This window comes from Trachypithecus francoisi, unplaced genomic scaffold, assembly GCF_009764315.1.
Source record: "Trachypithecus francoisi isolate TF-2019V2 unplaced genomic scaffold, Tfra_2.0 Lachesis_group10, whole genome shotgun sequence".
Lineage (NCBI taxonomy): Eukaryota > Metazoa > Chordata > Mammalia > Primates > Cercopithecidae > Trachypithecus > Trachypithecus francoisi.
In genome coordinates this window covers 108,655,966-109,230,642 of record NW_022681455.1, presented here as the reverse complement: position 1 = coordinate 109,230,642, position 574,677 = coordinate 108,655,966, and the positions used below count along the sequence as shown (strand labels likewise).

The 574,677-nt window shown below is 47.1% G+C and overlaps 10 protein-coding genes, 5 non-coding genes and 1 pseudogene across 52 annotated transcripts; 9 read left to right on the top strand and 7 right to left on the bottom strand.

Moving 5' to 3' along the window:
• The first annotated feature begins 9,851 nt into the window (after window positions 1-9,851).
• On the top strand, window positions 9,852-9,989 carry LOC117088936. Its single transcript, XR_004439438.1, has one exon. It is a non-coding gene; the product is annotated as a small nucleolar RNA U109 (small nucleolar RNA).
• A 44,935-nt stretch (window positions 9,990-54,924) lies between these two features.
• Window positions 54,925-93,441, bottom strand: ZFP90 (ZFP90 zinc finger protein). 10 transcript variants are annotated; one of them, XR_004438954.1, is made up of 5 exons: window positions 86,372-86,562; window positions 86,031-86,098; window positions 64,984-65,110; window positions 64,540-64,733; window positions 54,925-59,027 (listed from the first exon to the last, which is right to left on the bottom strand). XR_004438954.1 is itself a non-coding variant. In XM_033218793.1 (5 exons), the coding sequence occupies exons 2-5, from the start codon at window positions 86,061-86,063 to the stop codon at window positions 57,373-57,375; spliced, it is 1,911 nt and encodes a 636-aa protein (XP_033074684.1). In that variant the 5' UTR covers window positions 86,064-86,098; window positions 93,323-93,441; the 3' UTR covers window positions 54,925-57,372. The 10 variants fall into 10 exon arrangements, 9 of the variants coding, with proteins under 9 accessions (XP_033074684.1, XP_033074687.1, XP_033074681.1 ...); XM_033218793.1 differs by lacking the exon at window positions 86,372-86,562 and adding an exon at window positions 93,323-93,441 and having other exon boundaries at window positions 64,540-64,635; XM_033218796.1 differs by having other exon boundaries at window positions 54,925-59,082; window positions 64,540-64,635; window positions 86,382-86,632.
• On the bottom strand, window positions 90,921-91,065 carry LOC117088962. Its single transcript, XR_004439451.1, has one exon. It is a non-coding gene; the product is annotated as a U4 spliceosomal RNA (small nuclear RNA).
• A 57,947-nt stretch (window positions 93,442-151,388) lies between the features above and the next one.
• LOC117088779 (60S ribosomal protein L35a-like) lies at window positions 151,389-151,775 on the top strand. The gene has a single exon (XM_033219922.1). The coding sequence runs from the start codon at window positions 151,431-151,433 to the stop codon at window positions 151,773-151,775; it is 345 nt and encodes a 114-aa protein (XP_033075813.1). The 5' UTR covers window positions 151,389-151,430.
• A 29,872-nt stretch (window positions 151,776-181,647) lies between these two features.
• SMPD3 (sphingomyelin phosphodiesterase 3) lies at window positions 181,648-274,498 on the top strand. Of its 7 annotated transcripts, none has more exons than XM_033219788.1 (10): window positions 182,786-182,985; window positions 246,159-246,217; window positions 251,026-251,123; window positions 260,578-262,109; window positions 267,881-267,956; window positions 268,066-268,221; window positions 269,078-269,167; window positions 269,372-269,435; window positions 271,158-271,314; window positions 271,550-274,498. In XM_033219788.1, the coding sequence occupies exons 4-10, from the start codon at window positions 260,787-260,789 to the stop codon at window positions 271,649-271,651; spliced, it is 1,968 nt and encodes a 655-aa protein (XP_033075679.1). In that variant the 5' UTR covers window positions 182,786-182,985; window positions 246,159-246,217; window positions 251,026-251,123; window positions 260,578-260,786; the 3' UTR covers window positions 271,652-274,498. The 7 variants fall into 7 exon arrangements, with proteins under 7 accessions (XP_033075675.1, XP_033075679.1, XP_033075676.1 ...); XM_033219785.1 differs by having other exon boundaries at window positions 250,975-251,123; XM_033219789.1 differs by lacking the exon at window positions 182,786-182,985 and adding an exon at window positions 246,030-246,044 and having other exon boundaries at window positions 250,975-251,123.
• Window positions 274,499-274,846: 348 nt separating this feature from the next.
• PRMT7 (protein arginine methyltransferase 7) lies at window positions 274,847-323,458 on the bottom strand. Of its 7 annotated transcripts, none has more exons than XM_033219777.1 (18): window positions 323,313-323,458; window positions 318,341-318,518; window positions 313,041-313,077; window positions 309,286-309,435; window positions 304,709-304,817; window positions 295,647-295,759; window positions 293,378-293,619; window positions 292,973-293,153; window positions 287,142-287,269; window positions 286,664-286,799; window positions 285,665-285,748; window positions 285,283-285,330; window positions 284,544-284,633; window positions 280,325-280,486; window positions 278,863-278,937; window positions 276,232-276,392; window positions 275,315-275,411; window positions 274,847-275,060 (listed from the first exon to the last, which is right to left on the bottom strand). In XM_033219777.1, exons 2-18 carry the CDS (start codon window positions 318,433-318,435, stop codon window positions 274,872-274,874), a joined length of 2,097 nt encoding a protein of 698 aa, XP_033075668.1. In that variant the 5' UTR covers window positions 318,436-318,518; window positions 323,313-323,458; the 3' UTR covers window positions 274,847-274,871. The 7 variants fall into 7 exon arrangements, with proteins under 7 accessions (XP_033075668.1, XP_033075669.1, XP_033075671.1 ...); XM_033219778.1 differs by having other exon boundaries at window positions 323,338-323,403; XM_033219780.1 differs by lacking the exon at window positions 280,325-280,486.
• LOC117088964 lies at window positions 304,353-304,495 on the top strand. Its single transcript, XR_004439453.1, has one exon. It is a non-coding gene; the product is annotated as a U4 spliceosomal RNA (small nuclear RNA).
• On the top strand, window positions 321,048-321,149 carry LOC117088930. Its single transcript, XR_004439435.1, has one exon. It is a non-coding gene; the product is annotated as a small nucleolar RNA U13 (small nucleolar RNA).
• SLC7A6OS (solute carrier family 7 member 6 opposite strand) lies at window positions 323,457-336,578 on the top strand. Its single transcript, XM_033219798.1, has 5 exons — window positions 323,457-323,684; window positions 323,806-324,084; window positions 330,567-330,773; window positions 332,302-332,422; window positions 333,354-336,578. The coding sequence occupies exons 1-5, from the start codon at window positions 323,493-323,495 to the stop codon at window positions 333,482-333,484; spliced, it is 930 nt and encodes a 309-aa protein (XP_033075689.1). The 5' UTR covers window positions 323,457-323,492; the 3' UTR covers window positions 333,485-336,578.
• Window positions 332,962-376,181, bottom strand: SLC7A6 (solute carrier family 7 member 6). Of its 7 annotated transcripts, none has more exons than XM_033219791.1 (14): window positions 375,795-376,181; window positions 373,641-373,768; window positions 370,871-370,921; window positions 364,136-364,230; window positions 362,786-363,344; window positions 348,359-348,484; window positions 345,033-345,177; window positions 344,187-344,310; window positions 343,857-343,960; window positions 339,934-340,030; window positions 338,233-338,382; window positions 337,936-338,119; window positions 337,270-337,510; window positions 332,962-336,254 (listed from the first exon to the last, which is right to left on the bottom strand). In XM_033219791.1, exons 2-13 carry the CDS (start codon window positions 373,660-373,662, stop codon window positions 337,416-337,418), a joined length of 1,752 nt encoding a protein of 583 aa, XP_033075682.1. In that variant the 5' UTR covers window positions 373,663-373,768; window positions 375,795-376,181; the 3' UTR covers window positions 332,962-336,254; window positions 337,270-337,415. The 7 variants fall into 7 exon arrangements, with proteins under 7 accessions (XP_033075682.1, XP_033075683.1, XP_033075686.1 ...); XM_033219792.1 differs by lacking the exon at window positions 375,795-376,181 and adding an exon at window positions 375,442-375,780; XM_033219795.1 differs by lacking the exons at window positions 364,136-364,230; window positions 375,795-376,181 and adding exons at window positions 372,275-372,457; window positions 375,467-375,780.
• Window positions 376,182-379,578: 3,397 nt separating this feature from the next.
• Window positions 379,579-404,824, bottom strand: PLA2G15 (phospholipase A2 group XV). 5 transcript variants are annotated; one of them, XM_033219771.1, is made up of 8 exons: window positions 404,699-404,824; window positions 403,604-403,687; window positions 395,196-395,378; window positions 391,014-391,170; window positions 385,853-385,971; window positions 385,510-385,608; window positions 384,901-385,125; window positions 380,765-381,443 (listed from the first exon to the last, which is right to left on the bottom strand). In XM_033219771.1, exons 3-8 carry the CDS (start codon window positions 395,320-395,322, stop codon window positions 380,932-380,934), a joined length of 1,239 nt encoding a protein of 412 aa, XP_033075662.1. In that variant the 5' UTR covers window positions 395,323-395,378; window positions 403,604-403,687; window positions 404,699-404,824; the 3' UTR covers window positions 380,765-380,931. The 5 variants fall into 5 exon arrangements, with proteins under 5 accessions (XP_033075666.1, XP_033075663.1, XP_033075665.1 ...); XM_033219773.1 differs by lacking the exons at window positions 403,604-403,687; window positions 404,699-404,824 and adding an exon at window positions 395,700-396,535; XM_033219775.1 differs by lacking the exons at window positions 403,604-403,687; window positions 404,699-404,824 and having other exon boundaries at window positions 379,579-381,443; window positions 384,901-385,000; window positions 395,196-395,664.
• ESRP2 (epithelial splicing regulatory protein 2) lies at window positions 404,776-415,284 on the top strand. 3 transcript variants are annotated; one of them, XM_033219769.1, is made up of 15 exons: window positions 404,776-405,426; window positions 405,512-405,640; window positions 407,129-407,242; window positions 407,354-407,468; window positions 407,804-407,902; window positions 408,412-408,466; window positions 408,541-408,651; window positions 408,725-408,857; window positions 408,940-408,982; window positions 409,135-409,436; window positions 409,544-409,756; window positions 409,862-410,060; window positions 410,210-410,396; window positions 410,669-410,834; window positions 410,908-412,154. In XM_033219769.1, exons 1-15 carry the CDS (start codon window positions 405,235-405,237, stop codon window positions 410,995-410,997), a joined length of 2,148 nt encoding a protein of 715 aa, XP_033075660.1. In that variant the 5' UTR covers window positions 404,776-405,234; the 3' UTR covers window positions 410,998-412,154. The 3 variants fall into 3 exon arrangements, with proteins under 3 accessions (XP_033075660.1, XP_033075661.1, XP_033075659.1); XM_033219770.1 differs by having other exon boundaries at window positions 405,046-405,426; window positions 408,544-408,651; window positions 410,908-415,284; XM_033219768.1 differs by having other exon boundaries at window positions 405,046-405,426; window positions 408,511-408,651; window positions 410,908-415,284.
• Window positions 412,625-572,107, bottom strand: NFATC3 (nuclear factor of activated T cells 3). Of its 5 annotated transcripts, XM_033219765.1 has the most exons (11): window positions 571,659-572,107; window positions 527,510-528,644; window positions 524,308-524,470; window positions 487,402-487,601; window positions 478,776-478,948; window positions 471,020-471,160; window positions 463,833-463,888; window positions 461,758-461,884; window positions 453,393-454,400; window positions 430,366-430,469; window positions 412,625-414,898 (listed from the first exon to the last, which is right to left on the bottom strand). In XM_033219765.1, exons 1-10 carry the CDS (start codon window positions 571,759-571,761, stop codon window positions 430,369-430,371), a joined length of 3,207 nt encoding a protein of 1,068 aa, XP_033075656.1. In that variant the 5' UTR covers window positions 571,762-572,107; the 3' UTR covers window positions 412,625-414,898; window positions 430,366-430,368. The 5 variants fall into 5 exon arrangements, 4 of the variants coding, with proteins under 4 accessions (XP_033075656.1, XP_033075655.1, XP_033075658.1 ...); XM_033219764.1 differs by lacking the exon at window positions 430,366-430,469; XM_033219766.1 differs by lacking the exons at window positions 412,625-414,898; window positions 430,366-430,469 and adding an exon at window positions 422,136-423,007.
• LOC117088897 lies at window positions 455,745-455,879 on the bottom strand. The gene has a single exon (XR_004439412.1). It is a non-coding gene; the product is annotated as a small nucleolar RNA SNORA48 (small nucleolar RNA).
• LOC117088482 (ubiquitin-conjugating enzyme E2 N-like) lies at window positions 516,267-517,370 on the top strand. The gene has a single exon (XM_033219776.1). The coding sequence runs from the start codon at window positions 516,318-516,320 to the stop codon at window positions 516,774-516,776; it is 459 nt and encodes a 152-aa protein (XP_033075667.1). The 5' UTR covers window positions 516,267-516,317; the 3' UTR covers window positions 516,777-517,370.
• LOC117088483 lies at window positions 517,854-518,423 on the top strand (annotated as a pseudogene).
• Window positions 572,108-574,677: the final 2,570 nt, after the last annotated feature.

The following is a 574,677-nucleotide window of genomic DNA, read 5'->3' as shown; positions in this document are numbered from 1 at the left end:
GAATCCGGGAGGCAGAGCTTGCAGTGAGCCAAGATTGTGCCACTGCACTCCAGCACTCCAACCTGGGTGACAGAGCAAGACTCCGTCTCAAAAAAAAAAAAAAAAGAAAAAACTGAATTCAGAGAGATTAGGTAGCTTGCCAGGTTAGGTGTTACAAACTCTCTTCATGAAATTCTTCTCTCCCAGCTGATAGGATGAAAGTGATGAGAACGAACACAGGCAGAAGAACGCAGATATAAATGCAAAATAAACAACCATAATAAATAAAATAACTTGATAGGGATAAGAAATCCTAGTATTTATCACTAGAGGAGGAGATTGGAGGCTCAAAGATTCCAGGGGACACACAAATTCCTCTCTCTCTCAAACTCAACTTTAGTTATAATTCAAGCAGTCCTCACTTGCCAGTTGAGTGCTAACAAAGATCTCCCCCTTGGCTGGGTGCGGCGGCTTACTCCTTAATCCCAGCACTTTGGGAGGCCAAGGCAGGTGGATCACCTGAGGTCAGGAGTTCAAGACCAGCCTGGGCAACAAGGTGAAACAACATCTCTACTAAAAGTACAAAAATTAGCCAGGCGTGGTGGTGGGTGCCTGTAATCCCAGATACTTAGGAGGCTGAGGCAGGAGAATTGCTTGAATCCAGGAGGCGGAGGCTGCAGTAAGCTGAGATGGTGTCACTGAGCTCCAGCCTGGGCAACAGAGTGAGGTTCCATCTCCAAAATAAATAAATAAAATAATTAAATAAAAATAGCTCCCTCTTATTCCATGTCATTAAGTGCTAAGGGCTTTGTGCATGTTATTTCATTTAATTTTAGCATATTTCCCCTGGACTACTGCAATAGCTTTCCTTAGTGCCCTTCCAATCTGTTTTCCCCACTACCGTTCAACTGATCTTTTAAAACTCCCAAATCTGACTGGCTGCTGTGGCTCACGTCTTAATCCCAGCACTGTGGGAGGCCTAGGTGGGGGGGATCACCTGAGGTCAGGAGTTCAAGACTAGCCTGGCCAACACGGTGAAACCCCGTCTCTACAACAATACAAAAAACTTAGGCAGACATGATGGTGGGTGCCTGTAATCCCAGCTACTCGGGAGGCTGAGGCACAAGAATCGCTTGAACCCAGGAGGCGGAGGTTGCAGTGAGCTGAGATCACACCACTGCACTCCAGCCTAGGCGACAGAGCAAGAATCCATCTCCAAAAATAAATAAATAAATAACTCAAATCTGATCACTTTGCATCCCTGATTAAAATCTCTGAATGCTTCCCCACTGTGCTCTTGCCAGGGTTTGTAACATCCTGCTGGGCCTAGTCCCCACTTACCCCCTTCATTCACTGTACTCAATACATATTTACTGAGGGTCTACTGTACGTCAGACACTATTTGGGGCACCGGAGATATAACAGTGAACCAAATAGGCAAGGTCGTTACTTTCATGAAGTTTATGATAATAAACAATTAGAGAAATAAAAAAGATAATTTAGACTATGTAGTGTAAGTGCTGTGAAGGAAAAATAAAGGAATGAGATAGTTACTGGGAAAGTCCATTTTTTATAGAAAAGTCAGAGCAGATGCGCTCAGGTGACATCGAAGCTAGGACCTGAATGTGGAGAAGGAGCCAGTCATGGAAAAAGCTGGGAGAAGGGGTATTCTAAGCAGAGGAAATAGCATGTGCAAAGGTCCTGAGGTAGGCAACTCTAGACACCAGGAACAGAGAAGTCAGTGTGGCTGAAGGAAAGAGAAAGAGAGAGAAGGTGAGGTTAGAAAAACAGGTGAAAGCCAGAAAGAGGTTTGACTTTTATTCTAGAATAAAAGGAACCTACTAAGGAATTTTCTTTTTTTCTTTCTTTCTTTCCTTCCTTCCTTTCTTTCTTTCCTTCCTTTCCTCCTTTCCTTTCCTTCCTTTCTTCCCTCTTCCCTCCCCTCCCCTCCCCTCCGTTCCCTTCCCTTCCCTTCCTTTCAGACAGAGTTTTACTCTTGTTGCCCAGGCTGGAGTGCAATGGCAAGATCTCAGTTCACCACAACCTCCGCCTCCCAGGTTCAAGTGATTCTCCTTGCCTCAGCCTCCTGAGTAGCAGGGATTACAGGCATGCGCCACCGCACCTGGCTAATTTTGTGTTTTTAGTAGAGACAGGGTTTCTCCATGCTGGTCAGGCTGGTCTCGAACTCCCAAGCTCAGGTGATCCACCCACCTGGGCCTCCCAAAGTGCAGGGATTACAGGCGTAAGCCACCGTGCCCAGCCAAAGCTACTAAAGAATTTTAAGTAGAGGAAGAATATGATGTAATTTATATTTTATAACAATGCACTCCTGACTACTGTGTGAAAAATTGATTGGGAGCAGGAGGGATTAAAGGAAGGTACAAGAGAGAAGGCTGGTGCTGTGTCCAGGTGACAGGTGATGGACTTGGCTTGGACCATGGTGGTGGCAGAGGAGATATAGAAAAGTGGTCAGATTCTAGATAGAGCTTTGAGTCAAATTGACAAACTGGCTGAGATACTGGCTTTGGAGGTGAAGGAAAGGACTCAAGGTGGCCTCCTACAGAGGCTTGGATAGATGGTGGTGCCATTTATAGAGGAAGGAGTCAGCATTTCCTAGTGGACTGTGATGTTGGAGGTGCTAAGACCTAGCCAGGTGCAGAGGCCAGTTGGTTGTGGGCAGTTTGGGTTTGGTACTGAGGTTAGGCTGAGCTGGAGTTACTCATGCAACTATCTCCACACAGATGATACCTAAAGCCATTGGATTGGCCTAAGGGACTTGGATATTTGAAGACTGGATGGAGGGGGAGGGACTAGAGAGGTAAAAGGAAAACCAGAAGATTGAAGTCCACAGGAGAGAGGATTTGAGAAAAAAAAGTGGTCGGCCGGGCATGGTGGCTCACACCTGTAATCCCAGCACTTTGGGAGGCCAAGGCAGGTGGATCACTAGGTTAGGAGATCAAGACCATCCTGGCCAACATGGTGAAACCCCGTCTCCCCTAAAAAAAAAAATACAAAAAAAATTAGCTGGGCATGGCGGCACATGCCTGTAATCCCAGCTACTCAGGAGGCTGAGGCAGGAGAGTAGCTTGAACCTGGGAAGTGGAGGTTGCAGTGAGCCAAGATCATGCCACAGCACTCCAGCCTGGCGACAGAACAAAACTTCGTCTCAAAAAAAGAAAAGAAATGAAAAAGAAAATGGTCAGCTAAGTCACATGTTGCAGGGAGGCCATGAAAGATGTGTTCAGAGATAGGTCCACTGAATTTGGCTACTGGGAGTCTTTGGGAGAACAGTTTCACTGGAGAATCAACCCAGGAACTTGATTGGATGAGACAGAAGAGTGAAATGGAGGTGAGGAAACATTTACAGACAACTTTTTCCAAGTTTGGCTTAAAGGGTAGTAAGGAAATGGGGTATAGCTGCAGGGGTGTGTAGGATCAAGTGAGGGTTTGTTTTCTATTAGGTTGGTGCAAAAGTCATTGCCGTTTTTGCTGTTTAAAAAAAAAAAAAAAAAATGGCAAAAACCACAATGACTTTTGCACCAACCTAATAAATAGAATTTACTAGAACTATGTTCTCCAGACTTTAGTCATTGAATAACCGACTTTATTTTTGCCCATCCTTACACCTGGGTGCTGCATATTTAAAATTTTTCTTAAAACTCAACTTTTTTTTTTTTTTCACTCTGTCGCCCAGGCTAGAGTGTAATGGGGCGACCTCGACTCACTGCAACCTCTGCCTCCTGGGTTCAAGCCATTCTCCCGCCTCAGCCTCCCAAGTAGCTGGGACTACAGGCACGTGCCACCATTCCCGGCTAATTTTTTGTATTTTCAGTAGAGACGGGGTTTCACTGTGCCAGGATGGTCTCCATCTCCTGACCTCATGATCTGCTCGCCTCGGCCTCCCAAAGTGCTGGGATTACAGGCGTGAGCCACTGCACCTGGCCTAAAAAAAATCAACTTACTTTTAATTAAGTCAGCAGTGCACCCGCTTGTAGTCCCAGCTACTTGGGAGGTTGAGGTGGGAGGATTGCTCGAGCCCAGGAGTTCAGGGTTCCATCATTAAAATCTAGCTGGATATTGCGGCCTGCTGGAGGCTGAGCGTAGGACCAGCTCTTTAAGAAAGGAAGTTGTCGCCAGGAGCGGTGGCTCACGTCTATCATCCCAGCACTTTGGGAGGCTGAGGCAGGTGGATCACTTGGGGTCAGGAGTTCGAGACCAGCCCAGCCATATGGTGAAACCCTGTCTCCACTAAAAACACAGAATTTAGCCAGGTGTGGTGGTGGGCACCTGTAATCCCTGCTACTCAGAAGGCTGAGGCAGGAGAATCGCTTGAACCCATGGGATGGAGGTTGCAGTGAGCTGGGATCGCCCCACTGCACTTCAGCCTGGGTGACAGAGCGAAACTTCGTCTCAAAAAAATAAAATAAAATAAAATATTAAAAAATAAAAAGCCTGAATAGGAAACATTGGCCATCTATTGTCTCTAAGCTTGGCCACTTGTGAGATATAAGAATCTTGGTCTCCACAACCCCTTATCTTAACCTAAACACTCCTTTCTTTGGATTCCAAGTCTTTAGAATAATAACAACTCTTTCAACAAATTGCCAATTGGAAAATCTTTGAATTCACCTGTAAACCCCTCCCTCCAATTGTCCTGCCTTTCTGGACCAAACCAATGTATATCTCACATGTGTTGATTGGCGGCTTATGTCCCCCTAAAACATAAAACCAAGCTGTAACCCAAGCATTTTGAGCACATGTTCTCGGGACTTCTTGAGACGATGCCTCCAGCCATGGTCACTCATATTTGGCTCAGAACAAATCTCTACATATTTTACAGAGTTTGCCTTTTTGTTGACATGTCCCAGTCTAGAATATTCTCTTTCAAGGAATATTCTAAATAAGGCAAGTCTTTCAAGTGTTATGTAAATGCTGTATTCACTGATGGAGTAGGAAAGAGCCATTTAACATGCTATTGTAAAAAAATATTTATTTTTATGAAAAGATGTACACATAAAGAGAAGTTTCCAGCCGGGCGCGGTGGCTGACGCCTGTAATCCCAACACTATGGGAGGTTGAGGTGAATGGATCATGAGGTCAGGAGATTGAGACCATCCTGGCTAACACAGTGAAACCCCATCTCTACCAAAAATACAAAAAATTAGCCAGGCATGGTGGTGGGTACCTGTAATCTCAGCTACTTGGGAGACTGAGGCAGGAGAATCACTTGAACCCAGGAGGCAGAGGTTGCAGTGAGCCGAGATTGCGTCACTGCACTCCTGCCTGGGCGACAGAGCAAGACTCCGTCTCAAAAAAGAAAAAAAAAAAAGATGTACACAATGTGTTGTTGGATATAAGAAATGTATCAATGACTGGATAGAGTGATAGCTAACTGGATGGATACGTGATGAAGCAAATATATCGAAATGTCAATAGGAGAATCTAAGTGGTGGCATATGGGTGCTTGCTATACAACTCTTTCATTCTTCTGTGTTTTAGAAAATTTCTATAATAAAATGTTTGGGGCCCGGCACCATGGCTCACGCCTGTAATCCCATCACTTTGGGAGGCCAAGGTTGGCAGATCACTTGAGGTCCGGAGTTCAAGACCATCCTGGCCAACATGGCAAAATCCCGTCTCTACTAAAACTACAAATAATTTTTTTTTTTTTTTTTTTGAGACGGTGTCTCGCTCTGTCGCCCAGGCTGGAGTGCAGTGGCCGGATCTCAGCTCACTGCAAGCTCCGCCTCCCAGGTTCCCGCCATTCTCCTGCCTCAGCCTCCCGAGTAGCTGGGACTACAGGCGCCGCCACCTCGCCCGGCTAGTTTTTGCATTTTTTAGTAGAGACGGGGTTTCACCGTGTTCGCCAGGATGGTCTCGAACTCCTGACCTCGTGATCCACCCGTCTCGGCCTCCCAAAGTGCTGGGATTACAGGCTTGAGCCACTGCGCCCGGCCACAAATAATTTTTTTTAAAAAAAAGAAAAATTAGACCGGGCATGGTGGCTCACGCCTGTAATCCTAGCACTTTGGGAGGCTGAGGCGGGTGAATCACCTGAGGTCAGGAGTTGGAGACCAGCCTGGACAACGTGGTAAAACCCCATCTCTACTAAAAACACAAAAATCAGCAGGCCACAGTGGTGCACGCATGTGATCCCAGCTACTCGGGAGGCTGAGGCAGAAGAATTACATGAACCAGGGAGGCAGAGTTTCCAGCTAGCCAAGATAGTGCCATTGTACTCCAGCCTGGGTGACAAGAGCGAAACTCTGTCTCCAAAAAAATAAATAAAGGCCGGGCGCACTGGCTCATGCCTGTAATCCCAGCACTTTGGAAGGCTGAGGCGGGCAGATTGCCTGAGGTCAGGAGTTCAAGGCCAGCCTGGTCAACATAGTGAAACCCCGTGTCTACTAAAAACTACAAAAATCAGCCGAGCATGGTGGCAGGTACCTGTAATCCCAGCTAGTCAGGAGGCTGAGGCAAGAGAATCTCTTGAACCCAGGAGGCAGAGGGTGCAATGAGCCATGAGTGATTGTGCCATTGCACTCCAGCCTGGGCAATAGAGTGAGACTCCGTTTGAAAAATAAATAAATAAATAAATAAATAAAAATAATATCTAGGCCGGGCACGGTGGCTCACGCCTGTAATCTCAGCACTCTGGGAGGACGAGGTGGGCGGATCACCTGAGGTCAGGAATTTGAGACCAGCCTGGCCAACATGGTAAAACCCCGTCTCTACTAAAAATACAAAAATTAGCTGGGCATGGAGGCAGTTGCCTGTAATCCCAGCTACTTGGGAGGCTAAGGCAGGAGAATCGCTTGAACCCAGAGGCAGAGGTTGCAATGAGCCAAGATTGCACCATTGCATTCCCGTCTGGGCGACAAGAGTGAAACTCCATCTCAAAATAATAATAATAATAAGTAAAAAATAATTGCCTTTTGTGAAAAAAGTAGTACATAAATGCACAAGATATGTAATAAGTAGTCTTTTCCAAAAGAAAGCCTATTAATATCACCTCTGAATAGAAACCCGTTAATGGTTTCCCATTCTCTGAAATAAAAACTTTTTTTTTTTTTTTTTTGAGACGGAGTCTAGCTCTGTCGCCCGGGCTGGAGTGCAGTGGCCGGATCTCAGCTCACTGCAAGCTCCGCCTCCCAGGTTTATGCCATTCTCCTGCCTCAGCCTCCCGAGTAGCTGGGACTACAGGCGCCCGCCACCTCACCCGGCTAGTTTTTTGTATTTTTTAGTAGAGACGGCGTTTCACCGTGTTAGCCAGGATGGTCTCGATCTCCTGACCTCGTGATCCGCCCGTCTCGGCCTCCCAAAGTGCTGGGATTACAGGCTTTAGCCACCGCGTCCAGCCTGAAATAAAAACTCTTAAAGTCTTCAGGGGCTGTCTTGTCTGGCCCCTGATGACTCTCCCGCCCACACTGCCCTGTGCTCTAGCGGTAGGTCCTCTGTCCATCCCTTGAATGTGCCATAATCTTTTCTGCTACAGGTCTTTTGCTCCTGCTCTTTCCTCTGCCTGGAGCACTCTTCTTTTCCACTTAATTTACACTTATCCTTCAATCTAAGCTGAGTGCTGTTTCCTTAGGGAAGGCTTTCCTGACTTCTCTAACTAGGTCAGAAAACATTTTTTTTTTTTTTTTTTTGAGACGGAGTCTTGCTCCGTCGCCCAAGCTGGAGTGCAGTGGCCGGATCTCAGCTCACTGCAAGCGCTCCCGGGTTCACGCCATTCTCCTGCCTCAGCCTCCCGAGTAGCTGGGACTACAGGCGCCTGCCACCTCGCCCGGCTAGTTTTTTGTACTTTTTAGTAGAGACGGGGTTTCACCGTGTTAGCCAGGATGGTCTCGATCTCCTGACCTTGTGATCCGCCCGTCTCGGCCTCCCAAAGTGCTGGGATTACAGGCTTGAGCCACCGCGCCCGGCCTTTTTTTTTTTTTTTTGAGACAGAATCTTTCTCTGTCACCCAGGCTGGAATACAGTGGCACCATCTAGGCTCACTGCAACCTCCATTCTCCCAACCCTCCAGCCCCCCAGGATCAATCAATCCTTCCATCTCAGCCTCCCAAGTAGCTGAGACCACAGGTGCACACTGCCATGCCCCGTTAATTTTTGTACTTTTTGTAGAGATGGGGTTCTGCCATGTTTCCCTGGGAGGCTGGTCTCAAACTCCTGGGCTCAAGTGATCCTCCTGCCTTGGCCTCCCAAAGTGCTGGGATTACAGATGTTCGAACCATTGTGCCCAACCAGAGCCCAATATTTGATGCTCTTGTAGGACTGAATATATTAACCCTTGTCATTGTTTAAATTGTCCATTTATGTGTAGACAACTTGGCTAATTATCCACATTTAATTTTAATTTTTGGTTAAATTCTATCTCCTCACTAGCCTGTGAAACATACAAGGACAGAGAGTAAGTGTTTAGCTCACGGTTAGATCCCCAGGATTCAAAATAGCAAACAATAGGTGCTCAATAAATACTTATTAAATGAATGAACAGAGAACAGACACCAAAACCACATTTCCAGGTGATGAAATTATGAGTAATTTTGTTCTCTCTCTCTCTGCGGCATATCTATATCTTCTTTTCCTATTCGTTTTCTACATAGAAAAAGTGTGCTGTGAGTTAAAAACTAGTCTTTTGTGGACTATTGTGGAACTGTCTGTTCCTGATTCCTGTGGAAGCAGGAATATTCATAACATGCTCCATTAAAAAATGAGTTCTAGGCCGGGCGCGGTGGCTCAAGCCTGTAATCCCAGCGCTTTGGGAGGCCGAGACGGGTGGATCACGAGGTCAGGAGATCGAGACCATCCTGGCTAAGACGGTGAAACCCCGTCTCTACTAAAAATACAAAAAAACTAGCCGGGCGAGGTGGCGGGCGCCTGTAGTCCCAGCTACTCAGGAGCCTGAGGCAGGAGAATAGCGTAAACCCAGGAGGCAGAGCTTGCAGTAAGCTGAGATCCGGCCACTGCCCAGGCCACTGCCTGGGCAACAGAGCCAGACTCCATCTCAAAAAAAAAAAAAAAAAATGAGTTCTAGGCCAGGCAGAGTGCCTCATGCCTGGAATCCCAGCACTTTGGGAGGCCAAAGCAGGAGGATGGCTGGAGGCCAGGAGTTCAACACCAGCTTGGGCAACATAATTAGCCCCCTGTCTCTATGAAAAAATAAAAATAAATTAATAAATAAAAATTAGCCAGTCATGGTGGCACACACCTATAGTCCCAGGTACTCAGGAGGTTGAGGATTGCTTGAGCCCAGGAGGTTGAGGCTGCAGTGAGCTGTGATTGTGCCACTGCACTCCAGCCTGGGCGACCTAGCAAGACCTTGTCTCAAAAAAAAAAAAAAAAAGGCCAGGTGCAGTGGCTCATGCCTGTAATCCCAGCACTTTGGGACGCCAAGGCAGGTGGATCACCTGATGTCAGGAGTTTCAGACCAGCCTGACCAACATGGCGAAAGCCTGACTCTACTAAAAATAAAAAGTAGCCAATTGTGGTGGCGGGCGCCTGTCATCCCAGATACTCGGGAGGCTGAGGCAGGAGAATCGCTTGAACTCGGGAGCCAGAGGTTGCAGTGAGCCGAGATGGCGCCATTGCACTCCAGCCTGGACGACAGAGCTAGACTTCATCTCAAAAAAAAAAAAAAAAGGGGGCCGGGCGCGGTGGCTCAAGCCTGTAATCCCAGCACTTTGGGAGGCCGAGACGGGCGGATCACGAGGTCAGGAGATCGAGACCATCTTGGCTAAAACGGTGAAACCCCGTCTCTACTAAAAAAAATACAAAAAACTAGCCGGGCGAGGTAGCGGGCGCCTGTAGTCCCAGCTACTCGGGAGGCTGAGGCAGGAGAATGGCGGGAACCCGGGAGGCAGAGCTTGCAGTGAGCTGAGATCCGGCCACTGCACTCCAGCCCGGGCGACAGAGCTAGACTCCGTCTCAAAAAAAAAAAAAAAGGATCCTCAGGGCTGCCAACTTTATAGTAGAAGTCGAGGTGGTAGTGGATTTCTCCTACACAAAAGACCAAGTAAACAAAAAGGAAAAGAAGTTTAAAGAACCAAAACACCAATCTTATCTGAGTTCTAGTTTTCCAGGGTGTGATCCAGAACCTATGGATCAAAACCAGAATCCAGGCCGGGCGCCGTGGCTCAAGCCTGTAATCCCAGCACTTTGGGAGGCCGAGACTGGCGGATCACGAGGTCAGGAGATGGAGACCATCCTGGCTAATACGGTGAAACCCTGTCTCTACTTAAAAATACAAAAAAACTAGCCGGGCGACGAGGCGGGCGCCTGTAGTCCCAGCTACTCGGGAGGCTGAGGCAGGAGAATGGCGTAAACCCGGGAGGCGGAGCTTGCAGTGAGCTGAGATCCGGCCACTGCACTCCAGCCTGGGTGGCAGAGTCAGACTCCGTCTCAAAAAAAAAAAAAAAAAAAAAACAAAACAGAATCCAGCAGCAATTCAGCGTGAGGCACTAACAGTTCTCCTGCTTCCCAATGCCCCGTACCCCACCTCTGCTCCCGCCCACGAATCTTCGTTTTGCAGGTCCCTGTAGCAGCCTTGGCTTTCACACCCTCATACACAATAGTTAAGGACACTAAAGCCCATTCGCCTGCGCTCTTTGATAAAACAGTGACAGCAAGACAAAACATCACCAGCAAAAGTCTTTAAAAATTTAAAGACCCTGATAAAGTCCTCCATTCTGCATCTGCCAGGGAAGGAAATGGCCTCTGGCAAGCGCCTCTGTTGCTGTCCCCACCCCCACCCTCACCCCCCGCCCCACCCTCACCCCCCGCCCCACCCCCACCCCCACCCCCCAACACCTTTTCTTTTTTTTTTTTTTTTTTTTTTTGAGGCGGAGTCTCGCTCTGTCGCCGGGCTGGAGTGCAGTGGCCGGATCTCAGCTCACTGCAAGCTCCGCCTCCCGGGTTCACGCCATTCTCCTGCCTCAGCCTCCCAAGTAGCTGGGACTACAGGCGCCCGCCATCTCGCCCGGCTAGTTTTTTGTATTTTTAGTAGAGACGGGGTTTCACTGTGTTAGCCAGGATGGTCTCGATCTCCTGACCTCGTGATCCACCCGTCTCGGCCTCCCAAAGTGCTGGGATTACAGGCTTGAGCCACCGCGCCCGGCCCCAACACCTTTTCTACAAACATCTACTTGTCAACTTGTCCTTAGCTGCCTGCTGGAGGGCACCAGATCCACTTGCCTGAGGAGTTGGAGGAAGGGGAAGCCCCCACGACCCCACTGTATAGTCACGGGGGTGAAACTAATGAGCTGATGTTCTTCAAGCATTTGGAGGATCAAAGCCTGAGATCTGAGGACTTGGCGAGAACACAGCGCTTGCAGGCATGGGTTGGCACAAGCCAAGAGGTCCCTCCCCTCCCCGAGGCGCCCCCACCCCGCCTCCCCGTGATCACACAGGGCCAGGTGCTGTGCATACTCGGGTTGAGCCCACCTGCCAACAGACAGGTGTGAGGGCTGCCCCAAGAAAGTCAGGTCCCTAAACTGATAGTGCAGAAAAGGAAGAATTCCGAAACATTGTAATTAAATTAATACAGGAATTTGGGAAGGGGAGGGGAAGTAAAGGACAAGGAAGAAGAAAACAAGAAAACAACAATCACTCATTATCTCTCCAGATCAAATTAACCTGTGCTAGGAGTTTAGTTTATTTGCTCCTAGTCTTTTTTTTTCCTTTTCCTTTTTTTTTTTTTTTTTTTTTTGAGACAAGAATCTTGCTCTCTCACCCAGGCTGGAGTGCAGTGGCACAATCTTGGCTCACTGCAACCTCTGCCTTACAGGTTTAAGCGATTCTCCTGCCTCAGCCTCCCGATTAGCTGGGATTACAGGCGTGTGCCACCACGCCCGGCTAATTTTTTGTATTTTTTTTTTTTTTTTGAGATGGAGTCTCGCTGTGTCGCCCAGGCTGGAGGGCAGTGGTGTGATCTTGGCTCACTGCAAGCTCCGCCTCCTGGGTTCACGCCACTCCTGTCTCAGCCTCCCCAGCAGCTGGGACTACAGGCACCCGCCACCACGCCCGGCTAATTTTTTGTATTTTTAGTAGAGACGGGGTCTCACCATGTTAACCAGGATGGTCTCGATCTCCTGACCTCGTGATCCACCCGCCTCGGCCTCCCAAAGTGCTGGGATTACAGGCATGAGCCACTGCGCTCAGCCTAATTTTTTGTGTGTTTTTTTTTTTTTTTTTTTTGAGACGGAGTCTTGCTCTGCCGCCCAGGCTGGAGTGCAGTGGCCGGCTCTCAGCTCACTGCAAGCTCCACCTCCCGGGTTCACGCCATTCTCCTGTCTCAGCCTCCCGAGTAGCTGGGACTACAGGCGCCCGCCATCTCGCCCGGCTAGTTTTTTGTATTTTTTAGTAGAGACAGGGTTTCACCGTGTTAGCCAGGATGGTCTCGATCTCCTGACCTCGTGATCCGCCCGTCTCGGCCTCCCAAAGTGCTGGGATTACAGGCTTGAGCCACCGTGCCCGGCCAATTTTTTGTGTTTTTAATAGAGATGGGTTTTCACTGTGTTAGCCAGGATGGTCTCGATCTCCTAACTTTGTGATCCGCCCGCCTGAGCTGGATTACAGGTGTGAGCCACCGTGCCCGGCTGCTCCTATTAATTTTTATTTTTTGAAACAGAGTCTTGTTATGTCACCCAGGCAGGAGCACAGTGGTGCAATCATGACTCACTGTAGCCTCGACATCCTGGACTCAAGCCATCCTTCCACCCCAGCCTCTGGAGTAGCTGTAACTACAGGAGCACACCACCACACTCAGCTAATTTTTTATTTTTTGTAGAAATGGGATTCCACCGTGTCGGCCAGGCTGGTCTTGAGCTCCTGGGCTCAAGCCATCTGCCCACTTCGGCCTCCCAAAGTTCTGGGATTACTGGCATGAGCCACCGCACCCACCCCAAGCTACTACTTTTTCCCGCAGATATTGACATGATAGTATTTTTCTCCTTTAACCAGGTACTGTGGTGGATTACATCAATAGGGTTTCTGCAGTTGAAATGCCCTTGCCTTCCTGGGATAATTAATTGCAATTATTTTCTACTGTGAGTTCCTTTTCTAGCCCCCTGTCTCAGTTCATGTCTTGGAGAGGCCATGTTATTTCCGGTCTTGGCTCCTTGTCAAAAGCTCTAGTTTCTTAGCCAGAATGTTCTAGAAGCCTCCAGAAACTTGGTTTGCTCATTAGTGATGTGGTAGGAGTGGTCTCACTCATTGCTGAGGTGGGGACAATGAAGTGGAAACAAAAGGAAATGAGGGAGGTCTTGCTCTCAGGAGCCTGCGTAGTTCTCAGGAATGAATTAGTTCCCTCGATAATGGGTTGCTATAAAGCCAGGATGCCCATCAGGTTCTCCCCTCCCCACAGGTGTCCATTTCCCCTTTGACCTTCGCCACATTGTAACAGCACAAAACCTCCTGCCAGAGCCAGAGCCATGTCCTTGAATTTCTCAGCTGACAGAACTCTGAGGTTAATAAATCTTTCTTTGTTAAGTTACCCAGCCTCAGGGATTCTTTTATAGCAACATAAAGTGAACTAAAACAGTCAGCATTGAAAACAAATGAAGTACTGGCTAGGCACGGTGACTCATGCCCATAATCCCAGCACTTTGGGAGGCCAAGGTGAGTGGATCACCTGAGGTCGGGAGTTCGAGACCAGCCTGGCCAACATGATGAAATCCCATCTCTACTAAAAATATAAAAAATTAGCTGGGTGTGGTGGTGGGTGCCTATAATCCCAGCTACTGGGGAGGCTGAGGCAGGAGAATTGCTTGAACCCGGGAGGCGGAGGTTGCAGTGAGCTGAGATCGTGCCACTGCACTCCAGCCTGGGCGACAAAACAAAACTCCATCTCAAAAAAGAAAAAGAAAAGAAATGAAGTACTGATACAATCTACCTGTGGATGAACCTTGAAAATATTATTTAAAGTGAAAGAAGCCAGTCACAAAAAATACAACTAATTGCTATATTAGTCAACTAATACATCTAATAGTTTGCCTATTCTGGACATTTCATATAAATTAATACAATTAATTGTATTATTATTATTATTATTTGAGACTTAGTTTCGCTCTTGTTCCCCAGGCTGGAGTGCAATGGCGCTGTCAGTTCACTGCAACCTCCACCTCCCAGGTTCAAGTGATTCTCCTGCCTCAGCCTCCCGAGTAGTTGGGATTACAGGCACACACCACCATGCCTGGCTAACTTTTTGTATTTTTAGTAGAGACGGGGTTTCACCATGTTGGCCAGGCTGGTCTTGAACTCCTGACCTCAAGTGATCCGCCCACCTCGGCCTCCCAAAGTGCTGGGGTTACAGGCATGAGCCACCGCACCCAACCAGTTTTATTAATTGAAAATTGTGTTAATTTATATGAAATGTCCAGAATAGGCAAATCTATAGAGATAACTATAGATTGGTGTTTGGCTGGTGCTGGGGAGTTTGGGAAGAAATGAGACATGATTACAATGGAAATGAGGCTTCTTTTTAGGGTGATGAAAATATCCTAAAATTGATTACGGCGATGGCTGTGTAAGTCTGTGCATATACAAAAACCACTAAATTGTACAGTTTAAATGGGGGAATTGTGTGGATAGCCTCATTCATGTCTGGTGTTGGGTGTTGGTTCTTAGCTAGGCCTCTCTAACTACTTGGGCTTTTGTGTGTGTGTGTGTGTGTGTGTGTGTGTGTGTGCGTGTGTGATGGGGTTTCTTATTTTTGAGACAGAGTCTCGCTGTGTTACCCATGCTGGAGTGCAGTGGCCCAATTAGGGCTCACTGTAACCTCCATCTCCCAGGCTCAAGCCACCCTTTGGTCTTAGCCTCCTGAGTAGCTGGGACTACACGTGCATGCCACCATGCCTGGCTTTTTTTTTTTTTTTTGTAGAGACAGGGGCTTGCTATGTTGCCCAAGATGGTCTTGAACTCCTGGGCTCAAGCGATCCTCCTGACTTAGCCTCCCAAAGTGCTGGGATTATAGGTGTGAGCCCCTGTGCCCAGCCTTGGGCTTCTTTTTTATTTATTTTTTTGAGATGGAGTCTCACGCTGTCGCCCAGACTGGAGTGCAGTGGTGCAATCTCAGCTCACTGCAGGTTCCGCCTCCCGGGTTCAAGTGATTCTTCTGCTTCAGCCTCTCGAGTAGCAGTAGCTGGGACTACAGGCATGTACCACCACGCCCGGCTAATTTTTGTATTTTCAGTAGAGACGGGGGTTCCACCAAATTGGCCAGGCTGGTCTTGAACTCCTGACCTTGTGATTCACCCGCCTCAGCCTCCCAAAGTGCTGGGATTACAGGCGTGAGCCACCGCGCCCGGCTGCCTTGGGTTTCTTTATACAGCAGTGGTAGAACTTCCAAAGGCCAAGGGAAGAAGCTGCAGGGTCTTTTAAGGTCTAGGTGTGTCATGGTTAATTTTATGTGTCAATTTCACTGGGCTAAGGAATGACCAGATAGCTGGTAAAACACTCTGGGTGTGTCTGCGAGGGTGTTTCTGGGGGAGATTAGCATTTGAATCCGTAGACTGAGGACAGAATTTGACTCTCTGCAACGTGGATGGGCATCATCCCATCTATCTGGGGCCCAAATAGAACAAAAAAGTCAAGGAAGGTAAGAGCTTCTCTCCGTCTTTCTCTTCTTGAGCGGGGACACCTATCTTCCCCTGCTCCTGAGCTCAAGAGATCTTCCTGCCTCAGCCTCCCAAAGTGCTGGGATTAGAGGCATGAGCCTCTGAACTTGGCCTAAATGTCTTTTTTTTTTTTGAGATGGAGTCTCACTCTGTCGCCCAGGCTGGAGTGCAGTGGCCAGATCTCAGCTCACTGCAAGCTACGCCTCCCGGGTTTACGCCATTCTCCTGCCTCAGCCTCCCGAGTAGCGCCCGCCACCTCGCCCGGCTAGTTTTTTGTATTTTTTAGTAGAGACGGGGTTTCACCGTGTTAGTCAGGATGGTCTCGATCTCCTGACCTCGTGATCCGCCCGTCTCGGCCTCCCAAAGTGCTGGGATTACAGGCTTGAGCCACCGCGCCCGGCCCTAAATGTCTTAAAACTTCGCAAATATTCAAAAATGTATACAACCACGTGAACAGATTGCCAGGGCTCCCTTCTGGGTCTTAATGAGAGGCTTGTGCTAGTGGGCCCCTGAAGCTTAAGCTTTGTTAGTTTCTGGGAAAACATCTGGGGTCGTCAGGCTAATGGCCCCCCACATGTCTACATTCGAATCCCTGGAACCTGTGAATATGTTGCTTTGCATGGCAAAAGGGATTTTGCAGGTGTGATTAAGTTAAGGATTTTGGCCCATCTTGGTGGCTCATGCCTGTAATCCCAGCATTTCGGGAGGCCAAGGCGGGTGGTTAGGAGTTCGAGACCAGCCTGACCAACAAGGCGAAACCCCGTCTCTACTAAAAATACAAAAATGAGCTGGGTGTGGTGGTTCGTGCCTGTAGTCCCAGCTACTCCAGTGGCTGAGGCAGGAGAATCACTTGAACCCGGGGTGGCAGAGGTTACAGTGAGCCGAGATCGCACCACTGCACTCCAGCCTGGATGACAGCAAGACTCTGCCTCAAAAAAAAAGAAAGTTAAGGGTCCTGAGATGGAGAGATTATCTAGGGTTATCAGGGTTTGTTCAATGTAATCACAATGGTTCTTTCAGCTTGCCTAGTAGCTGGGACCACAGGCACATACTACCATGCCTGGCTAGTTTTTGTGTTTTTTGTAGAGACAGGGTTTCACCATGTTGCCCAGGAGCATCTCAAAGTCCTGGACTCAAGCGATCTTCCCACCTCAGCCTCCCAAAGTACTGGGATTATAGGCATGAGACACCACCCCCAGCCCACACCGTTCTTATGTGTGAAAGAGGGAGCATCAGCGTGTGAGCCACTGTGCCCAACCAGAGTGATCATTTTAAAGGTGAAGTCAAATCACATCACTCCTCCATTCAAAACACTCCAAGACTTCATATTTCACTCTGAGTACAGGTTTTTTTGTTTGTTTGTTTTTTGAAATGGAGTCTTGCTCTGTTGCCCAGGCTGGAGTACAATGGCGCCATCTCAGCTCACTGCAACCTCCGTCTCCCAGGTTCAAGCGATTCTCCTGCCTCAGCCTCCTGAGTAGCTGGGACTGCAGGTGCGTGCCACCATGCTGGACTAATTTTTTGTATTTTTAGTAGAGACGGGGTTTCACTGTGTTAGCCAGGATGGTCTCGATCTCCTGACCTCGTGATCCACCCGCCTCGGCCTCCCAAAGCGCTGGGATTACAGGGGTGAGCCACGGCGCCCTGTCGGTAAAAGTTTTTTTTTTTTTTTTAAGGAGTTTTGCTCTTGTTGCCCAGGCCAGAGTGCAATGGCGCAATCTTGGTTCACTGCAACCTCCCCTTCCCTGGTTCAATTGTTTCTCCTACCTCAGCCTCTCAAGTAGCTGGGATTAGAGGCATGTGCCACCACATCTGGCTAATTTTGTATTTTTAGTAGAGATGGGGTTTCACCATTTTGGCCAGGCTAGTCTTGAACTCCTGACCTCAGGTGATCCCCCCCCACCCAACCTCAGCCTCCGAAAGTGCTGGGATTACAGGCGTGAGCCACCATGCCCGGCAGATCTAGCTATGTTAATAGAGATTCTTTACAGATGCAGATTTTCCCCTATAAAGAATAGCTTTGTAGGGTCATTTTAAAATATGGCAAAAAAAAAAAAAACATGTTTTGGTATAAAATACTTTGATTTTCTTCCTTGTCTCCTAATGTTACAACAGAGTCAGGCTGGAAAGTTAGTCATGATATATAGGATTAAAGAAAATTCAATGATGAGAATTTATTATTTGTAGGACATGACTCCCCAGACCCCTTACATAGGAATTTGGACAAGATTTAAAAAAAAATCACAGTTTAGGCCTCAGGACAAATCCAGATCAGTTTGTGGACATGTTGTTTGAGATGCCTCTCAAACATCCATGTGGGGGTGTTGAGTAGGCAATCGGATATATAAATTTGGAATAAAGGAGAGAGATCTTGGCTAGAGATATAAATTCAGGAATAATCTTATAGTAATTAAATCCATGAGGCTGGGCACAGTGGCTCACACCTGTAATCCTAGCACTTTTGGGGGCCGAGGTGGGCGGATCACTCGTGGTCAGGAGTTTGAGACCATCTTGGCCAACATGGTGAAACCTCATCTCTACTAAAAAAAAAAAAAAAAAAAAAAAAATTAGCTGGGTGTGGTGACCGGTGCCTGTAATCCCAGCTACTCAGGAGACTGAGGCAGGAGAATCACTTGAACCCAGAAGGTAGAGGTTGCAGTGAGCTGAGATGGAGCCACTACACTCCAGCCTGGGAAACAGAGTGAGATTCTGTCTAAAAAAAAGAAAAAGAAACTCCCCAAGCCCAGGCACCCATGCTCTGGTAGTATTTTGATATCAAAACTGGCCACCCTTACCCCTCACTGTATCTTCATCCTTTATGATAAGACTTTGCAGCCTCTCCTCTCTAAATGGTGGCATCTATTTCTCCAGCCCTAGAATCTGGGCTGGCCTTGCTTTGGCCAACATAATGCAGCAGAAATGATGGTGTCCACACCTGAGCCTTGCACATGTCTGCTCTTCTCTTGGGAGACTGCCTCTGCTGTGAAAACAAGCCCAGGTTAGATTGCCGGAGCATCGTGGACCAGTCACCCCTGTTGCTCAGATAACAGGCAGCCAAAAGCCACCACTGCACCCCAGCTTGGGCAACAGGAGTGAAACCCTATCTAAAAAAAAAAAAAAAATCCATGAAATTGCATGAGATAACCGAGGGAGGGAGTGTAAATAAAGCAAATGTTTAAGGACTGAGCCCTGAGGCATATCGAACTTTAAGAGGCTGGGCAGGTAAGAAACCAACAGAGGAGACTGAGTCAGGTAGTAGAAATGGACGAGAGAGTGCCATACTGAATTAAGGAATGAAACAGTTTTTTGTAAGGGCTGGGCGCAGTGGCTCAGGCCTGTAATCCCAGCACTTTGGGAGGCCAAGGCAGGTGGATCACTTGAGGTAAGGAGTTCAAGACCAGCCTGGCCAATGTGGTGAAACCTCATCTCTACTAAAAATACAAAAATAAGCTGGGCATGGTGGCCCATACCTGTAATCCCAGCTACTCCAGGAGGCTGAGGCAGGAGATTCGCTTGAACCCAGGAGGCAGACGTTGCAGTGAGCTGAGATCACTCCATTGCACTCCAGCTTGGGCAACAGAGCAAGAATCCATCTCAAAAAAAAAAAGAGAGAGAAAGTTTTCTAAGGAGCAGGGAGTGATCAACTAAGTCAAACTCTGCAGCTGATAAGTTAAGCAAGAGTAGGACTGATCAATGGCCATTGGATCTCCTAAAGTGGAAATCATTGGTGAGCTTTGAGACATTTTGGTGGACTGCTGGGGTGAAAGCTGAATTGTAATTGTGGTGAGAAGAAACAGGAGGAGGAGAGGAATTGGAGGTATGAGCTCAGACAAGCTTTTCTGGAGATTTTCTGGAAAGGGAGGGAGCAGAGTAATTAGGTCAGAGCAGGAGGAAGATGTGAAGTCAAGCTAGGAACTTTTTCCCAACATTTTATTGTGAAAGTTTTCCAACATACCAAAAAGTTGAAAGAATTTTACAGTGAACATATACAGACCCACTCTCTAGATTCTGCAACCAACATTTTACTATACTTGCTTTACCACATGTATACCCATCTATCCCTCCCTCAGACAGCTGGAGTGCAGTGGTGTGATCATGGTTCACTGCATCTGTGACCTCCTGGGCTAAAATAGTTCTCCCACCTCAGCCTCCCAAATAGGTGAGACCACACTCTTAACAAATGTTTTGGCTGGGCACGGTGGCTCGCACCTGTAATCCCAGGACTTTGAGAGACCGAGGAGGCCAGATCACCTGAGGTCCGGAGTTTGAGATCAGCCTGGCCAACATGGTGAAACCCTGTCTCTACTAAAAATACAAAATTAGCCGGGTGTGGTGGCGCATGCCTGTAATCCCAGCTATTCGGGAGGCTGAGGCAGAGAATCTCTTGAATCCGGGAGGCGGAGGTTGCAGTGAGCTGAGATTGCATCATTGCACTCCAGGCTGGGTGACAAGAGCAAGAGACTCCGTTTCAAAAAAAAAAAAATTTTTGTAGAGATGGGGTCTCACTATGTTGCCGGGGCTGGTCTTGAACTCCTGGACTCAAGTGATCCTCCTGCCTTGGCCTCCCAAAGTGCTGGGATTACAGGCATAAACTACTTCGCCCAGCAGGTATTAGTTTTGTTTCTTTTGTGTGTGTGTGTGTTTTTTTTTTTGAGATGGAATCTCACTCTGTTGCCAGGCTGGAGTGCAGTGGCATGATCTCGGCTCACTGCAACCTCCACCTCCCAAGTTCAAGCGATTCTCCTGCCTCAGCCACCTGAGTAGCTGGGATTACAGATACCTGCCACCACACCCAGCTAATTTGTGTTATTTTTAGTAGAAATGGGATTTCACTATCTTGGCCAGGCTGGTCTTGAACTCCTGAGCTTGTGATCTGCCCGCTTCGGCCTCCCAAAGTGCTGGGATTACAGGTGTGAGCCACCGTGCCCGGCCTTTTCTTTTCTTTTTTAACATTGATAAATTACAGGCTGATTAAAGTTTGATGGGAAAAATGCAATGGGTGGAGGAGACTGAGGATACAGGAGAAAGTGGGAGGGATTATTGAGGCAATGGGCTGTGTGGAAAAAAAGGGCTAAGATCTACTGCTAAGTGATCTTAGCCACCACACCTGGCCTGGACTGATCTTTTTAAAAAGGGATGCAGGGGATCTGGTTCAGCGGCTCGCACCTGTATTCCCAGCACTTTGGAAGTCTGAGGCAGGAGGATCATTTGAGCCTGGGAGGTCGAAGTTGCAGTGAACCATGATTGTGCCGCTGCACCCTAGCCTCGGTGACAGAGTGAGACCTTGTCAAATGACAAACCACAACAACAAACAAACAAACAAACAAACAAAAATATCACATGCAGAGCTGTGGAAAGAGACTGGGCGCCGTGACTCACGCCTATAATCCCAGCACTTTGGGAGACCGAGGCTGATAGATCACCTGAGGCCAGGAGTTCGAGACCAGCCCAAGTAACATGGTGAAACCCCCATCTCTACCAAAAATACAAAAATTATCTGGGCATGGTGACGCAAGCCTGTAATCCCAGCTACCTGGGAGGCTGAGGCAGGTGAATCGCTTGAACCTGGGAGGCGGAGGTTGCAGTGAGCTGAGCTTGCACCACTGCACTCCAGCCTAGGCGACAGAGCAATATTCCACCTCAAAAAAAAAAAAAAAAAAAAAGCTGTGGAAGGAAGAAAGGTGGGGCACACATGTTCACAGATGCAGGGAGGTGGGTGTGGGAGCTTGTGGAAGTTTTCTTGTAATGAAATAATTGGCTGAGGGTGAGCACACAGGAGATAGGTTGTGCATGAGAAGAGAGAGAAGGCATGAAATAATCTCTAGGAGAGTGGGAGAGTGAATGGCCTGAGAAAAGGGGTAAGATTGCCAAGCAACGCCAGGGGTCCACTTGAAGTTAACGGTCAGGCATTTGAAACAAGTCCCTGTTGTTGTGAGTTTTCCCCAGCCTGTTCAGCTGCACGGGTACAGCTGCAGAGTAGAAGAGTTGGAATGAATGGTGTTTTCCTGGGTGAGTACAGAAAAGGGGCAACGAAGTTGAGGATGTATATAAAGGAATGACTATAATGATGGCCATGGAATGTCAGACGTGAAGACAGAAGTGAGGCAATGTCAAGTGTAAGAGATGATGGAAAGGTGGTAGAATAAATGGATTGCGGCTCCAAAAGGAGTCAAAGAATTACTGGAGTTGGAATACTTGAAAAGTGGGCTGAAGGGAGAGGTAGTGATTATCGAGCAGGATGCTTGAAATCAGGATTATGGGGTTACAGCTATTGGAACGATAGTTATAAATTCTCACTAGCATAATGTTCTCAAGGGTCCTCCTCTTCGTTGGTATTGAAGTGATTACAATTCTTAGTGTTGGAGAGAAGGTGAAATCATCAAGGAACGGGGAGGAGTGACTCAGGTTCTGTAGCTGTCCGCCTTAAGGAGGGAGGAGGGTGGTCCAGTCTGATGACCTGGGACCTAGAGCCAGCTCACATGAAGAGGGATTTACTCCAGGGCATCCAGCGATAGTAGAGGAATGATAAGGCTGGCTATCAGGAACCGGATCCAGAAAGTCAAGAACCAAGGTTGTGCTCTCTGGGCCACCAGGCTTTCTCATTTCTGCCGCTTCCCTTTCTCTCGCAGCCATCTTCCTCCTCCTCATCTGACCTGACATGGCCTCCACAGCCCCTCCACAGCCCCAGCAAATACAACCTTGCCTTTCAACTTTCTTCTAACTGCTTTCATCTCTGTCCCACATTTCCAGGACAAAGAGCCTGACTGCCTCAGCCCAGCTGAAGAATCGGTGTCCCTCTGGGTCTACTGTCCACTCTTAGGTCAGTCAGCCATGGCCCAGGGTGTGGGGGCGTGTGGCACAACATGGCAGCCCAGGCAGTAGGCTGAGACCTCTCAGAACCAGATGTGGCTGGAGAGACCAGAAGCAGCCTCACTGGCGTCTACCCCAGGAGGCACAAACACCAGCTAAGTACAGAGAAGGCAGGAAGATGTCTCCAGGTGATGCTGAGGTAGAGCTGGGCTCTCCACCCTCCCTGGCCATCCTGCCCTGGGGAACAGTTTCTGACTCTCAGCACCTCCCTGTCTGATAAACCCTCAGGGTTGCTCAGAGTCATCTGGACAGACAAGATTCTGCCTTCCGGCCTGAGAAAGCCTGACTGGTACACTATCCATCCCTATGAGAGGTATTTGGGCTTTTTGTTGGTTTGTTTTTAATTTTAAGACAGAGTCTTGTTCTGTCACCCAGGCTGTAGTGCAGTGGCGCCATCTCAGCTCACTGCAACCTCGACCTCCCGGGTTCAAGCGATTCTCTTGCCTCAGCCTCCCAAGTAGCTGGGACTACAAGTGCCTGCCACCACACCCAGCTAATTTTTTGTATTTTTAGTAGAGACAGGGTTTCACCATGTTAGCCAGGATGGCCTCGAACTCCTGACCTCAGGTGATCCACTCGCCTCAGCCTCCCAAAGTGCTGGGATTACAGACGTGAGCCACCATGCCCGGCCAGGGGTATTCGTTTTTTTTAACATTGATAAATTAAGGATGACTGAAGGCTGACGGGAAAATCCAATGGGTGGAGAAGATTAACGATGCAGGAGAAAGGGGCAGGGATTATTGAAGCAAGAGCTGAATAGAAAACAGAGGCCAGGATTGGGGGCTCTCTCACTGACCAGTGCCAGGGGATTTGCTGGGACCTCTTCCTATCATGTCACAGAGGCTTTAGGAGACAGAAATTTTGTCATAAGAGATCAGCTTGAGTCACGACCCTGCTTAAGTCCCTTAGTTGATTCTCATGGGGGAGACAATAAGAGAGAGAGGAAAAGGAAAGGAAAGGACTCTCTGAGATTCTCTAAATTGTAGGGAAATGCGGGTTATTTTATTTTATTTTTTATTATTTATTTATTTATTTATTTATTTATTTATTTATTTTTGAGATGGAGTCTCGCTCTGTCACCCAGGCTGGAGTGCAATGGCACGATCTCGGCTCACTGCAAGCTCCATCTCCTGGGTTTACGCCATTCTCCTGCCTCAGCCTCCTGAGTAGCTAGGATTACAGGTGCGTGCCACCATACCCAGGTAATTTTTTGTGTTTTTAGTAAAGATGGTGTTTCACCATGTTGGCCAGGCTGATCCGGAACTCCTGACCTCAGGTGATCCACCTGCCTTGGTCTCCCAAAGTGCTGGGATTACAGGCATGAACCACCATGCCCAGCCCTTCTTTCCATTTTTTGACACAGTGTTCTGGACCTTACTTCTTTCACTTTATATAACTTAGAGCTTGTTCTCTATGAGTATATAGCAAGCTCTTTGATTATTTTTCTTCCTTTTTTTTAAAAAACTGCTGCATAGTATTCCACTGAAATGGGTCTCCCTAATTTATTTAGCTGATCTACTGATGAACATTTGGCTTTTTTCTGATCTTTTACTACTATAAGCAATGGTGCAGTGAACATCTTTGTGCATAAATTATTCCACATATGTAAAAACATATCTGTTAGCTACAGTCCTAGAAGTACTAGCTAAGAGGCATATTTTATTTGCATTTTCTTTTCATTTGTTTGTTTGTTTTATGAGACAGAGTCTCACGCTGTCACCCAGGCTGGAGTGCAGTAGCGCGTCCACAGCTCACTGTAGCCTTGACCTCCTGGGCTCAAGCAATTCTCCTGTCTCAACCACCTGAGGAGCTGGGACTCCAGGCATGCATCACCATGCCCAGCTAATTTTTTTGATATTTTTTAGGATAGGGTCTCACTATGTTACTCAGGTTGGTCTTGAATTCCTGGGCTCCAGGGATCCTCCCTCCTCAGCCTCTCAAAGTACTGGGATTACAATGTGAGCCACCATGCCTGGCCTCACATTTGCATTTGCAACTTTTATAGATTTATTTAAATTATGCTCTATATCAACCAGGGTTTTGTGCAAGAACCGGAAACTACTTTAGGTAGTTCAAGCCAAAGGAGATTTAATAGAGGAAATTAGGTGTTCACAAAATTGCTGAAATGACTGTAGGAGGGGCTTTAGCCTGGGCTTCCAAGAGGTCCCCAGGTCAATACACAGCTAACTTGCTGGGGAAGCCACTCCTCTGAGATCACTACTGGAACTGCAGCCAGAAGTTAGGATCAAAATGTCACTACTGACACCTAGGACACCAGATAATGGACTCTGAATATGCTGCAGAAAAATCTCAGGTCTCCACAACATTACCTGACAGCAGAGACAGCCAAAAGTACAGGGAAAATGGCCTTTGTCTTTCCATCACCTACACCATGTCTCATTAATTCTTCTAACTAGTAGGTCCTAATTTCTATCCAAAACTCTAGCTGCAAGGGAGTCGGGGACGTGTAAGTTTAGCTTTCCAATGTCTCCACCTAGAAGAGGGTGGAATGAGTCAGATTGAGAGAGCCAGTCCACAGTACTCTCCACACCTTCCATAAAAGAGGTGTAGAATTACACTCCCACCAACATAGGATCCTGTCAACTCTTTGATTTGCTAATCCAAAACATGGAAAACAGTACCTTATTGTTTTAATTAACATTTCTCTTATTATGAGAGGTTATCTTATCTCACAAATCATCAAAATATATATCCCTGTGAATAGAATCCAATGTGAGTGCTGCCCCTGGAATTGTGCAGCATGGTGACCCTGTAATATGAATAAATGCCATTTAAATTTCTTCTTTATGTATGAATTCTGTATGTCTTTTGCCCACAGACCCACAGATGGCCTTTTTTTTTCCCCACGATATATTTAACATACATGGAGTCTGTATAACGGCACAGTTTTCTAAACCTAGAGTTTAGCTAGTGATCCAACAATTTTTTTCCCTTTGGGTCATTTCTCCCCAGGGTATAGTCCCAGTGAGGGGTAAGAAGGGACAGCCTGTACTTGAAATGTCACAAGCATGTCAAATTCTGGAGTTCTAGAACTTTGAAATTAAACTACACTCAAAGTGTCTCTCCAATGCCAGTTTACACAAAATTCTAGTTTGCCTCCTGCCTGAAGATTTAATTATGAATCATGCTGGATGGAGGAGTGAGGACACTGTGTGCCTAGTGAACTGGGTGGCCATTCCTGCCTGCTGGGCTTATGTTTCTGTGGTTTATAATGTCTTCTCCAGTGAATAATAACCTCGGGTTCATGCCAGGCCTTTTGGTCTTTGTTGATGACCTATAGGGACTAGAAGCCTGAGATCTTAAATTCAAGAACAGGCCTTTTAAGCCTGGTCAATCAATCAGGCTGCATAGTCAGAGCCACAGATAGTACAAGCTGCCAAGCTGCTGATGTAGAAAAAAACCCAAGTACTCAAAGGAACACACCATTCACCAGAAAGTATGGGGTTGATTTTTTTTTTTCTCTTGAATTGTTCAGTTGCTATCAGGCTTCAGGTGCTCAGTGGCAAGGCCAGTCAACAAGGAGAGCACTTATGGACGTTCCTATAAACCCCAATCTGATGCACCAAATTTTGCCATTAGGTATTCACTCCTTTGGCTTAAACATTCCCCCATCAACCCAGCAATCCCTCCTGACCTGCTGATTCTTTTCCACTTGGTCAGGCTCGAAGTGTTCTTGTCATTTTTGATCCTCTCCTCTCCTCCTCCTGTCCCAATCCAATTAATCATGATGCCCACTGAATTATTCCTTCAGGGTGCCTGGGGAAGGCACCTGGAGTTGTAAAGTACCGGCTATGATCCTCAGCAAGTGCTTCCAATCCTCTCTGAGCCTCGGTTTCTTCACTGTAAAGGAGAGCTAACAGTACCCTGCCTCATGAGGTTTTTGTGAGGATTAAAAATAATACATGGAGGCCGGGTGCAATGGCTCATGCCTGTAATCCCAGCACTTTGGGAGGCTGAGGCGGGCAGATCACAAGGTCAGGATTTCAAGACCAGCCTGACCGACATGGTGAAACCCTGTCTCTACTAAAAATACAAAAATTAGATGGGCATGGTGGTGCGCGCCTGTAATCCCAGCTACTCAGGAAGCTGAGGCAGGAGAATCACTTGAATTCGGGAGGCAGAAGTTGCAGTGAGCCGAGATCGTGACACTGCAGTCCAGCTTGGGCAATAGAGTGAGACTCTGTCTGAAAAATAAATTAAAAAACAAAAAACAAAACAAAACAAAACAAAAACATGGTTTTATAAAAACAAACATGCACATATATACCCCAACACGTTCCCACAAGCCTCTTCAGTTGATTAGTGTCAAGCCTTGTGACTTACAAGACCACATAGATTATATTTTAAAACACACACAATACTAATAATACATGGTTTTATAAAAGTGAGGTCACAGCCCATGTATAAAAAATAGATATTTGAGAGAAGAAAAAGAAAACCTAACAGCCACAATAAACTAAATATGTGGCCCCAAGTTGGTACTTTCCTTTCTAGTCCTTTCTTTCATGATCTAACCTAGGTTCTTGCTTCATTTCTGCCACAGCTTCTTCTTTTTTTTTTGAGACGGAGTCTCGCTCTGTGGCCCGGGCTGGAGTGCAGTGGCCGGATCTCAGCTTACGGCAAGCTCCGCCTCCCGGGTTCACGCCATTCTCCTGCCTCAGCCTCCCAAGTAGCTGGGACTACAGGCGCCCGCCACCTCGCCCGGCTAGTTTTTTGTATTTTTTAGTAGAGACGGGGTTTCACCATGTTAGCCAGGATGGTCTTGATCTCCTGACCTCGTGATCCGCCCGCCTCGGCCTCCCAAAGTGCTGGGATTACAGGCTTGAGCCACCGCGCCCGGCCTTTTTTTTTTTTTTTTGAGACAGGGTCCCACTTCCATCTCCCAGGCTAGAGTGCAGTGATTCGATCTCGGTTCACTGTCACCTTGACCTCCTGGGCTCAAGGGATTCTCCCATCTCAGTAGGTGTAGCTGGCACCACAGGCATGCGCCACCGTGCCCAGCTAATTTTTTGGGATTTTTTTTTTTTGAGACAGAGTTTCGCTCTTGTTGCCTAGGCTGGAGTGCAATGGCATGATCTCGGCTCACTGCAACCTCTGCCTCCCAAGTTCAAGTGAATCTCCTGCCTCAGCCTCCCAAGTAGCTGGGATTACAGGCATGAGCCACTTCTCCCAGCCCCCTTTTTTTTTTTCCATTTTTTTTTTTTGAGACAGAGTTTCGCTCTTGTTGCCTAGGCTGGAGTGCAATGGCATGATCTCGGCTCACTGCAACCTCTGCCTCCCAAGTTCAAGTGAATCTCCTGCCTCAGCCTCCCAAGTAGCTGGGATTACAGGCATGAGCCACTTCTCCCAGCCCCCTTTTTTTTTTTTCCATTTTTTTTTTTTGAGATGGAGTCTCACTCTATTGCTCTGGAGTGCAGTGGTGCAATTTTGGCTCACTGCAACCTCCACCTCCTGGGTTCAAGCGATTCTCCTGCCTCAGCCTCCTGAGTAGCTGGGATTACAGGCGGGCACCACCACACCCAGCTAATTTTTGTATTTTTTGTAAAGACGGGTTTTTACCATGTTGGCCAGGCTGGTCTCAAACTCCTGACCTCAAGTGATCTGCCTGCCTTGGCCTCCCAAAGTGCTGGGATTACAGGCATGAGCCACAGCACCTGGCCAGAATGTGGCTATTTCTGACCACGTTGGCCCAAGCTACTGTCATCTCTCATCTGGATTATTGCAACAGTTTCTGCTCCTATCCTTCTCACAGATAGAGCCTATCCTTCTCACAGATGCCAGAACAATCTCTTAAAAATTGAAAATCAGATCCTGTCACTCCCCAGCATAAAATCATTCAACTGCTTTCTGTTTCTTTCTTTTTTTTCTTTTTTTGAGACGGAGTCTCGCAGTGTCTCCCAGACTGGAGTGCAGTGGCACGATCTCGGCTCACTGCAAGCTCCACCTCCCAGGTTCATGCCATTCTCCTGCCTCAGCCTCCCGAGTAGCTGGGACTACAGGTGCCCGCCACCACGCCCGAGTAATTTTTTGTATTTTTAGTAGAGGCGGAGTTTCACCATGTTAGCCAGGATGGTCTCGATCTCCTGATCTGTGATCCACCCGCCGCGGCCTCCCAAAGTGCTGGGATTACAGGCGTGAGCCACCATGCCCAGCCTCCTTGGGAAGTTTTTCTTTTTCTTTTTTTTTTTTTTTGAGTCAACTGCTTTCTATTTCTCATAGAAATAATCCATTCCCTCTATTTTTTTTTATTTTTTATTTTTTTGAGACGGAGTCTCACTCTGTCGCCCAAGCTAGAGTGCAGTGTCACAATCTCAGCTCACTGCAAGCTCCACCTCTCCAGTTCACGCTATTCTCCCTCCTCAGCCTCCGGAGTAGCTGGGACTATAGGCGCCTGCCACCACACCCGGCTAATTTTTGTATTTTTTTTTTTATAGAGATGGGGTTTCACCGTGTTAGCAAGGATGGTCTCAATCTCCTGACCTCGTGATCCGCTGCCCACCTCGGTTTCCCAAAGTGCTGGGATTACAGACGTGAGCCACCGCGCCCGGCTCATTCCCTCTATTTTGTTCCTCAATTGGTCTCAATTCTCTCACCTTCAGGGCCTCTGCGCTTGCTGTTTTCTCTGCCTGGTCCATTCTTAATCTGCAGCTCGGGAGTACAATGGAGTACTCCATTCTCTAGCCTCAGCCTCCTGAGTAGGGACTACAGGCACATGCCACCACACCTGGCTATTTCTTTTTGTAGGTGGGGTCTTGCTATGTTGCCCCGGCAGGTCTCAATCTTCTGGCCTCATGCTATCCTCCCACTTTGGCCTCCCAGAGTCTTGGAATTACAGTTGTGAGCCACCATGCCCAACCAGTTTTTACATTTTTAAGTAATTAGAAAAAATTAAAATTAAAAAGACCAATATTTCAGATACATGAAAATCATATAAAATTCAAATTTTGGTATTGTATCCATAAAGTTTTATTGGAACACAGCCTCACTCATTCATTCATGTATCATCTATAGCTGCTTTCTAAAAGTAACAGCAAAAGTAAGCTAAAGAGGCAAAGATCGTATGGCCCACAAAGCCTAAAATATTTATTAACTGGCCCATTAGAGAAAACATTTGTCCTGCTCTGGTTGTCCTGGGCAGCTCTTCATGCCTCAGGTATCAATTAAAAAAAAATCTCCTGCCCATTCAATCTCATCCCACCCTCTATTACTCTTGATCTCAACTCTATTTTCTTCCCAGCAAATACCACAATCTGTACTTACTTCTTTATTTGTTTTCCTGTTATTTTATTTTATTTTGAGACAGGGTCTTTCTCTTTCACCCAGGCTGGAGTGCAGTGGTGTGATCACAGCTAATGGCACCCTCAACCTCCTGGGCTCAAGTGATCCTCCCACCTCAGCCTCTTGAGTAGCTGGGACCACAGGTGTGCACCACCACATGTGGCTAATTTTTGTATGTTTTTGTAGAGATGGGTTTTGCCATTTTGCCCAAGCCGATCTCAAACTCCTGGCTCAAGCCATCTATCGGCCTCAGCCTCCTGAGTAGCTGGGACTACAGGTGCGCACCACTGTGCCCAGCCTTAATTTTTTTGTAGGGACAGGCTATCACTGTGTTGCCTAGGCTGGTCTCAAACTCCCAGCTTTAAACAATCCTCTTACCATGGACTCCCAAGGCACTGGCATTAGATGCGCAAGCCACTGCACCCAGCTTCCTGTTTGTTATTTATATCCCCCACTAGACTGAACACTCTAGGAACACAGAGACTGTGTCTCTGTACATCACTGTATCTCCAGTGTCTGGAAGAATGTCTAGGCATGGTAGGCCTCTAATACATATTTAATAAATATTTATTTAATAAATATTTAACAGATATTAATTACATAAATATAAATAATATGAAATTTGCAAGAGTCATAGATTGAATTATTATTGTTATAATTCTGTCCCTTTAAAGAACCCATATTCTCAGCCAGGTGCAGTGGCTCACACCGGTAATCCCAGCACTTTGGAAGGCCAAGGCGGGAGGATTGCTTGGGCCCAGGAGTTTGAGACCAGCCTGGCAACATAGACCCGGCAACATAGCAAGACTATTTCTTAAAAAAAAAAAAAAAAAAAGAACCTGTATTCCCAAAGTGCCACCGTCTGCTTTGACGGGCTGTCCAGTTGGGAGGTGCCTCCATCACTCGGTTTCTCTCTGTTTTTTTTTTTTGAGATGGAGTCCTGCTCTGTTGCCCAGGCTGGAGTGCAGTGGCACAATCTTGGCTCACCACAACTTTCGCCTCCCAGATTCAAGCGATTTTCCACCTCAGCCTCCCAAGTAGCTGGCATTACAGGCATCCGCCACCACGCCCGGCTAATTTTTGTATTTTTAGTAGAGACAGGGTTTCATCTTGTTAGCCAGGCTGGTCTCAATCTCCTGCCCTCAGGTGATCCACCTGCCTCGGCCTCCCAAAGTACTGGGATTACAGGCATGAGCCACCACGCCCAGCCTTATCATTCAGTTCCTGAATGCCTATATTTTGCCCCCAGTAGGTTCACAAGGCATCTTTCTGGACTCTGCTTCCCGCATCTTAACTTCTTAAGCAGCTGCCATTTACTAACTAGCTGTGAGATCCTAAGCAAATTATCACTCTACCTCAGTGTCCTCATCTGTAGGATGGGGACAATAGAAGTCCCTACATCATACGGTTGTGAGGATTAAATTAAAATGTTTAGTGCATGGTAAGCATTAAATAGATATTTGCTAAGTTGGTTCTTTCCTTCCCACCAGAGATCTTCCCAACAATCTTTTACATAGTCTCTATAAGGGGCTGGATTTTTTAGCTATTGCTCTATAATAAACTGCCCCCAAAACCCAGTGGCTTAAAACAATTGCTCAAGAGTCTGTGGGTCAGCTCGGCTGTTCTACTGATTTCAGCAGGCTTGGCCCACCTCCACGGGGCTCACACATGAATCGAGTCAGCTGCCAGGTCCCAGGTCGGTTGGTGGCTGGCAGGTCTGGGGTGGCCTCACTCATATGTCTGGCTGTTGGCTGCCTGTTACCTGGGCAACAGGGGTGACTGGGCCATGATGCTCCCGCCATCTAGCCTGGGCTTGTTTTCACAGCGGAGGCAGTCTCCAAGAGAAGAGCAGACATGTACAAAGCCCAAGCGTGGACACCATCATTTTTGCTGCATTATGTTGGCCAAAGCAAGGCCAGCCCAGATTCTAGGGCTGGAGAAATAGATGCCACTATTTAGATAGGAGAGGCTGCAAAGTCTTATCATAAAGGATGAAGATACAGTGAGGGGTAAGGGTGGCCAGTTTTGATATCAAAATACTACCAGAGCATGGGTGCCTGGGCTTGGGGAGTTTAGAATAGACTTGTCGGTTGCAGAAGCAGGAGTATCAGCTCTTGAGGCCAGATCTAACTGGATTCAAATCCCAGCTCCACCAACTACCTGTGAGGCCTGTGGGTGAGTTACTCCATCTCTCGAGCTTCAGTTTCCACCCAGGGTTGTGATCAGAGGAGGTAAAGTGTGGAAGGGGCTGAGCACACTGCCTGGCTCACACAGAGCGAATATACAGCAAATAGAGATCATAGCATTCTTACATACAAGGTGCATCCTGGGCTCTGCTGATTCCTGCCTCTGCTTCCCCAGGTGGAGAAGAAGGAAAACAGGCCAGGCAGGAGCATGATTTCAGATGGAGAACCATGAATTGGCAATTACAGAGTAAGAGCTTAATTACAGTTCTTTGGGAAAAGAAGTGAGGAATGCAATCTGGTGGGCAGACGGGAGGGGTCTGGGGTGGAGCAGGAGAGGGGGAAGTAAGAGGTGGAGGAGGAAGGGGCGGAGAGAGGGAAGAGACTGGGAGCTCGGAGAGGGAAAAATTGAGCCACTGGAAAGGAGTCTTCCTTCCCCTAAAATAATGTCAATGACATTTTGTTGTTGCTCTGATTACAGAAGTACTGTGTGCTCACTCCATGGTGTTTGGAAAATGCATAGACTCTTTCACCCATGATCCCACCAAGCAGATATGATCATGGCTGATATTTACATGCCCCTAGGGTATGTCAACATTGTCACAAATCTTTTACACTTTAATGTCTCCTATGAAGACTCCCATGAGTAGACATTGCTATCCCCATTGCACAGGGGACGTGAGGAAATGGGGAACAGAAGATGTAAGTGACTTGTCCAGTGTGACACATCTAGTAAATAGCATGTCCACATTCAAATCCAAGCTACCTAGTGCCAGGTCTCGCATGTCACCAAGGGGTATATGTCCCTCCATACATTTTTCTCTTTCAGGAAAGGGTACCAGGCTGGGTGTGGTGGCTCACACCTGTAATCCCAGCACTTTGGGAGGCTGAGGCAGGTAGATCACCTGAGGTCAGGAGTTCAAGACCACCCTGGCCAACATGGTGAAACCCCACCTCTACTAAAAATACAAAAATTAGGCCGGGCGCGGTGGCTCAAGCCTGTAATCCCAGCACTTTGGGAGGCCGAGACGGGCGGATCATGAGGTCAGGAGATCGAGACCATCCTGGCTAACCCGGTGAAACCCCATCTCTACTAAAAAATACAAAAAACTAGCCGGGCGAGGTGGCGGGCGCCTATAGTCCCAGCTACTTGGGAGGCTGAGGCAGGAGAATGGCGTGAACCCGAAAGGCGGAGCTTGCAGTGATCTGAGATCCGGCCACTGCACTCCAGTTTGGGCGACAGAGTGAGACTCCGTCTCAAAAAAAAAAAAAAAAAAAAAAAAAAAATTAGCCAGGCATGGTGGCACGTGCCTATAATCCCAGCTACTCGGGAGGCTGAGGCAGGAGAATCACTTGAATCCAGGAGGGGGAGATTGCAGTGACCCAAAATCACTCCACTATACTCTAGCCTGGGCGACAGAGCATGACTCCATCCCACCCCCCCCCAAAAAAAAGAAAGGAAAGGCTTACCAACCCCTGAACTATGTTTTGGTATTGTCGGGTTTTGTTTGCCACTTGCTCGGGGCAGCTTGGGTATGCACTGCCTCCAGTTGAGTGGTAACAGGACCCAGGTCACTAGCCCTGTTCTGCAGGTGCTGGTTTGATAGTATAAAGAAAGGAGGCGGCCGGGCGCGGTGGCTCAAGCCTGTAATCCCAGCACTTTGGGAGGCCGAGACGGGCGGATCACGAGGTCAGGAGATCGAGACCATCCTGGCTAACACAGTGAAACCCGTCTCTACTAAAAATACAAAAAACTAGCCGGGCGAGATGGCGGGCGCCTGTAGTCCCAGCTACTTGGGAGGCTGAGGCAGGAGAATGGCGTGAACCCGGGAGGCGGAGCTTGCAGTGAGCTGAGATCCGGTCACTGCACTCCAGCCCGGGCGACAGAGCGAGACTCCGCCTCAAAAAAAAAAAAAAAAAAAAAAAAAAAAAAAAAAAAAAAAAAAAAAAGAAAGGAGGCTGGGCGCGGTGGCTCATGCTTGTAATCCCAACACTTTGGGAGGCCGAGGAAGGCAGATCACTTGAGGTCAGGAGTTTGAGACCAGCCTGGCCAATATGGTGAAACTCCATCTGTACTAAAAATACAAAAATTAGCCCTGCATGGTGGTGTGTGTCTGTAGTCCCAGCTACTCAGGAGGCTGAGGCAGGAGAATCACTTGAACCCGGGAGGCGGAAGTGGCAGTGAGCTGAGATTGCGCCACTGCACTTCAGCCTGGGTGACAGAGTGAGACTCCATCTCAAAAAAAAAGAATGATAGCTGGCTGGGCATGGTGACTCATGTCTGTAATCCCAGCACTTTGGGAGGCCAAAGCGGGTGGATTACTTCAGCTCAGGAGTTCAAAACCAGCCTGGGTAACATAGCAAAACCCCATCTCTACAAAAATAAAAAAATAAAAAAATTAGCCAGGCATGGTAGTGTGCACCTGTAGTCCCAGCTCACACTTCACAGTGGGGAGGCTGAGGCAGGAGGATAGATTGAGCCTGGGAGGCAGAGGGTGCAGTGAGCTAAGACTATGCCACTACACTCCAGCCTGGGCATTAGAGCAAGACCCCATCTTAAAAAAAATTCAAAAAACAAACAAAAAAAACGAAGAAATGAGAGCTCACATCTGGCCCCATTTTCTGAACCGAGAAACTGAGTCCTGTGGGGGCTGCTCAGGCTCATGCGAACTTGAGGGGAAGTGAGAGCTTAGCTTTCTTCTACTCCTAGGCAGTCTCCTCTCTCCCAGTTAAGAAGACCTGGCCATGAATAATTCACTCTCCTTCTTGTCAGAGCACTTTGATTATCATTAATTAGTCAGAACCTGGTTCCACTGTTGCCCAATAAAACAAAAACAGAAGTGGCTTTGATGCCCTGGGAGCTCCCATCACCTCTCAAAGCCTGAAAGCCTATTGTTTTGGCCCCAAAGTCAGGCCTCCCACAGGAAATGAGGCCGTCTCAGGCTTGAAGCCACAACCCTTATAGCTGGTGTTGTCTCCTCTCTGCCCTCATTGTCCTCGTCTGAAAGATTACAGCAGTGATGCCTATCTCTGGGGTTGTTAAGAAGGTTATTGTTGTGAGTTTATGTTTATAAAAGTGTCCTAAGCTAAGTGTGGTGGCTCACACCTGTAATCCTAACACTTTGGGAGGCCAAGATGGGAGTAGCCCTTGAGCCCAGGAGTTCAAGACCAGCCTGGGTAACACAGTAAGACCTCATCTTTACAAAAAAATCAAACAATTAGCTGGGTGTGGTGGCTCCTACCTGTGGTCCCAGCTACTGGGGAGGCTGAGGTGGGAGGATCACTTGAGCCCAGGAGACTGAGGCTAGAGTGAGCTATGACTGAGCCACTGCACACCAGCCTGGGTACACGGCGAGACTCTGTCTTAAACAAAACAAAACAAAAAAAGGTATTCTGAAGAGAACTGTCATACACTGCTTATGGGACTACAAAATGGTATACATGCTTTGGAAATCACTCTAGCAATTCTTCATACAGTTAAAGATACTGTATGACCCAGCAATTCCACACCTAGGTATCTACCCAAGAGAAATGAAACGTGTCCACACAGAAACTTGTACACAAATGTTCACAGCAACATTATTCATAAGAGCCAAAAAGTCAAAACAATCCATATGCCCCTCAACTAATGAATGGATAAATTTTTTTTTTTTTTTTGAGACGGAGTCTTGCTTTGTCCCCCAGGCTGGAGTGCAACAGCGCGATCTCGGCTCACTGCAACCTCCGCCTCCTGGGTTCACGCCATTCTCCTGCCTCAGCCTCCCGAGTAGCTGGGACTACAGGCGCCCGCCACCATGCCTAAGTTTTTGTATTTTTAGTAGAGACAGGGTTTCACCGTCAAGACCAGGATGGTCTTGATCTCCTGACCTTGTGATCCGCCCGCCTCGGCCTCCCAAAGTGCTGGGATTACAGGCTTAAGCCACTGCGCCTGACTGAATGGACAAATATTAATAAAACATGTAGATCTATACAATGGAATATTATTTGGCCATAAAAAGTAATGAAGCACTGATCCATGCTACGACGTGGATGAACCCTGGAAATATTAAGAAAAAGAAGCCGGTGTGTGGTGGGTCATGGCTGTAATCCCAGCACTTTAGGAGGCTGAGGTGGGAGGACTGCTTGAACCCAGGAGTTTGAGACCAACCTGGGCAACATAGCAAGACCTCATCTCAAATAAAAAAAAAAGAAGAAAGGAAAAAAAAGAGAAGCCAAACACAAAGGCCATATATTATATGATTCTTATTTATATGAAATGTCCAGAATAAGCAAATCCATAGAAACAGAATATAAATTAGTGGTTCCTTTGGGCTGAGGAGGCAATGGAAAGTGATTGTAAATGGACACAAAGCTATTTTGGGGGATAATGAAAATTTTTTAAAAATAGCTTTTATGCTTTAATTAAAAATGTAGTTAATAGATGTGGGTCTGATGCAGGAATAAATACACAAATGACTGGGGAAAAATAGAAATACTTAAACATTCCCTATTACATATGACCTTAGTAGTGTATACGGGTAACATCACAAAGCAATGGAAGACATGGACATTCAGTAAATTGACTGGAGAAAAAAAATATATATATATATATATTCTCATTTCTTCTCTCAACAATAAAATAATATAAAAGTATTAAAGAGTAAAATGTACTTGGAAACAAAAGGGGAGGAATATATGTAATATTTTATTTGTTAAATTGGTGGGTACCTTCTTTGTCCTTTACATATTTTTATTATCATAGCTTTTTATAATAAATGTGTTTTTTTACCTTATTTTGTTTTGTATTTGGTAGAGACAGGGTCTTGCTATGTTGTTCAGGCTGGTCTTTAACTCCTGGCCTCCTTCCACCTTGGCCTACCAAAGTGCTGGGATTACAGGCATGAGCCACCACACCTGGCCTGATCCTAATTTTTAAAAATATGTGAGGCCGGGCGCGGTGGCTCAAGCCTGTAATCCCAGCACTTTGGGAGGCCGAGACGGGCGGATCACGAGGTCAGGAGATCGAGACCATCCTGCCTAATACGGTGAAACCCCGTCTCTACTAAAAAATACAAAAAACTAGCCGGGCGATGAGGCGGGCGCCTGTAGTCCCAGCTACTCGGGAGGCTGAGACAGGAGAATGGCGTGAACCCGGGAGGTGGAGCTTGCAGTGAGCTGAGAGCCGGCCACTGCACTCCAGCCTGGGCGGCAGAGCAAGACTCCGTCTCAAAACAAACAAACAAACAAACAAAAAACCAAAACAAAAACAAAAATAAAAAATAAAATAAATAAAAATATGTGTATATACATTTGCATAGGAAAAAAGAATGGAAGGAACCCAGCACTTTGGGAGGCCGAGGCGGGCGGATCACAAGGTTAGGAGATTCAGACCATCCTGGCTAACACCATGAAACCCCGTCTCTACTGAAAATACAAAAAAAATTAGCCGGGCGTGGTGGCGCACGCCTATAGTCCCAGCTACTTGGGAGGCTGAGGCAGGAAAATTGCTTAAACTCAAACAGCAGGGGTTGCAGGGTTGCAATGAGCCAAGATTGCACCACTGCACTCCAGCCTGTGCGACAGAGTGAGACTCTGTCTCAAAAAAAAAAAAAAGAAAAAAAAAGAAAAGAAATGGCCAGGTGTGTTGGCTCATGCCTGTAATCCCAGCACTTTGGGAGGCCAAGTAGGCCAGATTGTCTGAGGTCAGGAGTTTAAGACCAGATATAAAGATATTTTCTTTATCTGTATTTTTCTGTTTTTTTCTGCACTTAATTTTAAGAGATCTACTCCTGCCACCTTCGCAGTAGCGGCTTTGGATATATGAAAGTTGGGTGAAGCTGTGGAGGGGGACACTGTGAGAAAAGAATCAGGAATGGGATGGGGTTTTGCTCACCTCAAGCCCTGTTCCAGCCCCAAACCCCTCTCCTTTCATTCTCAAAGATATTCAGGAAATCAAGGTCAAATTACCAGCGGTGTGGCCTTGGACTGATTCCTCCCCCTGTCTGAGCCCTTTCCCATACATGTCATGTGGACTAAATTTCTGGAAAAGGCTCCCAGTCCTTTTCTTCCTTTCCTTCCTAGCACTGTTAAGCAAGACACAAGGAGTAACAGCTTTGCTTAGCAGTGCTGGGAAGGAAGGAAGGGAGAGAAAAGGAAGGTGGGGAACATGGGGTGAGGAGGAGAAAGCTGGCATCGGAATGGCTGGTGGGTGTGGCAGAGGCAGCAGGGTGGGACAGGTAGAGGGATTGGTCCCCTCCTGTCATCTTCTCTGCCCTGGAGCTTTGAGGGCCTGATTACCCAATCTCTGGATGTAACTCTTAGAAAGTCTGTGCTGCGCTGAGCACCGGACATGGAGTCCAAAGACCTGCGTTCCGCTCACACCTCACACCTGTGACTTCGGGCAAATTAGTTTCTCCTCTGAGCCTTGTCTTGTTCAGCTATGTAAGGAGTTAATGCTTGGCTGGTTGCAATAGCTCTAGGAAAGGTGCTTTGTAAAAGGCTAAGCAACTACGGTGCTGTCAGTGATGAACAAACTGTGGCACACCTTCCCTTGTGTTTTCAAATGTCTTTATCAAGGTGTAATTCACACACCACACGATTCGCCCATTTTAAATGTGTGCTTCAGCAGGTTTTAGTCTATTCACAGAGTTGCACAACCATGATCACAATCTATTTGAGAACATTTTCATCATCCCAAGAAGAAATCTGTACTCTTGCCAGGAGCAATGGCTCCTGCCTGTAGTCTCAGCGATGAGGGAGGATTGCTTAAGTCTGGGAGTTCAAGACCAATGTAGGCAACATTAAAAACAAGAAAACCCCCCAAAAAACCTTAGCTGGGCATGGTGACACAAACCTGTAGTCCTAGCTACTCATGAGGCTGAGGCAGGAGGATCACTTGAATCCAGGAGTTTGAGGCTGCAGTGAGCCATGATCCTACCCCTGTACTCTAACTTGGGCGACAGAGCAAGATGACTCAAACAAACAAACAAACAAACAAACAAATAAACTAAAACTAAAAACAAAACCATACTCTTATTTTATTTTTTAGAGATGGAGTCTAATTTTGTTGCCTAAATTGGTCTTGAACTCCTGAATTCAAGGGATCCTCTGCCTCAGCCGCCCAAAATGCTGCAATTTCAGGTGTGAGCTGCGCCCGGCCAAAACCCTACTCAGGAGCTCTCACCCTCCAGTCTTCTCAGACCCCTGAGCCCCAGGCAAGTACTCATCTACTTTCTATCTCTATAGATGTGCTTATTCTGGCCGGGCGCGGTGGCTCAAGCCTGTAATCCCAGCACTTTGGGAGGCCGAGACGGGCGGATCACGAGGTCAGGAGATCGAGACCATCCTGGCTAACATGGTGAAACCCCGTCTCTACTAAAAAATACAAAAAACTAGCCGGGCGACATGGCGGGCGCCTGTAGTCCCAGCTGCTTGGGAGGCTGAGGCAGGAGAATGGCGTAAACCCAGGAGGCGGAGCTTGCAGTGAGCTGAGACCCGGCCACTGCACTCCAGCCTGGGCGGCAGAGCGAGACTCCGTCTCAAAAAAAAAAAAAAAAAAAAAAAGATGTGCTTATTCTGGACATTTCATAGAAATGAAATCATATAATGTGTTGTCTTTTGATTGACTTCTTTCATTTAGGATAATGCTTGCAAGTCTTGTTCATTTTGTAACATATATAAACATTTAATTCCTTTTTATAGTTGAATAATATTCCATTGTATGGGTATGCCACATTTTATGTATCCATTCATCAGTTGATAGACATTTGTGTTTTTTTTTCCTATTTTGGGGCTACTATGAATAGTGCTGCTATGAAGTTTTTGTATAGACACACGTTTTCATTTCTTTCTTTTTTTTTTTTTTGAGATAGAGTTTTGCTCTGTCGCTAGGCTGGAGTGCGATGGTACCATCTCAGCTCACTGCAACCTCCGCCTCCCGGGTTCAAGCAATTCTCCTGCCTCAGCCTCCGGAGTAGCTGACACTACAGGCATGCGCCACCATGCCCAGCTAATTTTTTGTATTTTAGTCGAGATGGGGTTTCACCATGTTGGCCAAGATGGTCTCAATCTCCTGACCTCATGATCCACCCGCCTTGGCCTCCCAAAGTGCTGGGATTACAGGCGTGAGCCATCGTGCCTGGCTTTTTGTTTTTTGTTTTTTGTTTTTTTTTGAGACAGAGTCTCACTCTGTCACCCAAGCTGGAGTGCAGTGGTGCGATCTTGGCTTACTGCAACCTCCACCTCCCAGGTTCAAGTGATTATCCTGCTTCAGCCTCCCAAGTAGCTGGGATTACAGGTGCATGCCACCACATCCAGCTAATTTTTGTATTTCTAGTAGAGACGGGGTTTCACCAAGTTGGCCCAGCTGGTCTTGAACTCAAGCGATTTGCCTGCCTCGGCCTCCCAAAGTGTTGGGATTATAGGTGTGAGCCACTGCACCTGATCTATTTTATTTATTTATTTTATTAGAGGCAGGCTTTTGTCATATTGCCCAGGCTGTTCTCAAACTCCTGGGCTCAAGTGATCTGCCTACCTTGGCTTCCCAAAGTGTTGGAATTACAGGCATGAGCCACTGTGCGTAGCCATTGAGTTTTATTTTTAACTGGCAAATAAGAATTGTGTATATCTGTGGGGCAGAACATGATGTTTCAGTCCATATATACATTATGGAATGATCAAATCAGGCTAATTCACATACTTATCACTTCATATACTTACTGTTTCTTTGCAATGAGAACATTTAAGATCTGTTCTTTTAGCTTTTTTGAAATATATGTTATTAACTATCACCACGCTGTATACTAGATCACTAGAACCTGGTTGGAGAAAAATCAAAAGGATACCTTGTGACCATGAAAATTACATGAATTCAAACTTTAGCCTGAAATATCTACTATCTAGTGCTTTACAGTCAAACTTTGATGACTTTTGAACTAAACAAACACAGAGAAACTTGGATAGATCTATAGGCTGAATGAAAAAAGCAAATGTAACAGTGATCTGTTGCTGCATAACAAACGATCCCAAAAGGTAATGGCTTAAAAATAGACATTTATTATTTCACATAGTTTCTATGGATCAAAAATGTGCAAGTGGCTTGGCTGAATGGTTTTGGCTTGGGGTCTCTGACAAGGTTGTGGTTAAGATGTTGCTGGGGGCCGGGCGTGGTGGCTCACGCCTGTAATCCCAGCACTTTGGGAGGCCGAGACGGGCGGATCACGAGGTCAGGAGATCGAGACCATCCTGACTGACACGGTGAAACCCCGTCTCTACTAAAAATACAAGGCCGGGCGCGGTGGCTCAAGCCTGTAATCCCAGCACTTTGGGAGGCCGAGACGGGTGGATCACGAGGTCAGGAGATCGAGACCATCCTGGCTAACACGGTGAAACCCCGTCTCTACTAAAAATACAAAAACTAGCTGGGCGAGGTGGCGGGCGCCTGTAGTCCCAGCTACTCGGGAGGCTGAGGCAGGAGAATGGCGTAAAACCGGGAGGCGGAGCTTGCAGTGAGCTGAGATCCGGCCACTGCACTCCAGTCCGGGAGACAGAGCGAGACTCCGCCTCAAAAAAAAAAAAAAAAAAACAAAACAAAAAAAAAAAAAAAAACAAAAAAAAAATTTGCCGGGTGTGGTGGCGGGCGCCTGTAGTCCCAGCTACTCGGGAGGCTGAGGCAGGAGAATGGCGTGAACCCGGGAGGCAGAGCTTGCAGTGAGTGGAGATCGCCCCACTGCACTCCAGCCTGGGCGACAGAGCAAGACTCCGTCTCAAAAAAAAAAAAAAAAAAAAAAAATGTTGCTGGGGCTGCAATCATCTGAAGGCTTTCCTGGGGCTGGAGAATCACTTTCAAGATGGTTCACTTACGTGGCTGGCAAGTTGGTGCTAGCTGTTTGCAGAAGGTCTCGTTCCTCTTAGACCTCTTCATAGGGCTACTTGAGTGTCCTCATAATGTGACAGCTGAAGGCCGGGTGCCTCAACTCGTTGTTTTTTTTTTTTGAGACGGAGTCTCACTCTGTCGCCCAGGCTGGATCTCAGCTCACTGCAAGCTCCGCCTCCCGGGTTTACGCCATTCTCCTGTCTCAGCCTCCCGAGTAGCTGGGACTACAGGCGCCCGCCACCTCGCCCGGCTAATTTTTTGTATTTTTTTAGTAGAGACGGGGTTTCACCGTGTTAGCCAGGATGGTCTCGATCTCCTGACCTCGTGATCCGCCCTCTCGGCCTCCCAAAGTGCTGGGATTACAGGCTTGAGCCACCGCGCCCGGCCAACTCGTTGTTTTAATTTACAGTTCCCCCTGAGCATGATGTCTCATGCCTGTAATCCCAGCACTTTGGCAGTACAATGCAGCCGGGTCACTTGAGGTCAGGAGTTCAAGACCAGCCTGGCCAACATGGCGAAACCCCGTCTCTATAAAAATACAAAAAAAAATCAGCCGGGCATAGTGGCATACGCCTGCAATCCCAGCTACTTGGATGGCTGAGGCAGGATAATTTCTTGAACCCAGGAGGTGGAGGTTGCAGTGGGCCAAGATCATGCCACTGCACTCCAGCCTGGGCGACAAAGTGAGACCTCATCTCAAAAAAAAAAAAAAAAGGGAAGAAAGAAAAGGAAAGAAAAAGAAAACGCTCAATTATTTTTTATTTCTTTTTTGAGACGGAGTCTTGCTCTTTTGCCCAGGTTGGAGTACAGTGGCGCAATCTTGGCTCACTGCAAGCTCTGCCTCCTGGGTTCATGCCATTCTCCTGCCTCAGCCTCTCAAGTAGCTGGGACTACAGGCGCCCGCCACTGCACCCAGCTAATTTTTTGTGTTTTTAGTAGAGATGGGGTTTCACTGTGTTAGCCAGGATGGTCTCGATCTCCTGACCTCGTGATCCGCCCCTCGGCCTCCCAAAGTGTTGGGATTACAGGTGTGAGTCACCACGCCCAGCAAAAAATGCTCAATTATTATTACCCAAATGGTGGTGCTGCTGGATTGCTCACTCCTCCTGCCAGCCTTCTGCCCTCTGTGGAGACAAGGGGCTCTTATATACCAGAGCCCTGTGAATGCCCTCAGATCTAGCCTGTTGGTGGGAGAATCAAAACTCTCTTTAAAAATATTAATATATCCTATGACTCTAGGCCTTGACATTTCTTTCACTTAGCTCTTTTTTTTTTTTTTTTTTTTTGAGATGGAGTCTGGCTCTGTCGCCCAGGCTGGAGTGCAGTGGCCGGATCTCAGCTCACTGCAAGCTCCGCCTCCCGGGTTTACGCCATTCTCCTGCCTCAGCCTCCCGAGTAGCTGGGACCACAGGCGCCCGCCTCGTCACCCGGCTAGTTTTTTTTGTATTTTTAAGTAGAGACAGGATTTCACCGTATTAGCCAGGATGGTCTCGATCTTCTGACCTCGTGATCCGCCCGTCTTGGCCTCCCAAAGTGCTGGGATTACAGGCTTGAGCCACCGCGCCCGGCCCACTTAGCTCTTTTAACCCTCATCAGCTCTGCCAGGTAGGAACTGAACTGTTTTATCAAGATGCCCAGAGAAGTGAGTTGAATGGCATGTTTTTTTTTTTTTTTTTTTTTTTTTTTTGAGGCAGAGTCTCGCTCTGTCGCCCGGACTGGAGTGCAGTGGCCAGATCTCAGCTCACTGCAAGCTCTGCCTCCCGGGTTTACGCCATTCTCCTGCCTCAGCCTCCCGAGTAGCTGGGACTACAGGCGCCGGCCACCTTGCCCGGCTAGTTTTTGTATTTTTAGTAGAGACGGGGTTTCACCGTGTTAGCCGGGATGGTCTCGATCTCCTGACCTCGTGATCCGCCCGTCTCGGCCTCCCAAAGTGCTGGGATTACAGGCTTGAGCCACCGCGCCCAGCCGAATGGCATGTTTTTAACCGTTATACCTCCCTGTGAAGTCATTCATTCATTTGGCAAATACTTACTGAGGACGTACTATGTGCCAGTATTGGGGATATAGCAGTGAACAAAGCAGGCAAAGCCCCTGTCTTCATGAGGGGTGGGAACAGTGAGATAAGACACTAGACAGCCCAGGCTTGGTGTGTCATGCCTGTAGACCCAGCTACTTGGGAGGCTGAGGTGGGAGGATAATTTGAGCCTGGGAAGTGGAGGCTGCAGTTAGCCATGATTACATCACTGCACTCCAGCCTGGGTGACAGAGACCCTGTCTCAAAACAAACAAACAAACAAACACATTAGACAGTAAACAAACAGTAAATAAGATAGATACACCAAAATGGGGTGAACAGATCGAAAGTTACTGTGTTATAAGGGGTAGTCAGGGAAGACTTACATTTGAACCGACACTGGGAGCCAGCCCAATGAAAAGCAATTCTGTAAGTGAATACAGCAGTGAATAGAACGGAGAAAAATCCCTATGCTGACAGAGTTTACACACCACCAGAGGGAGACAGACAGCAAATATAGTAAGTCAATTATATGACATGTCAGGAGGTGATAATTGCTGTGGGGAAAAAGTACAGCAGGGTAAGGGGGTGTATTAGTCTGTTTTCATGCTGCTGATAAAGATATACCTGAGACTGGGTAATTTATAAAGAAAAAGAGGTTTAATGGGCTCACAGTTCCATGTGGCTGGGGAGGCCTCACAGTCATGGTGGAAGGTGAAAGGCATGTCTTACATGGCGGCAGGCAAGAGAGAATGAGAACCGACAGAAGGGGAAACCCCTTATAAAACCATCAGATCTTGTAAGACTTACTGCCATGAGAACAGTATGGAGGAAACTGCACCCATGATTCAATTATCTCCTACCGGGTCCCTCCCATAACACATGGAAATTATGGGAGCTACAATTCAAAATGAGATTTGGGTGGAGACACAGTCAAACCATATTGGGGGCTAGGCTAGTTAATGAAGGTCTTGCTAAAAAGCTGATATTTGAACAGAGACTTGAGGGTGAGGGAGGAAACCATGCTCTTCATGGGGAACATTACAAGTGTCAGGAACAGCAAGTGCAAAGTTCTGTGGCAGGAACGTGCCCAGGTTTTTTGAAAGGCAGCAGGGATCCTTGTGTGACCCTGGGTTTATTGGGCTATTTGTCCCACATCTTGGATGTAGCTGTTTGCTTCTTGTGATGTCAGCTTTAGTAATTTTTTTTTTGGCGGCGGGTGGGGGGGCGGGTGTTGGAGAGAAGGAAGGACAGGAAACTGTTACAGATAGCCCAGTGATCAAACTTAGTGTCACAAAATAGCACAAACCTACACAATGGGCTTCCTGATATGATATAATGGGAAATAGATAACAAGGCCTATGCAATAGTGTTACCAAAAGCGACTTGCCTGAATATAACCATGAAGAATAAACAGGACGAATTCCAATTGTGGAACCTTTTACAAGACAACTGCCTGGACTCTTTAAAAATGTCATGAAAGAAAAAATGGTATGAACATTGATTGGATCTTGGATCACAAATACAACCACAGCTACACAGGATATGAGACCACGGGACATTTGAGTATGTATAGGTGAGATAATAGCATTATATCAAGGTTGAGCTTTTTAAGTGTGATAATGGCATTGCAGCTGCCTACGGAGATACAGGCTAAAGTATTCAGGGGTGAAGTGTCAGGATGTCTCCAAGTAACTCTCAAATGGTGCAGTCAAGAAAATAAGAATACAAATGAAATGTGTGTGCAAAATGTGTTGACAATTGATGAATCCAAATCGGAGAAATAAGGGTGTTTGTTGATTGTGCGATTTTAAAGCGTTTCTGTGGGTATGAAGTTTTTAAAAATAATTGGTTGCGAGGAAAAACTAATGTTTTGCTTGTGGAGATGCCGGCTGCTCCTGCATCCCCACCACGGGCCCCTCGGATGTGTGGATTTGCAGGTCTCGTTGTTTTATTTATTTATTTAATTTATTTATTTAGAGATGGAGTTTCACTCTTTTGGCCAGCCTGGAGTGAAGTGGCAATTCTCCTGCCTCAGCCTCCTAACTAGCTGGCATTATACCCGCCTGCCACCACGCCCAGCTAATTTTTGTATTTTTGGTAAAGACAGGGTTTCACCATGTTGGCCAGGCTGGTCTCGAACTCCAGACCTCAGGTGATCCACCCGCCTTGGCCTCCCAAAGTATTAGGATTAAAGGCGTGAGCCAGCGCGCCCAGCCAGGTCTCATTATTTCTGACGCTCAACCTCATCCCTGCTGTCGCCGGGTGCCCCAAATCTCTTCCTCTCACGTATAGGACCTGTGACCTGTGGATGGACATCGCCGAGACAGAGAAGGAGAAATTCCAGCATCGTTTAAAGGAGGGAAGGGAGAAAAGAAGGAAGAAAAGGAGAGGAAGCCAGACAAGCTCGTCTCTTGCAGGCTCCGTGCCGCGGGGCGGCTCTGTGCGGCCAAGCTCTGCAGTCCTGGGAGCTCTTTGCGGTGCGGCACCGCCCCCCGGTGGCCACCAGGCAAGCACGCGGCGCCCGGCAGGGAGGTAGAAGGGGTCCTGCAACCGTCACTCCTGGAGGCTCCGGGGAGAGCTCCTGGCAGGCCAGCGCCGCCACAATCCTAGCCTGTTCGCCTTGGATTAGCACATCGTAAAAAGCAACTACTATGAGCTGAGCTCTGTGCAGGTGCAGGTGCTCTGTAGCTATTAACTCACTTAATCCTCACATCAGCTTTAATAGGTGAGATTATGGTAACCCCCATTTTACAGAAAAACTCTGGCTCAGAAAGGGAATGCAGATTGCCCAGGCTGGTCTTGAAATCCTGGCCTCAAGGGATCCTCCTGTCTTGGCCTCCCAAAGTCCTGGGATCCCAGGTGTGAGCCACCTCACCTGGCCTGGGGCCTGGGTTTTAACCAGCAAAGACTGCACAGCTAGAGTTGCACCTTCTAAAACTCCAGGTCCAATGCATGGCCCACCACAGTACACCTGTGTGTGTGTGTGTGTGTGTGTGTGTTTACTTTCCACATGTGATGACGATAAAATAATAGCAAGACACATCTATAGTGCTGACCATGGGCTACACATAATGCAAAATATTAACCCATTTAACCTGCAACAGCCCTACAGGGTAGGTTCTATTAATATGGCCATTTTACAGTTGAGGAAACTTAAGTATAGAGAGCTTAAGAAATTTGCTGGATGTGGTGGCTCACATCTATAGTCCTAGCTACTCAGGGGCTGAGGCAGAAGGATGGCTTGAGCCCAGGGGTTTGAGACAAACCTGGGGCAATATAGTGAGACCCTCATCTCTATAAAAGATAAATTAGCTAGGAGTGGTGGCAGTACCTGTAGTCCCAGCTACTTGGGAGGCTGAGCTAGGAGAATCACTTGAGCCTGGGGAGGTCGAGGCTGCAGTGAACCGTGATTATGCCACTGCACCCCAGCCTGGGTGACAAGAGTGAGACCCTGTCTCTAAAAAAAGAAAGAAAGAAATTTGTCCCAGATCACTCAGAGAGCAAGGGGTATTGACTGGAAAAGTATTGAGCAACGTTGGGATTGTCTATTTATTCCATTTATAAATGTTTATTAAACACCTACTAAATGCAAGACCCTGAACTAAGACCTCAGTGTGCAGGGAGAGAGACGACAAACAATGCTACTGAATTGAAAAATGAAAACTGCAACGAGCAAACCTAATGTAATTACAAAGGTGTTACTGGAAATAAGATCCTTCATGTTTAAGAATGGAATGGTTTAAGATAATTCAGAAATGGCCGGGCGCGGTGGGTCAAGCCTGTAATCCCAGCACTTTGGGAGGCCGAGACGGGCGGATCACGAGGTCAGGAGATCGAGACCATCCTGGCTAACATGGTGAAACCCTGTCTCTACTAAAAATACAAAAAACTAGCCGGGCGAGGTGGCGGGCGCCTGTAGTCCCAGCTACTTGGGAGGCTGAGGCAGGACAATGGCGTGAACCCGGGAGGCGGAGCTTGCAGTGAGCTGATATCCAGCCACTGCACTCCAGCCTGGGCGACAGAGCGAGACTCTGTCTCAAAAAAAAAAAAAAAAAAGATAATTCAGAAATAAAAGTAAATGTGAATGGCTGACTACTTCTGGGGGAGAAGCGGGGTGACGGCTTAAGTGAATAAACACCCTTTCACTGCAATCCACCAGCAGAAATAACACACTGTTAAGTCCTAATTTAAGGCTTGGCTGAATATTTGTTTTGAAGACAAAAGAAGGAACTGCCATTTTCTTGAGAAATTAAGAAAAGGGGTAGCTTTAAAAAATTGTATTGAAAGTCCTACTCTTAATAAACAGAACCTAGTGATTCAATCTGACTTTCAGAGAATGACAGCTATCACTTGCCATCACCTCCTCCCACTTCAAGCCTCTGGCCTCATGCAGAGCACCTTGCGGCAGTGCCAGGTACTCAGTTCCCTGCTGGGTCAGAGGAAGTCCATCCGCTTAGCTCTTGTCAGGCCACCCCATCTCTTCTGTACCTCTCAGGCCCACTGCTGCACCATGTTTCTTTGGAAGGCCCCAGACTTGGGCCTGCTAACCGTCATCAAAGACTCACTCCTTCCTTACGTGGGTGGGCGAAACCCCAGGGAGAAGCAACGTGCCCAGGGGGCTCTGTCTACAGCCTGACTGTGACTACGCTCAGCACCAGCGGGGCACTGCCTCCGCCTCCCCGCAAACACACACTTTTATTTTTTTTTAGCTTACTTACCTTACGTATTCACACAAGATACATACAGAAAAATGTGTAGGAAAATGAAAAGCACAAGGTTTTATCATTTTCATCTTAATATCCTTGTTAATATTTTGATCTACATCCTCCATGAAATATTGTCTGGATATATTTGAGGAAAAGATATGGCTGGAAAAACTGGCTAAGAGTTTGAATAAACTGGAGGGCGTGTTAGATCCAAAACAACACAACAGCAAAACACAGCATCCCGCAAAAGTAGTTGTATGTTTTGTTTTTATTGAGACAGAGTCTCACTCTGTTGTCCAGGCTGGAGTGCAGTGGTATGATCACAGTGCACTGCAGCCTCAACCTTTAGGGTGATCCTCCTACCTCAGCCTCCTGGACAGCTGGGACTACAGGGAGGTGCCACCATGCCCAACTAATTTTTGTATTTTTTTTTTTTTTTTTTTTGAGACGGAGTCTAGCTCTGTCGCCCAGGCTGGAGTGCAGTGGCGCGATCTCCGCTCACTGCAAGCTCCGCCTCCCGGGTTTACGCCATTCTCCTGCCTCAGCCTCCCGAGTAGCTGGGACTACAGGCACCAGCCACCTCGCCCGGCTAGTTTTTTGTATTTTTTAGTAGAGACGGGGTTTCACCGTGTAGACCAGGATGGTCTCGATCTCCTGACCTCGTGATCCACCCGTCTCGGCCTCCCAAAGTGCTGGGATTACAGGCTTGAGCCACCGCGCCCGGCCAATTTTTGTATTTTTTTGTAGAGACAGGGTTTCGCCACTGCCCAGGCTGGTCTTGAACTCCTGGCCTCAGTCCCACCTCGGCCTCCCGTAGTGCTGGGATTACAGGCGTGAGTCAGTGTGCCCAGCCAGTAGTTGCATTTTTTTATTATCTATATCAGTGGTTCTCAAAATGTGGTTCCTAGGCCAGCAGTATCAACATCATGTGGGAACTTTTCAGAACTGCACATGCGCCGGGCGCGGTGGCTCAAGCCTGTAATCCCAGCACTTTGGGAGGCCGAGACGGGCGGATCACGAGGTCAGGAGATCGAGACCATCCTGGCTAATACGGCGAAACCCCGTCTCTACTAAAAAATACAAAAAACTAGCCGGGCGACGAGGCGGGCGCCTGTAGTCCCAGCTACTCGGGAGGCTGAGGCAGGAGAATGGCGTGAACCCGGGAGGCGGAGCTTGCAGTGAGCTGAGAGCCGGCCACTGCACTCCAGCCTGGGCGGCAGAGCAAGACTCCGTCTCAAAAAAAAAAAAAAAAAAAAAAGAACTGCACATGCTCAGTAGCCAGCCCAGATATGCTGGATCAGAAAAAAGTCTGGAGCCTGTGTTTTTTATTGTACTTATTTATTTTTTCGTTGAGACCGGGGTTTGCTTTGTTGCTCAGGCTGGTCTCAAACTCTTGGCTTCAAGCGATTTTCACGCGTTGGGCTCCCAAAGTGCTGGGATCTTAGGCATGAGCCATCACACCCAGCCTGGTGTCTGTGCTTTAACCAGCTGTCCAGCTGATTGTGATAAATGCTCAATTTTGAGAACCACTGTACTGCACAATGACCACACCTTTTAGGAATTCAATGATGTTTAAAAAATGAATTTATACTTCTCTAACCATAACAACATCAGCTTATAATTTCAGAAATAACAGCAAGAGGACTTATGCCCTGAGGGGTACCAAGCAGGTGGCTGTGTGGGAGGAGGGATCAGATAAGAAAAAGGAGGTCAACTTTAACTGTAAATGAGTTTACACATTCAGAGAGGCACATACAACAAATACCTATGCACCACTGTGGGGACAAGAGGTTTAAGTTTTATTATTTACTATTATTATTTTTTTGCCTTTCAAATGAGTTTAATAAAGACTAGTTTGGAAAAGAGTGATTTTAAACTTTAATCCACCACGTGACGTCTGACTAACCCTCAGTCTGGGAATGCCTCTAAAATGTCTAGTTGATGTATTACTCTTTATGTAGAAACACCTATTTCCTTTCCCTCAAAACAACCCTTGATGCTGCTGCAGAAATCATAGGCTGTGATACCCAGAGCATTCCCTCAGCACATTCCTTCAACAGCATGTATACCTTCCCCCAAGATACAAGCCCTGGTCCTGATGGGGTGTGGTGTGAAGATCTACCTTCTGGCCACCCAAGACCACATTTCTATCTCTAACTAAGTTCCCCCTAAAAATCACCTAAACCGACAAACTGGATTTGTCTGCTTCATTCTTTGGTTTCCCAGCTCCTTCAGCATTTGAGGGTTGCTTTGTATAGATGGCCCTTTCACAGAACTGAGCCCTGGGGAAATTCCTATGTCTAGAGCAAGGAAAGATAACTTGGGAGAAGTAGCTGTCAATAAAGGATAAGAAAATCTAGTAAGTGTAACCTGGAAGCCAAGTGAAAAAAAATGGGTCACTTGGCTCAAAAATGAGGAAGTGATCAACTAATGTATCAAATAATGTTGAAAAAACAAGTAAAAGTGAGGCAGGAGACCAGCAGGGCTTCTTTTCCAGTTCCAACAGGATAAAGTGAAGAAATGGTGGGAACCAGCAGACAGTGCTGAAAGCAACCTCTAGCTTCCTTCATTGCTCATTAGTGTAAGACACTCCCACCAGCACCATGACATTTACAAATACCAAGGCAATGGCCAAGAAGTTACCACCTCTTTCTGTCACAATAATCCGAAAATTACCACCCCTTTCCAGAGATTTCTGCATAACCCTCCCCTTTATTTGCATGTAATTAAAAATGGGTATAAATATAGCTAGCCAACCGTCCACAAGTGCTCATTTGGAGTGCACTGCTTAGGAGTTGGATGTGCTTCACAGGAGCAATTCCAGTTCAGTAAAGCTTGCTAACACCACTGGCTTGCCTTTGAATTCTTTCCTGGGAGAAGCCAAGCACCTGTATGGGCTCATCTGCCCTGCCTCAATAGGACTGAAAAAGACCACTGGATTTAGCCACATGGAACCCCATCAGGGATCTCTGACGAGGGCAGACACAAAGACCTGATTGGAGTGGGTGCAGTCTTCCATTCCATTGGAATGGAAGAAGAGGAATTAGAGACGAGTATTCCACACCTCTACTGAGGAATCTTGCTATTAAGTGATGCAAGAAATGGAGTGTTAGGTAGGTAGAAGGGGACACAGAACACACACACACACACACACACACATATATAACATATATATACACACATATATATATATTTGAGATGAGAAAAATACATGTTACTATGCTAATGGGAAAGATCCAGTAGACCGAAAAAAAAAAAATGCAGGAAAGAGAACAACTGTAGGAATTATGCCCTAGTTTAAGGATGGGATCTAATACACTAGAGGAGGACTTGATCTTAGATAAGAGAACAAACTATCAACCATAGCACCAGAAAGAATGCAAGAAAAAGGTGCACAGAGAAATTATCTTGATTCCTTTTTTTTTTTTAATTTATTTTTTTGAGACCAGGTTATGAGACTGGCTAACTTTTTTTTTTGCATTTTTGATAGAAACAGAGTTTTGCCATGTTGCCCAGACCGGTCTCAAACTCTTGGGCTCAAGCGATTTGCCCACCATGAACTCTCAAAGTGTTGAGATTAAAGGTGTGAGCCTCTGCACCTGGCCTCTTCTGATTCCTTTTATTGTTCTCAGTTAACTAGGAAATAAGGTCACCAGCTGAGTGAGGAATGGGTGAAGTGCTGCAGAGTTTAAAGAGAGAAGCCATAAAATAGCAACTTAAATGAGTGGGACAATGACTGGATAGGAAAACAAATGCTGGAGGTTAGTATACAAGAAATTAAAGTGAGACTAACAGGCTGGGCGCAGCGGTTCACACCTATAATCCCAGCACTTTGGGAGGCTGACATGGGCAGATCATGAGGTCAGGAGTTTGAGACCAGCCTGATCAACATGGTGAAACCCCATCTCTACTAAAAATACAAAAAATAGCTGGACATGGTGGTGCATGCATGTAGTCCCAGCTACTCAGGAGGCTGAGGCAGGAGAATTGCTTGAACCTGGCAGGCGAAGGTTGCAGTGAGTTGAGATCATGCCACTGCACTCCAGCCTGGGCAACACAGCGAGGCCCCATCTCAAAAAAAGGTGGGACTAGTTCTGTTTTTCTTCAGCCACATTTAGCTGCATGGATATAGGAGTGGAACAGACAGCTCTAGGCTTTTCTTGTTTATTGTTTTGCCAGATGCTTTGGTTCCTTCATTTAAAAACTGTATGTTAAATTATAAGAATATGCCATGATTGACTGGGCATGGTGGCTCACACCTGTAACTCAGCACTTTGGGAGGCCAAAGCAGTGGATCACCTGAGGCCAGGAGTTCGAGACCAGCCTGGCCAACATAGTGAAAACTCATCTCTACTAAAAATGCAAAAATTAGTCGGGTTTGGTGGTGCACACCTGTGGCCCCAGCTACTCAGGAGGCTGAAACATGAGAATCACTTGAACCTGGGAGGTGGAGGCTGCAGTGAGCTGAGATCGTACCATTGCACTCCAGCCTGGGTGACAAGGTGAGACCCTGTCTCAAAAAGAATATGCCATGACTTATTGTTAACCTATTCACTTCCCAATATTTCTGTTGTGTTCATATTTTTACTGTTTAAAACACTGCCTCAATAAACACCTTTGTGTGTGTCTCCTTTGCTCACATGGGAGAATTTCTAGTGTAGGGTATATACTTCCAAGTGGTATTGCTGAGACATGAGATATGCTTAGCTTTGATTTTACTGGATATTGCCAAATTACTCCCCAAAATAATTATACCAAGTTATCCTCTTGCCAGCAGTGTATAAAAGTTCTAATACCCCTCTGCCAGATTTCTCAATTTTTGCCAGCCTAATTGGTATGAAACAGTACTACAGTGTTTTATTTTGTAATATTCTGACTTTGAGATTGAGCATCTTTTCATTTACCTGCCAGTCTTCTTTGGTCTAGCAATCAATCTCCACTCAATTGCTCACTTAAAACACTATATTAAGTACCTACCATATGCCTGGCATCAATTAGCAGGGTAATAAAAAGAGCTATCGAAACAGACACGGACTCTTGCCTTCCTGGAACTCACCATCTAGTGTAGGAAAAAGAAAACCAAATAATCACAAATACAAACTGTGGTAACATGGAGGACATTAACAGTAATCTATGAAATTTTTTTTTTTTTTTTTTTTTGAGATGGAGTCTGGCTCTGTCGCCCAGGCTGGAGTGCAGTGGCCGGATCTCAGCTCACTGCAAGCTCTGTCTCCTGGGTTTACGCCATTCTCCTGCCTCAGCCTCCCGAGTAGCTGGGACTACAGGCACCCGCCACCTCGCCCGGCTAGTTTTTTGTATTTTTTAGTAGAGACGGGGTTTCACCGTGTTAGCCAGGATGGTCTCGATCTCCTGACCTCGTGATCCGCCCGTCTAGCCTCCTAAAGCGCTGGGATTACAGGCTTGCCCCACCGCGCCTGGCCAAACAGGAAGTTGAAAATTTTTAAAAGGGAGACCAATGTAATTGAAATAGGAGAGTCAGCAAAACCTTTCCTGAAGCATCATTTGCATTTTTAACAGATGAGCAGGAATTAACCACCTTAGTATTTTTAAAAAGTGCTCAATCTTGAAGTCAGAATACTGCAAAATGAAAAGCCTATTGCAGCTATAAAAAAATCAAGCATCACTACCATCAATATGCCTAAAAGTGCAGAAGTCTTTTCTCATCTTCCATGGAGGTGTGCTAGATGCTCAGGCAGATACAAGTATATCATACATATTTCAAGTTTCTTTAATGCAAGCAACAGAAACATAAAAAATTAGCTTGAGCAAAAAGGAGAAATTGTTGGGACTGATGGGGAGATCCCTGAATCCCAAGACCTTCAGAAACTGAGCCAGGTCTAAGGACATCAGGAAATAGAAACAAGAACACCATCATGTCAACCTTGTCCTCTCCTACTTCCCATCTCTGGTAAGAAATCAGGTTCCAGGAAGCTCTAGGCCTTTATCTTTTGGCCTAGCAACACAAAAGACCAAAACAGAGCTCCTTCCAGCTCTATTTTGAAAAAATTCTGGCAAAGGACTCTGATTAGCTGAACTAGGTCTCATGCCTGCCCCTAGAACTATCAGTGAGCCCCAGGGACATCCTGACTTGGGTTCTTACAGTCAATACAATAGATTGTTACAAGAGGAAAAGGGGAAAAATGCTGGGCAAAGACAAGAGCTACCACCACACCGCTAACCAGAAGTTATAAGGATTGAATGAAATGACAGATGTGAAACACTTAGCACAATGTCTTTAAAGTAGTAAGCATTCAATAAATGGTAGCTATTAATAACTCACCTGGCTGTGATGAGTTTAGCAGTTAGTTCCTCCTTCTTGGTGCATCACTCTTTAATCTTAGCCAAGTTCTCAAAATTGAAAAAGACAAACTGACTCCCATTCAACTCAGAATGTTATTTATTGAAATAATACAATGATGTTACAAAGATGCATTTCACATAGCCCTAAAAAGCCGGGTATCCATAAGTGCATGATGCATGGCTGCTGGGACTAAGAAAGTCTTCTGGTCAATGAGCTGGGCTCCCTCCCTGTCAATGAAGATGTGCTGAGGTTCAGAGAGTGGTGGTTGGATCTAGGCCAAGCTGCAAACACAAACCAGTGGTCTCCTTTGGGTCTTCCAGAACTCAGTTTTTATAAACTTCCCTAAGAGTGGGGGCAGCACTCAGTTTATTACAATTCATGTCATTCCTGAAAGTAGTCCACTATGGGGATCCCCAAACAACCAGTAGCAAAATGAGTTCCTGACAGGCATCCTAGCCAATCAGTAGGGAGGGTCTGGGTAGAATTACCCATTGTCAAACTATATATCAGACAATACAAGCATGGCCTTGGCATTGTGTGTGAGCTAATCATGGAGTACCATAAATAAGGTTTTTTGGACGGTCAACATCTCAGAAGGGCAGATCTGCCATGGAATATTCCATTTTGCATCACAGAGGATAGACTAATTGAGCTACACATACTACATTTCAGCCCCCATGCACATTTTTTTTCCTGCAAAGAATGAAGAAGACTTGGGTGCTGCCACATGCCATCCATGATGAGAGAAAGGCAATGGATCCTGCTATCTGGCATGCAAAGAATCCAGTAGGAAAGGTTCACCATCAATACCACCAATATCATCCTGCCCCACGATTCATAATTAGGGTTGGGAAAATTTATCTATCTTTGGGAGGCAGCTCTTGTGTAAAAGGAATCAATGTCCAGTTGCGCCCAAATTGGTCTGCATGGTCAATGTCAACACACCAACAAAGGTTCTGGAAATTCCTTTAGGATAGCCCATGGGAGTCATTAGGGGATGGGGCAGACTACTGAAGCTTAGCTGATGCTTTACTAATGGAAAAGCATTATAGAACTAAAATAAGTTTTGTGTGTGTGTGTGTGTGTGTGTCTTGCTCTGTTGCTCAGGCTGGAGTGCAGTAGTGTGATCTCAGCTCACTGCAGTCTCCACTCCTGGGTTCCAGTGATCCTCCCACCTCAGCCTCCTGAGTAGCTGGGACTACAGCTGCATGCCACCAAGCCCAGTTAATTTTTAGATTTTTTTTTTTTAAGAGATGGGGTTTCACCATGTTGTCCAGGCTGGTCTTGAACTCCTGGGCTCAAGCAGTCTATCTGCCTTAGCCACCCAAAGTGCTGAGATTACAGGTGTGAGCCACCATATCTAGCCAAGTTAATTTTTTTTATGGTGAAATATTTTCTTTGCACATAGAATGAGCCAGGGCATGTTGTTTCTCTAAACTGAGTAAAAGACAAAATTTATGGCAATGGGCAATTAGACTTACACATTTCTGCAATAACATTAACAGGGGAAAATTCTCCTCTTAGTTTTATGTTGTTTTCCCATTGATCTGATAGGCTTCAGGCAGTGCCTTTTCATGGGCATGCCATAAAAAGTACAATAAAAGGACTTAATAGTTCTGTAAAACTGGTATATGTTAGCTGAAAGTATAATTGTAACTGCGAAAAGGGAAAAAAGTCACTAGTAGTTCAACTATCTACAGTTTCTGTTAAATTGTGGTTTATAAGCCTCCAAGAAGTTGCTTTAGTTTGTGATAAATTTGCATACATTTTGCTGCCAATTATGCTTTTAAGAATTCCCAAAGTGTCCAACCCATAGGTGCTCATTAAATGTTTGTGTATCTGATGTATCTTAAAATTTATTTTAAAGCCCTCTGAGTCCGAAAATACCTTTTCACTGGCAAGGCCATGGGGCCCCAAATCCAGGAAACCTGCATTTTTAACCCAGCTTTACCTTTATGGGCTGTATCATACTGCGGAAACCACGTCACATCTTTGGCTTTCAGTCTCTTCATCTGTACAATGAAGTGGTTGGGCCAGTTGATCTAATTCTTTGAATGGTGCCTTCCTGGAGTTGGAACTGGTTTCCATGGTGAAGTTAATGTAAGAGCTGCAGTTGAGTGCAGTCGTCAAGCAATTTTTAAAATGAGTTTTGGTCATTACTGCAGGAATTTATTTTTTAAAAAAGTTGTTGACATTGGGGGTTACAAGCCAAGATGTTGAAACTTGACGATCTCCTGCATACATATATTCAAAAGCTTTATAAAGTCCAACAAATGGGCATTTCATCCCCAATCAGCTACATATGATATATGTAGTTGTTTTTACACTAGTCTGTAATCAGATCTGAGAATGAGTCTTTTATTTATATTTAAAAAATCTGTTTACTGGCAGTTTTCTCCACACACATCATATAAACACACACATAATTCATTACATTCCCAAGCTCTCTCTCTAAGAATCCTCTGATCCTGAATCAGAACAACATTTTAGCTAAAGCATTCTGCAAATTCCTTAATTTCACAGTTCCTAGAGTTTATTTCGAGTATGAATTCTCTGGTGTTTCGTAAGAGCTGAACTTCGGCTGAAGTTTTTCCCACATTCCTTACAAGAATAGGGTTTTTCTCCAGTATGAATTCTCTGATGATCATGCAGGTTGGTTTTCTTTCGGAAGGCTCTCCCACATTCATTACATTCATAGGGCTTCTCTCCAGTATGAGTTCTCTCATGCTGAATGAGGGATGAACTTTGACTAAAGGCTTTCCCACAGTCAATACATTCGTAGGGTTTCTCTCCAGTGTGGGTTCTCTCATGTTGAGTAAGCGATGAGCGTCGACTAAAGGCTTCTCCACACTCATTACATTCATAAGGTTTTTCTCCAGTATGAATCCTGTGATGCTCTATGAAACTTGTACTTCTTTTGAAAGCTTTACCACATACATTACATTGATAGGGTTTCTCTCCAGGATGAGAAGTAGCTTGCTGACTAAAAGCCTGCTCACAATCATAGGGGTTCTCTCCAGCATGGATCCTCTGATGCTCAGTGAAGTCTGTAATGTGACTAAAGTCTTCCCCACAGTCATTACAATGATAGGATTTCACTTCGGTAAGAGTGCTTTCATCCTGAGTGAGAGATGAACTGTGCTTGAAATCTATGCTGTAGTTATTGCTTTGGTAAGGTTTGCCTCTCTTATGAATCCTCATATGTTTATAAAGGGATGGGCTCTGACCAAAAGCCCTCCCACATATGCTACATTCAAAAGGTTTCTCTCCAGTATGAGTCCTCTCATGTTGGACAAGAGAGGAACACCGACTAAAGGCTTTCCCACATTCCTTACACTGGAAGGGCTTCTCTCCACTATGTGTGACCTCGTGTTGAGTGAGGGATGTGCCATGCCTAAAGGACCTCCCACACAGATTACATCGATAGGGTTTCTCTCCAGTGTGAATTCGCTGGTGTTGAACAAGGGAGGAGCTGCGCTGGAAGGCTTTCCCACAGAGACTACACTGATAGGGTTTCTCTCCGGTATGAGCATTCTCATGCTGACCAAGAGATGAGCTATGCCTGAAGGCCTTTCCACACACATTGCATTCAAAGGGTTTCTCCCCAGTGTGAATTCTCTGATGCTCAGTAAGCTGTGTCTTCCAGAGAAAGGTTTTCCCACAGTCAGTACATTCATGGTGTTTCTTTCCAGGATAAATTCCCTGATCTGTTCCATTAGGGAAAGCTCCCTCTCCTTTATGAGTTTTCTCATGTTTAGTAAGTGATGATCTATGAATAAAGGCTTTTCTACATTTATCACACTTATAGGGTTTCTTTTTTGCAAGAATATTATTCTGATTAAGTAAATCTGCATTATGTCCCAAATTGCTTCCAGGGGTCTCACATTCACTAGGCCTTATTCTTGCAGGAATGTTCAGTTGTGTAACCAAATTGGTGTTCAATCTAGAGTTTTCACCAAATTTACTTTGCTCAAAACTTCCTTGTGGTGTAATTATTTTCTTCTGGGTGGATGCCTCTGATCCCAGATGTCTTTTCCAGTTTTCCTGTTGCCTGTTTAACTGGCTGCTAACATCCCAGGAGTCTTCTAATGTAGCATGTGAGAGATCATGTGTGCAGTGGGATACTTCTGATACATCCTGCTGCAGATGTGATGATTTAACCTCAGGCCTGGTCTTCCAGTCTGAAAGAAATCCAGAGTACAAAAGTCCCCTATTCCTTCCTGTTGAAACAAACTGCTAGAGTAGGAATGAAGAAAGAGACATAAGTTACACATGACTCTGTTTTGAAATTAGTCCTATATCCTGGGAAGAAGACCCAAAATGGAGAAAAGGAAGAGTGAAGAAATGATAGTGAAGACTGAAGATCCAGAGTATGTGGTAAGTCCAGAGAATGAGGAAAGCCTATCTAGGAGGGCTGGTTAGAAAATAAGGAAATAAGTGAGCAGGACTGTGTTAGGCACAGATAACAAATGGAACAGGATCATAGTCCATCTTAGGATCCTATATGCTCTCCATGACTCCTATCCTTTTATAAACCACCACAAAATCTGTCTTTCTAATATATCCATTTCATAATTTCCTTACTGTCAACTCGGAGGTTCCAGGTCTCCAAATGCTGCAGAGAAAATCTGTACCCAGTGACATAACTGAAAAGATTATTTGAAATACTGTATTTTATCAGTTTGTAAAGTATAACTCTTGGAGATCAAGGAGGTCCTTGATCAGGAGGCAAATCATCTTTGTCTTTACAACCAGTACTGTGGTTTTCATCTTTTTGAGCTCTGGTTCTACACTATTATCTCCCTTGACCAAAAAGGATTTATTTCAATCTGCCTAATAAATTGATGTTTAAGTCCCTGTTTTTACTTCAGAACATTGATACGAGCAAACTGATTAATTTTTAGGGTTTAAGAATAAAAACCTGGCCGGGCGCGGTGGCTCAAGCCTGTAATCCCAGCACTTTGGGAGGCCGAGACGGGTGGATCACGAGGTCAGGAGATCGAGACCATCCTGGCTAACACGGTGAAACCCCGTCTCTACTAAAAAATACAAAAAATTAGCCAGGCGAGATGGCGGGCGCCTGTAGTCCCAGCTACTCGGGAGGCTGAGGCAGGAGAATGGCGTAAACCCGGGAGGCGGAGCTTGCAGTGAGCCGAGATCGCGCCACTGCACTCCAGCCTGGGTGACAGAGCGAGACTCCGTCTCAAAAAAAAAAAAAAAAAAAAAAAAAAAAAAAGAATAAAAACCTTTCAAAACCAAGGGCAGAGAGCTTTTTGGAGTGATGGAAATGTTCCATATCAATAGGAATTTGGGTTAGGCAAGTGAATGAATGCATTTGTCAAAATCAACTGGATGGTACATATAAGACTTGTACATTTCACTGTATATAAAATTTTCTTTTAAAACTAAAAAAAACTGAATTCTAGTTAATGACATACATATTAAAAGTATAGGGGTGAAATGCAATTATGCCTGCAACTTACTTGGCAATGCATCAAAAAGTAAGATGGACTGATAGATGGCTAAAGAAATACATGATAAAGCAAATAAAACATGTTAACAAAGCAAATAATATAATATGTTAACAACAACAAATGTGATAATCTTGGTGGTAGGTATGTGGTATTGACTGTAAAATTTTTTTCAACTTTCCTATTTGAAAATTTTCATAATAAAACGTTGAGAGAGGAAATCAGAATAAGGACCTAAACCCCCAAATTCCTTACCCTGCAATAAGAATCAACTCATAACAACTAGCAAGATCATCTGAATAAACAGCTGGTTGATGGAAAAAAAAAAAAACAAAAAAAAAGGGCCAGGCGCGGTGGCTCAAGCCTGTAATCCCAGCACTTTGGGAGGCCGAGACGGGTGGATCACAAGGTCAGGAGATCGAGACCATCCTGGCTAACAGGGTGAAACCCCGTCTCTACTAAAAAAATACAAAAAACTAGCCGGGCGAGGCGGCGGCGCCTGTAGTCCCAGCTACTCAGGAGGCTGAGGCAGGAGAATGGCGTGAACCCGGGAGGCGGAGCTTGCAGTGAGCTGAGATCCGGCCACTGCATTCCAGCCTGGGCGACAGCGAGACTCCATCTCAAAAAAAAAAAAAAACAAAAAAAAACAAACAAACAAAAAAAACAAAAAAAAACCTAGTTTAAATGTAGTTCTGAGCAAAAGCCTGAACAAGTGTTCAATTTTCTTTATAAGACACCATAAAACATTATCAATTTCATAATTAAGAGTGTATTAAAAACAACCATTTTTCTTTGATATAATAGTAATATTATTTCTCATGAAATAAGCTTATATTTAATAACATATTTTATTTTCCTCAAATTATTTCCCATGACCATTAAATTATCTATATTAAAAAAAAAAGAATTAACTCAACTCCTCAGGGCAGAGAATGCCTTGTAATTTTTTTAAGAATCGTTCTCAGTGGGACATGCCAAAAATGTTTGTTGAAATGAATAAATGAGAAAAGTTCTCTTGCTAGCCAGATTTCTTACTGATCAATCAAGTATGTTCTGATTGCTTTCTATATGCTCTGCCACACAGATAAAATATATAGAAATACCATAATAAACAGAGCTTGAATAGAAACAAGACAATCTTTTGGCAACTAAGAAAGGGTAAAACCATCAGATGGTATATTATTAAATCTGAGTTTTTATAGTGTAGATGATATAAATGATATTTGCTGTCAGGAAAGGAATAAATAAACAAAAGTAAATAAATAAATATATCTGGTCTCATGGATTAGATAGATCTTGAACTCCAAGAACAAATGGCTTTGGATAGGCAGAATATATTGCCTAATGAGGGAAAAGATATGCTACTTAGAGAGAATATTAAGAGAAGTTCAACCTAAGGGGATCTGTTTTAGCAGAGATAGAAAGATAATACTGGAAGTATGAGAGGGAACTTCTGAATCAGGGAGTTTCTATTTCCTATGGTAAAGTACAGACAGGAATAGCAAGGGTTTGTCAGAAGTTTTAAGAAGATAAAGCATTAGGCTGGGCACAGTGGCTCACGCCTGTAATCCTAGCACTTTGGGAGGCCTAGGAGGGCAGACTGCTTGAGCTCAGGAGTTCGCAACCAGCCTGGGCAACATGGTGAAACCCTGTCTCTATTAAAATACAAAAAATTAGCCGGGTGTGGTGGCGTGCGCCTGTAGTCCCAACTACTCGGGAGGCTGCGGCAGAAGCACTGCTTGAACCCGGGAGGTGGAGGTTGCGGTGGGCCGAGATCATGCCACTGCATCATGCCACTGTACTCCAGCCTGGGTGACACAGTGAGACTCTGACTCAAAAAAAAAAAAAAAAAAAAAAAAGAAGATAAAGAATTAAAATCCAGTGGCTGGGCATGGTGGCTCAGGCCTATAATCCCAGCACTTTGGGAGGCTGAGGTGGGTGGATTATATTAGGCCAGGAGTTTGAGACCAGCCTGGCCAACAGGGGTTTTAGTAGAAACCCCATCTCTACTAAAAATACAAAAATTAGCCAGGCGTGTTGGTGCGTGCAGTCCCAGCTACTTGGGAGGCTGAGAATTGCTTGAGCCCAAGAGGTGGATGTTACATTGAGCTGAGATCACACCACTGCATTCCAAGCTGGGCGACAGAGTGAGATTCTGTCTCTAAATAAATAAATACATAAAATCCAGTGTAGTTCAGCAACTGAGTGAGATTCTGTCTCCAATAAATAAACAAATCAATAAAGTCCAGTATGGTCCAGCAACTGATGAATAATTAAACAAAATGTGATATATCCATACAATGGAATATTACTCAATGGTAAAAAGAATGATGTACTGATACATGCTAGAGCATGATTGAACCTTGAAAACATGACGGTAAGTGAAAGAAGCCAGTGCCATATTATATGATTCCATTTACACAAACTATGCAGGATACACAAATCCATAGAAATAGAAATTAGATTAATAGTTACCAGGTACTGAGAGGAGTGGGGAACGGGGAGTAACTGTTAATGGGTATGAGGTTGCCTGCTGGGTGAAGAAAATGTTCTGAAATTAGATAGTGTTGCTGTTTGTACAACTATCTGAATATGTGAAAAAACCACTGACGTCTACACTTTAAAGGGGTGAATCCCATGGTATGTAAATTATACCTCAATAAAGCTATAATTTTAAAAAGATTTATAAAAAGAAAAAACAGAGTGAGCTATTCCAACTGGGAATTACAGCAATCTAAATTTGGGACCTCAGCAGTGGCTCACACCTCTAATCCCAAGACTTTGGGAAGCAAAGGGAGGAGGATCGCTTGAGCCTAGGAGGTCAGGGCTGCAGTGAGCTGTGATAGAGACACTGCACTCAACCCTGGCTGACAGAGCAAGATCCTGTCTCAAAATAAAAAATTAGGCTGGTGCGGTGGCTCACGCTTGTAATCCCAGAACTTTGGGAGGCCAAGGTGGGTGGATCACTTGATCTCAGGAGTTCGAGACCTGCCTGGACAACATGGTGAAACTTCATCTCCACCAAAAATACAAAAAATTAGCTGGGTGTGGTAGTACATGCCTATAGTCCTAGTGACTTGGGAGGCTGAGGTGGGAGGATTGCTTGAGCTCGGGAGGCAGACTGCAATGAGCCGAGATCACACCACTGCACTCCAGCCTGGGTGACAGAGTGAGACCTGTCTCAATAAAATAAATAAATAAATAAATAATTTAAAGATTTGGGCCCTGGTTTACAGTGCCACCAGTAGAAGTTAAAAGGCAAGAAAATCTAAGCTACTTCTCATAGGAAGAAAATAACCTGGGTTGAAATAAAAGACTAAACTAATTAGGGTGTCCAGCCTGAGCAATTAAAAATCCATTGGGTTCTAATAGGCAAGGGTAGAAATGGGAAACAGGCAAGGTAGCAAAATATACTGGCAGGGGATGAAAGGTGATGAATTTAGATTGTACGTATTTAATATGAACTATGTGACTTCTGAAGGATAAAAGTAACTCAGGTACAAATAAGGAAGACTTCTGAGTCTACAGCATAGAATAAAGAGCTGCAACTACCAGGAGGCAGGTACTCTGTTAAGGAGGCAATGAAGAAAGGGGGCTAGAAGGCAGGTTCCTTAAGGCAGAGTCACTTAGGGTGAAAAGCAAGAAAAGCTAAAGACCTAAAGCTAAGACGCACTAACAAGCAAGGAACTGGGAGAGGAGGATACTACAGGAACTGTAGAGGGCGGTAATGAGTCAAATCAGCATGAACGTGAGATGGAAGGAAGATGGTGGCAAGGCACGGAGTCTGAAGGCAGGTTATGAAGGGAGAGAGAATCAAGGAAGGCTGTGGGTGTTTCCTGTAAGTCTGGGGCATCTGACAGTGAAAGCAGCAAGACTAAACAAGGAAGACATGGGGGAATGCAATACAAGAAAGAGATATGGGAGTTCAATGCAGGGAAGAAATTCGGGAGTTCAATTCTGAATGAGTAAGAGAAGGGATCTCTAATGAAGGGAATCAGAGGCCACCAGAAGAAAAATAATCCAGCAAGAGCAGGGGCACCCTTTTGAAGAGAAGAGTCCTACAAGGTGTCGGCCAGGCGATGGCTTTGGCCTCCTATGCAGATCTAGGAAATCCCAAGCCAGCTGCTGGAGGGTACCTTCCCCTCCCTAAGCTGTACCTCCCCCTCCCTAAGCTGTACCATTATCTGTATTCATTCCTAATGCCTGACTCTCACTCATTTACCTGGACAGAAAGGTCTTTGGATTTCTCCCTCTGATATCCATGGCTCTTCTCCTTGCTCCAATTTGAAGATCACCTCTGGCTTGGAAACTTGATATCCTGCTCATGGGTAAATACACAAGATTTGGTTGTTTGTGCAAGTGGACAAAGAACCCTCCTAAGGACAAGTCAGTACTAGTCCTTGATCCTCAGGAACTCTGAAGGAAAAAAAAGGTGCAACTTAAGGAGTCATGCAATCAAATTGCCTATTTCCAGTTTTGCAAAATAAAGACCTTTTACCTAAAGAGCAGGCTCAAAACCCCATAAAGCTGGGTCCCAATGAGATGAACAAACTCTGACCCCTGAGCACCCTGGTCACAGTTACCTAAGCTCTGGGCACCACCACTATAGCAACCAAGGAAGGAAAGACCCATTAGCAGGAAAGACACTCAGAGAAGTGATCCTTACCAAGAGAAACCAGGTGGCTATAGTTCTCCAGCATCACATCCCTGTATAAGCTCCTCTGAGCAGGGTCGACGTGGTACCATTCTTCCTGGGTGAAGTCCACAGACACATCTTTGAATGTCACTGATTCCTGTAAGATCACATTCCTGCTCAACTGGGGATCAACCCCACAAATGTTCTGTGGCAATGCTGGGAATATAATGTAGGATCTATCAGAAGTGGTGACCACACATTTGTTAGACTGAGGAGGCAATGTTGGGTTACATAAACTTACTGTTTACATAATTTTGTAAAGGATCTAGTATGTCAGGCAGGAAAGTTATGAGGGGCAATTTGTCCTGCAAACCTATATCCCTACCTAGCTATCTTCTTGGTTTCCTTCAAAGCCAAGGCTTTTTATACAATCACCAATTCATGCTGCCTATTCACTTTCTTTGTTACAAAATCCAAATACAGTTGGTAGTAAAAAGTGACGACTTTCCTTTACCCCCATAACCAATCCCACTTTACTTTCCAGAAATAACCACTCTTAATAGTTTGGTGTATACACAATGTCCCTTGTCCATGTTTTTCAATACCCCACCCACCCGCTCAACCATACTCACATCCCAACACAGAATCTTCTTTTATGAAATACCATACATGTTGTTCTACAACTTGCTTTTTGCATTTAGCTATGTATCCTGGAGATCTTTGCATAGTGGAATAATTGCACCTTATTGAACTGCTTCATAGTACTCCACAGTACAGCTGTACCACAGGCACCTACTGATTAAAACCAACAACACCTCGCTGTATTTTTTTTTTTTTTTTTGAGGCAGAGTCTCGCTCTGTCGCCCAGGCTGGAGTGCAGTGGCCGGATCTCGGCACACTGCGAACTCCGCCTCCCGGGTTCACGCCATTCTCCTGCCTCAGCCTCCCCAGTAGCTGGGACTATAGGCACCCACCACCTCGTCCGGCTAGTTTTTTGTATTTTTTTAGTAGAGATGGGGTTTCACTGTGTTAGCCAGGATGGTCTCAATCTCCTGACCTCGTGATCCGCCCGTCTCGGCCTCCCAAAGTGCTGGGATTACAGGCTTGAGCCACCGCGCCCGGCCCACCTCGCTGTATTAAGAACAAAATGCGGCAGGGCACGGGTGGTTCACACCTGTAATCCCAACACTTTGAGATGTCAAGGCGGGCAGATCGCTTGAGCCCATTCACTTCCTTTGTTATAGGAGCCCAAGAGTTTAAGACCATCCTGGGCAACAGAGCAAAACTCCATCTCTATAAGAGATCGAAAAATTAGCCTGGCATGGTGGTGTGTGCCTACAGTCCCAGCTACTCAGGAGGCTGAGCTGGGAGGATCACTTGAGCCCAGGAGGCGGAGGTTGCAGTGAGCCACGATCATGCCATTGTACTCCAGCCTGGATGACGGAGTGAGACCCTGTCTCAAAAAAAGAGAGTAAAATGCAATTCCCTCATGGCTCACCAGGCTGTCACATGCTGATCTTGATATTCCTTGACTACATCAAACTTGTTCCCACTCCCGCCGTCCTGTTATTCCCTAGCCTCCTGCATCTCCACAATAGTTAACCAGTTATTCAGGCATCATCTCAAGCATGGCATCCTCAGAAAGGCTGCCTTAGCACCTCCACTATCCATTGCATTACGTGTTCAATTTTCCTGCTAGTCCAGCTATCTCTCACTGCCCAATTCTTTCCACCTCTCAAGAACATAACAGATTCTGAAAGAAAGGACACTTGTGCTTCTAGCAATGATAGGAGACATTAGCTTGTTACCTTATTGTCTGTCTCTCCACTGTAAGCTCCATGGGAATGGGTACTTTATCTATCTTGATCACAGTTACATGCCTGGCACCCAGACCAATGCCTGGCACATAGTGGGTGCCTAAAAAAATACTTGCTGAGGCCGGGCGCGGTGGCTCAAGCCTGTAATCCCAGCACTTTGGGAGGCCGAGACGGGCAGATCACGAGGTCAGGAGATCGAGACCATCCTGGCTAACACGGTGAAACCCCGTCTCTACTAAAAAATACAAAAAACTAGCCGGGCGAGGTGGCAGGCGCCTGTAGTCCCAGCTACTCGGGAGGCTGAGGCAGGAGAATGGCGTGAACCCGGGAGGCGGAGCTTGCAGTGAGCTGAGATCCGGCCACTGCACTCCAACTGGGCGACAGAGTGAGACTCCGTCTCAAAAAAAAAAAAAAATACTTGCTGAATGAATCAATGAACTAGTCCCTGTCAGCAGGTACTGAGATTATTTCCAGTATTCTGCTATTATAAACATTACTGTAATAAATATTCTTTGTGCAAACATGCTACGATTTCTCCCAGCTCGCTAGCTAAAATTACAATGGCTAGGTCGAGTCTTTCTCTGCTTCTTACCCTATTCCAATCACTTCTTCCTCCACCATCCCATGGACACATGGCTGGCTGAGGTGTCCCATGCCTCCCAATTGTCAGTTCTGATGCTTGTGGGCTGATTGTCTAGAATCACTTGGCCTTGTTAAACCAAGAGTCACCTGAGACCATGGCCTCCTTGAGCTATGTCCCGCCCCCCCCTTTTTTTTTTTGAGACAGGGTCTCACTCTCTCACCCAGTTTGGAGTCCAGTGGCTCAATCACAACTCACTGCAGCCTCAACTGCCTGAGCTCAAGTAATCCTCCCACCTTAGCCTCCAGAGTAGCTGGGACTACAGGCATGGGCCACCATATCTGGCTAATTCCTGGTTAGGCTTGTCTCAGAAAGCATATAACAAAGTATGGAACAAACCATCAGTGCAAAAAGACATTGAAAGCAGAACTGAGTTAGCTGGAGCAGTGAGGGAAGGCTTCACAGAGGCTTCAACTTTACTCTGTACCCTTCTCTTGTTTGCTTAGGTATAGCTGAACTGGATTCACTCAGATTCTTCAAGGGTATCATTCTCTCCTCCCATTTCCCTTAGCCAATTCCATTTCATATTTCAGGTGCTGCTTAGCAGATCTCCAGTGAAGTCTTCTGATCCCCAACTGGAGAGTCAACCTCCCTAATCGTGTGCTTTAAACCACTCTGCACACCTACCATTATTCAAACAAACCTCCTCATCTATTTAATGCTTGTTTTCCTAGTTAAACGGTACATATTATGAGGGCAGGGATAATACTTTTGGTTGTTTTTTAAATTCTGCACACCATTGTCCAGCAAGTGCCTGACTCACACTATACCTCTGTTTCCTGAACGAGTTGAGCCTTAAGGAGATGGATGAGATTTGAATATTAAAGAAGGCAGGCGTAGCCCCTTCTTCGTGTGAGGTGCATGACCACATCCACATACCATACTGGCTCCTCTGCCCCATATTCCTGTTCAACACTTGGCTGTGTCCCTGCAGGAACAGGGGAGGGTTGAAACTGGGGCCATTTTTCTGACCAAGGTTAGAGATCTGACCGACTAGATATTTACAAGGTGCCTGGCTTTACTATATACACTGTGGCACACTAAAAATGCAAAAGAAAAACACTGCAGTCCTTGAATATGGTTCAGTTTATTTTAAAAGTGTTATTTATTAGAGCACAATATGAGACAATACACAGTAAGGTGAGGTGCTGCAGGCGCTCAAAGCAGGAAAGACTGGGAGAGGGAGAGAACACTTCAAGGTAGGCTCTGTACCAGGTCCTAAGAGGTAAGTGCCATCTGCACGGAAGAAGAAAATGTGGGAATCCAATCCAGGGATTGGGAAGCTTGAGAAGGGAGGCTGGTCTTGGGAGAGGCATGGCCAGCGAGGATAAAGACGTTGGACCAGCCATTTTGAGATAAGTGGTGAGAAGTAAAACCTTCTCCCCATTGCCTACTCTACCCTCTAGACATATTGTCTCTTTGGTTTAGTAATAGTCATTGCCCAACCAGGACTCCTTTGCTTAACTGGTTCCTCATATTTAACATATGGCCTCCTGGTTTCTTTTAATTTGTTTAATAGAGATGGGGTCTCACTATGTTGCCCAGGCTGGTCTGAAACTCCTGGACTCAAGTGATTCTCCCACCTCGGCCTCCTAAAGTGCTGAGATTACAAGTGTGAGCCTCTGAGCCTGGCTGGCCTCCTGGTTTCATTCTGCTTTCCCAAAGATTCTGTACTCAAGGTGAAGAATGTGCTAACCAGCAAGCAAACATCTGCTCCAAGCCGCTCATCATTTCTTGCCTTGACAGGGCAACCACTGGCCTCTGTTCTTTAATTATTGATCCCACCCCCCCCCCTTTTTTTCCCCTGGGCACTATCAGAGTTACTTCAAAACACAAATTTGATCATGTTCACAAACCCTTCACTGTGGCCAGGCCGAGTGGCTCACACCTGTAATCCCAGCACTTTGGGAGGCTGAGGCGGGCGGATAACCTGAGGTCAGGAGTTCAAGACCAGCGTGGCCAACATGGCAAAATCCTATCTCTACTAAAAATACAAAAATTAGCCAGAAGCGGTGACGGGTGCCTGTAATCCCAGCTACTTGGGAGGATGAGGCAGGAGAATCACTTGAACCTGGGAGATGGAGGCTGCAATGAACCGAGACCATGCCACTGCACTCCAGCCTGGGTGACAGAGCAAGACTCCATCCTAAAAAAACAAAAACCACAAACCCTTCACTGCCTCCCACTTTTCCCTATTCCTATCACCCTCACCCTAGTTCAAGTCACCATCTCTTACCTGGACTACTGACTGCTACAACCTCCTAGTTCATCTCTCTTCTCACTCTTGCCCCACTACCCAAGTCCATTTTCCACATGACAACCAGAGAGATCTTGTTAAAACCTGCCAGACTGCTGGGCATGGTGGCTCACACCTGTGATCCTAGCACTTTGGGAGGCTGAGGTGGGAGGATCACTAGAGGCCAGGAGTTCCAGACCAGCCTGGGCAACATAGTGAGACCCCATCTCTAAAAAAAAAACAAATTATTTTTTTAATTAGCTGGGCATGGTGGCTTACGTCTATGGTCCCAGCTACTTGGAGGACTGAGGCAGGAGGATTGCTTGAGCCCGGGAATTCAAGGCTACAGTAAGCCACAATGATACCACTTCATTCTAGCCTAGGTGACAGTGTAAGACCCTGTCTGAAAGAAAAACAAAACAAAAAAAGAATCTGCCAGATGAAGTCACCTCTGTTTCAAGGCCTCCAATGGCACCCTGATTCATTCCAAGTAAAGTCAAAGTCTTTATGGCCGCCTATAGGCCCTTCACAATCTGGGTGCCAACTAGCTCCCCGACTTCACCTCAAGCCTCCTCCCCCACGTGAAGCTCTCCCCTGCACCCACCCCATCCTCCTTCTGATTCCTGGAAGACACTAAACCTACTTCCTCCCTGGTGCCTGTGTTCTGCCTGTTCTCTTGACTTGAGCCTCTTCCCGCATGTATGCTCGTGGCTCCCCAGTCACTGGCTTCAGCTCCTTGTTCCAATGTCACTTTATCAGAGCAACCTTTCCTCACTATCCTCCATAAAACAGCACCCCACTCTATATTCTCACCGTCTTTGTTCACAGCCTTTGCCACCTGACATATCATATGTTTGTTGACAGTCTATATCCCACAGCAGAATGTAAACCCCAAGAGAGTAGGAATACTATTTATTTTCTTTACTGTTGAATCTCCATTGCCTAGAACAGACCTGACATGTAGTAGGTGCTCCACAAATATTTAATACATTTTTCTTTTGAGACAAAGTCTTGCTCTGTTCCCGGGCTGGAGTGCGGTGGTGCAATCATAGCTCACTACAGCCTTGACCTGCTGGGCCCAGGCAATCTTCCCACTTCAACCTCCTAAGCAGCTAGGACAACAGGTGTGTGCCACCATACCTGGCTATTTTTTATTTTTATTTTTGTAGAGATAGGGTTTCTCTATGTTGCCAGGCTGGTCTTGGACTTATGGGCTCAAGCAATTCTCCTGCATCGGCCTGTCAAAGTGCTGGGATGACAGGTGTTAGCCACTGTGCCTCATTCACAAGTATTTAATAAATATTTGTCTTGAGATTAAAACTTAGGTTCCTCAGTGTGAGCTTCAGAGCCCTTCATGGCCTAGTCCCCCGGGAAGCTCCACAGCCCCCAATCTGGCTTCTCCTCCCCTCAGACACTAACATTTGGCCGTGCAGAAGAGTTACAGCTCCTTGTAACCGGAATGCTCTTTCACCTCGGCAAGCATTGCTTCAAGCACTCAGGCTTTTTCCTTGGCCTGGCTAAGGCTTACTCTTCACTCTTCACCAAGACTTGGTCAAGTTCTCTCCTCTGCGGCTCCATACATACCCTAGGTCTGGGCTGTGTCCCCCTCCCATCCCAGCAGCTCTCCTCCTTGGGCCTCTTATGAGCACAGCTCATAAGACAATACCACATTCAGGTGTTTTGTTACCCAGTGGTCACTCCCACCAAACTGTGCTTCTAGAGGGTCAAAGACCTTGGCTCAGGCACCTTCAAATTTCCAGAAGCCAGAACCAGTTTGGTACATAAGGGACGATCAAAAGTCTGCCAGAATGGCCGGGCGCGGTGGCTCAAGCCTGTAATCCCAGCACTTTGGGAGGCCGAGACGGGCGGATCACGAGATCAGATGGAGACCATCCTGGCTAACACGGTGAAACCCCGTCTCTACTAAAAATACAAAAAAAAAAACTAGCCGGGCCAGGTGGCGGCGCCTGTAGTCCCAGCTACTCGGGAGGCTGAGGCAGGAGAATGGCGTGAACCCGGGAGATGGAGCTTGCAGTGAGCTGAGATCCGGCCACTGCACTCCAGCCTGGGTGACAGGGCGAGACTCTGTCTCAAAAAAAAAAAAAAAAAAAAGTCTGCCAGAGTACATAGGTAAAATGCACTCTGAGATCCTCGGTGGAAGTTAGTCACTCTGAGTCAGATCAACTTCAGGGCATTCTCATGCTGCAGGTCACACCTTGAACCCTAATAAATGATCAAGTAACACCTTGCAGACAGCTGCTCATCCTTCTTCCAGATATAACAGGACCTCATCATCAACTCCTTTTAAAAATTAACAAAGTGGCTGTAATCCCAACACGTTGGGAGGCTGAGGTAGATGGATCATGAGGTCAGGAGATTGAGACCATCCTGGCTAACAGGGTGAAACCCTGTCTCTAATAAAAATACAAAAAAATTAGCCGGGCGTGGTGGCGGGCACCTGTAGTCCCAGCTACTCAGGAGGCTGAGGCAGGAGAATGGTGTGAACCCAGGAGGCAGAGCTTGCAGTGAGCGGAGATCACGCCACTGCACTCCAGCCTGGGTGACAGCACGAGACTCCATCTCAAAAAAAAAAAAAAAAAAAAAAAAAAACCTAACAAAGTATTAGGAAGTATCCTAGCACTTTGGGAGGCCGAAGCAGGCGGATCACCTCAGGTCAGGAATTCGAGACCAGCCAGGCCAACATGGCAAAACCCTATCTCTAGTAAAAATACAATGAGCTGGGTGTGGTGGCAGGCACCTGTAATCCCAGCTACTTGGGAGGCTGAGGCAGGGAGAATTGCTTGAACCCAGGAGGCGAAGGTTGAAGTGTGCTGAGACTGTGCCACTGCACTTCAGCCTGGGCAACAGAGTGAGACGCTGTCTCAAAAAAAAAAAAAAAAAAGCAGTATCACACGTTCCTTCCTTATGCTGACATACAAGGATCTTGGCCAACGAGTGGAGCCCAAAGCAAGGAACTAGGAACAGCACATACTAAGTTGAGAAGACTCAATTTCATGGGCTTCTAAAAAGCTCCATAAAGCTCCTGAAAAGTTCCATAATGAATAAATGCATAATATCCTTGAGTAGATCTCACACCTCCTGGAGATCCAATTACCTCATCAATAACACGAGTTCCCTGAACTACAGAAATAGAGTTTTATGAGCAGATGGGGTGAAAGGGCACTTCCAGAAAGGACATGTGCAAATACAGAGTTTGCCCAATTAGAAAACATCACATTTATGGCAATACAGTGTGGTGTCTCCACTTAACTACTCAGTGGCCTCTGATGCCAGACCGATCACGAATAAGCTGATAGCTGACAATGTAACTAACAACGGTGTACAGACAGAAGAAACCTCACTATCAACCTTTGCACACACACAGATTCCTACTGCATCACCATCTGCAGTACTGAAGACTGGAAACCTGGGCCTCATCCTTGACTCTTCGTTTTTCCTTTATGCCTTGCAGTCACCAAAAGCCTCAGAAATGTCTCCTGAATTCAGTCTCTTGCCTTCATCCTTCAAATCCAGCTGAAATCCTCCCTTGCCAATGACAGCATTAATCCAGGGAAAGGCAATCTAGAGCTACACAGTCTAATATGGCAGCCACTGGCCACATGTGGCTATTCATTGTTTTTAAATTAAGGATTTAGATGTTCACCCAATTACAAACTGGTTTTAAATACTGGGAGGAAAAGAAAAAGAACAAACAAACTTACAAGCCACACTTGCAATGTAGCTAGTCCAAATGGGCATGTGTGATTAAGTAAAATACACACGAGGCCAGGCACAGTGTCTCACACCTATAATTCCAGCACTTTGGGAGGCTGAGGTGGGTGGATCACCTGAAGTCAGGAGTTTGAGACCAGCCTGGCCAGCATGGAGAAACCAAGTCTCTACAAAAATACAAAAATTAGCTAGGTGTGGTGGAGCACACCTGTAATCCCAAATACTCAGGAGGCTGAGGCAGGAGAATGGCTTGAACCCATAAGGCAGAGGTTACAGTGAGCCAAGATCGCGCCACTGCACTCCAGCCTGGGCGACAGAGTGAGACTGTCTCAAATAAATAAATTAATTAATTAAATACACACTGGATTTCAAAGACTTAGTACCAAGGAAAGAACGTAAAATACCTCATTAGTAATTTTAAAATATTTATTACATGTAGAGATGATAATATTCTGGATATATTGTTTCAAATAATATATATTACCAAAATTAATTTCACCTGTTTCTTTTTACATTGTAGCCACTAGAAAAGTTAAAATTATACATGGAATCTATATTTCTTTGGGACACCACTGTTCTACATTGTTATACGTCTCCACCTCAGGGCATCTTCTTTCTCTCAAATGCTGCCTCCTGTCACACACCCAAGCTTCTGCCACATGGACTCTTTGTCCCAGTAACAACATTCTCTTTTGTGTCTCTTTGCCTTTATACATCCTATTCTGACCATAATGTACTTTCTTCCCTCAGTTCCACAGGAAAAATTCCTAGTCATCCTTGTAGAACCAGTTCACTGTTCCGTTCCCTCCTGAAGCTTCCCACATCCTCCGTGCTCCCTATCCCTCTTAAGCATTTGGTCCCCATCTCCATTCACAACTGTAGCTATCTAGTTACATTTTTCTCCCTCAAGAATTTCTTTTTTTTTTTTTTTTTTTGAGACGGAGTCTCGCTCTGCCGCCCAGGCTGGAGTACAGTGGCCGGATCTCAGCTCACTGCAAGCTCCGCCTCCTGGGTTCACGCCATTCTCCTGCCTCAGCCTCCTGAGTAGCTGGGACTATAGGCGCCCGCCACCGCGCCCGGCTAATTTTTTTTTTGTATTTTTAGTAGAGACGGGGTTTCACTGTGGTCTCGATCTCCTGACCTTGTGATCCGCCCGCCTCGGCCTCCCAAAGTGCTGGGATTACAGGCGTGAGCCACCGCGCCCGGCCAAGAATTTCTTAAACTCCTTTTTATTTCAGTATCTCTGACACTGCAAGCCGAGAGTGTCCAGAATCAACTGGGAAGCTTTTCTAAATTGCCCATGCATGGAGGGTCCTGCCCAGCATCTTTTAAAAGCTCTTCAGGTGGTTCATTATCAAAGAGCAACAGTTCAGATTTCTTGAACACTTGCTGCTAGGCAAGCACTGAGCTCAGTCATTTACGTGCACTCTCATCACATTTCCTCACTGAAATGAGGAACCCCAGAGGAAGCAGGCATCACTTCCTGACTGGTTCTGAAGCATGACCCTGGTTAAGAACCACTGCCTGGCACAGGGCAAGCATTCCAAACACATCTGCTGAGTGAATGGATACAGAATTTGGGTAATTCTCACTGAAAGAAAATGAGGAGTTGTTTCAAGGATTAAAAAAAAATGTGGGTTAGTGAATTAAATTCTTAGATTACAAAAAGTAGAGGCAAAAAGAAAACGATGGCATTAACAGCCAAATCTAAGGCTGGTTCCTCTCGAGCACCAGCCAAACAGAAAAACCTCTGATAAATTGAGTAAGAAGAAATTTTTAAAAGATGAACTTGAAGATAGGAGGATAAGGCCAGGCGTGGTGGCTCATGCCTGTAATCCCAGCACTTTGGGAGGCCGAGAAGGGTGAACCACCTGAGGTCGGGAGTTTGAGACCAGTCTGACTAACATGGAGAAACCCCATCTCTACTAAAAATACAAAATTAGCCAGGTGTAGAGGTGCATGCCTGTAATCCCAGCTACTCGGGAGACTGAGGCAGGAGCATTGTTTGAACCTAGAAGGCAGAGGTTGCAGTGAGCTGAGATTGTGCCATTGCACTCCAGCCTAGGCAATAAGAACGAAACTCTGTCTCAAAAAAAAAAAAAAAGAAAAAAGAAAAGATAAACAAAACAGTGAAAAACACAAATAGTGTGTTAAGAAACGCAAAATATCTTAACAAAGTGGAAAACTTTTAAATTCTAAACTACCAATGTTGACACAAAAAAGCAGAAACCTTCATAATTGAGGAGGAAATAGAAAAAATTGTTGCCAAACCATCCTGTGTATAAAAATCCTGGGTCTAAATGTTTTATAGGTAAATTCTTTCAAAAGACAGGAAAAGGTGAAAAGCAATCTGAATGTTTCTACAAATTAAGGATAAGCATGACACCAAAACCTGTCCAAGAGAGTGCTTTCTCTCTGATGGCTATTTCCCTTAGTAATACAGATATAAAAAAGTGATCAATTGGGCCAGACGCAGTGGCTCACACCTGTAATCCCAGCACTTTGGGAGGCCGAGGCAGGTGGATCAGTTGAGGTCAGGAGTTTGAGACCAGCCTGCCCAACATGGTGAAACCCCATCTCTACTAAAAATCAAAAGTAGCCGGACGTGGTGGTACATGCCTATAATCCCAGCTACTTGGAAGGCTGAGGCAGGAGAATCGCTTCAACTTAGGAGGCGGAGGTTGCAGTGAGCTGAGATTGCACTCTAGCCTGGGCAATAAGAGCAAAACTCTGTCTCAAAAAAAAAAAAAAAAAAGAGAGATCAACTGTATTTGAAAAACTTATGTATTGTAACCAAGTAGAATTTTATCCCAGCATTATGTATAAGAGTAAAAATTTCAGAAACAACCTAAATGTTCTGTGAGAAATGGCTAAATAAATTTTGGTACATTCATACAAAGCAATATAATACAGTCATTAAAACTGATTTGATTTTAAACAACAAAAAAAGAATCCTCATAAAACTTAAATGAAATTTGGCCGGGCGCGGTGGCTCAAGCCTGTAATCCCAGCACTTTGGGAGGCTGAGACGGGCGGATCACGAGGTCAGGAGATCGAGACCATCCTGGCTAACACGGTGAAACCCCGTCTCTACTAAAAATACAAAAACTAGCCGGGCGAGGTGGCGGGCGCCTGTAGTCCCAGCTACTCGGGAGGCTGAGGCAGGAGAATGGCGTAAACCCGGGAGGCGGAGCTTGCAGTGAGCTGAGATCTGGCCACTGCACTCCAGTCCGGGCGACAGAGCGAGACTCCGCCTAAAAAAAAAAAAAAAAAAAAACTTAAATGAAATTTAAAATATGCTAAAAATGTTTAAGGGGAAAAACATGCATAAGGAGAAAAAGAAATTCATCAGAATACAGAGGTCCTAGAGAAGAGGATCATAAATGACTTTTTTCTATTAAAAAGTCTAGATTATTAAGCAATTAATACCCAGAATATATACAGAACTCCTAAAAATCCAACAAAAAACAATTCAAAAATGGGCCAGGAACTTGCATAAACATTTCTCCAAAGAAGATATACAACGATGTTCAAAATCACTAATTATTAGAGAAATGCAAATCAAAACTACAATGAGATATCACCTCACACAAGCTAGGATGGCTACTATCAAGACAAAACAGAAAATAACAAGTGTTGGCAGGATGTGGAGAAATTGGAACCCTTTGTGCACTGTCGTTACGAATGTAAAAAGGTACAGCTGCTATGGAAACAGTATGGTGGTTCCCGGAAAAAATTACCATATGACCCCGCAATTTCTCTCTGGGTATACAACCAAAAGAATTGAAAGTAGGGACTCAAAGAGATATTTATACCCCAACATTCAATAGTTCAATGCCTCATGTTCATGTTCAGTGCTATAGCAGCATTATTCACAACAGCTAAATATGGAAACAATCCAAGTGTCCATCAACAGATGAATGGATAAGCAAAATAGGATTGTATTTACCCTTAGAAAGGCTTTTTTTTTTTTTTTTTTTTTTGAGACGGAGTCTTGCGCTGTCGCCCAGGCTGGAGTGCAGTGGCCGGACCTCAGCTCACTGCAAGCTCCGCCTCCCGGGTTTACACCCTTCTCCTGCCTCAGCCTCCCCAGTAGCTGGGACCACAGGCGCCTGCCACCTCGCCCGGCTAGTTTTTTGTATTTTTTAGTAGAGACGGGGTTTCACCTTGTTAGCCAGGATGGTCTCGATCTCCTGACCTCATGATACGCCTGTCTCGGCCTCCCAAAGTGCTGGGATTACAGGCTTGAGCCACCGCGCCCGGCCAGAAAGGCTTTTATTTTAAAGCACTGTATTCAACCTTTAAAAGAAAGAAAATTCTGATATATGCTACGACTTAGATGAATCTTGAAGATATTATAATAAACGAAATAAGCCAGCCACAAAGATACATACTGTATGATTCTGGCCAGATGTGGCAGCTCACGCCTGTAATCCCAGCACTTTGGGAGGCTGAGGCGGGCAGATCACTTGAGGTCAGGAGTTCAAGACCAGCCTGGCCAATATGATGAATCCCTGGCTCTACTAAAAACACAAAAATTAGCTGGGCGTGGTGGTGCATGACTGTAGTCCCAGCTCTCAGGAGGCTGAGACAGAACTGCTTGAACCTAGGAGGCTGAGGTTGCAGTGAGCCGAGATTGCGCCACCACTCTCCAGCCTGGGTGACAGAGCAAGACTCCGTCTTAATAAAAAACAAAACAAAACACACTGTTTGATTCCACCTATATGAGATAGAGTGGTCAAAATCATAGAGATAGGAAGCAAAATGGCAGTTGCAGGGACTGGAAGAAAGAATGAAGGGTTATTGTTTAATGGATTATAGTTTTCAGTTTTACAAGATGAAGAGTTTTGAAGATGGATAGTGGTGATGACTGCACTACATATGAATGTATTTAATACCACTGAACTGTACACTTAAAATTAGTTAAGATTGTCTTATGTGTATTTTATCAAAATTTTTAAAAATTGAAGATTATATCAAAGCTAAAAAGTCTCTAATATTATATATGCTCACATATATACTTCATTTATTTATACAGTAAGATATACTTTATTTATTTGTTTTGAGACAGAGTCTTGCTGCGTCTCCCAGGCTGGAGTGCAGTGGTGCAATCTTGGCTCACTGTAACCTCCACCTCCCGGGCTCAAGCGATTCTCATGTCTCAGCCTCCCAAGTAGCTGGGATTACAGGTGTGTGCCGCCCCACCCAGCTAATTTTTGTATTTTTAGTAGAGATGGGGTTTCACTATGTGGCCCAGGCTGGTCTTGAACTCCTGGGCTCATGCAATTTGCCCGCCTCAGCCTCCCAAAGTGCTGGGATTATAGGTGTGAGCCACTGTACCCGGCCATAAGATATACTTTAATAAAAGTAATACAACATGGAAAAGTAAGGAAAATAATCTTATTTTTGAAACAGGTTTTTCTTTTTTTGAGACAGAGTCTTGCTCTGTCACCCAGGCTGGAGTGCAGTGGCACGATCTTGGCTCACTGAAAGCTCTGACTCCCGGGTTCACGCCATTCTCCTGCCTCAGCCTCCCGAGTAGCTGAGACTACAGGCGCCTGCCACCACGCCCGGCTAATTTTTTCGTATTTTTAGTAGAGACGGAGTTTCACCATGTTGGCCAGGATGGTCTCGATCTCCGGACCTCGTGATCTGCCCGCCTCGGCCTCCCAAAGTGCTGGGATTACAGACGTGAGCCACCACACCCAGCCTGAAACAGTTCTAAGAGGAACAGGTTTTGACATCCTAACATCCGAAAGACAAATTTTTAAAAAACTGTTCAGTGCAAATCATATTGTTTCATATAATCATTTTATCGGAAAATAAAATGGGGTCACTGTGACTGAGAAATATAATTTGTGCTATATTAGGAGCAGAAAGTATAAAATTGCTGCTTCAACTTAAGTGGTTATGAATGATCATGTTACGTCGTGTTTAGTCTGGGCAAGGGGTTGAAGGGAGGAGTCAAACGGCCTTACTCTAAAGGAGCACAAAGCCTGGTACAGAGAACGCTGGGTAAATGCACCACTCCATTCCATGTAAGAACAGTATTATAATAGGTGTGCACGGGCCAGGCGTGGTGGTTCACACCTGTAATCCCAGCACTTTGGGAGGCCAAGGGGGACAGATCAAGAGGTCAAGAGATTGAGACCATCCTGGCTAACACGGTGAAACCCCTTCTCTACTAAAAATACAAAAAATTAGCTGGCCGTGGTGGCACGTGCCTGTAGTCCCAGCTACTCGGGAGGCTGAGGCAGGAGAATTGCTTGAACCTGGGAGGCAGAGGTTGCAGTGAGCTGAAATCACACCACTGCACTCCAGGCTGTGTGACAGAGTGAGACTCCGTCTCAAAAAAAAAAAAAGAAAAAAAAAGGTGTTCACAGGTGTTATGGGCACATATAGGAGCAGTACCTAACCTTACACAGGGGAAGGTGCAATCTGTGCTAAGGCTTAGAGACCACCTCCTGCTAGCTCAGGTCAAAGCTGAGAAGGGGAACCTCTGGACAGAGGAAGCTCAGACATCCTTGACCACAAACATCCTGACCTGATTCAGCAAGTCGTCTGGTTTCCCCTGGCGGCCCCAGGAGCATCTTATCTGAGTTTGGGTGACCTAAGCCAGGTTTTGCTGGGTCTGTTCACCCTGATCTAACCAGAGCTTTTGGGATCCAGAGTCAACAGAGACCACGCCTGTAGTCCCAGCTACTCGCCTGTAGTCCCAGCTACTCGGGAGGCTGAGGCAGGAGAATGGCGTAGACCCGGGAGGCGGAGCTTGCAGTGAGCTGAGATCCGGCCACTGCACTCCAGCCTGGGCGACAGAGTGAGACTCCGTCTCAAAAAAAAAAAAAAAAACAGAGACCAGGCCACGACCCCTCCTCCCCATTTCCTCTCTATCAAGGAAATCTCTTCTCTAACATGAAGAGATCTGGTCTCCATATGTAGCATTTTTCTTATAAAACTTCCCTCATTTCTCTTTTCTTTCTGTTTTAATTAAAAAAAATTTTTTTTTTTTTTTTTTTTTGAGGCGGAGTCTCGCTCTGTTGCCCAAGCTGGAGTGCAGTGGCCGGATCTCAGCTCACTGCAAGCTCCGCCTCCCGGGTTTACGCCATTCTCCTGCCTCAGCCTCCCAAGTAGCTGGGACTACAGGCGCCCGCCACCTCGCCCGGCTAGTTTTTGTATTTTTAGTAGAGACAGGGTTTCACCGTTTTAGCCAGGATGGTCTCGATCTCCTGACCTCGTGATCCGCCCGTCTCGGCCTCCCAAAGTGCTGGGATTACAGGCTTGAGCCACCGCACCCGGCCAAATTTTTTTTTTTGAGATGGGATCTCTCTCTGCTGCCCAGGCTGGAGTGCAGTAGTGCAATCATAGCTCACGGTAGCCTCAAACTCCTGAGCTTAAGTGATCCTCCCATCTCAGCCTCCCAAGTGGCTGGCACTATAGGTGTGTGTGCCACTACACCTGGCTTAAAACTTCTCTCATTTCTCACTGTTCTGGTGGCTTCAAATTTAAGAATGGCAAATGCCTTTTTGGTTTCCTAACCAAAAATGTAGTACACGTGTGATGAAAAAAAGGCAAGCCAATGGGGTGGCTCACACCTGTAATCCCAGCATTTTGGGAGGCTGAGGCGGGTGGATCGCTTGAGGTCAGGAGTTTGAGACCAGTCTGGCCAACATAGTAAAACCCCTCTAGTAAAAATACAAAAAATGAGTTGGGTGTGGTGGCGCACACCTGTAATCCCAGCTACTTGGGAGGCTGAGACAGGATAATTGCTTGAACCCGGGAGGTGGAGGTTGCAGTGAGACGAGACTGCACCACTGCACTCCAGCCCAGGTGACAGAGTGAGACTCCATCCCCCCTCAAAAAAAAGGGGCAGGCCAGACGCAGTGGTGCACGCCTAAAATCTTTGTACTTTGGGAGGCTGAGGTGGGCAGATCACGAGGTCAGGAGATCGAGACCATCCTGGTCAACATGGTGAAACGCCATCTCTACTAAAAACACAAAAATTAGCTGGGCATGGTGGCGCATGCCTTTAATCCCAGTTACTCGGGAGGTGGAGGCAGGAAAATCGCTTGAACCAGGGAGTTGGAGGTTGCGGTGAGTCAAGATCACGCCCCTGCACTCCAGCCTGGTGATGGAGCAAGACTCCATCTCAAAAAAAAAAAAAAAAGAAAAGAAAAAAAAGAAAAGAAAGAAAAGCAAATGAGGATGCATAATGTTTACATAGACATTGCTACTAATGATCCTACAGATACATAGCTATATCTATGTAAACATTCTAAATGGGTATCCCAGCTCCTCCATCTCTGCTCCCAGTCCCATCCTGCTTCAGATGGAGCCAGTTCAGGAATTTGTTAACTATGCTCAGGGGAAAGGTCCCACTCATCAAAACACCTCTCCAAAGGACTATTATCAAATATAATATCAAACTTTTTCTCCTAGGATTCATCACTCATGGCAATCTTTTTTTTTTTCTTTTTTTTTTTTTTTGAGGCAGAGTTTCGCTCTGTCGCCCAGGCTGGAGTGCAGTGGCGCGATCTCAGCTCACTGCAAGCTCCGCCTCCCGGGTTCCCGTCATTCTCCTGCCTCAGCCTCCCGAGTAGCTGGGACTACAGGCGCCCGCCACCTCGCCCGGCTAGTTTTTTTTTGTATTTTTAGTAGAGACGGGGTTTCACCGTGTTAGCCAGGATGGTCTCGATCTCCTGACCTCGTGATCCGCCCGTCTCGGCCTCCCAAAGTGCTGGGATTACAGGCTTGAGCCACCGCGCCCGCCTTTTTTTTTTTTTTTTTTTTTGAGGCGGAGTCTCGCTCTGTCGCCCGGACTGGAGTGCAGTGGCCGGATCTCAGCTCACTGCAAGCTCCGCCTCCCGGGTTTACGTCATTCTCCTGCCTCAGCCTCCCGAGTAGCTGGGACTACAGGCGCCCGCCATCTCGCCCGGCTAGTTTTTTTTTGTATTTTTAGTAGAGACGGGGTTTCACCGTGTTAGCCAGGATGGTCTCGATCTCCTGACCTCGCGATCCGCCCGTCTCGGCCTCCCAAAGTGCTGGGATTACAGGCTTGAGCCACCGCGCCCGGCCGGCAATCTTTAAAAAAATCTAAGAAGTCGTATTAGTTCCCTGCTCCAAATCATCAGCTCAAGCTACACTGGCCTCTTTGCTGCTCCTTGAATACACCAGACACACATCCTGCCGCTAGGCTGTTCCCTCTGCCCAGAGCATTCTTCCTCTAGACATCAACTCCCTCATCTCCTTCAAGTCTGCTCAGATGTCACCATCTCAATAAGGATAAGGCTTACCCTGACCACATCATTTTAAATTGCACCCCACTACAAAACCCCCACCTCCCCACTCAATCGCCCTTACCTTTCTCTACCTTTTTTCCCATTTGAGATACTACTGCCTTCTAGGATACCACACAATTTACTTATTTACTGAATTCTTGTCTGCCCTCTTTAGAAGGTAAGCTCCTTGAGAGCAGAGTCCTTTCTAATTTTGTTCACTGAAGTATCCCAACTGCCTAGAAAAGTGCCTGACACATCAGTGACTATCTGGTGAATGAGCAGATGAATGAATGATGAATGAATGAATGAGTTACAAAGCCAAAAAGAACAAGTCCAAACTCCTTCCATTCTCCTCTACCCACTGCCAGCAGCCCATAGCTGATGTTACACAGAACAATGCTTTAATGAACATGCACCCCCCATCTTCTTGCCTCCCAACTCGCCTGATTCACCAAGTCAATCAACTCTACCCTCTCCCTTTTGTTTTTTGGGTTTTGTTTTGTTTTTTGAGATGGAGTCTCACTCTGTCACCTAGGCTGGAAGGCAGTGGCGGGATCTCAGTTCATCGCAAACTCTACCTCCCAGGTTCAAGTGATTCTCCTGCCTCAGCCTCCCTAGTAGCTGGGACTACAGGCGCCTGTCACCATGCCTGGGTAATTTTTGTATTTTTAAAGAAGACAGAGTTTCACCATGTTGGCCAGGCTGGTCTTGAACTCCTGACCTCAAGTGATCCGCCTGCCTCGGCCTCCCAAAGTACTGGGATTACAGACCCCTTTTGTTTTCACCTGCTTAGACTCTGCTCCTATTCAAAGGTGAAAACTGCACTGACTTCTTCCCACTGGCAGAATGTCCTGGCTCCTCTCTTAACTCCAAGCAGCCTCTGGACCTCTGCAGCAACACGTGACACCAGCTCTCTTGTGCTCTACTTCTGCAGAAGACTATCTGCTTCCACTAAATCAACTTTACAGTTAAGCAGTCACAGGACTCATTACTCATCTTTGCATTCCCCTGAAGGCCATGCTCAGAGAAGGGGAACCACTGCTAAAGGGAAATTTCTGTCTGAAAAGCCCCATTTAGGACCAGTATTCTGTTCCGTCCTTCATCCCTGGTTATCATCTGCAGCCTGAGTTAGATAACCCACGTGGGCATCATCAGGCCATTCAATGAGAATGCAACTGAGCCACGGTGTTCGGGGAACATAGCTTTAAAAGTAAAGTTTACAGTGGTCCTTAAAATTCACTGCTCAGAACATGAATCCACTTTCACCACTAAAAAGGTAACCTCCCACCATGGAAAAGACTGGAGTCCCTGATGAGGTGTTAAGTCATCTAATTCTCACAAGCCTATGGAGGACACTTTGCATGTAAAAGGGATAATGATCATGATGTGCTCTGGCTCTCCTCATACCAAGTAACTGTCTTGTTTTAGTATTGTCAGGTGTCTTACTCCTTAAGGCTCAGCCCTGTAAAACAGAAACATATAATAAGAAGTAAATATAAATATATTTATTCGAAAAGGCAGGCTGGACCTGGTGGCTCAAGCCTGTAATCCCAGAACTTTGGGAGGTCAGGAGATCAAGACCATCCTGGCCAACATGGTGAAACACCATCTCTACTAAAAATACAAAAATTAGCTGGGTATGGTGGCATGTGCCCAGCTGTGGTGGCTCACACCTGTAATCCCAACACTTTGGGAGGCTGAAGTGAGCAGATCACTTGAGCTTAGGAGTTCAAGACCAGCCTGGCAAAACCCCATCTTTACAAAAAATACAAAAATTAGGCCAGGTGTGGTTGTTCACACCTGTAATCCCAGCACCTTGGGAGGCAGACGTGGGCGGATGGCGGATCAATTGAGGTCAGGAGTTTGAGACCAGCTTGGCCAACATGGTAAAACCAACTCTACTAAAATACAAAAAAGTTAGCTGGGTGTGGTGGTGCACACCTGTAATCCCAGCTACTAGGGAGGCTGAGGCAGCAGAATCACTTGAACCCAGGAGATGGAGTTTGCAGTGAGCCGAGATCAAGCCACTGCACTTCAGCCTGGGCAACAGAATGACACTCAGCTTTAGTGAGGACTCATTAGAGCCACTGCTTCTGTCTAGCCTGGGCCTGGAGGGACACATGTGGGCATACCCTGAGTTTGACTCTGTCTCAAAAAATAAAATAAAATAAATAAAAAATACAAAAATTAGCCAGGCATGGTGACGTGCACCATGGCAGAGGTTGCAGTGAGCCAAGATCATGCCACTGTTCTCCAGACTGGGTGACAGAGAGAGATCCTGCCTGTCTCACAAAAAAAAAAAAAAAAAAAAAAGATGTATTGTATGCTTAATTTACTATAAACTGCTTTTAAAGGACATTACTAAGTTGGTATTTTTATCTTTTTACTTTTCAATTTTTTGTTTTTTTGCAGAGACAGAGTCTACGTTGCCCAGGCTGGTCTCAAACTCCTGGGCTTAAACGATCCTATTGCCTCAGCTTCCCAAAGTGCTGGAATTACAGGTGTGAGCCACTGTACCTGGCAACTTGGTATTTTTATTTGGATTGATCTTGATGTCTCACACACCTAGCAACTACAGTCTATCATTTTTCCTTAATTTAAAGAGAGTGTAGATTTAAAGATACAGATATTATCTGGATCTTGGTGTATTTTCACCAATATGTAAATCAATGGATAACCTTAGAGTTGTGATGCTTCTAGAAAATATCCCCTCTGCCACAAGAATAAATGGGTTCACGAATCAGCCTCGCACTAATTAAGGTGAAGGCTGGACTTCTGGGGGCGGGGGGGCGGGGAGTGGTGTGCTCTATGACATTTTTGTTAAAGCAGAAAAGGACAAAAAAAGCTCTGGGAGAATCAGCCCTGGTTTTGTTTTTGGTTTGTTTTTTTATTTTGTTTTTGCCTCCTTGCCCAAGAAAGCCCATGTCGAGCCTCTTCCTAGACATCTTCTAACCTGGCTTCTATGGCCCCTTACGGACACTCTATGGGCAGAAGCTGGGGCTCCTCTCTCCTCACTTGCCGACAGTCACTTCCTCCTCTACAGTGTTCCATCCTGTCACCCCACTCTCTCCATTCCTTATTGACAAAGAGTTCAAAACATTCGCGTGGCATTCGGGACTCTCAAAACTGACACTTCCCAACACATCCAATCTCAACTCCTCCCATAAGATCACACCACACTGACCCCCTCTACCCCACAGAGCAGCCTCCCCTTTGGGAATCTCGCTCCCCAAAGCCTGGTGAGCAAGGCTAGGAGGCTCCGATCGAGCCAAGCAAGCAAGGGAGTCGCCAGGAGGAGAACAATGACTGCTCCAAACACCCCCGGGAGATGGGATGGATGGATAGGATGCCCAGGCGGTTAGGAACGCGTTGCTCACCTGGGGCGCGGCCGTCGGAGGCCTCGGGGCCATTCCTGCCTCGCCAGGGCCCGGCTCCGGGGCAGGAGCTGGGGAGAGAGGACAGGGCCCACTCACCCCGCTGCAACGCCGACCCCACCCCACCCCGCCCCGCCTCCGCCCCTAAACCACATCTCCAGCGGAGACAGTGGCGAGGACCGCGGAACCAGCCCCGGCCTGCCGCTCCCCATCCCCGAAATGAAAGGCTCGGCGGCCTCCCGGACACCCCCCTCCGGCCACGCCCAGTCCCCTTCGCAGGGTGGTGGGCGAGGCCCGGCTGACACCCGCTAAACCCAGGAGGGGTGCCGCCCAGACCCGCGCACTCGGAATCACCGCCTCTGGGGGGCTCCGGATTTCGCGACCTCCGGCCCACCCAGAGCCTCGGGCAGCTCCTCCCGCCCCCGCCGCAGGCTTGGTTATCTCCAATTCTGATCTGCTGAGGGGCTGCCCAAAGGGGCCCCAGCCGCACGGGGGTCGGACAATGGCCGCAGCGGCCGGGCAGAGCCGGAAGTGCGCCTGCGCACGCGGAGCCTCGCTCCCGCAACCCCAGGGCCTCGCCGGGCGCACGAACTACGCTTCCCAGAGGCCCGCGCGTGCGCGCGAGCCCCGCCTAGGCGGCCTCCGAAGGAGCGTTAGGGACCCCTGCGAGGGCCAAGGGAGGCTGCCGGTGTGGCTCGAGTGTGCATGTGTCCGTGTATTCCACAGTCACTGTGCGCCTCCTCTGTGCAAGGGGCTTGTTGCTAGCCGGGGGATCGGCCGGGAAAGACCCTGGTTTCGGGGAGCAAGCGTACGCCCCGTGGGACAAGGCTGACAATAAAAACGCAAACATAATGTCAGGTCTTGACTTCAGCTATAAGAGTGACACACGAAGGGCGTGAGACAGCGTCAGAGGGTGGGGCATTTGCATCTTCATCAAAAGGCAGTTTTCCATTTCTCATTTCAGAGAAAAGAGAAACTTCGGACTTCGGATAAATCCGTGGCCTCCTGAACAGTGTGCCAAGGCAGACCTACTGCCGTGTTATTTCATTACTTAGTAGTCCCTTGCGCAGGATTTTGTGTTTGGGACAGGCCAATAGTGATGGAAATTTTCTTTCTTTTCTCTTCCTTTCTTTTTTTTTTTTCTCTCTTTCTTTTCAGACGGAGTTTCGCTCTTGTTGCCCAGGCTGGAGTGTAATAGCGCGATTTTGGCTCACCGCAACCTCCGCCTCCCGGGTTCCAGCGATTCTCCTGCCTCAGCCTCCCGAGTAGCTGGGATTACAGGCGTGCGATGCGTCACCACGCCCGTTTAATTTTGTATTTTTAGTAGAGACGGGGTTTCTCCATGTTGGTCATGCTGGTCTCAAACTCCTAACCTAAGGTGATCTGCTTGCCTCGGCCTCCTAAAGTGCTGGGATTACAGGCGTGGGCAACCGCGCCCGGCCCGATGGAAATTTTTTTTTTTTTTTTTTGAGACGGAGTCTCGCTCTGTCGCCCAGGCTGGAGTGCAGTGGCTGGATCTCAGCTCACTGCAAGCTCCGCCTCCCGGGTTTACGCCATTCTCCTGCCTCAGCCTCCCAAGTAGCTGGGACTATAGGCGCCCGCCACCTCGCCCGGCTAGTTTTTTGTATTTTTTAGTAGAGACGGGGTTTCACCGTGTTAGCCAGGATGGTCTCGATCTCCTGACCTCGTGATCCGCCCGTCTCGGCCTCCCAAAGTGCTGGGATTACAGGCTTGAGCCACCGCACCCGGCCCCGATGGTAATTTTTAACACAAAGATAGGTCAACTTTTAGATACAGCTATTAGGTTTATGTAATTATGTGTTATATATCACAGACATTCAGTCTACATTTCCTAGATTTCAGCTTGATTTCTTAAAATTAGAGCATCGCATACCAACATGGTAGAAAATGACTGAAACAAAATGTTCCCGATATCACACTGCTTTATCAAAAATATGAACATTCAAAAATAAATGCTTTATGCCAGGTGCGGTGGCTCAAGCCTGTAATCCCAGCACTTTGGGAGGCTGAGGCGGGTGGATCACCTGAGGTCAGGAGTTCGAGACCAGCCTGACCAACATGGAGATACCTTGTCTCTACTAAAAATACAAAAGTAGCCGGGCATCGTGGCGTATGCCTGTAACCCCAGCTACTCAGGAGGCTGAGGCAGGAGAATTGCTTGAATCCAGGAGGCAGAGGTTGCGGTGAGTCGAGACTGCACCATTGGACTCTAGCCTGGGCAACAAGAGCAAAACTTCATCTCAAAAAACAAAACAGGCCGGGCGCGGTGGCTCAAGCCTGTAATCCCAGCACTTTGGAAGGCCGAGACAGGCGGATCACAAGGTCAGCAGATCGAGACCATCTCTGGCTAAGACGGTGAAACCCCGTCTCTACTAAAAATACAAAAAGCTAGCGGGGTGAGGTGGCGGCGCCTGTAGTCCCAGCTACTCGGGCCGCTGAGGCAGGAGAATGGCGTGAACCCGGGAGGCGGAGCTTGCAGTGAGCTGAGATCTGGCCACTGCACTCCACCCTGGGTGACAGAGCAAGACTCCGTCTGAAAACAACAACAACAACAACAACAACAAAACAAAACAAAAAAAAAGGAAGAAAATTTCCATTACTGTTGGCTTGTCCCAAACACAAAATCCTGCGCAAGGGGCTACCAAGTAATGAAATAACATGTCAATTGCACAGGGAGGCTGAGGAGGGAGGAGCCCAGGAATTAAAAGATCAGCTTGGGCAACATGGCAAAACCCGTCTCCACAAAAAATACAAACATTAACTGGTTGCAATAGTGTGCGTTTGTCAAGTCCCAGCTACTTGGGAGGTTGAGGTGGGAAGACTGTTTGAACCTGGGAAGCAGAGGTTGTGGTGGGTTGTGATTTCACCACAGCACTCTGGCCTGGGCGACAAAGTGAGACTCTGTCTTAAAAAATATATATATATATAAATTAATGAATGCTTTCTATCACTGCTTTGTGAATATAGTGCTCTGGAATTAGCAGAACGCATAATTCAGAAGTAGGAATTAGAGTGGACCGGGAGGCCTGAGGCAAGTGACTTAGTAGCTGCAACTAAGGCAACTGCAGGCTGGGCATGGTGGCTCACGCCTGTAATCCTAGCACTTTGGGAGGCTGAGGGGGGCGGATCACCTGAGGTCAGGAGTTTGAGACCAGCCTGGCCAACATGGTGAAACCCCATCTCTACTAAAAATACAAAAATAGCAGGGTGTGGTGGCATGCACCTGTAGTCCCAGCTACTCGGGAGGCTGTAGCAGGAGAATCACTTGAACCCCAGAGGTATAGGTTGCAGTGAGCCAAGACTGCACCACTGTACTCCAACATGGGTAAGAGATGGAGACTGTCTCAAAAACAAACAAAAAAACCACCACAACCACCACCACCAAAAAAAAAAAAAAAAAAAAAAAAAAAACCAACTGCAGGTGCACAAGAGGAAAAGAATTCCAGGCTGAAGAAACTGAAGGTGCAAGAGCTCTCAGATGGGAATAAGCTTGGTGTGCTTAGGAACAGATAGATGCCTAATGTAGCTTAGCAGAGTGAGGGATAAGAGAGTGAGCAGAGCAGAGGTAGGGCAGGTAGGCTGGGGCTTGATGGAGCAAGGCTTTGGAGGTTGTGATGAGGGGTGTGGATTTTACTTTGTGTGATGAGAGTCATTGGCTTAGTAACAGCAGTGGAATCACTATGAGAGAATAAGAGGAATTTTTCCTATTGTCCCAGAATTGGTAACCAGGACTCAGAATTGAGGATTAAGATCTGTATTCTAAGGAAAGATGAAAACATTTGGGGTGAGAACCTCTCAGGTCTCATCAAAGGAAGCTGGGTGCTGAATTCTGAATTTGCTGTTACTATTAACCATTGACTCAATGCCACCCTTCTTTCCCAGGCTATATAAGAGTATGATGGGAAAGAAAAGGAAAAGTCCCTACCCAGACACAGTGGCCTGTAATTCCCACACTTTGGGAGGCTGAGGAGGGAGGATCGCTTGAGCCTAGGAGTTCCAGACCATCCTGGGCAACATAGTGAGACCTTGTTTCTATAATAGTAATAATAATAATAATAATAATGCCAGGTGTGGTGGCACACCGGTAGTCCCCAGCTACTGGGGAGCATGAGGTGGGAGGATCACCTTGAGCTAGAGGAGGGTGAGGATGCAGTGAGCTGAGATCGTGCCACTGTACTCCAGCTTGGGTGACAGAGCAAGACCCTCTCTCAAGAGAAAGAAAAATAATTCCTCAGACGAGCAAGCCTTCTGCCTAGTGCGGAAGGCAGTGTTCACCCCCACTCCCACCTGCAAGATGAATGTGAGAAAGAGCACCCACACACTGAGCCTACCCAGGAGAGGGGAGGTTTTAAAAACTGCCCCGCTACCTCCCCGAGAAAAGGGAAAGAGAACAACGCTGTTTGTAAGGAGAGCAACCTAAATTTCTGCTGTTTGTGTAGAAAGTACAGGTACTGGAAAATCATTGGGCTTCAGCCCCCTGGGGAGAGGTGTGCAGTTCACAATGGTAAGAGGCTGTGGAATTAACTGGATGTGAGAAGAAGCTCACACCCAGTTGGAGAATGAAGGAAGCTGAAGCAGAGCTGGGTGTTCCAAGTCAGGTATCTATTGGTTTCCTCTAAGGAACTCACAGATGCACTTCTGCTTCTGAGAGTGTGGCTCAGCAACCTTAATGCTGGATAAAACATTTAAAAAATCTTTTAAAATGTGTTGATAAGCTAGAAAATTGGTAAGGAATACAGAGAAGCCCAAACCCAAACAAAATGAATAACTTAGAGTAGTAGGCAGAACACGGAATGCTAGCTTTCACCTGGGAATCATTTGCCAAATGAGGCAAACTTGAGCTTTGTTTTTTTTTCTTTTTTTTCCCTTCAGTCTCCATAGAGACTGTCAAAAATTAAATTGCCAATGTCTAGTATAGTTCAAGTCATTATGGCAGTGTGTTGGGAAAAGTTTTCAATTAGCAGTAATTGTGCCTCAGATAAACCTCATTTTTGCGATACTGCCATTGCACAAAGCTAAGAGCTTTGTTTTTCATGGTCCTGTAGGCACAAGAGCCAAGTGACAAAACCCATACCCCATCCAAAGTAGGATATCTAATAGAAGACACTCCCCACCACCCAATGAAAATTAGGACTCCATAGATGAATACTCCCATGGTAGGGACTGCAAGGTAAATTACCTGTTTCAAACTTTCACAATGAGTAGGGGGATTGGTGGAGGTGGTTGGTGGATATCTTTCCTGAGAATTTGTAACCAAAGCTACTTCCTATGTGGAATTACAACCTGTATTCACAGTCCCTGGGTGGTTCAAAAAACTGCAAGCTGAGAACGTAGTTTAAATTGGTTCTCGGCTAACAGTGCTTCCAGGCATCTGGCAGAATCAAACATAAATCCAGTCTGGGAGAACTTACCTCTAGTCCAGGCTTCAAAGGACTTCCCCAAATGTAATCCCAAAAAATATGAGCTCACAGTCATGAATCACAAACACAAAGCACATGCAGAAAACATGGAACCATGAATGACAGACAGTAGTAAAAATAGTATAATATTCATAACCTCAAATATAGGGAGTTGTCAGTGTCAGACACAAAATTTATAATACTATGTCTAATATGTTTCAAAAATTAATTTTATTTTATTTCATTTTTATTTATTTATTTTTTGAGACAGAGTCTCCCTCTGTCACCCAGGCTGGAGTGCAGTGGCGTGATCTCGGCTCACTGCAAGCTCCGCTTCCCAATGGGTTCACGCCATTCTCCTGCCTCAGCCTCCCGAGTAGCTGGGACTACAGGCACCTGCCACCAAGCCAGGCTAATTTTTTTATTTTTATTTATTTATTTATTTATTATTATTATTATTTTTTGAGGCAGTGTCTCGCTCTGTGGCCCGGACTGGAGTGCAGTGGCCAGATCTCAGCTCACTGCAAGCTCTGCCTCCCGGGTTTACGCCATTCTCCTGCCTCAGCCTCCCGAGTAGCTGGGACTACAGGCGCGCCACCTCGCCCGGCACTTTTTGTATTTTTAGTAGAGACGGGGTTTCACTGTGTTAGCCAGGATGGTCTCGATCTCCTGATCTCGTGATCCGCCCGTCTCGGCCTCCCAAAGTGCTGGGATTACAGGCTTGAGCCACCGCGCCCGGCCAATTTTTTATATTTTTAGTAGAGACGGGGTTTCACTGTGTTAGCCAGTTTGGTCTCAATCTCCTGACCTCGTGACCTGATCACCATGCCCAGTCGTCAAAAATTTATTTTAATAGACTAAAGTAGGGGTTGGACATATGAATAAAGAACAAGAGTCCAAAATCTTAAGAACCAAATAGAATTTTAAAAATGGCCAGGCACGGTGGCTCACACCTGTAATCCTAGCACTTTGAGAGGCCGAGGCGGATGGATCACGAGGTCAGGAGCTTGAGATCATCCTGGCTAATACAGTGAAACCCTGTCTCTACTAAAAATACAAAACATTGGCCAGGCGTGGTGGCATGTGCCTGTAGTCCCAGCTACTCAGGAGGCTGAGGCAAGAGAATCACTTGAACCCGGGAGGCAGAGGTTGCAGTGAGCCTAGATCACGCCATTGCACTCCAGCCTGGGCTGCACAGCAAGACACTGTCTCAAAAAGAAAAAAAGAAAGAAAATCTTTAAGTTAAAAATGTAATCCGAGATGGGCGGATCATGAGGTCAGGAGATCGAGACCATCCTGGCTAACACGGTGAAACCCCGTCTCTACTAAAAAATACAAAAAACTAGCCGGGCGAGGTGGCGGGCGCCTGTAGTCCCAGCTACTCCGGAGGCTGAGGCAGGAGAATGGTGTGAACCTGGGAGGTGGAGCTTGCAGTGAGCTGAGATCCGGCCACTGCACTCCAGCCTGGGCGACAGAGCGGGACTCCGTCTCAAAAAAAAAAAAAAAAAAAAAAGTAATGCACAGGGTTAACAATAGATTAGACACAGCCAATGAGAAAATTAGTGAATAGAAGGTCGATCTGAGGAAATTACCCACAAATGGACAAGGAGATGAAAAAAAGTTTAAAAAAGGCAGAGAGCTATAACACATCTAATCTGGGTTCCAGAAGAAGAAAAGAAGAGAATCGAGGCAATATTTGAAAAAGATAAAGGGTGAAAATTTCCAGAACTGATGAAAGATATAAATTTAAAGATTCTGGAATCCTGACATTCCAAGCCAGATAAACAAAAATAAATTTACACTGAGACACATCATAGTGAAACTGTAGAATATCAAAGAAGATCTTTAAAATCCAAGAGAGAAAAAACATATTACCTTTGAAGGAATGAAAATTAGAAGATGGCTAGCTGGGTGTGATCGCTCCCAGCTACTTGGGAGGCTGAGGCAGGAGGATGGCTTGAACCTGGGAGGTGGAGGTTGCAGTAAGCTGAGATTGCACCATTGCACTGCAGCCTGGGCAACAGAGCAAGACTCTGTCTCAAAACAACAACAAAAAAGGAGAATTAGAAGATGGCAACAATGGAAGACAGCTGGAATTATACCTTCATGAATGAGGATTAAATAGAGGGATTTTTTGAAAAACAAAAAACAGAATGTCATCAACAGAGACTCATTAAAGTTGGGTGTCTTTCAAATGGAAGGAAAATGATTCCACATGAAAAGTCATATATAGACAATGAAACAGCAAACAAAGAAAGTGGTAAATCTATGTGTAAATCTAAATTAAAATTGACTATATAAAACTATTGATTATGTCTTGTGGGTTTAAAAAAAGATGAAACTAAAATCCAGGTCAACAGAAGAAAATCAAGGTGCTCCTGATGAGAGATTAAAGGTTCTAAGGTTATTATATTGTTTTGGAGGATAAAGAGGGACTTCAGTGGGTTGACTATATGTCACAAAAGTCCCTATGGCCTCTTGTTCTCTCATTTTCTCTTAATGTCAGCATTTGTTTCTTTTCCTCCTTTATGAAGACCTCACAGCCAGTCAACTGAACTTTTTTCCTACCAGGGCTCTTGATTCTTTTATCCCCACCTTGTGCTGAAACTGACCTACAAAATCCAGTATCATGCCAGTTGAAAACTGCTGGGAAAATGAGCCTGTTGACAATTTTTTAACCCATTTTCAAGCCCACTTCTCCACTTTACCTCCAGTCTTAGAGATGTTCCTTTACTGATTTGGAGAAAAGTGCTCTCTCTCGGGGTCCTTGGTCCCCAATCCCTTCTAATCTATCATCCATATTTCTTCTACATCTCACATTTTGTTTTTTCTTTTGTCTTTTTCCATCGGACTTATAACCATGCTTAAATCTCTCCCTTCTGAGAGTCAGATACACACACACAGAGATTTCTTGTCCCCAGATGTCTCTCAGCTGCCATTCTTCTTTACCCCTACCCATTTCATCTGAAATTCTCGAAAAAGTATACCATCTTGTGAAGACCAAGTCCTCATTTCCCATTCATGCCTTGTTTGACTGTTGTTTGGCTTCTACCTTCACCTTACTCTGATACTGATTTTGCCAACATGACCAGTGATTAGCTAGTTGATGACTTGAATAGACATCAGGCAGATTTTATCTTATGCTATCTGGCACTTATCTCCCTGGAACTCTTTCCTCCACTGGCTGCTAATACTGCCTTTTCTGGAGCTCCTAGAATTTCTCTACATCCCACCTTTCTCCCTACTCACCCATTTTTTTTTTTTTTTTTTTTTTGAGATGGAGTTTCATTCTTGTTGCCCAGTCAGGAGTGCAATGGTGCAATCTCAGCTCACTGCAACCTCTGCCTCCTGGGTTCCAGCGATTCTCCTGCCTCAGCCTCCTGAGTAGCTGGGATTACAGACGCCAGCCACCACGCCCAGCTAATTTTTGTATTTTTAGTAGAGACGGGGTTTCACCATGTTAGCCAGGCTGGTCTCGAATTCCTGGCCTCAGGCAATCCACCCATCTTGGCCTCCCAAAGTGCTGGGATTACAGGTGTGAGCCACCACACCAGGGCCTTTCTTCTTCTAACAGCTTTATTGAAATATAAATCATATACTATAGAGCTCACAGTTTAAAGTGTATAATTCAGTAGTTTTTATACAACCATCACTATAGAGAGTTATACAACCATCACTACAATCTAATTCTAGAACATTTTCATCATCCCCAAAAGAAAACTTATGCCCATTAGTAGCCATTCCATAATCCTACCCTGCCACCTTGCACTCCTAGGCAACCACTGTTCTACTTTTTCTCTACATAGTTTGCCTATTCTGGACATTTCACATTGCAGTCATGCAGTATGTATTTGTTTGTATGTGTATGATTGGCTGCTTTCACTTATCGTGTCAGAGGCATGTGACCCAGAGCAACTCCATTTTAAATAGGAGCTGGGTAAAATGAGGCTGAGACCTACTGGGCTACATTCCCAGAGGGTTAAGCCATTCTAAGTCACAGAATGACATAGGAGGATGGCACAAGATACAGGTCATAAAGACCTTGCTGATAAAACAAGTTGCAGTAAAGAAGCCGGCTAAAACCCACCAAAACCAAGATGGCGACAAGAGTGACCTCTGGTCGTCCTCACTGCTATACTCCCAAAAGCGCCATGACAGTTTACAAATGCCATGACAACATCAGGAAGTTACCCTAAATGGTCTAAAAAGGGGAGGCATAAATAATCCACCCCTTGTTTAGTAGATCATCAAGAAATAACCATTAACATGGGCAACCAGCAGCCTTCTGTCTATGGAGCAGCCATTCTTTTATTCCTTTACTTTCTTAATAAACTTGCTTTTGCTTTGCACTGTGGATCTCGCCCTAAATTTTTTCTTGCAAGAGAGCCAAGAGCCCTCTCTTGGGGTCTGGATAGCGACCGCTTTCCTATAACAGTAGTGCTTCTGAGGTTCACCCATGTTGTAGCCCGTATCAGCAAAGCAATCCTTTGCATTGCTTAATAATATATGATTATATGGATATATCACATTCTGTCTAGTCATTCATCAGTTGGTGGGCATCTGGGTTGTTTACATCTTTGGCCTTATTGAACTCCAACTCGGGCTCAAGTGACCCGCCCGCCTCTCCTCCCAGGTGCTAGGATTACAGGCGTGAGCCATCGCACCGGGTCTCAAAGATTATTATTTATAAAACCTTGAGTTGCTATGGGAGAGGGGACCAACTGGATATTTTGGAGGGTGAAGCTCTCCCCATTCACAGAGCTCTAGTGGTTGGCTCGGATTTCTGCACAGACGGAGACACACACAGAAAACTCGGGGGAATTCATCGGCTCCTGCGCACAGTTCCAAAACGCCACCCCAACCAGAACCACCCCTAAGCCCTCAACCCAGCGCACCAAGGTCCCAGGTGCACCAGAAGTGTAGTCTGACTCGTGCAGGTCCGCTGACTGCTGCTGGGGAGGGGACCCCGCCCAGGCTCTACGTCCTGAACCTTGGGGAAGGGGCCGAGCCCCTGAGGAATGGGGGTTGGTCGGCAGTGAGTCCCAGAGCAACGACGCGCGCCCCTCGACTGCGGCCACGGGTTCGAGGCACTGCCACTTCCTCTCGGCTCCAGGTCCGCGCTTGGGGCTGGGGGAGGGGGCGCAGGGAGGGAAGCGGCAGGCTAGTTGCAGAGGAAGCGCAGCTTTGCTTCGTCCAGCACCGGCCGCAGGGGGTCTGGAAGCCAGACTCCGTCCCAGCCGTTGTCGTCGGGTTGCAAGGCGCAGAAGTCCCCAGGTGCTAAGAGCCCGCAGCCATTTTCTTCCGCGGGTCCTCTTCTCCTTGTACGCCGCCTAGCCACCGGCGGGAAGGGGAGGGCGGGGACGTGCCTCCCAGCCAATCAGGAACCACATAGTTCGGCGCGCTGTCTCCATGACAACGGCCTGGGGTTCCGCTAGCTCCTCTGGGTTCTGCTAGCTACTCAAGAGTTCGAAGGCAGAAAAGACCTACTCGCACGTTCACCGGAAACTGGGAACGCAGGGGCGGGACCAGAGAGACTAGCAGAGGTCTCCAGGTGCCCGAGTGGTATCCCAAAACCTTTTCAAACCCCGCGCCCGGTGGGCAAGAGGACGCTCCTGGGCTTGGAGGGCGGAGGATGAGGCATTCAGCGGGAGCTAGTCCCATTCCAGCCTGGGAGAGCATCGGGGACCCGTCGTTAACGTCAAATGCCTTCCTTTTCTGCCTTCCTTGTTGCCTGTTCTATCTTTCATATCCACGAGGACCCTATTCTCCATGATGTGCTTATTTCACGTTGCATGTCTGTATCAAAACCTCTCATAGACCCCATAAATATATACACCTGCTGTGTACTCACAAAAAATAAAAAACAAAAACATCCACGAGGGGACCGGGCTTGGTGGCTCACACCTGTAATCCCAACACTTTGAGAGGCCGAGGCGGGGGGATCGCTTGAGCCCAGGAGTTTGAGACCAGTCAGGGGAACATAGTGAGACCCCCCCGCCCCACCCCGTCTCTACAACAACAACAACGACAACAACAAAACAAAAACAGAAGCAAACAAAAATGAGCCAGGCGTGGTGGCCCAGCTACTTGTGAGGCTGGGGCAGGAGTATCGCTTGAGTCCAGGAGATCGAGGGTGCAGTGAGCTATGGTCAGAGCGAGACCCTGTCTCTAAAAAAAACAAAAACAAAAAAACAAAAAACCCAAAAAACAAAAAACAAAAGAAAACAAAACATTAACATTCACGTGGATTGGACCTCCAGTTCCTCCCTCGGCCCGGAGTGGGTCTCCCCCATAACACAAGAATATCCAACTTTCGGTAACTTAAAACGTTCATTAAAGTGCCCCACCCTCTGGTTTCCACGAAAACCGTGAGAAGTGATGGGACCCGGCGAACGTAGCCAGATCCGCTTCTGTTAAGCCGGAGAACCTGCGATTCCCAGAGCAACAGGGAACCCGGGTCCCCTGGCGGGAAAACAGGGCTGAACCGCTAAGTGGGGCCTGGGTAGCTTCTGACCTCCTCTGCAGGGTCTGAGGACGAGATGCGCGCCCACCCGCTTTCGACCTCGAGAAAGCGTGTCCCAGCACCCCGGCTACCTTTCCTCTGCTGACACCAGGCGCCTGCTTTGCCTCGACTTTCTCGGGCGTGCATCTCAAAACTGCTGGGCTCGAGCGCCACCTGCCGTCCTCTGCCACGCAATACTGCTCTAAAGCCAACCGCATGGCAGCAATACCGGCAGGAGACAGGGCGAGGCACTTCACATACGTTATCTCAACTGAATTTAACAACCTGTGAGGTAGATATTCTTATCCCCATTTGACACCTGGGTAACAGGTTCAGAGAATTTAAGAAACTTGCCAAGCCCACTCTGACACCAAGTGTCACCCAGGATCCAAGAAGCCGCTATCCCCAGAGCTGTATACCCTCCCATGTCACAGTTGAGCCTCTGTCTTCAAGGGCCCTCCAGGGTCCCTTCTGGCCTGCCTCTGACTCTGTAGGCTGAGCATCGTTCTTCTCCAGGGCTTTCTGCCGCTCTGTGCTTGACAGACTGGATGGCGCTGATCTGATGACCAACACTGTGTGTACAAGCCACCACCCGAACCTGAACTGCATTAAAAAATTGTTTTCTTATACCCAATAGATTTAGGAACTAATTTTCTATTAAACAATATGTACGTTTACCTATTTTATATGTTGTAATGGGATCTCCCCTACACCACCCACCCACCCAGCATCCCTTCCCTCATCTCTCAGTAAGAGCACCCTCTTCCTTTAGGGGCAGTTCTTCCTCCTCCTCTATGAAGTTCTGGTGATGGGGGCAATCACAGACTCCATGTGACCCAAAGCAGGCCAATCAGATGCTTCCCTTGGATGTTTTATGTAGATGCTCTACAGAAGGAAGCCTTTCCCCCTAGATTGTAGCAGAGCTGTGAGGACTGGAAGCCATTACACAGACAGGAGTCCAGGGTGCAGGCTGAGAGAGACAGAGGGGAGGAAGAGATGAGGGTGGAAGAGGAGATGGGAGAGGGAGATGGGAGGAGGGAAGGGAGAGGAGGCGGCAGAGAGAGAGAGACAGAGAGAAAGAGAGAGGAGTTCTTTTTGTGCCAGTCCCAAGTTAGCTGGCCCTGTGTGCAGCTCTAGCCCTGCTAATTTCACAGTTTAATTATATGCACCAATAATTTCTTCCTGTTTTTTTTTTTTTTGAGACGGAGTCTCGCTCTGTCGCCCAGGCTGGAGTGCAGTGGCCGGATCTCAGCTCACTGCAAGCGCCGCCTCCTGGGTTCACGCCATTCTCCTGCCTCAGCCTCTCAGGTAGCTGGGACTACAGGCGCCGCCACCTCGCCCGGCTAGTTTTTTGTATTTTTTAGTAGAGACAGGGTTTCACCGTGTTAGCCAGGATGGTCTCGATCTCCTGACCTCGCGATTCACCCTTCTCGGCCTCCCAAAGTGCTAGGATTACAGGCTTGAGCCACCGCGCCCGGCCAATTTCTTCCTGTTTTGTTTTGTCCTATGCCAGTTTAAAATGGGTTCTCTGGCCGGGCGTGGTGGCTCACATCTGTAATCCCAGCACTTTGGAAGGCCGAGGCGGGTGGATCACCTGAGGTCAGGAGTTAAGAGACCAGCTTGGCCAACATGGTGAAACCCCATTTCTACTAAAAACACAAAAAATTAGCTGGACGTGGTGGTGTGCCCCTGTAATCCCAGCTACTCAGGAGGCTGAGGCAGGGGAATTGCTTTGAGAGTCAGAGGCTGCAGTGAGCCGAGATCGTGCCACTGTACTCCAGCCTGGGTGACAGAGGGAGACTCTGTCTTAAATAAATAAATAAATAAAGTCAATAAATAAATAAATAAAGTGGGTTCTTTGCTGCAACCAGAGTCCTAGATAATATTCCATGACACTAGCCACCCCCAAACTCAAAATATTCAAAACAGAATAAAGCTAGTATAGATTTTGTTACACTTTTGATTTTGAGTTAATGATAGACTCACAAGAAGTGCAAAAGTAGAACGAAGAGGTCCCGTGTACCCATCACCCAGTTTCCCTCCATGGTGGCACCTTACATAGTACATTCTCAAAATCGGGAAATTTATATTGGCACAACATATTTATCTAAAGACCTTACTTGGATTTTTACCTGCTTTGCATATATTTTTTATGTCTTTGTTTATAATTCTATGGCACCTTATCATGTGTATATATTAATAGAACCATTGTAAATTTAAGATACAAAACTCCTATTACCTTTGGTCTACTCTCTCTTTTTTTTTTTTTTTTTGAGATGGAGTCTTGCCCTGTCAGAGTGCAATGGTGGAGTACAATGGTGAAATCTTGGCTCACTGCAACCTCTGCCTCCCCGGTTCAAGCAATTCCCCTGCCTCAGCCTCCCGAATAGGTTGGACTACAGGTGCACGCCACCACGCCTGGCTAATTTTTTGTATTTTAGTAGAGATGGAGTTTCACCATGTTGGCCAAAATGGTCTCGATCTCCTGACCTCGTGATTTGCCCACCTCAGCCTCCCAAAGTGCTGGGATTACAGGTGTGAGCCACCGTGTCCAGCCTGGGCTACTCTCTTATGGTGATACCCTTTCTAGCTCCTTCTCTAATCCATGACAACCACTGATCTATTCTCCATCTCTATACTTTAAAAATCTCTATTACTGGCGGGAGAGGGAAGGGATGGCATTGGGAGTTATAACTGATGTAAATGACGAGTTGATGGGTGCTGATGAGTTGATGGGTGCAGCACACCAACCTGGCACAAGTATACATATGTAACAAACCTGCACGTTATGCACATGTACCCTAGAACTTAAAGTATAACAATAAAAAAAAAATCTCTATTACTTTTAAATGTTATACAAAGGAAATCATGCAGTATATGAGCATTTGAGATTATATTTACTTTTTACTCAGAATAACACTCTTGAAATCCATCCAAGTCATCATGCGTATTAATAATTGATTCCATTTTATTGCTGAAGACTATGCTATTGTATGAAATACAATTGCAATGTATGGAAAACTGTACCACAGTTTGTCATTCGTTCAATCTAATTAAAGTTTCTTATTCAGATATATGTTGGGGAGGGCAGATAACAAAAAAAACCTGGGCACTCAGTCCCCCAGACCCACACAGTGAGCTGTGAGCATCTGGGGCCTTGTCACAGACACCCTGTGGTGACATCTGATAGGTCTGATCTTATTCAGGTTACTGACACCTCCACAAACCCCAGAAAATGACTTTCAGTTCAACAAAAGTTCACTGAGCACCTAGTAGCCCCAGCTGTCTGAGTTCCTCTGGTGTTCTACCACCCTGGACCAATCTGAAGGGCTCCACAAACTATTTTTTATATATTTTCATTTATATAGAAATGGGGTCTCATTATGTTGCCCAGGCTGGTCTTGAACTCCTGGGCTCAAGTGATCCTCCGGCCTCTGCCTCCCAAAGTGCTGGGATTACAGGCATGAGCCACTGTGCCCAACCTTCCACACACTCTTGATTCATCTCAACCCGGGTGACTCAGGCCAGAAACAAGTGGTGTCACCTCAAGGCGATGTAGTCCCTCCAGGTAACAAGGGTCAGCAGTCAGGAGACCTCACACTGGGCTCCAGTTCAGCCACCTGGCTATCGCAGAGAGGCCCTGCTCAAGCCAGTCACTTGTTCCTTTGTCAGTTGATGGATGGGCCCCAGGAGTACCCTAGTGAGCGGTGAAGCCAGCTGGACTTCCTGGGTCCAGTGGGGACTTGGAGAACTTTTCTGTCTTACAAGGGGATTGTAAAACACACCAATCAGTACTCTGTAGCGAACAAGGGGATTGGAAAATGCACCAATCCGTGCTCTGTAGCTAGCAAGAGGATTGTAAAATGCACTAGTCAGTGCTCTCTAAAATGCACCAATCAGCGCTCTGTAAAATGCACCAATCAGCAGAATCCCAAAAGTAGCCAATCACAGGGAGGATTGAGAAAAGGGCACTCTGATAGGACAAAAACAGAACATGGGAGAAGACAAATAAGGGACTAAAAGCTGGCCACCCCCTCCAGCCAGCAGCAGTGGTCCCCTTCAACACCATGGAAACTTTGTCCTTTTGCTCTTAACAATAAACCTTGCTACTGCTCACTCTTTGGGTCCATGCCATCCTTAAGAGCTGTAACACTCACTGCGAAGATCCGCGGCTCCGTTCTTGAAGTCAGCGAGACCATAAACCCATCAGCGGGAACCAACTCCGGACACCCTAGCATCTCATGTTTGCCCTCACCCTGTGGCCTGGTCTCTTTTACCCCAGGCTTTCCTCATGGGCTTGAAGTCATGAATGTCCACCCAGGCAAGGCTTTCCCCAGATACCTCTGCATCCCCAGGACAAGGATATTCAATGACCCTGGGATGTGGTTGGTTGTGGGAAGGGGACTGATCCCACATAGCCATTCAAGATACAGATGGCATTTGAGGGTTTTTGCAGCCAAGCGGAGGACTGTGCTTAGAGACAAGAAAGTGGACAAGGCCGGCCATGGTGGCTTATGTCTGTAATCCCAGCACTTTGAGAAGCCCAGGCGTGCAGATCGCTGAGGCCAGGAGTTCGAGACAAGCCTGGCCAACATGGTGAAAACCCATCTCTACTAAAAGTACAAAAAAATAGCCTGCGCCTGTAATCCCAGCACTTTGGGAGGCTGAGGCGGGCGGATGACGAGGTCAGGAGATCGAGACCATCCTGGCTAACATGGTGAAAACCCGTCTCTACTAAAAATACAAAAAATTAGCCGGGCGTGATGGCGGGCTCCTGTAGTCCCAGCTACTCTGGAGGCTGAGGCAGGAGAATGGTGTGAACCCGGGAGGTGGGGCTTGCAGTGAGCCAGTATCGCACCACTGCACTCCAGCCTGGGTGACAGAGCGAGACTCCGTCTCAGAAAAAAAAAAAAAAAAGCCTGGTCTGGTGGCTGTTCGAAATCATGCCACTGCACTCCAGCCTGGGCAACAGAGCAAAACTCCATCGCAAAAAAGAAAGAAAGAAAGTGGACAAAATGAGCCAAGGACAGGATAGAGAAGGAGGGCAGAGAAAGAGTGAGGGACTAGAAATTAAACAAAATTGGGCCAGGTGCAGTGGCTCATGCCTGTAATCCCAGCACTTTGGGAGGCCGAGGCGGACAGATTGCTTGAGCCCAGGAGTTTGAGACAAACCTGGCCAACATGGTGAAACCCTATCTCTACTAAAACTACAAAAATTAGCCGGGCCTCATGGTATGCACCTGTAGTCCCAGTTACTTGGGAGGCTGAGGCACAAGAATCACTTGAACCTGGGAGGCAGAGGTTGCAGTGAGCTGAGATCACACCAGTGCACTCCAGCCTGGGCCACAGAGTGAGACCTTGTCTCCAAAAAATAAAAATAAATAAAAAATTAAACAAGATTATTCTCATGCTATATTTATTGAATTATGTTTGTATCTGAATTTATTTATTTATTTCAGGCAGAGTCTTGCTCTGTCGCCAGGCTGGAGTGCAGTGGTGCGATCTGAGCTCACTGCATCCTCCGCCTCGCGGGTTCAATCGATTCCTCTGTCTCAGCCTCCCGAGTAGCTGGGGTTACAGGTGCCCACCACCACACCTGGCTAATTTTTGTATTTTTAATAAAGGGTTTCATCATGTCAGCCAGGTTGGTCTCGAACTCCTGACTTCAAGTGATCCGCCCACCTTGACCTCCCAAAGTGCTGGGATTACAGGCATGAACCACTGCACCTGTCCTTGTATCTGAATTTTTAAATAAACTTGCAAATTAATTAACTTGCAAATATTATAGCTGAGGTAGTTTTTGTTCATGGCTAATGTTCTCCAACACTACAATCAGATACACGAATCCAAGAACCTGGCTTAGATTGTCCTGAGGCTGGGCTTGCCAGGGGCCCAGTTACAGGGATATTTGACAGTCAAGCAGGTTCTGCCCGTAAGAGGAACTTACCCACTCGTGTGCCCAGGGAATGTGTGCTGAATTAACTGAACTAAGCTTATGACATAAAAGCTTTGCTTTATTTATTTATTTATTTAGAGACGGAGTTTCACTCTTTCACCCAGGTTGGAGTGAAGTGATTTGATCTCAGCTCACTGCAACCTCTGCCTTCTGGTTTCTAGCGATTTTCCTGCCTCAGCCTCCCGAGTAGCTGGAATTACAGGTGCCCACCACCACACCCAGCTAATTTTTGTATTTTTAGTAGAGATGGGGTTTCACCATGTTGGCCAGGCTGATCTCAAACTCCTGACCTCATGATCCACCCACCTCAGCCTCCCAAAGTGTAGGACCATAGAAGGCTTTGCTTTATTACAGAGAGTAATGGGTTTTGAGAAGAACTAAGACATCTCCTTCATTGTGTAGATGAAACTAAAGCCCAGAGAGAGAAGGACACTAGTTGGAGGAGGAAGAATGTGGTGTAGGAAGGAAAAGATGCCTGTCATCTGCTGGAGGGATTCTTAAGTTACACTGTAGCATTATGTCTTTTTAAATTCACCAGGTAAAAGCTTATGCTTAAAACTATTTAAATTCAAAAGTGGTAATTTAAAAAATAGAATGTCGAGTGAAGTGGCTTGAACCTTTAATCTCAGCACTTTGGGAAGCTGAGTCCGGAGAATCACATGAAGTCAGGAGTTCAAGACCAGCCTGGGCAACAAAGCGAGATCCTGTCTCTACAAAAATACAAAAATTAGCTGGGCATGGTAGCATGAGCCTGTGGTCTCAGCTACAGGAGGAAGGCTAAGGTGAAAGGACGGCTGGAGCCCAGGAGTTCCAGGTTTGAGGCTGCAGTGAGCTATGATTACACCACAGCACTCTAGCCTGGGCGACAGACAGAGTGAGACCCTGTCTCAAAATACTACTACTACTACTAATAAAGTGAACACATTGCTTGACTGGGCTTTGCTCATTTGCTTTGCTTTCTTCCATTTTGTTCCACTTTCTCTTCGCTGTTTCCAGGTCTGCTGTTGTGTGATCTCCAAGTGCCTTTCCCTCTCTGGGTTGCTATTTTTTTTTTTTTTTTGAGACGGATTCTTACTCTGTAGCTCAGGCTGGAGTGCAGTGGTCAGATCTCAGCTCACTGCAAGCTCCGCCTCCTGGATTTACGCCATTCTCCTGCCTCAGCCTCCCGAGTAGCTGGGACTACAGGCGCCCACCACCTCGCCCGGCTAGTTTTTTGTATTTTTTGGTAGAGACGGGGTTTCACCGTGTTAGTCAGGATAGTCTCGATCTCCTGACCTCGTGATCCGCCCGTCTCGGCCTCCCAAAGTGCTGGGATTACAGGCGTGAGCCACTGCGCCTGGCAATGAGTGTAAAAATCTTATGCGATGTGGAATAAAATACACTTCCCCCGGCCAACTCCCCCTGCCCACTCCACCCCCAGCAACCCTCGACTCAGACTCTAGCTTTGGGATCCACTTTTCTTTACAAGCCTCGTGCATCGGCATGATGGAATCCCATAGGCAGCACAGCCCGGCCAGAATCCAGGGAGCCACTAGTGCACGGGTGGGGCAGCATCACCAGAACTGTGCATACAGCCTCAGATGGGAGACTGGCAAGCATACAGACAAGCCAACCCAATACAGGACTGGAGGTGGGCAGTCACAAGGTTGGTGGCACAGTGTGCTGGGAGCACCACATAGAAGGAGGAGGACGGCAGCCTGAGCTGGGCAAAAAGGCTTCCTGGAGGAAGTGATACATGAGCCTTGAAGGATGAGTAGGCGCTGGGCTGGGGTGGAGATCTCAGGGATGGCTTGAGGGGTAGGGGAGGACTTCTCTTCAGAGTCTGCCTTCCTGAATGTCACTCCTCATCAGGGCCCCTCCTTGCCCTTTTCCTCTTCTTACCCTGGCCCCATTCCCTGGGCAACCTTCCCCAGCCCAGCAAATGTAACCAGCATCCCCTTGTTACATGTGATCCTTTTCCCCTTGTTACAGGCAGTCCCTGGATGTGCCTAGGACTTATTTGCCTCCCTGGTGAGTTTATTGATCCTTCAAGACCCAGCTAGAAGGCTGGGCGCAGTGGCTTATGTCTGTAATCCCAGCAATTTGGGAGGCTGAGGCGGGCAGATCACTTGAGGTCAGGAGTTTGAGACCAGCCTGGCTGACATGGTAAAACCCCATCTCTACCAAAAAAACGAAAATTAGCCAGGTGTGGTGGCGGGTGCCCGTAATCCCAGCTACTTGGGAGGCAGAGGCAGAAGAATCACTTGAACCCAGGAGCTGAGGTTGCAGTGAGCAAGATTGTGCCATAGCACTCCAGCCTGAGCAACACAGCGAGGCTCTGTCTCAAAAAGAAAAAGACCCAGCTAGATGTTCACCCTTTCTGGCACCTTCCCAAAACCACCCTTTCAATCCTGTATTTATTCCACAAACTTCTACTGAACACCAGATATTAGGCCCAGGATGTGGCCATTGCAACTTTTTTTTTTTTTTTTTTTTGAGACAGGGCCTTACTCTGTCGCTCAGGCTGTGGTGCAGTGATGAAATCATAACTCACTGCAGCCTTGAATTCCTGGGCTCAACCAATCCTCCTGCCTCAGCCTCCCATGTAGCTGGGACAACAGGTGTGTCCCACTATGCCTGGTTAATTTTTGAATTTTTTGTAGAGATGGGATCTTGCTTGTTGCCCAGGCTGGTCTTGAACTGGCCTCATGTTATCCTCTCACACTGGCCTCCCAAAGTGTTGGGATTACAGATATAAACCACCACACCTGGCCCATACATTGCAACTTTCTGTTCATTTGTCGGTCTTCCTAGCTGGCCAGTATCTCCTATGAGCCAGGGGAAGCTGAGTTGTATATTTTATTAATCCTCAGCCTTTAACATTCACGCCCTGAATGAATGGGTTAATGAATGAATGAATATAAGTACAGCTTCTCTTTGCAAAAAACAAGTAAGAAGCACCTCAGTTCACAGGGCTGGCACTCTCTGATTTCCAGTTCTGTCCCCTGCCACTGTCTCAAAGGTATTTGGTCATGTTATTAAATTAAAGTGAATTAAAATTTGCTTGAAATAACTACAGACTCCCCCGCTCTCCTGGGCCTGCAATGACCAGATTACATCTCCTCCAGGCACAGAAGTTTGACATTTCATTGCGAAGTCATTTTCTTCTCATTTCCTTATGTTGCTAAAATATTCTATTTCTCTTCACTTCCCCTTTGTGTCCCCATTACTCACATTTAAATTTATCTGCTGCCATTTAATCATCTGAGATAAGCTTGCTAGTGTGGCTGTTCCTAGGGCACTGCCTCGCCTTCCCAGACCATCTGTCTCCTCCTGGGCCACTTGGAGAATGGGATCCAGACCCCTCCCCCAGGGGACAGAGTGTCTGGGTTACCTTCAGACCCTGGGCTTCTCCCCAAGGCAACTGACTTCAGGGTTCTCCCTGCCCCGAACCCACCCACTGCCTTCCTCCCCAGCCTCCTCCTCTTCTGTTTTCTGGGGTATGGTTTTCATTCTGCCTCCTGACCTGGCACTTCTGTAGCCCCTTTGGTCATACTGAGCAAGTGGCCTCATAACTCTTCTCTCAGTGGGATCAATGAGTAAATCCTTAAAGGGACAAAATACCTAGCAGGGTAGCCAATGTGGGAATCGTTCAGTGCCCGCTTGGGATGCTGTCAGACCTGCCACATTCCCAGGGCTGACTGGGGCACCTTTCTCCTCTCTGGTCCACCCATTCTCACAATGTAGCCAGGGGAACATTATTCTCCCTGGAGGTAGTTGGTGGAGATCAGAAAGGCATATTTTGGCTGGGCGCGGTGGCTCACGCCTGTCATCCCAGCACTTTGGGAGGCTGAGGTGGGCGGATCACTTGAGGTCAGGAGTTCAAGACCAGTCTGGCCAACATGGTGAAATCCTGTCTTTACTAAAAATACAAAAATTAGCCAGGCATTGTGGCAGGCGCCTGTAACCCCAGCTACCTAGGAGGCCGAGGCAGGAAAATTGCTTGAACCCAGAGGCATAGGCTTCAGTGAGCCAACATCACACCACTACACTCCAGCCTGGGCAATAGAGCAAGACCCTGTCTCAAAAAAAAAAAAAAACCTCCTGGAAGGAGCATAAAGACATTGGCAGAAAGAAGTTGAAGGCGACTTCTGGGCCAAGGGGCGAAGAAGAGGTTGTCAGGGGACTTAGCCTAAATTTCACTGCGGGACAAAGGGAAAAGAAACTCTATAGGGTCAGTTTAAAGGACAAAGGGAGATAAATAGAAATTATTTTATAGTTACATTTTATGAGTCATGTTTGTAGGACTATACATATATTATCTCATTTAATTTCTTTCTTTAAATAAATGTGCTTTATTTAATTAATTAATTTTTTGAGACAGGACCTCACTCTGTTGCCCAGGCTGAGTGAAGTGGTACGACCACAGCTCACTGCAACCCCAACCTCCTAGGCTCAAGGGATCTTCCCACTTCAGCCTCCTGAGAAGCTGGGACTACAGGTGGGTGCCACCATGCCCAGCTAATCTATCGTTCTCTCTCTCTCTTTCTCTTTCTTTTCTTTCTTTTCTTTTCCTTTCCTTTCCTTTCCTTTCCTTTCCTTTCCTTTCTTTCTTTCTTTCTTTCTTTCTTTATTTCTTTCTTTCTCTTTTTTTTTTTTTTTTTTTTTTTTTTTGAGACGGAGTCTTGCTCTGTCACCGGGGCTGGAGTGCAGTGGCCGGATCTCAGCTCACTGCAAGCTCCGCCTCCCGGGTTCACGCCATTCTCCTGCCTCAGCCTCCCGAGTAGCTGGGACTACAGACGCCCGCCACCTCGCCCGGCTAGTTTTTTGTATTTTTTTTAGTAGAGACGGGGTTTCACAGTGTTCGCCAGGATGGTCTCGATCTCCTGACCTCGTGATCCGCCCGTCTCGGGCTCCCAAAGTGCTGGGATTACAGGCTTGAGCCACCGCGCCCGGCCATTTCTTTCTTTCTCTTTCTTTCTTTCTTTCTTTCTTTCTTTCTTTCTTTCTTTCTTTCTTTCTTTTTCTTTTGTCCATTCATTCTTTCTTTCTTTTTTTAAGGTGGAAGGGTGTCCCTCTATCACCCAGGCTGGAGTGCAATGGTGCAATCATATCTCACTGTAGCCTCAGACTCCTGGGCTCACGTGATCCTCCTGCCTCAGCCTCTTGAGTAGGTGGGACTACGAGTGTGCAACACCACACCTGGCTAATTTTTTTAAAAGGTTTTTTGTAGGCCAGGCGCGGTGGCTCAAGCCTGTAATCCCAGCACTTTGGGAGGCCGAGATGGGCAGATCACGAGGTCAGGAGATCGAGACCATCCTGGCTAACACGGTGAAACCCCGTCTCTACTAAAAAATACAAAAAACTAGCCGGGCGAGGTGGCGGGTGCCTGTAGTCCCAGCTACTCGGGAGGCTGAGGCAGGAGAATGGCGTAAACCCAGGAGGCGGAGCTTGCAGTGAGCTGAGATCCGGCCACCGCACTCCAGCCCGGGCGACAGAGCGAGACTCCATCTCAAAAAAAAAAAAAAAAAAAAGGTTTTTTGTAGAGATGGGATCTCACCATGTTGCCCAGGCTGGTCTTGAACAACTGGTCTCATGTGATCCTCCCACCTCCGCCTCTCAAAGTGTAGGAATTACAGGTGTGAACCACTGCACCTGGCCTGAAATGTACTTTATTCCTGTGTCAATTCAAAACGTATGCATCTTTCTAGAATAAGATCCTATCTCCAGTCTACATTCATCTATATTTTCTATGATCTCCAATTGCATCTAGGTCAAACAATCTATTATCTTTATCATTTCTCAGTTTATGCTCTAAAACTCTTAATTTAATTTTCACAACAACCCTGAGACAGAAGAGCTCTTGTTCTTTATGTTCTATGTCTGAGGACCAGAAATTAAGAAAGGGATCCAAAGAGTAAGTGACAGAGTCAAGGTTGATTGGAAAAGTCAGGCCTGGCATTTGGGTGAGGGTGCAGGCAGTGGTGGTGCCAATAGGTGGTGTCAAGGGGCTTTAGCAGTGGGCGTCAGCAGCTGCCATGGGCTGAATGTCTATGTCCCTCCACAGTTCACCAATGTGATTGTATTAGGAGTGGGTGTCTTTGGGAGGTGATTCGGTCGTGGGGTTGGAGTGCACTCATGATGGGGATTAGTGTCCTTATAAAAAAGCTTCCAGAGAGCTAGCTCACTGCTTCCACCACATGAGGACACAAGGAGAAGGCGCCCTCTATGAACAGGAAAGCAGACCCTCACTAGACACTGACTCTGCTGATACCATGATTGTGGACTTCCCAGCTTCAGAACTGTGAGAAATCAATTTTTGTTGCATATAAGCTGCCCAGTTTATGGTATTTTGTTAATAGCAACCAACCAAAACAGACTAAGACAGCAGCTCTTCCTCAGATCTCAGTCACACCTCTATTCTTAAGTACAGACAGTTGCTTAGATGCCCGCTGAGGAGGTTCTGGGTGGGGCCTTTGGATAGATGCCTCTAGGACAGTGGCACTGTGGCAACCGAGACTTCGACAATGGTGCATGAAGCGCTCTGTCTTCCTGTGTGTGTGTGTGTGTGTGTGTTTTGTTTGTTTTGTTTTGCTTTTGTTTGTTTGTTTTTGAGAGGGGTCCCGCTCTGTGACCCAGAGGCTGGAGTTGCAATGGTGCGATCTTGGCTCACTGCAACCTCTGCATCCCGGGTTCAAGCAATTTTCCTGCCTCAGCCTCCTGAGTAGCTGGGACTACAGTCACACACCACCATGTCAGGCTAATTTTTGTATTTTTAGTAGAGACAGGGTTTCGCCATGTTGGCCAGGCTGGTCTCAAACTCCTGGCCTCAGGTGATCTACTCACCTTGGTCTCCCAAAGTGCTGGGATTACAGGTGTGTGTGTGCCACCACGCCCAGCCTTCTCTCTCTCTTTTTGAGAAGATTTCTCACTATGTTGCCCAGGCTGGCCTTGAACTCTTGGGTTCAAGTTATTCTCCTGCCTTGGCCTCCTAGGTTAGCTGGGAGTACGGGCATGCACCACACCCAGCTACTCTGTTTCTTGAAGATCCCCATGAACACTGGGTCAAGTGTCATGACCAGAACTGATAAACCCAGAGCCTTGTTTGAGTGAGCTCAAGTTTTGCAGGGAGCAAGAACCAAGAGTCTGTCTGCAGGGAAGAGGGTGCCCAGGCCCAGGAGACAAGTGAGCACTTCCAGGCTCAGTGCCAGGGGGTTGCTACCTACAACTGGACAGTTCCCAGGAGGCCTGGCAAGGCTCTTACCTCTGATTCCCTCCCAGAGATTCCCCTGGGTCTCTACAGGGACAGCCTTCCCTTTATAAACTTGGCTGTGGATGGTTCTGGTTTCACATCAACACATCCCTGACGAAGACAGAAATTCTAAAAACCTAGATTTCTTGAAAAATTTAAAATTTCTTGTATGAACTGGATTCTTCCTTTCTTAATGCCACTACCTTATGGGTACTGTACCTTCAAGAACGCAACAGGCCCCCAAGAAGCCTGGCTTGTGTCCCCAGCCTCCTTTCTACCATTTCGTTCCCTTGGAATAGATGGATGAAAATGGGCAGGCCGCCCTACAAGCACCTGCCTAGTGCAGACACATGGCTGTCGTTTGCAGTAGGGATGGACTGAAGTCCCACGGGGTTTTCTGAGTCCAGCCACAGGTGCCTGGAGGTCAGAAGAGACATCTGCCAGGGGCTTAGATGCAGCTGACATTGGACTATTCTTTTTTTCTTTTTCTTTTTCTTTTTTTTTGGAGACAGAGTCTTGCTTTGTCACTCAAACTGGAGTGCAGTGGCGCAATCTCGGCTCACTGCAACCCTGCCTCCCGGGTTCAATGTATTCTCCTGCCTCAGCCTCCCAAGTAGCTGGGATTATGGGCATGCACCATCATGCCTGGCTAATTTTTGTATATTTAGTAGGATGGGGTTTTGCCATGTTGGCTAGGCTGGTCTCGAACTCCTGACCTCGAGTGATTCGCTTGCCTCAGCCTCCCAAAGCGCTAGGATTATAGGCATGAGCCACCATGCCCAGCTGACATTGGACTATTTCTGAAGGAAGAGTCTTGCATTTTGCCCTTTAACAAGACTTCACAGGTGATTTAATGTGACTCCAATAGAAGCCACATCTGAGGTGTCCAATGGGTGTTATTTTTTGAAGCTCCTCTTTCATTTTTTCCAGTGAACGAGTTTCAGCAGGTGTTGAGAAGTCTGAGGCGGCATTGGGTGAGCTGCCATGAGACAGTATATGTCTGGTGTCTAATTTGATTTGACTTGTTTTCATGTCCATGAGAACTTGGAGCCAGGAATAAAAAGCACAAGTGGCAGAGATGACAGCTCCTTGCCACATGTCCTGCCTCTCTCCACTCCAAGGGTTCACTCAATAGTCACAAAGAGATGGGAAAGGAGTGTGTCAAAGAATTCATGTCAGACACACATAGCATGGGTGATTGTTTTTGATTACTTGTTTTTTTTTTTTGTGAGACAGAGTCTTGCTCTGTCGCCCAGGTTGAAGTGCAGTGGTGCAATCTCAGCTCACTGCAAGCTCTGCCTCCTGGGTTAAAGCGATTTTCCAGCCTCAGCCTCCCTCGTAGCTGAGATTACAGGTGCGCACTACCACCCCCGCCTAACTTTTGTGCTTTTAGTAGAGACATGGTTCCACTTTGGGGACCAGGCTTGTCTCAAACTCCTGATCTCAGGTGATCCACCCACCTCAGCCTCCCAAAGTGCTGGGATTACAGATGCCTGGCCTATTTTTTATTACTTCTGAAAAGCCTCAGAAAAACCTCTTCCCCAAACTAGCCACCATAAGGCAAGAGGGTGATTTATTAAGCATGAGTTGGACTGGCTTAGCTCTCCTGGTTGGCTAAAATTGGCCAGAAAAATAAAGTAATTTGTGGTTGTCAGATTCTAAATTAAATGATTCAAATACTACTGTGGCTGATTAAAAGGCTTTATTCAATTTCCTCCTGACCACATGCTCTCCTGTGAGAGGAGGAGATACTGTTTCTAGAAGAAATGCACTATTTGGAGCCTGTTGATCTAATCTAATGGATGGTGGTTATTAAATATGGTCTCCCTACTTTTTTTCTAAATGAAAGGTGAGACTAAAGAAGGAGAAAGAAATGACTTCCTGTTTGTTTAACTATGAATGATTCTCTCTTGCCAGGTTTCTGGGTAGCACCTCTACAGTGAACCAGGGTGGGTACCTAAGACATTTTTAAGTACTCTTAAAAGACCTCTAGGCAACCATAACAAAGGTCAACAAATGGAACTCAAGCGTGAATAAACAGGAAGAAGAGTCTGGGATTGCAGTCAATCATCTAATGGTGCAGTGCATCACCCATGGTACCCGCTGAAGGGACAGTCTCGTGCCAGCCACCTTAGTGACCTCCCTTCTCGGCCTTGCTGATTAGACCCCGAGGGAACCAGGACCCAAGGCGGCCAATCCAGAGATGTGTCATGTGCCCTGGCAGAAAACAGATGAGCTGGCTTAGGAACATGAATGAGGAACTCTAGCAATGAGGAGGTTAGCAGTAGCTGATGCAGGCATTGAAAGGGGGAGAGAGAGGTCAGAGAGAGACCGCATGACTCTGGGAGAGCGCTGGAGTAACCAGCTGGCTAGAGTGGGCCTTACTCTGGTCCAGGCTCTGTCCCAGTTTGTTGCACTCATCTTGAAAGCAAGCTCAGCCCCTCTTCTTTTTTAAAAATTTTTTATTTACTTATATTTTTGAGACAGGGTCTTGCTCTGTCACTCAGGCTGGAGTGCAGTGGCACTAACAAAACTCGCTGCAGCCTCAACTTCCTGGATTCAAGCGATCCTCCCACCTCAGCCTCCCAAGTAGCTGGGACCACAGGCATGTACCACCATGCTCAGTTGATTTTTATTTGCTTATTTTAAAATTTATTTTATTATTTCTGAAGTAGGGTCTCACTCTGTCACCCAGGCTGGAGTGCAGTGGTGCCATCTCCACTCACTGCAACTTCTGCCTCCCAGGCTCAAGCGATTCTCCTGCCTCCCAAGTGAGTAGCTGGAACTTCAGCCACACATGACCACGCCTGGCTAATGTCTGTATTTGTAGTAGAGATGAGGTTTTGCCAAGTTGGCCAGACTGATCTCAAACTCCTGGTCTCAAGTGATCTTCCCACTTTGGCCTCCCAAAGTGCTGGGATTACAGGTGTGAGCCATCACTCCCAGCCTGCAACCCTTCTTAAGGTAGCCTAAGCAGAACTCAAAGGAGCCCAGCTGAACCCAGGAATCAACAGATTTTCAGCAGGAACCACAGAGCAGTTCACCACCACATGAAACAAAGTGGCTTTTGGAGAGTGAGTTGTGTAATCTACGAGGGATAGGATGAGACCAGACCATGGGGCAGGAAATGGCCCTTTGGCCAAAGCAAGGAGGAGGGTAGCAGGCACTGGGGGAGAATGGGGCTCACCTGTCTGCGGCCACCTCCCACTAACCTCGCCTCTAGGCTTCTGTCTCTGGAGGAAAGGATGCCACAGCCTGGCCCTCCTACCCCAGGCCGACAGACAAGGGGGCTCGCAGAAGGGAAGCTTGCTTCGAACTCCAAGTACCTCCAAGGTCTGGTAAGACAGCATGACCTTGGACCTTGGAAGGGAGCACAAGTGGAAACACACCCAGGCTCTGGCTTGGCCCATTGATAGGTGCAGAATCCCTCATCTGGGATTCCCTCGGTTTACTGAATGAATTTGTTTCCATTTACACTTTGGTTTTTAGCCAATGTATAATTTTCATTATGTTAAGAATTGGTCTCATGTAGTGAATAAGGCCATAGGCCTTGGTGGCAGGCTGTTGGGTGAGCTTCTGGCCCTGCTACTTACTGTGTGGCCTTGACTTAGTCACTTAGCTTCTCTGTGCCTCAGTTTACTCATCTGTAGAATGGGAACAATCTGCCCCTCCCTAGGAGCATTGTTTATGAGATTAAAGGAGCTCTCTGTTCTGTGCCAGAGCTTGTAACAGATCCTGCCCAGGTCAATATCAGCTTGACTTTTTTTTTTTTTTTGAGGCAAAGTCTGGCTTTGTTGCCCAGGCTGGAGTGCAGTGGCAGGATCTCGGCTTACTGCAACCTCCGCCTCCTGGGTTCACACCATTCTCCTGCCTCAGCCTCCCGAGTAACTGGGACTACAGGCGCCCGCAACCACGCCCGGCTAATTTTTTGTATTTTTAGTAGAAACGGGGTTTCACTGTGTTAGCCAGGATGGTCTCGATCTCCTGACCTTGTGATCCACCCGCCTTGGCCTCCCAAAGTGCTGGGATTACAGGCGTGAGCCACTGCACCCAGCCAGCTTGACATTTTATTGGACATTGTGTTTCTTTTCTTTCTTTCTTTCTTTTTTAAGACAGAGTTTTACTATTGTCACCCAGGCTGGAGTGCAATGGTGTGATCTTAGCTCACTGCAACCTCAACCTCCGCCTCCTGGGTTCCAGCGATTTTCCTGCCTTAGTCTCCCGAGTAGCTGGGATTATAGGCTCCCGTCACCACATCCAGCTAATTTTTGTATTTTTAGTAGAGACAGGGTTTCACCATGTTGGCCAGCCTGGTCTCAAACTCCTGACCTTGTGATTTGCCCACCTCAGCTTCTCATAGTACTGGGATTACAGGCGTGAGCCACCGCGCCTGGCCCTTGTGTTTCATTTCAAATGCTTCTGTCCTGGCCCTTTGACCGTTTTTTATGGGGGGGTGTTTTTCTAGTTGCACCGTGTTATCCAGGGTGGTCTCGATCTCCTGACCTCGTGATCCACCCGCCTTGGCTTCCCAAAGTACTGGGATTGCAGGCGTGAACCACCGCGCCCGGCCCAGCAGGAGTTAATAATGCCAGCGCCCTCCTCCGTCTGCGCTGCGCGGCTGAGGCCCATACAACCTCCAGGGGGCGCCCCGGTCTCGCACTGCCTCGACGCGGTGGCCCGTGGGTGTCCGGGCCGGAGAACTGCAGATCGGAGTGCGTCCTTCCTCTTGGTCCCCGAGCCTCCTCCCTCTCCCTTACCCAAAGACAGTGAGCTGGAGCGCGGGCGGCTGGATGCATAGCGCAGCCTTCGCAACGGGTCTTTTTTCGTCCCACTTTTTATGGGACCTTGGGCTTCCAAACCGACGTTGGATGGTTTGTCAGCGGATACTTTCACCGCCCACCGCAAACTTGCAGAGCCAAGCGGGGCTGCTCTCCGGAGGATCTCGGAGGACGCCCCCTGCCAGCTGCCAGCATCTGGGGGAGAGGGACTGCGTTTGGGGTGGGAAATGAAGTTCTGGTTTTTCGCATTTACTGGCCTACACTGGCGTCTCACTGTGACCTAGGAACTGGAGATGGAGGCTAGGGGTGGGAGTTGGGGAGCCACAGGCTGTGGGACGGGGGTTCCCACCGGGATCGGTGGTCACCAGGCAACAGCTCCTCACCAGGCAGAGGCCTTAGACGGCAGCATCATGGGCGACGGATGGAGACCATGGGATTCAGGGTCCTGAGAGGGAGGCAATGGGATGGCCACAGAATCCGGCCAGAAATGAAGGGACAAAAAAATCCTTGGGGCTGCAGACCAGAGGCCTCTGTGGTGGCCAAGGATGAGGGAGACACAGGGTGCTAGGTATGGCAGAGGTGTTACCCTAAAGGCCAAGACTGTACAGGGCTGGACCTCGCAGCTTGGGTGTGGCAGGGAATGGAGAGAGACCAAGGAAGTTTGTGACCTGGACAGTGACATAGGTCGTTGTTACCCATCACAGTTACCCAAGATGAAGGGAGGTCCTTGAGTTGAGAAAGGGGCTGGGTGCCTGCCTGTAATCCCAGTGATTTGGGGGGGCTGAGGTGGGAGGCCAGGAGTTCAAGGCTGCAGTGAGCCATGATCATGCCACTGTACTCCAGCCTGTACCACAGAGTGAGACTCTGTCTCTAAAAAAAAAAAAAAAAAAAAAAAAAAAGAAAGAAAGAAAAAGACTGGGCGTGGTGGCTCCAGCCTGTAATCCCAACCCTTTGGGAGGCTAAGGCTGGCAGATGGCTTGAGCCCAGGAGTTCAAGACCAGCCTGGGCAACATAGTGAGACTCTGTCTCTGTAAAAAATGCAAAAATGAGCCAGGCATAGTGGTGCTCACCTGTGGTCCCAGCTACTTGAGAAGGTGAGGCAGGAGGATGGTTCGAGCCTGTGAGGCAGAGGTTGCAGTGGGCCAAGATCGTGCCATTGCACTCCAGCCTGGGAAAAAGGTGGGGAGAGAAAAAGTGAGCCAAGCCCCAAAGCAAGGGCTGGGAAGGGAGAACAGCAAGCAGGAGCCTCAAAAACTGGGGCGGTGGGGACTGGCGGTGTGAAGGGGGTGGGATTGCTCAAAGGCACAGGAGCAATGGTTTCCAGGGATACTGGGGGGTCTGGAGAAGGGACAGCAACTCCCAGGAGATGTGGGGAAGCTGTGGACAGCAGGGGTCACCTGCAAAGCTGGAGATGGAAGGAGAGGCTGAGGTTGTGTCTGTAACAGATGGCCCCGGCTTTCCAGAGTGTGGAGGACAGCACATGGGGGGTGGGTGAGAGGATAGGAGACTTCAGTGGGTGGGAGGACAAGATGGGGTGACCAAGAGCATGAGGGTGGGAGTCTGGACAGGACCCTGGGCTCATCACATGGGCCTCTGGGCAGAACCAGGGCAGCAGAGCCTCCACTCACAGCCCAGACACCAGCCTCTCCTTGGAAGGACCCATCTCCTGTTAAGAACCCCGTGGCACAGTGGCTCATACCTGTAATCCCAGCACTTTGGGATGCTGAGGTGGGCGGATCACCTGAGGTCAGGAGTTCGAGACCAGCCTGGCTAACACGGCAAAACCCCATCTCTACTAAAAATACAAAACTTAGCTGGGTGTGCAGACTCACGCCTGTAATCCCAGCACTTTGGGAGGCTGAGGCGGGCAGATCACGAGGTCAGGAGATCAAGACCATCCTGGCTAACACGGTGAAACCCCGTCTCTACTAAAAATACAAAAAAATTAGCCGGGCTTGGTGGCGGGTGCCTGTAGTCCCAGCTACTCCGGAGGTTGAGGCAGGAGAATGGCGTGAACCCGGGAGGCGGAGCTTGCAGTGAGCCGGAGCTTGCAGTGAGCTGGAGCTTACAGTGAGCCGAGATTGTGCCACTGTACTCCAGCCGGGGCAACAGAGCGAGACTCTGTCTCAAAAAAAAAAAAAGAATTAGCCGGGCATTGCGGGCGCCTGTAATCCCACCTACACGGGAGGCTGAGGCGGGAGAATCACTTGAACCTGGAACCCGGGAGGTGGAGGTTGCAGTGAGCTAAGATCATTCCATTGCACTCCAGCCTGGTCGACAGGAGCAAAACTCCGTCTCAAAAAAAAAACCCCAAAAAAACCAAACAAAAAACCACGCTGCACCATGACAGGTCCTTAGTGAGTGAGTCATGGGCTCTCACTGCACACCAAGGAGCCCCACATGTGAAAACGCTTCCAGAAACATTGAGTGCTTGTAAAGACCTACTGCTGGGCATATTGGCCCTATTAGAGGGAACATTTTATCACATTGGAGACAGAAGTAGGTTGTTTGGTGGTGATTGCTTTCCTAAACCATAGAGAAAAATGCATCACAAACCCAGTACAATTAACTAAAGTGGTCACATTCCTCTTCTTTGATTTAAAGCTGTTTAGAAATATTAGCAACTGACTTTGCTTCCAGGTTGGTGGTGCTTTTTTTTTCTCAACTGTAACGTTTTCTTTTGAATCCCATAAAATATCCTGAGGACACCAGGAGGGAGGAATGAAAAGATGCTTGCAGCCAACTGCTACTCAGACAATACCCTCAATGTGTAACCTGGGAGTTTAATATTCTCAAATATTTATAATTATGCAGAAATAGCCCTAAGAAATGTTCAGCTTCTTCACAGCTGGATAGTTATCTACATTCAACGTTCACAACCTCAGAGCTGCTTCTCAGAGTTTGGGGTGCCTCTCTGCCACTTGGGCATGCAGAGTACATGGGTTCTGTGGGCAGATTCCTGAGGTGGCATGGGGAGATCCCAGCGTGCTCTCTCTCTCAAGAGCCCTGCTCTGTGGCGTAGGCTGGAGTGCAGTGGCATGATCATTGCTCACAGTACCTTCGAACTCCTGGGCTCAAGCAGTCCTCCCACCTCAGCCTCCCGAGTAGCTGGGACCACAGACGCATGCCACCAAACCTGGTTATTATTATTTTTAAAAATTTCAATAGGTTTTTGGGGAACAGGTAGTGTTTGGTTACAAGGATATGTTCTTTAGTGGTGATTTCTGAGATTTTGATGCACCTGTCACCGAAAGAGTCTACATTGTACCCAATGTGTATGTAGTCTTTTATCCCTCACCCCTCTCCTACCGATTTTTTTTTCTAATTAAAATTTTTTTTTTTTTTTTGTAGAGACGGGATCTCACTTTGTTGCCTAGGCTGGTCTTGAACTCCTGGCCTCAAGCAGTCCTCCCACCTCAACCTCCCAAAGTGCTGGCATTACAGGGTCAAGACAGGCTCAATCATTCCCAGCAAATCCTGTAGTGGACCCATGAATAAAGTCCTACATTGAAGAGTCCCTGCGGAAGTGTCTCATGGAGTCCCAGGTGCTCCCCACAAAAGGGTGCTGTGGTCAAAGCAGCGCTGCCTCTGTCTGCCTTTGGAGAGGCACCATGCATTCTGCTATTCATACATTTTCTCCTTGCCTGTCATCTCTCCTGCTGCTCCCTCTGTTCCACGCATATTTCCAGAAGAATATCAAGAAAACTATTTTTCCTGCATAATTACCCGCCTCCTCTCCACCCACCTCCACACATCTTTTCAGCTTTGACGTGGCAGCTGCTCTGATTTCTTTAAGTGGACTGCATTCTGCATTTACCAGGCAGGTGGAATTCTATGAAGGGAGCTCCAGCTGAGCCTGGGAGTGAGGGCCCTGGACGTGATCATCCCTTCCTGCACCAGACCTGCGGCTCCCCTGTCTGCATTGAGGTCCTCCTTCCCACAGCCCCTGGGGCACAAAGCTATTGGTTCCTGAATGAGTGTCACCAACCAACTCCCTGGTCCTCTTTCTCCCAAGCCCAGGCTGCCTCAGTTCTGACCCTGTGACCTGAAAGGAAATTCTTCTATAGTGAGATCAGCTAGCATCTTCTCAGTTGCAGCTTTCTGAACACTCGACCCAAACTAGCACAAGCTAAAGAGAATGGGCTGTCCCATGGAACCAAACAGTCTTGAAGCCCCAGCTGAGGTTCACTGTCGCTGCTGCTCTGGAATTCTTTCCACCTGCCTGCCTTGGGCTGTGGGCTTCATCCCCAGGCTGGCCATGCCCCACACAGCAAAGGGGTCAAAGGTGTGCCAAACCCTGGTTCACACTCTGACTGCCTGGAAGAGCCAGCAGTTCCTTCTCCAGGTGGCTTCTACAAATTATCAGGAAAGCATCCTCCTTTGCTGGGTGCGGTGGCTCACACCTGTAATCCCAGCATTTTGGGAGGCACAGGCCAGTGCATTACTTAAGGTCAGGAGTTTGAGACCAGCCTGACCAACATGGCAAAACCCCGTCTCTACTAAACATACACAAATCAGCTGGACTTGGTGGCAGGCACCTATAATCCCAGCTACTTGGGAGGCTGAGGCAGGAGAATTGCTTGAACCTGCGAGGCAGAGGTTGCAGTGAGCCGAGATCATGCCACTGCACTCCAGCCTGGGCAACAGAGTGAGACTCTGTCTCTAAATAAATAAATAAATAAATAAGAAAGCATCTTCCCAGGGGCCCATCAAAAGTCCTGTGGGTCTGATTGGTCTCAGTGGGGTCTGGTGCCCGTCCCTTAGCCAATCACTGTGGCCAGGTGGCTGGGACATGCTGATGAGTGTCAGTCTATCAAGGCCGGTCCCTGCAGCTGGGAGAGTGTGAGAAGTCCCTGAGCTGCATGGGGGAAGAACGGACACCCAAGTCAAATGTGGAATACTGGACCAACGAAAGTGGGAATGGATGGCAGAAGATCCCGGAAATGAATGTTCACTTCTTTGTGTAACTTGCAATTGAGTCTCATCACCTTCTGTCTCTGAGAAGCAAAGACCAACCTCTTTCTTTGTGCACCTCAAGAGGCAGTTTTCCAAGCAGAGTTCTTGCCCATCTCATGGACTTGCTGTGTCCCCAGCACCGAGGACACTGACTGGCCAATGAGGTGCTCCACCAGGATGAGCAGATGGAAGGAACGCAAGGGAGGAAGAAAGAGGCGTACTTGCGCGCAGGTGGCTTTGGGGCTCTGGATAGATAGAGACAGCCCTGGGATCCATGAAACCGTCTGGATGAGGGGCCCAGGGCCCAGAGTGACACATCTCTTCTTCCACAGGCCTCACTCTAAGGTGGCCAGGAAGAGAGCTGTTACCAACAGAAGTGTGGATGCCTGTCACTCAAGTGTTTCACTGCACGAGGCTGTGGGAATCATTCAGTAAGATTCCAGAAGCATTCATGGGACATCTATTCATGCCAGGCCCGGGCATAGGCACTGCAGTGCCCACGACAAGTGGACAAGGCACAGCTAGTCTTTGCCCTGCAGGGGCACACCTGGCAAAATCAGGTCCCCACAAAGCCAGGACAAAAACAAAGGGAACCCTGTCATCAGAGGTGGGAAGAGCCACCCCACTGCCCCCTCGGCACCTCTGCCAGCCTTTCTCTCAGCAGCCAGAATGAGCCCCCAGGTGCCCTCACATAGCTGTGAGGTGTGCCAGACACTTTTCTTTTATATACATATGATTTGTGACAAGTCAACCCCAACTTGCATTGTAAGACACTAAAAGGCTTAGAGGGAATTTTCCCCAAATTGAAGACTCAGAGATGCCCAGATAGTCTCTCCTTGGTTATCACTAAGTCTGATATCAGTCATGGTATTCCATTTCTTTGGTATGTCTATGATAATATGTAAATTATGAGCTTCCCATTACACCAAGGCTTAGAGGGAAGAGCCTCTCCCGAATTTTCCTTTTGAGGAAGTTGGTGCCTTGAAGACAATGTTCTTCTCCCTTGAGGACTCTTCTTAGTAAGCAGAGTAAATTTTTTCTCCACTAAAAAAATCTATTGGCCGGGCGCGGTGGCTCAAGCCTGTAATCCCAGCACTTTGGGAGGCCGAGACGGGCGGATCACGAGGTCAGGAGATCGAGACCATCCTGGCTAACACGGTGAACCCCATCTCTACTTAAAAATACAAAAAACTAGCCGGGCGACGAGGCGGGCGCCTGTAGTCCCAGCTACTCGGGAGGCTGAGGCAGGAGAATGGCGTAAACCCGGGAGGCGGAGCTTGCAGTGAGCTGAGATCCGGCCACTGCACTCCAGCCTGGGTGGCAGAGCGAGACTCCGTCTCAAAAAAAAAAAATAAAAAAATAAAAAAAATAAATAAATAAAAAAATCTATTTCTCCAAAGTTTTGAAAATTGATTTAATATCCTGCTTTAACTTCTGTGCCCAATTCCAGAGGCACCAGCCCTTACCAGGACCAGGCTGTGTTCAGCACCCCATGCAGGCGAGCCCCCCAGCAGTGTATGGGACGTTCTGGGGGTCTCACCTGAGTGTCAGACACATCTGCAATTTCTCCAGCCACATCGCAGCCTCCGCTGCCTGTGACCCTGAGGTGGTTGCTCGGGTCAGCACGGTCAGTCTCTCTAGCCACCACCCCTGAGGCCCCTTTCTGGCTTCCAGAAGGGATTCTCTCTGCTTGGGGCCGAGACATCGGTCCTGACAGGGCTTGTTGGCAGATGACAGGGATTTTCAAAGTCAGAGCCCCAGAAATGGCTTGGCTTTGGCCACTGTTGTGATCGCTCCTGAGCTGTCACCACCAACCCCTCCCAGCCAACAGCAGCTAACTCTGTTATCTAGTCCCTTGCTCCTTCTGCCTCAGCGTGGGCAGCTGGGTCCCCACACTGGAATCACCCAGGCATCCCCTCATAGGGTCGTCCAATGGTCTTACTTTGCCTGGGTCTGAGGGGTTTCCTGGGATGCGAGACTTTCAATGCTAAAACTTTCAGTGGGGTAGAATCCAGAGGTCTCTCAAGCATCTGCAGAGAAGAAAGAAGTCTCTTCCGTTACCAGTATCCTCCTTCTGTCCCCAAGAGTAATCACTTCTAAGACAGTTATCTAAGGAAATTATTTGTTTCTGGGGCAACTGCCCCTCAATCATCAAATAATCTGAGGGGAGTCCACATCCTGGCATCTGGGGAACCCCGCTCTGGGCATCACCCTCATTAGAGCTAATGTGAAACCGTCCCTGTTAACAGAGCCTACTGCTGGCAACTCAAGAGGCCGTGAAGTGCCTGGGAAAGACAGGGCGAGGCAGAGCTATTACTGAGCATCTTCTCTATGTCCAGTGCTGTTCTAGAGCCCACAGGCAAGAGGAGGCTGGTGACCTATGACTCATACCCACAGGACTTACAAACCCCAATTCTTGGAAGACAGTCCCAGTTGTTTCCTACTGGGATACCCGGCTTGACTTGAAATCTGAATGTTGGGGTGGGTCTTACGAAGGAAATTAAAACCTAAATTCCACCTGCCCCTTAAGAAGAAGCAACCTTTGTTACTTCTTCAAGGGAAAGGCTTTCCTGTGAACAACCTTCATTTCTCCATAGAACACTCATTTCCAGAGCCAACTCCTAACCTTATGAAAACACGAGGACATCAGTGAGTGTCAGTTTATCAAGGCCTGTTCCTGCAGCTGGGGAAGAGTGTCCTTGCTTTGCCCCTTAGACCTTGGTTAAAGTTGCCTACAAGCCAAATAAATTCCAGCTCTAGGTCATCAAGATGGACCCATCAAGGTACAAATGAAGTTTCCAATTCAAGCTTCTCCCTGGGCAGGCTGTGTTGCTAGCACATGAGTAGGCTCTGCTCGTCGACACATCGAGCAGGAAAATGCATGCATGGTGCCACCTACATTCTCGCCCTGTGTCCCAGGCTGGAGTGCCGTGGTGCGATCTTGGCTCATTGCAATCTCCGCCTCCAGGGTTCAAGCAATTCTCCTGCCTCAAACTCCTGAGTAGCTGGGACTACAGGCGTGCGTCATCACACCCACCAATTTTTAGTAGTTTTAGTATTTTTAGTAGAGGTGGGGTTTTGCCATGTTGGCCAGGCTGGTCTCGGACACACAGCCTCAAGTGATCCGCCTGCCTCGGCCTCCCAAAGTGCTGGGATTACAGGTGTGAGCCACCGTGCTTAGCCAGAAAACCAAGGTTTAGAGATGTTTGTGACTTGTTTATGGTCTTGTAGCCAGAAAATAGTAGAAGCAGCTTTGGGGACCCAGGAAATTCAACTCCAGAGGCCACCAGCATGACCACCAACTTATAACAGGGACTCTTCCTAAAAGATAAGGAATCTTGCAACATTTGATGTGTGAACAATGTATTTGGGAAAACTTTTTTTTCTGGGAAGAGAGTCTAAAGCACTCATTGGATTTTGAGAAGTCACCAGGACCCCATACAAGTTGAAGAGAAAGTCTGGGGGTGGTGGACCATGTTGGGCTCACCTCCCTTTCACTCTGAAGATAGAAAAGGGCTGAACTGTGACATCAGGACTTGGGTGCAACCCCAGGAACACACGTGGAGGGTGGAACTGTGTGGACTAGATGGACCCTGAGGAGTTGTGAAATCATCTTCCCTGGTAGTGTTTGTGAAGGGGAGGGTCCCCCACTCGGCTGCGAGGACTCAAGTTTGACCTACGCAAAGCTCTGGGAATGTGACACCTTGAGGACCCCAACTTAGGGAGGGAGGAAACAGCTTGAGCTTTAGCAGCCCAGTGAGGCCACCTGCTCCCATGCCTGCCTGCCTGATACAGGCCATATACCCCATGCCCACTGGGTGCCTACAGTCTGAAGCGCTATGCTTAGTGCTGCATATGGAAGGGCATCTTCATTTCTCACAATAGCCCGGGGATAAATACTATTATCATTCCCAGTTTACAGGATGAACTGAGCCTTCAAGACGCTTGCTGAGGTCACCCAGCTGGTAAGAGCTGGCCCTGGGATTTGAACTCTGGCAAGCGGCCAACAGATCCCCTCTGTCCAGCACTCGGCTGTTTGCTCCTTCAACCAGGCCAACCTCCGTGGCCTGGTTGACTACTCTTCCTCCTTCTTTCGGGCGCCAAGGGTGTTTGTCTGTGGAGTCCCTCTGGGGACGCTACAGCCATCAGCATGGTGACAGAGATGATCATTCCTACAGTAAGAATGGAAAGTGAGAGGAGAGAGAAAGAAGGAGGCCTCCTCACTCCATACCCTTGTGCCCATCTCCAGGATGAACCTGGCAAGACAAAGCTAGAGAGACCACAGCCACCCAGCCCCCTGAGTAGCTGGGATTACAGGTGCGTGCCACCACACCTGCCTAGTTTTTGTAATTTTTTAAAGTAGAGACAGGGTTTCACTATGTTGGCCAGGCTGGTATCAAACTCCAGACCTCAGGTGATCCGCCCACCTTGGCTTCCCAAAGTGCTGGGTTTACAGGCATGAGCCACCACACCTGGCTCAGAAGTTGCACATCTGCTGAGGCGAAGGCCAGGGTGTCAGATCCCAGCTCCAATGTCAAGAAAGCCCTTCTCAGGCCCTTGCTTCTCTTTCTCCCTCTCCCCAACTCTAGTTCATCCCTGAAGAGATGGACAGCACTTCAGCTGTCACATGGAGGATGAGTTACAGCAGGGAAGAAGAGACCCACCACAACCTCCTGTCCCCACTGCAGGACGTGATTCTAAATAGGATAGATTTTTGATGATGTGATGATGGCTGAAAAAACTATGGAGCCTGCTCGGGAGTTTTTCCAATATGTGGGGATGAGAGTTGGAGGAAGAGCAGGTTTGCAGATGCCAAGCCCAACTTATTCCGTACACTGGGTACAGGAAAGTTGGAGATAGAAGGGTGCAAGGCCTGTCCAAGGAACAAGCCTCTGTGCAGCTCTTAGGTGGAATATGCTGGGGGAGGTTAGAGGGTGATGATGAGTAACTGGCAAGAATGGATCACATTGGCCTTATGGGCCAGGTCAAAGAACCTGGAACTTACCCTGAGGGCAATGGAGAGCCATAGAGGGTTGTAGGCAGGGAGTGTCATGATCCAATTCATGTGCTCTAAAAGTTTGTTCCAGCTGTAACTATGGAGAGTGGGGCGGTGAGGCCAGAACAGCCTGGAGAGGCCTGAACTAGGACAGAGGTGACAGGGTTGGCAAAGAGGGGGTGAGCTGGTGCAAAATTAAGGAAATGAAACTGGCAGGCGATGTTATATACTAGCCTCAGGGCCCCTTGCTGCCCCAGCGAGTCACTGAGGCCTAGGGGAGGAGCTGAGCACCTACTGCACACCAGGCCCCGTGCTGGGTCTCCCCACTTGTTCTCCCAAATAACCCCCAAATAATCCTTGAGACAGGGATTATCGTCCCCACACAGTCAGTGAGGAGATGGCCTCAGAGAAGGCTAGTTACTTGTCAGAGGCCCCACCCCTCTGGGCAGTGATGCTGCCAGGACTGGAATCCGAGTCTGCCCTGGGGCAGGGGCACAGTCCTGAGTCTATAGACCGACACATCTGTCAATAACTGGTGCAGCATCTCTTGTGGAGGGCACCGTGTGTGGCTCCATGGTACCCCCTCACCAGGTACACCCTCACCAGGGACGTTCAGAGAAACAGCCAAAGTGCCAGAGGATCGCTGGGGGTCCCAAACAACACAGCAGGGCACCAGACATGGTGCACACCGACAAGGACCCTGAGGGCAAAGTCGTGGGGGAAGCTGAGAACTTGGCCGGAGCTCCTTCCTGTGCAGAGGAAAGTGGGCAGAGACGTCAGGAGAAGGTGAGGGGGGCTCGAATCCTACACGTGCCCAACACCCTAACCAGGCAGAGCCATAGCAGCTGGCAGCCTGCACTGCCTCACTGCCAGTCTCCGGTGCTGGGAGTCTTCCTTCCCTGCCCTTTGTGGTGGAGTTGCAGGTGACTAACTGTCCTTCATCTACTTGCTGAGGAACAGAGCGGGGCCAGCCAGGGCTGGACTACAAGGGGCTGCAAAATGCCAGGCACAGTTCTGGGCTCATACCTGTAATCCCGGGACTTTGGGAGGCTGAGACTTGTGGATTGCTTGAGCCCAGGAGTTTGAGGCCAGCCTGGGCAACAAGGCGAACATGGAGTTAAGTATTTCATACTTAACTCACTTACCCCTCTTAATGATCCTTGGTACAAGTGACTGTTACTATACCCATTTTACAGGTGAGCAAATGGAGAAACAGAGAGGTTAAGCAGCCTGCCCAGGGTTATACCACACCTGGCCACTGACCAGGCTGGGGCTTGAACCCAGGCAGTCAGGCTCCAGTATAACCACCGTACACCTGCACCCACCCATTCCTCCCACCTACCCCTCCTCGGCCTTCCCCTCTCTGTACCCCCTCCCCACCTTTCCCATCTCCAGAGATGCTTCCACACCCATGACATGAGGACCTGGGTACTGACCAGGGCTGAGTGACCTTGACCTAGCCATGGCTTCTGGACAAGACCTTGGCTACTTGCCTAACCCTAGTGTCTGCTCTGCCCTGCCCACCTGGCTTGAGGGGAGTAAAGCCAGATCTCTGGGGTGAAGAATGGGCACCCTGCAGGCACGCTGGCCCACAGGAGGTCAGATGAGGGCTGAGAGCTAGGCCCATGAGTCCCACCCACCACAGCCTCACCATGTGCACAGACCACAAAGACACGGAGCCCTTCCCTTTGTTCCAGTTTAAAATGTCAGGCCACCCTCCTGAAATGTGCAAGAAGATCTAGGCATGCAACTTGGTAACCCACTGTGACCACATTAAACCACTTCAGCTGTCCCTCCCTACCTCTCCCGCTACTGGCTTCAGGGCGGCCTCCATGGGAGGCTTCAGGGTAGCCCCCATTTCAGACACCATTGCTTTTCTCATCTTGGCCTGGTCAGTCCAGGCTCTCCTGCCTCCCAGACCAGTGGTCACTGTTGAACAGAAATGGAGGGAGGGCAGCTGTTCCCTGGACACAACGAGGCATGAGGATGGGGTCTTGGGCCCAAAGGACAGGCCAGACTGGGTCTCAGCCTCTCCCACTCCTGCTGCTCAACTGTTCTTTGTCATTGCCATGGCGACTCTGCATCCCAGCCCACCAGGAGGCTGAGGCAACCCATTCTTCTTGTTTTATTTTATTCTTTATTCATTTTGAGATGAGTCTTGCTCTGTCATTCGTGCTGGAGTACAGTGGCGTGACCATAGCTCACTGCAGCCTCCAACTTCTAGGTTCAAGCAATCCTCCCACCTCAACCTCCTGAGACATTGGGACTGCAGGTGTGCACCACTACACCTGGCTAATTTTTTGTTATGTCTTTTTTCTTTTTTTTTGAGACAGAGTCTTGCTCTGTCGCCCAGGATGGAGTGCAGTTGCGTGATATCAGCTCACTGCAACCTCCATCTCCCGGGTTCAAGCAATTCTCCTGCCTCAGCCTCCTGAGTAGCTGGGATTACAGGCACACACCACCACGCCCAGCTAATTTTTGTATTTCTAGTAAAGACAGTGTTTCACCATGTTGTTCAGGCTGGCCTCGAACTCCTGACCTCGTGATCCACCCGCCTTGGCCTCCCAAAGTGCTGGGATTACAGGCGTGAGCCACCCCATCCAGCCTCATTATTCTCACTTTAAAGACAAGGCTGGTGAAGTCTGGAGAGGTAGGACCAGCTCAAGGGCATCCAGAGAGCTAGTGGCAAAGCCAGGATTCAGGCTTCAGTCTATTCCTATAGCAGTGGGTGCCCTGCCCCATGAGACCCTCATAACATGTGCAGGAAAAGCCATTTCAGGTTCTGATGGCCTAGGACACCCTAGACATGCCATCGAGGCAGAGAACACAAAGCCCGCTATTCCCCTCGCTAGATTTTCCTAACCACAACACCCATGATTTTCCCTTTCATTGTTTTCCCACTGATCAACATGAAGAGAACATAAAGAAAACATAATGAGAGGCTTCCCGAATTAGAGATGGACCATAATGGCAGAGAAGTTGAACTATAGATAGAAGAATGCTGGCCTTCTCCAAGCTGCCCCCAGGATGGTCTGCTCGGGCAGGGCCTGCACCCTCTCATTAAGCAGCCTCACAGCCCTCCCTTGGATCCTGGGAGGCAGTTGGGTGGGGTCTGGGGTATGGGTGAGGTTGTTAGCAGGGCTGGGCGGGGGGCACTTGCCAGGCACATCACATAAAGTTTTGGGGAGAGAGTTTCAGCATCCTTCTATCGTGGACAACATTTCCTCTGTTGGGGCAGGGGGCAGGGGGCTGGGGGCAGCACTCATCAGGTTGCGGACAGGGGTCACCTGGGCTTTGGCAAAATGCCTGGCTGCCCTCTTAGGACAGATTCTTAGACATGGATGATGGATGTTCTGGGAGATCCAGAGGCAGGCAGTTCAGCATGATCGTTAGCTGACCTTCCTTGGCTACTTACTGTACACCAGCCTGATGCTAAGCATTTTCCTTCATGGTCCCATTTAATTCTCTTAATAACAATATACAGTAGTATTAGGATTATCCTTATTGTACAGATGGCGCACAGAGAGGTTAAGCAACTTGCCCAGGGTCACACAGCAGGTAAGAAGCAGAGAGAGACTGAACCTAGAACCTGTCTCTTGTGCCTGTTGGTGTAACCACAACACTACACTGCTTACCCCAGAGGGCTGGGGAAGAGACCTATGGAGGGAAGTCTCCGGCAGGGAGCCAGCAGGCTCTGGGCTCAGCCCCATCTGGTTTGACAGGCCCTGGATATGGGAAGAGATAAATAATGGCTGGCTATGTTTGAGAAAGACAGGAAGCCAGTAGGGGAAGAGGGAGGGAGGGACAGCTGACATGGAGGACGGTGTTCACAATCTTCAGAGCCTCCTGGCAGAAGTGACGAGTTACATCCATTAAGACGCAGCATACCTAGGGGAAATGGGGACAGTTGGGACTAGTCCCCAGAAACAGGATCCAACATGGGGGAGGCTGCACCGTGTCTTAGCAGTAGTGCGCACAACTGGTACCCATCAAAGGGGGTTGGTTAGAAAAGCCAACATACCAGAAGTTGGCTGAGGGGCACAGGCTCCAGGGTCAGCGGGGGTTAGGGACTATGGGTCCCCTGAGTTGAGGACATCCAGAGCCACACATCCTTTGGGCTGCAGATCCTCAAGTTCATGGGCCTCCGGGGTTCCTAAATTGAAGGATCCCCAGGGTTATCGGCCCCAGAGCCGAGGGCACCCAGGGCCACAAATGCTGGCTCCTGGCCCATGTCTCCTTCTAGCTTCTACTCCCCTGGCCAGAGAACCACCCCAGTGGTTACAAATGGGTTTGTGGCTAGTATCCGAGGGCAGCGAGGCTCTGGTTAGAGTGGGAGGGGTTCCACATGGAATCCAGACACTCTTGCCATCAACAGGGACCCCTGAAGATGGCGTGAGATGCTCCTGGGTGGGTGGCTTACAGGATGATGTGGTCTTGTCAGAGGCGTTTGAACCAGAGCAACTCCATTTTGAGTAGGGGCTGGGTAAAATAAGGCTGAGGCCTACTGGGCTGCATTCCCAGATGGTGAAGGCATTCTAAGTCACAGGATGCAGCACAAGATACAGGTCATAAAGACCTTGCTAAAACAGGTTGCAGTAAAGAAGTCGGCCAAAACCCACCAAAACCAAGATGGCGACGACAGTGACCTCTGGCTGTCTTTGCTGCTACACTCCCACCAGTGCTATGACAATTTACAAATGCCATGGCAATGTCAGGAAGTTACCCTATTTGGTCTAAAAAGGGGAGACATGAACAATCTACCCCTTGTTTAGCATATCATTAAGAAATAACCATATAAATGGGCAACCAGCCGGAGTCGTCATTCTTTTATTACTTGACTTTCTTTTCTTTTTTTTTTTTTTGGATGAAGTGCAGTGGTGCCATCTTGGCTCACTGCAACCTCTGCCTCCCGGGTTCAAGTGATTCTGGTGTCTCAGCCACTGAGGAGCTGGGATTACAGGCATGTGCCACGACGCCTGGCTAATTTTTGTATTTTTAGTAGAGACAAGGTTTCGCCATATTGGCCAAGCTGGTCTCTAAGTCCTGACCTCAGGTGATCCACCCGCCTTGGCTTCCCAAAGTGTTGGGATTACAGGCATGAGCCACCATACCTGGCCATTACTTGCTTTCTTAAAAACTTGCTTTCACTTTACGGACTCGCCCTGAATTCTTTCTTGTGCGAGATCCAAGAACTGTCTCTTGGGGTCTGGATCGGGACCCCTTTCCAGGGTCTGAGATGGGGACTTGGAGGGGTGTCAGAACAAAGGAGGGGGGCTGTGCCCTGTGGCCTGAGGAGAGCAGGATACTTCTGTAGGGGGTGTGGGAGAGGGGTGGTTCTTGACCAGAGCAGAAAGGAGGCAGCAGGCAGGAAAGACTGGAGCTAAGGCAAGATGCAATGGCTCCCTGCCCCAGGTTGCCCTAGGCTAAGGGGCAGTGTCAGTCCTCCCTGCAGGGCTCCAGAGAGCCTGGTGGTGCTTAGTCTAAGGAGCCACATCTAACACAGGAAGGACGAGCCATCTGGGAAGGTGACAGGTACCCTCACTGGGAGTCCTTATTTAGGCCTGGAGGGACAATCACCAAGATTGTTGCAGGGGGTCTGCCCTGTTGCCTCTCCAGATTCCCAAAGTGGAGGTCTTCTACTCACTGTCCACTAAGAGTCCGGCCACTCTTGCTATTCAGGGTGGCTGTCCTGGAGTTCCCGACCCTAGGAGTGGCCTGGAAAGCAAGAGAAGGGCCACAACAGCCAGTGGCAGCCTGCCCTGGACTCCCTGGGATCAGCCCCTCCAGGGAGCTAAGTGAGTGACAAGAACGCTAGCTTCTTTCTCCTGCGTAATGCACTGGTGTTAATAAGGCCAGCGTTGTACACATTTACAGAACCTTTGATTTCACAATCACCAAGGGACTTGCAAGTATTAATTAAGCCTTAAAACCCCTGGAGCCTGGAGCAGATTCTCATTAACCTCATTCGGCAGAGGCTATGACTCTGCTTCCCTGCCAGAGCCTCATGGATGGAGCATGGCTCCAGCCCTGGGAGCCTGGCTGGCAGAGTTCCCACCCCACGTTATGGGATGGCGGAGGTCAGGAAGGCTTTGGGGCTCCTAATAACTCCGTGATGCCCATGACAGAGCCCAGTTCAGACCAGACAGATCACAGTCTTCTATTAGAGTAGCCAACACAGAAAGGATTCCCGCTCCCTTTAGGCTTTATTGAGATCTAAGTCACATACCGCACACTGCACCTATTGAGCGCGTTCCATCCAGTGGCTTTTAGTGTATTCACAGAGCTGTGCATCCGTCCCCATGATCAATTTTAGAACATTTCATTAACCCAGAAAGAAACTCTACATCCCTTGGCCATTTTCCTGGCATCCTCCCCAGCCCTAGGCAGCCACGGATCTACTTTCTGTCTCTAGAGATTTGCCTATTTTGGTTTGTTTTTATTTATTTTTGTTGTGGTAAAATATCCTTAATATACAACTTTCCACTTTAACCATTTGCAAGTGTCCAATTCAGAAGCATTAAGTACATTCACCTTATGGTTCGACCGTCATGACCACTCATCTCCAAAGCTTTTTCATCTCCCCCAGCTGAAACTCTGTGGCGTTAAACATCAACTCCCCATTCCCCCTGCCCCTGGCAACCATCATGCTACTTTCTGTCTTTATGAATTTGACTACTCTAGGACCTCATATTAGTGGAATCATATAGTATTTGTTCTTTTGTGTCTGGCTTATTTCACTTGGCATAATGTGTGTGTGTGTGTGTGTGTGTGTGTGTGTGTGTGTGTATGTTTTGAGACAGAGTTTTGCTCTTGTTGTCCAGGCTGGAGTGCAACGGCATGATCTCAGCTCACTGCAACCTCTGCCTCCCGGGTTCAAGCAATTCTCCTGCCTCAGCCTCCTGAGTAGCTGGGACTACAGGCGTGCACCACCATGCTCAGCTAATTTTTTTTTTTTTTTTTTTTTTGAGACGGAGTCTTGCTCTGTCGCCCAGGCTGGAGTGCAGTGGCGCAATCTCGGCTCACTGCAAGCTCTGCCTTCCAGATTCACACCATTCTCCTGCCTCAGCTTCCCTAGTAGCTGGGACTACAGGCACCCACCACCCCCCTGGCTAATTTTTTTTGTTTGTATTTTTTAGTGGAGACAGGGTTTCACCGTGTTAGCCAGGATGGTCTTGATCTCCTGACCTCATGATCCACCCACCTTGGCCTCCCAAAGTGCTAAGATTAACAGGCATGAGCCACCGCGCCCGGCCTAATTTTTATATTTTTAGTAGAGATGGGGTTTCACCATGTTGGCCAGGCTGGTCTCGAACTCCTGGCCACAGGTGATCCACCTACCTCGGCCTCCCAAAGTGCTGGGATTACAGGCGTGAGCCACCATGCCCAGCCTTGTTTTGTTTTGTTTTCTTTTGTGAGACGGAGTTTGGCTCTTGCTGCCCAGGCTGGAGTGCAATGGCATGATCTTGGCTCACTGCAACCTCCACCTCCCGGGTTCAATCGATTCTCCTGCCTCAGCCTTCCAAGTAGCTGGGATTATACACTTGGCATAATATTCTTAAGGTTCATTTTGGCCTGTTTTTAAGATATGAAATACTTCAAGCAAAATTACAGAAAACAATATACAACACATCCCCGTAACTTAACTCAGACATCTCAGACTTAACAAGTGTTAATATTTTGCCATAATATTTGCTTTTTGTTTTTGTTTGTTTGTTTTGCTAATGCCCTCCCCAGAGCTAACCAAGTTCTAAAGTTAGCGTTTATCTTTCTGTTTTCTTGTTTTTTAAAATTTTTTCTTAGCTATCCTATTAACTGAGAAGTTAGTATGTATGTTTCTTGTTCCTGTTTTTTTGTTTTACAACCTGAGTTTATATCCATAATCCCATACAGTACTCTTTTGTGTTTTTAAAACATATACAAATGGTGTCATATATGTTCATCTTATCACTTGTTCTCTTAACATTGTATTTTGAGATGTGCCCATCTCGACACACATAGCTCTGGTCTATTTGTTTTTCCTGCAGTACGTGATCTGACTATGTGTGATCAATAATTATATGTCCTATGTAATATGGGATTACACATCCTACGTAACGTGAAATTTATCCTGGGATTTCTCACTTCTGAATTCTCACCAGAAAACCATGGTGATATGGTTTGGCTGTGTCCCCACCCAAATCTCATCTTGAATTACAGTTCTCATAATCCCCGTGTGTCACGGGAGAGACCCAGTGGGAGGTAATTGAATCATGGGGGCAGGTTTTTCCTGTGCTATTCTCATGATAGTAAATAAGTCTCATGAGATCTGGTGGTTTTATAAAGGACAGTTCCCCTGCACATGGTCTCTTGCATGCTGCCACGTAAAATGTGCCTTTGCTCCTCCTTTGTCTTTCACCACAATTGTGAGGACTCACCAGCCATGTGGAACTGTGAGTCCATTAAACCTCTTTTCCTTTATAAATTACCCAGTCTCAGGTATTTCTTCATAGCAGTATGTCTTTATTAACAGCATGAGAACGGACTAATACACAAGGCGACTCCTGTCTCACCTGGGCAGACACAGACACCTCCTGAGCAGAGGAAGAGCCACCTAGCAAAAAGTTGAACACATAAGTGGGCCCAGGACTTCGACTCCTCCACCACTACCCAGCTCTGTGATCAGAGCTGTGAGGGGCACATCTGGTGTAGGGACAGCACCTCGTGGTTTTCATTTCAATTTCCCCAATGACTAATGATGTTGAATAGCTGTGTTTTATTACCAGTTAACCCTGTGGCAAATGGCCCAGATACAGATGCCCGTCCCCTGGGATGCTGGGAGCTCCCAGGCCACCATGAGACCTCTGTGAGGGAAGGCTGCAGGCCCAGGGCTGTCCCAGGACCCCCACTGTGCTCAGCATGAGTGGTAGTCACCACCCCTCCATGCTCAGTCCCTCACCTGTGACAGGCCAGCTGCTGGGTGACACCTGCTTCAAGCAGTACCAGGTGCTGAGAACTCTTCTGATTATCCATAGTGGCCCCTCTTGGGGCACAGATCCACTTGTAGTATCGGAGTAGGCCTTCCTCTATAGTAAGCCATTGAGTGGAGCTGCCAGTGCTAAAAGCCCATGCCAAAGGTGCTGTGCTGCCTCCCACGAGCTCCACTCCAAACTTGTCAGGAGAGGGATGCTGCCCCATTGAATGGCTGGGGCCTCACAAAGAGGGGGAGTGTCTGCCTCTGCACCTAAAGTGGGCTCCCCAGTGACTCACTATCAGGTCCTGTCACCCTGTCCCACCTCCCAGCTCCTGCTGGCAAGAGCCCCAAGGGAGGCTGCAGGTAGTTGGGCCCCAGCCTTCACCCCACCATCCAGAGAGAGCCACACTCAGGTTTCTCACCCCTCCCCCATTGTCCTATGTCTGACATTGACCACAACTCCAAGTGGTACCCCAATGAGCCCCCAGCTTCACCCAGGTTTGACGCTGGAAGTGCTTGGTGGCCATTGAGAAGGCCAGGGGCAATGGCTCATTCGATCTGCTCCTTTCCCTGACACGCTGGAATCCCAGGACACCTTCCCTCCCCTGTGGGCCAGTGGAAGCCCTGGGGGCTGAGGGCCCATCTGTCTGGTCACCTTCCTCTGTAGGGGCATGCAGCCAGGGGTATTGCCACTCCTCCATGCAGGGCCCAGGTAGCACCTGGAAGACACGGAGGAAAGCCCAGAGGATCTTTGAGGGAGTGACTGAGCCTCAGGGCAAGGCCACACCACCCCCAGGCTGTGCACCTCACAACTGCAACTCCCAGGTGGTGCCAGGAGGCCTGGGGGAGTGTTTGCTGCACAAATACACACAAAGATCACAGCCTCCCTCCTCAGGGCACACCCCACCCGGTTCCCCCACATTCCTCTGCTCCTGAGGCAAGTGGCAGCCATCCCAGGGACCTCCCAGCAGGGCTGCAGGAGGCATGAGGGACACCCCGCAGGCTCCACCTGAGTTGCTGGCAGGACTTTGTGCTCCAGGTGCAGGGATCCCCAGCCTGACCATCTGGCCTGTGGCCAAACACCTCGTCACTGAGCCTCCACCCCAGATTCCTCAGGCTGCCCCCCCATTCAGTGCCTGGCTCCAGTCTTCACTGGCTAAGCCCCAGGGGAGTGCCCTGGACTGAGAATAGCAGCTACACCCACAGCTCCCCACCCTGTGCCAGGCACAGCCCAGATCCTCACAACCTAATCTCCTGGTACTCGGGCAGAGCCAAAGCCTCCGCCTCCACTCTGGCCTTGGACTCCCCGCCTTTGTTATCTGAGCCTGGACCCCTGCACCTAGACAATTCCCCCCACTCCAACCCTGTGACTGCTAGTGCTGCATTAGCCTGGCTAACATGAAGACCTGTCCACCCACCAGGCCTGACTGGGCAGGCTCTCTTCTCTCAGGGATTTGATGTGCAAGGGGAGGAGGGCCCCACTGGTGGTGCCACAGGGCAAGGAACAGGCCAAGGCGGTGGCAGTGACCAGGGCAGTGACCATTGGGTGTACCCTGCAGTGCAGCCTAGAAGGCTGAAGCGTTGAGGTCCCTGGGAGCCCTCAGAGCCCATGCGGACAAGGTTGACCACTTCTAGCCAGGGCCTCGGTGGCTGTTCCTCCCCTCGAGATCTCCATTTCATATTATATAAAATAAAGGGTTTGGTGGACGTGTCTAAATGCCCTCCCAGCTTTTGGAAACACTGAGACTGAAACCTCGGATGGTTCAAAAGACTCGTGAGTGGCTCACAGGCCAGGAGCCATGGCCAAATAATCACATTCCTCACAATCAAATGAAATTCTCCCAGCTGGCCTGATGCAGATCTCGGGTCGAGATTCATGCACTATAAACACTTGGTATCAACTGGCTGACAAGTTGCAGCCTGCACCAGAGAAGCAAGAGGGAATGGCTTCCATCTATCTTCCCAAAGCCAACTCAGAGGGTCTGTGCCATGTCTCAACCCTGGCAGGCCCAGATTGAAGGCACGAGAACATGGATTTACAGTCCCTTGTGATCAGGGTCCAGAATCAGCTCAGCAAGGTGGAGTAAGTCTCGTGGGCCTCCAGCAAGTGGCACAGGGGCTTGGGATCCAGGCCTCCAGGCTTCCCTGCACATCCCCGGTGCTGTCCCCTCCACACCACAGAGACCCACAACCCCTGCCCCACTGCTCCTTCGGCCTCTTCTCTGCCCCCTGGCCTCACATAGTGTTTTGAAGGTGAACTCTGCTTACAGTGATACAGTGAATGCCATTTGGAGGTCACCTGTGGACGGAGCCTTCTGTAGATCAGTGTAAATGACAGAAACGTGCCTGGCCAGTGCTATACTCACCATGCGTAACCAGAAAAAGGTTATAGGATGCAAAGGCTCAGTGATCACAGCTGAGACCCAACTCCTCCTTGGCAGGGATCAAGTTCAGACTTTCAACTTCCTCACCAGGCGGTTTCCTCTCCCCTGCCCTCCTGCCTCTGAGGATGGGGGTCTCCAAAAAAAACCTGAGTCCCTTCCTTCCTAGAAGTTCAAAGTTGTGGTCCCAGGGAGTCCACGGCCTGAGGAATTCAGGGCAAGAAGGGAACATGTGCCCTTGTTTCACAGGTGACTAACAGCCTCCCGGAGCCTGTCCAGGCTGAGAGCCGTCAGACATGAGTCAGTGGTTTCCTGCTGGACAGGGGAGGACACCAGCAGTCCCTACCCACACCTGGCAGTTCCACACTGGCTGTTCCACAATGGCGGTGGACGGGTGGGCGGGGAGATGCATGCCCTGGTTCCACTGCCACCTCACAGTGCTTGTTCCCAGCTGCACCCCGAGCCCAAACACCTATCCCCCATCCCTCCCACCATCCCTCCATCTATTTACGCACACAGTGTGTGGTGGGAACTGGTGAGAGCAGCATTGCTGAAGCCATGAGAGGAAAGGGTTGGGGGCACAGGATGTGCTGACCGTCCTCTGCCCTCACTCCACATCTGTCCTTCCCTGTCCTCCTGACACGCTGCGCCGGTAGACCCTCACTCACCTCCTCCTAATAAGCTTTCTGGGCTTTAAACCACTCTCCATATTGCCTGCCAGGGATCTTTCTAAAACACAAACCTTGGCGGGTGTAGGTAGTGGCTCACACCTGTAATCCCAGCCCTTTGGGAGGGCGAGGCAGGAGGATTGCTTGAGGCCAGGAGTTCGAGACCAGCCTGGGCAACATAAGACCCTGTCTCTCAAAAAAAAAAAAAAAAAGAAAAAATCCTGGACAGGATTTAACAAGTGTCCCTCTTGTTAAATACTGTCTAAATCCCTTGGCAGGAACGGGAGGCTTCACAACTAGATCCAACCTGCCTGAGTCATATCTGGCTCCTAGGAGACATTGATAATGTTGATGAATGAATGGATGGATAAATGCATAGCACACCCCAAACTCTGGAGGGGCTCACACCCTACAGATTATACCACCTCCTAACATCAGGGATCCTGAGTCACAAGCAGGGCCAGCTGGAAAGGCCAGGCCCCAGCAGTAATGGGTAGGTACATGGGCGTTGACATAGTCCTCTAGCCCTGAGCACTGGCCGATAGCTCCTTCCAGTGGGGAATGGGCCTAGATCAGTATCCTTCCACCCAGGAGGGTCCTCAGGACTCTAGGGCCCTCAGTTCTGTGGGTCCTTCCTGGGAAGTCTGCTGGGGGACACCTCCCTGGAACAGGTCTCTGAGCCAGTGACCGTGACTGCTTCTGGGGACCCTGACACCAGCTCAGATACTTAGTTATGCAAAAGCGAATTTCATGATAGTTGGGCTGTAATATGGGACGGTGGCCTCTTCAGGTGCAGAGGGATGTTTTTTCCAATGCTGCGCTAGAGGGTCCCTCGGGTCCTGCTCAATATTTCCCACCCCTGGGGCATTCCTGGGGCCAAAAAGCTTCCTTAGAGAATGCAGATTCCTGACACTGTCTTCAGGAAGTATTTCTAGGACACCCCTCCCTCTTTGTCCTGGGCCCAGGGAGTGCAGGCCTCAGGGCTTTGGTTGTAGTCACCAGCCAAGTAAACCCAATGGGAGACTCAGTTCTGAAGCTTCCGATGCAGTTTGTAGCCAGCCAAGAAATGCTATGTGGAAGCCTCATACATGCTGATGGGAATGGCAAATGGAATGACAGCTTTAGAAGATACTTGAGCAGTTTCTTTAAAAGTTAAATATTTCCCCGGACATGGTAGTGCACACCTGTAATCCCAGCTACTCAGGAGGCTGAGGCAGGAGAATCACTTGAATCTGGGAGGAGGAGGTTGCGGTGAGCTGAGATCGTGCCATTGCACTCCAACCTGGGCGACAGAGCAAGACTCCATCTCAAAAAAAAAAAAAAAGTTAAATATTTCTATTCTGCTGTATTGGCCTAAAGAACAACACCACCAAAACGTTAAAAATGTATCTATTACATGACCCAGCCTTTCCACTCCTAGGTACTAATTGATTGATTAATTGACTGATTGAGACAGGGTCTCGCTCTGCCGCCCAGGCTACAATGCAGTGGTGCAATCATAACTTACTACAGCCTCGAACTCCTGGACTCAAGCAATCCTCCTGCCTCAGCCTCCTGAGGAGCTAGGACTACAGGCTTATGCCACCATGCACAGCTAATTTTTAAATATTTTGTAGAGAAGTGGTCTCACTGTGTTGCCCAGGCTGGTCTGGAACTGCTGGCCTCAAGAGATCCTCCCACTTCTGCCTCCCAAAGTGCTGGGATTATAGGCATGAGCCACCGCTCCCAACCTTCACTTCTAGGTATTTACCCACGGGAAATAAAAGCATATATTCACACAGACCCTTGCATGCGAACATTCATAGCAACTTTATTTGTAATAACCCCAAACTGGAATCAACCCAAATATCCATCAACAAGTGAAGAGTTAACAAATTGTGGTATAATCTATACAATGGAATACTACTTAGCAATGAGAAGAAATTAACTATTAACATACACAACAAGGATGAATCTCAAAATAATTACATTGAATGAAAGAACAAACAAAAATAGTACATAGTAGATAATTCCATTTATTTTAAAATTCAGAAAATGCTAACTCATCTACAGTAACAGAGAGCAGCAGATGGGTGGTTGCCTGGAGACGGTGGAGATGGGAGGCAGAGATCACAAAGGGACAGGAGGAAACTTCTAGAGCTGATGGATGTGTTCATTATCTTGACGGTGGTAGTGGTTTCACAGGTGTATGCATACATATGTTAAAATTCATCAGATTGTACATTTTAAGTATGTGCAGTTTACATATTTCAACTATACATTAACAAAGTTGTTTTTGTTTTTGTTTTTGTTTTTAGAGACAGGATCTTGTTCTGTTGCCCGGGCTACAGTGCAGTGGTGTGATCATAGCTCACTGCAGCCTCAAACTCCTGAGCTCAAGCAATCCTCTCACCTCAGCATCCTGAGTGGCTGGGACTACAGGCGTGTGCCACCATGCCCACTTTTGTGAAGTTTTGTAGAGAAGGAGTCTCATTTTGTTGCCTACGCTGGTCTTGAACTCCTGGCCTGATCCTCCCCGCTCAGCCTCCCAAAGTGCTGATATTTCACACATAAGACATTGTTCAGGGGTTCTGAGCAGGTCTCTGGCCTGATGACTGTGCAAGGGAGACTCTTTCCCTACCCAGCCCCATGGCCTTGTCCTTCCCGTTCAGCTCCAGCCTTACATGAGCTGGTCTTTCTTGGGGGAGCTGGGTCATACAGGCAGGTGAGAACTCCTCCCCTGCCTAGATCAATCAGGGAACAGCGCAGAGTGAACAGTGCAGAGGACAAATATAGGAAGCCCTGGGGGAATCAGTCTTTGGGGATCAAATCTAGGAGAATAATGCCCCAAAATGATGCCCACCAAGCTGCTATGTTGGTAGCTAGAGACTCATGTGTACCAAGGGCCAAAAGTCTTTGCACATAGCAGCATATTTGTGGGGAGGAGCAGCCAAGAGCCAGAGGCACTGTCCCAGGGGAATAGGCCTGAGCTGGAGGTAGAAGCGCTGTCCAGTGATGATCAAATGATTTCCTGATGCCACAGGCAGGCAATCATTTATGCAACACCTCTTTCAAAACCCAAGTGACACCCACGGGGGCTGTTTGCCTTGTTCATCCTTGAGCAGAGGCAGCCGTGAGCTGGTTGTTCTCAGATCTCTTCCCAGCTGGGTTAGTAACTTATTTTCCACCAAAGTGTTCCTCAAAGTTCAGCCTCTTCTAGAAGGTACCTCTTTGCACCTTTTTGGGGGATAGACCTCCTAATGTCACATTGCCTTAAAATTTCTCAAGGTGGCACCCCAAAGTGAAGTCCTAGAAACTCACTTCGAAGCCCACAGATTTTAGCTTAGGAAAGTTGCTAAGGCTCTCGGCATCCTGCATCGCAAAGATCTAAAATAAAGTCCGTTTTCTTTTTGCATTTCACAGTGTGTTTAAGGTAGCTGCTGCAGACGGAGCCCCATACTAGATGCCTGGGGAAGGCAGATGAATACCCTACTGGAGGGAGGCTTGCGCACTTGCTCACTGACTGCCACAGCCTTCAGAGCCAAGCCCAGCAAGGGTCCCTGGGGACATGGAGAGTGGGTGGAGTGGGTGTAAGGAGTGGAAGTCTCGGGACTTCTCTCAAAGAACTCACAATCCCGTAGAGGCACGAAGAGGCAAACACAATGCAGAGTGATTTATGCACTGCTGGAAGAATGTTCCAGAACAGGTGTACAGGAAGAAGGTGAGAATAGCACCTGTTTTAGCTCATTCTCATTCATAACTGACTCTTCAGCAGAATTCAATGTGCTGGTCTTTCTGTTGGGAGTGCCAAGGGTCGGGGCAGGCTTTGTGGGGAGGTGCCATTTGAACAGTTTCTTGAATAATAAACAAAGCTTTGCCTGGCTGATAAAGGGAGGAGGGGCAGTCCGGGCCAAAGAAACAACATGAGTGAATCTCAGAAAACATCTTATAATGTAAGATAAGAAGTGCCTTAAAAGAAATACCAACTTTGCTATGGCAATTCAAAGAATTCCAGAGAAATTCCCAGATTAGAAAAGATGCAGTGATATGTGCCTCTTGATACCTGAATGTGTGCCTCTGAGTCTGGCACTGGCCTAATTCTCCCTCCGCCTCTGTAGGGAGGAGATAGCTCATGCTGAAAGCCCTTAGAAATGTTTTCCTCCGAAGACACACCGATTTCCCACTGGGTAATTAGGATGTAGTTGAAGCTTCCTAGAATGGTTGCGGTCTCTGAAGGATACAACTGCGGCAGGCCAGGGATTGGGACCTCTTAATTGATATATTTAATCCATATTTGAATCTCATTTTTCATTTGGCAAGGGCCCATGCCTTTTTTTGCCGTCTGGATGAGCTTGTTTAAAAGTTCATCTATGCGGCCAAGGAGGGCAGATCACCTGAGGTCAGGAGTTCAAGACCAGCCTGGCCAACATGGTAAAACCCCGTCTCTACTAAAAAAAAAAAAAATTAGCTGGGTGTGTGGTGGACACTTGTAATCCCAGCTTCTTGGAGACTGGGGCAGGAGAGTAACTTGAACCCGGGAGGCAGAGGTTGCAGTGAGCCGAGATCGTGCCATTGCACTCCAGCCTGGGCAACAAGAGTGAAACTCTGTCTCAAAAAAAAAAAAAAAAAAAAAATTCATCTGTGCATGTATACAGGTAAAATGGCCAAAGTGCTGCATTTGATTGGAAAATGGCTTCATTCTATAATATATTCTCTAATGATTTAGGATCAGAGGACTTTTCATTCTTCCAGACCTCGGCTCCTCTGTGGCCAATACAGTGTTTTCCAACCTGCTCCTTGTCCCAACCTGATTCTGAAATCTAGAAGGGCTTCTCTGGACTGGGACCTGTTAGGGTGCACATGACCAGCCTGCCTGGCCAGACCTCACCTCCCAGGGATCTTGTGTAAGGGCCATGGTGACAGAAATGACTGCAGTAAGCTCAGGGAAGGACAGGAGGCTCCCTAACCTATACCAAATGGGGCTGAGGGGACAGGAGGCTGCAGTGCCAGCTAACCCTGAGTGTTGGGAACCTTCGCTGAGGAGAGAATGGCATCCACATTCTCTCATTAAAACCCTCTGGTGGGCCAGGCGTGGTGGCTCATGCCTGTAATAACAACACTTTGGGAGGCTGAGGTGGGTGGATCATTTGAGGTTAGGAGTTCGAGACCAGCCTGGCCAACATGGTGAAACCCCATCTCTACTAAAATACAAAAATTAGCCGGGCATGGTGGCCTGCACCTGTAATCCCAGCTACTCAGGAGGCTGAGGCAGGAGGAGAATCACTTTAACCAGGGAGGCAGAGGTTGTAGTAAGCCGAGATCACGCCACTGTACCCCAGCCTGGGCGACAGAGTGAGACTCCATCTCAAAAACAAACAAACAAACAAAACCCTCTGGTGTCAGGGAGGGCTATGGTGACCCTGGCCAGGTGGTGGGTGGCCAGGTGGGGGACTGTAATGGAGGGGATGGAGAGGTTAGAACTGACTCTGTGAAAAGTCTGCACTGCCCCCAGGAGACACTTATTCTAGCTCCCCACAGGGCAGAGGAGCACCCTAGCTTTCTGGTCTGGGAAGCTGGTCCCTCCAGGATGGGCATGTACCACTGGCTTCCAGATCCAAGCGGGAGGGTTTTCCCTAGAGGCCTGGCTCACAAGCCAGAGGCTACCCCAAGCCACTTGCAGTTAAGCCACCCTCACAAGCCAAATGGCAGCACTCCCAGGGATGCTGTGGTGCAGAGGCCATGAGTCCAGGCTCCCCCAGGGGCCTTTCATGCTCCCCGGCACTGGTACTGGGTCATGTGCCTCCCCTGCCATTGGCATCTGGCCCAGCTTGGTTCAGCAACAGGACTCCCATCTCTAGGAGCAAACATTTAGCTGGTACCTCAGGGGTTGAAAAAGGATGAAGACCTCTGGGCATAGGCACATAAAACTCAGCTGTTGCTGTAACCTAGACCTTAGGCCAGATTGGATGACTAGGCTTCTGTTTTATCCCAAAGACCCAGCCCCACCAGGCAGTAAGAGGGAAGAGAACTCATGTTTATTGAGTACCCTACGTGCTGAGCACTGTGCTAGCCTCTTTACCTTCGTGTTCTCATTTAATCCTCCCAATCATGCCATGAGGTAGGCAAGGTTACACAGCAAGATCTGCCAACTTCTGTTTTACAGGATATAATTGTTGAAAACAAGCAAAAATGCTGGGTGAAACATGAAAAACACCTCATTAAAAGCAATGAAGAACTGGCAAGAGAAAAAGGAATAAGGTCAGAATTTAAGGAGAGGTAAGAACCTAGACAAGTAGGAAGCACTGAAGTCATTTTGGCTCTGTGGGTGTTTGCTGATATATAAGTGAGAACCTCAGGTTTTGGTTTTTTTGTTTGTTTGTTTGTTTGTTTTGTGTGTGTGTGTGTGTGTGTGTGTGTTTTGATATGGAGTCTTGCTCTGTTGCTCAGGCTGGAGTACAGTGGTGTGATCTCGGCTCACTGCAACCTCTGCCTCCCAAGTTCCAACAATTCTCACGCCTCAGTCTCCTGAGTAGCCGGGATTACAGATACATGCCACCACGCCCCGCTAAGTTTTGTGTTTTTAGTAGAGACAGGGTTTCACCATGTTGCCCAGGCTGGTCTCGAACTCCTGGCCTCAAGTGATCCGCCCCCCTCAGCCTCCCAAAGTGCTGGGATTACAGGCGTGAGCCACCACACCTAGCCAGAACCTCAGTTTTAATGATCTTGTGGGCCAGTGTGACAAATGTCAAATCTCAGGGCCTATCCCCAGTGGGGAATCTATCAGGAGGCTCTCCTAGATTAAGCTGGCACCCTAACAGGTCTCCCTGCCTTGGGAATGCAAGAGGAGAGGGGAGGAGATGTCACTGAGATGTTGTAACCACAAGCTGGCCATCACTTAAATTGGCGGCCCAAGTTCACATCATTTGGGTGATTCATAAAACCTCTACTCATGAATTTAAAGTACTCCTGGGGCCAGGTGCAGTGGTTCATGCCTGTAATCCCAGCACTTTGGGAGGCCGAGGCAGGCGGATCATTTGAGGCCAGGAGTTCAAGACCAGCCTGGCCAACATGGTAAAACTCCGTCTTTACCAAAAATGTAAAAATTAGTCAGGCGTGATGGCACGTGTCTGTAATCCCAGCTACTCAGGAGGCTGAGGTAGAAGAATTGCTTGAACCCAAGAGGCAGAGGCTGCAGTGAGCTGAGATTGTGCCACTGCACTGCAGCCTGGGTGACAGAGTGAGACTCTGTCTCAAAAAATAAAAAAATAAAATAAAATAAAATAAAATAAAATAAAATAAAAAATTACCCCTGGACTGCTAATGCCCCTGGCACCTGGCAGAGGGACCCATCATCCTTTCTGGGGAGAGGCATATTCATCCTAGGCCTCAGTTAAGTACCCACCAATAAGTTTTCAAATATACTCAGTGGTATATAAGCCCCAAATAAGCCAGCTACACAAGGAAACCTGAGAACCAGGAGAAACAACAGACAGCAGACATAGACCTACAACAACTTGAGATCATGGAATTATCTAGCATCGATTAGAAAACATACTTACCATGTGTAACAAAATAAAAGACAAGCTTGAAAATATCTGTTGGAAGTAGAAAACTATAAAGAGTGACCTAACAGATTTGAGAAGGAAGCAAATTTTCAGCAGTCTTGAGAAAGGGGTATATTTTTCAGAGGTGAAAAAGATACCATAACTGAAATTTTAAAATGCAGTGGAAAGGACAGTTTGTGAGCTGGCAGATAGTTTAGAAAAAAGCAGTGGGGGCCAGGCACAGTAGCTCATGCCTGTAATCCCAACACTTTGGAAGCCTGAGCTAGGCAGATCATTTGAGGTCAGGAGTTCAAGACCACTCTGGCCAACGTGGTGAAACTCCGTCTCTACTAAAAATACAAAAATTAGCTGGGTGTGGTGGCAGGCACCTGTAATCCCAGCTCCTCGGAAGGCTGAGGCAGGAGAATGACTTGAACCTGGAAGGCAGAGGTTGCAGTGAGCTGAGATCGCACCATTGCACTCCAGCCTGGGTGACAGAGACAGATTTTGTCTCAAAAAAAAAAAAAAAAAAAAATTAGCCAGGTGTGGTGGTGTGAGCTTGTAATTCCAGCTACTAGGGAGGCTGAGGCACGAGAATCACCTGAACCTGGGAGGCAGAGGTTGCAGTGAATCGAGATCACGCCACTGCACTCCAGCCTGGGCAACAGAGCAAGACTCTGTCTCAAAAAGAAAAAAGAAAAAAGCAATGGAAAACAGCACAGAGACACCAAAAGACAAAATATATGGAAGAAAAGTTAAGAGACGTGGAAGAGATCAGCATATGATTAGTAGGAGTTTTAGGAGGAAAGAAGAGGGAGAATGGAGACAGGCAATATGTGAAGAGATATTGGCTGAGAATTTTTCCAGAATTGATAAGACACACCATTCATAGATGTTAAGAATCCTAAGGAATTCCTAGCAGAATTTTTAAAAAAGAAGAAAAGAAATAAGTACATATTTAAACGTGTATCGTAAATTGCAGAATACACACACACATCAGTCACATATGAGAGAGAGAGAGAGAGAGAGAGAGAGAAAACCAGAGGGAAAATGTCAGTATACCTTAGACTAACAGCTGATTTGTCAATCTCCACATAGAAAGGTAGGGAGGGATGACCTGACACCCTAGAATTCTTTTTCCAGTGAAAATATCTTCCAGAATGAGCACCAAACAAACATATTGTCAGAAAAACTAAAACTGAGAATATATAAATAGGGAACTCTTATTAAATGATATTCTAAAGGATGCACATTAGGTGGAAGGAAAGTGATCCCAGATGGAAGATCTAGGACGCAAGAAGGTATGAGGAGCTACGAAAATGGTAAATACGTGGGTAGAGCTAGGCAAACATGGACTATATAATATAATAATCACTCCAAGGTTTTCTGAAGTTACAACAAAACAAGAGATAATGAAAATACACAGAGTCAAGACGGGGGGAAACAGTTAAAATGCTTTAAGGTCTTATAATACTGAAGAGGAAGGTAAAGTGATTGACTAACTTTAGACCTTGATAAGTATGCATGTGGTAATTTCCAGGGCAGCCACTAAAAAGATAAAGAAAAAGAAACACCATGTATAACTTTCAGTTTGTAGAGGAGAAAAAAGACAATAATAAAAAAATTAATGCAAAAGAAAAATAAACAAGAAAAAGGGAGAAAAATGGCACAAAATAGAACAGTGGATTCAGGATCACGTAGTATGTGTGTGACAGAGCTGGGCCTTGTTCCCTGTTCCATGGAGCTTTGGAAAGTTGTCCCCTACCCCTAGAGTACTCCAACTGTCTCCTACCCCTAGAGTACCCCAACTGTCTCCTGACACAGCCCCCAGCACTACTTGTCTACTGTACCTGTCTGAGCACCACCAGGCTTCACACCCACCACTTCCTCTGCTCCCTCCCCAATGTTGGGATCCCTGAGGCCAGAGACTCAGACTATGGCAGGGGCTTATCCTAGGCGATGAGCTAAAGACTATGTGTGGCCCTCTTAAGTGTCTGTACTTCTGTCACAGTCACATGGGTTTTGCCTAACCCTGTCTTGAAGTTTGATACCTGCTAGTACTGTTGACCCACCTCCCCTCTCCTCTTTACCCCAGTTTTACTGGTGCCTGGATTCTGAACTTGTAACCTCTCACCTGGGCCTTTGCAGCAGCCTTACAACTGGTCTTCCTGACGCCACCTGACTCTTCTGATCCACCCTTTAAGAATGCTGAGGCATTGTTGCTCTTTGGCTCAGAAATGATCCATCCTGGCCGGGCGCGGTGGCTCAAGCCTGTAATCCCAGCACTTTGGGAGGCCGAGACGGCGGATCACGAGGTCAGGAGATCGAGACCATCCTGGCTAACACGGTGAAACCCCGTCTCTACTAAAAAATACAAAAAAAACTGCCGGGCGAGGTGGCGGGCGCCTGTAGTCCCAGCTACTCGGGAGGCTGAGGCAGGAGAATGGCGTGAACCCGGGGGCGGAGCTTGTAGTGAGCTGAGATCCGGCCACTGCACTCCAGCCTGGGCGACAGAGCGAGACTCCGTCTCAAAAAAAAAAAAAAAAAAAAAAAAAAAAAAAAGAAATGATCCATCCTATGAGAAGGCCCAGAGTCTGAACAGACACATTAACAATGATCATCTGTTGGCACTTACTGTATGCAGGCACCTACTGTGCCATCACAAGCAATATCTTCACTTACTCCTTACAGCTACCTTTTGAGTTGGTTTTACTGATGAGGAAACTGAGGCTTTGAGAGAGGAACCAACTTGCCCAAGGTTGCCCATCTATGAAGCAGTAAAGCTAGATCTACGTGTCTGACTCAGAGAGGTCATGCCCATAAAGCATTAAGTTGGCTTTCAAGGATGTTGATAAATTGATCCCAAGCCAATATCTTGGCCTCATGATCCCTATATTCACCTATATTAGGCAACACAGGCCATTCATTGTCCCCTGAGCATGCCCTGGTTGATCTCCACTCCCTACCTTTGCTCACACACATTCCTCCTCCTGAAATTTCCTTCTCTCGTTTCTATCCTTCCAGAAGTCTTGTCCTCAATGTCTCCTCCCCAGGGAAGATCTCCTTCCCTTAATGATTGTCAGAGCCTTGCATCACACTCAAGCATGTTCATGTGTCACCTTCTCTAGTGGGCAGCAAGTTAATTGGGAGCCGAGACCAAGCCTGATTCATTCTCAGCTCCTCAGAAGTGCCCCGTACTGTGCATGGCATGCATGTTTTCTGAATTCTTTCAATCCAGTTCACGCAGACAGGTAGAAGCTGCACACAAGCAGATCCTTTCCCCAGCAGCACAGCTTAGAGGATGTGGCACATTTTACGGAGCTTGGCACGTGGGGCATTTGTGCATGTGCTGTGTAATCATCCCAGCCACATACCCTTTCTGTGTATGGTGCAAAGGAGACATTCTTGGGGCAGAGGTGCTCCCGGGAGGTGTAAGCTCTAAGCTCAGGACCTCTTTTCGGTGGACACTCTTATTTCTCTTACTTTCAGAAATGAACGCCAGCTTTATTAACCCCAAGCCTCCATCCCGGACAGGGGCATGCATCTCACTGTCAGTGTCCTTCCCAAAACTTATAGGAAAACTGTAAACTGCAGCTTGCAAACCTCCCACCTTCTCCTGCCAAAACTTGGACCTGGACAAATCACACGGAGACAATCCATACTGGCCGGGGGCAGTGGCTCACACCTGTAATCCCAGCACTCGGGGAGGTCAAGGTGGGTGCATTGCCTGAGCTCAGGAGTTCGAGATCAGCCTGGGAAACATGGCGAAATCCCATCTGTACTAAAAATACAAAAAAATTAGCCAGGCGTGGTGGTGCTCACCGGTAGTCCCAGCTACTTGGGAGGCTACTTGAACCCGGGAGGCGGAGGTTGCAGTGAGCCAAGATCACATCACTGTACTCCAGCCTGGGCAACAGAGCAAGACTCTGTCTCAAAAACAACAACAATAACAATCCATATAGATTTGGGCGGTGTGGAGGATGCCAGATGAAGAGGAGATATGATGGAATGAGGAAGAGTCAGACCTGTCTGTGCCCAGGAGTTTACAATTTAAGTGGGAAGATAAGACACATGGGAAAGCTATGCAGAGGGAAATGAGATGATGCTTAATTACCAGTTTCAGGTCACAGGTGAAGAGGTTTTGCAAGACTGAGCCTTGGAGACAGGCTTAGCACATGGAAGGGTGGCCAAGCCTGAGGGGTGACAGGGCAGGAAACAGGCCTGCCCACCTCACAGAAACTGGGATCCAAGCTGGGTCTTGGTCCCCTCAGAGGAAGGACATTCGCACATGCAGAGCTGAGGGCTAGGAGAAGGGTATGCACCTGGTAAAGCGTGTGGGTGTCCACCCGGGCTGGGTGGACAGAGACCCGAATGAAAAGGCTGGGAAAAAGGTTGGAAATTGGCCAGGTTGAGAAACTTAGGTCCTGAAGGGGCCAGCAAGGCATTGTGGAGGGCCTGCTGCAAGCAGAACAAGGAAGGTACACCCAGGCAGCCTTTACTTCCTCTCCTCCACAGCCTTGGTGCTGTGAACTGACACCCAAACCCTCCAGGAGCACTTCCTTTCTAGACCCAACAAAGGGCAGAAGAAAAAAAATAAAGCCTGGATCCATTTGAAAAGGGGCCAACCAGCCCCTCCCAAACCTAGTTCTTTGACTTGCACCCAAGACTTAAATACACCCTTTGAAACTCCTCATCCATTGAAGTTCCTTTCCTTTGAAACCATAAAAGAATGTAGGGCTGCATTTTGCCTTGGTGGTAGGAAAATTCCACATGCAACTTGCAGCATTTACAGGGTGGAGACTTCCGTCCTGGGAGCAGGAGGTCTGAGCCTAGGCCTTTCCACAACAGTGACAGCCAGGGGCCTGGCAGTGCAGCCCAGAGGTCGAGGCATGTTCTGGAGTCAGGTCCTGTGTGAAAAGCCAGTTGAGTGACCTTAAGCAGGCCACTGGATCTTGTGAAACCCCAGATTTCTCACTCCTAAAATGAAGACAACATCTGCCCTCACTCTGGAAGGCTGCATACCTTTCATGCACAGGGGTGTATGCACGTGCCAACAAGGGTATCAGGTCAGCTGACATCTGGTTGGTTTTTTCTCCCTGTGGGAACTTCCATATCCTTTGGCAGTCACTGCTGCAGAAGAATATATGGGATGGCAAATTGTCACCAGAAATAAACAGCCGTCAAGAGTAGAATGGCCTCAAAGGTATGCCATCTAGTCTTTGCCTCTGTGACCAATACCAAATGAGGCTCCACGACATCCAGAGCAGGGTGAGAGGAATCTCTGTCCCCACCAAGTGCTTAAGTGTACAGCAGGAGGTCAGAGGCTGAAGAATGTATTATAGGAGACATCAGAGACTGGAATAGATGTGGAATAGATGGCAGCTTCATGAAGAGGTGGAGACAGAGGTGTAGTGGGGAGAGGGCAGAATACTGACTCAGAGCACCAGGAATCTTAAAAAGAAAATGGCTGAACCGAGACCCTTACCTCATACCATAGACAACAATTAACTCAAAATGAATCATGGACCTAAATGTAAGAACTAAAACTATAAAACAACCAGAAGAGAACATAGGAGAAATTCTTTGTGGCCTTGGATTTACAAAGATTTCCTAAAAGTACACAGAAAGCACAAGCTGTAAAGATAAACATCAATACCTTGATCTAAAAATCATCATCATGATTTAAAACTTTTGTGGGCCGGGTACAGTGGCTCATGCCTGTAATCCTAGCATTTTGGGTGGCCGAGTAGGCAGATCACTTGAGGGCAGGAGTTCAAGACCAACCTGGCCAACATGGTGAAACCCTGTCTCTACTAAAAATACAACAATTAGCTGGGTGTGGTGGCACATGCCTGTAATCCCAGCTACTCGGGAAGCTGAAGCACAAGAATTACGTGAACTCTGGAGCTGAGATCATGCCACTGCACTCCAGCCTAGGCAACAGAGTAAGAGTCCATCTCAAAAAATATATATATAAAAATAGCTTCCTGCCATCTTGGATCATGTGGAAGCCTACTGGGAACAGGACTTCTAAAAGAAAATATGTCTGGAAGGCTGTGGTCCAAGGCCATTTTTGCTGGGTATAAGCGGGGTCTCCAGAACCAAAGGGAGCACACAGCTCTTCTTAAAATTAAAGATGATTATGCCCGAGATGAAACAGAATTCTATTTGGACAAGAGACGCAATTATGTATACAAAGCAAAGAACAACACAGTGACTCCTGGCGGCAAACAAAACAAAACCAGAGTAATCTGGGGAAAGGTAACTCAAGCCCACGGAAACAGTGGCATGTTTCGTACCAAGTTCCGAAGAAATCATCCTGCTAAGGCAGGAAGCCTGTCATGGGGACACAGAATCCGAGTGATGCTGTACCCCTCAAGGATTTAAACTAATGAAAAGTCAATAAATAAACATGGATTTGTGCTCTTGTAAAAAATAAATAAAATAAAATAAAAATAAAAAAGATTTAAAACTTTTGTGCTTCAAAATGCACTGCTACAAAAATGAAGAAGTATGGGCCAAGTGCAGTGGCTCACACCTGTAGTCCCAGCACTTTGGGAGGCCGAGGTGGGAGGATCACTTGCGGTCAGGAGTTTAAGGCCAGCCTGGTCAACATGGTAAAACCCCGTCTCTACTAAAAATACAAAAATTAGCCAGGTGTGGTCGTGGGCACCTGTAATCCCAGCTACTTGGGAGGCTGAGGCATGAGAATCTCTTGAACCCAGAGGCAGAGGTTTCAGTGAGCTGAGATGGTGCCATTGCATTCTAGCCTGGGAGACAGAGCGAAACTGTCTCAAAATACAAAAACAAAACCAATAAAAAGGGTAAAGAATTTGAAGAGACACTTCACCAAATAAGATGTCTGGATGGCAAGTAAGCATAAGAAAAGATGCTCAACATCATTAGTCATTAGAGAAGTACAAATTAAAATTACAATGAGATACTACTACACACCCACTAGAATGGCTAAAATTAAAAAGACTGACCATACCTTGTGTTGACAAGGATATAGAGCAGCTGCAACTCTCATAAACAGCTGGTGTGGATAGAAAATGGTTCAACCACTTTGGAAAACAGTTGGCAGTTTCTTTAAAAGTTGAACATATGGCCGGGCACAGTGGCTTATGCCTGTAATCCTAGCACTTTGGGAGGTCGAGGTGGGTGGATCACGAGGTCAGGAGATCGAGACCATCCCGGCTAACACGGTGAAACCCCGACTCTACTAAAAATACAAAAGATTAGCCAGGTGTGGTGGCAGGTGCCTATAGTCCCAGCTACTTGGAAGGATGAGGCAGAAGAATGGCATGAACCTAGGTGGTGGAGCTTCCAGTGAGCTGAGATCGTGCCACTGCACTCCAGCCTGGGCGACAGAGCAAGACTCGGTCTCAAAAAAAAAAAAAAGTTAAACATACGCCAGTCATTCGATTTCTAGGTACTTTGCCAAGAGAAATAAAAGCATATATTCACACAAATACTTGTACATGAATAGTCATAGCGACTTTATTTGTAACAGCCCCCAAACTAGAAAGAACTCAAAGTCCACTGACTAATGAATGGATAGACAAATTGTGGTATATTCATATAATGGAATACTACTCAGCAATAGAAAGGAACAAACTGTTTATACAATGATATGGATGAGCCTTAAAACAATGACATTGAATGAAAGAAGACAGACCCAAAAAAGTGCACATACTGCATGATTCTACATACATACAATTCTAGAAAATGTGAACTAATCCATAGTGACTGACAGCAGATCAGTGGTTGACTGGGGCAGGAGGGGAGCAAGCAGGGATTTCCATGGGTACAAGGAAATGAGTGATGGAGATGGTCATTGTCCACTGTGGTGCTGGTGTTACAGGGGCAGACATATGTCAAAAATCCATCAAAGTGTGCAGTTTACTGTATATCAATTATGCTTAATAAAGCTGTGCAAAAGAAGGAGGAGGGGAGGGAGGCAGCAGCTCTTGGCCCCAGGGGGACAACCAGTCACTCCTTAGGGTTTGTCTACAGAATCTATGAATTAACTCTCCTTTACCACCCAGGGGTTCTTTACCAACTCAGTTACACCTCCCCAACTTGTCCCAGGTTCTTTGAGGGCAGGGACTGTGCCTTCTGTATCAAGTCTCTCCTGTTGAGAAAGTGGATAATGGCAATGATGAGGCAGCTTCCGTGGGTGGTAGGAGAGGGGCCGGTCTATCACTAGGACCAGGGCTGATCACATCTGGATCTTGGGGGAGTCTACCCAACTGTCGGGCAATAACACCACTGTCATTTCTACCTTGTTTGTGCAATTCATGGTGACCCACTCCAGGAAGACTCCCAACCCTGCTGAGGAACAGGATAAGGCAGAGGTGAGATGGTGAGCCACACTTGACTCTGAAGGAACTGAACCCCCAGGGCTCACCCTTCAAGTTGGGGCTGTCGGACAAGACGATCCTTATGTAATCTACAGAGAACCATTTACTTCTGGAGCGAGGAAGCCAATGCTGTGTGCAAGGTGCTCCTCCAAACCTGCTGAACCTAGATTCCAATCTTTACCACACTGACCTGATTGAAGTCTCTGTGGTCTGTGGTCACCATCATTCTGGTTGAGGCACCCTGAGGCTGACAACCTCGCTAAGCCAGAGCTGGAGCTCTCCCTTCTAGAAGCCAGGCCAGAATCCTGCATGGCCACCAAGTCTTAACTTTCGGAGGCCAAACACTTGATTCAACATGATGAAGCTCATTTCTGTTGCATTCAAGCACCATGAGGGCCTTCGGTAGTGATGGTCCCCATAGATTTGTGTAAACCAACGTATGGACTAGCTTACATATGCAATCCTTCACTTTGATGCTGGTTCTGCCAACCTCTATGATCTGCCCTCACCCCTGTGGATTTTTCTTGATAGCGTTACTCTTACTAAAGAAAAGCTTGGGCCGGGCGCGGTGGCTCAAGCCTGTAATCCCAGCACTTTGGGAGGCCGAGACGGGCGGATCACGAGGTCAGGAGATCGAGACCATCCTGGCTAACACGGTGAAACCCCGTCTCTACTAAAAAATACAAAAAACTAGCCGGGCGTGGTGGTGGGCGCCTGTAGTCCCAGCTGCTCGGGAGGCTGAGGCAGGAGAATGGCGTGAACCTGGGAGGCGGAGCTTGCAGTGAGCTGAGGTCCGGCCACTGCACTCCAGCCTGGGCGACAGAGCGAGACTCCGTCTCAAAAAAAAAAAAAAAAAAATACAAAAAACTAGCCGGGCGAGGTGGCGGGCGCCTGTAGCCCCAGCTACTCGGGAGGCTGAGGCAGGAGAATGGTGGGAACCCAGGAGGCGGAGCTTGCAGTGAGCTGAGATCCGGCCACTGCACTCCAGCCCGGGCGACAGAGCGAGACTCCGTCTCAAAAAAAAAAAAAAAAAAAAAAAAAAAGAAAAGCTTGATTCAAAAATCCAACCACATGGGCTGGTTCGAAGGTAGTGTGTTATCTCAGTTGATTGCTCACTGTCAGTTACAGGTTGAACTCCTTGTTCTATTCTTTCCCCCTTCTTGCCACTGCACTTGACTAGTTTAAAAAAATATCCAACCACAAAATGGACATATGTGTTGGGTTATATGACACTTATATGACAAAGGAATAAGTCATTTGATGAATAAGTGTCCTGGGTGTTCCTTTAAATCAGACACTTGAGCCAGGCACGGTGGCTTAGGTCTGTAATCCCAGCACTTTGGGAGGCCGAGGCAGCTGTATCACCTGAGGTCAAGAGTTTGAGACCAGCCCAGCCAATATGGTGAAACCGCGTCTCTACTAAAAATACAAAAATTAGCTTGGCGTGGTAGCAGCACCTGTAATCCTAGCTATTCGGGAGGCTGAGGCAGGAGAATCGCTTGAACCTGGGAGGCAGAGGGTGCAGCGAGCCAAGATGGTGCCACTGCACTCCAGCCTGGGTGAAAGAGTGAGACTCCATCTCAAAAAATAAGTAACTAATTAATTAATCACACAGTCTCTCATGGGCATTCACAAAATAATCTGATTTGTGGAAACTCCGTGCAGGAGGATTTTCAAATGTGCCTGGGAAGTAAGGTGATACGTCTAGTGAGAGCCATCCTTTCCTCTGGGCCCTGCTAGGGCTCCATTTCCTAAGGAAGTTCCCCTGACTTTGAAAGGGGCCAAGCTGCAGAGGGGGGAGAAGGGCGTGTGTGGCGGAGATCTGCACTTCCTCTCTAGGCCATTCTCGGTGCCCCACTGACCTCCAATGACTCCACAGAACTTGCCCTGCTCTCTAGCCTGGCACAGTGGCTCCGTAGACTTTGAGCTCACCTCCCACGCTCCCAGGCACTCCTAACTGAGCTCAGCCCCTCAAATGGTGGGAAAGGTCTGTTGTTTAGATCGCTCATCCATTAGACACCAGGTGACACCACTTGGCCAAGTAACCTAGCAAATCCTGCTGATGCATTTTAATTGAAACCATGTGCCCAGAATGGACACCCCAGTGAGCAAGGCAAAATGAAGTGGCTTCTCCCCAGGATGAGCACCTACACAAGGCACAGCACAATGCCACAGCACACGTCTCCCCAGTACAAATGCACTTGTATCTTAATCGAAGAGCTCTCCTGGCCACTGCAACTGGGGACACAAGGGTGTGAAAATGAGCAGGGCGGCCGGGCGCGGTGGCTCAAGCCTGTAATCTCAGCACTTTGGGAGGCCGAGACGGGTGGATCACGAGGTCAGGAGATCGAGACCATCCTGGCTAACATGGTGAAACCCCGTCTCTACTAAAAAATACAAAAACTTAGCCGGGCGAGGTGGCGGGCTCCTGTAGTCCCAGCTACTTGGGAGGCTGAGGCAGGAGAATGGCATAAACCCGGGAGGCGGAGCTTGCAGTGAGCTGAGATCCGGCCACTGCACTCCCGCCTGGGCGACAGAGCAAGACTCTGTCTCAAAAAAAAAAAAAAAAAAAAAAAAAAAAAAATGAGCAGGGCACTAAGGCCAACTGCAGAGTCAGATGGAGGAGGACATAGGCATCTGAGATCTAAGACCGATCCTTGGAGCCCTGAGGCAAGCTGTGAATCCCACACTGGTGTGTGCATCTAAGTGGCACCAGGTGGAGGGGAATCACGGTTCTGACCCTGAGACCACCCACCTCCTTGATGGGAGCTCAGGCCCCTATCCAAATAGTTCCGGTGTGCCCACTAAGTGCTGACACTGTGGACTCAGTGTTAAACAAAGACAAGCCCTTGCCCTCAAGTTTTCACAGCTTCATCTCTGTGGCATCAGCCCTGAGATATCATGAAGCAAGAGCAGGGCTGGCCAGATTGGGTGCTAAAAGTGGCTCAGGTAGAACTGCAGAACTCCATCTCTTACTGAAGGGAGAGACAACTCAGGATAGGACAGGGCAGGGCCAGACATTCTCAACTGAAGCCACTGAGACCTTGGCCAAAACCAAACAGGGACATGTGTGTGAATTCTGGCTGGGATCAGAAAGCAGCCAAGGCTGGCCAAGCTTCAAGAGGGCCTGAACCAAGTCGCAGGTCACATCAGAGCTTCTTCTAAAAGGGCAGCTCCTATAGCAGCCTAGGGCTAGAGGTGCAGCGGCCTGGGCTGGGAGCAAAGGCTGGGCTTGCAGGGAAGAGCAAGAGTGTACAAGTGAGTGGAGAGATTCAGAAGGTGGCCTGATAGGTGGCAGAGGAGGAGCAACCCTAGTGGGCATAGAGGTGACAGCAAAGGATGGGGCCATGCTGTGCATCACAGCCCCGGGGGCAGACCCTAGTCAGAACTGTGGCTCCACGCTACCTTCCCACAAGTCCCCATCTGAGATGCTTGGAAGCCAGAGCCCCTCAGCTGCTCCAGCTGGCCTCTGGTTTCTGCTTTCCACTCACCACCTCCCTCCTAGCCACCCTTTATAGGCTTCAGCCTTCTTGGCTGTGTCACCTGTGTCCAGGCTGTGGACCCCACATCAGGGTTGGGCTTCCTTGGTTTGGCTCTGGGGTAGCCCCATGTCCAGCTGTCTCTCCCGTCTTCTGTCTATTGGGGTCCCACCTGACCCAAGTCTGGCCTCACCCCACACCTACCTGACAAAGTATGAGGTTCGCTGGTGGTTACTGACAAGGCTTTCCATGATCCCACTTTTTAAATTATTATTTTTATTTTTATTTTTTTATTTTATTTTATTTTTTTTGAGACGGAGTCTTGCTCTGTGGCCCAGGCTGGAGCACAGTGGCCAGATCTCAGCTCACTGCAAGCTCCGCCTCCTGGGTTCATGGCCATTCTCCTGCCTCAGCCTCCCGTGTAGCTGGGACTACAGGCGCCCGCCACTTCACCCGGCTATTTTTTTGTATGTTTTAGTAGAGACGGGGTTTCACCGTGTTAGCCGGGATGGTCTCGATCTCCTGACCTCGTGATCTGCCCGTCTTGGCCTCCCAAAGTGCTGAGATTACAGGCTTGAGCCACCGCGCCCGGCCAAATTATTATTTTTATTATTATTTTTGAGACAGAGTCTTGCTCTGTGCCCCAGGCTGGAGTGCAGTGGCACGATTTCAACCCCTGGTTTAAAGTGATTCTCCCACCTCAGTCTCTCAAGTAGCTGGGACTACAGGCGTGCACCATGTCCAGCTAATTTTTGTATTTTTAGCAGAGACAGGGTTTTGCTATGTTGCCCAGACTGGTCTCAAACTCCTGAGCTCAAGTGATCCATCTGCCTCAGCCTCCCAAAGTGCTGGGATTACAGGTGTGAGCCACTGCACCTGGCCCTATTATTATTATTTGAGACAGGGCCTCACTCTGTGTGATCATAGCTCACTACAGCATCCACCTCCTGGGCTCAAGCAATCCTCCCACCTCAGCTTCCCTAAGTGCTGGGATTACAGGTGAGAGCCATTGCTCTCGGGCCTCGACCCCACTTGATGTGGGATGGTCCAGACAGGAACAAGGAGTATGTGGCTCTAGAGAAGAGGGCAAAATGCAGGAAATCAGAAGGTTGACACTTCGGTAAGAAACCAGGGACCACTCAGGAGCTGGGTCTGGAGGCGCCCCAGGTCTGCTGGGCAGGCATGAGCTAGAAGCAGGTTTGGCTCCAGATTCAAGAGACAGAGTTCTGAGGGCAATCAAGGCTGGGGACTGGGGAGCCTCCTGGAGACCCCAGGAGCTGAATGAGAGGTGTCGAGAGTGTCTAAGCTGAGGTTGGGGCCAGGAATCTGAAAGACTGCAGGGAACTAGGCAAGTGGCTGGGGACAACTGTCAAATTTGGCATCTTCCTCACCTGGGCTTACTGTCTTCCTGTCCCTCGGCATCTCAGAAATGCTGCTGATCCCTGAAGGGTCGTGGCCACGCAAGCTAGAGAGGTGGAAGAGGCTGGCAGGGGGAAGAGCCACAGTGACCATGGGAGCTCGCCTTGTAGCCCTGGCTGGACAGGATCATCCCCAGGGCATGTCAGCCCTGGGGTCTTCAGAAAGTCCCTTAGCTCCTACAGGCCACAGAGACACAGCAAGTCTTGTTCTAAGGAATTTCAGGTGAACTGCTCCCACCTATTCACCCCAAATCTAGAACAAAGTTGGGGTGAGACATGAGACAAATACTCAAGATCCCAAGATCTCAAGTATCAGTGAGTGAATTTAGTTTGGGGAAACATATAATCAATTCCCACGGAAAATGTGGCTCCAAGGCTCCTAACAAATGAGAACGACGCCAAGATACCAACACCCAGCAGTCCTACAAGTGGCATCTACAACCATTTGCAGCTGCATGGCCCATGCTGACTGGAGCAAAGGCTGCCAGAAACCCAGTGCGGGAGCCACACTCTGCCACACAGTCTGCTGTGGGGTCCTGGGCAGATCACTTCTCCCTGGCCTCGGGTTCCTGATCAGCAGGACACTGGCAGCTCTTGTCAGGCTGCATGGGGGAGCCTCACCCACTGAACATGTCTCACTCCCAGAGGGCTGAGCTCTGGGGACAGGCTGTCAGGGCCATTCACCTTCTTCCATCAGATAAACTGAACTTCCCCTAAAGCTCTGCAGCTGGGGGAGCCTCAGCCATCACAGAGCACTCAGGGACTGCCTCCAAAAACTGCCAATTCTCTCCACGTGATCAAGTGGAGTGACCAAGGACAACTGAAAGGAGAACAAAGAAAGGAGAACCAGACTAGAGGCATACATGCCCTCAGAGAACACGCAGCTTCCTCCCCCAGACCACAGGGCTCAGTAGCACCCGATTCCCTGCTGTTATCGAGAGGGACAGAGTGGTGTAAAGCTGGATGGGCCCTGCAACTTCTCCACTTGTGCATTGGCCAAGTGACTACCCTGCCCCGCACCTCAGCTTCCCCACCTGCCAAGTGGCACGGTTGTGAGGATAAAATAAGAATGTGTATTAAACAAAGGTCACGTAACACACACCCTACGAGTGTAACTTCCAGGCTTCTGAAAGAGATCAAACGAAGAGACTAAGAGGCAGAAATGAAGTCCACAGGCAAATAGCCCGGGCGGCGCCCTGACAGCCCGGGCGGCGCCCTGAGCCTAGTTAAAGATCGACCCCGGACCTAACCGATTAAGGTTATCTATAGACTCCAGACATTGTAAGGACAAACACATTAAGAAAAAACACCTGGGGAAGCTCCAATAAGGTTACAACCGTTTGTAAAAGCACAGGAACCGATAAGAAGGCTGCTAAAAGCATAACATTAACATGTAAACCAATTGTAATGCTGTAGCCTAGAGAAATGCCTTGTTCCTCTGTAACCTGACAAGTCCTGTTTACCTCGAGCTATAAATAGCAAGCGCACGCATTGTTTGGGGCCCTCTTGTATGTTGTAGAACGGAGGGACCAAGTTCGAACTTGCATTAAAGATCCTTGCCGCTTGGCTTTGACTCTGGACTCTGGTGGTCTTCTTCGGGGAACAAACGGTCTGGGCATAACATTTCCCTTCTGACCACACCATCACTCCACCTCCAAGCAGGGCCAGCCACCGCTCTGTCACTCTCAGTTTATCAAAATTAGAAGTCTGTCTCCCCAGGCTGTCAGAGGAAATGGTTAAGAACTGTAAACACGTGTAGCTGCATTTTTTTTTTTTTTTTTTTTTTTTTTTTTGGGTGTCCCGTGTTGCTTCCTTTACAATCTATTATTTTTTCTGCAAACGCTACCACTAACGGCACAGAACGTAGCATTTTGGAAAGTTTTAGTGGCTAGGAATAGCAAAAAAAAAAACCCTATGTCAGCCTCAATTACTTTAAAAGATGAAGAAAAGAAAAAGAAAACAAAACAAAACAAATTTATTTTTAGAAATGCCGTTCTTTGGGCAAATATTGATTTTAAAACAGCAAGAATATTTACACACACATTCAACAGGATTTCTCTTACAAAATCTTTAGCTGCTGAATCTCAGGAAATCGTAGAGTTATTTTCAAATTTTTCATTCTGACACAAAGCCAATTTCAGTTCACGTTAAGAAGAGATTGCCTTCTACTCATATGAAACAATATGAAATTGATTTTTCTATTCTCGATAATATTTGTTGAGAAAATTGTCTTATAGTTTTAAAAACAAATCTGGAAATATTTTGAAAGTAACTTTACACTATTTCTTAATATGACATTATTATTTTGATTGGAATATAGTTTCATTAGTCAAAAATCACCTTTACTTTTACCAGTGATTATCATGCTCACTTCATGTTTCACTACATTAGACAAGGAGCCACACAATGGATCAGCGAAACAGAGCTTTAGCCAGCTTAGTCTGTAGTGGGATTTCTGTACTTTTCCATCAAATTGTTTTAAACATTATTTTGGTACCCGAAGCCTTAGTGACATGACTGTAACCATCACAAACAAAACTATTATTACACTACAGAAATAAAGAGAAGAATTAGGTTAAATGGCTGAGGCCACTGAGGAGAAGGGGACAAATACAAACTCCAAATAGACACAAACAATTATTTGGGTATCTTTTTGCAGAAACCATGACACCTGTGCCAGTGAAACTCAATACACACACACCAGGGCCTCCAGTGAATCCAGGTTATGACAGGCGAGGGGGTCTTGGGCACCGGGTCTGAGGAGTGAGTGAATCAGGCAGCTGCACAGGACACTGAGCTTGAAGTTTAATGCTCTTCAGTCACCATCTCGAAATCCTTAATAATTCTATCACTGAGTTTGTGTTTTCTAAGTGATATCTGATGGGACAACACCTAGCAAAGAAAAGGAAGTAGGTATCTGAACTGAGGCAGGTGTGACTTGCGCCTTTTCCTTTGGTTAGAAATACGTTGCATGCTGGTACGAATGTACAGCCTTTAGCAGCAACTTGGTATTAACTAGTAAAATTCACGTGCCAGGAGATGGGAGCCTCCATTCACTTGAGGTCCTACCTCCCTCCACCTCCCTACCTCCCTGGGACAAGTTCCGGGCCACCTGCCCCTCCACCCAGTGACTGCACCCATCCTGGCATGGGTCTGGGTGCAGATACGGGAAGGATCAGGGTTGGCCGTCTGTGTGAAGTGATGTTGCTCAGCCTTCCTGCCCATCGGCTTCCCTCTGTGAGCTTTTTAGTGAGAGGAGGTGTGAATGTGACCAGTGGCTGCTCAGCAGAGGGCAGAGCCTCAGGCACTGAGAGGATCTGCACTTGAGCTATAAGGATCTCTTGTGCCTGAGGAAGAGCAGCATTAAATAGCAAATAAAAAAAAAACCCACCATACAAGTAGAGAGAGAGACTGGGGGGAAAGGAAAAAGCTTTTTCCTGCTTTGTGAACAAGGGGCGTTACATTTTCATTGGCACTGGGTTCCACATATTATGTAGCTGGCCATGGAAGCAGGCACTTAGAGAGAAAGTGCCAATCCTGGAAAAGGTAGAAAGAGCCTCACTGTAGGGTGTGGGGACTTCTCCCAGCAGGGCTCAAGCAAGAAGGCTGATAAACAGCACTGAGGGCCCAAGTGAGGGTGGAACCAGGCATGGGGAGTCTGGTATCATTTTCACATAGTTGTGTGGAAGGTTCAACCATCACCTAGCAACCTGGTAGCAAAGAAAAGGAAGTAGGTATCTGAATTGAGGCAGGCAGGGCTTGTGCCTTTTCCTTTGGCTAGAATGTTGGGGACGATGTTGCATGCCAGTAGGAATGTATAGCCTTTGGGAGCAACATGGCATTAACCAGTAAAATTCAAGATGCACATAGACCCTGGAGAAATCCCTGCATGTGTGCAAGAAGAGACCAGCATGAGAGTGTTACGGCAGCAGTATGGGAAATACCTCAAAACTGGAAACAATCTTAATGTTCATCAAGAGAATGGAGATGGGAGCATATCCGTGCAGCAGGAAACCATAGAGCTATGAAGACAAATCAATCAGAGCCCCACGTGTCAGCATGGAAGACTCTGGAATGTAATATGGAGCAGACCTGTGGGCACCCAGCCTTTACAGGCCACAGTTTTATGTCCCCCAGGTTGGCTGAGTCTTGGAGCAGGGAAAGGCCTGGCCTCCTGTGGGGTAACGTGGGAGTCATCTACAAGACCTACCTACATCCAGTCCACCAAGGGCCCAATGCCTGAGTTTCCACCATTAAAATCTGTTCCTTTGGGTCAAGGCTATGTGCTCTGTAGGCAATCAGAGAGACCAGTGGTTTCATTCTGCAGAATTCTGCTGAGCAGCTGTGGGTCACACTCATACCTCCTCTCACTAAAAAGCTAACGGAAGGAAGCTGATGGGCAGGAAGGCTGAGCAGCAGGGTCAGGCCTAAATTCAAAGCACAATGGTATTTAGGATGGGTCTGATGACAAGAGGTCAGAGGAGGCAGCTAGAAAGCATCAGGAAACAGAAATGCCAGTGAAATTACAAGAATTTTAAGAAGGAGTTGCAGAAACTGGTCAAATATCAGGAGGTAGGTCAATTCAGGAGAAGATCAAAAATATGTCATTTAATAATCCAACAAGAAGTCACTGGTAACCTTAGTGGGGACAGTTTCAGTAGACTGATGGGGGTGGAATCTAGACTTGGTGGGTAGTAAAAGAAGCTGAGGAAATAGAGGCACAAAATTCAGGCTCCTTTCAAGAAGTTTGTGAAGGGCAGGGTGGGAACTCTGAGGAGAGAGAAGGTAAAGGTTTTCCAGAATGAGAAAGAATTATGCTTGTGGGGTGAAGGAAAGGAACCACACAAGGGAAGGATTAGAGAATCAGAGAAAGAGGGGTAATTTATTGAACTGGATCCTGGGGGAGGCCAGAGAGTGTGGGAGGGAGAGCTTGGAGGAAGACTGGTCTTGGAAATACCATGTGGATCCTGTTAGAAGCAAAGAAAAGAGCAGTGAACCTGATGTGCTTCACTCTCCCAGGGAAGGAGACGTTAAGATCGCTGGAGAGAGAGATAGGAGTGGGGTGAACAATTTGAGGAGAGTTGGACACACAGGAAACAGCCATCACGGGGGAATGGAATTAGAGTTTAGCCTAAGGTGTATTAGGTGTAAGTAAAAGGACCAGCAAAGAGCTGGCTGAGTTGGAAACCATGTCTCTGTACTGCTGCTAATTTTCTTCTGTCCCAGTAGAACTTCACAGCCCCGAAGCCCCGCAGAGAAGCTGGAAGACTGGATTATTCCTGACTGGGGTAGGCGGGGAAAGTACAGTTGGACATGGGGCTTATGGTCACTGAGAGCTCTGGTTAGACAACAGCAGCTTGGGGACAGCTGGGGTTGACAAACAAAAGAGACTTTGCCAGTTCTCTTTTCTAACAGAGATCACTGTCTGTTATAACTTTAAAAACGTTAAACAGAAAAGCATTTAGAATGGCTGGAGTTGGCCGGGCGCGGTGGCTCAAGCCTGTAATCCCAGCACTTTGGGAGGCCGAGACGGGCGGATCACGAGGTCAGGAGATCGAGACCATCCTGGCTAACACAGTGAAACCCCGTCTCTACTAAAAAAATACAAAAAACTAGCCGGGCGTGGTGGCAGGCGCCTGTAGTCCCAGCTACTCGTGAGGCTGAGGCAGGAGAATGGCATGAACCCGGGAGGCGGAGCTTGCAGTGAGCTGAGATCCGGCCACTGCACTCCAGCCTGGGCGACAGAGCGAGACTCCGTCTCAAAAAAAAAAAAAAAAAAAAAAAAAAAGAATGGCTGGAGTTGATGTTTTCAACATTGAAGTAGCAACCTGCACCCCACCTTGCTCTGAGTCACTGACCAGGGTCAAGTGCCTTCTATCGGCACGTGGCCTTGCCAATCTTCAGCTCTTGGCATAGCATCAGGTCTGCCCTACAAACCCAGAGGTCAGTCATAGCGGGAAGAGATTCTTATCTACTTCCACCCCAGCCCCTGCAGGCAACTGCTGCTGCAGGTGCTTAAGAAGAAAAATTTGTAAGTTCCTCAAATGTGGCATTTGGGTTAACCCATTGACCTACTGAAAAATTGGCTGGATTGAAAACTATTATGTCCAGCCGCTGCTTTTTTTTTTTTTTTTTGAGGCGGAGTCTGGCTCTGTCACCCAGACTGGAGTGCAATGGCGTGATCTCGGCTCACTGCAGCCTCCGCCTCCCGGGTTCAAGCAATTCTCCTGTCTCAGCCTCCCAAGTAGCTGGGACTACAGGCACCTGCCACCATACCCAGCTAATTTTGTATTTTTGGTAGAGATGGGGTTTCACCATACTGGCCAGACTGGTCTCGAACTCCTGACCTCAGGTGATCCACTCACCTTGGCCTCCCAAAGTGTTAGGATTACAGGCATGAGACACCGCGCCCAGCCTTGCCACTGCTTTTTGAATAGGGAACATACTGCTGGACACCAGCAGTTTTCTAACCCTGGTAAACACCTTTAAGGAATTTTCAGTTTTTCAGAATTTTATTTATGGGTCTATTTTTAGTTTGTGTGTTTTATAACTTTTAAGTCATTTTTAGCCAATTATTTCTGCTTGGCACTGTTTATACTTATAAAAAGAATTATTTAAATATCCAATGATAGGCTCTGTTCACAGTTTCCTTTATTTTTTTTCTTGCTAGAAAAGCAGAATTTTGGCCAGGTGCGGTGGCTCAAACCTACAATCCCAGCACTTTGGGAGCTGAAAGCAGGAGGATCTCTTGAAGCCAGGAGTTTGAGACCAGCCTGGGCAACATAGTGAGATCCTGTCTCAACAAAATATTTTGAAGTTAGCCAGGCATGGTGGTGCGTGCCTGTAGTCCCAGCTACACAGGAGGCTGAGGTGAGAGGATCGCTTGAGCTCAGGAGGTTGAAGCTACACTGAGCCATGCTCATGCCACTGCACTCCAGCCTGGGTGAGAGTGAGACCCTGTCTCTAAAAAAAAGAAAAGGAAAGAAATGCGTATTCATGACAAAAAAAATTAAAAAGCAGAGAAGTGGCCGGGCGCAGTGGCTCATGCCTGTAATCCCAGCACTTTGAGAGGTTGAGACAGGTGGATCACTTGAGGTCAGGAGTTCAAGATCAGCCTGGCCAACACAGTGAAACCCAGTCTCTACTAAAAATACAAAAATTAGCTGGGTGTGGTGGCAGGTGTCTGTAATCCCAGCTACTTGGGAGGCTGAGGCAGGAGAATCGCTTGAACCCGGGAGGCAAAGTTGCAGTAAGCCAAGATCATGCCACTGCATGCCAGCCTGGGTGACAGAGCAAGGCTCCATCTCAAAAGAAAAAAAAAAAAAGCAAAGAAGCAAAAGAAGAAATGAAGGATGCGTGTATTACTTCTCAGAGATGACCACTGTTAGTTAACACTGAGAAACACATCTTCTAGCTCCTTTGGTAAGCCTGTATATAATGAGTTCACACCATATTTACTTTTTGCAATCATTTACAATTGCTTTAAGGAATCCAGCTCTCCAGAGCTGAAGTTCCCCCCACCCACCCACCTTCTCTGTGCCCTAAGTAAGGGGTGTTGGAAGCAAGAGTTGAGGGTGCTGTGAGGATAGCATAAGACAGAGACAGACATCGTGGGCTCCCTTTGGAAGGCGAAGTGGCCACATCTGCTTCAGGGACTGCAATGCTATCACTGAATTACCAAGCTAACAACCACTCCTGGACATAATCTGGAACCTTATAATTTTGTGTTTTTGGAGAGTTTGACAAAGCCATGGTGGCTCCCTCAACCAGGGTCACTCAACTTATGGCTGAGTGGAGCTAATGAAACTTGAACTTGAACCATAAACAGACTAAGAGCAAAGTTTGAAAGATAAAACAAGCGAAAATATCAACAACCATACTAAATGGTTGTTCTCCTGTAGTAATATGGTAAGGCCATCCCTTTCCTCACACAGCATGCCAAGGTGCCCCCAGCAGTAACAGTATGGGTGTCCAGTTTCCCCTGAAGTTTCTGGGACAAGAATTGGCCAAAGGTCAGTGAAGAACATCTAAACCAGCAGCTGCTCAGCCCACAGGGCTGCACCATGAATGGGCAGCAGTGAGGAAGAACAGAACCAAGGTAGGCATAGTTGTGGCACTGCAGATTGGGGTCAAATCAGCAGACATGTCTCAAGACCAGTGTACCTTAGGGTCCTGCAGCCCGGAAAACACTGTTTGGGGACAAAAAGTCACGTACCCCTTATACAATGAAAAGTCAGGGTCTACTTGGGCTTGGGAGGGACAACATTACACTTTATGCCTACATGCCTAGCTGCAAGGCCTGCTGGGGGAGAAGGGTTGGAAAGTTCTCCAGAAGCAAACTGGAGTTTGGGCCAGAAAAGGGCCAAGACAGAGGCCATGGGAAAGCCAGGCCAGAGGGGGCATGCAAACTGCAGACAGGACCTCAGATTTGGCCTCACAAGGTCCTGGGAACTGGACAGCTTGAAAATTTGAGGATAGGGATCTTAAGAGGTTTCAATGAGCTGTGAGTCCTCCAGGAGAATCTGGTCCACAAATGGGCAAGAAAGATGAGATTTGAGACTTGCAGGAATGAGGATGATGCAGCCCCCACCTCTATCCACTCCTTACTCAACAGATGAAGAAACTCATTGCCCAAGAGATTCAGGGGAAAGGGGGCTTAGGGAGCTCCAGGAAGAGGCATGGGTGGCAGTAGAAGGGAGAGAGGCTTCAGCTCCACCAGACCATGATGGGGGTAGGCACTTTAATGGTAAGGTAGGGAGTAATGAAGGCACCTTCCAAAGCTCTGGTTTTCAGGATAGGAGCTGAGCTCATCACCCCTGATTTGCTGGGCCAGCTGGGTGGAGGTCTGCATGTGCCTAGGAGCTTAAGATGCACAGCTGGGGTGGAGCTAGGCTGACTCCATCATCCAGGCAGTGCTGGAGGCCAAGGCTCAAAGAGGACAGGCTGATTTCCTGACTTGCAAGGCAGAGGACAATCAGGGCAATCTCAGCCCCAATTCCAGCTTCACTTGAGGTTCCAGTCCACTGGCTTAGTCTCCAGCCTCTATGCAGAAAACTTCCTGCCTGAGATGGGGACAGGGCTCTGTCTTAGTCCCATTTTCTATTGCTATAACTGAATACCTGAAAGAATACCTGAATACCTGGGTAACTTATAAAGAAAAGAATGTATTTCTTACAGTTCTGGAGGCTGGGAAGTCTAAGAATAGGAAGCCACATCTGGTCACCTTCTGGTGAGGGCCTTGTGCTGTGTCATAACATGGCAGAAGGCATCACAGGGCAAGAGGGGTGCACTGAGAGCCAAACTGGCTTTTATAACATTAATCCATTAATCTGTTAACCCATTAATCCAGAGCCCTCATGACCCAATCATCCTTAAAGCCTCCACCTCTTAATATTGCTACATTGGAGATTAAGTTTCAACCTGAGTTTTGGAGGGACAACCTACTCTTGCTCACCAGAGTTCATTCCTCTTCCTCTACCTGCTTGACCCACTTGGGGAATGAGGAGATGCTCCAGACCCTCCAAGATACTGCCTTCCTGTGCCCACTGTCGAGTCCTGCGAACCTTGCCCTTTCAGCCTTCAATAAAGAAGACAGACATGAGGAGTTTCTTTCATGCCCCCAGGACACAGAAGAGGGTCATATTCCCCATGCAGTCTCTAAGAAAAGTGTGAATGAACTGGCCTCAGGGGGCTACATGGTATATAAGGAGAGCAGAGCCTCAGACAGATCAGGAAGGATTCCTATCTTGGTTCTATCCTATTCCAGACCTTAAGAAAGTTCCCTCATTTCTATGATTCTCTCATTTCTTGCTTATAAAATAAGCACACTTGCAGGGTATAAAGATTAAACTGAGGCTATGTAGGTAAAACCTGGCACCTTACCTGGTATATAGGTGGGGTCCACTGAATATTAATGTATTTACCTCTCAGCCTAATGGGCTCACTATGCCTTTTCAGACCTGCTAGGACCTGAGCAAGGGCATCCTGGAGATGGGGGTGAACAACATTCATTCAACCAACATTTTCATAAAGTCCCTGTGCACTGAGCACCCTGGACATCAACTTCACTTAAAGATTTTTCTTGAAAATAATTATTTTGATATTAAAATGAATATTCTGGGCCAGACGTGGTGGCTCACACGTGTAATCCCAGCACTTTGGGAGGCCAAGGTAGGTGGATTATCTGTGGTCAGGACTTTGAGACCAGCCTGGCCAACATGATGAAATCCCATTTCTACTAAAAATACAAAAATTAGCCAGGCGTGGTGGCACAGGCCTGTAATCCCAGCTACTCGGGAGGCTGAGGCAGGAGAATCACTTGAACTCGGGAGGCAGAGTTTCAGTGAGCCGAGATTACGCCACTGCACTCCAACCTGAGTGACAGAATGAGATTGTCTCAAAAAAAAAAAAAAAAAAGAAAGAAAGAAAAAAAGAAAAGAAAAGAAAAAAAAAAAAACATGTAAAGACTAACGTTCCTCTTGCCTAGCTGTTTCCTAATGATTTTACATTCTGCATTCAAATTAGAAATTCAAAGCAGAAAGTCAGAATGTCTTTCCATAGGATACAAGGCTAGAAAGCCAATATCTCATGCGTATTGCTCTTTATCAGGCTGAATCAAATTCAGATTTATACTTAGTGTTACACAATCAGATGAAATTACTTTAGAGAGGCTGGGTGCAGTGGCTCACACTTGTAATCCCAGCACTTGGGGAGGCCAAGGCAGGCGGATCACCTGAGGTTAAGAGATCTAGACCAGTCTGACCAATATGATGAAACCCCGTCTCTACTAAAAATACAAAAACTAGCCAGGTGTGGTGGTGCACGCCTGTAATCCCAGTTTGTCAGGAGGCTGAGACAAGAGAATCACTTGAACTGGGGAGGCAGAGGTTGCAGTGAGATGAGATCGCACCATTGCACTCCAGCCTGGGCAGCAAGAGGAAAACTCTGTCTCAGAAAAAAAAAAAAAAAAAAAAAAAGATTGCTTTAGAGGCAGAGTTATTTATTCACTGTACTTTACATATTGTTAAGGCTATCTTCTTATGAGTCAAAATCACACAACAATTAGAAAAACTGCTAGTAAGATAAGGGAAAACAAAATTCAAAGCATTGGACTTGGGAGATCACATTATTCCCCCCAAACAATTTAATAACACAAGAAAGTAGCACCAGATGTGGAATTGTACTGTTAACACATTCAACAAATAGTTCAATATTTACTATTCTCCAGGCACCATTCTAGGCACTGGGAACTCAGCAGTAAACAAAATTAGCAAAACCTTCTGCTCTCAGGAAGCTTTCATTCTCGTCCGAGGAGCAGACAGAATATTCCTGTTCAGTAATACAATTCTTAGTGTAGTAGTAGTGCTGTTTCTGCTGTTTTATTTTCTTGCCATTTTTCTTGGGGAAAGAGAACGTTCTACCAATCCCCTTCTAAAGTTTGTGGTCATGTTTATGATTTCTTGCCATGCCCCTGCCAGGAGTAAGACAAACTGAATACCAGAACCTTTGGAGTCAAAGTAAACAAAGAACTGGAGAGATACCTGCAGTGATTCTTCTAAGAACTTAGCTGATACAAAATGGTTCAGAGGTTCCTAGAGGAAGAACTTGAAGTGCCCCCGGGAACAAATGGGGTAGAGAACTGAGCCAGAAAAATGGGAGACCAGGAGCCACCATGATGGGCTACTAGGATAAGCAGAAACAGGAGTGGGACTGACAGGCAGAAGCAAAGTTCAGTTCCATGTGAGGAAAAGCACTTCAAAAACTAGAGCCTCCCCCCAGTGGAATGGGCTGATGGAAGGGCAGTTCTCAGTCTCTGGGGGTGGGTAAATAGACACTTCATGGCTATGTGACCTTGGGCTAGTCCTGTAACCCTCTGGGCATCCGTTTCCTTGGCTGTAAAACGGGGAATTCTTATATAATAGTACCTAGTTCATAGTGTTGTGGCTAAGATTAAATAATAGAAAGCACGTAAAATGTTGGAGCACTGCCTGACACAAAGTAACTTAGGCATTGAAAGCTGTCTAGATCAGATGATGCTTAAGAACATACACTCTATGTTGATTTTGTAATGGATTTTATTTTAATTGGTATCAAAACAATATTATAGTCATATTTGGCAAGAAAATTAAAATCTGTAGTTGTGATCTTAACATAACAAAAACCAATCAGTCACAAAAACCAAACAGAACCTACAGTTATATGAGGATCCCTCTGAATGATGCTATCATATTTCTGATACGACTGTGGTCCAATCCCAATACATGACCCCTGGCTGCTTTGGACACATGTGATCTCAGGCCTCCTTGAAGGTGTGCCAGGCTACTGGGCAAAGACAAGCATCCGGCCATACCAGTGTCCAGTGTACACTGGGATCAGGGAACACCCTAAGGGAGGAATACTCCCCAGCCCAAACACACATTCCCCAGCAGGACTGACTTGGGGACAGTCTTCATGATAGGAAGACCCCAGCATCACGACAATGCTACCAAGAGCCCATTACTCTCCTGACCAGAACAACAGTGCCAGCCTCAGCCCTAGGGCTGATGGACCCAGGTGCCAGTCTGAGGGCAGCAAAGGATGGAATCCCAACTCACTCATGACGGCTTCTGGGTTCCAAGGGCAGAGGGCAAATCCAAGCAGGTGTCCTCTTCCACCCACTATGAGAACGCCCCACAGGCAGCTACAAATCCCCAGGTGACCTGCTTATATCCTAGCCCCACTTCCCAGCACTGACGGTTGGTAATTGTCCAAGGGTCAGAGAGGCAGGCAGTCAATCTGCTCATGTGTGCCCAGCAAGCCCTCTGGTCTCTGCCATCCCTACGTCAAGCTGGTGTGGCTCTGCTCACACCTGCTTTAGGATCAATGACCAGCCTTTAACTGTCAAGCCAATGTCCAGTCCCCAAGTTCTTTCTATCCCACGCTCCCACCGACCAGCTCTCTGGGCATGCTAGACTTGTCTGAACTCTCAGCAGATACGGAGTTCAGGCCTATCTCCTCCCAATGCCCTCACCCCCACAACTTAAGAATGAAAATCTCAAACAACAATATCTTTTACACGTGTGGTGCTTAGCACTTTTCAATGCACTGTTCATATCCTGTATATATTGATGAGGATTTTTAGTTGCAAGCAAAAGTAACTACCTTTGGCTGTCATGTACAGCAAAGGAATTTATTTAAAAGATAGTGAGTAGGAAAAAAAAAAAGAGAGAGAAAAAAAAGATAGCGAGTAGCTCATAACATCTCTAGGAGGCTAGGAGAACCAGGCTTGGAAGCACACAGTCAGGAACAACGCCCCAAAACCCAACTCAGCACTAGTCTAAGAAGACATTATTGTGACCACCAAGGCTGGAATACTGTCCCTGACCCCCACCACAGACAACCCTATGCTGGATGCTGCCCATAAATCTGTTGTCAGTGGTAACTGAGATCATGCCCATCAAATCACTAAAAGAGCTGCTAAGCAAGCCCTGCCCCTTTGCTGTCTTTTGCTTCCAATTAAAAATTGATGAAGGGAGCCAATAGTGGGTATGGTTTGTCTGGCCAGAGAAGCCTGAGTCTCAGGCCAGTGCCCATGCCCTAGGTGCAAAGGAATATGGCTCTACTTCATGACACATGGAATTCCTCAAGCATAGAAAGGAGGCTCAGACGTCAGGCAACCAAAATGAGTGACACACATCTAACCCTGCATCTCACAGTCAATCATCACACCTACACGTGAAGTTGTCAGGATGATTCTTATTTCCTTTTCAGATAGGAGGAGTGGGACCAGGGCAGCTTCTCTACAAACGTGTTGAAATAAAACAGGGAGAAAACCAAACTCTTGCTTTCAGGTTTAAAAAATAATATATATATATATATATATACTGCAGGAGTGCAGGATAAGAGGAACCAGGTTTGGCTGCAGGTCATATAAAGATCTCAACATCTCAGCTTACCATAAGCTTCACATGAACCCAGCTGGAAAGGCTGCTGACTTGGCCACTCTGAAGACTTATGGCCAGGACAGGGTCCTGGCCTCTGGGCCTGCCAGACTTCACCTGGGGTTGAACATTCTGGTCTGGTCACATATTTGCTGAGATATGCAGTTATTGTGGAGGAGGTTCTATAACACTTGGTGCATGGGCCCTGCTCCTCCTGAGGGCAGAACTGGGTCACATGAAAGCCACAGGGGTAGGCTGGGTGCAGTGTCTTACACCTGTAATGCCAGCACTTTGGGAGGCTGAGGCAGGTGGGTGACCTGAGGTCAGAAGTTCGAGACCAGCCTGGCCAACATGGTAAAACCCTATCTCTACTAAAAATACAAAAATTAGCCAGGCATGGTGGTGCACGCCTGTAATCCCAGCTACTTGGGAGGCTGAGGCGGGAGAATCACTTGAACCCAAGAGGCAGAGATTGCAGTGAGCAGAGATGGCGCCACTGCACTCCAGCCTGGGCGACAGAGTGAGACTCCATCTCAAAAAAAAAAAAAAAAGAATGAAAGCCACAGGGGGAAAATGCCAGCTCAACACCTGAAGCGCAGGTCAAAAACTGGACAGGCTGTCCCATGAGGTGGCAAGGGCCTCATTACCAGGGATGTGTAAGCAGAGGACAGAAAGCCATCCGTCCGAAATTTTAGTTGAACTAGATGATGAACGCAGTCCCTTCCAACTCTGAGATGCTATGATAAGCTTCCGCTGTGTGCTAAATATTGGGCACGATCTACAAGGCAGGACATTGGCCCTCGAAGAGCCTCCTGGGGACCTACCAATCACCAAAAAAAACTAACCAATCACCAAAAAAAAAAAAAAAAAAAGAAAAAGAAAAGCAAAAAGGTGCATCCTTACTAGACATTAATTACACGTAAAAATAAAAGGAAGGATCATTTTATATTCTATATTAGGAAAACCTGAAAGTAATGCCTAATGTTGGTAAGGCTGCAATAAAGCTGAAACATTCATTCATATTGGTGTTTACGTAAAATGGGTACTACCGTTTTTAAAAGCAATGTAGGGTGTGGTGGCTCACACCTGTAATCCCAGAACTTTGGGAGGCTGAGGTGGGCAGATCACCTGAGGTCAGGAGTTTGAGACCAGCCTGGCCAACATGGTGAAACCCCATCTCTACTAAAGATACAAAAATTAGCCGGGTGTGGTGGCATGCGCCTGTAATCCCAGTTGCTCAGGAGGCTGAGGAAGGAGAATTGTTTAAACCCAGGAGGCAGAGGCTGCCGTGAGCTGAGATCATGCCACTGCACTCCAGCCTGGGCAACAGAGCGAGACTCCATCTCAAAAAAATAAATAAATAAAAGCAATGTGGCAGATGGTATAAAAAAAACCAAAACCATATTTAATCCTACAACCCAAAAACTGCTTGGGAACTCACCTTAAGAATGATTTGTAAAAGGTAATTGCTATAAACTTGAAGATATTCATTACATTATTATTAATAGACAAAAAGTTTTAACTAGGGGAGAAGTTAAGTGTGGTATGGTAGATGATAGAATACTGGGCCATCATTACAAATGGCGTTTATAAAGAACCACTGTTTCTAAATGGCAAATCCTGTATCTTGTTCACCACTATAGTCCCAGCACTGTCTAGAACATAGAAACATTTCATTAAATATTTATTGAATGAATGAGTGAATGGACAACTGAACAAATGAATCCAAGCAAAGGAAAATGCTTATTATATGTTACATATTTTCTAAAAGAACCAAAAATTATTCCTAAGCTATGATTTCCAGAATATGAGAGATTATACACACATATGTCCTAAATATGGACTATAATATGGAAAACTTGAAAAATTAAAAATAGGTCAGGCGTGGTGGCTCACACCTGTAATCCCAGCATTTTGGGAGGTCAAGGTGGGTGGATCACTTGAGATCAGGAGTTTGAGAGCAGTCTGGCCCAAATGGTGAAACCCGTTTCTACTGAAAATACAAAAGTTAGCTGGGTGCCGTGGTGGGCACCTGTAGTCCCCGCTCCTCGGGAGGCTGAAGCACAAGAACCGCTTGAACCCAGGAGGTGGAGGTTGCCGTGAGCCGAGATAGACTGCTGCACTCCAGCCTGGGCAACAGTGGGAGACTGTCTCAAAAAAAAAAAAAAAAGAAAAGTTAGGTTTATGTATTAGGGAGGATGTGCTGTTATTCTTATTCATTCAAAGCATTTTGCTGAGTACTTATTTCGTACCAGATACTGCTCTACATGCTGAGTATAGCAGTGAACAAAAGAGACAAAGTCTCTACCCTGATGGAGAGCTTATTCTACTGGGTCACTGGAGAGTTGGGAGTGGGTATACACAGACAATAAAAAAAAAAAAAAAGAGAGAGAGAATGTATATGTCAGATGGTGATAAGTGCTATTGAAAAAAAAAAATAGCAGGCAAGGGTGGTACAAAGTGTCGAGAGAGAAAAGGGTGCCATTTCATAGGATGACCATGAGCATATTTAGGGAAAGAGCTTCCAAGCGAAGAAAACAGCAAGTACAAAGGCTACAAAGGTGCTGAGGCCACAGTGTTTGGTACAATCAAAGAAGACTAAGGTACTGGAGCAGAGAGTCTAGGGGAGGGGTCAGTGAGGCTACAGGAGTCAAAGTTCATGCTCTATAGGCTACCATAAGGACTTTAGGGTTTGCTCTCAATGACACAGAAAAGCCTCTAAGAGCAGAGGTATGACATGATCTGACTTGGGTTTTAAAACAGTCACTCCTCTTGTAAAAATAATTTATGAAAGTTTAGGATAAAAAAGAAGAATTTTAAACATTGGCCAGATTATCATAACATTCATGAACTGATTCACAAAATATATTCTGAGCTGCCCCCAACCCCACTTCAAGGGGCTGGAATGCAGGCCTATTTCAAGATCACAAAGACATATCAACCATACGAAAATGTTTTAATATAACATTCTTTTTTTCAAAGATAGGGATTGCTCAAAGCAATTAACTGACTTTGTCCTTTTTTCTTTAGACATTATGGAGATTGTTTTTCTTAATTAACATTTAGATGCACGTTTCATATTCTATACCAAGTCCTGTAATTGCAAACTGAGCTCCTGCTTGGGAAATCCTAAAGTTGGCTGCTTATTTGACTTGTCTTAAATATCCCACGCACAGCACTTCGGCAACATCACTCACAATCCGGCATTATTGATAGGAGACTCTTGTGGGAAGTCTAAATGTGCTGGCAAGATTATTTGAAAAACTAATAAAATCCTTGTAATCCCTTTCAAGGATGCAGAGAGGAATATGGCTGCATTTCAAATTCGTGGCATTTCAAAGGCATGAATTAAGCTCTAAGCTCTACATTTGGAAAAAAATAAATCAACACAAGTTCTCTAATTTATGTTCTAAACTGAGAAAACAAATCGTTGCTAAGAAATAAAATTTGCAAAAAATACTCAAATTTGTTTCCGAAACACATTTTCTAGTTAATATGCACATATTTAAATCTACAAACTATACCAAAACATAAATTACAGGAATCACTACTGTTGAACTTGGTTGATACAATTTTACCATGAAATCTGGAGTCACTTCTTGGTTTGGTTAATTTTATTCTGATAGTCTGCCTTTTAGGGATGTATAAAACTGATCATGTATATTGATTTTGACACAAGACTTCTGTGAAAATGTATGAGAGGCCAGACGTGGTGGCTCACGCCTGTAATCTCAGAACTTTGGGAAGGTGAGGCGGGTGGATCACCTGAGGTCAGGAGTTCGAGACCAGCCTGACCAACATGGTGATTCTCTGTCTCTACTAAAAATACAAAAATTAGCCAGGCATGGTGGCACATGCCTGTAATCCCAGCTGCTCGGGAGGCTGAGGTGGGAGAATTGCTTGAACCCAGGAGGCAGAGGCTGCAGTGAGCTGAGATCGTACCACTGCACTCCAGCCTGGGTGACAGAGCGAGACCCCATCTCAAAAAAAAAAAAAAGAAAAGAAAAGAAAAGAAAAAGAAAAAGAAAGAAAGAAAACAAAATGTATGAGAAAGCTCATTGCCTCGCTTTCTCCTCACCCCACCTATCCCGGGCAAGAGGGCTTCTTCTTAGCACCCAATATCTTGGTTTGTGTGACTCTCACATCAGAGGGCTCTGTACTCCATCTCTCCACCTTGCCATCATCGAATATGCCACTCACTGTACATTGGCATGGAGCTACCAGGGTTCCTGTCTCCTTCAAACCGGTCATCTTTCCAGGAGACTTGCCAATAATCCATATAACAAACTTGCCTTTCTTTTTTTTTTTTTTTTTTTTTTGAGACGGAGTCTCGCTGTGTCGCCCAGGCTGGAGTGCAGTGGCGCGATCTCGGCTCACTGCAAGCTCCGCCTCCCGGGTTCCCGCCATTCTCCCACCTCAGCCTCCGAGTAGCTGGGACTACAGGCGCCCGCCACCGCGCCCGGCTAGTGTTTTGTATTTTTAGTAGAGACGGGGTTTCACCGTGTTAGCCAGGAGGGTCTCGATCTCCTGACCTCGTGATCCACCCGCCTCGGCCTCCCAAAGTGCTGGGATTACAGGCTTGAGCCACCGCGCCCGGCCAAACTTGCCTTTCAATCTCATGATCTTCTCTGTCCACCCCAGCCACCCTGCCCCCTCATTCCTGCCCAGAGCTCCTCCATCTCTGACTAGCATTGTTTGCCTTCCCTGCTCTTCCCTGCCACCCACAGCATCTGTCCTCTCACTCCACCAAGAACCTCACTACCTGCATCTGCCCTATCCATCCAGGCTTCACCTTCCTCTTAGTGGACCACCATTTCCACCTCTCTTGTCAGTATCTCCAAGACCCTTGCTTTCTTGTTTCCCTTGTCCAGCAACGCCCAGTCTGGACCAGCCTCACCACGGCTATCTCAGGGCCGACAAGATGCTGCAGCAAGCCCATAACCGCATGGATTAGTGCTTCCACACCCATGGTCTCCAAATTCAGCAGGCCCCCACCACTACCCTGCAGCCTCTGTGGATTGCCATTAGCTTTCCCTCCTGTTTTCCACAGCAGCCATCTTGAATCTTTTCTTCTTTCTCCAAGTTTCCCACCCCACTCCACCTCTTCACACTGAGCACATATCCTTGCTTCCAGCATCAGAGAAGAAGTAATGGCCATGGAATATGAACTCCCTCAATTTCCAGAGCCCACCTCTCAACTACCTACCTATATGTTTATTATTGTTAGATGTTCTAATTGCTCCCAACTCAAAACAAAATTGTTCCTCAACCTATATTCCTTCTGGTTTTCTCTCTCCTCCCCTTCCAAAGCAATCCATTCCCCCCAGTTGTCTACATGTACTCCCATTCAGAGACTTCTGTCCCTGCTACTCCCCTGCACCCACTCTCTCCCAGGTCATCAGTGACCTTTTTGTGGCTAATTTGGTATTTGTTTTTTCAGACCTTGGCTTATCTGAAGGTACCACGCCACCCCACTTCCTCCCTGTGGCTTCTGTGGCACCCCACCCTATGATTTTCTTCCAGTCTGTCTGACTGGTCTCATCTTTTCCTCTGGGCTCCTCTTTCTCTACTTGTTCCCTAAATGTTGGCATTTCCCAAAGAATTTTGTTCTTTTCTTTGACCCTCTCTACTGAAGGATTTCATTCATTCCCATGGCTTCAATTATGATCTATATGGTGATAATTTGATAATTTATGACTATCCCTTAACCAGATCCCTCTCATAAGCTCCAAACCACCTCCTAGACACCTTGTTTGGACATACTATACCCAATTCAAACTTACCTACTTCTCTTCCTGCCTAAACTTGCTCCTTTATGGTATCACATCTCAGGGGATAGCACTCCCATCCATCCCCCTAGTTACCAGGGGCAGACACCTGAACATCATCTTTGACTTTTACCAGTTTCCTTCATGCCCTCAGCTCTCATTCACAAAGTCCTCAAATATTTACCTTCTTAATATCTCTTTGATGAGCTACTTTAAAAAGATGGGAAATTTGATGAACTATTAATACTTAAAAGACAAACAAACAAACAAATAAAAAAATATCTCTCAGATCTACCCCCTCTTTTCCACTCACCATGCTGGATCACCGCAGCACCTTCCCGATCCACATCCCAGCCTCGTCTTCTCCTGGCCGTTCTCCAAACAGCCCCTAAACCTTTTCAAAATGCACATCTCCTTAAAAACCTTCATTAGCTTTATAATAAAATTATATTCTCAGCCTAGAATACCAAGCTCTTCAGGATCCAGCCCTGGTCAATCTATCTAACCTCTCAGTGTCTGAGATTCAGCATTCTAGTTAATCTCCTCTACTTACTGAGAAGACCCATGGAACTTCACTGAGATCTTTTCTTCCCCAAGAAGAAGGGAGAAGGCCAGCACAGTGTTCCCCTGGAACCTTTCACAACTCTAGCTTCAAAGCACTTAGAATTCCATTCATTCCTTTAGGTTCTGTGCCCTAAAACCACCCCTTAAAAATGACAAAACAAATATACTGAGCATTTTCTCATATGAGTCAGGCCTTTCATCTCATTTAACCCTCACAATTCTGAAGAACACATCATTTTAATTTCACAAATGAGAAAACTGAGACCCAGAACAATTAAATATTAAATAACCTAATCAAAGTCATACAATTAGTAAGAGAGAGAAGAGGGATTCAAACTCAGATTACCCAAGAAATTGTCTCCTGTTTATTCATAGTCAAACCAATTTCTGGTAATCCAAGAATAATGCGAAAACAGACTAACATTTGGTAAGTGCTTAATATTTATAAAGTACTTTACATAAGGAATCTCATTTATCCCTTATGACATTTTCAAATAAACTGACTGCAAATCCAAGAATGTAGTTTAGGCAAGGTCAAACAGCTAGTAAGTACCTTTGAATTTCCCTACCTCCACGTTTAAAAAAAAAATTCTTTTTTTTTAGAGACAGGTCTTGCTCTGTCACTCAGGCTACCAGAATGCAGTGGTGTGACTGACCATAGTTCACTGCAGCCTCAAACTCCTGGGCTCAAGCAATCCTCCTACCCCAACCTCCTGAGTAGCTGGGACTACAGGCATGCGCCACTGCACTGAGTTTTTTTTTTTTTTTTAATTTTTGGTAGAGGCAGAGTCTCACTATGTAGCCCAAGCTGGTCTCAAATCCCTGGCCTCAAGCAATCCTCCTGCCTTGGCCTGTCAAACTGCTGAGATTACAGGTGTGAGCCACTGCACCCAGTCCCACCTCCATCCTTATTAGCTGCTACCTAACACCAATAAATAGCATTTTACAACTGAAGAAACAGCTCCAGCCCAGGGTCACACATCTAATCAGAGGCAAAGTCAGGATTAGGATCCAGGTTTCCTAACTCTACTTGGCTGGGCAGATGCTGTTATAGTCTCTGAGTGCTGACAGAATTGTGGAACCCTGACTTTTTCCTGTTTATAACAATTTGCCAAAACTGAAATTGGATTCCAGTGGTAGATGGATGGTGGTGCACTACTTCTGAAGGGGTAAACTGACCTCTAAAGTGTTTCAGCTCTGGCTCCATGTGGAATTCTTTGGTATCCCTCTGCAATACTCGGGTGATACTCTGCTGATGCCCACCTGGTGGCATGGTCCTCCCCGATCCACTTTTCCAACAGCCTCTGCTTTCACTGCATCCACTGAACGAGGCACTCTGCTTTAGCACACGTCCCATTTCCCCTGCTTCCTTACCATTTTCTCTTCAGTAACAAGGCCCCATCTGTTCAACCAGCTCCAGTTGCCTTCCCTGATGGTTTAGCCAGGATAAAAGCCCCTCTGCCATGCCTCTTAAAGTCCTGTTGGTTCTTCCCTAAATGCCATCTGTTTTACTCACTCCCCCACCTTAGCCTTCCCTTCCTGGATGTTACTAACTCAAGGATGACAGAGCTGCTTTCTCTCAGGCTCTCTCTCTTTGGTTTGAATTAGGTTCAGAGTAAAAGTCTCCTTGGTTATTTCCTTGTTGGCCACGAGTTAATTATTCTCATATATTAAGGCATTCTCCCCAGAATGCATCGGCTGACATACACAAAAAAAATCTAGAGAAGGTGATAAAATGAAATGTGTAGATTAACTAGGCCATCTAGCCAACAACAGAATGTTTAGTGGAGAAATATTCAGGAAAGAGGCTACCTAGCAAGGTGGGACATCACCAATGAGGCCTAAGATGCTGAGCAGACGGTAGAAAGAAGAGCAGGAGGCCAGGCACGGTAGCTCACGCCTGTAATGTCAGCACTTTGGGAGACTGAGGTGGGCCTGGGAGGCAGAGGCTGCAGTGAGCTGAGATCACGCCATTGCACTCCAGCCTGGGCAACAAGAGCAAAACTCAGAAAAGAAAAGAAAAGAAAAGAAAAAGAAACAGCAGGAATCTTAGGACGTCTTTGCTTCATAACTGACAGGGCAGATCTTTCTCAGAAAAGGAGTGGGAGGTAGGGCATTTAGGCACAGAAAGGAGTAGGGCCAATAGCTAGAAACAGCGGAACATGAAGAACTGATGACATTTCAGGGAGAACTGACAGCAATCATAGGCATGGGTCTATCAGTCTCTAGCATCAAAGGATTAAAAGGGTACTCAGAGCATTCAGGTAAAATCCCAACCCACTGTACAAATGGAATAAACATTTCTTCAAGGGGCGGCACCCTCTAATTGAACACTTCCAGCAATAAGAAACGCCCAGCTTTAGGAAATCAGAATTTTGGAGGTGTATGTGAATGAGGTTCCTTTATTTTCTTTTTTAAAATTTTATTCTTTCTTTTTTTTTTGAGACAGGGTCTCACTCTGTTGCTCAGGCTGGAGTGCAGTGGTGCAATCTCAGCTCACTGCAACCTCCGCCTCCAGGGGTTCAAGCGATTCTCCTGCCTCAGCCTCCTGAATAGCTGGGATTACAGGAACGCACCACCATGCCTGACTAATTTTTGTATTTTTAGTAGAGTCAGGGTTTCACCATGTTGGCCAGACTGGTCTTGAACTCCTGGCCTTAGGTGATCCACCCGCCTCCGCCTTCCAAAGTGCTGGGATTACAGGTGTGAGCTACCACGCCCGGCCCAATTCATTTTCAATTCAACAAATATCTATATTTATATCTAAATAGCTAGTGACTGCCTACTATGTGCCAGATACTAGACACTGGACTGTAAGTATGAATAGTACAGACATGGCCCCTCCCCTGTGGATCTTATAATGAGGAAGACGAGTACATAAACATGCAAGTAGAACAGGGGAAGTAGAGGGTGCTGCTCAAACACAGGGTGGGGCACTCAACAGAGAGCCCAGCATCTAGATGTCTTCACAAAACAGGCGGTGTCTAGGTTGGGGCTTGCCGAGGAGTTAGCTGAGGGCAGGGTGGAGGGGCCCAAGGGAGTAGGAGGCTTCCCAGCTTCCAAAGAAGTTAAGAGTGTTGCAAAAAGGTGGAGTCCAGATCTCGAAGGGGAGAGTGGGCTTAAGTCCCGGGGCATGGGAAGTGCCCTCCGTCTGCTGCGTTGGGGGAGATGCTGCGGTATCTGGTAGTGGTGTGAAGGAGGCCAGGACCTGCTATGGGAAGACGGAGACGGGAAGGCCCTGGTAGCCCAAGGGATGACCAAAAGTGAAGCGCTCCTCTATGACAAGATTGAGACAAAAATAAAGGAATAAAGTTCTGAATGCAGTGGGAGAGTCTCCTCCGTCCTCCCTCACCTTTGCTGGGCAGGAACCAAAGCGGCTTGCCCTCGGTTTGCCCCATCACCGACGGCTGTGGTCGGGGGCACAGCTCTTCGCCCTTCTTCTCAGATAGGAAAACTGAGGCCCAGGGTCCTGAAGCAGAAATCAAGGTTTTCTCCTCGAAATGGCCTCCCAAGAGGCTGCCCGGGGTCTCACACGATCCTTCGAGGGTCCTGCGGCCTGCCCCACTTCTCCGCCAGCCATCCTCGGCTGGTCGTCTTTGCTATGGAAACGGTCCTCCCGCCCTGCTCCGCGCCTCCGTGTCTTCAGTGCACCCTGGGAAATGCAGTCCCGCTCTGTTTGCCTGCCCGCGGCGTGAGCCCACTCCGCGTCCTTAAAGAACTATAAGTCCCAGAAGGCTGTGTGAAACTCCGCCGGTCTCTGAGGGATGTGGTCTTGAAGGAGACACCCAGGAACCAGCGGGCGGGGCCGGAGGGAGAGGGGACGATGCCCCCAATGGGCAGACTCCTGGGCGGGGTCCGGGTCACCATTGGCTACGGCGGCGCGAAGGAGGCGGGGTCAGAGGAATGAAGCGCGGAGCTGTTCGCCGCTCCAGGTGCTGAGTCTGAGGGAGGCTCCGGACACGAGAGCCGCGAGAGCAGCCGCAGCTGCAGCAGCCGCCAGATCTGCGGCCGGGAGCCCGGGCTGAGGAGCCGGGAGGAGCAGGGTGCGCTGCCGGACGCTGACCGCCCTCCCGCCCGCCGTCAGAGGTCGGTGCTGCTGAATTCGCTTTTGTTTTCTTGGGGAGGGGGCGAACCGAGGCGTGAGGGGCTCGGGGAGTTGACGGGACGTGTTCTCGCTGCTCTCAGGACCGTGGGTCCTGGACAGCCATCGACTGACTAGGGGCCTCCTGTGGCCCGGCGCCGGAGGTCGGAGCAGCTTAGTTTTCGTTTTATCGTGGAGAAGGCTTTTGAGTATGAGGGTCGAGGGCTGGGGGACACCACCCCCAATCTCTCCTGGGAGAGCGAGGAGGCTTGGACCCTCTTTCCCACTGTGCCTGGCGACCGGGCTGCTCGGGTTACTGAGGACGGGAGGAGGGGGTGTTGTGGGATGAGGGGACTGGAGGCAGGGGGACCCCTCCCCGCAACACTTCGGCTGCTCGAGGTTACAAAGGAGTCTGGTGGTGATGGATGAGATCGCGGACCGCTATCCCCAGCCCAGACCCTCCCAGGGTTATTAAAGAAAGGCGTCTTGGGACCGGGAAGACCCTTCCCCAGGCCGCTTCCTCCACACTCGCCCCCTCCCTATCCCCCCTCCTCCCCAGGCCCTAGGGTTTTGTAAAGAGGAGGATCGAGGATGTGGATGAGACAGGACTCTTACCCCTTCCAGTTGGACCCTCCTAGGTTATTGGTGAGGGGTGGAATTGGGATGTGTCAGGGAAAGGCTGGGAGACCCCTCCCCATCCTGCTCGGAGTCGCGGGTGGAGGAAAGCACTGACACTCGGAATCCCCCGCGCTCGGGCCCGCGCCTAGGGTTGGGTGGCCTGGGTGTGGGAGGTGGTGTAGGGGGATGTAAGAGGAGACGAGGGACCCCTCCCCACCTCTCCCCACCGGGCCTTATCTCCCAGGCCGTCCCTACCTGGATCTAGGCCTGGGGCTCTAAGTCGAGACGACCCTCACTAGCCCACCATGCCCCGGGAACTGAGCCTCTGGCACCTCAGCTGGGGCCCAACCCCAGATGGGCATGTGCAGAGCGGGACGGGGCGGATCTCCTCTCAAGCACTCAAGAGCTCCAGGTAGACGCTACCCCCAACCTCGTGCCCGCGAATCTTTGGGGGCTGCTCCGCTCCGATGCAGGGCGCACCCCAAACCGAGGCTCGGGGACCTGCTTCTAGGACGCGCGGTGGCTGTTCCCAGGCACTGGGCTTTCGCGCTCGGCCCAGGCATCCTCGAGAGGACAAAGCGGCGGTCGCCGCACTGGCAGGCCTGCGCCGCGGGCTGGGCGGGGGGCGCGGCCTCGGAGGGGGGGCTTCGGGCGCGGCGCGGGCAGCTTCCACAGAAACGTGCTGGGAGCGGGGCGGGAGACAAAGCGCACGGGCTTCTAGCGGACCAGCGCGAGCCGGGATGGAAAATCCCTAGGGAGGAGGCGGCTGAGCCGGGGCAGGGCACTATGCCCCACATCTTTCTCTTTTCGCATACCCCCTACCCTAAGGCCAGCCAGGCACCCAGGATTCTGTGCACACGATGGTAACCAGGGCCCCTTCGGGGGCTGGTACGGGGGCCGTTCAGGACCTGTGACCACTAGGACAGGGACAGGTGAGGGCTCCACCTTGAGCAAGGGGCCTGGAGTTCACGGGGCAGGAGTGGACCAGGGTCCAGAGAGACATCCTGACTGGACCCTCCCACGCCCCATCAGCCATGTTAGGTCAAATTTGGTTCTGGGGCGGGGATGTATTTAAATGTGTGAGGGTTTGCACGGATGATGGTGTGGGTCAGAGTGTGGGTGTGAATGTGTGACCGGTTGAATGTACCCATGTGTGGTTCAGTCTTCATGTGTGTGGCACAGCCAGAGCTTGTGCTTCTGGCTGTGTGTGTGTGTGTGTGTGTGTGTGTGTAGATGAACCACTTACTCATTTACTGCTGGACTTGGATGTTGTGGGGGTGGGGAGCAGGGTAGTCACATCTTCAACTCTCAAGTCACAGCAATGACCTAGGGTCTGAGTGGATGACCTCAGGGTGAAGGCAGCTTCAGGTTGCTTTGTGCCTAGCCTGCCTGGCCTGTGCAAGGCCCAGTAAGTGGGGAGTTCACAAGTATATGGAGACTTCTTCAGCCCTTCTGAGGTCTCAGATCTGACCCTAACATACTCACCAGTGCCCTGCCCTTCTCATTTTATCAGAAGCTTTATCCTACTGTAATAGGCTGCTCCAAAGACCAGAATTCTGCCCCCTCACCACCACCATGTGCTTCCAAGTGAGGCTTAGCAGGGGACTCATCAACAGAGTCGCTTATGATATGGGTGCAAGACTACATGGCAAGACAACTTTTGTCGCTTTGGCCTCCATGTCTGGAAGGGCATGGCACTGATATTGCTGGTCAGTCACAGGTGGTGTCTCAGAAATACTAGGTACACTCAGACAGGAAACAAGGGTAACACAGACGTACACTACAAGGTGATACCCCTAGAGGATGAGCATGGCCCTCCCAAACCTGCCCTTCCCAATAAGTTACCCTGATCTCACAGTGCTTGTATAGCAAAGGCACTGTGCAGCTTTGAGATAATCTTCACAGAGATCTACTTCCCATAGGATGAGAGACCAGATGCTGGCCAGCAGAACAGCAGAAAGAGCAGGTGCCACACAATGTAGCCACCATCTATCTAACCCAGGCTGCCTGGTCCAGTTCCCACAAGTATCCACTCCCAGTGTCCACAGCGACCTCTGCTGGAAAGAGGTTAAACTAGACACAATTTGGCAACTAACTCCCCCATGATGTAGAGGCTCAGAGTGGGTGTGAGCGTTGTTAGGTAAAATCACAAACCTTTCTATTGGGGGGCTCCCTCCTACCATCAGAGTGTCAAGCTGATGTTCTTGTCTGAAGTTTTTTCAAGTCAGTTCAAGCCATGGAATTGCTGCTGTCTTCAGCAATGGAAATGTTTAAAGAGGGCTTGAAGGCCTTTGTTCAAGTTTCTGACCAGTGGAAGGTGGGCATCAAACCCATTTATAAGGACAATGCATGGAAAACACTTACCAAGGTCAAAGAGGTTTAGGCATCTCCTATCTCTCCCTCTACCTCTACTACTCTCTTCTCTTTTCCTGTTCCACATTTATCCTCTTCTTTCCCTCATTATTAAATTAGTCAATAACACTTTTCAAAGGCAAACCCTCTTTTCCTCAAAAACAATGTAGCCCAGAAAATGAAGGCATCTGGAGGCTATTATCAAATGCAAAAAGCTGCAAATATGGCTCTTCCAGGCCTAATGACAGAAGTGGGGGAGAGAGATGAGACATGCTCAATCCTAAATGCCCATCTGGTGACATGTGTCTCTTCTCCCAGAGTTACTCTGAAGGAATTTCACGCAGTCACAAAATCTTAAGAGCTCTGCAAAGGAAAGAAGGTATTTTAATACCTGGTATTGTTCTTACTTTCGCATCCATGTGATTTGCATTGAACTATGTGACTCAGTATCATAAAGTAAAAATAGGACTTAATCTCTTCCTTGCCTGTTTGGAAGGTGACTGCATATGGTGTGTTGTGTTCTGCATTGGAGAGTGAAAAGCTAAATTGCCTCATAAATTGAACCACCTGCTTATCCTGATTAGAATGGTGCTTAACATCACCTACAGGCAATAATGTTATTTTATGTTTCTTTTAATTTATACCTGAATCTTTGTCTTGTAAAACATTTCCTCATGCTCATACATTATTACTTTCACTTGAAGTTAATCAAGAATGTTTAATCCTTGTACTGAAGCCAAACAAATTAAATATCAGCAGATTCAGGAAGATGTGGGTGGTGTTTCTGTTCTTTTTGGGCTCAAAAAAATTTTTGGAGTTCATAGAAAAGAAGGAAAAGGCCCTAAGATTTGGTAAATCTTGTGAGCATTTCTGAGAGTCTCCTTAGAAATTTCCAGAAGGGCTGGTCATGTTGAAGAATCTGAACATGCATGCAAGTGGCAGCATGCATGCTGGAAATGAGACTTCAGCCCTGGCATTCCTAAATCACTGCACTAATGCAACCTTTGGAAAATTTCCCAAGACCCTCCTGTTCCCTGGGGCAACCGGCTCTATCGCTGTGGAGTAGAGCTGTCCAAGGTTCTGGAGTGCTGGCCTCACCCACCTGGTGGGAAGGGAGGACTTCAGGGTGTGGGCTAGAAGCAAGAGCTGAGGGCCATGGCCTCCGAGAGGATTTCCCCAAAGCTGATTACAGAATGGAATAGGAGGAAACAGAGCTGTGGAGGGTATTACTGAATTACTTCGAATGAACTCATCAGCAATCCCTGTTTAAAGAATTATGAGCTAATAAGAGAAGACATTTTCTGACTCAGGCTCTTCACATGTAAGAATGTATTTAATCCTCACAGTCCTATGAGGTAGGTGGTGGCATAATTCCCAATTTCAAGGTGAGGAAACAAAGTTTTGAGGGCTTTCCCAGGGTTACACAGAAAGGGAAGAGTTTAGGTTCCATCCTGGATCTCAAACTCTGGAAGTTCCTTCTTACCACTGTTTTTCCCTATTGCTATTATAGAAATAAAATTGAACTATTGGATTGTCCTATGTAAGGTTATAACCAAATGCCAGAGGAATAGGATTGGGGGCCAACTAGGATTTAGACACAAATCAGTCTTTTCAAGTTCAGCAAGGATAGTGCCACCTACTTTATATCTTATCCAGGTTTGTTAACTGAACTTGTTTACCAAAGAATGGGGAGAAGGCAGTATAATGACCCTCATGACCAATAGCCCAGGGGTTTCTTTCCAGCATGGAAAATTTTCATAGGAAGCCAAGCGTAGATGGCAACAAAGTGTTGTCACTGTTTTTCCTTTTTAAGAAAGGAAGGAAAAAAAACATGAGGAAGCTGTTATTATTTGACAAAGAGTACACATAGAGCCAAAGAAATAGAGCTTATCTTTATTTTCTAGCATCCTATTACAAAGCTGAAGACACTCTTATTGTTAAGAGATTCCTTCCACCTATTCCCACTCTCAGATTTTCATAGCAAAGCCTCTAACACCTAAATAAAATTTTCACTGTGTGGGCCTCAGCCAATCTCAGGAAAGCATCACATTCCTGTCCTTATGCCACCCAACCAAAGTTCTACCTCCATATGTGGCTGCAAGACTCCAGAAGGTGGGCAGGTTTGGGGTTTGGTGAATTTCAGACCACAAGTCTGGTCCTCCTAAAGTGGCAGTTCCAACTGCTCCAATCTTGCAACATACACAGGGACCGGTTTCTGAGAACTCCCCTTTCAGTTTGGGTGTCTAAAGAGGGTAGAAAGGAATGAACTTATGTTTTTTCTCCTCTCCCAGGGCCTCAGTCTGTACAACACTCAGATAGGGGGTTAGCCTTTTAAGAAAAATGCTTCATATCCAGCTGAGTCTCCATTCCATTTTGAGTGATTCCTTCCCCTTCCAAGTTGGGGCTTCGCAGAGCTTTGATGAAAGGAGCAAAGGCTGCTATTGCTTCTCCCGAGGGCACTTGGAAGCCAAGGACCCGGCACCCCATCTGGGTCTGCTCTGACTCATATGACTGCAGACAGATTTGATTGTTTTCTTATTTAGAGTCATTAATTAACTCTCCTCAGCATCAGAACAGCATGTAATAAGAAGGAGACCATTTGCAGGGGTCTCTAGGCAGCCATGCCTAGGGCTGAGTACCATCTCCTTTGCACACAGGATCAGGAAATGGTTTCTAATCCTGGCTATAACCCTTCAGAAATCTTAGATTGTTAAGATTTTAGGCCAATATGAGAAAGTGCAATTAATTGCTAAGGCGGCTATGATCATTCTGGCAAAAACTGGGAGGCCTAGGAGTCCCTCAAAGGAGGACTGGATTTCCATTCATTCAATAGACGTTTCTTGTACCTACAAAAATGTGTCAGGCACAGAGCTGGGCACAGGGAACACAACCACAATGTGGGATAAGTCCTTTCTTACAGAAATCTTGAATGGAACAAGGAAACAGGCACAGAAACCCTGAAAGAATGTGTGCTATAAGCAGAAAGAACTTTAGAAATGGAAAGAATCTTAATAATCATAAACCATCATGTATTTTTTAGCATGAGGAAAGAGAGTGAGGGAAGTTGAGGGTTGCTCTGGCCACAGCCCTGGTTAGTGGTTCTAAGATGGGGCTTAGAACCCAGATTTTTTAATGCCTAAAGCATACTTTCCACTGTCCTAAACTGTTGCTCTGTTCATTTAATTATCCAAAGGGCACATTTCCATTAATATAGGCTTCTTTGATCCAATACCAATGCAAAACCCAATTTTAAAGTTGAAATAGCCCAGGCACGCTTGCTCATGCCTATAATCCCAACACTTTAGGAGGCTGAGGCAGGAGGCTTGCTTGGGGCCAAGAGTTCAAGACTAGCCTGGGTAACATAGTGAGACCCTGTCTCTATAAAAAATGAAAACATTAGCTAGGCATGGTGGTGAATACTTGTAGTCCCAACTACTTGGGAGGCTGAGATGGGAGGGTTGCTTGAGCCCAAGAGTTCAAGGCTGCAATGAGCTATGATTGTACCACCACAACCTAGCCTGGGCAACAGAGCAAGATTCTAAAATTTTTTTTTAATTTAAAAATGTTAAAAATAAAGTTGAAATAGAAACAAATAATAGAAAAAATAGGAAAAGTAGAATGTCCTTCTATATATCTGTTGTCCAATATGGGGCCATAAGCACTTGAAATATGTCTAGTAGCAATTAAGATGTGTTGTAAGTATAAAACATACACCAGCTTTCAAAAAATTAGTATAAAAAATAATGTAAAATGTTGCATTAGTAATGGTAATATTGATTACAGGTTAAAATAATATTTTAGATATATTAAGTAAAATATATTTAAATTAATTTCACCTGTTTCTTTTTACTTTTGTAATGTGGCCACTAGAAAATTTATATTATATATGTGGCTTGCATTTATAACTCATATTATATTTCTACTGGGCAGTGTTGTTCTAGACTGCTTCCATTTAGGATGATATTTTCTTTATAAACTGAGGCATTTAGCAAAGTAGGTCTGTAATCAATTAGCCTGGGATTTGAATCCTGGCTCTGCTATTTGGGCTGCGTAACCTTGAGCAAGTTGTGCCTTTGTTTCCTCACCTGTAGAATGAGGTGATAATAAAGCCTGCCTCCTAGGTTTTGAGCTAAATCACTTAGAACAGTGACTGACAGGTCCAGAGTGAGTGTTCACTTAATATTAACTATTGTTATTACTATTGGAGGAAGCTTATGAAGAGTTACAAGATAAGGGCTGGGAGGCCGAGATGGGTGGATCACGAAGTCAGGAGATCGAGACCATCCTGGCTAACACGGTGAAACCCTGTCTCTACTAAAAAATACAAAAAACTAGCCAGGCGAGGTGGCGGGCCCCTGTAGTCCCAGCTACTTGGGAGGCTGAGGCAGGAGAATGGCGTGAACCCGGAAGGCGGAGCTTGCAGTGAGCTGAGATCCGGCCACTGCACTCCAGCCTGGGCGATACAGCGAGACTCCGTCTCGAAAAAAAAAAAAAGATAAGGGCAACAGGAAGGAGAGCAAGCAGACGATTTTCAGATAAATCAAGCTAAAGATTTATTACTAGTTAAAATGTGATTGAAAACACTTGCTAAGTATGTGGCCCCTATTTTCTGACAGATAATGATATTGAGGAAAGATTTCAAGCCATTTACATAAGCATACAATGAATAAACAAATTAGCTAACTGCATTATGCACAGGTCTTGACTTCAGCTAATGAGTTGAGGAAAAGGATTGATCGTACCAGATGACTCAAGAGCTCTAAGTCTCTTGGACTCCCGGATTCCTCAGGGAATGACAACCTTGTGCTCTGGGAGAAAAATTCTGAACAGGAATCAGACATACCCAAGGTCAAAGCCACTCTGCCACTTATTGGGCTTGGTCAAGACACTGAGTCTCAGTTTTCTCTTCTGTAAAATGGAGGTAGTATCAACTCTCTCGCAGGTTGTAGTGAGGATTAAATTACATAATACAAATAAAACATCAGGTACATAGTAGGCACTCAACAAATGATAGCTGTGACTAAATGGGATTTCAGGTATTCTTTAATAGAGAACTTTTTGTTCTTTAATATAGAATTTGCAGTTCAGGCCAAGCACAGTGGCTCATGCCTATAATCCCAGCACTTTGAGAGGTCAAAGCGAATGGATTTCTTTAGTCCAGGAGTTCAAGACCAGCCTGGGCAACATGGCGAAACCCTGTCTCTATTAAAAATACAAAAAATTTGCCAGGCATGGTGTGTGCACCTGTAGTCCCAGCTACTAAGGAGGAGGCTGAGGTGGGAGGATCACCTGAGCATGAGAGGTAGAGGCTGCAGTGAGCCAACATTGCACCACTGTACTCCAGCTGGGCTACTGGAATGAGACCATCTCAAAAAAACAATGAAAAACAAGAGAGAGAATTTGCTGTTCAGAATCTTCAGAGCCTTTCCTACAACTCTACCGTGTCGTTCCCTGTCCTTATTCAGTCCCTGAGGAGATTGAAAGGACAGTTTCACCCGATTAAGTGTGTCTACACCAAAACGTAGGATCTCAGGAACTTTGGGCACACTCTACACAATCTTTCATGTTCTTCTCTGTCTGATTACACATGAGGCTCTTTCCTGGGATAATGAGGCAAGTAGCAAAATGGGCATTGTTCTCTATCATGTTTACTCTGAAGTTCTGACTTCAGTGTTTAGAGCACTTTACATGTAGCTTTGCTTTAAAAAAGAGATAACATAAATATGGAAACCAGAGCCCAGAGCCATTTCTCCCGACTCCTAGGGTAGACCATGGGTCCATTCACTGCATAGCTCTGAGGGAACACATATTGTTGCTGTTCTCAACCATCGCCTCTTCTTCCAAAAGTTTGCCTTCTGGAGGAAGATGGCCGAAGAAATATGTATTAAGCTCAGTTGAAGGCTTATGTTAACAGAGCATGTTGAACTGTAAAGAAAATACTCAGATTAGTCCTATAGGAAAAGTGAGGATCCCTTCAAATGTTTTAGCAGGAGAGCAACACAGTTTCTTGACTCAAAGAGTGGTGGGTGAATTGAGGTGGAGGGAGGCTCACCTCTGGTTCTGTTGAGAGGCCCCTGACTTCCAGGTACCAAGTACCAGTGATAAGTTATCTGGGGATATTCTGGAGTTAATATGCACATTTTCCTACTCATTCTTTCTTTTGTCATTCAACAAATGCCAAATGATGGATAGCTACAGTGGGGTATTTTGAGAACCCTTCCCCAGGAGGAGACCAAGGTCTGGCTGGGGAGAGGAGAGACGCTCATATGCAGATTGAACCAAGGAACAGGGGCTGGAGTAACCATAGGAGGCCTGATTAACGCAGGTTGGCTATGGCAGTGGAAAAGCTATGGATGCCAACCAAACTTGCGTCTGAATCACACTTTTACCACCAAATGTGTGGCCTTAGGCAAGTGCTTTAACCTTTCTAAACTTCATCTTTCTCCTCTGGGGCAATAAAACTAACTTTTTCTGGGCTGCCATGGAAATTACATGGCAACATATATGAAAATGCTTAGAGGCCGGGCGCAGTGGCTCAAGCCTGTAATCCCAGCACTTTGGGAGGCCGAGACGGGTGGATCACGAGGTCAGGAGATCGAGACCATCCTGGTCTACACGGTGAAACCCCGTCTCTACTAAAAAATACAAAAAAAAACCTAGCCGGGCGAGATGGCGGGCACCTGTAGTCCCAGCTACTCGGCAGGCTGAGGCAGGAGAATGGCGTAAACCCGGGAGGCGGAGCTTGCAGTGAGCCGAGATCGCGCCACTGCACTCCAGCCTGGGCAACAGAGCTAGACTCCGTCTCAAAAAAAAAAAAAAAAAAAAAGAAAATGCTTAGAGACAATACTAACCCTCGTTCAAGTGTTTACAGTGGGTCAGGCATTGTGCTCAGCAATACATATGTGTAAAAGAATACCATTATTATCCCTACTTTATAGCTGAGGAAAGCAATGCTCAGGGACTTTAAGTTGCTCAAGGTCATGCAGACAGTAAGAGGACCAGGACCTCAACCCAGGCAATCTGACTGCAGAGCCTGTTCTTAACCCCTGAGATCACTGCTTCTCTGGTTCAAGATCAGCAAGAACCCAATAACTATTATTTTGAAGGAGAGAGAGGTGATTTGTGGGTCAGTTTGTGGAAAAGTCTTATGCTTGGTCTTCAAGCATGCGTACAATATGGAGAATCTCTGAGGGGTAAGTGGGATGGGGAAGGAAGGCAAGGGAAAGTTGTGATCAAATGAACAGGAGTAGGAATGAGAATGCTATGTTCTGGGAGCACTGAAACGGAGAAGTTTCCATATGAAATAGATGTTTGGAAGGAAGAGTTGAGAAAGCCTTGAATGTCAGACTAACAAGTGTTAGAGAATCAAAAAAGTTCATAGGCAAAGAAAGGGATATGAAATCTGAAGCCTTCAGTTTGAGGCTTCTCACTGAGTCTGGGTAATTTGTGTCAGTGTTGAGCGTGCTCACCAAGTATCTCAAAGCCAGAGCTTCTGGAGGGTATTGCCAGGTAGCACCACAGTCGAGCATTCCTGCCAGTACTGTTTGGTTTTCAAAGAATTTACATGGTCTTTTCTCTCATTTGGCCTTCACAAAAGCCCTGGGCAGGTGAAGGGTAGCAGGTCTACCACAAGGATTCCTGCCTGTGTCAAGTTGCAGGCAGTAAAGGCTGCCACGAAGCACAGATGCCAAGAACAGCTGCAGTGCCCAAACCCAAGCACAAAGCTTAGGAGAGGCTTTCTCTGTGAGGGAAGAGAGAAGATTTGCTTCCTGTGCTCTGGGAGGCAGGAAATAGTATCCTTTGGTTCATGATTCCCAGTGACACCCCTGAGCAGCTGCCTCCCAGGGTGGCTGCTGGGAGGGCCTGAGTTGGGGTCACTGCAAATTCCACAGCCCTTTTTGGTTGCAGCACCATCAGTCACCTGCTCCCATGCAAACAGCTTGTTTCACAAAAGATTTTTTTGGACCTGCCATCTTGAATTCATTCTGCTTATTTCTCTGCAGGCTGCAGGGGCTGAAAACCAAACCCCATCCTCCTTAGGCTGGTTAGAAGGAAAATCTGTCTTTTCTAATGGCTGCAGTCGCACTCTGCGCCAGATTTCTCTCCATGGCTACGCTTCTAATGACAATGGAAAACAAAGGCAGGAAGGGAGAGGGGCACAGATGCAGCACTTCTTCCAAGAGGCACCAGCAGTTCTGTGGAGGATGCAAGGCAGTGAGGAGGTAACTTTCACAGCTATGAGAGAGTCTCTTGATGAGTAAAGAGTTTTGATGTCCCCGATGATAGAGGATGAAAGAGATCACTGTGTTTTGTTTGAAAAGTCATGCTAGGATTCCAGATGCTCTCCACAGTTCTGGAAAGGTGAGTACAAGGGTGGGCAAGGCCACAACAATTTTGACAAGTTGTCCGGGGATAAGACCTTAGTGATTATAAACATATAACTAATGAGAAATGATAAACACCTGGAAATGAAATGTTAAGGCTCATCTGGCCATTGACCCCAGTAACAATGTGTGTCAGCACATGCTAAACTCGACAGGGTTGAATGGTGACTTCTGGAAAATAAAATCAAGTTGGGAAATCAGAATGATAATAATAAAGGCACAGATGTTTGGAATGGCTGTGCATCCGAAAGTAGGGCTGTTTGGTTACATCAGAGCAACTTCATCAGCCAGGACCAAGTGTTCACGCCTTGCTCACACACCTGGCTCCTACTCTGGGTTGAACCCTGTGCCAGACATTGGAGAGATGGAAGTGAATGAGATACAATCCCTGTCCTCAGAGAGGTAGTCAATTCTAAAACAGAACAAGAGACGCAGCATAGAAAATGTGCAAATGAACATGGTCACTTCATGAAATTCCCTTCTAGGTGCTTCCTCATGCCTCTGAAATTAATGTAGCCCAACAGGTGAGGCAAGTTGGGATCTTATAAATACTGCCAACCTTATCTCACATCAGGTCTATGCAGACCTGGTATGTGGAACCTGGGGTAGCAGAGTAAAGGCAAAGGAGGCAAAGGCTGGTGTATTTCAGAAGCTTGTATACAGTCAGTGAGGATGATTTGCCTTTGTATTCTTTATTTGAAAGACAAGCTCTTGAGACCCTTTGCCTGCAATTAGAGTATGCTGTCACAAGGGGCACCATGAATTAGTGTGGTCCAAGCAGCCATGTGTCCCACAGGCATGGTATGCTGAGCTAAGTACAGTTTTTCCATTGTTAACCTTCAGAAGAATATAATTTTAAATTAATTGATTATAAGGGATTGCACATTTAATAAGATCAAGCCTTAGTAACCTATATGTAGTGAGTGGAGGGTTGTGAATTCATCAACATTCATTTAACAAAATCCATTGTGTGCCTACTACTATGTACAGAGAAAAGCACAAAGTCCCTGCTTGGTACTCAAGTCCTAGAAGGAAGACAGAGATAGATAATTATAGTGCAGTGAGATAAGTGGTAATATGGAAGGAGGAGCAGAGAGCACTGGGAGCATAGAGGAGTGAATAATTCTACCGGGGAAACACACACCACACACACATATGCACACTATTGTGTGTTGGGTCCAGACAGTAGCACCTGAGTCAGAGGGTTTATATCAACACACAGAAGGGGAAAAGCCAATGTACTGGAATACTTTTAGATGCTATAAGGGATTCAGATTGTTCTATTGCATGAACTTGGACATATCATCTATGTCTCTTGACCTGTTTCCTAATCTGGTGCTCTGAGGGTTTGGCAGTGGCTATCTTGACTATGTGGGTGGAGCAGCATGGAGGTTAGAGTAATGACTTTGATCTCCAGTGACCAAGCCTGGGATTGTCCTTGCCCTGAGACCTCCTCAGCTCTTGTTTGTTGGGACCCTAGTGATGCCAACACTTGATTCCAGCTGAAATGTTCCAAGGAATCACAGGGGATTAGCTAAGATTCTGGTTCCAGAGGAACTTGGTGTTTGTGGGGTACAGACTTTGGTGTAGAGTGGAAATGGTCTAGATCTCCTGAGGTGCCATTGGTTTCACCACCCTCCCCAGTAGCCAGGCTGGCCCTGCCATAGCACTGACCACTGCACACACTGCCTGCCCCCGTCTCACCAGTGGTCTTCTGACCTGTGGCCTGTCCCTGAGGCCACTGTTGGGAAAGCCTTGTCCTAGTCAGGCAGAGGATCGCCAACAGCAGGCCAGTCCCACTCCTGCCCCTCCAGCCCCCAAGAAGATGAGGCCCTTCTTGGCCTGTGTCTCCCTCTGGAGAACTTGGGCCCTGGCAGGATGTCCCTCCCACCCCAGCCAGCCCCCACCCTGCCTTTCCCAGGCCCCAGCCCTCCCTGTCTGTGGCCCTCAGCAGAACAGGCACCTCTGTGTTAGGGGATACAGAGCAGCAACCAACTTGAATAAATGGAAAAAAAAAGCCAGAGTGTTTAATTTTAAACAAACCATTTAAAGCTGCTAATTGCCCTATAGAGAGTTTTAATATGCAATATATTAGAGCAATACCTGGTTAAGAGAGCAGACAAATGGAGGCACTGAAAAAGCCCTCACTGAAATTCCATTTACAAGTCTTTAAAAGGACTTTTAAAAACAATTTGGGCCGGGCGCGGTGGCTCAAGCCTGTAATCCCAGCACTTTGGGAGGCCGAGACGGGCGGATCACGAGGTCAGGAGATCGAGACCATCCTGGCTAACACGGTGAAACCCCGTCTCTACTAAAAAATACAAAAAACTAGCCGGGCGACGTGGCGGGCGCCTGTAGTCCCAGCTACTCGGGAGGCTGAGGCAGGAGAATGGCGTGAACCCGGAAGGCGGAGCTTGCAGTGAGCTGAGATCCGGCCACTGCACTCCAGCCCGGGCGACAGAGCGAGACTCCGTCTCAAAAAAAAAAAAAAAAAAAAAAAAAAACAATTTGTATGCCCAGGAAATTTCACAGCTGAGACCAATAGGCCTTCACCCACCTGTCTAGGCCAGGGCCAGCTCAGGTCCCCTTCCTCCAACCTACCCTCACTCTGGTCCCTCAGCCCTAGAACCCTCTCTCTGCAAAGAGTTCATCACTGCCAGCAGGGACCAGATCTGCTCAGGCTGCCTTTCTCAAACAAGGGCCAGTGGAGCCAGAAAGAAGGGCCTCCAAACACAGGTGGTAGTGATGACACTTTCTGCCACGCCTCCTACCCACCATTGCCAAACACACACACCCTGTGGCCTGGACAATCCCTTCATCTTGCAGGAAGCACTGGGGCACCTCCCAGGAGTGGCCTGCCACTCTCCTGCTCCAGGCCTGCAGGACTCCTTTCCTGGAGCTAGCAAACAAAGAAAAACCAACATAGGGCCTTTAAAACCACTCTGCAGAGGATGTCGCCTCCACCAAAGGAGATGAGAAGGGCAGGCTGAGATAAGCAGAGCTGCTTAGAAACCGAACACAGAGTCAAATTAAAACATTCATTGGAGGCAATAGAACGCAGATCATTGGAGTGAGAAACAAGATGTCTCCCTTCCAAATCACTGCAAAAGAGAAAAGAAATCATCAGCTATGGCTCAAAAGTCAGAAAAGAAAGGAAATGCAGAAAACATAAAACAGATGACAGGGAGCCACCTGGAATGGTTATGACGATAAATGTAAGCATTTAACATTCCCTTGTAAGAAGACAAAGGTTCTAGATTAAATTAATACAGGAGACTCACCTAAAATTAAATGGCTCCAGGGTAGGCAAAGCTATCCCAGGTAAATGCAAACAAAAGAAAAAGCGTGAGTGGCTATATCAGACAAAGCACAATTTAATGCAATAAGCAGTGTCACGCAGGATAAAAAGGGTAATTTTATATTCATAGGAGCAATTGTGAAAGCATAACTGTTCTGAACATTTGTACACTGAGTACTTTAGCATCGAAATACATGAGGCAAAATTTGTTACTGTTAGAAATACAAGAAGCTGGCCAAATGACAGTTGTGCGCATAAATTTACATTCTTCTCTCAGTACCTGACCTCAAATAACCAAAACATGTATGACAACAGAAAGGAGTAATATAATGAAAATTTAATTAAAAGGTGGGTACTGAACTTTGTACCAGTCTGAATGATGTTTGCCATGTTTTAAAAGCCATAAATTGATGCCTGCAACATGCGTTAAATTTAGTACACATTTATATATACAACATAATTATAATAGCAGTTTTCAAAATCCGAAACCACTGAAAAGCCACGGAAAGAAAATAGACCAAAATGTTAACATATGGTATGTTTAGAAAGGTTGAAATTTAGGCATTTTTAATTTTTCTTTTTTTCACTTTTTCTTCCCGTGTTCTTTAATGATCAAATAATATTCCATGACCTAAAAAAAAAAAAAAAAAAAGAACTAGAAAAAAAAAGAGTAAGACTCATTCTCATAGCACAGGGTTTAGAATTTCTAAGATTTGAGACCATATATTCATGGGGTTTGGGTAAAATTCAACAAGCAAGGGCAGCAGACAGGAATCCCAGCAGGCCTCACATAGCCTGGGCTTCTTTGCTCCTCCAGGTCCTCCTAGGTCATTGCCTACTTGAAATCCTTTGTTTGCCCCAGGGCACTGCATTCTCCTAACTCAGTTCCCACTCCTCCTATCAAACGTGGTTGCCCCAAGACATAGCCCGGTCTCCTTGCATACCCCATCTGCAGTGCCCTGGTGACCTCATCCACTCTTGTACAGGGATATAGCTCCCCGTTATGTGCTACGGACTCCTGAATTCATCTCTAGCCCAAAACTCAACACAGAACATCAAGGGTGTACATCAGCCTGCTGACTGGACATCACTCCATACATGTGGGGAAGGAATGGTAGATGTGCCTGCAGTCAGTCCCTGTGAGCACATGAGGGTGGGGCAAAAGGATTGAGTGTGAGGCAGGGATGCCACAGAGGCTGGTGATGAGAGCATTTAAACATCCACCGTCAGATGTAGTAGAAGGTTCTTATGAAAGAATCAGAATAAATCATCACCTTGGGTATGGCCTACTGTATGCCATCCCAACATAAAACCAATGGCTCTCTCTGACTTACATGATTATGAACTGTGCTTATTGCAGTAATCAAGAAAAGCAACAGCTGGGCACGGGGGCTCATGCCTGTAATCCCAGCACTTTAGGAGGCCAAGGCAGGAGAGTCATTTGAGCCCAAGAGTTCAAGACCAACCTGGGCAACATAGTGAGACTTCATCTCTACCAGAACCAAAAACATCAGCTGGGCATGGTGGCACACACCTGTAGTCCCAGCTGCTCTGGAGGCTGAGATGAGAGGATCACTTGAGCCTGGGAGGTTGAAACTATAGTGAGCCATGACCGCACCACTGTACTCCAGCCTGGGTGACCCTGTCTCGGAAAAAGAGAAAAAAGAAAAGAAGAACAAAGGCAAAATTTTAAAACCAGACCCAGGCTGCCCTGACACTTGGAATACTCACTTTGGACCCCTCAGGTTTTCTTCTGCCCACCTCATACATCTAGCCGCCAGACAGACTCTGTACCCCACTGAGATTTGCTGGTCAGTGGTTTCTGGTCTGGTCTCCTTACTTCTCAGGGCAGAGCAGAAAGTCTGTAAGTTTCCTGAAGTTTTTAATCTACCAGTAAAACAAGTAAGGATGAGATGAGGTTCTTAGCCCACTGATGTGGTATGTTAATTTAAAGGCTTTTATAACTACAAGGTACTGTCTCTTTTGAAAAGGACAAAAATAAACTTAAGTACTTTTTATAAACATATATTCTTATCAATTTCAGCTCTAAGTGCATACTCTCATTGGAAAGTAAATTACTTTAAGAGAGCTTTCTAAAATTATTACATATAATTTCTCTTATATAAGAATCCTAGGTCTGGATTGCTATCCAGTTACCATTTTATTTTAAAACGCAAATATGCATGAGACCACTCTGGAAAGATGGTTCCATGAAACACTGCAGCTCTCTGGCTTTGGAGAAGGAAGTGAGTCCTCTAACAAGTCACATAATTTTTATAATTTGCAATCTCCTCTTTTCAAAAGTGAAGAAAATAATACCTACCATAAAGGATTATTGTAAAGAAAATCCTGTTTCTTTTTTTTTCTTTTCTTTTCTTTTTTTTTTTTTGTGAGACAGAGTCTTGCTGTGCCACCCAGGCTGGAGTGCAGCAGCACAATCTCAGCTCAGTGCACCCCTGCCTTCTGGGTTCAAGCGATTCTCATGCCTCAGCCTCCCAAGTAGTTGGGATTACAGGCCCGCACCACCACACCCAGCAAATTTTTGGTTTGGGTTTTTTTTTTTTTTTTTTTTGAGACAGAGTCTTGCTCTGTTGCCCAGGCTGGAGTACAGTGGTACAATCTCAGCTCACTGCAACCTCCACCTGCCGGGTTCAAGTCATTCTCCTGCCCCAGCCTCCCAAGTAGCTGGGATTACAGGTGCCCACCACTATGCCTGGCTAATTTTTGTATTTTTAGTAGAGACAAGTTTTCATCTTGTTGACCAGGCTGGTCTTGAACTCCTGACCTCAAGTGATCCGCCTGCCTTGGCCTCCCAAAGTCTTGGGATTACAGGCGTGAGCCACCACACCCAGCCAAAATCCTGTTTCTTAAGTAAAGTGTCTAGTACAGTCTTGCAGTACAAGCTCAGTAAACATAGCAGTTATTATTATTCTCATGTCAAACAGTGGTTTTCAGGCTCCCCACTCCTGCCCCATGTGCATTATAAATGGGAGTCCATGTGGGAAAAACTCCTAGGTCTGATACAATTGCCAGCAGGACAGCTTTAACTCCACATCCTTTCTCCTCTCACTCAAGAAACATCAGAAGGCACTGCTTCTGACTGCAACTGAAGCTAATACAGAAAAAGTCCCTAGACTCTTTACTTTTATTTTTAAGTAAATTAGTCCTGGACCTTATTGTCTTATCATTAGTAACAAATTAAAGGGCATGCACTAATGTCTACAAGACAAGTTCCAATTATCTGAGAGCCTGTTTTCTCAGAACCAGGCATGTCATCACTTCCCTGGGAGTCGGCAGCCCCCTTTATTATGTGAGACTTGGTGGCCTGGCTCCTTGCCTCAGTTATAATCTCAAGTAACTGAAAATCTAAGGCCACATTTTCTTACTCCCTCAATCCCTGTCCTCCCACTGGTATGGTGCCTTACCTTTAGCTAACAGTTCCTAAATGTTTCATAAAGAAATATATCTGAATTCTGCCCCCACTCCCTGCACAGGGACTGGCGAATATGCATTATGGGCCAAAATCAGGTCAGATGACCTGGCTTCCAACAACAATGTGCACAGAAGGCAAATGATTCAATAGTGCATGTCTATCCACTTGACACGACATTCTGCAGCCACTGGAAATGATGCTCTCCAAGACTCAAAGGTCACGTGGAGATGGATCTAACATTAATTGAGTAAATAGACCATAAAGAGAGTGTCCCAGTTCAGCCATCACATGCATGGATCCAGGCAGAAGAGGAAGGCCAAACAGGATTTGTTGCTATGAGAGGGGCGTGATTCTGCATGATGTGTTTCCAAATTCTCTTCCATGTTTTTTTGGCTTTTATAATGAACAGTGGGGTGATGGGGCAGTGGGAGGGAGAAGGCCCCAAGACTGGAAATTAGCTCAGGGCTTCTTCATAGGCATGTAGCCAAACTCAGCGTGCTGAACTCAGAATGAAAGATAAGGAGCCAGACCACGGGAAAGGATGGGTAAGCAAGAGTCCATTTAGGAATGAAATGTGGACTTGACCCAAAATAGCCATCATGCTCAGCCTCGGAGTCTAAATTAATCCTCCTCTTAGTTTATTGACATCTATGAAATTGATTCTCACCACAGAATCACAACCCATGGCCCTAGCATTGCAGTCGATAAAGCATGACTGGGGAGGAGGTAGGAAGCATCTGCACCCAATATTCACAGAGGGGCACCATGGTGGGCTTTTCTAAGGCCTGTGTGTTATCCTATGCATTACTAGGGAGAAAGAGAAACTTTGGTGGAGGGAGGGGGCCTAGAGGGGAGATGGGAGTATGTTAGTGGCTGGGGGAGGCAGGGCAGCTTTTGCTGCTGTCAGGTCAAAGCTGACCTTGGGTACCACCTCCTCTACACTCATGCTGGAAGCCTGGACCCACTTTAATTGAATGTGCTCCTAACCCCACTCCAACCCCACCCTGCAGATTTGTGGGGTAATAGGTGCAGCAGCAGAAGGGCCTGGACGTCTTGCTCCAGAGGGGACTCCTCATCCTAAACTTTCTAAGAGGGGAGTGAGTTTATCCCTTCGTCTTCATATTGTCTTGAGTCTGGACTTCAAAGGGCAGGAGGTAAACAGCAGAACTGGTCTCAGGGAGAAAAGGGCTTTCCAGGAAGTCATGCTGGGAATTGAAACATCTAACCCCTTCCTTTCCTTGCTGCTGACCCAGACTTCACTACCCTCTCCTAAGAAAAGACACAATGCTTGGTCCCAGGAACAGGTCCCTCCCTTCGTCCTCAAGTCCTTCATTTTGAAAAGCACAGAGAAGGGCACAGCCCAAAGGGCTCATACTCATTGCGGACAAGAGTAACTAGGACAGGCCAGTATCAGCCCTGGGCTACACAGCCCCACCTCTCCCCAGCTGGGCTGCAACTGATCACGCTACCCTGCAGGAGTAAGGACCTGTGGTGCCCATTGCATGCACCCCAAGCTCCTTTTTTCTGCCCCCAAGCTCTTGCTGAGAGCAGAAACAATTATCCTCCTGGAATCAATACAGGAGCCTTGAAGCCCTGTGCCCCCAAACCTACCCAGATCCTTCTCAGGAAATCCAGCGCAGCCCCAACGTTTCCATAGTAGTCAGAGTGCCCTGATCACTGGGCACAGAGACTGAGATTTTCAGAACAACCCTTCTCAAGCACAGAGCACTAACCAGCCCTCATGCAGCACTGACTGGTGCCTGGCTCTGGCAGCCCCTATTACACCGAGCTTTGCAGGATCTGGCAGACAGCTAGACTGGAATGGAGCCCACTGTATCCAGCAAGAAAGCAGGCAGGCCTTGGCTTTGCCCACAATGGAGCCTAGACCACTAGCAATCCAGCCCTGGGGCTTCCATGCACCCCACCTCAGGGTACGCGGTAGGCTGGGGCCAACTCTGAGTCTATAACCCTGCAATGGCCTAGCCCATAGCCCATGTCTACCCTGTCTATGGCACCCAATGTATAGCCAGCAGAGGGGGTTATCTCCTATAGGGCAGGCAGATATAATTACATCACTGAGATTGACTTTCCCCTGGCTTGACTAGGCTGACCTGCTCTGACCACAGTCACCATTGTCTGCTGGGATTTTTTTATGTGACCCTATTTCCTAGACAGCAGAACCCAGCTGCGCCTGGTCTCCTCTGGGCTCTCCACACACACTGCTGTGCATGACCATCTGTGTCCAGGTCTGCCTCCCTTCTCTAGGGCAGGGACCAAGTGTGACCTCCTCCAGCCCCTAGTTCAGGTATCAATGGAGGGTTCTGTGATGTGGGGACTTTAGGGACTGTCTCTTGCAAACCTCCCAAGCTCACTTTTTCTCTTTCTTTATCAGACATGGAAAAGAAGGGGTTAGATATTCCAGTTCCCAGCATGACTTCCTGGGAAGCCCTTTTCTCTCTGTGACCAGTTCTGCTATTTACCTCCTACGTTTTGAAGTCCGGACTCAAGACAGTATGAGAACAAAGGGATAAACCCACCCTCCCCTTTGAAAATCCAGGATGAGGAGTCCCTTCTAGAGCAAGCTGCCCAGGCCCTTCTGCTGCTGCTCCTACTCCCTGCAAATCTGCAGAATGGGGTGGGAGCAGGGTGAAGGATGCATTCAATTTGTAAACCAGGGTGGAGTGGCTGTTTGAGGTAGCCTGTGTTTCTCCTCTGTTCGAAGCATTGCCTCTGACATACTAGTCAAGGATTTGTCCTACTCTTTCTGATCATACACCGTTTATTGCCCTCTGCTTCCTAATGTCTTTTTTACCATGGCCAGATCTTCTTGGGAGATGCTCACAGGGCCTTTGAGCTGGAAAATCTTGGGCCATTAGCCACTGTAAGTGAAGTCAAGTGAGTTTGTCTCCATGACGTTTATTTCCCTGATCCAAGGATGAGGCCTTGGCCTGCTCAGATACTCCAAAGCAACATAGAAATGGGGCGTGGATGAAGGTGGACATAGCTCATGGGAAGTCTAGGACTCCGACAGAGGCACAGGAAGATGCTTCCCTGTCGGTAGATCCACTAAGTGGCATGGGACCCTCCCCTCTGAAGTCTTCATCTTTCCTTTGCATTTCTGGGTCTCAAGCACAAGGAACAAGGGACTAGATCCTTAGGTGAACCTGTCTTGTACCTGCCCCCACTTGTAAAGCTCCTCCCGTCCCCTCTGTCCTGCCCACTCCCTTCTTCCTTCCTTTCTCTGATTCGATGTCTCAGCTCCCACATTTGGAGGTGACTGCTCACAATGCATCAGCACCCCCCCCAGTCATTTTTAACTCCCCATCCCACTCCTGTGACCCAAATGTTAGATGTTACACAGATCTCAACCCAGACTTCTGCCCATAGCACTAGGGTTGTGCTGTCCAGTATGGGAGCCTCTAGCAACGTGTAACTATTTAAATATAAATAAATAAGATTAAATTAAAATTCAGTTTCTCAGTCACCCAAGCCACATTTCAAGTACCTGATAACCATGTGTGGCTACAGGCTACCATATTTGACAATGTCGAAACGAAACATTTCCATCATTGCAGAAAGTTCTATTGGACAGTTGCTACCAGGGCCTCCAGATACCTTAGGGTCCCAATTCTTTCACTAAATGCATCCACTATTCCTCCTAGTTCTTCTTGCAGTCTGGCAAGTTTGACGATACAGAAAAGTGGAAAGATCATCTTTGAAATCAGATAGACCTTAGTTTAAGGCTGGGCATAGTGGCTCACGCCTTAATCCCAGCACTTTGGGAGGCTGAGGCAGGTGGATCACTTGAGGTCAGGAGTTTGAGACAAGCTTGGCCAACGTGGTGAAACCCTGTCTCTACTGAAAATACAAAAATTAGCCAGGCATGGTGGCACACTCCTGTAATCCCAACTACTTGGGAGGCTGAGGCAGGAGAATCGCCTGAACCCCAGAGATGGAGGTTGCAGTGAGCCGAGATCTCACCACTGCACTCCAGCCTGGGTAACAGAGCAAGACTCTGTCTCAAAAAAAAAAAAAAAAAAAAAAAAAAAAACCTGATTTATTTATATTTTAAATCTCTGATTTAAAATAGGCTCTGAGTGGACCGAGGAAGCCTCAGCCTCCTCATCTGTAAAATGGGAATAACCATATTGACCTTCGTGGATTGATGGGAGGATAAAATGAGTAAATTTACAGTAGCTGGCATAAAGAAGCACTCCACAAATGAGGTTATTATTGTTCTTGTTATTAATAAAAAGTTGAACAGCCCAGTGTGAGGCTGAGTCCATATGAAATATTTACATGTGTACACACAGTCAGGATTGGAAAATGAGTGCAGTGACAGAAACAGCAATGACGAATGTACATCTATCCCTTGGCCTCTTGGGGATATTTCTATTTTGGGTGCTATTTCCACACCATATTGATTTAAAATCAATTGTTAAGAGCTTTTCATTGTTTCACGGTTTTCAGAAGCATGTGTCTCCCTCAGATATTCAGTAGCTCCCCCTGGCAACTTTCATCAATGAGTCACTTGTATGGAGGCCAAGCAGTAGGGACAAGCTAGTAGGTCAGCCCAGAGTCAGCTCCAGGCTGCTGTGCAGAGACCCACAGAAGCTTCTTGACATGGTCATGAACTGATTGTCAGTGTGACCAGGGTCAGCCAGCTCACCACTCTTTGTTTCCTCTTCTTCTAGTCTCCAGTCCCCAAAATGACATAATAAATGGGGTTGTCAAAGATCGAATAAGGTTATTGAATCACCATTCGTTTCCTTGTGGGTACACCTGTGTCTGACATCCGTGGGGCTTGGTTCTTCATTAAGCCTTAGTAGATTCTCTGTTCAAATGTTAACTAGATACCTGATCACGTAAATGTTCTATTTAGAACTATGCTATGCATCTTGCAAAAGTGGAACAGGATTATTGATACTGGAGTAGATAAGATGGTCTAAAATAGAACCTCTATTTTATTTTCACCTTTGTTATGTCTTAAGTCTGAGGTTTATTTTCCTTGAGGAAAATCTAGCCCATCATCAGCACTAGGATCCCTGCTTCTTTTTAAGCAAATCCACTCTCAGTGCTCCCTTAGCATCCTCCACATGGAAGCCTCTGTGCTGGGGGTACCTTGTTACCTCAGAGACATACATATGATTGACTTCCCCAGAGCAGAGTGCAAGGGAAGAGGGCTGGCAAACCCAGGTGTCCTTCCTTCTGGGTGGCACACCTCTCCCTCTCTTTCAGCAGAGAGGGCTTGTTCTCCAGATCCCCACCACCCAGCCCCAGCCTGGGCTGGGCCAAGGCCAGATATCTTGCTGAGTATCCCACCAGCCTTCCGGCCTGTAGGTTCACGCGTCCTCATTGCCTCGCAGTGCTAACAACAATCTGAAGAGCTTAGGGTCAGCATTAATGCATCCCATGGGGCTGCCACCTTCCTGCCCCTGTCATCACAGCCTCCTTGGTTTCTGCCCATCCTTCTGCCTCTGGCTCCTTAGGGCCTCCCCCTTGTCCTCATGGCGTCCAGTAGAGTTTGCCTCCCGTGGCTGTCACTCTGCAGAAGCCAAAGACCCTCTCCAAGAGATGAGGAAGCTAGGCTCCTTCGCTCCCTCCCACTGATTATTCATGTGGAACTTTGGAACCATCCAGTTAGAGGAGACCCTCTTGGCATGCAAGGCTCTTAGCACCCCCTTCACCCACCCCAAGCAGTCTATTTCTTTTGAATAGGAAAGATTCTCCTTCACTAGTTCCAGCCTTGACTTCAGAGCACCTCCAGAGACATCCATGCAGTTCCCTTTTGATTTCCCATATGCACAAAATTGACAATAAAAGGTCTAAAGCCATAGATTCTAATTCTGGCCCTTGTAAGCCCTACTATCTGATAAGCGGGAGTGGGTACTATGACTACCAACCCACAGGCACCATCCCATCAGCTGAGGCCCAGGCCTCTCTTCCACATCTTCCTGGGAGGAGGTTTCTGCATCTTTTATTAGGGGCTGTTTTCTGAAGAACGTTCTTCTGGTTTATAATACAGCCAGGCACAGTGGCTCATACCTGCAATCCCAGCATTTTGGGAGGCCAAAGTGGGCAGATCACTTGAGACCAGGGGTTCGAGACCAGCCTGAGCAACTTGGTGAAACCTTGTCTGTACCAAAAGTACAAAAAATTAGCCAGGCATGGTGATATGCACCTGTAATCCCAGCTACTCAGGAGGCTGAGGTGGGAGGATCACTTAAGCCCAGGAGGCAGAGGTTGCAGTGAACCGAGATCATGCCACTGCACTCCAGCCTAGGTCGCAAAGTGAGACCCGATCTCAAAAAAGAGAGAGAACATTCTTCTGGTTTATAATAGAGTCATCAAGACAATAGCTTTGCAGGAGAATGCCACAGCATCGATTGAGCATGCTGATGCCTGGCATGGGGCTGAACCATTCTGTGTGGATTCTCCCATTTCATCCCCTCAGCTGTCGTATGATGCAGCTACTCTGATTACCTCCATTTTACAGATGTGAGAATTGGGGTTCAGAAGTAAAATTACTTTTCCCAGGTCACTGTGGAGTCAGGCCTAACATGACCTGAGGGCCTGATTGTTTGACCATGACCCACAGGCCCTTGCGCACAGGACCAAAGCTCTGCAGGCAGTGCCCAGGAGTCACAAGGGTCTCTGCTGATGCTCATTCCCCCTGCGGCCTCTGCAGCCCCATTGTGGAGGGACAGGTGAAGAAGGCAGAAAGGCAGACTTAATGCTGGGGCTGGGAGTTCAGGATTCAAAGCTTAAAGATGGTATCTTTAGGATAATTATATCCTGCCATGTATACACAGGAGTAAGGACACGGCAGTACTCCTGGCCAAAGAGAGGATCCAGGAGAGACTGCTGTCCCCACAGCCAATGACCAGGGCAGGCTTAGCCAGGGGGGCTTAGGACCCTCTGGCACCCTAGGACCACCTAGGCCCCCTGGCTAAGCCTGCCCTCGCCATTGGCTAACTCCTTGGACTTTGTGCAGGGAGGGCCTAGACTGGGCAGGTGACCTCCCCAGGCCAAGCCCTTGGTCACCTTGGGCCATGTCCACCCTCAGTGTGGACTGCTTACCCCCACGGAGGCCTCCAGACCTTCCATCTGCCCAGCACTGCTCTGCTGGGTGACATCACTCCCTCCTCAGCCGCTGCTGGGGTCCAGAACCACCCGCATTGGCCTCCGTAACTTGCTCCACTTATGCCAGTCTGTCCTTGCAGGCTCAGAGTGCTCCATGGGGTCTGGAATAATGCCGGGCTCAGGAAGTACCTGCTGGTGGGTAAAAAATGAGGTGGTCCTAGGCTCCCTGGCTAAGCCCGAAGCAGAGATCTGGGGTGCAGGAACAAAACCACTAGGAAGAAAAAGACTCAACCCAGTCTTAGTTCATTTTCTGTTGCTGTAACAGAACACCTGAGACTGGGTAATTTAGAAAGACAAGAAATGTATTTTTCTTACAGTTCTGGAGGCTGGGAAGTCCAAGGTCAAGGGGTTGCATCTGGTGAGGGTCTTCTTGCTGTGTCATAATATGGTGGAAGATGGAGAGAGATGGAGAGTATGCCAGCTCAGATCTCTCTTCTTCTTATAAAGCTGCCAGTCCCATCATGGAGCCCCACCCTAACTACCTTAACTAATCCTAATTACTACCCAAAGGCCTCACCTCCAAATGCCATCAAAATATGAATTTGGAGATTAGGTTTCTAACACATGAAATTTGGGGGACACGTTAAAACCATAGCAGCTAGTAACTCTCTGAGGAATCCCAGGAAGCATCTTCAGCTACTCAGAGCAAAGTCACAAGAAGGGAATGATCTCTGAGATCCCTTTTGTGCCATAAAGGACGTGACAAAGCGTCCAGAAAACCTGGATCAAAATCCTGACTCTGATGCTAACTTGAACCCATTACTTCACCTCTTTGAGCCTTAGTTTCCTCAACTACAAAATAAGGTGATACGAGTGCATGTCTCTTAGGTTGTTGTGAAGATCAATGAGCTAATAACTTTGAAAATGACTGTGAAGCCCCCACTGAGGACTGTGTGAAGGTTTACCAGTACAACTAAAATCCTCTAAATCAGTCTGGGGCTGTATATATGTACAATGGTTAAGGAAACTGGTGCTTCTCAAGGAGACTCCAACATTTTAGCTGAAAAGGACCTCAGAGATCCTCACATTAACCTCCTCACTTTAACGAAGGAACCAGTGCAGCCCAGCCCAGAATCTCCCAGCAGCCTACACACCACCTCTTTCTCTGCAGCAGGTACACCCAGGGGAGGCAGAGACTCGCCCACTGTTCCCTGGAGGTTAAAATAAGGAGACTGCATGGGAAGCAATTTGCAGTCATCTCAGATCTGTGGCTAAGGAGAAAATTCCCTCCCCTTTTCTCCAAACCTTCAGCATCATCAAACTAAACAACCCCTCAAGTGGGAGGTGGAATTCTTCACCACCAGTTCTCACCTGACTGGAAGCCTCCAAGCAGCTGGGCCTGTACTGTTTTTTATTTCAGCAACAGCAAAATGTTCTTTTCCTCCTCTGAGTGCTTTACTATACTCTGTTTCCTGCACATTCTTCCAGCTCCTTGCTCAGGGGCCTTATATGTCTATCTTGTCCAAGCACCTGCCCAGATCACAGGTCAAATGAGAACCAGGCCCAACATCCGTGACTTTCCCAGTTCTGGGCAAGGGAAGAGGTTAATCCAGATTCTGTGAGAGCCTCTGCCGAATCATAATATTTCCTCACTTAGGATAAATTCCACTTCTTTCTGAGGATTTCTGCTGTAGTTTGGTGATGCTGAGGAATATGTTTTCTCACAGTTTTGGAGGTCAGAAACCCAGAATCAATTTCACTGAGCTAAAATCAAAGCGTCAGCAGGCTGGCATTCCTTTGGGAAGCTCTAGGGGAGAATTTGTTTCCTTCCAACTTCTAGAGCCTGCCTATATTCCTTGGCTCCTGGCTCCTTCCTCCATCTTCAAAGCTTCAGCCTCTGCTTCCTTGCCAAACTCTTCTTCCACCTTCAGCGGTCTTGCTTCCCTCTCATAGGGATCCTTGTTGTTACATTGGGCCCATCTGGATAATCCAGGCTTCTCTCCCCATCTCGAGATGCTTGACTTTATCACACCTGCAAAGTTCCTTTTGCCACATAGAGTAGCATATTCACCAGTTCTGGAGATTAGGGTATGGACATCTTTCAGGGACTGCTATCAAGCCTACCATAGGCAGGTCACTGGACCCCTAAGCCTTGGTTTCATCAAACACGTAGGGAAGAAAACAATTGCCTACCCCTAGACTCTTTAATGGGTCTAACTCAATGGTGCCCTGGAATGTCAATGGCTAGGAATGGAGGCCGAGCTATGAGTATCAGGCCTCATTCCCTAGTCAAGCCAGAGAGATGTGTCTGGGAGGTGGTAGGGTGAAGGATTGGGGCTTGGACGTAATTGTTTTACCGGACATAGCTTCTTCAGGTATACTGGGGGTGTGGTTTGCACAAACACTACCAGGTTGGTCATAAGTCTGTCCCCCTAGCTCATTGCCATGCCAGCTTCGGCCCCATTGCCTCTGGCCTCTTCATCCCCCACCCCACATACCTATCTTCCTGTGCTGTCATTCCAAAGCACACATATAACCATGTGTCTCCCTTTTGTGGCTCCCCCTCATCCTTAGGTGGAGGTCCAAGCTCTTTACCTTGAATTACACAGTCTCTGCCATTCCCCACAAGCATCAGACAGAGCCACAGCAAGCAGGTGGCAGATGTGCGAAGGCAGAGCTGGGAATGGGGGTGAAGCAGATGAGGGAGGATGAGGACACTGTGCAGATGGTGTTGCAGGGATGGGCCTGACTCCAGGGGCCCCTGTGTACACAGGCATTCGGTGCCGACATGCTCATGGTCTCTGGCTGTGAACCCAGGTGGGCCAGTGAATGAGTATCAGGTAGAGCCCAGCCCATCAGAGCTGTTGGCCTGGTCCTGACTCAAATAGGAGTGGCTTCTGAGTGCTGGTTGTTGTTCTGAAGTCTGGAAGGACAAGAAGGGAAGTCTTTTCTCTGCAAATGATTTTGGCCAAACCCCAGGGATGGAGAATACCCACTAGGACCTGGCTGAGCTGAAGGCCATAGCTTGCTGAGGGAGTGATTTGGTCTCTCTCTGCATTAACTGAAGACATGTTGAAGTGGGTTCAGGGCCCCCACCTACCTGAGTCACCACCATGAAGCTTAATTAATGCTTACAAAGTGCTCTGAGGCCTTGACTGAGAGGCCTCATGTGAACACAGAATATCCTTATTAATCACTGTGACAGCACCAAGTGAGGTGGCCTATGGGGCAGCTGCCTCCACACACAACAATGGATGCAGCCGAACAGTTAAATTGTGATTTTGAAGAGTAGTCCTGATCAGCTGGTTCAAAAGCAGCTTAGCTGGAGGAGGCAGGCCTGCCTAGGAGTCACTTAACTCACCTGGCCCTTATCTCCTATGCATTCAGTTGAGGCAATAAAACGCCCCTCCCTGCTGGGCAGGGATAATAGGAGGACTGTCAGGTAATGGTGAAGCATCCTTTTGAAACTTGGGTAACCAGGCTGTTAGCCTTGCCAGAGGGAGCCAACTGGAAGATCATATAGGCTCCATACCAGGCTGACTGTCTTTGGACAAGTCCCTCAACTTCTCTGAACCTCAATTTTGTCATCTGCAAAGTGGGACAATAACAATCACATCTTTTTCCTTATAGGATTGCGAGGTTCAAATGAAATGGATATGAAAGGTGCCTATAGTAATGACATCAGTAATAAGAATAATGGCCGGGCATAGTGACTCACACCTATAATCCCAGCACTTTGAGAGGCTGAGGCAGGTGGATCACCTGAGGTCAGGAATTCGGTATCAGCCTGGCCAACATGGCAAAACCCCATCTCTACTAAAAATACAAAAATTACCCAGAAGCAGTGGCATGTGCCTGTAATCCCAGCTACTCGGGAGACTGAGGCAGGAGAATCACTTGAACCTGGAAGGTAGAGGTTGCAGCGAGCTGAGATCGAGCCACTGCACTCCAGCCTGGGCAACAGAGCTAGACTCTGTCTCAAAAATAAATAATAAATAAGTAAAACAGGAAAAGAGAAAAGTAATAATAATAATAATGGTATCAGTAATAAGAAAAATAATATTAGTAGCAATAGGCTGGGTGCAGTGGTGTGTGCCTGAGGTCTCAGCTACTCGGGAGACAGGTTAGAGGACTGCTTGAGCCCAGGAGGTTGACGCTGCATTAAGCCAAGATCACATCCCTGCACTCCCGGCTGTGTGAAAAACAAGATCCTGTCTCTTAAAAAAAAAAAAAAAAAGGAATAGCTATTCAGGATACTACATGTTCCAATAATCAGTTGCTCTGATCCCCATTTTACAGATGAGGAAGCCCAGGGACAAAGTGACCTCCAAGTTCCCACAATTAGCAAGAGGTGGAGCTGGAACTCGGGCAGTCTGGCTTCAAAGTCTGTTCTCTCCCCTACTCTCTGATGCTGCCTTTATCATTAGTGTCATTATACTCATTTTAGGAGTAAGGCTTCATTATGGTTGTCATCTTCATCATCATCATTTCATGAGGTTCATGGAAGCTGGGCCCTGGGGCATCTGTGCTATGTTGGAGGTGGGGAGGGTTCTCTCTATTCTCCATAGGAAGGGAAGAAAGTTATTGTTGTCAAGATAGAGGCTAAGTACATGGATTTTCTCACTCACCAAAACCCTGGAAATGCAAGGAAATGTGTAGGTAACAGGATTTGAGGAAAAACGGTCAACAGATCCTGGATGCTGCATCCCCATCCTGCCCTACCCCTCAGGCTAGGCATTGAGGGGGACATTGTCCCCACATGTGATAGACAATGGGCTGCCTGTGGGTGACAGGGCAGTAGATTCCTGGTCACCCAGCCATCACCTGTTTCTCTTGCACTGGCTGATCCCCCAAAGGAAGGTTCCAGAGACCTGACCCAAAATCCTCAGTCTCGTTAATGTGCTTAATCCTTGTTCCAGAACTTCAGCCAGTCCCTGCAGTGGGACCCTGGCTCAAGGACCATCAACCTTGACTTCTTTCTGTCTCATTGGTGGCCATAGCTGCTCTGGGGCAGCTTCCTCCAAGACACACCTGACCCTCCTAAACCAGCCTCAGAGGGTATGGTCCAGCATCCCTCACCCCTCCAGGACTAGACAGCCCAGCCAGATACTAGCTGGAGCTGCTAGCCACTACTTCTTCATCCCTCTCACTCCTCCTGAGGCCTATTTCTACAAATATAATACTGGGGCCTGCCCTGTACCCAGCTTTGCCCTCATGCCACACTCTCTCCATCCAGCCCTTGTTCCCCTTCCTCAGCATCCTGCATTCACACTATCCCTCTCTCCCCTTTAGGAGGATACACCTAGCAGACCCATTCTAGACCCAGCATACAGAAGGTTCCCTGCTCTGGCCTTCCCATCCCCAAAAAGGACAAGGAAGTCCAGACCCATCTTTAGACAAGCTCAAGACTATGGTTCAGGCCCACCTGACATTACAAGGAGACAGAGCCGGGGCAGGCTTACTTTAGAAATGAACAAAAGACTTTCCCAAGCTACCTCCCCTTTGAAATGGGCTTCTCTGTTCTCATATGGGATCCAAACTGGTTTGCAAGGTAACGTGTGGTATATGGGGTGCTCGTGTAGACTATAAAATGCAATGAATCCTCCTCTGCTGCCTGCAGGGGGATGTGATGTCAACATAGATGTTGTTCTTTGCCTTCCGCATTTGCCTTTTGGAGAACATGTCCCTACAGGAAAGTGAGTCTCTCACCCTAGGAAAGCTCTCTACTTTAAAAAATTTAGTGCAATTCTTTTTATATCAGATAGTTATATTTAAAGTATTCAAAGGCCTAGATTTGCATCGTCTTAAATTACTCATCACCCATCTCTCATCTACAACCTTTTTTTTTTTTTTTTTCATTTTATGAGGGCTTCATTTACATAAAGAGTCTTAGTTTTCCTCTAGCCAAGTAGGTGCTCATTTCTCTTGTGGGTATTTGAGTCATGTATCTACCTGCGTGGAGGATCTCGGTGGGCATCTACACGGGACTTTCTGCTGCTGCACACTGTCTGCTGTGAGCTGCAGGTGCCTGGGTAGGCATCTTTCTCCCATGAGAAAGTGAAACCCAACAAGTCAGAAATGCATCTTGGCTGACAGCCTGCACACAACAGGAAGGGGGTAGGGACAGATCCAGCAACATGATAGGGCACTTTCTTGAGAGCATGTAATTTTATAAAAAGTTGTTATGAATGTATACCATTTATTGAGCATTTGATATGTACCAGGCATGTGCTTGTTGTATTTTTCTTCAGAATAATTATGTGATGCAGGCATCAGGCCCACTCCTTGGCTGAATAAACTAGGGCTTAGAGAAGTTGTGACTTGGCAAATGTCCCAGAGCTGGTAACCGGCAGACAGGTCTGTCTGACACCACACCCCCATGGCTGTATGCATGTGTTTACTCATTTATACCCTACTTCATTCCACGCAGCGTTTCAGGCAGCTCAGAGGGAGCTGTGTGATATAGCAAAACAACACAAAGAACAATAGCAAGGAAGGCATGTTAAGGGAACTCTGAAAGTACCAGCACATTTGTCTAGTAGCACATAGGTCTAGGACTGGGCTCCAAGCTTCCTCCCAGCCAAAGCAAAGAAAGCCCAATCTCTTCCCCAGTTGTTGGTGTTTGTACCATAAACACAATCCAAACAGACCAAAGGCCTAAAGAAGCACAACGTTTCTTAAGTCCAAGTTCAAAAATAAACAAATGTCTCTCAAGTGACTCCTTAGGGAGGCTTGAATGCAATAAAAGAGTAACAGTAGAACAATCGAGGGGGCTTGGTCAGCAGCCCCAGCACAGCAGGGCCAGAGTGGCTCTGGAATGGGGTAAGAGGCTATCAATCAACCCAGCCCCTCTTAGCTGAACCGTGACAGCTGTCATTGCCTGGGTTCCCTGAGTGTATGAAGATTTGTTGATGAGTTCAGGAAAGTGAAGAAGGCAGCATCAGGCAGATGGAGAAACAGACCCAGACTGTGGGTGCAACTGAGGCCTCGGCAGTTCTACAGGGAACTCAGGAGCTGAAATAGCCCCTCAGAGTTGTCCCAGATGGGGGCCAAGGGGCCTGGCCTTTGTACCCCCTCCCCATCTGCCAGTCATTTGGAAACGGCTTAATTTTGAGTGAGGCAGTTTCCCCCGGCTGAGGGCAATGCCCAGGGAGGGACACAACTGTGAGATGTGCCCAGTACCCAGGGGATGAGTGCATCAGCCCTGAAGACAGGGTGTAAGTGGAAACCACAGCAGCCACCCCAAAGAGCCTTTGGGTACAGCTTTTGTGACTGAGTGCCCTGGCAATCAGGAAGCAGCTTTTCAGCCACAGAGCTTCCCTGGGGACTGAGGCATCCTCCAGCGACACAGGCCTCCTGGACTTGACAGGCCTCAGGACCAGCCAAGTTGCCCCTGGAATATAGCACGGCCTATGCTCTGACACACCTGTGCTCTGACCCACCAGACAGATAGGGCTTGAAGCCCCAGGGGCTGCATGGGTGACAATAACTTCAGCCTGGAAACTATTAAACACTCACCTAAGGCACACCTACCCATATTCACACAACTTCAGAAATAAAAGCACCACAAAGCACCTGGCTTTTGCAGTATTGTTACTTCCTGGTTAACCTGCCAAGGTAAACTGTTTGCTGAGCATACAAGGACAAGCTAGAATAAGGGGACGAGTTTGATGTTGCTGTTAAGAGGGAAATTGCCAAGGTTAGAAGACAACAACGGCCTTAGATTGTGTAAGGTTTGCCGGTAACATTCTGGACAGGAGGGTCAGGAGGGATTAGGGACAAGCCCAGCTGGGCGGTGGCAATGATTTGTGGAGGGAAGAGTGGGACGGGGAGTAGAAGCCTGGGACAACTCAGGGTCTGAGGCACCAGAGAGAGGGATATGGGAAGGGGCTGACAGGGAACAATGGGGAGACCAGGGAAGAGGGTGAGGCCTAGAGCAAGGGAAAGGGTCGGGCTCTGAGCCATGACCCATGTCAGTTTTCATTCACAGGAGTTCTCCCTGACCTGGGCCCAGCAGGAAGTGCTGGCACACACCTGACTATGGGCACAGTGGCAGCAGCAACCTGTTACTGTCCTTCATAGAGGTCTGGTCTCAGAGTCTCGCAGAAGGCAGAATCCACAGTTCCATCCAGGTTCCATTTGGTTCTGCCCGGCTCTCCTAGCAGCCCTTGCAGCACAGATGTTGTCGGTTTGAATCTGATGTGATGAACTCTTTAAATAGCTACCCTAATGGATAATCAATCATTTCAGAGCTTTAATACTAAATCAGGCCGTTGGACACATTTGGGGGCAAAGCTGTTTGTAACGGAGCCAAAACTGCCCTTTCTCTTTTACTTTGTGAGGCAGAGTATGTCACATTAAATACCTAAGGGTCTAGGGCAAGTCTCTTGTGACCTAAAAAAAAAAAGCTGAAGAGGTAGACTCTTGAAGAGTCTGCAAATTACATATTTGTAGATCTTTTTAAATTAGATTCTTCATCTAAAGAGTATAATGAATAGTAAAATAGAACTTCATGTTAACATTTAAAATAAGCATCTGCTATATATATTTTTGCTATATTTTTAAAAGTCAATATTAAAATAATACAAACACAGTAGTCATGGTTACACTTTTCAGGTTACCTAAATTAAAAAGGTACTGGAAGAAAGAAATTTTAAGCCGTAGGTTAACGTTTCCGTAGACAGATCTCGTGAAAATGCCTGGGAAGCCTGCTTTGAACCTTCTGTCCAGGAAAACAAACCATCTGCAAAGCTGCAGAGTTGGCTCAAACTGCAGCTAGACCCTCAGCATTGCTGACCGGGCAGAATTCCCCACAGCTTGACCCAGTGATGAGCCCGGCCTCTCAGACATCCCCCTACTGCCTGACCCCCGTGGACTCTTGCCTCAGGGACCCACTCCATGCTCTCTAGCCAGCCCTCTGCCGAATCCTTGGGTTTCTCCACAAACCCAAATGTCAGTGACTCCAGGAGCTTCTTCCTGGCCCTCTTTAGGTCTCACTCTGAACTCTCCCCATGGGATTTTATCCACTCTCTGGGCGTTAATTACCAGCTACCTGTGGGGTGCCCTTGCCTACTTTTCAGTCTCTGGCTTGAGTTTCTTCCTAATGGCACAGTTTATGGCCCATGTTCTCATGGATCCACCTGGATGTCTGCCAGCCACCTTAGTTGTCCCCTGCCCATCTATGACTCATCATAGATGCCCAAACCCACACCACCCATTCCATCTCAAATGAGGCCTCAGCATCCACCCAATGCATAGGCCAGAGGCCTGAAAGACCCCTTGCTAGGCCCACTCCCTCTCACTGTCACTATCACACAGGTCATTGGTCCATCAGTCTTCCAGATTCATCATCTCCTGCTTTCTGTCATCATGTCCCTGGGTGACCAAGGCCGCCTCCTACCTGGCCCTGCTGCCTCTGAGCCTTCCCCTCCCGGCAGCCCACGTGGCCTGTGTAGAACACAAATCAGAGCATGTCACTCAATCTGATGTCTGCAGGATCTGGCTGCTGCCAGCCTTCCTCATCTCATGCCATGCCCTGTTGGCCAGAGCCAAGAGCCAGCACTTTCCCTTACAAGTCTTTGTGCATGCCATTCCTTCTGTTCCTGCTTGGACACAAACCAGGACATGAAGACTGGCTCCTACCTGTGGGGCTTAGCGGCCTCTCAGGCCCAGAATCTCCCACCAGGAAATCTGACTGCCAGACCTAGCATTAGTACTGACTCCATCTCCCAAACCCCCTCCTCTATCCACCAGTGGGTGGACCAATGTGGGAGAGACCAGGCTGAGCCTACCCTACAGGTGGGACTGCACATAATTGAGCCTGGGTCAAGTCTTGCTAAAGAAGAGTCACAGACATTTCTTATATCCCAAAGTTACTTTCACAGATTTCCTCCAAGTTCTGAATTAATAAAGAGGAACGCGAGGCTTTTACTGACCAGGCTGTTTTCAGAATATTCTATTGTCCTCCCTTTTCTTGCTCACTTCACAAAAGCAGTGAAATTCCAAGTGCCCTTTTAAAATGTCGTCGAAATAGCCATCTTGAAGTTATTTATCTTCCAGCTGGAAGGACTTCACAGGTCACCCAAGCCCATACTCAGCCTAGCCCTGTTAGACTATGGGAACAGAGTTGAGTGGCTGAGATGGGGACAGAGACCAGAGCAGGGAATCTGCCTCTACCATAGCCTGGCAGCACCGTCCTCAGATTCTGTATAGCCAGCGGGCCAACCCTTATCTGTCCACACCTCAGGTGGAAAGTCACAGCTAGGATGGTGAGAAGGTTCTGAGTGTCCACCCACCCAGACCTTGACAGGAAGTGCCCCAGGCCCTTCAGGAGAGCACCAGAACAGCAGCAGAGCATGCCAGGTTTTATACTTGGTGTGTAGCAGCTGGTCAGGGATTCTGATCCAGGACTCCTGCTCTGCACAGCCCATGCTCTACCCACTAAAAATCACTGACTTTGTGTCCTTGAACCTACAAGCAGGAATTTAACACATGGAGGGGAGAGTGGAGAGGGGATTATTATGAGCTGTTTCCAGAAGAGGATTAAACCATTTTTTGGATCCATTTCAATGCACTGCCACGTTTTCATGACTAGCCTGGAGTTCTGAGTCCATGTATCTTTTTATAGTTTGACCTTTACACAGGAAAAAACTTCAATGATTTTCCACTATTTTGAATAAACTGAATGATTTTCTGTGTTTTCTGAATGATTAAGGAATGAAAAAACAGAGCCTCTCATCATCAAAGGCCTTCAGGGATAATTTTCTCTGGAGGACAGAGTTCACAAAACTCCCTTCCAGGTAAGCCAATCCCTTCCTCATGATGGAGACCTCCTGCTGGATAGAGCAGCTATTGGACTATCTTCCAGCTGCAAAGGCTTCACAGCTCATGCTTTCCCATGTGGAGAGCGGAGCTTTATCCTGGAGCAGAGGCAGAAGCAGGGCTGGTCCTTCACCTCTCAGAGTGGCCAAAGCTATGGAGGCCAGGGCAGGAACATCAGTCCCCACAGTGAACTGATGGGACAGTGACAGCCATCACCACCATCCTGGAAAGCATCACCCAAACTCAGGCCCTGTGCATCCAGCAAAGCCTCATTCACTTGGTGTCAAAGAGCAGGCATTCCACATAGGCCCCAGGCCAAGGACTTGCGCCATGCCGAGGGTGAAAAGAAAAAAGCATTAGCAGCATGAGCTGGGATACATCACGTCAGCTCTCTGTCTGTTTTCTTTTCTATAAAATGGCATAGATAATAGTTACTTGTAGGATTGTTAGGAGATTAACGTGTTAAAGAAGATGTGTATGTAGTAGGTACTCAAAAAATGTGCTTTCATCCCCTCTTCAAATGCCTAACTTTTAAAAGCACAGCATATTCCTCTAACGTCTACCATACACTACTCTGCCTTCTTAAGCAATGAAGATGGAATATTATTTTACAATGTCATGATAACTTGGGGAGCCTCATTATGAAAATATGGGAATCATAGAATCTCCAACTTGAGTGGGAATTGGGAGCCTGTCCAGGCTGATTCCTCACTGTGATGATCTCGCACGTTCAAGATTTGCAGAGCCTCATAGTTTTTCTTTTGGGCTTGATTTTCTTTGTAATTGAAACCAGGTACCAATGTCTGTCAGAACTGTGTGTTAAATGAAGCAGGTAGGCTCTGAGTGAGGGCCTCTGCCTACAAGTGAGCGTGCAGGGACTGGGGGTGCTGCGGCCACCATTTTGACTCTTCAGAGCTGCTTTCTACTTACTCCTGGATTTATCAGCTATGTTTGGGGAGATAGGTGTGGCTGGAAATCTGTTGGATTTCCTGATCTGAACCCTTTATATGTTTGATGTTAGGTGGTTTGGTCATTTGTGGGTCTTGGGGGCTATCATCCTGGCTGTGGGTTTCCTCCCTGCCCACTCCCAAGGGTTGTATCTGGCAACCAGGAATGGCAGTGCATGTTGGCACAGGGCTTGGGCCGCTGTGGGCGTACCATGGCAGGCAGTGAGATTTTCTTCTGAGTCCCCACCAACCCCTCATTCCTCGTCATCTTCATGCCCTCCCTTCCTTAGGCTTTTCCTAGGAAGTTGCCCCAGGCCTTCCCCAGCCTCCTCTGGCCTGCTGGGCACAGCTCTGCCTAGCAACTGCCTCTGCCTCCCTGGCCCGTGCACTGCACTTTCCCAGAGCACATCCCGCCTCCTTCTTCCTTCCCCCATGCCCTCATTTCTGTTCCAGGCATGCTGGCCTCCCAGACACCATGTCTCAAAAGCTCCCCAACCCCAGCCTCTCCCCTCTGGCCCAGGAGGTGGCCAGGTGCTGATCCAGACTCCTGGATTTCTCATGTCTATCATTTTCATTCCTGCCCCCAATTCTGAGCTGCCTCCCAGTCTTTGGCACTTTTTGATGCTGTCCCACTGCCCTAGGATCCCCAAGATGTCACAGTTACTTCCTCTGGCTGCTACCAGGGCAAGGCAGAGAAGGCATTAGGAGCTCCACTTTACAGAATAAAACATCAAGGTTAACGCATGGGGCTTGCTTGAGTGACCCAGCTTGTTCTACAAGGATGCTCTACATGGCTGCTGTTCCTCCACTGCTGGGTGTGGGCCTCATCTTTGATTGTTATCCATTATCACTTCTACCTGCCCAGTCTCAAGTCCTGTGGCAGACCTGCTGGCCATCAGCTCATGCTCAGTCTCTCCTCCCTCCATCACCCTCCCATCCCTCACTCCCCAGCCTCCACCCACGCCTGCAGTGGGAGGGTGGGAGAGGCCCTAAGCAGGAATCAAGATGGGTAGGTGTTCATTTGAGCCCTGCAAGACCAGGTCTCTAGCCTGAACTATCGTGGTGACCTTGTAGGTGATGGTGGTTGTCCTCAGACACCAGAGAGTTGTCCTCAGACACCAGCTCTGGGCTCCTATCTAACCAGGCAGTGTGGCCGCCACACCTGGAGCTCCCCACTCCAACACTGCAACAGCACCCAAGTGCCAAGAGCCCAAGGAGTTTGTGCCCCTCTGTGGTCACTGGACTGAGGTGGTCCTGGCAGGAGAACAGGCCTGGGCCTGAGGCTGGGGGAGGGCACTGTGCTGACACTCCCGGAAGATCTCTCCTGACCCAGGCCTGCTTTGCCTGGAGGCTGCCCTCCCTCACGCCCACAGGGACATTCTGGTGTAGAGGAGTGCAGCCACATGGCCTCTTCCTGCTGGCTCCTTAACTCTGGCCTTCTCTCTCACCAAACTGTGGCCACCCCCACACTCCAACACTGGCAGCTGATGATGCCCGCCCCTCCCTGCTTAGGCAGAACCCACTGGCATCTGCTGCGAAGTCTGAGCGATTCCTGACCTCACTGTGCAGATGCCACGGCCCATCATTAGGAGTCTTCACTCTGCCCGAATTCACAGATGCAAGGTGCCTCAATACTACAGGCATTCCTATTACTCTTTATTTTACCTAAATGACTTGTAACAGGAACGTTGGGCCCTTCAGTTGGCCTACGATTTAAGTCCTTCTCTGTGTCTGAGAAACTTTTGAATTAAAAACAAACAAACCAAAAAACTCGGGATGCTGGAGTATTTCCATCCATGATGGTTGAGAAACAGATAAAATGACTCTCAGTGCAACTCTGCAAGAAAGTGAGGATTTATAGTCAGGAAGGCTCTGCGCTTACAGCTTTTTAATGAGCCTTAGGTGTCCAAAGTAGGACTGATTTAAATCCAGTAGTATCTACTATGATTTTTAACCCCTTGGGTGGCCAGATTTAGCACATAGAAATAGAGGACACTCCTAGCCCCACTGCCCAAATAGCCTGAGGCTGGGGGTGACAGTGCTGATGCCTGGCGGAATGGGGAGGAGATTCATGTGTGTGTGTGCCTGGACATCAGAGTGGCATCCAATATGACAACACCAACGATGTTCATGTTAGTGGGGCCACCCCTGGTCTGTGGATGGCATGGTCCCTCGCCTCTGTCCTCACCTCCTCCCTCCCCTGGGAGCATATGGGGCCTGAGCCCTGTGCTTCCTGACACCTGCAGAGTAACCACAGTTTGTGACACCAGCCCCAGCACCCACGGTGTACTCATATGTGCCGGGTGCTGGCTGCAGATCCTCTGAGTACTGTCTTCAGTCCTCTTGTGGTGGAGTTGGGGACAAGGAACTGCCCCACCAGGGCCTGCACTTGATTCTTACAGCCCTCAGGGTACAGGCAGGACTTGTCTCTGCCTCATTAGGGTCAGAGAGGCCATGGAGCTTGCCCACATGGGTGACTAACCTCAGCCTCCTCTCCCATGAGGTATAAAACCTCTGTCAGGTAGGTGACGGTCTGAGGGAGGGAGCTGGTGGCTCTTCCTGCCTCCAGGACAGGATAATAACCAATCATCATGACCATGCAACAAGTGCGTCTGAGTTGGACACTGGGACAGGATTTTGTGTGCAGTTTATCCTCATGACACCTTCACCTTGTGTTACTTAGGTACTGTTAAAACTCCCACTTCAGAGATGAAAAAACGGAATCCCAGAGAGGAAACCTGACTTACCCAAATCCCCCCAACTCCAGCAGGCGTTAGAGCTGCTGCCCACAACACAGACCCAACCTGAGTCAGGCATGTAAGACTCACACTACTCTGCCGTGACCACAGGTGTGTCCTGCTTACAGATATGCCCCTCCCCTGGGGGCTCCATGTCTGAGCTATGGCCCTCTCCCCTCACTGCACCCCCCTCCCCCCGCATCCCCAACCTCTCAGGAAAGGTACTCTCTGCTGGGGCCAAAGTGAGCCCTCTGGGCAAGGTTTCGAGCAAGATGATGAAACACAAAAGAGCTTTAGAGCCGCAAAGGAATGAGCACTGAGTAACCGAGTACAAAAGGTGACCGAAAAGCAGCTGGGAAAATGCAGTGCCTGCCAGAATTCCACCCTTAAAGCCTGCTGGGAGAACAGATAGAGACAGTTCAGCATTGTCAGCGAGGGCTCTCCCCCGCCACACACACACCCCAGTCACCTGCAGTGCAGGACCCTTGTGAGACCTAGGTGACCTAGGCAGAGCCTCTTGGTGTGCACTCCATAGCGGCGGGGAGTGGGGGTGCAAAACAGATCCTTCTAAAGCAAAGCCCACTTCGGGATTGTGCCCACTCATCCAACACTTCGTAACTGCCCAGCTGCCACTGGGCAGGCCCACTGAGGTGTTCTCCATGGCGAAAAACTGGCAAGTTTGATTGTTGTCATCAAGAGATCCAAAAAGTGCCCACTATTGCAAATGACATTTGCCATTTTATGGACACTTTTCCTTTTTTTTTTGAGATGGGGTTTTGCTCTTCTCGCCCAGACTGGAGTGCAGTGGCACAATCTCGGCCCACGGCAACCTCTGCCTCCTGGGTTCAAGCAATTCTCCTGCCTCAGTCTCCTGAGTAGCTGAGATTACAGGCACCCACCACCACACCCAGATAATTTTTTGTATTTTTGGTAGAGACGGGGTTTCACCATGTTGGCCAGACTGACCTCGGGTGATCTGCCCACCTCAGCCTTCCAAAGTGCTGGGATTACAGGTGTGAGCCACTGCACCGGGCCCACCTTTCCTGTTTTTAGTTTGTGAGCTATTATCTTCCAACACTAGCAGTATTGGTGTCAGCTACCAGTACCAGGCAGAAACCTCAGGGATGCTGGGAATGTGTCTTTGCCCTCCTGGAGTTCTCAACCCAGGAGAGACAGAACCATGGTTGAGTTATTTATGTGCAAAATGTACCAGGCACTGTCTGGGCAGACCAGAGAAATAGAACACAGCCTCTACCTAAGGATAGGCGACAGACTGCCAAATGCCTAGGTCCAGGTCCATGGCCTTGACCTTGGGAAATGATTCATTCAGCAATACACTGAATGGATGGGAGCCATCCCAGAGTCACCCAGATCTTTGCGGGCATGTCTGTCAGCATTGCCCAGGCTTTGCTTCTCGCTAAAAAAATTTCTAAATCAATCTTTTCTTTTCTAAATATTCTTAAAATATTTCCCCCTTTTTCCCAGAGGTTGCCCCTGACTCTCTTACTTGTATAAATTCACGAATAATTAAATACCCATGTGGGCAGAATATTCCTCACAGCTCGAAGGTAACAGTGGGTCACATTAATTCCACAGGCAGCTTTATGTGTGGCTACAACAAATTTTACTAACTTTTTCATTGTCTTTCCATGAAATGAAGTTGAGAAAATAATTTTCCCTTTGCAGATTGAAGTTTTGTTTATGCAATTATCTTTTATTTAATATAAAAATGTTTTAAAAATCCATAAATTGGCATACTTTGTTCATTTTCATAGCTGGGGCTATGTAATGAATTACGTTTCCCTTTTTCCTTGGATTCTAGGAAGCTCAAAGATAAATTTGGAGCTTGGTCACAGAAGTAAGACAAGCCACTGGTGCTTAGAAAATTTGTATTCTTTTCTGCCTGGGTTCCAATTTCCTATTTCTATCTTAATAAACTCTCTGTTATATCTTTTGTTGTAAGTTTCACCAATTCTTTTTTGGTAAGAGGGAAATAAATGAAGTTGATTTTTAAAAGAAAGTACTTTTTAAAACACTTCTTTTTCCTCTGCCAGTAGAAACTATTATTTTCACTGTTTTTTATAAGTAGGCAAACACATATCACAATATTATCAATACCAGAACTTCACATTCAGCAAGTTAGAGTTCGCACACCAGCCCAAACAATAAGGCATAAGAAGCATTTAAGATCACAAGTTAAAAATACAACAATATGCTACACATTCTAAGAGGTGATAACAAAGATTTTAGAATAAAAATTTAAAACAATTTTAAAAAATACAACAAAAGGCTCCTGTAGTAGTCCACACCTATAAGCCCAGCACTTTGGGAGGCTGAGGCAGGAGGATCCTTTGAGGGCTGGAGTTTGAGACCAACATGGCCAACATAGCAAAGACCCCGTCTCTTAAAAAAAATTAAAAATTAAAAATACAACAATAGACTCGAAAGTCAAACATTAAAGTTGAATGTAATTTTGAATACCTACCAATCAGGAATTTTAAATTACATAAAACAAAAAAAATACTCTTAAAATAGTATTTCAAAAGAGGTTACTGATCATTTAATTTATTCTTTTCCAGGAAAGATAGCTTTAATTTATGCCTAAGAGCAGGGTTGTCTGCCCTTCCATGATGCTGTCTCAGACATGAATGTTATAAATTGACGGAGACAGTTCTCCTCGCCTACGTTTGGTTTTCCCTAAATGCCCTTAGCAACCTATGTATAAATCCACGCATCTTGCCAAGCTACACTTATGGTTAAGCAGTAATTATAGCGTGCCTGGACAGAGCCCTCAAATGTTCACCTCAAGCAAGACGAATCTCCCTTCAATATTCTCCTGATCAAGTTTCTGTCCTATTTCTGGCCCCCACGTCCCAATCTTACTGGGCAGGAATCTAAAGACCACATTAATGAGCAAACAGCTCAGAACAGCCATCCGATTTTACAAGACTCCCCCAGGCAAGCATTAAATCCTCAGTCTCTACTGCCCTACCCCCATGCCCTGATGTGCTGCTGAGAGCGGATTTTTCATTCCTGCCAGCTGATTGTGTTCAGCAAATGTTTGTAAATGTCTGTGGCTGTGTCTCCTCCACGCTACGGTGAGCTTCCGCCTCCTGAAACTGTGTTTTCTGAGTCTTTTGTGTCTCCTAATGGTGCCTGGAACATTTTGCACATGATAAAGTACTCAAATAAAATGAACAATAAGCGTCCCCAACCAGCTAGAGCTTTTACGAGCTCTCAGTGAAAACTCTGAACCACATCAGCGTCTGATAAAGGCAAACATCTGGAGATGCCAGTGGCAGATGCCCAATTATGCTGAGTCTGATGAATGGGCATGGAGCTATTTGGGGCTCAGCAGCAATCCTCAGCTGGACCTGCTGGTACTGAGGGCGACAGGCTTCCCTCTTTCCAGGCACCATCCTGGCCTTCAAAGGGCTGGGAACTTCTGCTCATCCACCACCAGCCCCAGCCATCCCAACCAACCACTGCCACAAGATCTGCTGCCCCATCCCCAAGGAAGAGGACGGCCAGGTTAAATTGATTTTTTCATTCACTTTTTTATTTCACAGAAATATCATATTTTCTATAAGAAAGTGTTAATTATACCACAGACACCATCAAATGGTACTAAGTGATAACTAAATGTTCAGAAGGTTGACATGTATATTATTTCAAGTAGCTTCATGATTTATTATCTAATTTAGATAAATGGCAAATAGTGATATCATAATAGCCCCCTTTTATTCTGGTTTATGCCTCATTGTCTCTGGGTAGAGAATAAAATGAATCATCAAACAGCCCCACGGGAAAGACTGGCAGACTGGTTAAGAGCATAGGCTCTAGCATCAGACCCTTGGGGGTTCAACTCCCCGCCCTGCTGTTGACCAAGGGCAAAAGTAGGGAGTACTAAGGGTGTCTCAGAGGGGACAAGGTTGATGATCAAGTGAGATAAACCACTTGACACTGTTCAGCATCAAGAATGTGCTCCACGTGTGTTAGCTGGTACTAAATCTGGGGTTGAAGGCAGACGACAGCTCTGGATTTCCACTCCAGGGCTCAGGCCCAGCTGAGAGGTGCATGCACCCACATCTGTCTCTGAATTGTACTCAGTGAGGATGGGGCTTCACTGTGAAGAGGCAGTAACTGTGGCATGCCATCCTGTGGCCAGGCAGGCATTTCTTCAGGGCCCAAGCTATGTTAACTTACATTTCTGAAAGAGGAAAAGGACTTTCAGGCTGAGACTTTTACACCAAGAAGTCACCATTTTCATCTGAGTATAGTTAGGCCCATGATGGGGGCAGAACACAAGGCCTCCCAGCCAAAATTATTCTCTCTTTGCCTTTTCTTTGTCTTTTTTTTTTTTTTTTTTTTGAGACAGGGTCTTGCTCTATCACCCAGGCTGGAGTGCAGGGGCACTATCATGGCTTTCTGCAGCCTCAACCCTTAGGGCTCAAGCAATCCTCCTACCTCAGCCTCCTGAGTAGCTGGGACCACAGATGTGTGCCACCACATGGGCTAATTTTTGAATATTTTGTAGAGACGGGGTTTTGCCATGTTGCCCAGGCTGGTCTCGAACTCCTGAGCTCAAGAGATCTGACTGCTTCAGCCTCCCAAACTGCTGGGATTATAGGTGTGAGCCACCACGTCCAGCCTGTGCATCTCTCTTAATGAAACCTGCCAAGGAAGCTGGCAAAGTAACGGAACTGTGTGGTCCAGGCCAGCAGGATGGAAGATACAGAGCAGCCATGAGTCCTGAGGCTGTGACCCCAAGTCCTCATCAAAACACCTGCCTTAGGGGAAGAAGCTCTGCTGGTAGAATAGGTGTCTACAAGCAGTCCCAAAAGCTATAGGTCCTAGAGGGCAGATGCCACAAATGTCAAGGCCCCAAAGTTAAAAACAAAAGCAGCAGAAGAGGAAAAGTTCATTTTCCTCGAGTTACCAAATTTCCAGATAAGAGCCAGGTCCTACATCTACTTGGCCCACAGGGCCTGGCAAGTCTGTACACATGTGCCTGGGGTTACAGAGAGAAAGTTCAGAACCGCCCCATTTCTGCTGCTGCCAAGGACAAGTCTCCCACACAGTGTTGCAAGTCACTGGAGTAGATCTGTCAAGTACCAGGGGCTTTTCATTTCCAATTTGGATGGAAAGACTTCTTTTCTATGCTGTGCTCCTGTGTTTCAGCCTGTGTTTCAGGTTGTCCTGATGCCCCCAGCATCTATACAAAGATGACAGCCTCTCGGGTCTAGCACCTCAATGGCAGGTGGGCTGGGGGCACAGGTAACCCCCATTTCCTACCTGGTGAACCCCTGACAAGTCCCTTCAGACCTGCTTCTAAAGGTTGCTTGCCAGCCCGTCCTCAAGCCCCACCCCCTGCACACCCACTCTCACAATTGCTAAGCTGAGGCCCATGGAGATTCCAGGAGAAAAGAGAGAAAACAGCTGGGTGTGGTGGCTCATGCCTGGGAGGCCAAGGCAAACGAGAATCCCTTGAGTCCAGGAGTTCAAGACCAGCCCGGGCAACGCGGTGAAACCCTGTCCCTACAAAAAATACAAAGGTTAGCCGGGCCGGGCATGGAGGCTCACGCCTATAATCCCAGCACTTTGGGAGGCTGAGGTGGGCAGATCACTTGAGATCGGGAGTTCAAGACCAGCCTGACCAACATGGAGAAACCCCATCTCTACTAAAATACAAAATTAGCTGGGCATGGTGGCACTTGCCTGTAATTTCAGCTACTCAGGAGGCTGAGACAGGAGAATCGCTTGAACCCAGGAGGTGGAGGTTGTGGTGAGCTGACATCGTGCCATTGCACTCCAGCCTGGGCAACAAGAGTGAAACTCCATCTCAAAAAAAAAAAAAAAAAAAGTTAGCTGGGCGTGATGGTGTGCACAGAGTAGTCCCAGCTACTCAGGAGGCTGAGGTGGGAGGATCGCTTGAGCCCAAGAGGCAGAGGCTGCAGTGAGCCATGATGGTACCACTGCAGAGAATGAGACCCTGTCAGAAAAAAACAAAACAAAACAAAACAAAAAAGAAAACAGAGAAACAATGGCAGGGTTGTCATCCTGCCCAGCATCCCAGCTGCACCTCAGCCTCCCTGGGACCTGGCGTTCCTGCAAAAGAAAGTGCATGGGACTTCTGACAGCTGGCCCCTCTGACTCCTGTGTGTGTGGTCACCCCCCTAGTCACAGGCACTCAGTAAGTGCTGTCACACAAGAGTGGGGAGCTGTTCCCCTTCATTACGGAATATTTGTCAGGGTATCCTTCAAGGCATGAGGCCCAGCCCTGGTTTTTAAATGAGCTGGGGTAAAATTATTGTGCAAACAATCAAACCTCAGCAAATCCATTCTAATTCATTTCATTTCAAACTTTTGTTTTCCATAAAGGATTAGGCTAGGAAAGAATTTAATCACATCAAATCCACCTCTAAAATGGTTATAGATCCCAGGATCAAGAGTAATGATTACAAAAAAAGAATAAAAATCCCTGGATATAGAGAACTCATGTTTGGTACTGAATTGGTCAAACCAGCCTTCCTGACATCAAGAAGTAGCCTTTTTCCAGGACCAGGAAAACCGTATTTGTTGTTTTCAGGCATGAATGAAGGCAGAAATAGAGGTGAGGCCAGGTCAGGCCACTTCTCTTTACGCAAAGGTCAGTTCTGACCTGTAACAAATTTGTATGGGCATCTACTCTGAGCCTGGCACTGTTCTGGGTGTCACAGACCCAACAGTGAACACAACAGACAGAATCCCTGTCCTCAGGGAGCTCGTGTTTCAGTGGAAGAAGAAAGAAAACATAGAAACGCATAACGAGTTAAGTGGTGATGTTTTGGAAAGAAAAATGAAGCAGGGAAGGGAATAGAGGGGAGGGGGACAGGAGGCATTATTTGTCCGGGATGGTCAGAGAAAGCTATCCCAAGGGGGTGATGTTCGAAACAGAGACCTGAACAAAGTGTAGGAGGGAGCCACATCACATCTAAAATCAGAGCTGTAGGAACAAAGGCCCTGGGGCCAGAGGGAGCATGACACTCTGTGCTGCACCCTGACACAGTGTCTCCAAATCCATTCTACGTACTCCAGAGGCAAGACTAGCTCATCATCATTATAGAAACAAAGCCTCCCCTCCAGCAAGTCAGCAGAGCACATCTCAGGCCCAACAAGCCCTTCTCAGCATCTTCCTGGAAGTCTCCTAACTCAGCATACACTGGTTTTCCAGGGGAGTGACATTCCAGTTGGAGGTTGCATTCCTAAGAATTCCTAACTATTGAATGCATTCCAGCATCCAATCAGAAAAGGCACTGACCTGCCGTCACCTTGAACACTCAGGCATAGCACTCCCCATGCTATATAACCAATCACTACCGAACAGATCGCTGGAAGGAGTCACCACGCCCTCCACCACCAGCATAAATGTACCCACTGACCTCACGGGGGCCCTGCTCTGTGGGACTCCTACAGCTTGTGCAAGATGAAAAGCCACACTGAGTTGAGCCATGACTCTGGCTTATTGCTTGTCCCCAGATTATGACAAATGTGCACACAGAATCAATCCCTGCCTCCTGGCCCTCAGCACTCAGATGCAGCCCCCTTCCTAGGGTGGTATGTCACATGTCACATACCATCTCCGTTTTACAGAGGAGAGAAATGGAGGCCTGCAGAGGTGAGGTGCTGTATCACTCAGGGTTCAATCAGGGAGGCAGAATACTACAAGTATAATGGAATCAGAGATTTATTCTAAGAATTAGACCTTATTAATTGTAGGCAGAGTCAGGGAAATGACGGTCTAAAAGGGAGAGAGACGTGACTCAGAGGAAGGTCACTAGCCAGCTGTGGCGTGGGTGAAGGAGAGTCAGCGCTTGCAGGGAGGTCCTGCTAAGGAAGGCTGGGTAGGATTCTGTAGCACCTTGTTGCCTCTTTGTGGCTACCACCTCTTTGAGTTTTCAGAGAATTGTCTGGTGTGGGCCTGGGGTCGCTGTTGGTCATCTAGGCTGGCAGGCGGGAAGGAGAGCTGAACACAAAGCCATGACAAGTGAGGATAAACTGGAAGCTGCTGTCCTCTTAGCCATTTGGCATGTTTGCCTTGCTGGGATTCTAAAGATCTGCGAGGAAGGCATTTATAAGGTCCTAGGTGCTTTAAGAAGGCTTCCAGGCCGGGTGCAGTGGCTCACGCCTGTAATCCCAGCACTTTGGGAGGCCGAGGCGGGTGGATCAAGAGGTTGGGAGATCGAGACCATCCTGGCTAACACGGTGAAACCCCGTCTCTACTAAAAATACAAAAAAATTAGCCAGGCGTGGTGGCGGGCGCTGTAGTCCCAGCTACTCGGGAGGCTGAGGCAGGAGAATGGCGTGAACCCAGGAGGTGGAGCTTGCAGTGAGCTGAGATCCCGCCACTGCACTCCAGCCTGGGGGACAGAGCGAGACTCTGTCTCAAAAAAAAAAAGAAGGCTTCCAGAAAACCTGGTATGACAGCCTGCCTTGTACCTATGAAAGTCTCCTGTCCTGGCCAGCACACTGCCCTGGAACTTCCCCTTACCATAAGAAGACTGAAGCTCCTGGCACCAGGCTACTGGAGTGGGGCTCTCAGACAATTACCATTTAGGTGAGGCCAGGATCAGGGAGATTCTTGGACAGATGCCCTGTCCCACCTCCACCCTGACTCTAAAGCATGCTCCAAAGACGGGGCCCTGTCTTCAAACTCACCCCCCGTAACATCCCACTTATGCCCCAGCCCCTGCTGCCTCCTATATGCCATCACCCCCAATTCCACTTCCAGCCCCAACTGCCCAAACTCAAGTATTGCATTTTCTACTCCCTCCTGGATATCACCACTGAGCCGGGCGGCAAAAACCTAAAAAATTGGCTCAAAAAACCACCACTGCCAGTGACATCAGGTCCAAATGTGTCAGCTACATGTTGAAGTGCTCCCTGCAACAGGATATGGCATGCCGCTCCCCTCAGCCCCTGTTTTCCCCTCAGGTGGACTGGGACAGAAAAAGGGTGAGACCCAGGGATGCTGTGAAAAATGCCCAGACTTTGGAGCATGACAAATTGGAGCTCAAGTCCCAGTTCTGACACTCACTGATGCTGGCCTGGGTAGTTCATTCAAGACTCTGTACTTGTTTCACTGTCTGAGTTCTGAGGCCAGCACCTCACAGAGGGTGGCACTGGCAGTACTCTGAAAGCGATGGGTGGGGGTCGGGAGAAAAAAGTTCAATCCAGTGCAAAACTAACAGATCCAATCACAAGCATCCAATAATCTGATTATTATTTGGCCTCTGTGATCCCACAAACCACCACTTAGAAGAGAAATCCTCTCTCACTCAGAGCTGGCCAGAAGTTGCCGTGTACCTGAACCCAGTTACAGTCCTCAGCCACAGACGGGGCTGGTATGGCCAGCCCTGCACACTGGGTGATTGCCCAGGTTTGGTTTTGAACAGAGCAGTGTTCCAGGTGTCTAGGCACCTTTGTCGGTGCTTGAGAGGCACAACCATGGCAGATCAAGACTGCAGGGACACATGGCCAATCTGAAAGATGCCCCCATCTGTGTGTGAGACATACAAGTCTGTGTACTTATAGCATATGGTACTGAAAAAGTTCATCTCTTCCACTTAATTTTTAGAAAACTGTCAGAAAGTGCAAGTTGAGGATTCTTGTCTGAATCTAATCCAACCACTACTGTAGTCTAACCCATGGGCCAGCTTCTGTCCCTTGATAAATGTGACTTAGAACAACCATATTGAATTAGGAGCTGATTATATCTGATTTGCCCTGTAACAGGGTTAGGTCCATTTCCTGGGATGTAGCAGAAGGGCCTGATGGTCACCAAGCTAATCCATAATTATCGTTTAAAATTACAGCCCAAATGGGTCATGCTGGCAAGGTCAGGGGGACACCCTAGCAGAGCTGGGCTGGACTTTCCAGCACCTCCACAAAGCCCTTGACCCTTACCCAGGACCACATCACCCCTGACACGTATTTGAGGGTGGTTCCTTCTAGAGGCCACTTGGCAGAGGCAAGAAGTGGGACTAGGAGGTTCTGTGGCAGGGTGGATTGAGAAGAGCACTGGTTTTAGAGTCAGACAGACCTGGGTTCAAATCCCAGCTCCTCCACTGTGATCTTGGTAGCATGCTTTACCCCTCTGGGCCTCAGTTTCCTCATCTGTAAAATGGGGACTACAATAGTAGCTACCCTGCTATGGCGTAGAGTGGAGCGGTGTGGTGACATCCACACTGGTGCCTGGGGAGGCATGAGGCTATGGAGAGAAGCTGGGCCTAGGCCAACTTGGCCTTAGCCCTGAGACAAGGCAGGGCTTTGGGTTTATCGTGGATGTCACTGATGTACTGTGTTTATAACAAGGGGCTCCTCTCTGGACATGGTCACTACAAAGCAAAGTCCATACCTGGCCACTGGTGCAGTCTTCCAAATGATGAGGACAAGGCAACCTGGCAGTCTAGGCAAGCAGCAGCTGATTGGGTTCTAAGTCATCCAGGAAGAATGGCCAGTGGGGGTCTGACCATCATTCTTCCTTCCTCCCCACCCACCCGCCCCTACATTGCATCAGCTGCCTCTAGGTAGCCTGGGCCTCAAGGTTCCTTCTTTGTGGGTGTCTACAAGATGGGATGGGTGGCACTTGGCTCCTAAAGGGGACCCCACAGGCCTAGAAGGGGTCCCTACTTCCCTCCATTCCAGGCAGCAAATGCACTGGGGACATGGGGACAGCAGAGTTTTTCTCTTTACATCCAAGGCCTGTGGGACCAGGGGCTGACATTCATAAATGAAGGATAGTGGTGAGTGGACATGCTATGGGGCACCAGACCATGGGGCAGTGGGGTAAGATAGTGGCTCCTCCTTCTCACCTCCTGACCTTCACCTTGAACCCAGAACAGGAGCCAGGTAATCGGAGAAGCCAGAAGTCCCCATGTGAGGAAAATGGGGCCTCACTGCACAGCCTAGCCAGTCCTGATTTTGAATCCTGAAGTGACCTCCCCTCAAGCCCACCCAGAGGGACATTTTCTGGCTTCAGCATTTGAATGAGAGTCTGAGAACCCAGAGGTGTAGGCGGAGGCTGGGCGGGCCTGAGGAGGCCAGGAGGATTTGCTCTCTTTGTTCAGAGCCAACAACTACAGGCTCAGTGTTTTTAAAAGTTTGAATCAACAGAGGGACTGTTTATCACTATTTTAAATAAGAAATGTAATTAGAGGTTAGTGAGCTCCCAGAGCTCCTGGCCACGATGTCAAAGGCTTCCTTGACCCAGAGTGGGGAACAGAATGAAAAGTGGCCACAGATACACTCTGCTTCGGTGTGCTCTGCCACAAATCCCACCTGATGGGTGCTCCCACCAAGGCCCATAAGAGATTCTGTGGCTAATGAAATGGCATTTCACGTAGGTCCACGTTTTTCTCATTCCTAGGTGGCTTTTCTTTCTAAACTTGGGAACATGGAGATTCTATTTTAAGAGCATGAATTACTGTCCAATTTTAATGTAACTAATGCAAACCAAAAACCAACTTTGAACTGAGGAAAGGAAACAAAAGCAATTTATGGGATAATTTTGTGTTCATATCCCTCAAGATTACTTGAGAACACTTCTCTGATGCATTTATTTCTGGTCAAGAAAAGTGAATAGCCAGCTTTTTGGTGGTTTCTGGAGAACAAGGTGATGGTTGGCCACATCAGCCTGGAAGACTCCAGCTCGGCCACCTCAGGCCAGGATCCTCCTCGGGGCTCAAAGAGGTAGTGTCAGGAAGGTAAAAATAGCGCGAGGGATTCGGCACCAGCTTTCTGACACATGGTTTTCTCATCCCAGGGACTGCCACGTAGGGCCCTCCTTTTCCAGCTATTCTAAGTGAAAAAGAAAAAGTAAGATTATTTGAGAACTAAATAAAAACAGTGCTATATTTTAACCACCTTTTCTGTGATCTTCCTCTTTTCCCAAGTGCTCTTTTTGGCTCTTCTTTCCTCACCAAGCCAAAAATGGGATGAGCCCCAAGCTTCTGTCCTTGACCCCCTTTTTCCCTCCGCCTGTTCTCCCTGAGAACATCCACAGCTGCAGCTCCAGCAGGGGCCCAGGCGGTCACAGCCCTAGCACGTTCCGGACGCCCACCCACCTCTTGGACTCTCTTCCTCCCTGATGAAGCCCCAACATCCCAGAACCAGATTCTGCATCTCCCTCTGGAAGGCTGCCTTTGGGGCATATTCCTCCCTGTGGTTGTCATCCTCTGGCCTTGCCTGTCTGCAGGAGGCCAGGACTGTTTGACATGTGACCCAGGTCCCAGACCCTCTAGAGGCCACCTCTGGGGTGGTGCCAGGAGCAGCGGGGGCTCACTGTAGGAGGCCCTAAGATGAAGCCCTGCCACCAGGGGAGGGGGGAAGGCTTCCTGAAGAGACCCCCCCGCAAAAGGCAAGAAGATGAGGAGGAGCCAACCAGACGAGGTGTGGAATTCCAGTCTGGGGAAAGGCCCTGCTGGAGAGAGACTGGGACCAAGGAGGAAAGAGGAGAGCTCTGAGGACAAGCTTGGCAAGAAGTGCGACAGGAGAGGAGGCAGGCATGGGGCATGGATTTTATCCTGGGGGCCATGAAAGAGTTCTCAGCTGGGAGGGTGCCCAGATATGTACCTAGAAAGATCACTCTGGCTTCTGTATGGAGAGCACAAGGCTGAAGGACACCAGGGAGAGACAATGGGCTTGACCGGGTGTTCCCCATCATCCCTCAGCCCCACAGCAGAACTCTACCTGGTTCCTGCTGGGTTTATACCTCCCAATCCCCACCAACTCTCTGACCATTCAGATGTCCAGGACAACAGTTGATGGATGAATTCATACTCAAGTGTTAAGAACAAATCATGGCAGCATCCACCTTGAATCCCTCTGGGACAGAGGAGGAGGCAGGTAAGAGGGGAAGGCGGTGGCTAGCAAGATTTCCCAACCCCTGGGGTGTTCCTCCCTTACCTATGGGTGCTCCAATGTATTTGAGAGCCCCATCGGTCAAAATGCTAACCAGGATGGGGCCATAGATAAGTCTTGCTCACAGAATCTGTGCCACCCTCTAGCTGTGTGACTGAGCAAGTCACGTATGCCCCTCCGAGCCTATTTTCATCTCTGAGTACGGGATCAATAATACCTACCCTCCCCAGGCTGCTTAGGGGATGAAACAAGACATTGTGCATGGAATGCTCTGAACACAGTGCCTGGCACACAGTGGGTGCCCCAAAACATTTTTGATATAATCATGTTGATGAAGATGATGATTCCAGTAAGCTATAGGCACTCACGACATACACGTGAGTTCACACAGTTTTTAGATTTCAAGTCTCCATGTTGCATTTTTGCTTTGTTTTCTTTTGTTTTATGAGAAAGTAGCCTCATTGAGGCACTAATTCAAACAATTGGGAGTAGTTCTCACAGCTCCTGCTGTGCCCCCTGGTGTGTACAAAGGGAATCGAACCTTCTGGTGATAGACGTGCCTGCCTGGCTAGAAATCACTTTATTGATTCCACCAAGGTTCCCAGAAGGCCTCTATCAGGGACTGGGCCCTGTGCTTGGAGCTGAGGGGGCTCTAGGCTGCCTGGAGTACAAAGCCCTGGGGTGTGAGACTGAGGGGAGGGGGTTGGAAGCTTTAAAGCTGAGCCTTGGAGGAGCTGGACCACCAGGGTGTTCCAGACACAGGGTACAGCATGTGCAAATGCATGGAGGCGTGAAAGAGCATGGTATGTTCCAGGAACAGTGAATGCTAGAGGTCGCGGCCGTCAGACCAAATCAGTGGGAGAAAGGGAGGGGCACAAATGAGACTGGGGAGGGCGGGGCCTGGTCACTGGGGGCCCTCAAGCCAGCCCAGGTAGAAGGATTGATCCTGGGGATAGAGGGAGATCTGGAGATGCTCGACAAGGGCAGAATGAGCTCAGAGCTGCTGGTGGTAGGGATCACGGACTTCAGCCCGATTGGGAGGGAAGGGGCTCAATGCAGGCAAGACAGGAGGAGGCCCTGGTGGAGATGACAGCCAGGGAAGGGTTGGGAGCAGGGACCAGAAATGGACTCAGGAGCTAGGAGTAATTGGCCTTGACTCTGGACAGGACACTTGGGGCTGAGGGAGGGGCCAAGGACAGAGTAGACAACTAGGGGCTGCAGCCACTGAGGCTGGAAGGGCAGGGCTGGGCTGCCCAGGCCAGGCACGTTGAGCTGAGGCACCCATGGGACAGGACTCTGCTCCCTGCCTTCCCTCAACCACTTTCAGTCTGTTTGTCTCTCTTCTTTAACTACCACAATAGGAAACCAAGGTCTTTTTCATTGTTTGATATATTCCTCATTTTTAATTTTAAAAAAAAGAGTAAGTGAAATGTTTTCTATTTCCTTCTCAACAGAAAAGCAGTATTACCTATATACATAGTCTCTCATGTATAGGAATGTCTAGATTTTACTTTTCCTTTGATGTATTTTTTTAAGACAGTTTAGGCACCGGGATGAAATTTAGAGCCGTCTGTCACCTTGGTGCTCAGCTAGCTGCCACTCAGGGTCACCCCCTAAGTGGGCCCAGACTAGGGCAGCCACAGGCCTGAGCTCACCTGCCGCATCTCGGGCTCATTGCTCAATGACTTGAGGTAAACTGGGACATGACGGCTATGGGACTCACCTATGGGACTGAGATCTTCCCTCAAAGCCAGAGGGCACACTTTAAACCCTGGAGATGATGACATTTTGATAAAGTTTTAAAAACTATTTAACTTTGCAAGACAAACAGCTAATAAAATAGAATCTTTTTTGGTAACCACCCATACACCAATCAATCTGTCACTCGAAAAACTAGTTCCCAAGAAGTGTGAAATGAGGCCACTCTTGAGTTCTGTGGGAACAGAGAGCCCCTGAAAAGCCTTCCTCTCGACCAGATTACAGTTGCCACCCAACACAGGGAAAATCTCTGATTCTGAGTGCAGGAAATACACAGCTAATGAGTAGCTCAATCAATACTGAGTTTTGGAAGGTGAACCATGAGGTTGGAGTTCACTGTTACACTGTTTATGTGCCCCCAGCCCACATATGACCTATAATCCTGCCTCTTTTTTTTTTTTCTTTTCTTTTCAATTCCGTCCCCCTTGGGAAAGATATATATACAAGCATTTCCCACCCGGGGGGCTAGCCAAGGGAGTGATGCCATGGGGGCCTCTTCTGCACTGCAGCCGTTCAAGCAAGAATTTAAAACAAAGTGTCATTCAACACCACCCACAAAAATCAACAGGACAAGCCTCAGTCATAAAACACATCTCTGTGCCTACCTGAGGCCACCATTGGACTGAGACTTCACCTCACTCACTCTTTCTGCATCTCTAGCTCTGCCTGATTGCCTCTTGTTTTTTCTATTTTCCCTTAGCTCTAATTCCCTATTTAAACAAACAAACAAACAAAGTCTCATACTGTACATAGGATACAGTTTAAGTTATCTTAAATCTTTTGGGGAACAAGAGAAAATAAATGAATGAATTAATCATGAACCTGCCCAAAGCAGATGTGACTGAAGAATTCTGAATCCTGCTGTACTAAACTTAGAAGGAAAGCAGACAGTTACAAGTACTAAATGATGAGCAGCAGTGTCTGCATGCAGTAGGCACCCAATAAATGTCAATTAATTTGTTTTTTAAATGATGGAATCTAAGGAACAAGGAAGATGAACTGGATTATAACTACTTTGAAAGAAATAAATAACAACAACAACAAAATACTAACAGAAACAGATCAGGAAAAACAATAGCCTTAATTCCATGGTGAAAATGACAAAAGAATTGGAAAACACCTGGAAGTAGTAATTGGCATTAACAGAAACAAATAGAACAAAGAAATTAGTGATGTTGAGGATAAGGTAAGACATGAAACCTAAAATGTAGACAAAGAAAACAGAGGAGCAAATAACTGATTTGGAAAATGGAAAAATTGTATCACAGCCCTAAAGTACTCCTAGAAGAGAGAGATGAATGGATGAGGAACACATAAAGGAGACATCAGGAAAGAAATAATATAAGAAAAGTTTCCAGAAATGAAAAAACAGCTCAGCCTAGAACTAAAGAAAACACACTGTGCCTTTCAAGTTCAACTCTGAGGGAAAGAAATAAGCATTTGCTAGTTTAAATTTTGAATTATAAATTATCCAATAAGCTGAAGTGAAGGGAGATATGTTCTTCTGATATTGTGTAAGAATGACAGGAGAACTGACATCACAAATATTGAAGACAAAATGAGCCTCAAAAAATTGTGCAATTCTAACCGCACAAGTAGATTCTAACCGCATCAGTTATGCTCCTAAACAAAACTTGTTCTCTACAAGTAGGGGAAAACAAAGTCATGTAAAAATTGGGGAAAGTTGTGCACAACTGTGCTTTTTTAAAGCAAAGGAGAATATCTGATTTTTACAAAAATATAAAAGACAAAAGCTATCTTACATAACAAGAAATTAGAATTAGAATGGACCAATTGAAGAAGAAAGAAAGTGTAAGTGATCTGACAAAATGTAGTCACTCCCAAGAGTCCACCTACATGCGAATAATTCTCAAACCTGCTCCAATCTGGACCTCAACTCTGAGTTCTGGGTCTGAATATCCCACTTCTGTCTGGATATGTCTATGCAAATGTCATTCAACACTACAAACCCTGCCTTCGCCCATTCACCCACCTCCACTGCCAGCAAACAACTTCACCAGCCATACAGTTACCTGAACCGGGAGACCTCCAAATAAATTCCTGGCTCATTTTCTTTTTCATTTTTTTGTTTTTGTTTTTGTTTTTTTTTTTGTTTATTTGAGACACAGTCTCACGCTCCATCGCCCAGGCTGGAGTGCAGTGGTACCATCTCAGCTCACTGCAACCTTGACCTCCTGGGTTCAAGCAATTCCCCTGGCTTTGCCTCCCGAGTAGCTGGGACTACAGGGTCATACCACCACACCCAGCTAATTTCTGTATTTTTACTAGAGATGGGTTTTTACCATGTTGGCCACGCTGGTCTTGAACTCCTGACCTCAAGTGATCTGCCTGCCTCGGCCTCCCAAAGTTCTGGGATTACAAGTATGAGCCACCATGCCCAGCCTCCTGGTCCATTTTCATGTTACCCAGGTACCCCTCGGTCCCCATCCATTTGTATAAGTCTGCTTGGGCTACCATAACAAAATACCACAGACTGGGTGGGTTAAACAACTGAAATTTAGTTTCTTACAGGTTAGAGGCTAGAAATCTGAGTTCAATGTTCTGGTTGATTCAGTTTCTAGTAAGGGCTCTCTTCTGGGCTTGTAGACAGCCGCCTTCTCACTAAGTCCACATATGGCTTTTCTTTGGTTCCTGTGAGCACTTTGGCATCTCTCTCTTTTTTTTTTTGTTTTTTTTTCCAGACAGCATCTCATTCTGTCACACTATCTGAGCTCACTGCAACCTCCGCCTCCTGTGTTCAAGCATGCATCAGCCTCCCAAGTAACTGGGACTACAGGCACATACCACCATACCCAGCTAATTTTTGTCTTTTTAGTAGAGACAGGGTTTCGTATGTTGGCCAGGCTGGTCTCTAACTCTTGGCCTCAAGTAATCCTCCTACCTTGGCCTCCCAAAGTGCTAGGATTACAGGTGTGAGCCACCGCACCTGGCCTGGCATCTCTTCTTATAAGAACACTAATCTTATCAGATCAGGGGCCCATCCTTATGACCACTTTCAAACTTAATTACAAATACTCCTCAACTTATCATGGGGTTACATCCCTATACACCCATCTTTTGTTGAAAATACAGTTCCTTGAAAATGCATTTAATATACCTAAACTAGAAAACATAGCTTAACCTAGCCTATATTAAACATGTTCAAAACACTCACATTAGCTTACGGTTGGGCAAAATCATCCAACAAAGTCTATTTTATAATAATAACTAACATTTTATAATAAAAAATTAAAATAATAAAAAGGTCAAAATTCAAAGTACAATTTCTATGGAATGTCTCTTACTTTTGCACCATTGAAAAGTTGAAATATCTTGGCCAGGCACAGTGGCTTATGTTTGTAATCCCAGCACTCTGGAAGGCCAAGGTGGGCAGATCACCTGAGGTCAGAAGTTTGAGTCCAGCCTGGACCACATGGTGAAACCCTGTCTCTACTAAAAATACAAAAACTAACTCATGTGGTGGTGGGCACCTGTAATCCCAGCTACTTGGGAGGCTAAGGCACGAGAATCGCTTGAATCCGGGAGGTGGAGGTTGCAGTGAGCCAAGATGGCACCACTGCACTCCAGTATGGGTAACAGAGTGAGACTGTCTCAAAAAAGAAAAAAAGAAAAGTTGAAAATTCTTAAGTCACACCATCATAAGTCAGAGACCATCTATACTTCCTTAAAGCCTCTATCTGCAAATGCAGCCATGCAGTGGGTTTAGGGCTTCAACATATAAATTTGTTGGGGACACAAACATTCAGTCCATAACACCATTCTATCCTCTTAGATGTCCCCCAGATGTGTGACCCTTCTCTCTTCCCACTGCCTTGGCCCTTCCATCTCCCTGCTTTGCCTACTGCACTGGCCTTCCTGCTTGTCTCCCCTCCTGCCTGCCCCATGCTCCCTGTAGAATTATCTTTCCAAATGGATAACTGATCACTGAATGCTTACAAAGAGTTGTCACTAGTATCATCTCATCTAATTCTCCCAAAAGCCTTGCAAAGTAGTAGAAACCCAAGGCTCATAGAGACTAAGTGAAGGCCCAGTGTTGCCCAGGGCCAGGTTTGAACCTAGGTGGGTCTCTGAAGTGCACAGTCTTTCCAAGTGTGTCTCTCACCTTTGTAATCCAAACTTCTGAAAGGGTGTCATGTCCACAATATACATAACAATTAATGACTGGCAGATGAATGGGCTTCATATGTAATCATAACTTCAACTTCATCTTCTTCAGTATTTATAGGCAAGCTGATCTCCCTACTGAGTCCAACTAACAGAGATCCAGGTCTTCTGTTTTGCTGCTTCTTTAGGGGAAATGAGGAGTTAACATTTTGTTAATCAAAATGAAAATGTGTACTTTTCCTGTTAAAGACAGCTCCCTCATGTGACTTCAATTATTTACTAGCAGATTTATTTGCACTAAGGGCAGAACTTTTTCAAGCATAAAATGACAAACTACTGCTTTGTCTTAATTCCCCATTAGCTTATGTCCTAATCTTTGTTCACTGAGGTGGGGGCACTGTCCCACTCACTGGAAGATCAAGTTGAACAAACCAGGTGAGACACTCACCACCCTAGAGTGTTACTCAGAGACCTAGGAGGTTTGAAGGGCAGCTCCTCTCACCAACCATCCCTAGCAGCTACTCTGGGCTACTTCTGTACCTCGTCCCCAGGGTCTCACCCAAATGCAGACAGGATGCCTGACCATGCCTGTTCAACCATGCCACCCCCCTTGCCTTGGTGTTGGCATCAGAGGTGTTTGAACCAGGACAACTCCATCTTGAATAGGTGCTGGCATCTTGAATAGGTGCTGGGTAAAATGAGGCTGAGACGTACTGGGCTGCATTCCCAGAAGGTTAGGAATTCTTATTCTTTGTTTATTTTGAGATAGGGTCTCACTTTGTCACCCAGGCTGGAGTGCACTGGCGCCATCACAGCTCACTGCAGCCTTGAACTCCTGGGCTTCAGCGATCTTCCCACTTCAGCAATGCAAGTAGCTGTGACTACGGGCACGCACCACCACACTCAGCTGGTTTTTGTATATTTTTTAGAAACAGAGTTGCACCGTGTTGCCCGGGCTGGTCTCAAACTCCTGAGCTCAAGAGATCTGCCTGCCTAAGCCTCCAAAGTGCTGTGATTACAGGCGTCAGCCACCACATCCAGCCTAGGTTAGGCATTCTTAGTCACAGGATGAGACAGGAGGTCAGCACAAGATACAGGTCACAAAGACTCTGCTGATAAAACAGGATGCAGTAAAGAAGCCAGCCAAAACCTGCCAAAGCAAGATTGTGACCAAAACCACCTCTGGTTGTCCTCACTGCTCATTATATGCTAATTATAATGCATTAGCATGGCAAAAGAGACTCCCACCAGCGCCATGACAGTTTACAAATGCCAGGGCAATGTTCCAGAAGTCATACTTGGTTTTATATGGTCTAAAAAGGAGAGGAACCCTCAGTTTCAGGAACTGCCCACCCCTTTCCTGGAAAACTCATAAATAATCCACCCCTCGTTTAACACACTATCAAGAAATAACCATAAAAATAGCCAGCCAGCACCCTCAGGGCTGCTCTATGAAGTAGCCATTCTTTTGTTTCTTCTCTAATGAATTTGCTTTCACTTTACTGTGTGGACTCACCCTGAACTCTTTCCTGTGCGAGGTCCCAGAGCCCTTTCTTGAGGTCTGGATCAGGACCCTCTTCCCGTAACACTGGGGGCTTAAAGGTAACCCCTTCACTAGGGTTCAGTCAAGATTTTTCCCCAAAGTGAGCAGCTGCTCTTCTCCCTCACTCACCCCAAACTTCAACTGTAGCATGAGGCTGGGAGGCCCCAGGTCTGCATGAGGTCTGACACTGACAGTCAGATGGAAGGCTGTGTGACTTTGGGTACATTACTAAACCTCTAGGCTCTAGCCTCATTGAAGGTACCTGGCCCTAGTATCACCATGTGGGTAAATAAATCAACCTCCTAGGTGCCAGGCCCTTTGCAAACATTATTTCTGGACCTGTGAAGTCAGTGTTATCCTCATTTTAAGAAGGCAGAAACTGAGGCTTGGAGAGAGGCCCTGGGGAACAGGTCCATCCATCTCCACAGCTGGTTCTGCTACAAAGGAGAGGTGGAAGTATCCAGGAACCTGACCAAGCTCAGTGCATCTAGGGACGTATCCCTTGGAGCTGCACATCCATCAGGGGTCACCCCAGGTGCTGGTCTGCGGTCTTGGGGCCTGTGGGCTTGAGGCCTCCTGGTGGACAGGCAGGCAGGCAGGCGCGTGCTTGGGACCACTGCTGGCTCCAGACACTGCCTTGCTGTGCTAGGTAAACGGCCCACTTTCCACACCCACCCCCTAGGCCCTCCCTGCTCTGCTCCCACTGCCTATTTAAACCAGAGGCCTGACTCGGCCCAGGCACAAGCCAGCTGTCGGAGCCAGGAGAGCAGCACTGCAGGCCCTGCTTATCCGGGATGAAAGGTTCTTCTGTTTCACCATTTCCTACCGGTGCGTTTTGAATGATGATGCTGAGCAGGTTTGGAGCAGGAGCTGATTCTGCTTGCCTGGGAGTATACTGAGATGGGTAGCTGGCTGAGGGAGGCTCTGATTGAATTTTTCCCATTTCTAATCCCTACCTTGATGTGATCTTATTTTCAAAGAGGGAAAAAGTCTGTGGTTCGTGAAAGGATAGGGGGAGAGCATATTTCAAAACAAGGCCTGGCTCAGAATATCAATGATCTGACATGTTTCTCTTTTCTTTGAGAAAAGAGAAGGGCCTATAATTTCAAGGTTGTCGAGATTCCATTTCCCCTCAGGAACCCCTCCCTAAATAGTCAGTTCTTGTTATTTAATTCTATTTTGAAAAAAAACATGCAGGGATTTTTCAGAAGAGTTGGTAGGGCATGGGAGCGGGGTGGAGAGTGGGGAGGGACTGTGCAGCTGTGCAGCTGGTGGGGGACAGTTTGGGAAATGTCGGAGGCCAAAGATCCTGCTTGACAAACTTCTCACTCAGGGATGAGAGGTGAGCTCCTCCCCACTTAGAGAGAGGGCAGTGGGGGCTGGGAGTGACAAGGGCCCAAATGGCTCAGGAGTGGCCTGCCTCCTTTATGTCTAATGCCAGATGCTTGCAAGCCTGTGACCTGGGTCAGGTCAGTCCAGCAAAAGGGTGAAGGACAGAGGTGCATGCAGGTTGTCAGCCAACTGTGGGTGACGAGGCAGGAGTCCCAGGGACAGAGGACAGACTGGGACAGCAGGTCAGCCTCCGCTTCCCGGCAGGCTGGACTCCCCAGGCTATGGGTGGGGAGGGATCCTGCCAGGAACTTGGCTCTGAAGGCAAAAGCCAGGGTGTCCACACGAACATAAGATCTCCTGGGGAAGCCAGGTCACCACATGCAGAGCGTAGACCTGGGGGGCTCTGGCTTCCTTCTTCCCACTCTGATCTGGCAACATCAAGTGCTGGTGCTCATTTGGTCCTGGCCATGGCCATCCAAGATCTTGTAGTGGCCCCTAATGTTACAGAGGAGGGAGCCTCTGGGGCTCAGAGGTTAAATGACTTGCCCAAGACCAATGGCCTAGACCAGAACCGGGTCTCATTGGAGCCGAAGGCTTTTCTGCGCAAATTCCTAGTCAGAAGGGAGCCAACTGTTTGCCATGGAGGAGACGCTCCTGCCAGCACTGCTGCAACATCTTCGGCTAGGGGACAGAGAATGGACGGGGCCTCGGCTTTCAGATTCTTCTGAAACACTCAGTTTGGGTGATTTGCAAAATAAGTGTACATAAGGGATGGGGTGTGAAGAGTAATGGGTCACCCTACTCTGGATGGAGGGGTGGTAAGAGGGCTTTGGGCCGGGCCATGGGACTGGCTTAAGAAGGTGGAGCGCACAAGGACAGCCCTGGCTGCACTAGGCGTTGGGCCGGGGGTGCTGAACTTGAAAGTAGAGACTGGGCCTGAGAAGCGGCAGGCCCTGGAGCCAAGGATTCGGCAGGTTAGTAGGAATGAGGCCTGGAACTGGGCCAGTGGGCCAGGGATCAGGGGTGGGACTAGCGGGCAAGGGCGGGGACTACGAACTGGGACTGGGGCCCAAGTGTGGAGGGCAGCGTCCCTAGAGCATAGTGCCAGGATCCCTCACCTCAGTCAGCAAGGGGTGCAGGGAGCCAGTGACATCATGTCCAAAGCCCTAGGGTCACATGAGTTCCCTCCTAGCTGTCCCCTTCAAAGACCCCTCTGGGTTCACCAAGTGTCCCCCTGAGCCTCCCTTCCACTGATCTGCTTCTCCTTATCTGCCACCAAATCCCTCTGGTTCCTCTCAGTGTTGCTCTTCCTCCCCTAATCCACCCCATCCCAGTGGCCACTGTCCCTCTTCCCTGACCTGGGTTCAGCTGTCCCCTACCCTCAGTATCTTAGGGAAGCAGAGATTACACAAAGCTCCCAAAACTCTGATTGTTCTGGTTCTCCTATCAGATTAAACCTGGGCCCTGCGGCTGGAGCTTTTGAATTCACCTCTTCCCCACCCCCCACCTTCACCCCTGCAACCCCTGGGCCTGGCCTGGGTCCCGGTGTCCACGTGGAGGGCTCATCCATCCCACCCTCAGAGTCCTCTCCTCTTGGCAACCGTCCTCCCTGAAAATCCGTCACACAAACCTCAGGCCCCACCCACTGGGGCTGCACTTCGTCCACTGGAACTGCCGGGCACACACCCGCGCCCTGGCGACGTGGAGGGTGTGGCAGTGCCTCTGGCCGCAGGTGGGGCCCCTTGGTCTTTGTACCTGGCTCACCTGTTCTGGGCTGCTTGGTGGCTGTTAGGGGAGCTCTGGAGATTGTTCCGGGCACCCCTGTGAACTGCTCATCTCCTTTCAGGTCTGCGGTGACAGCTCTTCTTCAGAGAGGACAACGAGGTCCCAGTGGCCCCTCCTCAGGTAAAACCAAGGCTTCTGGAACCAGAGGGGTGGGGTGGGGGTGGGCAAGGGAGGGCTCCAGGCCTTTCCTCATGGGCTATTTGTTAGTGTTTTTATAAAGAGATGCTGTGTGAGATTAAGAAAAGGCTCTCCTGCTTTTTAAAATGTTTGAAAACCACCACTCTGGGGTAAGCGATTTGGAGCTGACCGTCTGGGTCCCACCCGAACCTGACTCAAGTGGAGTGCACCCAATCGATGGAGAAAATACTAACTCCTTCAATATATGGGAAAAGGATTTGAAGCAGCACTTCATAAAAGGAATACAAATTAAGCATCCTGAAAAATGTAACCAGATATCACTGCCCACTAAACTATCAAAAACCTTTTTTTTTTTTTTTGAGACCTGTCTCACTGTCTCTGGGGCTGGAGTGCAGTGGTGCGGTCTCAGCTCACTGCAACCTCTACTTCCTGGACTCAAGTGTTCCTCTCACCTTAGCCTCCTGATTAGCTGGAACTACAAGTACACGCCACCACACCTGGCTAATTTTTGTGTTTTTTGCAGAGACTGGGTTTCGCCATGTTGCCTTAGCTGGTCTCCAACTCCTGGGCTCAAGCAATCTGCCCACCTTGGCCTCCCAATGTGCTAGGATTACAGGCATGAGCCACTGTGCCTGGCCAAAATCACATTTTTTAATGTTAAAACCCAGAGTTGGTAAGGATATTGTGAAACACATATTCTCAAACAATCAGCAAATTGACAGAATCTTGGTAGAAAGCAGTTTGGCAATATGTATCAGAAGCTTTAAAATTTACTGAGTAATTCTACTCTTGAATCCATCCCAAAGAAGTAATTCAGACTCCTACTGGACCATTCTCAGGAATAAAAGCAGAAACTAGTGACCCCTGACAGTCAGGAGCCTCAGACTAGGAGTCAAAACAAGACCACTGTAAGAACCCACGCTTTCCCAAATATTGACAAATTAAGTGTTTTCAGGGTTGCCAGGGTGGTCACCAGGCTGGGGGCAGGGAGATTTGGGGATCCAAGGTGGTGGTGACTGAATGGAAGAAAAAAAAGCAGAAATAGATGAGACCAGCAGCTCACAGGGAGGGAGGAAGATCATTGGAGTTTTCACCAGTGGCTCAGTGGGGGTGGGTGACAAATGTAACCTTCAGGGGACTGAAAAAAGAGGCAAAGGTCTTGTTTTGTGGGAATTGAGGGGGAAGGACAAAGACAGTGTAGGGAATGTTACTCTTCCCCCAGAACTTGTCCTGGAAGTAAGGGTGGTGCTTGATGCTGCTCATTTACATATTTCTGGGTATGTTTGCATATCTCTTATATTCAGCCTTGGCAAGAAAAGTAGGGAGAAAAAGGAAATTGGAGTCAGGTGACTTGGCTGCACCTCTCAGGGACTGCCATTTACCTCTCTGAGTCTCCATTTCCTTATCTGTAAGTGGGGCCAGCTGTACCCATTTGGGGTAGTTGTGCAGTGTAGCTGAACCCCCAGTGTGAAAAACATTCTCTGAGATGTGTGCTGGGTAACGCCTTCTCCGATGTCCCCAAGAGGCGACTCCGTTACTCCTGCCTTTCTGATGCTCATGTCTAATCTCCCTCTTGTCTTTTTGCCATGGACTGGTTCATAGCTGTGTCTCCGCTACAGCAGGGAAAGAGAAAGGAAGGGAGGGAGGGAATGAGTTTGAGGTCCCAAGCAGGCCGCAGGTGGCCTCAGATGAGCCCATACTGGCTGCAGCTCGAGGTCAGCAGGGGGCAGGGCTGCCACTTGTTCTCAGTTGGCAGGGGTTCCTATTATCTGCCTACTCTACACACAGCTAGGGTCAGGTGGTGGAATAAAATACTGAGTGCTTGCGGGGGGAGTAGGGGGCACAAGCTTTGTTCTCCTCATCTGGCCGCAGCGTTAGAAAACAGAACCCTCATTTGCTGGGACTGGAAGTTGGGATGGGTGGGCAAGCACCTTACCCTCCAACCCCAGGGCTCCACATGGGCAGGGTCCCTGGTCCTGTAGAGACAACCCACAGAGCCACACACACAAGGCCGTCCCTCCTTCTGCTTTGAAGGATGGAATTTGCTGACATAGCTTGAGCCTCCTGTCTCTCAGTTCTGTTTCTAGCTTGATAGATCTGAGGGTGTCAGATCTATCAGGGGCTGGTTACCTACCTTTCTAGTATGCAGACTGCAAGCTTGAGCAATACATTCTCAGAAACACTCAGCTATCAAGACAGAAAGGGCCTGTTTGACCTCAGCCTAAGGTCCTCTAGTCATCCCAGGGGCCATGGAATGGCTGGCTGAGTTTTGACAAAGGGATCATCTCTGTGAATCTTGAACCCTGAGCTCCTCTGCTGAGTCCACATTCCTTCACACAGATGACAGCTGTCAGGGAACAGCCCCAACAGAAGTGTGGAGGCCTGGAAGGGCAGAGTTGGGGACTGCTCGTGTCAGGGCCCCTGGAGCTCCAGGAGCAAGAGGAGACAGAGCAATCAGGCCGCCTGCCCTTCCCTGCCTAGGTACCTGGGCAACCTCCTGGCGCCAGCAGGCACTACTGAAGGGCCGTAAGGGAGCAGTGTGGTGTGATGTGTAGTTTAGAAAGACCCCGCCAGCTGCCGGGTAGGCCAGACGAGGGAGATCAGGTGGAATCTGTTGCAGTGTCTAGGTGGAAGAGGGCGAGGCCTGACCTGGGATATGGTTGTGGGAATGGATCCAGGGGACTAGAGGACAGAGTTGTAAGCTGGGAAGAGGAGATAGGGTATGGAGGAGATCCAGGGCCCAGAACTACTTGGGAGACAGAACTGTATGTGGGGAAGTGGGGGGAGGAGGAGTAATAAACTTCTAGAGGAAGATGTAGAGTTGTCAATCAAATACATGTGGTCAGAGATCAGGAGATACCTGGGCTGGCTGTCCCCTGGAAAGAGGTGACCCACAAGGGATCAGCCAAGAAGGGAGGGAAGAGGCAAGAGAAAGTCCAGCCCCTAAGGAGTGGGCAGGGGAGGGGCTCTGAGGGATCCTCCAAGGGCCCTGAGAAGGAGCAGTCCCATGGTGCGGGGACATATCCAGCCCTTCTGGAGTGCAGGATACAGACGCAGCCGGCATGCTCTGAGCAGAAGGGATGACTTGAGCCAGCTTGCTCTGCACGGTGTAGGTAGGATACTATCCGGACAGGCTAAGCATTTAAGTTAAACAAACCTGGCTGGGCACAGTGGCTCAAGCCTGTAATCCCAGCACTTTGGGAGGCTGAGACAGGTGGATCACCTGAGGTCAGGAATTCGAGACCAGCCTAACCAACATGGTGAAACCTCATCTCTACTAAAAATACAAACAAACAAACAAACAAACAAAAATTAGCTGACACATGCCTGTAATCGCAGATACTTGGGAGGCTGAGGCAGGAGAATCGCTTGAGCCCGGGAGGCAGAGGTTGCAGTGAGCAGAGATTGCACCATTGCACTCCAGCCTGGGCGACAGAGCAAGACTCCCTCTCCAAAACAAAAAACAAAACAAAAAAACCTAACTGGGGGCAAGCTAAGTGAATGCAGGGGATCCTCCCCTCGGGCCCATGTTCCCCAGCTGCCCCTCCTGGAGGACGCCTCCTTGTCTGCAGTCAGTGATCTGGTGGTGATTACAGTCCTCAAAGGCATGGCCCTGGCAAGGCAGGATTCCCTAAGTGGCTCCACCTCCACGAATCCACCCTCAGTTCCCTGGCTGTCCCACCACCACACCTGTTTCTCCTTTGCGCGTGGCTTGCTCCACCCAATACCCACCACCTTCCTATCTCCACACCTTCCCTAGGGGACATCCCACCCTCAACTATACACATCTAATAGGCAAAGTCTCTGCTGCCAGAAACCCTAGGCCCTTTCCGTGCAATACCCTGAGCAGCCACTGTGCTACACCTGACTCGCCCAGTGTCCCCAGCCTCCCTGCTTACCAGCTGCTGCCCAGCACTGCCCCTGCCAGCCCTGGGTACACTGTCAGCCAGTCAGACCTGGCAGTGTCTGGCCAAGCTGGGCCTCTGGGCTCTGACACTATCTGAGCCCACCTCAAAGGACCCCCAGAGCTGCCTCCTGCCCCTTCCCTGCAGGGCTCACTTGGCCCCTGTGACCAACCCATACCCTGACCCCTGGCAGAGGTTTCTGGTGGATTTACTTCTCCACATCTATGGATTTACTGTGCTACCTGTGTCACCAAAGCAACCGCTTCTCTGAGCAGAAACAGTTTCCACTACAAATTAAAAGATTAAGACTCAGCTCACCTGATGCTTCGTGGTGCTAGAGGAACTTGGGTAGGTAGGAATGGACTTTTTTAGGCCACATTGAGGGGGTGTGGAGTGAGTGTTCTGCCTGGCCTGGATTCAGGACCAAGGAACATCATTATTGCTTCATTATCCTTGAGAGCAGGAAGAGTTGGATTGGATTGGAGGGTAGATCTGGCTGCATTCTTGGGAAACTGCGAGCTCTCCATAATGAGGCTTGTTTTCAGCATCAAGTAAATGGACTAATTACACAGCCAATCAGAAGCTGTCCTCTGTTGGTCAGGATGGGATGGGTCATGCAGTGGTTATAATCAAAGGTTTTCTTCTTGCCCACATTACATGTGGGTTAGCTAGGGCCCTGCTCCATGTCTCTTCACCCTGGACTGAGGCTGACGGAGCAACCACCATCTCCAACACTGCAGCTCAATGTGGCAGAGGGAGAGAGCTCTGGAAGTTTCCACTTCTACTGTTTAAGTACTTAAGCGCAGCAATACCCAATATCACTTTCACTCACAGCTCATTGGTCAGAACTCATCACATGATCCCACCCAACCACCAGGTGACCAGGAAGTGCAGTCCTACCTCTTGGCTGGACATCAGGTTCCAGGTGCTCCAGGGGCCAGAGAAAGTGAGGCAAGAGTCCCGACCCCGGCTTGGAAGTACAGGTAAACTAAAGGGAAAAGAGCTGTGGTCTCCCCTTTCAGATGTACAGCAGCCCTTGGTTGGGCCTAAGCTGGGGCATCCTCTCTCAAAGGGGAGAGTGTTCTGGCTGGTTGTCTTGGAGCTAAGGGCTTTCATGGTGCCATGTGCAGAGGGAGGGTCTTTCATGGTGCCATGTGTAGAGCAGTGGCCTGGGGTCAGAGGTCTCCAAAAGGGCTCAGGATGGGGCCTCAACTCTCAGCAGTGAGGCCTCGCCTCAGTTCGGAAAGCCCAGCCGCCTGGGAGGGTGAGTGAAATGCTGACACCTGATTTTATTTACTCATTCTCACTCACTTGCTTTTTAAGCTCGGCATAAATTTTCCTCTAGGACTCAGTTTGTTAAATGTTCTTTGCATAGAAAACTTTAGGCTGAATGTGAAATGATTCCGTTCCGAAGAATGTTAGCCCGTCTGTTCTGTTTTAGGAAGGTTTGTCGTCTTAATCTGTGTTCTCTGGTGCCTTGAAATGCCTACACATCGTGCAGTTGGCCAATCCGTTCCAGAAGGAAATGCTGTACTTGAAATGCAGCCGACACAGGGTCTACCTAAATCCTAGCATTTGTGTGGACTTGTGTTTAAAATTCTACTCCCACAGAAAGTATGCTGTCATCCCCTCAAGTATATTCCAAGCCTTGTTTGGCTCATGAACCATTAACATCAGCCTTTGTGTCAGGGAAGTAGGGACTTGACTGGGACAGAAACCTCAACAGCAGAACCTGAGAGAAGCAAGGCCCTCCTGGTTTCCTTCCTGTGAAGGGCAGAGGTGGCGCTGAGGGCAGAGGGCCTCCTGAGGATGGAGGTGGTGCTGGTCAGCCAGGAACAGGTGACGTGACCTGCTTTGGTATTCCAGGATCCTTTGCTTTGGCGACTTGCAAGGCCCAGCCCAGGCACGGGCCTCAGCACTCAGGCAGGCCCAGAGCACTTGAGGTTGGAGGCCTTGCCTGGCTAGATGCTCAGCTGTGGCCTGCAGCCTCCTGACTCAGGACTGCTCTAGTTCAGCCCTGGAGCTGCCCCAGTTGAAGGAGGTTCCCCATCTTCATCCTGAAGCAAGCCTTTGCCCCTGGCCTCCTCTCTGTCTTGGGCTCAGCCTCCATGAGGGCATAGGACTGGTGGGAGCCCCGCGGGCTTCTGCCCTTGCAAACGCTGGCAGATAAGTCTGGTCGCCAGGCAGGTTCGTGAGCAGAACACAGGAATGAGAGGAGGTGCTGGCTGGTGTGGCTCAGATGTGGGTCTAGGTGTCAGCCTCCATCCAGTCATCTCCTTGCTGGCACCCTTTGTGGTCACCAATAGATGACTTTGGAGTGGCAGGTGGTAGAGAGTGGGCAGTCATGTCTTCAAACTCAGCTGTCTCCCTAGGATGGGGTCCATGCCTTCAGGGCAACTGCCCATGTCACTGTGGCACAAGGTCCTGGACCCAGGGGTCCTGCTGTTTGAATCATCACGTTGGCTGTTGTGCCTCTAGGGCATGCACCGCTCACCTGGCTTGAGATTTGCTTTCCAATCATGCCCGAGTTGGCTTCATCTGGGCTTTCTGACTTCACCAGGGAAATGCCGAGGCTGGCTGATTGAAGGAGGGCCCCAGAGCTGCTCACAGCCTGTTCCTATTCTCAGAAATCACACAGTGCAGTAATACCTCCTGTGGGAAGTTTCCTTTTGAAAATTGTATGGCCCCTTTGCCTGCACCTGGCTTCCGCAGAAGCCTGTGCCTCGGGCTTGCACAAGCAGCCCACAACAGATGGCTCTGATCACCTCCTGCGAGGAGATGGAGGCCCTGACGTCGTCCCCTGTACTGTCCTCGCCATGTACCTGGGAAAGCAGAGAACCCTCTTTGTAAGGCAAACCAGCCTCATGAGGAGGAGACTTTGAAGGCTCCGGCTGTATCTTCAGGCCTTTGCAGCAAGGGAATTAAGAGTGATAGCAAAATTATAAAAATAAGCATCCTAGAGATGAGGCAGGCACCGCACTCGGTGCTGCATGTGCACCATCTGCAACTACCCTGAGGGACGGTTATTACCAAAGCTTAACATGTGAGGAAACTAAGGCACAGTCAGTTGAGCAGCCTGTCCAATATCCAGGAGGACGACCTGGCCCCTCATGTCCAACACCAGAGTTTGTGCTCCCAGTGCCTGCTCCGCTGTGGTCTCCCAAGGGATGCTGGTAAGGCACAGGCCAGAGGCACCAGGTTCTGCAGGGCCTCCCAGGACTCAGGGGAGCCTCCACTTTGCCCAGTGGGACGTCAAGGGGGAGCCACAGGAGGTTTGCACAGGAGAGGAGCTGATAGAATCGCATTTTAGAAAGATCACAGAGCTGGCATATCTGAGACAGGATCCCTTCGGTGGGAAATGCCAGAAACCAACTCAAAGGGACTAGAGCAAAGAAAAGGGGAACTGCTAAATCATTCACTGGAAAGTCTGCGGGTTGTGCTGGCTTCGGGTGCAGGGAGATCAGAGCTCAATGATGTCTCGAGGACTTGGTCTCTTTCCTTCCAGCCCTAAGGTCTGTTTTCCTCTGAACTAGATTCCTTCTCAAAGAAGGTTCCAGAAGCTTCAGGTTCCTAGCCTTCCGTCTCAGATAAAATGCAGGCCTCTTTCCTAAAGGGCCCAATAAGAGTTTCAGGGAGAGCTTAGGGTAGTCTAGCTGGGTTTTGTGACCTTCCAGGTCAGGAGGGCTGGTGCTGAGTGACCTGGCTGGCTCACTGCCCTCGCTGTGGAGTGCAGCAGGGTGGGCTTTGGACTTGTAGTGGTGCCAAGACTTGGAGCTCCATCCAGTGACAGACGTTGGGGGTGGGGGCATGGGTGTGTGCACGTGCGTGGGGTGTGCAGGTCAGGGAGGACTGCAGGGAGAAGGAGGCAGGTGCTTTGGATCTAGATGGATGAACAGGCATTTACCTGGCACACCTGTGTCTGTAGGAGCCGCTGCCACAGCACACGTACGTGTTCTTGCCGGACCACAGATCCCAATTCTGCCTGGGATGTGGCTTTCGGGAATTAGCGTGGATGTGTCCGACCTGCATCACTCAGAAAGGCATCCGCTTCTGTCTTTCTGTCCTCCCAGCCATGAGTTGACTTAAGTTTCAGCAGCTCAGAGCTCATGTTGCCATGCCAACTCCTCTGCAGCAGGCATCCAGGCAGAAATGGCCTGGCCTGAGCTCAGTGCCGCAGGCGGATGCAGGCACCTTGGGTAATTGGATTGGAGCAATCCACGTGGCTTTTCCTGCGGAAACCAGGGGCTTGGCGCAGCTCCTGTTTAGACATGAGCTTGTGGACGCAACAGGGACTCAGAGGAGGCCTGTCTGCTCTGGGACTCCCAGCCCTGCTGCCGGGAAGAGCGGTGTCAGCAAGCATGCGAGCCAGAGGAAAGGGCAGTGGAGGGGAGACAGGCCTCACCCTAGCACGAAGGTGGGGCAACTCCCAAACCTCCTCAATTTTCCAGAAGCCCCCCAGACTCAGAGATCCCTAGAAAATGATGTAGGCTTCCTCATAGAGGCCAGGGCTTGCCTTACCAGCAGAACTGGTCTGGTTTGTTCACTTTCCCACCACCAGAGAAATTCAAATTCAAAGCCAGGATCCACCTAGGACCCTTTGCACCACTGTGCAGGCAGAGCCTGTGTGCCATTACACCTGCAAGTCTGTTTGTCAGGGAGCTGGCGAACGGGATGGCTGTCTTGGTGCTGGTGGTATTTGACGTCCAGTAGCAGAGCTCCTGGCCACCATGGCTTGTCCAGACGGGACCAGCCTGGCCAGGCCTTATTCCTGGGATCACCCTTCGCTGGTGATGGCAGATCAGCTGCCCCCTGAGCCCTCAGGCCAGCATCTAAGGAGAGGGGCTCTGGCTCAGTGCAGGCCTCTGAGCAGCCATAGTCTCCCACTGTTCATGCCGTGCTGCCTCAGCTCACATGTCAGCAACAGGGGTCTCAGGGCTGCAGACTGACTGCAGATCATCAGTCACTCACAGGAGCAGCCACAGTGTGTGGCTGCCTGCTGTCAATGCCACGCACCCACCAGGAGTGGCTGTGGCTGTGGCCTCTTGGGTCCTGCCCAGGACTTGTTCACTTCTTCCCCTCACATATGGACTTGGGGTTGTCTGGGCTCCCAAACTCCCAGGGCAAGTTCCCCTCCTACTTGGGTCAACCTGCAAACCATGGAGTTCTGTGCCCCCTGCAGCCCAGTCCCCTTGTCACAGTCAGGCCCAGTCCAGTCCCCACTGCAGGGAACAGCAACAAGCTAGTGAAGTCCAGCAGCTCCAGCCTAAGCAGTGTGACTGATGTCTCTGAGGCTCCTGAAGGCGCTCTGGGACAGTTAGGGTCCTGAGAGTTCTGTGGGTGGGCTCCAGTGACCCCCAGAACCGTGCCCAGGACCACAGACTGGGGAGAGCAAACAGGGCACACAGGGGCTGACCTCAGGGGAGGAGTGGTTGGGAGGTCCTACCAGGAGGGGCACAGCAGGCAGGGAAGGAAGCAGGGCCTGGCCAGGTCACCAGCCTGGTCCCTTTCTGTCCTCATGATTGTCCTGGGAGGTGGGAAGTCCTGACTAGTGCAGGTTGCACTCAGGTCACCCTGAGTCCCAAGCCCAAGCTAAGCAGTGGGCAGTGAGGCTGAGGGCCAGGGGCAGGTCTAAAGTATCCTTTTCTAGGTCAGGGCTGACTCCCAGGAGCCCGGCCTTGGGGTGCCGTGTGGCCTCCCACACTGACCCCAGTGCTCAGGAGTGACTATGGGGCCTGCCAGGACCCATGACGACCTGGAGGCATCGGGACTCCAACTCAGGCCTGGAGAGCATGGTGTCGGGATGTCATTCTGGACAATCTCGGAAGCCACACAACAGGATTCACAAAGGGGACAAACCCACAGATGACTGTGGACTTCAAAATAAGGAGCCCTGGGGGAACAATGCAGTCTGAGGTTGAGCTGCAAAAACTCAGCCCACAAGGCCTTTGGGGGTCCTGCCAGTCCCCTCAGAGGGGTCCACAGTGAACTCTGCTTGGCAAAGTTGCCAGTCCAGGGACATGGAAGCAGAGAGCGGGGGCACGGAGTCCCCCACCTGAAGACAGAACCTGCACTGGGCCCACTCTGTGGCCCAACTAGGCCAAAGGAGTGCAGGCAACAGGGAGGGGATAGGCACCGGTGCGGCTGAGCACCACCACACAGTGGGCTCGGGCCAGGGAGCACGTCCCGCCTTGGCCACCTCTCTGAGGACTCGGGGTTTCTCTGAAAAGTTACCAGCCTCTAACGTTTAACTCTAGTTCTCCTCTTTCATGGGAAAGTGTAGATCAGACTAATTAATGTGTTGTTGCTTATTTACCCTCCTTTCATTTCCCTGAGACAAGATAATTAACCACAGAGCCTTAGAAACCAGCTCCAGGGTGGCAATCCCTTTTGTGTCTCCTGCACCAGCAGCTTCTGTGCAGAGGCAGGGGCTGCACACAGGAGCAGGGCAGGGGGAAGCAGCTGGGAGGCTGCGAGGGGCTGTGGATGGGGGACCTGGAGTCACTAGAAGGGGCCTGGAAGGGCAGCAGGAAGGGCTGACGTGCTTGGGTCTGCCACTTCCTAGAGGAGTGCTCTTGGGCCATTCCTGCCCACCAGCTGCCAGTCACCTCAAGTCCCATCAATTCCTGAATAAGGACCAAAGACATTCCTCTGGCCAGCCCAGGAGAAGCATAAAGATCAGGACTGGCCACTCACTACCATTGCTGGTAGGGCCATGGGGAGCTTGCCCAGAGGGTTTCTGGGGTCACAGCAGGAGAAAGGGGGGCCCAGGGCAGCTGAGGAGAGAGTCTGTCTCTTCTACACACTCCATAGCCCCATCTCAGCCACTAGCAGATCCCAACCCTGATGGACCAGTGTCAGGGATGCGCCACACGGGAGAGCAGGTTTGTGGAATTCCCTTAGGAACCCTTTGATGGAGTCTGCACCCTTCTCTGACCCATAAGGGAGCTCTGGCCACACTGTGGAATACCAGCCAGTTCTGCCAGGAGGGCAGCATGGTGCAGACAGGATAGACCTTCTCCTCCCAAATCCTTCTGCAAAAGTGTCCTCGGCCGGGCGCGGTAGCTCAAGCCTGTAATCCCAGCACTTTGGGAGGCCGAGATGGGCGGATCACGAGGTCAGGAGTTCGAGACCATCCTGGCTAACACGGTGAAACCCCATCTCTACTAAAAAAAAAAAAAATACAAAAAACTAGCCGGGTGAGGTGGCGGGCGCCTGTAGTCCCAGTTACTCAGGAGGCTGAGGTAGGAGAATGGCGTGAACTCGGGAGGTGGAGCTTGCAGTGAGCCGAGATCCGGCCACTGCACTCCAGCCTGGGCAACAGAGCGAGACTCCGTCTCAAAAAAAAAAAAAAAAAAAAAAGTGTCCTCATGCCAGGGCTCAGCCTGCACAGCCCTTCCTGCTGGTGGAGCCCAGGGTGGGGGTGGATGAGGGAAGAGCTGGTGGGGGCAGAAGCATAAAGGGCCCCTAGACAGAGACTGGGAGACTGGACTTTGTCCCCCAAGACAATGAGACCACCAAGGGTAGAGAGAGGATCAGCTGTGTCTAGGAAGACCCTCTGCACACTGGTGGTGGGCTTGGGGCTGTGGCTGAGGCTGAGGGCAGCAGGACAGTGCCAGGGTGGGGCAGGAGCTCAGGTGAGGATGGTGCTGGCCAGGCTGGGCTGGTGACTTCAGGTCACAGAGATGAGGGAGACTCGGGAACGGCCCTGCTTCATGACACTGGGGCGACTTCCAGGTGGCCCCAAGAATCTGGGCTGGACCCCTACCCTGAGGCCTTAGTGCCAACTACAGGGACTACTGGTGGCTGGAGAGCCTTGGGAGACCCCATCCTACCCCCATTGTCCCCGAAGACAGGACCTGCAAGCTCTCCCTCCGGCCCCAGCTGGTCCAACAGAGACAGGTGCCTGTGGGTGGCTCCGTGTCCGCTCCTGTGGCTGTCAGTCCAGCCAGTGTGAAGGCAGCCAGCTCCACACAATGAGGGCTGCAGGTTTGCAGGGGGGACCCTCCAGCTTGGTGAGGGAGAGTGAGTGGGCTGGCGCGCCCTCTGCAGGTTTGATTCATCTGGCAGCAATTGCTGGGATTTTAAAGAAAGAATGAGGGAGTACGTCCTGGAGTCTCCCAAGCCAGATGGCAGGCGGGGGCGGACCTGGACACCCACCAGTCCCGCTGAGCACTGAGCCACAAGCACTGGCCGCAGAGTGAGATGCCCATGTCCCAGATTTCACTGAGGCCCAACGCAGAGCTGGTTTCCCAAGGCTCCGGGTTGCCCGGCTGTGGTCTGCATAGACACATGTGCTGTTCCGAACTGCACCCTTCCAGTATTGGCTTCAAAGGCATTTCCCCTGAGGAGAGTGACAGCCTTGTGAAGCTGCTTATCAGAACCAGATACAGATCCAGCTCAAGTTCACCTTTAGACGCTAAGCCCTGGAGATGGTGGCTGCAGGCTTGTCCTGGGCTGACATGCCCCACAGAAACCCCCTCCACACACCTCGGGCTGGTGGGAAAACAGCTGCTCCCCCTCTGGCTGGAGGCATCCAGGTGAACCTCCGCTCATCCCCCATCTCCTGCATACCTGCTGGGGCAAGCCTGGGACTCTAGGGCACCCCTGTGCAGCCTATTCTTTCCTGAAGCTTGCGGTCTGCTGGGCAGGTGGCCACATCCCCACAGCATTTGTGATATAGAACTGCAGAGACTGGGCCACACGTGGTGGGGATGGGAGCCACTAGTGGAGACACCTAAGCCACCGGGGCAAGGGGTCCAAAGGTCTTCTAGGCAGGGAATTTCTAAGTTGAGTCTTAAAAGAGAAAGGGTGAGCGAGGCGAGGGGCGGAGGGATGGGGAATGGCAGGCAGGGACGGGACACGAGTGAGAGGCAGGCGTCCAGGGGAGGGGGCTGCAGAGAACCGCAGGCCTGACGGAGGGGCTGGGCTCCCCACTAAGGGCCGAGGGAGCTCCAGTAGGTGTGAGGCAGCTGTGACACAGCGGACTACACGGAGAGCGTCCCTGCAGCCCTTGTGGAGGCTGATAAAGTTGGGGAACCGTGATGCAGTCCTGGGCCGGCACAGGGGGTTCAGCAGAAGTGGCAGGGACTGATGGGGACTGAAGGAGGGCAGAGTCTGGTGACACCTAGGTCCCTGGCTTGGGTGACCATGGATTCAGGAGGAGGAGACGGTGTGGGGCCAGGACAGATGGCACCGTGGGCTCAGACCCCCCAAAGTGCCAGGGCAGGAGCTGGGCTGAGTCAGCAAGAGAGTGGGTGGAGAAAGAGTGGCCCAACTGCCCCAGTTATGAAAAGTCTGGGTTACACTTCTACAGGCTCCCCGACAGGGTGATGACACGTGGGTCCCTGGAGGCTGGGCAAACACTCCAGATGCTTGTCTTTATTGATTTTACATTCAGCACAACAGATGCACCTGGCAGCCTTGCCCAGGCAGAGCTCTGAGTCTGCTCCGAGACCCACTGTGGCTCCCACAGGGGACCCAGGGTGGGCTTATTCAGGTGGCTGTGGGTCTCGACTGGGCTGCATCTTGGAGGACATGAGGGACAGCGGTTAATGCTTGGGCCAGACCCATACAGCCCCAAGGAACTTCTCCAAAAGTCACAGGGACTGTCAGGGGAACTCGGATGGTTCTAGAAGTTGGTAAGACCCAGGCTGTGCTGGGATCCTCATTGCTGGGGGGTTTCTCCCATGGTCAGTGGAGTGGCAGCACCAGGCTTGGTGTGATCCTGCAGGCTGGGGCCACAGTGAGAGCCTGGCTGTGCACGGAGGGGACCGCCCTTCCCTGGGGGCCACAGTGAGAGCCTGGCTGTGCACGGAGGGGACCGCCCTTCCCTGGGGGCCACAGTGAGAGCCTGGCTGTGCACGGGGGGGACCGCCCTTCCCTGTGGCCCTGCCAGCCACACTGCCCTCTGCTCCAGGAGTCTCTGGCCCCTTTGCTCTGCTGTTTGTTCCTGCTCTGTCCTTACCTGGCAGGCACTCCGTGACAAGTGGCCATGTTTGTTGCTCCTCTGACCCAGGGTTACTGCTCTCCCATTCTAAAAACCGCCCTGGCTCCTGAAGGGCTTCCAGCGGCCCCCGGCCAGGGTGGGCCCAGGCGTCCTCTAGGATGCCCTGCCTGCTCCCTTTGCACCCACAGATCTGTTCCTCTCTGGAAACCAGGGCTATTTTCAAGCAATTGGGTTACAAGGTCAAGAAGATTAGTTAGGGGCAGTCATGTCACCAAGCTATTCGCTCCAAGAGAACAGCACGCATGGAGGAAGTGGTGTGCAGGGGCTGTCTCCCAGCCACCTGCTGAGCCTGCCACCTCCAGCCTGGTTCTCAGAATTGTCCTGCTCACACCAGGGGAAGCAGGAGTGCGATGAGCTGGGGCGACGGCCCCATCTCTGACCCGCTCCCTTAAGATCACTAAAAGCAGTCCCCCTACTTTGTGTTTCTGCAGGGTCTGCAGTAGGCCTCGGCATGGCCCACAGAGGTGAACCATGACCCACTGGCCAGTACTCACCATTGACCAGCCAGAGTTGCATCTCGCCAGGAGGTGACCCCTCCTCCAGCTGCCCCCAACTCCTTGCCCACCCTCGCCCAGGAAAGTGCCCGCGGCTGCCACGGACACCATGTAGTAGGGCCGGCTGCGGCGCCCAGTGAGCTGCGATGGTTTTGTACACGACCCCCTTTCCTAACAGCTGTCTGTCCGCCCTGCACTGTGTGTCCTGGGCCCTCATCTTCCCATGCTACTGGCTGGTGGACCGGCTTGCTGCCTCCTTCATACCCACCACCTACGAGAAGCGCCAGCGGGCGGACGACCCGTGCTGCCTGCAGCTGCTCTGCACCGCCCTCTTCACACCCATCTACCTGGCCCTCCTGGTGGCCTCACTGCCCTTTGCGTTTCTCGGCTTCCTCTTCTGGTCCCCGCTGCAGTCGGCCCGCCGGCCCTACGTCTATTCACGGCTGGAAGACAAGGGCCTGGCCGGTGGGGCAGCCCTGCTCAGTGAATGGAAGGGCACAGGGCCTGGAAAAAGCTTCTGCTTCGCCACTGCCAACGTCTGCCTCCTGCCCGACTCACTCGCCAGGATCAACAACCTTTTTAACACCCAAGCGCGGGCCAAGGAGATCGGGCAGAGAATCCGCAATGGGGCCGCCCGGCCCCAGATCAAAATCTACATTGACTCCCCCACCAACACCTCCATCAGCGCCGCTAGCTTCAGCAGCCTGGTGTCACCACAGGGCGGCGATGGGGTGGCCCGGGCCGTCCCCGGGAGCATTAAGAGGACAGCCTCTGTGGAGTACAAGGGTGACGGCGGGCGGCACCCCGGTGACGAGGCTGCCAACGGCCCAGCCTCTGGGGACCCTGTCGACGGCAGCAGCCCGGAGGATGCCTGCATCGTGCGCATCGGTGGCGAGGAGGGCAGCCGGCCACCCGAAGCTGATGACCCTGCGCCCGGGGGCCAGGCCAGGAATGGAGCTGGCGGGGGCCCAAGGGGCCAGACGCCCAATCACAATCAGCAGGACGGGGATTCAGGGAGCCTGGGCAGCCCCTCGGCCTCCAGGGAGTCCCTGGTGAAGGGGCGAGCTGGGTCAGACACCAGTGCCAGCGGGGAACCAGGTGCCAACAGCAAGCTCCCGTACAAGGCCTCGGTGGTGAAGAAGGCGGCCGCGCGTAGGAGGCGGCACCCCGACGAGGCCTTCGACCATGAGGTCTCTGCCTTCTTCCCCGCCAACCTGGACTTCCTGTGCCTGCAGGAGGTGTTTGACAAGCGGGCAGCCACCAAATTGAAAGAGCAGCTGCACGGCTACTTCGAGTACATCCTGTACGACGTCGGAGTCTACGGCTGCCAGGGCTGCTGCAGCTTCAAGTGTCTCAACAGTGGCCTCCTCTTTGCCAGCCGCTACCCCATCATGGACGTGGCCTATCACTGTTACCCCAACAAGTGTAATGACGACGCCCTGGCCTCTAAGGGAGCTCTGTTTCTCAAGGTAGGAGGCCTCGGCCCAGCCCGAGGACCACGTGCCCGCCGGTCCTACAGCCACGTGGGCAGGGGGGCTGCAGTGGGGAGTCATCATTGTGGGGGCTGGAGTGGGAGGTTGGAGTGGGAGGCAGACGCAGTCTTTCCTGGAGCTGAACAACAGGGCCCTGGCTCGGGGACACAGTTAACAAGAATGCAGGGATGAGCACTGAGGCTCTGGGCTCAGAAAGACTCATCTGGGCGATCCTGGGCCTGTTCCTCAGATCTCTGAGCCACCATTTCCCCAACTGTTAAGTGAGGAGACGGTGGGAGTGGACCAGAGCAGTAAGACCTGGGAAGGGTTCCAAGCTGGTGCAAGAGTGGTGATGGTGGTCGTGCAGATGGTGGCAGTGATAAAGCGAGGAAGAGCAGGAGGCAGGGCCCGTCCGTTCTTACGAGGCAGAGAGACCAGCCCAGACCAAGCGCACCAGGCAGGCAGATGGGACCCTCAAGTCTCCAGGCCCTGACACCGCCTGGCTCACTGAGGTCACTAGCTTCCCTGGCCTGGACACCCCTCCCTCTTGGCTGTCGTGCAGCTGCCCTGCAAGGCTGTCTGCCCACCAGCCGTGGTTTCGCTCCCATAGTCACTAATTAAAGTGAATCATAATTATTTCTGCTAATTTGGATTCGATTGGAGGAGTTTTTAGGCCGTGGTAATTCGGTCATTATACATTATCTTCCACTGTGCCTGAGATGCTCAGAGTGTCGACTTTTGTTCTCTATCCAAAAGCCGCTCATGGTGCTTCCAGAGTTTTCTGAAGCATCACTTGGCCAGTGGATGTAGCATAGGGCTTTCTGCCCCAAGAGGCAGCAGCTGCTTCAGATGTGGGTTCTGTCCCTTTAGGGTGAGACATGAAAAAGTGGCAGCTCTGCAAGGAGGGCTGTGGCTCCGAGGCCTGCCCAGGGCGGGTTTCCTCACTTCGCAGTTCCCCTCCAGAAGCAACCACGCTCTGCCTGCCCAGGGAAACACTGGTGCACGACCTGGTGCCTGCCAGGAGTGGCGATGCTTGTCTCCAAGCCCCGCGGGAGCCAGGGCAGACAGCAAGGGCCCTGGCCCCCACTTCTGGTTCCTCGATGGCTCTTGTGTGGCTGTGCCAGGCCCAGAGTTTGGGTCCTCTGCTCTTCATTAACTGCAAGGGATGCTGAAATTGAAGCAACTCCTGACAGATCCAGCGTTCCCATTTTGGCATATGGTTCGTTGGTGTTCTGTTCTCTGGATATATTTTTGTCTCAGCAGCTAGAGTGGCTTTCTGGGGAAGAAGGGGATGTGTTGTCAGGCCCAGGGTGGGAGGGTGTGCCCCTCACTCCCACTCCTTACTCCCACCCTACTACAGGTGGCTCAGAGGCTGGGGCCTCCCCCGCCCCCTACCCCAGCCCACTTCTGCACAGATCAATCCACACATCCTCTCCCCACCTCCCACTTCCCTCCTCCATGGGGCAACCTCACAGTTCCCACCGAGGTCAACAATGTCTCCCTGGGACAGCCCCTCCTCCCAGGTTCTGTCCTGAAAGTTCTTTTCATCTTCCTGTACCTCCTGGGTCTCAAACTGTAACCTGATCTATGACATTCAAAAAATTTTTTGTACTGACCTTTTTTTTTTTTTGGAGATGGAGTTTCACTCTCATTGCCCAGGCTGGAGTGCAGTGGCACAATCTCGGGTCACCACAGCCTCCACCTCCCAGGTTCAAGCAATTCTGCCTCAGCCTCCCAAGTAGCTGGGATTACAGGCATGCACCACCATGCCAGGCTAATTTTTGTATTTTTAGTAGAGACGGGGTTTCACCATGTTGGTCAGGCTGGTCTCAAACTCTCGACCTCAGGTGATCCGCCCACCTCGGCCTTCCAAAGTGCTGGGATTACAGGCATTTTCCACCACACCCAACCTTGACCAATATTTTAAAATCAAGATATTTCACAGACTTTGCAGGTTCTCTCAGCAGCCCCAGGCCTGCCACATTCCACACCCCATGTGGCTGCAGTGAGCTGGAGCCGTGTTTGGCTGCTGTGCAGTGTGGTTTCCCAGCGACCACCATGGTACCTGCCTGGGAGTGGGACTCTGCAGCTTCCATTTCTGTCCTTTCTGAGGCCCCTCTGCTTTGAACTGGCCCAGACCTCTCCCCCAAGCCCCCAGCCCTGCATTTGGCTGCCTCCAGGACACACCCCCATTCACTCGCAAACCAGACTCAGCCTCTGCCCCAGGCTGCTCCTTTTCTGGGTTCTGCCATCCTGAAGCCAGAAGGACCACCTTGGCTGCTCTGTCCTGTGCCCGACCCATCCATCCCTGGCCCCTAGCTCACTTTCCAGATGGCCCTGGGTGCACCCCACATCTCCAGCTCCCTTAGCCCAGGCCCCCCTCTTCTGCATCAGGCCTGCTGTGGTTTCGGTCACGCTCCCACTCCAGCTGTCCCCCCTCCTCCTTGTCCAAGGCCAGGTGTGACTCCTCTTATGCCCTCTACTGCCTCGGGAAAAGTCTGACCTTCACTTTGTACCGCCTCCCCGCCGCCCACCCCCCCGCCACCCTTAGCTCCAGCCCTGCCCCAGCCACAAACCCCACGAGAGGCCCCTGCACCCCTTGCCCCTGCCTGTCTTGGTCCCATACTGGATGTGGCCACACCACCTCATAGAGCTCCCTCAGCGGCCGCCCGCACAATCCACTCTTCCCTTCATGGGCTCCTCTGCCCTCGTGCCCAGGGTCTTGTCTGTCCATCAGACAGAGCACCAGGACAGCAGAGCTGTGGTGTGCCCGGCACACACGGTCCCCAGAGCAGCGAAGTGAAGTACGTGGGGCTGCCTCAGGGAGAGGCCCAGCCGGAGAGGGGCCGGGATGCCGGAGGGACTCGCTGCAGAAGCCAGCGATCCCCTCCTCCCCGGAAGGCCCTCGTGGTTTCCCGTGTGGGACTTCAGAGCCTTCAGGGAGATGTCGCTCTGTGAAGGAAGGGACTGGAATCCCTTTTTCCTCACCTACAATAGAGCCTCATTCTGGACGGCTCTTCTGTTGACAGTCTTTGCCCGCCAGGACTCAAAGGCACAGCCTCTCGTGTGATTGTTTGTTTTTGCAAGAGAAACACAAGGCTCTGTGGCTCCCAAGGCCACGAGCCAGGAATCAATAAGGCCCAGCAAATAATCAAGTGGGCCTTGGCAAGATCACACAGCCGATGAGGAGGGAGAAGCGGGGCGGGAGGCAGCAGGGCCTCACCACTCCTCCCTCCAGTGGGTTCTTGTCGTGCAGGCCAAGTCTGAGGCCTCCCTGCGGGTGTCCGACCCTGCCCGGGACGCAGCATGGGGCAGGTGACACCAAGTGCTGGGTGAGTGAGAGGCTTACGCCTTAAGACCGACAAACGGGCTGCTGAGGAGACACCTGGCAGACACCAGTCCCTCAGAAAGCAGCGCAGAGCAGCTCCGACAAACAGACCCCACTGGAAGCTGCCTAGACCACGTGAGCCTGTGACCCCGGCCCATGACTCGACTTCTGGCCTCAGTGTGTTCAATGGTAAAAGTGGCATCACTTTACCACGTGCCTGAGCGGTTATAAGGACCCAGCAAAGTAATGTCCATGTGCCTCCCCAACCCAGCACAAGCACGCCCGGCCTGAGATGATCCTCACGGAGGAGGAGCAGTAGTTGCCTGAAGATGGCGCCCCCGTGTGGCCATTTATTTATTTAGAGTCTGGTTCTGTCGCCCAGGCCAGAGTGGTCCAATGGGGGATCTTGGCTCACTGCAACCTCCGCCCCCCAGGTCCAAGAGATTCTCCTGCCTCAGCCTCCCGGATAGCTGGGATTACAGGCATGCACGCCCAGCTAATTTTTTTTTTTTTTTTTTTGAGACAAGAGTCTCACTCTGTCGCCCAGGCTGGAGTGGAGTGGTATGATCTCGGCTCACTGTGACCTCCGCCTCCCAGGTTCAAGTGATTCTCCTGCCTCACCCTCCTGAGTAGCTGGGATTACAGGCACATACCACCATGCCTGGCTAATTTTTGTATTTTTAGTAGAAAGAGGGTTTCGCCATGTTGGTCAGGCTGGTCTCGAACTCCTGACCTTGTGATCTGTCCGCCTTGGCATCCCAAAGTGCTGGGATTACAGGTGTGAACCACTGTGCCTGGCACGCCTGCTAATTTTTGTATTCTTAGTAAAGATGGGGTTTCACCATGTTGGCCAGGCTGGTCTCGAACTCCTCAACTCAGGTGATCCGCCCACCTTGGTCTCCCAAAGTACTGGGATTACAGGCGTGAGCCACCGTGCCCAGCCTCATGTGGGCTTTTGAGCAGGGCAGCTTCATAAATATTGTTTTTGCAGCAGAACCATCAATGCTGTGTGCTCTCACAGCCATTCCGGGGGCAGGGATGCTGTTAGGCTAAGGTCTGTGTCTGTGAGCAAGAAGTGAATGGTGAACCTATGGGGCCGAACAGGCAGACGTTCCATACCCCTGGGTGCCGGGGAAGGACGGCTGTGCATGTTAGGGCTGGGAAGGCGATGAAGAGCTGTAGAAGGCCAGGAGCACCTGTTGCTGAGGACCTCCAGAGGGAGGAGATAGTATCAGCCTGACTGACCGCAGCAGCAAAGGAAGGACAGAGCCAACCGAGGCTGTCAGAGCAGATAGGCTGTGATGTTCGCGCTGCTGTGAGCTCCACAGATGCAGGGCACCCACCCTGCAGCCCTCAGCCCTCAGCCCTCAGCCAACAACTGGGACAGGCGGCGTGTCCTGCCCAGCCACCTCCCTGGAGTGCTTTTTGGGTCTGGGGTCTCCTCATCTTAGGAAATGCAGTCTGGAATGGATTTGCACAGCTTGGGGAGGGCACAGAGGCACAAGAGGGAGGGTAATCCCAGGGGCAGGGGATGAGGAGCCGGCGAGCAACCTCTCTGTGCAGGGTGTCTCCATGGCCATCCCTCACCTCTCCTGGGCCGGGCACTGACAAGGGTCCCATCTCGCCCCCCACCTGGGGTAGGGCCGTTTTGAGTTGCCTGTGGGGTACAGTGGAGATGCTCATTTGTATTAAGCCAGTCTTTGGGGGCCTGCCAGGGTCACCAGCCACCTGGCGGGTGGAAGGCTCTGTCTTGGGTAAAGGAGGTAAGCAGGAGGTTGGGGCAGAGGGGAGGCCTGAAGAGGCTGCTGCCATAGTGGGCTCAGGATGGAGCCAGGGGTGTTCAGGGGCCAGCCTAGGACACGGACCAGGGAGCTCTCAACCCTGGGGACTGGGGACGACGGGACCACGGCCTGTAAAGCAGATGACTCACCATGCAGCCAGAAGGTGACAAGGCCAGGAGGGGCAGGGTCTGGGCCTCTTACCACGTGGGGTGGGCTCTGAGGCCACACCATGGCACAGGGGCAACCCCCTGAGATTTCAGAGGGAGAGAGCACCAAGGTGTGACTGAGGGAGGGAGGAAAGAGCCACGGGCAGGAGTGGACAAGGAATTGAGAGGCGTGGCCATGCTGGTCACTGGGAGGTGGCAGGGCCTGGGCCTCCGGGGAGCCTTGGTGCGGTTCGGCACTTCCCCCACACTTTGCACAGATGGCCGCCAGCACTCCCCACGCCACAGGCCGAGAGTTTCTTTCAGCATCTGCCTCCGGCCCAGAGCCGTAAGCTCCTAGAAGCAGGATGCGTCCTGTCCTTACTCGGGCCCCAGAATCTAGCCAGGAGCCTGGCTTGTGAGGGTCTGACCTCGTGGGTGGGCACTGCCAGTGTCCTGTGCTCTCAGGGGCACGGCAACTGGCAGGTGGCAGCACTGACCCCCCTCCTCCCCCAGGTGCAGGTGGGAAGCACACCTCAGGACCAAAGAATCGTTGGGTACATCGCCTGCACACACCTGCACGCCCCGCAAGGTAGGGCTGCCACCCGCCTGTGATTTTCTAGGGATGGGATCAGCGCCTGGGGCCTAGCTGGGGTCTGGGGCGAGCTTCATCATCCAGTCTCTGTACTTCTGCCCTGCAGAGGACAGCGCCATCCGGTGTGGGCAGCTGGACCTGCTTCAGGACTGGCTGGCTGATTTCCGAAAATCTACCTCCTCGTCCAGCGCAGCCAACCCCGAGGAGCTGGTGGCATTTGATGTCGTCTGCGGAGATTTCAACTTTGACAACTGCTCCTCTGGTGAGGCCGGGCTCCTCCCCACTCGGGTCTCCAGCTCTGGGGAGGCTGTGGGCTCAGTCACAGCTAGACAGACTTCGTTACCAGCTCAGAGAATTCCTGCTCCTCGAGAGCGTGTGGGTGGGGTATTTAGCAAGACTGATTTCTCTGCCCCCTGGAAATCCTAGAACAGGAAGAGCCCACGCTCTGCCTAGAAAGCTGGAGACAGGGATGCCCTAAAAATGAACCTCTGACAAGGAAGGCTGGGGGCCTCTGAAACAGACGCAGGACGAGTCCACTAGTAACACTCATCAACGGGGTGCCGCGCTCTCACTTTGAGCCAGCTGCCATTCTAATTGCTGTTTCACTTAAGTCTCTTAACCCTGAGAGGGAAGCATTGCATGTGTCCATGTGGTGTGGTGGAGGAAGCTGAGACTCAGAGAGGGTGTAGAACCAGTCCAAGGTCACACAGCCAGGCAGTGATTGCACAGGGATCTGAACCCTGGGAATTGCGCCTTAAACCATTAGGGTAAAAGAGCAAACACTTGCCGTAAATAACTGATCCGTGGATCCAATGACCATACAGACCTTGTGGGGACCTTCTTTCCTCTGTCCAAGGACAGTGGTCACTGTAACTGTCCTCAGAGGGAAGGCTGAAGACCAGGGCGTGTGCCGGGGAGGTGTTCTCAAGGACACAGAAAAGCAGTGACAAATGAAGCATGCGGGCACCTGACTGGGACCGAGATCCCACCGAGGGGCGGTGGCCTAAAGGACGGGGACCTGGCAGCACATGGGGAGTAACTGATGGGAAGCAGGGGCGCAGGTCGTGTGGGACAGCAAAGCCCGCTGATGCCTCGGCGTTTCCTCCCTCCCCGCACAGACGACAAACTGGAGCAGCAGCACTCCCTGTTCACCCACTACAGGGATCCCTGCCGCCTGGGGCCCGGGGAGGAGAAGCCGTGGGCCATCGGTGAGCTGGGGCTGGGGGAGGAGGATGGGGACTGGGCTCCCCACAGGCTTCCCTCAAAGACCACTAGGACCTGCCCCCAAGACCCCACCGCTGGGGAAGGGCCCCACTGCTGCCCCTGGCTAGCCCGTGCCCACAGAGACCACCCCCCAGAGGCTGCCTGGGCCCCACCTGCAGCGACCGCTGTCGTCCCCTTTTCCCCCGCAGGTACTCTGCTGGACACGAATGGCCTGTATGACGAGGACGTGTGCACCCCCGACAACCTGCAGAAGTAAGCACTGCACTCCCAGGCTGGGGACAAGGCACTGAGGCCCTGACTCAGGTGGAGACAGGGACTGGGCGGGACCCACACGGGAGAGCTCAGCTTGGGCTCATGAGGGCTTTTGTTTGGCGGAAACCTGTCCCTCATCCCACCTTTGAGAGCTTTTGAGAGCTGGGAGCTGGGCCAGGCAGGTGGACATCAGGCCCTTACGCCCAGGAGGACTGGCCTTGCTAAATCTCCAGGGGTGTTTCCTAAACCTGTTTTCAGGAGCTGGCCCCTGCCTGCTGGGTAGAGGAAAGGGCCTGGCATTGCCCAGGCCACAGGTCGACGCCTGTGAAAGAGCTGCTGGGTATGGCGCCTGCTGCAGGCAGCCTGGTAGCTTGCAGTCCCCATCAGGCAAATACAGACACCAGCAGCAATAACGCAGCCGACCATTTGCAAAGTAGACACAGTTCCATCCCAGCCAACATTCATTCTTGTGCCCTGTGAGATGTCCATAAAGAACACATCTGAGAGGCCAACAGCGGAACCAATTTATAATTCACAGCCTGAGACTGCAGTCACGGCGATGGTTCCTTGCAGCTAATTTGAGCCAATTAATTAGATTATAGACTAAATTTGAAACATCATCCTATGCTGAGAAAATTCTTTTTATGAGATGATGATTAAAAAATGACTACCAGTAACTCTCAGATCATTGATGCTGGAATTAATTATCAAAGGCAAAGGACAGTGATGGATTCCATTTCTGAGCTGTAACAATGTTCTGAATGTCATTAGTGTATTTATCTTAAGGCTGAAGAAAACCCTGTGGAAGCCCTTGTTTGCAGGCCCTGCCTCACTGGCTGCCCCTTTCCATCCGTCCAGGCACTCGCTGACCCGGCGGCCTGTGCAGGGTCTCTCACCACTGCACTTCCCATCCCAGGCCCTGGCCCAAGCCTGCCCTCTGCAGTGGGGGCTCCCAGGAGGGGCTCCTAAGCCTCCGGCCCAGTGGTGCTGAGGCCCCAGGGGACAGGCTGACAGGAAGGAGACAGGCACACTGCTTGTCTCAGGGCAACAGTGCCAGAAAGGGATTCCAGATGTCACATCCCCCCACTCCAGCGTCCTGCCCTCCCTGTGGATCCCTAGCACCCTCATGGGTTTCCTCACTCAGAAGCGGGATGACAGCCTGTTCCCTGAAGTGTCTTGGGGCCCACAGCAACCACGCTCGTTTCAGAGGAGGAGACAGAGGCTTGGAGGCTCGGTGACATAAGCAGAGTCACACAGCCACGTAGGGACAGCCCCACATGAGACTCCTCGGAGGTGCTTTCCTGGTTCCCTCAGCCCCGTCAACCTGGGAACAACAGTCACAGGGGTCCCCAAGACTCACGGCAAAGACCAAGCTCCCCAAAACAGCCCCCTGTTGGCTCAGGGCAGAAGCCCATTCTGGGGAAGGGGTGGGATCAGTTCTGTCCGAGTTCAGAAAGGGAAAGGGAGTGCTGGCCAGGCTGGCGTGGACAGGACACCTCGACAGGCTCCGGAGCCCCGATTCAGCCAGGAACCCACAGGCGACTGGGCCTGCCCCCAGCTGAGGCCCTTTTTGGGCCCGCAGGAGAGACAGATCTTAAACCCAGAGCTTTGGTGCCACCACCCGCTCCCACACTGGGGGGAGACCGTGGCTCCACACACAGCTCCTGCCAGGCCCAGGAGCGGGCATGGGGGCTCACCTGCCTCCTGCATGTGTGTGGACAGGGTCCTGGAGAGCGAGGAGGGCCGCAGGGAGTACCTGGCGTTTCCCACCAGCAAGAGCTCGGGCCAGAAGGGGCGGAAGGAGCTGCTGAAGGGCAGCGGCCGGCGCATCGACTACATGCTGCACGCAGAGGAGGGGCTGTGCCCGGACTGGAAGGCCGTGAGTCGGGCGGGCCCATGCAAACAGAGACGGGAGCCTGGGCCCTGCAGCTCTCGACAGCTGACTCCCTGAGACCCCACGCCCCGTCACTCCCTCAAACCCTTAGGGCCCCAGGTCCTCCAGGTCCCAGCCCACCCCAGCCAGGGGCCTCACTTCGGGGATCCCCAGCCCACTCCCTGCAGGATGCCCTTGGAATCTGACCAAGGCTGTTTCTCCCCTCTCCCACTCGCCCCAGGAGGTGGAAGAATTCAGTTTTATCACCCAGCTGTCCGGCCTGACGGACCACCTGCCAGTAGCCATGCGACTGACCGTGTCTTCAGGGGAGGAGGAGGCATAGACCATTTGGAGCAGCGGGGCCTCTGCCAGCCCTTGGAGCCGCAGCCCATCCCTGGGCCGTGTCCCCTCCATCGAGCTCCCGGTGCTTGGGGGAGGAGGACAGGGACAGGGAGGGAGCCACAGTCAGTGCCCGGGAACCTGGAAGCTGCGCTGCTCTGCGCCTCTGGGCCTCACTGCAGACAGACAGAGGAGTCAGGCCCGCCCCGGGAGCCTCCGGCTGCCTAACCAGTGCCATTCTTTCACAACGTGATTTTCTACAAATCTACAGCACAACCGAGTTTGTAACCCGTGAGTTAGTATGAGGACCGGGTTCATGTACTCTCTGTACCCCTTCTTAAGCTTCGTCCAGGGTTCTTTATTGTTGTCTGCTGCCAATGTCGTCTCGCATGCCTGCACCCTCGCATGCACGCTGCCCGCATGCCACGTGCCACGCCGTAGCCACAGACCCCTTGCTCGGGCCTCACCCAAGGCCAAACGCCAAACACAATCAGAACCAGCCAAAGAAGCACTTCCTGGGCATGGCCGCCAGCTCTCCCGCCTCCAGTGTGGGCCGGCTCCCGCAGGGTCCGAGGGCTGCGTCTCTACCCGCCAGCCCAGGGCTCTTCCCAGGGTCTCCCATTCAAGGGCGATTACATTTTAAAAAGAAAAACAGAAAAAGGTTCATCACAAAACCAACCCTCACTTCACAAGGTCTGTAAGTCACTCACAGAACTTTGCTCTTCCCGAGACAGGGTCCCTTCGCCAGCCCAGGCACAACAGGGTCCGGCAGGCTCTGGCGCCCCGGGCTTCCTCCGGGAGCCTCCCATCTGGGCAGTGGAGCCATAAACGGGGAATCCGAGAAGACAGCATCCACTTTTTTTTTTTTAACAGGAAGAAGGGACTCACAGCATAAAGGGGGTGGGGGGATCCTGATTTTGAATATAACCTATTTGTAGCTTCTCTTCTATCAAAGCCACCACATCCTCTTCTGCCAATCCTCTCCCCTCCGGACACCTCTCTGGTTCGGGACCAATCCCTCCCTGGGGACATGCCCCACCTGCGTGCCGGCTGAGCTCAGGAACCCCTGCCTGCCCCCTGGGTCTGCGGCTCTGGTCTCCCAGGTCCATCCTCAACAGCTACCCCAGCCAACACCAAGGCCACAAGGGGACCCCGGCCTAGGAGGCAGGAAGCCAAGGTGCAGACAGCAGCCTGGCCCTCACCAGTGCACGGGCTGGGGCAGCAAGGCTGACAGTTGCCGCATGCCCAGGGCAGGGTGTGGTACTGGCACCCAGGTTCAGCACGGCAGAGCTGGCCAACAGCCCGTGGTCCCCGATCTGCCTCCAGCCCCCAGGCCCCTTCGGCAGCACTGCCTCTGCCCACCTGCCTTTAACAGACGCCAGGGCTGCTCCTGCCATGCCGCGAAGGTTTTGTCTGTTTCAAAGTTTGAGACTCAACTTGAGGGACTTTTTGACAATACCCGCTGACCTCCGCTCCTCGTGGTGCCCTGGCCCTGTACCTAGCCTGGCCCAGGGCTGGCTTTGCCTGCGAGGCTGGAGGGAGCACCAGGACCTGCTGTCTGCTATCAGCCCCTCCTGGTGCTGGTGCCCTGATGCTGTGCCTTGTCACCCATTGAGCTGCAAGAGGGACCAAGAGGAGGCCACGCAGCCAGCCAGACGCCCAGCCCTCTGCTGGGGCAGACAACGCTGCAGAGCCCGGGGAGCCTGGCGCTAGGACGTGCGTCCTTGTGACACTGGCCTGTCTGAACTCACCTGGCCTGGGAAGCACCGTCTGTGCCTGGGTCCAAGCCCTGCCCCTTAGAGTCCAGAGCCAGGAAGGGGCTGCTGAGGGCGAGCGTCCTGCTGGGCTCTCTGCTCGGCCCGCCCCTCCAAGGGTCTGGCCTGTGAGCCTTGACTGGGCTTCATGCTGTGGAGGCCCCCCCACTCCCAGAAGCAGCTGGGACTCTGCTCACACAAGCGACTGGGCTGGCCCTGGACCCGTAGACCCCGAGCCCGTGCTGGCTGCCTGCACAGAGAGAGCAGCTGAGGCCCAGGCAGGGCCCCCACACCAGACCCCAGCATAGCTTCCCCACCCAGGCACCCCCTTCCCAGGACAGCAGGCGTGGGAGTCAGGGCCGCACGCTCCTCCCCTCCCACCTCACAGGCAGCCTTAGGCAAGTCATTTTCTGTCATCACAAGGTTGCCTCTGCCTAGTCAGGTCCTGGCATCCAGAGTAAGGACGTGTGGCCCCCAGGCCCCTGCACACCTCCCTCAGCGCCAAGGCCGGGATCCCCTACCCACATGTCTCATAGTGGCTGCCTGTGGATTCCCGGGCCTTGTGTACAGGCCAGGCCCTTCCACTGCTTTTTAAAAGTGAAACATTGCTGAATCTCAGATTCTGTGGCATCTAAGGCCTAGCAGGGGTGGGCACACAGGTCACCCAAGGCCCACACCAAGGCTCTGTGCCTGCCCTAGGCCCAGTCTCAAAGGAAGCCACGAGGCGCGGGGGCCGCTGAGGAAGGAAATGTTCATTTTCATTTGTCCATAACCACCTTAAGTTTTAAGTATATTAATCTTGATGCTTTTTAACTATTGCTTTTTAACTTGCTGAGATTTAGAAATACTGTTATAAAAAAACTTTTTTAATTTCTGTATTTTTTCTGTATTGTATCTTCACGGGACATTAGGGGTTTTCTATGGTAAGCACACCTACGGTTTTGGTAACATTATCAAATATATATCCAGACGGTTCTTCCCTAGAAGAAAAATCTTGACACCTGATAAAATATTTTGAGGAGAGAGGTGTTCTTTTTCCTTATTGGTGCTGAAAGGAAGGATGGAGAACGAGGAGAAAATAAAACTGTGAGGCTCAAGGCTGGTGTTCTCCACTTATTTCAGCGACAAGCTCGCCAAGGGTGGCGTGGACAACCCCACCCGCCAGCCCCACAAGCCCCCCGTGGTCCCACTTCCTCCCCAGCTGGGGAGAGAGGTCTCCACGCTGGAGCTTTCTCAGCACCTCAAAAGCACAAGCAGGGGGGGCTCCCCCGCCCCTCCAGGGCTCCAAATTCAGTCACCCTCTCATGCTCCCTGCCACAGCTGGAGCCAGAGGCCAGCAGTGCAAAGATACAACGTGGCGCAGTCTTTCCCATCCCCGAGGTCGAGCAGCTCCCAGAGAGGAGAGGAGAGCCTTCAGCCTTCCCCACTAGAAAGCCATGAGCCACTCAGAACCCACAGCCCTCAGGCCACTTAATTGCTTAGGAGTGGTGAGTCTGGGGTGTCTGCAAGCCTGAACTCCATGGTGATGTCACCTGTGTCAGGGTGAAACTCCACCACATAGCTGACCGTCTGTGGGCCGCCCAGCGGTGCTCTGGGATCCGGGACAGGGCTGAAGAAGTAGACAGCCTGCTTGCAGTGGGGGTTCCAGCAGCAGCCTCCCTGTAGGATGAAGAGCAGGACGATGGTGAGAGCTCCCTGGCACCTGAGCCTCCTTCCTGGCCAGCCTCCAGCCCAAGCAGCTCGCAGCAGAGAGAAGCTGCGCAGGGGCCAGATGTCCCAGGACCACCGGGGGGTCATCATCTGGCCCGAAGAACTTGGGAGACACACCCAGAGCACAGGGGCAGGGAGGCCTCCCCAGGCAGCGCCTGCTCTCAGGGTCTGCACACACACTGGGCTCGGCGCGCAGGCACTACCTCGGGGTCTGCAGGCTCCAGGAGGCCAGTGCTGAGCGTGCACTCCGGTGTCAGGTGGTACTCCATCCACAGCACTGCTGCGTGGCTCCTCCCAGGCCTGCCAAGGAGAGGGGGGGCCCAGCAGAAGCAGTCACACAAGAAGCAGGGGGGCATGGCTGCAGCTCCTGCTGCTTTCCAGAAACCTGTGGTCTTCCCCATTTCCTTCCTGCCCCTCTGGAGCTCCTAGTGCCGCATCCAACTGAATGTTCCTCAGAAAAACCCCAGTCAGAACAGCCGCAGCCGAGCCCCTACCTGAGCCAACCCGAGCCCTGCAGCCGGGCCACACACGGGGCAGGGCCAGTGTGGTTGCAGGGTCCAGGGGGCTTGAGGCACAGCCTGGCACTGAAGGCTGGAAAGCCCCTCTGACAGCCCAGACAGCAACCCTGGGAGCTCAGGTGGCGGCGCCCGCCCTGCCTAGCTGCTGGTCCCGAGTTGGGAGGTGCTTCCGGGGAAGAAGTCACTCCTCGGGCAAGAGTGGGGTGAGGGCCGGAGTGGGACAGGGCTGCCCGTGCCTGGACGCCAGCAGCACTCCCTGACCCTGACCTGCTTCAGCTCCCAGGAGGGTGCAGGAAAACGGTGCATCGGTGACCACAGGAACTAAGCTCCCATCTTTCTGAGGTGTGATCCAATAAGGGAGCCTCAGCTGTGGGGAGTGAGCAGAGCCCTCCCTGGCTCCCCCTGCCGACTGGCACACATGGGACCGTGGGAACCACCACACACGTAGGACCACTCTGACAGGGAAGGGCAAGGTCGTGGGAAGGACGAATACCCCATCCACGTGTCAGCATCTCCCAGGCCAGCTGTGCTCACCATGGTGGTGAGAACTCCAAGGACAAGCAGCAGCCCCTCCCTGCCCCCCAGGCCCTCCCTACACCCACCTCCTGAGCTCCATGGTGCCCTCGGCACACAGGGGCCGTGGGGGCACCAGCTGCCGGAAGTCAAAGGCCAGGATCTGCCGGGGCTCGGAGAGGCTGCGGCACGGGTACTCCCACAGTGGGTGGGGCTCAGCCTCCCTGCTCTCCCTGAAGTCCAGGGCACGCTGCGAACAGAAAGGGGCCTGGGGGCTGCAGAGACAGGCTGGCAGCCAGAGGGACCCCTCCCCGGCTTGGCTCCCACTGACTGCAGTCACAAGGGGTGTGTGTTCTCCCATAAAGATGCCGAGCGCCCAGCAGACCAGCGGCTCCCTGTCTCTGCCACTCCTGTCTCATCAGTGGCTCCCCAGGCACCTCTGGCTCTGAGCCCTCGCTCTCCGGATTTTTTTTTTTTTTTTTTTTTTTTGAGACGGAGTCTTGGTCTGTCGCCCAGGCTGGAGTGCAGTGGCCGGATCTCAGCTCACTGCAAGCTCTGCCTCCTGGGCTTTCGCCATTCTCCTGCCTCAGCCTCCCGAGTAGCTGGGACTACAGGCGCCCGCCATCTCGCCCAGCCAGTTTTTTTTATTTTTTTAGTAGAGACGGGGTTTCACCGTGTTAGCCAGGATGGTCTCGATCTCCTGACCTCATGATCCGCCCGTCTCGGCCTCCCAAAGTGCTGGGATTACAAGCTTGAACCACTGCGCCCGGCCCGCTCTCCGGATTTTTAAGATGGGGTGGTGCCGCCTGTCTCAAGCTGTTCTGAGGACCACATGTCTACATCACTGGTGAGAACACCCAGCACTAGAAACTTGGTGACCACCACAGCTGTGTGGCCCTGACAGGTGGGCCCCAGGCCATGGGGAGGCATAAATGTGTGACAGTACAGCCTCGGTGCCTGGCGGCAGGTTGGGGGCACCTGCATGCAGGAGGGATGCAGAAAGTTGCCTGGAGGAGGGGAGCCGACAGTCAAATGGGAGCCGGCAGAAGGGCCAGAGGGGGCCTTGAGGATAGAGCTAAGCCACGAGAGCAGGCCAGGGCATCCAGGCCAGCTGGGCCACTCTGCAGGGGTGCGTGGGGAGCTATCCAGGGCATTCCTGCAGTGGGTATGTGGCCAGACTCAGATCTACAAGTTCATGTTGGGCTCCTTGTGGAGGAGGGCCAGAGCAGGAGGGGCCCAAACCAGGACGGCAGCAGTCGGGGGACAGCCTGGGTTGGAGGCTCACCGGGAGCACGAAGACCAATGGCAGGGGACGGGAGGACTCGCGAGGGAGGATGCCCAGGGCCCTGGGCCTGGCTGGTCGTGTGAAGTGGCGACAGGTCTAAGACAGGGCACTGGAAGGGCCAGGCTGAGGGTGGGGAAGAGCAGGTGGATTTGGAAAGCATAAAAAAATGCCTGGCGCCCCACTGTGGGATACGCACCACTCTCGGCCATCTGCCTGAGCACACAAGAGACAGACACTGACCCAGGACCAGAGTGGCAGAACCGTATCACCAAGAGGGGATAGGGACAGCCAGGCTGGGCAGGCCAAGAGCAGGGGCCCAAGGGAAGAATACAGCACATGGATCCAGAGCATGTAGAGCTCAGCACGAAGGAGATTTCTAGAAGCATGGAACAGTCAGTGATCTGCTGTAAGGGGCAGGCAAGATGCAAACTGAAAATATCCACTAGGTTTAATTTACTTAAAAGTGTTCACTCACAGGCAATCCATGTTCACCGTGGGAAAATGTGAATAGAAAGGTGAGCAGCAGCAGCAAAGCCCCACTCCCCCATGCACAGCTGTTGCTGCGGGGCCGCCGCCGCTTCCTGCTCCTCCGGAGTCCGTGAGATTTCTTTTTTTTTGAGACAGGGTCTTCCTCTCTCACCCAGCCTGGAGGCAGTGGCGCAAACGCAGCTCACTGCAGCCTCGACCTCCCAGGCTAAAGCCATCCTCCCACCTTAGCCTCCTGAGTAGCTCTGAATACAGGCGTGCACTACCATGCCTGGCTTTTTTGTAGACACAGGGTCTTGCTATATTGCCCAGGCTGGTCTCGAACTTCTGGGCTCAAGCAATCCACCTGCCTCAGCTTCCCAGAGTGCTGGGATGACAAGCAGGAGCCACGTGCATTTCCTTAATACACAGCACGGCCCATGCTCCTCACCCTGCCCCTCTCACATGGATGGAACAGGACTCTCAGCTTCAGTCCCCATGAATCCAAGAACCACTGGCACTGTCAGGACGGCCCATGATTCTGGGGAACGTAGGCCCAGTTACTACTGTTCAGGGCGCTGCCAACCCCTACACCACGTAAATAACCTGTGGGACACTCCTCAGGTACCCCTCCCCGGGAATGGAGCCCCCACCGTGAAAATGACTGCCTAAGAAGGTTCCCAGACTGTTTTTGGAAAGGCTGCCCCAACAGGAAACAAGCTGCTGGCACTGGCGGGGGTAGTTCCAATGACAGGACGTGCGGGCTCAGTGGAGATTCTGACTCAGGGTGACAGCACGGAGCCAAGAACAGGGCTGGTACCAAGCAATGCTCATGGTGAACCACACAAAATGGCAGCACCTGACCTCACTGCCCCCAACAGAAGAGCCCGTGCTGCCCAAGCCAGGACCCTGTCAGAGGCCTGTGCCACAGGAGCAGGTGGGTGGGACTGCGCAGTGTGGCCCTGCCTACCTTAATCATGTCGTCCATGACGTGCACATCGAAGCCTTCGCAGTCACCACAGGGGCTCCGGATCCGCCACAGGTCCTGTGAGGAAGGAGCAGCCCCGTCCACACCCGCCCGCCCGGGCACAGGGAAGTGTGGCAGCAAGAACAAGAGGCACCTCTTGCTGTTCCCTGCGCCCCTGAAAGAGACCCCCAGGCATGAAGGGGCTCAGAGAGAACAAAGATCCACAGCGGTTTCTGTAACAGACTGGGCTGGGCGGGAACCTGCAAGCTCCGACATGACACCTGAGTCCTCTCCTTTAAGGGACAGTCAGCCAAAGCTACCAGGCTGGGGACTGCACACTCCTATCCGGGCCATCCTGAACACCATGTCTTCAGGAAGAAATCTGTAAGCCAATTCTCTCCCCAGCATCATCTCCAGTTCACGAGGATGCCAGGGAAAGAAAAAGGCCCTGCCAAGAGGAATCCAGAGGACACTCAGGCCACACGGCCTTCCCTCCCTTCCTCCTGGTCACACGCATGGATCATGACATCTCCTCTTTGGCCATGAAAACCAGTATTCATGTGGAAATCTGATTAGGTAAACAAGTAACACAGGAGAAATGCCCAGAATTTGTGATGGAGCCACTAAGCTAAGAGAGAAAACCACTCTCATCAAACGAGATACGCTCTCCACCCAGGGCAAAGCTTTTCAAAATCCTTTTAATAAAACTGCCCTTCCCAAAATGACTTTGTGACTGTGGTTCTGCTTTGATGAGAAAATTAAAAGGAAGCTTTGGCCGGGCGCGGTGGCTCAAGCCTGTAATCCCAGCACTTTGGGAGGCCGAGACGTGCGGATCACGAGGTCAGGAGATCGAGACCATCCTGGCTAACACGGTGAAACCCCGTCTCTACTAAAAAAAATACAAAAAGCTAGCCGGGCGAGGTTGGCGGGCGTCTGTAGTCCCAGCTACTCGGGAGGCTGAGGCAGGAGAATGGCGTCAACCCGGGAGGCGGAGCGTGCAGTGAGCTGAGGTCTGGCCACTGCACTCCAGCCCGGGTGACAGAGCGAGACTCCGTCCCAAAAAAAAAAAAAAAAAGGAAGCTTTTCCATTTTTTCTTGCATAAAGCAGCTGACTCTCCCATCTCAAAATGCTTTTAACAACTAAAGCCTCAGCTCTTAATGAGAGCAGAGCAGGCCACACGGCATGGCTTCTGAAATGTTTAATTTATATTTTTTAATTATTCTGATAAGCCACAATTGTAAAATGACAACACTCAGCCATTTCCATTTCGTATGTCAAATTATCGCATTTTTAAAAAGGCAAGCATCTTCTATTCAACCCAACAGTGTGCTGACACAGAAAGAAAACACAAGCTCCAATCGTCAAGGCCCGAGCTGCTCTACAGGCGCCCAAGGTTCCTGCAAGAAAACAAGGTTCCCCACCTGCCTCCTCTGCTTTTTTCTGCAACACCCCCGGGTGGCCTACCCTGAACTCCACAACGACAGCGTGCAGCGAGGCCGTCTGGGGCATCACCACGGCGCCTGGCCCCAGGTGCCGGTCCACAGCGGTCCGCACGTACCAGAAGTAGAGGTTGTGCCAGGGCAGCAGGCTGGTAGTGAAGAACGGCTCGCCCAGGAGGAGAGAGACCTGGTGAGCAGGGCGAGAAGCAGGGCCCATGTGTCAGGAGGTGTCAGGAGCCTTCACAGGAACAGGGAGCAATAGGCCACTCAGTCACTCAAGTCACTCCCTCCCGCCCTCCCTCAGTCACTCACTCATTCAGTCACTCATTCCCTCCCTCCCTCCCTCCTCAGTCCCTCTCTCCCTCAGTCAAAAAGCAAGGCAGCAAGGCGCTCTGTACCTGCCCTGGAGGCTTTAAAGAATACAACCAGATATGAGTCCCCTGCTCAGGAGAGCAGAGTGGAAGAGGGAAGCAGACAAAGTGCAGCTGACCCCATGCGACAGAAAAAAGCAAGGAAGGGGGTCATGGTGGGACCCCAGAAATACATGTGCCAGAGGGGGCTTCCGGAGTGGCATCCTGTCAACCCTCACTGGACACTATCTCAGGACTTACTCCGTCTCCCTCCCCAGGCTCTGAGCACCACAAGAGCAGGGACTGGCGGCCAGCATCCCCAGCAGTGGGCCAGTGCCATGACCAGATGTTCCGTGAACATTTGTGAGTAAATGAACAAACGCAGGGCAAGGAGCCTGAACGGCCAAGGGAGGAGCAGCAGGGGCAAGAGTGAGGCCAGGAGACAGCAAGATCCCGCAAGGTGAGGGTGTGGAGCTGGACAGGAGCCAGGACAGGATAAGGGGCTGGACTCATCCCGGAGGCGGCAGCGGCGGGGGTGATGGGTGTCACTAAAAGCTTTCATGAGGGGTTCAAAATCAGAAGGAATGTGATTTAGAAGATCCTGCTGAGGACCATGAAGTGTGGAAGGGAATCTGCAGGTGCTCGGGACGGAGGCGACCTGGGAGAGTACAGAAACAGTCCAGGCAAGAAATGGAGACTGCAGGGTGGGAGGGGTGGGAGGAGAGGAAGGGGTGGCAGAGGGTGAGGCAGCTGACCCCGGGCAGACCCAAGCAAACAGGCACCAAAGTGGGGCCAGTCAGAGATGATGGAGATGCAGCGGGAAATGCGGGGAGACAGAAAGGGCTGCCCTGAGTGCTTCCTGGCCTCCCCCCACCACAGCATCAGGAACAAGGCAAGAACACCCACTCCCACCACTCCAATTCAACATGACCCGGTCTACCGGTACACCACACAATGGCTTTCAGAATCATCTCCTATGCCCTCATCTATGAGGGAGAAAAAGGGTGACTTGTGGATGAATATTTATAGCAGCATTACTCACAACAGCCTCAAAGTAGGAGCCACCCAAATGTCCATCAGCTGATGAACAAATAACAGGGTCTATCCACACAATGGAATCTTATTGAGCAAGAAAGAGAAATGAGGTATTGACTCAGGCTACGACATGGATAAGCCCTGAAAACATGAAGCCATATGAGAGGCCAGCCACGGAAGACCACACACTGTCTGATTCCATTCACACGAGATGCCCAGAATGGGCAAGCTAAAGACAGAAAGGAGGAGAGCAGGTGCCCTGGGCTGGGGGACTGCAGACAAATGGTGCGTGACTGCCAATGGGTAACGAAAGGGTTCTTAAACTGATGTGGCGATGGTTACACAACCTTATGAATACACAAAAATCACTGAGTGAATCGTAAGGTATGTGAATTATATCTCAATAAAACTGTTATTTTTAAAATGGGCAAAAGGCTTGAATAGACATTTCACCAAGCAAGACATAAGCACACGAAATGATGCTCACCATCATCAGTCATTAGGCAAATACAAATTAAAACTATGCGGAGACATCCCCACACTCCCACTAAAATGGTTATGCTAAAACAAGCCAATGCCAAGTGCTGGTGAGGATCTGCGAACCTGGACCCTCAGACGTTACCGATGGGGATGTCAAATGGACAGCTACTTCGAACAACAGTTCAGCAGCTGCTTCAAAAGTTGACCATAACTACCACACGACCCAGCAATCCACACCAAGGCATCTGCGTAAGAGAACTGAGAACCCATATCCTCACTAAGACCGGTGAACCCATGTTCACAGAAGCCTTATTCAAAGTGGCCAGAAACTGGACACAATCCAACTGTCGATAAGCAGGTGAATGGACAGCCACACCGCGGAATGCTATGCAGCCTTAAAAAGAACGAAATGGGTGAACCTCAAAGACATTATGCTCAGTGAAAGGAGGCAGACTCGCAAGACCACACACTGTATACCTTACTTTTCAGAAAAGCCAGAAGAGGCACACACTGGAGACAGAAACCAGACCAGTGGCTGCCAGGCCTGGGGCATGAGCATGCTGACTATCAACAGGCTCCCGGGAATTTGGGAGGTAACAGAAATGTTCTCTTTTCATTCCAATTTTTTTTTAGAGACAAGATATCACTCTGTCAGCCACGATGTAGTGCTCTGCCATAAGAATGGCTCACTGCAGCCTCCAACTCCTGGGCTCAGGCGATCATCCCACCTCACCCAACTCAGCCTCCTGGGACTACAGGCACATGCCACCACTCTGGGTTAATTTTTCTTTCTTTTTTTTTTTTTTTTTTTTTTACAGAGACAGGGTCTCCCTATGTTGCCCAGATTGGACTTGAACTCCTGGGTCCAAGCGATCCTCCCAAAGTTCTGGGATTACAGGCATGTGCCACCATGCCTGGCCTGGAAATGTTCTAAATGAGACTGGGTGATGGTTGTTTAACTCCATACATTTACTTAAAAAATCACTGAACTGGCCGGGCGCGGTGGCTCAAGCCTGTAATCCCAGCACTTTGGGAGGCCGAGACGGGCGGATCATGAGGTCAGGAGATCAAGACCATCCTGGCTAACATGGTGAAACCCCGTCTCTACTAAAAATACAGAAAACTAGCCGGGCAACGTGGCGGGCGCCTGTAGTCCCAGCTACTCGGGAGGCTGAGGCAGGAGAATGGCGTGAACCCGGGAGGCGGAGCTTGCAGTGAGCTGAGATCCGGCCACTGCACTCCAGCCTGGGCGGCAGAGCGAGACTCCGTCTCAAAAAAAAAAAAAAAAATCACTGAACTGTATACTTGAAATGCATTAATTTTGTGGTATGTCAACTACATCTCAATAAACCTGTTATTTAAAAAAAAGACTGGCAGGAAAGATGAAAGATGACAGCTCTGCTTTAGATGAGTCTGGTTTGTGGGATATCCAAGGAAAAGTGACAGGATAGCAGCTGGACATGAGATTTGAATCCAAAACTGCAACGAGGGAAGGCCGGCTGTGATGGTCACTGACTCACACGAGAAGGAACAGGATTACCAGAGAGGATGCAGTAGGGGGAAGCGGGGGACACGAGGAGACTGCCACAGAGCAGCGCGACGGAAGGACAGTCAGGAAGGTGAGCGGAAAGAGACTTCCCCAGCACAGGAAGAAGTCCCAGGTCACAAGGACAAGTGACTAGAGTAGATGAAGCCTGCAGGGAGACCATGGGAGTAACGACGAGGTTGCTGGTAGAAGCAGTTTCAGGGCCTGGAAGCCTGACTGCAGCAGGAAGCCATGAACGGGGAGTGAAGACAGGAGTGCGGTGGAGAGGAAAGGACATGCTCTGCTCCTAGGAAAGCTAAGAGAGAGGCTCTGTCCTGACCTGAAGGAGCAGAGATGAGGGTGAGCTAAAAGCAGTACAGCCAGGTGTGGTGGCTCACGCCTGTAATCCCAGCACTTTGGGATGCTGAGGCTGGCAGATCGCATGAGCCCAGGAGTTTAAGATCAGCCTGGGCCACATAATGAAACCCTGACTCTACAAAAAATACAAAGATTAGCCGGGCGTAATGGCATATGCCTATAGTCCCAGCTTCTCGGGAGAGGTGGGAGGATCGCTTGAGGCTGGAAGGTCGAGGCTGCAGTGAGCCAAGATCGTGCCACTGCACTCCAGCCTGGGCGATAGTGCGAGACCCCGTTTTCCAAAAAAAAAGAGCAGTGCAACCATCTGCTCACCAGGCAGCTCCATGAAAGCCTCGACAGTGGGAGCTCCTAGGAGGTAAGGTTACGTGGAGGACCCGCTGTGAGACCCCGAGGACGGGGCGGGGCCTGGGCTACCGCAGTGCCGCGCTGCCTACCCTAACACAGCCCAGCGCGGCCAAAAGGCTCTCGCTACTCACCTTTCTGTCCTTCAGGTCCTCACTTGTTAATAATTCCGGCCGTTTTTCTATGAGGTTAATTTTATCTTCCAAGTGGTTAGCCTTGAAGATCTTAGAAAGAAAACCGTAAAATTACTGTATTCATACTATTGTTTTTGTCAGGAAAAAAAATCTCTCAAAGTTGCATTCTCTGCTTTGAATTTTCTGGCAAATCGTTCTGGAGCACCACTTTCATCTGCTTTGTGGAAATTCTCTCCTTGGGGGGCATCCTATAGACCACGGATGAGATGAGGAGCAGAACGTGATGAAAGCAGAAGAAATTTCTCCCGCCGGCGCACACCAGGACTCAGTGCGGGCCTGTAGTTCTGGTGAAGGGGGTTCCCCTTTGGAGAGGAAATGAAACCAGTTACTGGCCAGGGAGAGAAATGGCATCTCCCATCAGGCTGTGAGCACTGGCTCCCTCGGCACGGATGTCCCAGAAACACACCCTACACTCAGTTCTACGGCAACAGGAGCTTTATGTGAAGTGAGGAGAAAAGCCTCAACTTCAGACACAAAAAAACAAAGCAGAGTGCAAATGCCTGCCTCTATTTCAGTGACAGCCCCCAAGGCCTTTGGCTGCTCTCCAGGCGGCAGCCAAGACAACACAGGTGCAAGTGAGCTGCCACTCCTTCGTTCCCCCGGGCCAATGCCACTTCAAAGCCATCAACCCAGATCCCACAGGTCCTCTCCTATTGCAGCAACAATAATTCTCACTTACTTTTCTCAACAGTTTGTGAGAAGCTGCTGAGCTCTCGACTGTAAATACCTAAAGGGAACACCACGCTATTAGTTGTAAGATATTCACTTAACAGAGAAGAAATTAAAGATTAAAATGCGACAAGACCATCCCAAGGCAGAGGACACACCTGAACAACCCTCCCTGCACCCATTCCCTCCCTGGGGCAGTCTGAGCACCAGCTCAGCAGCCTGACGCCTGCCTGCACGCACAGGCAATAAACCCCAGCCCCTGACCCTAGCATGCTGCACCCACGACAGTGGCCCTTGCAAAGAGCCTTGAACACAGAATTGTGCACCCGGACCACACAACGCCCTAACTCACGAGCCCACCTCAGGAGGCTGACAAGGGTGCACATCTGTACCTGCTCCACCCCCAAGTGATGGGCCAGCACGGAGAGCAGGCTGCCATCGCTGACACACAGGCACACGCTGTCTGGCTTCAGCACCTGCGGGGAACGGGCAACCTCAGCACAGGGCTTCCTCCAGTTTGCCAGAAGATTCCTGCTGGCAAGCTGTCAGAAATGTTTCCCTTCTCACCCCACTTGCCCAGACCTCAGACCATGCCCCTGCGTCCTCATGCAGTAACCACCCCCAGCCTCAAACACGCCCGCCTCGCTCACGTCTCCCCACTTGTCCCCACTGTCAGAAAAGACACTCCTCAACCCAGCCTAGAGGCCCCACTGAAGGCCTGCCCCACGTGCAGGCCACCTCCCAGTCCATGACAACAGGCTTCTTCCCTGTCTGGTGACAGCACAGACAGCTAAGAGCCTCCAAGGCTCGAGGGTTCACAACTGACTCCCCAAAGGCAGGGATGCCTTTCTGGGTGACAGATTCCTCTGAGAGAAACTCAGGATGGCTTGGATCCTCCCCCATCCTCCAGAATGCACACGTGCACACTTATTTCTGTACACACCCCCAAGGGCCTCAAGAGACCCTCCAAGCCCCATCTGTAATCCCCAGGCCGAGTCCCCTGCTACAGGTAGCAGGCAGCAAAGATTTTCAGGCAGGGGAGTCACATGATCAGATCTACACTTTAGAAAATTGGAGAAATGTAGCAACACATGAAAAGAGGAGAGGGGTGGCCGAATCCACTGCGACCACCCACAGTAACGACTGTGCCTGACAAGGCTAAGGCATCCAGCAGGAGCCCAGCCAGAGGCTCTCCCAGTACAGCAGAGAGTAGCCCCAGGCTCTCCAGCTTTCTGCTGCAGTGCCCACCCCAGAAGGCGCTCGCTGAAGCCATTCAGAGACAAGAGGACACAGGAAAGAAACTTAGCAAATCATAAGCAGAGTGCTGGGGCTCATGGACAAACTTCTTTTTCCCTTATCCCCCACAACCAGCCAAGGGGCTGGACACTTACGGTGCTCAGAGCCTGGATATATCGATCAGTTCTGTCCTGATCATTGATCTCTCCAAACCGAGGCCGGTTCCAGAGCAGGTGAGCCTGGCAGTCGCACACGGGGCGCATCTGGTGGACTCTCTCATTCTTTTCAGGACTAGGCCAGGAGATGAACAAACAGACATGGGCTGTGAGCGCCTCCATAGGTCTCTAGAGGGCATGAATCTGGACACTGGTCTCCAGTAGGCATGAGAGGTTACAGCACCCGCTAATTCCAGACTTTTCCTACGCATCTGCTCTAAACAGATTCCAGCAACCCAGGACAGCCTCTCCTGGGCACACACGAATGGGCACTGACACATTGGTCACAAATCTTTGTTCTTATATTATTCTGTCCAGACACAAATCAACCCACTGGCGCCTCCAGAGGGTCTGTAAATGGGGAATTTACATACAAGTTTCAGAGGCTCATCCTCCACCCCAACGAGGCTCGGCGCACCTGGTCCTCTGCAGGCTGTACCACACGCAGTAGTCATCGTGGTGGGCTACCAGGCAGAGCGCTGAGCCCTGCACCACAGGCTCCTCTTGTGGCAGGAAGTACACACACTGCATCCAGTGGTCCCGCCACTGAAACAGGGAACAGAGTCAGCTGTCAACATGCCGCAGCATGAGCAAATCCAGGAGCCAAATGCCAGAGAACTGCGAGTTTTCAGGCGTCCACAATGTAGACTGCAGCTGGCTACTGTGGCCAAGGAGACAAAGAAACAAACTCTAAACTCAGAGGCCAGTGGCCCAAAAGTTTGTGGGAACCCTGCTGGCTTTAGGAAGACTTAATGTGGCCAAGGGCAGCAATCTGCCAGAGTGGCTCAGGGGAAGGGACAAGTGCAGGCTCCAGTCCCCATCCCATCAGAGGAGCACCAAAGCTCTCTCTTCAACATGCAGGGCTGTGCCAAATGTTTCATTTGAAGGAAAAAACAATGGTTTAAACCTCGTGGTTTGAGTGGAACCTTTTCGGAATAGTCCCATGGCGCACACTCCAAAGGCTTTAACATACTCGGAATTTACAGAACAGTCAAATGCAATGCACTACACCTAACTGGATCGTAGACTGAGGAAACAAAAGCTATCAAGGACTTTTGGAGACAGAGAAATTTTATTTTGAACCATACGTTAGATGATACTATGGAACCACTGTTTTTCTTAGGTGTGATCATGTGGTTCGTTTATGTTGCAGACTGTTTTCATTCTTGGGAGATATGTGTTGAGGTATTTAAAAGTAAAGTGTCAGATGTCTGCAACTTATTTTCAAATGATTTTGCAAAAAACTGCACGAGCGTGTGCGTGTGCATGTGTGTGTGTCTGTGTGTGTAGAGAGAGATGCAGGGAGAGGCAGAAGACAAAGACAAAGCAGGTGTGGCAAACGTTAACTGGTAAATTTAAATTAATAAAGGGACTATCAGTGTTCATTTTCACTCATTCTGTAGATTGATAATTTTTCAAAATAAAAAGTTGGGAAAATACAAAAAGGTTTTGGCTTATTCTTTGAATTAAAGTATTTAAATAACCGAATATTCTAAATTGTGAAACATGGTTGACAATGATCCAGAGTCAATTTTTAATAGGCTGTGCTAGTCCTTACTACAAAAGCCCACATACAGGATTTTATCCTAAGAAAACCCAAACAACAACAAAAAAAAAAACAAAGAAAAGAGTTATATTCCCATAAAAATGCAAATCACAGAATTATTTATACCAGCAAAAACTGGAACCCATCCAAATGGCCAGGGCTCAGGACGGGATATAAGCCCTTGTGCAGAATACGGACAGACATCTTAAACGCTGCTGCTGAAGGCCTGGAACAGACAGGAGCACCGACGACGCCCACGCATTTGGAGAGGGACCAAAGAAAGGGAGCTATTTTGAGTGAAAGGGAGGACCATGAGTGATATTTTTATTTTATATAATGAGGTTTATTTCTCTCATAATTGTTAAGCTTCTTTTTGAAAAAGGAAGAACTGTCCTAAAAAGTAGATTGCCAGCTGGACACGGTGGCTCACGCCCGTAAATCCAACAATTTGGGAGGCCAAGACTGGCGAATCGCTTGAGGCCAGGCGTATGGGACCAGCCTGGGTAACATACCAGTGACCCCCATTTCGACAAAAAACACAAAATTAGCCAGACATGGTGGCACATGCCTGTAGTCCCAGCTACTCAGGAGGCTGAGGTGGGAGGATCGCTTGTGCCCAGGAGTTCACAGCTGCAGTGAGCTAAAAGGTGCCACTACAATCCAACCTGAGCAATAGAGCAAGACCCTGCCTCTAACGAACAAAAACAGGAGATGCCTGGCTCAACTCTGATGAGACAACTGCCCGCTCCTTCCGTCACCTTCAGGAACTAAGAAAAACTTTGCCCTGTGGGACTCCAAGAGCACAGGTAAGGAACGTGCCCACCTGCCTGGTCTTGAATTTAACAAAAAGGCAGAGAATGACCTTCCCATGCATTTAAGACGCCTACTTGAACATAAAAACTAGAAAATGAAAATCTGACCAGATATGTTCTGGAAAAATAAACAGTAACAGGAATAATACAGGTTCTTTTAAACCTTTTATTCATTCCCGCACTATGCAAATGTATGTGAAGAAGACAGGAGAACTCTTTCCCAACCCCTCCTAGGCTCCCATGGCCCTGCACTGTCCTCATATCCTTCCCATGTTCCCAGCACAGGGCTTCCTAGGTCCTAACGCCGCACAGCTGGTGACAGAACCCACTGTGCCAAGGTGGGACAGGCTAAATACACTTAGGATCAAAGCAGTTTGATGAATTCATGAGGGAGATTCATTAGCAGCTTTCAATTTCCAATCCAAAAGTCAACGCCGGTAGAGAAACAACACAAGACCCACAGTCAAGAGGCCAGGGGCAGGACCCATTCTACTGCTCCTGGACACAAGGCCCTGCTCTAATCCCTGGAGCCTGCTGGGTCCCGGGTTGGCTACGGTTGTGGTTACCCGGTTTGTCTACTAAGAGGATTCAAGGAGAAAAAATACATAGTAGTGCTCTGAAGACATGCAAATTAAAAGTACTAACTTTTTTTTTTTTTTTTTTGAGACGGAGTTTCGCTCTTGTTGCCCAGGCCGGAGTGCAATGGTGCAGTCTCGGCTTACTGCAACCTCCACCTCCCGGGTTCAAGCGATTCTCCTGCCTCAGACTCCCAAGTAGCTGGGATTACAGGTGCCTGTCACCATGCCCAACTAATTTTTTTGTATTTTTAGTACAGACGGGGTTTCACCATGTTGGCCAGGCTGGTCTTGAACTCCTGACCTCAGATGATCCACCTGCCTTGGCCTCCCAAAGTGCTGGGATTACAGGAGCAAGCCACCGGCCAAAAGTCCTAACATTTTAACACTATTCTTATGCTAATTCTGCAACAGAGTCTTAGGAAGAATGTGGTGCAATGCCAATCTCAACTCTGTGGGTGAATTCAGAGTGACACACACACACAGCCTGTAGAGGGAAGCTGGCACGGCCTGGCTGGACACACACCCACCCGGGGCCAGGCACCTGGAAGGTGGAGGGGAGGCGAAGAAGCTCACATACTTCTAAAGCTCACATACTTCTTAGTCTCACATGCTGCTGTCGGTACGGGTACGCTGATTGACAGCAATCCCCCAGCAGTCACGACCCTTCGGCCTACACGGTAATTCTGGGAATGGAGTAGGGGAAGCTGCTAAAGCCTTCCAGGAAGTCAATGTTATGGCCACCTAGAACCAGCAGGTGGGCATTTAAAACAAAGCCAGTGCTTAAGGCCAGGCAGGCTGGACCATGAACAAAGGATGGTGCCTAAGGTGCTCCTGGGTAGAGACAGGTTCTATTTCTTGGCCCTGAAACCAAAACTGCCTTTGCAAAACAGAGTGAGAGAATTACGACAGTGAAAGAGATCTCAACTTACCAACCCCATCTCGCTTTAACGTCCAAACTGCCCTTAATCATTCCTGGGTCTGGGCCAAGCTAACTTTGGGAGACATTTGGTTAATAGTTTATTTTTTATTCGTCTCACTCTGCCACCCAGGTTTGAGTGCAGTGGCATGATCTCAGCTCACTTCAACCTCCCATCTCATGGGTTCAAGCAATTCTCCTGCCTCAGCCTCCTGAGTAGCTGGGATTATAGGCACGCACCATCACACCCGGCTAATTTTTGTATTTTTAGTAGAAGTGGGGTTTCTCCATGTTGGTCAGGATGGTCTCAAACTCCTGACCTCAAATGATCCAACCATCTGGGCCTCCCAAAGTGTTGGGATTACAAGCGTCAGCCACCGAGCCCAGTCGATTAATATTTTAAATGATAACCGCCCTTCCCCAAAATTAAACTTAAACTTAATGAAAGATCATCAGGTTACGAGGATGAGAGGAGGCTGAATTCTGCTAGGGTGAAGCCATTATTAGGTCACAAGATCTGCAACCTTCCCTGACTCCTCCTGCAGATACCACCACCCTTGTAGAACCTAAGATTGACCCTTTGAAATGTCTTTTTGGCTTTTTACATTTCCGTCTGATGACTCCACCCAGAAGTGGACTCCCTGGCCTTCCCAACTATCCTTGAAAAATCCTAGCCTGGCCAGGCGCGGGGGCTCACACCTGTAATCCCAGGACCTTGGGAGGCCGAGGGAGCGGATCACCTGAGGTCAGGAGTTTGAGACCAGCCTGGCCAACATGGAGAAACCACATCTCTACTAAAAATACAAAATTAGGCAGGCGTGGTGGCGCATGCCTGTAATCCCACCTACTTGGGAGGCTGAGGCAAGAGAATTGCTTGAACCCAGGAGGTGGAGGTTGCAGTGAGCTATCGCGCCACTGCACTCCAGCCTGGGCAACGAGAACAAAACTCCGTCTCAAAACGAACAAAAAACTCTAGCCTGTGAATTTTCAGGGAGACTGATTTGAGCAATAACTCTGTCTTCCACGTGGTGTGGCTGGCTTTATGTCAGTTAAACTCTTTATTGCAAAGCCATGGTGTCAGCGAATTGGTTTTGTCTAGCAGTGGGTGGGAAGAACCCATTAGGCAATTACGACAAACCTTTCCCACTTTCTTTTCCTCTGAGTGTGACAGTGAGGGAGGGTGGATGGGGGTGTAAATAACACAAGCACATAACAGAAAATTCAAAAGATATACAAGGACACATAGTGAAAAATATGTTTCCTTTCCACCCCTAACCTCCAGTCCCCATTCCCAGATGCAGTCAGTTTTACCAATTTCTGGGAATTCTTCCAAAGATATCCTTATATGTACACCAGACAACTATCCACTCATAAACACACATATTCCTATTTTTACTAACACCAGTGCTGCCACACGACACACCATTCTGCACCTTTATTTTTGTGTCAGGTAATAATCCACCCTGAAGCTTGCCCCACATCAGTGCACAGAGAACTACCTCACCCACTAAAAGGATAATGGACTTGATCCCTGCTAGTGGCCTTTAGGTTGGCCTTTTTCTACTAAACCAGGGCTGGACACAACTATTCTGCACAGACGCAAATCCAGCCACAGCCCCACATCTGGAAGCAGCATTGCTTTCTACCTGAGACATTCTGATGACTCGCTTTCCTGCTTTTTCCCTGAGCTTCACCAACAGTGTGCTTGCAAACTGTTTAAACTTTATTCACTAATAGGTGAAAATGATATATCATTGCAGTTGAAAGTTGCATTTCTCTCTTTTTTTAGAGACAGGGTCTCATCTATTGCCCAGGCTGGAGTGCAGTAATGTAATCACGACTCACTGCAGCCTCGACTTTCTGGGTTCAAGCAATCCTCCCGTCTCAGTCTCCTGAGAGGCTGGGAGCACAGGTGCTGTGAACAGCTAATACTGCATTTCTCTTATTATGAGGGAGAGTGGGCAACTATCCCCGTCATCTGTATTTCCTTTTCTGTCTTTCATGTCCTCTGCCTACTTTCTATCGGGGTGGAGAAAGTAGATTTCGAGGCTACAGAAGGTGAGGCTGTAGTTCTCTATTCCAAGCTGATGGGAGCCCCCTGGGATGACTCGGGATGAGCGGTGGTCATGTAAGGAGAGCTGCATCATGATGAGGGGGACAGGAAAGCCACCTTCTCTGTTGCCCACTGTGTCCACGGGTGCTGACCATGAGCTCACCCTGGAAAGGCTACCTCACTATAGCTAGCCTTTGCTTGTGTTTTAAAAACTTTTGTCTTTGATTCTGACACAGTCCTCCTGTCTCTAAATTCTCATGGGTCTAAGGTTCAACTGCTACTTTCCCATGAACAGCAGTGAACAAGTTTCCTGACAGGGCACATGCTCGGCTGCTGCCTCTTACCTGCATCTCCTCTGGGTCTGAGTGTGCCCAGAAGGGGGCCGTGGTGCACCTGATCTTCCCCTCAGGGTCCATTTCAATGTCCCACCACGAGAGAACCACCTGAGCTCGGCCAGATGTCAGAGGTTCAAATTGCCTGCTATGGCAGGCTGCTGAGCTACTGACTTGCTTGCTGAAGTCTATGCTGAGGAATAATATTTAAGAATATAAGCAGAGTTTAACCTCACACACTCCCATTTTTTAAGCTTTTACAGTGACCTCACTGGCAATGACATTTGGCTGCAAAGACTCTTGCCTTCGAGGCAGGTGACAGCAGCTAGGTTTCCTTCCCATGCAAAAAGAACTTCCTAAGACCAAACTTCCATCAAATGTCTTAAAGTGCCATCACCTATGGTGGCTCCTTGGTACCTGAACATGGGCAGCACATCGCTGAGGACTGTAAAGTCGGCTGGTGACACCTGGTTCAGCTGAATGTCACAGACAGAGGGTGCGCCAGGGCAGTTCTCCAGGTCCACAGGAGGGACGACGACCTGCTCTCCGAGGCTGGTCTGCACGCGGATGGGAAACAGCTTGTTCCACGACCACATCCTCCTGGACTCCACCAGCTGTGCATAGACGGTGGCTCTGTGGGGCACGGCCTCACAATTTTCCTAAGTTTATATTAAAAAACAAAACCAAACAAAAATCAGGTGCTCAGAACCACAGTAATTCCCACTGATCAAAAGAGGTTTATTCCTTAACATGAGGTTGGTTCAGTAATGCCCAACACCTTATACTATTAGAATAGTGAACTGTTTTCAGCCCTATGCCCTTGGAAGAGGGAAAAAAAAAGGTACTAGATTTCAAAAAGAATACACACTGTGCCTAAAATGACTTATGTCAGCTAAGTTCCTGGCTACCTGGCACTCTTAAATGCTTCAAGTCCTGCTGCCAGGCCGGGCGCGGTGGCTCAAGCCTGTAATCCCAGCACTTTGGGAGGCCGAGACGGGCGGATCGCGAGGTCAGGAGATCGAGACCATCCTGGCTAACACGGCGAAACCCCGTCTCTACTAAAAAATAGAAAAAACTAGCCGGGCGAGTTGGCGGGCGCCTGTAGTCCCAGCTACTCGGGAGGCTGAGGCAGGAGAATGGCGTAAACCCGGGAGGCGGAGCTTGCAGTGAGCTGAGATCCGGCCACTGCACTCCAGCCTGGGCAACTGCGAGACTCCGTCTCAAAAAAAAAAAAAAAAAAAAAGTCCTGCTGCTGGCCAGTGATCCTGGCTCTGGGCTCAGCATCCCTTCAGTGCCGCTCTTGCCCAGCACCAAAACAAGAGCCTCCTTGTGGCAAAGCCCTATGGACCATGGTGCCCACTCAGCTGCCCAGCCTTCTGGCACCGCTGGGCATTGCTGCGCACTCAGCCCTCAGGCTGCGGCTCCGGCTCCTTGTCCAGCTTTCCTCCTAGCTCATGCAACCACTCCACATCCTCCATGCACCAGGCAACAGGGATCCCACAAGAGCACACTCACAGCTGCTACCCACGTGGCTTTCACCACCACGGCACCACTAGCCTCTTGGACCAAATGATTCTCTGTTGTGGGGGTTGCTCCAGACATGGTAAAAGGTTAGCAGCACAAATGGCCTCCCCGCGAGGTGTCTCCCAACCTTGCTCTGGTAGAGAAAGGCCACTGTAACTGGACTCGCTCCCGCCTCATTCCCCAGGCTGTGCTTTCCTTTGCCCCACCTCACAAGGGGACTCCCTGGTCCAGACCTTCTCCCTCCATACTCTCCAGAGTGACCTCAACCACACCCTCTTCACTGACTAAATTCATGCATCTCTGGGCCTCTTGGGCCTCTCTACTTGGCTGACCTTTAGAGAGCTCAAACTGTCTAAACCAGAAGACTCGCCCTCACCACTTTCCAACCTTCCCAAGGCTACCCCTCTTCCTGTGCTCTGAGGTGCCCAAACCCTGGCATCAATACCTCCTACACCTAAGGGACCACCAACTCCTGGGACCACCTATCAGGCCCTTGGCTAAGGCCCACTGCACCACAGCGTCTGGACGACTCCACAGCCTTTTAACCCACCCGCAACCTCCAGCCCTATACCCCAAATGCCCTGCACATGTCTGCCTGCATAAATCTGCTATCGATCCTCTGCTTCAAATCCTCCTACGACGCCACCCCACCTTCTAGATGACAGCTACCCTCTGGGCATGGCCCCCAAGCCCCACTCCATCTAGCCCCTGCCCAGTTCTCTAACCTCAGTTGCTAAGCCCATCTCTCCTGCCTCCCACACAGCACAAAATCCAAAGCAGGCTCCGGAGCCACCGCACCGATTCAGTCTCACGTCTAGCGCATGCTGCTCTCTCTCCTCTACCAGAAATATTCCATCTGCCAGGCCAACACCTGATCACTTCTCAGGACTGACAGCTCAAGCATCGCCTTCCTGAGAATATTTGCTGAACTGAACTGAATTTGAAAATAGTTTCTGGCTTTTCAACTCTAACCTATTAAGATTTGGCATTCAAGGGACACGAAAGTCACAAGTGAGAACCACAGCTCCCCAGGAATAGAGGGGTGTCCCAGGTGCATGAGAGGTGCTGGCGGCTTGGAATGTGTGGAGCACAGTGCATGAGTGAGTGCTGTGTGAGCTGGCTGAGACCACAGACACGTCTGAGGGAGCCCTCTGTCCACTACCTCCACAAGATGCCTGTGTGCGTGCTCATAGGAGGGCAGCGCCCCCTCCCCGATCAGCTCTGTGTCAAACAACTCTGTGACCAGGATGTTGGCACGGCACGGCATGTCACCCTCTGAAAAACATAAGAAAACAGAGTTGGACGTAAGCAACAGACTAGGAAAAATATTTACAGCAAATATGGGAAAAATAAGTGGTTAAGGGGTCATCACACTAAAAGCACATACACATGGTGAGGTATTCAGAAGCGTCAGGATGTCTGCGACTGATTTGCCAACGGTTCAGCAAAAAAAAAAAAAAAAAAAAAATCCGTATGTAAAATGTATGACAAAATGCTAACTGCTAAATCTAGGGTAAGGGATCATGGGTGTTTACTGTACCGCTCTTTCAACTATTCTGTATGTTTAATATTGGGAGGGAGACCTGAAAAAAATGATAAAAAACTATCAATACCCAATGGACTGCTTGAGCTCAGGAGTTTGCAATCAGCCTGGGCAACATGACAAAACCCCATTTCCACAAAAGACACAAAAATTGGCCAGGCGCAGTGGCTCACACCTGTAATCCTAGCACTTTGGGAGGCCAAGGCAGGAGGATCACTTGAGGCCAGGAGTTCAAGACCAGTTTGGCCATGATGGCGAAACTCCATCTCTACCAAAAATACAAAAATTAGCCAGGTGTGGTGGCGCACGCCACCCCAGCTACCCAGAAGGCTAAGGCATAAGAATCACTTGAACCTGGGAGGCAGAGGTTGCAGTGAGCCAAGATTGTGCCACTGTACTTCAGCCTGGGCGACAGAGTGAGACTCTGTCTCAAAGAAAAAAAAAAAGAAAAAAATACACACCCAAAAAGAAACCAGGTAAAAATATAAACATACAATTCAAAACAGAAATCAAACATATGGAAATTTTTTCATCCCTATTAGCAATTAGAGAGATATAAATTAACAATTAAACTGTTAACCACTAAATTAGAAAAATTATTTGAAAAGCAAAAACCAAATGCTGGTACTTCAAATACTTTTAGGTTGCAGGGAGACGGAGGGAAAGCCAAAGCAAGACAGCAAGGTTCTTTGATGATCTTCCAACTCCTGTGAGTTCAGCTCTGGCAGCCAAAATTGAGATCCATGACTTTGAATCCCCAGATCACTATGGTAAATCCCCTTAATGAACTTAGCGCCTTGTCACCAAACAATCTCTTAAATAACAGTTGTTTTAGGACAGTAGGATTTTAGAGGAGGGTAGGATTTGGGAGGGTTCTTCTATTAACTGTTTTCTAAATCTCAGTAACGTACTGCTGCTTCTACAATTATAATTTTTAATGAGCCAAGAGCCAAAACAGACTTTGGAAGGGGCTATTCATCAGGGAGAATTAACTGTAAACACTTTTTATGCCTCATGAATTATAATCTGACAAAGCCCACTCATCTCCCCTGAACAGAGCACAAGTCTTACAGATGACACAAGGAAAAGAGAAACATGAAAGCAGTTGACGGGGGCCAGGCGCGGTGGCTCCCGCCTGTAATCCCAGCACTTTGGGAGGTCGAGATGGGCAGATCACCTGAGGTCAGAAGTTTGAAACCAGCCTGGCCAACATGGTGAAACGTTGTCTCTACTAAAAATACAAAAATTAACCAGGCGTGGTGATGGGTGCCTGTAATCCTAGCTACTTGAGAGGCTGAGGCAGGAGAATCACTTCAACCCAGGAGGTAGAGGTTGCGGTAAGCCGAGATTACGCCATTGCACTCTAATCTGGGCCACAGTGAGACTCTATTTCAAAAAAAAAAAGAAAGGAGCTGATAGAAGAGCACAACAGAGACAGTGTGAACCTCGAGCTCGAGGCTGGACCCTGGCCTGGATCTCACTTCCTATCCCTGAGCCCTTAGTTCTGACCATCAGTTGCCTCATCAGTAAAATGGGTGAATGGGCTCTGTCTCATGTGGTGGTGGTTGGGATGATGAAGATTAAAAAAAAAAATGCACACTTCCTATGAAGCTCACCTGTGCTCCATGACAGTATCAGTGGAGCTTAAGAAAAAACTTCTGTCTTCTGCCAGAAACCACCCTCCCGAGAAGCCTTGCCCACCCTCTCTGATGTCATGCCAAACTCCAACTGGAATACACTGTCCAAAACTCATCCAACCCACCCCATCTAACACACCTGCTCCTCCCTCCAGGGTTTCTGCCTCAATGAATGAGTCACATAGTCCAGGAACCTGGGCATCATTTACTAGCTCCAGGACAGCAGGACCGCAGACTGCCTGTCCACTACTGTACCCCAGTGCCCACAACAAGGTCTAGTGCCCCGTAAGTCAACACACACTAGATAAATTCTTGATTTCTGTTACCCTACAACCCACTGATCACCTACTCTGCCAATTTTATCTCCTAAATGTTTAAACCAATTATATAACTTAAAATGCTTTACAGTCCAAATTGTTTCATTAAAATAAAAATCAAGAACCAGGCACAGTGACTCACACCTGTAATTCCAGCAGTTTGAGAGGCCAAGGTGGGCGGATCACTTGAGGCCAGGAGTTCGATACCAGCCTGGCCAATGTGGTGAAACTTTGTCTCTACTAAAATACAAAAATTAGCCAGGTGTGGTAGCACACGCCTGTAGTCCCAGCTACTCAGGAGGCTGAGGCATGAGAATTGTCTGAACCCAGGAGGCAGAAGCTGTACTGAGCTGAGACTGCCCCACCATACTCCATCTTGGGCAATACAGTGAGACTGTCTCAAGAGGCGGGTAGGGAGCTTCCTAAGCCCTTACCAAATGACCGAAACAGACGGATGAACACACGCTGCTCCTGGGTTGGCTCTCCGCAAGCCTCAGCACGTAATCCAGCTCTGGGGAACAGGACACTTCAGATGCCACTTTTTAAAAGGGCTGAGAGCAGAACCTTGGAAAGCACACATTTGGAGCAGAAAGCAACACAGGAGAACCAAGATGAAGAGATGTCACTAAGGTCCAGGGAGAGTTTCAAGAAGGAAGGAATGGCAGAAGTACCAAAGCCACAGTGGTTAGAGAGGAAAAGCAGAGGAAAGGCCACCCAACCTGGCAATGAGGAAGTCACTTATCACGCTACAGGATCGGAAACAAAGTCACATTTACAAGGGATTATGGATGAAGCACGACTGATGATCTATTCACTTAACAAAAATAACTGAACTCCTTTCTTTACATGACAGGCCCTGAGCAAATAACAGAATGGAATAGTTAATACAACCCACACAGTGCATGACCTCAGGATGCCTCAGCTGGGTGGGGATACAGACATTAAATACATAACTACATAATGATTTAATGATTGCAGTGGTAAGTGCTATGAAGAAAAAGTATTAAGAAATTGGCCAGGCGTGGTGGTTCACGCCTGTAATCCCAGCATTTTGGGAGGCTGAAGCAGGCGGATTGCTTGAGGTCAGGAGTTCAAGACCAGCCTGGCCAACACAGTGAAACCCTATCTCTACTAAAAATACAAAAATTAGCCGGGTGGTGGTGCATGCCTGTAATATCAGCTACTTAGGAGGCTGAGGTGGAAGGATCACTTGAATCCAGGAGGTGGCGGTTGCAGTGAGCTGAGGTCATGCCACTGTACTCCAGCCTAGGCAACAGAGCCACTCCGTCTAAAGAAAAAAAATTTTTTTTTAAAATAAGAAATCACATGTGGGGTCTGGCCTAAGCTGAGGGGCGTGTGAACAATGCTGCCCGGAGGCAGAGTCAGCACACTGCACGGCCAACCTTGCTGTCAAAATGGATGGATTTTCAAGAATAAATGACCTCAGTGGATGCAGTGGCTCCCATCTGTAATCCCAGCACTTTGGGAGGCTGAGGCAGGAGGACTGCTCGAAGCCTGGCGTTCAAGACCAGCCTGGGCAACAAAGTGAGACCTAGTTTTTCTTTTCTTTCCTTTTTTTTGAGACAGAGTTTCGCTCTTGTTGCCCAGGCTGGAGTGCCATAGCGCAATCTCGGCTTACCGCAACCTTTGCCTCCCAGGTTCAAGCAATTCTCCTGCCTCAGCCTCCCGAGTAGCTGGGATTACAGGCATGCGCCACCACGCCTGGCTAATTTTGTATTTTTAGTAGAGACAGAGTTGGTCAGGCTGGTTGCAAACTCCCAACCTCAGGAGATCTGCCTGCCTCGGCCTCTCAAAGTGCTGGGATTACAGGCATGAGCCACCACACCCAGCCACAAGACTTAGTTTCTAATAAAAATTTTTAAAAAACAAAAAAATTAGGCCGGGCGCGGTGGCTCAAGCCTGTAATCCCAGCACTTTGGGAGGCCGAGGCGGGCGGATCACGAGGTCAGGAGATCGAGACCCTCCTGGCTAACACGGTGAAACCCCGTCTCTACTAAAAAATACAAAAAACTAGCCGGGCGCAGTGGCGGGCGCCTGTAGTCCCAGCTACTCGGAGGCTGAGGCGGGAGAATGGCGGGAACCCGGAAGGCGGAGCTTGCAGTGAGCCGAGATCGCGCCACTGCACTCCAGCCTGGGCGACAGAGCGAGACTCCGTCTCAAAAAAAAAAAAAAAAAAAATTAGTTGGGTGTAGCGGCGCCTGCCTGTGGTCCCAGCTATGCAGGAGAATCACTTGAGCCCAGGAAGTCGAGGCTGCAGTGAGCTGTGTTCACAACACCGCACTCCAGGCCAGGCAACAAGTGAGACTGTCTCAAAAAAATATAAATCAGTCTCCACTCTTGCCATAGTGGAGTAAGTGGGATCAGGCTTACCCTCTTGCTGTTATCAACTAGAAAACTGGGCAAAATGTAAGAAACAAGTGTTTTCAGATGTTGAGCAAGAGGCAACACAGTGTGCTCCCTAAGAACGGAAACAAACCAAGTAACCTTTACCCTGCTCTGGCTATCAGCCAGGAGACCCTTTCCAGACCACAGTACAGGGTAAGAGGTCATGCAGAGCACGGCAGTCTTGCTGAGTTAGAGAGGAAATAAGTTCAGGGAATGGAAGCAGCTGGAACTTGCCAGGCAGAGAATCAGACAGGAAGTTACACAGAAAAAAAGCCTTCAGAATGCTGCACAGGGTTCCTCTAGGGTCTATGTTAATACATTCACATACACAGAGGGTAATACTCTGTAAAGCCGAGCGAAGGGTGCATGAGCGTTAACAATCTCCAGAACTCTCAGAGGCCTGGGAAACATTCAAGTTCTGATCAGTCAGACAACGGAATCCCTGCTGGACACCTAGGAGCTCTCAGGAGACACCCCAGAAAGGTTGCAGTAACTATCTGGCTAAATAGTCTTAGAGCAGTGGTTCTCAACAGGTGACAATTTTACACACTCAAGACCAAGGAAGACGTGGCAATCTGGAGACATCTTTAGTTGGCAAGAATGGTGGGAGGAGGGAGTGCTACTGACATCCACTGGGAAGAGGCCAGGGATGCTGCAAAGAACCTACAATAATGCAAAGGACAGGGTCCACAACAAATAATTATCAAAATGTCACTTAGTTGGAGAACGTCAAAATATCACAGCACTATTGTTGAAAAGGCCTAACTTAAAGCTACTCTAACCCTTCCCCAAAGAAAGCTTAAACAAGCCCTGAAAGGATCAATCTGAACTGCAAGTAACCCAACTGCATGCCAAAGTTTAAAAACCAAAAACAACAAAGTCTAGCACTCAACAATGGGGAAATTCCAATAGCCACAGCATCCAAACAAAAATGATTAGACATGTGAAGAAGGAAAATGTGACCCAGAACAGGGATAAAAATGAGTCAAGAGAACAAACCCAGAAAAAACAAAGATGGTGGGAACAGAAGATAAGGATGTTCAAAAAGCTAAAATAAATGTGCTTACAGGAAACTATGAATATGAGAAAAAATGGAAGTTATGAAAAATAATCAAGTGGAACTTTCAGAGATAAAAAATACAATATCAAAAATGAGCCAGGGCCGGGCGCGGTGGCTCAAGCCTGTAATCCCAGCACTTTGGGAGGCCGAGACGGGCGGATCACGAGGTCAGGAGATCGAGACCATCCTGGCTAACACGGTGAAACCCCGTCTCTACTAAAAAATACAAAAAACTAGCCGGGGGAGGTGGCGGGCGCCTGTAGTCCCAGCTACTCGGGAGGCTGAGGCAGGAGAATGGCGTGAACCCAGGAGGTGGAGCCGGCAGTGAGCTGAGATCCGGCCACTGCACTCCAGCCAGGGCGACAGAGCGAGACTCCGTCTCAAAAAAAAAAAAAAAAAAAAAAAAAAAAGAGACCAGGCACAGCAGCTCACACCTGTAATCCTAGGACTTTGGAAGGTGGGAGAATTGCTTGAGCCCAGGAGTTTGAGACCAGCTTAGACAACAAACTGAGATCCCATCTCTACCAAAAAAAATTTTTTTAGGTTAGCCAGGCATGGTGGCATGAGCCTGTGGTCCCAGCTACACAGGAGGCTGAAGCAGGAGGACTGCTTGAGCCCAGGAGGTCAAGGCTGCAATGAGCTGTGCTCACACCTCTGCACTCCAGCCTGGGGCACAGGTCAAGACCCTGTCTCCAGAAAAAAAAAAGAAAGAGAAATGAAGAGTTTACTAGATATACTTAACATTAACAGCGTATTAGACACTGCAAAAAAAAGATCAGTGAATCTAAAGACCTATCCAAGAAATCCCTGTCCATCAACAGGTGGGGGGATTAACAAGCTATGGTTCATCTATCTAATAGAGTGCTGCTCGGTAATACAAAAAAACGAACCCCCAAGACACGAACGGTGTGGAAGAGCCTTATCAGCATCATGCTATATAAAAGAGAGCACACACAGAAGAGTCCACACTTCTATGATTCCACTTCCTTGAAATCCTAGAGAAGCAAATCTAATCTATAATGAAGAAGTCTGAGTGGATGCCTAGGACCAGGATATGGGGGGACTGACTAGAAAGGGTCATGAAGAATCTCTTTGAGCACAATGGAGATATTCTATTACCTTAATCATGGTGGTGGTGGTTACAAGTGTGTTTATATTTGTCAAAACTCATCAAACTAATGAAAATGGATATTCATTTAATGTAAATCATACTTCAATAATGTTGATTGTAAATGGAATGACTTGTAAACTTGTTTGTATGTTTTAAAGATAAAAAAGGCCAGGCGTGGTGGTTCACATCTGTAATCCCAGCACTTTCAGAGGCCAAGGCAGGCGGGTCACCTGAGGTCAGGAGTTCGAGACTAGCCTGGCCAACATGGTGAAACCTTGTCTCCACTAAAAATACAAAAATTAGCCAAGCATGGTGGTATATCCCAGCTACTCAGGAGGCTGAGGCAGGAGAATCAATCGCCTGAACATGGGAGGCAGAGGTTGTAGTGAGCTGAGATCCTGCCATTGCACTCCAGCCTGGACAACAAGAGTGAGACTCTGTCTCAAATAAATACATAAGATAGGCACAGTGGTGCACACCTGTAGTCCCAGGTACTTGCATGGCTGAGATGGGAGGATCACTTTAGCATAAGAGTTCAGCCTGAGCAACATAGTAAGACCCTATCGCCACAAAAAATTAGAAAAAACCCATGGTGTTATCCATAACTTCACCACAGAAGTTTTTCCTTTGCAAATCTTTCAACTATGTTTTCTAAGTGTCAGTGGCATGTGAAATTTTCAACGACTGAAACAAAGTTCTAGACTATAAAAAATATTCTGGGCTGGGCGTGGTGGCTCAAGCCTGTAATCCCAGCACTTTGGGAGGCCGAGACGGGCGGATCATGAAGTCAGGAGATTGAGACCATCCTGGCTAACACGGTGAAACCCGGTCTCTACTAAAAATACAAAAAAAAACTAGCCGGACGAGGTGGCGGGCACCTGTAGTCCCAGCTACTTGGGAGGCTGAGGCAGGTGAATGGCGTGAACCCGGGAGGCAGAGCTTGCAGTGAGCCGAGATCGTGCCACTGCACCTCCAGCCTGGGCAGCAGAGTGAGACTCCGTCTCAAAAAAAAAAAAAAAAGGCCGGGCGCGGTGGCTCAAGCCTGTAATCCTAGCACTTTGGGAGGCCAAGACGGGCGGATCACGAGGTCAGGAGATCGAGACCATCCTGACTAACACGGTGAAACCCCGTCTCTACTAAAAACTACAAAAAACTAGCCGGGCGAGGTGGCGGCGCCTGTAGTCCCAGCTACTCAGGAGGCTGAGGCAGGAGAATGGCGTGAACCCGGGAGGCGGAGCTTGCAGTGAGCTGAGATCCGGCCACAGCACTCCAGCCTGGGTGACAGCGCGAGACTCCGTCTCAAAAAAAAAAAAAAAAAAAAAATATTCTGGGGGCCAGGCATGGTGACTCACGCCTATAATCGCAGCACTTTGGGAGGCAGAGGTAGATGGATAACTTAAGGTCAGTAGTTAGAGACCAGCCTGGCCAACATGGTGAAACCCTGTCTCTACTAAAAATACAAAAATTAACCAGGCATGGTGGCAGGCACCTGTAATCCCAACTACCTGGGAGGCTGAGGCAGGAGAATCACTTGAACCTGGGAGGTGGAAGACGCAGTGAGCCAAGATTGCACCACTGCAATGTAGCCTGGGTGACACAGTGAGATTCCGTCTCAAAAAAAAAAAAAAAAAAATATATATATATATAAAATACATATATATGTGTGTGTGTATGTGTACATATATATATTCTGGAAACCTTAAGAGACAATGTAATACAGGAAAATCGTTCATGTTGTATGCAGAGGCAGAATGTCAGAACTAAATACTCTCTACCTGATGAAACTCAGAGTTGAGCTTTGCACAGTGGCAGTATCATAGCCAATGAGGTTTATCCAAGGCATGATTAGTGGTAGTTGAAACTCTAGAGTTGAGCCCCATAAGAATTCCAACTTGCTTAAAGCAAATGCAGGCTTTGTTTGCGTCTCCACAGATGGACCTGACTAGCTCTAGTCTACTCCTTGCTGACTAGTTTTAACTAGCAGGAAAATAAACATCAAGAGAAACCAAGTCCTTATTGAAGGGAGCTCCACACAGAGAGGCCCCATTTCTATGCTATGACCTGGATTTGTTCCAGGTAACTGGAATAGCGCTTTTCTTCTCTCACACAAGGGCAAGCAAAGCTTTCAACACAGGATGTGTAGATCTCACCTGGGCCTACAGTCACCTCGGTGGAATGCTTGCTGATAACCATAATCTTATCTCTAAAGCCATTTTTCTCCACAATCTCCGCAGCAGCATCAGCCATAGGCTTGAAAACCTAGAAAACAGAGCCAAAACCCAAGGAAAAGTGAGCAATAAATTAAACAGTCGTCTGACCTTTAAGGTGAGCAAGCTATTGCTTGAGTCTGGTCCTAAGATACGTAACTTAAATACTTTACTCTCCAAATATGCATCATGAAAAAGGGCTGAGATTCAGCTGGCTTTAACTTGTGGTTAGGGCCTCCCATTCCGTGCCAGGCACAGCGGGGTTGCTGGGGATCCCGAGGAGGCTGTACTACTTAGCAAGAGCAGTAGGTGTCAGTGCCACACCAAGGGGACACCAAAAAGCCAGGAAAGGGACTTGCCTTGTAAACCTGGGAGACGTGCTGTGCCCTCCAGAGGAGAGCAAGACTGCAGGTGTGAGGAAGCAGGTCATCCTCTAGGCTCAAAATTGTCCCAAATCCCCACTGTTGGCAGAACACAGCCTACATTTTTTTATGGCGCAGCAGTGCCTCTTGTCCATGGGGGATATATTTTAAGACCCTTGGTGGATGCTTGAAACCTCAGATAGTACTGACCCCTATATATACTTTTTTTTTTTTGGCTATGCATACACATATACTGTTCCGTGGTGGGCAGCTCTATGCAAACCTACCCCAAGAGGTCATGGGAGCTGAGAGGTTGAGACTGGCAAATCCAGCTTCTCAGAAAGACACATTTTATAGGAATGTACAAACATAAGCCTTGTCTCGGGCAGTGAGACACTGGGCCCCCACACTGTTATGGCTCAGACGCAGGACTTACATACCACAGCAAATCTGACTAAGGGCAGGATCTACGGCAAGTATGTATTTATGATAACATCAAAGTTGTTCTGACCTGAGGGCAGGATTTACATCAAAGTGCATGAGAGCGGAAATTTTAGAGGCATTCCTGAAGCTGGGGTTGGTCAGAAGTCAGCGTGGAGGATTAGCATTCATGGTGGAACTGCTCCAGCCTCCAAGCTTACCTATGACCAGGTTTAATTTAAAAATTAGGCACAATAAGAGATTAATAACAATAAAAATAGAACAATTATGTAATAATACTCAGAATGGCACACAATTTACAACTTACAAATAATTTCTAGAATTTTCCATTTAATTTTCTTTTTTTGAGAAGGGTCTCGCTCTGTTGTCCAGGCTGGAGTGCAGTGGCATGATCACAGTTCACTGCAGCTTCCACCTCCCAGGCTCAAGCAATTTCCCACCTCAACCTGGGATTACAGGTATAGACCACCATGCCCAGCAACTTTTTGTACAGGCGGGGTTTCACCATATTGCCCAGGCTGGTCTCCAACTCTGGGACTCAAGGGTTCCACCTGTTTCAGCCACCCAAAATGCTGGGATTGCAGGCTGAGGCACCGCATCTGGCTCCATTTAATATTTTTGGACCTCAGTTGACCACAGATAACTGAAATCACGAAAAGTGAAACCATAGATAAGGAGGAACTACTGCTTTGGAGGCCCTCCCTTACCTTCCCAGCCTTCCTTCCCCTTTCCCCCAACAACCAACGCTCCAGCCACACTGACCTCATGATCACTAGGCAAGCCTGAGCCTTCCCGTCCCAGCCCCACCTGCCAAATCAAACCTCACTTCCTAGGGCAGCATGAATTCCCAGTACAGAAATCTTTCCTGAACTCTTCGTCTCCCTGAACATAAATAAGCACCTCCAACTCTTTGTTTTCAATTTATCCAGTTTAGATTTCACAGCCCCAAGAGCTCTAGCACGTAAAACAAACAGACTCACATGTGGCCCCTCACACGGAGTGGAAACAACAAAATGATAACGAGACTGATCCTGGTAAGATTTTCAGGTTTTCAAAATCCTTTTCTGTATTTCCCACATTTTCTACCTTGAATACCTATGTTTTTTACTACAATCAAGGGACAAATGCTGTATCCTTTCGTAAAGAGTACAAGTACATAGGTGAGCAGCTCCAGTTTCGCGACTGATTAGCATGCGGTACTTACATGGAACACACACATACGTTCTGCCAGAAAAATCTTCATCATCTATTTCAAATCATTTCTAGGATTTGCCTTGATGTTTTTAGATGTGGTTTGAGGGCCTTAAACCCTAGTTTTCACCAAACACTTTGCCTCCACCCTGACAATATCCAAAGCCAGTGTCGTCCCTCATCCCTGCTGCCTTCTGACTCATCAGTCACCTCTCCCTGAACCTGCAGGCTGGTACCTTCACACCTCCTCCTCCTCAGCCGCTCAGGATATCACCCAAAACACTACCAGGAGTGGACACTGAAGATGACTTCCCGACAGCCACTCTGTGTCCTCCCTCTCCCCTGAAATCAGGTGAGGGTGCAGCGTGGGGAACTGCCCTTTGCAGTGGTGCACTTGTCTGAGCTAAGAGTAACTGAATCCCTGTTGCCAGAGATGAGTTAAGAAATGAGATTTAACCTCATTCTAGCCGACGGTACCCAAGGAGAGGTTTGCTATAATAGAAATTCCTGGGAAAGTTATTCTTCCTTTTAAAAAAGAAACAAGGCAGGGCGCCGTGGTTTACACCTGTAATCCCAGCACTTTGGGAGGCCAAGGCGGGAGGATCATCTGAGGTCACGGGTTCAAGATCAGCCTGGCCAACATGGTGAAACCCTATCTCTACTAAAAATACAAAAATTAGCCAGGTGCAGTGGTGCACACCTGTAATCCCAGCTATTTGGGAGGCTGAGACAAAAGAACTGCTTGAACCCAGGAGGCAGAGGTTGCAGTGAGTAGAGATCACGCCACTAAAAAGAAAGCAAAAAAACTACTCTACCTTGTTTAAATCACTGTAATTTTGAGGCTTTATTTCCAACTCAATCACTACATGAATCCAGTTTTGTAGGGAAAGTATTTATATACACGCTCCCTGCCTGCCCCAAAAACTTAGAAGAATATACATCAAAATGTTAATGGTACTTAACTTTGAGTCAACATACTATTTTTATTTGGTATTTTCAACTGTCCTACAATAATATGCATTATTTGAGAAGAATAACGTTTAATTTTTAATTTTGTTTGGTTTTTAATTTTTCTCGCTCTGTGGGCTCAAGCTGTTTCACGTTTTATTAAAGAGATGACAAATTGCTAAACATGAGAGCTGGCTCTGTAGGGACATTCAAGGTAGTGGTCCTCAATCTTGCCGCACATTCCAAAGTCCCAAGGCTCAGGCCTCACCCCAGAAAAGTTAAATCAAAATCTGTTAGGGGTGGGGACTAGGCATAAGATTGTTTTGTTTTGTTTTGAGATGGAGTCTCACTCTGTCACCCAGGCTGGAGTGCAGTGGCACGATCTCGGCTCACTGTAACCTCTGCCTCCCGGGTTCAAGCGATTCTCCTGCCTCAGCCTCCTGAGTAGCTGGGATTACAGGCGCGCAGCACCACGCCCGGCTAATTTTTGTATTTTTAGTAGAGGTGGGGTTTCACCATGTTGGTGAGGCTGGTCTTGAACTCCTGATCTCATGATCCACTCGTCTCGGCCTCCCAAAGTGCTGGGATTACAGGGGTGAGACTCTGCTTAGACTTCGTTTTGTTGTGATTTTTTTTTTTTTTTTTTTTTTTTTTGAGACGGAGTCTCGCTCTGTCGCCCAGGCTGGAGTGCAGTGGCTGGATCTCAGCTCACTGTACGCTCCGCCTCCCGGGTTCACGCCATTCTCCTGCCTCAGCCTCCCAAGTAGCTGGGACTACAGGCGCCTGCCACCTCGTCCGGCTAGTTTTTTGTATATTTTAGTAGAGACGGGGTTTCACCGTGTTAGCCAGGATGGTCTCGATCTCCTGACCTCGTGATCCGCCTGTCTCGGCCTCCCAAAGTGCTGGGATTACAGGCTTGAGGCACCGCGCCCGGCCTGTTTTGATTTTTTTGAGATAAAGTCTCACTCTGTCACCCAGGCTAGAGTGTGGTGGTGTGGGGGCATGTATTTAAATACTTTCCCCTACAAAACTGAGTTCATATACTGATTAGTTGGAAACAACAAAGTCCCACAGTAACTGGCTTAAACACGGTAGAAGTAATTTTTTGCTTTCTCACATAAAGTCCAAAACATGGCTCACCACAGCCTTGACTTTCTGGGCTCAGCCTCAAGAATAGCTGGAACACAGGCACGTGCCACCATGCCCAGCTAATATTTAAAAGTTTTTCTGTGGAGATGGGATCTCACATGTTGCCCAGGCTGGTCTCAAACTCCTGGGCTCAAGCAATTCTCTTGCCTCAGCCATCCAAAGTGCTGGGATTATAGGTGTGAGCCACTATGCCCAGCCTGTAAGTATTTTCTAAAGCTCCTAGTGATTCTGATGTGCAGCCTAGGCTGACAGAGGAGAACACTAGCCACTGGAGGAAGGAACTGTGTCTGACTCATCTCTATACACTCTGTGCTTGGCACAGAGCGAGCACTCCACGAATGTTTGTGAAGGAACAGATGGGTAAAGTCCAAGAGCATAGGAGATTTCCCATGCAAGAAGCAGGACACACACCTGAAGGGGGTGGCTTACCTCGATGGCATAGCAGAAGTCGGCGCCTGCTGTGACCGCCATCATTGACAAGAGTCCCGTGCCAGTGCCAATGTCGAGAACCAAGGCCTTCTGTCCTCTGTCCTTCACCCTGCTCACGGCAGCCCGGATACCTTGGTAGTATTTTACATTCTAAGGAAGACACGGCCGTCACTTACTGCCAGTTATTGTAGGTAAGTGGAAAGGTGCTTTGCAAAGTTCTAGAGTCACAGCTGGCAGCGGCAGTGCAAGTCAGGGCCCTGTGGCCTTTCTGGCCCCTGGCGGAACAGCACTGGCTAAGTTGGGCAGGCCTTGTGAGTCACCCGACTGTCCCTGCTCCTTACTCACTCTTCTATCCTCTACTAAGTGATGCCAGAGCCCTGTAAACCATGTTCTCCTTTTTCCAACTGTTAGGTATAGCCAAGAGGACGACTAAGAGGGCGACTGAAAGGTAGAAGGACAGAGTAGGCTTGTTCCTTTCTGCATGCTGCTGCTCTCATGAGGGTCCTCTTGGTAGGGGCAGTTAATTGCAGACTCCAGCTTCTCCCAGTGATCCCATAACCAGCTCCTTGGGTCCCTCAGAGCTGCAGCCGTACTTGGACAGTGGTCCACAGGATCTCTCCTCAATGCTTGTGGCTTCTGGAAACCCTAATCTTCTTATTTAGTTTCTCAGCCCTAGGCAAGGTAACTGCTCCCTGCAGTCTCTACTGCTAGGTTACTCAGCGTTCCCATTTGCTTTCTAGCCCTCCCACAGCTGGGTAACCAGCTCCTTGTGTTAAAGTCCCTCTGTTGCATATGTAATGTGGCTTCTATTTTCCTTTACCGACTCTTAACTCAGAGAGCTTGACTAAAAAGTATTTTCCCCATCAGAAAATAACTTCTTTGTATCACGAAGATTTTTAGTTCTGGTCTTTAGTAACTCTTAACTCTCATGCATATGTAACGTGGCTTCTATTTTCCTTTACCGACTCTTAACTCAGAGAGCTTGACTAAAAAGTATTTTCCCCATCAGAAAATAACTTCTTTGCATCATGAAGATTTTCAGTTCTGGTCTTTAGTAACGTAAACAGATACATCTTTCATCTTTAACAGTCTGACTCAATAGGCACAGTGACCCTTCTGTTGAAAATAGCTAAAGATGATGGAAAAAATATGTGCAAATCTTTTAAATAGACTGATGACCTGCCAAATTAGTAAGAAATATTAAGAGGCTATTAAAATTTAAGGTAATCTGTTAAATAACAGCAGACAGCTAATACAGAACTGGCATCAAAAGGGCAATATTCTCTGACCACAGTGCCAACAAGTTAGAAATCTTAGAAATACAACTAAAGAAAAAAAAATTTTCAAACATTAAGAAACACACTTCTAAACTGATAGGCAAAAGACTAAATCAGACAGGAATTAGAAAATATCTAGAACTGAATATTCTTTAGAATTACCAGGCGTGGTGTGGTAACTCACAACTGTAATCCCCGCACTTTGGGAGGCTGAGGCAGGTGGATCACCTGAGGTCAGGAGTTGGAGACCAGCCTGGCCAACATGGTGAAACCCTGTCTCTACTAAAGATACAAAAAATTAGCTGGGAGTGGTGGCGCACGCCTGTAAGCCCAGCTACTCGGGAGGCTGAGGCAGGAGAATCACTTGAACTCGGGAGGTGGAGGTTGCAGTGAGCTGAGATCACACCACTGCACTCCAGCCTGGCAACAGAGGGAGACTCATTCTCATTAAAAAAAAAAAAAAAAGGCCGGGCGGGGTGGCTCAAGCCTGTAATCCCAGCACTTTGGGAGGCTGAGACGGGCAGATCACAAGGTCAGGAGATCGAGACCATCCTGACTAACACGGTGAAACCCCATCTCTACTAAAAAATACAAAAAACTAGCCGGGCAAGGTGGCGGGCGCCTGTAGTCCCAGCTACTCGGGAGGCTGAGGCAGGAGAATGGCATAAACCCGGGAGGCGGAGCTTGCAGTGAGCTGAGATCCGGCCACTGCACTCCAGCCTGGGTGACAGAGCAAGACTCCGTCTCAAAAAAAAAAAAAAAAAAAAAAAAAAGAAGAGGAAGAAGAAGAAGAAATAACGTTGCCTCTGAAGTAAAGCACAAATATGTTTAGTCTGGGTGAAATTTTTTTCACAGAAATATCTTATAGAACTATTGCACTGTTAAAGTACGTGCATTTATGTCTTGGATACCATCAGTATGGTACATTTATGTTACGTGTTTTTACCACAATTTTTTTTTTTTTTTTTTGAGACGGAGTCTCCCTCTGTCACCCAGGCTGGAGTGCAGTGGCAGGATCTCTGCTCCCTGCAAGCTCTGCCTCCCGGGTTCACACCGTTCCCCTGCCTCAGCCTCCCAAGTAGCTGGGACTACAGGCCCTGCTCGCCACCACACCTGGCTAATTTTTTTCTGTATTTTTAATAGAGATGGGGTTTCACCGTGTTAGCCAGGATGGTCTCGATCTCCTGACCTCATGATCCACCCACCTCGGCCTCCCAAAGTGCTGGGATTACAGGTGTGAGTCACCGTGCCAGGCCTTGTTTCATTTATTTTTTAAGTTAAAAACAAATTGATGAACAGTGTCCTCAATTGTAAACCAGGGATGGCACAGCCTTCACTTTAACGATGCCATTAAATTAGCTGTCACTTTTTAATGACCCAGTTTTGAAGATTCTACAGTGAAACTGGAACCCTTTTGGAAGGCAATGTGGCAGTGTCTATCAAGAATCACACCTATGTTCATAACCCTAGACTATGCCAAAGATATATGCATGGTAAATAAGCACATGAAAAGGTATTTGATGGCCAGGCACGGTGGCTCATGCCCATAATCCCAGCACTTTGGGAGGCCGAGGCGGGTGGATCACTTCACCTAAGGAGTTCAAGACCAGCCTAGGCAATACGGCGAAACTCCATTTCTACAAAACATATAAAAATTAGCCGGGCGTGGTGGCTTCCCTGTAGTCCCAGCTACTGGGGAGGCTGAGTTGGGGGCTCGCTTAAGCCCGGGAAGTCGAGGCTGCAGTGAAGCCAAGATCACACCACTGCACTGGGCAACAGTGGCCCTATTTCAAAAAAATAAAATTAAAATTAAAAACGGCAATTAAAACTACAGTGAAGGCCAGGTGTCGTGGCACGCACCTGTAATCCCAGCTACGAGGCAGGCTGAGGCAGGAGAATTGTTTGAACCCAGGAGACTGAGGTTGCAGTGAGCTGAGATCTCGCCACTGCACTCTAGCCTGGGTGACAGTAAGACTCTGTCTCAAAAAAAAAAAAAAAAAAGTTGAACTCATAGAAACCCAGAGAATGGTACCTGCTGAGGGAAAGGATCTGATGTTTCAGTTAGGATGAGTAAGTTCTGGATATCTGCTGTACGGCATGGTGAACTGTAGTTAATAAAGTACACTTAAAAATTACTAAGTGAGTAGATCTTAAATGTTCTCACCACACACAAAAAAGTATGAGGTGGTACATATGTTAATTAGCTTGATTTAATCACTTCACACCATACACATACATTCATCACATTGTATACCATAAACATAGACAATTTTCATCTCGTTAAAGCTGGGAGATTAAACAACAAAAAAAAAACAGAGCCAGAAGCAGGACCCAGCCTCTCAACAGATTTCCTGACCACTACACCATACTGCCTCTCAGTGTCATTTAACATCATGACCCCCAGGGATTTTTAACCTTCTTGTAATCCAAGACTTCAAAACACCCCACATCAAGACAATAGTTTCCTTTTACACTTACTCTGTCTTTGTCATGTAGCATATCTGCATAGGAGGACCTAAAAAACAAAAAAGACAGGTCAGCAACCTTTGCATGATACACATCAACACACAAGAGTATTCACATATATACAAACATTCCTAAACAGATAGAACAAACGTGCCATCTATTTTAAACTATTTTTTGGTTGTCTTTTATTTTTTTGGGGGCGGGGGGAAAGGGTCTCACCCTATCACCCAGGCTGGAGTGCAGTGGCGTGATCTCGGCTCACCGCAACCTCTGTCTCCCAAGTTCAAGCGATTCTCATGCCTCAGCCTCCCAGGTAGCTGGGATTACAGGCACTCACCACCATGCCTGGCTAATTTTTGTATTTTCATTAGAGATGGGGTTTCACCATGTTGGCCAGGCTGGTCTTGAACTCCTGACCTCGAATGATCCGCCAGCCTCGGCCTCCTAAAGTGCTGGGATTACAGGTGTGAGCCACCGCGCCTGGTCTATTTTTTTGTTTATTTTTAAAAACAGGATCTCACTATGTCACCCATGCTGGAGTGTAATGGCTATGAACAGTCTCAATCTTTGGGCACTGCAGTCTTGAACTCCTTAGCTCAAGAGATTCTCTTGCCTCAGCAGAACTACAAGCATCCGTCACTGTACCTGGCCACTTTATTTTAATAGAGTTTTAAGTTGTTATTCTCTAGTGCTGCAGAAAAGTCTCAGAGAAAGATGTTCTCAGACCTAAAAATGCTCCAGTAGTTAGCTGTTGGGAACAGGCCACAAAACTGGCCATTAACAAAATCTCTGCAGCACTGTGACATGCTCTTGATGGCTATGATACCCACACTGAAGGTTGTGGGTTTACCAGAATGAGGACAAGAAACACCTGGCCCACCCAGGGCAGTTTTCGCTTAAGGTGTTCCTCAACTACAAACAATAGCACGAGGGGTCTGTGCCTCAAGGACATGTTCCTGCCGCAGATAACTAGCCAGATCCATCCCTTTGTTTCCCCGTTTTAATCTATAATCTATAGGAACAATGTTTCTCACTGGCTTGCTGTCAATAAATAAGTAGGTAAAACTCTGTTTGTGGCTCTTCGCTCTGACGGCTGTCAGCCCCGATTCCCACTCCACACCCTATATTTGTGTGTGTATCTTTAATTCCTCTAGCATCACTGGGTTAGGGTCTCCACTACTGAGCTGGTCTCAGCAGTTAGCCCTGTCACAGTAATTCCACAGCCACTAGCGTCCTGATCTTGTTATATGCTATACATTTTCCTCCTCAGGAGAAACTCAGACTCAGTCTTCCTAATACTTGACCTAACCTTGCGTACATCTGTGCCTGGGGGTAACCATTGATGTAATATTAGGGAGAGCAGCTGGGGAAAGAGAAGCACTCACATACACCCACTGTATATGTGACAGGCACCCCACTGGGTATGTTCACTTAACATCATCAGGGAAAACTAAGAGTTCACCAATACCGTTCTAAGGGCAGGAGAGTCACTTCTCCATATTTCCTATTGCAGTAATTCACACATTGAAACTCAGGCGGGGTCGGGGTGAGCACCCAAAACTAGGCAGGCCCTCCCACACTTTCTGGGAATTCTAGGGGACAGCTAAGGAGCTCACACTAAAACAGAGGCCCTCCAGCCTTGGGTCAACACCAGAATCACCAGAAAGCTTACTTGAAATGCAGAGTCCCCCCCTCCTCCCCCGAACACACACACTCTCTCTCTCATTGAGAAGGCTGGGCTAACGGGCTCCAGGCAATTGTGTCACAGGCGGTCCACATTCCACACTTTGAGGAGCGGTGCACTGAAAGAAGGGGGATTTTTTTTTTTTTTTAATGGCATGTCAAGGTTTTATATCTGAAGCCAGCTATGGATGCTTAACTGAAATGTAGTCATTTCTACCTCTGCTCACTACTTAAAAGGCATCTCACTCACCACCTTCCTGGTCTCTTCACACGCTTGCTGCCCACCATTCCACCGACATCACTCTTGGTAACCACCACCAGCTCACTCCTGCAGCTGATGTCAGTCATCAGGATCTGGGACTTCCTAGTGCCTCTGACCCTGCTAGACACTCCCTCTTTCTTCCTTTCCACGCTGGCCATCTCCCTCGTCCTTCTCCCTTTTGCCTCCTCAGCTATTCCGGGATTCCTTCTTCAGCCCTCTACCTTTCGCATTTCACATCCCCTTGAGAAACAGCAACCTCTCCCAGTTTCAATTCTAATAACTAGAAATTCTGTCTCCAGACCCAAAATTCTACCTGCATTGGCATCTCTATGTGGATGTCCAAACTTAAACGCCCGATCTCCATCGTGTTCCTCTCCCCGACGCCACCGATTCCTCCTAGGTTCTCCCTTACACTCCCATCCACTTTGTCATTCTAACCAGAAGTCGTGGTACTTCTTGAATCTTCTCTCTCCCACCATCATATGCAGTGAGTTACCAAACTCAAGCTCCCCCGAGCTGTCTCCTCTGGGACTATGCAGCTCTGGGACTGCAATATCCCCAAATGCTCTCCTCTCCATGCTGCTCTCAGTGAGTGTTCCAAAATGCAATCCAATCCTCTTTCTCTCCTGTTTAATATATCACTTAGAAAATAATGTCCACGCCAGCTGTAGTGGCTCACACCTGTAATCCCAGCACTATGGGAGGCAGAAGCAGGTGGATCACCTGAGGTCAGGAGGTCACGACCAGGCTGGCCAACAGGTGAAACTCCCGTCTCTACTAAAAATGCAAAAATTAGACAAGTGTGGTGGCAGGTGCCTGTAATCCCAGCTACCTAGGAGGCTGAGGCAAGAGAATCACTTGAACCTGGGAGGCAGAGATTGCAAGAAGCCGAGATTGCACCACTGCACTCCAGCCCGGACAACAGAGTAAGACTCCGTCTCAACAACAAAACAAGAAAATGTCCAAAATGTTTAGAAATATTTTAAGCCCTGGCCTGGTGCAGTGGCTCACACCTGTAATCCCAGGACTTTGGGAGGCCGAAGTAGGCGGATCATGAGGTCAGGAGATGGAGACCATCCTGGCTAACACGGTGAAACCCCATCTCTATTGAAAATACAAAAAATTAGCCGGGCATGGCGACAGGCGCCTGTGGTCCCAGCTACTCGGGAGGCTGAGGCAGGAGAATGGCGTGAACCTGGGAGGCGGAGCTTGCAGTGAGCCAAGATCACGCCATTGCACTCCAGTCTGGGCGACAGAGCAAGACTCCGTCTCAAAAAAAAAAAAAAAAAAAAAAAAAAATTTAAGCCCTAATTCTGCACCAGACACTGTATTACACTTAATCATCAAACAATTCTAAGATAATTGTATTACACTGTGAGATAATGTATTATCATATTGAAGTATATATTATGTTAGATTAAGGCTCAGAGAAGTAACTTGGCCGAGAGAGTAGAGAAGTGGCAGAGCTCGGACTTAAACTTGTGTTCCTCTTCCTGCATTTTGCTACCACCCTTTACAAAATGACCCCGCCTATGCTTTCGGCAGCCTCTCTTACCATAGTACTTTTGCACCACACTCCAGACACGCTAAACTGCTAGCTGCTCCGTAAACTAGCCCATCTGTGTTTTTTGTGTGTTTTTTGTTTTTTTTTTTTGAGACAGAGTTTAGCTCTTGTTGCCCAGGCTGGAGGGCAATGGCGCGATCTCAGCTCACGGCAACCTCTGCCTCCCCGGTTCAAGTGATTCTCCTGCCTCAGCCTCCCGAGCAGCTGGGATTATAGGCGTGCGCCACCATGCCCAGCTAATTTTGTTTTTAGTAGAGACTGGGTTTCTCCATGTTGGTCAGGCTGTTCTTGAACTCCCGACCTCAGGTGATCCGCTCACCTTGGCCTCCCAAAGTGCTGGGATTACAGGCGTCAGCCACAGTGCCTGGCCTGTTTTTGGTCTTTTTTTTGTTTGTGAGACAGGGTTTTACTATGTTGCCCAGGCTGGACTTGAACTCATGGGCACAAGCAATCCTCCTGCCTTGGCCTCCCAAGTAGCTGGGACTACAGGTGTGGGCCACTGCACCCAGTCACAAACTGGCTCATCTGAAAGCTTACATGTAATCCCTACAGCTCAGACTTCAGCTTCTCTTCCTTTAGAACTGAGAAATTATTCAAACATTACCTCCCACCCCAAGTCCAGCTGGTTCTTGTTGCTTCCATGACCTTTTGTGCCTTTATCTCACTGTGCTGTAATCTTTTTTTTTTTTTTTTGAGACAGAATCTCACTCTGTTACCCAGGCTGGAGTGCAGTGGCACAACCTCGGCTCATTGCAACCTGCACCTCTCGAGTTCAAGTGATTTTCCTGCCTCAGCCTCCCAAGTACTGGGAATTACAGGCGCCCACCACCACTCCCAGCTAATTTTTTTGTGTAGAGACGGGGTTTCACCATGTTGGCCAGGCTGGTCTCGAACTGCTGACCCTCAAGTGATCCCAAAGTGCTAGGATTACAGGCATGAGCCACCGTGCCCGGCCTTTGTGCTGTAATTTTTTATGTGCCCGTCTCTTCCACAAAACTGCATGGTCCTTGAAGATGAGAACGGGATCTTCCTCATCTGGTATCCACAGCCTTAGCACAATGCTGGCACACCGAATGCACTTAACGATTGCTACATAACAACTCACATACTTTTTTTTGAGACAGAGTTTTGCTCTTGTTGTCCAGGCTGGAGTGCAATGGTGCGATCTTGGCTTAACACAACCTCTGCCTCCCAGGTTCAAGCAATTCTCCTGCCTCAGCCTCCCAAGTAAGCTGGGATCACAGGCATGAGCCACAGTGCCCGGCTAATTTTGTATTTTTAGTAGAGACTGGGTTTCTCCATGTTGGTCAGGCTGGTCTCAAACTCCTGATCTCAGGTGATCTGCCCACCTCAGCCTCCAAAGTGCTAGAATTACAGGCATGAGCCGCTGTGCCTGGCCAACAACTCACATACTTTTAAATATTTCTTCTAAAGGAAAAAAAAATTTCATTTTTTTCATTCAAAAGAATTTAACCATATGATGAACACTGTCACCATTTCAGTAAGGCAAGTAAATGATTCAACTTCCTCAACACTACTGAGGCTTGGGTTTTCTTTGCTCCACTAAACAGATGCTGAGACTCTGCTAAGGCTGCTACATAATGTCTGACACTCCACACAAGTATGACTTTGCCTAACCACCACATATACCTACCTGGCTGAGCAGACCTGCTCAGCACCAACACCAGCACTCATCGTAAGCACTGGGTGACAGTCTAGCCCACGCTCAGACTGGATCCCAAGGCATCTGCTTTGAGATCAGTGCCCCACCCAGCTGCAGCCTGCTATAAACCAAGCCAGTACCTTGCAATCTCCTGGTGGTAATCATAGTGTTCATCCTCCTCCAGCCACTCCACAGACCCCGTGGTCGGATTGGCCCGACTGCAGAAGATCTTCATGGTGCCCACCAGCTCCCCAGTTTTAGCACAGAAAAGCAGCCTTGCCAGTTGAGTTCTTGTGGACAAGTCTGACTGTCAGAAACCTATTAACATCAGAAGGAAACAGGAGGTGTATAAACAAACGAACAGAAAAAAATCTATTAACAGCATAATGCCCCAAAATGTGGAGGGGGGAGGGGAGACAAAAAGTGGGGGGAAAATCAAGAAACTGACAAAAATGTCAAAGCCACTGACAGTATTTGTTAATCAATATTGTAAATGTTTCCAGCAGGAGTTACTTGGTTTTATAACCAGCATGTAACATTTAAAAAACTACAACAGATTTATACAGATGTCTGGAAACTTCAGCAGGCTTCAGTGCTTCCAAAAGGGTCAAATGAGCCTCACAGGTTCATCTAGGTACAGCCCTTAAGGCTAGGAGAAGAGATGGGGTGCTGGTAAAAAAGTGCCACCAATACTGCCTTTGTATCCTGAACCCTTAGCTTAAGGAAAAATATGAAGATAGAGCAAGTCAAACCGGGAAAACTTTCATCTAAACAATATATCACAGCAACACATAAACCTAAAAATGGGTAACGCCAGGAATATAATGATGAGCAAAAACAGCAAATCACACAACACATGCAATACGACTCCATTTCTATGAAATTTATAGCTACGCAAAATGGAATGATACATTCTTCAGGAATCACACTAAAAAGCATAGCAGGGAACCAGGACAGTTCACTTCTAAAAGAGAAGGGAGAGATGGAATCAAGGAGGGGTACACAGACTTCAAAAGTATTGTTCTTTTTCTTAAATTGGGTGGTGGGAACATAAATGTTCATGGTATTACCATTCTTCTTATTTTTAAGATGGGGTCTCGTTATGTTGCCCAGGCTGGACTCAAACTCCTGGGCTCAAGCATTCCTCCTGCCTCAGCCTCTCCAGCAGCTGGGACTACAAGTGAGCGCCCTACTCCCAGCTAACACTAGCATTCCTTATGCTTCATTATTTTTTATAGTGATTACTACTTATCTATTCAAATTTTAATTTTAAAAGCAATTTTTTAAAACTTTCCTTCAACTAAAAAAATTCTGCTTCAAATAAATAAAATGTCACCAGATTCAAGTCTTGTATGGCCTGTCTCTCCAAAGAGATCTATGTCTGGGAGGCAGAGAACCACCACTGCTCAAAGCCTAAAGGCACTCCTCAGCAGGTGTGGGCTCTCCCAATACCCTCTCCTCTTACCATTCAGAAAGCAATAGGTGTTCTACACTGCGCCCTTCCTTTGTTAAACATTGGTGCATCTTCAGGAAACTTTAGAAAGAATGCCTACGCCACAGATCCCTAAACATTCCTATGGCATTTTACTGGCCAGAGTTTTTTTCTTTTGAAGTTATCTTGAGTAAGTAAACATGGAATTCTTACACAAATAGATGAGAAACAGGCCGGGCTCGGTGGCTCACACCTATAATCCTAGCACTTTGGGAGGCCAAGGCAGGCGGATCACCTGAGGTCAGGAGTTCAAGACCAGCCTGGCCAACATGGCAAAACCCCCGTCTCTACTAAAACTACAAAAATTAGCCAGGCATGGTGGCGCACGTCTGTAATCCCAGCTACTTGAGAGGCTGAGGCAGGAGAATCGCTTGAACCCGGGAGGCGGAGGCTGCGGTGAGCCAAGACCGCGCCACCGCACTCCAGCCTGGGCGAGAGAGTAAGACTCCGTCCCTAAAACAAACAAACAAACAAAAAACAAATAGATTAGAAACAATCTTCTCTGAACAAACTCAGTCAGGCAGTCAGGTTCAAAGTAGACAATTTGTCCAGGTAAAACTCTACTTCTAAAATCCCAGCATACCTATCCCCAGTCTAATGGCTTTCAAACTTTCTGATAACCCAAGTAAGAAATATACTTTACAATGAGCCTCAATACACACACCTGCATATACGCATATAACTAAAAGTTCCACGAAACAATACTGACCTACGAACAAGGCCCTCTGATACACTCTATTTCAATTCTGCTGTTTTTAAGAGATGGGATCTCCCTACTGTCCAGGCTGTAGTGCAGTGACTATTCATAGGCATGATCATTACACTCTACAGCCTTGAACTCCTCGACTCAAGGTCCTACTACGTCAGCCTCCCAAGTAGCTAGACTACCGGCATGCACCACAGCACCCAGCTGCACTTTTACTTGCTGGTCAGGAGCCATCAATGGGTTGCAACCAGCAGTTTAACAGCATTGCTATAATCCACTTTATCTCGTACTAACACTTATTTTACAGATAGACTATCTAGAACTATCAGAATCTGTAATGTGCGTTGGAAAACTGTGTCCAACAAATGCTAGAATAGAGAAAGAAATGGCCATATCTGGCTGAATGTTCAGGGACGGCTTAAAAGGTGGATTCAGCTGAGGCAGGAGGAGAAGAGGGGGTGGAGGGAGAAGGCATTTCATCCAATTAGAAAGGCTTGGACAATCACGCACATTAAATCAATCAGTTTGGTGAAGTAAAACTGGACCAGGTGTCAAACACTGTCAATAGGAGCCACATGGTAGAGTCCTGAACTACTAATCCTGTGGTACACGTGGAATCAATTCTGAAGTTACTTAAAGGTTAAGAGTGATCCTTTTGTAATTCACAAGCGTAATGACTGGATGTTCATGCGCCTGTGTCAGACGTGCCTTCCCTCAAACTTTACTACACTGGCACGTTACCTAGCTTAAGTGGAGAAAAAAAAAAAACTTACAGTAAAGAACTTAAATCCATAGGATTCCTTTCCTATCTGTGATGTTGCTGAGTCGAACACCAGGACCACAGTGTTTTCAAAACCTGGAAGAGCCCAGGCGCGGTGACTCACGCCTATAATCCCAGCACTTTGGGAGACCAAGGCAGGTGGATCACCTGAGGTCAGGAGTTTGAGACCAGTCTGGCCAACATGGCGAAATCCCATCTCTACTAAAAATAAAAAAAGTTAGTGGGCGTGGTGGCAGGTGCCTGTAATCCCTGCTACTTGGGAGGCTGAGGCAGAATAATTGCTTAAACCTGGGAGGCGAAGGTTGCCGCGAGCCAAGCTCACACCACTGCACTCCAGCCTGGGCAACAGAGCAAGACTGTATCTCAAAAAAATCAAACAAACCTGGAACCATGTCGTGTTAACAATTTTATGAAGGCAAGAACCTCTTCTGGTGGGCACTACACACCTTCTCTGGCTAAATGCCCTCATCCATTATTATTTGTCCTCTCCCAGAAGAAGTCTACACTACAGATTCAGGAGATATTCCCTGACCCCCTCCTCATTCTCCAAGAGTTGTAAACTCGCATGGCCATTTACAAGGAGGAAATAGAAACCACCATGCCAAGCCCTAATTGTATTACCCGTCAAACTGCAGAGCAGATGGTCCTTAACATTCATTCAAAATGTGTTTGCTAGGGTGTGGTGGCTCACACCCGTGATCCCAGCACTTTGGGAGGCCGAGGCGCAAGGATATCGAATCTGGGAGTTCCAGACCAGCCTGCGTAACATAGTGAGACCCCGTTCTCTACAAAAAAAAATTTTTTTTTTAATTAGCCGGGCGCGGTGACCTGTGCCTGTAGTCCCAGTTACTCCCAGCTACTCGAGAGGCTGAGGTAGGGGAATCACTTGAGCCCCGGAGGCACAGGTTGCAGTGAGCTGAGATGGCGCCACTGAACTCCAGCCTGGGTGACAGAGTGAGACCCTGTCTTGAAAATATATACGTATGCATTAAATATACGTATATTAAAATTAAAAATTAGCCGAGTATAGTGGCGCATGCCTGTAGTCCCAGCTACTCTGGAGGTTGAGGTGAGAGGATCGCTTGAGCCCAGGAGGTCAAGGCTGCAGTGCGCCTTGATCACACCACTGCACTCAGCCTAGGCAGCAGAGTGAGGCTCTGTCTCGAAAAAATAAAATAGCAAAATTGATTGAATACTTTCTAGCAAAACTGATTGAATACCTTCTACGTGCCAGGCACTATATTAGGGACTGGAGCCACCACCACAAGCTAGAGAAAACCCTTGCCCTCCAAGAGCTTAGACTAATGAAAGAGTAACACAAATTACAGACTACACGAATGCAAGAAATATACAGAGCGTTGTATAAAGAGAAAACCAAGGTTACAGGACTCTTTGAGGAAGGTAGCATTTGAGATCTACCAGACAAACCAGGATAAAAGTTGGGGAAGAGTTTTTACAGGTCAGGAATCCTTACCCCAACTTTCCCAAGAAAAGGCCCTAAGGTAGAAAGAACTAGGTGCACAAGCAAAATGTGCCAAAAGCCTGAGCGACCCAAGCACTTTTGCAGAAGCCCCCACTCCTCATCTCCTATTACATCTTCTGCTCAATCAAGCTGGGCCTTGTCGACTTCGGAAAGGCGTTTGGATCTTGTTCCAAAAGCAGTGGGAGCCACTCAAAAGTTTTAAGCAGAAGCATATCTACACTGGAGGTACGCTTTTACAGGACCACTCTGGCTGGCGTGTAGTGAATACATGACTCTCCAATTACTCAGAACACAGTGAGCGGGGAAGATATCACCGGGTCTGTCAATCAGAGAACTAGTGGCCCAGTTAGGGATGCGATGGTTGGAGCTACTGCTGTCTCTAAAGGGAGGCGCCAGGCACCAGTACTGCGACCCAGCCCCGCGAGCGGCAGGCACCTGGCTGAACTGCAGAGCCGGGGCCAGCCTGGAACCCCGCTCTCCTGCAGGCCAGGGTGCTCCGAGCTGCCCCACGCGGACTCTAGAAAGGTCCCCGGAGTCCAAGTACGCCCACGCCAGGCTCCTCTGCCGAAGCCCTGGTGCTGAGGACATGATGCTGGCTGCACCCCGAACCCCTAAGCAACCCCACCTTCCCCGCACACCCAGCGCCTCACCTGCCGCGGGAAACCCTCCGCTCGCCTCCTCTGCTACCACCATTTTGCCGCGTCCAGCACGCGGGGCGGGACCTCCCTGCGCCGAGGAGCGCGCGGGGGCGGGGGGCGGGTCCCAAGGCAGAAATAGAAGGCTATCCCATCACACCCCGCGCGTTCCCACAGTGCTCAGCGGCAGCCACTATGGAGGCCGGCAGGACAGCTGTGCTCCGGGTGAAGCGGAAGCGCAGTGCGGAGCCGGCCGAGGCTCTTGTGCTCGCTTGTAAACGGCTCCGGAGCGACGAGGTCGAGTCGGCGGCACAGAAGACGTCGGAGGGTTTGGAGAGAGCGGCGGAGAATAATGTCTTCCACTTGGTGGCCACTGTATGCTCCCAGGTATTGGGCGTGGTGCAGCTGGTGTGGAGGGCATCTTAGGGTGCAGCCGGTAGGAAACCCGATCCCTGACCCGCTCGCGAACTCATGCTTACGCTGGCCTCCCTCCCCTGTTGCCCCCTAGGAGGAACCAGTCCAGCCTCTCCTGCGGGCAGTTCTGCGCCCGTCACGGGACAGCCAGCAGCGTGTCCGCTGCAATCTCCGCGCCTCGGCTCGGGAGATCCGGCAGGAGGGCCGCTACCGGGTGGTTTCCAGCCGCCGATCCTTGGGGACCACCTCGAGCGGCCAGGAGTCCGAGTACACGCCGGGGAACCCAGAAGCCGCCGGGGACTCGGGCTTTCAGTTGTTAGACCTTGTCCACGAGGAGGGAGAACCTGAAGCCGCCGCTGCAGGCTCCTGCAAAGTGAGTACGCCTCGGAAGGTGGTCGCTGGGCTTCTCAGGACGGTAATTCCAGAAGACTGGGCCCAGTAGCAGCACAGTTTCATCTTAAGGGGATGCATGATCCATCCGGCGTGACGGCCTCATTTTACAGATTTGGTTATTCATCCAACATGTGTTAATTACGTGCCTACTAAATGCCAGGTTTTTTTTTTAGATTCTGTGGATACAGCAGTGTGGACCTAACGTGCAAGTAAACAGAAACAGTAAACAAGTCAATTCAGTGTCAGATGATGATAAGGGATGTAAGGAGGCGGGGAGACAAAGCAGAAAGAGTTGTGCCACTTCAGTGAGAGTGTCACTGAGAAAATGACATTTGAGCGAAGACTTGCAGAAGGTGAATGGCAGGGCATTCCACATGTGGAGAGGACTTCTAGGCAGAGAACCTGAAAGTAAAGAGTCTCTGAAGCCGAGTTTCCCTGCTCCTTGCAAGGTGCCTGGAGCCCGGTGGGCTAGAGGAGAGCAGTAAGGAATTTGAGGGGAGGAGTGCCTGCTAGATACTCTAGGTACTTGTAAGGAAATGTCTTTACGAGTCTTTTCAGCCTGACTGAGATGGGGTCACTGGAGCAAAGCAGAGAGAGAGCAGGTAGGAAAATTAATCAAAGAGAGGTTAAAGGAATACTTCTGGGTAGCATACCAAATTTGAGGTAGATTTAGGTCTAAGAATGCAAGTCTTCTAACATTTAATCCAGTGCTTTTCTTTATATTACATTTGCTAAATTCATTTGCACTCACTTCCAAAAGAAGTCTATTACATGCAGCAAAACTACAGAAATGGAAAATTTTCCTCGAGGCTGGGCACAGTAGCTGACGCCAGTAGTCCTAGCACATAGGAAGGCCCAGGCGGGAGGATCACCTGAGCCTGGTGAGGTCAAGGCTACAGTGAGCCATGATTGTGTGGCAGTGGCATTTCAGCCTAGGTGACAGAGTGAGGCCCTGTCTAAAAAAAAATAAAATAAAATTTTCCTTGTAATCCCAGCGCTTCGGGAGGCTGAGGCAGGAGGGTCGCTTGAGACCAGCCTGGGCAAAAAGCAAGACCTTGTCTCTACAAAAAGAAAAAGGAAATTAGCTGGGCATGGTGGCATGCGCTTGTAGTGCTAGCTACTGGGGAGGCTGGGGTAGGAGGATCACTTAAACTCAGGAATTAGAGATTGCAGTGAGGTATGATCAAGTCACTGCCCTCTGGTTTGGGCAACAGAGCAAGATACTGTCTCTAAAAAAAACCAGAAGATTCTCAACATAAGGTGTGCCTCTTTTTTTTTTTTTTTTGAGTTGGACTCTCACTCTATGGCCCAGGCTAGAGTGCATTGGCACGATCCTGGCTCACTGCAACCTCCAACTCCCAGGTTCAAGCAATTCTCCTGCCTCAAGCCTCCCAAATAGCTGGGATTACAAGCGTGAGCCACCACACCCGGCTAACTTTTGTATTTTTAGTAGAGACAGGGTTTCACTATATTGGCCAGGCTGGTTTCGAACTCCTGGCCTCAAGTGATCCGCCCGCCTCAACCTCCCAAAGTGCTGGGATTACAGGCATGAGCCACTGCGCCCAGCCAATGTGCCCTCTCTTGATAAACATTTTTATAGAAACTCAATCATTTTTGAAACTTAAAAAAATTATAATTGAAAATGAATCCACAAGCAACAAGCAAATGGTACTAGTGTAATTTTTTATTGTTGTTGTTTTGTTTTGTTTTGTTTTGTTTTGTTTGAGATGGAGTCTCACCCTTGTCGTCCAGGCTGTAGTGCAGTGGCACGATCTTGGCTCACTGCAGCCTCTGCCTCCTGGGGCTTCAAGTCGTTCTCATGCCTCAGCCTGCTGAGTAGCTGGGATTACAGGCGTGAGCCACCACATCCAGCTAATTTTGTATTTTTAGTAGAGACAGGGTTTCACCATGTTGGCCAGGCTGGTCTTGAACTTCTGACCTCAGGTGATCCACCCACCTCGGCCTCCCAAAATGCTGGGATTACAGGTGTGCGCCATCGTGCCTGGCTGGTGCTAGTGTAACTGGATAGCAATTTGTGTATGATGTCCATAGTGATATCTTTCACCAAAACATTCCAGACTAATGCATGACTTATAAAATGTGTAAAGTAAACTAATGCTCAGTGGAATTGAATCAAGTAAATAGTTCATTAGGCCGGGCACAGTGGCTCACACCTGTAATCCCAGCACTTTGGGAGGCCGAGGCAGGTAGATCACTTGAGGTCAGGAGTTCAAGACCAGCCTGGCCAATATGGCGAAACCCTGTTTCTACTAAAAATACAAAAATTAGCCGGGCGTGGTGGTGGGCGCCTGTAATCCCAAGTACTCGGGAGGCTGAGGCAGGAGAATCATGTGAACGCAGGAGGCGGAGGTTGCATTAGCCAAGATTGCACCACTGCACTCCAGCTTGGGCGAGAAGAACAAAACTCCATCTCAAAAAAAAGAGTAAATGGCTAATTTAATTTTAATAAAGAAAACTCGGAGATAGGGCCGGGCGCGGTGGCTCAAGCCTGTAATCCCAGCACTTTGGGAGGCCGAGACGGGCGGATCACGAGGTCAGGAGATCGAGACCATCCTGGCTAACACGGTGACACCCCATCTCTACTAAAAAAAACACAAAAAACTAGCCGGGTGAGGTGGCGGGCACCTGTAGTCCCAGCTACTCAGGAGGCTGAGGCAGGAGAATGGCGTGAACCCGGGAGGCGGAGCTTGCAGTGAGCTGAGATCCAGCCACTGCACTCCAGCCTGGGCGACAGAGTGAGACTCCGTCTCAAAAAAAAAAAAAAAAAAAAAAAAAGAAAACTAGGAGATAAACTGATGATGGATATGAACAGAGATTTTTCCAGTAAAGCAATACCGACTCTAAACATACCAAAAATGTTTGCATAGAGTAATTATAGGGGGAAAAATGAATTTAAGCTTAAAGCATGCTTGAGGTTTTATGCATACTAGACTAGCAGGAAAAAGTAGTTGATAGCACTGCTGGCAAGGCAGTGATTAAAAGTGTATACAATTGTAGGAATAAAATTGATGCAAGCCTTTTGGAAAACAGCATGGCTTTACGGGGGTGGGAGCCATATTTTTACATATGTAAACTTATTATTGTTTGGATCTAAAGTCAGGCATAATCTAGGAAAATTTTAAAATTAAAAATTTCTAAGGAAATTTTAAAGTGACAGCATTTCTGTTATGTTACAATGAATTTCTCCTTAAATTGACATAATTTACATCTTAAGCAAATAAATTCCTATTAGATAAATTTAATAGGAAATTTAAAAATTAAAGGACTTCAGTTCCTTTTAACTAGTAGTCTTACCTCCAAGATTTACCCTAGGGAAATAATTCAGCAGAAGCAAATAGCTAAGCTATGATATTAACCAAAGCTACTGTTGATTGACTAAGTGATTATGTCAAATAGTGTGTTAGGTACTTGTTATATTTTCTTTTAATTAACTCATTTAATCCTCCCAAAACCCTTATGAGTTAGATACTTTCATCTCCATTTTCAAATGCAGGAAATGGCACATTCATTGCAACACTATACACGGAGGTTAAAAATTGTTTCCAAGAGATTGACACATGTAACTGGACCCTTAGAACTGATAACCGTGAAGACTGGTTGCAGGGGAAAATATATATGTTTAACAGTACAAAATGCTGTGTGTAGTGTAACTGAAAATATGGGCTGGGCTCAGTGGTTCACACCTGTAGTCGCAATACTTTGGGAGGCCAAGAAAGGAACACTTGAGCCCAGGAATTCAAGGCTGCAGTGAGCCATGATCATACTGCTGCCTTCCAACCTGGGCGACAGAGCAAGACCCTGATTCTGAGTGAATGAATGAATGAATGAATACACATAGACATAGACTTTAAAATAATTTTTGGCAAGGGCACGGTGGGTTACTTCTATAATCCTAGCACTTTGGGAGGCTAAGGCAGGAGGATTGCTTGAGGCCTGAAGTTCGAGACCATCCTGAGCAACATAGCAAGACTCCATCTCTGCAGAAATAATAATAATTATTTTTCTTCTAGCTAAGAGCAGTGGTGCACACCTTTAGTCCCAGCTACTCAGGAGGTTGAAACAGAAAGATCACCTAAGGCTCGGAGTTCAGAGCCAGTGTGGGCAACATAGTGAAAACCGCCTCTTTAAGCAATAATAGGCCGGGCGCGGTGGCTCATGCCTGTAATACCAACACTTTGGGAGGCCAAGGCGGGCGGATCATGAGGTCAGGAGTTTGAGACCAGCCTGACCAACATGGTGAAACCCCGTCTCTACTAAAAATACAAAAATTGGCCAGTCATGGTGGTGTGCACCTGTAATCCCAGCTACTCAGGAGGCTGAGGCAGGAGAATTGCTTGAACCCGGGAGGCAGAGGTTGCAGTGAGCCGAGATTGCGCCGTTGCACTCAAGACTGGGCAACAAGAGCGAAACTCCATCTCAAAACAGAAAAAGAAAATAATTTATACTCATTATAGGAAATTTGAAAAAATACAGCAAAGGAGGAAAATCTCCCATTTTACTACCAACCCAAAAGTAAGTAGAATAGAACTGGTTTATTTCCTTGTACAAAATTCTGTATCTGTCATTTTTCTGTATTGCTACTCTTGTACTTTTTTTTGAGACAGCATCTCGCTCTGTTGCCCAGGCTGGAGTGCAGTGGCATGATCACAGCTCATTGCAGCCTCCACCTCCTGGGCTCATGTGATCCTCCTGCCTCAGCCTCTTGAGTAGCTGGAACCACAGGCCTATGCCACCACACCCAGCTAATTTTTGTATTTTTTGTAGAGACTGGGTTTTGCCATGTTGCCCAGGCTGGTCTCAAACTCCTGGGCTCCAACATTCCTCCCACCTTGGCTTCCCAAAGTGCTGTGATTACAGGCATGAGCCACTGTGCCCAGCAATCTTGTATTTTAATGGCTGCATAATTTGACTGAGTGGAGGGACTTGTGGATTGGAGCCAGAACTTTCGTAATAGGTAGCTTTAAGTTTGCTCAAGAGCCTGCAGAAAAACTGGCATCTCTAGTTTTTGACTTAGGAGCAAGGAAGAATTCCTTAGTCTGTAAATTATAGCATTGGTTTCCCCTTATGTGCCTCGGCTGTGGGATCTTCCCCATTTTCCTGCATGGTGTCTGCTTGGAGCTGTGCAGTGTCTTCTGATGAACCTATCAAGAGGAGCCATCTGCAGCATGTCCCTGTGGTTAACAAACTGACCCATGCCACCAGGCCCCTGGATAACACAGCCTGTCAGCACTGGAGCACATCTTACCTGGGCCATTTGTGTTCAAGGGCATTGCATTTCAAACTGTTCTTTCCAGTAGAAAGACTATAGGCGAGCCCATTCCCAATTTGTGATTAAAAGTGGGATGTAAATATATGGCAAGCCAAATGATGGGCAATGGTAGAGGTCACTGGGAAAACACCTGTTGGCTTTTACAGGAGGCCACACAGAGACTCATTTCAGGTTCAGCCATAGGGGCCTACTGATCCCCAAAGAGAGAACATTGTGTAATACCAAAGGATCTCGGAAGACCTATAGAAGCAGGTCTGACTCAGAGCTTGGGGTCAAAACTGGCCAGGTCTTCTGTCTTTCCCCTCTCCGTAGGCCAGTCTTCCCATATTTTTTTTTCTTTCATTGTTTTGAGACAGGTCTCACTCTGTCACCCAGGATGGAGTACAGTGGCATGATCACAGCTCTCTGCAGCCTCAACCTCCCGAGTACCTGGGGCTACAGGTGCACACCACCACACCCAGCTAATTTTTGTATTTCTTTGTAGAGGCGGGGGTTTTGCCATGTTGCCCAGGCTGTTCTTGAGCTTCTGGCCTCAAGCAATTTGTCCACCTTGGCTTCCTGAAGTGTTGGGATTATAGGTGTGAGAGCCAAGCACAAAAGAGCAGGAGGCTATCTTGTAGGTTTCTATCTTAAAATAAGAACTACACAGTAATTTTACAGAGATTCTTGAATTTTTAATGTAATAACTAGTTAAAAAACTAGGAATTCATGCAGATAAGAATCTTGACCACAACACTATGGAACTGTAGCTGGGCAAGGTGGCTCACGCCTGTAATCCCAGCACTTTGAGAGGCTGGGGTGCACAGATTTTTTGAGGTCAGGAGATCAAAACCATCCTGGCTAATACGGTGAAACCCCATCTCTACTAAAAACACAAAAAATTAGCCGGGTGTGGTGGCACATGCCTGTAGTCCCAGCTACTTGGGAAGCTGAGGCAGGAGAAACACTTGAACCCGGGAGGCAGAGGTTGCAGTGAGCCAAGATCATGCCACTGCACTCCAGCCTGGGCGACAGAGTGAGACTCCGTCTCAAACACACACACACACACACACACACAACTGTAGGGAGCCTTCCTTCACCCAACTCATAGGTTCCTCCTCATGGAACATCATGTTTTGGGTCATGTATGTGTGTGTGTGTGTGTGTGTGTGTAATCTGTGGTTTCTTTACAGACATCTGACCCAGATGTGATCCTCTGCAATTCTGTAGAGTTGATCCGTGAGCGATTGACTGTGTCTGAGGATGGACCTGGAGTCAGGCACCAGGAAGAACAAAAACACGATGACTATGTGTATGACATTTACTACTTGGAGACGGCCACTCCAGGCTGGATTGAGAACATCCTCTCCGTGCAGCCCTACAGCCAAGAGTGGGAGCTGGTAAGGGGGCCCATGAGGAGAGGGGGCTTGAGGCATCCTAAGCTCTTTCTCTAATCAGAATGCTTTGCTTCCTTGGGCTCCACTCCTGATCAACATTGTCCTTAGTTCTTTTCCTCCTTAAAAAGAAAATTTTATTCTAAGTGCCTTTTAGGAACCTGACTTTATAGTACAGGGAACTTTGGGAAAGATCATCTTAGATTGATAATTTTTACATTAACGAAAATTTTAGAAGGTTTGCAACATCATCTTTATTGTTTATAGCTATCCATTCTTGGGGGAGAAATATGTATATGGGACTTATGATAAGATAAAGACAAGATAAAACCAGAAATTCTTAATGTGAATGACAACAAAACCTATTTTTTAATTCGTACCTTAGAAGTAGAGAAAACCTTGCATGAAGGAAGCTAACAACCTGACGTTATTTTTTTTTTTTTTTTTTTTGAGACAAGGTCTCACACTGTCACCCAAGCTGGAGTGTAGTGATGCTATCTGAGCTCACTGCAGCCTCTGTCTCCCAGGCTCAAGCCATCCTCCCATCTCAGCCTCCCAAGCAGCCAGCCAGGAGTGCAGGCATGCACCATGATGCCCAATTTTTGTTGATTTTTTTGTAGAGGCAGGGTCTCACTGTGTTGGCCAGACTGGTCTTGTGGTCTTGAACTCCTGGGCTCAAGTGATCCTCCCACCTTGGCCTCCCAAAGTGCTGGGATTACAGCTGTGAGCCACCACACCTAGCTGACACCATTATCTTTTTTTTTTTTTTTTGAGATGGAGTCTTGCTCTGTCACTCAGGCCGGAGTGCAGTGGCACCATCTTGGCTCATTGCAACCTCCCCTTCCTGGGTTCAAGCGATTCTCCTGCTTCAGCCTCCCGAGTAGCTGGGATTACAGGTGCCCACCACACCCAGCTAATTCTTGTATTTTTAGTAGAGACAGAGTTTTACCACGTTGCTTAGGCTGGTCTCAAACTTCTGACCTCAAGTGATCCGCCCACCTCAGTCTCCCAAAGTCCTGGCATTACAGGCGTGAGCCACTGCGCCTGGCCTATTCTTAAATTCTAAAATGATTAACAAGAAAACTTAAGGTGGCACCTAACTGTCATGCTTAGACTGTAATCGAGAAGCACTGTATCCTGCACCTGCATTAGGACACAGAGTTGCAGTCAAGTACTCACCTTGGACCACTGCATGGCCCTTCCTCCTGCCTTTCTGCACCTCTTATGCTTGAGTTTTGGTTTTGACCTTTGGAATTTGAAGGAATCGCTCAGAGCCATCACTTCTCTTTTCCCTGTGTTCCTTCTCATGGAGTTCAGCATGTCCTATCATTCTGGAGCTGGACTCTGGGTGGAAGGAGGCTATTATCTCCCTCTCATAGCCTTTTGTGTAACGAAGTCAAACTAACTCCTAGTCTGCAGTTTTTTCACATGGCACTTTTACATGACATCCCTCCAACTGGTATGCTAACAACTTCCCCCATAGCATAACCTTAGAGGTTTTGATTTGGACTCATGTTTGTGTTGAGATGTGTAGGTGAATGATGATCAAGAACCAGAGGACATTTACGACGATGAAGATGATGAGAACAGTGAGAATAACTGGCGCAATGAGTACCCAGAAGAGGAGAGCAGTGATGGAGATGAGGATTCCAGAGGTGGGTGGCAGCCCTAGACGGGAGGGACTGGTAGGATCTGAGACTGAGGTGCAGGCATAGTTGACAGGTGCATCTTAACTGCCTTTCCTTCTCTGCCATTGAGCAGTTTGTGCTGTAGGAGACCCAAAGACCAGTGTTTCCCAGGGGCCTCCTGGGGGTGTAATAATCCATCAGGCCTGGGTTCAAATCTGTAGTTGTCATTACTTTGCTGTGGCTCTTGGGCAGTTACTTCACCTCACTGAGCCTCATTTTCTCTGCAGATGAGATGGTTCTATATGAATTTTGGTGGTTGAGATGGTGTAAAATATGTAGCTCATTGTCTCTTTCCCTGACCCAGTCAAGAAACCAAGGAAGAGAGAGGTTTGCCAATAGGAATAAGCCCAGAGTTTTCACAAATCAGTTATCTAACTTCTCAAAAAACTGCTGCATGTACAACTGTTTTGAGAAAGATGCAACACAGACATAATACCTGGGGGAAGAAGAAAGAAAGGTGACCTGACAACATAATTCCTGTGGTAACTATGTTAAAGAAGGTAGAAGAAGGCCCCCAAAAAGAATTTATTGGTGTCTGACAACAGAGAAATGAAACAAACAATTGAATATTCTATTGGGGAGGTTTGTCAATAACACGTTAAAAGGAGAAAGGTATAAAAATATTTACAATATGACTACAACTGTTACAACAACAAAAAAATACTATACGGAGGGGAGAAGTGACAAAATACTCCAGTGTGAAGGAACTTGTTTTAGATGATAGGAAAGTGATTGTTTCTTTAAAAAAAAAAAAATTCTATATGCTTTATTTTCTTTATTGAGCCAGCATTTTGCATTACAATCGGGAACAAAAACAGACCTTTCTGAGAAGAGAAGGGGTTCCTGCAGTAGCCTAGGAAAATCACATTTAGAATCCATTCCCGGGATCTCATTCTAGGCTCTGCTGACTACAACAGCCTGAGTGAGGAGGAAAGAGGCAGCAGCAGACAACGGATGTGGAGCAAGTACCCTCTGGATGTGCAGAAGGAGTTTGGCTATGACAGCCCCCACGACCTGGATTCAGACTGATCGTCTTGTGATGTCCAGCCATGAGGTTCTGCCACAAGCCCTTGAGGGCTCTGAGTCCAGAGTTAACTGCCCTGCTGACATCCTCTTAGGTTTCCTAGCTTAACACATGGAAGGAAAAGCATATCAAGCATGTCAGGCAGCACCATCCTACCACAGTGAAAACTTATGTTGAAGGAGTGAGTCTTTTCCACTTACAGTAGGGGTCCCTTTGCCTCAATCAAAAGTGACCCTACAGTTTGAAAGAAAAAAAAATGTGTAAAAAGGAAAGCTTCTTTAGCTTTAGCTTCTTGGCCCAGGAATTTTTCCTGGCATTCAGGTGCTGTGCTGAAACCACAAGGGAAGAAGAGGTTCCCGTTTCATTAGCAGTAAGTTTCTGCTCTGCCATACCACCAGGCTGCCTGTCTCTGGGAAACCCTGTTCCTTTTGATAGAATCTAAAAGGGGGACCAGTGGGTCCCCTGTAGCAACACAGACTGGATAATAGTGGCCATTAGGGCAGAAAGCAGTCTGTGAGCTGTGGGAGATTTTAGTTAACAGCTATTTCGGCTTCCAAACTCTGGTAATAGTTGTGAAATGACTGACTGACTTCCTTTAGCAGTGGGGCCAAGAAACAATGTATATGAATGTGATACATGTGTTTAGTAAAGTCTAGCTTTGAACATGGAAGAAAGGAATTCTTTTAAAGCCTTTTAAATCTGAATACCTAAAACGGAGTGGTAGTGAGACCAAAGTTTCAGCATTGATTATAAATACCAAGGACTTAAAGCAAGGGAGGAAAAACAAAGCACATTCTGAACTTAGCTTTCCACTGTGTAACATTTACTCTTCACAGCACTCACCACAAAAAAAACTACTATCAGCAGGATCAATTTTATTACCACAGCTTGTATCTCTTGTAAGCACACTCTGTTCCTATGCCTTTCCAAACCATAGCTGCCTTAACTCACTGCCTTGGTGTTTATTCTAGTGTAACATTGTCCAGTAGAACTATCTGCAGTGACGCTGTGTTCTGTGTCTGCGCTGTGTAGTAGTGCTGAGCACTTGAAATGTGATTAGCGCAACTGAAGGGAAACTGAGCTTTAGTTTTATTTCATTTTAATGTAATTAGCTACGTATGGCTAGTAGCTATTACGGACAACGCAGAACATTCAGCTAGGGCTGTGCCCTCATAGCCTGTGAGTGTCTCTGACTCACTGTCATGGGGGAACAGGATTTACACAGGGAGATGCCTTCTTGCCGCCTCTTTTAGGATTTCCTAAGTATCTTTCGTTCATCCTACCTGCCATCACTTTGACTTTATGTCCATTTTCTAAACGTTTACCTACACTAGCTCTTATCTACATGGAGTTGTTCAACCTGATGAAGTGATTAAATTCTGTGTACATAGGCCCTATGTATTGCAGCTAATTAAAACAACAAACATCCTAGGTACACACAAAGGTATAATTCAACATTATAACAGGCATCAACTTGTATGTCTAATATTAGACATCTCGCTTTCTGTCTGGAGACCTAGAAACAAAGGATTGAAAGCTATTCTTGCACTCACAGCAACCAGGTGAAAAAACAAAACACTGTGCTGTTACAGTGTGCTCCCTGCCATTTATACTCATTAAGTTTCCCCAATATTAAAGGGCTGATAACTTAATAAACTGTACTCACTGCAAAAGGGATAAGCACACCAGGAGAAGGATTTAAGGAGACAGACAACAAAGAGCTGGCAGAAATTAATTCCACCCTGAAGCTTGAGTGCTGAAGGGATTGTCTGGCTTCGCTCCCAAAAAGGGGATCCTGGGAGAAGGCTGTATCCAGCACAAAGGGGAAGAATGCTGTCACCATCCAAAAATGAAAGGAGGATGACACGGCTCACTGAGCAAGTACTAGGGCACCTGGCATGTGAGGTCCTTGCTTTCCCTAGAAGCCACTGGGGGTGGGGGCGGGCGGCAGTAAATTCCTGAGATTAGCTGGTTATCTGTTGGAGAAAGCTAAAGCTGGGGTCAGGGATCTTTCAAAGATCTTTAAAGGCAAGCACATTTTGCTTAAAGGATTAGTTCCAGAGGAGCCCTGGGATGGGTGCCAGCTTGGCTCAGACAAAAGTCTTGTTCTTAGAGTTCAGGCAAGTCAGCCTTTGCACAAGACACCCTGTCTTCAGGCAGGAATTTGCCGTACAAATCCCAAACCCATGACAGTAAGAATGTCACCCCATGCTTCACATATGCATTATGCTCTGAACCCAAGGCAACTGTGACCATGCTTTCTTCAATCTTTATTGAGCAAATATATGGCCAAGGTTATTCCTTTATCTGTGAGTGGGTGAAGAATGGTCAGAAAGGGAGACTGCCTCACTGTTTACCAATTCCAAAACCCAAGAATAAGAAACCCATGGGGTATGTCAAGCTAGCAGGTTTTTCTGGGCCCAGGATGACAGTGTCCGGGGGCATCACAAAACAGTTGTACAATCCAGTGCAGCCGTCCTGCTCATACAGTAAGATCCATTAGGCCAGAGCAGACCTAACTTGGGTGGAGAACCCAGCCTGAGCACCAGAATTAGTTGCTTCCACTTGTGCAGCCTGCTGAAGAGCCCAACTCAGGTTGAAGCAGCTTTCCTCCCAGTCTTCACTGATCTCCACAGGGAGAAAACAGAAGTCCCCACAAGTACCAAGCTCTTCCTGAGACTGCAGCCACCACACCTCGGGGAAGGGGAGGCTGGCAGGAGAGGAGTACACAGTCCTGGTGACCTACACCAAGGTGGCTCCACGTGTAAACAAAGCCTGGTGCCAGGGACAGAAGGGGATGCAGTCTGATGTGAGGTTTTCAGAAAAAGTGAAATGACCTCTTCTAGCACCAGGGTGGGTTTGCTTGGGTCTGCGCAGCAGTCCCTAACACTTCCCTTACAGGGAGGTTATTTGATGACTTGAGCCCTTGAGATGTTCTCCAAGCCACTGATAGCTGAGAGAATTCAGGTGATCCACCTGAATTTCAGAAGTTTCAGCCCTCTTAAGAGTTCACAACAGAAACCCAGAGATTTACTGTCAGCTAGAACAAAGATGCAAGGTCTCAAGTAAAATAAAGGATTATCCTTCAAAACAGCCGTATTAACAGACTTCTGACTTATGAATTTGTTCAGCTGTCCTTGCTGGATCTGAGCCAAGTGCTTGTAACATGATCTATCTATATGCTAAAGTGTAACAGGTACGTGAATAAAAAAATCTATAAGGTTCATTGTTGCGGGTAAGACTCAATAGAAGATTGTGCTAAACAGCATAAAATCTGTGGTCAGAGTCTGACCCAATACCACAGACATTTCTGAGCCCAGAGGGACTCAGTTTTGGGTACTCTGAATTTTAAATACAATCAGCCTATTGCATCCTGTAGATGAAGAGACACGCATGCTTCATTAGAACTGGTGTTCTGGACTAAATATCAATAAATAAGGAACTATAACTCTCTCCCCAGGGAAGAATTTTGAGCCAGAGGAAGAAACGGTAGCATTTCAGGCCTTTAAAGTCAGGTGTTGGACCTGGTCAGAGGAAAACTTCCCATAGAGCAGCCCCTCTATAGGGACTCCTAGTTCAAATCTCAGATACCAAATTCAGAAGCCACCAGCCCTATCAACCTAGCATTCTCTCTTCCCCACTGCACCTTACCAAGTAAATATCTGTAAGAGCTGCCTCTGCCTATCAGGAGTAAAACTAAATGACCATTGCTCTGTTCTCCAATCTTCCCCCCACCCTCTGAAGCCCCCACCTTGAGGTTGGCCCAGATCCCGAGTCTCCTAGAGCTTACCAAGAAGAGTGAGCACTGGCCCTGAGCCCCGTTATATGATGTGGGTCAAAAGGCTCCTTTAATTCAGGAGAGTTGGGCCCACAGAGTCTTATCAGGATTTCACTCTGTGGCCAGCCTTCCAGGCCTAGGAAAGCCACCTCTGACCTCTAGTCAGTTTTCATCTCATCCTTTTTCTCTTCGGTTACATCAAGCTCAGTCAGGACACAAAAGCAAAGGTGCTGGATGCCTCTGGTGATAGCAGCTGAATGAAAATAGAGCAAGCACAGGATTTAGTAAACATCTAGCTACAGCCCTAACCTGAACACAAGGCTGACTAGTAACCTCTATGGCTCCCTCCCCACCTGCCCCTTGAGTACTCTATATCAGGCTTTGCCCCTGTCTCCCAACAAGCCTCATCATCCTCTGCCCCATGCCCAGCCAGAGTCTGATGCATGACTCTTCTTCCCAGGTGATTTGTGTTGTCAGAAGGTAATGTTTTAGCCCCAAAATAGGACACGAAAATTATAACTAAAGTGATCATGTCAAAATCAAAAGGGAAGTCGTGGACAGCTGGGTCTCATGGCCTCCAGCAAATTCTGAGTATGGGGAAGCTATTGGCCACCCCTGACCTCTGCATGCGCATGCACACACAGCCGCCAGTGAGTAATGGGGCGCAGAGAAGCTCACCCAGGACATTCCGAATAAACAGTGGCCTCTGCGACTCCGGCAGGTAAACACCCATGAAGTAGAAAGGAACTCCAGAAAGGGCAATCGCGATGCCGATGAGGGAATTAATGGTATCAGTGAAGAGGGGCACTATCACCAGAAACACGGAGCATATGCAGAACACGATGGGGAAAAACACGCTCAGCTGAAATAGAGGGGGTGAGATACTAAGTAATGTGGGAAGAGGAAAAAGCTCATGGGCAAAAAGCCACCTTAGGGAGATGGCCCACCCCTCCTAGTCTGCCCAGAGCTGCTGACCTTGAGAGGCCGGGGCCTTTCGGGCTCCTTCCAGCGGAGGTAGAGCTGTCCAACAACAGACAGGCCCACGAAGAACCAGTAGCTGAAGCTGAAGTAGTTGATGAGCTGGAAAACATCCTCCACGATGAGGTAGATGAGTGTCATGGTGCACTGTGGGAACGGGGTAGGGAGACAGGTGAGCATCGTCACCACCTGCACCCCCAGGAGACTCCCCCACCCAGCAGTCAGTACTAGATCTGATGCCACTTCACCAGATTACCTCCGGCTCTTTTCATTGACCCCTTGGCATCAGATCGGTCCATTCCTTGATGTACCCCGAGGTACATTAACCCTCAGGGTAGCAGCTTTCCCTCTTCTGTTGCAGCCATTCCTCCACGCAGTCCCTCCCCCTTGTTGCAAGCACTTTAGAAAAAGACGCTGAGGCCCTCCTCACTTCAGTGCACCAACCTTAACATGGATTACACGGTGTCCTAGAGAGGGCTTAGACCTGGGTCCCAACTACCTGGCATACGAATGGGGGAAACGCCTTCAGAACCATCTCACTGTCCTGGGGCCTGAGAAATGCTAACTAGCAAAAGGGATCCCTACCTATCTGGACTAAATAATGTCAATAAATAATGGAATATAACTCTCTCCCCATGGAAGAATTTTGAGCCACAGGAAGAAATGGTAGCATTTCAGGCCTCTGAAGTCAGGTGTTGGACCTGGAAACTAGCAAAATGGATCCATCCAGATATATAACAGCATTAGCATCTGGAACAAAAGAATCCTAGAAGACAAGGATCAGGGCCTAGAGTCCTGGGACAAGGTCAAATGTGTTTAAATTTCAATAATCTTTTCATTACAAATTATCAACAAAGGATTTAAAAAAAAATAGCTCATTCTATGGAGATAAGGGAGAACCCTGTATTAAGAAGAGAAGGCTGAGCATGGTGGCTTGTGCCTATAATCCCAGCACTTTGGGAGACCGAAGTGGCAGCTCACTGGAGCCCAGGAGCTCAAGACCAGCCTGGGCAACATAGTGAGACCTCATCTCTACAAAAAATAAATTAGCCAGGCTTAGTGGTATGTGCCTGTAGTCAGATAACCTCCTAAATTTATAAATTCAATGCTGACCCTGTCAAAATATCAAGAGGATTTTTCTATTATTTTGATGAAATGATACAAAAGTTCATCAAGACAAATAAACGAATGTGAGAATTGCTAGGAAAATTTCAAGGGCGGGGGACTAAAGAAGTACACTTGGTCCCTCTTTAGTTTTCAGATAGTATGAAGCTAAACTAAGGAGGCTTGGCACTGATGGGGAGGATTAGTTGAGATGGCACATTTAAGGGGCACACAGTAATAACTGGCACATATTAAGGAGCCTAAAAAATGAGCTATTATTCTCTATGATAAAAGTTTGAAAACTGTGGAAAAATGGATTGTTCAGTAAACAATATTGGTGTAGCTGGCTGCCATTTGAGAAAAAGTTAAGTGCATCCCCACCTTTCTCAACACTGCTATAATATAAGTTCCAGATTAATCCAAAATTTAAACTTAATAAAACTATAAAAGAACTAAATGACAACAAAAAATGACCTGTTTTTCAAATCTTAGAGCAAGGCCTTTCTCAGGTCCCCTCTTATGTAACAACTTAGCACAAATCAGAAGGAGCAATGCACAGATCCGCCCGAGCCCCGTGGTCCCGGCAAAGCTTACATTGAACAGTAAAGCAGGGATAGGTGTAAAACGCTCAATGTGGATCATGGACAGAAGGTCCGGGAGATGGCCCTCCCGGGAGCCCACGAAGAACAACCTAGAAGGATGAGAAATGTGTCAGCGGGATCCTTTTACTCCTTTTACTCAGCCATACGACCACACTCCTCACTCGGACAAACTCGGCTCAGAGCCCCCCAGGAAAGCAGGATGCAGCCTCCCAGGAGCATCCCAGGTCCTTGGTGCATCACCAGTCCAACCTCCCTACTCCCCGCTTCCTTACAGACTTTGCCTCCCTCTTCATCCCCGGGCACCTCACCACTATCCAGATGCCCCAACCACCATTATCCACTGACCAACCACCCAAGGCCCTCAGCTATGAAACCCACCATCACCCAGACACCCCCTCTTCTCTCAGCCACAGATACCTCACCAACATCCAATAGATGCGTCACCCTGCTGTCACCCACTAACAGACTCACCTAGTCCATGCCACAGATTCATAGCTAACATAATGGCTTTTGAAGGGCAGCCAGATTTCTGTTCATGTCTTCCATATATTTTCCCTGAGCTGATGTAGGATATGCCAAGGCAAGACTGAGGGTCAAAGAGAAAACCCAGGCTTCCTTTCTACACCTAAAGAGCTCCACCAACTGGGAAAAAGACTGGCACAGTGGCCGGGCACGGGGGCTTACGCCTGTAATCCCAGCACTCTGAGAGGCTGAGGCAGGCAGATCACCTGAGGTCGGGAGTTTGAGACCAGCCTGACCAACATGGAGAAACCCCGTCTCTACTAAAAATACAAAATTAGCCAGGCGAGGCCAGGCGCGGTGGCTCATGCCTGTAATCCCAGCACTCTGAGAAGCCGAGGTGGGCAGATCACCTGAGGTCAGAAGTTCAAGACCAGTCTGGCCATGGTGAAACCCCGTCTCTACTAAAAATACAAAAAATTAGCCGGGCGTGGTAGTACACGCCTGTAATCCCAGCTACTCAGGAGGCTGAGACAGGAGAATTGCTTGAACTTAGGAGGTGGAGGTTGCAGTCAGCCGAGATTGCACCATTGTGCTCCAGCCTGGGCAACAAGAGCGAAACTCTGTCTCAAAAAAAAAAAAAAAAAAAAATTAGCCAGGTGTGGTAGCACCTGCCTGTAACCCCAGCTACTCAGGAGGCTGAGGCAGGAAAATCACTTTAATCCGGGAGGCGGAGGTTGCAGTGAGCCGAGATTGCACCATTGGACTCCAGCCTGGGCAACAAGAGCTAAACTCTGTCTCAAAAACAAACAAAAAAAGACTGGCACAGAAATGAACTGTCCCTCAGCATGGTCAGCATCACCTTGGAGTACACGACACTCGCTAGGCTTGAGGCTTGTGCCAAAACGCTTTGCAAGAGAAGAGATGCAAAGAAGAGTTTCCAGAAGCAAGTCGGCAGGTGGAGAAAACGAGCATGTGCAAAGGCAAAATGTGTGGAGGCATGAAAGAGCGTGGCCTCTTTGGAGGTTGATGTAGAATGCCAAGAGCCCCAGGACAAGCTGCGTGAGAAGAGGGTGCTAGGAAGAACCTGCATGTAAGGCCACACTGTGGAGTCAGAACAAACACAGAATCACCTGTGGCTTTGAGGTAAGGGCCTGACAGGATTTGACACCAGTCTGGAGGGCAAACTAGAGGAGGGGAGGCTAGGGTGTCAGGGAAAGGCTAGACAAGAAGTCCATCTATCAAAACGAGGCTGAGCAAAGGGAAGATGACACTACTTTTTTTTTTTTTTTTGAGTTGGAGTCTCGCTCTGTCGCCCAGGCTGGAGTGCAATGGCACAATCTCAGCTCACTGCAACCTCCGCCTCCTGGGTTCAAGCAATTCTCCTGCCTCAGCATCCTGAGTGGCTGGGACTACAAGCACATGCCACCATGCCCAGCTAATTTTTTGTGTGTGTTTTTTTGTTTTGTTTTTGAGACGGAGTCTTGCTGTGCCACCCAGGCTGGAGTGCAGTGGCCGGATCTCAGCTCACTGCAAGCTCCGCCTCCCGGATTTACGCCATTCTCCTGCCTCAGCCTCCCGAGTAGCTGGGACTACAGGCGCCCGCCTCGTCGCCCGGTTTGTATTTTTAAGTAGAGACAGGGTTTCACCGTATTAGCCAGGATGGTCTCGATCTCCTGACCTCGTGATCCGCCCGTCTCGGCCTCCCAAAGTGCTGGGATTACAGGCTTGAGCCAACGCGCCCGGCCTTTTTTTTTGTATTTTTAGTAGAGACAGGGTTTCACCATATTGGTCAGGCTGGTCTCGAACTCCTGACCTCAGGTGATCTTCCTGCCTCAGCCTCCCAAAGTGCTGGGATTACAGGCGTGAGCCCTGCGCCCGCTAGACACTATGTTCTTTTTACAAGGCCTTGACTTCTCTAATTCTTCGGTTGCCCCAGGGAGGCACAATACATGGACTGGTGTGTGAAAACCAGTAAAAAGAATGAACAGGACAAAACTCTTTTATTTTTCATCCTTCTGTGTGTTTATGTGGCAAATATTTATTGGACGACTATTATACACCCGGCCCTGGGGACACCACCAGTTATAGGGTGAGTGGAAGAGAAATCAGGATACTTTCTTCTCAGGTATCTTATGTCATAGAAGCCATGGAGATCGTTTCAAAATTGGCAAGTGGTCAGGATCACTTGCTTCAGAGGTCCAACAGGATGAGGACTAAAGACAGGCTAAGAAAGAGATAGCCTTAATAAGAATATTTTTCAGGTAGTAGAAGCCAAACTGTAACAGGAAAATGAATGAAAGTTGACGCACAGACTGCTGTCTCACAAGTGCATCCGGGGCCAGGCATGGTGGCGCATGCCTTTAATCCCAGCTACTCGGGAGGCTAAGGTGGGAGGATCACTTGAGACCAGGAGTTTGAGACCAGCCTGGGCAATATAGTGAGACCCCAATCTCTAAAAAAGAAATTAATTTAAAAATAGAAAGAAGTACATCCAGTAAGTGGGAAGAGGGGAGATGTGAAATGCTATTTTGTGACTCACCTAAGTGGAGAGGAGAGAAGCTCATGGAGAGCTGGTCTCCAAGTGAGCACCCACCAAAGAGAAGGGCCAACTGATGGAGCAAACTGCTGAAGAGGGGAAGTGCTGGAACCCTGAGCCCAGGTAGCAGGGTCTGCCAGGAAAGGCACACCTGCTCCTTCCTCTGCAACAACAGGAAGGACCAGTGCGCTTATTGATGTCTGCACAGAGAGGAGATCAGGAGACCTGATGGCCTCAGCATTTTCTGGGAAGTGAGGGGAAAAGTCTTCCTGTACACAGCACTAATACCTGGTACACAGCAAGTGGTATTATGATTTACTGAAGAAATGAATCCTGGGGCTACAGCATAACCCACAAGGAGCCTAGAATCTGGTCCCTGCCCGAGTCACCACTCCAAGCTGTTGCCTTTCTCCCCTATACCTTTCATCAATCTGTCCTCATCTCAGATGGAAACATGAGCTACCAGCACATAAACATGAGCTACCAGCACAGAAAATATGAGCTACCAGCACATAAACATGAGCTATCAGCACACAAAATATGAGCTACCAGCACATAAACATGAGCTATCAGCACACAAAATATGAGCTACAAGCACATAAACATGAGCTATCAACACATAACATGAGCTATCAGCACATAAATACGAGCTATCAACACATAACGAGCTATCAGCACACAATCTGTCCTCATCTCAGATGGAAACATGAGCTACCAGCACACAGATGTGCTACTTGCACAAAGGCAAGTACATGCCCACATACCAAACACACACACATACACACACACATACACACACACACACACACACACATACCCCGTATGCCCATGAGAAGAAGGGAAAAAAGAACTCTTACCCCGAAGCCCCAAAGAATGAAATATTGTGGTCTACTATCAGTGACACAGAGACACAGTACCTTGATGAAGCAAAGATGGATGCATTGAGGCCCCCAAAGCAGGACAGGGCAACAGCAATGGGGATGGTCCAGCTGAACATGCCAAACGTCTGGTCAGCAAATGTCTGGAGGCAGGGCACAGAAGAGGCACTTAAACAGGACAGGGTTTCATAATCCTCCTGCATCTATGATCTCGGAACAAATGCAATCACTGCTAAGCAGCCCACCCTCTGGCCTAGACTCATGACCTCATCCTGCAGAGCTGAGGAGAGTGCAGTAAGAGAGACTGAGCTGTGCAGGGTGGCTCAGCATCATGAGATGATGAACAAATGGGGATCCCAAGAGACTCACCACAGCCACGGCATCACTGCTAAGGACATCTGAAATGTTCAGCACTGTGTAATAGGCCACATTTGTCAGGATGTAGATGAGCGTCACAATTGGCATAGAAATCCCAATGGCCAAGGGCAAATTTCTGTCAGGACAAGTGAGAAAGGACTACCTAGAACCAACCTCTCCTTGGGAACAAAGTTTATCAAGTCTCCACTAGGATTTTCCTAACATTTAACAGTTCACTGGCCTCTGAGTCTTTGAGGCAGGCTCACCTTCCCCTTGACCCTGGGCTCTTTCTACTGAAAAAGAGAACTTTCTCTGTGAAGATAGCTCATGATCAATATTTGATCTTTGCCACAGTAGGGCCAGTGGGTCCCATTGGGTTTCATAATCCTCCTGCATCTATGATCTCAGAGGAACAGTGCCAGGAACAGTGTCCTGGGGACTAGATGCCAGGCTGGGGACCCAGCTGGCCAGAATAAGTTTTGGTTCTGTGGGCTGTAGTGTCAGCACCACAGTGCAAGGTCTAATTCCTTTGCCGCAGCTGGGCCTGCTGCTCCTCACTGAAGGTGCAGGGTCCTAAATCCTTAGCCCCAGCTCAGCCTGCTGCTCCCCACTGAAGGGCCTCTCCTCTAGGAAGGACCCTATGTATCCTCCAGTGTGAACATAAGGACAGGGAGCTGAAGGCTTTCCCACCTTCACTCACTCCAATTCTAGCCCTCAGCCCCTCCTAGCTGGAGAAGGGGGAGGAGGGAGAAGAGGGAGGAGAGTCGGAGGGAGGAGGAGAAGGATGAGGGCAGCCACGCCCACTATCAGCAGGAGTTCCAGCCAAGCTGGGGAGTGAGAGTGTGATCCCGCCTTTACCTTTCTGGGTTTTTGATTTCTTCTGTTACAAAATTAAGGGTGTCCCAACCTGAGTAAGAGAAGAGGGCAGAGTAGAGGGCAAGAGAAAGGTTTCCCATGTCCCAGGAGGAACCCTCAAAGGCGTCCTGAAAGTGCTCAGAGTGTCCTGTGGGGGCAAAGGCAGGTGAGGGGTTCAGAGAGAAGGAACAGGCCAAAGAAGAAAGGAGGAAGAGATGGGAGGTATAAGAGAAAGATACGAAAGGAGAATAGGGAAGAGGAAGGGAAGATGAAAAAAAGGAGGAATGGGGAGGAACAAGAAAGAAAAAACAAGAAGGTAGGGGAAAGAAAAAAAAAAACATAATTTAACACCAAAAGATCAGCAACCACTAGCTCCCTACACTTGACCACACCACCCACTTCCTCAGGAAAGCTCCATTCCTCTAATAAAACTAGACAATAAAAAACCAAAGACATTCCTGGCTGCCCTCTGATGTGATAATACTTCTTCCAAAACCCTAAAGAATTTCCATTTCAGGCCGGGCGCGGTGGCTCAAGCCTGTAATCCCAGCACTTTGGGAGGCCAAGACGGGCGGATCACGAGGTCAGCAGATCGAGAACATCCTGGCTAACACGGTGAAACCCCGTCTCTACTAAAAAATACAAAAAACTAGCCGGGCGAGGTGGCGGGCGCCTGTAGTCCCAGCTACTCCGGAGGCTGAGGCAGGAGAAGGGCATAAACCCGGGAGGCGGAGCTTGCAGTGAGCTGAGATCCGGCCACTGCACTCCAGCCCCGGCTAGAGCGAGACTCCGTCTCAAAAAAAAAAAAAAAAAAAAAGAATTTCCATTTCCTGCAAGTGATCTCACAGCAAGCCCCAGCTCTTCTACCTATTTATGTCAAGAACCCCGTTTCACAGGAAGGAGTCATTTTTCATTGAAAATTAGACCTTCCTGTGAACTACCTCTCCTGGGCCAGACTACTGCACAACTTGGTCAAATGGGTTCATCAGCCTCACGGGAAGGACTCTCTGCTGCTCTACTTGCGGTGGCTATGGTTGCCTGGGGGAGATCACATGCTATAGAGGAACTGAGACCTTATCTTTCACTAGGCCTGGGCCACCCCTACCCTTTGGGGAGCCAGCCCAGGCCCAGACGCCTGTCATTCTCCTCAGAGGCCTCAGAGACTGCAGACCCAAAAGCCCCGGGGACAGCACCCAGCTACCCAGGACAGAGACCCTCTGGACACACTGGGGTTTTTAACAAGACCCAGACTTCTAAGGAACCCCATTGTCATACCCTGAAGAAAGCCTAGACCCAGCTCTCATGTGGTAAAAAGAGCTAGTTATGCAGCAAGAGAAGAGAAAATAGAGACCCCTGTCCTCAGGGGTGTCCATCCTCATACACAGCAGTGGTTCCCTAAGGAACAGATCTTCAGGGGAGGATTACTCAAAATGCAATTTGACCCCAGGATGCTCCCGAGCCTCCAGGGACATCCACATGGCTAGCTCTACTAACTTGATGTAAGTACACAGGCTAGACCAGCAGCCCGAGAATCAACAAAGGCAATTCTGTTTTTCTTTTACTTTTTTTTTTTTTTTTTTTGAGACGGAGTCTCGCTCTGTCGCCCAGGCTGGAGTGGAGTGGCCGGATCTCAGCTCACTGCAAGCTCCACCTCCCGGATTTTACGCCATTCTCCTGCCTCAGCCTCCCGAGTAGCTGGGACTACAGGCGCCCGCCACCTCGCCCGGCTAGATTTTTGTATTTTTTAGTAGAGACGGGGTTTCACCGTGTTAGCCAGGAGGGTCTCGATCTCCTGACCTCGTGATCCGCCCGTCTCGGCCTCCCAAAGTGCTGGGATTACAGGCTTGAGCCACCGCGCCCGGCCTGTTTTTCTTTTTCTTTTTCTTTTTTTTTTGAGACGGAGTTTCGCTCTTGTTGCCCAGGCTGGAGTGCAATGGCAAGATCTCGACTCACTGCAACCTCCACCTCCCGGGGTTCAAATGATTCTCTTGCCTCAGCTTCCCAAGTACCTGGGATTACAGGCATCCGCCACCACGCCCAGCTAATTTTTTGTATTTTTAGTAGAGACAGGGTTTCTCCATGTTGACGAGGCTGGTCTCGAACTCCTGACCTCAGGTGATCCACCTGCCTCAGCCTCCTGGCCTCCCAGAGTGCTGAGATTACAGGCGTGAGCCACCGCACCCAGCCCAACAAGGGCAATTCTTTTTTTTTTTTTTTTTTTGAGACTGAGTCTTGCTCTGTCACCCAGGCTAGAGGACAGTGGCACAATCTTGGCTTACTGCAACTTCCACCTCCTGGTTTCAAGCCATTCTCCTCCCTCAGCCTCTTAAGTAGCTGGGATTACAGGCACACACCACCACGCCCAGCTAATGTTTTTATTTTTAGTAGAGACGGGGTTTCTCCATGTTGGCCAGGCCAGTCTCGAACTCCTGACCCGCTGATTCACCCGCCTTAGCCTCCCAAAGTGCTGGGATTACAGGCGCGAGCCACCGCACCCGGCCAAGGGCAATTCTTAAAAGCACAGCTTTTTAGACTCCAAACCAACCAGAATGTGATCCAATAGATTTGAGATTAGGGTCTCAGCTCCCCGGGTGATTGTACACAGCCAGGGAGCTGTGTACAATCACTAGGACTGATGACCTAGAGACCTAGGCTATGAGATGATTGAGATATCTGTGGCTAAAGACACCTCAAGACCTCTCCAGGGCTCATGAGAGCTTGGTAGGCCTATTACCCTCACTGCCAGTCCTCTCTGATCCAGGAACGAAAAGCTTTCTAAAGCCAACATGCAGGAAAGACACTGCCAATTGCACAACATTTTAATATTTTTCTGAGAGCTGACTTGGGGAGGGATTGTTGAATACACGTTCAGATGAAAAGTAAAGGCTGCAAAATAACCACCCATTTCCATACCCCACTTCCAGCTCCATATCCCCTGCCACCTGTCTCAAGGAGGGCCCAGTCTTCCTACTTGTCAGCTTGGCAGTCACAAACCACAAATAGGAGCCACTCTATCCCCACAGATTACTTTTATGACCCAATCATGACCCAAGCTTCAGGAGCTCCTAGGCCCTTGGCTGGCTTCCTGCAATGCTCCCAGCCTCCACCAAAGGAAACCAGCCCTGAGGGAGAGGCTGACTCATGTCCACTTGGCCAAGCCAGCCTGGCCCAGAAAGCCCAGAAAGAAATCTACTCCCATCTCTTGCACTCACTGACACATGCTAGCATGTACATAGAAACAGTTGAGCAGTGAAGCTAACAGAGTCCCCATGTCCTCCTCAGGGAATCCAGAGGAACTCCTGGTGGTACCCCCCCTTCCCACTACTTACCCTGGCACAGTTTAACAAGGCCCATGACAATGATGGCAATGAGCGCTATGACCTTGGCGTAAGTGAACGTGTCCTGCACACGTGTGCCCCACTTGACATAGGCACAGTTCACAAATGTCAGCAGGCCTAGGAGGAAAACCACAAAGTCACTGGTAGGCTTGAGTTGAGGGCACAGGGGCCCAACCCCTCTTTACAGAGAGCACCACTTTCTGCCCTTCCTGCCTAAGGCAGAGGGACCAATAGACCAGTCAGAACAAGGTGAACTGGCAAGCGAGGGGACACCCTGCACCCGCCCCAGCTGACAGCACCCAGGCACGTCCATCACTACTGGCGCTCAAGGATATGAAGGCATGCGTGAATACACACTTATGCATCCTGATGGCCAGCACCATTTCTGGGAATCCCCCCCAGGCCCAGGGATGGGTGATTTCACCCACTCTTTCCCACCCAGACTCCCAAGGTTCCAAACCACAGGAGACATAAGACCTCTTCATGGCCAAAAGAAACACATCAGTAAGTGAGGTAAATTTGAATGCAGATGGCAGGTTACCTAAGAAATTAGACAGACAGTGTTTTGCACAATGTAAGTGTAAGTTTTTACACAATGTAAGTGTAAAAATAAGGCCAGGTGCAGTGGCTCATACCTATAATCCCAGCACTTTGGGAAGCTGAGGCAGATGGATCTGTGAGCCCAGGAGTTAGAGACCAGCCTGGGCAACATGGAGAAACCCTGTCGCTACAAAAAATATAAAAATTAGCTGGGCGTAGTGGTGCACACCTGTAGTCCCAGCTACTCAGGAGGCTGAGGTGGGAGGGTCACTTGAGCCTAGGAGGTTGAGGCTGCAGTGAGCTGTGCACTCCAGCCTGGATGACAGAGTAAGACCCTGTCTCAAAAAAAGAAAAAAGAAAAGAAAGAAAGAAAAAAAGTCTGTTATATGCCTGAAAATTTCACATACACCTCTGCATCAATTCTCATGACTCCAAAATACAGATATTCCTATTCCCATTTTATGGATGAGGAAACTGAGGCTGAGAGAAGCTAACTACCATTTCTAAGTTCACATTCCCAAGCCCACTGATCACTTCTACCCTCATTCCTACCCATACCTCCCAATTCTCAATGAAGTCCATGGAGAAGCGCACCCACTAGGGTACTCCCTAGGCTCACGTGGCCTTAAGTTCTAGCTCCTCACACACCTCAGTGACATCTGGACCCTGTGCTGAGAGCCCTGGCACTTTGCTCCTGCTAAACAATGACTGCTCTGATCCATAGGGAGGACATAAGAGCAATATCCAGCAGGAAGGAACGCAGTGACATCTGTAAGTACTGCCTCTAGCATCCAAAAATAGAACTTTTATGTGCACCTCAAATCTTATTACAAAATCTTTTGGGCCCATCTCTAGGCCAACTCCACTTACTCCTACCCACTTTGCACTCTCTCCTTCAGCCAGACTCTCTCTCTTATTCGTACCAGACATACACATAAAAAGAAATGTCCTCCCCTCCTCTTCCTGCCATAGCTAACAGCAACTCCCACTTTCAAGGTCTAGTTCAGCCCCCGCTTCCTCTTCCTCTGTAAAACCTTCTCTAAATACACCAGCCAGCCCCTCTCTGAGCTCTTTGTCTCCTGAACCACATGGCATTCCTGCTTCTTAGCACAGCTTAGTGTCTATGCTATCGTCACGTAGACACCTGTCTCAAATCTCTCCCTCAGGTGATTGGGTCATGCTTCTCCAAGATCACAAATTCTCAGAAAGCAACAGCAGTATATCATTTTATTTTCTTTCTTCCTCTTTTTTTTTTTTTTTTTTTTTGAGACAGGGTCTTGCTTTGTCACCCAGGCTGGAGTGGGCACAATCACAGCTCACCGCAGCCTCGATCTCCAGGGCTCAAGTGACCCTCAGCCTCCTATTAGCTGGGACCACAGGTGCACACAACCACACCCAGCTAATTAAAAAAAAAATTAGAGACAGGGGTCTCGCTATGTTCCCCAGGCTGGTCTGGAACACCTGGGCTCAAGCAGTCTTCCTGCCTCAGCCTCCCAAAGTATTAGGATTACAGGCATGAGCCACTGAACCTGGCCATGTTGTTTTCTTAAGCTCATCGCCAAGCAAACAGGGGTACTGATAAGCTCTGGTTGGAACCAAGGTGGTAAGATTTTCACTCTAACTTCCAATTCCCTGGGGCAAGGCAAATTGTCAGAAAGTTGGATATTCTTCCATTCAAATGGAGAGAAGTGCCTACGGCCAGCCTGTGAAAATGAACACAGGTGGCAGCTGGCAGGCTCGATGGCTTCAAAGAGCTTTCACTCAGTACACTGGCAAGTAACACAGGTGCTTACTAGTCAATCATGATGTGGAAGTAGGGGGACAGTGGTCAAACGGGAGGGGAGAAGAAGCCCAAAGAAATGCATGCTGCTGGCAGGTCTTCCCAGGCACCTACCCTGATGATCAAAGCTACCGGTATGGGGTTAAGCCTCAATCAGCTAACATACGGATTACCTAGTTAATAGGCATCGGTAATCCATAGGCCCCTGGACAGTACAGTAGCCATGTTTTGAAGTACCTGCCCAGCTCCTTCTTAGGAATTGCTCCCCCTTCCCCATCATGACTGATGAAGCCAGACATTGGACCCAAGTTGACTCTGTTATACTGCCTCTCCCAGAAACACAGAATTGGAATACCAAGAAACTGAATCTAACAGTAATGGGCAGAAGGGTCAGGAGCTACAGCAAGTCAAAGTCACATACAAGCCCTTAGTAACAAAGGGACAGAAACCATAAGTAAGTAGAGGAGGGAAGCAGAACCACAAAAAGAAGCAGAAGTGGGAGGGCATGCAGCTTAGACAAAAAGACTGACAGGGGTCGGGGCAGCGTTGCACACCTGGAGTCCCAACTGTGTGGGAGGCTGAGGTGGGAGAATTGCTGAACCCAGGAGTCCGGGCCTATAGTGCACTGTAATAGCGTCTGTGAATAGTCACTGCACTCCAGCCAGGGCAACAGAGAGAGAACTTGTCTCTAAAAAAAAAAACAAACAAACAAAAAAAGAAAGACGAGAAAATACACAGAAGACAGAGACAGAGGGGTGAGAGATAAGAGACAAGGAGGCAGAGACAGAGAGAAGAGGACAAAAGGAGAAAGACACAAAAAGGTGGAAATACAGATGGAGAAAGAGACTGACAATATCCTGGCAGTGCTAACTGTGCTTCTTGTTTGCAGCTCCAAGGGGAAGAAAAGCTGATGCACTCCTCAGACCCACTAACAGACAATGGGTCTCACTTCTGATCCTTCTCCTTCCCTCTATCCTGCCATAAATGTCCTACAGGTTTGGTCTCTCTGCACACAGGTAAATATTACACACAGTGGAAATTCAACAACTATGTGCTAAACTAATGAATGAAGGCAGCTGTTTGTGGACATGCCTGCAGAGTCCATTCCAGTAGACCAGCTGGAAGGATACAAAAGCACCTGGTGAGAGTGGCTCCTCTGGGGAGAAAGACTAAAGCTGTGGAGAGGGAGGGAGACCTTTTCCACTGTGTGCCCTTATGACTGGTTTACCATGAACATACGCCTCTTTCTAGATAAAAATAAAAATAGTTTGTGCTCACTTCAGCGGCACGTATACTAAAATTGGAACGACGCAAAGATTAGCATGGTCCCTGAAAAATTTTAAAAGAATTTGTTGGCCGGGCGCGGTGGCTCAAGCCTGTAATCCCAGCACTTTGGGAGGCCGAGACGGGCGGATCACAAGGTCAGGAGATCGAGACCATCCTGGCTAATACGGTGAAACCCCGTCTCTACTAAAAAAATACAAAAAACTGGCCGGGCGCGTTGGCGGGCACCTGTAGTCCCAGCTACTTGGGAGGCTGAGGCAGGAGAATGGCGGGAACCCGGGAGGCGGAGCTTGCAGTGAGCTGAGATCCGGCCACTGCATTCCAGCCTGGGCGACAGAGCGAGACTCCGTCTCAAAAAAAAAAAAAAAAAAAAAAAAAAAGAATTTGTTTAAAAATAAAAATTGTTCATTAGCAACAATGTAGCACCAGAAGGCAGAGCCAGGGCAGTGTGAAGCTAGGATGCACCTAGGGCACAAAATTTAAGGAGGCACTCATTCTCAGGGGACCACATACAGGAACCTGAGAGTGAGTATGCCCTTCAACGCTGGCCCCAGGCATCTCGCTTGCCTCACCCTATTCTCAGCCCTGCCAGAGAACAGAGAGCTCCTAGAACAGTCTGTCAAGCAGAAGCCAAGTCCCTTGACTGTTCTCCTGATTCTAATTAAGAAACAAAATTTCACCATCTGATCCTTACTCCTTTATTGCTTCCTAGAACTCCCAGCCCCTCTAGCCTTACCATAAACTATCAGAGTTCAAACAAAGTCAACAACTGGGCCTTAAAGCCAGATGCTAAGATTCAGCTACCACAATTAAAACCTTCCCTCTTCTCCTGATCTCATTTCCTTGCTGGACAAGCCTGCACCAATGAGCGTGGGACCCACATGAGGGTCTTCAAGGCTCTCTAGGAGCTTATTGCTGAGAAAGGAGAACTCAAATGGCACATCCAGACGGAAAGCCAAAGCAGAAACAAATCTCCAAAGTCTCTGCGGCACAGATGGCTAGTTATCTTCCTCTATCTGTTCTTCCCTTCTTCCTTCGTAATAGAAATTTTAGCTGAAGTCATGTCTGTCCAAAATAAAGCTGACATTTCCTAGCCTCTCCTGCAGGTAGGTATGGCTGTGCAACCAGGTTTTCTCCCGGGATGTATGCAAACATTTCATATAAGACCTCAGAAAGCATCTTTAAATGAGGGAGGCAGTGTCTTTGTCCTTCCTGTCAGTTACAATGCAGACATGACAGCTAGAGCTTTAGTAACCATCCTGGACCACCGGCTAGAAGTCACAGGCTGAGGATGGCAGAGCAGGAAGACAGAAGGAATGAACCTGACTCCCTGAAGAACTGAAGTCATCCAACCCACACTGCCTCCTTTTAACATGTGAGAGAAACAAACATCAACATGTTTGAGCCATGCTGCTAAAGGTTTTCTGTTGTCTGAAACCCAAGTTAATAGTGAAAACATATGCACCCTCTGGCAGAACTGTGCCTTTCATACTCTCTTTCTGATGAGGAGATGGCCTGGCAATCTGAAGCTGTACTCCCAGCTACACTGACAGTAGTCACAACTCTCTTTTCCCACAGGCAACAGAGAGTGGAGGGAAACCTTCCAATTCCTCCCAGACAGGCTGAGTATTATAAAGGGGCATTCAAGGACAAAGGAGTGCAACCCTAAACAAAAATAATTTTAAAAATGTGGAAGAAAGGCCAGGTGCGGTGGCTCACGTCTGTAATCCAGCACTTTGGGAGGCCAAGGCAGGCACATCACAAGGTCAAAGTTCGAGACTAGCCTGGCCCGTATGGTGAAACCCCGTCTCTACTAAAAATACGAAATAATTAGCTGGACATAGTGGCGTGTGCTAATTAGTCCCAGCTAATCGGCAGACTAAGGCAGAAGAATCGCGTGAACCCAGGTGGCAGAGGTTGCAGTGAGCCAAGATCACGCCACTGGACTCCAGCCTGGGCAACAGAGTGAGACTCCGTCTAAAAAAAAAAAAAAAAAAAAATGTGGAAGGAAGAGAGGCAGGGTAGGGAGGGGACAACTACAAGACATTCAGGAGTGAAATGCTCTTCAACACTCCAGGGAAGGTAAACCCTTCCAAATGGGGATCCCAGAATCAGCAGCTACCTCCTGGGATGTATATAAATATGTAATATATCTATCTTTTTTAAAAGTATCCTTGCCCGGCGTGGTGGCTCATGCCTGTAATCCCAGCACTTTGGGAGGCTGAGGCGGGTGGATCACGAGGTCAGGAGATCAAGACCATCCTGGCTAACATGGTGAAACCCCATCTCTATTAAAAATACAAAAAATTAGCTGGGTGTGCTGGTTAGTCCCAGCTATTTGGGAGGCTGAGGCAGGAGAATGGCGTGAACCCGGGAGGCGGAGATGGCAGTGAGCAGAGATCATGCCACATAACGCCAGCCTGGTCAACAGTGCCAGACTCCGTCTCAAAAAAAATAAAATAATACAAATAAATAAATAAAAGTATCCTTGTTTTTTTGTGTGGCTTTTTGTTTTATTTTGTTTTTTAAGAGACGAGTTCTTGCTATGTTGCCCAGGCTGGTCATGAACTCCTGGGCTCAAGTGATCCTTCTGCCTTGGCCTCCCAAACTGCTGAGTATTACAGGCATGAGCCACTGAGCCTGGCCAGTGTCTTTGTTTTTAATTACACAAATACATTTAGTCCCATTATGAAGACATTCAAACTATATATATAGGGTTGGAGTCTTGAAACAACTATGATCAAGACCCAGTCCTCCCTAGGTCCGTATCACTCTCAGAACATGAAAGCTGTCTGTCCATAGCAACTAGCCAAAATAAGGAGTGTATCCTTTCTACTGAGAACTCTGACCAGGCCTGGGTCCAAGACAGCAAGAAACCATGGAAATAATGGATACTCAGTGATCATACAGTGTTTCTTCTTCCCTCCAGTCTCATCCTTCCCAGTCTCCCTCCTTCTCTTCCTCCTGCTCACTGTCACCCTTGCCAAACAAACCCCGCTGAGTTTTGATGCTGCTGTGTCAGCAATGAACTACTTCCATGTTGAAATCTTCAAAGCAAATACTTTCCATTGATGTGTATGAGCCTACACAAGAGGGAGGATCCTGAGGTCAAAGCCCACAAAGATAAATGGGCTGACAATACCCAAGCCAGAAACATCACCCTTCTGCAGCCAAATCAAGTACTCATAATACTGGGCACCTGGGTTACTGTGAATCCTGCTGGTCACCTTGGCAAAGAGGAGACCCTATGTACCTACCTCAAGAACGAATATTACTCCCCATTCGTCCCACAAGTGAGTATGAGCCCCTAAACTTCCTGAGTTCAGTCAGCAGCCTGCGGCCCTGCCTCACCACATTCCAAAACCCCAGAACACATATGAACAGAGTGCACCCTTAAGACAGAGTTTCTCAACCTCAGCACTATTGACATTTTAGGCCAGGTAAGTCTCTACTGTGAGAAGCTGTTCTTTTTTTTTTTTTTTTTTTTTTTTTTTTTTTTTTTTTGAGGCGGAGTCTCGCTCTGTCGCCCGGGCTGGAGTGCAGTGGCCGGATCTCAGCTCACTGCAAGCTCCGCCTCCCGGTTCACGCCATTCTCCTGCCTCAGCCTCCCGAGTAGCTGGGACTACAGGCGCCCGCCACCTCGCCCGGCTAGTTTTTGTATTTTTAGTAGAGACGGGGTTTCACCGTGTTAGGCAGGATGGTCTTGATCTCCTGACCTCGTGATCCGCCCGTCTCGGCCTCCCAAAGTGCTGGGATGAGAAGCTGTTCTATGCATGGTGGTATGTTCAGCAGCCCCCGTGACCTCTGTCATTAGAAGCAAAAAGCACCTCCTCCCAGGAGCTGTGACAACCAAGTGTCTCCAGATATTGCTAAATGCCTCCTGGAAGACAAACTCCCCTCTGGCTGAGAACCACTGTTCTAGGATAATTAGTAGGTAAAATAAAATAGCCTGAAATCCACAAAAAGTTGCTTGGATCTCCTTGCCAGTATAACCTGGGAATGGGATGGGGTACAGCCAGAAAGCCAGGATCTGAAAGTGCAGTGCCTTCAGCGGCCAGGAAACTAACATGAGTGAGCAAAGGCCAGAAACTCTGGGTACAATACAAGTGGAGGACTACAGTGGATTGGGGAGTCCATACTCCATTTAAAAGGAGCCACAGCCGGCCAAGCACAGTGGCTCAAGACTGTAATCCCAGCACTTTGGGAGGCTGAGGCAGGTGGATTACGAGGTCAGGAGATAAAGACCATCCTGGCTAACATGGTGAAACCCTGTCTCTACTAAAAATACAAAAAATTAGCCGGACGTGGTGGCGGGCACCTGTTGTCCCAGCTACTCAGGAGGCTGAGGCAGGAGAATGGCGTGAACCTGGGAGGCGGAGCTTGCAGTGAGCCAAGATGGTGCCACTGCACTCCAGCCTGGGTGGCAGAGCAAGACTCCATCTCAAAAAAAAAAAAAAGAAAAAGAACAAGGAGCCACAGCCCTCCACACTTGTAGAGGCTGAGGCGGGAGCATCACTTGAGCCAGGAGTTTGAGACCAGCCTGGGCAACATAGGGATACTCCTTTTAAATAAACAAAACAAAAAAAAAAAATTTTTTTTAAAGGAGATACGACTACTCAAATCCAGCTCATTGTATCAGGCAGGAATTTGGGTCCAACGATGCCAGAACTTTTGATTTTTCAAGAGAAAAGGCAAGTCCTGATTTTAAAATGTTGGCAAATAATTCAAAATTATTTACAACACCACAAACCAAACAGATCTATCTCTGGGGCCCAAATCTGGCTCACAGGCCACCAGCTTACAGCCTCTGCCCTAGAGTTGGTTATATACAGACTTCCTGGGACCTTCCTTCTAGGATGGAACTTTTAAGTGTCTAGAATGGCGTGGCTATAACTTGTTTAGTCAGTCTCCCAACCAACAAGCCGGACCCCTCTGATGCCTCAATTTCAAGGCTAACTTAATTCTCCTATCCTATCGAAGTCTTACCCTAGATTCAGTGCAGACCTTTGGTTTTTTCCTCCCTAAATAACCTAATTGGTTTCGTGCAATTTATGTCTCCTGAAACCATGTTGTTCCCACGGCTGCCTTTACTCAAGGAAACTCTCTCAGCATATCCTAGCTCTGTAGAAAGCCCAATACTGCAACCTAAGTTCCAAGAAGGTAAGTAAGCTGAACCCTAAAGCCTACCCTTGTCGGAAGAGGATGTGGTTTTATGACTTGCCATTACTATGGCAAGCAAGTTCTTGCCCTCAGGCCTGGATTCTGGAAAAGCCAGTGCTTCTAGGAGAGAAAGCTTGCAGGAATTCAGATCCCCAGGAATCTGGATGAAAGTACATGTGGAATGAAACAGGCTGGCCGGCCCCGACTTACAGGCTCACGCCTATGATCCCAGCACTCTGGGAGGCCAAGGTGGGTAGATCACTTGAGCTCAGGAATTCGAGACCAGTGTGGCCAATATGGTGAAACCCCCTCTCTACTAAAAATATAAAAATTAGCCAGGAGCTCGCACCTGTAATCCCAGCTACTTGGGAGGCTGAGGCAGAAGAATCACTTGAACCTGGGAGGCGGAGGTGGCAGTGAGCCAAGATTGAGCCACTGCCCTCCAGCCTGGGCAACAAAGCAAGACTCTGTCTCAAAAAATAAAAATAAAAGAGAAAATTGAGGTAGCAATTAGTTAACTCCCCAAGATCAACAGTTGGTCAATGATAAAGCTGAAAATTAAATCCAGTCTGGTATGGGGGCCTGCAATCCTAACCACTATACTATACTGCCTGGAAATTGCTTATGTGTCTTCAAACCATGTTTTCTAAGAGTATTTGATGAAAGAGATTAAATATTAATTTTTTTTTTTGAGACAAAGTCTCATTCTGTCACCTAGGCTGGAGTGCAGTGGCATGATCATAGCTCACTGCAACCTTGAATTTTTGGGCTCAAGGGATCCTCCCTCCTCAGGCTCCCGAGTAGCTAGGATTACAGATGCACACCAGTGCCACTGCCACTATGCCTGATTATTTTTTTTTTAGAGGTGGGGTCTTGCTTTGTTGCCCAGGCTGGTCTCAAACTCCTGTGCTCAAGTGATCCTCCCTCCTCAGCCTCCCAAAGTGCTGGAATTACAAGGCATGAGCTACCATGCCCAGCCAATATTAGTTTTTAAAAATTTTTATAAAGCAGTATACAACCTACAAGAAAAGATAACCTCAAAAGGTACTTATGACTGGGCATGGTGGCTCACGCCTGTAATCCCAGCATTTTGGGAGGCCAAAGTAGGCGGATCACGAGGTCAAGAGATCAAGACCATCCTGACCAACATGGTGAAACCCCGTCTCTACCAAAAATACAAAAATTAGCTGGGCGTGGTGGCATGCACCTGTAGTCTCAGCTACTCAGGAGGCTGCGACAGGAGAATCTCTTGAAGGGGAGGCGGAGGTTGCAGTGAGCAGAGATCGTGTGCCACTGCACTCCAGCCTGGGCGACAGAGCGAGACTCCGTTTCAAAAAAGAAAAAAATGATAGTAATAATAATAGATAGGCTGGGAGTGGGGGCTCATACCTATAATCCCATCACTTTGGGAGGCCAGGGTGGGCAGATCACCTGAGGTCAGGAGTTCAAGACCAGCCTGACCAACATGGAGAAACCCTGTCTCTACTAAAAATACAAAATTAGCCAGGTGTGGTGGCGAATGTCTGAAATCCCAGTTATTTGGGAGGCTGAGTCAGGAGAATCGCTTGAACCAGGAGGCGGAGGTTGCGATGAGCCAAGATCATGCCATTATACTTTAGCCTGGGCAGCAAAAGCAAAACTCCGTATCAAAAAAAATTTTTTTTAATTTAAAAACAATACATATGCACACAAAAAATACTAGAAAGTATTTCACCCAGATAGTAACAAGAGTACTGTAGGAGGTAAAATCATGGGTGATTCTTAATTTTCTTTTTTCTATTTTTCTGTATTTTTAAAATTATGTATAAAATCTATGTTTTACCTTTTTTTTTTTTTTTTTTTTTTTGAGACGGAGTCTCGCTCTGTCACCCAGGCTGGAGTGCTGTGGCCGGATCTCAGCTCACTGCAAGCTCCGCCTCCCGGGTTCACGCCATTCTCCTGCCTCAGCCTCCCGGGTAGCTGGGACTACAGGTGCCGCCACCTCGCCCGGCTAGTTTTTTGTAGTTTTTAGTAGAGACGGGGTTTCCCCGTGTTAGCCAGGATGGTCTTGATCTCCTGACCTCCGCCCGTCTCGGCCTCCCAAAGTGCTGGGATTACAGGCTTGAGCCACCGCGCCCGGCTATGTTTTACCTTTTAATTAAAAAATACTAGGCCGGGTGCAGTGGCTCACACCTGTAATCCCAGCACTTTGGGAGGCCGAGGCAGGTGGATCATCTGAGGTCAGGAGTTCGCGACCAGCCTGGCTAACATCGTGAAACCCTGTTTCTACTAAAAATACAAAAAATTAGCTGGGTGTGGTAGAGCATGCCTGTAATCCCAGCTACTTGGCAGGCTGAGGCAGGAGAATTGCTTGAATCCAGGAGGCAGAAGTTGCAGTGAGCCAAAATCATGCCATTGTACTCTGGCTTGGGCAACAAGAGTGAAACTCCATCTCAAGAAAAAAAAAAAAAAAAAAACACTAAAAAGTGTTGCTTTTGAAGAGCATTTTATGAAATGGGGAAAAGCTTGTGATACACTAAGTTTAAAAAGCAGAATATAAAATTATAAGCAAAGTATGGTGCCAAGTCTACAAAGAAAAGAAAGACACTATCAAACTATTAAAAGTACTCTTCTCGGCTGGGCGCGGTGGCTCACGCCTGTAATCCCAGCACTTTGGAAGGCCAAGGAGGGCGGATCATGAGGTCAGGAGATCGAGACCATCCTAGCTAACATGGTGAAACCCCGTCTCTACTAAAAAAGTACAAAAAAATTAGCTGGGCATGGTGGCGGGTACCTGTAGTAGTCCTAGCTACTTAGGAGACTGAGGCAGGAGAATGGCGTGAACCCGGGAGGTGGAGCTTGCAGTGAGCTGAGATCACCTCACTGCATTCCAGCCTGGGCGACAGAGCTAGACTCCATTTCAAAAAAATTGAAAATAAATAAATAAATAATGGCCGGGCGCGGTGGCTCAAGCCTGTAATCCCAGCACTTTGGGAGGCCGAGACGGGCGGATCACGAGGTCAGGAGATCGAGACCATCCTGGCTAACACAGTGAAACCCCGTCTCTACTAAAAATACAAAAAAACTAGCCGGGCAAGGTGGCGGGCGCCTGTAGTCCCAGCTAGTCGGGAGGCTGAGGCAGGAGAATGGCGTAAACCCGGGAGGCGGAGCTTGCAGTGAGCTGAGATCCGGCCACTGCACTCCAGTCCGGGCGACAGAGCGAGACTCCGCCTCAAAAAAAATAAATAAATAAATAAATAAATAAATAAAAGTACTCTTCTCGACCAGCCTGACCAACATGGTGAAAGCCCCTCTCTACTAAAAATACAAAAATTAGCTGGGCTTGGTGGCAGGCGCCTGTAATCCCAGCTACTCGGGAGGCTGAGGCAGGAAAATCGTTTGAACCCAGGAAGCGGAGGTTGCAGTGAGCCGAGATTGTGCCATTGTACTCCAGCCTGGGCAACAGAACAAGACTCCATCTCAAAAAAAAAAAAGTACTCTTCTTTTGGTGGTAGATTTTGGATGACTTAAGAGTAATTTAATTTTCTAAATAAACATGCTTTATGAGGCTTTTTTGTTTTGTTTTGTTTTGTTGGAGACAGGATCTTGCTCTGTCTTGTCGGAGACAGGGTCAGGCTGGAGTGCAGTGGCGTGAACACAGCTCACTGCAGCCTCGACCTCCTAGGCTCAAGAGATCTTCCCATCTCAGCCTCCTGAATTGCTGGGACCACAGGCACACACCAAGACATGCCCAGCTAATTTGATTTTTTGTAGAGACAGGGTCTTACCATCTTGCCCAGGATGATCTCAAATTCCTGAGCTCAAGCAATCCTCCTACCTCAGCCTCCCAAAGTGCTGGGATTACAGGTGTGACCCACCATGCCTGCCCTAATAAATGTATTTTATTTTATTTTATTTTATTTTATTTTTTTTTTGAGGCGGAGTCTCGCTCTGTCGCCTGGACTGGAGTGCAGTGGCCAGATCTCAGCTCACTGCAAGCTCCGCCTCCCGGGTTTAAGCCATTCTCCTGCCTCAGCCTCCACAGTAGCTGGGACTACAGGCGCCCACCACCTCGCCCGGCTAGTTTTTGTATTTTTAGTAGAGACGGGGTTTCACCGTGTTAGCCAGGATGGTCTCGATCTCCTGACCTCGTGATCCGCCCGTCTCGGCCTCCCAAAGTGCTGGGATTACAGGCTTGAGCCACCGCGCCCGGCCATAAATGTATTTTATAATCAGAAAATTACTCCCTTTTTTAGAAAGCTCAGTCAGACCAGAGTCTCCCTAGCCAAAGCCTATCAGACATATAGCTGAGCAGCTGCCTTCCCTAATCCTAAGGGTATCTGTTTCCCTCTCACTATCCTAAGGAATATGGAGCATTTTCCCTTTAATTTGTCTTTAGCAAATTTTATAAAGTCAAGAGGCATGGGTATTCTACAGTCCTTTATTGCTAACTCCAAGGTACTCTCGGGCTATTTTTAACACTGGATAAACTGCATATACTGCCAATGCTTTTGCAAGCGGACATGTGGAAAGAACAGAATATTATTAAGTACCTCTGGCAGTACAGTGCTAAGGAACATAGAATTCTGGGCCTTTCTCATTTAAAACGCTAGTTCTGCAAGGCTGGGTAAATTCACAGCAATCTTTTCTCCTTACTACCCCGTAAGAGAAAAAGGAAAATAAAGAGGGATCAACTGGGATCTCTCAGGTTCTATCCGCAGAAACTCAAGTGTGGCTGCAGGCAGAGCTTGTTTACAAAGTCAGTGTAAAGAAGTCTGGTACAGCAGGAAGAAAAGGTGTTTCATTGTCGTACTTGCTGCTCAGAGCAAGCCACAAAGAGCAGCAGTGGCAGACAGGAAAGGGTCCTGTGGGCCTCAGGTTTAATAGCGTAGGACTCCCAGAGTCTAGTGAAGCCTATTTTCTCACTGACGCCTTTAACTGGTTTAAGATAAAAATCTGGGAAATAAAATAATTCTTTTTTTTTTTTTTTCCTTCAGCAACAGAATAAAGGCCTCAACACCGGTGGGGTTTTTTCTGGGCTTACAACTAGCGATGTTGACTTCAACCAAAACAGCTGTCAAGACAAAAGACATGCCCCAACCTGTCACACAGACCACAAAACAGAACAAGGGCAGCCAAGAGAGGAGGAATATGAGGCACCAAAAACCATGAACAGATTCAAACTTCTCCCGTCCCCATCCTTTATGCTTACTTATCTTTCAGGACCAAATGACAGGTAAAATTACTTCCTCAAAAGGTAAGAAGCCTCCCTCCCCTCCAAAATGCAAAATATGCTATTCAAATATAAAGTATCTATTTTTTTTTTTTGGAGACAGAGTTTTGCTCTTGTTGCCCAGGCTGGAGTACAATGGCGTGATAACTGCTCACCGCAACCTCCGCCTCCCGGGTTCAAGCAATTCTCCTGCCTCAGCCTCCCGAGTAGCTGGGATTACAGGCATGCACCACCATGCCTGGCTAATTTTGTATTTTAAGTAGAGACGGGGTTTCTCCATGTTGGTCAGGCTGATCTTGAACTCCCAACCTCAGGTGATTCACCCACCTCAGCCTCCCAAAGTGCTGGGATTACAGGCATGAGCCACCACACCCGGCCTAAAGTACCATTATTATAGTACCCACCATCCCCCAACATCCTCCCAATCTCAGCCCCCACTTACATATGCAAGCAGCAGCGAGGAGACGGCAGGCCAGGTATGGGGGATCACAGCTGGGGAAGGACGGCTGGATGATGTAGTTGGCGAAGGTGATGGCGATGATGGCCTGACTGGTGGGCTCAACAACTAGCAGTGAGACCCACAGGCGGATGAAGGCAATGAAGCCCCCAAAGGCCTCTAGAATATAAGCGTAGCTGGCTCCCGACTTGGTGATAGTGGTCCCCAGCTCTGCATAACAAAGGGCACCCACAACAGAGAAGATCCCGCCAATGGCCCACACAATCAGCGACATCCCATAGGAGGCAGTGTGTACCAGCACACCCTTTGGTGAGACGAAGATCCCTGAGCCGATCATGTTGCCCACCACCAGGCTGACCCCATTCAGCAGGGAGATCTCCTTTTTCAGCTGCATACTTTCGGAGGACCTTTGAGGTGGCGAGCTGACATCTTCTTCCACCTGGGACTGGCTGGTGTTAGGGACAAGATGGTAGGTGGGTGTGGGCCTCCCAGGCTCCCTGGCTTCCATGACAAACAGTTCCTGCACACCTGTGTTTACTGTGGCCTGGCAAAGAATACAAGTATGTCAGTCTAGGGCAGGAGCTGGTGAGGCTCTATTTAGACCAGATTTCCCTGCCCACTTCCTATTTAGGGACAGCATGCCATGCACACAGCCCTAACTACAATAGGCCTGTCTCAGTTCCCACCACAGGACACAGGGAAACAGAAGTGGGCAGACCTTCACTGCTCCCAAGAAAGACACCATGAGAGCTCACGCATGATGTGATGACAACTTCCAGTGACAAATACCTGTCTTGCAGCCCAGAGTAGGCTGGCATTAAATTTGTCCAATGATTGGATTCTCCCTGAGTTACAGATTTTTGCTCCGTTCTCACCAGCTTAAAACCCACAAACCTGCCCTGCAGAGAAGACCAGAGTCCCTGCACCTGGTACACAGTCGTCACCAGCCTGAAAGGCTTTTCACTGTCCATACCCAGGTAATCCTGCCCACTCACCTCCACCCAAACATCAACTGGGACTTCTGCAATGTCCAGCGAGACATGGAGACGTCTGCAGCTACTCTTAGGTCAGTATAGAACGTGAGGAGGTGGTGGGAAGGGTGAGGAAGATGCTAAGACAGGCGCATATCATCACTGTAGTGACTAGACCAAAGGGAAGTCCCTCATGAAAATACACGCCTGGCCGGGCACAGTGGCTCCCACCTGTAATCCCAGAATGTTGGGAGGCCGAGGCAGGCGGATCACAAGGTCAGGAGATTGAGACCATCCTAGCCAAAATGGTGAAACCCCGTCTCTACTGAAAATACAAAAATTAGCTGGGCATGGTGACATATACCTGTAATCCCCACTTGGGAGGCTGAGGCAGGAGAATCGCTTGAACCAGGGAGTCGGAGGTTGCAGTGACCCAAGGTCGCACCACTGCACTACAGCCTGGTGACAGAGCGAGACTTGGTCTCAAAAAATAAAAAATACATGCCTATGTATCACTGTGTCTGCAACACCTACCTTACTCTCCCACGTTGCTGCTTGCCCATTCAACATCTTTCTTTTTCCAAAGTACCCAAAAGAGAGGGGTTACGTAATAAGACAGGGTGGAGAAAGGACATCCAGGGGCATCCCAACCCAGGGCTAATTTGCCATTGGCGTATTTGCTTTCTTCCCCAGCATGCCCCTCGTGTTGGATTCCACATTAACCTACCTAGGAAGGACCCAGAATCTATCAAAGGAAAATCAGCACCTTCCTGACCCTGCACCCAGCGTGACCTTCTCCCTTCCTCAACTCCTATGCCAGTCACACTTCCCATCCCTTGATCCCATCTCATCTTCAGAAGAAATCTGGTGGGCCATTTGATTCCCACCCATGAATTAGTCCTTTAAGGTCACGGAGATAACCTCCAAGAATCAGCAATAGGAACAGGATTGGCAAGCACATCATCTTTCCAGAAGCCTCTTATCTGTTCAACAAATGTGTATGTGATGTGCCGAACCTGGCCTCATGGAGCTCAGAGCAAGGAAACCACAGTCAAGAGTGAGTAGTTCTTAGGGAAAATGCTGATCTCCACAGCTGCCACCCAAAACTCCTGCCCTCCCTATCCCAAACCCCTTCAAGTCTGGACCTGAGCCCAAGTAAAAAAGCTCCTCCCAGGCCCCAGTCAAGCCTTCCCCCAGTCCCAGGAGTGCCTACCTCGGCTTCAGTGAGGCTGAGCTTTAAGGCAGCACCACTTTTGCTCTCGCTCTGGCACCAAGTCATGCAGGTTTCCCTACACAGGCACGTGGAAACATACTTGTTTTCATGTGCCTGTCAGGTGAGCCCCGGCATCCATTAGAACAAAACCAGTAAACAGCTGGGGAGCCTATAGTCTCACATAAGAGTCAGGTGCAAAGAAACCTAGGATGCCTTTTCTACCCAAGTCAACATGGAGACAAGCAGAGAAATCTGACCCCAGTGACCAATACGGCTCCCCCTATTCCATCAGACTCTAGCTGGGAGGAGGGATTGGGGTTACTAGGTATTCCCTTTGTATTCATAAAGCCTGGCACTGGTGATGCTGATACGGCTTTATCAGGTTTGTCAGATACACTGGTGAAACTACCTAGTGGCCTTATTTGGAGAGGTGGGGCACAGTCATAGCCCCACAAGACCTCATGCCTAGGATTTCAGTTGCAGCACCTGAATGAAAGACAAGGTTCCTGCTGGAAGGTTAAGGATTCCTTCTGCCAAGGAGAGTAGCAGAATCACACATAACTGAAGGCAGATAAGACTTCTTTCTCTTTCAATCTCTCTCTCTCTCTCTTTTTTATTCAAGAGACAGGGTCTCACTTTGTCACCCAGGCTGGAGTGCAATCATGCAATCGTAGCTCACTGCAGCCTCCAACTCCTAGGCTCAAGCAGTCCTCTATCTCGGCCTCCTGAGTAGCTAGGACTACAGTTGCTCGCCACCATGCCCAGCTATTTTTTTTTTTAATTTGTTTGTAGAGACAGTGTTTCACTATGTTGCCCAGGCTGGTCTTGAACTCCTGGCCTCAATTGATCCTCCTACCTTGGCCTCCTGAAGTGTTCAAATTGCAGGTGTGAGCCACCATGCCAGGCTTCATTCTCTTCATTCAGTAACAAAATGCATGCTGGGTGCAGTGGCTCACACCTGTAATCCCAGCACTTTGGGAGGCTGAGGCAGGTGGATCACAAGTCTAAGAGATTGAGACCATCCTGGTCAACATGGTGAAACCCCATCTCTACTAAAAATACAAAAAAAATTAGCTGGGTGTGATGGCATGCACTTGTAGTCCCAGCTACTCAGGAGGCTGAGGCAGGAGAATCACCTGAACCTGGGAGGCAGAGGTTGCAGTGAGCCGAGATAGCACTACTGCACTCCAGTCTGGTGACAGAGCAAGACTCTGTCTCAAAACGAAAGAAAGAGAGAGAGAGAGAGAGAGAGAGGAAGGAAGAGAAAGAAAAGAAAAATGCAATTGTTATCAAGAGCCTGTCCTTGGCAAAAGTAATTAAAGTTCCTACCTGTTTGCTAAACACCCAAGAGCAAAATTGTGATGTAACCCTAGCAGCTCCCAAGAGCACGTGACTAAGTCCTAGGCTGGCTTGGCCACACATACAACCTCAAGGCCATCCCTTACCTCCTCCCCATATCTAAACTTCACCTTGGCAGGGCACAGTGGTGCACACCTGTAATCCCAGCACTTTGGGAGGCCAAAGCAGGCGGATCACTTGAGCCCAGGAGACCAGCCTGGGCAATGGCAAAACCCTGTCTACACCACAAAACTACAAAAGTTATCTGGGCATGGTGGCACACATCTGTAGTCTTAGTTACTCAGGAGGCTGAAGTGGGAGGATCATCTGAGCTCAAGAAGGTTGAGGCTGCAGTGAGCCATGATCACACCACTGCACTCCCGCCTGGGTGACAGAGAGAGACCCTGTCTCAAAAAACAAACAACAAAAATTACAAATAAAATGGGGCCAGACATGATGGCTCACGCCTGTAGTCCTAGTACTTTGGGAGACCAAGGCCAGAGGATCGCCTGAAGCCAGGAGTTCAAGAGTAACCTGGGCAACATAGGGAGGCTCCGTCTCTACAAAAAAATGAAATAAGAAAAAACTAGGCCAGGGACAGTGATCCACACCTGTAATCCAGCACTTTGGGAGGCTGAGGCAAGAGGATTCCTTAAGCCCAGGAGCCCAAGACCAGCCTAGACAGCATGGCAAGACTCCATCTCTATAAAAATACAAAAATTAGCTGGGCACAGTGGCACATGCCAGCTACTTGGGAGGCGAAGGTGGGAGTATCTCTTGAGCCAAAGAAGTCAGGGTGAACCATTATCACGCCACTGCATTCCAGCCTGGGCGACAGAGCAAGACTGTTTCAAAAAACAAAAAAATCTAGTATAAAATGGAAAGTCCTCAACTTCCACCTTCCACTCAGGATGGATAGCACCATTCCCACTCCAGTGACAAACAACACTTTTTCTTGGAGCCATCAGAAAGCTGAAGTTACAGGGCAACCAACTAGATTGAAACTCATGGGGCCGGGCGCGGTGGCTCACACCTGTAATCCCAGCACTTTGGGAGGCTGAGGCGGGTGGATCATGAGGTCAGGAGATCAACACCATCCTAACTAACACGGTGAAACCCCGTCTCTACTAAAAATATAAAAAATTAGCTGACCGTGGTGGCGGACACCTGTAGTCCCAGCTACTTGGGAGGCTGAGGCAGGAGAATGGCGTGAACCTGGGAGGCGGAGCTTGCAGTGAGCAGAGATCACGCCACTGCACTCCAGCCTGGGGGACAGAGCCAGACTCCGTCTCAAAAAAAAAAAAAAAAAAGAAAGAAACTGATGGAAAGACGGCCACCTCCAAGGAGATAGAGAGATACAAGGTCTGGCTCACCTGTGGCAGTGGGAGAAAGATGAGACAACCATTTAGGTAAGTCAGAAGAATTCAGGTAAATTTTTTTTTAAATTACCAAATGTCAATTGTGGGTTATCAAGAGCCATAGACACTCAGGTTTTTTCCATAGACCTCAGTGGGTACTCAAAAGAAATACTGGGCAGGTCACCTGAGAAAACCTCTCTTGGTAGTGCTGGCTTATGGGAGGGAAAATACAAAGGCCAACCTATACCCTTCTTCTCTAAAGAATAAAAACCATAAACCCCTGGGAAAGGGCAGCAAACTCTGTCACTCCTGAGGCAGCTGGGGCAGGATAAAAACAAAAACAAAATAAAACAAAAAAAACTCTATGCCTGGAGGAGGGGTAGAAAATTCTGGGCAAGACCACTAGAGGTGCTTTCTCCTGGGAAAAGGGCAGGAGCACCCAGAAAGATCCACTCCCAAGACCCAGGGAAACAAACAGGGCCTGCCTAAGACTGAGGCTGAACCAGGACAACAGAGAAATCCCCACTCCCTGCCACCAGGTTAGCAAGCACCCAGAAACAAGCAACAGTAGTCTACCACTGAGACTGTGTACTGAGGCATAGGTGCACAGAGAAATCCTAAAGCTGAGGGTGGCTGGACACAGTGGCTTACACTTGTGTAGCCTCCGGAGGCTAAGGCTGGAGGAACTTGAGGCCAAGAGTTCGAGATCAGCCTGGGCAACATAGCAAGACTCCATCTCTACAAAAAAAATTAAAAAGTAGCCAGGCATGATGGCACACGCCTGTAGCCCCAGCTATTTACTCAGAAGGCTAAGAGGTAAGTTTGAGCTCAGGAGTTGGAGGCTGCAGTGAACCATGATAGCACTACTGGCACTCCAGTCTGGGTGACAGAGTGAGATGACTGAGTGAGACCTTTTTTTTTCTTTTCTCTTTTTTTTTTTTGAGGCAGAGTCTTGCTTTGTCACGCAGGCTGGAGTGCAGTGGTACAATCTCAGCTCACTGTAACCTCTGCCTCCTGGATTTGAGGGATTCTCCTGTCTCAACCTCCAGAGTAGCTGGGACTACAGGTGTGCACTACCACGCCTGGCTAATAAGCTGAGGGTATGGATGGAGGATAACCACTGAGAAAAAGCCTCCCTCCAGCAAACCAACCATAAGCTGGCAAGGAAACACGAGAAGAATTTGAAGCCACTGGTGTACCTAACGTAACCATAGCAACAATAACACCCAAACACAACTGTCACCTGACTAGGAGTTCAAACTCCCATACAAACAGTCTAGCAAAGAAGAGCTGTACCCAGTTCCCAAAATAAATGCTATATACCTCAGTCTCTACTGCTCCAGGTACCATGTCTGGCAATCAGTAACAAGTTACAAGCAACATTAAAAAAGCAAGAAAAACAACCCACTATCAAGAGCTAAAGTAATCAACAGGACCAGACTTAGAGATGACCCAGATAATGGAAACATCAAACAATGAATTTAAAATAATTGTGTTTGATACATTAAAGACTCTACTGAAAAAGTTGAACAGCATGAGGAAACAAATGTGGAACTTTAGCAGTGAGATGAAAACCAAAAGGGTCAAAACGGAAAAAGTGAAAAAATAGAACAGAACATCAAGCTGTGGGGCAATACCAAATAGCCTAAGTAAATATTTTTTAAATACATATTTTTGCTTTTTTTTTTTTTTTTTTTGAGACAGAGTCTCACTTTGTCGCCCAGGTTGGAGTGCTGTGGCCCAATCTCGGAGGCTCACTGCAATCTCTGCCTCCCGGGTTCAAGCAATTCTCCTGCCGCAGCCTCCTAAGTAGCTGGGATTACAGGCGTGTGCCACCACACCCAGCTAATTTTTGTATTTTTAGTAGAGACGGGGTTTCACCATGTTGATCAGGCTGGTCTCAAACTCCTGACCTCATGATCCACCCACCTTGGCCTTCCAGAGTGCTGGGATTACAGGCGTGAGCCACCGCGCCTGGCTTTTTTTTTTTTTTTTAAGACGGAATTTCGCTCATTGCCCAGCCTGGAGTATGGTGGCTCGATCTCAGCTCACCGCAACCTCCGCCTCCCAAGTTCAAACAATTCTCCTGCCTCAGCCTCCTGAGTAGCTGGGATTACAGGCACAGTCCCCACACCCAGCTAATTTTTATATTTTTAGTAGAGACGGGGTTTCACCATGTTGGCCAGAATGGTCTTGATCTCTTGACCTGGTGATCCGCTCGCCTCGGCCTCCCAAAGTGCGGGATTACAGGTGTGAGAGATGATGCCCGGCCCCGGCTAATTTTGTATTTTTAGTAGAGGCAAGGTTTCTCCATGTTGGTGAGGCTGGTCTCGAACTCCTGACCTCAGGTCCGCCCACCTCGACTTCCCAAAGTGCTGGGATTACAGGCGTGAGCCACTGCGCCCAACCACATTTTTTGCTCATTTTTAATAACTTTAGAATATAACTGACCACCCAAAACAAAAATAGTGGTAATGTATTATGGGATTATAGCATATTTAAATGTAAAAATGTCAAGCCGGGCACGGTGGCCCACACCTATAATCCTTGCACTTTGGGAGGCTGAGGCAGGGGGAATCATTTGAGCCCAGGAGTTTGAGACCAGCCTGGGCAACACAGCAAGACCCTGTCTCTACAAAAAAATACAAAAATTAGCCAGGCATGGTGACGCACACCTGTAGTCCCAGCTACTCAGGAGGCTAAGACAGGATGATCCCTTGAACCCGGGAGTCAGAGGTTGCACTGAGCTGAGAGATCGCATCACTGCACTCCAGCCTGGGCACTTGAGTGAGACTTGGTCTCCAAAAAAACAAGTGAAATGTCTGGCCAGTCAGTGGGAGGCCAAGAAGGGAGGGAGGATCATTTGAGGCTGAGTTCAAGACCAGCCTGGGCCACATAGGGAGACCTCTGTCTCTACAAAAGGAAGGAAAGAAAGAAGGAGGGAAGGACGGAAGGAAAGAAGGAGGGAAGAGGAGGGAAGAGGGAAGGAGGGAAGAAGGGAGAAAGGGAGGAAGGAAGGTGAACTGGCTGTATTAACATCAGACATTTTCTGTCACGGTACTTATTCTTCAGGTAACAATTGATAAAGAAGAATAAATAATGGCAAAAAGCTAATACTTGGTTTTGAAGGAATTTGCATTTAATTAATCACAACAGTAGCTACATACATTCCAAAAACAGCAGTGCCTACCTGTGTGAGACACGTTGTCTATCCTGTCCCCAGAGTAGATCTGCAGACCCTCTGCAACAATGGAATGAAAACCACTGATTCAAAAGGCCAATAATTCAGACATTACCTCTAGCTAGGCATTATGACAGAGTCATCAAAATTCTACCAGATCACCCTCCTGAATTGGCTATCCTTTCCCTCAATTTTTATCCAATTCATAAGAGAAATTGCTACTTCCAATTAGTTACAGGTGCAATGAAAAAAAAGAGAGAAATTGGTATGTGAGGATCACACACAATATCAATCTCTCTCAGCCTGGGTAACATGGCAAAAATCCCATCTCTACAAAAAAAAAAAAAACACACAAAATTAGGCTGGGTGCAGTAGTAGCTCAAGTCTGTAATCCCAGCACTTTGAGAGGCCAAGGTAAGAGGATGACTTGAGGCCAGAAGTTTGAGACCAACCTGGGCAACACAGCAAAAACAAAAAAAAATTTTTTTTTTTTGAGACAGAGTTCTGCTCTTGTTGCCCAGGCTGGAGTGCAATGACACGATCTTGGCTCACTGCAACCTCCGCCTCCTGGGTTCAAGCGATTCTCCTGCCTCAGCCTTCTGAGTAGCTGGGATTACAGGCCTGCGCCACCATGCCTGGCTAATTTTTTGTATTTAGTAGAGACAGGGTTTCACTATGTTGGGCAGGCTGGTCTCGGACTCCTGGGACCTCAGGAGATCTGACTGCCTCGGCTTCCCAAAGTGCTAGGATTACAGGCGTGAGCCACCGCACCCAGCCAACAAAAAAATCTAAATTTCTTTTTTTTTAATTCCTGCAGTCTCCTGCAGCAGGTAATAAAGGAATTTAACAGACTACTAAAATTTCCCCATGAAAATTTAACCACGAAACTGCCACAAGCAATTTTTGGAATAAATGAATTTATCACAATTCAATTACATCAGAAAACGATGGGATGAAATGGGGGAAGCTCAATTACAAAGGAAGTTTTACAAACTGGATTTGAAACCAAAATTTTTGTAATGAATAAAGGAAAAAATGCTATTGAGAATGTTGGGAAAAACTCAAAACCATTTTTACTGTGTACTCTCACACCACAACAATCGACACAGAAGAGTTCTGTGACCAAATGCCGGGGGGAGGGTTCCCCACTAACAAGCAATCATTTCTCCCCAGGGACACCAGCTGAGTGTCCTCCAGTTCAATCCCAACACTATCTACCTGGAAACAGCATCAGATCCCACAGCGGAAGGGCTCAGTCCCACAGACTGCCCCTCCCCCACAGGATACCTGGCACAAATCCAGGCCTCCTGAACTTCTGACCGAACTGTTTGAAGTTGAGGCTCCCAAGACCCCTCTTTCAGTTCAATTATTTTGCTAGAACGGCTCACAGAACTCAGAGAAACACTTACTTACATTTACTGGTATATTATAAAGGGTGTTACAAAGGATACAGATGAAGAGGTTTGCAGAGCCAGGAAGGGGGAAGGGTCACAGACTTTCCTTGTCCTCCTAGGGAGAAGTACCATCCAGGAACCTCCACGTGTCCAGCTATCCGGAAGCTCCCCACACCCCAGGCCTCTTGGGTTTTTATGCAGGCTTCATTACATAGGCATGAGTGATTAAGCCACTGGCCATTGGTGATCAACTTAACCTCACCCTCCTCCTTCTCCCCTCCCCGGAGGTTGGGGGTAGGGCTCAAAGTCCCAACCCTCTAATCCTGACTTGGTCTTTCCAGTGACCAGTCCCCATCCTGAAGCTTTCTAGGGGCTGCCAGCCACCAGTCATCAGCATACAAAAAGACATTACTTTGGTCTTTCTAAGTATTTTAGGAGTTGTATGCTAGGAAATGGGCTGAAGACCAAAAAATATTTTGCTGTATCACAGAGAAATACATCAAAATATTTTTATTTCCCCCTCTGGTTGAATCAAAATCTTAACTATGGTGAAAACACAGAAGACTTTTTCCTATAAAACTCTATGAGTTATGGCCGGGCGCAGTGTCTCACGCCTGTAATCCCAGCATTTTGGGAGGCTGAGGTGGGTGGATCGCCTGAGGTCAGGAGTTCAGGACCAGCCTGGCCAACACAGTGAAACCCCATCTGTGCTAGAAATAACAAAAAATTGTCCAGGCATGATGGTGGATGCCTATAATCCCAGCTACTCGGGAGGCTGAGGCAGGAGAATCACTTGAACTTGGGAGGTGGAGGTTGCAGTGATCCAAGATTGCGCCATTGCACTCCAGACTGGGCAACAAGAGCAAAACTCTGTCTAAAAAAAAAAAAAAAAATCCACCACAATTGGGAGGCCGAGGCGGGCAGATTACCTGATCTCAGGAGTTCGTGACCAGTCTGGCCAACATGGTGAAGCCCCGTCTCTACTAAAAATACAATAATTAGCTGGGCATGGTGGCGGGCGCCTGTAATCCCAGCTGCTTGGGAGGCTGAGGCAGAAGAATCACTTGAACCCGGGAGGCGGAGGTTGCAGTGAGCAGAGATCACGCCACTGCACCCCAGCCTGGGTGACACAATGAGACTCTGTCTCCAAAAAGAAAAAAAAGAAAAACCCACCCAATTACTCTTTAGAAAGAGTTGTAATATAAATAAATATATAATTTATTTTTATAATAAATTATAGTGTTATTTAACATGTAATACTAAAGAATTGTTAATTATGTGTAAGCCATTCTCTTTACTAGTATTGTGCTCATACTGTATACAAATAAATAAAAACTCTTTGTAAATCACACAAACAGAAGAAAAGACAGCGCAACAATATTCACCTGTCAAGAAATACGTGAACATCACACTTTCATAAGCCACCTCCTCATAAATGGGTCCAGTACTGAGAAGGAAATGAAGTCCTCGCAGCAAGGCCTAATTTCACTTGTCTGCCTTGGCCACATAAACTCTGCAACAAAGAGTGGGAGGGAACTGATCAAAAAATGAACCCTTTTAACCTGAGAAAGCGGATTTAAAAATATATGTATATATATATTTACGTAATTTTTAAAAATTAACCAAGAAAGCAGCAGAATGATATTTCCTTGTAAAATCTAAATTTTACATGCCTGGCAGGGGCAGTCCTAATTACTGGCAGGTTCCATGACACCCACAGGGTGGGTATAACTGAAGCAGTCAGAGAACTGGCCTTGTCACATTAAATCATGCATGTCTAGGCAGCTCTGGGGCCCCAGGTCCCATGGGCACTGTTTGCATAACTTTTTTCTTTTCTTTTTTTTTGGAGACAGAGTCTCACTCTGTCGCCCAGGCTACAGTGCAATGGCGCACTCTTGGCTCACTGCAACCTCTGCCTCCTGGGTTCAAGCCATTCTCCTGCCTCAGCCTCCTGAGTAGCTAGGACTACAGGCGCCTGCCACCACGCCCGGCTCATCTTTTGTATTTTTAGTAGAGACGGGATTTCACTGTGTTAGCCAGAATAGTCTCGATCTCCTGACCTCGTGATCCGCCCACCTCGGCCTCCCAAAGTGCCGGGATTACAGGCCTGAGCCACTGTGCCTGGCCTGCATACCTTTTTTAGAAACTAATCTACATCCAAGAGATTACAGCAGGAAACACAAAGGTCAGCAAATTTCTTCTACTAAGAAGTTCCTGGGAGATGGGGATCATAAAACCGGTATATGCCATAAAAATACATCCATGGCCAAATAGGGAAGGAGGACAAGGAGAGGAAGAGAGGAGAAAATCAGGTTGGTGGTTTTCCACACACTTGCCAGGAAAATAAACTCCAGTGTAACGACTTGATTGACGATCTGAGATCAAAGTTGGGAAGCAAAAGCCATCTGCACAGCACACACGGGACCTGAGTAATGCAGGTGGCCTGGGCAGGTCCCCAAAGGGCCTCACCGCCACCAAAAAGAGGTGGAACTGATATCAGGAAGCAGTCACAGCCTTTCAAGTCTGCTCCTCCCAGATCTGAAATCTGGGAGCAGCTCTGAGAGATAAGCTCCCGATGGCTGGGCACTGAACTGCCGCCCTGCGAGCTGAGCTGGCCCTGGCTTTTTCCCCCATCAAGGGCAGAGACTGAATTCTTTTTAACTGTGTCACCAAGCCCAGGGCATACAAGAGGTACTCAAAAACGTGTTCGCCGACACCCTGATTCCTATTTATACTGACCATTACACAACATGTTTGCTTAGAGCCCAGCGAAGAATTTTCAGAATGTTTCACGTCTATCTTCCCACATTCAGGACAAGAGATAGTCACACAAGATGACAGGCTATGGGGACGCTCAAAAGAGCCATAATCACCGGGGCCACGCGGGTTCCCCAGCGCCAGCAGCCCAACGCTCCAGGCCCCAACACGCCACAAAACCTTGCGGCATTCTCTAAAGTAAATGGACTGATTTTAAAATGATAATCGTCATTCTTGCGACAGCCCCAGGAAGCCTGGCTCCTGCAGTCCTGAGCCCGCATCTTTCTCCGCCCCACCGCGGCCGCCACACAGCACAGGTTCTCTGTCCTGCAGTCGCAAGCGCAGTCACAGTCCCACTCAGGGTCACCGTCGCACAGTCTCACGTTCGCAGCGCGGCCCGCACACACAGAGTCCCCGTCACCCTTGTACCTGGGGTTTCCCTCTCCACACACACCTCCGGTCTCCCTCACACTCGCCGCGTCGCCAGCACACTCCAAGACTGGCTTCCTCGCGGTCACCATCAGCCTCCGGGGCTCTCACCCATACAGCATTTCTCCCACACTCGGCCCTCACGCTCGAGGTCCCTCGCTCCTCGTGTCGCCACCCCTCAGCCGCAGAGCCTCTCGCGCGGCCCTGACCGGCCAGCCCCGCGCCGTTTCTGGGCCGCATCCTGCTCCCGACGGCGGTGGCCAAGACCTAGAGGGTTCGGCTCCCACAGAACGCGGCCCGGCCCCGGCCCCGGCCCCGCTCCCCGCGCGCCCGCCCATGGCCCGGCCCGTTACCTCCCAGTGGCCCGGCGCCGCCAGGATGCTCGGTCGCGCCGCCGTCGCCGCGGCCGCTCAGGCCCCGCCCCGCCACGTCACCCGCCGCCGGATCGCGACAGCGCGCGCCGCGTCGGGACACAGTTCCGTGCAGGGCCAGCTGGCGGCGGCGCTTCCAGGCCCCCGTGGCCGCCACGGCCTGGCCGGTACGGGGTCCTCTGGCCCAGACCGTGAGCGTGGACGCCCGACAGCCCCCAGTGGCCTCGCCAGGGCCGGTGCAGCCCGTGACCTGGGCCCGGCCACCCTCGCCGCCCTGGAGTTAGATGGGGCCTCCGAGGGCGTCCACACCCGGACATTCCCGCGGGGAGCTCTCTTGGACCCCGGCACCCCGTTCCTATCTCGCCCTTGACCTGGGCCCGGCGCCCAGGGCGCCCCCTACAGCTCATACAGGGATCCAAACGGCCTCCGCCGCCGCCGGGCCACTGCCGCCCTGCGTCTAGGAACCCCGAGAAGACACACACTCTGGGGACTTGCCCAAACACACGCACAGCTCAGACTCGCATCCCTTGAGGCTCCCGCACCCACAAAGAAACTGCAGGCTCCCTTGGCCAACCCCAGACCTCCCTGGGGCTCTGTCCTCATCTTCCCAAGAGAGCTGCCACCCCTCTTGGGGGAGATGTACCTCCTGCCCATTTCCCCTCCCTCTGTTTGCTCCTCCATCTTCCTCTGGAGTTCCTTTTCCTCTGGTGTCTCTGGGGCTCGCTTGTCTAGAGCCTCCTGACCTCATGGGCCCCTGAGCCCTCCACCGAAATTTCCTGTCAACACCTCAAGCACTGACTTGGTCCAGGGCCCTGGGGTCTTTTCCCCCAGCCTTATGACCACAAGTACATGTCCTCTACTTCCAGACTATACCCAAGACCCTGCTCCCTGCCACCCAGTGACAGGGACCCAGCCAGAGATGGGTAGCACCTCAAACCCTTCCTCCCCACTCCTCCCAGGGCCTACACCCTGCTTTCTTCTCCCCAGCCACAATGGCTTCCCAATCCCTTTCCTGCTCCCCTTAACCCATCTCCACAGAGTAGGGGATGCTCCTAAATTACAGATTGCAATGACTTTGTATCTCCCCTGCCTAAAAACCCTTCCATTCTCCTCTCTGCAGGCCTGGATGACAATGCTTGAGGAGCCCTCGCTGGTGCTGCCCTCCTGCCCTCTGCTTGGAACACCTCCCATGTCAGTGAGTGGACATATATATTTGGATCAATCGAGTTGCACCCTTTGCCTCCCAGATCAGTTCCTCCGGCCTCTCTGGCTGGGCAGAAGGACGACTCTGGACGCTTGTGTCGGCACCCAGCCACTTGTCACTGCCACAGCTTCATATAAGGTATACCGGCTCAGCTGGGCCTGGTGGCTCACACCTGTAATCCCAGAACTTTGGGAGGCTGAGTCAGGCGGATCACCTGAGGTTGGGAGTTTGAGACCAGCCTGACCAACATGGAGAAACTCCGTCTCTACTAAAAATACGAAATTAGCCTATTGTGGTGGCACATGCCTGTAATTGCAGCTACTTGGGAGACTGAGGCAGGAGAATCGCTTTAACCCGGGAAGCAGAGGTTGCAGTAAGCTGAGATCGCGCCATCGCACTCCAGCCTGGGTGATAAGAGCAAAACTCCATCTCAAAAAAACAAAAGAAAGGAAACAAAAAAAACATATGCCAGCTCCCTCTGGCTTTGCAGTCTCACACCCAGTTACGTAGCCCATCAGCTGAAAGCCCCATGTACACCACACTCTGAATCAGATGTTCTCTAACATCATCAGTGTTCCTCAGGACCACCCTGCAAGATACATTTATTTGTAACCATTCTTTTCTTTTGCTTTCAGAGATCTATTGCCCAGGCTGGAGTGCAATGGCTATTCACAGTTGTGATCATAGCTCACTGCAGCCTTGAACTCCTGGTTTCAAGCGATCTTCCTGCCTCAGCTTCCTACTTGGGACTACAGATTTATTTTTATTTCATCTTTTTTTTTTTTTTTTTTTTTGAGACGGGGTCTCGCTCTGTCGCCCATGCTGGAGCACAGTGGCGCGATCTCAGCTCACTGCAAGCTCCGCCTCCCTGGTTCACGCCATTCTCCTGCCTCAGCCTCCCGAGTAGCTGGGACTACAGGTGCCCGCCACCACGCCTGGCTAATTTTTTGTATTTTTAGTAGAGACGGGCTTTCACCGTGTTAGCCAGGATGGTCTCGATCTCCTGACCTCATGATCCACCCACCTTGGCCTCCCAAAGTGTTGGGATTACAGGCGTGAGCCACCGGCTTTTTTTGTTGTTGTTGTTGTTTTTTGAGATCTAGCTCACTGTATCTTGCCCAGGCTGGAGTATGGTGGCGCCATCTTGGCTCACTGCAGCCTCCACCTCCCAGGTTCCAGCGATTTCCTGTCTCAGTCTCCAGAGTAGCTAGGACTATAAGGCATGTGCCACCACACCTGGCTAATTTTGTATTTTTAGTAGATATGAGGTTTCACCATGTTGGCCAGGCTGGTCTTGAACTCCTGACCTGAGGTGATCCACCCTCCTTGGCCTCCCAAAGTGTGGGGATTACAGGCGCGAACCATGGTGCCCAGCCTATTTCACCTTTAAAGTCTTGCCCAGGCTGGTCTCAAACTCCTGGGCTCAAGCAATCCTCCTGCCTTAGCCTCCTGAGTAGGTGGAACTACAAGCGTGAGCCAGTGCACCCAGATGTCCCCATTCTTTGGATGAGGAAACTGAGGGTCAGAAGGCTCCCCAGACAACTTGGCTGCAGCTAGTAGAGCTTTGAACCCTAGTGTGCTGCTCCTAAAGCCTTCCCTGATTCCATGCCCTCTCTCTCTGCAGCTATGAAACTGAGGGTGACAGTGAAGCTGAAATGGGTCAGTGGTGAGTGGGGTGCCATGAGTAGGGGGGTATCAGGGCCAAGCAGGGAGTGAGGTTGGGCAGGACCTGAGATGAAGCTCCCTGTCATGTTGTCATCCTTTTACTGAGGCCAGAGCTGCAGCTGGACCCGAGTATTTTTACCCCAGGCATTTTTACCCCCACTCTGGGTCACTCTGTCCTTCCAGGTTTGGCTAACAGGTGGTTCGGTGAGAGGGTTCAGAGCGCCCTCTTGTGGCCTCTGGTGTATCAAAGCCTGGCACCCCAGCTGGTGGGGCTGAGTGAAGACAGAACTGGGTACTGGCTGGGCTCTGGACTACAAAATTCAGGCCAGGACCCTATCCCCTATCCATGTTTCCCTGTCTCTGTTTCTGTCTTTGTCCATACCAGTCTCAGCCCAGTAGTCTCTTTTCCTCCCTTGATCTCTCTCGTCTGTACCTCCCCCGGGGTACAGATGGCAGGCTGATGAGCTGAAGATGCAAAGAAGGGTGGCATCCTAAAAAGAACTCTAGGTTCAAAGGATGCTGACACTTGCAAGCTGAGGGAAGACAGAGGCTGGGAAGGAGGGTCTAGCCAGGTGACCTGCAGGACTGTCCTTGCTCCCAGCTCCTGGGTGGCATGTGGGGCCTGCTGACCAGGCAGAAGCAGGGGAAGGACAGGACCCCATTTCCACAGGAATGTTTCAGGTTCTGGTTCTTAGTCCCAGGAGGGGAACTGGATTCCAGGAGAGAGGGCAGGAGGATGAAGTCCACAGAAGGGCACAGGAACCATGCTTTGATGCTGACAGAACCTGTCAAGGCTCCTGTAAAGGCCCAGCCCCTAATTTCCTGCCTCTCCAGCCACCTTGTACCTCCATCACCTCCCTCCCCTCATGCTCAGAGCAGAGCATAGGCCAGGGCACCTTACAGCGTCCAGAGTACTTTTATTGCCAGAATCCAGATTCAGCCTGCTCAGAGCCCCATGCGGGACCCACCACTCAGGAACAAAGGGAGACAGATGCCAGGCATGTACGCAGCAGAGAAAATCCAGCTGCACAGAAACCCTGTGGGAGAGCAGCTCAGTCCAGCCTGAAGGCAGCTTTGGGAACCCCACCTAGAGGCTGTACCCTTTTCTCAGCCTGTGGCCAGTCACCCACTTAAAGCCTACTGCCATGAAGGCAGCCCTGACTCTCCATGCCTGCTACCACAGGGAGACCCATGGAGCACCCTGGGACAGACAGAAAGCCCCTAGGGGGGCCTCAGGGGACCCCTGGCTCTCTCAGGGTCGCATTCAGCCCCGTGCTCAGCCCCGCACTGACCCACTTGGGTACTAGTGAGACCCTAGGACAGGGTGGCAGTGTGGTGGTGGGGTTAGCAAGAGGTACAGCTCAGGGAAGCTGCGAGCAGCCTTGGCTGCTTCCTTGGATTCCCTTTCTCCACAGGTCCCTAGAAGACCGTGGCTCCAACCCCTGTTCTCATCCTTGGAACCACAGTCTCAGGGCGAAGGGAGGCAGCTTCAGTCCTGGGGCCAACAGCACATCCGAGGAAATCAGAGCTCCTGGGACACAGCCTTCAGGACTGGGGGCACATCTGCTGCCCAATCCAGAGCTTGACTGCTCCTGGCGGTAAGGGAGGTAGGAGTGGAGTGAAATGTCCCAGGGCCTGGGAACCATGAAGAATGCAACAAACTGCCCCTGCCTGCAGGAGCTACTGGGCTCGCCCAGGAAGCCAGTCAGGCTGGCCACCAGCTAAGCCACAGAGATGCCAGCAGCTCTAGCTACCCATGGCCAGTGGCAGGCCTACCTGTGGCTGGTGTGTGGGAAGGGTCGCCCGAGGGGCCAGGAGCCCATCCCTGGGACCTCTGGGTACAGGACCACAGCACAGTAACATCCCTCATAGGAAGGCAGCGGGGCCAGGGCCCAGTAGGCAAGTATGAAAAGCCCATAGGAGTAGGGGGGACACACGGCCCCAGGTAGGGATTGGGACCAGGGCCCAGCCAGCCCACCCTGTGGAGCCAGTCCTGAGGTCACAGCAATTCCACCATCAGCAGCATTCTTGCCATCCAGTGTCCCTGAGTCCAGACTCTCATTTCTTCCTTCTTCACTGCCACAGAGAAAGGATAACAAACAGCACTTGCCCATGGCAGACGCTTCACAGTCCAAGACTCGGGGCCTTGAATGGTCAGTCACAAACGCTGCGAAACTCATGGGCCATGACAGCACCAGAGGCCAAGAGTAGGTCCACAGCTGAGCCATCCAGCCCTGCCTGACACAGGAGTCAGGGCCCAAGGAGCACACGTTTCAGATAGGCCAGGGTGGTGGCGTTGGCCAGCATCTCGATGTGCTCGCAGCCTGGCAGCTCCTGTAGCAATACTTGGTGCTCCTGGCGGCTCTGCCAGGCCTGGCACTGCAGGGCACTCTCCAAGTTCACAGTACCATCGCCGTCACCAAAGCAGATTTTAGGGTCACGGTCAGGGAAGCTCTCATAGTAGAAGGAGTCTGGTGTGGGGACACCAGTGCCATAGAGGCAGTGCAGTTGCACGCCAGGTGGCATCGTGGCCTCCACCAGCCCTTCTGTATCCTGCCGCATGAGCCAGCCGTCTTCAAAGCCGATGTCCTGGAAGAACCTGCGGTAGTCCCGCAGTGTGTAGTTGCTCGTAGGCGTCTGCACGAACACCTTCTCAGGTGACCACGTGTAGCTGTAGGGCAGCAGCCAGCTGGTGGAGACAGCTGTCCGCTGCTGCTCCCGGATCTTCAGGGGCCCGATGACTGGGATCCGGTTGTTGTCTCCTGCAGGGAGAAGGCTCTGGTCAGTCTGTGCTTAGGAATGCCAGCTGGTTGGGCAGCATGTTCACCACCAGGCCCCTGCCAGGGGCCCAGTCCACAGTCCCGCATCTCTACCCTCTTGTCATCATTGTAATCACTGTGACTCCCATCCCTGCCTTGGCTATTTTTTTTTTTTTCTTTTTGAGACAGGGTCTCACTCTGTTGCCCAGGCTGGAGTATAGTGGCACGATAACGGTTCACGGCAGCCTCAACCTCTCAGGCTCAGCCAATCCTCCCACCTCAGCCTTCCGAGTAGCTGGGACTACAGGTATGTGCCACCATGCCTCATGCCTGGCAATTTTTTTTTTTTTTTTTGAGGTAGGGTATCATTCTGTCACCCAGGCTAGAGTGCAGTGGTGCAATCTTGGCTCACTGCAACCTCCACCTCCTGGGTTCAAGCGATCCTCCTATGTCAGCCTCCTGAGCAGCTGGAACTACACTCACATCCCACCATGCCCAGCTAAAAATGTTTCCACCTTTTATACACATGGGGTCTTGCTATGTTGCCCAGGCTGCTTGCCTTGGCTTTGTTTCTCTTTATTTTTGCTACATCTGGGAACCACACATCCAAGATATGTTTTGTTTCTTTTGCTTTCCTCACCAGGGAGTGAGGCGGCACATACCCACAGTGTGAGTTATGATGCTTCCTTTTCTGTAAACTCTACCATCCTCCAAGTGCTGATCAGGTCTGTGGGCACTGACCTAGTCTAGTGAGTCAGCAGGTTGGCAGCCCAGAGATGACATGTTCTGCTTTCCCTTTTATGACACTGAACTGTGTACCAGTTTTTCTCTTCCTAAGCTCAGACCAGTGTTCAGCCAGCAGTGGCCTCATTCCGCCCACTTGCCTGTGTGCTGACCTGGGCAGCCAGGCATGCTAGAGACAGGGCAGGAGGGGAGGCTGCAGATGGAGGCGGAGTCCCAGTACATAGGAATGGGAACAACACAAACACCCGGCAGCCAGGGAGGCCTCCGGGAAGTAAAAGCTGCAACTTGGGAACAGGGGCCTCTGGACTGTTCAGGATCCATGGTCGCCCATCACCCCACCCTGCATCTGAAAGCAGGGAGGCCTCTCGGACTGACTGTAGGGCCTCAGCTCTGCCTGCTGTGGCCTGGCTGGGGGATCCCTAAGGTAAGGAAAGCCCCGAGGGGTGCACGGACACCTCCCCGCACCCCCCCCCCCCCCCCAGTCCTGGACTGCCAAGGCGGGACAGAACAGCTTCCCAGCCTTTGAAGCAAAGCTCTAAAGGGACTCACAGAGAAACTCTGAAGGGGGCCAGGGTTACCTGTCAAAACTCAGGGTATGCCCACATCTGTCCCTCCAGGCCCAGGCTAGACAGAAGCAGTGGCTCTAATGAGTCCTCACTAAAGCTGAGTGTCTTCCAGCCAATTCAGAGTCACTGGGCCTGACCCAATCACAATGCCAGTAGACCAAGCAGGTCAAGCAGTGGCAGGGACTTGAGCTCATGAGATGCTTGGCACAGCCCTGGCTCATAGCTCCCAAAGCAAGGGTCCATAAGCCTCCCTCAAGTCTTAGCAGAGGGAGGAAACTTAGCCCTCCTAGAGGAGGAAGCTCTACTCTATAGCTGCAGCTGGTGAGCTGCAACAGTCCTGAAAAGATGGGGGAGGAACCAGAAAAGGGGTGGCTTTCCCAACTGCCAGGCCAGTAGGTGCAGCCAGACCTGCACCTGCTTCCTCCCTGTGTTGCCTACAGAGGCTCCTTGCTGCCCACAGATGGAGGTGCAACTCATAAATTAAAAACTGTAGTCGGCCGGGCGCGGTGGCTCAAGCCTGTAATCCCAGCACTTTGGGAGGCCGAGACGGGCGGATCACGAGGTCAGGAGATCGAGACCATCCTGGCTAACACGGTGAAACCCCGTCTGTATTCCCCGTCTGTACTAAAAAATACAAAAAACTAGCTGGGCGAGGTGGCGGGCGCCTGTAGTCCCAGCTACTCGGGAGGCTGAGGCAGGAGAATGGCATAAACCCGGGAGGCAGAGCTTGCGGTGAGCTGAGATCCGGCCACTGCACTCCAGCCTGGGCGACAGAGCGAGACTCCGTCTCAAAAAAAAAAACTGTAGTCTAGAGGCCAGGTGCAGGGGCTCATCCTTGTAATCCCAGAACTTTGGGGGGGCCAAGGTGGGCAGATCATTTGAGGCCAGGAGTTCAAGACCAGCCTGACCAAAATGGTGAAACCCCATCTCTACTAAAAATACAAAAAAATCTGGCGGGCTGTGGTGGTTAATGTTTGTAATCCCAGCACTTTGGGAGGCTGAGGCAGGCAGATCCTCCTGACTTGATGTCAGGAGTTAGAGACTAGCCTGGCCAACATAGCGAAACCTAGTCTCTACTAAAAATACAAAAATTAGCCAGGTGTGGCGGTACACGCCTGTAGTCCCAGCTCCCCGGGAGGCTGAGGCAGGAGAATCACTTGAACCTGGAAAATAGAGGTTGCATGAACCAAGATCACGCTACTGCACTCCAGCCTGAGTGGCAGAGTGAGAAAGACCCTGCCTAAAAAAAAAAAAAAAAAAAAAAAAAAAATGCTCTAGCCTTCCTCCTCTGGGGTGAAGGTGGGGATGAAGAAGCAAGGATGGGGGTAAGAGTGAGGGACAGCCGGGAACAGAGGCTCACACCTGTAATCCTAGCACTTCGGGAGGCCGAGGTGGGCGGATCACCTGAGGTCAGGAGTTCGAGCCCAGCCTGGCCAACATGATGAAACCCCATATCTACTTAAAATACAAAAATTAGCTGGGTGTGGTGGTGGGCACCTGTAATTCCAGCTACTCAGGAGGCTGAGGCAGGAGAATAGCTTGAACCCAGGAGGCAGAGGTTGCAGTGAGCCAAGATTGTGCCACTGCACTCCAGCCTGGGTGACAGAGCCAGACTCTGTCTCAAAACAAAAAAGAGGGCTGACCCACGAGAAGAGTCATTGTGGAGACCAAAGCAACTCCATCTTGGATACTAATTCACCATGTTGGCTTCTGATTAACCCCAGATCCAGGAAGTCCACTGAGATTTCCACTTTATCTACTGTTCCTTGTGCATATATTTATCATAAATCTCACACAGCCTCTGTGTTATCATCCTTCAATGTTCAACACATCGCATCAGAGTCGCCCTTTCCCTACAGAATATAAGCTCTGGGTCTGGGGGCTAATAGTGTGGGGATCCATCATCTTGTCTAGCCACCACCTGAGACACAGATGTGGCTTCTACTCGTATGTCCCTATTAAATGTTTTTCTCTGAGAAACTAGATTTGTCAGCCTCTTTCTTCCTTGGACTTTTAGGGGTAGATTTGCATAGACCCCAGACACCGTGGGACAGACATGAGGCATGCTGGCCTAGGAGGACACTTTGGAAGGGAAGAGAGGGCAGAATGCCTGGCAATAGCCCCCCACACTGGGCCAGGTAGGGTCTTACCTGAAGCCAGGACGCGCAGGGTCTTGGCCACGCCCCCCCAGGGCGCACCCAGTGACACGAAGGCCCGGAGATACTTGTCCTTCCAGGCCTGCGGCTGCCGCTGCAGAAAGTAGAGCGTGTACATGTTGCCCATACTGTGGGCAACCAGCACCACGGGGCCCCCATACAGCTGGTACATCTCCTCGATCATCTCGCGGAGGGCCAGGAAGTAAGGCCCGTTTTCATCTGCAGGCCAGAGCCAGGCAGGGGTCAGGCGGGAAGGGTCCTGGAGCCCGAACCACTGAGCTTTTCTCAGGCCAGACACAAGATGAGAGGTGAGGGGAGGGTGCTCACATTCAAACTGAGTGGTCTGGGTCCCCCTGTCTTCCATGAAGGGAGGAAGCCTTATATTTCTCCCCAGGGCTCAGAGGCCCAGAGGTCACAGGGTGGGAAATGGAGGACAGGATAAGACTGAACAAGGGTGGTGGCTATGACCACTAGACTGGATGCCAGAGACCCAGGGACAGGGGACAGCCAAGGACAAGGGGAGAGCCCAAGACCTGTGGTGCCCATGATCACCTCGCCCCTACCTCCCGAGACTTCAGGGAAGGAACGAGAGTGCCTGCTTACTTGGGGCTCGGCGCCAGTCATAGGGAGCCCCTCGGACATCCTCACCCCGTGTGTAGCCCCAGCCCACAAGGCTCTCCACCATGGTGTGGAAATAGGAACCTGTAGACAGAAATACAGAGGATAAGAAAAGATACAGCTAGTGCCGGCCACCTACACTATGCCCAGCATGGAGACTGTGACAGTCGGCGGGTCCCTGGAAGAATGCTACAGGGCTCTGTGCCCACGCTGATCAGAGACAGCTCACAGGCTGTCTGTACAAACCAGCAGAGTTCCTCCAGTTCCAGCTCGAGTCCAGCAGAAACCCCATCCCAGCTCCCGGAGGCCTTGAGTGAGGGCTACATACCCACGCTGCTTTTGCTGGGGTCCAGGAACTCCAGTGAGAAGGTCTTCCCAAAGCCAGGGACACGTACATCCACACCATCAGGAAACTGGGTGGCCCTGGATGTTTTGTTGTAAACCAGCCTGTTGTGAGAGGATATCGAGCCAGTGACCCAGAGGGGACACGGAGCTTGGTGTGTCTCAACAGTGCATCATGTCCTGAGTCATACTCCCTTCCCATGCCCAGGTTTGGTCAGATGGATAGGAGAGACCGAAAAGTAACAAAGCAGGTTGATAAAGCACAGATGTCCTGTAATCCCAGCACTTTGGGAGGCTGAGGCGGGCAGATCATCTGAGGTCAGGATTTTGAAACCAGCCTGGCCAATGTGGTGAAACCCGTCTCTACTGAAAATACAAAAATTGTCCTGATGCAGTGGCTCAGGTCTGTTAATCCCAGCACTTTGGGAGGCTGAGGCTGGCAGGTCATCTGAGGTCAGGAGTTTGAGACCAGCCTGACCAACATGGCGAAACCCCGTCTCTACTAAAGACACAAAATTAGCCGGGTGTGGTGGCAGGCTACTGTAATCCCAGCTACTCAGGAGGCTGAGGCAGGAGAATCGCTTGAACCCAGGAGGCAGAGGTTGCAGTGAGCCAAGATCACGCCATTGCACTAGAGCCTGGGTGACAGAGCAAGACTCCGTCTCAAAAAAAAAAAAAAAAAAAAAAGCACAGATCAGAGTAATTACATTCAAACAAGGATCCTACCAACACATACTTACTCCAAACACTGACCCCAGGACCCCTACTGAAGCAACATTCCCCTCTCCCCCGTGACCCTACCCTAGAATGAGGGTCTTGGACCTGGTTGGGAGAAGGAGGCGGCAGTCCTGGTTCACTGTGAACTTCACACTGCACCCCAAGAGGCAGTCCACCCTCTTTCAGCTTCCCATCACTCCATCTCCTTGCATCCAGCTCCTGCCACCCAACATAACCCAGGCAAAGGAGATGGTGAGTGCAGTACACAACAGAACCAGACAAGGGCCAGGTGCAGTGGCTGACACCTGTAGTTCCAACACTTTGCAAGGCCAAGGTGGGAGGAATGCTTGAGGCCAGGAGTTCAAGGCCAGCCTGGGCAATATAGTGAGGCCCTGTTGCTACTAAAAATAAAAAATTAGCCAGGCATGGTGGTGCAGGCCTGTGGTCCCAGCTACTTGGAAGGCTGAGGCAGGAGGATGACTTGCACCTGGGATATTGAGGCTGCAGTGAGCCATGATCATGCCACTACACACCAGTCTGGGCAGCAAAGTAAGACCCTGTCTCAAAAAAACAAAAACAAAAACAAAAAAACCACTAGGCCAGGTGCAGTGGCTCACACCTATAATCTCAGCATTTTGGGAGGCTGAGGCAGGTGGATCACTTGAGGTCAGGAGTTCAAGACCAGCCTGGCCAACATGGTGAAACCCCATCTCTACTAAAAACACAAAAATTAACCAGGCATGGTGACGTGTACCTGTCATCCCAGTTACTCGGGAGGCTGAGGCAGGGGAATTGCTTGAGCCTGGGAGGCGGAGGTGCAGTGAGCCGAGATCGTGCCACTGCACTCCAGCCTGGGCAATAAGAGCGAAACTCGGTCTCAAAAAAAAGAAAAAAAAAAAAAACCCTAGAAAGGCACCATGCCTCAGGGCTGCTATATGGGTGGGTAGGCAGACAGAAGAGGCAAGGCCCAGAGAAATGATGGGAGCTGGTGGGGGGAGACAGGAGGAAGGCCTTGTGTGGCCCCAGGTAGGTATAATTGGGTCCCACTTCCTCTGGGCATTGGCCACAGCAGCCAGTCAACCTCCAAACACATCCTCCATGGAGGAAGGGAATGAACCATGCTCCTATGACCCCCTGGTACCCCAGGGCTGTATCACCTGTCAGACTGCAACCACAAGGCCCAGGGCTTGCCCAGCAAATTCCTAAGCGCCATGACATAGGACATGGACCACCAGCTACTGACTTGAGATCCCTAACAGCCCTTTCTTAGTTTTCTTTCTTCTTCTTTTTTGAGACAGGGTCTCACTCCGTCCAGGTTGCAGTGCAGTGAGGGCATCATAGCTCACTGTAGCCATAACCTCCTGGGCTCAAGTGATTCTCTTACCTCATCTTCCTGAATAGCTAGGCAGGCACCACCATGCCTGGCTTATTTATTTATTTATTTGTTTGTTTGTTTGTTTGTTTTGTAGGGACAGGGCCACACTATGCTGTTCATGCTGGTCTCAAACTCCTGGGCCTGAGTGATCCTCCTGCCTCAGCCTCCCAAAGCACTAGGATTACAGGCATGAGCCACCGCACCCGGCCTATTAGTTTTCTGGAACTGTGCAATAAATTACCACAGACAGACTCAGCAGCTTCTAATACTACACACATTATCTCATAGTTTCTGTCGCTGCAGTGCCAAACAGAACCAGACAGGACAGACCCCGCCTCAGGGCTAAGTACACAGCTGCAGCACCATATCCTGTGGGAAGAGGGTTGTCAAGGCCTGAATAAATGATGGGAACAGGGCGAGGGGCAGGTGGACACCTTATACCAGAAGAAAAGCCTTGTGCCTTTGTGCTAGGCCGGGAACCTTGCTCTGGCCTCACCTCACACTGAAGAGGTAAATGTGCCCCCCAAAACACAGGAACCTAGAGTTTCTGGTGGTTCTGAGTCCCACCTGTCCCCTTAGATATCAGCCACAGAAAGCTGACAGGATCCCCACAATGGACCCAGATAACAGGTCCTGGAGGCCCATTCTCTCCAGAGGAATTTGTAGATTATCCCAAGGGTCACAAAGCAAAGTAGCTTGTTGCTACTAAAAATAAAAAATTATCAAACAGCAAAATGCAGAAAACTGTTCTGGAAAGCCAAAGCAGTTCTGCCTGGGTGAAAATCTAAACAGGTCAGAGAAGCAGTGAAGGCAGACAGGCCCCTCTTGGTATCAGCTGGCACTCCAACTGGCAATACCTGAGGCCGTGTCCCCAGTATAAAAATAGAAATGCACACCAACAGCCCAGAAATAACCCCAGTCACACAACACAGAGGAGGAAGGAGTCAACAAAATGGGCATCACAAACAGCTGGCAGGCCAGGGCGCCTGGAGGAGCAGCTAGAAAGTCTCTGGGAAAACCTTTGTTGTTGTTGTTGTTGAGACAGTCTCGTTCTGTCACCCAGGCTAGAGTGCAGTGGCCCGATCTCTGCTCACTGCAACCTCTGCCTCCCAAGTTCAAGTGATTCTCCTGTCTCAGCCTCTCGAGTAGCTGGGATTACAGGTGTGTACCACCACGCCCAGCTAATTTTTGTATTTTCTTTTTTTTGAGACAGAGTCTTGTACTGTCCCCTGGGCTGGAGCGCAATGGCACGATCTCAGCTCACTGCAACCTCCACCTCCCAGGTTCAAGCGATTCTCCTGCCTCAGCCTCTTGAGTAGCTGGGATTACAGGCATGAACCACTATGCCTGGGCTTAATTTTTGTATTTTTAGTAGAGACAGGGTTTCACTGTGTTGGTCAGGTTGGTCTCGAACTCCCGACCTCATGATCTGCCCACCTCAGCCTCCCAAAGTGCTGGGATTACAGGCATGAGCCACCGCACCCGACCAGGAAAAACTTTTAATTTGGGAGACTCCATTCAGCTCAAACATGTATTGGGCACCAACTGTGTTTCTGGTTCTACTGCTATAAAGATAAAACAGAGACACACTCCCTCCCTTCACGGAGCTCAGCCTGGGAGGGAACCTCAGCTCAGAGCCACACATTCTGGGTTTGAATTCTGATTCCACCACTTATTAGCTGAGTGAACACAGGCAATCACTGTAACCTCGTTGAGCTTCCAGATTCCCCAGCTGTAAAGCAGGTTTAAAAACCACCTGTTGGCAAGTAATGCTGGTGAAAAAAAACAAAAAAACAAAAAAAAAAGCACCTATTTCAAAATGGGGTTGCTGTAAGACTAAACGAAAGTAAGTATATAAAATGTGTAGTGCCTGTGCAGTTTGGGGAAACATGCCTGGGGACAAATTTGGGCACGTGATGACATTTAGAGGAAACAAGCATGGGGCCTGGGAGGAGGAGAGGCGAACCTCTCTGGAGAGTCAAAAGGGAGCTGTCACAAAGGGACCAGGGTCAGGTTGATTTGTTGTTGTTGTTGTTGTTTTGAGACAGGGTCTTGCTCTGCCACCCAGGCTGGAGTACAGTGGTGTGATCTCTGCTCACTGCAACCTCTGCTTCTCTGGCTCAAGCAATTCTCCTGCCTCAGCCCCCTAAGTAGCTGGGACTACAGGTACATGCCCAGCTAATCTTTTTGTAATTTTGGAAGAGATGGGGTTTTACCATGTTGCCCAGGCTGTTCTTCAACTCGTGAGCTCAGGTGATCTGCTTGTCTCAGCCTCCCAGAGTGATGGGATTATAGGAGAGCCACAGTGCCTGGCCTAGGGTCATGTTTTAAAGGGTGAATGGAAGCACATTTATCAGGCAAAGGGTGTAGAAATAGATTCCAGGCCAAAAGAACAGCAGGTGCAAAGACATGGCGTGTCCCAAGAAGAACAAGCAGCTGGAGACGTAGGGGAGACCAAGTCACAGACAAGGAAAGGGGTGGGGGCCATGCCAAGGCTCTGAAGAGCGGCTGGGGCACAGAAATTTTGTGTAGGCAGGCGCGGTGGCTCATGCCTGTAATCCCAGCACTTTGGGAGGCCAAGGTGGGCAGACCACTTGAGCTCAGGAGTTCGAGACCAGCATGGCCAACATGGTAAAACACCATCTCCACTAAAAATACAAAAAATTAGCCAGGCATGGTGGTGGGCGCCTATAGTCCCAGCTACTTGGGAGGCTGAGGCACAAGAATTGCTTGAACCTGGGAAGTGGAGGTTGCAGTGAGCCAAGATGGTGCCAGCCTGAGTGACACAGTGAGACTCCGTCCCAAAATAAAAGAAAAAAAAATTGTGTGTCGGCATGAGAGGCCAGGGCTGGAGAGCAGAAGAACAAGGGTAGCTGGAAGGGAAAGTTAGTTCTGCCTGGGAGTGCAGAGGTGGTGCCGACCAGACCAGACCAGACCGAGGACCTGGGGAAGGAGAGAGGTCAGTGGCCTCGAGATGAGGATAGAAGAAACAGGCTCTGGAGACCTCTCAGGCCTGTCGGTGAGCAGCACCCGCGCTGTGTGCCCCAGCCCCCACCTGATATTGTCAATCCAGCAGTCAATGATGACAGGCAGCAGCAGTTCCAGGTTCAGCCAGATTGTGAAGTAGCTTTCGGTCTTCTTGGAGCAGAGGTAGTGCACCACTGTCGGCTTATCCAGCTTGGCTTCCAGCTGGTTCCCCAAATCACCAGGGACTGCAGGGGGCACAGGACATGTGTGAGCCCTTGCCCTGGCAGGTTCAAGACTCCCAAGAACTTTGATGTCTGCAGCAGACCCCTTGAAGAGCCACAGACACTATGGCAGACCTGTGCAGATCCACACCTCAAATTAAAGCACAGTGCTGGTGGCAGGAAATTCAGAGAGCAGGGACCTTGACTCAAAGGCCAGGGAACCATTTTTGTGCAGAAAAGCTGCTACTGCTGTGTAGTGCAGAGATGCCTGTGGGGGGCTTGGGAGAGGCCTGACATGTTTGGGGAAGGGCCCTAACACTGTCTCCAACTCCAGATAAAGTAAGTCTCCTAGATATTCACTGGAACATCCTCCTGGGCCATTCAAATTATTGGAAAGGGGTTTAGGGTGAAGTCACTCCCCATGCTAGGCCTCTGTTTCCATATCTGTTAAATGAGATTTTGGTCTGAATCATCCCCAGCAAACACAGACACACCTTTACACATAGTTTCTATGGTTAATGGACCCAGATGGGAGCTCTGCCTGGGAGGAGGGCCTTGGAGACCCCTTTGCATTCCAGAACCTCCAAAGTTTGGCCAAGGCCCTATCATTAGATATATACCCTCGAGGCAGGGTATGGTGGCTCATGCCTGTAATCCCAGCACTTTGGGAGGTGGGGAGGCGAGTTGATCACTTGTGGTCAGGAGTTCAAGACCAGCCTGGCAGGCCAGGCACAGTGGCTCACGCCTGTAATCCCAGCACTTTGGGAGGCCGAGGTGGGTGGATCACGAGGTCAGGAGATAGAGACCATCCTGGCCAACACGGTGAAACCCCGTCTCTACTAAAAATACAAAAATTAGCCGGGTGTGGTGGCATGCACCTGTAATCCCAGCTACTCGGGAGGCTAATGCAGGAGAATCACTTGAACCTGGGAGTCGGAGGTTACAGTGAGCCAAGATCACCATTGCACTCCAGCCTGGCAACAGAATGAGACCCCGTCTCAAAAAAAAAAAAAAAAAAAAAAAAAGACCATCCTGGCCAAGATGGTGAAAGCCCATTTCTACTAAAAATACAAAAAATCACCTTGGCGTGGTAGCACATGCCTGTAATCCCAGCTACTCGGGAGGCTGAGACAGGAGAATTGCTTGAACCCAAGAGGAGAGGTTGCAGTGAGCTCGTGCCATTGCACTCCAGCCTGGGTGACAGACCAAGACCCGGTCTCAAAAAAAAAAAAAAAAAGATATATACCCTGGAGGCTTGAACCCAAAGTCTTCCACCCATAGCTATCCCAGGCTACAGAGAAGACAGGGTCCTGTTCACCACGAGAGAGGAAGAAGGAAACAGAACAGAGCTCTTGGCCACTTGGCTAAAATTCAACCAAAGTACCCAGGATAGGCTTGTGGGAGCGAAATGAACAGAAACATAGCCGAGAGAAGCTTACATTGGCACCCACCAGCCTATCAAGGGCCCAGGCCTTACTAAAGGCCAGAGTCCAGTAAGGTGCCAGAGAACAGATCATCTGGAGGGCCCTGGCATGGCTGGGAGCCCATGTTGGAAACAGCCACCCTGAATCAGCACCACAGTCCAGGCCTTCGGGTGACTTCTCTCCATCCCAGCCAGCCCATTCAGTCTACTCAGAACTCTGGGGCCCTGGTGACACCCAAATCCCTCCCCACTGCTTCAAAGCCCTTCACAGTTTCGTTACTCCCAGTGACCTTTCAGGCCTCACCTGCCCCCACATGCCATGCTCTCACCACTTCCCAAATACATCCCCGTTTAGGGTCCACGATCATCTAGTGAAAAACCAGCACTGGACTCTCCTGGACAGTCACTGGGCACTGACTGTAAATCCAGCCCTGCACAGGGCACGCCCTCCCTGGGCACCATCCCAGTGTCTTCAGGGTGCCATGAGAGGCAGGGGTGGCACCTGCCTTCACCTCCCCTCATGGTATGGGTGCAGAGGTGGGGAGTCCCCATCACAAGAGCCTCTGGATGACATGCCTGTGGACTGGGCAGGGCAGGGCGAAGACCCTGGTCACTGTCTCTACCAAACGGGAAATGGCTAAAAGAGGAAGTCACCAGATCTGCTTTGCTCAGATGCTCCTTGCCCTGGTCAGGCTGTGTGGCCTCTAAAAATAGCAGTGGCCACTTCCCGAGCCCCTCTGTGCCTGGAACTAGGACAAGAGCCATCTGCATGCCTTTCACCTCAAGTAACACTGGGAGGGGACAGCCTTACTATTCCACTTAACAGATGAGGAGACTGAGGCTGCAAGAGGTGGAAATGGCCTTGCCATTTCCTTCCCCTTGCCCAGGGTCTTCTGTATCACATCTCTCTGGCCTCTCTTTCCTCCACCACCATTTCAGGACCCACCCCTAGAGGATTCTGGTCCTCTGACAGTCAAGGTCAGATCCCTGCTCTGTGCCCAGGAGCTGCTTGTCCAACTGCCCACCACGATGTCTCCCAGGGCTAAGGCCAGCAGCCTCACTCCCTGAGAAGCTGGGCAGGTTAGGACTCCTGCTTCTCTGTGATTCTGGGTGGGGTCTGAGGCTCTTCTGCTGTGACCTACGATAAACAGACTGACTGAATTGATGAGTGTGGTTAGCATTAATCCAGGCAAAATGGCTGTGTGCCAGCCACAGACCACGTGTTTCCCAATGCCATGCCCCTCAGATTCAGAAATCTGCAGACCCACCCAAGACTCCCTGAGGCCCTCAAGATAAAGTCCAGATGACCCAAACAGTCACAAGGCCTGTGCAGTCCACTCCTCCCCTGACTCAATCCCAGGCAGCCTGAGATGCTCACCTCTCTCCCCCTGCCCAGTACTCTCTCCTGGCCTTAGCTCCAGCTATATACTCCAGGAAGCCTTACTTGACACCCACCCATCTGCTGGGTTGGTGGATTCTCTGTGCTTGCCCCACACAGGCTTCCTCTCTGCGGATCATTGTTATTCCTATCCTGCAAGCTTTGGGGAGGCAGGGCCAAGTCAGCCCAAATCCCATGGTGAACCTGGGCCTAGAATCCCCCTGGCGCATTTCCTGGCTGGGAACTCCTGGTGGGGCCTGCCTGGCACCACCCTGCCTGCCAACTCTACCGTTCTATGATTTGCATCGTACCCATTTCAAGTACCCTCAGCAGAAAGAGCACGGAGATCACGCTGCACTAGACTCCGCTTGTAACTCATGCCTCGGATGCCTCTGCTTTCAGGAATCCTGGCTGGCCATGGACACGCCAGCTGTGGATGGGAGTGACAGCCTGAATGAGGCACCCAAGTCCCCCTAGACAGAGGTCTCATCCCTGCCCATCCCCACAAGGAAATACTGTGGCCGCTGTAGAATTGCCAGGGTTGTGATCAAGGAGCGGCGTGGGCAGGGGAGGTCACCCAGCCTCGACATAGTCTAGTCCAAGCATGTGTGGCAGGGTAAGAGTACAAGCATGTTGCCTGACACAGGTTCATGGCCATTGCCCCAACCCTTTCCCCCGACTTCAGCGTCTTCAGTTTCCCTTAGGCCTTTTCCCTTAGGAAATGCCACACATCTGATAAGTTGTGGGAGTTGGTGGCCAGCTAGGAGAGCAATCCTTTCCCTAAGGAGGTTCCCTTCAGTAATGCCTTCTGGTATATGTAGCACTGGAAGGGTCGAGGGTGACAGCCTCCTAGCCAGGCCCACGTCGATGCAGAGGTCAACTCAGGAGCCACTCTACACACCCTCACCATCCCTCAGGAGTGGGGCTGAAGCACCTGTCTTTCTAGCTAAAAAATGTGGTAAGAGGAGGCAAGGCTTGGGAATGATGCAGACAAGTGGAACTATGAATAACCAGATGGTAACTCGCCCACTCACCCCCATTTTCTACCAGGTCAGGAGGTGGGGAGCTGACCACACCCGGCCCAGCATGACGGGAGGTGGGCCGGCAGATTTAGATCACCTAAGCGACAAGACAGACACCAATACGCTCCCCCATTTCGTGACTGGAACAGATGCAGACCGGGAAGGTAGCCCCGCCCGCGACTCGTCCCGCCCGACCGACGGACCCACCACGAGACCCGTGCCTCACCCAGCACCACTGGGGGGTGACGTCCGGCCGGGAGCGCTGGGTCCGCGAGCAGCATTAGCAGCAGCAAGAGGAACAGGAGGCCATCCGGGAGCAGCCCCACACGGTAGGGCCGGAGGTGGAAGCCCATGGTGTACGACGGTCGCTGCAGGTCCAGGGAGCAGGTTCAGCTCTCTGGGTTCTCGCCTAGGCGGGGGCGGTGGCGACGCACTTAACCCCGCCGCCCGCATACCCCGCATGCTCCCGGCCAATCAGAGCCCTCCTCCCGCAAACGGCCTGCCAATAGGGACTAGCCACCATATACGTCCCTCCCAGTCGGGGCCCGCCGCCCTGCGCTTGCCCAACCCCCTGCTACCGGGACCACGCTGCGCGCCGAGCACATCGATAGATCGAGGTACCTACCGCCTGGCTCCGGGCTCTCAGTCGCCCACCCGGGGACTCACCTCGCCGCTGCTGTGTACCCCGCCCAGCCCTGAGTATCCGAAATCCGCGCTGCGCAGCCCTCACCTGGCGACGCCCTGACCTGGAGGATCTGGAACGGACAAGACCGGGAGAGGATAAGGGGTGCAGCGCTCGCTGCTGCTGAGCGACCTCGGTTAAAGCAAGAAGAGGGGAGTAAGTCCCTGACAGTTCTTGGGCCTCAGGTGACCAGGAGCTGACCAGGACCTTTGTGCAACCCCCACACCAAATCTTAGCACACCCTGCCCCGAGGGCACCTGGGTTCGGCCAGTCAGCCCCTGTAACTCTGCCCCGGGGTTACAGATGCGGGGGGAACCGGGAGAGGCCAGGTCAGCATGTTCAGTTCCCAAGAGAGGGGTTAATCTGTTCGTTTTAGGGGCGCAGAGTGCAGCGTCACCCCGCTAGTCCGGGTAGTTCGGGCGCGGGGTTGGGAGTGGGCTTGGGCCTCGATCCTGCGCCATGGGCCATCTGCAAGTTCGCCTGTAGAGCAGGAGAGGCATCGGGAGCTCGTGATCCCTTCCACTCAGGCAAACCTGGAGAACCGGAGAGGACACGGACTCCCTGCGCCAGGAAGCAGGGGCAAACAGAGTGGGCAAAGACCTGACAGCCGGCACCATAGGTCACTGTGGGATAGAGAGACAAGAGTATTTCGGAAATAGAGGTCTTGATCCTCCACACACACACCCCTTCGAAGAGGCAGCTGCACCCTGGTCATCCCATCTGGTCCCAAGAAATTTGTCCTGCCCCTTCCTTCCTTCTTCTTGGTAAGCAACTGACCTGGCTATGAAGCCACGATCTTGCCCTGCCCTTCTCAAGTTCTTATAATGAAACATGTTGGTGACTAGGCTACCACCACCCTCCCTCTTCTTTTTTTTTTTTTTTTTTGAGACAGGGTCTGTCTGTCACTCAAGCTGAAGTACAGTGGCACAATCACGGCTCATTGCCTCCTTGACTTCTCAGGCTCAAGCGATCCTTCCCACCTCAGCCTCCTGAGTAGCTGAGACTACAGGTGTACACCCCCACTCAGCTAGTTTTTTTATTTTTTGTAGAGTTGGGGGGGGGTCTCACTATGTTGCCCAGGCCAGTCTTGAACTCCTGGCCTTAAGTAATCCACCTGCTTCAGCCTCCCAAAGTGCTGATTACAGGTGTGTGCCACTGTGCCCAGCCCCACCCTCTCTTAAGGTCCAGCCATCTCCCCCTAAGGCCCTGGCTCAGGACTCCCAAAGCCCCCTCCTCCCCCACCTTCACCCGTGACCCGACAGAAGATCGGTGAAGACCCATCTGGTGAAATCCCAGCGTGGGAGACCGTAGAGACTCTTCTGCAGGCCTAGGGACAGGCAGGAGTCCAGTCAAAGGTTAAGTGGAGGAAGGGAAAGATCAAGAGGTGCTGGGCCATCTTGGACTCTGGCCACAGTCTAAATGTCTTTCCATCCCAGCAGCATCCCAGCGTAGCCCTGTCCTCAAGAGGGATTCCCTGGTGCTTCACCCCCACAGGCCCTGCATGTGTTAGGAACCACAGCCATTAGGGGCAGGATGGCAAGGCCCAGTCAGCAATGACCCATGCTGGCACTGTGGAGAAGAGTCAGAAGGTGACGTCCTCCCTTTTCACAATGACTCTGCCATCCACCTGACACCTGGTCCCCCAGGCTGCAGACTGGGCATCATCCTGAGCTCTGGATGCCTCCATGCTTCTCAGAACCACAACTCAGGTGGTCGTAAGGGCTAGCCAGCTCTACCCTTCCCAAACCACACTACCCTATTTCCACAACAGCCTCATCACTGATGTCCCAATGCACGCCCTCGTTCCTGTGGGTCGTTCTCCACATGCCAGGCTGACACTATTTTTTTTTTTTAGAGACAGAGTCTTGCTCTGTCACCCAGGCTGGAGTGCAGTGGCACGATCCCAGCTCACTGCAACCTCTGCCTCCCGGATTCAAGCGATTCTCCTGCCTCAGCCTCCAGAGTAGCTGGGATTACAGGCACCCGCCACCACGCCCAGCTAATTTTTGTATTTTTTAGTAGAGACAGGGTTTCGCCATGTTGGCCAGGCTGGTCATGAACTCCTGAACTCAGGTGATCCGCCCACCTAGGTCTCCCAAAGTGCCGGGATTACAGATGTGAGCCACCACGCCCCGCCCTGATTTTTTTTAAAATCTTGCTCAAATTACTATCTCAAATTGTATGGTTTGCCCTACAAACCATAAATTCTCATTGGATGGGTTTTATTTAATCCTATATATCGGGACTTACTTTGCAATCTGACTCTGGCATAACATTAGGTGACAAGAAAGTCAAAATATTCCAAAACAATGTTTCTTTGCCATACTTTGAAATGGCCCTGCACAACTGTCCTTTGTGGAGGAAAATATGCATCTGTCAAGAATCTCTATTGGCCTGGCACGGTGACTCACGCCTGTAATCCCAGCACTTTGGGAGGCGGAGGCAGGGGGATCACGAGGTCAGGAGATTGAAACCATCCTGGCTAACACGGTAAAACCCCATCTCTACTAAAAATACAAAAAATTAGCCGGGCGTGGTGGTGGGCACCTGTAGTCCCAGCTACTTGGGAGACAGAGGCAGGAGAATGGCGTGAACCTGGGGGGCGGAGCTTGCAGTGAGGCGAGATGGCACCACTGTAAGGGAGGAAACTACCCCTCATATCATCTTATGCCCAATTTCTGCCTCCAAAGAAAGAAGAAGTAAAAACTAAAAGGCAGAAATGAAATCCACAGGCAGACAGCCTGGCGTCGCACCCTGGGCCTGGTGGTTAAAGATCGACCCCTGACCTAATTGGTTCTGTTATCTATAGATTACAGACATTGTATAGGAATGCACTGTGAAAATCCCTATCTTGTTTTGTTCCGATCTAATTACCGGTGCATGCAGCCCCCAGTCACGTACCCCCTGCTTGCTCAATCAATCACGACCCTCTCACGTGCACCCCCTTAGAATTGTGAGCCCTTAAAAGGGACAGGAATTGCTCACTCGGGGAACTCGGCTCTTGAGACAGAAGTCTTGCTGATGCCCCCGGCTGAATAAACCCCTTCCTTCTTTAACTCGGTGTCTGAGGAGTTTTGTCTGCCGCTCATCCTGCTATAGCTGCACTCCAGCCTGGGCAACAGAGCGAGACTTTGTCTCAAAAAAAAAAAAAAAAATTATATTAACATAGCTAGTTCTTTTTATTCCAGGCCCTCCCAATCCTGAAAAGATTAAGAGTCTAGCAACTTTTAAAGGTCTGATCACCTGAGGTCAGGAGTTTGAAACTAGCCTGGCGGCCAACAGGGCGAAACCCATGTCTACAAAAATAGAAAAATTAGCTGGCCGTGGTGGCGGGCACCTGTAGTCCCAGCTACTCAGGAGGCTGAGGCAGGAGAATCACTTGAACCTGGGAGGCGGAGGTTGCAATGAGCCAAGATCACATCACTGCACTCCAGCCTGGGAGACAGAGCAAGACTCCATCTAAAAAAAAAATGTCCAAATATTTTACACAGTTTGACTCTTTTCAACAGAATAAATCCAGAGACTGAGGAGCCAGTCCAGTTGTGGTATCTTCCTTGGGTGAGCACACAGCCAACATCCTTCACCCTTCACCCTTCCTGCTACTGGGCCCTTTGCACTCCCTCTCGCTGTCCTAAGCTCCAAGCTCCTGTACCAGAACTAGGTGGATCCTGGGCTTGAGGCAAACAAACTAAGACCAAGGCTTCCAGGCTCATTTGGTGGCCAAAGCTGAGTCCATTTAGGGGCTGGTGGAATCTCCCTAAAGCTTATGGCTCAGCAGGTCCCCATTCCTCTGCAGTCAGTCTCCCTGCAGCCAGGAGAGGCCTAACACTGATCCAGCCACAACAGAATCCTGGAGGCAAAGGGCCCAGAACAGAGATCATGCCACTGCACTCCAGCATGGGCGACAGAGGGAAACTCCGTTTCAATAAAATAAAATAATATAAAATAAAAGGCTGGGCACGGTGGCTCACACCTGTAATCCGAGCACTTTGGGAGGCTGAGGCGGGCAGATTGCCTGAGTTCAGAAGTTCAAGACCAGCCTGCACAACGTAGCGAAACCCTGTCTCTACTAAAAATACAAAAAATTAGCCAGGCGTGGTGGTGCTCACCTGTAATCTCAGCTACTCAGGAGGCTGAGGCAGGAGAATTGCTTGAACCTGGGAGGCGGAGGTTACAGTGAGCCGAGATTGTGCCACTGCACTCCAGCCTGGGTGACAGAATGAGACTCTGTCTCAAAAATAAATAAAAATAAAATAAGCCGGACGTGGTGGCTCACTCCTGTAATCCCAGCACTTTGGGGGGCCGAGGAGGGCTGATCACAAGGTCAGGAGTTTGAGACCAGCCTGACCAACATGGTGAAACCCTATCTCTACTAGAAATACAAAAATTAGCCAGACATGGTGGTGCGTGCCTGTAATCCCGCTACTCAGGAGGCTGAGGCAGGAGAATCGCTTGAACCCTGGAGGCGGAGGTTGCAGTGAGCCAAGATCCTGCCACTGCACTCCAGCCTGGGGGACAGAGCAAGACTCTGTCTCAAAAAAAAGAAATAAAATAAAACAAAATAAAATAGGCCAGGCGCAGTGGCTCACGCCTATAATCCCAGCACTTTGGGAGGTGGAGGCGGGCAGATCACCTGAGGTCAGGAGTTTGAAATCAGCCTGGCTAACATGGTGAAACCCCGTCTCTACTAAAAATACAAAAATTAGCCGGGCGTGGTGGTGGGCGCTTGTAATCCCAGCTACTCAGGAGACTGAGGTAGGAGAATGGCCTGAACCCAGGAGGCAGAAGTTGCAGTGAGCCGAGATCGCGCCATTGCACTCCAGCCTGGGAGACAAGAGCAAAACTCCGTCTCAAAATAAAATGAAAATAAAAATAAAGCCAGAGGGTATTGGCCTGATGGGGGCATCGAGGGGACCCCTTTGTCACCACTAGTGCTTTGCTCGACCTCGAGCGCACGCCCCTCCCCCTCCGCTTCTAGCAACGGAGTCAGCGCGCCCTCTGGCGTGTGCTCTGCAGCCACTCTGCACAGGTGCGAGGATCCCAACCCAGCAGGTGGGGCCCAACGCGCTGCCTAGTAGGGTGGCCCGGGAGATAAGGAGGGTCGCTGAGAGAGGGGACGGGTCTGGGCAGGCAAGAGTGGATCTCCGCGGTGTTCCCCAGCGTCGAATCCTCTTGCACTGCGAGATCTTTCCTGGCCGAGAAGGGAAGGAGGGAGGGTGTTTTCGCACCGCTCCTAGACGCCCTGGAGGTTCCAGGAGACCCGCCGCACTTCCCGCCTTACACCCCGTATCTGCCCGGGCTTTCATGTACTCGCAGCCACAGCGCCGGCTGCCTTTAGGGGTCCAACCCAGGCAGGCCTGAGAGCCAAGGTGAGGGTAAAATTTTGCGAGTATGAGGCCCACGGAACCCAGTCCTTTCTTCCAAATATCTGGCACGCGGTTTTGAGAAAGGCGTCTGCCCTCGGGCGGCCTGGGCCGTTGGGGCCTTGCCTACCTCTCTGCCGTACCAATCTCCTATTCATTAATTCATGAACCCCAGGGGAGCGAGGAGTGGGGTGGGGGTGGGAGACAATTTTCAGAGAAGTACAGAAATCTCAAACCACAGAGGGGACCCCTGCTGTGGAAGGTAGAAAATCTGGAGGAAGGCCGGGAGCAGTGGCTCGCGCCTGTAATCCCAGCACTTTGGGAGGCTGAGGCGGACGGATCACGAGGTCAGGAGTTCGAGACCAGCCTGGTCAATATGGGGAAATCCCATCTTTATTAAAAATATAAAAATTGGCTGGGCGCGGTGGCTCAAGCCTGTAATCCCAGCACTTTGGGAGGCCGAGACGGGCGGATCACAAGGTCAGGAGATCGAGACCATCCTGGCTAACACGGTGAAACCCCGTCTCTACTAAAAAATACAAAAAAACTAGCCGGGCGAAGTGGTGGGCGCCTGTAGTCCCAGCTACTCGGGAGGCTGAGGCAGGAGAATGGCGTAAACCCGGGAGGTGGAGCTTGTAGTGAGCTGAGATCCGGCCACTGCACTCTAGCCTGGGCGACAGAGCGAGACTCCGTCTCAAAAAAATAAAAAAATAAAAAATAAAAAAAAAAATAAAAATTAACTGAGCATGGTGGTGTGCGCCTGTAGTCGCAGCTACTCGGGAGGCTGGGGCAGAAGAATCGCGTCAACCTGGGAGGTGGAGGTTGCAGTGAGCCGGGATCGTGCCATTGCACTCCAACCTGGGGCATGGAGCAGACTCTAAAAAAAAAAAAAAAAATTATGGAGGAAGAACTGGGGTTAACTAGACAAGGGGCAGGACTGGAGGGGAGGAAAGGACACAGATGAGACCCTACTGCAAAGGCCTGTGTCTTACCATTGCTGAAATACCTTATGGCAGAAGCAGCTAGCCTTAGACAACAGTTCATTCATTCAGTGACAGGCAATGGGGGTAAGCCTCTATCTTCGAGGATGGGATGATGGAGCAGGGAGACAATAAACGATTAATAAACGTGTTATAAGTTGGTTAAGTTGGGGGGGTCGGGGGGCAGAAAGAAGCAATGAGGGAGTGTGGGTTGTTTAGTAATAATAGGGTGATCTGGGAGGACTCATCTGAAGATGAGTAAGGGAACTCAGCAAAGCAGGACCCCACCCTCCGGCCCGGTATTTAAACGATTTTGGTTTTTAAAGAAGAATCCAAGGGTTGGAGCAGGGCCCGCGGTGGCTCACGCCTGTAATTCCAGCCCTTCGGGAAGCCGAGGTGGGCGGAGTTCGAGACCAGCCTGGTCAACATGGCGAGACCCCGTCTTTACAAAAAATACAAAAATTAGCCGGGCGTGGTGGCGGCGCCCGCCTGTGGTCCCGGCGCACGCCTGTGGTCCCAGCTACTTGGAAGGCTGAGGTGGGCGGATCGCTTGGGCCGCGGGGATGTTGAGGCTGCTGTGATCAGAGATTGCGCTGTTGCACTCCAACCTGGGCGACAGAGTGAGACCCTGTCTCAAAAATAAATAAATAAATAAATAAATAAATAGAATATGCCGGGCACGGTGGCTCACGCCTGTAATCCCAGCACTTTGGGAGGCCGAGGTGTGTGGATCACTTGAGGTCAGGAGTTCGAGACCATCCAGCCTGATCAACATGGTGAAATCCAGTCTCTACTAAAAAAAACACAGGCGTGGTGGTGCACGCCTGTAATCCCAGCTACTTGGGAGGCTGAGGCCGGAGGATCACTTGAAGCCGGGAAGTGGAGGTTGCAGTAAGCCGAGATCGCGCCACTGCACTCCTGTCTGGGCAACAAGAGCAAAACTCCGTCTTAAAGAAAAGAATAATAAAAATTTAAAAAAAAGAATCCAAGTGACAGGAGTTGTCTTGCTATGGGGCCGGCCGGATGGGCGCCCGGGGTAGTTTAGGGGAGCTGCACTGCGCTACCAGCCCATGCCTCAGGTTCACGACCCAGCGGCGACTTGGGCACGCATAAGCGTCATCCGTGGGAAAGCGCTCAGGACGGCCAGAAACGCCACAACGGAGCGGTCACCTCGCGAAGGAGGCTTCCGTGAAGAGTGGGTGTGGAGACCCACGCTGAAGAGGAAAAAGGGCTTAGAGGCTGCACAAATGAGGTCGCCAGGAGGGACGAAATGGAGACCGAGTAGCGTCCGGACCCCCGGGCGGGGACGCTGTGATCCTGTGCTGTAGGAGTGGAACCGAGACAGGACCCGAGGAGGAAACGACGTGCTTCTGTGGGGCCTTAGGACTGCGGCGGTTAGGGACACAGGTTTATGGGAATTGGCTGGAAGGGCGTGGCCACAGGAAGGGCCTCCTCCGCCAGGCGCAGGCGCGCTACGGGGCGGGAGGGGGAGGAGTCTTACTCGCGGGTTCGCCCCGCCCCGCGAACAAATATTTGACATTCCAGGCTTATCGGGAGGCGGGGCCCGAGGAGCAACGTTCTCCCTTCCCCCCGCGCCTGATTTGCTTACCGTTTCCGGGGGAGGAGACACATGGGCCAGAGCCCGGGTGGGCGGTCTGGAGATGGGCAGCCGCGCACCGAGGCCCGCCTGCACCTGTAAGGAAAGTAAAGTGCTAGTGGCTCGAACCCACCGGGCGAAGGATGCACTTTCCTTTCTCTCTCTGTCGCCGTGTCCGGGCGGGAGTCATTTCCGTCCCGGGCCCTTGTTTCTTTAGCTGCCAAGTGGAGCTACGCTGAGCTCTCTCGCCCCGGGCCTCGCCCCTTCCCCGGGCATGAGCTCTGGGGATGCGCCCGGGTGCCCCGCTTTCTCCATTGTCCAGGGGCCGGGACGCAGCTCCCTCCTTGTCCGAAAGCGCATGGTGCGGCTCCAGTCTCAGTCTCGAGTCGGGCTAGGCAACCGCGTGACTCAGTTCCCGCCAGGCTGGAGCCCCCTCCTTCCTGCTGGATTATTCAGTTTCTCAGTCACTTACTTATTCAGTTTCTCAGTCACCTCCCTGGGAGAGTTTGGGAAAGTAAGGAACGGCCGGGAAACGCGCCATAAAGGAGCCTCACCAAGCTCCACTGGGCGAAGGGGGCACTGGGAGCCCCCAGCGCGGGACTGTCAACTGGGTTGTAGGTGCGGGATGGAAAAGGGAGGATCTGCAGCCCGCACGCGCGCGCACACGCTCAACACTAGCTCCGCCATCCGCCAGAGCGCTCGCAATCTCCAGGCAGCTTCTCCATCGTCGAGAAAGGGACGAAAGCAGGCAGGCCCCCACACGTGGGGGTTCCGAGGCTCCAGGCCCATTCTACCCGTCTCAGCCTTGTCTAGGGTGCAGCTCTCTGGGGTTGGGAGGGTTCCTTTCCCCAGCATGGAGGCCTGCTCACTTCCAACCCACAACGACCGCGCTCTGGCACTTCTCAGTGCCAGGCTACCGCTCGGCCCTAGCGTCTGCGTGGACAAGCCCTTCCCTGTGATCCCTAGAGACCACCCCACAGCTCTAACAACCCTGATGTTCCCGCCGCCCTCCCCTTTCCCAGCTGACTTCTGGTGATTCCCCCCACAGGGTGATACCCGGCAACTCTCACCGCCCCCTTGACCCTTTGACTTCCATCAACCCCAGACCTGCCGTGGTGAGCCCCACAGCCTCTAGACTGCCTCCTGGCGCCTTCCATAGGTCCCGTGTGACCCTCTCGGAGTAGAGAAGGCCTCTTGCATGGTCCTTTGTAGAGGCCTGACGGCCCCTGGGGAAGAATAGGGGAGAGCGAAGAACGGGTTAGCCCCAGGAATCAGGCAGGCAGGACCAGCCCTAGAAGTAGGAATCCGGATCCTGAGCGTGCACCCAGACCGGGATTATGAGTTCTTGCGTCCCGGGCTGGGTTGTGGCGGCCCTCCCCCAAGATTCCCGGGGCCGTCCCGGTCACGTGGCCGGCGGGGCAGGCAGGTAACTAGCCTGGAGAGGGCGTGGGCCGGTAGCTGCCCCGCCCCGCGGGGCGCCACGGGCGGGTCTCAGCAGCGCCCACTGAGCCAGCCGGGCCGCAGGTGCCGCCCCCGACACACGGTGTCCCGCCCAAGCTGATCCGCGTCTGCCGTCGGTCGGTGCCTGCGTGCGCCTCGTCGGTCCGCGTGTGTCTGGCCGAGCGCCCCCTTCCTCTGCGGCCATGACTCCGCCGCCGCCCCCGCCCCCAGGCCCTGACCCCGGGGCCGACCCCGCCGCAGACCCCTGCCCCTGTCCCGGATCACTGGTCGTCCTGTTCGGGGCTACGGCGGGTGCGCTGGGAAGGGACCTGGGCTCGGACGAGACCGACTTAATCCTCCTAGTCTGGCAAGTGGTTGAGCCGCGGAGCCGCCAGGTAGGGTGGAAAGGAGGCGGTGAGGTCCCCAGGGAGCTTCCGAGGTCGAGGGGCGCGGCTGATCGGTTTCCCCCGCCGCTCACAGGTGGGGACGCTGCACAAATCTCTGGTTCGCGCCGAGGTGGCCGCACTGAGTACGCAATGCCGCGAGGCTAGCGGCCTGAGCGCCGACAGCCTGGCGCGGGCAGAGCCGCTGGACAAGGTGCTGCAGCAGGTGAGCGCCGGGGTGGGTGGCGGCACAGCCTGGCCGTGAGGACATTTCTGGGCGGGAGAGGCCGCCGGAGGCTAGGCCTGGCGTGCCGCAACCAACCGGCCCGGGCGGCAGGACGGGGTCTGGTTTGAAACTTCGAGCGACTCTCGCGTGTGCGTGTCCCTTTCATCCGCGCGTGCCGGCCATTCCCCTGGGCGCCTTACTTTTCAACCATTGCAGGAACCTACTCCTACCGAAGGGATCAGGACGCAGGCTTTGGGATCCATCCCCAGTTCCCGCCCGGGTCAGGTCTCTCTGAGCCGCAGTCGGAAGCGAAAGGGGTCGAGGGGCCCATATAGGTCACCGGTCCTTGCCGCCCGCGTCTTCGGCCCGCTTGGGAGCCGCTGGAGTGGAGGCGTAGGGCGGTGTCGGCCCTAGAGGTAGACGCCGCCAGGTGTAAACTGCTCGTCTAGGCCTGTCCCGGCCGGCTGGCCAGGCGTGGGCGCTGTCCCGGCCTGGCCTGGGGGACTATCTACCTGCTGAGTGCAAAGGCCTGGGGTGCTTCCTGCCCTAGCTGAAGTGGGAGGTGGTTTCCATTGCTGTTTTCTTTTCCTTATCTTCACTACGTCGCTCACTCTGTGTCTGACTCTTGAGTGTAATTAGTCTAAGTCCTTTATACGCACACATTCTTTCATCTTCCAACAACTCTGTGGTTCCTGATGAGGAGGTACCACGATGATGATTCTTGTCTGTTCCAGAAGGGATCTGGGCCCTTCACTTGGCGAGTTTGCAGGAGGAGAGCTGGGTTGCCTTGCCCTGTCAGCCTCAGGTTGTAAAGTGTCACAGAATTGGCAGAGAGGGTCCGTGGGTCAGTGATTAGTGCTTATACTTCTCCAGCTGGGATGGAGGCTGGGGGAGGGCTGGGCAGCCTCAGGAGTGCCACCCCCTCTATGAGCAAACAGCTCAGTGCCAGCCGGTCGATAGGGTGTGGGTCAAAGCTCATGCTGCCCCTGATGTCCAAGTGTGGAGCTCTGTCCTTGGAGTTTCTCTGCCCCTCGGTTGGTCAGACCTGGAGGCGGGGCTGCCATTGACCATGAGCCTTCTGGGCCTCAGGCAGCACTGGGCCTCCCCCACCTGTCTGAGGGTGGTGCCTGGTCAGAGACAGGTTTAACCTGCTTTGCTCCGCCTCTTCCCACCTGCTTGTCCCACTCCAGGTGTTTGCTCTGGCCCCACTCCAAACTCCTGGAGTGTGTGTGTTGAGGGCTTGGGTTATGTGTGATTGCCCTCATTTGCCCTGGAGAAAGTGACAGTGGACTGGAACAAGGTTGGTGGGTGAGGGGAAGGGACATAGGGCTAGGCTCAACAGGTGTGGCCTCTTCTTCCCAGGCAGGATAGGGTTGAACATCTGGCTGAACCAGCTTTGCAGCCTGCCTCCTTCCTCCTCCTACCCTCACTTCCTGCCTGCCCAGCTGTGAATCTGTGTGTTTCTCTCTCCCCATTCCCTATCCCCAGTTCTCACAGCTGGTGAATGGGGATGTGGCTCTGCTGGGCGGGGGCCCCTACATGCTCTGCACTGATGGGCAGCAGCTATTGCGACAGGTCCTGCACCCTGAGGCCTCCAGGAAGGTATGCCCCTGAAGGAAAACCGGGCTGGGGGGCAGGGTCAGTAAGGGTCCCAGGACCCCTGTTGTCCTGAGGGTGGGCAGGGCACTCATCCCCAATCCTATGTGCCCCCAGAACCTGGTGCTCCCCGACACATTCTTCTCCTTCTATGACCTCCGAAGAGAGTTCCATATGCAGCATCCAAGTACCTGCCCTGCCAGGGACCTCACTGTGGCCACCATGGCACAGGGTATCTGTGACCCAGAAGGGTTAGGGTGGACAAGCCACTGCGGGTACATGTGTCTGAGTATGCGCATGCTGGTGGGTGGGTAATATGGACACATGCAAGTCTGCATTATCTGCTAAGTCCCTGAGTGTACCTGTGTCTTTGTGTCTGTGCTAGGATGAGTTTGGAATGTGGGTATGTGTCTGTGTCTGGACTGGGGATCTGTAAGTGCACACATGAACTGGGCCAAAACAGATGTATATGCTGGTCTCCAGCATGTGTCTATGGAGGGGAGTTGGGCCCAGGGGTAAACAGGATTCGTGCTTATGCTGTCTTCACTGTCACTTCTCTGCCCATAGATTTAGGACTGGAGACAGATGCCACAGAGGATGACTTTGGGGTCTGGGAAGTGAAGACAATGGTAGCTGTTATCCTCCATCTACTCAAAGAGTCCAGCAGTAAGGTTTCCCTCACTGCCTGTCACCTGTTCTCAGGGATGACGAATGCCTGCCTATTGCTCCTCCCCACTGTGACCTTCTCTAAGAGACCACAGGGGAAGCCTCTTTGTCATTTTTTCTTTTTCTTTGAGACAGAGCCTCACTCTGTAGCCTAGGCTAGAGTGCAGTGGTGCAAACTCCGCTCACTGCAACCTCCACTTTCCGGGTTCAAGCTATTCTCCTGCCTCAGCCTTGAGTAGCTGGGATTACAGGCGCTTGCCACCACGCCTGGCTAATTTTTGTATTTTTAGTCGAGACCAGGTTTCACCATGTTGGCCAGGCTGGTCTCGAATTCCTGATGGCAAATGATCCACCCACCTTGACCTCCCAAAGTGCTGGGATTATAGGCCTGAGCCACTGCGCTCAGCCTGTCATTTCTTCATCTCCCTCAACTGTCCTCTTTTTGCAGAACTTGGTGGGGAGACCCCTCTCCAGCACACCCTGCTGACCCCCACACCATCTTTTCTCAGGTCAATTGTTTTCGAAGCCTGAGGTGATAAAGCAGAAATATGAGACGGGGCCTTGGTGAGTGTGGGAGCAGGGGCTGGGGGTTGACAACAGCTGGATAGCTCTGACAGCACTGTGCCCTGCCCCTACAGCAGCAAGGCAGATGTGGTGGACAGTGAGACTGTGGTACGGGCTCGTGGGTTGCCCTGGCAGTCATCAGACCAGGACGTGGCTCGCTTCTTCAAAGGGCTCAACGTGGCCAGGTGGGTGTGGTGGGGCGGGTGGACCCAACTGGACAGGCCTACCCAGGAGGCACTAACAGCACTGGCTCCACAGGGGTGGTGTAGCGCTCTGCCTCAACGCCCAGGGCCGCAGAAATGGTGAGGCCCTCATCCGCTTTGTGGACAGCGAGCAGCGGGACCTAGCGCTGCAGAGACACAAGCATCACATGGGCGTCCGCTATATTGAGGTGGGGCTTTGGGCTGGGAGCGGAGCAGGGCCAATCTGAGCCGGGCCTGAGACCCATAGGCTGCTGGTCTCTGTACCCACAGGTGTATAAGGCGACAGGGGAGGAGTTTGTAAAGATCGCAGGGGGTGAGTATACCCCAAACAGGGCCTGGCTCCCCTGGTCCTTGATCCATATCTCACTTCCCCACCACCCCCTTGCCTGCCTGCTCCCCTGCATGGGTGAGTGTCTGAAGGGGCATGAGTGAAGTCAGCAGGTGACTCCCATGTCCCCCACACAGGCACATCACTAGAGGTGGCTCGTTTCTTGTCACGAGAAGACCAAGTGATCCTGCGGCTGCGGGGACTGCCCTTCTCGGCTGGGCCAATGGACGTGCTAGGCTTCCTGGGGCCAGAGTGCCCAGTGACTGGGGGTGCCGAGGGGCTGCTCTTTGTGCGCCACCCTGACGGCCGGCCGACTGGTGATGCCTTCGCCCTCTTTGCTTGTGAGGAGCTGGCACAGGCTGCACTGCGCAGGCACAAGGGCATGCTGGGTAAGCGATACATCGAACTCTTCCGGAGCACTGCAGCTGAGGTGCAGCAGGTGAGCGCCCAGGGCTTCCCACCCCTAGAAGTACTGTTACTCCAGGGTGGCCCTCTGTGCCCCCACCCTACTTGGCATGACCAGCCTGTTGCTGCCTTCCTTACTAGGTCTTGAACCGCTATGCATCTGGCCCACTCCTTCCCACACTGACTGCCCCACTGCTGCCCATCCCCTTCCCACTGGCACCTGGGACTGGGAGGGACTGTGTACGCCTCCGAGGCCTGCCCTACACAGCCACCATTGAAGACATCCTGAGCTTTCTGGGGGAGGCAGCAGCTGACATCCGGCCCCATGGTGTGCACATGGTGCTCAATCAGCAGGTGACGCCACTGCTTGGTAGGGGGAACACATCAATAGGAAGGGGTGTGTGTTAGGGGTAAGGCACTCTTACACATGACAAACTGCTCACAAGATGGTGTGCACAGGGCCGGCCATCGGGCGATGCCTTCATCCAGATGACATCAGCAGAGCGAGCCCTAACTGCTGCTCAGCGTTGCCATAAGAAGGTGATGAAGGAACGCTACGTGGAGGTGGTCCCCTGTTCCACAGAGGAGATGAGCCGTGTGCTGATGGGGGGCACCTTGGGCCGCAGTGGCATGTCCCCTCCGCCCTGCAAGCTGCCCTGTGAGTGCCCTAGGGGCTGGGGAAGAAGGCCTGTGGGAGTCAGGCTGTTGAAACCCCTACTACTTTGTATAGCGGGAACTCCTTTCTGGCTGCCCCACCCAGGGCAGTGCTAGGCTCCGTGCACATGCACTTTCTACTTCTGTCTCTAGGCCTCTCACCACCTACCTACGCCACCTTCCAAGCCACCCCAACCCTCATTCCCACGGAGACGGCAGCTCTATACCCCTCTTCAGCACTGCTCCCAGCTGCCAGGGTACCTGCTGCCCCCACCCCTGTTGCCTACTATCCAGGGCCAGCCACTCAACTCTACCTGAACTACACAGCCTACTACCCAAGGTACCCTGCAGCTAAGAGAACACCACAGTCCTGCTCCCTGTCCCAATCTGGGGAAGGGTCACGATCCCCTTTCTGGACCAGATGATAAGGGAGTAAGGTGGGAGCTGGCTAACACCATCTACAAAACAGATCGACGATGACTCTGTACAAGCTGGGGCTTCAGGGAGGAGGAACTGAACTAATCACAAGGCAGAAGCAAGGGAGGAGGGAAACAGGTCTCGGTCTAGGCCACATGTGGCATGCATGACTAAACCTTGTCTCTCCCATCCTAGCCCCCCAGTCTCCCCCACCACTGTGGGCTACCTCACCACACCCACTGCTGCCCTGGCCTCTGCTCCCACCTCAGTGTTGTCCCAGCCAGGAGCTTTGGTCCGCATGCAGGGTGTCCCATACACAGCTGGTATGAAGGATCTGCTAAGCGTCTTCCAGGCCTACCAGGTGAGATTGTGTGGCTGGAGGGCCTGGCGGGTCTGGCTGAGCTCTTTGCCCTAAATCTGCATCCCTTCTGTAGCTACCCGCTGATGACTACACCAGTCTGATGCCTGTTGGCGACCCACCTCGCACTGTGTTACAAGCCCCCAAGGAATGGGTGTGTTTGTAGGAAAGCCAGGAGGTAAGAGCCAGCTGATATCCTCAGTGAACATGTCTCTCCTGCATCCAGAAGACCAGTACCCTCAACCTGGTAGCTTCTTTCTGGCTTGTCAAAGCTCTCAGAAGGTACCTAGAGGAGCCCAAGCCCCAGCTCCACCCTCCACTTATTCTTCTGCCTGTTTCCCCCAAAGACAATGGCTGAACGCTGCATGCAGGGCTGGGGGAGGAATGGGGCTAACCGGCTCCTGATGGCCTGAGCCAGGCATCTTGACTGGCACCTGGAGAGCCCTTTAGTGTGTCCTGGCTGTGGCCCATGCCACAGATACGGTGGGGCTGATAGGTCCACGGCAGGTTTGCTTTCTTTTTTAAAATGGAAGCTCTGGTACCTTCAATGTATGACTCCTGGGAGAATCAAGGTTCCATCTGAGCCTCTGAGTAAAGATCCCAATGTTCTACCTCCCCCTGTCCCTCTGGTGGGGGATAAGGAGGCAGAGAGAGCCAGCCCTACCCTCAGAATATCTGGACCTCAGAGACCATGTTGTTCCAGGGATGGTCCCACCTAAAGATGCTAGCCCCTCTCCAGGTGGGCATAAGGAGTAACAGAGGGCAAAACCACAAACTATTTTGATGGACTGTGCTGCAGTATCACCAGAAGACATTAGGGGGCAGGAGGCCCCCACGCAAAAACTCAGGCTCGACTTTTAAAGGGGACTTTGCCAACTTTTCTTGTATGCCTTCGGAAAGCCAGTTGCCCTGAACCCAGCAGACACCGTGGAATGTCCTTTGCACACATTAAATGATACAGAACTGAAGCCTCGGAAGCAATTTGGAACTCGATTTTCTCTTCCTTAAATGAAAAGTTATTAACCAAATGGACTTTTTAAAAGCCACAGGACCCTTAACTTTGCCCCAAAGTGAGGAGCTCCACACCAACCCCAGGCAGAGGAACACTCAGACAGATTAAGGAGACTGTTGACCTGTCATTGTTTATTATTTCAGCACTAAAACTGAGGAGCCTCAACTACTGGCTCTTCCCTTTGTATTTGTGTAAGGAGCACTGCACTCCCATAAAAGGTTTTAAAATACAAAATGTACAAGAACACACAATTCCAAGTGCTGTAAACATAACTGAGAACCAGTTCCTTTACTAAACATCCATTTTATAAAATACAAGGTTTCAATTTGAGCCCATCTGAGCCTTAAAGATCCATTCTGAATACCAAAGACAAGGTTTCACAGCCAGGCCCAGAAGAGGTCTGGTGATAATGGCTGGCCCTAGGTGGGGATAGTTTATACCTGGGCAGCAGCACCACACATGAACCCAAAGACATGTTCCTTTTAAAGCTGTTTTCAGCCATGTTTCTCTGTGCATCTCCAGTAAGCAGAAGGCTACTCATTCCATTCCTCAACCCAAGAGCTATCACAGTTAGAGTAGGAGGGGGTGCATACTAGCACGTGCCCAGTTGCTCAGTGCTGCTACTATAAATTGATTTGCATAGTCCAATGGATGTGTGCTTTAACACCACTATGTTGCACAAAAATTTAAGTCTTTATCTACAAAGCCAAAAAATATTGACTCTTAACACCAAAGCTTTTACAAAGCTGATATAAAAATGCTTACATAGTATACAAAGCTCTATTTTAAAATTTAATGTTTATTTTAAATAGGAAAGCATTTCTAGTGCTACAGGCATCAAGGTATTTAGAAGGCATCAAAATTTGGTGCATAGCAACTCTGGATCATAGAGGCTTTTAATTCTTGAGGGCAGCAAAGCAGCCCCCAAAGGGTATTGCAAGGGGAACTCTTGCAATAACCCCATGTGAGGCAGCTACACCAGGGGCAAAAGGGTAGAGGCAAGTCTGGCCATTTCTCTGGAATGTCAATCGAGAGGCCAACTTCTTGCCCCTCCAAAGGAAGCTGTGGGCTTCCAACCACAGGCCCAGAAGCAAATCTCACTATCCACATTCTGTGACACAACTTACTTTTCAAGAAAATTTGAAACCATCCAGCTCCAAGAGGGGCCACAGTGATCTGCTGAAGGACAGACCTTTTTCTCTAACTTTAGGGGAGAAATCTGAAATATATATATATATATATATTTTTAAAGACCATACTTCCTCATCCTGAGTCAACAGCTCCAACCCTACTGACAACAGGTGGTGGACAATAGGCCAGCTCCCTTTCCCAGGCCTGAACTGGCCTCAGTAGAGAGAGTCCTGGCATCAAGGGCCTGCAGTCTCCTGGAATAACAGCATCAGGCCTTTAACCAGCACACTGTCTTACATATAGGCACTCAAAAAATCTGCTTCCTGAATCAATGGAAGTATATTATTTCATTTGAAAGCATACTGCAAACTTCAGAGGCTCTGTAATAGGCCTAGGAACAGGTAAACGATCCCATTAGGGAGAGGGGTAAGGGCAGGTTGTTTTTTTTTTAAGTACCCAACTTGGGTACCTCCTTTGGTAGACAGCAGGCTGCAGTTTCTGCTGGGCCCTGCCTTGGACACCAGTCTCACCAGCAGCAGCACCAGGGTGTCTTTGGTGTGGAGGGTCAGGTTATCACTTCTGGATGTGCTCAGAGCCTTCTGGGGAAAAGGCTGGTTTTTAGATCATACAGACAGGACAGGGTAGGTCAGAATCATTTTGGGCTATAAACAGAATGGCAGATAAGCCTTCCATGCTAGTGTGACTCTTAAAACCTTCCCATCTGGAGTCCTGTATTTTTTCTGCCCATGCTGATGTACAGCTCACCTGTGCTTTAGCTCTGCACACAGCCTGGCCTCTAGAGAAGAGTTAGAACTGCGAAGCTGCCTAAACCACCGTGAGGCTGACTTCAAAGGTCACAGAACAACCAAAGGCAGATGCTCCTGTTTGGAAAAGGTTCTAGGACCAGATGACACAAATAAGAAGAGCACTGAACAGCTTACTAGTTTTTATCATGGCAAGAAATGAAAGTGACCAAGCTAAAACCCCACCATTCAGAGTCACCTTAAATGTAGCCATGTAACCCAGGGTCCTGAGGGAAAAAGCAATTTCAACATGGAGCCAGTATGGAGAGATTGCAAGATTACCTAGAAAGTTACCAAAAGGCTATGCTCTGGAATGTCTTTTTATATTCCAACACTTCAATGATGGAATGGTCTCTTCTCATTTTATCTAACAACAGTTTAGTTTTATAAAGAGGTATGAGCTATATTTGGCTTTATTTCCTATAAATCTATGAAAATCTTTAGGACACATGCTGACTTTCTGAGGCATAGGTGCGGGCTTGGGGTTTTTTTCTTGTTTTTCTTTTTCTTCTTCTTTTTTTTTCTTTTTTCTTTTTCTTTTTTTTTTCTGTTTTTTTGTTTTGTTCTGTTTTTTTGCTTCTGGAAGGTCTTATCAAAAGTTCCTATTTTAAAAATTATCATAAAAACTAAAGGGCCCTTCAAATGACCATAAAGCAGTACAAATCACCAATCCTCCCTAAGTAACCAGGTCACCTGCAAAAGCAGCACCTTGGAAACAAGAGCCTGCTGCATTCACACTCAAAGCACCCATCACGTAAAAGTATCCTAGTTAAATATAAAAAGCAAAGCTCGTTTCCCCAAAGCTCAAACAGCCTATGCTGCTCCTGTTCTTTTACAAAATCTACCCAAGGCCTGAGGTGGAGGAACACTGCTTTCCCCACAAATGAGTCGTCCCACTCCTGGTGCCAGACCTGAAGGCTGCAGAGTTGGAAACCCAAGGTCCAAGGAGAGAAACATGCTGAGAAGTTGGTGGTGGACACAAGGCTGCAGTGAGCACTGTTAGAGTCCATCAGATCTTCCTAAATCCAGGGACTCAGGACTCGGGAGGGGAGCCTGCCTGCTCACCCCTGCTCCTTGGGAAACAGAAATCTGGGACATGTCTCTCCCAATTATCTCGTTCACTGAAAAACAAGAAAAGGGAGAGTGATTAGTGACCTCTGAGTGACTAGCCTTATGATGCGAAGCGCTGAGCTCTGCCTCAGACATTTCCCTTCCCATGGCTTTCTGTAAAGATAAAGGCAGTATCTGAAGCCTACTCCTGAGCTAAGTGGCATTAGAGATGGAAACATCACTCCACAAACTGCTCTGGACCTCTTTTTCTCTCCCTCTCATTCAGTTCATTTTGGGTTGGGAAGGGGGCTTACCCTCACTCTAAAGGTACTTTTAAATAAGTATTCACCTTACTCTAATTTTTCTTTAATTCGTATCTCTTTGAGAAAGTTTTTATTTTCTACAATGCCACCTCCTATGTAAATGGAATGAAAATAAATGCTTTGGTCAGAATAAACCACTGTGATGTGGGGGTGATTTTGCTACTCTATCCTAATACAAGCACTCTTTATTATGTGGGGGCATTTCTGTTGTTTGTGATCTTTTCTGATTGGAGGCTCTAGCTTTTCTGTTAATTTCTCTGATGTTCCAAGCACCTCAGGGAGGTACAGTGCTCTGTGAGGTCCAGAGCAAAGAATTTCCATCTTATGGAACTAACATAGAAGGGAACATCCCAAATCCCCCAAATAAGAAACTTTAGTTCTCATATCATTTCATTCCTTGCCTTATCAACTAAACTCTACGCTAATTCCACTCCTAGGCATATATACAAGAGAAGTGAAAACGTATGTCCACAATAAAAACTTTCAAATGTTCACAGCAGCATTATTAATAATAGCCAAAACGTGGAAACAATCCAAATGTCTACCAAATGATGAATGGATAAACGGTAAGTTGTCTCTATCCATAAAATGGAGTATCAGCCTTGAAATGTAATGAAGTTCTGATATATGCTTGAGCCTTGAAAACAGTCTGCTAAGTCAAAGAGGCCAGATACGAAAGGTCATATACGATTCCATTTATATGAAATGTCCAGAACAGGCCAATCCATAGAGACAGAAAAGAGATTACGGGGAGTGATTACTAATGGGTATGGAGTTTCTTTTCAGAGTAATGAAAATAGAGTTATAAAATTAGGTACAAGTCAGCTACTCGGGAGGCTGAGGCAGGAGAATGGCGTAAACCCGGGAGGCGGAGCTTGCAGTGAGCTGAGATCCGGCCACTGCACTCCAGCCCGGGCGACAGAGCGAGACTCCGTCTCAAAAAAAAAAAAAAATTAGGTACAAGTATCCAGGTGCGGTGTCTCATGCCTGTAATCCCAGCACTTTGGGAGGCTGAGGCGGGCGGGTCACCTGAGGTCGGGAGCTTGAGACCAGTCTGACCAAAACGGAGAAACCCCGTCTCTACTAAAAATACAAAATTAGCCGGGTGTGGTGGTGCATGTCTGTAATCCCAGCTACTTGGGAGGATGAGGCAGGAGAATCACTTGAACCCGGGAGGTGGAGGTTGCAGTGAGCCGAGACTCCACCATGCACTCCAGTCTGGGAAACAACAGCGAGACTCCGTCTCAAAAAATAAATAAATAAATAAAAATAAAAATAGATAACTAGTAATAGTTGTAAAACTGTGACTATACTAAAAACCACTCAGTTGTATACTTTTTTTTTTTTTTTGAGACGGAGTCTCGCAGTTGCCCAGGCTGGAGTGCAGTGGCCGGATCTCAGCTCACTGCAAGCTCCGCCTCCCGGGTTTACGCCATTCTCCTGCCTCAGCCTCCCGAGTAGCTGGGACTACAGGCGCCCGCCAACTCGCCCGGCTAGTTTTTTCTATTTTTTTAGTAGAGACGGGGTTTCGCCGTGTTAGCCAGGATGGTCTCGATCTCCTGACCTCGCGATCCACCCGTCTCGGCCTCCCAAAGTGCTGGGATTACAGGCTTGAGCCACCGCGCCCGGCCTCAGTTGTATACTTTTAAGGATAAATTTTTTTTTCGTTTTTGAGACAGAGTCTCGAACTGTCGCCTGGACTGGAGTGCAGTGACGTGATCTCAGCTCACTGCAACCTCCGCCTCCTGGGTTCAAGCAATTCTCCTGTCTCAGCCACCTAAGTAGATGGGATTATAGGCGCCCACCACCACGCCCAGCTAATATTTTTGTATTTTTAGTAGAGACACGGTTTCACTATGTTGGCCAGGCTGGTCTCAAACTCCTGACCTCGTGATCCACCCACCTCAGCCTCCCAAAGTGCTGGGATTACAGGTGTGAGCCACTGCACCCGGCCTTTAAAGACAAATTTTATGGTATGTGAATTATATCTCGTTACAGCTGTTATAAACAAAAATAGACCAAAACAAAAAGTTTTCTATACTTAGAATTTGATGTGATCATAGAGCAAAGAAACACTAACAAACATTTTAAAAATCTTGCAAGTATTAACATCTAATCTTTTTCTAGTTTACCACAGTTAAGAACAAAAATTTCTCAAACTCATATGGCTATAAGAAGGGAATTAATATTTACTAATTCAGTTGCTTGAACCCAGGATGTGGAGGTTGCAGTGAGCCAAGATTGTGCCACTGCAGTCCAGGCTGGGCGACAAAGTAATCCCAGCACTCTGAGATGCTGAGGAGGGCAGATCACCTGAGGTCAGAAGTTCAAGACCAGCCTGGCCATGGTGAAACCCTGTCTCTACTTAAAATACAAAAAATTAGCTGGGCGTGGTGGTACGCACCTGTAATCCCAGTTACTCAGGAGGCTGAAGCAGGAGAATTGCTTGAACCTGGAAGGCAGAGGTTGCAGTGAGCCGAGACCACGCCACTGCATTCCAGACTGGGGGACAAAAGTGAAACTTCGTCTCAAAACAAAAACAAAAACACTACTAATTCAGGACGGGCGTGGTGGCTCACACCTGTAATCCCAGCACTTTGGGAGGCCAAGGCGGGTGGATCACCTGAGGTGAGGAGTTTGAGACTAGCCTGGCCAACATGGTGAAATCCCATCTCTATTAAAAATACCAAAAAGTTAGCAGGGTGTAGTGATGCACGCCTGTAGTCCCAGCTACTTGGGAGGCTGAGGCAGGAGAACTGCTTGAACCCAGGAGGTGGAGGTTGCAGTAAGCCGAGATGGCGCCATTGCACTCCAGCCTGGGAGACAAGAGAGAAACTGTCTAAAAAAAATATATATGTGTGTGTGTGTGTGTGTGTGTGTGTGTGTGTACTGAATGTAGTTAGTACTGAATGTAGAACAGTAAAGAAGTAGGGACTAGAAGCCAAATACATATATATATTTACTAATTCCACAAATATTTACTGAGCATTTATAGTTTAGGTTTTACAACTGAAATCTTATTTCAGTTAATCTTCACAATACTTTAAATATTATCTCACTTTACAGATGAATTAACTGAGGCTTTGACAGGTCACATAATTTGCCTTAAAGTTACATGCTCGTGGAATCAGCCTCAAAATACCAGTTGCGTTCTTAGAAGTCAAAATATAGAGATGGAAGGAAATGACTGAGATAAAGAAAATGCAAAGGAGCTGGGTAAAATGTGGTGATCCTAGTGGGAGGGAGAGCAAGTGTGATGGTAAGGAGGAGATAAAAGAAGTGGTGGCCGGGCGCAGTGGCTCAAGCCTGTAATCCCAGCACTCTGGGAGGCCGAGACGGGTGGATCACGAGGTCAGGAGATCGAGACCATCCTGCTAACACGGTGAAACCCCATCTCTACTAAAAAATACAAAAAACTAGCCGGGTGAGTTGGCGGGCGCCTGTAGTCCCAGCTACTCGGGAGGCTGAGGCAGGAGAATGGCGTAAACCCGGGAGGCGGAGCTTGCAGTGAGCTGAGATCCGGCCACTGCACTCCAGCCTGGGCAACAGAGCCAGACTGCCTCAAAAAAAAAAAAAAAAAAAAGAAGTGGTGATTTACCACCACTAAAGTTTTGAGACTAGAAGAGAAAACAATGGTGCAGTCCCAACAGGGAAGGAGGAGTTCAGAGGAGGAAGGTGGTAGGTTAGGTCTGGAATTGGAAATTAGAAACTCCAAATGGAAAAATCAGTGGGCATGGGGCTACAATCAATGGTCATAACAAGAAGAGATTTAGGTATATTCATACTCACTAGAGACCTAGAGGCATGGGGGAAATTTTGCACAGAAGTTATATCACTGAAAAGCAGAGGCTGATAATAATAAGTGGGAGTAGTATCATTGTGCTCTGATGAGAAGATAGGACCTGGGAAGGCAAATATGTGAGTAGAGGAGTGTCCTAGAAATTAGCTTTGGTTTGAATTCAGGCTCTGCCACTAACTTCATGTTGTGTCCTTGGACAAATTATTTCATATATCTAAAACTCCCTTTATTTGTACTATGACAGTGTTGGATTAGTACAATGTCTTTTAGCTGCAGTAGTCAACAGTTTTATGTCAGCAGACAATTTTCAAGTGGCAGTACTCAAAGGTATGCAGAGAAATAAAGGATGAAGGCTGGGTGCAGTGGCTTACTCCTGTAAACCCAGCACTCTGGGAGGCTGAGGCAGGTGGATCACAAGGTCAGGAGTTCAAGACCAGCCTGGCCAAGATAGTGAAACCCCCGTTTCTACTAAAAATACAAAAATTAGCTGGGCATGGTGGCAGGCGAGTGTAATCCCAGCTACTCAGGAGACTGAGGCAAGAGAATCACTTGAACCTGGGGGGCGGAGGTTGCAGTGAGCCAAGATCGCACCACCACACTCCAGCCTGGGCAACAGAGTAAGACTCTCAAAAAAAAAAAAAAAAAAAAGGTTTGGCTTGGCGGTGGTTAGTGCTGAATGCAGAATAGTAAAGAAGTAGGGACTTGAAGCCAAAGGACTCTACAAAACAGTGAAGATTAATCAATACTGGTGAGCTAATAATCACTAAGTGATAAGCCTTTTTTTTTTTTTTTTTTTTTTTTTTACAGGCTCCTGTCACCGTACCTGGCTAATTTTTTGTATTTTTAGTAGAGACCGGGTTTCACCGTGTTAGCCAGGATGGTCTCAATCTCCTGACCTCATGATCCACCTGCCTCGGCCTCCCAAAGTGCTGGGATTACAGGCATGAGCCTCCGCGCCCGGCCAGCAATAAGCAATTTTTTAAGATACAGATTGATAAAGCACTTTGTCAGATTTTTTTTTTTTTTTGAGATGGAGTCTTCCTCTGTCGCCCAGGCTAGAATGCAGTGGCACAATCTTGGTTCACTGCAACCTCTGTCTCCCAGGTTTATCTCCTGCCTCAGCCTCCAGAGCAGCTGGGATTACAGGTGCCCACCAACGCACCTGGCTAATTTTTCTATTTTTAGTAGAGACAGGGTTTCACCATCTTGGCCAGGCTGGTCTCTAACTCCTGACCTCATGATCCACCTGCCTCAGCCTCCCGAAGTGCTGGGATTACAGGTGTGAGCCACTGTGCCCGGTGTTTTGTTTTTGTTTTTGTTTTTGTTTTTTTTTTTTTGAGACGGAGTCTCGCTCTGTCGCCCAGGCTGGAGTGCAGTGGCCGGATCTCAGCTCACTACAAGCTCCGCCTCCCGGGTTCACGCCATTCTCCCGCCTCAGCCTCCGAGCAGCTGGGACTACAGGCGCCCGCCACCGCGCCCCGCTAGTTTTTTGTATTTTTAGTAGAGACGGGGTTTCACCGTGTTAGCCAGGAGGGTCTCGATCTCCTGACCTCGTGATCCGCCCACCTCGGCCTCCCAAAGTGCTGGGATTACAGGCTTGAGCCACCGCGCCCGGCCTGTGTTTTGTTTTTTAAGAGACAGGGTCTCACTCTGTTACCCAGACTGGAGCGCAGTGGTGCAATCATAGCTCAAACTCGAACTCCTGGGCTCAAGCCATCCTCCCACCTCAGCCTCCCAAGTATTCAGTTGATACAAAAGTAACTGGTTTTTGGCATTACTTCTAATGGTGAGAATTGTGATTACTTCTGCACCAACCTAATAGGTGGGACTGTAGGCACACACCACCATACCTGGCTGATTTAAAATTTTTTTTTTATAGAGACAGGGTCTTGCTATTTTGCCAAAGCTGATCTCTTAACTCCTGGCCTCAAGCAATCCTCCCACAGTGCTGGGAATACAGGTGTGAGCCTTTGTGCCTGACCTGTCAGATAATATTTAAGTAAATTTGCCAGGCTAGGATTTATTAACCATTCATAATGGATGCTGCAAAGAATAATGGAATATAAACTAAACTTACTCCTGACTTTCTAAAAATAACTCACTGGAATAGCTTCTTTGTAAATGAAAAGTTGTGAGGGTGCTTTGCATAATAATATATTTTTCTCTTCAGTTTCCTCATCAGTACAATGGAGAGGAAAAATACCTCTTATATAGAATACAGAGAGAGAATATAAAGGGAGCATAAGAAGGCAAGGCAGCCCTTGGTACCTCAAGGTTATTTCAAGCCACAAAAAATACAAGGAACAGTGTTTTCCATGTAGATTCTGGGGGTTCTACAGGCTAGTCTTGTGCTAAGAGGGAGCACAAGGATGGCCCACAAATCTCTGTGCATGACTTCTAACATTCAAGCCACAAAAAATATAAGGAACAGTGTTTTCCATGTAGATTCTGGGGGTTCTACAGGCTAGTCTTGTGCTAAGAGGGAGCACAAGGATGGCCCACAAATCTCTGTGCATGACTTCTAACATTCCTCCTCATCATTATGTCTCCCAAATAGGCTATGAGCTCCCAAAAGGCAAGAACCTTGCCACTGAGGAAACATCCATTCCTGATGACTGAATAAATGGACCCTAATTCAATACAATCACTTGGAAGCTGTTTAGAACAAGCACAGTGAAAGTTCATTAGGTGGCAGGTAGGAAGGGGACCACAGAATGTTAAAACTAATGCATGTCATTTGATTTTCACAGTGTCTATTTCAGGCAGGGGTTATAGCAGTGGCAAAAAGCCAAATATATAAGCAAGCACCTGGCTCACAATCAAATCATCTTTTCTTATCACTTACCACTTCCAAAGGCGGTAACTTTAAAGATGTTCCAGGCTGCTATGAAAAATACTTTTTACAATTTGTATTTCATTGCTCAAGTTTTAAAACTACAAACTGATTTAAAATGGTGCTTTATCATCAAAAACCACATGATGTGTTTTCTCTCCCTCTTTTTTTTTTGGCAATAGAGTACTCACTCTGTTGCCCAGGCTGGAGTGTAGGGGGCACAATCATGGCTCACTGCAGCCTTGAATTCCTGGGCTCAGGTGATCTTACCACCTCAGCCTCCTGAGTAGCTGGGCCTACAGGCATGTGCTACCACGCCCACGACTGGCTAATTTTTGGATTTTTTTTTTTTCTGCAGAGACGAGGTCTCGCCATGTTGCCCAAGCTAGTCTCAAACTCCTGGGCTCAAGTGATCCTCCCACCTCAGCCTCCCAAAGTACTAGGATTACAGGCGTGAGCCACTGCAGCCAGCTGAGGTGCTGTTCTATGTCTTATAAGAAGTCAATGCTTATATTTTCCTGACGATGAGGGTCCATATCGAGCACTGTCCATCCACTTACCAAGTACACTTACGTAAGGATGAAACCATCATTTTCTAAAATAGGCATGTGGTATTGTTTATAACAGAAGCTTGTTCAATGCTGTGTTATTTCTGCTCCCCCTTATCAAAGCTCTGCTGTTCCTTTGCCTGGTGTGCCTCACCTTACTTAGCTGAAGGAACCTGGAAAGTTCCTGACAGTTTAGGATTTTAAGACTATGTTAAAGTCAGAAGATTTTCCACAAAGTAGCACTCAAGCCGACTATACTCAATCATACATTATACTACAGGATTCACTTATTTATAAATTCCCCAGCAGTCAGGAGATTTAAGTTCCGATGGGGCAGACTTTCTCTATCTTGTTTTCCCCGGAATCCCTAGTGCTTACATAAATTGAGTACTAAATAGAATTACTTGCCAACTGAATCTTTAATACAGTTTGGGGACTTGGAACAATGACAACAAAAATCATGCTCACGTAATTGCTACAGGTGAGCACTGAATATGAATTTTAGGCTAGGGAGTCAGAACTGCAACAAAGTGCTTTCACAGACCTTTAGCAATAACTTGAACCAAGTGTTAATCATGCAAGTCCTCTGCTTTCCTTCTCCCTCACTTCTCCCTCGAGCTGAGGGCTCTGGGTTCAGGTTCTCACCTCTAGATTCCTCAGATATCTTCCTGCTGGGACTGGCCAAAACATAGGTCTCAAATGAAGCAAGTCAAAATTATTAATGGTAAACAAATCTATGATGTAATGTAAATTTAAGTCATTAATCTTGATAAGCACAATTTTTAAGTTGTTAAAAATACTGCTTACAATTTAATTTTTCAAGTCATTTTGAATGGATATATGCATGAATTTGCTGATTTATTTAAACTGTAATCCAGGCCAGGTGCCATGGCTCATGCCTGTTATCCCAACACTATGGGAAGCCAAGGCAGGAAGACTGTTTGAGGCCAGGAGTTCAAGAATAGCCTGGCCAACAAACAAAGGGACAATTTTTTTTTTTTTTTTTTTTTGAGACAGTCTTGCTCTGTCTCCCAGGCTGGAGTGCAGTGGCATGATCTCGGCTCACTGCAAGCTCCACCTCCCGGGTTCACAACATTCTCCTGCCTCAGCCTCCCGAGTAGCTGGGACTATAGGTGCCCAGCACAATGCCCGGCTATTTTTTTTTTTTGTATATTTTTTAGTAGAGACGGGGTTTCACCATGTTAGCCAGGATGGTCTTGATCTCCTGACCTCGTGATCTACCCGCCTTGGCCTCCCAAAGTGTTGGGATTACATGCGTGAGTCACCCCGCCCGGCCGTGACAATTTGCCTCTCTCTTAAAAAAAAAAAAAAAAAGTAAAAATAAACCCTAGTCCACTAAGTATGTGATGTGGCTTCCTATTTTTTCACTAAATTAAGATAAGAGTATAAGGAATTGTTTATGCCCCTAATGTACAATTTTATCATTTTTCTTCCCAACTTTTTTTTGAGATGGAGTCTCACTCTGTCACCCAGGCTAGAGTGCAGTGGTATGATCTTGGTTCACTGCAACCTCTACCTCCCACCCAGCTAATTTTTGTATTTTTGGTAGAAACGGGTTTTCTGCCATGTTGGCCAGACTGGTCTCAAACTCCTGACCTCATGTAATCTGCCCACCTCGGCCTCCCAAAGTGCTGTGGATTACAGGCATGAGTCACTGCACCTGGCCCTCATTTTCCTCCCTTTAAAGAGGAAAGTGAATTAAAAGCCTAGAACAAGAGTGAACAGTCCTCAATAAGGGTGCTAACAGGTTATGTAGGTCACAGGATCTGGAACACTTTTGGCAGCCACCATCTGTGACTTCCACTACCTCAACATCTGAATTTGCCTGTACCACCACAACAAAAGTAGAGTCAGAGCTATCAATAATGTTTGCTGTAAGAAAAAAATGTTCCTATTCAAGAAATGTTCAAATTGGCAGTCCACTGGAATGCTACTTCTACACACAAGAATGAGGTGCTTGAGTACCAACAGGCCTCTTATTTAGAGCTATTTCCCATGCTTAAGAATTCAAAGTTAGAACTGACAAGTATATAGTATGGAACCTCACAACCAGGTTGAGAAGGGTAGGGTAACCCAGGGCACTCCCTCTTTGAAGGGAGTAGATACACATTGCCACATACACAAAATCCCAACGGACCTTTCTAATTCGCGATTTTGTAAAGGATTTTTGGGTATTATTAGACTCCATTTATATGTTATTTCCTCTTGAAGCTACAATGAACATTCACCAAAGTTTGGTCACATTAATCTTTTCTTTCTTTTCCTGAGCCTGAAGATTAAAGGTATTCATTCCCCGGGTAAACAATTTTGTGAAGGTGTTATTTTATTATTATTATTATTATTATTACTATTATTATTTTAGGAGAGAGTGTCTTAGCCTGCCACCCAGGCTAGAGTGAAGTGGTGTGATCATAGCTCACTACAGCCATGATCTCCTAGGCTCAAGTGATCCTCCTGCTTCATACCCCTGCCCCAAGTAGCTGAGACTGCAGGCCATGTGCCACTATGCCCAGCTAATTTATTTTATTTTTTTTGAGATGGAGTCTTGCTCTGTCACCCAGGCTGGAGTGCAGTGGCATGATCTCAGCTCACTGCAACCTCCACCTCCCGGGTTCAAGCAATTCTCCCGCCTCAGCCTCCCGAGTAGCTGGGATTACAGGCGTGAGCCACCGCTCCTGGCCCAGCTAATTTATTTTTGGGGAGGATAGAGACAGGGTCTTATTATGTTGCCCAGGCTGGTCTTGGACTTCTGGCCTCAACTGATCCTCCCACCTTGCCTCAGCCTCCTAAAGCACTGGCATTACAGGCATGAATCACCGTGCCCAGCCAAGATGTTGTTTTTATAAAATAAAGATTAAATGTTTTTTTAAAATGAAGCCTACATGTATGCAATTGTTATAAAAGCACCATCTAAACTAAATACAGGAAATACTGAATTCATCTTTTTTTTTTTTTTTTGAGAGGGTCTCATTCTGTCGCACAGGCTTGAGTGCAGTGGCACGATCTTGGCTCACTGCAACCTGTAACCTAAGCAGCACCACACCCGGCTAATTTTTTCTTAAATTTTTTGTAGAGACAGGGTTTTGCCATGTTGCCTGGGCTGGTCTCAAACTCCTGAACTCAAGTCATCTGTCTGCCTCGGCCTTTCAAATGCTGAGATAATAGGCGAGAGCCACCATGTCTGGCCTGAATTCACCTATTTATGGCATGAGTTGAGGAATTAATTTGGATTTTTCAAAATCTGATTAATTTGGCTAGGTGTGGTGACTCATGCTTGTAATCCCAGCACTTTGGGAGGTTGAAGCAGGAGGATCACTTGAACCCAGTGAGTTCCAGGCTGCAGCAAGCTATGATCGCGCACCACTGCACTCAAGCCTAGGCAACAGTGCGAGACCCTGTCTCCAAATAAAACAAAAAAAAAAGGAAAAACCAAAAAAACATTAATTTGACTTTTCAAGCTACAGACAGAAATAAGTTCCTGAAAATTTAGAAGGTATCTATGATAGGCTGCTAATTATCTTAATTCATTCTTCCATAGTAATTGAGGTTTAGTAAGTCACACTGACACCCAGCTACAGAGTATATTTCTGGGCTTCCCCATTGTAGCTAGGTATGGCCCATGTAACTCGTTTTCTTCAATGAAATGTGAACAAAAGTGACGTATGTATCTTCCTCATCACTTCCTTGGCTTCTTTGTTCCTCCCCTTTTCCCATCCCTTCCTGGGGCTAAGACTCAGTCATGACTAAGTGGTTTCTCTGCTTTGACAAAACCTAAGGAGAAAGAGGAACAACAAATTGAAAGGAATCTTGATCTCTGAATTATAATGAGGTGTGAGAGAAATTTCCTATTCGGAAATTTCTTTGAGATCTCCATTATACTAACTAGCTAATACTATTAACAAAACTAAAACTTATCACCATAATTACAACACAGGAAGAATAAGTATTGTAAGCAAGAAAACCAGCTTGAACTCTTTTATGCCAGATTTTTTTTTTTTTTTTTTTTTTTTGAGACAGAGACTAGAGTCTTGCTCTGTTGCCCAGGCTGAAGTGCAGTGGCACGATCTCGAAGGCTGGAGTGAACTGACGTGATCCTGCCTCACTGCAACCTCACCTCCCATGCTCAAGGGATCGTCCTGCCTCAGCCTCCTGAGTAGCTGGGACTATAGGCATAAGCCACCATGCCCAGCTAATTTTTGTATTTTTTTTGGAAAGACGGGGTTTCACCATGTTGCCCAGGCTGGTCTCAAACTCCTGGGCTCAAGCAATCGCCTGCCTCGGCCTCCCAAGATGTTGGGATTACAGGCATGAGCTACTGCATCCAAGCCTAATTATTTTTTTTCTTCTTTTTACTTTTTTTTTTTTTTTTTTTTTTTTTGAGACGGAGTCTCGCTCTGCCGCCCAGGCTGGAGTGCAGTGGCCGGATCTCAGCTCACTGCAAGCTCCGTCTCCTGGGTTTACGCCATTCTCCTGCCTCAGCCTTCCGAGTAGCTGGGACTACAGGCGCCCGCTACCTCGCCCGGCTAGTTTTTTTTTTTTGTATTCTTTTAGTAGAGACGAGGTTTCACCGTGTTAGCCAGGATGGTCTCGATCTCCTAACCTCGTGATCCACCCGTCTCGGCCTCCCAAAGTGCTGGGATTACAGGCTTGAGCCACCGCGCCCGGCCTCTTCTTTTTACTTCATACAATGGGGTGGACTGATAGAGTTTTAACTAAGTTATCTTAAATTTTACCCTGGATTCTAGACAGCTTCCTACCATTGGACAGATTAAAAACACATGCACAAGGATTTGAAGATATCCTTCACTTTTTTTAATATAACAAATTTCACCAGCAATAGATCAGAGATTCACTTTTAACATTAGCTCTAATACTAGTAAAGGAAAATTATTATACCTTTTTCCCCCCACCCAATGGACTGAGGGGGAAAATTAGTCCTTTTAAGACTGCTTCCTTTTTAAGAAACCTCTTCTTGGCGGGGTGTGGTGGCTCACGCCTATAATCCTAGCAATTTGGGAGGCCAAGGTTGGCGGATCACTTGAGGTCACGAGTTTAAAACCAGCCTGGCCAACATGGTGAAACCCCATCTCTATTAAAAATACAAAAAAAATTAGCCAGGTGTGGTGGTAGGTGCCTATAATTTTAGCTACATGGGAGGCTGAGGTAGGAGCACTGCTTGAACCTGGGAGGCAGAGGTTGCAGTGAGCCAGTATGGTGCCAATGCACTCCAGCTTGGGTGACAGAGCGAGACTCTCTCAAGAAAAAAAAAAAAAAAAAGGAAAACTCTTCCTTGTGTGATGCTATAATCAGTGTCATAACAATCTTTCCTCTAGGAATGTTTTTAACTGAAAACATTCTACAAAGACAAACATTAAATCTCCAGCTGAGTAAACAGTACACAGGTACTTGAAAGTATATTCAAGTATCAGCATGTACTCTTTTCTATCAGCAAAAGCTGAAATGTGAAAAAATAAACAACTTCTCTCAATTTGGCTTAAGATGTGGGGACTCAGAAGCATTTCAAAATTATCAGAAGAATCCTCATCCCTATTTTGTTTTCTCACTTGGTACATTTTCCTCTGAATAATCTTGTTCACTGTTGACTCCCAAATCTGCTATCTCTAAGGGCCAAACCTAAGCTCCAGACCCAAAAATCCACAGGATCCATTCCACTACCTGTGCTCTGGATGCTCTTGAACACCTTGCTGCATCAATTTTCTGCACTTCTTTGTCCCTATCAACTCATCTCCCCAGATCCTTCTCATCAGCACTTAATATGTGTAAATCTCAGCTGGGCACGGTGGCTCACGCCCATAATCCCAGCACTTTGGGAGGCTGAGGCGGGCGGATCACGAGGTCAGGAGATCGAGACCATCCTGGCTAACACAGTAAAACCCCGTCTCTACTAAAAATACAAAAAATTAGCCGGGCATGGAGGCGGGTGTCTGTAGTCCCAGCTACTCGGGAGCCTGAGGCAGGAGAAAGGCATCAACCCGGGAGGTGGAGCTTGCAGTGAGCCGAGATCATGCCACTGTACTCCAGCCTGGGTGACAGAGGGAGACTCCATCTCAAAAAAAAAAAAAAAAAAGTGTAAATCTCTCTATCTCAAAAAAGCAAGCAAGCAAGCAAGCAAATAAAAACACTGGACCCCACATTCCCCTCTGTATCTAATTCTTTCTTTCATGGCTTAACATCTTAAAGGAGTTGTCTACCACACTGCTGTTTCTTCTATGTTCTCACCCTTATTCACTCAGTCATCCATTGATCCCTTCACTTCACAGAAATATTTCCTTCATACCAAGATTATTAGTGACCAACTGGTTGCTTCACACATGGGAAGCACACTGGGCTAAACACTGGAAGAAATAAGTTTTAGTCTTGGTTTGGCTGTGATGTGACTCAGGTGACTTAACTAATTTTTCTGCGACTTATTTTCTCACCCCTAATATGAGGAAATTATTTTAAATCCTCTGGTTATAACTCTCCTGAGAGTGTTATATACATTCAATGCAGGAATTAAGTTACCACTCCTCTCATGGCTGGACAAGAATGATGTGAGACCAGGGTAGGCCCAGCTCTGGGAGAAGCCAGGGTTTTGGTATCTTGCCTGATAAGTCATCAGGAGGCTGCAGAAACCTAAATACAAAGGTTTGGGGCCGGGCGCGGTGGCTCAAGCCTGTAATCCCAGCACTTTGGGAGGCCGAGACGGGCGGATCACGAGGTCAGGAGATCGAGACCATCCTGGCTAATACGGTGAAACCCCGTTTCTACTAAAAAATACAAAAAACTAGCCGGGCGACGAGGCGGGCGCCTGTAGTCCCAGCTACTCGGGAGGCTGAGACAGGAGAATGGCGTGAACCCGGGAGGCGGAGCTTGCAGTGAGCTGAGAGCCGGCCACTGCACTCCAGCCTGGGCGGCAGAGCAAGACTCCGTCTCAAAAAAAAAAAAAAAAAAAAATACAAAGGTTTGGGTAGTGAACATGATTTCCAAGGCCCCTTCCAAATCCAAATTCATTTTTTTTTTTTTTTTTTTTTTTTGAGGCAGAGTCTCGCTCTGTCGCCTGGACTGCAGTGCAGTGGCCAGATCTCAGCTCACTGCAAGCTACGCCTCCGGGTTTACGCCATTCTCCTGCCTCAGCCTCCCGAGTAGCTGGGACTACAGGCGCCGGCCACCTCGCCCGGCTAGTTTTTGTATTTTTAGTAGAGACGGGGTTTCACCGTGTTAGCCGGGATGGTCTCGATCTCCTGACCTCGTGATCCGCCCGTCTCGGCCTCCCAAAGTGCTGGGATTACAGGCTTGAGCCACCGCGCCCGGCCCCAAATTCATTTTAAAATAAAATTCAAATGGCATTTAGGAAGTTATAATCTGTATATTTATAATTTCTATCACATATTTTCTTAAGTGGCTTTGACAGTATTTGAAGAAAGGAGCCAACATGACAGCAAGGAATAGTTTCGTTCCTCCTTGGCTGCTGAGTCTAGAAGCCTAAGCCTAGACACAGACTAACTGGTTCTAGTGCTACAGCTTCCTTCCAAGTAGAGCCCCAGAGGACTACCAGAAGTGCAAACATGGGCCCACAGGGCAGGCTAGGGATAAATATTCTGGGTTGCCTCTGAAAAATGGACAAAATTTCCTGATCATTCACATCAAAACCTACGAGTACTTGACCAGGAATGAGTAGGCTTACAAACCTGATCAGCAACCAAATTTACTCAGCACCCAAACCATAGAATTCACAGATACGGAACCTCTTTCTGCTTTGGTCTAATAAATCTAAGTCAACACTTGCCTTTCATTCAATAATAAAATCATAAGAACAAGTGTAAGAGCCTGAGTGTGGTTAAGTTTAAAAAGCAGAGTCTTTTAGTCAAAGTGTAGTTCCAAAGATAATGAGTGGGCCTACTAGAAAGTGCCCGTGCATACCCCCTCCTCTGTAGCACATGCAAATCCAGCCACTGCATGCAAATACCAGACTTGGGCACAAAAACAATGACACATTTCAATCAACACTCACCCTCTAGATTCTCCAGAAAGGAGCTGGACATGAGAGCACACTGTGGTTAGGCCATTTCTCTGCTGAACCTGATGGCTGGTGTTCCAAGTCAGATATAAATTGGTCTGTGTCAAAGAAGACAACATCACTACTGAATGGAACAAACCAGAGGGTGAACTTAATCTACTACAGTGTCCAGCCTGTTTTTTTCTATAAGCAAAAGAAATTTAACTGTCTTTTACTTGTCAATCACTGCATAAAATGGCTCTCCACATTTTACTAGATAATATAAATATTGGAGTTCAGATAGCTTAGGTACTAAGATGATTTTTTAAAAATTTGAAGGGCAATAACTTTAAGAGTTACAATTATGGTTTTCAGTGGTTTTAAGGGATAAATTTAGCTTTAAATAAACTAGTTTTTATTACATTGTATCTACTAGTAGTTCCCAAATACTTGGCTAAGGCTACATCAGAATTATCTGGGCAACTGATAAAAATATAAACTCCTGAATGCTTTATAAAAATATAAACTCAAACCACAAAATCAAAATCTCTACGGGTAGCAGCCCAGAAAACTGTATGTACAGACAAATCTGAGTCATGAAGGAGTATTTTTTTTTTTGAGATGGAGTCTTCACTCTGTCACCCAGGCTGGCGTGCAGTGGCACAATTTCTGCTCACTGCAACCTCTGCCTCCCGGGTTCAAGTGATTCTCCTGCCTCAGCCTCCCTAGTAGCTGGGACTACAGGCACCCGCCACTGCGCCTGGCTAGTTTTTGTATTTTTAGTAGAGATGGAGTTTCAACCATGTTAGCCAGGTTGGTCTCAAACTCTTGGCCTCAGGTGATCTGCCCACCTAAGCCTCCCAAAGTGCTAGGATTACAGGCGTGAGCCACCACACCCGGCTGGAGGAGTATTTTTTAAACTAAAGTTCACATCCATCAGAAATTTATGAAATCAATTCAAGTTGAAACTAGTATTTTTTTTTTTTTTGAGACGGAGTCTCGCTCTGTCGCCCAGGCTGGAATGCAGTGGCCGGATCTCAGCTCACTGCAAGCTCCGCCTCCCGGGTTTACGCCCTTCTCCTGCCTCAGCCTCCCGAGTAGCTGGGACTACAGGCGCCAGCCACCTCGCCCGGCTAGCTTTTTTTGTATTTTTTAGTAGAGATGGAGTTTCAACCATGTTAGCCAGGTTGGTCTCAAACTCTTGGCCTCAGGTGATCTGCCCACCTAAGCCTCCCAAAGTGCTAGGATTACAGGCGTGAGCCACCACACCCGGCTGGAGGAGTATTTTTTAAACTAAAGTTCACATCCATCAGAAATTTATGAAATCAATTCAAGTTGAAACTAGTATTTTTTTTTTTTTTTTTTTTGAGACGGAGTCTCGCTCTGTCGCCCAGGCTGGAATGCAGTGGCCGGATCTCAGCTCACTGCAAGCTCCGCCTCCCGGGTTTACGCCCTTCTCCTGCCTCAGCCTCCCGAGTAGCTGGGACTACAGGCGCCAGCCACCTCGCCCGGCTAGCTTTTTTTGTATTTTTTAGTAGAGACGGGTTTCACCGTGTTAGCCAGGATGGTCTCGAACTCCTGACCTCGTGATCCGCCCGTCTCAGCCTCCCAAAGTGCTGGGATTACAGGCTTGAGCCACCGCGCCCGGCCAGAAACTAGTATTTTTAAAAAGAGAAAGAAATAGGCCAGGCGCAGTGGCTCACGCCTGTAATCCCTGCACTTTGGGAGGCTGAGACGAGCGGATCACGAGGTCAGGACATTGAGACCATCCTGGCTAACACGGTGAAACCCTGTCTCTACTAAAAATACAAAAATAATTAGCTGGGTGTGGTGGCAGGGCCTGTAGTCCTAGCCACTTGGAAGGCTGAGGCAGGAGAATGGCGTGAACCTCGGAGGTGGAGCTTGCAGTGAGCCGAGATCGCACCACTGCACTCCAGTCTGCGTGACAGAGCGAGACTCCGTCTCAAAAAAAAGAAAAAAAAGAGAAAAAAATAGAACAAAATAGAAGATAGCAGGCTGCGTTTCCTCTAATAAAGGTTAAGAATTGGTTTGTGAGACTTTAACATTTGTTGCATATGTATATATTTTTTGTGTACTGGGTCACAACATAAACCTTGGTTTTTATTGTACGAAGTTGTCAAAAATGTTTGAAAGTCACTACACAAAAGAAGAGTCACCACTGGTCAGTTTTGCAGTACTGGCTAAAGCATTCAGATGCCCCAAGAGTCTAAAACACAATAACGAAATAGGCAAACTCTCATCTTTTTGCCTATAAGGAATTATTCTTGGCCTCTGTTGTACAACTTCAAGCAAAAGGACCTAACCTTCTTAGAAGGGAAAAATCTGCATGTAGTCTCTATGAACAATAACTAATACCCTCATTTTAAGCAGATAAAAGAAGAAAAACAAAGGAAGAGCCAATCTGTACAAAACGCACCCTCGCTATAAGGGTCAAAACAAAACAAAATTCAGAAATCCTTTGCTTAAGCAAAATTTTTCTGACTTGTTTATTATTTGAGATCACTTACCTAGTTCTCAGAGGTGATTTAAAGATTACAGTGTGTGCGAAGTATTTTAAAGACTGAAAATATCAAAATATTCTTTTCTGGCAGTTCCCAATCTCCACAATTGAATCCTCCAAAACAGACTTGAAGGTATAGAACGTGTGATTACAGGTAGAGCAGCATAAAAATCATAAGAAAGCAGCCCAGGAACAAAGCAAGAGGCCAACACACACTATGGGAGCTTTTGTGAGTGGATGAATTAAGTGGTACTTTCAGATTGTGCTTTACAGAAACTTGCAGTGCTTCAGAAATCCTTCTAGTTCCTTGAAGCACTTCTGTGAACTCCAAACTATACCTCATTCATCTCTCCTGATCACAAAAACTTTGACCAAACATTTACAAAAGTGGGCCGGGCACACTGTCTCACGCCTGTAATCCCAGCACTTTGGGAGGCCGACGCGGGTGGATCACTTGAGGTCAGGAGTTTGAGACCAGCCTGGCCAGCATGGTGAAACCCTGTCTCTACTAAAAACACAAAAATTAGCTGGGGCGTGTGGTAGGTGCCTGTAATCCCAGCTACTCAGGAAGCTGAGGCAGGAGAATTGCTTGAACCCAGAAGGCGGAGGCTGCAGTGAGCTGAGATCATGCCATTGCACTCCAGACTGGGCAACAGGGCGAGACTCCGACTCAAACAACAACAACAAAACAACAACAAACATTTAGAGAAGAAGAGTTTCAGCTGGGCACAGTGGCTCACGCCTGTAATCCCAAAACTTTGGGAGGCTGAGGCAGGAGGATCACAAGGTCAGGAGATCGAGACCATCCTGGCCAACATGGTGAAACCCCGTCTCTACTAAAAATACAAAAATTAGCTGGGCGTGGTGGCGAGTGCCTATAATCCCAGCTACTTGGGAGGCTGAGGCAGGAGAATGGCGTGAACCCAGGAGGCGGAGGTTGCAGTGAACTGAGATAGCGCCACTGCACTCCAGCCTGGCAAAAGAGCGAGACTCCATCTCAAAACAAAACAAAGAAAAAAGAGTTTCAACTCTTTTGAAACTCTTACAAAAAACTGAGGAGGAGGAAACACTTCCTAACTCATTATGAGGCCAGAATTTACTCTGACACCAAAGCCGGAAAAAGATACCATAAGAAAAGGCTGCATGCAGTGGCTCACACCTGTAATCCTAACACTTTGGGAGGCCAAGGTGGGTGGATCACGAGGTCAGGAGTTCGAGACCAGCCCAGCCAATATGGTGAAACCCCATCTCTACTAAAAATACAAAAAAATTAGCTGGGCATGGTGGTACACGCTTGTAGTCCCAGCTACTCGGGAGGCTAAAGCAGAAGATTTGCTTGAACTGGGGAGGCAGAGGTTGCAGTGAGCCGAGATTGTACCGCTGCATTCCAGCCTGGGCGACAGAGCAAGACTCCATCTCAAAAAAAAAAAAAAAAAAGAAGAAAGAAAACTACAGAATATTCTTTATTCACATAGATGCAAAAATCAACAAAACACTAACACAATTCAGCAGCATATTAAAAGGATGATACATTAAGACCAAGGGAGTTTTATTCCCAGAATTCAAGGATGATTCAACAAATGAAAATCAATTAAAGTAACACGTCAAATTAATTGAACAACAACAACAACAAAAAAACCCACATTCCTGATCAGCATGGGCAACATGGCAAGACCCTGCCTCTACAAAAATTAATTTAAAAACCACATGATTATCTCAACAGATGCAGAAAAGCATTTGTAAAAATTCTTTTTTTTTTTGAGACAAGGTCTCTGTCACCAAGGCTGGTGTGCAGTGGCACAATAATGGCTCACTGCAGCCTCTACCTCCCAGGCAAAAGCAATCCTCCCACTTCAGCTTCCCAAGTATCTGGGACCACAGCACCTGGCTAATTTTTTGTATTCTTAGTAGAGATGGGATTTCATCATGTTGCCCAGGCTGGACTTGAACTCTAGGGCTCAAGCAGTCTGCCCACCTCGGCCTCCCAAAATGCTAGGACTACAGGATTGAACCATCGTGCCCAGAGTGAGTGTGACTGTGAGTGTGTGAGTGTATGTGTGTGTGTGTGTGTTGGGGGAGAAGCGGGTAAGCCAGAGTTCTATTTGTTCACTTCTTGCATTTGAAGTACTCTTCAACTACTATGCAACTGCAACCAACCACTTTATGGGGTTTTCCCTTTCTGTCAATTTTACAGAGACCTAACCATTCCCCCTAGTTTCTTGCCATCAACCTTAATTAGGTTGATTTGGTGTTCAGCACAAAGACCCTCTATGAATTTGACATAGGCTCATCACAGTTGGATGCAAACACACAAAAGATGGGCCTGACGCTTCGGCAGCTTCGCGAATTCCACGTGCCAGGCCATCATGGGTGAGAACAGTCTTCAACACCTCTTGTAAAGCAGTATTAACGTCCACTACACCTCCAGCAAAAACGCCTTCCTTGGCCATGGTGGTGGTCTACGGGTGAAGTTGAATCGTGAACACACCCAAGCTTCTGCCTCCGCTTGACTTGGCAGTGGCAGGGAAAGAACTCTTTTTCAAGACAGGGTCTCACTCTGTTGCCCAGGCTGGAGTACAGTGGCATCCCAATCACGGCTCACTGCAGCCTCCCCCTCCTGGGTTCTAGCTATCTGCCTGCCTCATCCTCCCAAAGTGCTGGTATCACAGGTGTGAGCCACCGCGCCCAACCCATTTATCAAAATGCAATGCTCTTTCAAGATGAAAACATTCAATAAACAAAGAATAGAAGGAATTTCCTCAATATGAAAAAGGCCATATATGAAAAACCCTTAGTTCCCATCATTATCAACAAAGAACAAAAGTTTTCCCCCTAAGATCACAAAGCAAAGATGCCCACTCTTTCACCACTTCTACCAGCCTACCACTAGAAGTTCTAGCCAGAGCAATTAGGTTAGAAAAATAAATAAGGCCGGGCGCGGTGGCTCAAGCCTGTAATCCCAGCACTTTGGGAGGCCGAGACGGGCGGATCACGAGGTCAGGAGATCGAGACCATCCTGGCTAATACGGTGAAACCCTGTCTCTACTAAAAATACAAAAACTAGCCGGGCGAGGTGGCGGGCGCCTGTAGTCCCAGCTACTTGGGAGGCTGAGGCAGGAGAATGGCGGAAACCCAGGAGGCGGAGCTTGCAGTGAGCTGAGATCTGGCCACTGCACTCCAGTCCGGGCGACAGAGCGAGACTCTGCCTCAAAAAAAAAAAAAAAAAAGAAAAATAAATAAACAAATAAATAAAGGCCATCCAAATTAAAAAGGAAGAGATAAAATTATCTCTGTTCACGAACGGCATGACAGTATAAATATAAAACTGTAAAGAATCCACACAAACAAAAAAATGTTAGCACTAACAAAGTCACCGAAGTTGCAAAACATAGAATCAACACACAATATTCAGTTGTACTTCTATATACTTGGAATAAAAGGTCCAAAAAAAATTAAGAAAACAATTCTTGTTTTTGGGTTTTTTTTTTCGTTTGTCTGTTTTTGAGATGGAGTCTCAGGCTGGAGTGCAGTGCCATGATCTCGGTTCACTGCAATCTCCGCCTCCGGGTTCAAGCGATTCTGCTGCCTCAGCCCCCCGAATATCCGGGATTACAAGCATATGCCACCACACCCAGCTAATTTTTGTATTTTTAGTAGAGACAGGGTTTCCCCATGTTGGCCAGGTGGGCCCATGTTAGCCAGGCTGGTCTTGAACTCCTGACCTCAGGTGATCCGCCTGCCTCGGCCTCCCAAAGTGCTGGGATTACAAGTGTGAGCCCCCACGCCTGACCTTAAGAAAAACAATTAAACTTACAGTAGCATCAAAAATAATAAAATACTTAGGAATTAATAAAAGAGGTATAAGATTTCTACATTGAAAACTAGGCCGGGCGTGGTGGCTCATGCCTGTAATCCTTGCACTTTGGGAGGCTGAGGCGGGTGGCTCACCTGAGGTCAGGAGTTTGAGACCAGCCTGGCCAACATGGCGAAACCCCATCGCTAATAAAAATACAAAAAATTAGCCAGGCATGGTGGTGTGTTCCTGTAATCCCAGCAACTTGGGAGGCTGAGACAGGAGAATCGCTTGAACTCGGGAGGTGGAGGCTGCAGTGAGCCGAGATCACACCACTATACTCCAGCCTGGGTGACAGAGCCAGACTCTGTCTCAAAAAAAAAAAAAAAAAAAAAAAAGAATAAAGGATTTGGATAGACAAGCAAATATACAAATGGACAACAGGTGCATGAAAAGATGCTCAACATCATTAGTCAATAGAGAAATGCAAATCAAAATTATAATGAGATATCACTTAATACCCAGTAGGATGGCTATTATTTTAAAAATGGAAAATAACATGTGTTGGCAAGGGTATAAAGAAACTGAAAGCCTTATACATTGTAAATGTAAAATGGTGTGGCTGCTGTAGGATAAAAAAAAAAATTCAGTGGTTCCTCAAAAAGTTGAACATGGAGGCTGGGCTCGGTGGCTCACGCCTGTAATCCCAGCGCTTTGGGAGGCTGAGGAGGGCGGGTGACCTGAGGTCAGAAGATTGAGACCAGCCTGGCCAACATGGTGAAACCCCGTTTTTACTAAAAATACAAAATTAGCCTGGCTTGATGGCACACGCCTGTAATCCCAGCTACTCAGGAGGCTGAGGCATGAGAATCGCTTGAACCCAGGAGGCAGAGACTTCAGTGAGCCCAGATCGTACCACCGCACTCCAGCCTGGGTGACAGAGCGAGACTCCATCTGAAAAAGAAAGCCGAACACAGAATTACCATAGGACTCAGCAATTCCACTCTTTTTTTTTTTTTTTTTTTTTTTTTTTTTTTTTTGTTGAGACGGAGTCTTGCTCTGTCGCCCAGGCTGGAGTGCAGTGGCCGGATCTCAGCTCACTGCAAGCTCCGCCTCCCGGGTTTACGCCATTCTCCTGCCTCAGCCTCCCGAGTAGCTGGGACTACAGGCGCCCGCCACCTCGCCCGGCTAGTTTTTTGTATTTTTAGTAGAGACGGGGTTTCACTGTGTTCGCCAGGATGGTCTCGATCTCCTGACCTCGTGATCCGCCCGTCTCGGCCTCCCAAAGTGCTGGGATTACAGGCTTGAGCCACCGCGCCCAGCCAGCAATTCCACTCTTATGTAAACACCTAAAAGTACTGGAAAGAGGGACTCAAACAGTATGCATGCCAGTGTTCACAGCAGCATTATTCACAACAGCCAAGGGAGGGAAACAACACAAATTATCTTTTTTTATTGAGATGGAGTCTTGCTCTTATTGCCCAGGCTGGGGTGCAATGGCGTGGTTTCGGCTCACTGCACCCTTGCCTCCTGGGCTCAAGTAATTCTCCTGCCTCAGTCTCCCGAGTAGCTGAGATTACAGGTGCCCATCATCATGCCCAACAAATTTTTGTATTTTTAGTACAGATGGGGTTTCACCATGTTGGTCAGGCTGGTCTCGAACTCCTGACCTCAGGTGATCCACCTGCCTCAGCCTCCCAAGTGCTGGGATTATAGGCGTGAGCCACCAAGCCCTATCTTTTTTTTTTTTTTTAATATGTGTGTGTTCATCAACTTTTTCTGAGACTGGGTCTCTGTTGCCCAGGTTGGAGTGCATGGTACAATCTCAGCTCACTGCAACCTCCGTCTCCTAAGCTCATGGTGATCCTCTCATCTCAGCCTCCTGAGTAGCTGGAACTACAGGTGCACAGCAGCACATTCAGCTAATTTTTTAATTTTTTATAGACATGGGGTCTCACCATGTTGCCCAGGCTGGTCCTGAACTCCTGGGCTCAGGCAATCCACCCACCTCAGCTTCCCAACGTGCTGGGATTAGAGACGTGAGCTACCGTGCCTAGCCCCAAATTATTTTTCGCCAGATGAGTGGATAAACAAAATGTGGTGTACACACACAATTGAATATTATTCCTCCATACAGAATATTATATGTAAATAATATGCTATATAAAAATATTCCAATAGATTATTCCTCCATATGCTTACAATATGGAGGAGCCTTGAAAACATTATGCTAAGTGAGATAAGCCACAGGAAAAAGGAAAAATATTGTGTAATCCCACTTATATGAAGTATCTAGAGTAGGGAAATCATAGAGACAGAAAGCAGAGTAGCGGTTACCAGGGGCTGGGAGTCAGGAAGGAAATGAGTAGTTATTACCTAATGGTTATAGAGTTGTAATGTTTGGGTGATGAAAAAGTTCTGGAAACAGAAAGTGGTGGTGGTTATACAATATTGTGAATGTATTTAATGCCACTTAACTATATACTTAAAATGATTAAAATGGTAAATTTTAAATTTTAAACAAACTTTGGCTTTTCTCATGGGAGAACATTGTGTGAAATGACTTATTTGGTTTTCACAGCTCCAACCATTAACTCAAAGCAAGACTTGGAGGACTTTTGTAAATTCCTCTTTTAAAATTTATAAATCTGGGTACATTTAACTCATACCTCAATGAGCTAATGAACCTAACAAAGGATTTCTATAAATCAGTAAGAGGATGGATCAACAATCTAATAGAAAAGTAAGCAAATATGAACAGAGATCATAGATTTGGGAGGTGGGGGTTGCAGTGAGCCGATATGGTGCCACTGCACTCCAGCCTGGGCAGCAGAGTGAGAATCCATCTCTAAATAAATAAATAACAGTGGTACAAATATTCACAGCAGTATTTTATAGAATATTTAATGGAATACTCTATTTTAAGAATATCTTTCAAGGAAGCTCTTTTATGTTACAGTATAGAAAAATCTCCCAAGATTCTTTTTTTTTTTTTTTTTTGAGACGGAGTCTCGCTCTGTCGCCCAGGCTGGAGTGCAGTGGCCAGATCTCAGCTCACTGCAAGCTCCGCCTCCCGGGTTTACACCATTCTCCTGCCTCAGCCTCCCAAGTAGCTGGGACTACAGGCGCCCGCCACCTCGCCCGGCTAGTTTTTTTTAGTAGAGAGGGGGTTTCACCGTGTTAGCCAGGATGGTCTCGATCTCCTGACCTCGTGATCTGCCCGTCTCGGCCTCCCAAAGTGCTGGGATTACAGGCTTGAGCCACCGCGCCCGGCCTCAAGATTCTACACGGGAAATGCAAAGTATAAACTAGTATACATAATATGCTAGTAAAAATAAGGAAAAAAATATGCAACTGTTTATAAATGCACAGAATGACAACCAAGAAACTAGTAAACTCTAATTCTCCCTACAGAGTACAACGAGTATCTACCTAGAAGACAAATTTCTTTTTTTACTATGTATAATGTTGTAATTTTAGCATTTTGAACCATATGAATGTATTACTTGTTCAAAAAAATTATTATATTAAGAAACACAGGCCAGGCATGGTGGCTCACGCCTGTAATCCCAGCACTTTGGGAGGCCGAGACCAACCTGATCAACATAGTGAGAGCCCGCCTCTACAAAAAAATTTAAAAATTAGCTGGACGTGGTGGTAGGCACCTGTAGTCCCAGCTACTAGGGAGGCTGAGGTGGGAGAATTGCTGGAGCCTGGGAGTTCAAGGCTGCAGCGAGCCATGATTGTCACATTGCACTCCAGCCTGATCAACACAGCAAACTCCTGTCTCTGCTACCTCAACAAAGAAATAAACACAAATAAAATGTTAAAATTTCCATTCTACATAAAATCATCTATAGATGTTTTTAAATATACAATATGATTATCAAGAACTTAATCTGTACCACATTCTTGTAGATGTAAAGTTAAAATGCTTATAACCATCACTCTCAACTCTACCCTATCTTCCAGCATAAATGAGACTTTCACACTTTTTCTCTTGCCCAGATAGAGAGGCTAACCATAGGCTTTAGAAATATCTTAAAAACAACAACAACAACAACAAAAAAAAACAGAGCCAGGCATCTTCAAGCAGAGGAAAGCTGTTTGAGCACATTTATCTAAGTCTATCAAAAGCTATGATTGTCGGCAAGAGGTAACCTTGTAATGCCAAGGCAGAAAACTGCCACCAAACCACAAAAAGCTTGTTTAACTGATGAACCTAAAATTAAACAATTTATCTCTCATTAAAAAAATTTTTTGTTCCTCTGAATAATCCATCTTCGAAGGAACTTGAAAAAAGTATATCAATTTTAAAACAGAATACATCTTTAAGACAGGTTTTGCTATCTTACACATGGTAGCACATTAGAAAGTTACAATGCTATTGTCTTTACAGAAACAAGATTATATAAGTAATCAATTATAGCTATTTTAGAAGCCACTAAAAACACGTGAGAAAATCTACATTTCAGACAGATCTGGATTCAAATGCCTGCCCCAATTATTTGTGGCCATATAACACTGAGATGTGCTTAAGGTCTCTGAGCCACATCTATGCAAAATTAAGATTAATAATTCACATTGTTGGGAAAAATTAATGAGCTACTAGCAAAGTGCCTAGCACAGTGTTCAAAAAAAATATGAGTTTACCAAGAAACAGTAACCATAATTTATAACCTTTTCTTGTATTTTTGAGACAGAGTATCACTGTGTTGCCCAGCCTGGAGTGCAGTGGCATGATCTTGGCTCACTGCAACCACCGCCACCCAGGTTCAAGTGATTCTCCTGCCTCAGCCTCATAAGTAGCTGAAATTACAGGCGTTCACCACCATGCCTAGCTAAGTTTTACTATTTTCTTTTTTTTTGAGACGGAGTCTTGCTCTGTCGCCCAGGCTGGAGTGCAGTGGCACCATCTCACCTCACTGCAACCTCTGCCTCACAGGTTCAAGCGATTCTCCTGCCTCAGTCTCCCAAGTAGCTTAGATTACAGGTGTATGCCACCACACCCGGCTAATTTTTGTATTTTTAGTAGAGACGGGGTTTCACCATGTTGGGTAGCCTGGTCTCGAACTCCTGGCCTCCAGTGATCCGCCCGCCTCAGCCTCCCAAAGCGCTGGGATTACAGCCATGAGCCATTGCGCCTGGCCCAATTTTTACTATTTTAGTAGAGATGAGGTTTCACCACGTTGGTCAGGCTGGTCTTGAACTCCTGATGTCAAATGATCCTCCCATCTTGGCCTGTCAAAGTGCTGGGATTACAGGCATAAGCCACTGCTCCCAGCCATCAACTATTTTTAAATGTACATTTTGAGGGGAACTTAGTTTGAAGACTTCTGATATGCTGCTTTAGTGGTAGCTTCTCTTGGACTTTTCCTAGCTTATGCATAAATTTATATTTTTAAATTGCATTTTATTTATTTATTTTGAGACAGGGTCTCATCTGTCACTCAGGCTTAAGTGCAGTGGCATGATCTTTGCTAATTTCAACCTCTGCCTTCCAGGCTCCAGTGATCCTCCCACCTCAGCCTCTCCAGTAGCTGGGACTATAGGTACACGCCACCACACCTGGCCTAATTTTTGTATTTTTTATAGAGACAGGGTTTCACCATGTTGCCCAGGCTGGTCTCAAACTCCTGAGCTCAAGCAATCCGCCCGCTTTTGGCCTCCCAAAGTGCTGGGATTACAGGCATGAGCCACAGCACTTGCCCATGTATAAATCTTAATGTAGGTTGATTAAAATAAATTTTTTGTTCAGAAACAATACATTCATTAAAAAAAAAAAAAGGTCAACTTATTTATGTCCATGGAAATACACAGACACATTTGATATAAAAAGTAAAAAATCTTCTCAAATGTTTGTTGTTCTTTCTTCATTAGGCCTAAAACTCAATTTTTCTTATTGTATGTCCCAGGGTGATTGTGTCTAAGGTCTTAAATTCCCATTGTGGTCCATCTCGCATAAGCCACGATTTAAAGTCTACATGGGCATTATTTACAAGACCTTTCAGCTTCTGGAATCATTCATTCTAAATATGTTTGTGGCTGTATAGTACATGCATGCTTCCCAAAAGAGGATTCGTGAGTTATCTAGTGTCCAAGTTAATAGAGAAATTTCAGCATTATCTACCTCGCTCCACTCCAGTGTCCATAGTGATTATACCTCACAGATGACACACTCTCACCACTGGCTGTGCATGGCTTTTATTTAATTTAGTTAATTAATTTATTTAAGTTTTATTATTTATTTTGAGACAGAGTTTTCCTCCTGTTGCCCAGGCTGGAGTGCAATGGCATGATCTTGGCTCACTGCAACCTCCACCTCCCGGGTTCAAGCGATTCTCCTGCCTCAGGCTCCAGAGTAGCTGGGATTACAGGCGCCTACCACCACGCCCAGCTAATTTTTTGTATTTTTAGTAGAGACAGGATTTCACTATGTTGGCCAGGCTGGTCTCCAACTCCTGACCTCAGGCGATCTGCCCACCTCAGCCTCCCAAAGTGCTGGGATTACAGGCGTGAGCCACCACGCCCGGCCTTGTTTTATTTATTTTAATAAAATAGACACCAGTGAAACCACTAACCAACAGGTGCAAGAGAACACTGACAATATTAACCTCTCTGTTCCTCCTCCATACCAGTCTCCTGCTTCCCACATCCAAGTAACCACCTGAATGTTGTGTTTATCATTCCCTTGATTTTAAAAAGCACCTGCTTTTTGAAAGCAGGCTCTTCTGCTTGTCTTTTACATACAGAACTGAAGCAGCTGAGGTCATGACTAGAGTCCCTGTTTACTGCTGAATTACCAAATGCCCTACATTCAGGATCAGCATGTTACCGAACAGAGCCTGCAAGTGGCAGTGTCAGTTTTCACCACAGCAGCAGGTCAGGCTATATTTAACATGCATCCTCTTCTCTGCTGAAGAGCTGCAGCTGTGGCTCTGTTAGTCTGTGAACAAGGAGGACAAGTGGGAACTGAGGGACTTTAATGGAAAGTTGTAACAGGATTCGATTAACTCAATCATAAATTAAATGGGCCTGTATTTAAACGTCTAAGACAGTCTAGTTTCACAATACTATAATAATTTTTTTTTTTTTTTGAGATGGAGTCTCGTTCTGTTGCCCAGGCTGGAGTGCAGTGGTGCCATCTCAGCTCACTGCAACCTCCACCTCCCAGGTTCAAGTGATTCTCCTATCCCAGTCTCCTAAGTAGCTGGGACTACAGGCATACACCAACACACTCAGCTTTTTTTTGTATTTTTGGTAGAGATGGGGTTTTGCCATGTTGGCCAGGCTGGACTCGAACTTCTGACCTCATGTGATACACCCACCTCAGCTTCCCAAAGTGCTGGGATTACAGGCATGAGCCACTGTGTCTGGCCGCTATAATCTTTCTTTAAAAAAACAAAAAAACAAAAAAAACCCAGTTATCTACCACACTGAATCAAATCTTAATTAAAATGTTTAAAACAGCTTGACAAATGGGCACAGTAGCTCACGCCTATAATCCCAGCACTTTGGGAGGCCAAGGTTGGGAAAATCACTTGAGCCCAGGAGTTTGAGACCAGCCTCGGCAACATGGCGAAAGCCTATCTCTACGAAAAGAACAAAAACAAACAAAAAAAAAACAAAAATAAGCCACACATGGTGGTGTGTGCCTGTAGTCCCTGCTACTTGGGGAGCTAAAGTGGGAGGATCACCTGAGTCCCGGCAGGTCAAGGCTGCAGTAAGCCATGATTGTGCCACTGCACTCCAGCCTGTGCAACAGAGTGAGACCTTGTCTCAAAATAAATTTTAAAAAGACCAGGTCATTGGCTCATGCCTGTAATCCCAGCACTTTAGGAGGCTGAGGCAGGCAGATCGCTTGAGGTCAGGAGTTCGAGACCAGCCTGGCCAACATGACTAAACTCTGTCTCAACTAAAAACACAAAAATTAGCTGGGCATGGCAGCGGGCACCTGTAACCCCAGGTACTCGGGAGGCTGAGGCAAGAGAATTGCTTGAACCTGGGAGGCAGAGGTTGCAATGAGGTGATATCGTGCCACTGCACTCCAGCCCGGGTGACAAGGGAAACTCCATCTCAAAAAATAAATAAATGAAAAACAGCTTGACAGTTTCCATATCTATTATAAAATCAACTGTAGGCTGGGCGCGGTGGCTCACGCCTGTAATCCCAGCACTTTGGGAGGCCGAGATGGGCGGATCACAAGGTCAGGAGATCGAGACCACGGTGAAACGCCCTCTCTACTAAAAATACAAAAAATTAGCCAGGCGCTGTGGTAGGCGCGCCTGTAGTCCCAGCTAGTCGGGAGCCTGAGGCAGGAGAATGGCGTGAACCCAGGAGGCGGAGCTTGCAGTGAGCCAAGATCGTGCCACTGCACTCCAGTCTGGGGGACAGAGCGAGACTCCGTCTCAAAAAAAAAAAAAAAAACAACTGTTTTAATGTTTATTGTCTGGTCCAAAAACTGCAGCATAAAAACCATAATGAACATAAATGTTTACAGAAAATTACATTTCCAGGCATACAAATTGTAAATATGAGTGAAATTCAGTGATAATTGGATAGCCGTAGAACATGCTTTTCAAGGAGGTACAATGATATATGGAGGTAGTGAAGAAAATATAAAGGCAAGAAGCAAAATAGTCATGAACTATGCCTTAATTATTTGAATAAGTTTATATTACAGCCTTCCAGGAGGACTACTTGAAAGAGAACACCACTTGGTGAAACGTCAGTACTGTGCTGCTGTTGTAACCGCCAAAGGATTATCTGCCTTGCTCCAGGAAGCCTGAGACTGAGAAATGCTTCTGGGATTCTTCTGAGCTTGGAAAGTTGATATGAGGCACCAAAATCATCTCAATGAAACTGAACAAGGATAATTATAAACTTTAGCCTTTGGTTCATCTAACACTTCATCTAATACTGAAAATCCATAATACTTTTTTTTTTTTTTTAAATAGGGTCTTGCTCTGTTGCCCAGGCAGGAGTGCAGTGGCGCCATCTCGGCTCACTGTAACCTCCGCCTCCTGGGTTCAAGCAATCCTCCCACTTCAGTCTCCTGAATAGCTGGGACTATAGGCACACATCACCATGATCAGCTAATTGTTTTTTTCCTTTTGAGACAGAGTCTCGTTCTGTCTCCAGGCTGGAGTGCAATGGCGTGATCTTGGCTCACTGCAATCTCCGCCTCCTAGGTTCAAGCAATTTCCCTGCCTCAGCCTCCTGAGTAGCTGGGACTACAGGCACATATCACCATGCTCGGCTAATTTTTTTGTATTTTAGTAGAGACGGGGTGTCATCATATTGGCCAGGATGGTCTCGATCTCCTGACCTCAGGTGATCTGCTTGCCTTGGCCTCCCATAGTGCTGGGATTACAGGCGTGAGCCACCATGCCCGACTATGCTCAGCTAATTTTTAAATTTTTAGTGGAGACAGGGTATATTGCCTAGACTGGTCTAGAACTCCTGGGCTCAAGCGATCCTCCCACCTTGGCGTCACGAAGTGCTGGGATTACAAGGCATGAGCCACTGCACCCAGCCAGAATCTATAATCTTAAGATTACCCTGGTCCCTCTCACAATCAAGTCTCTACGGAGAAAATGGCATTCTCTTTCATGTATTCTTTGTTTGACACCCATTCTAAAACCTCAACACGCTGACTAGAAACTTGATTAAACATACTGGAAAAACTCCTAGAGTCAGGAAACAGGTTTTAGTCTTTATTCTGCCATAATTCAAGTGTGTTACCCTGGATGAATACCTTAGGCTCTGTGTAAAATTCAGATGCTTTATCCATAAACTGAGAGCTATATTAGAATATTTTCCAGCTCTATAACTATTTTGGGACAGGGTCTCATTCTGTCACCTGGGCTGGAGTGTGGTAGCATGATCACCGCTCACTGCAGCCTTGACCTCCTGGGCTCAAGCAATCTTCCCAGTCCAGCCTCCCAAGTAGCTGGGACTACAGGCACATGTTACCATGCCGAGGTAACTTTTGTAACTTTTCCAGACAGGGTTTTGCCATGTTGTCCAGGCTGTTCTCAAACTCCTGGGCTCAACGGATCTGCCTGCCTGGGCCTCCCAAAGTGGTGGGACTACAAGCAAGAGCCACCATGCACAGACTATAACTCTTGAAATTCTGAGCTGAGTTACACTACTGTCTTCTCTAGTAAATGTCACTGAATTTATAATAAAAAATTGATGTTAAACGTCCACATTTCTAAAAGTAATAGTCAACTAATACATGAATGATTCCTAAGAGATTGCATCTTTTTTTTTTTTTTTTTTTTGAGACAGAGTCTTGCTCTGTCGCCCAGGCTGGAGTGCAGTGGCCGGATCTCAGCTCACTGCAAGCTCTGCCTCCCGGGTTTATGCCATTCTCCTGTCTCAGCCTCCCGAGTAGCTGGGACTACAGGCGCCCGCCACTTCGCCCAGCTAGTTTTTTGTATTTTTTTTTTTTTTTTTTTTAGTAGAGACGGGTTTCAACATGTTAGCCAGGTTGGTCTCGATCTCCTGACCTCGTGATCCACCCGTCTTGGCCTCCCAAAGTGCTGGGATTACAGGCTTGAGCCACTGCGCCTGGCCAAGAGATTCCATCTTACTTAAAAACTTCAAAAATTAAAGAAAGTGTGTTTTAATCTTTGATTTGGTTAAAAGAGGATATATAAATTTGAATATAAAACAGAATTAACAGAAGTTATTAGGATAAGTATCTTTAAGTAGTATAGCAAAAAAGTTTTTAAATTACTGTGTCCTCTGGTTGTAGAGTGGAAATTACTTTGGACTTAACATAATATGAAAAAGTTTTAAAAAATTGAGTTTGGGCTAACTACAAAGTTCACTTTAGTCCCTTTCAATCCTTTCTGGTATGTTCTATGACTCACAATATTTAGAGACAGGGTCTTGCTATGTTCTCCAGGCTAGCCTCAAACTAGGCGCAAGTGATCTTCCTGCCTTAGCCTTCCTTAGTAGCTAGGACGACAGGCACACACCACCATGCCTGGCTCTATGACTTTTAAAGTTAAGTATTAGCAGGGCATGGTGGCGTGTGCCTGTGGTCCCAGTTGCTCAGGAGGCTGAAGCAGGAGGATTGCTTCAGCCCAGGAGGTTGAGGATGCAGTGAGCTGTGTTCACAGCACTGCATTCCAGCCTGGGTGACAGAGTGAGATGCCATCTTCGAGAATAAAAAAATGAAATAAAGTAAAATAAAATAAAGCTAACCAGAAAGGGGACATTTGGCCAGATATGATGGCTCCTAGAACTTTGAGAGGCCAAGGTGGGAGAATTACTTGAGGCCATAAGTTCTAGACCAGCCTGGGCAGTATAGCAAGACTTCATCCTTACAAAAAATAAAAAAATTTAAAAATTAAAAATTTTAATTTTAAATTTAAATTTAAAAAGGAGATATTCCGGCCGGGCGCGGTGGCTCAAGCCTGTAATCCCAGCACTTTGGGAGGCCGAGACGGGTGGATCACGAGGTCAGGAGATCGAGACCAACCTAGCTAACACGGCGAAACCCCGTCTCTACTAAAAAATACAAAAAACTAGCCGGGCGAGTTGGCGGGCACCTGTAGTCCCAGCTACTTGGGAGGCTGAGGCAGGAGAATGGCATAAACCCGGGAGGCGGAGCTTGCAGTGAGCTGAGATCCGGCCACTGCACTCCAGCCTGGGCGACAGAGCGAGACTCCGTCTCAAAAAAAAAAAAAAAAAAAGGAGATATTCTAGTGCTATAGAGTTCAAGGTCTATGATAATTTTTTTTTTTTTTTTTTTTTTGAGATGGAGTTTCACTCTTGTTGCCTGGGCTGGAGTGCAGTGGCGCGATCTTGGCTCACTGCAACCTCCGCCTCCCAGGTTCAAGCGATTCTCCTGCTTCAGCCTCCCAAGCAGCTGGGATTACAGGCATGTGCCACCACACCAGGCTAATTTTGTGTTTTTGGTGGAGACGGGGGTTTCTCCATGTTGGTCAGCCTGGTCGAGAACTCCTGACCTCAGGTGATCTGCCTGCCTCAGCCTCCCAAAGTGCTGGGATACAGGTGTGAGCCACTGCGCCCAGCCATTTCAAGTTTTATTTTATGGATTTATGTTAAAAGGTTGTTTTTTTCTTTTTTGAGATGGAGTCTCTCACTCTGTCACCCAGGCTGGAGTGCAGTGGTGCGATCTCAGCTCACTGCAACCTTCACCTCCTGGGTTCAAGCAATTCTCCCTGCCTCAGGCTCCCAAACAGCTGGGATTACAAGCGCCTACCACCACACCCAGCTAATTTGAATTTACAGGCAGAGCTTGCAGTGAGCTGAGATCTGGCCACTGCACTCCAGTCCGGGCCACAGAGCGAGACACTGCCTCAAAAAAATAAAAATAAAAAAAAATAAAAATAAAAAAATAAAAAAAATAAAAATAAAAGGCTGCAGAACTTTAGGATTTTCTAAGCATCTAGAAATTCTATCTTCAAAGGCAAATCCAAATATCATAATAAATGAGTCAAATTAAAAATATTAAAAATTCATTTTAGGCTGGGCATGGTGGCTCTTGCCTGTAATCCCAGCACTTTGGGAGGCTGAGACAGGCAGATCACCTGAGGTCAGGAGTTCAAGACCAGCCTGGCCAACATGGCGAAACCCCATCTCTACTAAAAAATACAAAAATTAGCCAGGTGTAGTAGCGCATGCCTGTAGTCCCAGCTACTCGGGGGGCTGAAGGAGGAGAATCTCTTGAACCTGGGAGGTGGAAGTTGCAGTGAGTGGTGATTGCACCGCTGCAATCCAGCCTGGGTGATAGAGACTCCGTCTCAAAAAATAAAAATAAAAATAAAAATAAATTCATTCTGGAGCTTAAATTAAGCATCAAAAATTCAATTTGCAAAAATTATACAGCCAATAATCTAAGGTGTTCAGAAGTGCATTTTAACAAAAATTGGTCAGGTGTGGTGGCGCATGCCTGTAGTCCCAGCTACTCAGGAGGCTGAAGCGGGAGGATTGATCCCTTTCGCCAAGGAAATTGAGGCTGCAGTGAGCCAAGACTGCACTATTACGCTTCAGCCCAGGTGACAGGGTGAGACTACCATCACAAAAAAATAAAAAGAGCGCATTTCAGTTTTTTCTGTCCTTATTTTTTTTTAATTTTAGAGACAGGGTCTCACTGTATTGGCAAGATTGGACTCAAACTCCTGAGTCCAGGTGATCCTTCCATCTCACATTCCCAAGTGGCCGGGACTATAGGTGCACACCATTGTGTCCAGCTCTTCCCCCTCTGTAATTACTGCTTGGCAGCACTGAGCTTCTATCAAGTCCCCTGAGGGGTGGCAATGAGCAAATGTGATAGCTAGTCCCTGGGGGTCTACAATCTAGGAACATTTCTGGCTTTTTTTTTTGAGACAGAGTTTTGTTCTTGTCGCCGAGGCTGGAGTACAATGGCGTGATCTCAGCTCACTGCAACCTCCACCTCCTAGGTTCAAGCAATTCTCTTGTCTCAGCCTCCCAAGTAGCTGGGACTACAGGAGCCCACCACCACGCCCGCTAATTTTTTATTTTTTTGTATTTTTAGTAGAGACAGGGTTTCACCATGTTGACCGAGCTGGAACTCCTGACCTTGGGTGATCCGCTCACCTCAGCCTCCCAAAGTGCTGGGATTACAGGCGTGAACCACGGCACCTGGCCCCTTTCTTGCTTGTATGCTCTACCATAATAAAGGGGGCAAAAATAAAATTGCTTTTACAGCTGCTCTCACAGACCCCACCTTTCCAGAGCTTCTGTTTTTGCAACAAATCTCCCATATTCAAATAATGAAATACATTTTCCCAAAACTTTTCTAGAAATCTGATTTGTTGCCTATCCTACCTTCCACCCCCAAATCTCTCAACCTGTGGTAAATCAGAAAGAGCAGGTTCTAGCTTTGGGCTCTTTTTAGAAGGAAAAAATATCTTCATTGGTAAAGAAAATGAGCTAAAATGCCCTTAAAGACCCACTCAATAAATCTCCTATCTTCAGTTATATCACAAATGAGTGACTCAAGGTCTCACTCCTTGTTTCAGGGTGAAAAGCAATGTGAAGAGTTAGTCTAAAACTGCTAAAAGAAGAAACAGGTAACAATTTTAAAGCCAATATTTGCATAAGCCTTTATTTCAAATCTGTTTTGCATAAAAGTAGCAGCCTGCTCTCCATGTTTTGGTTTCATCATTTCATAGGGAGTGACACTTACGCCAGCTGTACACAAAGAACAGCAAAATGCTTAAATAGCAGAGCCCTCAAGTATGCCAAACATAGTGTGACAGATTAGATGCAGTTGTGAACATGGGTTAACGCAGTGAAATTGTGCACATGCGTTTCTGGAGAATATTCTCCAGGAATTAGAAAAACCTTGAAGGATTCCGTTTAGTACAGAGTTCTATTCTAACCACCATGGCCTGCTACTTCTGGGAGGCAGCTGTAGCGCCACAAGAAAAAGACTGGATTGATCCAGTCTCAGTTCTGCTGCTTACTAGTTGTGTGATCTTTCAAAAGTCCAACTCTGTAAATGTCACTGTCTACCTCAGAGTTTGAGGAATGATAAGATTAGATAATTAATAGAAGAATGCTATGCAAATTTTAGGTGTTGCTCTAGTTTACACATATACCTTCTGTTTACACACAAATGACCTGACATGTCCCCTCATGGCTTTAAAACCATCCTGCACTGTACCAATCACCCCATCCCCCAACCCCATCCCCATACTTCAACCCACCACAGACATATCCTTCCCTGACAAACACATCCTTCTTCTCTATTTCTGCTATATTATCTGACTTGCCTCTGATCTTCATTTACTGAAAACATACTCAGGTGACCCTTGAACAACAAAGCTTTGAGCTGCCTGGGTCCACTTATACACAGCTTTTTTCAACCAAACATGGATCTAAAAAAGAATATTCTCAAATGTGAAATCTGCATACGTGGAGAGCTTTTTAATTTTTTGAGACAGGGTCTCACTTTGCTACCCAGGCTGGAGTGCAATAGTATGCGATCAGTTCACTGAAGCCTCGAACTCCTGGGCTCAAGCGATATTCCCACTTCAGTCTTCCTAGTAGTTAGGACTACAGGCACACACCACCATACCCAGCTAATTTTTGTGTGTTTTTTTTCTGGTAGAGATGAGGTCTCATTATGTTGCCCAGGCTGGTCTCAAACTCCTAGTCTCAAGTAATCCTACCTTGGCCTCCCAAAGCACTGAGACCACAGCTGCTTTTCTTGCATGTGGGTTCCACAGGGTGACCGTGGAACTTTAGCATGCATGATTTGGTTGTACACAGGCAGTCCTAAAACCAATTCCCTGAGTACACTGAGAAATGACTATGTCCATGGAGACTGGTTTTACAACCCCCCATACCAAAATCCATGAATGCGCAAGTCCCTTATATAAAACAGCGTACCATCTGCATGTAATCTACCCACATCCCCCCTTTTAAATCATATCTACATTATTTATAATACCAAATACAATGTAAATGCTATGGGAACAGTTGTAATATTACATTGTTTAGGGAATAATGACAAGAAAAAAAAAAGTCTGTATGTACATGTCCAATACAGATGCAACCATCCATTTTCTTCCCCCAGATATTTTCAATCCACAGATGGTTGAACCCAAGGTGTGGAACCCATGCACACAGAAAGCCAACTGTACTCATCCTCCAAAACTTGGCTCAAATGTCACCTACTCACAGAAGACTTGCTGAATCCTTTCTGTGAAATCTGTTACATATCTCTGCTGATTTTTTTTTTCATCTGAGGCAGGGTCTCACTCTATATCACCCAAGCTGGAGTGCAGTGGCATGATCACAGCTCACTGCAGCCTCAACCTCTCTGGCTCAGGTGATCCTCCCACCTCAGCCTCCTGGTTAGCTAGGACTATAGGCCCATACCACTATGCCTGGTTAATTTTTTGTATTTTGTTTTGTAGACATGGGGCTCTGCCATGTTGCCCAGGCTGGTCTTGCAGTTCTGGGCTCAAGCGATCCACCCGCCTCAGCCTTCCAAAGTGCTGGGATTATAGGTGAATCACTGCACCCGGCCGAGATCTCTATCTTAATACATCCTTCGTATTCCCAGCATCTAGCTTCATCTTGCAAAAGGACAGGATTCAGTAATATTTATGGAACTAACGACCTTGAATTCCATTCTCTAGACACTGTGATCTCACTATATATTCTGGAAAAAAAGATGCTGTATTCAGCAACAGATATTAGTGGCAAAGCAGATGCTAAGGCATGGATTTTCATATCTATCCTCAAAGTTATATATATATATATAAATTTTTTTTTCCCCTCGAGATGGAGTCTTGCTGTGTTGCCCAGGCTGGAGTGCAATGGTGTGATCTTGGCTCCCTGCAACCTCCACCTCCCAGGTTTAAGCGATTCTCCTGCCTCAGCCTGCCGAGTAGCTGGGATTATAGGCATGCACCACCATGCCCGGCTAATTTTTTGTATTTTTAGTAGAGACAGGGTTTCATCATGTTGGCCAGGCTGGTCTCAAACTCCTGACCTTGTGATTCACCCGCCTCAGCCTTCCAAAGTGCTGGGATACAGGTGTGAGCCGCCGTGCCAGGCAAAATTATATATTAACATATATTTCTAATAACAACTTATTTAAAAGCCCAACCATATGCCAATAAGCAATCCACAGAAACTTTTCCATGACACTTGGGAAAATAAAGTTCCTGAATCTACACTATTTCAAGAACATATCATAGATGAACTTACCATCATCTAAAGTGATGTCCTGCAGACCAATGGTTGCAAAGTTAGGCTCCCGATCTTCTGGTTCAGGTTTAATGCTCACAGTTGCCCCATCAGGTGGAAATGAAGCTGGATCACACAAACTGTGACATATTAAGGATGAAGGTGCAGAAAGACCCCCCTGGCCTGTACTTTGTGCTTGACTTGAGTGCTGTCCAGAATGCATTCTGGTAGCTCGAGACGGTGATGAGGCAGTTCCTGAGCTAGGAGATTGGTAAGGCAAAGACTGAAGCTGAGGAGACGGTGGCCCAGAAAGTGGTGAACTAGCCAAGGGATGAGAAGCTGCTGGGGAAGCTGTTGTAGCAGACCCTGAATGTGAAGGACCATATGTAATAGGTTGTAACTGAGAAGAAGGCTGACCGGTAATCTGGTCAGCCACTGGAGAAGAAAGAGATCTTTGTCCTGTATTTGAACAATGATATCCCATTGATTGTAGATGAGGCAGGGTATGCACAGAATGAGGTGTACGGGCTAAGAGATGTCCCGTTGAGCCTGAATTTGAAGAATGAAATGGTATGGATGACAGTGGTTGACAGCCAAGATTCACTAAACCAGGAAGAGTTGCATCCTGCTGAAACAAAACTGAATCAAATTCTTGACTAGAGGCAGCATTAATAGGAAGACAAGTTGGTCCATTGTACACAACGTTAGTTTGCATAGGCTGATAGGAAGACCCCACAGGAGGTGTTGGTGTGACTTGAAAAGGCTGGTGTACAACTGGAGAAGGAATCATATGCTGTTCTTTACTAGCACTCTCATCTCTACACTGCAACTGTGGCAGATGGGATGAGGTCACCATGGATGCATATGTTTGCGGGATGGAACAAACCAAACTTCTCTGTGCTGACAGTACACTGTCATGTGAATGCCCTGAATCAGAGGAAGGCCTCTGGGTCTGAGCAGGATGAGGCACAGGCAAAGATGGAACTGAAGACAAATCAATCTCTTCTCTGTGTTCTTGCTTCATCAAAACTGAAAATAAAATGATTAAAGCAAATATTATTATACAATACATAAAATAATTCTGACAGGCCTTCATGTTAGGTTACACAACTACAGCATAAGCTGAGGGGCAAACTCAAATGCCTTTAAGGAACTTCATGTAAAATATCGGGTATTTCTCTGTGTATGTGTAGACGTACATATATATGTATACACATACACGTTTTGCTTGTGTATAATATGAATATCTTTGGGAAGAGGCACAATAAACTATGCTAGAGTCACTGCTAGGAAGGAAAACTAGGTGACTAAAGGACAGAATTCGGAGGTTTACTTTTTTCTACATACTTTTTTAGTCTTTTGAATGTTTTTCACTGTGTATTTATTACCTATTCAAAATTAAGTAACTAAAACAACAAATAAAGCCCTAGGGCCTAATAAAGTATTGAATTTGGGATCTCTGATCGGAAGCCTACCAATCTGGTTTTACATGTTGCATCACACACCAGAAACCATTACTCGGACATTCATAGAACTTCTGCTTTACAATGGTTCTCACATACATCTCACTTGATCCTCTGCCATCATGTGGGATTCAAAAAAATTACTAAAATCCACAAAAAAACCTAACAAATACATTCTGCAAAGTTGCAGGATACAAAATCAACATACAAAAATAATGTTATATTTCTATAAACTAGCAATAAACATCTGAATAAAAATTCAGAAAACAATTTCTTTTTTTGCTTTTGGGAGACAGGGTCTCACTCTGTTGGCCAGGCTGGAGTGCCGTGGTGCAATCTTGGTTTACTGGAGCAAGTGATCCTCCCACCTCCGCCTCCTGAATAGCTGGAATACAGGCATGCACCACCATGCTCATGCTTATTTTTTGTAGAGATGAAGTCTTACTGTGTTGCCCAGGCTGGTCTTGGACTCCCATACTCAAGCAATCTTCCCACCCCAACCTCCCAAAGTGCTGGGACTATAGACATAAGCCACTGTGCACAGCCAACAATTCCATGTATAATAACATCAAAAAATAATAAAATACTCAGAAATGATTTAACCATGGAAGGCAGGACTCATAACTGAAATCTACAAAACACTGCTGAAACAAATTAAAGAAGCCCTAAATAAATGGAAAGACATTCCAGGTTCATGGATTGAAGACTTAATATTGCTAACATGACAACACTCTCCAAAGTGATCTTTTGTCAAAAAAAATTGATGTCCTTGAGTCATATAAAGTGATCTTCAGATTCAATGTAATCCCTATCAAAGTCTCAGTGACAGTTTTTGCAGAAATAGAAAAACTCACTCTAAAATACACACGGAATCTCAAGAGATCCCAAATAGCCAACACGATCTTTTTTCCCATGTGTCCAAGGCATAAACCAGGTATGGGCACAGACCAAAAGCCAAGCTGGGATAAATAAGGCATTGATTCATCCCTGGCTTATATGAGATAGACAGCACCAACCAGACGTCACTCTACCCAAGTCAAGGACAACCAATATCATCTTGAAAAAGAACAGAGTTGGAGGAAATCAGGACTTTCTGATTTAAAAACTTACTACACAAAGCTACAATAATTAAAACAGTGTAATATTAACATATCGATAGACATAATCAATGTAATGGAATAGAGTCCAGAAATAAATCCTCACATATTTGGTCAACTAATCTTCAAACAAGGGTGCCAAAACCATTCAATGGTTTTCAACAACGGCGCCAAGAAAACTAGACATCGACATGTAAAATAATGAAGGTGGGGCTGGGTGTGGTGCCTCACACCTGTAATCTCAGCACTTTGAGAGGCCAAGGTGGGAGGATCACTTGAGGTCAGGAATTCGAGATTAGCCTGGCCAACATGATGAAACTCTGTCTCTACTAAAAACACAAAATTAGCCAGGTGTGGTGATGCACCCGTGTAATCCCAGCTACTCGGGAGGCTGAGGCTGAGGCAGGAGAGTCACTTGAACCCAGGAGGCAGAGGTTGCAGTGAAATGAGACAACGCCATTGCACTCTAGCCTGGGCCAACAACAGTGAAATTCTGTCTCAAACAAAAATAAAAATAAAAAATAAAACTTAAAAACCCTAAAAGAATCAGGCATTTGCAATTAATGATCATCCCTCCACTGGATATTGATATTGGTCGGATCCCTATTGCAAAGGCATTGCCAAAAAGGTAATAAATCCAGAAATACTTTAATAAAAAAAAAAAGCAACTATTGATGGCAGTGGTTGCCCATCTGGAGTGGCCACTGCCATGACACTGGCTGCAGTGGGCGAGGTGCTGCCAGCACTGCATGCTCCACAGAGCTGGTGAGAGCTGGGAACAGGTGGAAGCCCCACCATCTTCTGAGTTGGCAGGGCGGGAGCCTTGTACTTCCTGGGTGCAGTTGTGGCCACCCAGCTGTGGCTGCTGACCTGGGCATCCCTGTGCTCTTGGCGGGGGGAGGGGGGTGGTAGCAGGCAGAAGCCCCACCATCCTGGGTACAGCTACAGCCATTCAAACAATGGCTGCTGACCTAGGCATCTCTGCACTCTCAGGGACCCAGAAAGTCCACCTCCCCCAACAGACTCAGAGATGCCTGCTCCAGGTGCCTGGTCTCTCCCTGCTCCTGGTGCCCATTTCAATCTTGGAGGGAAGTTGAGGCCGAGCCCAGGCGATGTTGCAACCCAGCAGGGTGTGTGTATGCTTGGGGCAGTGCTGACACGCCAGCCTCCTGCTGCCTCAGCCCCCTCCAGTCTTCGGGCACTGACGGGCACAGGAGGGATGTCGAGGTAGGGGTGAGGGCAGCTCAACCCTGGTTTGCAGGCACCCCTTGACACAAACAACCTGGGCACCATGAAAAGCAACAGGAGGCAGACAGGTTCCTGGGCGCAAAGGGGTGGGTCACCAGTGAAGCCCCACCTTCAAGCTGGAGAAGGCCTGAAGCCTGGGGACTGGGCTGCCAGTCCTGCGGACCAGAGTGCAAACTTACGGTGCTTTTTCCGGGCCCACCCACGGCCACCCCATGGAACAGTTAGCAAGCACTTTCTCTCCTCTGAAGCCCATATAAAACCTGGACTCAGCCATACTCAAAAAGAAAACAAGACAACCAGCTGTGGAAAGGAGCTACCCACCCCAGGGTCTCCTCTCTGCTGAAAGCTGAGAAGACAACAGGACAACCTGCCTGTGGAGAGGAGCTACACATTCTAGAGTTTCCTCTCTGCTGAGGGCTGAACACTTGGGACACCCTGGCTGCAGAGAGGAGCTACCCTCTGTGGGTCTTCTCTGAGCTGTTCTATTGCTCAAAAAAAGCTCTTCGTCCCACTCACCCTCCATTTGTCCGTGTACCTCATTCTTCCTGGGCATAGGACAAGAACTCAGTGGGGCTGAAAGGGTTGCAACACAAACAGGGCTGAAAGAGGCCCCTTGCTCACCATGTTGGCAGCAACAAGAAGGAGAGAAGAGCTGCAGTCTTTAGGGAGCCCAGACCTAGAAGCTCCCTGAGCCAGGGCTGTGACACTCTCTTTGGGGCTCTGAGGTTCCTGGCATCTCCAAGTTTCTGGGGGACACCATGTTCCCCAGTGCCAGCCATGGAAGTTGCCTGTGGTATCCCTGGTCCAGCTGCAGCCTCACAGGGAGCCACCACCCATGCTGGTGCCTAGAGCTGCCAGCCCCTCCATAGCCAGCGTGCCGACTCCACGCTCACTCACTCACACACCCCTTCCCACTCTGCTCACCCTTGGCAGGCATGGGATCCAGGCCAGCAGCGCGAGCCACATGCAGCTTGCCAGGCCGAGTGGGCCCAGAGGGGCTGTGGGCAAAGGTGCCACTAGCCACAGGGGTTTCCAGCTGGCAAAGTGACACCTCAAGGGTCCCGTAACAATACGACTATCTAAAAATTGTATAAGTAAAATTTTAAAAGGAATTATTTGCCATAAACAAACAAAAGGTTAAAATCTCTAAATAAATAATTCATACAAATTAATGAGATAAACAAAATAACACTAACATAACAGAGATCAGGTCATACAACAGAATACTAAGAAGTTATTACAATTCTGTAAAACTCTGTCGATGAAGAAAAATTAAAATGTTCAGTTACAAAACCATATACAGGCTAGTCCCATTTCCTTTTTTTTTGGAGATGGAGTCTCGCTCTGTCGCCCAGGCTGGAGTGCAGTGGCCAGATCTCAGCTCACTGCAAGCTCTGCCTCCCGGGTTTACGCCATTCTCCCGCCTCAGCCTCCCAAGTAGCTGGGACTACAGGCGCCCGCCACCTCACCCAGCTAGTTTTTTGTATTTTTTAGTAGAGACGGAGTTTCACCGTATTAGCCAGGATGGTCTCGATCTCCTGACCTCGTGATCCGCCCATCTCGGCCTCCCAAAGTGCTGGGATTACAGGCTTGAGCCACTGCGCCCGGCTCCATTTCCATTTTTAAAAAATTTTGTTTATATGTGGATCAAAGGAATCTGGAAGGACAGAATGATAGTCTCAGAATAGAAGAGAATTTGAATTTTTTTTTTTTTTTTTTTTTTTTTTGAGACAGAGTCTTGCCCTGTTACCCAGGCTGGAGTGCAGTGGCATGATCTCAGCTCACTGCAAGCTCTGCCTCCCAGGTTCACACCATTCTCCTGCCTCAGCCTCCCCAGCAGCTGGGACTACAGGTGCACGACGCCATGCCCGGCTAATTTTTTTGTATTTTTAGTAGAGATGGGGTTTCACTGTGTTAGCCAGATGGTCTCCATCTCCTGACTTCATGATCCGCCCACCTCAGCCTCCCAAAGTGTTGGGATTACAGGCGTGAGCCACCGTGCCCAGCCGAGAATTTGAATTTTTTTTAAAAAACCTGTCTTTAAAAAAAAAGTGGCCGGGCGCGGTGGCTCAAGCCTGTAATCCCAGCACTTTGGGAGGCCGAGACGGGCGGATCACGAGGTCAGGAGATCGAGACCATCCTGGCGAACACGGTGAAACCCCGTCTCTACTAAAAAAATACAAAAAACTAGCCGGGCGAGGTGGCGGGCGCCTGTAGTCCCAGCTACTCGGGAGGCTGAGGCAGGAGAATGGCGTAAACCCGGGAGGCAGAGCTTGCAGTGAGCTGAGATCCGGCCACTGCACTCCAGCCCGGGAGATAGAGCGAGACTCCGTCTCAAAAAAAAAAAAAAAAAAAAAAAAAATTACAGTAATGTACTGGCTTTTGTAAAAATTTTATTCAAAATTTCATTTTAGAAAAATTTTATTCAAAATTTCATTTTAGAAAAAAATGAAAAAAGTTAAATGCTACAGAGAAAGACAGTAACCAACCAGAACGAGTACTATACAAACATTCCTGTGTGCCTATTCTTCTGTTAGTTTATGCCACCTGATTTGTCATCTATCAACCATAAGGGCAGTGATGAGTTATAGTGCAATCGAATGTTTTCTTTCCATTCCAGAGCTCTACCGATTTCCATTCCCAAATTAATATCCTCTAGGATTCTGCCTTTTTATTGTCCTCCCAATTCATGGGCTGAAAGGCAGCAAACTCTCCTGGTTTGCCTTTCAATTACTACCATTATGAGGTAGTAATCAAATCCCCTAATCTGCTTGACTGATTTTGCTTTTCTTATTGCAATCTGGAAAGCCCTCTTGTTTCTCATTCAGGTTAGAGTCTACAATCACTCATCTCAACAGTATTTAATAACCTTTTTGGACAGGACGTTTGCTATACTCCATTCTGGAGGAGATGCATACCTTGCCACCTGCCCTGAAGAATTTGAGTGCTACTTAAGAAAGTTAAACGGTAGGTCAACTTGTTACCAACTGGTATGAAAAACAAAAAGGGAGGAAAAAGAAAATTAAACCCCTGGGCACACCTGTAATCCCAGCACTTTGGAAGGCCGAGGCAAGTGGATTGCCTGAGGTCAGGAGTTCAAGACCAGCCTGGCCAACATGGCGAAACCCCATCTCTACTAAAAATACAAAAATCAGCCAGGGTGCCTGTAATCCCAGCTACTTGGGAGGCTGAGGCAGGAAAATCATTTGAACTTGAACCTGGGAGGCAGAGGTTGCAATGAGCCAAGATGGCACCATTGCACTCAAGCCAGAGTAACAGGGTAAGACTCTGTCTCAAAAAAAAAAAATTAAACCCCTAATTATAGGATTAATTACAATAGTATCTGTAAATTGATGATCAACATCAATGGTGCCCGTCAATCAAGTCTAGAATGTTACCAGGTTTCTGTAGAGAACTTTCTCTCTCTTTACAAAAACAATTTCAAACATTCTCCATGATTGTCCAACTGTGAAATCACCCAAGCTTCCCTCTGCTCACAATAGGACACTTTCTGTCATTTTTTGTGGAAAAAAACCTAAAGCTATCATATGCAAGCTCCTTAAACTCTCCATTACTAAACCTACAAACTTTCTTCATCTACATCCATCTCAATCCATCTTTTTTATTTTCCCTTCTGTTCCTTCTCCCCTCTAAGGCCCATTTTAAATCCTATCCCCTCTCATCTTTCCCCAAAACCTGATATTCTTTATCGTCACTGATGTTCTGTCTGTATATTCAAAACACTCTTGGTGTTTGAATCACCTTCTTCGACTTACCTCATGTAAATCTCACTCCTCAGTCACTAATTTCAGAAAAGATTAAACTGGTTCTTGACACTTTATAAAGAAAAGAAATATGGGGAAAATGGTTTTTGAAACACAAGTCTGATCACGTTACCTTTCTGTTAAAGCTCATTTTGTGTGTGTGTGTGTGTGTGTGTGACAGAGTTTCGCTCTTGTTTCCCAGGCTGGAGTGCAATGACGCAGTCTCGGCTCTCTGCAACCTCCACTCCCGGGTTCAAGCAATTCTCCTGCCTCAGCCTCCCGAGTAGCTGGGATTACAGGCTTGCACCACCACGCCCGGCTAATTTTGTATTTTTAGTAAAGAGGGAGTTTCTCCATGTTGGTCAGGCTGGTCTCGAACTCCCAACCTCAGGTGATCCTCCCGCCTCGGCCTCCCAAAGTGCTGGGATTACAGGCATGAGCCACTGCGTCTGGCCACACTGCCTTTTTATGGTGCTAAGGGTACAAGAGGAGTTCATGACCCAGGAACACACACATACTCACAAACACCTGCCCCTCTGTAATGCTGGGAATTTTTGATAAAAATTCTTCTGAAAAAAAGACCTTAAAACTACCATTCATCTTCTAATTTCCTTATAATGTATCATTACAAAATAACAACTGAGACCACATATAATATTTAAAGTCAACAAAACTTTAGAATGGGCATCTGTTGGTGTTTCCATTGTTTATAAGCACTCTACCTTAAGCATTCTAATATAGGATTCATTAAATAACTTTTTATTCATTAGGAAAGAAAACTCTACAGTAAACCATCAATGACTCCTCCTCGTACCTGGTGTATAAGTAAAACGTTGAGACTGGCTTTTTTTCCTCTTGCCATTGCAAAGATAAAAGTGCACCTGCACTGCAGCTGTAACTGCTGGGTTATGATATGGAGGAACTTCAAGGACAATGTGAGCCTAAGGATGGAAAGCAAGATTGTGTTACACTCAGAACTAAAAATGAAACGCACCTGTTAAACACATCACAACTCATGAGTCTTAATTACAAGGCTCCAGCACAGATAATTATACACATCAGCTAGTCATATACATCATCTGGAAATTTCCTATAGGGATACTTCAGTCTTGAAAGAGATAAGACCTTTAATCAATAAAAGAGAAACTGCTTTTTACTCACCCAATTGGGTTTCTGGTTGTAGCAGAAGTAAAAAGTCTTACACATTACGTAGTAAGATGTTTTGCTCTACTGATTATTACATGTTAGTATGTATCTTTTTTTTTTTTTTTGAGATGGAGTCTCGCTCTGTTAAACAGGCTGGAGTGCAGTGGTGCGATCTCGGCTCACTGCAAGCTCTGCCTCCGAGGTTCACGCCATTCTCCTGCCTCAGTCTCCCAAGCAGCTGGGACTACAGGCGCCCGCTACCTTGACCGACTAATTTTTTGTATTTTCAGTAGAGACGGGTTTTCACCATGTTAGCCAGGATGGTCTCCATCTGCTGACCTCATGATCTGCCCGCCTCAGCCTCCCAAAGTGCTGGGATTACAGGCGCGAGCCACCGCACCCGGCCCTAGTTTAGATTTATTTTCTTAAATTTTACATTCAAAATGTTCTAAACTGGAGCCAGGTACAATAGCTCACACCTGTAATCCCAGCACTTTGGGAGGCTAAGGCGGGCAGATCACCTGAGGTCAGGAGTCTGAGACCAGTCTAGCCAACATGTTGAAACTCCATCTCTACTAAAAATACAAAAATTAGCTGGGCATGATGTTACATGCCTGTAGTCCCAGCTACTCAGGAGTCTGAGGCAGGAGAATCGCTTGAACTTGGAAGGCAGAGGCTGCAGTGAGCCGAGACTGTACCACTGCACTCCAGTCTGCATGACAGAGCTAGACTCCATCTAAAATAAATAAATAAATAAAAATTAAAAAAATTAAATAATCCAAAATGTTGTAAACTAGCATTAAACAAAACGTGTATCTACATCAAAAATAATTTTACAAAACCAAGGTGAAAATCTTTAGCCCCAAACCAAATGCAATCCTCAACCTAAATTGCTCCAGATCTTTGGAAAGCACTGTAGGAAGTGGTATTCCCTAGCCCAGAAAATACTCTGTCTCCATTCCAACCACGATAACAAGACCAAAACTTTCAATGTAGAATCCTAGAAGGCTTAACTAAATAGCTGAAGGGTTAGAAATAGTGTGTTAAGTACACAATTCCCTAAGGACTTGTCTTGCTCCTATCTTTTACCTACTACATATGTTCTTTCTCTTTTTTATTTCTCTGTGAAGGCCTATACATATGTTCTTTATTGAATTTGTTTTTATTCCTAAATGAGTTCAGAGAAATTAGTGATAATTTCAATAAGAACCTTCTGACGATCTTTCATTTCTAGTTTCTCTTCCTTGTATGCAATAGGGAGAAAACAAGACACTAACTGGCTATCTTTTCTAAACTTTAATTGAATTTGCTTTAATACTAGGTAAGTATTTTACTTCCAAACTTCTAGAAATTTTACTTTTTTAGACAGGGTCTCACTCTATCACCCAGGCTGGAGTGCAGTGGCATGATCATGGCTCACTGCAGCCTTGACCTCCCAGGCTCAGGTGATCCTCCCACGTCAGCCTCCCAAATGGCCGGGACTACAGGTGCATGTCACCACACATGGCTTATATTTTGTAGAGACAGGGTTGCTCAGGCTTGTCTTGAACTCCCAGGCTCAAACAATCCTCCTGCCTCAGCCTCCCAAAGTGCTGGGATTATAGGCACGAGTCTCATGCCCGGCCTAATTTTACTTTTTTATTAATCAATATACAAAAGAGTCATCCATACCATAAAGCAGCATTATTCAATTTTCTATTCAGTGTCTTAAATATTTCTTAAGAATTAAGGTGAATTTCTTACCCCTTGACATTTTTCCCTGATTATCTTCCCTTCTACCTCCCACTGAGGTCGTCCATCTATTGAAAGAAAGAGTTTACAGTTAAAAGAAATTCATATCAGAAAGCATACAGACAAAATCTAATGCATGTAGTATCACAAATTTATTAGCAAAGGGGATCTTTTTTCCACTGACTTCCATTATGAAAATAAAATGTAAATGCGTACAAATGGGGAAAAAATAAGGAGAAAGATCATGGGCTGCCCAGGTTAGTAGATCCCACAGAACTCATTCTAACCATCTACCCAAGTGATGTTTAAAAGCCCTCTGAGAACACCCTCATCAAGTGGTGGCCAACTTTTGCTTGTGTAACTAAAATGATAGGAAACTCACTTCCTTACCAGGTAACGCTTTCCATCTTGGATAATAATTGCTGCTAGAAAGTTCCTCGTGATAAATGAAATGTCTCTTGATGGTATCCAACAACTAGTCTAAATATTATTCCTTGCTGTCACAAAATAAAATCTTGATTGCTTCTCTGTGAGATTATATTTCAGATGTTGAAAAGCTGTTATATCTGCTTGTGCCTCCTCTCCTACTGGCTAGCATCCCCAGTTCTGTGCCTATTCCTTACATAATATTTTAGACTTCATGGTCTCTGGTTAAATACGCTCCTCCAAATTCACAAGGCCCAGGACTGAATAGCCTACGTGAGAAATGACCAAGTGTGGTACAGAATGACTGAGGCTCTAACCACCGTACATGGAAATGCTGTGTCTTTGTTAATGAAAGCTTTCTTGAGGTGCGGGGGGAAGTTTTCTTGGGAGCACCATATGCTGACTCTCACACTAAGTATGTGACCAAGTGTCTATACACTTCCTACTGCCATGTTCCCACACTGTGCACTTATGCAGCTGAGTTTTTTTTTTTTCTCCCAACCCTTTGGAACATTACTTACTCCCAGCAGGGAGACTTCATTTTGTTGGATCCCTTGACTTGTCAAAATATTTTTTAGATACTGATGGTCCTAAAAAATGTTTCCTAGGCTTTCCAGATTTCTGTCACCTGAAGATTTGGCCAACACATTTTCTGTCTCTTCATCCCAAGTGAACTACTCACTTGGAGACAGCCTTATCTGCTATTAAAGCTCTCCAACTGATGTGCAATTATTCCAAAGCATTTTGTGTGTGTGTGTCACGGGCATTCACCCAGTGACTAAGTCACACACAGCTTGCAGCACTTCTTCATCTGGTCTGCAAATTTATCGTGAGAGATTTCATCAAATGTTTTCCAGGTTGTAACCATCCATTTTCCAGTCCAGTAACTAGACAATGGCTACTTCTGCTGCACAAGAGATACTACAGGCAAGTGCTACACCTACTTAGAATTATAGCTCAGTTCAGCAATCACGTGCTGGTTCCTTATGTGCCACTTTGTGTTACTGACATAACTGAGACAAGATGCCCTGCCTTTAGCCTGTGGATGAAAGGCAAACGCAAACAGTTTATTATAATAAAATGTGTTGGGTATAATAATTGATAAAGGTACACTCTGGATAAACCAAGAACACAGGGGTCAGGGTCTTTAACCTAATCTTGGGGAGGGGTAGTGAGACAAGGAAGGCTTCCTGGAAGAGCTCTTGAACTGAGACTTAACATGAGACAGAACTCATATGAGGAAAGGGTAAATTATAGACAGAAGAGACAGCATGAGCAAAGACAAGATGACAAGAACCCCTAAGATACAGAGACTTACAAGCAGCTGTGATGTTGTATAAAGTATGAGGCAAGGAGCAGTAAGAAAGAGGGTTGGAAAGACTGGCAGCAGATTACGTCCTGAATACCATAATAAGGAGCCTAGAAAATGAAGGGGATTGCTGAAGGTGCTTTTAAAATGGGAGTTACATGTTTACAACTGTAATCTCCTCTAAAGCCAGTAACTGTCACCATTTAACATGATTCAACTTCAATCCAAAGTTCTTAAATGTGAAGCTCTGGGTCAAATAAATGAATTCAATAATACCTATTAATTGTATTCAGGCACAGATGAATTTTTAGAGTGGAAAGGAAGGGATGGCTCTGAGACACCATCTCTTTCTCATGCTCCTTATTCACCTAAAACGTGACACCTACAGAAAGACATTCCTTGATGACTTGATATAAACAGTTCACAATTCAGTCTCTATCACTCTACCCTCTTACTTCGTACAGTTTTACCTGGAATAATCTTGTTCATTTATTTGTTTATAAGTGCTTCCCCACTAGAATGTAAGCTCTATCAGAGCACGCAACCTGAAGGTTGTATTCAACATTATATCCCCAATGCCTAGACTAGTGTCTATATCTCATAGCAATGCTTCATAAATAATTGATGAATTAATAAATTATGAAACAGAACTGATGTTTTTTGAAGACAGGCAGGGTATGGGTCAGGGTTGAAGGGAAGTGAATTTTAAAGGAGAAGAAGACAGTCACATACTTTCCAGCTCAAAGAGAAGATGCTGTTATTAATCAAGTTAAGAAACCCAGAGAGATAAACTAGTTTGTGAAGTCAGGTATGTTTTCATATTTTAAGTCTCAGTGAGACATTTATAAAGCAATATCTAGTGGGTACTTTAAATTTCAGGTTAAAGTTTAAGAGAAACATGTTGCTACAGAGAGAGATCTGGGAGCTAATAAAATTTCTCAAAAAGATAATGAGAAGAAAAATGAATATAAAACCTTAGAAAACATCTATATTTAAGAGCCAGAAAAATTCACATAAAAAGACGAACAAGAATAAAGATGTATGAGAACCAGATAACAACAAAGTCAAGGGGGAAAAGTGTTAAGAAGGAGAGGAAGTAGCTGGCTGTCAAATTTTTAGGCAATTATGATTTCAATGAAGTGAAAGACAAAAGATTAAAGAGTAGCAGGTAAGGAAATGAAAGCAAATGACACTACTTTTTTGAGAGGGTGGATGCTAAGCGATAGAGAAATGAAACAAAAGCTTAAGAGGATGACAGATTTAAGAGAAAGGGAATGTTTAGGATGAGAAGACATAAACATAATTAAACTCCAAGAAGAAGGATCCAGTAGAAAAAGATAGAGAAATTATAAAAGAGAGGTGATGGGGGCACAGTATAGCCTTTAATACTTACGTTTTAAAAAGATAAAAGAATGAAAACTGATATTAAAATTTTAAATAAGAAAAAACATAATAAACAAAAAAAAGTGAAAAGAAGTTAAATATAGAAATCAGTGAAACAGAAAGGCACACTGAAAGGTTTGATAAAGCCAAGAACTATGGAAAGACTGGTTAAAAATCCAGAAATGGCGGCCGGGCGCGGTGGCTCAAGCCTGTAATCCCAGCACTTTGGGAGGCCCAGACGGGCGGATCACAAGGTCAGGAGATCGAGACCATCCTGGCTAACATGGTGAAACCCCGTCTCTACTAAAAAATACAAAAAACTAGCCGGGCGACATGGCGGGCGCCTGTAGTCCCAGCTGCTTGGGAGGCTGAGGCAGGAGAATGGCGTGAACCCAGGAGGCGGAGCTTGCAGTGAGCTGAGACCCGGCCACTGCACTCCAGCCTGGGCGGCAGAGCGAGACTCCGTCTCAAAAAAAAAAAAAAAAAAAAAAATCCAGAAATGGCATAAATAAATAGCAGGAATAAAAGAATGGGGGGATATAACTCCAGATGCAAAAAGAGAATACTGTGAGCTAATTAATGTCAATAGATTTGAAAACGTAGGGAAAGGAATAAAGTCCTAGAAAAATATATATGACCAGGCGGGCACATAGGCTCACACCTGTAATCCGAGCACTTTGGGAGGCCAAGATGGGCGCATCACCTGAGATCAGGAGTTCGAGACCAACCTGGTCAACATGGTGAAACCCCATCTCTACTAAAAAAATACAAAAGTTAGACGGGCATGGTGGCGGGCAACTGTAATCCCAGCTACTTGGCAGACAGAGGCAGGAGAATCACTTGAACCCAGGAGGCAGAGGTTGCAGTGAGCCAAGACTGCACCACGGCACTGCAGCCTGGGAAACATGAGTGAACCTCTGTCTCAAAATTAAAAAAGAAAAGAAAGAAAGAAAGATATACATGACCAGAACAAACTCAAGGAGAAACAAATCTGACTAGTCCTGCAACCACGAATAGAAATATATCACAAGTTAATGGCTCCCCACAAAGACAGTCCCCTGTCCAGAAGGTTTTGGAGGTGAGCTCTGTCACATGTGCAAGGGAATATGAGAGTACCCAACAGAAATGCTGTTAAGGAATGGGAAAAGATGAGGCACTTCCCCCAATTCACTCTGATATCCAGAATACATAAAGAATTCCTTAAGTCACTAAGAAAATGAAAAATGATCCAATGGAGAAAATAGGCAAGGACACAGTTATTGCACAGCAAATGAAATATGAATGGTCCATAACAACCTCAATAGCTATCAGGGAAATTCAAGCCCAAACTTCAAAATACCATTTCACCCCTACTGGATTAACAAAATTTAAGAATTTTAATATTCTTGCCTATGTTTACTAGGTACAGCAGTGTCAAAAACTGGACAATATCCAAATATCCAGTAAGAGAAATGACAATAAATTGTGGTACATTCATACAATGAAAAACTTTATAGTAGTGAAAGGTCTTCAGTTACATGGATCAGTCTTAAAACATTAAGACCTCTGAAAATACAATTTTTCAAAGAATACAGGCAATATCGTACAAAGCCCAAAAACAGGGAAAAAAAAAAAAAGATGTGAGCATTTAGGTTATTTCCACTTTTTGGCAATTATAAATAGTTTTATATGGTTGAAGAGCAAGGGTTACAGCCGGGCACAGTGGCTCACGCCTCTAATCCCAACACTTTGGGAGGCCGAGGCAGGTGGATCACAAGGTCAGGAGTTAGAGACCAGCCTGACCAATATGGTGAAACCCCGTCTCTACTAAAAATACAAAAATTAGCCAGGCGTTGTGGTGGGCATCTGTAATCCCAGCTACTCAGGCGGCTGAGGCAAGAGAATCGCTTGAACGTGGGAGATGGAGGCTGCAGTGAGCTGAGAAAGTCCCACTGCACTCCAGCCTGGGTGACAGAGTGAGGCTCCATCTCAAAAAAAAAAAAGCAAGGGTTGATTCGGGTGGCGGTTCCATTTGAGAAGGGGGACCCAGAGGCCTTCAAAGGTAAATGTAGTTCTTAAACTTGGCAGTAGGTTTAAGTATTTGTTATATTACTCTTATAAAAATAGTGTTTCATGACTGGCACGTAGATCTTAGCACTTTGGGAGGGTGAGGTGGGCAGATCACTTGAGGTCAAGAGTTCAAGAACCAGTCTGGTCAACATGGCAAAACCCTGTGTCTACCAAAAATACAAAAATTAGCCAGGTGTTGTGGCACGTGCCTATAATCCCAGCTACTCGGGAGGCTGAGGCAGGAGTATCGCTTTAACCTAGGAGACGGAGGTTGCAGTCAGCCAAGATTGTGCCATTGCACTCCAGCCTAGGTGACAGAGCAAGTCACTGTCTCCCAAAAAAAAAAAAAAAAAAGTCTTTCATAAGTTCTAAATTTTTTTTTTTTTTTTTTGAGGTGGAGTCTCGCTCTGTCGCCCGGGCTGGAGTGCAGTGGCCGGATCTCAGCTTATTGCAAGCTCCGCCTCCCGGGTTCACGCCATTCTCCTACCTCAGCCTCCTGAGTAGCCGGGACTACAGGCGCCCGCCATCTCGCCCGGCTAGTTTTTTTTTTTGTATTTTTTAGTAGAGACGGGGTTTCACCATGTTAGCCAGGATGGTCTCAATCTGCTGACCTCGTGATCCGCCCGTCTGGGCCTCCCAAAGTGCTGGGATTACAGGCTTGAGCCACCGTGCTCGGCCATAAGTTCTAAATGTTTTTAAAACTGAGAGGAAATAACTGACGTAAACGTGTTTTAAATATGCACAAGAAAGAATAAAATCAAGGCCGGGCACGGTGGCTCACACCTGTAATCCCAGCACTTTGGGAGGCCGAGATGGGTGGATCACGAGGTCAGGACATTGAGACCATCCTGGCTAACATGGTGAAACCCCGTCTCTACTACAAACACAAAAATTGGCCAGGCGTGGTGGTGGGCACCTGTAGTCCCAGCTACTTGGGAGGCTGAGGCAGGAGAATGGCGTGAACCCAGGAGGCGGAGCCTGCGGTGAGCCGAGATCGTGCCACTGCACTGAAGCCTGGGAAACAGAGCGAGACTCCCTCTCAAAAAAAAAGAAAAGAAAAGAAAAGAAAAAATCAAACACCCTGATAAACATGAATTCTTCTACTTTAAAAATAATTGAGGTATAATTCAAATACTATAAAATCCATCCTTTTAAAGTATACAACTCAGAGGGTTGGGGGATATTCACAGAGCAGTACAACCATCACCACTAATTCCAGAACATTTCCATCACTCCAAAAGGAAACCCAGTCCCCATCAGCAGTCACTTACCACTGACAACTTCCTCCAACCACTGGTAACCAGTAATCTACTTTTGGTTTCTGGATTGCCTATACTGGACATTTTATATAAATGGGGTCATATACTATGTGTCCTTTTGTGCTGGCTTCCTTCACTGAGCCTATTTTCAGGGTTTATCCATGCTGCAGCATGTAGGAGTACTTCATTAATTTTTATGACTAAATAATATTCCACTGTGTGGATATATCACATTTTGTTTTTCCATTTATCAGTTGGTGAGCATTTAGGTTGTTTACATTTTTTTTGGCAATTATAAATAAAGTTGCTATAAATACTTGTCTGTAAGTTTATGTATGGACATGTATTTCTAACCCTTTCAAGTATATACCTAGGAGTAGAGTTGCTGGGGGAATTCTACTTTTCAGACATCTTAAATTACTATTATTATTATATTATTTAGAAACAAGGTTTCACTTTGTTGCCCAGGCTGAGGAGTGAAGTGGAACAATCAGAGCTCACTGTAACCTAGAACTTCTGGGCTCAAGTGATCCTCCTGCCTCAGCCTGAGTGGCTGGAACTATAGGCATGTGCCACCATGCCCAGCTCCTTAAAAATAATTTAACATTTATATGAAAATTTAATAAATATTTGGTTTAAAATAGACTCTAGTGCAAAATGACACCCATAGCTTTATGAAAACTACTTTGTAATTTTTGTTACTGAAACATCTAAATAATTTATTTTACCCTTTGCCCCTTAGTTTGAAGTCAATCAACTCATATATTACTTACCTTGTCCTTTTTCAAGAAAAATGATTTTGGATTCTGGAAGAAAATTAGATCCAGTCACAATCATTTCATGACCTCCATTTACAGAACAACTGTTGATACTGTACTTCTCAATATGAGGAAGTTCTTGAGCAGACCGCTGGGCTGTTTTGAATTTTTTTAAAGAGTCGACAAAAAACAAAATATTAGTTAAACATCTTTCATACACAAATGACAAACTCAGGCTACAAAAAGAAAATAAAGAGAAGCAAATTTTGGGATTAATTCATTCAGGCTTTTAAAAATCAAGACAATGGTAACACAACACACTAAAAGAACTAAGTTGTTTATAAAACAAAATAGATATATTAATGTGATTTCTAAGCATATTTATTTATTTAAGACAGGGTCTCACTCTGTTGCCCAAACTGGAGCACAGTGACTTGATCATAGCTCCCTGCAGCCTCCAATTCCTGGGCTCAAGTGATGCTCCCATCTCAGCCTCCCAAGTAGCTAGGATTACAGATACATGCCACTGTGCCCAGCCAATTTTTTTTTTTTTTTTTTTTTAAACAGCAACATGGTCTCACTTTGTTGCCCAGCCTGGTCTCAAACTCCTGGCTTCAAACAGTCCTCCTGCCTTGGCCTCCCAAAGTGCTGGCATTATAGGCTTGAGCCACCACACTCAGCCAATTATTTTCTTAAACTATAAAGAAACTAATAAAACTTCATTAATATCTTCAACTTCATACTGACTCCAACACATTTACCTCATCTGCTTTTCTCTTTTTTGCTTAAATGTTTAATATGTTTCTTCCACGCAACAACTATCCGTTAAAATCTATAAATCTAATTATAAAAAGTATGTTAAGTTCAAAGATGTAAAATTATATTGCGTGCAATGAAGAGAAGACAAGTTCTAGGGAACTACTAGCAGACAAACACCAAGTAAGCCTTTCTTTTTAAATTCATTTTTAAAATTTTATTTATTTATTTTTTGAGACAGAGTCTCGCTCTCTCACCCAGGCTGGAGTGCAGTGGCGCAATCTCAGCTCATGGCAACCTCCGCCTCCGGAGTTCAAGCGAATCTCCTGCCTCAGTCTCCTAAGTAGCTGGGGTAACAGGCACGTGCCACCATGCCCAGCTAATTTTTGTATTTTCAGTAGAGACGGGGTTTCACCATGATGGTCAGGCTGGTTTCAAACTCCTGGCCTCAGGTGATCTGCCCGCCTCAGCCTCCCAAAGTGCTGGGATTACAGGCATGAGCCACTGCGCCCGGCCTATATTTTTATTTTTTTAGAGACAGAGTCTTGCTCTGTTGCCCAGGTTATTTATTGCCCAGTGTAGCATGATCACAGGTTACCGAAACATCAAACTCCTGGGCTCAAGCAATCCTCTCACCTCAGCCTCCCAAGTAGCTGGGACTACAAGCATGTGCCATTGTGCCTAGCCAATTTTTAAATTTTTATTTTTGTAGAGACAGGGTCTCACTTTGTTGCCCAAGCTGTTCTCGAACTCCTGGGCTCAAGTGATCCTCCCATGTTGGCCTCCCAAAGTGCTGGGATTATAGGTGTGAGCCACTGTGTCCAGCTATTTACATTATCAACTTTTATAAACAGCATTCATGGTGCCACCTTTCTCTGATAATGACTGGTTCCAAGTTGCTACATTTTCTAGAGATCCTATTTCTGGCATTTCTTTCTTTTAATTGCTTGAGTTTCAAACTGTAGATTGTACTTCTTTTCATTGTGTAGGTTCTCTAATGGTTGTTTTTGTTTGTTAGATTTCAGAAAGGGTCATGCGCTGTCACCCAGGATGAGGTGCAGTGGCGTGATCACAGCTCTGCCACCTCAATCTTTTGTGCTCAAGTGATCCTCAGATCTCACCCTCCCGAGGAGCTGGGACTACAGGAATGCATTACCATACACAACTAAAAAAAATTTTTTTTCGTAGAGACAGGGTCTTATTATGTTACCCAGGCTGGTCTCCAACTCCTGGGCTCAAGCTGTCCTTCTGGACATAAGCAGTACTCCTGCCTAGGCCTCCCAAAGAGTTGGGATTACAGGTATGAGTCGGCACACCTGGCCTCTAATGGTTTCTTCTTGCCAACTACCTAGATACCTAGGTTTCTCTCTGAATTAAAACAAAATTTAAAAGTGTTGATTATATCTCTTCACATTTGGAAAACAGGTCCACTTTTATTCCTAGTACGTGGGTGGGAAAACTGGTGGGTTTGAAGATCAGCTGTGTTTTGTTTGGCTAGCAGAGTATTTTAAGGACATTAAAAAATCAATGCCGTTAGGAAATCATCCATTCCCAGGTCACAACAGCTCTCAACTACTTAATACCTAGTCACAAAAGTACATAAATTGGGACCCCAGCCCCATTCAAAGAGAGTACTGTAATCAATCCTTTCATAGAAGATTCCTGTGCAGACCAGGCGCGGTGGCTCACGCCTGTAATCCCAGCACTTTGGGAGGCCGAGGTGGGCAGATCACCAGGTCAGGAGTTCGTGACCAGTCCGACCAACATGGTGAAAATCCGTCTCTACTAAAAATACAAAAATTAGCTGGGCATGGTGGTGCGCGCCTGTAATCCCAGCTACTCTGGAGGCTGAGGCAGAAGAATCGCTTGAATCCGGGAGGCAGAGGTTGTAGTGAGCCAAGAGATGACGCCACTGCACTCCACCCCTGGGTGAAAGAGTGAGACTCCATCTCAAAAAAAAAAGAAAAGAAAAAGATGTGTATGCAGCCAGGCACAGTGGCTCACACCTGTAATATCAGCACTTTGGAAGGCAGAGGCAAGTGGTCAGGAGTTTGAGACCAGTCTGAGGTCAGGAGTTTGAGACCAGTCTGGCCAACATGGTGAAACCCTATCTTTACTTAAAAACAAAACAATTAGTCGGGCGGGGTGGTGCATGCCTGTAATCCCAGCTATTTGGGAGGCTGAGGCAGGAGAATCTCTTGAACCTGGAAGACAGAAACTGTAGCAAGCCAAGATCACGCCATTGCATTCCAGCCTGGGCAATAGAGTGAGACTCTGTCTCTAGAAAAAAAAAAGAAAAGAAAAAAAAGATAGGTATGGGATTTAGGATTAACTATTACTTGGGATGTACCAAGCACCAACCTAGATCTCAGAATATACTCATGTCTCTGCTGTTCTAAATAGGTCATGGAGAAGGGGCCTGAAAACAAACACTGATTACAGGTACGTTCTAAGTAACAGCAAAAGTGTGTTCAGGATGGGTGTGTTGGCTCACCCCTGTAATCCCAGCACTTTAAGAGGCCAACGCCAGCAGATCATCTGAGGTCAGGAGTTCAAGACCAACCTGGCCAACATGGTGAAACCCCATCTCTACTGAAAAACACAAAAATTAGCCAGGCGTAGTGGCAGGCACCTGCAATCACAGCTACTCAGAAGGTTGAGGCAGGGTGAATTGTTTGAACCCACGAGGCAGAGGCTGCAGTGAGCTGAGATTGTGCCACGGTACTCCAGCCTGGATGACAGAGCAAATCTCCATCTCAAAAGAAAATAAAAATGTGTTCAATAGATGGCATAAACATGCCAAAAAACTACTCGTGTGGTGAAAATATTTTTGAAGAATATTTATTATTTAACAATATTTAAATAATACTTAATATTTAATAACAGAAGAAAATGTCTATGATAGTATAAGTGAAAACTGCAAAACAAGATATAAAACTATATCAGATAAGGCCAATTAAAAAACATTGTGTGTGTATGTGTATTTATAAAAAGACATACAAATACAATAAAAGAAAATCCAGGCTGGGCCTAGTGGGATTACGCCTGTAATCCCAACCCTTTGGAAGGCTAAGGTGGGCAGATTACTTGAAGTCAGGAGTTCAAGACCAGTGTGACCAACATGGTAAAACCCCATCTCTACTAAAAATACAAAAATCAGCTGTGTGTGGTGGCCGGTAATCCCAGCTACTTGGGGGGCTGAGGCACAAGAATTACTTAAACCTGGGAGGCAGAGGTTGCGGTCAGCTGAGATTGTGCCACTGCACTCCAGCCTGGATCACACAGGGAGACTCCATCTCAAAAAAAAAAAAAAAAGAGCCAGAAAAGGTTAATACTGACTATATATAAATAGTAATATTACAAAATAATTAATATTATACTATTCTTTGTACCATTTTGAGTTTTCTCTCTCTCTTTTTTTTTTTTTTTTTTGAGATGGAATCTCATTCCGTTGCCAGGGTGGAGTACAATGGCATGATCTCAGCTCATAGCAACCTCTGCCTCCCAGGTTCAAGCGATTCCTCTGCCTCAGCCTCCCGAGTAGCTGGGACTACAGGCACACGTCACCATGCCCATTTAATTTTTGCATTTTTAGTAGAGATGGGGTTTCACCGTGTTGGCCAGGATGGTTGTGATCTCTTGACCTTGTGATCTGCCCAACTTGGCCTCCCAAAGTGCTGGGACCATGCCCAGCCCCATTCTGCATTTTCTATATTCTCAGTAATCACATGCTAATCTTATTTTTATTTTTTATTATTTATTTTTGAGATGGAGTCTCACTCTGTCGCCCAGGCTGGAGTGCAGTGGTGCTCCTAGAATTTCTTTACATCCCACTTTTCTCCTCACTCCATCCATTTCCCTTCTTGTTTTTTGAGATGGAGTTTCGCTCTTGTTGCCCAATCTGGAGTGCAATGGCGTGATCCCGGCCCACTGCAACATCTGCCTCCCGGGTTCAAGCGATTCTCCTCCCTCAGCCTCTGGAGTAGCTGGGATTACAGGCGTGTGCCACCATGCCCAGCTAATTTTTGTATTTTTAGTAGGGATGGGGTTTCACCATGTTGGCCAGGCTGGTCTCGAACTCCTGACCTCAGGTGTTCCACCCGCCTTGGCCTCCCAAAGTACTGGGACTACAGTCATGAGCCATAGCGACTGGCTAATTTTATTAAAAAAAAAAAAAAAAAAGAAGAAGAAGAATCATTTTAGCATAACTTCATCTTAAACACTCAAACTACTCTATGAACTTAATTTAAATTACTTTGCCAGCCCGGCATGGTGGCTCACACCTGTAATTCCAGCACTTTGAGAGGCCAAGGTGGGCAGATTACTTAAGTCCAGGAGTTCAAGATCCACCTGGGCAACATGGGGAAAAGTGCAAAACTTAGTCAGTTGTGTTGGCTTGTGCCTGTAGTCCCAGCTACTTGGGAAGCTGAGGTGGGAGGACTGCTTGAGCCTGGAAGGCAGAGGCTGCGGTGAACCGAGATCATGCCATTGTACTCCAGCCTGGGCAAAAGAGTAAGACCCTGTCTCAAATAAGTGAATGAATAACTTTACTTTAAAAATAGAGTAATCTATGCTTACATGGGCATAGAACACTCTGGCAGGATAATTAAGAAGCTGGCAATGGTAGCTGTTTCTAAGAAAGAGAACTGGTTGACCTGGAAATTTATCTTGTACTCTATATTTTTAAATTTTGTAGCATATACCTATATTAGCCATTAAAAAGTTAATATAGGCTGAAAGTGGTAGCCCATGCCTATAATCCCAGAAATTCGGAAGGCTGAGATGGAAGGATGACTTGTGCTCAGGATTTCAAGACCAGTTTGAGAAATGCAGTGAGACCCTATCTATATAAAGAATACATTTTTTTAATTTTAAAAATACAAAAATTAGTTCTACAGCTAATTCACCACAGATTTACTCAGTGATTCCCACAGTCAACTGGCAAATGATAAAGTATCACTCCAATTCAGCAAACAGCAAAAGAAGGCATGAAAGATTTTATAGCAGATGTGGCCCCAAATTAAGAATACAGGGCTAGGTCTGGTGGCTCACGCCTGTAATCTCAGCACTTTGGGAGGGCAAGGTGGGCAAATCACGAAGTCAGGAGTTCAACACCAGCCTGGCCAACATGGTGAAACCCCATCTCTACTAAAAATACAAAAATTAGCTGAGCGTGGTGGCACACGCATGTAATCCCAACTACTCAGGAGACTGAGGCAGGAGAATCGCTTGAACACAGGAGGTAGAGGTTGCAGTGAGTCGAGATCGTGCCATTGCACTCAAGCCTGGGTGAAAGAGTGAGGCTCTGTCTAAAAATAATAATAATAATAATAATAATATAAGAGGCCGGGCGCGGTGGCTCAAGCCTGTAATCCCAGCACTTTGGGAGGCCGAGACGGGCGGATCACGAGGTCAGGAGATCGAGACCATCCTGGCTAACATGGTGAAACCCCGTCTCTACTAAAAATACAAAAACTAGCCGGGCGAGGTGGCGGGCGCCTGTAGTCCCAGCTACTCGGGAGGCTGAGGCAGGAGAATGGCGTAAACCCGGGAGGCGGAGCTTGCAGTGAGCTGAGATCTGGCCACTGCACTCCAGTCCGGGCGACAGAGCGAGACTCCGCCTCAAAAAAAAAAAAAATAATAATAATAATAATAATATAAGAATACAAGCTGGGTGCAGTGGCTCATACCTGTAATCCCAGAACTTTGGGAGGCTGAGGTGGGCAGATTACTTCAGGTCATAAGCTCAAGACCAGCCTGGCCAACATGGTGAAACCCTATCTCTACTAAAAACACAAAAATTTGCCGGGTATGGTGGCATGCCCCTGTAGTCCCAGCTACTCAGGAGGCTGAGGCGGGAGAAATGCTTGAACCCTGGAGGTGGAGGATGCAGCGAGCTGAGATTGCGCCACCACATTCCAGGCTGGGCAAGACAGTGAGACTCCATCTCAAAAAACACCCAACCCCCTCACCCCAAAAAAAGAATACATGTGTTTGGCCAAGCGCGGCGGCTCATGCCTGTAATCCCTGCACATTGGGAGGCCGAGGCAGGTGGATCACCTGAGGTCAGGATTTCCAGACCAGCCTGGCCAATGTGATGAAACTCTGTCTCTATTAAAAATACAAAAACTTAGCCAGATGTGGTGGTGGGTGCCTGTAATCCTAGCTACTTGGGAGGCTGAGGCAGGAGAATTGCTTGAACCTAGGAGGTGGAGGTTGCAGTGAGCCAAGATTACACCACTGCACTCCAATCAGGGCAAGAAGAGCAAAACTCCGTGTTTTCTAGGTAGCACAGCTCTATCACCAAAAAGCAAATAACCTTGAATGAATACTAGAGATACTTGTGCCTGTTTCCTCCTATGCAAATAAAACAGGAATCAGAATATTCTAAATTATGTCCTAAAGATCTAAGTACTAGTCTCAATATTTCAAGTCATACTAGCTAACCTGCCCAAGGTCCACAGTTCCCCAGGATTGAGTACATGTCAGGTTCCAGGGTCTTTTCTTATATCTGGCTTTTGTATATGTCAGGAAAAAACATTCACTATCTCAATCGGATGTTGTAAATAATTTGAATAAAAGCTGTGTTAAGTCTTATACAGCCAAAGTGTCAGCTTACAGAGGTTAAGCACCTCCTAGCATGAAGGCTGACATTTTAATGAAATGAAGATGACCAAGTGATACTTAAAGCATCTGAATCATGGCTTCATGATTTGATCCTCAGATGGCATCAAGCCCCCATTCTCATTTACAGATAAGAAAACTGTGGCCAACAGAGTTTGTCCATAGTTCACAGAGCTACCTAGTCAAACTATCATGAGAAACCATTTTCTAATTCCAAGATCAGTACTCTTCCACCCAAACATGTTAGCTCATTTCCACATGAGAAAATCAAACCAGCAACCCAGACTGTATGCCTCAGCTTACACTTCAGACGCATACATTACATTGTAAGTAAAACACAAAATAAGCTATTATAAATAAGATCTTAAAACATCATCACAAGCTCACTTACAGCACTCAACGGGTATAGAGGCTATCTGCAGAGAAAGGACTTTTCCATTGGGCTGTGGGATGTGTACACGAAACACAAGTCGTACTCTAGTATTCTTTCTGCCAATATCAGTTTCTCCTTTTCGAAGTTCTATATCTGAATTGCGGAGTTTCAAAATACCTGCACAATCAATACTAAAGAGAAAAATATAAAAATTTAATTTGTTTATTGATAATTGTGGTTATAAACAACTCAACTACACAGAAATTGTTAATTTGTCAGAAAAAAACTACCCAAAATTAGGTCAAAACAGAAAGATATGTATGATTGCTATTCTCTGCTAAACTGAAGTTTAGGCATTAAAAATATTTTTGTATGACAAAAGTGCAAAACTAAGTATAGTAGATTGTCTGCCAAGTTACTAATTTCTCTTCATTCCTGTACTTGCATGCCTATCCTCCTGCCATTAAGACGTACAGTATCTATGCCTGCTCTCCTTGAGAACTGGCCTATGACTTGCTTTGACAAATGGAGGGTGGCCAAGTGACAGTATGCAAGTTATGAGCCTAGCACTGAAGAACACTGGTAACTTCCACTTTTGCTATCTTGGAGTCCTGAGTAAGAAGTCCAACTAGCATGGTGCAGAGAAAGGCCCAGACAATCCCTAACCACTCCAGCCACCCTAGCCATTTTGGATGTTAAACCTCAGCTGAGCTCCCACTGAATCCAGGTACTTAAGAGACCCCAGCTGACATCATGTGAATGGATCAGCTGAGCTCAGTCAACCCAAAGAATCATGCAAAATAACAGAGTGATCACTATTAAGCCATTAAATTTTCGGAGTGTTAGAACTAAACAGCTGAAATAAAGTAAAGACTCTTTAATTCTATACATGTAACTAGGTCAGAAGAACAAATAATTCATTAACAGCATATTTAGACTTTTATAGTGATGTATTTATTAATAAAAACAATCCATCAGGCTAAAATTCTTGAATTTTTAAGGAACGCACATATAAGACGAAGGTTCTGCATTTAAGGTATAACGTTTCATCATCTGCTAACTTTATTATTAAGTATGACTGTTTAACACACGATTGTGGCAGGAAACAACAGAAGCTACAAAATACCTTGTTACTCACATATTGGAAAAATAAAGCAAACGGATAACTAATTATGATCAAATATACTAACCTTGCTAACAAGGCATTCCTTGTTATCTGTCCTCTTACTGGATCTATCAACAGTTCCAACCCCAATGCTTATTGCACAGAGGTTGCAGAAGTCACTTTGAAGGACAATATATTACAGAACTAGGATACCAAGACAAGAACCGGCCGGGCGCAGTGGCTCATACCTGTAATCCCAGAACTTTGGGAGGCTGAGGTGGGCAGATTACTTCAGGTCATAAATTCAAGACCAGCCTGACCAACATGGTGAAACCCTGTCTCTACTAAAATACAAAAATTAGCCAGGCATGGTGGCGTGTGTCTGTAGTCCCACCTACTTGGGAGGCTGAGGCAGGAAAATTGCTTGAGCCCAGGAGGCAGAGGTTGCAGTGAGCCGAGATCATGCCATTGCTCTCCAGCCTGGGCGACAGAGCTCACAAAAAAAAAAAAAAAAAAAAAAAAGACAACAAGTAAAGCAGAATAAGAATCCCAAAAGGAATTAAACCACTCCAAATTTTTCATCTTCAGAAAGACACAGAAGACATTTTTTAAATGCAACAATTTTGAAAACTAAAACAGCATTTGCCATTTATAGATAACAAATTATATAACTGATATTGAACAATTGCACTGTAGCTCAAAGCAGTACTGATCAAGTTACATCAAATTAGTGATTATTCATGCTAACATGTCAACATGGGTCTTCAGGGAAAGTAGCAGAGATCATCTGTGTTATTAAGTATTGAGCAAAGGCATTCTAGCAGTAAGCTAAGTTTCTAATAGATGTGAAATAACAGTACCAGAAAGTACATCTGAAAACTCTTAAATGCAAAAAACAAAAAAGCAAGCAAAACAAAACAAGAAAAAAACTCTTATGTAGCAATGAAAATAAGTATTAAATTATCTTTAAAACTACATTGATTTATTTATTTAATGTATTTATTTATGTTTTGAGACGGAGTCTTGCTCTGTTGCCAGGCTGGAGTGCAGTGACGCCATCTCGGCTCCCTGCAACCTCCGCCTCCCAGGTTCAAGGGATTCTCCTGCCTCAGCCTCCCAAGTAGCTGGGATTACAGCCACGCACCACTATGCCCAGCTAATTTTTTTGTATTTTCAGTAGAGACGGGTTTCACCATGTTGTCCAGGATGGTCTCGATCTCCTGACCTTGTGATCCGCCCACCTCAGCCTCCCAAAGTGCTGGGATTACAGGCGTGAGCCATCAAGCCATTTTAAATCAAGGTGTAGCACTGCTACATTGATATTAATCCAATGTTAAAAAACAGAGGAGCTGCAAATTGCTAAGGCAATAAATACTGGCATCCTATATTTAAAGCATCTTGTAGGGTAGGCTTAAGGGTTAGTGTAATGGTCTTAAAAAAGAGATTAGGCTTGAAATAACCAAGCCTGTGGCTTAGTAGGCAAAACCAAGGGAATATCTACCAATTTTTCCACACCTTATTGCCTTAAAAGAACAGTAAAGACAATACATACTTAAGGCTCACTTATGCATAAATTATTTTGAACCATGGTCTTATCTGTCACCTGGGAACTTTAAACCCACCATTATCTGAAACTTATTATATTTAACCACTGTGCTGAATAATATAGTTACATTCAACAAGCTACTAGGATACTAGTTTATCCTAACAATTAGCTACTGAGTAAATAGGCTCATTCATCATTAGCTACCCTGTTACCTACAGTACCTAAAAAAGGTTTTTTATGTTTAGTAACATCCTAGTTGCCCCTTATTTAATCCTCTCTCCAATATACACAATGCTTGGGTCCTATAGAACTCCTGTTCCACAATCTACCAGTACAGAGCAGACAGAATGGTCAAGAAGTTTCAGGTATGTGTGTGGTAGGGTTGCAGGTGGAGGACTAGCTGTATGTTACCAGTCATAGTGGTATTTCTGCAGCCTGGTCCTTTCTGGTCTAATACACACAGACAGTATATGCCAGATCTGGCTGAGGAAGGGACATAAATTATGACTATTACCCTTGTTCCATGCGCTAGTAAATGGAAGATGATGGAGGACAGGTAAATTTAGATCCTACTGCTCCAATTCTTTCATATTATTTGGGATATGAGCCTTTCCCAATTTCTTGATAATTTTTCATAGAAGTTAATGTACTCTTTTCTATTTATTGGTTTATATATTATTTTCAGAAAGGATATGAGGCATTTTACAATATAGATACAAATAAAGCCAAGAAAAAATAAATAGAAAAAATTTTAAAACACAATAGGAAGTAAACTCCAAGTCTAGAGTTGAAGAAATTACTATAATTACTGTAAATGAGCTTGACTATGAAGTTCCTGGAAGCCAAGGCAAAAAGTAAATGTGATAAAGTTGTTATAGGCCGCTTGTTGTATGATAAAGCAAAATCTACCACGCCAACAGGAAACACTAACTTTTTTCCTTTAAGTTGAAAGGACTGTGTTTGTGTGTGCATGCACACATGCATGCAATAGTGACCAATTTAAGAGAAACTGTCTTTAATAGTGGTTTTTCAGATTATGAAGTATGTTTATGGCTATTTCTCATACTGTCCCTCAAGTCAAGAAACAGAATAAACTTGTAATTTTTCTATTTAACTTGATTCGAATATCGTGCTTTGAATATCCAGAGGAATGAATGCAAACATGGCCTGCAAACTATAGTCTAGGGATCAATTTCTTGAGTTTTTGGAAAAAGATAGTTCAAAGGTGATTTTTAAACGTCCCTCTACAACTGACTAATCACATATCACATGCTTCTGATGCTATATAAAAAAGTAAGATGCCAGAACAAAAGGGAAGAAGGCTACTTGTACTCTCTCTTTTTTATTATTTTTTATTATACTTTAAGTTGTAGGGTACATGTGCATAACGTGCAGGTTTGTTATATATGTATACTTGTGCCATGTTGGTGTGCTGCACCCATCAACTCGTCGGCACCCATCAATTCATCATTTATATCATGTATAACTCCCAATGCAATCCCTCCCCCCGCCCCATGATAGGCCCCAGTGTGTGATGTTCTCCTTCCCAAGTCCAAGTGATCTCATTGTTCAGTTCCCACCTATGAGTGAGAACATGCGGTGTTTGGTTTTCTGTTCTTGTGATAGTTTGCTAAGAATGATGGTTTCCAGCTGCATCCATGTCCCTACAAAGGACGCAAACTCCTTTTTTATGGCTGCATAGTATTCCATGGTGTATATGTGCCACATTTTCTTAATCCAGTCTGTCACAGATGGACATTTGGGTTGATTCCAAGTCTTTGCTATTGTGAATAGTGCCGCAATAAACATACGTGTGCATGTGTCTTTATAGCAGCATGATTTATAATCCTTTGGGTATATAGCCAGTAGTGGGATGGCTGGGTCATATGGTACATCTAGTTCTAGATCCTTGAGGAATCGCCATACTGTTTTCCATAATGGTTGAACTAGTTTACAATCCCACCAACAGTGTAAGAGTGTTCCTATTTCTCCACATCCTCTCCAACACCTGTTGTTTCCTGACTTTTTAATGATTGCCATTCTAACTGGTGTGAGATGGTATCTCATTGTGGTTTTGATTTGCATTTCTCTGATGGCGAGTGATGATGAACATTTTTTCATGTGTCTGTTGGCTGTATGAATGTCCTCTTTTGAGAAATGTCTGTTCATATCCTTTGCCCACTTTTTGATGGGGTTGTTTGTTTTTTTCTTGTATATTTGTTTGAGTTCTTTGTAGATTCTGGATATTAGCCCTTTGTCAGATGAGTAGATTGCAAAAATTTTCTCCCATTCTGTAGGTTGCCTGTTCACTCTGATGGTAGTTTCTTTTGCTGTGCAGAAGCTCTTTAGTTTAATTGGATCCCATTTGTCAATTTTGGCTTTTGCTGCCGTTGCTTTTGGTGTTTTAGACATGAAGTCCTTGCCCATGCCTATGTCCTGAATGGTACTACCTAGGTTATCTTCTAGGGTTTTTATGGTATTAGGTCTAACATTTAAGTCTCTAATCCATCTTGAATTAATTTCATATAAGGAGTAAGGAAAGGATCCAGTTTCAGCTTTCTACTTATGGCTAGCCAATTTTCCCAGCACCATTTATTAATAGGGAATCCTTTCCCCATTTCTTGTTTCTCTCAGGTTTGTCAAAGATCAGATGGCTGTAGATGTGTGGTATTATTTCTGAGGACTCTGTTCTGTTCCATTGGTCTATATCTCTGTTTTGGTACCAGTACCATGCTGTTTTGGTTACTGTAGCCTTGTAGTATAGTTTGAAGTCAGGTAGCGTGACGCCTCCAGCTTTGTCCTTTTGACTTAGGATTGTCTTGGCAATGCGGGCTCTTTTTTGGTTCCATATGAACTTTAAAGCAGTTTTTTCCAATTCTGTGAAGAAACTCATTGGTAGCTTGATGGGGATGGCATTGAATCTATAAATAACCTTGGGCAGTATGGCCATTTTCACGATATTGATTCTTCCTATCCATGAGCATGGTATGTTCCTCCATTTGTTTGTGTCCTCTTTTATTTCACTGAGCAGTGGTTTGTAGTTCTCCTTGAAGAGGTCCTTTACATCCCTTGTAAGTTGGATTCCTAGGTATTTTATTCTCTTTGAAGCAATTGTGAATGGAAGTTCATTCATGATTTGGTTCTCTGTTTGTCTGTTACTGGTGTATAAGAATGCTTGTGATTTTTGCACATTAATTTTGTATCCTGAGACTTTGCTGAAGTTGCTTATCAGCTTAAGGAGATTTTGGACTGAGACAATGGGGTTTTCTAAATATACAATCATGTCATCTGCAAACAGGGACAATTTGACTTCTTCTTTTCCTAACTGAATACCCTTTATTTCTTTCTCTTGCCTGATCGCCCTAGCCAGAACTTCCAACACTATGTTGAATAGGAGTGGTGAGAGAGGGCATCCCTGTCTTGTGCCAGTTTACTTGTACTCTCATTCAGAGATTGGGCACCTTACCTTATTTGAAAATGTGTCCAATAGGATACCTGGTGTCAATATTTTTCTCAAGAAAAAGTTTTGCTTGAGTATCTGAATAAATACAGGCTGAGATTCCAAAGTTCTTTCTACATTATAGAACACAAATGTTTAAGGCTGGTGCAGTGGCTCACATCTGCAATCCCAGCACTTTGGGAGGCTAAAGCAGGTGGACTGCTTGAGGCCAGGAGTTCAAGACCAGCCTGGTCAACATGGCAAAACCCTGTCTCTACTAAAAATACAAAAATTTGCCAGGAGTGGTGGTGCACAGTGTGTAATCTCAGCTACTTGGGTGGCTGAAGCACGAGAATCACCTGAGCCTGGGAGGCAGAGGTTGTAGTGAGCCGAGATGGTGTCACTGTACTCCAGCCTGGGCAACAGACTGAGACTGTCTTAAAAAAAATAAAGAGTAGAGATTATCAGCTTAGCTGTCTGCCTTTGCCATGAAAAAACTCCGTCATAGCCCCTTTGCAATGATTTGCTGGGTTGGGTTCTTGAGTACTGTTCTTGCGGTAGCCTGGGATGGATGTTATTCCCACCTTAAGAAAGGTCTGTGGGCCAGGTGCGGTGGCTCGCACCTGTAATCCCAGCACTTTGGGAGGCCAAGATGGGAGGATCACGAGGTCAGGAGATTGAGACCATCCTGGCTAACACGGTGAAACCCCGTCTCTACTAAAAATACAAAAAAATTAGCCAGGCGTGATGGTGGGCGCCTGTAGTCCTAACTGCTCAGAAGGCTGGAGCAGGAGAATGGCATCAACCCAGGAGGCGGAGCTTGCAGTGAGCCGAGATCATGCCACTGCACTCCAGCATGGGCGACAGAGCAAGACTCCATCTCAAAAAAAAAAAAAAAGTCTGTAGTATAGTTTGAAAACAATTTCTGTTATAAAAATCTAAGTTTCCCATGCCTGGTTGTGCCTACTACCCATTGATAGGTGCCTACTCCATATCCTTCCTTTACTTCTTCCTTAGTAACAGCCCCTACATTGTTTTGTTTGTTTTTTTGTTTTTATTTTTATTTTATTTTATTTTATTTTTTTGAGACGGAGTCTGGCTCTGTCGCCCAGGCTGGAGTGCAGTGGCCGGATCTCAGCTCACTGCAAGCTCCGCCTCCTGGGTTCACACTATTCTCCTGCCTCAGCCTCCCGAGTAGCTGGGACTACAGGCGCCCGCCACCTCGCCCGGCTAGTTTTTTTGTATTTTTTAGTAGAGACGGGGTTTCACCGTGTTAGCCAGGATGGTCTCGATCTCCTGACCTCGTGATCCGCCCGTCTCGGCCTCCCAAAGTGCTGGGATTACAGGCTTGAGCCACCGCGCCCGGCCTTTTTTTTTGTTTTTAAAGACAGGATCTCACTCTTGGCCAGGCTGGAGTATAGTGGCGCTATCTCGGCTAATGGCAACCTCTGCCTCCCGGGCAAGCAATCCTCCCACTTCAGACTCCCAAGCAGCTAGGACTACAGACAGGCACCACTGCACCCAGTTAATTTTTGTAATTTTAGTAGAGACAGGGTTTCGCCATGTTGCTCAGGCTGGTCTCAAACTCCTGAGCTCAGGTGATTTGCCTGCCTCGGCCTCCTGAAGTACTGGGATTACAGGCATGAGCCATGGTGCTTGGCCTCCCTAAATTATTTGAGGTGACAGTGTGTTCTGGTAAACATAATCATGTGTTCCTTACATACAAGCATGATCAATGAGATGTAGAGTTGTTAAGTAGGTTTTAGGGAAAGGCTCTTAAAAGAGGATTCAACTCCAATGGAAGTTCCCTTTTACCCTTCCTCCATATCTTTCTCTTTATTATCCCTTCTGGTAATAAGGATGTCATGGCTAGAGCTCCAACAGCCATTTTAGATCGTAAGAAAATCTTTAGGATGGAAACCACATGCTAAAGATGTCAGAGAAGAAAAAACTTGCTTGGGGCCCTAATGACTTACGCAGCTACTGTGCTAGCCCTAAAATGTCTACCTGTATATTTCTTTTATGTGATAAAACACTAAACCTCTAACCGTTCAAGCCACTGCATATCAGGTTTCTATTAGAGGCAACTATATATAATCCTAACTAATCTCTTGGTACAAAACTCTATTGCATTCTCTTTCAGAAGTTGGCCACCTTATCTTATTTGGAAATGGGTCAAGTGGGATGCCTGGAGGTAAAGTCAAAAGTTTTCCTTAAGGAAATAAAAAAATCATAATTGTATCATAATTGTTTATTTATTGTCTACCCTATTAGATAGACTGTGAGCCATTTGATGAAAATCCAGATACAGTATTTATATCCCTCTCACCTAGGATAATGGCTTGCCTGGTAGTATATAGTATAGAAACACTTACTGAATTGAATTTTCCTTCTGGAAATATGCTACCACTCTTAGAAAATGTACTAAATGTACATTATTTATGTAATACCATTAGAACAGTATTTTATATTTATATTCAAAAATATATTTACATTTTTCTCTGAAAATATAGAGAAAAAAAGAACTGCACATTTTAGGTATATTTCAAAATACCTGGCTGACATATTGTTTTCAGGAAGAAGTGGAATTTCCAGAACTTTTGTACTGGCAATTATTATCTCTTGGCTTGCAGTAGCGACTGTCTTCCCAGTGATTCGATGCACCTGGTAAAATGCATGAGGTCGTAAATATCGATCATCTGCTGTCCCAATAAACATTTGTAGATTTATCGGCTTTTCGTTATAGCCCAGGAGCTAATCAGGAAGAAGAAACACAGAAAAGCACAATTCATTATCCATTTGCATTTTACAATAAGCCAACAATAGTAAGTCCATTATATCTCTATCATATACTATTGATACACAAAATATTATTTCAAAAAATACAACCAAAAGTAACCAGTGACCAGCCCTCCAAATTTCCAAATTTGTTTAAGAAATAAAACATTGGATATGTTATATAAAGGGATGTGGGTTTTTTTTTTTTTTTAAGATAAATATCTAGATAGACCAAAATTGTACAAAGCTTTCTGACTCTGCTGTAGAAAACACAAAAGAAATACTGATTCTGCACTCTGGGCAACATTAACCATTCAGACTGGACCTAAAGATTTGGGTATATGGGAAGGTCCTCTAACAGACAGTTAAATCAGAGGCACTTTGTTTTAGTAGAAAGAGTCTGAAAACCCCATTGCCTGGGCTAACTGACTTTCCTTGGTATCCTTCACTACTGCTAAGGTTAATTATATTAGACTGACATGGGAGAGCTGCTGGAGGCAATAACAGTGATCACAAGAAAGCAGGCAGTTAAAAGAAATAGAACCTGAAGATGTATACAAATAGCACTTAGGGAGACATGGATGGCTGAGTAGCACCGACTTGACCCATCTTCCTGCAGATAACAACTATAAACTGGAAAAAACATAAAGAATGACCTGACGGAGAGCAACCAAAAACAAGCAGATACTGGAGGCGAGTTGAAACATATACGTTATAACATATGTGTTATTACAAAGGGCATGTTTCCTGTTTTTATGGCTTTTAACCTGAGAAAAAGCCATAGTCCATGCCTTACAGACCAGCTAAAACTCCCATAAAAAACCTATAGCCCGTGGCCAGGCGCGGTGGCTCACACCTGTAATCCCAGCACTTTGGGAGGCACAGGCGGGTGGATCACGAGGTCAGGAGATCAAGACCATCCTAACACAGTGAAACCCTGTCTTTACTAAAAATACAAAAAATTAGCCAGGCATGGTGGCATGCACCTGTAGTCCCAGCTACTTGGGAGGCTGAGGCAGGAGAACTGTGAACCCGGGAGGTGGAGGTTGCAGTGAGCCGAGATTGAACCACTGCACTACAGCCTGGGTGACAGAGCAAGACTCCGTCTCAAAAAAAAAAAAAAAAAAAGACACACACACACACACACACACAAAACAAAACAAACAAACAACAACAACAAAAAAAAAACAGAAAAAAACAAACCTACAGACCAAAGCCTCTGGAAAGTGATAAGGAAACCCCAGAAAGGAGTCAGAGGCAGGGAGCTCCAGGCTATACATAGAAACTCTGCCCAAACCTTTCTTTGGCTGACTTCTGAAACATGATCAAACAGGACAGACCCCAAGCAGCCTAGCTAAGGCTAAAACTGAAATGAGATTTTGAGCTGCCACCAACCTCAGGGAGACAAGTTTTCCAGGCTGACTCCAACCCAGTTAAATGCCTACTTAAGCAAACAATTTCAACAATCTTCAGGGGAGAGAGAAACAGAGAGACAGAGAGGGAGAGAGGGAGAGAGGGAGAGAGGGAGAGAGACAGAGGGAGGTGGGGGGAGAGAGGGGGAGAGAAGTGGGGAGGGAGAGAGAGAGAGACACAGGCAGAGAGAGAGAGAGACAGAGACAGAGGCAGACAGAGAGAGAGAGAGAGAGAGAGAGAGACAGAATGTGTCTGTGCCTTTGTTTTCTATATCTTTTCTTTTTCTTTTTTATTGCCTAATTGCTCTGGCTAGGACTTATAGCATAAGGCTGAATTGCAGTAGTGAAAGCAAGCATCCTTGTCTTGTTCCTGACGTTAGAGGGAAACCTTTCAGTCTTTAACCATTAAGTATGATGTTAGCTGTGGGTTTTTCAAGAATCCCCTTGATCATACTAAATTCCCCTCTATTCCCAGTTTGCTGTTTTGTTTTGTCTTTTTTTTTTTTGAGACGGAGTCTCACTGTGTCACCCAGGCTGGAGTACAGTGGTGCGACCTCGGCTCACTGCAACCTCCACCTCCTGGGTTCAAGCGATTTTCCTGCCTCAGCCTCCTGGAGTAGCTGGGATTACAGGTGCCCGCCACCATGCCCAGCTAATTTTTGTATTTTTAGTAGAGATGGGGTTTCACCATGTTGGCCAGGCCAATCTTGAACTCCTGACCTCAGGTGATCCACCCGCCTTGGCCTCCCAAAGTGCTTGGGATTACAGGCACTCACGAGCCACTGCGCCTGGCTGTTTTGGTTTTTTTTAAATCATGAAAGGCTGCTGAATTTTGTCAAAGGTTTTTTTCTCTATCAACTGAGATGACCACATGGTTTTTCCCTTCATTCTACTATGTGGTATATTACATAAATTAATTTTCATATGTTGAACCACTCTTGCTTTCCTGGGACAGATCCCACTTGATCATGGTGTATAATCTTTTGTAGTGTGCTGTTGGATTTGGTTGCTGAGCATTTTGTTGAAGACTGTCGCATGTATATCCATGAAGGATATTGGTTTGCAGTTTTCTTCTCTTGTATCTTTGTCCCCATCATTATCCATTTGTTTGTTGTTGTTTTTGAGTCTCACTCTTGTCCCATAGGCTGGAGTGCAGTGACACGATCTTGGCTCACTGCAACCCCCACCTCCCGGGTTCAAGCAATTATCCTGCCTCAGCCTCCCAAGAAGCTGGGATTACAGGTGCCTGCCACCACACTCGGCTAATTCTTATATTTTTAGTAGAGACGCAGTTTCACCATGTTGGCCAGGCTGGTCTCAAACTCCTGACCTCAGGCGATCCACCTGCCTCGGCCTCCCAAAGTGCTGGGATTACAGGCGTGAGCCACGATGCCCAACCAATCCATTTGACTAAAAAAAAAAAAACTGTCCCTGCCCTACTGAAATTCTTCCATCTCTTCATGTATACAGAGCCCACCTTTTCCTCAAGGTAATTTAGGAGTTCTATTATAGTAATTCCAAAGTCTCTTTCCAATATCTAACCTAAGCCTTCTCTCAGTCTGCTACCATTGAGTGTTTTCTCTCTTTAATGTGGGCCACATTTTCGTGTGTGTGTGCGTGTGTGGTTGTTTATTGTTTTAATGGACCTTTAGTATAAAAAAAGTCGAGAGACTCAAGCAGAAAATATTTACCTCCAGAAAGGAGCATGCTATTTCTTTTGTAAGGTCACAGTTCTTAAACTGTGTCTGGACTTGAACTGATGCTATAGTCTAATTCAGTATAGCATTGGCTTCAAAGGCCTGGCAGGTGGAATGTCTCTCTCTTTTGCCTGGCATGGAATCTGAGAGCTGGCAAGATTCCAGAGATCTACCTATGCTTCCCAACCAAGTCTCCTATCCTTGAAACTGTTGGAAGACCTTCCTCTGATTTACCACCTGGCTGCTGATTTTTTAATCTATGAGGATTTCTCTACACTCTTCAGTCTTTTCAGTCTTGCTCTTTGTTTCTGAGCCTCAGGGTATCTCTTCAGCTTTGTTACTAGACCTTGGGTCTTTTGAGATTGGCTTGGAGAGATTTCTTTCAGCTCTCCTGATAATACTCCAGTCTTTGTAAATGAGAGCCTAAGTGCCTAAGGGTTTCTGCCTTCAGCAGGTAAAACTATGAAGAGAGGCCGCGCGGTGGCTCAAGCCTGTAATCCCAGCACTTTGGGAGGCCGAGACGGGCGGATCACGAGGTCAGGAGATCGAGACCATCCTGGCTAACACGGTGAAACCCCGTCTCTACTAAAAATACAAAAAACTAGCCGGGCGAGGTGGCGGGCGCCTGTAGTCCCAGCTACTCGGGAGGCTGAGGCAGGAGAATGGCGGGAACCCGGGAGGCGGAGCTTGCAGTGAGCCGAGATTGCGCCACTGCACTCCAGTCTGGGCGACAGAGCGAGACTCCGCCTCAAAAAAAAAAAAAAAAAACTATGAAGAGAGGGGGTCTTAGTTCTCCTGCCACGCCTCCTCCTTGGTATGGTAGCCTTCTTGTATTTGGTGGAGTCTTACAGGTGAGTTTTATTCCCCTCCACTTGCCCAGTCTTGGCTTTACAGTGGAATTTGTAGCCAGGCAACTTCATAATTTATTGGTTATCCTCCCTGTACCCAGAAGAAGACATTAAGACTTTTGCCTATTATTAGGTAATATAATTTTACCCAGGATATCTTTCAGTCCTGTAACATTTATAAAGAAGCAATTAAAGCCTGGACTATTGCAATAGCCTTATAACTGCTCTGTCTTCCCTCTTGTTGCCCTATAGCCCATTCTCTATCCAAGAGTCAGAATAAACTTGTTAACATGAATTGGATAACTTTGATTCCCCTGCTCAGAACTCTCTAATGGCTTCCCTTCACATTTAGAACTAATTCAAATTCCCTATGATGGTTTACACAGCATAAGGTGATTAGGGCCCTGGCTAAATTGTTGGCCTTATCTTTGCCTACTCCCTCCCTTCCACAGTCTGCTCTAGCCTTACTGGCCTTATTGCATGAACCACTCAAGTTCATTCCTAATGTCAGGGCTTTCACACTAAATATTTTATCTCTCTGAAATATCATTCCCTCTGATCTTCATGCTACTTGACTTGATTCAAATACATAAAGGTCAATTCCCTCAGAGGAGACTACAATATTTATTTATTTATTTTTTTGAGACGGAGTCTTGCTCTGCCACCCAGGCTGGAGTGCAGTGGCCGGATCTCAGCTCACTGCAAGCTCCGCCTCCCGGGTTTACGCCATTCTCCTGCCTCAGCCTCCCGAGTAGCTGGGACTACAGGCGCCCGCCTCGCCGCCCGGCTAGTTTTTTGTATTTTTAAGTAGAGACAGGGTTTCACCATATTAGCCAGGATGGTCTCGATCTCCTGACCTTGTGATCCGCCCGTCTCGGCCTCCCAAAGTGCTGGGATTACAGGCTTGAGCCACCGCGCCCGGCGAGACTACAATATTTAAAATATCGTATCTGTCTCCTTATCTTGTGCTTGCCTACATCCTATATTAAGAATAAATTCCTGCCCTTTCAGGAGCTTCAGGTAAGCATATGATAAAAATCAATTAAGGCTCTATGAAAGAGAAAGGATGAAATCATAGAAACAAGTTGAGAGAGCTGAAGCACTAAAATCATGTGTGCTGAAAGTTTAAACTAGGGTGAAGGCAGGATCATAAATAGAAAATAGAAATGGAAAGGGATGAATGCAATAAATCTTTCCTAGAAGGCCCTAAAGAGATTTTTGTAACTAACTATACATAGAATAAAAGAGGGATCAAATAAGTCAGAAGTTCTGAGCTTCAGTACCCAGGAGAATGATGGTATCACTAGCAAACAAAGTAGAGGCCTGGCCATCATGGCTCACACCAGTAATCTCAACACTTTGGGAGGCGGAGGCAGGAGGACTGCTTGAGGCCAGGAGTTCAAGACCAGCAACACAATGAGACCCCCATCTCCACACACACACACACACACACACACACACACACACACACTAGCTGAGCATGGTGGTGTGCTCCTGTAGTCCTAGCTACTTTGGAAGGCTAAGGTGGGAGGGTTGCCTGATCCCAGGAGTTCAAGGTTACAGTGAGCTATGATTATGCCACTAAACTCCAGGTTGGGTGACAGAGTGTGAGACCTTGTCTCTTAAAAAAATACTAATGTGAAGAAGTCACTGATTTTGGAAAAAAATTAATGATGTCAATGCTGGTCACACTGTAGTCCAGGTAAGACTGAGACATCTATATGGAAATGTGAGTTATGCTTTTAGCCCAGCTATAATGCTATGGCACAATAAATACAATGCTTTGCTATCTAACTGTTTTCTTGGGAGGAGGGGAGGGGATGGAGTCTCACTCTTTCACCCAGGCTGGAGTGCAATGGTGCCACTCAGGCTCATTGCAACCCCTCCTGGGTTCAAGCAATTCTCCTGACTCAGCCTCCCAAGTAGCTCCGAGTACAGGTGTGCGCCACTATGCCCAGCTAAATTTTTGTATTTTTAATAGAGACGGGGTTTCACCATGTTGGCCATGCTGGTCTTGAACTCCTGGCCTCAGATGATCCACCTGCCTCGGTCTCCCAAAGTGCTGAGATTACAGGCGTGAGCCACTGCGCCCAGCCTGCTATCTAATTTGATAACAAGATAACACACAGTCCACTGTGCCTCAAAATAATGACATTCAATATCTGCCTTCTTTTTCTTGACATGATGAGTATGTACTGATTATTATTATTATCTTTTTTTTTTTTTTTTGAGCCTCGCTCAGTCGCCCAGGCTGGAGTGCAGTGGCGCGATCTCGGCTCACTGCAAGCTCCGCCTCCGGGTTCACGCCATTCTCCTGCCTCAGCCTCCCAAGTAGCTGGGACTACAGGCGCCCGCTGCCACGCCCGGCTAATTTTTTGCATTTTTAGTAGAGACGGGGTTTCACCGTGTTAGCCAGGATGGTCTTGATCTCCTGACCTCCTGACCTCGTGATCCGCCTGCCTCGGCCTCCCAAAGTGCTGGGATTACAGGCGTGAGCCACCGCGCCCGGCTGATTATTATTTTTTTAAAGTCCCAATGTAGCAATATTTGTGGCACTTGAAACACTACTGAGTTTTAACTGCATCACTGTGATTTGTACTGCCCTGAGCAGTAGTGTGAAGTGATGAGAGTGCCACTTATGTTCTCTGCCTTACTCTGTCATTGTAACACAAAAGTAACCAGTCAATACATAAATGAAAAACAATCGTTATGGATGCTTAGTGTGGAATTCCACATAATTTTCAAATAACAAAATAGTATTCTTTTGACTTTTTTTTCCTCCAACCATGTAAAAATGTATAAAAACCACTCCTAGATCACAAGCTGTACAAAAACAGGTAGAGCTAGATGTGAAGGCATGTACCTGTAGTCCCAGCCACCTGAAAGACTGAGGCAGGAGGATCATTCCTGCCTCTGAGGCCAGTTCAAGGCTGCAGTGAGCTATGATTGCACCACTACACTCCAGCCTGGGCGACAGAGCAAGGTTCTTTCTCTTTAAAAACAAAACACCAGGTGTAGGGCCCATTTTGGCCTATAAAAGCCATATTTTGACAACCCCTGGTTTAGAATGGTATTTCTTTTTCTTCCTAGCAAACGCTTTAACATCCAGTAGAATGGTACTTTTTTTTTTTTTTTTTTTTTTTTTTTTTTTTTTTTTTTGAGACAGTCTCACTCTGTTGCCCAGGCTGGAGTGCAGTGGCATGATCTCGACTCACTGCAATATTCACTTCCCCGGTTCAAGCGATTCTCCTGCCTCAGCCTTCCTAATAGCTGACGCTGCAGGCACACACCACCATGCCCAGCTAATTTTTTTTTTTTTTTTTGGGGGGGGGTATTTTTAGTAGAGACGGTGTTTCACCATGTTGGCCAGGCTGGTCTTGAACTCCTGACCTCAAGTGATCCGTCCACCTCGGCCTCTCAAAGTGCTAGGATTATAGGCATGAGCCACTGCGCCCTAACTTTTTTTTTTTTTTGGAAACACAGCCTCACTCACTTTGTCTGTCAGGCTACAGTGCAGTGGCGCAATCCAGGCTCACTGGAACCTCTGCCTCCCAGGTTCAAGTGATTCTCCTGCCTCAGCCTTCCAAGTAGCTGGGATTACAGGTGTCTGCCATCACACCCAGCTAATTTTTGTATTTTTAGTAGAGACGGGGTTTCACCATGTTGGCTAGGCTGGTCTCAAACTCCTGGCCTCTGGTGATCCACCCGCCTCGGCCTCCCAAAGTGCTGGGATTATAGGCGTGAGCCACTGTGCCCAGCCTAGAATGGTATTTCTTAACTTGGACAGTATCACCCTCTGCAGGGGAAGGTGGTGGTAGAGCAGAGGCATTTTTTAAATGTTGTGAAGATGTGTTTAGTTGCCAACATAAGTGGGGTGCACTATAGGTACTTAAGGAGAAAGGGCCAGAGATTCAAATTTATCTCAATACATGGGATAACTACAGTTCTTCAAAGTGAATAGTCTACATCTTACAGAACTTGAGAATATCCCATCAGATATTCATGTATAAGTAAAATGTTTATAAACTTAGAACTCCCTACTATATATTAATACCCCCAAATGACGCAGTTTTAACATACATGAATTTTTCATAAGTACAACTTACCAGGTAAAGAGCTCATCATTTCAGAAAATCATGTCATTGTCAGTAATGCCACTCAGGGAATTTAGGGTGATGATCAAACGCCTGCCTTTGTACCTGGCAACATTCACACTGATAGTGCAGGTGTAAGTATCCAACTACTTCACTGTGTCTTCTAGTCATTATCAAGCAGGTGTAAGTGTCCAACTACTTCACTGTGTCTTCTATAGTCATTATCAAGCCTTTTCACTTTGAAACTTTTTTTTTTTTTAAGATGGGGGTCCCACTACTTTGCTCAAGCTGGTCTCGAACTCCTGGACTCAAACGTCCTCCTGCCTCAGCCACCCAAGTAGCTGTGATTACAGGTGTGAGCCACAATGCCCAGTCATACTTTTAAACTACTATATTAGTCCATTCTCATACTGCTATAAGAAACTGCCCAAGACTGGGTAATTTATAAAGGAAAAAGGTTTAATTGACTCAAAGTCCCCTGTGGCTAGGGGGACCTCAGGAAACTTACAGTCATGGTGGAAGGTAAAGGGGAACCAAGGCACCTTCTTCACAAGGTGGCAGGAGGGAGAATGAATACAGGAAAAACTACCAAACACTTATAAAGCCATCAGATCTCATGAGAACTTACTATCAAGAGAACAGTAAGGGGAAACCACCACCATGATTCAATTACCCCCATCTGGTCTCTCCCTTGACACGTGGGAATTATGGGGATTACAATTCAAGATGAGATTTTGGGTAGAGACATAGCCAAACCATATCAACTATAATGTAGTTTATATATTTTTTCCTCTTAATAGTATTGCATTATAACTGATATTCTTAAAATTATACATGTAGTCAATTATATCACTTTTTTTTTTTTGGATTCAGGGTCTTGCTATGTCACCTAAGCTAGAGTGCAATGGCACAATCATGGCTCAACACAAACCTGAGCTTCTGGGCTCAAAGGATCCTTCCACTTCAGTCTCTAGAGTAGCTAGGACTTCAGGAGTGTGCCTCCAAACCTGGCTTATTTTTTGTTGTTGTTGTAGATATAGAAGTCTCGCTAGGTTGCCCTGGCTGGTCTTAAACTCTTGGTTTCAAGCAATCGTCCTACCTTGGCCTTCCAAAATGCTGATATTACAGGCATGAGCCACTGTGCCTGGCCTAACTGTATTATCTCTAAATTTCCATTTCATGTTAATAAAGTAGCATTACAAAAAGGATGTGGGGCTGTTTTTGAGAGTCGGGCTGGGTCTGATAGAGTTGAGAACCACTGGTCTAGAAGACTTGTAACCCAAGAGGCACAAAGACCTCAGGATATAATCACCAAAGGTTTATAATAATGTTTTGCAACAGGCAAGATTCTTTACCATAATTCATACTGCAGAAACAATTCCACATTCAAGGAAGATGACAAATCATAATTCCAACTACCCTTCTCAAAGGATATAAGTAGAGCATATAAAGCAGGAAAAAATAGCTAATAAATAAATGGAAAAATGCTCAATCTTATTAGATACCAAATAAATAAGAAAATCATTTTTTAACCTATCAAAAAAGCAAAGAACAGAGAAGTGGTAATAGTCTACACAGACTTTTCCCCTTTGTGACTGTTTATATGATTTGCTCATTTTCTGTTTTGATTTTAGTATTATTAACTTTATAAGTCCTTTATATATACTAAGCATATAAACCCTTTGTCTGCCTTACAAGTTATAAATATCGTTTTGTTTTCCATTTATCACCAATTCTGGATCAATTTCTGTTCCTCAACAAGGGAACCATTTGTAAGCCTTTTCACCGTTTCTTTCGGAACTTACTTCCATATTTCTAAGGAACATGTTAATACTGCTATTTCCTAATGTTTTTCAAGGTTAAATATATTATCTTTTGAACTTTCAATGTTTGCATTATAACTGTATACATATTGCAGCTCAGCCATGCAGTGTATTTTAATTATATTTCCTTTTTCATAAAACTTATTTGGTTACAATTAATAATTGCCTTCTGTATTAGGATTAAGTTTGGCTGCATAAACAAAAATCCAAAGTAACAGTAACTTAAACATGTTAAAAGTAAAGTTTATTTCTTACAATCTACAGGTCTTTTCTACTGGACCAGTGAGTTTGCCTAAAATACATCCTGCAGTCTTCTGCCTAGTGAGCATAATAAACCTATTGCAAGCATTGCAGGAACTAAGAAAATGGTCAGAGGTCTCGCAATTCAGTATGCAGACTTCCATTATACCATTATGCCTTCCCTTCCACCCACCTCTACCCCATTTTAAGAACAGATCATTAAGCCTTGCCTTTAGCTCTTCTAGAATCTAGAACCTCCACTTCATTCTATAGAATCACCAGATTCTCTCAGGGTAACTCAGGGTAAGACAGGCATTATCACTAGGCTGTAACACACAAGTAAGAAACATCCGGGAAATTTAACTCCTTTTCAAATTCAACTTAATTTTTTTTTCTTTTTGAGACAGATTCTCGCTCTGCTGCCCAGGCTGGAGTGCAGTGGTGCTCCAACCTCCACCTCCCAGGTTCAAGCAATTCTCCTACCTCAGCCTCCTGAGTAGCTGGAACTACAGGCATGAGCCACCACACCCAGCTAACTTTTTGTATTTTTAGTAGAGACAGGGTTTCCCCATGTTGGCCAGGTGGTCCCAAACTCCTATCCTGACGTGATCCACTCGCCTCAGCCTCCTAAGATGCTAGGATTACAGGTGTGAACCACCACGCCTGGGCTTAGCTCCTTCTTTTATAGACTTTTTTTTTGTTTTTTTTTTGAGACAGAGTTTTGCTCTGTCGCCCGGGCTGGAGTGCAGTGGCACAATCTTAGCTCACCGCAAGCTCCGACTCCTGGGTTCACGCCATTCTCCTGCCTCAGCCTCCTGAGTAGCTGGGACTACAGGCGCCCGCCACCACGCCCGGCTAATTTTTTGTATTTTTAGTAGAGACGGGGGTTTCACAGTGTTAGCCAGGATGGTCTCGATCTCCTAACCTCGTGATCCGCCCGCCTCGGCCTCCCAAAGTGCTGGGATTACAGGTGTGAGCCATGGCGCCCGGCTTTTATAGACTTTTTATCCAATCTTCTTTTCAGTCTCACCTCACATCCCACTTTCAGAGATACCCAGTATCTCAAATTCCTGAACCCTTCCAGAGCTCTTAGATGCAAAATGACTTGTGCTGCTTATTGGTTTTTTCTCACCTGCCAGCAGGCTTAAGCTACAGTTGTCTTATGTTTAGTGAAAGTAAACGTGTTCAATTTATTACATTTATGCTTCCATTTTCTGTAAATATTTTAATTTTTATGTAGTCAAGAAATCTTATCAGTATTCTAATTTGTGATTTTTTTTTTACAAATTTTAATGTAAAATTAATAAATTTCAAAGCTTTAATTAATGGAAACTATTCCATAAAACTATAAAATGCCAATAGGATCACAATAACAAAAATAAAGCCTAGGCCAGGTGTGGTGGCTGATGCCTGTAATCCCACCACTTTGGGAGGCCAAGACAGGTGGATCATCTGAGGTCAGGAGTTCAAGACCAGCCTGACCAACATGGAGAAACCCCGTTTCTACTAAAAATACAAAATTAGCCAGGCATGGTGGCAAATGCCTGTAATCCCAGCTACTCCAGAAGGCTGAGGCAGGAGAACTGCTTGAACCCGGGAGGTGGAGGTTGTGGTGAGCCAAGATCGCACCATTGCACTCCAGCCTAGGCAACAAGAGCGAAACTCCATCTCTAAATAAATAAATAAATCCTAAATAATCAATAACTAAAAAGAAATTGGAAAAGTTTGAACATATATTTTATGTGTATCTGTGCAAAAACAAATTTCAGCCATTACTCTTTGGGTTTATGTGGAGGCAGATGGGGTAAGTAATAATGCCACATGAGATTCATCCAGATTTATATCCAGAGGTTAAAAAATGAAGGTAGAGAGTGGTTATAGTTCATTGCGTCCTAAAACTCCTGTGGACTATATGTCTTTTTTTTTTTCAGTTCACAGCTAAAGAACCTGAAGCTAACAATGATTAGGCAACTTCCTCAAATTCATGGCTATTAAGTGATTAGTCATTCCTTTTTGGAATACCTGTTGCTCTTTCATATTTAATCATAAATTTAACACATTATTCTACATGACCAACTGTTCATCTAGTGAAGAAATAAACAGCAACAACTTTACCACTTGCCTGTGAGTACTGTGAAGAGGACAGTATCTATCTTGTTATCTCCAGAGCCTAGCAGAGCGCCTAGCACACTACACACATTCAATCATTATTGAAAGAATAAATTTTAGAATAACAGAGTACAATTTGGTGAAGCAAAATCACTCATGAAGTTAGCCAATACGTTATTTTTCAAAGAATTACAGGAAATTTGCTTTTATACAGAAAAAGAAAAAACAAAACAAAACAAAAGATTACAGGTGTTCAGGTAGCTGGTCAAAATAAGGTAGTTAAATCTAAAAGAGAGAACACAAATAAAAAATTTTGCTATTACCTACTAAGTCATCCAAATATCAAATAACATACTGGCAAGTACTCTATACCAAAGAATCCTAGTCATATTAGATGGCTAACATGTATAACAGCTTGGCAAAGTCGTAAGCCACTTGCTTTTTATACTTTGATAAAATAAACTGATGTTGGAGGAAGGTATTCGCACATATAAGATTTCAAAGGGAATATATTTCATAACACATATTTTGACCAACATCTGCTGCAGATGTATATATAATACCGTAACGTAAGAAAAATAGGGCTATGCCGGCTGGGCACGGTGGCTCGCACCTGTAATCCCCAGCACTTTGGGAGGCTGAGGCGGGCAGATCACAAAGTCAGGAGATCGAAACCATCCAGGCTAACACGGTGAAACCCCGTCTCTACTAAAAACACAAAAAATTAGCCAGGCGTGGTGGTGGGTGCCTGTAGTCCCAGCTACTCGGGAGGCTGATGCAGGAGAATGGCCTGAACCCGGAAGGTGGAGCTGGCAGTGAGCCAAGATCGTGCCACTGCGCTCTAGCCTAGGCAACACAGCGAGACTCCATCCCAAAAAAAAAAGAAAAAGAAAAATAGGGCTATGCCTTTCTCTCTGAGAGATTTTTAAAGGAAGATCAAATAAACTAATCAGACTATTATCCCACCTGATTTCCAGAGAAGCATTTATGTTGTAGGCAATAAATAAATTACTACTACTGTTAACATTAGTCTCTAAAAACTTTCACCAGTATCAACATTCTCTTCAGTCCACCCTCTGCTTCACAGAAGAAAGTAAGCCAAGTTGTTTGTTATGCTTCTGTATCGTTTCCATAGCAAAGGTCTGTGCCTGCTTAATTTAACTAAAGCTGGAGGGTTAAAGCCTGAAGGTCACTACAGGACAGACTACAGCAACTTCAATAAAAGCAGTTCTATTATCAGTTCTGCTAATTAGTTGGGGGGATGGGCTCTAAATATATTAGACCCATGACAGCACATTGTAGAAATACTAAGAATACAAAATTAAATTTCTATAATATAAATTGCTTAAAACGAAAGTACACATAAAAATGAAAAGATAATACAAACTTCATTTTTCAAATTTCAGTAACTTTTGGGATTAGATTAAAAATATGTATACCTTAATAAAATTTATCAGTGTTTAATATATAAGCTTTTTAACCCCCCTACTTTTTTTTCTTTTGGGAGACAAGGTCTTGCTGTGTTGCCCAGGCTGGTCTTGAATTCCTGGGCTCAAGTATTGATCCTCTTGCCTCAGTCTCCCAAGTAACTGGGATTACAGAATCACACCACTACACCTGGCTAAAACTTTTATTCTTAAATAATTAGACTCATAGGAAGTTGCAAAAATAGTATGTATATGTACTACAGGTTGAATATCCCTAATCTGAAAATCCAAAATGTTCCCAAATTTGAAACTTTCTGACCACTGATATGACATTCAAAGTAAATGCTCACTGGAACATACTGGAATTCAAATTTTTGAATCAGGGATGCTCAACCAGTATGTATTCTGGAAATATTCCAAAATTTGAAAAAATCCAAAATCTAAGACACCTTCTGACTTCTGGCCCCAAGCAGACAAGGGATACTACAGCCCCATGTATCCTGCACCTAGCTTCCCCCAACTATAATACAGCACATAGACCCAGACCCACAATATTGAACTGTGGTTAGTACAATATGAAAACCAGGACATTGACACTGGTATAATAGTGCTAACTAGACTACAGATCTTATTCAGTTGCCATTGTTCTACATGCATTCATTTGTATGCGTGTATAGTTTCATGCAATTTTACCCCATATATAGATTCAAGTAACTACTACCACAGTCAAGATATGAAGAAATTATCTTGGGTCACCCCTTCATATTTGCACCCCTCAACCTGACCCTGTTTCCTGGCACCAATCTATTCTCCATCTCTACAGTTCTGTCATTTTGAAAATATTATATAAATAGAATCATATAGTATATTTACTTTTTTCCACTCAGCATAATTCCATGGAGAACTGTACAAGTTGCTGCATGTATCAATTGTTTATTCTTTTATATTGAGGAGTGGCAGTACGTTGTATGGATACACCAGAGTTTATTCATGTATTTGGTTTGTTTCTAACCTTGGGCTATTAAAAATAAAGTGTGGCAGGGCATGAAGACTCACGCCTGTAATCCCAGCACTTTGGGAGGCTGAAGTGGATGAATAGCTTGAGCTCAGGAGTTCAAAACCAGCCTGCCTGGACAAGATGGTGAAACCCCATCTGTACAAAAAACAAAAAAATAGCTGGGCATGGTGGCGCACACCTGTAGTCCCAACTACTAGGAAGACTGAGATGTGAGGACGGCTTGGGCCCGGGAGTCTGAGGCTGCAGTGAGCTGAGATCGCATCACTGCACTCCAGCCTGAGTGATCTGCAATCTGCAGAGCCAGACCCCGTCACAAAAGAAAAAAAAAAAAAAAAAAAGGAGAGAGAGAGAGAAAGTTGTTAGGCCAGGCACAGTGGGTCAAGCTTGTGATACCAGGGAAGGGAGGCCAAGGTGGGAGGATCACTTGAGGCTAGGAGTTGTAGACCAGCCTGGGCAACAAAATGAGACTGCCATCTCTACAAAAAATTTTTTAAAAATCAAATTGAGGCAGCCAGGTGTGGTGGCTCATGCCTGTAATCCCAGCACTTTGGGAGGCCAAGGCGGGTGGATCACCTGAGATCAAGAGTTCCAGACCAGCCTGGCCAACAAGGTGAAACCCCGTTTCTACTAAAAATGCAAAAATTAGCTGGGCATGGTGGTGGGCACCTGTAATCCCAGCTACTCGTGAGACTGAGGCAGGAGAATCTCTTGAACCCGGGAGGCGGAGGTTGCAGTGAGCTGAGATGGAGTCACTGTACTCCAGGCTAGGTGACAGAGCGAGACTCCATCTAAAAAATTAAAAAAAAAAAAAAAAAGTTGGGACTAAGCGCAGTGGCTCACGCCTGTAATTCCAGCACTTTAGGAGGGCAAGATGGGCAGATCACTTGAGCTCAGGGGCATATGGGAAGCTTAGTTTTTAAAGAACCTAACAAACTGTATTTCAGAGTGGCTGTATCATTTTAACTCTCACTAGCAGTTTATGAAGCATACAGTTTCTGTGCATCCTTGACAACATTTAGTATTCTATTTTTATTTTAGCTGTTCTAATAGGTATATAATGATAACTCATTGTGGTTTTAATTTGCATTTCCCTAATGGCTGGTGATGTGAGACATCTTTTCACATGCCTATTTGCCATCTTATCTCTTTTTTGGTGAAATGTCTGTTCACATCTTTGGCATATTTTCTAACTGAATTGTTTTTTATTGTTGAGTTTCGAGAGTTCTTTATACATTCTAGATACAAGATCTTTGACAGATATATGCTTTGCACATGTTTTCTCCCTGTCTGTAGCTTATCTTTTCATCCTTTTAATAGTGTCTTTCACAGAGTTAAAGTTTTTAATTTAGATGAAATCCAATTTATCATTTTTTTTCTTTTAGGTATGGTGCTTTTGGTATTATGTCCTAGAGATCTTTGCTTAGCCTGAGATCTTAAAGATCTCCTGTTTCTTCTAAAAGTTTTATACTTTTATGCTTTATTTTTTATGTTATTTTATTTTTTGAGATGGAATCTCACTCTGTTGCCCAGGATGGAGTGCAGGGGCATGATAGCAACTTACTGCAGCCTCCACCTCCCGGATTCAAGCAATTCTCCCGTCTCAGCCTCCAGACTAGCTGGGTCTAGAGGTGAGCACTACCATGCCCAGCTAATTTTCGTATTTTTTAGTAGAGATGGGGCTTCATTACGTTGGCCAGGTTGGCCTTGAATTCCTGACCTCAGGTCATCTGTCCGCCTCAGTCTCCCAGAATGCTAGGGTCACAGGTGTGAGCCACCGTGCCTGACCTATGTTTTATAACTAAATTCACAACCCATTTTGAATTAATTTTTGTGAAAGATGTGAGGTTTGGGTTAAGGTTTATTCTTTTGCCTTATGAGTGTCCAACTGCTCTAGCACTATTACTAAAAAGACAATGTAAAACCTCTTAAAGAATACTCATCTTTGTCTATAAATAGTATGTTACATAGAGTTACTATTACCTATTTTTAATTAAAAATTGACCATTCCAACTGATTTTCACATTTTGAAAAACAGTAACACATCTCAAGTAATTCCTACAATGCTAATTTTTTTTTAGATAAATAAAATCAAATTTTATAACTATATAGCTTTTTTTTCCCCTAAAGCAAGGTCTTTCTCTGTTTCCCAGGCTACAGTGCATAACTCACTGCAGCCTCAACCTCCTGGGATCAAGCAATCCTCCCAAATAGCTGAGATTCCAGGTGGGTACCACCACGCCTGGTTAAATTGTTTATTTTTATTTTTTGGTAGAGACAAGTTCTCACACTATTGCTCAGGCTGGTCTCCAACTCCTGGCCTCAAGTGATCCTCCCTCCTCGGCACCCACAAAGTGCTGGGATTACAGGTGCAAGCCACTTCACGCAGCTACTATATATTTCTTGTGATTTATTAATACAGGAAAACCTAGCCAGAACAATCAGGCAAGAGAAAGAAATAAAGGGCATTTAAGTTGGAAAACAAGAAGTCAAACTATCTCTATTTGCCAAAGATATGATCATATACTTAGGAAACCCTAAAGACTTACCCAAAAGCCTCCTAGATTTTTTTTTTTTTTTTTCTTTCCTGGAGACAAAGTCTCACTCTGTCACCCAGGCTGAAATGCAGAGGCATGATGTCAGCTCACTGTAACCTCTGCCTTCCAGGTTCAAGTGATTCTCATGCCTCAGCCTCCCAAGTAGCTGGGATTACAGGCACCCACCACCACACCCAGCTAATTTTTGTATTTTTAGTAGAGACAGGGTTTCACCATGTTGGCCAGGCTGGTCTCTTAACTCCTCCTGACCTCAAGTGATCCGCCCACCTTGCCTCCCAGTGTTGGGATTACAGTCATGAGCCATCATGCCAGGCCGACTCCTAGATTTGATAAATGAATCAGTGGCCTCAGGTTACAAAAGCAGTGTACACAAATCGGTAGCACTGCTACACACCCCCACCAACAACAACCAAGCTAATAATCAAATCAAGAACTCAATCCCTTTTACAACAGCTACAACAAAAATAATAAAATACCTAGGAGTGTACTTACACAAGTAGGTGAAAGATCTTTACAAGGAGAACTACCAAACACTGCTGAAAAAAATCATAGATGACACAAACAAATGGAAACATCCCATGCTCACAGACTGGAAGACTCAGTATTGTGAAAATGACCACACTACGCGAGGCAATCTACAGATTCAATGTAACTCCTATCAAAATACCAACATCATCTTTCACAGAATTAGAAAAAAAAAGTCCTAAAATTCATATGGAACCAAAAAAGAGTCTGCATAGCCAAAGCAATCCTAAGCAAAAAAAAAAAACAAATCTGGAAGCCTCACATTACCTGACTTTAAATTATACAAGGCTATAGTAACCAAAACAGCATGGTAGTGGTATAAAAGTAGATATGCAGATTAATAAAACAGAATAGAGAACCTAGGAATAAAGCCAACTACTTACAACCAACTGATCTTTGACAAAGCATACAAAAACATAAATTGAAAAAATTATACCCTATTCAATAAATGCTCCTGGGAAAACAGGACAGCCACATGTAGAAGAATGAAACTGGATCCCTATCTCTCACCACATATAAAAATCAACTCAAGATGGATTAAACACTTAAAAGACATGAAACCATAAAAATTCTAGAGGAAAACCTAGGAAAAACTGGACATTACCCTAGGCAAAGAATTTATGATTAAGACCCCAAAAACAAATGTAACAAAACCAAAAATAAATAAATGGGGCCTAATCAAACTAAAAGGCTTCTGCATTGCAAAATAAATAATCATTGCAACAGACAAGTCACAGAATGGGAGAAAATATCAGCAAACTATACATCCAACAAAGGACTAATACTCAGAATCTACAAGGAACTCATATCAGCAGGAAAAAAAAAAATAATCCCATCAAAAAGTAGGCAAATGACATGAACAGACACTTCTCAAAAGAAGAAACACAAATGGCCCACAAACGTATAAAAAAATGCTCAACATCACTAATAATCAGGTAAACGCAAATTAAAACCACAACGAGATTCCACCTTCCTCCAGCCAGAATGGCCATTATTAAAAAGTCAAGAAAACAATAGATGTTGGCATCGATGTGATGAAAAGGGAACACTTGTACGCTGCTGGTGGAATGTAAATTATAAATTAATACAACCATTATGGAAAACAGTATGGAGATTTCTCAAAAAACTAAAAGTAGATCTACCACTCAATCTGACAATCCCAGTACTGGGTATCTATACAAAGGAAAAGAAGTCATTATATCAAAAAGACACCTGCACACATACATTCACAGCACAATTAACAACTGCAAAGATATGAAATCAACCTAAACGCCCATCAGCCACTGAGTAGATGAAGAAAATGTGGTATGTCTACACCATGGAATACTACTCAGCCATAAGAAGAATGAGATAATGTCTTTTGCAGCAACTTAGATGGTGCTGAAGGCCATTATTCAAAGTGAAGTAACTCAGGAATGGAAAACCAAATAGCATTGGAAATTCAGTATGTTTTCACTTATAGGTAGGAGCAAAGCTATGGGTACACAAAAGCATAGAGTGGTAAAATGGATATTGTAGACTCAGAAAAGGGTAGGAGCGGGTGAGGGACAGAAAACTACGTATTGGGTACAATGTACACTACTTGGGTAAGAGGTGCACTGAAATCTCAGACTTCACCACTACACAATTCATCCACTTAACAAAAAACCACTTGTACCCCAAAAGCTACTGAAAAAAATACATAAACAACTCTTTAAAATACTATAGTCTCTCTGTCTTATAGGCTTCTAAACCAGCACTGTCCAAGATAACTTTCTGCAGTCACTAAAATACTCCTTTTTTAAAATTTCAATAGGCTTTTGGGTAAAATACTCTATATCCAATTTTTTCTTTACATCCATGACCATTTTGTATTAATTTTATAAGATATAAGGCTTAGGTCAAGGCTTATTTTCTTACCTATAGATATCCAGTTGCTCTGGCATCATCTGTTGAAAAGAAAATGTAGTCAGTATCCACATGTGGCTACTAAGCCTTGGAATGTTGTCAATGCAACTGAATAACTGAATTTTTAATTTCACTTAATTAAAACTGAAATAGCCACGTGTAGCTAGCGGCTTCTGGATTCTACTTTTGGACAGTGCAGCTCTAAACCCTTCCCTCTACTTAATATTTTTCCCTCCTTAGTATCTACCTTTTTCCTAGATGTCTGCTTATTAATTAGCTAGACACTATCTTCAAATAAGAAGTCCCCTTTCTGGATAGGCGCAGCGGCTCACGTGAGTAATCCCAACGTGGGTGGATCACCTGAGGCCAGGAGTTCTGAGACCAGCCGGACCAACATGGTGAAACCCTGTCTCTGCTAAAAATACAAAAAAACTAGCTGGGCATGGTGGCATGCGCCTTGTAGTTCCAACTACTTGGGAGGCTGAGGCATGACAATCGCTTAAATCTGGGAGGCAGAGGTTGCAGTGAGCCAAGATTGTACCATGTACTCCAGCCTGGGTGACACAGCGAGACTCTGTCTCAAATAATAATAATAATAAAAATTCAAAAATAAAAATCCCTTTTCTTTCTTGTGGAAAGAAAAAATAAGCACCTGATTCAACTCCGTCAAATTTCAGGTCTCTATTTGCTCTCACAAAGATCTGAATTTCCTCCATTAAATGTTTATCATACTTTATTGGTACTATCCTATTTGCAAGTCTCAATGGACAATAAAATTCATGGGAGTAGGCAACATGTCTGATTTCCCTCAGTGAATCCCCAGCTACATTAGCAAACTGCTTTGAATGTATTATTTGGTGACCATATTAAGGAATCAGATAACTTATTTGGAAGAAAAGAAAAGGCTAATTTGTCAGTTGGCTACAAGGTAGGTGGTATTTTCCAACAGCACCACAGCTTCCATTCCTTCATAATTTCAAAAAATATGTATTTCAGAAATTTCTTAGCTCTCTTGAAATTGTCCTTTGCAGAATAACAGGAAGATCATCATAACTGATGTTTAAGTACCCTTCTACTTTCCATTTTCACATATCACTAGCCCATTAATTCACAACTCCTTAAAATGTCAGTAACAAACCTAGCTTACTTCTAGGATGCCAATGTAGATAGCTTATTATGCTATATACTCTTCATCAGTGTTGAAGTGTTGGTCAAACTGTTCCAAGAAACCTAAGTAATAATACTAGCTAACTTTTACTGAGCATTTACAATGTGCAAGGTACCATGCCATGTTCCTTACAATGTTTCATTTACTCCTCACAACAGCTCTTAGGTAGATTATATTATTATATATTATCCTCATTTTATAAAGAAAAAAATCCCAAGGTAAACTCTTCACAATTAACCTCTACCACATCACATACTGATTTCCAATATAGCACTTACTATATTCTAATGTTTTGTTTGTTTATTTACTTACTCAGTCTCTCTCAGTATATAAAGTGAGAAAGGCCCTTGAAGACAGGAGTTTTGTCTGTCTTGTTCATCTCTGCATCCCTAGCACCTACAATATTGTCTATAATGTAATGAGCAATCAAAAAATACATATTGAGTGAGTAAATGGATAGATAAGTGAATAAATTAAGCAATGAACGACTAAATAAAAGGTCTAGAAAGAAAGGTTAAGTTACTTGGCCAAGGATATAGTAAAATCCAGGATTCAACCGAAACAATCTGGCTCTAGAGCCCACATTAGTGACTTAGCCATGATTTATTCCTGTGTGAAGCATGTGGCATAGAAGGCAAGCTAACCACCAAAGATTTAAGTATAGAGTTCTATATTATACTACAGAATACAGAGTTTTGCTGAGGAAAGACTGCCCAGCCAGGGACTACTTTTCCCAGTACTTCTGCATGTAAGTAGGGCCATGTGACTACTTCTAGCCAAAAAATTGTAAGTGGTGATAACTGACAGTAATTTCCAGGTTAGTGTAGTTAAATATCTTGAATGATTTCCGTACACCTTCTTCTTTCCCAGGGACAGTAGAAGCTGTGCATTAAAGATGGCATCAAAAGATGAACATATCTTGGATTTCTGAGTAACAATTTGAAAGAAAATGCAAAATAAACTTTTTTTTTTTTTTTTTTTGGTCTTAAACCACTGAGAATTGGGGATTATTAGTTACAGTGGTTAGGCTACCATGATTAATCCAAGAAAGGAGAGCTTGAACTATAATAATAGTAAACAAGCATTAAGATTTTTATCAGGGCCCGGGCACGGTAGCTTACACCTGTAATCCTAGCATTTGGGGAGGCTGAGGAAGTGCATCGCTTGAGGTCAGGAGTTCGAGACTAGCCTAGCCAACATGATGGAATCCCGTCTCTACTAAAAAAAAATTAACTGGGTGGGTGTGTTGGTGGGTGCCTGTAATCCCAGCTACTTGGGAGGTTGAAGCAGGAGAATCACTTGAACCCGGGAGGCAGGGGTTGCAGTGAACTGAGATATGGGCCACTGCATTCTAGCCTGGGCAACAGCACAAGACTCCGTCTCAAGGAAAAAAAAATTTTTTTTTAAAGTAAGAGAAAGAGTACCTAACTTTAAGTCGAAGACCAGGCTTTCTAAAATAGTTTATTTGGAGAATTAAATGAGATAATGTGAAAGTGCTTTAGAAAATGAAACATACTAAGAAATTATGAGATAACTACAGTGTAAGAAGTAATATGGTAAAACAGAAAGAGAAACGACAGTCAAAAGACCTGGGCTTAAGATCTCTCTGCCAGTTACAACATACATAACCTCAGATCACCTAAAATGTACAGTCATGAGCTACATAACAGTGGTTCAGTAAATGACAGACCGTATACAATGGTGGTCCCATAGGTAGTAACGGAATTGAAAAAGTCCTGTTGCCTAGTGACATCTTGATGTTCCTGACCCTGTGAAGGCCTAGGCTAATGTGTGCGTTGGTGTCAGCATTTTAAACAAAAAAGTTTTAAAAGTAAAAAAACAAAATAAAAATAAAAAATTTGAACATAGAAAAAAGTTCATGGAATAAGGATATAAAGAAATAAAATATCTTTGTACAGCTGTACAACGTGTCTGTGTTTTAATCTAAGTGTTACTACAAAAGACTTCTTTTTAATTCACAACTTATAAAGCGAAAAAGTTAGATTATTAAAGAAAAAATTTTTTATAAATATAGTATAGTCTAAGGGTACTGTGCTTAGAAAGTCTACAGTAGTGTACAGTAATGTCCCAGGCCTTCACATTCATTCACCCAGAGCAACTTCCAGTCCTATAAGCTCCACTAATGGTAAGTGCTCTATTCAGGTATACCATTTTTAATATTTTATACCATATTTTCTTAAGTAAATCTTTGTTGTTGTTGTTGTTTAAGAGAGAAGCTCTCAGCATGTTGCCCAGGCTAGACTCTAACTCATGGGCTCAAGCAATCCTCCTGACTCACCCTCCCAAGTAGCTGGGACTGCAAGCCTGGTGCCAATGTGACTGGTTATACCATATGTTAGGGTATACCATCTAGGTTTGTATAAGTACACTCTCTCGTGTTCGTAAAACGAGGAAATCGCTCAATGATGCATTTCTCAGAACATATCCCGGGTGTTAAGTGGCATATGACTGTAATTGATTTGCCTTTTCAAAGAACTTTTGTAAAGATTAAATATGTAAACTCTGAGGCCAGGCGTGGTGGCTCAAGCTGATAATCCTAGCACTTTGAGAAGCCAAGGCAGATGGATCACTTGAGCCTAGGAGTTTGAGACCAGCCTGCCCAACATGGCAAAATCTTACCTCCACAAAAAATACAAAAATTAGCCAGGCGTGGTGGTATGCCCCTGTAGTCCCAGCCATGGGAGAAGTTGAGGCAGACAGGATTGCTTGAGCCCAGGAAGCGTAGGCTGCAGTGAGCTGACATTGCACTACTGCACTCCAGCCTGGGCAACAGAGTGAGACACTGTCTCATAAAAGAAAAAAGAAAAGGAAAAGATAAACTCCGGGAAAACATTTTGTAAACTATAAAACACTACAAAAAGTAAACTATTGCAATTAATAGCAGCACGAACCTACAAAATGTCATTGAAATTAGTAATTTCAGTAGCATTTTGTCTTCAAGCGCTTTTTAGACAAATGTTCACAGTAAAGCAAATTCTTTCAAACTATTTTTATTTTTTATTTTTTGAGATGGGAGTGTTTCACTCTTGTTGCCCAGGCTGGAGTGCAATGGCGCGATCTCGGCTCACTGCAACCTCTGCCTCCCGAGTTCAAGTGATACTCTCGCCTCAGCCTCCTGAGTAGCTGGGATTACAGGAATGCACCACCACGCCTGGCTAATTTTTGTATTTTTAGTAGAGTGGGGTTTCATGGTGTTGCCCAGGCTGGTCTTGAACTCCTGACCTCGGGTGATCTGCCTGCCTCGGCCTCCCAAAGTGCTGGGATTAAAGGCGTGAGCCACTGCACCCAGCCTAAACTAATTTTCGTTTTACCAAACATTATTTTAAAACATATAGATAATCTACGTTAAATCATCTAAAACAAAACTCAGAAAATTAAGACCTACAAAAGTCTCTTCCAATTCTAATAACTGAAAATGTGCATTTTCACCAGGTAATTCCAATAAAAATTATTGGCTTTAATTAAACAGACAATTCTCCCATATTTAGAATAAGAACTGAAAAGTAAAATAATCTGATTAAATATTCATTAAAGACTTTTAAAATTTATTAAAGATTAGTTTCCCAGCAACAAGTACACAATTCAGTTTCATTTGAGATTCAATTGCATCTGTTTCTCACTTGTGCACTCTGAAGGCACTGTGAAGTCCCCCGCCACCAACACAAAGATATTGTGGATATATAAAACCCAAAAAAATGGGAACTTGGAGGGAGATTCTTAACAGTGATACATAATTCTACAGTTCCTAACCATAAACTATAAAAAGAAATGAGACTGTATCAGTCCAATTTAATAATACAAGAACATTATCTCTATTTTACTTTAATATTAAGTTACCACATTACAGAAAACAAGCAAGTGGCAGACACTGGCTGCATGGTTCGCTTCTTGTGTCCTTAAAATAGAAAACAAGTCTGCAAGAAAAGCAGTTGACAACACTCAACACCTATTCATAAATTCAAAAAACAAAAATAGAAACCTCCCAACAAATTAGAAAAAAATATCCTTAGTCTGATAAAAGGCATTCCCCCCCCCCGCCAAAAAAAAACCCAAAACAACCAACCAAACAAAACCCTAGCAAATTACTTAATGGCACAATTATGAATCCTTTTTTGCCCTGAGTTTCGTAAATAGACAAGATGCCCTCCATCACCACCTCTAATCAACAATGTATCAGAGATCCTAGTCAACACAATAAAGCAAGAAAAAGGGGGGGAAAGTATAAAAATTAAGAAGGGGCCGGGGGCAGTGGCTCACGTCTATAATCCCAGCACTTTGGGAGGCCGAGACGGGCAGATCACGAGGTCAGGAGATCGAGACCACGCTCGCTAACACGGTGAAACCCCGTCTCTACTAAAAAAAAATACAAAAACAAAATCAGCCGGGCGCGGTGGCTGGTGCCTGTAGTCCCAGCTACTCGGAGGCTGAGGCAGGAGAATGGCGTGAACCCGGGAGGCGGAGCTTGCAGTGAGTGGAGATAGCGCCACTGCACTCCAGCCTGGGCAACAGAGCGAGACTCCATCTCAAAAAAATAAAATAAAATAAAAATTAAGAAGGAAGAAGTAAAACTGGTATTATTCGAAGATGAGCTGGCTGGACACAGTGGCTCATGTCTGTAATTCCAGCACTTTGGGAGGCTGAGGTGGGAGATCAATCACTTGAGGCCAAGAGTTTCAGACAAGAAAACAAGCAAGTGGCAGACACTGGGCCTGGGCAACATAGTGAGGCCCTGTCTACAAGAAAGATTTAAAAAATTAGCCAAATGTGGTGGTACATGCCTGTAGTCCCAGCTACTTGGGAGGCCAAGATGGGAAGACCGCTTGAGCCCATGAGTTTGAGGTTGCAATGGGTCATGATTGTGCCACTATCACAAAAAGGTCAAAAGATGTGAACAAACACTTCATGAAAGATATCCAAATGTCCAACAAATACATAAGATGTTCAAAATCATTGGTCATCAAGAAATTACAAATTAAAACCACAGCCAGATGCCATTATATCTTTACAATAATGGTTAAAATTAAAAGACTAAGAAGTGTTACTATTGGTGAGGATGTGGAGGAACAAGAACTTTATACATGGCTAACTGGGAGTATAAATTGGTACAGCCACTTTGGAATATCAGTAACTACACTCCCGGACATATTCCCAAGTAAGTGAATGCTTTGTCCATCGAAAGTCATGGTTTTTTGTTTGTTTTTTGTTTTTTTTAAAAAGGCACAAAGCAACTTTATTCATAATTGTCCAACACTCCACACAAATCAAATGTCTATGAAAAGAAAACAAAGAAGCACTTGCAAATTCATACACGAGACTAACATGAAGCAATGAAAAAAATAAACAACAAAAATTTGATGAATCCCACAATCATAATGTTGAATACATGATGTTAGATACAAAACAGGACCTCCATTTATATAAAATACAAAAATAAGAAAACTAATATATGGTGATGAGAGTTGAGAAGCATGATTATCTTTGGTTGGGGGTATAAACTGGGAAGGGACACAAGAGAGACTCATGAAGTGCTTAAAATGTTCTATATGTTAACTTGTGTGGTTTTTTGAGTATTTATACTTGTGCGTTAAATATTCGTTGTGTTGTACAACTGAAGGTTTGTATACTTGATTATTTGTTCCTCTTTTTAGTTGACATGTAATAATTATACATATTTGTACAGTAAATAGTGATATTTTGATATATGTATATAATGTGATAATCAAATCAGGTTGACTAAGATATCTATCACTTCAAACATTTATCAAGTATGTTAAAAACATTCAAAATCCTTTCTAGCTTTGTGAACATACACAATAATTTTTTTTTTAGACAGAGTCTTACTGTGTTGCCCAGGCTGGAGTGCAGTGGTGCAATCTCAGCTAACTGCAACCTCCGCCTCCCAGGTTCATGCGATTCTGCTGCCTCAGCCTACTGAGTAGCTGAGATTACAGGCATGTGCCACCACGTCCAGCTAATTTTTGTATTTTTAAGAGAGACAGGGTTTCACCAAGTTGGCCAGGCTGGTCTCGAACTCCTGACCTCAAGGGATCTACCCGACTCAGCCTCCCAAAGTGCTGGGATTACAGGTGTGAGCCACTGCGCTCCGCCACAATAAATTTTTGTTAACTATATTCACCCCACAATGCTATATAACACAAGACTTATTCTTCCCCTCTAGCTGTAATTTTGTATCCATTGACCAACTTCTCCCCATCCTTACCTCCTGCAATCCTTTCTCAGCCTCTAATAACCAAAATTCTATTTCTGTGAGATGAAATTTTTTAGCCCCTTCATATAAGTGAGAACATGCCGTATTTATCTTTCTGTGTCTGACTTATTTCATTTAATATAATTTCCTCCAGGTTCATCCCTGTTGCCACAAATGGCAGGATTTCATTCTTTTTTTTTGCCTGAATAGTATTGTATTGTGCATATCTGTCACATTTTCTTTATTCATTCATCAGCTGATGGACAGTTAGGTTGATTCCATATCTTGGCTACTGTGATCTCTTCAATATACTGATTTCCTCTTCTGTGGATGAATTCCCAACAGTAGAATTGCTGGATCATACGGTAGTTCCATTTTTAAATTTTTTGAGCAACCTTTAGACTGTTTTCCATCATGGTTATATTAGTTTACATTCCCACTAGCAGTGTAAAGGATCTTTTATTCTTTTATTCTAGAGGGTTTTTCCTTGACTTACTACTCTTCCTGATGGATGAAAGTATGTGTGGGTTAGCAGCTCTGCTATATACTACACCAGAATCTCTTCTATTACACATTCCTCATCCTCCATCCTCTATCACCACTCTTTGAAGTTTATAGATCAAAGTTTGTGTTCTTCTTTGCTTGTTTGGGTGTTACCAATAGATTTTTTGGCTGTTTCCTCACATCCTACACACACATACATTTTGTTTATTTTGTTAGTTATTGGGGGAAGATTGCGATACTACTTCATTTTACTATCTAAGTTATTTTTCTAATATCAAGGGAAAAACAAGCAGTACACATGATAGCAGATCATTTAAAAGGGAAAGTGGAACTGATACCTGATTCTATATGCTCCAACATATTTGCAGAGATGTGCAATGTGTGGAACACTATACCAGTATATGCCCACCTTATGAGACCACATTTTTTCCCATTAACAGAGGTGGTTCTTCTCTAGCAATTGAGAAGAGTTAGTAGATTTCTCCACTATTCTGAGGATTTTTTTTTTTTTTTTTTTTTGAGGCGGAGTCTCCCTCTGTCGCCCGGACTGGAGTGCAGTGGCCGGATCTCAGCTCACTGCAAGCTCCGCCTCCCGGGTTTACGCCATTCTCCTGCCTCAGCCTCCGGAGTAGCTGGGACTACAGGCGCCCGCCACCTCGCCCAGCTAGTTTTTTTGTATTTTTTAGTAGAGACGGGGTTTCACTGTGTTAGCCAGGATGGTCTCGATCTCCTGACCTCGTGATCCGCCCGTCTCGGCCTCCCAAAGTGCTGGGATTACAGGCTTGAGCCACCGCGCCCGGCCTATTCTGAGGATTTTAAATTCTCAGAAAGAGAGAGAGAAAGGCATCAGTTATTCCAGACTGGTCTGAGCCTCACACATAAAAGTGGTATGTTTAGGTCAGGTGCAGTGGCCCACACCTGCAATCCCAGCACTTTGGAAGACTGAGGCAAGAGGAATGCTTGACCCTAGGAGTTCAAGACCAAACCGGGCAATACAGTGAGACCCTGTCTCTACTTTAAAAAAACAAACAAAAAAAAGTGCCTTGATTGTGCTCGGTATCTGCTGGCTTGTTTCTTTTTGTCTTTTAAAAGTTTTGTGGCGTGAGGCAAGCGGAGCTGGAGATGAGACCAGAGGCCGAACTCGGGTTCTGACAAGATGACCGGGCTGCTCCACAGGATCATCAAGGAAACCCAGCGTTTGCTGGCAGAACCAGTTCCTGGCATCAAAGCAGAACCAGATGAGAGCAACGCCCGTTATTTTCATGTGGTCACTGCTGGCCCTCAAGATTCCCCCTTTGAGGGAGGGACTTTTAAACCTGAGCTATTCCTTCCTGAAGAATACCCAATGGCAGCCCCTAAAGTACGTTTCATGACCAAAATTTATCATCCTATTGTAGACAAGTTGGGAAGAATATGTTTAGATATTTTGAAAGGTAAGTGGTCCCCAGCACTGCAGATCCGCACAGTTCTGCTATCGATCCAGGCCTTGTTAAGTGCTCCCAATCCAGATGATCCATTAGCAAATGATGTAGTGGAGCAGTGGAAGACCAATGAAGCCCAAGCCATAGAAACAGCTAGAGCATGGACTTGGCTATATGCCATGAATAATATTTAAATTGATCCGATCATCAAGTGTGCATCACTTCTCCTGTTCTGCCAAGACTTCCTCCTTTTTGTTTGCATTTAATGGACAGTCTTAGAAATATTACAGAATAAAAAAGCCCAGACATCTTCAGTCTTTTGGTGATTAAATGCACATTTGCAAATCTATGTCTTGTCCTGATTCACTGTCATAAAGCATGAGCAGAGGCTAGAAGTATCATCTGGATTGCTGTGAAATGTTTAAAAGCAGTGGCCCCTCCCTGCTTTTATTCATTCCCCCATCCTGGTTTAAGTATAAAGCACTGTGAATGAAGGTAGTTGTCAGGTTAGCTGCAGGGGTGTGGGTGTTTTTCTTTATTTTATTTTTTTGAGGAGGGAGGTAGTTTTATTTTAATTTTATGGGCTCCTTTCCCCCTTTTTTGGTGATCTAATTGCATTGGTTAAAAGCAGCTAACCAGGTCTTTAGAATATGCTCTCTAGCCAAGTCTAACTTTATTTAGACGCTGTACATGGACAAGCTTGATTGTCTGAACCAAAATGGGAACATTAAACAAACATCACAGCCCTCACTAATAACATTGCTGTCAAGTGTAGATCCCCTCTTCAAAAAAGCTTGTGACCATTTTGTATGGCTTGTTTGCAAACTTCTGTAAATCTTATGTTTTAGTAAAATATTTTCTGTTACTCTAAAAAAAAAAAAAAAAAAGTTTTGTTGGCCAGGCACAGTGGCTCACGCCTCTAATCCCAGCACTCTGGGAGGCTGAGGTGGGTGGATCACTTGAGGTCAGGAGTTCGAGACCAGCCTGGACAACATGGTAAAAACCCATCTCTACCAAAATACAAACAATTAGCCAGGAGTGGTGGTGCATGCCTGTAATCCTAGCTACTCAGGAGGCTAAGGCAGGAGAATCACCTGAACCAGGGAGGCAGAGGTTACAGTGAGCCAATATCACACCACTGCACTCCAGTTAGTGTAACAGAGTGAGACTCTGTCTCAAAAAACAAAAACAAACAACAAAAAAAGTGCCTTGATTGTGCTCGGTATCTGCTGGCTTGTTTCTTTTTGTCTTTTAAAAGTTTTGTGGCGTGAGGCAAGCGGAGCTGGAGATGAGACCAGAGGCCGAACTCGGGTTCTGACAAGATGACCGGGCTGCTCCACAGGATCATCAAGGAAACCCAGCGTTTGCTGGCAGAACCAGTTCCTGGCATCAAAGCAGAACCAGATGAGAGCAACGCCCGTTATTTTCATGTGGTCACTGCTGGCCCTCAAGATTCCCCCTTTGAGGGAGGGACTTTTAAACCTGAGCTATTCCTTCCTGAAGAATACCCAATGGCAGCCCCTAAAGTACGTTTCATGACCAAAATTTATCATCCTATTGTAGACAAGTTGGGAAGAATATGTTTAGATATTTTGAAAGGTAAGTGGTCCCCAGCACTGCAGATCCGCACAGTTCTGCTATCGATCCAGGCCTTGTTAAGTGCTCCAATCCAGATGATCCATTAGCAAATGATGTAGTGGAGCAGTGGAAGACCAATGAAGCCCAGCCATAGAAACAGCTAGAGCATGGACTTGGCTATATGCCATGAATAATATTTAAATTGATCCGATCATCAAGTGTGCATCACTTCTCCTGTTCTGCCAAGACTTCCTCCTTTTTGTTTGCATTAATGGACAGTCTTAGAAATATTACAGAATAAAAAAGCCCAGACATCTTCAGTCTTTTGGTGATTAAATGCACATTTGCAAATCTATGTCTTGTCCTGATTCACTGTCATAAAGCATGAGCAGAGGCTAGAAGTATCATCTGGATTGCTGTGAAATGTTTAAAAGCAGTGGCCCCTCCCTGCTTTTATTCATTTCCCCCATCCTGGTTTAAGTATAAAGCACTGTGAATGAAGGTAGTTGTCAGGTTAGCTGCAGGGGTGTGGGTGTTTTTCTTTATTTTATTTTTTTGAGGAGGGAGGTAGTTTTATTTTAATTTTATGGGCTCCTTTCCCCCTTTTTTGGTGATCTAATTGCATTGGTTAAAAGCAGCTAACCAGGTCTTTAGAATATGCTCTCTAGCCAAGTCTAACTTTATTTAGACGCTGTACATGGACAAGCTTGATTGTCTGAACCAAAATGGGAACATTAAACAAACATCACAGCCCTCACTAATAACATTGCTGTCAAGTGTAGATCCCCTCTTCAAAAAAGCTTGTGACCATTTTGTATGGCTTGTTTGCAAACTTCTGTAAATCTTATGTTTTAGTAAAATATTTTCTGTACTCTAAAAAAAAAAAAAAAAAGTTTTGTTGGCCAGGCACAGTGGCTCACGCCTCTAATCCCAGCACTCTGGGAGGCTGAGGTGGGTGGATCACTTGAGGTCAGGAGTTCGAGACCAGCCTGGACAACATGGTAAAAACCATCTCTACCAAAATACAAACAATTAGCCAGGAGTGGTGGTGCATGCCTGTAATCCTAGCTACTCAGGAGGCTAAGGCAGGAGAATCACCTGAACCAGGGAGGCAGAGGTTACAGTGAGCCAATATCACACCACTGCACTCCAGTTAGTGTAACAGAGTGAGACTCTGTCTCAAAAAACAAAAACAAACAAACAAAAAAAGTTGTTTGTGTAAGAATGTATCAATAAATACTACCAAAAACAATCTACGGATTCAATGCAATCTCTGTCAAAATACCAATGACATTCTTCACAGAAATAGAGAAAATAATCTTAAAATTTAAATTGAACCACCAAAGACCCCAAAGAGCCAAAGCTTAACTGAACAAAAAGAACAAAATTAAAGGCATTATACTACTTGACTTCAAAATATATTACAAAATGACAGTAACCAGAAAAGCACAATATTGATATAAAAACAGACACACAGACCCATGTGACACAATAGAGAGCACAGAAATAAATTCCTGTATTTACAGCTAACTCCTTTTCAACAAAGCTGCTAAGAAGAACATACACTGGGGAAAGGATACCCTCTTCAATAAATATGCTGGGAACACTGGATATCCACATGCAGAAGAATGATATGAGACACCCATCTTTCGTAACATACAAAAAAATCAACTCAAAATGGATTAAAGACTTAAATTTAAGATCTGAAACTATAAAACTACTAGAAGAAAACATAGGGGGAAAGCTTTATTACATTGATCTAAGCAAAGATTTTATGAGTAATGTTATAAAATCACAGCCAACAAAAACAGAGAAAACTATTTCTATCAACTAAAAAGCTTCTGTACAGCAAAGGAAATAATCAACAGAATGAGGAGATAACCTGTAGAATGGGAGAAAATATCTTCAAACTATTCATCCAACAAAGGACTAATACTAAGAATGCACAAGGTACTCAAACAACTCAACAGCCAAGGAACCCCGAACAATCTAACTAAAAAGTGGGCAAAGGATCTAAAATGACATTTCTCAAAAGGAGATATACAAATGGCAAATAGGTATATGAAAAAATGCTCAAAATCACTAATCATCAGGGAAATGCAAATCAAAACCACAATGAGACATAGTATCACTCCAGTTAGCATGGCTAGTTATCAAAATGCAAAAAAAGGAAAATACTGGTGGGGATAACGAGAAAAGGGAATACTGGCACACTGTTATGGGAATGTAAGTGAGTACAGCCATTACAGAAAACAGTATGGAGGTTACACAAAAAATTAAAAACAGAACTACTATATGATCCAGCAATTCCACTACAGGGTGTATTATACATCCAAAGGAAATGAAATCAGTGGGTTAAAAAGATATTTATGCTGTTTCTTGCAGCATTATTCATAATGGCCAAGATATGGAACCAAATTAAGTGTCTGTCAATGGATGAATGGATTTCTAAAATGTAGTATATATACACAATTGAATACTATTCCACCACAAGAAAAGAGAGAAATCAGTCAGGCCTGGCAGCTCACACCTATAATCCCTGTACTTTGGGAGGCCAAGGCAGGAGGATCACTTGAAGCTAGGAGTTTTGAGAACAGCCTGGGCAACAAATCAAGACTCTATCTCCACAAAAAAATTAAAAAGTTAGCCAGATGCAGTGGCATACACCTGTAGTCCCAGCGACTCAGGAGGCTGAGGCAGGAGAATGCCCTAAGCCTAGGAGTCCGAGGCTGCAGTTAAGTAAGATCCTGACACTGAACTCCAGCCAAGAGCCTATCTCTTTAAAAAAAAAAAAAAAAAAAAAAAAAAGGTGGGGGGGCAAGGTGGGAGGATCGTTTGAGGCCAAGAGTTCAAGAACAGCCTGGGCAACATAGCAAGACCTAAGATAAGCCAACATTTGAATAATAATTAGAGTCACTTAAGTAAACAACAAAATAAAAGGAAAAGGAAATGTTACATTTTTTTCTGGCATGAAGCAAGAAAGAATCTCAGATTGAAAGGGAGCATCAAAAGCACTGGGAAAAACTGATAAAGAACTATTAACATTCAAACATACTCTGGTTAAGTCAACCATTTCAAGTATAAAGAAATAATTCTTCAATCAGTAAATTAGAAAACAAAAAGTCGGCCGGGCGCGGTGGCTCAAGCCTGTAATCCCAGCACTTTGGGAGGCCGAGACGGGCGGATCACGAGGTCAGGAGATCGAGACCATCCTGGCTAACCCGGTGAAACCCCGTCTCTACTAAAAAATACAAAAAACTAGCCGGGCGAGGTGGCGGGCGCCTGTAGTCCCAGCTACTCAGGAGGCTGAGGCAGGAGAATGGTGTGAACCCGGGAGGTGGAGCTTGCAGTGAGCTGAGATCCAGCCCACTGCACTCCAGCCTGGGCGACAGAGCAAGACTCCGTCTCAAAAAAAAAAAAGAAAACAAAAAGTCACTTACAAGAAGAAAATAAAAACTGCTAATAACAGGAGTTGTAGTCTCCCCTTAAGGAGAGACTCAGCTGTTTTGTCTTTGTTTTTGAGAAGTACCTTGCTCTGTCACCCAATCTGGAGTGCAGCGTTGTGATCATAGAACACTGCAGCCTCAAATTCCTGGGCTCAAAAGATCCTTCCACCTCAGCTTCTGAAAGAGCAGGGACTACAGGCACATGCTCCTTATTGCACTTGGCTATTTTTCAAATTTTTTGTAGAAATTGGGTCGCTCTGTTGCCCAGGCTGAAGTGTAGTGGCACAATCATAGCTCACAGCAGCCTCAAATTCCCGGCTCCAGCAATCCTACTGCCTCAGCCTCTGGTGTAGCTGGAACTACAAGTGTGTGCCACAATGCCCAGGTAATTTTACTCATTTATTTGTTGTCCAGTCTGGTCTCAAACTCCTGGCTTCAAGCAATCCTCTCACCTCAGCATCCCAGTCCACTATGTTACCTGGATTACAGGCATGAGCCATAGTACCAGTTCTGCTTTTGTTTTTTAGAGACATATTGCCCAGGCTGGAGTGCAGTGGCTATTTCCAGCCACAGTCATCATACACCACAGCCCTGAACTCTTGGCCTCCAGCGATACTTAAGCCTCAGCCTCCCCAGTAGCTGGGACAACAAGCACACACCATTGTTCCTGGCTCAGTTTTTGTTTTTGTTTTTTTTTTTTTTAATCTTTTAAAATGCTTTTTTTAACGTTGTTTATTGCTTTTGACCACAGCACATGCATCAGTTTTTTCATTAAAGGAAAACTGTGGAAACAAATCATGCACCCTCCCAAAAGACTTGTTCATTTATACACTTGTAAATAATTTGTTTATTGCTGTGAAAATTAAAGATACAGAAAACTAAGCAACAAATCTGCTTCTTTTATCAAAATGAAATAAGCTCATTTAACAACAAAATACGACTCATGAACAAAATGACAAAATTCTTATGTTTTGTTTTCCCGGCGTTTCTTAATACAAATCATTAAAAAACCCATCTAAAATGTAAATCTTTATATGTAAAGAACTATAAAACATGATCAGATAATAATCATAAAGCATAGCTCATAAAAGAGATGATAGTTCATAGATTTTATTTGTTGAAAATCACTTCAGTGTAATTAGTTTTCCCACTACAGTATTCAATACCATTAAGACAAGACGGAAAAATGTCTACACAGTTCTAAGAGATTATTATCTACAGTCATTTCTATATTTGAGTATATAAAGGCAAAAAACACATTTTCAAACATGAAAGAACCCATGGAACATAGAATCCAAAGCCCTCCTCACATAAAAACAAAAAAACTTAACAATGAAATAAATAAAAAAGAAGTAGTAGTGAGCATTGAATCTAACTAGAAATAGAACTAAGGCTAAATAATTGGTGGAGAAGTTAGGGAGGAAGTAAATTTGAAAGGAAAAATAGCATAAGCAAGAAAATTCAGGAGGTAAAGAGTAGAAAAGGGGAAGGAAGTTTAAGAAAGACAATTACCTTACTTTTCAGAGTAGAAGTCAATCCATGCCATCTAAATCTGAAACAATAACTTCAATCTCTCAACAATGTATTTAATCTCTTTTTGTGACCTTAGAAAGATATTTTAGGAATTCTTTTTTTTGAGACAGGGTCTCGTTCTGTTGCCCAGGCTGGAGTGCAGTGGCGTGATCATGGCTCACTACAGCCTCAACCTCCCAGGCTCAATTGATCTTCCCATCTTAGCCTCCGGAATGGCTGGGACTATAGGCATACAACCACCATGCCCAGTTAATTTTTGTATTTTTTTGGTAGAGACTGGGTCTCACTGTATTGTCCAGGCTGGCTTCAAATTCCTGGGCTCAAGCGATCCACTTGCCTCAGCCTCACAAAGTACTGGGATTACAGGTGTAATCTCTTTCCTTAAAAAAATCCAATCATTTTTCTAGCTATCCATTCAGTCTTCCACTAAATATATACATAGAGAATTATCTGGAATGTTAATCAAGTGTTAACATTGCTTATTTCTGAGAGGGTTAGATTTTGGGTAATTTGTTGCTTTATTCTTTCTATTTTTCTGTACTAGATTTTATTTATTTATCTATTTAGAGACGGAGTCTAGTTCTGTTGCCCAGGCTGCAGTACAGTGACACTATCTCGGCTTACTGTAACCTCCGCCTCCCGAGTTCAAGCAATTCTCCTGCCTCGGCCTGCCGCGTAGCTGGGATTATAGGCACCTGCCAACACGCCCTGCTAATTTTTGTATTTTTAGTACAGACAGGGTTTCACTGTGTTGGCCAGGCTGGTCTCGAACTCCTGAGCTCGAGATCCACCTGCCTCGGCCTCCCAAAGTGCTGGGATACAGGCGTGAGCCACTGCACCCGGCCTGTATTAAATTTTAAATGAGCATATATTTTATTCATAAATATAATATGGCCGTATTTTTTTGTCAGTAAAACAGCTATTTGGCCACTGTAATCTTTCCCCAGAGTCTCCCCAGAAGGAACGTCAGTCCACGAAAGAACATCTTTTAGCCTAGCAAATATAACTCAATGCAGAAGTGTAGTCACATCAACAAGCCCCCAAAACAACAGAGGCTCTCTAGTTTTGAGTTTTTGCTCTTTGTACTCTCTAGTACCTAACCAAATAGATTTGTCTAATCATCAATAGTTGTATGGTATCTGCAAAACAAGCCCCAAAAGTCTCATACCTTCACAACAGGATGTCCCCCAGTAGATGCTTTTACTGCCCCTCGGCTACCTTCAGTTTCATAATGGGCTCGATGATGAGTTTTAGGCTGCACTTCTATTTTCAGTTCACATTGTCCAAAATGAGCTGGTAAAGGCCAGTCTAGTGGAGGTAATGAAGATGTGCTACAAACAAAACACACAAAGATGCATGTCACCATGCTATTATTGCCAAGCAACGATTCAAATGGCTTCTTTGCCAGCACCAACATTTCTTCCTTTGATCTCTGAAACAATGTATTACAAAATAAAACTTGATTCAGTAAGTTATAATTCTGGTTATGGTGAGTGCTTAATAAATAATTATTTCATCTTTACAATAAAATCTATTTTATTTCCCAAAGGTGATATGTGCTTAAAGATAAATAAATTTTAGAAAATAAAAATAAAGGCCAGGTGTGGTGGCTCATGCCTGTAATCCCAGCACTTTGGGAGCTGAGGCAGGCAGATTACCTGAGATCAGGAGTTCGAGACTAGCCTTGCCAGCATGGTGAAACCCCATCTCTACTAAAACTACAAAAATTAGCTGGGCATGGTGGTACTCGCCTGTAATCCCAGCTACTAGGGAGGCTAAGGCAGGAGAATTCTTTGAGCCCAGGAGACGGAGGCTGCAATGAGCCAAGATTGCACCACTGCACTCCAGCCTGACCAACAGAGCCAGACTCTGTCTCAAAAAATAATAATAATAATAAAATAAAATAAAATTTAAAAATCTATCTTCATTTTGGTTTCCCACTTTTTTTGAAAAAGACAAATTCTAATAATTTATAAAACTGTAAATTTTCCTCAATTATGTGTATGTACTTAAGAAAAATAACCAAAAAATAATAATTCGACTTTTTTAAACAAAGAGGCACATTTCTGTTTATGTGTATCAGTATCTCTCCACATATCCAAACATCTCTCTCTCCATGTCAGGATGTCTCTCTCCCTCCCTGGTACATATCTGTGGATGTCAACCTATTGAAGTTATCACTTCCCGCACTTCCTCCCTATTGCTCCTTTCCCTACTTCCTCCCTACTGCGCCTTTCCCTGTCTCTCTGAAAAATTGCTTCTGTTCAGCAATATACTGCAATTTGAAGTAAAAATTTAATTTTGGTACATGTTTGGTTGGAAAACAGCCCATCACTCCAGCATCTCTAAATGTCACTTTTTTTTACTTTATCAATAAGAAGATTTAAATTGCTTAAAGGCCCAAAGGTTCATTTTGATATATTAACATTAAAATATGGATTATAAAAGAAAAACTTCATATGTCTACAGGTCAAGTACAATTTCTAAATTATTTCATTGTTTCCTTCCACGTTCTCAGCCTAGCTTTAAGTCCTACTCCTATGAAATTCAAGGATATTAATTTTTATTAGTCTGAAAAAATCCAACTTCAACTCTGTTACTTCTGTATTTGTTTTGCAGTCTTAAGCAAACCACTAGAAAAATTAAGATAAATTTCAGTAGCAAAGGGATGGGTTCAAAATTGTCTTCATTACCATAATTCTATTTTTCTAAAGATCAGGATTAAGAAATAAAGATTCACACAAAAAAAGCACTGGCCGGGCGCGGTGGCTGAAGCCTGTAATCCCAGCACTTTGGGAGGCCGAGGCGGGAAGATCACCTGACGTCGGGAGTTCGAGACCAGCCTGGCCAACAAGGGGACCCGTCTCTACTAAAAATACAAAAAAATTAGCCAGGGGGGGTGGCAGGTGCCTGGAATCCCAGCAACTCGGGAGGCTGAGGCAGGAGAATCGCTTGAACCTGGAAGGCAGAGGTTGCAGTGAGCTGAGATCATGCCACTGCACTCCAGCCTTGGCAACAATGGCATTCCGTCTCAAAAAAAAAAAAAAGAAAAGAAAAGAAAAACCCCTGGCCGGGCACAGTGGCTCCTGCCTGTAATCCTGGCACTTTGCGAACTGAGGCAGGAGGATCACTTGAGGCCAGGAGTGAGATCAGCCTGAGCAACAAAGCAAGACTCCATCTCTACAAAAAAAAAAAAAAAAAATTTCTTTTTTTTTTTTTTTTCAAATAATTGAGTGTGGTGGTATATGCTTATAGTCCCAGCTACTCAGGAGCCTGAGGTATAAGGACTGCTTGAGTCTGGGAGCTTGAACCTGCAGTGAGCTATGATTGCACCACTGCACTCCAGCCTGGGCAACAAGATGCTGTCTCAAAAAAAAACAAAACAAAAATCCTAACAGGTACAACTCCATGTGGGAATTTAATACATAAAAGTTGTTTTTTCTAATCAATTATAGATTAGATTGATTCTGTAAATGTAATTAATAGGTTTTTTTTTTTTCTTTTCTTTTTTGTGGGGGGTGGTCCAGACAGGGTCTTGCTTTCACCCAGGTTGCAGTGCAGTGGCACGATCTCAGCTCACTGCAGCCTCCATCTCCCATCTCAGGCGATGCTCCCGCCTCAGGCTCCCTAGTACCTAGGACTATAGATGTGTGCCACCACACCTGGCTAATTTTTATATTTTTTGTAGAGACATGGTTTTGCCACGTCACCCAGGCTGGTGACTCCTGGACTCAAGTGATATGCCTGGCAGGGACTCCCAAAGTTGGGATTACAGGCATGAGACACCATGCCTGGCCCCAAATAGTTTTCTTAGTAATTAAATTCATATCATAATCCAAGTTTTACAATAAACTTTTTTTTTTTTGGTAGAAATAGGATGGAGTACAATGGTATGATCATGGTTCACTGCAGCCTTGAAGTTCTGGGCTCAAGCAATCCTTCTACCTCAGCCTCCCAAGCAGCTAGGACTACAGGCACACATCACTATGCCTGGTTAATTCTTTTGTAGAGACAGGATCTTGCTTTGTTGCCCAGGCTGGTCTCAAACTCCTGGGCTCAAGCAATCCTCCTGCCTCAGCTTCCCAAGTGCTGGGAATACAAAGCATAAGCCTCCAAACCCAGCCAGGATTTTTTAATGTAATTTATTATTATAAACAATTCATTAGCTATATACTTTTAAAATTATATTTAACCTACCTAAAAATATTTTTAAGATTCAAATGAAAAGAAACATTACGTTTTTTGGTAGAATTTTTTTTTTAAAAAATAGGAAGACGAAAAATGGTCAAACCATTATATATTGATAATGTAGTTATATGCCACGACCCATAAACATGAAAAATGACCAGCAGCCATTTCCATCAACTCACCGAAATATAGGGGTGTGGCCAGGCTTTGGTTTGCTCCAGGTAAAGGGTGAAGGAACTGAAAGAAACTGATCACCAGATGAATCTTTCTTTAAAGGATACTGAGATCCAAGGCCATCATCTATTGAAGTCTCCCGGGATGGTGATAAACTTCCTTGGTCATCTGAACAGAGCTCTAATTTTCCTGGTAGTATGGCAGCTTGATCTTCAGAAGTTTTCCTTGTTTTCAGAGGGATGTCAGTCTCTACACAGTACTGAAATGGAAAAACTGCAGGGCCAAGGCCTGACCCACCATGGACAGAAGCATTCAGCCAGGTATCTTCTGTCACACTTCCCCTGGGGGAGTGACCAGGAGAAGGAACAGGTGAGTGATGGGGTGAAAGGGACCCAGCATAACAAACTTCAGCACTGGAGTGCCTCCGTTTCCCACAGGGAGATGTGGGCCTCGATGAGGGTCCTGAGGCTGGCCTGGGGCTCAGCCAATTCTCATCAGTGACACTGGATCTAGGAGAGTGGCAAGGAGATTGCCTGGGTGATAATGAGTGTCCAAGTCCATACTGTTGATGCCAAGTTTCTTCTCCAGGGCAGCCCCCTGGAGAGCCACCAGGAGAAGTCAGAGGGGATCCAAGGGTAAATCGGGCTGCAGCTTCATTCAACTCTGAGTCTACATCATCATAAATATGTGAAAGTGATTCACAAGAAGATGCATCAGAGAACCAGCTCCTAGAAGAGATGCTGCTGGCAGGACTAGGACTAAGAGAAGACTCCCGGTAGGATGGCTCAAGAGGAAGATAGAGATGATCTCTAGAAGGCCTTTCCAAAAATTCCCGTTCTGGGTCATTTATCTGTAGGTCATCTTCATGTGCATCTATTTCTTGATGACAGTTAGGAGAGATAGATGTAATTTGAATACTTGGGCATTCAAAGGGTTTGGGACCACCTAATGGGCTATATTTAGATTCAGGACTCTCACAAGTTCCTTCATAGTTTTTGTGACTTTGGAGCTGAAACGATGGTGACAAAACAGAAGAGTGAGACGGTAATCCATGATGTGGTAAGCAAAGTGGTGTGTTTAAAGTAGATGGAGGTGGATCTACATTAAAGATGTAAATGGATGCACAATCATCTGGCTCAAGATCTATGGGAAGGAAGGCAAAAAAAAAAAAGAAAACCAACAAAACAAGAAATTAGAAAACTCAGATGTATAAATTACTAGATGAGAAAGTAAATAATAACAATCTTGAGAGAAAAAAGTGGGATATAAAATGTATGTCATTAGCTCCACTAAAGAGGTGGCATGTGTGTGTTTTTTCAATGCATCTGGTTATTTCTGCAGATATGTGTGATTATTACATATACAATTACATATGTAATTTTTCCTTTTTATTTCCACATTTTCTAAAAAGATAATCAGGAAACGTTACGCTCTGAAAAAGATGTTATTCTTTTTTTTTTGAGACAGGGTCTCACTCTGTCACCTAGACTGGAGTGCAATGGTGTGATCATAGCTCACTGAAGTCTCACCCTCCCATCCCAGGCTCAAGTGATCCTTTCCTCGGCCTCCGGAGTAGCTGGGACACAGGTACACGCCAGACTCCTGGTTACTTTCTATTGTCATTTTTGGTAGATACACGGCCTTGCTTTGTTGCCTAGGCTGGGCTCAAGCTATCCTCTCACCTTAGCCTCCCAAAGTGCTGGGATTACAGGTGTGAGGGAGCCTCTGTGCCCAGCCCAATAAATGTATTAAAAAAAAAAAAATCACATCCATAATTCTAAAAAATACTCATAGAATTACAGGCTGCAGTTAGCTGAGATCACGCCACCATACTCCAGCCTGGGTAACACAGCAACAGTCCGTCTCAAAAAAGAAAAGAAAAGAAAAGGAAAAGGAAAAGGAAAAAAGGAAAAGGAAAAGGAAAGAAAAGAAAAGAAAAGAGATATTCCTAGGCTACAATGAACAGAAAATCCAACTCAGTGTAGCTGAAAAAGGGGGAGGGGGCACAGGCTGAATATCCCTTATCCAAAATGCTTGGGGCCAAAAGTGTCTAGGATTTTGAATTTTTATTTTGGCCCATTTACATATACACAATGAGATATCTTGATATGGGACCCAAGTCTAAACATGAAATTCATTTATGTTTCATATATACCTTATATATATAGCCTGAAAGGTAATTTTGGATAATATTTTTAAATAATTTGGTGAATGAAAAAAAGTCTGTGTTAAGAATTCTCCACTTGTGGCATCATGTCAGAGCTAAGAAGTATAAGATATTGGAACATTCTAGATTTTGAATATGACCTGTATACATTATCCAACTTAACAACCTGTATTATCAACCTGTATATATTTATCCAACATAACAAGAAGTCAAAGGTAGGAGAGCTCCAAAAGTGGATTTTTCTTTGTTTTTGTTTTTGTTTTTTTTCCTTTGAGATAGAGTCTTGCTCTGTCACCCAGGCTGGAGTGCAGTGGCACAATCTTGCCTCCTGGGTTCAAGCGATTCTCCTGCCTCCTGCCTCAGCCTCCTGAGTAGCCAGGACTACAGGCACTCGCCACCATGCCTAGCTAATTTTTTTTTTTTTTTTTTTTCTGAGACTGAGTCTCATTCTGGCTGGAATGCAATGGCATGATCTTGGCTCACTGCAACCTCCGCCTCGCAAGTTCAGGCGATTCTCAAACCTCAGCCTCCCAAGTAGCTGGAATTACAGGTGCCTCTCACAACACTTGGCTAATTTTTGTATTTTTAGTAGAGACAGGGTTTTCCATGTTGTCCAGGCTGGTCTCAAACTCCTGACCTCAAGTGATCTACCCGCCTTGGCCTCCCAAAGTGCTGTGATTACAACCATAAGCCACCATGCCCGGACTTTTTTGTTTTTTTTTCCGAGACCAGGTCTCGCCCTGTCACCCAGGCTGGAGTGCAGCGGTGCACTCATAGCTCACTGCTGCCTAAAACTCCCAGGTCAAGCGATCCTCCCACCTCAACCTTTTGGGTAGCTGAGACCACAGGTGCATGCCACCACTCCCAGCACATTTTTTTTTCTTTTTTTTGTAGAGACAGGGTCTCGTTTTGTTGCCCAAGCTAATCTTGAACTCCTGGGCTCAGGCAATCCAACTGCCCCAGCTTCCCAAAGTGCTGGGATTACAGTTCAACAATGTCATTCAGAAATGTTTCTTTATTCCACTTTGCCATTTTTGGGGTGCTAACTTTGTGCTGTTCATTTTTCAACCACATATACCTATTCTGTCTACACTGGAAACAACATGATTCAGTTTATTCATTTAACAAAATTTTTTTTAGCAACTACTATGTAAGTAGGCATATTCTGAATACTAAAAACACCATGGTAAACAAAACAAAGTCCTCTCCTCATGGAGCTTACATTTCAGTAAAATATGTCAGGTAGTGATATTTGCTATAAGAGAAAATAAAACAGGAAAAAATATAGAGGACGTGAAGATGTTAATTTAATAGGAAAGTCTGGAAAGCCTTCTCTAATATTTGAGGAAACAGCAGAAGAATATTAATGTAACTGAGCTATACAGAAAGTTAGCAGCATAATACAGGCAGAGGATAACAGTAAGTGCAAAGACCTGAGGTAGAGCATTGTTGAAGTGTACTGTGAGAAAAAGCGAGGCCAGTGGGAGTAAGGAGGCAGAATAACGAGGGCCAGGGGTGGTCAGGGAGAGAGTAGTCAGGTAAAGCCTTGCAAAATGAGAAACCACTGGAGCCTTCCAAACAGAAAAGTATCATCATTTGATATATACGATCTGATATAAACTTAGGAGGCTACTGTAATCACCCAGGTGAGAAATGATGGAATACAGGACCTAAGTGGTAGTGAGCGGTAAAAGTGGAAGCAGCATTAAGAAGTCAGATTTTAGATTAAGGTAGTGCTGACGGAACTTTGTTGACTGGACGTGAAAGAACAGTCAAGGGTGACACCAAGGTTTAAAGCCTTGAACTATTATTAAAAACACAGTATTGGCCGTGCGTGGTGGCTTACGCCTGTAATCCCAGCACTTTGGGAGGCAGAGGCGGGCGGATCACGAGGTCAGGAGATGGAGACCATCCTGGCTAACATGGTGAAACCCCGTCTCTACTAAAAATACAAAAAATTAGCCGGGCGCGGTGGCGGGCGCCTGTAGTCCCAGCTGCTCGGGAGGCTGAGGCAGGAGAACAGCGTGAACCTGGGAGGCGGAGCTTGCAGTGAGCTGAGATCGCGCCACTGCACTCCAGCCTTGGGGACAGAGCAAGACTCTGTCTCAAAAAAAACAAAAACAAAAAACAAAAAAAAACACAGTATTGGCTGGGTGCAGTGGCTCACATCTGTAATCCCACGGCTTTGAGAGGCCGAGGCAGGCAGATCATGAGGGGTCAGGAGATCGACACCATCCTGGCTAACACGGTGAAACCCTGTCTCTACTGAAAACACAAAAAATTAGCCGGGCGTGGTGGTGGGCGCCTGTGGTCCCAGCTGCTTGGGAAACTGAGACGAGAGAATGGCGTGAACCCGGAAGACGAGGATGCAGTGAGCCAAGATCATGCCACTGCACTCCAGTCTGGGCAACAGAGTGAGACTCTGTATCAAAACAAAACAAAACACACACACACACACACACACACACACAAGAAAATTTATTTCTGAAATTTTCTGAATTTCTGAAAGAATAGTAATTACTGAAATAAAGAAAGTGAGACAGACTTGAGATAAGAAACCAAAACTTCTACTCTGTACATATTAAATATGAGATTTCAGTAAGCTTTCCAAGAGGAAATGTCAAGTAGATATTTGTACATAAGAACACAAGCTAGCTATGTAAAATTGGGAGTCATTAATGTATACTTGAAATTTATGCCATAAGACCAAAAGATCACTAAGAAATTAGTACAAATAGAGAAGAAAGCAGGCAACTGAGGCACAAGGAACTCCAAAGTTTAGGATTAGGGAGAAAAAGAAGAATGAGTTAAGAAGTTAGAAGAGACATCAGTGAAATGGAAGAATAACCAAAAGAATGCAGCATCCCACAAGCCAAGTGAAGAAGGTGCTCATTCATTCACCAACTATTAATAATGTGATTAATATTTTATAGAAACTGTTCTAGATGGTAGGTACATAAAAAGTAAGTAAGACACATATGGTCCCTGCTTTCATTAAGCAGTCTCAGTCTTAGGAGAGACTGACAAAAACACAAATTAAAAACGGTAAGTGTTACTAAGCGGTAGAAGAGAGAATTAGAGAAGGAACACATTTTACAGAGAGTACAAAGATGGCCTTTTTGAGAATGTAGCATGTAAGCTAAAACCTGAAAGATAAATAGGGACCAGCAAGCAAAGAAAGGGAGTCAGTGGGGCTGGGGAGAGAAGGTGATGGTTCCAACACAGGAGAATAGGCATAAACAGTCTGAGTCAAATAACACCTTGGTTTCTTTAAGAAACGCCCAAGATGGTTAGAGTTAACAACTGAAAGGGTAGAGCCAGAAGAAGCCAAGACCTAGAAGAACCGTAGTAAGGAGTTCGGATTTTATTCAAAGAATAATGGTAACCATGTAAGAATTTTAAAAAGGGGAATGACGGCTGGGCGCGGTGGCTCAAGCCTGTAATTCCAGCACTTTGGGAGGCCGAGACGGGCGGATCACAAGGTCAGGAGATCGAGACCATCCTGGCTAACACGGTGAAACCCTGTCTCTACTAAAAATACAAAAACTAGCCGGGCGAGGTGGTGGGTGCCTGCAGTCCCAGCTACTCGGGAGGCTGAGGCAGGAGAATGGCAGGAACCCGGGAGGCGGAGCTTGCAGTGAGCTGAGATCCGGCCACTGCACTCCAGTCCGGGCGACAGAGCAAGACTCCGCCTCAAAAAAAAAGGGGGGGGGGAATGACATGATTTCTATTATATTTGAGAACAACTTCAACTGCTGTTATCTCCAGTACCTACTAAGTAAGTCCCTGACATTTATTAGGTCTATAATAAGCCATTTGTTCAAGTTTTTGGGGCAGAGCATGGTGGCTCACACCTGTAATCCCAGAACTTTGGGAGGCCAAGGCAGGCAAATGGCGTGAGTTCAGGAGTTCAAGACCAACTTGGACGATGTGGCAAAAACCCATTCCTAAAAAAAAAAAAAAAATACAAAAATTAGCCAGGTATGTCTAAATACAAAAATTAGACTACAGGCTGGTACTGTAGTCCCAGCTACCTGAGAGGCTGAGGCAGGAGGGTCTTTTGAGCCTGAGATTCGGAGGTTGCTGTAAGCCAAGATAGTGCCACTGCACTCCAGCCTCGGTGACAGAGCAAGACCCCGTCTAAATAAATAAATAAATAAATAAGGTTGTTGGAATTGCTTCCCTTACAGAATCTATGTTACTCCTAAGTTATGTCAGCAAAATCCTCAATTAGGAATTTTTGAGCCATGTTTCTTGGCAATGCTATCAGACTGTTGAATTACGAGGATAGCTAAAACTTTCTAAAACTTAGCTCACAATGTCACCTATCTAAGTGGTGCTCAAGCGGACAGAAGTAAAACAAGCCTCTGAACACTCAAAATATACAGCACAAAAGCTCATGTGTTTAACTCACAGAAATTTTCCTTGGCCCCTTGTTCAGATCCTCTCTACTCAATTTTAGATCCCATAATATTATATGCTCATCTAGTCCACAGATTAGAAGCAGGAAATCTAAAATGAGAGAAGATGGTTGCAAAGAAAAGGAAAGAGACAGGAAAAACAAGCAAACAGTTTTTCAAACGGCGTAGCACCTTGAAGTCATCCAGAACAACTGTTCTTTACTAATTTCATCTAATCGTATTGCTTATTTTCAAACTGCCTTTTTCCTTAAGAATGTACTTGATTAAATAGGAAAAATTAATTAAATCCCAACCCTTTGAGAAAAAAAAGGACAGAAAGTCACCCATGGAATTAGTTTATTCAAATGTAATTATTGTATTAGCCCATTTCAGTTGTTTTTTTTTTTTTTTTTTTTTTTTTTTTTTTTTTTTTTTTTTTGAGGCGGAGTCTCGCTCTGTCGCCCAGGCTGGAGTGCAGTGGCGCAATCTTGGCTCACTGCAAGCTCGCCTCCCGGGTTCACGCATTCTCCTGCCTCAGCCTCCCAAGTAGCTGGGACTACAGGCGCCCGCCACCTCGCCCGGCTAGTTTTTTTTTGTATTTTTAGTAGAGACGGGGTTTCACCATGTTAGCCAGGATGGTCTCGATCTCCTGACCTCGTGATCCGCCCGTCTCGGCCTCCCAAAGTGCTGGGATTACAGGCTTGAGCCACCGCGCCCGGCCTCAGTTGTTGACTAATACTGAAATCCACACCCTTCTCCCAAATAAACTGTAGATGAAGCAAACGTATTCTACGTCAGAATGATGTCTTAAAGTACTGCAGAGATCTGAACACAAAATTTGTGGGAATGCTGCTTTATCTTTTTCCCAAGTGTCCAACCTCTGGAAATGATATAAGCAGCTACTACAATCTATGACAAACAGTCCTAGGTCCAGATTTCCAAGTCTAGAATTCTCAAATTCAAGGTACTTCAGAAATTTCACCATCTCAAGAATTACTTGTTCCATGTTCCTTCAACCACCAGAGGGCCCCATGCAAGCATACAGTAATCTGGACAACCCAAGTTGTCTTATGAATGTTTTTATGTATAGTATGAAGCAGAGGTTGGCAAAATACAGTCCATGTGCCAAATCTGGCCTAGGTGGTAGGCCACATTTAAAATCATTAGTTTGTAGGCTATAGAAAGCCTACAAACAATAGTTTGTCTTTCTACAGCCTACAAGCTAATGGTTTTAAATAGTTTCAAAAAATTGTTTTTAACTGTGTCATGACAAAAAAAAAAGTTATGATTCAAATTCTGGCATTCATAAATAAAGTTTTATTGAAACAGAGCCATGCTCATTCATTTATATACTATCTATGGTTATTTTCACACAAGGGTAGAGCTGAGTAGCTGTCAAAGGGACCACATGTACTACCCCATTCCTTCACATTGCTGCCTGATGGACACAAATTGCAGTAACAAAGTTCTAATGAGAGCAACGCATACGTATATACTGTGACTTCAAAAAAATTTTACTAGTGCATAACACAAAAAGAAAAGTAGACTTTGAATGTTGCCCTTTTAAAGCATAGTGGAGTGTGGTTATACCGTTACCAAATTAGATGTGCAATAACATTATGGCCATATATATATATATGCATTACCACAGTAAATCATTCATCATAATACTCCCAACTCACAGGAAAAGAAAAAACAATTTTAAAAACCAAAGCAGGTGTGGTGGCTCACGCCTGTAATCCCAGCACTTTGGGAGGCCAAGCAGGGCAGATAACTTGAGGTCAGAACTCCAAGAGCAGTCTGGCCAACATGGTGAAACCCTGTCCCTACTGAAAACACAAAAATTAGCTGGGCATGGTGCCACACACCTCTAATCCCAGCTACTTGGGAGGCTGAGGCAGCGGAATCAGTTGAACCCAGGAGGCGGAGGTTGCAGTAAGCCGAGACTGCACTACTACTGCACTCCAGCCTGGGTGACAAGAGCAAGAGTCCATCTCCCCCCCAAAAAAAAACAAAAAAAAAAACACAGAGAGAGAAAATAAAATGGCTCATTTGTTAGCAAAGTAAAGAAAGTCATTTACTGAGGCCAGGCACAGTGGCTCACGCCTGTAATCCCAGCACTTTGAGAGGCCGAGGCTGGCGGATCATGAGGTCAGGAGTTCGAGACCAGCCTGGCCAGCATGGCAAAACCTCATCTTTACTAAAATACAAAAATTAGCCAGGCGTAGTGGCGGGCGTCTGTAATCCCAGCTACTCAGGAGGCTGAGGCAGAAGAATTGCTTGAACCCAGGAGGCAGAGGTTGCAGTGAGCCAAGATTGCGCCACTGCACTCTAGCCTGGGCAACAGAGCGAGACGCCATCTCAAAAAAAAAAAAAAGACGAAACCTATGACTGGGGTAACTGAAAGAGACAGGGAGAACGGAACCAAGTTGGAAGACATACTTCGTGGTATCATCCATGAGAACTTCCCCAACCTAGAAAGATAGGCCAACATTCAAATTCAGAAAATCCAGAGAAACCCAGTAAGATATTCCATGAGAAGATCAATCCCAAAACACATTATCATCAGATTCTCTCAAGGTTGAAATGAAGGAAAATATGTTAAGGGCAGGAAGAGAGGACAGGTCACTACAAAGGGAAGCCCATCAAACTAACAGTGGACCTCTCAGCAGAAACCCTACAAGCCAGAAGACATTGGAGGCCAATATTCAACATTCTTAGAAAAGAATTTCCGTTGGCCGGGCGCGGTGGCTCAAGCCTGTAATCCCAGCACTTTGGGAGGCCGAGACGGGCGGATCACGAGGTCAGGAGATCGAGACCATCCTGGCTAACACGGTGAAACCCCGTCTCTACTAAAAAAAAAATACAAAAAACTAGCCGGGCGAGGTGGCGGGCGCCTGTAGTCCCAGCTACTCCGGAGGCTGAGACAGGAGAATGGCGTAAACCCGGGAGGCGGAGCTTGCAGTGAGCTGAGATCCGGCCACTGCACTCCAGCCTGGGTGGCAGAGCAAGACTCCGTCTCAAAAAAAAAAAAAAAAAAGAAAAGAATTTCCGTGGCCGGGCGCGGTGGCTCAAGCCTGTAATCCCAGCACTTTGGGAGGCCGAGACGGGCGGATCACGAGGTCAGGAGATCGAGACCATCCTGGCTAACACGGTGAAACCCCGTCTCTACTAAAAAATACAAAAAAAACTAGCCGGGTGAGGTGGCGGGCGCCTGTAGTCCCAGCTACTCGGGAGGCTGAGGCAGGAGAATGGCGTAAACCCAGGAGGCGGAGCTTGCAGTGAGCTGAGATCCCGCCACTGCACTCCAGCCTGGGCGACAGAGTGAGACTCCGTCTCAAAAAAAAAAAAAAAAAAAAAGAAAGAAAGAAAAGAATTTCCAACCCAAATGTCATATCTGGGCAAATTAAGCTTCATAAGCAAAAGAGAAATAAAGTCCTTTTCAGACAAGCAAATGCTGAGGGAATTCAGCATCACCAGGTCTGCTTTACAAGAGTTCCTGAAGGAAGCACTAAATATGGAAAGGAAAAACCATTACCAGCCACTACAAAAACACACTCAAGTACAAAGACCAATGACACTATGAAGCAACTACATTAACAGGTCTGCAAAATAACCCGCCAGCATCATGATGACAGGACCAAATTCACACATAACAATATTCAATGTAAATGGACTAAATACCCCAATTAAAAGACACAAAATGGCAAGCTGGCTAAAAAGACAAGAACCATCGGTGTGCTGTATTCAACAGACCCATCTAACATGCAAAGACATGCACAGGCTCAAAATAAAGAGAGGGAGGAAAATTTACAAAGCAAACGGAAAGCAGGAAAAAAGCAGGGGTTCCAATCCTAGTTTCTGATAAAACAGATTTTAAACCAACAAGATCAAAAAAAGACAAAGAAGGGCAAACAGCATGGTAAAGGGTTCAATTCAACAAGAAGAGCTAACTATCCTAAATATATATGCACCCAAATATATATGCACTCAGTTTCATAAAACAAGTTTTTAGAGACCTACAAAGAGACTTAGACTCCTACACAATAGTGGGAGACTTAACACCCCACTGTCAGTATCAGACAGATAATTGAGACAAAAAATTAACAAAGATATTCAGGACTTGAGTTCAGCTCTAGATCAAGTAGACTTACCCAAAAACAGAATATACATTCTCCTCAGTGCCACATGGCACTTTAGATTCAATCATATACTTGGAAGTAAAACACTCCTCAGCAAATGCAAAAGAACTGAAATCATAACAGTCTCTCAGACCACAGCACAATAAAATTAGAACTCAACATTAAGAAACTCACTCAAACCCACACAACTACATGGAAATTGAACAACCTGCCCCTGAATGACTCCTGGGTAAATAACGTAATTAAGGCAGAAATCAAGAAGTTATTTGAAACCAGTGAGAACAAAGAGACACTGTACCAGAATCTCTGGGATGTAGTTAAAGCAGTGTTAAGAGGGAAATTTATAGCACTAAGTGCCCACATCAAAAAGCCAGAAAAAACTCAAATCGATGTCCTAACATCACAACTAAAAGACTAGAGAACTAAGAGTAAACAAATCCCAAATCTAGCAGAAGACAAGACATAACCAAGATCAGAGCAGAACTGAAGAAAACAGAGACACACAAAAAAAACCCTTAAAAAAAAAAAAATCAGGCCAGGCATGGTGGCTCACACCTGTAATCTTAGCACTTTGAGAGGCCAAGGCAGGCAGATCACTTGAGGTCAGGAGTTGAAGACCAGCCTGGCCAACATGGTTAAACCCTGTCTCTACTAAAAATACAAAAATTAGCCCGGTGTGGTGGTGGGTGCCTGTAATCCCAGCTACTTGGGAGGCTGAGGCAGAAGAATTGCCTGAACCTGGGAGGTGGAGGTTGCAGTGAGCTGAGATCACACTACTGCACTCCAGCCAGAGTGACAGAGTGAGACTCCATCTCAAAAACAAAACAAAACAAAACAAAACAAAAACAAACAAACAAAAAAAAACACAATTCATCCAGGAGCCTGGCTAGACTAATGAAGAAGAGAGACAAGAATCAAATCAACACAATAAAAAATGATAAAGGGGATATCACAACTGACCCCAAAGAAATACAAACAACCACAGAGAATACTATAAATACCTTTATGCTAATAAGCTAGAAAATCTAGAAGAAACTGATAAACCCCTGGACACATACACCCTCCCAAGACTGAACCAGAAAGAAGCTGAATACCTGAATAGACCAATAATGAACTACAAAATTGAGGCTGTAATAAATAGCCTACCAACCAAAAGAAGCCCAGGACCAGATAGATTTATGGCTGAATTCTACCAGAGGTACAAAGAGAAGCTGGTACCATTTCTTCTGAAACTATTCCAAACAACTGAAAAGGAAGGACTACTCCCTAACTCATTTTATGAGGCCAGCATTATCCTGATACCAAAACCTGAAAGAGATATAACAAAAAAAGAAAACTACAGGCCAATATCCCTGATGAACATTAATCAAAAAATCCTCAAATAAATAGGTAAACTGAATCCAGCAGCACATCAAAAAGCTTACTCACCAGGATCAAGTCAACTTCATTCCCCGAATGCAAAGCTGATTCAACATATTCAAATCAACAGACATAATTCATCACATAAACAGAACTAAAGACAAAAATCACATGATTATCTCAATAGATGCAGAAAAGGCCTTCGATAAAAATCCAACATCGCTTCATGTTAAAAACTCTCAATAAACCAGGCATCGGAGGAACAAACCTCAAAATAATAAGAGCCATTTATGACAAACCCACATCCAATGCCATACTGGACACACAAAAGCTAGAAGCATTCCCCTTGAAAACTGACACAAGACAAGGATGCCCCCTCTCACCACTCTTATTCAACATAATAATGGAAATTCTGGCCAGGGCAATGAGGCAAGAGAAGGAAATAAAGGGTATTCACATAGGAAGAGACGGGGTCAAATTGTCTTTGTTTGCAGACGGCATGATCCTCTATCTAGAAAACCCCCTAGTCTGGGCCCAAAAGCTTAAGCTGATAAGCAACTTCAGCAAAGTCTCAGGATACAAAATGAATGTGCAAAAGTCACAAGCATTCCTTTATGCCAACAACAGACAAGCAGAGAGCCAAATCGTGAATGAACTCCCATTCTCAATTGCTACAAAGAGAATAAAATACCTAGGAACACAGCTAACAAGGGAAGTGAAGGACGTCTTCAAGAACTACAAACCACTGCTCAAGGAAATCAGAGAGGACACAAACAAACATGGAAAAACACTCCATGCTCATGGATAGGAAGAATCAATATTGTGAAAACAGCCATACTGCCCAAAGCAATTTATAGATTCAATGCTATTCCCATTGAATAGCACTACTATTGACATTCTTCCCAGAATTGGGAAAAACTATTTTAAAATTCATATGGAACCAAAAGAGAGCCCATATAGCCAAAACAATCCTAAGCAAAAAGAACACAGCTAGAGGCATCACATTACCCGACTTCAAACTATACTACAAGGCTCCAGTCACCAAAATAGCATGGTACTGGTACAAAAACAGACACACAGACCAATGAAACAGAATAGAGAACTCAGAAATAAGACCACACATGTACAACCATCTGATCTTTGACAAACCTGACAAAAACAAGCAATGGGGAAAGGATTCTCTATTTAATAAGTAGTGCTGGGAGAACTGGCTGGCCATATGCAGAAAACTGACACTGGATTCCTTCCTTACACCTTATACAAAAATTAACTCAAGATGCATTAAAGACTTAAATGTAAAACCCCAAACTATAAAAACCCTAGAAGAAACCTTAGGCAATACCATTCAGGACATAGGCATGGGCAAAGATTTCTTGATGAAAACAGCAAAAGCAATTGCAACAAAAGCAAAAACTGACAAATGGGATCTAATTAAACTAAAGAGCTTCTGCACAGCAAAAGAAACTATCATCACAGTGAACAGGCAGCCTACAGAATGGGAGAAAACTTTTGCAATTTATCCATCTGACTAAGGTCTAACATCCAGAGTCTACAAGAAATTTAAATAAATTTCAAAAAAAAAAAAAACCCACCCCATTAAAAAGTAGGCAAAGGACATGAACAGACATTTCTCAAAAGAAGACATTTATGCAGGCCAACAAGCATGAAAAAAAGCTCAACATCACTGATGATCAGAGAAATGCAAATCAAAACCACAATCAGATACCATCTCAAACCAGTCAGAAAGGCAATTATTATTATCATCATCATCATCATCATCATTATATATTTTTGAGACAGAGTCTCACTCTGTTCCTAGGCTGGAGTGCAATGGTATGATCTCGGCTCACTGCAACCTCTATTTCATGGGTTCGAGTGATTCTCCTGTCTCAGCCTCCCGAGTAGCTGGGACTACAGGCATGCACCACAATGGCCAGCAAATTTTTGTATTTTTAGTAGAGACGAGGTTTCATCATGTTGGCCAGGCTGGTCTCGAACTCTTGACCTCAATTGATTCACCCACTCCAGTCTCTCAAAGTGCTGGGATTACAGGCGCAAGCCACCACGCCCGGACAAGAACGGCAGTTATTAAAAAGTCAAGAAACAACAGATGTTGGCGAGGCTGAGATAGAAACGCTTTTACACTGTTGGTAGGAATGTAAATCAGTTCAACCACTGTGGAAGACAGCGTAGCAATTATTCTCCCAAAGACCTAGAACCAAAAATACCATTTTACCTAGCAATCTCATTACTGGGTATATACCCAAAGGAATATAAATCTTTCTAATATAAAGATACATGCATGTGTATGTTTACTGCAGCACCATTCACAAGAGCAAAGACATAGAATCAACCCAAATGCCCATCAATGACAGACAACATAAAGAAAATGTAGTACACACACACCATGGAATACTGTGCAGCCATAAAAAGAATGCAATCATGAATGGAGCCGGAAGCCATTATCCTCAGCAAACTAATTCAGGAACAGAAAACCAAACACCACATGTTCTCACTTATAAATGGGAGTGAATAATGAGAACACATGGACACAGGGAGGGGAACAACATACACTGGGCCCTGTCTGGGGGTGGGGGTCACGAGAGAGGGACAGCATCAGGAAAAATAGCTAATGCATGCTGGGCTTAATTAACACTTACATAATGGCTTGATAGGTGCGGCAAACTACCATGGCACACATTTTCCTATGTAACAAACCTCCATATCCTGCACATGTATTTAAGAACTTAAAATTAAATTGAAAGAAAAAAAAAAAGAAGGCCAGGCGCAGAGGCTCACATCTGTAATCCCAGCTCTTTGGGAGGCTGAGGCGGGCAGATCACCAGAGGTCAGGAGTTCAAGACCAGCCCAGCCAACACGGGGAAACTCTATCTCTACTAAAAATACAAAAAAAAGGTTAGTTGTGGTGGCTCACACCTGTAATCCCAGCACTTTGAGAGGCCGAGGTAGTCAGATCAGGGGGAAACCCTGTCTCCACTAAACATACAAAAATAAGCCGGGCGTGATGGTGCATGCCTGTATTCTCAGCTAGTCGGGAGGCTGAGGCAGGTGAATCACTTGAGCCTGGGAGGTGGAGGCTACAATGAGCCAAGATCACGCCATTGCACTCCAACCTGGGCAACTAGAGCAAAACTCCATCTCAAAAAAAAAAGGAAAAGAAAAAAGAGGCCGGGCGCAGTGGCTCACACTTGTAATCCCAGCACTTTGGGAGGCTGAGGTGGGCGGATCACGAGGTTAGGAGATCGAGACCATCCTGGCTAACACGGTGAAACCCCGTCTCTACTAAAAATACAAAAAATTAGCTGGGCATGGTGGCGGGCGCCTGTAGTCCCAGCTACTCGGGAGGCTGAGACAGGAGAACGGCGTAAACCCGGGAGGCGGAGCTTGCAGTGAGCTGAAATCTGGCCACCGCACTCCAGCCCGGGCGACAGAGCGAGACTCCGCCTCAAAAAAAAAAAAAGAAAAAAGAAAACACTACCTTAGAACAACGTAAGAGGATTTTGTTAGAATGTATTACAACTGGCGTTTGCAAAAATACGTACGAGAATACTATGATAATAAGAATACTATGAACAGGATTGGGCGCGGTGGCTCACACCTATAATCATCACTTTGGGAGGCCAAGGCAGGCAGATCACTTGAGGTCAAGAGTTCAAGACCAGCATGGTTAACATGGTGAAATCCCATTTCAACTAAAATATACAAAAATTAGCCTGGCGTAGTGGTGCCTGGTGTGGTAGTAGTACCAGCTACTAGGGAGGCTGAGGCAGGAAAATTGCCTGAACCCAGGAGGCAGAGGCTGCAGTGAGCCTAGATTGCGCCACCACACTCTAGCCTGAGCAACAGAGTGAGACTCTGTTTTAAAAAAAAAAAAAAAGGAAGAAGAATACTATGAGCAATCGTACATCAACAAATCAGATAATCTAGAAGGAATGAGCAAACTCCTAGAAATACAGAGATTACCAAAACTGACTCAGAAGAAAAAGAAAATCTCAACAGACCTCTAATAAGTAAAGAGATTGAATCATAGTCAACATTCTCCCAGAACAGATGGCTTCACTGGTCAGTTCTAACAAACACTTAGACAAGAATTAACAACATTCCTTCTCACACTCTTCCAAAAAATAGAGGGAATGCTTCCTAACACATTCTATGAGGTCAGTATTTTCCTGATACCAAAGCAAGACACTACAGACCAATATCCCGTATGAATGTAAACACAAAAATCCTCAACAAAATACATACTAGCAAACTGAATCCAAGAACACATTAAAAAAGACCAAATGTGATTTATCCAAGGAATGCAAGGGTGGCTCAACATGTGAAAATCAACTGATATAATATACCACATTAACAGAGTGAAGAAAAAAAATCTACACAATCAGGGGCTGGGCGCAGTGGTTCATGCCTATAATCCCAGCACTTTGGGAGGCTGAGGCGGGTGGATCACTTGAGGTCGGGAGTTCGAGATCAGCCTGGCCAACATGGTGAAACCCGGTCTCTACTAAACACAAAAACTTAGCCAGGCATGGTGGCAGGCGCCTGTAATCCCAGCTACCTGGGAGGCTGAGGCAGGAGAATCACATGACCCTGGGAGGTGAAGATTGCAGTGAGCCAAGATCATACCAGTGCACTCCAGCCTGGGTGACAAAGTGAGACTCCGTCTCAAAAAACAAACAAACAAACAAACAAACAAAACAAACCCACACAGTCACCTCAACTGACAGAAAAAGCATTTGACAGAATTCAACATCTTTTTAAGACTGAAACAAACAAAAACCTCAGCAAACTAGGAATAGAAGGAAACTTCCTTAACACGATTAAGAGCATTTGTGAGGCCGGGCGTGGTGGCTCACGCCTGTAATCCCAGCACTTTCGGAGGCCGAGGTGGGCGGATCACGAGGTCAGGAGATCGAGACCATCCTGGCTAACATGGTGAAACCCCGTCTCTACTAAAAATACAAAAAATCAACCGGGCATGGTGGCGGGCGCCTGTAGTCCCAGCTACTTGGGAGGCTGAGGCAGGAGAATGGCGTGAACCCGGGAGGCGGAGCTTGCAGTGAGCAGAGATCATGCCACTGCACTCCAGCCTGGGTGACAGAGCAAGACTCCATCTCAAAAAAAACCTAGCATTTGTGAAAAGCCCACAGTTAACATCATAGTGGTGTAAAACAAAGCCTTCCCCCAAGATGAGGAGCAAGATAAGGATGCATGCTTTCAACACTGCTATTCAACATTGTACTGGGAGTCAATGGAATTAAAAGACATCCAAATTGGAAAGGAAGAAATAAAACTATTTCTACTTGCAGAAGACATGATTCTATATAAAGTAAAACCCACAAGATCTACAAAAAACTACAGCTAATAAATGAATTCATTAAAGGTGCACGGTAAAACATAAAATTCTGTTGTTTTTATACACAAGCAATAATCTGAAAAGGAAATTAAGAAAATTCTATTTACAATAACCTCCAAAAGAAATAATACTCAGGAATAATTTTAACCAAGGAAGTGAAAAACTTATACACTAAAAACTACAAAACATTGCTGAAATAAATTAAAGACCTAAATAAGTGGCAAGATTTCTTGTGCTCATGGATTGAAAAACAATGTTAACACGCAATACTCTCCAAAGTGATGTACAGTGCAATCCCTACCAAAATTTCAACGGCCTTTTCTAGAGAAATGGAAAAGCCAATCCTCAAATTTATACGGAAATGCAAGGGCCCCAGACCATTCTCTGAACAGCCAAAATAACATTGAAAAAGAAAGTAGGATTAACACTCCAAAACTTACTATAAAGGAACAGTAATCAAAACAGTGTAGTGCTGGCATAAGAAGAGATGTGTTAACCAATGGAATAGAACTGAGAGTTCAGAAATAAACCCAAATATCTATGGCCAATTGATTTTTTACAAGGGTCCTAAGACTTTAAATGGAAAAAGAACAGTTCCTTCAACAAATAGTTCCAGTACTAGGAAAACTGGATTATCACATGCAAAAGAACAAAGTTTAATCCCTTTCTCATACCACATACAAAAAGTAACTCAAAAAGGATCAAAAAACCTAAATATAAGAGCTAAAAGCATAGAACTCTTAGAAGCAAAAATAGGAGTATACTGTCCTGACTTCAGATTTGGCGATGGATTCTTAATAGTAAAAGCACAAGCAACAAAAGAACTCAATCAATACAACTTGGTAAAATTAAAAACTTTTATGCACCAAAGGGCACCATAAAGAAAGTGAGGCCAAGCCCAGAGGCTCAAGGCTGTAATCCCAACTCTCTGGGAGGCTGAGGCAGGCAGATCACTTGAGCCCAGGAGTTTGAGACCAACCTGGGCAACATGGTGAAATCTCATCTCCACAAAATAATACAAAACTTAGCTGGGCATGGTGGCGTGCGCCTGTAGTCCCAGCTTCTGGGAAGGCTGAGGTGGGAAGCTAAGTTGAGTCAAGGAGGTCAAGGCTGCCATGAGCCGACATCACACTATGGCAACAGAGTGAGACCTTGTCTCAAAATAAATAAATAAATAAATAATAAATAAATAAATAAAAGAAGAAGAAAAAAGAAAAGTGAAAAGACAACCTACAGAATGGGAAAAAATATCTGTAAATCTTAGATCTGATAAGACTTTAGAATCCAGAATATAAAGAGTTTTTTTTTTTTTTTTTTTTGAGACGGAGTCTTGCTCTTTCGCCCGGGCTGGAGTGCAGTGGCCGGATCTCAGCTCACTGCAAGCTCCGCCTCCCGGGTTTTACGCCATTCTCCTGCCTCAGCCTCCGGAGTAGCTGGGACTACAGGCGCCCGCCACCTCGCCCGGCTAGTTTTTTGTATTTTTAGTAGAGACGGGGTTTCACCGTGTTAGCCAGGATGGTCTCGATCTCCTGACCTCGTGATCCGCCCGTCTCGGCCTCCCAAAGTGCTGGGATTACAGGCTTGAGCCACCGCGCCCGGCCTGAGAGTTTTTATAATTGAACAGCAAAAAGTCAAACAGCTCAATTAAAAAATGGGCAAGGCACATGAATAGGCATTTCTCCAAAGAAGATATACAAATGACCAACATACACATGAAAAGATGTTCGGCTGGGCGCGGTGGCTCAAGCCTGTAATCCCAGCACTTTGGGAGGCCGAGACGGGCGGATCACGAGGTCAGGAGATCGAGACCATCCTGGCGAACACGGTGAAACCCCGTCTCTACTAAAAAATACAAAAAAACTAGCCGGGCGAGATGGTGGGCGCCTGTAGTCCCAGCTACTCGGGAGGCTGAGACAGGAGAACGCCGTAAACCTGGGAGGCGGAGCTTGCAGTGAGCTGAAATCCGGCCACTGCACCCCAGCCCGGGCGACAGAGCAAGACGCCATCTCAAAAAAAAAAAAAAAAAAAACACACACACACACACACACAGATACCATTTCACACCCCCTAGGATGGCTTTAATTTAAGAAAATAGGCCAGGCACAGTGGCTCACGCCTGTAATCCCAGCACTTTGGGAGCCCAAGGCAGGCGGATCACGAGGACAGGAGCTCGAGACCACGGTAAACCCCGTCTCTACTAAAAATACAAAAAATTAGCCGGACACAGTGGCAGGCGCCTGCAGTCCCAGCTACTGGGGAGGCTGAGGCAGGAGAATGGCGTGAACCCAGGAGGCGGAGCTTGCAATGAGCTGAGATCGCGCCACCGCACTCCAGCCTGGGTGACAGCAAAACTCTGTCTCAGAAAAAAAAAAAAGAAAAAAAAAAGAAAATAAACAAAAAGAGAAAATACAAGTGTTACTGTGAATACAGATAAATAAGAACCCTCATATATTACTCATGGCAATGTAAAGTGATACAGCTGAGTTGCTGTAGAAGAGAGTTTGACAGTGCCTCAAAAATTTACATACAGAATTACCATATGACAAGCAATTCCATTTGTAGGTAGTCAAGTACAGTTTGATGATGTTTTGGTCAACAACAGACCACGTATGTGAAAATGGTCCCCTGAGCCGGGCCCGGTGGCTCACGCCTGTAATCCCAGCACTTTGGGAGCCCGAGGCGGGCGGATCACAAGGTCAGAAGATCGAGACCATCCTGGCTAACAAGGTGAAACCCCGTCTCTACTAAAAATACAAAAAATTAGTCGGGTGTGGTGGAGGGCGCCTGTAGTCCCAGCTACTCAGAGGCTGAGACAGGAGAATGGCGTGAAGCCGGGAGGCATAGCTTGCAGTGAGCTGAGATCACACCACTGCACTCCTGCCTGGGCAACAGAGAGAGACTCTGTCTCAAAAAAAAAAAAAAAAAGAAAGAAAGAAAAGAAAAGAAAATGGTCCCCTGACATTACAATGGAACTGAAAAAATCAGAACACAAAGGACAAAGAGAAGAACCTAAAAGACTCAGAGGAGAGTAACAGGTTACACATGAAGAATCAAGAATCAGAATGGCATCAGACTTTTCAACAACCACCATGGAATAAAATGGAGAAAATGGAGAGCAGTGCCTTCAAATTTATAAGAGAAAATGATATCTAACTTAGAATTCTACAACCAGCCAAAATTAAGTATGAGGGGAGAATGAAGACTTTTTTTATTTTTTATTTTTTTGAAATGGAGTCTCGCACTGCCGCCCAGGCTGGAGTGCAGTGGTGCGATCTCGGCTCACTGCAACCTCCACCTCCTGGGTTCAAGCGATTCTCCTGCCTCAATCTCCCAAGTAGCTGGGATTACAGCCACGAGCCACCACGCCCAGCTAATTTTTTTTTTTTTTTTTTGAGACCTCCGGAGTCTCGCTCTGTCGCCCAGGCTGGAGTGCAGTGGCCGGATCTCAGCTCACTGCAAGCTCCGCCTCCCGGGTTCATGCCATTCTCCTGCCTCAGCCTCCGGAGTAGCTGGGACTATAGGCGTCCGCCACCTCGCCCGGCTAGTTTTTTTTTTGTATTTTAGTAGAGACGGGGTTTCACTGTGTTAGCCAGGATGGTCTCGATCTCCTGACCTCGTGATCCGCCCGTCTCGGCCTCCCAAAGTGCTGGGATTACAGGCTTGAGCCACCGCGCCTGGCCAATTTTTTGTATTTTTAGTAGAGACAGGGTTTCACCATGTTGGCCAGGCTAGTCTCTAACTCCTGAGCTTGTGATTCGCCTGCCTCAGCCTCCCAAAGTGCCGGGATTACAGGCGTGAGCCACCGTCCCTGGTGAAGACCTTTAAATATTTAAGGTCACAAAAATTTACCTCCTATTACCATCAGTAAGCTACTGAAGGAAGTACTCCACCAAAATGAGTTGCAAAGAAACAAAGACTCAACACAATAAAAGAAAGGCAAAGGAACTCAAGATGACAGAGAAGTGAGGTCTCACAATGACAGATGTACAACACACTAGGTATCCACTAATCCAGATTAGTTTAGAAGGCTCTGAGAGAATGCAAAGTCTCCAAGAAAATAAAATTGACAGATGAATCGATGTGTCAAAAATCCTGAGATTCAGGCACCTAAAAGATACTTTGGGACCAGGCGTGGTCTCTCACACCTGTAATTCCAGCACTTTGGGAGGCTGAGGCAGGCAGATCACGAGGTCAGGAGATCAAGACCATCCTGGCTAATACGGTGAAACTCCGTCTCTACCAAAAATACAAAAAATTAGCCAGGTGGGGTGGCAGGTGCCTGTAGTCCCAGCTACTTCGGACGCTGAGGCAGGAGAATGGCTTGAACTTGGGAGGCGGAGCTTGCAGTGAGCTGAGCTAGCGCCACTGGACTTCAGCCTGGGCGACAGAGCAAGACTCCGTCAAAAAAAAAAAAGAAGATACTTTGGAATGAATTCTCATAAATACATAGAACAACAACATTCATTCATTCTTAAAACAATATTAAATTGTACAAGGAAGGAAAAAGAGTAGTACAGTATACTACATGGCTTAACTATGAATAGCATAATATGCAATCATAATAATATAAACAAATTGACATTAAATCTATTATGATATAACCATATTGGGGAACGAGAAGGATGCCTGTGTAGAGTTGAGAGTTTAGAATCTGCTAAATGTCATTTTTCATAATGAGAAGTCAATAAATAACAGCTACAGCAGTATAAGCATGTTACCTAGAGATGAAGGCAAATACCAAAAGAAACTGCTAAAAGAATTTGAAAGCAGCTGCCTCTAGGCAGCAGAGAAAGGAAGGTAAGACAGAGTTGGAGCCACAGGACTACTTTTTTCAGAATAAGCTTTATTGATCTATTTGATACTTTAAACAAAGTTCATGTGCAACTTTGATACTACTTACAATAACTAAAAAAACAGTACTTTTGTAAGAAAATGAGTTAACAAGCTATCAATTGACTACACCCAAAATTCTTCAGGAAATTAGAAAGGAAAATGAGAACACAAGAAAAAAAAACTATGTTGAAAATGAGATTATTAGCATAGCTAGCACGTAAAACAATAATGCAACAAAGAAACAAAAAGAGGCCGAGAGGCCAGGCTCAGTGGCTCATGCCTGCAATCCCAGCACTTTGGGGAGGCCAAGGTAGGCAGATCACTTGAGTTCAAGGGAGACCAGCCAGGACAATATGGCGAGACCCCAACTCTACCAAAAATACAAAAAAATAGCCAGGCATTGTGGTGCACACCTGTGGTTCCAGAAGTGGGAGAATCACTTGATCCTGGGGGTCAAAGGTTGCAGTGAGCCCAGATAGCGCCTACTGCACTCCCTGGGTGACAGTGAGACCCTGTTTCAAAAAAAGGGAGAAAGTGAACTAATGTATACCTTAAATTCATTAAGCAACAGAAATTCACTTCACTCAATAACATACTGAAAAGCACTGTGGTAGAATGAATGTGGAATTTCAGATAGGTACTCAAGTATATACTCAATCAACTACTATATATCCACAAAGCAAAAAGAAAATATTTCCTGAGACAAGCTTTTAAAAAAGCAAATAATTCCACTGACTTTAGTTTCTATCATTGCTGAAAAACAGTCATAATAAACAGTTGTTCAAAGAAATTATCACTACAAACAGAAAAAAAAGAAGTCGGGAAAATCACTCAGCAACCACAACTATGCTTAATTACAGGTGCAAAATTAACAGTATAGAAATGGTGTAGAAATCACAGTTTAACATCCACATGTAAGAAAAAATATATAAGTTCAATTGAGAGAACACAGGATATGTACTTGTATACTTCTATAAAAGAATAAAAAGCCAAAATAATTTATTTTTCTCCTAAGATAACCATTATAGTGGCCTATAACAGGAAACAATTAGGAAAAAACCACATTCAGCTACATTTATATAAGCCTTTGAGTTCATGCCATGCAATATTCTCACCAACTGGCAAGGAAAATGACGTAGCAATTAGGAAGGTAAACCGCAGTTTTGAAAACAATGACCCACAGATAACATTCAGATCTTGTCCTTTTCAAGTTATTTATGAATAAACAATGTAAAATTTTCCAATATATATCCACATTTCCAATTATTATAGTATTTGTATTAATTTTACATAATGGCTGTTACTATGGAGGACAAAATTTAAAATGACCATAAAAAGCTGAATGTGGGGGGAATCCTCCTGACCTTAAGTGATTACAAAGTGCTGGGATTACAGGTATGAGCCACATTGCTGGCCTAATTGTACGATTTATATGGAAAAGCAAAGTATTTAGAGTAGCCAGAACAACATGAACAAAAAGAAAAACGCAGTTGGAAGAATCATACTATCTGGTTTCGATAGTAACTATAAAGGTACAGTAATCATGATAGTGTGGCATCAGTAAAGGACAGACACATAGCTCAAGGGAACAGAACAGAGTCCAAAAATACACTCACATATATATGGTCTACTGATTTTTTACAAAGGTACAAAAGCAGTGCAGTAGAAAAAGGACAGCCTTTCAACAAAGGAGCTGGAAAAATTATATGTAAAAACAATGAACTTGGGGATCCATACCTCACACTATACACAAAAATTAACTCAAAATAGATCAACTTAAATGTAAAACCTAAAACTAGGCCAGGCACAGTGGCTCACACCTATAATCCCAGCACTTTGGGAGGCCAAGGCAAATGGATCACCTGAGGTCAGGAGTTCAAGACCAGCCTGGCCAACATGGCGAAACCCTGTCTCTACTAAAAATACAAAAATTAGCCAGGCGTAGTGGTGCGTGCCTGTAATCCCAGCTACTGAAGAGGCTGAGGCAGGAGAATCACTTGAACCCAATGGGGCGGAGACTGCAGTGAGCCAAGATTGCACCACTGCACTCCAGCCTGGGCAACAGAGCAAGACTCCATCTCACAAAAAAAAAAAAAAAAAAAAAACCTGACACTTCCAAAAGAAAACCTAGCAGTCAGGCACAGTGGCTCACTCCTGTAATCCCAACACTTTGAAAGCCAAGGAGGAAGGATCGCTTGAGCCCTGGAGTTCGAGACAAGTCTGGCCAATACATGAAGCCACATCTCTACAAAAAATTTAAAAATTGGCTGGACATGGTGGCGCACACCTGTGGTTCCAGCTATTACAGAGGCTCAGGTAGGAGAAATAGCTTGAGTCCAGGAGGTTGACGCTACAGCGAGTCATAATCACACCACTGCACTCCATTCTGGGCAATATGAGCAAGACCCTGTCTCAAAAAAATAAAGAAAAACCCAGGAGAAAATCTTTGAAAGCATGGGTTAGGCAAAGATTTCTCAGCTGTAACACCAAGAGTGCAATCCATAAAAGAACAAATTGGTAAGGCAAACTTCATCAAAATGTAAAACTTCTACAAAAGATCCTATTAATAGAATTAAAAAATAAGCCACAGATTGAGAGAAACTCTTTGCAAAGCATATATTTGATAAAGGACTTGTTTCATATATATAAACACACACATGCACACACACAAACACACACACACACACACACACAGAGAACTCTCAAAATTCAACAAGAAAACAACCCAATCTAAAAAGGGGCAAAGACTTAGTACTAGACCAAAAATAATATACAAATGGCAAAAATCACATAAAACATTACTAGTCATGAGAAGAATATAATTAAAACCACAATGAGATATCACTACACACCCATCAGAATGATTAAAAAAAAAAAAAGTTGATAATACTAAATGCTGCCCAAGATGCAGAGAAAGTGGGTAACTCATACACCTGCTGGTGGGAATGAAAACACTTGGCAGTTTTTTTTGAAACAGAGCCTTGCTCTGTTGCCCAGGCTGGAGTGCAGTGGCACAATCCTGGCGCATTGCAACCTCCGCCTCCTGGGTTCAAGCGATTTCTCATGCCTCAGCCTTCCAAGCAGCTGGGACTAAAGCCATGCATCATCATGCCTGGCTAATTTTTGTATTTTTAGTAGAGATGGTGTTTTGTCGTGTTGCCCAGGCTGGTCTCGAACTCCTGGCCTCAAGTGATCTGCCTATCTCAGCCTCCCAAAGTGCTGGGATTACAGGTGTGAGCCACCAAACGCAGCCAAAGTTTGGCAGTTTCTTATAAAACTAAATTCATAGATTGGAGATCAGGAGGCATTTGTACTTCTGGGTATTTGTACCAGGAAAAAAATAACACATATTCACATACAAATCTGTACACAAATGTTCATAGCAATTTTCATAATAGCCAAAAACTGGAAACAATCCAAATGTCCTTCAATGGGTAAACAATTAAACTGTAGTACATCCATATCATGGAATACTACTCAGCAATAAAACGGAACAAACTATTAATACACTCGACAACTTGGAAGGATTCCCAGGCAATGAGTGAAGAAAAAGCCAACCTCAAACGGTCACATAGGGCCTGGCACAGTGGCTCATTACTGTAATCCCAGCATTTCGGGAGGCTGAGTCGGGAGGAGAGCTTGAACCCAGGAGTTCGAGGCTGCAGTGGCCATAATCATGCCACTGTACTTCAGCCTTGGCAACCTAGTGAGACCCTGTCCTCCTAAACTCCCCCAAAAAAGTCGCATAGTATATGACTCAATTTATGTAGCTAACATTTTCTTGAAATAATACTTTGGAGATGTAGAATAGATTAGTGGTTGCCAGGAATTTGAGACTTGGTTGGGGAGGAGGGAGGGAAATGGATGTGCTTATAAACAAGTTAGTGAGATGAAACAGTTCTGTATTTTTTTAAATTATTTTTTATTTTGAGACAGAGTCTCACTCTGTCACCCGGGCTGGAGTGAAACGGCCCAATCTTGGCTCGCTGCAACCCTCGTCTCCCAGGTTCAAGTGATTCTCCTGTCTCAGCCTTGCCAGTAGCTGAGATTACAGGCGCCCACCACCACATCCAGCTAATTTTTGTATTTTTAGTAGAGACAGGGTTTCACCATGTTGGCCAGGCTGGTCGCAAACTCCTGACCTCAGGTGATCCACCCGCCTCAGCCTCCCAAAGTGCTGGGATTACAGGCATGAGCCACCACACCCAGCCCAGTTCTGTATCTTGATCATGGTAGTAGTTACATTAATCTACATGTGATAAAACTGCAGAGAACTACACACATAAATACACACAAATCAGTGCACGTAAAATTGGTCACATCTGAGTTAGTTCAGTGGACTGTACCAATGTCATTTTCCTGGTCTCAATATTGTACTATAGTGATGTAAGATGTTATTGTTGGGAGAAACTGAGTAAAGGGTACCCAGAACCTCTTTATATTTTATTTACAACTTCCTGTGGATCTATTATTTCAAAATAAAAAGTTTTTTTAAAATGTTGGTAAAAAGCTTAAACAGACACTTAACCAAAAAAGATAAACAGACAGCAAATAAGCACATAAAAAGATGTTCAAGAGCATTAGTTATTTGGGAAATAAAAACTAAACCTACAAAAGATACCACTACACACCTGTTAGAATGGCCAAAATTAAAAGGACTATCTAAACGTAATGTTGGTTAGGATGTCAAAATATGTATTTCCACCGCTAGTGGGAATTTTAAATGATATAACCACTTTGGAAAGCAGTTTGGCAGTTTCTTTAAAAATTAAATGTGGGCCAGGCGCTTGGCTCACGCCTGCAATCCCAGCACTTTGGGAGGATGAGGCGGGCGGATCATGAGGTCAGGAGATCAAGACCATCCTGGCTAACATGGTGAAACCCCATCTTTACTAAAAACACAAAAAATTAGCCAGACATGGTGGCGGGTGCCTGTAGTCCCAGCTACTTGGGAGGGTGAGGCAGGAGAATGGCGTGAACCTAGGGGGCGGAGCTTGCAGTGAGCCAAGATCACGCCACTGCACTCCAGCCTGGAACAGAGCTAGACTCCATCTCAAAAAAAAAAAAAAGAACAGTTAAATGTGCCAGGCACGGTGGCTCACACCTGTAATCCCAGCACTTTGGGAGGCTGAGGCAGGCGGATCACAAGGTCAGGAGATCAAGACCATCCTGGCCAACATGGTGAAACCCTGTCTCTACTAAAAATACAAAAATTAGCTGGGCATGGTGGCGTGTGCTATAATACCAGCTACTCAGGAGGCTGAGACAGGAGAACAGCTTGAACGAGGGAGCTGGGAGGTTGCAGTGAGCCGAGATTGCACCACCGCACTCCAGCCTGGTGACAGATTGAGACTCCATCTCAAAAAAAGAAAGAAAAAAAATGTACACCTACCAAATGACCCAACCATCATATTCTTAGGTATTTACCCAAGGGAAAGGGAAAGATGTGTCCATACAAAGACAATACAGGAATATTCATCGCTGCTTTATTTGTAACAACCAACACCTGGAAACAATCCAAAAATCCATCAATAGGTGAATGGATAAAACAAATTGTATTATACATACATAATGGTAAATACTCCCCAATAAAAACTAATGACCTACTGATAATAACGTGGACATATCTCAAAATAACAACAACAAGAAGCCAGCCCCCCCCCCCAAAAAAAAGAGTATGTGCTTTACAATTCCACTTATATAACCATTCTAATGTCTTCAGCGGTTGTCTGGGAAAGGGAGAAAGGTGTATGGGAGGGGAGGGAGTGATAACAAAGGCACACAAACAAACTTCTTTTTGGAGTGGTGGATATGTTCACCATATTGAATCTGGTAAAAGTTTCATGGGTCTCCACATGTGTCAAAACTTAAACTGCACACTTTAAATATGTTGTTTATTAAATGTCAATTTTAACTCAATAAAGCTGTTTAAATAGATAAAACCCTTTTCTACCTTGGCTTTCCCTATACCATTCTCTTGATTGTCTAATTTAACTCTCTGACAGCATCTTCTCAGACAGCATCTTTTCAGACTTCTCCCCTCCTTGCCATCCTTGCAATGCTGTCGTTTTGTCGTTTCCAGAGTTCTGTTCTTAGCCTCCTTTTCGCATTCTAATCCATACTCTATTGCAGTGACTTCATCCATGCCCATTACTTCAACTATCATCAATATCTATAGATCAATAACTTTCAAATCTCTTTTGTGCAAGTTTCTCTTTTGAGCTCTACACTTATACTTCCACTTGCCTAATAAATCTACAGATGCTTCAAACTAGACATACACAAAACTGAACTCCTTTTTACTACATACTCTCATAGCACTTTATACTTTCACTTTCATGACACTAATTACATTAATAATTAGACCATGCACTTCATGAGGGCAAGGGCCATGTCTTGTTCAACACTATTTCCACAGATCTTTCGTAATAGCACATTTTATTAAAATGAATCACCTCTCTCCCTCCCCACTTCCAAAGCAGATTCTCCTACCACAATTGACTCAAACTAGAAAAACAGAAATAATCCTGCCTCCTTCCCTTTCCTTACTCAACGGATACCAGGTCCTATTGATTTCTTTCCTGTAAATCTATCTCAGCACTATTCCCACTTTGTCGTCTTCACCGCTCTACCCTTATCATTTCTCAAATACATATGTCCCCACCTCCACTCCTGTCTTCCTCAATTTATTACCCACAGTATAGCAGAGTGATGGAGCTACAAATCTGACATTTCTGCCCAATTTGAAATCCTTCAGTGGCTCCCTGCTGTCTTCCAACTAAAATCCAAACTCTTCAATACAGTATAATAGTCTCTCCCTCTCCAGCCACATCTGGACACGACAGAACCCTGATCTTCCACTTTCCAAATTAAAGAACCATGCTCTTTAACCTGTCTTTGGGTGTGATAATCAACTGGCCTGAAATGTTATGTCCTCCCTTAGCCACCTGGTGAACTCACCCCACTGGATCCCACTCAACCGTACTCTTTTCTCTGACCTCTCTACTCAGAGTTACTCTGTGTCATTATACGCTCAGAGGGCCTTCTCTGTACCTCTATTATATTAATATTGTTGTAGTCATTTATATGTCCACTCCAATAGACTGAATTATATTTAATTTGTATTATGAGTATTTAGCACATAATAATATTGACACTTAACAAAACTTAATTAAAAGATTAAATGATTTAGTATATTTACCCACTTAATGGAAGGGGACTTTCTTGAGGTCCCTTCCAGCTCAGTTACTCTAAGATCTTATACAATGTTCCTCTCTGGTTCCTACTTTCTCTTCTACATATTCTTCTATTTTATCCTTTAACAACAGCTAGTTTCTTTCAGATTAGCCTTCAAAAGAGTGAAACAAAGCACTTTAAAAAGAATTTTTAGGGTGGGCATGGTGGCTCACACCTGTAATCCCAGTACATTGGGAGGCCGAGGTAGGAGTATTGCTCGAGCCCAGGAGTTTGAGACTGGCCTGAGCAACACAGAAAGACTTCGTCTCTATCAAAAATAATTTTTAAAAAGTAGCTGGGGCCGGGCGCGGTGGCTCAAGCCTGTAATCCCAGCACTTTGGGAGGCCGAGGTGGGCGGATCACGAGGTCAGGAGATCGAGACCCTCCTGGCTAACACGGTGAAACCCCATCTCTACTAAAAATACAAAAAACTAGCCGGGCGCGGTGGCGGGCGCCTGTAGTCCCAGCTACTCGGAGGCTGAGGCAGGAGAATGGCGTGAACCCGGGAGGCGGAGCTTGTAGTGAGCTGAGATCCGGCCACTGCACTCCAGCCTGGGCGACAGAGCGAGACTCCGTCTCAAAAAAAAAAAAAAAAAAAAAAAAAAAAGTAGCTGGGCGTGGTGGCAAGCACCTGTGGTTCGAGCTACTTGGGAGGCTGAGTTGAGGCTGCAGTGAGTTGTGATTGAGCCACTGAACTACAGCCTGGGCAACAGAGTGAGACCCTGCCTCAAAATAAATTTTAAAAAATAAAATAAGCATTTTAAAAACACTTTACTATCTCAATTTTGACAAATCAGGATTTGACACTGTCTTTCTGCTTCTGTATGTCTGCATAATCATCAGATTCCACCTGAATCACACAAAAAAAATGAATTTTGTGTCCCAGATCTCTCACCCATCAGACACCAACCCCACTGTTATTAATCCGGGATCAACAGGCATACTTCTGTCTCTTTCTTGGCACCTCTATCAACTCCCATGCCAATCCCCAAGGACTCTGACAAAGCAAGAGAAAAAGCAAGTGCCAGAAAAAGTAATTGCATAGCAAAAGTCAGGTTTACATTATAAAGTCCCTCAACTGACTGGGCACAGTGGCTCATGCCTATAATCCCAGCACTTTGGGAGGCCGAGGCGGGCGGATCACCTGAGGTAGGGAGTTCAAGACCAGCGTATCCAACATGGTGAAACCTGTCTCTACTAAAAATACAAAAATTAGCTGGGCACAGTGGCACACATCTGTAATCCCAGCTACTCGGGAGGCTGAGGCAGAAGAATCACTTGAACCTAGGAGGCGGAAGTTGCAGTGAGCAGAGATGTGCCACTGTGCTCCAGCCTGGGTGACAGAGCGAGACTCTGTCTCAAAAAAAAAAAATTAGCTGGGCATGTGGTGCATACCTGTAATCCCAGCTACTTCAGCTACTTGGGAGGCTGAGGCATGAGAATCACCTGAACCCAGGAGGCAGAGGTTACACTCCAGCCTGGGCAACAGAGTGAGATTCTCTCTCAAAAAAAAAAAAAAAAAAAAAAAAATTAAAGTCCCTCATTAATTGCTAGAATATCGTGGATAGTAAGCACAGACAATTCTTTTGGTTGACCCCCTCCCAGCATCCATTTTCTCTTTCTTCCTCCCTAACAGATTTTCTACCTTGTATCCACTCCTCTCCCAAGCAGCCTTGTGTTTTGGGAAAGCCAACCACATCCTCAGGCCAAGGCATAGGTCTGGTTGGCTAAGAATAATTCCACTCATCTCCCATGCAGCCTTGTGTTTTGGGGAAGCCAACCACATCCTCAGGCCAAGGCACAGGTCTGGTTGGCTAAGAATAATTCCACTCATCTTTACCAGTAACTAATTTAGGAAAGGGAATGTAACCCAGTTTTGGTCAACGAAATGCAAGGTTAAGTTTGCTGAAGACTTCTGGAAAAGTCCTTTGTCACTCTTCAGAAGAAAAGAGCTGTATGAAGCCAGCATCTGTGTCTCCATCCTTCCCCTCAGCAAATATCAATACAAATATAACTATTTTGCACATATTTAAACTAGAAAATTAAGAGTATTTTACTATTTCTTTCAAATAGTAATCAGATGATTAAAAAGCCAACAGAAGTTCTAAAACCATGATCACCTAACATTTACTAGGTAACATATATGACAAAACAGCTTTCTTGCCTTTGCTCTCAAAGGGAGAGTTCTGGTAAAACTCAGAGACAACTGGGTATGTATAAAAGAGAGAAAAATTCCAAAACAGTACTGATCTTGAGAGATAAGAATAAATGGCAGATGGCAAACTGGTCAAAACATGTGGCTATAGAAGGCAGAATAGTTTTGCTTGCATCCTAAACTCAATCAAATAAATAGTACTTTTTTTTTTTTTGAACATGTGAAAGCAAAATGTTAACCGTGAAAAATGAAACCACCCTAACAATTGAGCATTTTTAAAATTCTGAATTTTTCCTCAGTCAGGTTTAGGGCAATTTTGATGACAGATCTAAATGCTTTAAACTTTAAAAGCAAAACAGCCTGCAAGATGACAAATCAGACCCTAATCATGACAACAGGGGGGGTGGTGCCAAAGACAAAGGCCAATTCCTCCTTAGAGTAAACTGCCTTAAAACCTAAAACGGTATCACCTCTTGACCTCCAGATCCACAAAGCAACAAAGAGAAAAGGCCCCAAAGAGCTAAATTTGGGCCTAGCACAGTTAGCGATACAGCGATACAGTACCCTCTATTGGTCTAACTGTATCACTGCTACCCTTTAAAATTTTCTAGAGCCGGCAGGAATAAGAAGCATCCCTCAAGTAGTTCTTTTGAGCCCAAAGCAGAAAATCTAGTCACAGGAACACATGTAATTTGTAAGACATGACTCAGATATGCTTGACTCCATATGCCCAACATGACCCTTGCTTTCACCATAGGAAAAACTGAGTATTTATGTACTTAAACTCTTTCTGAGAATAGCAAGGCAAGAGGCAGGCATAGCGGAAAGGGCCCAAAATTTGAAGTCAGAAAGCCAAGGTTCAAATCCCAGCTAATTCCACTTTCTAGATGGTCAAATCCATCTGCATTTCTGTTTCTCACGTATTAAATGGAAATAATACCTCTCTAGGTTATCATGAGATAATGCACATAAAAATACCTTGCACATAATAGGTACTCAATAACACCAGATTAAATATTTATCTAATGTATCACAAAAAGTTACAAAATGATCAAAATTATAGGTTGCGCAAAAAGAACTGTAGGATTTTCTTTATTATTGTTCTTGTTTTTAATCCACAAGAAGGAACTATAGGCTTTTCAAGCAAAAATTAAGCAACTTACTGGAGAAGACCAAAGGACTAGGAGTCAGAAGTCCTGGGTCTCTGTTTTGATAGTAACCAGTTAAATGACCTTGGGCAGGTCAATTTGAATCTCAATTTCCTCTCCTGTAAAATAGAAGGACTGAATTAACTTGAAACTCTATGCTTTTTAGCAATATCACACAATTAGCAACAGAAATGAATCTAGAATCCAGATCTAGCTCAGTACTACATCAAAATATCTGTAAGTTGTCTCACTGAAGAGAAAGTCTTTGGTGAACACGTTGACGGCAGATCAGGAAAATGGGTGGAAGGAAAGGTTTCACGCTGGGACTGAAAAGAGATGAATAAAGGTGATGAGCTTGATGTACAAAGTAACAGACACAAAATGGCAGAGCAGAAAAACTGTAAGGAGAGGCAGGTTACAGACAAAAAGGAGTGGGAATTGAAGATAACCTCAGCTATGACTTTCAGAACTGAATTAGAAGAAAATATAGAGAAAACTATTAATAAACAAATCCAAATGGAAGGAGACCAAGACTTTCGCCACAGGGCAGACAGAAAGGGGGAAATAAAAGTCATTTTCAGGAAGTGGCAAAATTTACCAGCCAACTAACCCAATATAAATGGACAGCAATAAGCTAAGTCAATTTTTAAAGTTTAACGTATTAAAAAACTACAGACATGGGAAATATGGTTTGAATAATAAGGACAACTCAATGCACTAACAGTTTGTTTTTGTTTTTAAGAAACAGGTCTCCTTATGTTGTCCAGACTGGTCTAGAATCACCAGGCTCAAGAGATACTTCCAAGTAGCTGGGACTAAAGGCATAGGCCACTGCACCCAGCTTCGATGTACTAACAGTTTTCATCAGAACCATGAAAACATCTCCAAGAGCTCTGTTTTTCAAACTGAAGGTACTAAGTGATCTGTCAGTGAGCTGTGACAAATTTTTTAATGCAATGAAAACGTCAGAGTAATGCCACGCAGTAAAACTAAACACTATTTTACATGAAACATCTGTCTCAGTTTGTGTGTATAAACACGTATATGTGTGTTGGGTTGAAACAAAATGTATTTCTTGCTCTGGCTCATGGTTAAGAGGTCTCAAAGGCCGGGTGAGGTAGCTCATGCCTGTTAATTCCATCACTTCGGGAGGCCAAGGCTGGAGGATCGCTTGAATCCAGGAGTTTGAGACCACCTTGGGCAACATAGCAAGACCTCATCTCTACAAAAAATTTTAAAAATTAGCCAGGCATGGTGGCACACCTGTGGTCCCAGCTACTCAAGAAGCTGAGGTGGGTGGATCAATTGAGCCCAGGAGGTTAAGGCTGCAGTAAGCAGTGATCACAACACTGCACTCCAGCATGGGCAACAGAGAAAGACCCTATCTCAAAAACAAAAGTCCCCAAAACTTTGTATAATGGAAGTTTTCAAATATACCTGAAGTACAGAGTCCCCATATACCTATCATCTTGCCTCAACAACTTCTGATCATCTTTTTTCTTGAGTGTTATTTGAACCACCTTTACAGACAGAAAGTGAAAACTATAAAGAAGTGTTGATAGCAGACGAGCTATCCAATTTCCTTAAACCTTTCATGTGCAATAAAAAATAAGTAAAATTTAGATTAACCTTTCTATATTTTCCCCAAAGATATTTTTTATGTAAAGGACAAGATTAAAACTTTAGTATTCAGCCAGGCGCGGTGGTTCACGCCTGTAATTCCAGCATTTTAGGAGGCCAAGCCAGGCAGATCACCTGAGGTTGGGAGTTTGAAACCAGTCTGACCAACATGGAGAAATCCCACCTCCACTAAAAATACAAAATTAGACGGGTGTGGTGGCATATGCCTATAATCCCAGCTACTTGGGAGGCTGAGGCAGGAGAATCGCTTGAACCCGGGAGGCAGAGGTTGTGGTGAGTCGAGATCCCACCATTGCACCTCAGCCTGGGCAACAAGAGCGAAACTCCATCTCAAAAAAAAAAAAAAACTTTAGTACTCAATATGATCTCACAAACGACAAGATGTGAAATACAAATTTCAGACCTTGTTTGTTCTAAAATGTTCACAAATAAAAAGAACTTACGTCTATTATTTTTGTGAGTTTCTACCAATTATTAAAAATGCAGATTAAAAATTTTAAATGATTAAAAATGTAGTCTTAAAATCATGAACAAGTTATCTAGCTTCCTTTCATTATGAATAAACTGAAAAGTTCACAGAAATGACAACATCAGACTGACAGATACAAGCAACATGATCAAACATTAAAACTTTATAAACAATTTCAAGCTCTTAAATTACTAGACAATAAATGGATTTTTCTAGCGTCATATAGTTAATTAGAAAATATTTTTACAATGCAAAAGCATCTACTCAAAAGCATAAGATCAGTTTACTTCCTATCTATTTGTGCCACTAACTCAGCCACCATCTCACTGTTAACACTACACAATCAAAGGGAGAAATGAGTTTTGTAAATCAGACATATCACGCTAATTTCTATTTTCTGTTAATTTATTAAGCCAGTTTTTTTAATTACAAACAACAAATCCTATTAACTTCACAATGCTGTTTTAAAAAGTGAATATTTTTCCTATCCTAATCTAGTGCCTTAAAGAATTTGAAGAGCTTTCGAATGTCATTTTTTAAACTTTTTATTTTATGGAAATTTAAGAACATAAAGAACAGAGAATATTGTTGTGAACCCCCACATACCCATCATCTAGCTTCAACAATTTCTGAATGTCATTTTTTTCTAAAAGTCATTTTTATTTAACAATTTTTACTGAAAGATTTTTTAAAGCAATACTGAAAAATATTTACATTTAAGTACAACTCACAGTCTATTAAAGTGTTCTTGTCAGTGATTACCTTGATGAGAAAAAAACGCTTTCATAAATATTTTTACATTTAATACAAATCAACTTACTGAAAAAGTTTTAAGAGAAAAGAATTAACCTGAATGTAATCCAATTTCAGAGCTCAAATAATCCTATTTTCTAATTAAATTAAACAGCAAAGCTGATGAAAATTAATAAATACAAAATTAACACAAAATTTTAAGATGCTGAAAAACATATTTTAAAATGTAAAACTCTCACCTGCTGCTGTAACATAAGACATTATGAAATTGTACATTACGTAGGAAAATGAAGCCTTCAGGTTACTTCTCTGGTATACTTGGGATATTCAGGCTTTCATAGACTTGTGGTTCCTTTACATACGATTTTTTTTTTTTTTTTTTTTTTTGAGATGGAGTTTCACTTGTTGCCCAGACTGCAGTATAATGGTACGATCTCGGCTCACTGCAACCTCCGCCTCCCAGGTTCAAGTGATTCTCCTGCCTCAGCCTCCCAAGTAGCTGGGATCACAACAGGTATGCGCCACCACACTCAGCTAATTTTGTATTTTTAGTAGAGGCGGGGTTTCTCCATGTTGGTCAGGCTGGTCTCGAACTCCTGCCTTGTGATCCGCCTGCCTCAGCCACTCAAAGTGCAGGGATTACAGGAGTAAGCCACCGTGCCCAGGCTTTTTTTTGTTGTTTTTTGTTTTTTGTTTTTGAGTTTTACTCTGTCCCCCAGGCTGGAGTGCAATGGTACCATCTCGGCTCATTGCAACCTCCACCTCCCGGGTTCAAGGAATTCTTCTGCCTCAGCCTCCCAAGCAGCTGGGATTACAGGCACCTGCCACCACACCCAGCTAATTTTTTATATTTTCAATAGAGACAGGGTTTCACCATGTTGGCCAGGCTGGTCTCGAACTCCTGACCTCAGGTGATCCACCCACCTAGGCCTCCCAAAGTGCTAGGATTACAGGTGTGAGCCACCGTGCCCAGGCTCACACATGAATATTAACTAATATTATCTAGAACTGTCCCAAAAGATTACATTTCAGCTGTTGGTAAACTACCAATTCACAGCCTACGTTACTTAAATCTTAGAGCTCCAAATGCCAACAGGTGAAAGTCATACAATACAATTACGTAAACATTACTAGAAATGCGAAAATATATGCAGACCCACATTATGTTTCAGTTTAAATGATGGCTCTTAAAAAAGCTTGCTCCTGCTTGTGACTCTCCTAAGCCTACCTGAACAAACTCACTCCTCTTAAATTCCACTGTTACTTGAACCTCATATGGCATGCCTGGGCAAATTTGATGACTTGGATTTTGTTTTAGAAGCCAGGCCTACTGCCAAGTCTGCTGTGTCTACTCCCCTGACCCAGCAGGACAGCTTTAGACAACACCTTCCTTATTTATGTTACTGCTGTGAGCAAACTACTGCTTACTATCAAATGAGGCTCAACCTACTCAGGTTTCCCATCTTTTAAGAGTAATGTGGGCCAGGCGCCGTGGCTCAAGCCTGTAATCCCAGCACTTTGGGAGGCCAAGACGGGCGGATCACGAGGTCAGGAGATCGAGACCATCCTGGCTAACACGGTGAAACCCCGTCTCTACTAAAAAATACAAAAAACTAGCCGGGCGAGGTGGCGGGCGCCTGTAGTCCCAGCTACTCGGGAGGCTGAGGCAGGAGAATGGAGTAAACCCGGGAGGCGGAGCTTGCAGTGAGCTGAGATCCGGCCACTGCACTCCAGCCCAGGCGACAGAGTGAGACTCCGTCTCTAAAAAAACAAAAACAAACAAACAAAAAAAACACAAGAGTAATGTGACTGCCTTCACTATATTCTGGCTTCTTAAACCTCACCTCTTATTTAAAAGAAAACATTACCACACTGAACCATCTACTACTCAGCTAGCAATACCGAGAGGGAAATCAATGACACAACTCATTAACTTCTCTTAAAAGGTCCCCATTTTATATATCACTATTTATGACTTTCTTTGAAGAAAAAGTAATACTACATTTTCTTACCAAAAATGTCCTTATGATTCCATTTCATTTAAAAAATAAATATAGAGCAAACCTCAAAAGCAGAATTTGCACTATGCCTTCAATAAAAATAAACATAATTTTAGGCAAAGTTTACTAGTTGTCAAAGAAAGTTGACTAGTTGTCAAATAATGACTTCATTATTATAAGTTGATTCTACAGCTTACTCTAAAATTATTATCTTGAACGCTTAAGATACAGGCCTTACTTAACCTCCACAACTTCTTGGCTATGTATATAATACCCAAGTTTTAACTTTTATATCACCGAATAAAACTACTACAGTATTACTTCTAATAGTTAAGAATATATGCCAAAATATCCTTTCTGGATTGGCAAATAGGAACACCTAAGAAAGTACAGGAACAGCTCTTGCAATGATGAATGTTTTTAACAAAAACATGACAATGAAATTTTTTCCTCGATTTTTCCCCATACTTGCTGAAACACATTTTTTCACTAATCTAGACCACAAAATTCTGTCAGTTACCCCCAGAAGCATCTTTGACACATCAGGAAATGTGTCAAAGAAGCAGAGTATTATTCTTCCAAATGAAATGTTAAAATATTTACCATCGACTCAGTTGTCTAATACATATTCTCACTACAGAAAACGCTGACCTAAGGTATGAAAATAAAGCTACTAAGCAGCATCCAAAACATCCTTCACAGTACCTAATGGGCTGTACAAACACACCATTAAATTTCTACAAGAAACCAAGCAACTTCCTCCTTTTCATACTGATTTAAATATCCAATTATATACTTAAATGTTTAGCAAATCAACCAACTTTCATACTGTACTAAGAACTTAATTCAAGAAAGTGGAAAAATATAATTAAAAGTGTATTACTTTCAGTATTTGATAAAATATAAGAGGTAACATTTAAAAGACTGGAATTAAACAGATAAAAATGTCTTAAGACCAAATATTCTAACTCATGTAAGGTTTAAATTGCTGAATCTCTCACCTGCCCTAATCTCTTTTTTTCTTCTTTTTAAACTGCTACTGTTTGTAAATGCCCTACTATCTCTCAATGTTTTAATTTAGCATGTGGAGAAAGGTCTAGGAAAGAGAAGGAAGTAAAAACTAGCCTATTTGTGTGTGTGCGCGCGCATGTGCGTGTGTGTGTGTGTGTGTGTGTGTGTGTTTAAAGAAATGTTGGCTGGGCGCGGTGGCTCACGCCTGTAATCCCAGCACTCTGGGAGGCGAAGGCGAGCGGATCATGAGGTCAGAAGATCGAGACCATCCTGGCTAACACGGTGAAACCTCGTCTCTACTAAAAGTACAAAAAAAAAAGTAGCCAGGCTTGGTAGCATTCACCTGTTGTTCCAGCTGCTGGGGAGGCTGAGGTAGGAGAATGGCGTGAACCCTGGAGATGGAGCTTGCAGTGAGCCGAGATTGCGCCACTGCACTCCAGCCTGGGTGACAGAGCAAGACTCCATCTCAAAAAAAAAAAAAGAAATGTTAGGGGGGAGTGTGTGTGTGTGTTTAAAAAAATTTTAGTTACCACCACTTAAATAGGACCAGGATTGTGCTAAGTGCTTTAAATACATTATCTCATTTACACAAGATAAAACAAAAACCTTGACTACAAATGATCAATAAAAACTGAAAAGTGAGAAAATAAAATTATCTAAGAGACAGTAAACTGGATCAGATCTCCAAGCACTAAGCAAAGTAAAAACACTGTTGATGGCCGGGCGCGGTGGCTCAAGCCTGTAATTCCAGCACTTTGGGAGGCCGAGACGGGCGGATCACGAGGTCAGGAGATCAAGACCATCCTGGCTAACACGGTGAAACCCCGTCTCTACTAAAAAACACAAAAAACTAGCCGGGCGAGGTGGCGGGCACCTGTAGTCCCAGCTACTCGGGAGGCTGAGGCAGGAGAATGGCGTGAACCCGGGAGGCGGAGCTTGCAGTGAGCTGATATCCGGCCACTGCACTCCAGCCTGCACAGAGCCAGACTCCGTATCAAAAAAAAAAAAAAAAAAAATTGTTGATTAAATTCTAGGACAATTTCTAGGAAAGGTTCCTCAACTTGCCATATGAAAAAGCTGTATATTAAAGGAATATCTGAAAAAATTACACATATCTTATCATCGAGTAAACCTCTTACAAAAATACATATTGTAGCTAAGATATTTCTCCCCTTTGAAAAAACAGCAGTAGATAAGATACTACACATAGTATATAGCACATTCCTTCCAGTAACTCTCATTCAGGACTAGAAAGTCAATATTTAGTAATGAACCCTGAGAATGAAACTCTGAATTTGCAAAGTACAGATTATTATAACATCAAACTTAGAGATAAACAATCACTACACTAAAATAGAGTACCAGAGGCTGCCCTTTATAATGGCAAATAATGTTAATGGAATACATTAAACATGTACCTATTTTAAATTCCCTATTTACTGCTGAGGTATATCATCCATTTAGAGTTAGATATTAAGTAAAAGAATGTTTTAAAAAATAGTTTAGTTCATTTTTAACTGGAGAAATCAGAGACAGCACTGTCATCTTATATTTTAAAAAACAAGGTAGGCTGGTCTGATGGTTGTGAGTAATTAGAATGTATTAACATTAGTGTCACTAAAGTTGGTATACAACCCCCCACTGCTAAATGTGACTGTCTGAAAAAAAAAAAAAAAAAAAAGAAAGCTAAAGACTCTAGGGTCTTAAATTTTCTTTAATAGAAAAAAAATCTCAAAATACCTCTGCAAACAACAGTCTTTTTTTTTTTTTTTTTTTTTTGAGACGGAGTCTTGCTCTGCCACCCAGACTGGAGTGCAGTGGCCGGATCCCAGCTCACTGCAAGCTCCGCCTCCCGGGTCTACGCCATTCTCCTGCCTCAGCCTCCCGAGTAGCTGGGACTACAGGCGCCCGCCTCGTCGCCCGGCTAGTTTTTTGTATTTTTAAGTAGAGACGGGGTTTCACCGTATTAGCCAGGATGGTCTCGATCTCCTGACCTCGTGATTCGCCCGTCTCGGCCTCCCAAAGTGCTGGGATTACAGGCTTGAGCCACCGCGCCCGGCCAACAGTCTTAAAAAGTCAGTCTTCAGTCACAAATGTATACAACATACAACATTATCAAGCATTATCAAGTCCATCTCACATCATCTAATTTGCACTTTACCAAGCTTGCTTAGGACATTCACTAAATTCAGCCCTTGGCCTGTCCTCACTCTCTATACAGTCACCTCACTATTTTTCAAAAATCTTCTCACTGTATGGAAATTTAGTTGTGATACAAGTACTCCCAAACCTTTAGAGATGTAAAACCACTGCAGCCCCAAATTACCAAGATGTAATTTATGGAACTCATCAATAACAGCCAAAGAACTGAAACAACTCTCATCAGTTTCCTTTACCACGAAAAAGCAGTGAGCAATGATTCAGAACTTAAGTGTTATTTATTCACTTATTTAACAAAATATTGGGACTGTGTGCAGTGGCTCACACCTGTAATCCCAGCATTTTGGGAGGCTGGAGTTCCAGACTAGCCTGGGCAACACAGTGAGACCTCCGTCTCTATTTAAAAATATATATATTGGGCCGGGTGTGGGGGCTCATGCCTGTAATTCCACCACTTTGGGAGGCTGAGGCAAGAGGATCACTTGAGGTCAGGAGTTTGAGACCAGCCTGGCCAACATGGTAAAACTCCATCTCTACTAAAAACACAAAAGGTAGCCAGGTGTGGTGGCGCACTACTGTAGTCCCAACTACTCAGGAGGCAGAGGTGGGAGAATCACTTGAATCCCAGAGGTCTAGGCTGCAGTGAGCTGAAATCACGCCACTGCACTCCAGCCTGGGCGACAGGGCGAGACCCTGCCTCAAAAAAAAAAAAAAAAAATACATATATATATATTATATATGTAAAAGAACTGTGCTAGGCACTGATAACATAACTGAAAAAGATACAGACACTATACCTGACCTCAAGGAACTTCCATTCCAGTGAGGAAGAGAACCCAAAAATGAGTTCGGCAAACACACTGATACAACCCAGCAAGGATCTGAATTCTACCAACAATTTTATTCTTATTTTCCACGTTACTGCATATATTATCCTAAAATCATTTCAGTGAATCCACTTTGTTCCTTCAAACTACATACTCATAATTATGCTTAGTAAAATGAAAAGTTATTCTGTGAACAAATAATTCTGAAAACTTAGCTGTGAATATATAACACATCCTCAAAAGAATTTCAAAATTAATTGCTATGTGTTCATAGCAGCACTATTCACAATAGCCAAAAGGTAGAAAAAGCCCAAATGTCCATCAATTGGTGAACAAATTGTGTTCCTTTATACACATACACACACACACACACACACACCACACACACACGATGGAATATTATTCAGCCACAGAAAGGAATGAGGTAGTCAGACACAAAAGGTCACATATTATATTATCCTATTTACATAAAATATCCAGAAGAGGTACCATACAGACAGATCCCAGACTGGTGGCTGCTAGGGATTTGGGAGGAGGGAAGGGAAAATATGGGGCAACTGTTTAATGGATACTGAGTTTTCTTTTGGATGAATAAAATGTTTTAGAAGTAGACATAAGCAGTAGCTGCACAACACTGAATGCATTAAATTGTTCACTTTAAGAAGGTTTGTTTTTTCATATGTATTTTGCCTTAATATTTAAAAAAAACTTTTAAAAAATTACCGCTTAAAATATTTTAAAGTGGACTTTTTGTCACAAATAAAACTGTGGATGTTTACCTTTGGAAATTTCAGTTATAAATCAAGTTACAGACAACTCCTTTTAGACCTATTTTAATATCAAAATGGCTTTTGTGTATGGCAAAGATCATTAAAATTTTTTTTCATAGCTTTGAAATGTTATTCAATATTTTGGTTGTATATACAATTCCTACTTATGTAGTCACTCAATTCCTTTATTATTCATATGTTTGGTTAACACCCTTACTGATCATATATTTGTATATAATGTGCTTTAATCAAGTTTGTGCCCAATAAAAGTTTGCTGACATCATCAACTGTTTATCTCTTTTACAATAAAAATACTCAAGCTGTTTTTCTTTCAAGTCCCGATAATCTAGGTACAATTCAATGCTACATTCTTCACAAACGCCACTTTTCTTGTTTCTTCCTCTACTACAAAATGCATCACCATTCACAGATTTCCTAGTAGCACAGTTATTACTTGGACTATGTGTCTCCTCCAACTACTTCCCAAACTCCTTAAGGAGCCTCAGTCCTCTGCATCATCATCATAACACTACAAGGTCCGTAAGAGTGGTTCAACGTAATAGGTGCTCAAATTATGTGAATGGAATTGAAAATAAACGCAGCCAACACATAACTATTATAAATTATGTACTACAGTGAAAAAGACATCAAGCATATTAAGACTAAAAGGACCGATAAAATAAGTACCGCCTAGAGAATCCTCATGCCTCACGTTCAGGTATGTTTTTCAATGCAACTCTACAGAATAGCCTATTGAACATCAATATGAACATTAAGAAATTCACCTCACACCAGGCAAGAAAAAATACCTTATCCATTTCCTTTGTGAAGTTCGTATGCATATGTAACAGGGAAACTGAACTTAATGAACTACAGTATTCCAAACCAGGTCACAAAAGACCTCTAAGTCCCCAGTCATCTTGTTTCTATTTCCTGATTGGTCTGACCTGCAAGCATTATGGTGCTCAGCTTGCCCAAGTCAAGATTTCCTTTAAAATATCTTCCAAGGAGAGGTTTTTCTTTAAATAAAAATCGACTTCTAGAACTTTCCAGGAAAATTACGAAAAAAGCAACCCGCGATTAAAAAAAAAAAAAAAAACTTCCGGAACACTTTATTCAAGTAAGGAAATCGAGTCTCCAGAAAAGTCCCGTTACAGTTACACTTCGAATTAACTGTGGGTCATAAACTTGCACGAGTGGACGTTAACTCGAAAGCATTACTCTCCTAGCAAAGTAGACTTAAAGAAACATGTGCGTGATTTTTAGAGGGGTCCTACCGTAGAAAAATAAGCATCTTTCAAAAGTAAATTTCAAGAAACGACCTAGAATAGATGAAAAACCCAGTGCGCTAACAATTCACAGGGACAACATTTTCCTTGCAACACACTGGCCAAGCAGCAACAACCAGACGCCACTTGGGCAGCAGCCCGGACCCTGGGCCTCCAAACCCCGATCGTCCCGGAGTCGAGTTCCCCACTAGTTTGCTTCCAGCCAAGCCCGCCACCACTTCCACGTCGCAGCGACCCACACGCCTCCTCAGCGATTTAAATCCGTTTTTAACTCACCACACACACGCGCGCGCGCGCGCGCGCACACACACACACAAGGGGTTATCGGTCTCCGGTCATCCAAGGGAACAGGGAGGGAGCGAGAGATCCTGCGACCGAGAAGCGGGGTCGCTCCACGGTCTCGCCTGGCCCGGCACCCACCTGCAGGCCGCGAGCCCGGGGGCGGCGGCGCCGGCGCCCCGTCCTCGCCAAAGACGAGTTTGAAGTCGAGCTCGTCGTGGGCGCCACAGTTTGCAGTAGTCATCGGCGTGGCTCAGGGTGCTGCGGCTCCTCCTCAGGCGGCGGCTGCGGCGGCGGCGGCAAGCGGCGGCAGCAGCTCCTTAACGCCGCTTCATGCCGGGCCGCGCGGGCCAAGAGGTCGCGACTCCACGGCAAACTTTCCAGGCGGGGCCCGCGACGCCGAGCGTTCCGTTCCGAACTAGAAAGCTGGCCGCGCGCCGAGCAGCACCAGGAGCCGCAGCCGCCCGCCACCGGTGCCTAAGCCTCCACTGTCGCCTTAGCCAATGTTCCCCGCCCCCCCACAGTCGCCGCCACCGCCGCCGCGGGCGCGCTCTCGCGCCCTGCCGCGCGCCCGGCCCCGCCCCCTACGCGTGCCCGTCCGACCTGGCTGCCGATTGGCCACTAGCGCGGCGAACTGGCGCCGGGCACCGCCCCCTCACAGGCCTATCGCGTAACTCGGTCTCCGCGAGAAGGAAGTCACGTGAACACCCAGCCCCGAAGAGCCCAGCTATCTCTCGGGAGTTGTAGTTTGGTCTGCATTCCCTCTGCGATTCCTTCTAAATTAGACGAGAGAAGGCCGATAGCCTCTCTAATTGGATAGGGGACCACCACTGGGCAATGGAGGAGACCTTTTTGCTCATTGGGCGGAGCTCATGTTCAAGAAGGGGTGCCGAAGCACTGAGGTTCTGGGTTCGGTGATGTGGGTGCGCATCGTATTACTCCTGATGGCTGGCTTTAGGGAAGGCATTAGGGCCCCGCAGGGTTACCTGGACGCCGCCCACATCCTCATCCCCCCACCTCAACTTTAATGGCTGAGTCTCCAGAGGGCAGGGACCGGACCTAGTGTCCAGCTAGGTTGGGGAGAAACCGAAGGAGGCAGGTTGCTCGAAAAGTCCGGACTCTGAGCTTGCGGTCGCCGCAGGCCCACCCTCTGCGGGGCGGAGCCTGCGCTCCGGTGGCTGCGCCTTTGTCCCTACTAGCGGGCCCCCGCAGCTGCTCCCTAGACGGCGTGCGCGTTTGAGGCCTCGGCGAAGCCCAATGGGCAGGGCCTGTCCCTTGCTGGAAGTTGAGTAGATTGAGTGGGAGAGCCAGTTGTGAGCTCGTACCAATCACAGCTCTGTGATCTCTGTATCCTGGTGCATATCCATGAAAGCAGGAGGGATGGAGCCGCCCAAATTGGGTGTCTGGCAGTGGAGAGGAAGTGACACTGCCTAAAGAACCGTTTTCGTGATCTGCCCCTCTCGAGCAAGCTAGCCTTCCCGAGATGGCCCAAGACGCCTCCTCCTGGGGTCTGGGATGAAGGCCGTCCTTGGGGACTGGGAGCCTGACTCCACTGAGGCAAGGTGGACGGGGAGGTGAGAGAAGTGGGGTGACCGCTTCCCCTAGCTCCGTGCCCCGGGCACAGGGCCCACAGGGTATAGCATCCCTAGATGCGCGTTGCTGGAGGAACCCAGGGCTGTGTCAGAGACTTGGGTACAGGTGCGTCCAAGAAATGCTGCCCTCTCAGAGGATACAATAGGTTGTAAAAAAAAAAAAAAAGAGAGAGAGAGAAAAGAAAAATAAAAAAAAGAAATGCCTCTCTCACAAGGCCTACAGCACATTCCACACCGCCCACAAAAGCCAGTGGGAAGAGAGGGTAAAGGGAAGCTCGTTGCAGAGGTCTCAATGTCTGGACAGACACTTGAGCTACCAGGGAGCCCTAGAGGGAGCCAAACTAGACGTTGGGTCAGGAAGACAGGGAATGTCCAGAGCATCCAAGACGTTCATCTTGTATTGGTTCATTTCTGCCCAGTGTTCTATACCGGTACCTGTGTTGTTCCTGGGGATTCAGAGATAAATCTCCCTTCAGGGGTAGGGGAGAGGGGACCAGCAAATCTATAACTACTGTGCAAAGAAATGAGGGTCGTGCCAGGAGCTCAGAGACAGTTCATAAGCCCGCTGGCTGCAGGGCCTTGACAGGGGTTAGTAGGAACTGGAGTGACAGGCAAGAAGTGAGCAAGTTTCATTCCAGGCAGAGAACAGATTTGCAAAGACTTGATGACCAGAAAGTACCTGCAGTGGGCAGAAGCCAAAGGTGGGGCCAGATGAGTGGGCAGAATGCTGCAGGCCACTGCAAAGTGTCTGGACTGTATCCTGATGGCAGTAGGGAGCAGTGGAAGGACTTAGAGCAGGGGACTTACATGGTCAGAATTCTGGATGGATCACTGGATTCAATTGGGACAGGGGTGAATGAAGTTAGAGGAAGAAGATAACAGTGGTCAAGGAGAGGGAACAACTGGCATCAGATGGGTAGAATATCCTGCCTGCAAATCTCCAACCTTGAGGGCCTCAGTGTGGAACTTGGGGCCCAAATGCCACATCAGCTCTGGAGCCCTCTGCCTCAGGCAGGCTGCTGGTCCACCTATTTGTACCACATGTACCAGGATCCTGATACAGTATAAGGTCCCAGAGGCTTGGCCAGCTCATCTGAAGTCCTTTCAGACATGACTTCACCTAAACCATGGGATCAGCCATAGTCAGACCAGACAGCAGGCAGGAGGGAGACCCTGGGCTACTCAGCCCCTCCACTGGGAAGGGACCACAGAGAAGCTGTAGATGGCTTGAAAAATTCAACCACTCATCAAATGCTCAGCTATACATCTATGTTCCCAGCCACTGAGCACCTGGAGAACACTTAGAACAGGTTACATTGTAGGGAGGGTTTCTGATCTGGGGTAAACTGAGAAGCTACCAAGGAATGGTGAGGGCTGGGACATGGATGGGCACCAACTGCAGGAAGGGAGTCACCATGTGTGTAAGAAAGTCAGCAATGGCTGGGAACTCTGCAGCCTGTGAAGGGGCCTGACCACACACACACCGATATGTACATACTCTTTCAGCCTCTGCCCCAGCTAGGGCCAGGACATCCCCCCATGAGCTCTTCCTCAGGCAGTTCCAAAGC

Coding starts and splice junctions, on each gene's coding strand:
- ZFP90 (XM_033218793.1), bottom strand. CDS start 86,063: ATGGCCCCGAGGCCTCCGACGGCCGCGCCCCAG. Junction 65,111..86,030: donor CTCCGACGGCCGCGCCCCAG/GTGAGCAACGCG, acceptor GTGATCTTACAG/GAATCAGTGACATTCAAAGA. Junction 59,028..64,539: donor CCAAAGACCTTTCTGTCCAG/GTAAATGAGTGA, acceptor GATTTCTTTCAG/ACTGGAAGACCAGGCCTGAG.
- LOC117088779 (XM_033219922.1), top strand. CDS start 151,431: ATGTCTGGAAGGCTGTGGTCCAAGGCCATTTTTGCTGGGTATAAGCGG.
- SMPD3 (XM_033219784.1), top strand. CDS start 260,787: ATGGTTTTGTACACGACCCCCTTTCCTAACAGCTGTCTGTCCGCCCTG. Junction 267,957..268,065: donor ACACCTGCACGCCCCGCAAG/GTAGGGCTGCCA, acceptor TCTGCCCTGCAG/AGGACAGCGCCATCCGGTGT. Junction 268,222..269,077: donor CTTTGACAACTGCTCCTCTG/GTGAGGCCGGGC, acceptor CTCCCCGCACAG/ACGACAAACTGGAGCAGCAG.
- PRMT7 (XM_033219777.1), bottom strand. CDS start 318,435: ATGAAGATCTTCTGCAGTCGGGCCAATCCGACCACGGGGTCTGTGGAG. Junction 309,436..313,040: donor TGCTACATGACAAAGACAGA/GTAAGTGTAAAA, acceptor TGTCTTCCTTAG/AATGTAAAATACTACCAAGG. Junction 284,634..285,282: donor CTCACAAACTGTTGAGAAAA/GTAAGTGAGAAT, acceptor TTTCTTTCTAAG/ATCTTCAAGGCTAACCACTT.
- SLC7A6OS (XM_033219798.1), top strand. CDS start 323,493: ATGGAGGCCGGCAGGACAGCTGTGCTCCGGGTGAAGCGGAAGCGCAGT. Junction 324,085..330,566: donor CCGCTGCAGGCTCCTGCAAA/GTGAGTACGCCT, acceptor GTTTCTTTACAG/ACATCTGACCCAGATGTGAT. Junction 332,423..333,353: donor TGGAGATGAGGATTCCAGAG/GTGGGTGGCAGC, acceptor ATCTCATTCTAG/GCTCTGCTGACTACAACAGC.
- SLC7A6 (XM_033219791.1), bottom strand. CDS start 373,662: ATGTTCACGTATTTCTTGACAG. Junction 364,231..370,870: donor AGACAACGTGTCTCACACAG/GTAGGCACTGCT, acceptor CTCTGTCACCAG/GCTGTAGTGCAGTGGTGCGA. Junction 348,485..362,785: donor CCTCGCTGCTGCTTGCATAT/GTAAGTGGGGGC, acceptor TTTTCCTCCTAG/GCCTGCTGACATTTGTGAAC.
- PLA2G15 (XM_033219771.1), bottom strand. CDS start 395,322: ATGGGCTTCCACCTCCGGCCCTACCGTGTGGGGCTGCTCCCGGATGGC. Junction 385,609..385,852: donor CCCCAGCAAAAGCAGCGTGG/GTATGTAGCCCT, acceptor TTCTGTCTACAG/GTTCCTATTTCCACACCATG. Junction 381,444..384,900: donor CCTGCGCGTCCTGGCTTCAG/GTAAGACCCTAC, acceptor TTCTCCCTGCAG/GAGACAACAACCGGATCCCA.
- ESRP2 (XM_033219768.1), top strand. CDS start 405,235: ATGACTCCGCCGCCGCCCCCGCCCCCAGGCCCTGACCCCGGGGCCGAC. Junction 409,437..409,543: donor CTGCAGCTGAGGTGCAGCAG/GTGAGCGCCCAG, acceptor CTTCCTTACTAG/GTCTTGAACCGCTATGCATC. Junction 410,061..410,209: donor TCCGCCCTGCAAGCTGCCCT/GTGAGTGCCCTA, acceptor TTCTGTCTCTAG/GCCTCTCACCACCTACCTAC.
- LOC117088482 (XM_033219776.1), top strand. CDS start 516,318: ATGACCGGGCTGCTCCACAGGATCATCAAGGAAACCCAGCGTTTGCTG.
- NFATC3 (XM_033219764.1), bottom strand. CDS start 571,761: ATGACTACTGCAAACTGTGGCGCCCACGACGAGCTCGACTTCAAACTC. Junction 528,645..571,658: donor CCCGGGCTCGCGGCCTGCAG/GTGGGTGCCGGG, acceptor TCCTTCCCATAG/ATCTTGAGCCAGATGATTGT. Junction 487,602..524,307: donor GGGGACATCCTGTTGTGAAG/GTATGAGACTTT, acceptor CTTCCTGATTAG/CTCCTGGGCTATAACGAAAA.